This window comes from Xiphophorus hellerii, chromosome 12 (genome assembly GCF_003331165.1).
Source record: "Xiphophorus hellerii strain 12219 chromosome 12, Xiphophorus_hellerii-4.1, whole genome shotgun sequence".
NCBI classification, from domain to species: domain Eukaryota; kingdom Metazoa; phylum Chordata; class Actinopteri; order Cyprinodontiformes; family Poeciliidae; genus Xiphophorus; species Xiphophorus hellerii.
The window spans coordinates 17,019,372-17,551,158 of NC_045683.1; the positions used below are offsets into that span (position 1 = coordinate 17,019,372).

At 39.2% G+C, this 531,787-nt stretch overlaps 35 protein-coding genes, 1 long non-coding RNA gene and 1 other non-coding gene across 61 annotated transcripts; 17 read left to right on the forward strand and 20 right to left on the reverse strand.

Moving 5' to 3' along the window:
* The first annotated feature begins 831 nt into the window (after window positions 1-831).
* On the forward strand, window positions 832-4,384 carry ficd (FIC domain protein adenylyltransferase). The gene is made up of 2 exons (XM_032578544.1): window positions 832-1,389; window positions 2,106-4,384. Exons 1-2 carry the CDS (start codon window positions 1,116-1,118, stop codon window positions 3,185-3,187), a joined length of 1,356 nt encoding a protein of 451 aa, XP_032434435.1. The 5' UTR covers window positions 832-1,115; the 3' UTR covers window positions 3,188-4,384.
* A 126-nt stretch (window positions 4,385-4,510) lies between these two features.
* sart3 (spliceosome associated factor 3, U4/U6 recycling protein) lies at window positions 4,511-15,568 on the reverse strand. The gene is given in 20 exon segments (XM_032578543.1): window positions 4,511-6,216; window positions 6,302-6,489; window positions 7,384-7,536; window positions 8,090-8,356; window positions 8,358-8,536; window positions 8,636-8,807; window positions 8,929-9,005; window positions 9,622-9,734; window positions 9,841-9,950; window positions 10,257-10,315; window positions 10,780-10,857; window positions 10,932-11,039; window positions 11,161-11,299; window positions 12,445-12,600; window positions 12,709-12,833; window positions 13,108-13,213; window positions 13,398-13,582; window positions 13,689-13,793; window positions 13,875-14,001; window positions 15,365-15,568. Coding segments are annotated over 20 exon segments (2,841 nt in total). The 5' UTR covers window positions 15,557-15,568; the 3' UTR covers window positions 4,511-6,014.
* Window positions 15,569-16,735: 1,167 nt separating this feature from the next.
* On the forward strand, window positions 16,736-19,757 carry iscua (iron-sulfur cluster assembly enzyme a). Its single transcript, XM_032579227.1, has 5 exons — window positions 16,736-16,882; window positions 17,001-17,114; window positions 17,199-17,309; window positions 17,380-17,458; window positions 19,221-19,757. Exons 1-5 carry the CDS (start codon window positions 16,781-16,783, stop codon window positions 19,286-19,288), a joined length of 474 nt encoding a protein of 157 aa, XP_032435118.1. The 5' UTR covers window positions 16,736-16,780; the 3' UTR covers window positions 19,289-19,757.
* tmem119a (transmembrane protein 119a) lies at window positions 19,468-23,986 on the reverse strand. Its single transcript, XM_032579224.1, has 2 exons — window positions 22,916-23,986; window positions 19,468-21,150 (listed from the first exon to the last, which is right to left on the reverse strand). Exon 2 carries the CDS (start codon window positions 21,142-21,144, stop codon window positions 19,777-19,779), a length of 1,368 nt encoding a protein of 455 aa, XP_032435115.1. The 5' UTR covers window positions 21,145-21,150; window positions 22,916-23,986; the 3' UTR covers window positions 19,468-19,776.
* Window positions 23,987-24,893: 907 nt separating this feature from the next.
* Window positions 24,894-31,944, reverse strand: LOC116730201 (transmembrane protein 119a). 2 transcript variants are annotated; one of them, XM_032579226.1, is made up of 2 exons: window positions 31,780-31,944; window positions 24,894-27,381 (listed from the first exon to the last, which is right to left on the reverse strand). In XM_032579226.1, exon 2 carries the CDS (start codon window positions 27,364-27,366, stop codon window positions 26,617-26,619), a length of 750 nt encoding a protein of 249 aa, XP_032435117.1. In that variant the 5' UTR covers window positions 27,367-27,381; window positions 31,780-31,944; the 3' UTR covers window positions 24,894-26,616. The 2 variants fall into 2 exon arrangements, with proteins under 2 accessions (XP_032435117.1, XP_032435116.1); XM_032579225.1 differs by having other exon boundaries at window positions 31,784-31,943.
* A 4,348-nt stretch (window positions 31,945-36,292) lies between these two features.
* Window positions 36,293-68,128, reverse strand: coro1ca (coronin, actin binding protein, 1Ca). 2 transcript variants are annotated; one of them, XM_032578141.1, is made up of 11 exons: window positions 67,157-68,128; window positions 55,698-55,894; window positions 43,223-43,345; window positions 41,762-41,891; window positions 41,443-41,624; window positions 40,438-40,557; window positions 40,097-40,201; window positions 39,832-39,977; window positions 39,584-39,641; window positions 39,241-39,483; window positions 36,293-38,804 (listed from the first exon to the last, which is right to left on the reverse strand). In XM_032578141.1, the coding sequence occupies exons 1-11, from the start codon at window positions 68,004-68,006 to the stop codon at window positions 38,685-38,687; spliced, it is 2,274 nt and encodes a 757-aa protein (XP_032434032.1). In that variant the 5' UTR covers window positions 68,007-68,128; the 3' UTR covers window positions 36,293-38,684. The 2 variants fall into 2 exon arrangements, with proteins under 2 accessions (XP_032434032.1, XP_032434034.1); XM_032578143.1 differs by lacking the exon at window positions 67,157-68,128 and adding an exon at window positions 64,474-64,607.
* On the reverse strand, window positions 68,016-71,958 carry LOC116729527 (uncharacterized). Its single transcript, XM_032578144.1, has 2 exons — window positions 71,781-71,958; window positions 68,016-69,231 (listed from the first exon to the last, which is right to left on the reverse strand). Exon 2 carries the CDS (start codon window positions 69,223-69,225, stop codon window positions 68,044-68,046), a length of 1,182 nt encoding a protein of 393 aa, XP_032434035.1. The 5' UTR covers window positions 69,226-69,231; window positions 71,781-71,958; the 3' UTR covers window positions 68,016-68,043.
* Window positions 71,959-74,385: 2,427 nt separating this feature from the next.
* On the reverse strand, window positions 74,386-98,122 carry ssh1a (slingshot protein phosphatase 1a). Its single transcript, XM_032578649.1, is given in 16 exon segments — window positions 74,386-77,851; window positions 78,768-79,262; window positions 79,264-79,468; window positions 79,588-79,788; window positions 80,770-80,916; window positions 81,033-81,079; window positions 81,298-81,426; window positions 82,550-82,643; window positions 82,781-82,975; window positions 83,193-83,258; window positions 83,452-83,520; window positions 84,384-84,505; window positions 84,970-85,034; window positions 87,123-87,223; window positions 95,615-95,652; window positions 97,915-98,122. Coding segments are annotated over 16 exon segments (3,081 nt in total). The 5' UTR covers window positions 97,996-98,122; the 3' UTR covers window positions 74,386-76,825.
* A 1,386-nt stretch (window positions 98,123-99,508) lies between these two features.
* Window positions 99,509-103,682, forward strand: LOC116730045 (D-amino-acid oxidase). The gene is made up of 11 exons (XM_032579011.1): window positions 99,509-99,615; window positions 100,061-100,261; window positions 100,344-100,458; window positions 100,820-100,896; window positions 101,142-101,207; window positions 101,800-101,854; window positions 101,943-102,047; window positions 102,126-102,208; window positions 102,407-102,524; window positions 103,088-103,186; window positions 103,272-103,682. The coding sequence occupies exons 2-11, from the start codon at window positions 100,068-100,070 to the stop codon at window positions 103,395-103,397; spliced, it is 1,038 nt and encodes a 345-aa protein (XP_032434902.1). The 5' UTR covers window positions 99,509-99,615; window positions 100,061-100,067; the 3' UTR covers window positions 103,398-103,682.
* Window positions 103,683-104,552: 870 nt separating this feature from the next.
* Window positions 104,553-115,142, reverse strand: svopa (SV2 related protein a). The gene is given in 19 exon segments (XM_032579012.1): window positions 104,553-106,391; window positions 106,393-106,482; window positions 106,574-106,663; window positions 106,756-106,837; window positions 106,926-107,037; window positions 109,245-109,349; window positions 109,468-109,544; window positions 109,934-109,968; window positions 109,970-110,008; window positions 110,129-110,257; window positions 110,335-110,376; window positions 110,378-110,461; window positions 110,559-110,622; window positions 110,703-110,827; window positions 112,466-112,537; window positions 113,017-113,115; window positions 113,216-113,301; window positions 113,415-113,572; window positions 115,006-115,142. Coding segments are annotated over 19 exon segments (1,635 nt in total). The 5' UTR covers window positions 115,041-115,142; the 3' UTR covers window positions 104,553-106,280.
* A 1,429-nt stretch (window positions 115,143-116,571) lies between these two features.
* Window positions 116,572-124,577, forward strand: usp30 (ubiquitin specific peptidase 30). 2 transcript variants are annotated; one of them, XM_032578964.1, is made up of 13 exons: window positions 116,572-116,705; window positions 118,290-118,399; window positions 119,081-119,254; window positions 119,351-119,454; window positions 120,574-120,672; window positions 120,792-120,837; window positions 120,923-121,017; window positions 121,104-121,163; window positions 121,969-122,055; window positions 122,148-122,228; window positions 122,345-122,567; window positions 122,660-122,768; window positions 123,420-124,577. In XM_032578964.1, exons 1-13 carry the CDS (start codon window positions 116,623-116,625, stop codon window positions 123,667-123,669), a joined length of 1,521 nt encoding a protein of 506 aa, XP_032434855.1. In that variant the 5' UTR covers window positions 116,572-116,622; the 3' UTR covers window positions 123,670-124,577. The 2 variants fall into 2 exon arrangements, with proteins under 2 accessions (XP_032434855.1, XP_032434856.1); XM_032578965.1 differs by lacking the exon at window positions 116,572-116,705 and adding an exon at window positions 116,767-116,971.
* Window positions 124,578-124,703: 126 nt separating this feature from the next.
* On the reverse strand, window positions 124,704-127,339 carry alkbh2 (alkB homolog 2, alpha-ketoglutarate dependent dioxygenase). Of its 2 annotated transcripts, none has more exons than XM_032578967.1 (4): window positions 127,211-127,339; window positions 125,959-126,266; window positions 125,683-125,881; window positions 124,704-125,610 (listed from the first exon to the last, which is right to left on the reverse strand). In XM_032578967.1, the coding sequence occupies exons 2-4, from the start codon at window positions 126,227-126,229 to the stop codon at window positions 125,265-125,267; spliced, it is 816 nt and encodes a 271-aa protein (XP_032434858.1). In that variant the 5' UTR covers window positions 126,230-126,266; window positions 127,211-127,339; the 3' UTR covers window positions 124,704-125,264. The 2 variants fall into 2 exon arrangements, with proteins under 2 accessions (XP_032434858.1, XP_032434859.1); XM_032578968.1 differs by lacking the exon at window positions 127,211-127,339 and adding an exon at window positions 126,630-126,737.
* Window positions 126,908-132,166, forward strand: unga (uracil DNA glycosylase a). Its single transcript, XM_032578966.1, is given in 8 exon segments — window positions 126,908-127,123; window positions 127,436-127,636; window positions 127,711-127,806; window positions 130,403-130,500; window positions 131,292-131,380; window positions 131,495-131,640; window positions 131,642-131,674; window positions 131,765-132,166. Coding segments are annotated over 8 exon segments (903 nt in total). The 5' UTR covers window positions 126,908-127,024; the 3' UTR covers window positions 131,906-132,166.
* Window positions 132,167-132,805: 639 nt separating this feature from the next.
* On the forward strand, window positions 132,806-135,671 carry pxmp2 (peroxisomal membrane protein 2). Its single transcript, XM_032578954.1, has 5 exons — window positions 132,806-133,031; window positions 133,371-133,493; window positions 134,305-134,467; window positions 135,079-135,198; window positions 135,306-135,671. The coding sequence occupies exons 1-5, from the start codon at window positions 132,916-132,918 to the stop codon at window positions 135,372-135,374; spliced, it is 591 nt and encodes a 196-aa protein (XP_032434845.1). The 5' UTR covers window positions 132,806-132,915; the 3' UTR covers window positions 135,375-135,671.
* Window positions 135,672-135,678: 7 nt separating this feature from the next.
* isg15 (ISG15 ubiquitin like modifier) lies at window positions 135,679-140,038 on the reverse strand. Of its 3 annotated transcripts, XM_032578958.1 has the most exons (3): window positions 139,862-140,038; window positions 139,305-139,779; window positions 135,679-135,797 (listed from the first exon to the last, which is right to left on the reverse strand). In XM_032578958.1, exons 2-3 carry the CDS (start codon window positions 139,765-139,767, stop codon window positions 135,793-135,795), a joined length of 468 nt encoding a protein of 155 aa, XP_032434849.1. In that variant the 5' UTR covers window positions 139,768-139,779; window positions 139,862-140,038; the 3' UTR covers window positions 135,679-135,792. The 3 variants fall into 3 exon arrangements, with proteins under 3 accessions (XP_032434849.1, XP_032434848.1, XP_032434847.1); XM_032578957.1 differs by lacking the exon at window positions 139,305-139,779 and having other exon boundaries at window positions 135,679-136,272; window positions 139,862-139,970; XM_032578956.1 differs by lacking the exons at window positions 139,305-139,779; window positions 139,862-140,038 and adding an exon at window positions 136,365-136,498 and having other exon boundaries at window positions 135,679-136,272.
* A 1,107-nt stretch (window positions 140,039-141,145) lies between these two features.
* gatc (glutamyl-tRNA amidotransferase subunit C) lies at window positions 141,146-143,916 on the reverse strand. Its single transcript, XM_032578955.1, has 5 exons — window positions 143,620-143,916; window positions 143,493-143,543; window positions 141,990-142,159; window positions 141,798-141,901; window positions 141,146-141,690 (listed from the first exon to the last, which is right to left on the reverse strand). The coding sequence occupies exons 1-5, from the start codon at window positions 143,788-143,790 to the stop codon at window positions 141,629-141,631; spliced, it is 558 nt and encodes a 185-aa protein (XP_032434846.1). The 5' UTR covers window positions 143,791-143,916; the 3' UTR covers window positions 141,146-141,628.
* Window positions 143,917-144,269: 353 nt separating this feature from the next.
* On the forward strand, window positions 144,270-144,342 carry trnak-uuu (transfer RNA lysine (anticodon UUU)). The gene has a single exon. It is a non-coding gene; the product is annotated as a tRNA-Lys (tRNA).
* Window positions 144,343-145,814: 1,472 nt separating this feature from the next.
* sgsm1a (small G protein signaling modulator 1a) lies at window positions 145,815-177,121 on the reverse strand. Of its 2 annotated transcripts, none has more exons than XM_032578862.1 (25): window positions 177,033-177,121; window positions 176,862-176,905; window positions 169,827-169,902; window positions 164,889-165,051; window positions 164,481-164,633; window positions 164,324-164,391; window positions 162,915-163,080; window positions 162,446-162,563; window positions 160,850-160,974; window positions 160,281-160,348; window positions 160,005-160,162; window positions 158,464-158,599; window positions 157,300-157,429; window positions 156,163-156,227; window positions 155,929-156,074; window positions 155,350-155,478; window positions 155,081-155,263; window positions 154,115-154,186; window positions 151,804-152,748; window positions 151,487-151,611; window positions 150,699-150,781; window positions 150,474-150,583; window positions 150,273-150,369; window positions 149,817-149,984; window positions 145,815-147,822 (listed from the first exon to the last, which is right to left on the reverse strand). In XM_032578862.1, the coding sequence occupies exons 1-25, from the start codon at window positions 177,049-177,051 to the stop codon at window positions 147,734-147,736; spliced, it is 3,636 nt and encodes a 1,211-aa protein (XP_032434753.1). In that variant the 5' UTR covers window positions 177,052-177,121; the 3' UTR covers window positions 145,815-147,733. The 2 variants fall into 2 exon arrangements, with proteins under 2 accessions (XP_032434753.1, XP_032434752.1); XM_032578861.1 differs by having other exon boundaries at window positions 151,804-152,811.
* A 5,565-nt stretch (window positions 177,122-182,686) lies between these two features.
* On the forward strand, window positions 182,687-192,148 carry slc6a4b (solute carrier family 6 member 4b). Its single transcript, XM_032579232.1, has 13 exons — window positions 182,687-183,006; window positions 183,706-183,840; window positions 183,997-184,216; window positions 184,379-184,517; window positions 185,449-185,583; window positions 186,590-186,693; window positions 187,574-187,701; window positions 187,788-187,900; window positions 188,224-188,355; window positions 188,491-188,590; window positions 188,685-188,785; window positions 189,643-189,810; window positions 189,904-192,148. The coding sequence occupies exons 1-13, from the start codon at window positions 182,805-182,807 to the stop codon at window positions 190,012-190,014; spliced, it is 1,788 nt and encodes a 595-aa protein (XP_032435123.1). The 5' UTR covers window positions 182,687-182,804; the 3' UTR covers window positions 190,015-192,148.
* A 6,398-nt stretch (window positions 192,149-198,546) lies between these two features.
* LOC116730474 (uncharacterized) lies at window positions 198,547-201,464 on the forward strand. The gene is made up of 2 exons (XR_004341326.1): window positions 198,547-198,710; window positions 198,872-201,464. It is a non-coding gene; the product is annotated as an uncharacterized LOC116730474 (long non-coding RNA).
* An 80-nt stretch (window positions 201,465-201,544) lies between these two features.
* Window positions 201,545-209,376, reverse strand: ankrd13a (ankyrin repeat domain 13A). Its single transcript, XM_032578949.1, has 15 exons — window positions 208,858-209,376; window positions 207,235-207,370; window positions 206,820-206,944; window positions 206,677-206,722; window positions 206,328-206,471; window positions 206,050-206,239; window positions 205,289-205,355; window positions 205,106-205,187; window positions 204,966-205,027; window positions 204,742-204,872; window positions 204,499-204,656; window positions 204,292-204,414; window positions 204,020-204,180; window positions 203,863-203,924; window positions 201,545-203,244 (listed from the first exon to the last, which is right to left on the reverse strand). The coding sequence occupies exons 1-15, from the start codon at window positions 208,963-208,965 to the stop codon at window positions 203,046-203,048; spliced, it is 1,794 nt and encodes a 597-aa protein (XP_032434840.1). The 5' UTR covers window positions 208,966-209,376; the 3' UTR covers window positions 201,545-203,045.
* Window positions 209,377-211,143: 1,767 nt separating this feature from the next.
* On the forward strand, window positions 211,144-231,161 carry git2a (G protein-coupled receptor kinase interacting ArfGAP 2a). 7 transcript variants are annotated; one of them, XM_032578418.1, is made up of 21 exons: window positions 211,146-211,552; window positions 216,355-216,488; window positions 216,689-216,801; window positions 218,171-218,276; window positions 218,834-218,920; window positions 219,029-219,159; window positions 219,261-219,355; window positions 220,217-220,262; window positions 220,564-220,569; window positions 220,651-220,702; window positions 220,783-220,855; window positions 220,996-221,093; window positions 221,197-221,308; window positions 222,435-222,553; window positions 222,624-222,773; window positions 224,482-224,730; window positions 225,394-225,480; window positions 227,489-227,571; window positions 227,695-227,886; window positions 228,588-228,651; window positions 229,442-231,161. In XM_032578418.1, the coding sequence occupies exons 1-21, from the start codon at window positions 211,501-211,503 to the stop codon at window positions 229,652-229,654; spliced, it is 2,262 nt and encodes a 753-aa protein (XP_032434309.1). In that variant the 5' UTR covers window positions 211,146-211,500; the 3' UTR covers window positions 229,655-231,161. The 7 variants fall into 7 exon arrangements, with proteins under 7 accessions (XP_032434312.1, XP_032434309.1, XP_032434313.1 ...); XM_032578421.1 differs by lacking the exons at window positions 228,588-228,651; window positions 229,442-231,161 and adding an exon at window positions 228,097-228,577 and having other exon boundaries at window positions 211,144-211,552; XM_032578422.1 differs by lacking the exon at window positions 225,394-225,480 and having other exon boundaries at window positions 211,147-211,552.
* Window positions 231,162-231,171: 10 nt separating this feature from the next.
* Window positions 231,172-237,665, reverse strand: tchp (trichoplein, keratin filament binding). Its single transcript, XM_032578426.1, has 13 exons — window positions 237,584-237,665; window positions 237,065-237,250; window positions 234,824-235,034; window positions 234,686-234,742; window positions 234,279-234,347; window positions 233,800-233,973; window positions 233,388-233,500; window positions 233,238-233,304; window positions 232,980-233,152; window positions 232,496-232,577; window positions 232,235-232,420; window positions 232,005-232,148; window positions 231,172-231,912 (listed from the first exon to the last, which is right to left on the reverse strand). The coding sequence occupies exons 2-13, from the start codon at window positions 237,244-237,246 to the stop codon at window positions 231,880-231,882; spliced, it is 1,491 nt and encodes a 496-aa protein (XP_032434317.1). The 5' UTR covers window positions 237,247-237,250; window positions 237,584-237,665; the 3' UTR covers window positions 231,172-231,879.
* Window positions 237,666-238,905: 1,240 nt separating this feature from the next.
* On the forward strand, window positions 238,906-242,722 carry gltpa (glycolipid transfer protein a). Its single transcript, XM_032579064.1, has 5 exons — window positions 238,906-239,179; window positions 241,552-241,610; window positions 241,691-241,824; window positions 241,933-242,083; window positions 242,164-242,722. Exons 1-5 carry the CDS (start codon window positions 239,077-239,079, stop codon window positions 242,344-242,346), a joined length of 630 nt encoding a protein of 209 aa, XP_032434955.1. The 5' UTR covers window positions 238,906-239,076; the 3' UTR covers window positions 242,347-242,722.
* A 2,067-nt stretch (window positions 242,723-244,789) lies between these two features.
* trpv4 (transient receptor potential cation channel, subfamily V, member 4) lies at window positions 244,790-260,932 on the forward strand. Its single transcript, XM_032578210.1, has 17 exons — window positions 244,790-245,088; window positions 245,927-246,008; window positions 246,795-247,219; window positions 247,638-247,813; window positions 250,828-250,980; window positions 252,509-252,649; window positions 253,947-254,245; window positions 255,436-255,612; window positions 255,695-255,853; window positions 256,389-256,484; window positions 256,584-256,657; window positions 256,933-257,098; window positions 257,179-257,245; window positions 257,343-257,632; window positions 257,910-258,037; window positions 258,745-258,866; window positions 258,968-260,932. Exons 2-17 carry the CDS (start codon window positions 246,000-246,002, stop codon window positions 259,063-259,065), a joined length of 2,580 nt encoding a protein of 859 aa, XP_032434101.1. The 5' UTR covers window positions 244,790-245,088; window positions 245,927-245,999; the 3' UTR covers window positions 259,066-260,932.
* A 3,922-nt stretch (window positions 260,933-264,854) lies between these two features.
* fam222aa (family with sequence similarity 222 member Aa) lies at window positions 264,855-334,885 on the reverse strand. The gene is made up of 3 exons (XM_032578211.1): window positions 333,976-334,885; window positions 298,351-298,493; window positions 264,855-273,954 (listed from the first exon to the last, which is right to left on the reverse strand). Exons 2-3 carry the CDS (start codon window positions 298,445-298,447, stop codon window positions 272,498-272,500), a joined length of 1,554 nt encoding a protein of 517 aa, XP_032434102.1. The 5' UTR covers window positions 298,448-298,493; window positions 333,976-334,885; the 3' UTR covers window positions 264,855-272,497.
* Window positions 334,886-385,196: 50,311 nt separating this feature from the next.
* On the reverse strand, window positions 385,197-402,728 carry mvk (mevalonate kinase). The gene is made up of 10 exons (XM_032579268.1): window positions 402,372-402,728; window positions 401,729-401,873; window positions 401,307-401,451; window positions 399,498-399,653; window positions 398,965-399,068; window positions 398,777-398,822; window positions 398,518-398,608; window positions 397,983-398,102; window positions 397,630-397,783; window positions 385,197-394,934 (listed from the first exon to the last, which is right to left on the reverse strand). The coding sequence occupies exons 1-10, from the start codon at window positions 402,447-402,449 to the stop codon at window positions 394,783-394,785; spliced, it is 1,191 nt and encodes a 396-aa protein (XP_032435159.1). The 5' UTR covers window positions 402,450-402,728; the 3' UTR covers window positions 385,197-394,782.
* Window positions 402,729-402,880: 152 nt separating this feature from the next.
* mmab (metabolism of cobalamin associated B) lies at window positions 402,881-406,407 on the forward strand. Its single transcript, XM_032579269.1, has 9 exons — window positions 402,881-403,047; window positions 403,224-403,279; window positions 403,719-403,812; window positions 404,449-404,506; window positions 404,673-404,745; window positions 404,819-404,916; window positions 404,992-405,056; window positions 405,996-406,055; window positions 406,141-406,407. Exons 1-9 carry the CDS (start codon window positions 402,944-402,946, stop codon window positions 406,223-406,225), a joined length of 693 nt encoding a protein of 230 aa, XP_032435160.1. The 5' UTR covers window positions 402,881-402,943; the 3' UTR covers window positions 406,226-406,407.
* Window positions 406,408-406,512: 105 nt separating this feature from the next.
* On the reverse strand, window positions 406,513-412,056 carry aldh3b4 (aldehyde dehydrogenase 3 family, member B4). The gene is made up of 10 exons (XM_032579270.1): window positions 411,852-412,056; window positions 411,256-411,451; window positions 410,301-410,411; window positions 409,933-410,053; window positions 409,778-409,863; window positions 408,468-408,549; window positions 407,993-408,382; window positions 407,740-407,906; window positions 406,799-406,898; window positions 406,513-406,712 (listed from the first exon to the last, which is right to left on the reverse strand). Exons 1-10 carry the CDS (start codon window positions 411,902-411,904, stop codon window positions 406,513-406,515), a joined length of 1,506 nt encoding a protein of 501 aa, XP_032435161.1. The 5' UTR covers window positions 411,905-412,056.
* Window positions 412,057-412,207: 151 nt separating this feature from the next.
* Window positions 412,208-424,022, reverse strand: ube3b (ubiquitin protein ligase E3B). Of its 2 annotated transcripts, none has more exons than XM_032578895.1 (27): window positions 423,602-424,022; window positions 422,483-422,651; window positions 422,255-422,372; window positions 421,946-422,005; window positions 421,751-421,855; window positions 421,560-421,656; window positions 421,379-421,464; window positions 421,164-421,246; window positions 420,930-421,035; window positions 420,728-420,848; window positions 420,259-420,436; window positions 419,647-419,813; window positions 419,392-419,559; window positions 419,140-419,311; window positions 418,859-418,977; window positions 418,097-418,211; window positions 417,898-417,997; window positions 417,684-417,803; window positions 417,419-417,595; window positions 417,226-417,336; window positions 417,007-417,144; window positions 416,844-416,909; window positions 416,705-416,763; window positions 416,414-416,596; window positions 416,160-416,271; window positions 415,981-416,073; window positions 412,208-415,291 (listed from the first exon to the last, which is right to left on the reverse strand). In XM_032578895.1, exons 2-27 carry the CDS (start codon window positions 422,641-422,643, stop codon window positions 415,100-415,102), a joined length of 3,207 nt encoding a protein of 1,068 aa, XP_032434786.1. In that variant the 5' UTR covers window positions 422,644-422,651; window positions 423,602-424,022; the 3' UTR covers window positions 412,208-415,099. The 2 variants fall into 2 exon arrangements, with proteins under 2 accessions (XP_032434786.1, XP_032434785.1); XM_032578894.1 differs by having other exon boundaries at window positions 421,554-421,656.
* Window positions 424,023-425,150: 1,128 nt separating this feature from the next.
* kctd10 (potassium channel tetramerization domain containing 10) lies at window positions 425,151-429,865 on the forward strand. The gene is made up of 7 exons (XM_032579131.1): window positions 425,151-425,280; window positions 426,578-426,791; window positions 426,869-427,038; window positions 428,038-428,124; window positions 428,211-428,263; window positions 428,367-428,562; window positions 428,730-429,865. The coding sequence occupies exons 1-7, from the start codon at window positions 425,278-425,280 to the stop codon at window positions 428,940-428,942; spliced, it is 936 nt and encodes a 311-aa protein (XP_032435022.1). The 5' UTR covers window positions 425,151-425,277; the 3' UTR covers window positions 428,943-429,865.
* A 13-nt stretch (window positions 429,866-429,878) lies between these two features.
* Window positions 429,879-444,109, reverse strand: myo1ha (myosin IHa). Of its 2 annotated transcripts, XM_032579130.1 has the most exons (32): window positions 443,399-444,107; window positions 438,954-439,088; window positions 438,749-438,864; window positions 437,988-438,186; window positions 437,804-437,884; window positions 437,384-437,563; window positions 437,205-437,303; window positions 437,007-437,120; window positions 436,851-436,922; window positions 436,639-436,758; window positions 436,128-436,195; window positions 435,892-435,997; window positions 435,721-435,801; window positions 435,363-435,454; window positions 435,146-435,240; window positions 434,985-435,031; window positions 434,732-434,812; window positions 433,869-433,974; window positions 433,673-433,790; window positions 433,467-433,580; window positions 433,303-433,379; window positions 433,154-433,222; window positions 432,832-432,916; window positions 432,585-432,747; window positions 432,416-432,499; window positions 432,242-432,335; window positions 432,110-432,165; window positions 431,894-432,029; window positions 431,719-431,789; window positions 430,575-430,672; window positions 430,402-430,501; window positions 429,879-430,320 (listed from the first exon to the last, which is right to left on the reverse strand). In XM_032579130.1, the coding sequence occupies exons 1-32, from the start codon at window positions 443,402-443,404 to the stop codon at window positions 430,294-430,296; spliced, it is 3,090 nt and encodes a 1,029-aa protein (XP_032435021.1). In that variant the 5' UTR covers window positions 443,405-444,107; the 3' UTR covers window positions 429,879-430,293. The 2 variants fall into 2 exon arrangements, with proteins under 2 accessions (XP_032435021.1, XP_032435020.1); XM_032579129.1 differs by having other exon boundaries at window positions 433,673-433,974; window positions 443,399-444,109.
* Window positions 444,110-450,725: 6,616 nt separating this feature from the next.
* On the forward strand, window positions 450,726-461,500 carry foxn4 (forkhead box N4). Of its 2 annotated transcripts, none has more exons than XM_032577978.1 (10): window positions 450,726-451,540; window positions 452,082-452,187; window positions 454,165-454,331; window positions 456,929-457,041; window positions 457,126-457,236; window positions 458,381-458,508; window positions 458,587-458,683; window positions 458,788-458,995; window positions 459,079-459,471; window positions 460,331-461,500. In XM_032577978.1, exons 2-10 carry the CDS (start codon window positions 452,108-452,110, stop codon window positions 460,579-460,581), a joined length of 1,548 nt encoding a protein of 515 aa, XP_032433869.1. In that variant the 5' UTR covers window positions 450,726-451,540; window positions 452,082-452,107; the 3' UTR covers window positions 460,582-461,500. The 2 variants fall into 2 exon arrangements, with proteins under 2 accessions (XP_032433869.1, XP_032433870.1); XM_032577979.1 differs by having other exon boundaries at window positions 457,126-457,206.
* Window positions 461,501-462,260: 760 nt separating this feature from the next.
* On the reverse strand, window positions 462,261-491,064 carry acacb (acetyl-CoA carboxylase beta). 8 transcript variants are annotated; one of them, XM_032577969.1, is made up of 54 exons: window positions 491,000-491,064; window positions 488,435-488,942; window positions 482,590-482,722; window positions 482,360-482,498; window positions 482,141-482,250; window positions 481,936-482,017; window positions 481,755-481,853; window positions 481,534-481,643; window positions 480,199-480,309; window positions 479,896-480,105; window positions 479,629-479,799; window positions 479,351-479,512; window positions 479,106-479,269; window positions 478,663-478,813; window positions 478,489-478,592; window positions 478,318-478,399; window positions 476,937-477,082; window positions 476,699-476,849; window positions 476,464-476,598; window positions 476,202-476,348; window positions 475,925-476,113; window positions 475,751-475,851; window positions 475,270-475,358; window positions 475,060-475,184; window positions 474,839-474,952; window positions 474,644-474,757; window positions 473,695-473,784; window positions 473,487-473,605; window positions 473,082-473,105; window positions 471,691-471,831; window positions 471,500-471,599; window positions 471,305-471,412; window positions 471,166-471,222; window positions 470,465-470,506; window positions 470,133-470,348; window positions 469,860-470,015; window positions 469,315-469,518; window positions 469,079-469,234; window positions 468,876-468,998; window positions 468,519-468,788; window positions 468,311-468,408; window positions 467,171-467,291; window positions 466,979-467,089; window positions 466,242-466,385; window positions 466,045-466,165; window positions 465,865-465,961; window positions 465,697-465,793; window positions 465,469-465,604; window positions 464,578-464,755; window positions 464,376-464,488; window positions 464,115-464,269; window positions 463,851-464,021; window positions 463,460-463,596; window positions 462,261-463,213 (listed from the first exon to the last, which is right to left on the reverse strand). In XM_032577969.1, the coding sequence occupies exons 2-54, from the start codon at window positions 488,920-488,922 to the stop codon at window positions 463,081-463,083; spliced, it is 7,245 nt and encodes a 2,414-aa protein (XP_032433860.1). In that variant the 5' UTR covers window positions 488,923-488,942; window positions 491,000-491,064; the 3' UTR covers window positions 462,261-463,080. The 8 variants fall into 8 exon arrangements, with proteins under 8 accessions (XP_032433860.1, XP_032433864.1, XP_032433861.1 ...); XM_032577973.1 differs by lacking the exons at window positions 488,435-488,942; window positions 491,000-491,064 and adding exons at window positions 484,919-484,946; window positions 485,019-485,531; XM_032577970.1 differs by lacking the exon at window positions 473,082-473,105.
* Window positions 491,065-491,395: 331 nt separating this feature from the next.
* Window positions 491,396-509,079, forward strand: pole (polymerase (DNA directed), epsilon). Its single transcript, XM_032577977.1, has 48 exons — window positions 491,396-491,685; window positions 491,793-491,928; window positions 492,011-492,091; window positions 492,222-492,266; window positions 492,342-492,434; window positions 492,515-492,669; window positions 492,744-492,888; window positions 492,971-493,051; window positions 493,134-493,241; window positions 493,318-493,428; window positions 493,879-493,964; window positions 494,098-494,217; window positions 494,302-494,434; window positions 494,518-494,631; window positions 494,729-494,941; window positions 495,019-495,126; window positions 495,213-495,341; window positions 495,419-495,521; window positions 496,430-496,576; window positions 496,656-496,801; window positions 496,892-497,040; window positions 497,142-497,234; window positions 498,096-498,398; window positions 498,482-498,677; window positions 498,752-498,966; window positions 499,341-499,443; window positions 499,555-499,635; window positions 499,724-499,846; window positions 499,956-500,165; window positions 500,278-500,490; window positions 500,672-500,818; window positions 500,933-501,073; window positions 501,197-501,350; window positions 501,595-501,701; window positions 501,898-502,074; window positions 502,846-503,069; window positions 503,157-503,377; window positions 503,473-503,677; window positions 503,768-503,941; window positions 504,595-504,720; window positions 504,991-505,123; window positions 505,762-505,963; window positions 506,051-506,182; window positions 506,271-506,464; window positions 507,156-507,356; window positions 507,440-507,565; window positions 508,517-508,606; window positions 508,697-509,079. The coding sequence occupies exons 1-48, from the start codon at window positions 491,618-491,620 to the stop codon at window positions 508,817-508,819; spliced, it is 6,885 nt and encodes a 2,294-aa protein (XP_032433868.1). The 5' UTR covers window positions 491,396-491,617; the 3' UTR covers window positions 508,820-509,079.
* Window positions 509,080-511,162: 2,083 nt separating this feature from the next.
* On the reverse strand, window positions 511,163-517,064 carry p2rx2 (purinergic receptor P2X, ligand-gated ion channel, 2). Of its 2 annotated transcripts, none has more exons than XM_032577661.1 (12): window positions 516,797-517,064; window positions 516,216-516,351; window positions 516,056-516,127; window positions 515,891-515,966; window positions 515,711-515,807; window positions 514,581-514,661; window positions 514,331-514,481; window positions 513,729-513,859; window positions 513,536-513,626; window positions 513,377-513,442; window positions 513,027-513,104; window positions 511,163-512,731 (listed from the first exon to the last, which is right to left on the reverse strand). In XM_032577661.1, exons 1-12 carry the CDS (start codon window positions 516,961-516,963, stop codon window positions 512,633-512,635), a joined length of 1,245 nt encoding a protein of 414 aa, XP_032433552.1. In that variant the 5' UTR covers window positions 516,964-517,064; the 3' UTR covers window positions 511,163-512,632. The 2 variants fall into 2 exon arrangements, with proteins under 2 accessions (XP_032433552.1, XP_032433551.1); XM_032577660.1 differs by having other exon boundaries at window positions 513,015-513,104.
* A 668-nt stretch (window positions 517,065-517,732) lies between these two features.
* pes (pescadillo) lies at window positions 517,733-529,799 on the forward strand. Its single transcript, XM_032579341.1, has 15 exons — window positions 517,733-517,896; window positions 518,096-518,175; window positions 518,690-518,843; window positions 519,131-519,240; window positions 520,877-521,048; window positions 521,149-521,238; window positions 522,835-522,951; window positions 523,058-523,135; window positions 524,087-524,176; window positions 526,105-526,235; window positions 526,396-526,521; window positions 526,765-526,949; window positions 527,310-527,440; window positions 527,533-527,700; window positions 527,975-529,799. Exons 1-15 carry the CDS (start codon window positions 517,873-517,875, stop codon window positions 528,047-528,049), a joined length of 1,731 nt encoding a protein of 576 aa, XP_032435232.1. The 5' UTR covers window positions 517,733-517,872; the 3' UTR covers window positions 528,050-529,799.
* The last annotated feature ends 1,988 nt before the right edge of the window (window positions 529,800-531,787 follow it).

Below are 531,787 nucleotides of genomic sequence, written 5' to 3' on the forward strand. Positions count from 1 at the left end.
TAATGTATTAATCTTGTTTACAAATCCATTAATATGTTTCATACTAATGCTCATTGCTATCAACTAAACTATCTTGAACTATCTGAGTCTTACCAGCTACCTAATGGTGGGCGTCAGCTCTCCTACAGAGTAAATTAGACTAAATAGATTGCTGTTTCTCCAGTGTCACTTTCTTTTAAATCAAAAATATGCTGCTGTTAGAAAAATGACACTTAATAAGATTACTCAAGCTAAATGTTAGATTTTTTTTTTTAAATAAACTGACTTGCAACAAAAGTTGAAAATACTTTAAGGCTATTTACTCATCTTTAGAGGTGCCTACAAACATGTAAATTTGTGACAGGGAAAAAATAATTAAAAAATAAAATGACGTTAAGTAGACTACACAAAAATGAATAGAAAGTACAAAAAGGGATCCTGTCTGTTCAGAATCTTATCAAGGTATAAGAGCAACCTAACTGTTCAAGTAATGTTCAGAACATTCAGTTTACTTCATACTGTCCCTGTAAACTGATTGGATTGTACAGGCATAAAGAGATAAAAAAAAAGACAAATTATTTTCAGCAGTGAAGAACAATCTTTAAAAAAAATTAAAAAAACAAAAAAAAACAGACACAATCTCATCTTATCGGGAAAGCTAAATAGATTTAACTCCTTTTCGTCGTAATTTTCTAACTGTTGCGTAAACTAAGCCTGACAGATTACGCTGAGGGAAAACTATCCCACACATGAACCAATCAGAAACGGTTACGAACTACATATTGTTTTGCTGTATTTCTAACCAATAGGCACCATTTTTCAATAAGCTTCTGGCCAATAATACGCAAGATTACCCAGATGTCACCAAGCGGAAGTCTGATGTGTACACATTCGTACCGACGGAGAGAAACAATCTTACTCTGGAGGTTTCATCAGATTTTGTTGTGAAGCGCTAACTGAAAGAAGCAAACTACGACAGAGACGTAAATCAAAACAGCTAGCGTAGGTTTCTTAAAGTTTCCGGTGACCGGGCAGGTGTTCATTCTGGTCGGGGTTTCCCTCCTCTCAAGCCACCCTTCGGCTCTAGATGGGGGGCTGTTAGCACCGAAGGATGGAGGATTTAACTTGGGCTCACCATGGCTGCTGTGACGGAGTGGTGCTACATCAGCGGCCGCCGTGTCCTCGGAGCATGGGGCCCGCTGCTGTGCGTGGTTTTCGGCTCTCTGGTGGCCCTCCTGCTTCCCCTGATAGGGTTGCAGAACCAGTGCTGTGGCTCCATGAGGGGCATCAACCAGCTCCGCTGCCAGCTGTGGGGGAGCTCACAGCCTTCTCCAGCTGTGCAGTCCACCAGCCTGACTGTCCCCTTCACGGCCCTGGATGTGCTGCCTCAGAGGACCAAACCCAGCAAAGGTACGGACGGCCTATTAAAGGCACTGGGAGTTTTTTTCTGTTTGACTCAATCTACTGCAGCTGGAGGTTGAAGCTCTACCCCAGACTTAAATCTTCGATGTCCTCAAACTGTTTTTTTCCCCCCACCATTGCCAAGGATTTGGTTCCATCCACCTTCTAATCCACCTCCTTGTCTCTGCTAAAGAAAAGTATCTGCATTGTATGATTATATTGAGAGTAATGGACGGTGTGAGTTTTCCTGTTTTACACATGGACCACAAAGTTTAATATTTTGGTATCCAGTGACCAGAGCTCATATTTAAAGCAGACGCATGTTACAGTGCGTACTGTAAAATATCCCAGGGCAATAAAAACTGTGAAAATGAATGAGAAATTAAATAAAACGGGAGTTCAAACTGTTAACAATTCAAATTGTAACAGTACCACAACTAAATTACACAGGCGACTTTTTGAAGGTACTTAGTAGTCCTGGCTTATATGTAGGGGTGTCAAATTAAAAGGAAGTGATTATAATTGTAAACTTTTCTGTTTTTATTTGTTTAGAAAAAGTTCAAAATTATTAAAGTTTGTGGTTGTAATGTGAATAAAATAACAAATAAGTATAATTAAAAACATGTCTCAATGAGTACTTTGTAATAATGATGTCATTATGTACCCCAACAATCTAGCTTCCTGCTGTATGTTTAACTTAAATCATTTCTGTTTTCTGAATGCAGAGACAGAGCTGGAGGCCAAAGCAGCGCTGCAGCAGGCTCTGGAGATGAAGAAACTTGGGAAGAGGGAGAAGGCTCACAAGCTGCTGGTGCATGCTCTTAGTATGAACCCTGACTTTGTGGATGCTCTGACGGAGCTGGGGACCATACTGGAGGAGGAGAAGGATGTGGTCCAGGCAGACCACCTCTACACCAAGGCCTTGGCCCTCTCGCCATGTAATGAGAGAGCTCTGGTCAGCAGAGACCGAACCCTTCCCCTGGTCGAGGAGATCGACCAGCGCTATTTCAGCCTAATCGACAGTAAAGTGCGCAGGCTGATGTCTATTCCCAAAGGCAACTCGGCGCTCCGTCGAGTAATGGAGGAGACATACTACCACCACATTTATCACACTGTGGCGATAGAGGGCAACACCCTCACTCTGTCCGAGATCCGACACATCATCGAGACGCGCTACGCCGTACCCGGAAAGAGTCTCCAGGAGCAGAACGAGGCCATCGGCGTGGATGCAGCCATGAAGTACATCAACACCACGCTGCTGTCCAGATCAGGAGCCATCACCGTCAGCAACATCCTGGAGATTCATCGACGAGTGCTCGGCTACGTGGACCCCGTGGAGGGCGGTCGGTTGCGGACCAGCCAGGTGTTTGTGGGCCACCACATCCCACCACACCCCAAAGACCTGCAGCGACACATGGAGGAGCTAGTCCAGTGGCTAAACTCTGAGGAAGCCCTGCAGCTGCACCCTGTGGAGTATGCAGCTCTGGCCCACTACAAGCTGGTGTACATACACCCATTTGTAGACGGGAACGGACGCACGTCCCGGCTACTCATGAACCTCGTGCTCATGCAGGCGAGATATCCGCCAATTACTATTCGCAAAGAGCAAAGGGCAGAATATTACGCCACTTTGAACACGGCCAACGAGGGGGACGTGCGTCCCTTCATTCGATTCATCGCCAAATGTACGGAAATGACACTGGACACTCTGCTGATTTCCACAACAGAGTACGCTGTGGGACTCCCAGAAGCCGACCGGAACCAGGCCTGTCCCAGCTGCAAACAGACCATTCCAGCCCACAACTAAACCGGAGAGAGGGAGCACGAGGCGTCACCATGCAAGAGTATATTTTTAATTTAAAAGTTTTTCTGTTGGTAGTTTCACTTAAATTATGGTGTTCATTGGCCAGAGTCAAACCATTAAATATATTGCAAGTATTTTATTTTCTTTAAGTGCAAACGGAAGTTTTGACTACTAACATGAGGAAATTATTTAATTTTTAAGCTACAATTTAAAAACAGTGTTTAAATATTTGCCTTGAGGAAAAGTTGTTTGCTAATACTGTGAAGCACTTTCATGTATTTATTTTAAAATAAAAGTCATTGTTTCTTTACCATGCACAAACCCCTTTTGACATCAAATGAGATTTTGGTTATAAAATGTCTAACAAAGACGCACAGGAACAATTAAAATATTGAAATTATTTTCTTCTTGTTTAGTTATTAGATATATGCAGAAATGCATGTCAAGTGTTTATTTCTGTTCATATTGACTGTCATATTATGAAAACCTTAAATTTAGTTAAAATATATTAAAGTGTTCAAATGACAAAACAAAATCCTGATACTTTACAGTAAAAAGTGCTCAGTCGGGGTTCCTTTTACAGTCATTACTGCATGAATGTGTTGAGGAACAGAAGCAATGAATCTCCATTCCTCTGCCCCAAACTCTTGAATGGGCTTTGCTTCACAGTCCTTTCAAAGCAGTTATCCTTTTGTGCTTGTGCACCTTTTTCTTCCACTTAACTTTCCATTAATATGCCTGGATGTTGCACCCTGTGAACAGTGAGCTTCTTTAACAGTCTTTCCCATCAATGTCTAGGCCTTAACTCTATAATAAGTACTTCTTCATATAGAATGTAAAAGAAAAAGAAAATCATTCTTTTAGAGATGCAAACTTCCAGAGTACTCGATCCATTACATTAATTCTAAAATATAATATGCTAGGCTCACAAACGTATGGCAGATATTTCTACAGGAGTGAGAGACACTCGAGAGGAAAAACTTGATAGGACATAGATGAAAGAGAGGTCAGGGCATACGTGAAAAATAAAGGGTGGCCAAATAAGTAAACACCAAGAAGGAGGGCAGGAGAGAAGGACCGACCCAAATTTTATACAATACATGCAGAAAGACCAAAATCCAGTTTGAACGCAGAACCTCCTTGCAGCCCAACTAGTAAACTATTAGTCTTGAGTAATATTCAAATCTTCTAAAAAAAAAAGAGTGAATTTAAGGTTAACTACAAACCCATTATGCAATTAATCTATACATGTTTCACTTTTTGATAATTACTAAAACATTAACTTTTCCATGATCTAATTGATGCACATGTAAATAAACTAAAAGACAAATTCTGAAAGCCTTTTATTCTTTTCAGATCCTCCAAGTTTAAAACATGAACTTTAGAAATCATACAAAACAGCAAAACTCACAATACAACCATTTAGTACTGGACATTAAAACAGAAGATGACTTCAGACCGGTATTTACACTTTTAGTTTCACTTTACACTTAGGGCACTGTGGTGAGAGCAATACATACCATCTGTAAATGTAAATCTGCTTTTATTACAAACTAAGGAGATCTTTGTTTACTGAACAGTATGTACAAGAACCCAACCTCTTCACCCCGACATGGAAAAACTGCATAGATTCTCCAAAGACCTACGTGCGAGATGACAGCCGTCATTTGTTTTGTGGGTTACCGTGGCGATCCTTTAACATGATTAAGGATGAAACGAACCTCTGAGGAAAAACCCAGGACTGAACGGCACAGCGTCACCTTTCCAGTCGCACTTTCCCGTTAAAATTTTCTCGCAACAAACCGCAACTCCGTTTACCGTTTATTTCCCCCACCAAGTTGCAGTCGCGAAATTAAATTTGCTCAACCGCTTATCAAAACTAATAAGAGGTTTGTCTACAGACTCCTGGAGTGCCACACAGTCGGACAACCAGTGAGCTGTTGATCGTCACTCAGTGAGCAAATATCTTGAATACTAAAAACTTCACAGTAAGAAGGAAATCCAGTTACACTCCGATAAATCCCCGTAAACAAACATCAGTTTCTGAGACATAACCGACTTGATAGCGGACGCTCTGTTCTTAAGCAGACGTAACGATCGAAAGGATGCAATAAAACTGATAAATGATAGGACACTATATCCTCAATGACAACAAAAATCCAGCTTCAGGAGTATCACAGCTTCTCTACTGTAAAACAAACTCTCACAATGGACTAAAAAACATTTTTAATCCGTATTAGTTTGATGGATCAATTAGGTGCACTCCATAATAAACAATGACTAATAAAATCATGCATCTGTAAAAAATATAATGGCTAAACTTGTTTGATGTGTCCCAAGTTACACAAAATTAAAACATCACCAAAGAACGTCCACACTGTACACACAAACTATATTACACCATGTCAGAGCCTTTGCATATACTTTTTTCCTTTTAAATCAATACGAGTTCGGCTGTTTTGAATATTTAAAAAATACTCTCAAATAATCATCTATCAGATCCCTTAAACAGCAAGAAACAAAAGCAGAAAACTCGACAGCTTCACATATTTACACACAAATATGATACACTTTTTTTTTATACATATATAAACCAGTCTGGCAGTCAAACAATCAGTCATACTGGAGAAAAAATATTCTGTTTGTTTGGGTTTGTGACAGAGGGCAGGAGCATGACGGTTAAGGCAATCTTGCAGAACGGATGATGAAGGTGTGAGTCAGATTAAAGGGACCGTCAGAAAACCAACTACAGCAGAAATCACCAACACTAATTTGTAAGGACACAGGATGGCTTTCAGCAGGAGGAGTTCACAGCTCCCCTCGGCTTCGCTCACTTATTGAGAAGCATCTTTGCGAAGTCTGAATTTGACAAAGACCTCGGCTCTCCGGCCGAGTTGGCCGCCGTGCTGTCCGTTGACGGCGGCGGTGGCGCTCCCTCGGCTGCGGTCCCGTTCTCCACTTTGCCTGGAGGCGCCGGTTGACGGTGCAAAGAGCGAGGGAGTAAAGAAAGCTGGGTGCGTCCTCGCCCTCTCCTGGAACAGGAAACCCGTAATCACTTTTAGGAGCGGTAACGACAGCAACGTGCTGGAAATGCAGAAGAGATGTTGGTGAACTTACGATCCGTAAACCTGACGAGGCATTATGTCTCCCATGGGTCTGCTGGAGCCAGGCTTGTCTGTCAGACTTTTGCGTGGGGGGTTGCTAATGGCAACGGAGACTTTGTTGCCCTCCACATCGATGCCGTCTAGTTTCAGCACCGCCTGAGACGCCTGCGTTTCATTTGCAAACTCAACATATGCCAGACCCTGCACAGAGAGGTCAGTGCATCACAAACATAGTTCTATTTATATTTTAACTCTTCTGGCTTCTTTTACAGGATCTTGACAAAATATTCACAGCCACTGACCATTTCCACAATTTATGACATCATAACCTCAAACTTCAATGCAATTTAATCTGTATTAATGTGATAGACAAACACAAAGTAGAACATAACTTTTTGTCCTACATTCCTGAGGCAGAAAACTAATACTTCAGGGAATTGCTGCACAAAACTGTTTACATCAGAGTATACAGTACAGACCAAAAGTTTGGACACACCTTTCTAATTCAATGGGTTTTCTTTATTTTCATGACTATTTATAAGGCAAGAAATCCCACTTATTAACCTGACAGGGCACACCTATGAAGTGAAAACCATTTCAGGTGACTACCTCTTGAAGCTCATCAAGAAAATGCAGAGTGTGTGCAAAGCAGTAATCACAGCAAAAGTTGCTACTTTGAAGAAACTAGAATATAAGGGGTATTTTCAGTTGTTTTACACTTTTGTTTAGTGCATATTTCCACATGTGCTATTCATAGTTTTGATGCCTTCAGTGTGAATCTACAATGTCAATAGTCATGAAAATAAAGGAAACTCATTGAATTAAAAGGTGTGTCCAAACTTTTGGTCTGTACTGTATTTATGTGTGATATCGGCCTAGTCAAGACTGAAAATCTAATCTAGACATGTGGCAACACTTAAAATCTGCTGTTCACAGTTACTGATCTGTAAAGTCTGAAATCGCACACGCAATTTAGTTAAGATAAGAAATGTGTCAAACTCCTCGAGGAACACTGAAGTTTGCAGTTGTAACGCATCAAAAATGTGGACAAGTTCAAAGGGAGTGAATACTTCTGCAAGAAACTGAATCTCTCACCTTAGGTTTCCCTGAGCGGTACGTGACGAGGCGAACATCTCTGATGCTGCCGTGAGGTTTGCAGATTTCCGCCAGTTGCTCTTTAGTGCAGGAGAACGGCAACCCAGAGATGAAGATTTTGTGTTTCTCCATCGATGTGTTGTACTTAAACACCTGCAGAGAAAATCATTGTGAAAATATGATAAGTCTTCCCTCCCTATTTAAACAGTAAACAATTGGGGAGTCATTTCAAGGTACAGCAACATTTTTGACATGTACACTAAGTAGTAGGACTTGGTTCATCAAAATAATTTGAAGCACACACCTTGGAAATTCATTCATATGAATTTTCAGTGACTGGCTGAACTGTGCCCAATGAAAATTAAAGATTTTTGAAACCAAATTTGCTGTCAAAGGGACTTTTAAGATTTAAGTGTTGTTGCAATTTCACCAAGTTTTAATCAACTTTTAGCAACACAGGAAATGAACTCTTTAGTCCATTATGTCAAAAGCTGTTCCAAGTTTCTGCCGTTTTATTTTTAACATAAAAATCTAAATGTTAAACAGGAGAAAAACAAAAATAAATATGACCCAGGAAAATTTACTTTCATGTCGTTTTTCTAAATTAATAATTTCACATTTACATAAGGTAGTAAATGTGATCCATTCCATAAACATTGTACTGGGAAGACTTTCTAAATATGACAACATTAACACATGTTCTAACCTTAAACTCAGGATTTTTGTTTTTGTCAACACAAGGTGACACAAACATGGGTCTGCCCTCCACCTCATTCCTGTCCAGCTTCAGAGCATCAGGGACCGCCGCCGCCGACTCAAACTGGACATAGCCGTAACCTCGGGAGATCCCTCTGTTGCCGGTGATCAGTCGGACCCGTCGGATCGGACCGCAGCTCTCAAAGAGTGACTTCAGCTTGGCCTCTGGGTCCTCCAGGGTGTACGCCAGGTTGCTGATGAACACGCTGCAGCTGTCAGTCTCGCAGCTCGCGCCGGTCGGCGTTCTGCCTCTGGGAGGCGACCGCTGCCCCCTGCTGGGCATTCCTAGCTCCACCATACTTATTCCCAGGAGGGGCGTTCCTCACAAATAGTCCGGTCTCTGTCTCCATGTACTCATCTGTGTTGCTGTCACCGTTTCCTCTCTGCCTTTTAGGAGCTTGTGAAATAAAGGGGGGGAGGAGGGAGGAGTCAACATTTCCCTGAATCAAAACATAAAATGTAGGTTATTTTTTTTAAATCACTCAAACATTTTTACCCGATTTCTCAGTCCAGTCCTCCTGATAATCATCTTGCTCTGCTTTTCTCTTCTCCCCGCCTCGACTTGTCTTCTGGGCTTTCTTCTGGGCCTTCTTTTCTGCCTTGGCCTTCCGCCGCTGCTCCATTTTCTCCTCCTCGTGACGCGCCAGGTTAGTTTCTTTCTCTGCCGCCTGGCAGATGGGAAGAACACAGAAATGTTAGCCAAACACAGCCGCATGCAAACAGTGCATCAGCACGGTGTGCAGGTGCACAATAATACAGCGACACTGTAGGGCCGTCGTACGCTCCCACCTTTGCTCGCTGCTCATTTATTCTGTTCAGCCGTGTCTCTGTCTTCTGCACCGCTGTGTCCCAGTCTGCCAACGTACCTGAATTAGAACACATCATGTGAACAATCTATGAGTGTGGAGTCAAGCTGCAATCTAATGTGAAAACATTTTCAAAAAGCAGAAAAGCTTTTGAAAAGCAGCTGCTACACCAAGTGAAGTTTGAAAAGAAGAAGTAAGAAGGACATTGCTTCTACCGGCTAAAGTCAGGTTGAGGCCGACATGCCTAAGGAACGGTTTAAGGATGATGGTGACTGTTAGGCCTCTGGGAAAATCTGCAGAATGTGAACTCCAACATATTTAAGTAAATAGAAATTTCTAATATTCAGCACATTTGAACTTTGCAGCAAACATATTAAGACGGTTCAAAAATTTAGGAGCCTGGAAAACTGCTGCATATGTACAGTGCTTATGACTTGCTTTGTGGTTAAAGGTTTATATGAAGCCATTTAAACAAAATAAATAAGTGTTATCAAGTTTAAGAAGACTGACGTTTTCTCTATCCTTAAATAAATAAAGGTGCGTTTCACCTAGGGATGTGCAATATATATACAGGCACTAAGGTCGGTATCAGTCCAATAAATTTAAAAAAAGTCTCCTCTACCATGTAAAAGGTTCTTTATTTCTCTGTTCTTTTTTATTCCAGGATGAAACTCACCTTCTACCCTCTCAAAGGAGAGCAGGACTTCACAGACATGTTCTGGGTAATCTGAGGTGCACTGAACCGCTCTGTGGAGAGCCTTCCTGCAGTGAGTCATGTCTCCATAAGCTCTATGGGTTAGAAAGGAGAAAAAAAATGTTTGGGGAATTAGTCTTTAAAGCATTTCTGTGTCATTTTAAAATAAAGTTTCCCTCTTTTAGAGTCCATCTGACAAACCTTTCAAGGTTGTAGTACTCCAACCACATGTTGGCGTATTTGGCGTTCCCTTTAGTCATGATGTTATCCCACACTTCTCTTGCTTTCTGCATGTTCTTGCAGTGGTGGGCCTGGTGGGCAAAGAAGGTAAAAGATGAGAAGAATCCAGCTTTTCTTGTTCTACATCCTAAAAGGGCAGAATACATTACATACTTATAATGCTGAGCATTATTTTGAATTGATTAGAAACAAGTCCTCCACAATCTACACATTGCATTTTAGTAGCTTTCACTGCACTGATTTCATGAAGCTTAAAGGTTTTTGATGAAAATCATTTGTTAAATCCCCGTTTTGCATCGATAAACATCCTATAATTATAACAGGACTTGCTCTCTCTCTAAAAAAAAAAAAAAAATTGTCACAGAGGGTTTGCCTACCTCTATCCGAGCCCAAATCTGCATAATGGCACAAGATGGATCTCCACTTTCACCAAACCCTGAGGTTACAAAACATTTAGAGAGACATCAAAATAAAGCTGATGGCAAGAGTGAGTTCAGAGAAATGAGTCTCTACAAGGCTAATGATTCAGATCAATCGTCCACTGCTGCCATATTCTTGCTGCGGTGGAGGGATTGCTCCAAAGTCAAGAACACGGTGCGTAACCTCGTTTAGGTAAACAACGTTACCATCTGGCATTTCGAAACTATCTCGCGTTGTATTATAAGTAGCATAATATTGGAGTGTATTTCCAATTTGGATTAATGTGGTCACATATTTCTGTTTAGAAATTTGATCTGAACTCATGTTTATTTATTTCAAACATGATGTACAAAAATACATTTGCCTTGTAAAGATCCTTGACATCACATTGTGAATTTGCATGAGAAATACACAGAACTGAACTGAATCAAAGTAAAGCTGATTAAAAAACAAAAATCTGATTCAGAGAAATTCACCCACGTTCTTCAACATCTTGCTTCAGGTAGTCTAGGGATCGAGAGAAGGCAGCGCGTAGCTCTTCTAGCTCTTTACTGGATTCTAGAGAACAGAAACGCAACACCATCAGTAAACGGTTGATCCAAGATTCACTTATGGTGCAGAACTGCTCCCACCTTTACTGAAGTCCACTCGTCTCCTCAGGTAGTCAAGGTATGCCTGCCATATGTCTACATAATCCGTCGCTTGAATGAAACCTGCATTCAGCGCCTTTTCAAAAACATCTGTGCAGAAGGACAAAATGAGATCCAACACACTGTCAAGGTAACACGATGCTTCTACAAAGGAACGGCAATATTAAAAACATGCATCAACATGCTGCTGAGGCGTGACTTCAGCTGTTACCTGACACACACTGATGGTCGGCCCCATGCCTCTCCAGAGCCTGCAGGTAGCTCTTCCACAGACTCATGGTCCAGGGACAGTTCCTGACGGCTCGCTCATGAGTGGACAGGACCAAATCCTTGATCTTCAACTGGCGATCCTAAAAAAAATGAAAAAAAGCAAAAGATGTGAGGATTTCTGCCAAATCTACTAAAGAACAACAAGCAAGATGTGTCGTTTTACACTTTAGGCTTGTGCTATAGCAAACATCTTCCCACTAACACATAAGATAACCAAACATTTTTAAAATTGCAATATCTTAGGCATGAAATTCAAGGGAATAGGATTAAAACCAGTCAAATCTCTCTTACTTTTTGCTGTCAATGGTTGCAGATTTAATAATACAATTTCTTATGTTTGAACTAAGAAAACCTTTAAAATAAGAATAAGCCGCATCTCTGTAAAACAGCAATATTATATAAAGATGAAGACACAGTATACTTAACAGTAGTACCCACCAAAACCAGCCTCTCACTGCAAGGAATGCTATTTGTGAGCATAAAGTTTCCCAGTAAAAAAAAAGTGTTCTAGTTTTTACGTTGTATGTGTTTGCTGTCAATTCAAACACATTTGATTTCATGATTTCATTACTAAACTGAATGTTAAAAGCTCACTTTGTATTTTTTGTCTCTCTTCAACAACATATCTAGCAACAGCATGAAATGTCTTTTTAGATCTAAACTGCAGGTTATTGAGAGAAAACCAAATGTAGATGGACTTTTTGTTTGTTTTTATTCATTGCCGGTATTACTAATTCACTGAATGGCTCAGTAGCATGAGGCATTCCTGTAAGACAGTTTGGAGAAAAGAAGTGCTGACTCAAAACAATGTTCTCCAGAGTAGCACTACTGGTCAACAGAGGAGCAGAAATTAAAACATATGCATAAATGATGACAGGTTTTTAGTTTTCTCAATTACAAGATTTCTCACAAGTGGTCATTCATCACTGTGGTGGATTACAGGGAGAACGGGTTCATAACTGCAGGCCTAAAAATCACAGATTAGGGTGTCGGTGTGTTAAGTCTCCAGGCTGTTGCACTCGCACAACATTTTTACCGACTTCCTCCTCCTCACTGAACAAGTCATCTTACCTGAATCTCCCCTTGTGAACTTTCACACATGTTCAACATTTATGTCTTGAGTTGCTGTTTTGCTGGTAATCTTCAACTAAACAGGCTTCTACAAAGCAAAAAATGAAATCTGATTGAAAGAACACGATGGTGTCAGTCACTGACCAATACTTACAAGATATGTGGTGTATTTAGTCCACATGTCTGGTACCAGGCAGTTCTCAGCCAGAGCCCGTTCAAATGTTATCTGGACGCGTGCCGGGTCGCCCTCCTTCAGTTCAAAATCAATGTAGGCTTGATATTCGGCCAGTTTGGGAGGTTCGGCTACCAGCTGCAGGAAGACAAGCGCAGGCGAGATATTATGTACTGGTTGCAAAACCTGTGCATGTGATTAAAAGAAACTGAAGACAGCAAATCGAAAACATGATCAGTGGGTTACCAGAGTCTCTTCGTGAGATTTGCACTTTTCCTTCTGCTGCAGAGCCTTTCTGTACAGATGGACGACCGTCTCGGGGACTCCGTTTTCTGACCACTCCTCGTACTCTGCATAGGTGGTTTCCATGTCTGCAGAGCCACAAAACATTGCTAAACATTGTGGAGCAATGCTAACAGGGATGCCTGCTTAAGAACCGATCCGTTTTGAGAGAAGGAACAGCATTTGGAACTATCAGTAACTTAACATACGTCTAACTTAGCCTACAACAAACTGAAGAATGTGTCATCTTGTTAGTATTAATATTTAAATGATGTAATTCGGTCTTTCAGAAAGGCCATGACACAACAGGAATCCCTCCCAGTTTACAGCAATCCATCTGGACGGAGGAGTCGCCATGCTCACCCATTAAGGGAACGGCCAGCTGGCGGCGAAACAGCGTATGAATCCGCTCGAGCTGAGCGGAGAGCAGCTCCTGCTCCTCGCGGCTGGGAATCTTGCCAGGGGGAGGCTGAGACAGAGGCAGCAGAGAAAACGATACTGAAATGTGGAGACTGCTAAGAATGAGAGGAATTAGTTTCAGCGTTGACACAGCAGATAGAACGGTAATTATCCATTAAATGGCAAGAGAATTATCTAGGTATAACTCATGCATGTGGATGTTGAATATTGAGTCAGTGTGTGAAAACACACACCTGCACTGTGGACAAAACCGCGTTCTCAAACTCTCTGTACGCCTCCCACAGCGTCTGTCCCTTGGTCATGTGAAGCCCCACCGCCGTCACCGCTCTCTCAAAGATGGACCTCACCTTATCTATCCCACCTGGTGACCCCATGCCACCAATAGAGTACTGGGCATATTCGAGCCAAATATCTGGACCTACAAAAAAAAAAAAAAACAACAACAACAACATAATTAAACTTCAAACTCATGTAAATAGCCAAATATCAAACGAAAACAGTCTCCGTGGAGGAGGCCCACTCACAGATGTAGTCTTTCACGGCTCTCTCAAACAGCTCATACACTTTCTCTCGGTTTGAATCCTCCTCAGTCAGGCGGATCTCATCTTTGAGCCAGTCAAGCCAGATCTCTGGAGGGTTTGAAAAATAAAACGTTTTAGTTGCAGCTCGTTTAGAAATCCTGACCTCTGAGCTGGAACAGACAAACAAACCTTCAGTTAGAGGGAAAAGTTCGCTCATCTTCTGTCTTGCCTTTCGCAGGCGGAAAAGTTCTCCCTCCTGCTTGAGGAGTTTGATAAGATCCACGTGACAGTTGTAGTCGAAGGCGTTGATCGACAGCTGCAACAATTCATAAAAACAAGTGTGATAAAGTTTGACGAGAACTTAAGACAAGCGCCACGAAGCTAAAATAAGTTTCATGTTCAAGCTCGTATTGTTGACTTTTGAAGAGAAAAGAATGTGAAGCTGGTTGTTTTTTGCCTTAAATGTCTGCAGGATTTTCCTTTACTCTGACTCATGAGTATTTCTATAAACAGCACATTTAGTCACTCACTTTCCTTCTTTCCAACTAGAGCTCAACAATCTTTAGATCTTCCACACATCATGTCCAAGCTCCTCCAGCTGTTTGGGGTCTGAGACATCATTTAGAAACTTTTTCTGAAATAAATTTGCTTTCTAGATAAAATTTTTCCTTTGTGCTATCCCTATGTTTTGTAGCTCTTTAATGAAAAGCACAGAAATACAGCCACAGCTATCTCCAGGTGTACGAAGAAATATGAGTAAAGTGCTGTTTCCCCTCTCTGGGTTTTCACAAATCTTTCATTTCTACATTTTTCTGGTAGTCTTTATGACACTTTATTACAAAAATATTTACCTCAAATTCCACATATGCAGAGAGAGACTGGGCAGTGTTAGTGTACAGTTTCTTCGATTGATAGATTTCTGGGGTGTGAACAAACTTAGATCAGTTTAATTTTAATACAATTTAATGGTACAATCTGGAACACAGTAGCTTTATTTTCTTTTCAAGGACGAAAAGAATCGATGTTTTAATGATTATACATGTAAGCCAGATAAAGTCTCACAGATACACCACACAGCCCAATAAAGTAGACACTGATTAAGATTTGGAATGCTGTTTTACTGATATCCAGTTGTCCTATTTATTAGTAATTATGGTTATGATTATATCCTATGATGTATTTACAGAATATACATGAGAGGTAATTAAATCTTTTATGTTTTAATGCTGCTGTCTTAACATAAAGTTCGTGTTGAACTATGTTTATTCAGTCCAGTCTATCAAATTGGAAGCTGAACAACATAATTATTACTGCCGCCTCTCGCCTTTTAATGAATTGAGCAGTCAGTTCATTTTAAACAATATTTGATGTGATTCTGCTTCTTACTGCGACTCCATCATGTGGAGTAAAGAGGCGGGTGATGTACGACAGGCTGTTAGCATCACAGATTAGCGCTAGCTAATCACGGCGTGTAAACTACGACATATCTAATGCGTCCATTTAAACTGTTTTAATAGTCGCTAAAACTTCCAGATCTGTTTTATTTAATTCATATCAGCTCAGCGTTTGCTACAGTTTCCCCCCTGGTGGTAAACTGTGTTCACCACTCATTCATTCTCCTTCGGTGCTCGGCTAGCGGCGGTTAGCCGAGCAGCTTGGCAGCGCTGCTATTCAGTTACCTGCTCCTCCAATCGCTGGATCTCAGCTTCATTTTCCTTCTCGTCCTCAGAGGAGTCGTCCTCTTCGTCTTCGGAGTTTTCCACACCCATGCCCTCCTCTTCGTCCGATTCCATCTCCCTTTCCTCCATCCCTGCTTCTTCCTCCTCCATATCTTGCAACTGCGTTTGCTCTGCGTTGCTTGGCGCTGCCATGTTGGAAAGGCTGAGGCGACACGATGATGAGAAGCGGCCTGTATGGCAGGCGGTTGTAGTATAGAATTAACCCACACGGCTGGTTATTTTAGGTCAGGGATTTGCAACCTTTACGACTCAAAGAGCCATTTTAGCCCCACAAACACATTATCTTTTAAATAAAAACAAATGATAATTTTTTTAAAGAGGCCTATTTTTTTTAAAGAGGTTTTAAATAAAGATTAAGAAAAAACTTTTGACATTGTTCCGTGTTGATATTTGTGGTACATTACGTTATAAAATGGCAAGAAAAATAGAAAAGGTATTACTGGTAATTAATGTCATTCAGTTGTGGATCTGTGTTCAGATTAATATTAAAATCCCTTTTTGTCCATGTGACGTTTAACTTTTGAGATTTAAAGCACAACAAAAAACAAGAAAACGTGTACTTCTTGGTCTTCAAAATAATGATTGTATTGGAAATAAAAATGAGTAAAAAATAATAATAATAATTGTTTAACACTTTTCTATTTCTAGTTTTATTTTTTGTATTCTGGATAAGTGTTGTAAATATCCATAATTCTGTTTTTACAGCATAACATTGATTTTGTTTGGGTGAAGGCCGTCAGTGGTTGTATTTGTGAAAAGAGTATATCAAAACATTTGTTCACATTTTGTTCATTCACACACAAATATATGTTTTAAAGAGCTGTGTATGAGAAACTGATTTTCAGAGGAGTGATTAGTCGATGTTAGGTGGTAAAAATCAATAGAAGAAGTTAGTCAAAGGATTAATATTCTTTTTATATGGCTTTACTTACATCCGTAATAGATGTAAGTAAAGCCATATATGGATTTACATATATCCGTAATTTCAAAAGGGAAGATAACGGCGTGCTATTCTTGAATTAAAAAGTTCTGCGTAGTTTTTATTCTATTGCATATTTCTCATCATGCCCAGTCACATTTCACTCGGAGGGTCAGTCTAGCGGGGGTCCTAAAGAATTACCATTACATTAACTACGCTTTCAAAACGTCAGCTACTCCTTTAAGTACAGCTCGGACTGTGGTGCAATTATATGTCTCCTCAGCCTACCATACAACGGTTCATGAGACCAACAACGTTTAGTCTACAGTTGGCCGGTAGAGGGCGTTCTCCTGATACGAAACTCGTACCCACTTGTTTGTCAACAAAGAAGCCGTAGTTTCTCGTGCCTGCTAGTTCACTTCCGTTGGCAGTCAAAGATGGCGGCGGTCTCTTTACGAATCTCCGGGTCTTTGCTGTCATTATTCAGCAAAAGTTTCTTCCGACCGGAGCTCAACGCGCTTTGCTCCTATCACAAAAAGGTAACCGACTGAACCGTTCTGGCTGCTAATCATTTTATTTTTGAGTAGAGGAAATGTGCTGTGTTCTCCTTTAGAAGTCAAAAACAGATCACCTCACGCATGTCTACCTTTTCTAAAGGTGGTGGATCATTACGAAAACCCGAGAAACGTGGGCTCTCTGGACAAGAACAAGAAGAGCGTGGGGACAGGGCTGGTGGGTGCACCAGCCTGCGGGGATGTTATGAAACTTCAGGTGAGCTGGAGCTGCACAGGACCGCTGCTAGGACTTCAACCCTACAGGTGTGTTGCTGACGGTTTGCGTCTTGTGTTGCTCCAGATTCAAGTAGATGAAAACGGCAAGATCGTGGATGCAAAGTTCAAAACATTTGGCTGCGGATCAGCCATCGCCTCCAGCTCTCTTGCGACCGAGTGGGTGAAGGGGAAGTCGGTAGGAACAGCACTGTCATATTGATTGATTTAAATATAGAGGACCGGATTGATCTAATTCCACCCTGCAGGTTGATGAAGCTCTCAAGATCAAGAACACAGACATTGCCAAAGAACTCTGCCTTCCTCCAGTCAAACTTCATTGCTCTAGTAAGTTAAAACTGTAGAAACAATTTACCTCACATTTGAGTATCTTTTAATCAACTGTTTGCACCGGGACTGTGAAATGTTTTCCTACTCCTTGATGATTATCACATTTTGCCACCTGCATCTCTCATTGTTTTTATTTGGATTTTATGTGGTGGACCAACACAAAGTGGTACGTAGTAGTGAAGTGGAAGGACACAGGATTCGTGGCTCTTAGAATAAAAATCTGAAGTGTGGCATGCATATGTCTTTGTAGGCCGGGCTTATTCTTTTTCTGTAAACAGCTTTGTAAATCATCCTTCACATCCCTAGTTGGGTTTAGGTCTGGTCTTTAACTGGAACATTCTATCACACGAATATCCTTCGATCCAAGCCTTTCCATTGTAGCATTGGTTGCATGTTTATGGTTGTTGTCATGCTGGAAGCAGTATCTTCTCCCCAGTCTCAAGTGTCTTGCAGGCTTTAACTGGTTTTCTTCCAGAGTTCAACCTGTACTTGGCGTAAGCCATCTTCCCATCAACATGTTTCACCGTGGTAACCAGGTGTTTGTTGTTAGTTCTCTAACACTCTTAGTGCGTAGCATTGCTTGACTAGCGCATGTGTCAAACTCAAGGTCCGTGGGCCAAATCCGGCCCGCCATAACGTTTTATGTGGCCCTCTAGATTCTGGACTAAACACTAAGTGTGCTTAAATGTTATCTTTTAAATTAAATCAATGCCGTTTTTATTTGTTTACTTCCAAACTATATCAACCAGTCCCTCCAGTTTCTTGAGAATTATCGTGGAAATTTATGCAAAATCAATAAATCCTAGCACTTTTTTGTTAACAGTGACTTTCTTCTTAACAGGTCTGTGGACTGCAAGGATAATAATTGCCCTGTCTGTATACTCTTCCACCTTTAACCTAACTCTGCTTTAAACTCTTCCACAACTTTAACCTTTGACTGTTCTGCTCCTTCACTAGGTCTTCATAATAGTGTTTGTTCTCCAATAAATCTGTGAGGCTGTCAGAGAACAGCTGGATTTATACTGAGACTAAATCACTTAGTCAGACCCTGCAAAGTGGGCTGAATACAACTACATGCCACACCTTTCAGATTCTTCTAATAAACTTGAAACACGTATCAGTTCCTTCCACTTTACAATCATTTTCTACATTGTGCTGATCGATCACATATTCACTGCCAAATAAAATCCAGTGAAGTTAACTTTTAACTGAAAAAGTTAAAGGTCATGTTTTTGCAGCTGTAACTTGTGTATAGAAATAATTCATTCACTCTTGGCCAGGCTCTACTTTCAGACCAGATTATGGAAGATTATTTACACCTTGGCCTTAAGGCTGCAAACATTGTGACAGAAATTCTTGACTTTATTTTAGCTATGTAAACTAGATGCATTTTAAAAGTAGATTAGTTAATTTTGTAAACTTAATGTTTTCTTAGTGTTTCGACTTCTGCCTCAATCTGACAAAACAGTATTAGAAACTGTTCAGGATTAGTAATTTAAACTTTCTTGTTGACAAGGATTTATAACTTTATAACACTTCTAATCTCTTTAAATACCTTAATTTGATTTTTTTAAGTACTAAATTTTAAGGTAACTCTCCAAATATGACTAAATGTTGTCCTTTTCTGCTCTTAATGTGGAATTTCGTACTTGTGATGATATGTAAACAGATTATATGTTTTAGAATGTTGTGTTTTATAGTTCAGTTTTGTGTTGCTGGTCACCGTGTTTCTGAATCTTCTCCATTCTTTCTTCCTCAGTGCTTGCAGAAGACGCCATTAAAGCAGCGCTGTCGGACTACAGACTAAAACAAGAGGAGAAAAAATAGGACTGTGCCAAAGCCAGCAGTTGATAAGCTACGACGTACCGACCATACTGAAATATTTCATCAATATCAGGATGACAAACATCTCTCGGCAGAGCTGTCAACATCAGTGACTGAGTCTTGTCTTCAGGGAGCATTAAATAAAGTTTAGCTGCCTTTTTCTGAATACATTTGTTTATTCATTTGGATTCAAATGATCAGAAGTGCTGATGATTTGAAAAGCTTTGAGTCTCAAGTTGAATATTTGACATCTACGGTCTTTATTGTGCAGCCCGGACTGTTCTCCTGCTCTTGCACACGACAATAAAAAAAATAAGATCTTTAATAAACCAAGAGCAAAATGAAAATGATTCACATGTGTTTGTCTTTATTTGTTTTGGCTTTGTGATTTTATTTGGCATAAAGTTTCATTATAAAAAACAAAACTTGTGCTAAGACCATTCGCACATGTTGAAATAAACGATTCAACCTCCTCGGCGTGTCCGCTGCTTTCATCCAACAGATCGCTCGTTTGCCGGCGCCACTCTCTGCTGGCGCACCAGAACCTTTCTCAGCAGGGTTAGCACTGCCAGCATCACAAGAACCAGAAGCACACACAGCAGGGCGAGCAGAGAGACGATCACCTTCGAGTCGCTGTGGGGGGACAGCTGGGGATTCACAGGAGGGACGGCCTCCTCTCTGTTGGTGGACAGTCCTGACTGTGTCCCAGCAGCAGAGGACACATTGCCTTGAGGGTAGGGAGATGTCGTGTTTTCTCTGCATCCCTGGTCCTTTGGAAAAGATGTAGTTTTCAGGTCAGTGGGAGTGGCTGATGGAGATATGTTGAAGGATAAACACTCCTCATAGGTCAGAGTCTCGAAGGAGTAGGGTAAAACCCGAGCATCCTGGAGGTTTTGTTCGTTTGTGACAATGGCTTCTTTCGACCTTTTCCACTGCAAATCATCCCCGTTTTCATATGAACCTGGATCTGATGTTCTCACCGCCTCCACAGAAGCGACCACGGGCAGGTGCATCTTCTCATTTGGCTTTAGGACACGTGGACAGATGGACACAATGGAGAGATTGAGCAGCAGGCGATGAGCGAGGTGGACCGGCTCTTTGCACACCAGATCTGTAGCCATCTTCAGTCTGCCGCTCAGCAGCCAGCGGTATAGATACAAGATGTCACACTCGCACACCCACAGGTTGTTGGTTAGGTCCACAGACCTGAGGCGTGGCAGGCTGTCGAAGGTGTTTTCAGGCACTGAGCGCAGGCAGTTGCTGTTGATCTGCAGGACCTGCAGGTTGACCAGGGCGGCGAGGGAGGGAAGATCCAGAGAGGAGATGCAGTTTTCCGACAGGTCCAAATGTGTCAGCGATGGCGGGAGACTCGGGGGGAGGCTGGTGAGCTTGTTCCCCTTCAGTGTCAGGAGCTGCAGCTTTTTCAGACCCAGCAGCGCTCCGGGCTGAATGGCACGGATTCGGTTGTCCTCCAGATGGAGGCGGGTTAGGTTCCTCAGCTGCCTGAGGACTCCTGACGTGATGTAAGTGATGCGGTTCTCCTGCAGCAGCAGGGACTCCAGGCTGGGGGGCAAGCCGCGGGGGAAGCGGGCCAGCAGGTTGTGGCTGAGGCTGAGCTCCTGCAGGCCGGAGAAGGCCTGGAGAAGGTGGTCCACGTTGCAGAGCTGGTTTCTGGCCACGGACAGAGCTGAGGTGCTGAGAGGGACCGAGCGGGGCAGCGACCTGAGACCCAGAGACTCGCACAGGACCAGAAAACCGGGGCCTGGACAGCAGCAGCCAGGGGGACACGGGGACATAGTGAGGGAGGCCAGGGGCCAGACGAAGAGAGCGAGGAGGACATCACATCTGTACCACAGCATGACTCACTGTGAAGGAAAAGGAGCTAATTAGACACATGCAACAGTTTTCATCACTACTTTATGAGTCATCTAAAGTTTTAATTTATGTCTTATTAAGAGCTATTGTTTACACTTGATACTGTTGGATCCTCTTGCTCCAACTTCCAAAGACCCAGCTTGTTGATTATTGGGCAGCCTTTCACTATTCTTGACTGTCTATCAAATTTGGCTCCTTCAACCAGATCTCCTTGGATCATTATTAATTTTATTTAAGCATTTATTTATTTAAGCGTTATTAATTTATTAATTTTATTTAATCTGTCACTTCTCCGTGACAGATTGCCTGGAAATGTAACAGTTAGAGGACGAATCCAGTTGGTTGACATCTGGTGACTGTATGATGATAGTCTGAGGATCCCTTCCTCATCAATTATTCACTCAAGGTGGCAGTGAGAGGAAGGATCTGGAAATGTCCTGTCAAAGTTTTAAAGTCCTGCCACTCATCATGAGCAGGTTACATCAAACTTACAGTGACTCTGGAGAAGTGCAGCTCCTCCAGAGTCACCATGGGCCTTCCAACTTTGTCTATGACCTGTCCGCTGTGTTCCTTGGTCTCTATTTACCAATAAGGCGACGTCTTTATTTGGGGATCAACGTGGAACACAAATGCACAAATGAGATTGTTGGTAATAATATTTTTTCTTCTTCCGCAGTTAAGCGCTGCTTTGAGTTGGCCTACCACTGACAAATCCTGATAAAATGTGTTAGAGTTAGTGCTGGTAACATGATCTAATAGGAAAACATTGAAGAGACTCTATTCTAGTCTGACACAAGTCAGTCCTGAACATTTGTCTTTCTGCTGCAAACAGAGTGTCAACCTGAACGCCTGCCTCTCTAAGAAACGGAAGAACAGCCACTGCAAGCAGGAGACATTTGACCTCAGGGTTTTCTCACCTAGCAGAGTTTCCATCTGGCTGACTTTGCAACATGGAGATAATACTATAATGTCTGAATGTTAATCTAAAAACAATAAACTTTTCTAAATGAATCAAGTCTCTTTGGTACCAAAGAGACTTGATTCATTTAGAAAAGTTTATACATTTAGAAAAGTTTATACAAATTAAAGCAAAGCAAGCTGTTTTTATGGAAAGTTACTCCTGAAACTATATTTTACTGCCAGGGTATAATTTATACTCCAGATGCTGTTTTTCAACAGATATAACTCTAATGCGTAATTTAAAAAAAGAATCATTTAATTCACCACTGTGCAGAAAGTTGGTTTGAATCTTTGCATTACAGATACTAAAGTAAATGTCCCTCCACCCTGCAGACAGAACTATGAACTCCTGACTCATCTATTGTTGGTTCTGCTTTTCCTCTTTCAGATCATGCACCGTGCTTAAATTCAGATTTACAGTCACAAAATGTAGCAGTTCACCACCTCTTTCCAAAGAGCATCTTTGACTTTCTTCAGCTTATGAATTAATTTTTAAAAAGTTTAATATATCACTGAAATATAGATGCAGTGATTGACCAATTTTTTTCTTTTCACAATCTGGCAATTCACAACTTTATTTTATTTAATTACTTTAATCTGTTTAATAGAGACAGAGGCCCAATTTTTGAGACGTTCAATCACAAAGTCAAATTTCTTCTAAGTCATGTTTGATAAGTATAGCATTTTTATATCAACTGAAGGTAACATAATCACTTGATTGTGCTATAATATGACTCTACATGGCTTTGATTGACCATAATGCTACTCCTTTAGCTAAATTCTGGCTGAACTTACCATTATCCTGCTTTGGGATTATTTGCTCCTCTGTAGAGATGGTCAGGGGTCTGTGATCCTCGGTCTTTAAAGACGACCACTGCTGCTCCAAATTCCAGCCGAACTCTCATCAAAGTTTCACGAGCGCCTCAAGGTGCTCTGTTACCTCTTCTAGATCCTCCTCACCATGCACATTGATTGAGCAGTCCTATTGTTTGTCAGAGGCAGCTACCAACGCAAAAACAATCAGTTTTAGAAAGGAATAGAAAGGTCTATGTGTCTCAGGTGTTCTCTGTAGCTGAGGTCTCTGCAGGCCAGGTTCGTTAAAAATCCAACACACTGACTCTCATGAGCGGGGCCCTTAACAAGAGAAGGTTTCTGTGTTTCCTGCTACCTGATGGGAGGAGTGAAAGTGAAGGGGGAGTACTTTCTCGAATTATTTAGAGCGTTGCTGGCTAAAGAGCAGGGAATCTGACCCTTGGGTTCTGTCAGGGCTCACGTTTCCTGCCAACCTGGCTGCTTTTGATTGTGTGCTGTAATCTTACTTTTGATCTCTGATGTTTTAACTTGCTCATGATTCAGATCAGATTTACTTTCAGCCTTATTTAACCATAGTTTATTTAAATCAGACGTAGTTCCAAGTTTCACCATTTTTCACAAAGAAAAATGGTGAAACTTGTAGGGGGGGGAAAAAAGAAAAGGAAAAGTCAGTGCTTGAATTAGTCACACGGGGGCAGTATTTATTTTCTTCTTTTTTAAAAATCCATTTAAGTTCAGAACAACAATTCAATAGTCAAAAACACAACTCAAAAACTTCCTGGTGCATTATTAGGCAAAGCCTTTAACACTGAGAGAAAAAATGCAGCATTACCAGTCATCCACCATACTTTTATTTTTTAAATAATGATTGTTGTGGAGACTTGGTGGCCCTGAGTTTTTGCTTAACTTTGTGATTTATTTACCATCCTATTTACCATTTATTTACCATCCATATTTAATTACATGGTGACCGGACAGCCTCGGGTCCAGATTGTGTTGTTTATTACAATTACAGTTATTTTAACTCTTTATAATGATTGCTCTGACCATACGCATCGTCCAGTTAGGGTAAACGGCTCTTTTCTTGTGACAGTTTTGTGACTCATGAAGCTCAACAGTAATTTGCCTCACTAGAGTGGCATGTTTTCTTGTCTTCCCCTTTGGAGGAGGAGGCTAAAATATATGAGCCTCTATGTCACATCATCTTTAAACCCCTGAGAAACAAGAAGCTGTGGATTAATTACAATTACAAACTTACTTATAAAGCACATATTTATTCACAGTATCAGCCTCTCAAATTTTCAAGAAACTCCATTACAGTTAATTGCAATTGAGAATAGTTTAGTTTAACTTCTTTTCCTAGAAGTTTTAAGGAACTCAAAACATCTGTCAGCCTTGTCAATATTCACAGAGGATGCTGCATGTTGCCTAATAGCCACTTTATTTGTTTGTAACCCTAAACTGGAACAAATCAGTGTGTGTCGTTTGTGCAGACAATACACAGGCTCTTGTTCTGCACCAAAGGAGGCGCGCATGTATCTGGATTACATCTGCTGAAATATTTAAAGAACCTTGTACAGTAGCCAGTGGGAACAAAGGACGTCTCGTCAGCGCCAGACCCAATCCGTTCTTCTGCTCTCCTGCTTTTAGAGTTGCGGTGTCGACGGCCTCGTTAAGGTTTTCCTGCCGTGTCAGCAAGATTAAAGGAGATCTTCTGTCTTATCGCAGCAGATATTGTGAATCTTTTGTTTGCGTAATTACCTTAAAGCAGTCATCTGTGATTTCCGAGTGGATGAAGCTCCAAATTACAGATGTTCAGGGGAACGTGATGTTTATGTAGAAGTCGTCATTTATTTTTGGAACCTTGTTGCCTTTCCTAATTTTATGTCTTCAGGGCTGCATTTTTTGTTGTTGTTGTTTTTTAATTGAGTAGCAGCACATACAAGAATGACAAACACACTTCTTTCTTTAGTTTTATTAAACATTAGCAAAACAAACCTGTCATTTTGTAGAATGAACAAGTGTCACAGAGAAAGCGACGTGTGAGGACGACAGTGTGAGGTTCGGATAAAACTGCGAGTTTTAACATGACAAAACGACAGCCTACAAAACATACAAACTTATCTAAGTTTAGATGCTTGGTGTAAATATAATCCATTTAATCACTTAACTTTCTGACTCATTTTTTACTCTTTACAGTAAGACAGAAAAACAGACGTTAATATATAAAAATAAAATAACGAACCCTAATTTCTAACTATATGAAGGATAAAATAAAACTATTTTTTCTTTTAGTTAAAATATTGTTGAAATAAAATTAATGAAAATTCTTCATGTTGGTTTTCTCATTGGGTTCTGAAATAAAATACAAGACACCAGATGTAATAACACTAAAGTAGAGGTAAATATGAAAGTTAATATTAATAAAGCAAAGAATAATTGTTACTCATCAAGTCAGATTTACTGGCATTTATGTGTTTATTTACATCACCAAAGACGTTGCTTTGAATGGCTGATTCAGCTTTGAAGCTCTCAAGAAACACAAAGCAGAAATTTTCTGGTTGGAGTGAAACTTTCCCCACGTGAAAAACCTCTGCTTGGCCACAATGGTCTTTTGAAATCACAGTCCCGTCAACTAACATTTAGAAATATCAGATATTGTTACTCATGTCTGTCTTATAACCTATAAGTAATAAATGGCGATGTGGTTTCATGAAGCAAAGTGCTGAGAGGCATCAGCCTGATATAAGATATGTACTGTAATTACACTGCACTCCGTGTTTATTGACCCCCCTGGTGAAGATGTGTAGAAACTCTTACGTGAATTCATCTACAAAATGCATCATTTCACCTGAAAATTTTAGAAAAATTCAACCTTTAATTTGGCAGAATTTATTCCATGGTGGGAGATCATGAATAAGGAATAAAATATCTTTTTAAATACAACTAAAGATGCTATAGTTATTTGCATCTGTAAAACTTGAAGCATTGTCTTATTTATACTTTACTTTTTTAAGCTGATCAGAGTTTTAATAAAGTTTTATTTAGTAATTTGTAGCACTTCCCCGAGGTATGAATATGACCTCGTTTATAGGAGCATTTTTTCTCTGCCATTCTTCAAAACGGGAAAGACAAGACAGAATTTCATTCAAGCAAGGCAGATGTGTATTGATCTTCATTAGTTAGGAAATGGCTAAAATAAAATAGTTACGCTCCTAGATGTATCAATATCTGCAGACGGAGCTGTAACAAAAAATGTTACAGTCACTGGATCAGTGGAAAACAAGGCTTGACAAGTTTACACACATCTTAACTAGAGGTATCAGTAATTGTGGAGAGTGCTGTGTGCATGAATTCATACACATTATGTACATAATTATCCACCCATTTTCACTTCCTTGTCATTAGGATTTCCCTACTATTTGCATTGTTTATAAATTGCACAGCTTTTCCTTTCCCTCATAAATGTATAGAGGTTCTGTTTTTTCTTTAATCTTGAAAATGAAACCTGCTGAGTTGCTGTGGATGAATTACAGACTCGCTCAGTAAGACACTCAGCATTCTGTCTTTTGTTGGACTTTATTCCGATTTTAAGCACGTAAAGATTTTCATAGCAGGTGTGATTCCACCTGAATGTATTCCCTTCTGAGTGACACTTTGACCCGTTTTGCCTCGGCTGTGTGTTAGTGGTTGGATTTCTTCAGGTGGCAGGTGCAGACTGGATGACTGGAGCTGGTGCTGGGGCTGGCGCTCTTCTGGACTTCCTCCCTTTGCTTCACTGGTTCTTTGAACTTCACCTCCTCCCGCCTTTTTTCCACTTCCTCTGTGTCTCTGACCTTCCTGACCTCCGGTCGAGGCGACGACCTGACTTCTCTCCCCTTCTCTCCCACCAGCGCCTTGGAGGGCATGCGCAGATGCTTAGGGGAAGCCGGACCCTGAACGTGGACCCTCTTGACGTGGTCCACGGCGTATGGTTTCTCCTGGATCTCACTAGAGTTCTTGCGAGCTCCGGTTTTACTGGCAGTATACTTTTTGGTTTTGCTAGGGAGGGGCTTGTAAGCCTCCAGCTTGCGCTTATGGCTCATGGCGAACGCACAGCAAATGATGAAGACCAAGACAATAAGAAGAGAGGTAACAACGATGATGATGAGCAGGTTCTCCTGCAGGAAGTCCACCACTCGGCTCAGGACAAAATCTTTCAGGCGGATCATGGTGGTGGTGATGGTGTTGGTGAGGCTGGGAGGCGAAGTGGCAGCAGAGACTTCGGCGGGCGCTCGTGTGGAAAAGGAGGTGGGGAAAATGAGCTCCAGCTCGGGTTCGTCGCCGCTGCCGTCCACAGATATGTTGTAGAACAGAGGACTGCAGTGGCACAGACTGCAGCACAGCCAGAGCAGAGTCGCACTGGAGACGGGAAAAACCAGCTGGGACTTCATCGTCAACGGTGGGTCCTACAACAACAGCAAAATCAGGTTTGTAATTTAAAAATGTACACAAGAAAACCGATTATTAAAGTCGAATTTGGCAACTTATCAGTCAAAAACGTTCTCTGTAGTTTTAAAGCAGTAAACAGGTGAGCATTTTAAACCAGTATGTTTCAATAAACAACTAAATCAATGAGTGAATTAAAATCAAAAAGGGTTTGACAAAGAGAAAAAAAATCAAATAAAACTTCTGCTTTAATGAAAACAACTAACCATGTCAGTCATAATTTATAGCTGACATTATGGGCTACAGTATAAAAAAGCTGAATACAAATAAATGTAAGTATTTGTGGAGGGCCAGAGGGAAGTAAATGCTTATTAAATGCGTCCCCAGGAATCACTGACTGGTTTCAACTGAGTGATTCTTTCTAACTTTCCCGTTCTGTGTCATCACAACGCAGATTTATCTTTATTTAAGGAGCTTTTTTTAAAATTACTGAAACACTTTTAGGTCAGTGTTAACTCGCGCAAAACTACAATTCTCCTAAAAATGGTACTGGACAGAAAATTTGCGTTATCCTGAATTTATGACAATCCTGAGTATCTAAATGAAGTCAATGAGAATATGTCTCTTTGGAAATGAAACACAAATGAAAGGTGAGATTAATTTTCCCCCTGAGGGACAATAAAGGTCTAACATGTTTATCTTTACTATGACCAAAGATTTTTGCTCGCTATTATATAGTAATGAAGCTTCTGTTTTGCTGCCAAAAACCTGTGCATTGTGCATCTAGATTTAAATGTTTTGTGAGATGTTCCTTTGTGAAGAACTCTCCCTCCATCTCTGGTGTGTCTGTGTTTTCTGCCTCTCCCTGCTTTGCACCAGATCTATTTCAGCCGACTCCAGAGTAGCCATTACTTGTTTGGGGTGGAGACAGCAAAGTTTGGCCTTATAATTTGTAAAGTAGAGGGAGGCCACCCATCCACCACACCAAAGCCAGAAGGAAGCTTTATTCCAGTGGGAGCACAGAGGCGTGGGAGACCTGTGGCTGTGGCCTCTATATTTACACTGGGCACCAGCTGGTGTATATCCACCCACAGCAGCTCAGACGTGAGGGAGATATTTCTGCTTCCAGGAAAACCTGTATTTGTGAACAGGCCAACTGACTGAATAAACTCCCCAACCAAATGGTGCCTCTCGGGTTTTCACTGAATTTTCTCCTTGCTAATAAGGAAAACTCCAGCTGCCATTATTTTAGCAAAATTTTTCTCCTAATCTGGTGTATAATTATGAAGCGCCAAGCTATGAAAACCAGCCTCTAATCAGCATCGTGCTGGAGCGAAGCTGCTGCAGCTCGTCGTGGTGCAGCAGTGTGAACCCCTCCACTGCTTGTGTGGTCAAACATGCAGTGTGTATTCTGCTGGACCACATGGTGGGCTGGGTATTCAGCCTTGGATGTACAGCCATACATGACCGCTCTGCCTCTTCAGTCTGGTAATTACAGCTAAAATTACGTTTCCAAAATATCTCCACGGGGCTGAGATTACCACTCAGTCACCATGTAAGAGAAGAACATGCAGAGATCAGATAGGACAATGCTCAATTTTCTCAGAGCTTATTTAAATCTTTTAAGGTGCTTCCACGCCGTCGTGACACATGACTTAAGATTTACACGGACTTCTCGCATCAGTGTCAGTTGGAAAAGTTGAGCTTTCCATGTTTTTGTCACATTACAGCTACAGACCTGAAGAATATTTGATTTGGATTTCATGGTAGAGACAGGCACAAAGTTGTGCATGGTTGGGAACTATAAGAAAATCATCTTTAGGGATAAAAACCTAAAATCACATCAAGTATTTGTATTCAGTCCATTTTTACTCCCCAAATCAGAGTAGTAGATAGAGCCCAGCTCTGTGTAATTTAATCTCGGTATAAATGCAGCTGGAGTTCTTGAAGGTTTGGAAAAAGTGTTGCACAAATACAAATGTGCCAAGACTGCTGCCCACTTAAACTGAGAGGCATAACAAGATGACCAGCAACCAGAGAAGCAGCCACAAGGCCCATGGTGGATCTGGAGGAGCTGCAGAGATCGACAGCTCAGGTGGGAGAATCTGCCTCCAGTCTTTGTGGAAGGAGAAAAGTCATTTTTGAAAGAATAAAAAAAAGCTATCTAAGTTTTACATAAGCCCCCAAGGGAACACAACAGAGGTGTTGTGTTACATCAGGGGTCATCTTCTAAATGTTCTTCTAGATGAGCGTAGTGGGGCTACAAAATGCCGTTCAAAGGGCTGTATTTATAAAATGGATTTATCTGAGGTTTGTCTAACTTATTCCAGTCTCAGTAGTTTTACTCAGAAAGGGAACCACAGCTTTTAGAAGATGTCCAGTCAATTGCAAAAACATGAAACTATTTAATTTAACAGACCAACACTCTGGTTTTGTACAAAGTACTTCAAAAATGTAGCTTTAAAATTGTATGTCAAATTGAGAAAAAAAGCTTCAATATTTGGAGCACCTCTTCTGAATTTTCCTGACAGCTTCAGTTCTTTGGAGGGATTTCAACAGTGAAAAATGAAAATCAGTGAAGTTCTAATATTCCCCAAAAAGCAGCTTTGCCTGATGAAGCCAATTTAAACATGTTTTTTTCTCTCATATTTGGGATTCAAATTTTGATTAGGTTGAGATTTGAACTACTTGCAAGTCAGGTCAGGTCACTTTGCCTTTTCCAAAGAAACGTTGTAGTGCTCTTTGCTTGGTGTCAAATTTATCGTCAACATCCTAAAAATACTTAATTGTTGCAAAACTTACTTACGAAGTTAAAGAAGTGTCTAAAATTTCAATGTCCATTTGTGGCTTTCCTGAGAAAGGTAGTAACCATCTGTCCATCTCATTTACACTGACATGTAAACCCATATAACTAATGACTAAAAATATGCTTGATTTTGTTCTGGTTGTCCTCTTTGTTTTTCATATGTTTCACTAGGAAACAAACTTTTTTATTATTTGTTCTTGCTCCTGAAACAACTAGACCTATAAGCAGCGCTCTGATTAGTCATTGTGAAGGAGCTTTATAGTATTTCTCATTCTTTCTACTGAAAGCTCTCCTGTGGGATCATGTTTTCCATAGGAGAGCTATGGGATTGCTGCAGCAATTTGTTCAAGTTCAGTAAATATTGTATTTCAAGTACAGACTCACTTTTACAATCAGACTTACACAGGAACCAGTAAATGAAATTTTCATTGTAAATTTGTTTACTTAATATGAAGAGGTGAAGTGTCATTTAATTTCATACATAAAGAGTCTTTTCTGTAAATTTTTTTTAACAACTGACTGAATGTCCTCCAATAGTTGTGATTCCATTTCTTTTTCTTTCACCAGGTGTTGAAATCATTTAATGTTGGAAATGTTAGAACTGCAAAAACAGAAGATCAACATTTTTTTCCCCCATTATGGCTTAAAATTTCAACTCACACCAAAAAAAACCAAAACAAACAACAACAACAAAAAAACAAATGCACTAAATTACATTTAGAACTGTTTAGTTGAATCTACACTACAGCGAGCGTCTGGCACACTTTTATTCTTAATATATACAAATATAGCTCTAGAAATAATTAAAATGATCACTTTCTCTGATTTAACTTTTTATAGGTTTGTGTTTGAATAAAATGAACATTGTTATTTTATTCTATGATCTACTGACAACATGTCTCAGAAATTCCAAGCACAAATTTAGTATTTATTTGCAGAAAATGAGAAATGGTCAAAATAACAAAAAGATGCAGCGCTTTAAGAGCACAAATAATGCAAAGACAACAAGTTCATATTCATTTAGAAACAATACTGATGTTTTAACTCAGGAAAAGTTCACAAATCAATATTTGGTTGAATAACCAGGAGATTTTCAATGGGATTCAGTCTCTTAAGTTTTTCCAGAGCTGCATATGTATATATATATTCTTTTTGATGGTGATGTTTTTTTTTGTTATTAGTGGCAAGAATACGACTATTCTTGATGTGAGGACCTAAAAGGCCCGTCTTCGAACATAAAAGTATTTAAAACTATCAGTAATTATCTTAAAGATTATTTGAAACTACACACAGTCTGCAAATAAATCATCAATACAAAACCTGAGAACTTGATAAGATGGACAAATGCTGTTCAATTAATTTTGTACAGAGAAAAGACTTGCAGACTAAAATGTTGAATATGTAATATAATAAAAAATAGCAATTAATATCTATGTATGTCTGTTTTAAATAAAATTGGTGTATTATGTTAAATAACATTACATTTTAGTAAAGAAAGCAGTTTTTTAAATCAGTTTTAAAAACACAAGTATGCTTGAAAAATACATATATGACAGAAATGAAGCTTCTGTTATCTGTGCTTGTAAGTTAAATATAAAAGTTAATGACATACTTACAGAAGGAATTTCCTTCGTTCGTCTGACTGGAAGGCAGATGCAGAGCAGAAAGGTTCAGACTGATAAAAAAAGAGAAGAGGCAAAGCAACAAGAAGGAGAGAGTAAGGATATTTTACCCCTCCCTGCTAAGTTATACTTAGTTTCTTCACTCCGCTCTAAAATGTCTCCTCAGAGCAAAATAATGCCCAGCCCTCCATCCTCAGCGTCTCCTCCCTCGTTCTCAGCTTTCCATCCTCAAGCTCCATCCAAGTTTATGCAGGAGCCATTTTGGATTTTTACTTTCCTTTTTAAAATCAATCTATAATACTTATATCTTATCTTAGCATAAAAATGATCACCTGAAAGAAGATGTTGTCTTTTACATAATGCGTTTATATCAGCACATTGTGTTTTTCTTTTCAACCCAAAGTTTCTCTGGTACTTTAACCCTAGCAGCTGCAGTGATGTTGCAGAAGGTGCGCAGGTCTCATGTTTTAGCAGAAATGGTTATTTCTGGTTTTGTTGGGGCGAGTCTGACCAAACAGTCCCTGCCTCCCACCAAGTCCTTTCTAATTAAGACCATGGTGATTACAGCCTTACTCTGGAAGGCAGCACAGGGAAGAAAAAGCACCAGTTTCCTCCCAAAAACACACCAAACTAAGTGAACATATAAACTTAAGGACCATTTTGGTGTCCTTACCTTTGAACATGAAAGGCTTTTATTTAAAGTTGTTCATGTTCCTTTGATTGAAATTAATTCTTTCACAAGACCTCAACTTTAGATTATGAGCAATGATTTAGCGCTTCACAGAAAACGAGCCATTTTGTTATCCGTTTTTGCCTTTAAGGGGTACACTGTAACAAATTGCTGTATAAAAACGGCCAAAACTGAACAGTATCATACTGTTTCTATTGAAAACGGTACTGCACCGTGAAAAACAATGCATTCTGGGCAATTATTACTGTTTTTAATAAAATACTGTAATATACTGTGAGTAGCATTGCATTTGGGAATGATGTTAGATTCAACGGCAAGGAGGCTCTCTTTAAACAGAACGCTACTGTATTTCTCAAGAAGACACGTCGTTGTGACATGTGGAAGCAACCTCTAGAATTTTCTTTACAGGGACTATCCATTTGAATCCTGCATTTTATGAGCCAATCCGGTAAGTTGGAGCATAATTTATTTGTCAGATGATGTTGTCATACAGTTGTCATTTTTAAGCAGACTGTAGCTGTTTGAAAGTTAGCTTAGTTAATCTGTCATGCTGTAATAAGGAAGCTAGCATAACATTATTTGATATATCTTGACCCTGACTCCTTAAGCATCATATGCTAATCTGAAATTACTGCATTTTCAGGCGCTTTCTTGATATCAACCCTGAAAGAGGGACCAAGGCCAGCTGTGGCAAGATCGTCTCCAAGAGGACAGGAAAAACTGTTCAAAAGAAGTCGGTCACTGTCAACCCCCGTGTTTCAACTCTGCTAAAAAACCTCATGGACTTTGAGTGGAATTTCATATAGGTTAGTGAGAACTTTCTAACCAGGCTATAGATATTGTTGCCCCTCCGCGCAAAAACAAACAAACAAACAAAAAACTATACAGGCATGAAGGCAACTTATCCCTGAACAGGAGTGTTCTTGAGAGATTTTTTTTGGTTTAAAGGTCAGCATAATCTTAGATATCTCTTTTAATTTATAGCATAAATTTTGTTAAGGCTCCCACTTTCTGTTTTTCAGATGTAATTTGTAATTTTGACTGTACAGGTACAATGTTTAACTTATCTTGGCAGTATGTTGTCAAATATTGTTTCATTGTTTTATCATTTGAAGTTGGAGCTCTGATTTTGCCCTAAAGGAAATTCAAGTCTAAATGTTTCCTTTAAATTTTTATCAAACTAAAATTTGCAATTTTTTTCTATGCTTTAGATTGAAAGTTAAATGTTTCATTTGTTTTATGTTGCATCATATTGTTCCTCACTTCCACTAAAAGTAGTATTTTGTATTGAAAAAGTAGTGTGCTGAGTTGTACAATGCATTATTTCATAATTTCTTTCATACTTATTTTATTTCAGACTAATCAAGATTCCACAATTCATACTTTATTCAAAAACTCTTTAAATCAGTTATTAAGAAATTTATTTTACAAAATAGATGGTGATTTTCTTACTGTTTTTCCAGAATACGACTTACTTTGGACAGTTTACCCTCAACATTCTTGTAGAAAACGTTTAGGCTTAAGGCACACATACGTTGTCGTTTCAAAACCTTCTTCTTTGTTATGTGGCCACTAAAGACTGTATATGAGTCAATGTTTGAGTTGGTTCTTTTTTTTCCCCAAATAAATGTTGGTTGACATGATGGAACTTACATTTTCTAAGTGTTTTTTTTATGTTTCTATTTTGTATTGGAAATTTACAGTAGTAAGCTGTATGTGAATTCAACAGTAATGATACCATAGAAAAACTGGAATATACTGGCAACACAGTTGCCAGTAGTCTACTGTAAATCTGATAAAAACAGCAATGTGCTGTAATCAAAAGATTTCTTTTGTGACAGTAATATACTGTAAAGTTGATTACAGTAAGGGTACTGTATAATTAACAGTAAAATGCTGGCAACCCTGCTGCCAGCATTTTACTGTAAAAATACAGGGCAATTTGTTACAGTGTATGTTTCAGTTTAAAACGCTTTTTTAAATTATTTTATACTAAAATATCAATTATTGGTTTAAAATTAAGCAAATTAGAAAAATGTTCTACATATTTGTAATTAGCCATGTTTAGTCAGTTCTATGTGGAAAACCATCTTTCACTCCAGCTATATCTGGTCTAGCAGTTTGGCACAGCTAGAGACTGAAATCTTCACTCATTTATTGAAGCAAAATAGCACAATTTCAGTGCAGATTTAGGTCTGAACTTTGACTGGGCCAAACACAAGATATACTCTCATCTGTAAACCCTTTATTGTAGCTCTGGCTGTATGTTTGGAGTGTTGGATCTGCTGGAAGGTGAACTAAAACACCAGGCTCAATTCTTTTGCTCTGCTCTTATCCCCTTCCAGGTTCGCTGTCTCTGCTGAAGAGAAGTATCCCCAAATCATGATGCCTCCACCTCTTTGTTTCACCTAGGACAAGGTGATGTGTAATGTTAGTTTTCCACCACACAGTCATATGTATCAGCTAAAAAAAAATTATTTTGGTCTCATCTTACCAGAGCTCCACATGTATTCTGCGCTCCCAAAAGGATTTATAGCTAATTGTAAATGCAGCTCTTTCATAAGACCAGAATGGTGGAGTATGCAATAAATAATGCTTTAAATACTTCCATTTGAGCTGCAGATCTCTGCAGGACAGGTCCTCAAGAGTGATCATGGAAATCTTTGCTGCTTCTGCAATTAATGCTCTGATTGCCTGTCAGTCTAGGTCACAGGTGTCAAACTCCAGTCCTGAAGGACCACTGCCCTGAAACTTTTAGATGTGACTCTGCTGCACCACACCTGAATAGAATAATTAGGTCATTAGCAAGGCTCTAGAGAAATTATCGACACAAGGAGGAGGTAATTAAACCATTTCATTCCAGTGTTTTGTACCTGTGGCACATCTAAAAACCGCAGGACAGTGGACCTTGAGGACTAGAGTTTGACACCCCTGGTCTAGGTGGACGGTCATTTCATGGTACTCTTAGCAGTTCCTGACAGTAGCTTAAACAAACAGATGTCCAAATCTTGAGACATCATTTTATAAACTACACTTTATCTCTGACTTGTCTTGTGTGTTCTTTGGTCATGCAAATGAAAGAACATACAAGGAGATTAAACACTTTTGTAAGGCATCGACAGCCTGGGCAAGCCAAGTCAGTTCAGAGCCAAAAGCTTCATCAGCCTTTTAAATAAATATTTTTTTGTAACTTCATTCATATTCAGCTGTAGTTTCTAAATCTAACATTTTCATGACTTCCTATTTATGCTTTTCAAGAACTTTTTCAAAATGGGCCAGTCCAAAAAACAAAACAAAAAAAAGACTCCAGCACCCTCTAGTGGTGAGGGTGCTGGAGGTACCCTCACAGCTGACCGATAAATATCTCTCATCCATCCTCCCTCAAATTATTTGACTCACTCATTCTTTACTCTAGGAGACGGGTCAATGCTTTATTTACTGGCTCTTGTTTACGTGTCCATTTGGCGTCCAGAGTTAATTTTCATCCCAGAAATGGAAGGCAACTTCTTTGTCACAACCGGAGAATATCTGCAATGATATTTTGTGCATCATAACTGCTGTCTAATATACCACTAACTAATTAATGGATATAAAATGTTATGCATAATTGTCTAAAACATGCTTCATCAGAACATAATGGTCTTATTTCATGTTTGTTTAGGAAGTAAATACTTTTGACAATATGGAGTATGAGAAACGTCCTGCGGTGACACAAACTGTTAAAATTTATAATCAATGCAGGCCTTTTCCTATCAAGCCCTCCAATCCCACTCATTAAATACTTGGACAAATAATTCAAAATCAGCAGTGAGTTCATTTTAAAAATTCTTTATTAATTTTCTTATAATCAATGTCCAATATTTGAAGCAAGGATAATGAAAAGAAGCTGAGCAGACCTCACCGAGGCTTTCATCCTGGTTGGTTTTTGTCTGATCTAGTTTCTCATTTTTCATATGCGATGGAGGTTCTGCTTTTCTCTTATTTTTGTATGGGGGCAAGGTGCAAGGAACACAAAACAGGAGGGGAGGAGGAAGACGTTTAAAACCCATCACCCATACAAACACCCTCTTTAGCACAACCACAAAAAACAAAATGATTCCTGATCATATTTACACAGCTTTCACTCATTTTTCTAAACCTTAATTACAAACATACACCTATCTTTCAGCGCCACTTCCACCTACATTATCCCTTTGGATTGATGTTAGATACTAAAGTTTTTGCACCAACCATGCTATAAAATAAAATCTACGGAGCGGCAGCCTCATTAGATTTCCTATTACCGTTAATGTACAACACGCTGCTCAAAGTGCATCCTGATGGCCGCTGACTTCCAAGGCTGTGCTACAGCCGCAAAATTCTTGGTTTGAAATCCATTTAAAACGATTTTTATACCCGTACCAAGAAGAAAAACGCCAGAATGTCAGTGGCTCAATGCTCAGATTAATCGCAGAGCGAAGATGCTGCCTGGTGTATGTGTCAGAATGACTGGCAGGACTCGGTGGTGTCATCAGCACTTTAGGAACAGGGTGTCAGTACAAAGTATAGCACCTCAAAGTGGTTTTAAAATCCAGGCACCTTTCAATTCATCCATTCACTACACAACCTCCAACACACACTTTCAGGGTTTCCTCTATGGCACTTTCAGGTCTGTACAGTGTTAATTAACGAAGGCAAACAACAGACTGAACCATTAACCCGTCTCAGCTTCCCACTGGGAAACAAATGTAAAACCTCAGAAAAATAGAGCTTCTGTTGGACCGCAACGACTCTGGTTGGACGATCCAATGGTTCTGGTATTTGGAATAACTGCACTGATTTAAGGACAGAATTAACTCACAGGATTTAAAAGTGGAAGTGCTAAGAGGGATACAAGCACAGCTGGAACAAGAAACAGAATAGTAGTAATAAAAAAAAAAAAACAACAGGTAAGTGGTATCCAAACTGTTCGTTTTTCCCAAATTATAGGCAGGTAATGGACCTTCATTTTGCTTTGAGCTGGAAACAAAGCAGGGACACCCAGGACAGTGATTTTCATCATGAACAGCTTCTTCTATAATATCCACCTTTATCATAAGATGCTCTGAAATAAATCAGTTTGTTGTTGATGTTTTTCTTCTCTAATTATACAGAAAACATAAACTAACTACATGTGGGTTTAGCAAGACCATTTACAACAAACGCTGAGACCGGAAGTTGCAGGTCCTACAAAAACAAATCAGTTTTTGCGGCAAAGATGAAAGAAAAAAAGCTCTTATTGTTCTTTCCACATGCACCACATAAAGCATGAACTAGGTGACCAGCGCCACAGAGCTGCTACAGCAGACCGTTTACAGAGAGAGGAGGCGGGAATTTTTCTTGGTCCTTTCATGAATGTCCAATAAGATCAGTGGAATGTGATTTTCTACAATAGTTTCAGAGTTCATGTGAATGTAGCGGGAAGGAAAGGTATGCATGTCTACATGGAGGTCAATGGGAAAAAAAAAAAAAGCAGGAATAGATTTGTGCAGTTTTAACTAAGACAAAGGATTTGTGATTTGGGATATTTTCTAAATGTTTAATGTTGACTGGAAAACTGGAATGCATTTTCTTTAACCGGTATTTAAATTTCAATCATGTTACAATTACTTTACCAGTTTTCATAGTAGTAAAATGATTAAATTCTCCTCTTTATATAAGCAGTCTACTTCACCAAGCTTCACTGTTTGAGTCTAAAACAGTCTCACAGAGAAAGAGAAAGAAAATACTGTTCAGGAGGTGTAAACACAATTTAAATTTGGCAACATTTTCGTTTTGGGACACGCCAACATGAAACACTGGCACCTACTTAAAAATGTAGAGATATCAGAAACTGGAACTGTTGTTGATTTGGTCAGTCTAAAATGAGTCAAATTAAGACCTCTTTTTTTAATCAGCTAGGGGAATTAAAAGACTGAAACAGAATAAAAAGGAATGTTCTTTTCATCAAAAAGCAAAAGTACTTTCTGCTAAATTTACCAAATCCTTCTTATTCCACCTGTGTTAAACTGAGGGTTGGGATCTCGCTAAGAAAAAGTTCATCTGGAATGTTGCTGGGGATCGTTGGCTGGCAGGATTCAGACCAAACGCCGTCAGAAAGACAGAGGATTACTGCTCCCGCTCACCCTGAAGTCCCCAGCTAAAGGAACGTCCTGAATTGTAGTGGGATGGGGGGATAAATGGCCCCTAAATGGCAACTTTGGACATCTGCTCTTCAAGTTTGATGATTCGCTTCTCCTGACTGCTGATCAGGTCCTTGAGGGATTTGATTTCTTTCAAGATCTCCTCCATCTTTGCCTCAGATTTCTGTAAAGAACAAGAGACTGATGAGAATCTTACCGTTTTCCATAAATACAGTGACATTGTAGGGGCACCAATTTGGCTTTTTCAGGCTGATTTCTAGCAATCCTATCTGCAAATTTTTTTTTTTTTAAAGATTACATCTTAAAGAGAAAAATACTACAGAAAACAGCCAATTCTGGATATATAAATACTTTGATTATTTAAGTCATCCAGAAGTAGTTTCAAACAAACACCAAAGTTTTGGGGGAAAAATATCAGTAAATCAAATTTTAAAATCATACATTTCTTCTTCAGTCTATCCCCAAAACTTTCAAATATTTTTTAATCACTCTTTTACACCTCCAGACTCGAGGTGCATCAGTTTAAAGTCACAACAGACCAGATATTTTAAAGTGACAATCTTACACATTGGAAAACACAGAAAAGACATGCAACTCACAATTGATGGAGTTGAAGAAGCAGACTTGTTGGCAGGGATTGACTTCTCCATGTTCTTGTTGACCTTGCTGTCCAAAATGTTCTTTTTGACGACCTTGAACTCTCGGTTCTTGCCAGGGACATAGCCGTTCTTTAGGGATATGAGAATGGGGTCTCCGTTCTTGCCCTCGAACCACTCCTCCGCCTCCAGGGCAGGGTCTGGTCCCGCTGTGTCCGGGTACAAGTCGTCCTGGAACAGGTCCGACTGGCAAGGAAGGACAAGATATTAAAAACGGTATCTACAACAAGACCCACACACAATGACAGAGTAAGAGGATTTTAAGCTAACTCGGTTGTGGACTCACCTTTCTTGGTACAGTCATCACAATAGGCTCACACTTCCTTTCATGCAGTTTATAGAACCTGACAACACAAATACACACTGCTTTATTCACAGTCCAGTGCATTACATGACAACAAACACCATGATTTGGAAATATGTGCATCATTGTGACTTTACTGCCTCCCAGTGGTGAAGTCATTCAGTGGTTACAGCATTAAATGAGGTTATGGAAAGAACACGAGGGATGTCCTTCCTCCCATCTTTGCTTACCTTGCAATTTCACACTTATTGACATCAAGGCCTCTCTTGGGCATGTAGCCCATGCCCCTCTGCGGCTCCTTGCTCGCAAAGGTGTTCAGGAAGTGAACGTATGGAGCCTCATCCGTGATCTCAAAGTAACGAATGCTGCTGTCACCCTGCAGAGAAATAAAGCAGTTTGTTTATTCCTGCTGCTTAAAAAATAAAATAAAATCTTTTCCTACTAATCTAATAATGTCAGTTATGTGAGTAACAGATGGCTGAAAAGGAAACACACCTTTCCACAGAGGTAAACAACACTGGTGTCTGGATCATAGAAGGGCAGCAGCACCCCATTGCTCGTGTCCATCTCGTTGACGGTCATCGGCTCCTCCATGTTTTCCTGGAGAAACAGAAAAAATATATAGATGTAATCAGTATGAGGGGGCGTTTAGGACAAAAATTTACGTTTTTGTCTCTCACCCACACTACCCAAAACTCTCGATACTCCCAAAAAAGTAGCCACGCACACTCCAAAAATTACAAAACAAAGCTATTTAGGATCCTTCTGATTCTTGAGAAGGACTTTGCATGTGTGAGGTCTGGAGGGTACAACTCGGCACTCATGAAACAACTCACCGTATTCCAGAGAGCCAGCTGCCTCTCACTCATTCGACTGAAGCCGGTGGTGAGGATGTTGCCGTTGGAGAGGAAAATGGCCCTCATTGGTCGAGCGCCCTCGTGTGCCTTTTCCTTCTCCTGTGAAGCACAAAGAGGCGCTTATTGATAATACCATTATCACCAGTTTGTGTGACTCTGTGCTACATGATCAGAGTGAAAATATTAGCATATAAAAGTGTTCCTACATATTTCTCATTTTAAAAATTGTTCCAGAATCAAATTTCAAGACTTTTTTCTAGGTATTTGATTATAATGTATTCAAATTAAACTGCTTTAGTAGTTTCCCCATCTGCAGGTTCCACAGATCATGAAGCACAATTAAAAATGGCTTCTAATTTGGTTGGTTTTAGGACACTGTGCTGCTTTACCAGCATCTGGACTAACTTCATATCTCCCTATCAAAATCTGCAACCCTATACTTGTCAAAGAAAATTTACTTGAGAATTGAATTATCAAAAAAAAAATTTTGACAGTTAATTGAGATTCTTTAAAAAATAATTTACTAATTTTGGTCCCTTTCCCAAAACAGAAGTTTTCATAGGCTGTTATTTTAACCAGACCAAGTTTAGGACTGCAGCTGAACCTGAATTTAAATGTGTTTGAAAAAGTTTTATGAAAAAAATCACCTTTTTTGAGTTTTGAATGCATGTGCATGCAGTCAAGAAGTTGAAAACCAAAATTACAGAAAATAATATGCTGATTGTATAAAATTAAAACCAAGGTATGAAGTGGTTTTCATTTCTACAAATGTATTCATTTGTTGTCTCCAATCGGGCTCTTGATGTTTGCAGCAATCAGACAACACCTAGTTTTAGCATAATTGTGCTATAAACTAATCTGTATTCTATATCACAATAACTAGAAGCAACCCAGTTTTAATGTATTTTTAAAATCGACTTCTAATTACCTCCGAGTTTGGGCAAAATAAACAGACACAGAACAGTTAATCTGGAAGTGGCTTACAGCAATAATGGTCTCCTTCCGGGGATCGATGACACGGATTGACTTGTCCTTGCAGGAAGTGCAGATAAGGCTACCATTGCGGTTCCAGGTCACATTGTAAATGACATCAGGATGCATATCCTCCAAGGAGATCATGGCCTCTCCTGTGCCCACATTCCAGATGATTATCTGGTTGTCGCAACCTGGTGAGAGCAGCGATAAATCAGACAACATACACCGTCACTGAGCCAGAAAGGGTTTTTGCTGTGATTTTATTGTTTAATTTAAACTGTACAGCCACTTAGCCGTAAAAAGCTGAAGACAAGTGAAGGGCTTTTACCAGCACTAAGGAGGACATTTCGTGCTGTTGGATGCCATGTGATGATTCCCACACGCTTTGAGTGGCCTTCCAGAACCACCACTGGTTCAGACATGGAGGACACAAGGCCATTCTCAGGAATCTGCCACACCTAGAACAGACAAGTATGTGAATGAAGTTCAGGAGAACAGCACACCCACCAAGAGCTGTTTTGGATTAAAATACATTTTTACAATGTGTGTAAAGTCCAGGATATATTGTATTACCAAAACTAACTCCAATGTGGTTTTGTGTGCAGTAGTATTAAGAGTTTTCTGTGACTTGAACCGTGTCGCTGAAAAAAATACAACCTATACCATAGTACCACTTCTAAAATCTAAACATGGCACAATGCAGTCAACCAAGAACTGTTGAATTTTCTTTTCTTTTGGCATTAATAAAGTATTTTTGTTCCAAATTGAAAACCAGCAGTAAGTGTATCCTGCTTCAGAGTCTAGCAGTGATGTTAAATCTGACACACCTACAACAGTTCTTCGTAGATTAAAGTTAAATCCGACACTTTGATTTGCAAGAAACTCCTATTTCAGAAACTCTTGACACCCTGCTTTGAACTAATCTGAAGGTCATGTTAAAGTTGGATGTTTGTAGCTACCTCAACATGTGCTGTTCTTTGTTTTGTTTTCAGTTTAATATGGAGAAAAGTTAATGAAAGAAATTTACTGCACAGGTTACATCTCATCCTTCACTGTGCTCCTGAAAGCAACCTGCATGGAATTGACTCAGTACAGTGTTACTGGCCATAAATATCCTAAATATTATTAGGAACCTGCAGGGGGCAACATTGACCAAGACATGGGATAAAGTCATATTAAAGGGAAGTACAACAACAACAAAGCAACAGAAACTTAATGTATGAAATGATCAATAAAAAACAAAAACAAATATTGAAATCAACTGCACAGAAACCGAAGAGATTAAAGTGTTATGCCATGGAACAATGATCTGAATTACAACAATTAAAAGACACATCCAAAATGTATTTTCATTTTAAAAGGCATGAAAAATGCAATGCTACAGAGAAAATTATCCTCAATATTCACAAGATCCCAAATTTTATGCACTTTTTTTTCCCAACTTTAAAATCTGGTATGTTTCATCTGTGAAAACTAATCTCTGCATTTAACAGCCCAAATAAGGACATGTGGAGGAAAAAGGAACAACCGTCTCAAAAGAAGTCAGTGACCTCAGCTCAATAAACAGCTAAATCATTCCCCTCCTCTGATTCCTATAACACATATTTCAGTCTAATCTAATCCAGAGGGTGAGGCCTGCACCCATCTGAGTTACAGAGTTCTCTTCCAATAAAAATAAAAAAAACAAAACATGCAACCTCTAATCACTCATTAACCAAACTTTGAGCATTATAGTTTTCTCACAATTAAGATGAGTGATTTTAGGTAGAACAGGGAAGGTAAACCTTACCATCACTGTGCAGTCCTCAGAGCCGCTGGCAATGACCTGGTCGTTGTGTGGGCACCAGTCGATGTCCAACACAGGGCCTGTGTGACCACATACTGTTGGGTAGGATTTGTCAATGCGTCCTGACTGTAAAGACAAACAGAATAACAAGATTAGTCTGAATCAGGTCTGTGTTTTGAAACAGGACAATTGCAGCATAATCCTAAATCCCAGCTACAGGAAGAAGCGTTCACATACAAAGATGGATTCTTCCCACATAAAAACACTAGATGAGTGACATGAGCAAGAAAAAGGAAACATTCTGAACAAAGAACCAAAATAATAATAATAATTATTATAATAATAATAATAAAAAAACATGTAAGGTAAATCTTTTTCATTCAAAAAGAAAAAAAAAAACTTCCCCAGTGTTTCTGGAGCTACACAGAAGTAAACTCAGATTAGATTCAGCTTCAACATCTAACATCTAAGCCATTGTAATTAAAGAATGTCATTAGTGGTGATGTCATGCCAAGACTTAGTTTTACATTTAAGCTAGAAACCCTAAATCAAGCAATGAACATAATCTACTTATGCAACTCGTAAATCAAATGGATGGAAATTTCTGACATAAAAACACAAAGCTTTATTAGAGACAACAGGTTCTGACACGTTCTCTCCAAATACTAAGCTACCTTAGCAAGCCTTTAGGTTAATGTCTTGGGTGTCTAAGACACACCCTAGTCTGCGTTTACTTCCAGTACCACCACAGGGCCAGATGATGTCACTTGCTGAGCAGCCCTGCAGCAGCGGCTCTATTTAAAGCTTAACAGTCTAATAGCAGAAACAGTCTCGCATTGCCTGCAGCCACTCCACCATCGTACCAGGAAGAAAAGCAGGAACGACTGAAGGAAAGCTATTAAAACTTAAAAACTGCATATTCTGTATTGAACAAAAACGGCCCAAACTAGAAACTGGAGAAGATTATTTAATATAACAGCATAGCCGAGACTAATTTAGCGCCTTTTGAAGTACTTAAAAAAACAGATTGGTTAGATGCACTGTAATAAATGGTCTCTGGACAACTTTGCTGTCCCATTCTTGTTTCACCAGGAAAAGCTTCAGTTTTTAAGCAAGGTTTGTATATTAGTCATGTCTGAATGATGCCTGATTCAAAAATAAAATGTGATGGTGGTCAAAAAATGGCATCGTAACCAAAGTCCCCAAAAAATATAACTTAAAAAAAACAAAAAAAACAGTGACCATAAAATTAAAGAGTTTGAGAATAAATACCATCATCCTCTCACCTGCTTTAACTTCCTCCTATCAAAAAACATCAGTAAATGCCCAAACAGTCTAAACTGGATTTGTAAACACAGCAAAACTGAAGTGTTTGTCTCGTATGTTTGCCTTGTTTTTGTCAGGTTTAGTGGAGAGATTGTGAACAGTCAATATCTTGCCTCCGGTTGATAATTCTAGTTGACTTCACAGATTTTCCCTGGGGACATGAGCTAAATGATGAGTGGAGCCATTTCCAAAGCAGATCTCTTAACACTACCACCAGTTTAACATGTGTCTATTATTTAAATAGAACTAGTTTTAGACTGAAGACTGTACTGGCCCATACTCTACTGCAATACTTTTTTCATGTAAAAAAAATAAATAAATAATAAATGATGTTAAGCAGACCAAATTTTAAGCTCTGAAGCAGAGCTTCAGAAAATCAACCAAATCAAATGGTTTTCACTGTATTCGTGTAAATTATTGTCAAATGCAGAGACAACAGCAAAGGTTTGAAAATGTGAATTGCTTTGACATGTTTGAGATTTAAATCCTCTTTGGAACTGGTTTCCTTTGTTTAGCTGCAAGGTCAAGTCTCTCAGGGAAACTAATCTGTTCATCCAAAACAAAATTGATCAGAACGTCATCTACTCTTGATCAATATATTTGATGATCACATTTGACAAAATGTGCTATTTATCGCTTGTTACTGTATCATGTTTTTATGGTGTAAAGTTTGAACTGCCTTGTTTCTGAAATATGCTGTACAAATAAACTTAATCTACTCCAGTTAAAATATAAGCAGCAAGTTCATTTTTACAGAATCACACTTCTAAAATACCATCTATTTTCTGAATACTTTTTTTGCTTTAGTTAAACAAAAGCTTGGTGATGTTGGTGCAATGGTTTCCTTCCTTGGAACAAAATTATCTTGTTTCTAAATCAGACACTTTTTAGGAACCTTGACAGACGCGTTTTGGTTTTTGACTTGACAAATACTGGCAAACTATAAACATCTGGCAGACATGATCCTGCTTGGAAATCAGAATCTACAGTTAGCAAACAAAACTTTTAAGATATGAACATATTTAAAGCAAAAATGAAAGGATCTTTGCATTAAATGATAATGAAGGGCAAGGTTTATATTCTAAACCTTACCATGAACATAACATATCACACCCAGAAACCTACTCTGCCCTAGAGCTGGCAAAAAGCTAAATCTGGCGCCACTGTTGGCAGGAATTTCTGATCCACCATTCAGTGTCAGATAACACTTGTAGTTTATGAGAAAAATGTGGCCTTTCATGCAGTAGAGTCCACTGGAAATTCCTCTTTCAACAAATAAAACTTTTAACAAAAGGACGAGACTAAATCCCTGCATACCGGACATATTAGATTCTAATGTACTTAACAGCTTATATCAACGTATTCCTGTTTTTCCATTTCCTGAAGGCAACTGGAGCAGGATGCAAAGCAGGAAGGAAATGGACTGAATACCAGGTGTAGCGACAGAAACTACATAAACAAGTGTGAGAGTAAATCTTCTGATTAAGATACTGGAGTACTGAAAATACAAAACACTATCCAAATAATGATATGGAGAATCACGTTCAGTCTAGTTCAACATCACTTAAGAGTATCATCACAGTCTAACCAGTTCTGGCATGTAAAAATATTTCAACAATAATTAGTACTGTACACATGTTTACTCATCCTTCACGTTGCCAAATACTTTAGGAACAGAATGTACAGTGTCAATGAACCCAAACTAACAATGAATTTAACTTCTACCACATAAACCACATGAACCATCATGTCATCTCTCAAAAATTAAACGTTTTAGTTTATCGTTATCCAGCACATTCTGAAATGAAATGGGAAAAAGCTGGACAAAAAACTTTAATCAGATACTAGATTTGACCTATTGATCTTCTCAAGAGGAGTGGAACAAAGCAGCAAAACCTTCACCTTTCATGGCTTGCCCAAAAGCATCCAAAATATGTGTGACTAATAAGAGCAAAGATATGTCAAAAACTTCACCCTTGGATGCAATGCTGTAGCAAACGGGTTTTAGTGGCAAACGTCAATTTGCTGTAACTTTTGAGGTCTAATCAGCCAATTCAGAGTTCTGGCATTTCAAATTACAAATGCAAACTAATTAGTTTTAAGATTTATAATTCAACAGAAAATGTAGTAAATGCAAAGTAATAGTCTGAAATTAAAACAATTCAGGGTTTATACAATTTTCCCCTCATAGCAAATGTAATTTTTTGAGAAAGCAAGGCACAATATTAGAAATAAACAGCCCAGAAAGAGTTTGTGTTTTTATTGTCTGATATTGGATCAATAGAGACGCCACATATTTGCAATGGCAAATAACTCTGGATAAAGGAGCATCGATAAAGAAAAGAAATTAAAGAAAAACTTTTACCGGCAAGTCAGAATAGACAAGAGATTTAAGGTCACCTCTGTGACAGCTACTCATGGTTATGGTACGGCTTGGTAGCAAATCTGTTTGTCTGTTATTCTATCCTGCTACTGTAAAATATAAGTAAATACACAATTCAATGTTTAAATAAGTTGCTTTTGGCTACTTTCAGTAGAAAAGAGCAGATGTTTTATTTTTTCTTTTGCTCAAGTCTCACAAAATAAATTACAAGAATAGAGGCTCTGGATGCATGTTACTTCACCTAATTCTTTTTGCAGTCCAAGCAATTTGCATATTACATACTGTAATTTTTCATGCAATATATTGAGCCTTAATATCTAAGGTTACTGAATTCTAAGTAGTGTAGGTTTTTGAGTCTTCCCTAATGAAATGTAACCTTAGCTAACACTAAGCAGTGCTAAACAGGGCACTACCAAACTGTGTTAGTGAGTCACTTTCAAATAAGGTGGCCACCAAGTAATCCATAAATAAAAAAATATCCAAAAAGTGAAATGCACATGCACCTAAAAGCCATAAAGCAGCTACCCACACAAGATGCAGGGGCTACTCCCTCACACACTGCAGTCAAGCAGCTGAATATCTAACATGTTCATGACTAAACTACACTTCCTTTAAGAGGAATGTCTGAGGCCTCAAAACAACCAGTTGCATGGCAACACGTATGGTTGCAGAAAATGAGTGAATCACAAGGCGATGGATACAAAGCACAGCACTGAAACACACACACAGGGAAAAAAACCCATGAACAATATTCCCTCAAGGCAAGAGAGGACATTCTTTTCATTCAAATAAGAGGGCTGCACACTTCCTTTTCTTGCAGTTCAACATGTGATTCTCTCTCTCACACACACACACACGCACACACACACACCACTAAAGGGTCTTCATGCATACTGTCCAGAGCTGCTCAGAGCTCCATGGAAATTTCCACTTTTACAAGCCTTCGAATGCATGTTTAATGCAAACAGCCGAGGCAGCGAAGGTAACAATGTTACACCTGGATTTTTTTTAAAGCAATTTATGATCTGGCCTATCTTTATGATGGGGAACAATACCATGCAATAAATACACATAATAAAACTGTCTTCTACAAGTACCAAACATACACTGAGCGGTGTATACACCATTGTGCCACAAGGACAACTTGATTAAATTCAGAGAAATTGAGCCAAGAGCTATTTGGAAGTACGTGTGGAACAAAAGAAAAATTATAAAGATCCATCCATCCATTTTCTGTACACCCTTGTCCCTTGTGGGGTCTGGAGAGGTGCTGGTGCCTATGTCCAGCTAACGTTCCAGGTGAGAAGCGGGGTACACCTTGGACAGGTCGCCAGTCTGTCGCAGGGCAACACAGAGACAGACAGGACAAACAACCATGCACACACACACTCACACCAAGGGAGAATTTAGAGAGACCAATTAACCTGACAGTCATGTTTATGGACTGTGGGAGGAAGCCGGAGTACCCAGAGAGAACCCATGCATGCACAGGGAGAACATGCAAACTCCATGCAGAAAGACCCTGAGCCGGGAATCGAACCCAGGACCTTCTTGATGCAAGGCAACAGTTTTACCAACTGCACCACTGTGCAGCCCCAATAATAAAGATAACTTTCAGTATTGAAAACAGCATCTATTGAAGTTCTTCAGATAGATGCTGTTGAGAGGAAACCAAGTATGCTCCTGCTCTGCAAACATACATGTCACAGCATGTTGCTGCCAAACGGGGGCAGTCTCAACAATACAATCACCCTCAGTCTAGTGTGGGCTAGTCTTGGTTGAGCTGTAGATCCTGTTATTCTGCTTGGGAAGGGAGAAAACTCAAATAAGCTTCCAAGTGGAAAGGAATAACATTAAATATTAAAAGTTCTTCATGACAATAGTACCCAAGTATGAAGTGATCGTTTTGGTATAACAGACATCGTGCTCAAAAAAGAAATAAAAAACTGAAGAGTTGACGACACACTGTAGGTAAGAGCAGTCAAAGACGTTTTTTTCAGATGACATCTTAAAACTGTCCTTAGTACAGTTAGCCTTACTAACTAATCAGACTGTGTATTAATTTGAGAATGGAGGCCTTTCACCGTTTCATTTCCAAATTTAGCATGTTTCATAACAGAATCACTCAGTAATAATTTTCACACTGAAGAGTGTAGTTCTTAGCAGTACATAATGTTTCTAGTATATAGTGAGGAGAAACAGATCTTCAGTCAAGCTGAACATATTCAGAATGTGTCCGCCGTCTGATTTCTCTGTCCATTTCTAAAGGTAGCTATGTGGAAGACTGCATCTGAATATCCAGACGTCTTTCACTCTAGAATGTGAGAATCACTCAGACATAAATACACAAACTGTTAAGCTCAATATTTATACATGTCACATATTTAGGTTTAAAGTAATCTCTTAATTTACTGAATATACTGTAATATAAAAATTTTGCATTTGCCCAAGAAGAGTCAGAACTGACTGATAGAGGATCTGCAGAATAGGGTGTTGGCAAGAAGGCCTTCCAGCAAGAAAAACTTTGAGTTCATCAAGAAAAGGTAAAGCATCAAAGTACAAGTCCAAACATGCTGAAAGCTGGTAAGCAAACACGAGGAGAGTTTGACTGCTACAACGTTAAAGATTGTTTCATACAATTAATAAGGATATACAGGCACATGATTTTTGACATTCAAGATTTCTACATATTTTACATTGTTTTATTATTATCACTTTGTATCAGATACAAACCTTTTGGTTGAACCAACTTAATTTTAAATCCAAATCTGCAAGTATGAATAATTGTGGACTTGACTATAACAATTTCCATGTCCAATTGTGTTGCCAGTTTGTTCAAGTTCCAAGTGCTGAGATCAGACGGTTCATGCAAGTTAAATCTTCAATGAATTTCACAAGGGGTTATTGGGTTTATGCTGTATTATTGATCAAAAAGCTCATAAAGATATTGTACATCCACAGAGGAAAATGCCTTTGTGCAAATGTTATCAAAATTTATGGGCTTTTGCCCCATCCATGTGCAGACAGTTTAGCTAAAATTAGTCCAGATTACTACAAATAACCTGGAGTATATAAAAATGCATCTTATCTGTAAAAAAACAGACAGCCAGATTGGAGCAGTAATATCAACTCCAGATGTATTTTGAAGTTGTGCCATTTACAGCATGCTTTTAATTAGTCAGACGTGGAGGGAGAGGGTGAGGGGGGAAACATACTGGAGTCTGCACCTGTTTTTAGTAAAAATGAAGCAGATTAAATTCAGGACTTGCTGCTTAAAAATAAATAAATATGTAAAACTTTAAGCCCTGACAGACTAAATTAAAACAACTATTTAAATATGGGCTATGAACACAATGAATGTCTTTCTGATAGAGACGACATCTGACTTCAACCCAATTCTATCATCTTGAGCGCTTCTCTCATTTTGGCCTATCCCAGATTTCAGAATTGTACCGACACGGTATGAAGCAGCCAATGGCAGAGCATGAGGAAATGGTCTTGGAAGCCTGTCAGGCAGGGAGCAGTGAATGACCATATATGGTAAAATCTGCAGTCAGCAGGAATGGGCGGTAAAGGCAGAGGGAACTGAGCAATACAGAAGTCTTTAAACACAAACTGACCAAAGTATTGTGAAAGATGTGGGATATAATGTACATCCAAAAGGTTTATGCACTCAGAGGCCGAATGAAGCTTGGTTAGAGCTAAAGGTGGTGTGAAAGGACAAATATTGTGTCATTGTGCACACACCCTGGGATTACTAAAAACTAAGACTGAGCACAGGATGAATGTATCATTGAGGGACTGAATCCAAATCAAATATACTCCACATACAGTGGATAACAGTGGGCACGCACACAGCATGGAAAATAAATGTTTCAGCTAAAACAATGTTAAAAATGTTCCAATGGATGTATAAATCACTGTCATTTTTTTCTGCAGATTTAAATCAAAGTATTTGGAACAACATCCCTTTTTCTATTAAGCACATACAGAAAGGAATCACCAAATACTTGCTAGTTGCCATCACTCCCACGACTTCCTTCATATGGAAATCAGGGAATAAATTAGCTGGTGTTCAACTAAGAATGAGAAGTGGATATTCAAAGCATGAGGGACGAGAAAAGAAATCTGTTTAGCTGGACATCTGATCCCTCCTGTGTGTGTGTGGGTGTGTGTGTGTGTGAGTATACATATATATATACTCTTGTTCTGACAGAATGAATAGCAATAATCATATCTGTGCCGAGTCGGGGGAACCTGCTGCATTAACCCACAGCCTAGGGAGTCAAACAAAGAGCCATCCCATCACAAAATGAGGCTTCAAGTTTGCTTAAAAACCTGCAAGTACGTCTGAATTATTGATGACATTCTCAAATTTCTAATAAAAAAAGAAACCGATATATGAGAACATAGGAATGTAGAAAGACATTTCTTCAAACTCCTATTGTTATGCCACTACAACAATGACTGGTTTAATTGTGAAGGGGGAAGGAGCATGATCATACTTCTCCTAGCAAACTAAAGCCTCAGCCCCTCCTCCCAATACTAAAATGCAATAATGACAAAAGGCTTCAGAGGAAGTAAGTGCAGGACAAAGGCCCAGAGCAGCTGGCTGCCTACAGAGACGTATAGCTACAAAGCACAAGCAGATGGGCTAACAGAACAGATTCATAGATGGAACAGGGTGAGAGGACTGCAGCAGTGACAGCACTAAAATAAAACAAAACCCAAATAAATCACACTTTCAGTAGGTTCAGTAGGTTAGTCTCACACAGTTGTCCTCATCATTCAATAAATAATTATTTACGAAGTCTCAATACACACATTTTAAGCATCGATTATGGCTTACAGGAAACTAGAGTAACACTTAATAAAAATTAATGTACAATTTCACAATGACCTACAAAATGATTAAGAAAACTCTAGACATGTCCATATCATCGATTCCTACCACAAAGAGGGTAGAAGATCAACAAAGTTGAGTTTCACAGAGTGCTTTAACAAAAGAAAAAGAAAGTTAAGTGGAAGAAAAAAGTATAGGAGAAAGTTGGCACAAGCAACAAGAAAAACCACAGCCGTGAGAGTATTGTGAAGCTATGCTAATTCACAGAAACACTCACAAGCTACAGACGCCGCTGCTTCAACGGCCACCAAACAGCAGCCACATCCAGGAGACAATCGCGAAGTGTTATCTCTGGCAGAACCAGAGATAACACTTTACGTCTCTATTAGAGCTAAAGAGTAAAATGGCCAAAATTCTCTTTAGATGCAGATTTAATTTTCCAGCTGGACAGCCCACACTTCCAAAAGTACCCATGTCTGGTTTAATGCCCATCACTGTCCTTGTTTGGCCAGCAAACGCTCTTGACTTAAGCCTCAGTCTCTGTGGGGATCAAGAGGAATATGAGATAAAGGAAATCCAACAAGACATTCAAGCTGACAGCCACTATTAAAGCAACCCAGGCTCCCTTAACCAGTCCCTCCAGGAGGCTGCAGTGTTTGTTTTGTGATTGATGCAGCCTAAAATTACCAATTTTGTGGCACCTTTTTAAAAAAAAAAAAGTAGTCAAAGTTACAGATTTTTTCTTAAACCTTTATTTAGCCAGGATATAACCCTGTGAGATCAAAGATGTCTTTCACAAGAGTGTCTTAGCATATAGTTAAAACAGTTAGTTACAAGCTTTAGCTGAGCTTTATTTTTGCCACAATATGGTATTACAAAAAAGTTGAAATTGTTGCACATAACCTCCTCTTTCCTTCTCTTTTTCTCATCAATTATAATCCCTCCTTACCTGAGAAGACCCTGCATCATCGTCCTGCTGCTGCCTCTGGTCTAATGTCTCCTCCCTGACTGATCTTTCTATTGTGACAAACATTTCCGTTAAATATGTGGAAAGCAACACAGAGCATAACTTCTGTACAGAAATTAAAGAGGATTCGGTTTACTCCTGGCATTAAGAAGCAAGGGGTATAAAATACATAACACTAGTATTCTTCTTAACCAGCTTAATATAAACTAAAATAGATTAATGATTTAGCAAGTATTTGCTGCATGTAGCAGCTTTACTCAACTTACACGGTTTGTCTGGAAGAAAATGGCAAAGCCTTTTTGCTTTTTGGCTCTGGCTAGTTGCTGAACATGACAGACCATGGAGCTCTCCCTTTGCTGATCAGATCCACAGGTATATCCAGCGCCAGCCTGTGAACGCTCGCGGTGCGTTTAAAGTCGCCTCAGACATTGTAAAAGAGGAAATTAAATCAGAAATGATCTACCTGGTTAAAATTTAGCTGAGTTGCAGTGATTGGTCAGAAAAGAAGGAAACACAGAAAACATTAAGGTGATTGGTTAGATTTGCACAAGATGGCAAAAATTTCATGTTCGTGCAAAATTTGCAAATGAAAGGTGAATTTGTGTTAATAGTTGCGATCGCAACAATGCAACTTCCTGGAGGGACCTCATCATAGCCACAGGCTGATCGAATTCACATCACAATCCACCGATGTGGAGGTAAAAAAATAAATTGGACATAACAGACTACCCTGCTGCTGCAGTTCATCACTTAAAACATACACATACACACACAGAAATTGTACGGCATTGCTGCTGTGTAGTTTTGTTAACAGTATAAAAATACGTTTTGCAAACAAGGAAGTGACTTTTACATTTTCTATTTTTATAAGGGTAAATTTTCATTTAGAATATCATTCTCGGTATTGGCAGGATAGTGTGCAGTGAATCCATGTAAAATGAATTACTTAAATTTACATTTTTATGAAATTCTGGTTTCCTGAAATGAACTTTTGGTTTATTGGAACATAACCCACACAGAATCCAGGTTTGCAAGAGTAATTCACTGTTTCTACTGTTGACAGGAGAAGTTTTGTCCCATTTCTGAGAGCTGTACAGCCTCCTGACACTAGGAAGTTTAATTTTTTTTTCAACAAACATTTTATAATTCAGAAACTTATTTAAGAATTGTACAATGATAAAAGGCTGAAATGATCTTAAAAAAAAAACCCAGCAAAAATTAAAGAAGGGAATCTCCATTACATCCAGGGGAAAAAAGAAGCATTCAGGTTGGTAAAACATTTTCACTAGCCAAATTGTGAACCCGGCTCATTTGCTGTACTCTGCAAACTGTCTTAAGTCATAGGGTACATACAAAGTTCTTCTGAAAGATAGTGTTCCCTTTCAGCTCCAGTTTCTCAATGAATAGGTCAAATGCTACAGCTGAAGGACTGGTCTTTCAAGTTCAAGTCCATCCAACCTAAATGCAAGGCGGTCTGAAAATGTATCCGTTTTTCTCCCTGTCTGATTTGAGGTAATTGAGGGGTTTTCTTCAGCAGATGTAGTCGTGAAAGCAGAGTTTGTTCTCTGGCTGCACCACTGCTGTGCATTTACATGGCATGCAGAGGGCAGCTCACACAAAGATGGACCCAGAAAGAAGGGCAATAGGAAAGTGAAAGCCCTGAACCCACAGCCTGCCTCCAGCACAAGCCCTGCATTGAATGAGGTGCTGAGAGGTGTAAGCTGTGCGATGACAGCCCTGAGGATCCAGTTCCCATGCAAGATCCTTCTCATATGACATGGCAGAGTACCACTGTACACTAATTACAGACTTTGGGCAGATCTGTCAACAAATTGCAGTGCTTATGTCGCTCATAGTGTTAGAACTTGCCACCCAGCCAGTGTCTGCCTCTGCTGAAAAGAAACAAGAGGCTAAACAGTTAACCGCCATTCACCATAATGACATCTAAGGGTTTGGGCCTTTTGCTTTTAAATAGGACAGAGGCCGGTTTAAGATGCGGTTTAACCTCTGCCACACATTAATTAATTCCATTATGACAGCACATTAATTTAATTTAATTTAATTTAATGACAAAAAGCAAGTACACTCAGTTACTTTGTTTACATCAAGACGCTCTATAAAAGCAGTCTTGCCCAACAAAAGTCTTAAATCTTAAGAGTGATTCCTTATATGGAGAAAAGAATCAGGACACTGTTAACTTCAGAGCTTTGGAGTAGTTTCAGGTTTACACATAAGGGCGTGTCAAGCAGCCTGCTGGTAAACATTAATCCCAGAATACACCGACGGGATGGTTCAGCAGAAACGAGGTAGTGCTCGTTACAAATGACCATTTGTTTTATTTAAAAAAAAGTGGAAACTAACCAGTGCATACCTTTAAAATAAAAACACAGTTGTCAGATATTTTATGTTAATTTTGCATTCATCCAAATTCAATTTAACGTGGCAATAAAGTAATCATATGTACACAACACCAACAGGATAATCAAACTTCCTTAAGCTAAAGATAAAGATGCACTGGAAAAAAAAAAACTGTCATCGATCAGCACAAGCCCTACAAGGGCACTTAAGAGAGGAAAGGAGACTTGAAGTTGACAGTTTTCTTCATCGGTGAGGGTTTGAAAGTTCAAGTCGGAAAAAGAAAACCATATTTTCTGTGACATATTAAGACGTGCAGGCTGCGAAATAAAGCACACGTTAAAGGCTGATTAGAGCACAGAGTTGCTCAGTTTCAGCCTTTTTAGCTTTCTACAAGCTCTGCCTTTCATGAAACACGCTGGATATGTAAAGTGTTTTAACCCTTTCAAAAATCTCAGAACGAAGGTATGATCTATAATCTACTGTCGAGCCAGAAATCAGACTTTAAGCAAAAAAGCTTATCATATCATCTAGACCTCTCCATCTTCTTCCAATGCCGCATGGACAGTAAATACAAACATTCTCTACATAATCGAAAACTTACCTTATGAAGAGGGAGAACGAGAAAAGCTCCGCCGCCACTGGCCTCAATAATTATGGCAACAAACTTGGGGTTGACTGCACAGAAGGAGCTGTCCCATGTGACCCTTGAGACCCGAATGTCATCGTAGCATTGGTCATACTTCACCGCCTGGCCAAAGATATGACGGAATTTGCTCTGTCGTACTACTCGTCTCATATCTGCAGGGGGAGAAAGAAAAAAGTTATATGCTACATCTGGCAAATTAAGGCTCGCTTTGCTGAAATTGATGAATATAAAAAAAGCAACAAATTCAGCAGAGTTGTACTGAGGTGAGTGAAATATTTAAGATGTTCAAACTTCGGTGAACTCCTTACTGCAAACTGAAAACATTTCTATCTTTCACTTGAAAGTAACATATGTAGATGTGTTAGCCTACTGTGTGTGTGTGTTTTTTTTCAACATATTATGGTTATTTTGACAGCTAAAAGCAATCCAATGTTATGTAAATTGTACATATATTTTATGGAGAAAAAAGTGTAATATCTTAAAGTCCTTATACAGGTTTTCTAGTTATTTTAGGGTCCCATCTTCCAGTAGGTCAAATATTAAACAAGAACGTTTATCAGTGGAACAGGACAGAAAGGCCCACTTCCAGAGGAGGATATGCCATACCCAACCCAAACAAAAACAGACTTTGTGGTTGTTTCAGGGAAAATCCTCACCAAGACAAAAATCTGCTGGCAGACAAGAGCTCTGGAAAACATGCTCATTCAGAGAATCAGGTCCCACAGCTCTCTCTACAAAAACACACCACTTCCAAAGATAATGGAAAGCTGGCCAATATCGGATTAAAAAGGAAAAAAGAAGGGAAAAAAAACAACCAAAAAAAACAGCTCCTACTTCACCTACAACCTACAGAAACAAATTCCATAAATCACTTTCAAAAGCTCCTCGCGTCTTATTTTGAAATTTTACTTTGATGCGCCCCACAAACGCATTTCCAGGCTGAGTCACCATGACCAAAACGACCCACAGGATGTGGGACATGTTTGGCAGGTGGTTTTCCCATTGTGTGTGTACATGTGGACAAAAAGAAAAGAATCAGCAATGACGAGAGATAAAGAATGTGACTTAAGCTGCTGTGGCTCGTTTTCTGACACAAAACGAGAATTGCAACACAAGAAGCATGTTGATTCTGCTAGAAGAGGGAAGTGACCAAACGCTTCCATAAAACAAAAGTCATGTGGGATGGTAATCAAGCGATACTGTGGGGTGGGGCTTGTTTGCTTACACCAATATCCACTTATACAACATAAAACTCGGGCTAGTAGCACCTTTTAACCCAAACTGCACAATTAACTACCACATAGCTCAGCAATGCATCAAAACAAGTGAAAAAGTAAACATAAATGCATTTTGACCATATATAAACCGTTTCTCTCATGTATCCAATATGAAATCTGCTGATTGTCGTGTTGACTGTGCAGCCTGATCGTCAGGAATGTCTGCACACGTACACAAGGCAGCTCCAAGGAAGTCAGACGTCATTCTGCTCAACGAAGGTGAAATGGTCTAAGGAAATAACACTGACCTGAGGACATTTTTGACAAAGGACAACATGTTGGTGCCTGCATTAGAGAAATGAGATGTGATGGTACAACTGCCTTCAGATCAGATTATGGTGAGTGCTGGTGTGACACGGCACCCAGGAGGCTTGAGGCAGGAACAAAGGGGGAAAAAAAACGCCTCACTGGGAAGGATTTTTAAATATAGATAACTTTTTTGTTGTTGTTTCCCCTTGAACTAATTTAACTTCGTATGTATGAAGCAAGAAAGATTTTCAGGTTCCTTTGAAAAGCAACTGTTAAACTCAACTAAACCAGAGCTGGTGAGACAGGAAAAACTGGCCTTCAGTTTCCAAAGGGGGTGGCGGTGTAGAGTTTTACAGGACGTCAGCAAATCATTCAATGCAACGCTTACAACTTCCACAGATGTGTGATCCAGAGGATCGAAAGAACAAACAGAGGAACAAAAAAGGAATTACAAAAATAGGTACATCTACCACCAAGACCAGAGGTCAACGAGCTAAAAGACTTTTGGTACAAAGTTAAACAACAATATGACCCCCAAATGTCAAAAAATGGCTTAATAGTAAATTCAAGACAGAGAGGTGATCTGTCCATTTATCTGAAGAAAATATTTTCATAAAGACTAACATGCTCTAGCTTCCTTCTTTTTTCAGCCCTCCTCCAGAGCAAATATGGATACTCTGGTTTCTTGTCAGAGCTGAAAAGCGTGCATGCTAGGCTAAATGGTCTCTCTAAATTGATCTTATGAGTAAGTGTGTATGCATGTGGTTGCTGGTCCAGTGTCTTCATGTTGACCTGTGAATGACTTCTGACCTGTCAGGGATGTCCCTTGCCTCTTGTCCCAATGACCACAGGACACAAGCAACAGTCCTCTAGCAAGACTACGCTGATAACTGTGTGTATACAATAGATGAACCAACATAGTAAATCAAAAATGTGACCGTGTAATAATATATTAAAAAAGTTAAAAGCTTAATAATCAAATTATTTGCATTCGACCATTCTTATATAGCTGGATCTCAATCTATTACCTAGTTATGTCATAAAAGCAGCTGCATATTCACCTCAATTCTATGTTTTTCTCCTTGCAATTTCTGATGTTTGGCTAATTTTTGAAAACCCTACAGAAGTCAAACAGGTAAACATTCTGGTCTTTCATGTATGTGTATAAAGAATCCCTGAGGTCACCGTGTGTTACCTGAATGAACATCTGGTCACCGATAGAACCAGAAAACAACACATTTTTAAGAAGATTTTGTAGCAGTGGTAGTCCTTACTGTGTTTTCAGTAAGAGAAGAGGGATGTGCATTAAAGATCCTAAAGTGGAGACATCTGGTGCATTCTCACTGCACCAGATGTCTAGCATTTGTTTGTTTCCAACACTGAAAACTTTGTTCAGCTAAATTCTTAACAGAAATAAATTCAAATGTAGAAAAATAAAGCTTTACTTCTGTCTCTGCTTTGCTAGTCTAGGTTTATTAGCATTGAACTAATCTCTTCAATGATAGTTTTTATGGACTGTAAAGACAAAATAATTTAAACTGTCAATGTATAGAATTTTGTCTGTTTGATTGAAAAGAAATATATATATATCCCAAAGGCAGGAGGGGAGAGCATGATGGAAAGTAATTGAGAATCACTGCCCTGATAATCCAGAAATCAGTACCTACTAAAGGTGGGTGAAGAAACAATATTCTATAGCGATAAATTAAAACGGGTGGATAATCTGTCAAAACAGGCAGTTGATTGATAAGGCATAATCTGTCCATCAGGGTTATGGAGGTTTTAATTTCCAATTTTATCATCACAATCTTTTTTATGTAGTAGGAGTGTTGATGTTATTTAAATACTTATCAAATTAAGAAAAGCAGACTATGATATATAAGGACCAAGTACATTGTTATCTATGAGTTGTATTAGAAACAAAAAATACACAAACTAAGATCTGTTCAAACATGTTCTCTGGTCTAAAGCGAAATACTTTTGATAAAAATGAAAATGTGATATTACTGCAAAAAGAGACTTCCACATCACCCACTTCCTTTAGACACTGATGCCTGTTTTTTTTAAGTAAAGTTAAATATAAAAGGAGGATGTTTGGCTCCAAAACAGAACAAGACAACTAGAAAACAAATATGTTGCTTTTGTTTAGCCCACGTAGCAAAATATTAGTCCTTAACATTTAAAGTGCAACGGCCATTTCTGTCCCTTGAGCCACAAAGCATTTTGGTAGTAAAATACTATAGTAATAAATTATCACCCAACTTAGAATAGAAAAGTCAAGTCTGAAAATATGTTGTTCTATTCCTGTACTTAAAGTACAGATCTAGAGTGCAAGCTTAGTGTCAAAACATATTTGCTGCAACCTTTGCTGAAGATATGTGCTGCTTAAAAACAAACTTATTAAAAAGTCTTTAAAATACATTTGCCTGCAAAACCAGTAGAGTAACTTGAGTTAGCTATAAAGTAATCCAGCATTGCTCCTCCCCCAATCGTTGCTGCCAACTGCTAGTCAGCAGGATGCAGAAAGGCTATATAACACTTTCAACTCTGTCACAATTGAGACAAATTCTCATCAGTCTGAAAATATTTTTGATAATAAAAAACAGGTGTGGAATCTAAAAGAGCACCATTCCTGTTTTAAAACTACAGCTGCCAAGGTATGAGTGGCATGTTTGTCAAGCAATCAGCAGCAGGACGTCTACCAAAGAAAATAACATCACTACTTTACCAACCAACATCAGCTTGTTAGGCTTGTGTTACCCTAAAGCAAAATTATTCTGCAATTTATTTTTATGTCATTGATTTGATAACGGTATTTTTAAAGACAAACCTAAAGCATAGCAAATGACTAATATACTATAGTATTTTTTGTTACATTGAAGATATTACTGCTGCCATTTTTAAAGTTATTGCAAGAAAAGCATTTCAGATGTTATTCCGTAGTTCCACTTTTAAAAGGGGCTGAACTGAAGAGTTTATGGACACAATGCCTAAAAATACAGAAAAATTGCATTTTAAAAATCCTAGCTATAGCAATGATTAGTCTTCTTTATTCAAGACAAAAACAATCAAACTTCACTGATGACATTTTCCATGTCATTGCTGTTTATTCGTGCACTCTACAAAGCTGCACTCACAATGCATTAAGGGAAATTGTTTGCAACTTCTATAAACATTGCTAAGTGCTTTAAAATGAACACTTAAGACACTGCTTTAGTTAAAAATGCAAAAAAGTTCACAAAAATCAACTATTTAAAATAGTATTCTTAAACTAGAATGCAATGGCTGACAAATGGATTTGCAGATATAACACAGACAGCTAATTTCTCTCAAAGCACAGGGAAGCTCAATAGACATTCAAATTAAACCAGATAATGTACATTGTTTAAACTGATCTAATAAATACAAAGAAATATGTAAGTCACAATTGCCCAAGTCTGAGTTGCATCCAGCTGACAAACGGCAGCAGCAGCAGCAGAAATCTGGAAGTTCTGTGTTAGTGTTTTACATTCATCTTTTGAGTCCTTACTTAAAAATGCTTACAGACCTATTTTACCCACACTTAGCTTCCCCTGTCACAACACACACTTCCATGATGCCACCTCAGAGCGCTCCACATTGTGTCTGTTCTTTGCCTTTTTGTTACCAAGACCACAGATAACTGGCAGCTAAATCCTCTTCCTGTAAGTGAGGTCACAGGCCGCTTTGGAAACCAGATTCCAGTCAGATTCCACTGAATCGCAGATAAGGAACCTTTTTTTTTCCAGCTCCGCTCAACGCCACATGACTGTGATAGAGTATCGTACTAACAAGTCAGGCAACAAATAGTCAGAAATATTTCCAATACTTAATCCATCACCTCTTTTTCCAATCTGTGCTCCATCGGGGAAAGCCTTGTTGCTGGGCTTTAAACAAGTTATACAGTGGACAGGTTGCCAGTTCTTCAGAAACTTGATCTAATATTTACAAATACATTTTCAGCTCTTTACTTCCTCTTTCCTGAACAGGAATAACAGACTCCTTCGGTTCAGACATAAAAAAAAATCGACTAGATAAGGTCTGGAAGTTTAGTGTGAAACTGACTATGGTTTAAGCTCAATCCCCTCCTTTCTCACTTCAACTTTCTGCATTGAGAGACTTAAAACTAAATCTTAAACTTCTTATCCTACTTAAGCCCTGGTTTACAAGGATCACTTTATAGTAATGCAAAACCAATCAAAACAGGAAAAGGTCGTGTTTTTTGCCGGTAACAGTGTGTGCACATGTATCAAGTTGCAACTGTATGAAAAGCCACGTAAGTAGAACATCTGCCTGCTTACAGCTTAGATCCTAAAAAAAAAAAAAAAAAAAGTCCTGAGTACAAAGCAGTCGCCTCCTCTTCCTGATCAGCCACTTCCCCCTTCCCCTAATGAATTATGCACAAAACAGCACTCCGTTTCAACACTTGTCACTGGTTTTGGTGGGAGACAATGCAAGAAATGATTTTGCACCTGCCTGAACTGCGAGGCTTGAAAGAGGACAAGAATCAGAGATGATTCAGCCATTCACAATGCAGCATGGCCTCTATGCTTCACTAGAGACATTGTGTCAAACATGTAAATACCTACGTGACAAAAATATTGTCTACATTGATGTCAGAAAGACCCATTGTAATTAAAAATCTAATTTACAAGGCTATCCTGGACATCACGACAGCATTAAAACAAAACACACGCTTCAGAACAGTCAGTGAAGGGTCATTAAAAGAAATTAATAAAAGAAACTAAAACCAGTCCAATAACATGTTCAACAGTGGAATAAAAAAAGCTAGCTTAAATGCAGCCATATTCTCCTGATTAGTTTTCATACAGGCTGCATAATATTTAGAAAAAATATTGCTGAAAAATGCAATGATGATACTGTTTGCTACTAACCCACATTCACCAAAGTACTGATATCACCACCATTTTGTCAACTTTAGGATCTTTGTCACTGAAATCCATTTCAGAGGTGACAGTAACGGACCATCCAAGTGGCTTTTATTAGCAATCAGAGTTCTAAAACATTGCAGCCCAAATAATACAACATTCCAAATATTTCATCCAAGCAGTTGATTTATTGGACACACTGATGTATCTTGTAGCTGTATTTTTTAGTCGTGCAAATATTTTGATAAAGTTTCATCTTCTGCAAGCTGTGTAAAAATTTAGCAGATTAAGATCCGCCTAATCTACAAGGTCTTAACAGGAAACAGCAGCCGAGTCTGTTGTTCACGAGCTGTTTCTTTTTATTTGTGCTTAAAAAAACAAAAATAAATTTCTCCTATTGATTAAGAAAAAAACACAGCATGCAACATTAACATTACATTTTGAATAATATTTCCTCCATTGAATCTTCTTCAACACAGTCGAGATAAAATCAGACAAGACTGGACACCACCTGAGGTATGTCATACATGTTTGAAGAATTTAATCTATGATGACGAGACATCTTTCCAAAGAACATGTTCTAGCAGACAGAGGTTTTGTTATTTTAATAAAGTGCCTTGTTATGCAATTTTTTACACACACACGCACGTATGACAAACACACACATCAGTATCATGTCAATTCTTAAATGAGTTCAAAAGTTAACCACAGCCCCCACACCATGCTGCAGTCCACAGGACCAAGCCCTCCATTACATCTTCTGTTTGGTTTGCCTCCGCTTCCTGACCCACTTCCTCAGTCCACAAAGCCATAGGAAGACAGGTTGTGCACTTCTAAAGGCTTCGTGCCGCACCATAACCAGTAGAGACGGCCGTGTCTGAAACAGCTAACAAATCCAAACACAGCTGTACTACTGTTGACCCCCGGCTGCCCTCTCGGTCAGCCGTCACCTCCATTGAAACTCACAGCAACGTTCAGGAAGGGTTAGATTAATACTGGAGAGAGTAGTAACCCATTTCAGCTAAAAAGGCAAAAGTACATCTTTCTGGTAGTCTAACCAATTGTTACAGACTAAACTATCCTACACTTGTGGACAAGAAACATGCAAAAAATGAAGACTATGACATACTTCACTAAAGAATCTACGACTGCTAGGCCAGTCATTCATTCATTCATTCATTCAACACCTTACAGGTGAATTAATTTCCCGCCATAAATTTCTGGAGAATCAGAATACTTTATTGATTCCAGGAGGCAATTATGTTGTGTCAGCCACTTATTCTAATTGTACATCTGAAACAAAACAAAGAATATAAAAGAATTAAACTGGTCAAGAATGAGTATAAAAACGTGAACAATTTAATGACAGAGATTAAGTGCCTTAGCATAAAATGTAAATGCTAAACCATCATCTTAGCTTGATTTGATCACATTAGGATACTTAAAATCAAATATTTATCACTTCTGATTGAGCTTGTTTCAGAAAACTACAACTAACTGAACTCCCTCAAGAATAATCAGGAATTCACCGAGACGCAAACTCAATACATTTCCCTTGTCTGTCCTCAGTGAGCGAGATTAAGACAGACGGACCCCAAAGGATTTCACACTGACAATTCTCCACGTGTGATAACTAAAAGAAGCAGAGCCGGTGGAGGATGTAGTGTTTGTATCCAGCTGGGAAAGCAGACGTGAAGTCGGTCACCCTTCCTCCCTTCTATAAACCACGGTGTTAATGGGTCAAGTCCGAAGTACGCATCTCGACGGAGACATTTTACTGAGGACATCTGATTTCATTCTAACGGTCTACGGAAAGTACGAGAGTTGACCACTGCATATTTCTGTACGGAGAAGCTATTGTTCAGTTAGGAGAGAAAGCCAGGGGCCAGGGCGCGGTTGGACTGACTGCACCTCGGTCTATGTGTGGATATGTCGTTCCGGAGATAAGTTTTGCTGCCGCACTACGGTTAGCCTACCCCACCCCGCTCAATAACGAACAGCAGCACATTTCACCTTCAGGAGTTGTCAAAGGGAGCACAAACATTGCACCTAGACATGTAATTAATCTGCCTTTTGATTGGGAACTTCTCAAAGAGGTTGACGATAGCCGTTTTAAAGGCCGCCGCTAGCTAAGAAACAGTTCCCATTAAACCGACTAGTCCTGATTCATTTTAGCTAGCGCATGCACTTTCCTGTCTGGACTGCTGTGGTTAGAAGGAGGAAAAGAAGAGCACTAGTTCCAACGCAAGATAAGAATACACATACAAAAACACTAAAACAAAACAACATATTACCCACCTTCCTAGGGGGGAAATAAAGGTATTCCTGAATGGTAAATGATAGAACACAGCCAAACGCGAATCCCACTTTATTCCTCCCTCTACCAGGAGCCGCTGCTGACACAACAAGCAGTTCTGTGCTCTTTCGCCTCTCTGTCATAAGCCCCGCCCCTTTATTCCTTATAAGGAGTCATGCTGTTCCCAATTTTCTTTGACAGACAGCTTCATCAGCCAATCAGTGACATTACGTATTGAAGGGATCGGAGTTCACGCTCGCTCTCTTTTTTTTTTTCTGTCGTGATGGAAATTGCGGCTCTTTTCCGGGAGCCGGAACATTTTGCTCAGTTTTACAAGAGCCGACCTTTTTGGCTCGAAAACGTCTCTTAATATCGCCTTTAGATCCTTCGATATTTAATTACTATGAATGTATAAATAGCGTACATGTTTATCAGTGTAGAACAGCCTGTCATGGTTAGTTTTTCGTTGTTCTGCTATTTAGTTGTGAATTGTTCACAATAAAAACTTAACCAAAAGCAAACCTCCCAAGCACGTCTCTGATGACGTCACAAGTGGTCAAAGTTGGAGCTACTTTAGTTTTTTCTTCTTTATTTACATGTTTTTAAACAAATTATACCTTAAAAACTGTTTACTCGAATTCTGCCCAGTAAGAGAAACATGTCTGAGCTGTAAATGAGAATTCGTAGCAATAAAATTTGCAAATTAAGGGGATGCAGGCAGAAGATGACATTTACAATTTTTTTTATAAGTGACCAATATGCAGAGCAACCAATTGTCTTTTCAGTGAAATTAGTTGTTCTTTACAGATGACTTTATTGCTTTTTGTAAAAAGTAATGGAATTCCAACAAAAATAAATAAGTAAATAAATTAATATTTTGGTCATGGCTTGTTTCCAGTAAGAAAAAAAGCAAAGCAACAGCACATATGTTATTATTTATTCAACAAATCACCTCGTATAATAAAAAGAGTTTACATTTCTTGGAGAAACTCTTTTCTATTGAGGGCAAAATTGCCCCACAAGATGGCGTTATTCTGCTAATTCAGAGTGAAATGGACTCCTTATAGCAGATCCAACATCTGTTTTCTTTAACTTCCTTCATTTTAGCTGGGAAGGTGATGTATGTGATTGTGGTCAGTCTGGGAACCAAGCCATTTACATTCCATAAACAGAGAAAGCAGACCTTTTGTCCAGCTATTAAGATAATGTATCTGTTATCCTGGACATTTTAATGTAGGTACTTTTCTTGGTATCAATGTGATCAGTGTGATCAAATGAAAATCCTAAATCCAATGGATAACTCAGGGAAAATACTAACTTGAAGAGTTTAAAACTCAGAATTTGAGATCATTATGTTTAGAAAATCACAGTGAAAAATATTTGACCCCTTGGAGTTTTTTTTTCAGTTTTGCTTTTTTCAGTTAATACAATTGAAATATTAGACAAAAAATAATCTGGGAAAATACCAAAATCAGTTTTTAAATAATGATTACATTTATAATAAAAAAAAATCAAATCAGACCAGCTTGATGAAAAATAAACCAGAGTTTGATTTAAGAAGACACATCCAGGACTGATTATACTGAATGTAGAATGAAGAAATACCTTAAATCAGGGTAAAGCTACAATGTGTCAAAACATGACTCCTCTGATATGAAGATATTCCAAAGCAGATGAGAAAAAAAAGAGAAAAAAAATCATATATATATATATGTATGTATACATATATATATATACATATATGCCTCGGTTAAAGTTAGTGTTCATGATTCAACAAAGTCAGAGTTACAAGGCCAACAACACTGCTGACTGATTGTCTCACAATTGCCAAGAAACATATTTTTGATTCTGAAGTTTTATGGAAGGTGTGCGACCTGTTACGTCTGATGTAGAGCTTACATAATATTACAGAAAATGAGCATAACGTTGACAGTAAAAATAGATTTTTGTAGTCTGGAGTTGCTTTACTGCTTCAGGACCTGGACAATAAGCAGTCATTCATGAAACAATTAATTCTGCTTCAGAAAATCCTGAAGAAGAAAGCCAGACTTTCAATTGGGGCCATAAGCTCAAGCCCACTTGGGTTTTGCCACAAGAACATGGTCCAAAACACACTCGCAAGTCCACTTCAGACAGGCTCCAAAATAAACAAAGATTTTGAAGTGGCCTAGTCAAAGTTTGGTCCAAAATATAACTACAACACTGTGGAATTACCTTAAACAGGCCGTTGTTGCCTAAAAACCTTTGAAGATGGCTGAAATAAAACCATTTTGGAAATAAAAGTGGAGCTATCTCTTGAAAAGTTTTTTTTTGTGCCCTAAATCCATCTTTTGGCAAGAAAAAGGGGTGATTTTTTTATTTTTACTAAAAGGTTTCTTCATTGGAAATGACTGTTGGCAGTTCTTTCTGCCATGAATTGAGCAACCAAAGGTTTAGGGAGCAACTACTTTTATAAACAGGCAAAAAAAAAATTAAAAATAATTAATTTCTCTTAATAGATAAAATTCTACTTTGAAAACTGTAATCTGTATGTACCCTGGTTAACTTTGTGTGACATTAAAATGTGATGAATTTAAGCATCTAAATGTAACAAAACAACAACAAAATAAAAACAAGACACCTGTTAAGGGGAAAATACTTTTCCCCTTCACTGCATGGTGGTTACCCTAATGTGGATTCTCTTACCTCTCCTCACTGATGGCTTCCTCTCGACTGTCTTGTCTGGGGATTTTTGAGGCGAATCAAAAGCTGCTTTCATCTGCGCCACCTTCACGGACTGGGCCAGCTCCTCAGCAGACTTAACTTCTGCTAGTTTGGGTCGATCATGGTGCTGCAACTTCTCATGCAGCTGAATCGTCTCTTTTATGAGGTCAGAAACAGGCCTGGGTCTTGGTGGGCTCTGGGACTTGTCTCTCATTGAGACACCATCTCTCTCAGTTCCGTCTGCTGGAACATTTTCTGAGTTGCGATCCAGATGTGTGCTGGCTGGGATCTGGCTGATTTCTTGTGTGATAACCAACCCATCAACCAAAGGTGCACCAGCATCAGCAGGTGGTGCAGCCACATCTTCAGGGCCCTCTTTTGCTACCTGCCTGTCTCCTAATAGAGTATCTGCTCCGTCAGAGCCAGATGTTTTGGTTTTGGTTTCACTCTTAACTGCTGAAGGTTCTCCATTGGCATCAGTCTTCTCCTCATTAAGTGTCTTAGAGGAGTTAATTTCCCCACCGTTCTCTGTTAACTCAGCCGAGGAAGGTCTGGATTCCTCAACGATCTCACCACTCTGCTCACATGATGTTGTCTCATGTAAAACAGCTGATTGCGGGCTGTTTGAAGACATGCTCTCAGAGAGGCCTGTGTTTGACCTTATCTCAGCATCTGCCTTCACTGAATCATCTTTTGAATTGATGTTCTTAGCTCCTGGGTAATGTGATTCAGTTAGTGAGCTATCACACGTAGTATCACCGCTGGTTGCAGGCTGAAAACAAACTGAATCTGAGGTTGTAATTTGAGCCGCCACGGTCTGTTTCACATCCATCTTCTCATCGTGGGAATCTTTTAATGCAGGATTTGGATCAGGTTGTTTGCTTAGGAGTCATTTTTGTGTCACCTTTAGGCTGATTGTTCCAGGTGGTTAATGCTGCTGCTGCTGATGTGGAATTAAGGATCTTCTCCTCATCGGTTGTGTCGGTATAAACCTCTTTTATTTTATCCAGAGATGGAGTTGCCTCTGTTTTGTTTCTCTTCAGGAGCTTCTCTAGAATAGAGCTTGGCTCAGTATCCAAGGCTGAAGTTGGTGCTGACTCTGATGTTATTGCATCATTAGTTTCAGCTGTGTCAGGGAGTGAAGGCTGCATCTCTGTCTCCTGGTCACACACATTAGTTACCTTTGGCCTAGCTAAAGAGCAGTCACCCAAAACATATTTTAGTGTTACTTCTTTTTCACTGATGTCTGTTTTCTCCTTTGGGGTTACCCTTTGAATGGTATCGCTCATGTACAATAAAGACTCTTTCTGGATAGTGTTTTCCAAAGGATGTGGGGGCTGAGCTGGAGGCGGTTCCTTCCTCTCAGTTAAATCGCCAACTGTTCCTGTGCAGAGCTTAATTTCCTCATTTCCAGCTTCAGCTCTAATAATGTCATTCAGGTCCACAACAAGTAGTGACTCACTTCCTGTATGAGCTCCATAGGTGCAGTTCTTCAGCATCATAGAGTCTTGCTCAGAGTGTCCAAAAGAGCTTGCATCCTCTGATTTGTCATCTTTTTGTGTGGAAGTTTCCTCCGCCTGTTGCTCCATCCTGATCTTCGCAGATGCTCGAAGGTGATCTGCAGTTTTCCTCTTGCTTTTGTTAATTTTAGATAATCTGTGTGTTGTTTTAAGCCTGTCTGTTCCTGAGGTACTGTCTGGGTTCTTTTCAGTCTCATGTGGAGACAGAGGAGCAGTCCAGCCTCCTCCTCCTTGTTCACCTCCGCCCTCCTTTTCTGCAGCCCCTCCCTGTCTCACCTCCCTTGCAGTGTACTGACTCTCACACTCGTGCCTCTCAATGGAAGTTATTGTCGGTTCATAGCTGGGCCTCTCATTCGGATGATAACAGTGTGGCTCATCTGACTTTTTCCCATCCTCGTCGTCACATGAACTTTCTTCCTCTGTGATCTCACCTGAATGAGTATTCAAACCAAATTCTTGAGATATCTTAGTTTCTTCCAGGTTCTCATCAATATCCTGTTCTCCTTCAATTTTTTCCTGGTTCTGTCCCATATTGATCTGCAAAGACGGACAATAAAGTTACCCTTAGACCACAGAGTCAGTGAATTATACTCTCACATGCTAAATGTCTGGAAGCACTTGGAAACTACTTGCCTACTCTGTTTTACTCAAGCTGTTCTTATTTGAAAAATGTGTCCCCAGAATGTTAGGTTCAACATTCGGCTTAACCAAAATGTTGGGCTTGAACTGTTAGGACAGAATTCTGCTGGTTTTTAATCAAGAACTGAGTCTAAAATTAAATCCAATTTTTGGGGTTAGAGAAGTTTGTCTGTTTTCTGACCCAGATGCCAGTTTTGTTTTCCTTGGGACTTTGATTTTGTGCTAATTCTGTGATTTGGTTTGTCATTTTGGTCAAGGAATTTAACTCTTAGTTTTTGATTATCTCTGCAGATCTTACTTCTGCTTTATTCTGGTAATCTGTCCTCCCTTGTGCATTGGGCTCCATTACCTTTGTTTTCTTTTTTCTTTTTACATCTGTTCCCTTTTTTGCCACTTTTGATCTTAACTCTGCCTACATCCTGCTTGTTTTTGGGTGCTAAAGAACAACACAAGACACTGCTACCTTGCAACAAAAAGATCTTGTTTTAAAATGTACTAAAATACTCATACTCATGTAACAGAATGATCAGTGAAAAGATCAATCTCCTCCACCTCCTATGTGCTGCTATTGCCATCTGAAGAAATGCACTGCTCCCAGTCAAAAACAACCAATCTGAGCCAGGAGGAGTGTCTTGGTGCTGTCAATCATCCTCATGAACACACTGCTAAATGTGCTGATGGCAGAGAAACAACTCTCCGTTCCAGAAAAGAATAGGAGGCTGTGATAACTAACCTTAGCATTCACAACAGTCTGTGCTGAAGGGGAGAAGCTGTATAACAGAGAGGCAGAGGGAGGGTTTGAGAAGTGAGTACACGATCAAGATAGACAGCACTAAGACCCTCCTTCTAACTTTGATTGGTTGTTTCTAGTTAGCACTGTTAGCACTGGGATAAGGCAGCGGCAGACAATGTTTTTCACAGGTTATCTGCCTCATACCATGTTGTCATGACATAGCAACAGTTTCAAGAAATGTGTAAAAAATATATTTTTTTATAAAAGTTACATACTGCAGGTTTAAGTCTTAAGAGGATAGTATAGTTCATGCTTTACTATGAACTATACTTTCATAGTATAGTTCATCTCTTGTGTTCTCTCATTAACACAAGAGACGTTTTCGAGGAGATGGCTTGTCAACTCTTAATTATTACTGTTTCATCTGACTCCGGTTCCTTACAATTTTTCAGTGACAACATTTAAACCGATTAATATCCTCCTTGAATTTGTAATTTTTATTAAATCCTAAATAGTGTTCCTCACATGCAGTGGTAATTTTTGATTTGGGTGATATGGCTCAAACAGCAAACTTGCTTTTCTAAACCAGTTTTCTGTTGTGTATTCGTATGTCTGATCAATAGAGAGTAGGCGTCCCCGGTGTTGTCTACATAAAATATTGCTGTACTCTGCATTGTACAGCAATGTAGTTTGACTCCCAGTTTCTTATTCTTCAAATATGTAATTGTAAGTTCCCATTTCAGTGGGGGTTTTTTTTGAAAGGAAAATAAACTGCATTTTATATGATCGGATGTAACATGGGGATGGTGCACAAGCGGGCTCAACCAGGGTGCCATTCATGCAAGGACTACCACTACTCTCATGTCTTACTGTCATAAAATTGCCAACATGTCACTTAGGGAACAGTCACTGTTTTATATCAATGCATATTGACTAAAGTCACTAAGCATTCCACTCAGACATCTGGGTATTTTTTATTCCTGCTCACGATGAAGAACCTTGACCAGAGTAGGGAGCTGGAAGGAGGACACAAACTTTTCCATGACATTGTCTAATTGCTAAATGAGTTTGCAATCACAAAATTGCAGCAGTAAGCAGAAAAAATGGCAGAGCACAATAAACAATGATCATTCTGGAGCATGAGTGTGCTTCCTGCCTGTGTCCTCAATGCCCTGCTTGTGTGAAAACATATGACTGACTGCTGTCTTCTCATCTGACAGCCCCATTTAACAACCAGATGCATGGTACAACACCCAAAAGACAGAATAAAGCAGAATAGCAGTAAAACACAGAAGACATCATGGTATTATTTTCCTTCAGTTTGGGTTAAAGTTGCTGTCAGTAAGCAGAAGAATGAACTTTTATTGGTTGTTTTTCAGCTACTCTACGACTTGTTGGGAACTCCTTCCCTTAAGCAAATTCTTTCTCTGTAACAACTGGTTCATTATTTCGTCTCAAGCTCCTTGAAGAGATCATTTGATCACCATGTGCTCTGCTGCTGCTGCAGCATACTCAGACGTACAGGAATTCAACACCAGGGAACCAACAACCTCTTGCAGACCGAAGAAACAACATCGCTTGATTTGCTCAAACAGGTGTGATAAGAGAAGATCCACAAAAATATGGTTCAGGTTACGATAAAGACAACACAGCGCTCTTGCTATATGGTGAACATGACATTGATCACCTATTATATGCTGCAGCTGACACTTACCGGTTAGGATTCCTGGGCAAAGTCGATCGCTCTCCTTTAGGACTGACACAGCGTTCTTTGTTGGTTGTTTAGTGATGATCAGTCCTCCCTCGAATGGCACAAGCAATGGGAGCCTTATATTACATCCATGTGATGTCACTGCACATTTGACTAACACAATCAGGAAATCTTGGACTTGTAGAATAACTGGTAGCTATCTGAAGAAACCTAGGAGAAAGTTGTTTAACTTAAAATCCCATCTTCACGAGGGCTGAGACGCAGAAAGACATGTTCAAGGAAGTGAACTTGGGATCGTTTGCCTTTATGTTGTCTTTCACTTTGGATTCAAAACACTCTTGTAAACATGTGTGTAATAATAGACAACTATCTATAAAAAAGTGAATAAAACTCTGTGCAAACATTTAAGTCTCAGGTAGAGAAAAACATCCCCATGGTACTACACTGCCTCCACTGTGTTTTATAATAAGGATGGGGATTAACTTACACACAGGTAGACATTAATTACTGTTCTTTACATGTGTTTATTTATTGGCTTTAATATAGAAGTATCAGAGTAAAGGGGTTAGAAATGCATGCCACATATCTTAACTTTTTGTTGATAAAAAATTTTGAAAACTTGTAATGTATCATCTTCCTTCTACTTCACGTTGTGTTGGTCTTTCTCATGAAATCCTGATAAGAGTACGTTGAATGTAAGGTTGTAATTTGACAAAAAGTTCAAAAGGTATGAGTACTTTTGAAAAGCAGTGCTTGTTTTCAAAGTTCAATTCAAAGGGTAAATTGAAAATGAAAAAAATAAGTTCCATGGTTCACAGATAAACACGAGACAGTGCTGTACAACCCAGAGGTAATAATGATGGTGGTGTGTGAAATGTTGTGATTTTGAATATCAACTTCATCGCTGTTGGAAATTAGTTTTATTTTCAAATTTTTGCTTCAAACGAGTCGTGCATTTTATTTTAAAATTTCATTTAGTCTTTTGTTGAAAATATCTTCCACCTTCAGTGTTTTTAGAGAAGTCCTGGAAACATATTCTTAATTTTGAGGGTAACATTAGGTGTTGCCATAATTGACGGCATCTTGAGCAGTCAGATGTGGTACTATGTAAAATGTTATCGCCTTTAGGGTCTTTGTAATCATTAGCAGGCAGCTAATGGGCGGAACATCATCTGAAAAACAGCTCAGAAGTTTTCTATTGTTTCTTGCTGTCTCTATAGTAATGACCAAAACAGGATGCAGTGTCGGATAATAAAACAAAAGTGCAAGCACAACGGCCAAGAATTCACCGGCAGAAGGAGAAGAGGGGCCACACCCATCGACTCTAAGCTGAAGGCTACTGTTTTTTCCTAGACAGAGTGATTAGTGTTTTCACCAGCCAATGCTTGTAAAGTTGAAGAGGTCACCTCATTTAGAGTAAAACTAACTCAAGCAACGAGGTTATTTTAAGATTATTGATTAAAAGCAGGCTAAAAATACTCCTGCATGTAATAACTTATATGGTTACAGCGTGTTTTCCAATGTACATGCAGCATTTCCAGTCATGCATTTAAAATACAGTTTTGGGAAGGATTAATGCTGGTGTTCACAGGACTCCAAAACAAACAGCACTAAACATCGCTGCCTCTTCAGTTCCCTATTGCATCCAGAACTGCAGCCATTTAGACCCAGGACACATTTAACTTCAGTAATTCACTGATGTCATGCAAAGAGTAACGGAAAGCCAAATGTTATGCAACCTGGCTGTTAGAAAACAGTCCCCTTGCCAAAACACACAGATGAGGGCACCATGATGTAATTCAGGGTCCACACGCTACAGTATGGAGCCCATACTTTTTTCCTCTTTAACCCTTTTTCACATCATGACCACAAATTTCACAGTACTTTGTTGGGATGTTACTTATTAGACCAACACAACCACGGTGCATAATGGTGTGATGAGAGTAAAATGAGAGATGGGTTTCTTTTTACAACTAAAAATCTGAAGAGTGCGGTGTGCATTTGTGTTTAGCCCTCTGTAGTCTGGCACCAAAAAACGATGCAAACAATTGGTTTCACAAAACGAATAATTAGTAAATAGAGCCCATCTGCATATGATTTGTGAGGGCCTCAAAGATTTATTAGGCAGATCTTCATAAAGCTTTATAAAGGCAGAGCAACGCAGCAGGCAGCTCAGGGAGAGAGCTGTGGAAAACAGGCTTAGGTCATAAAACAATATGGCGGAAAACTGACATTGCAATTCATCCTAAAAACAGCATCCTGACTGTGACCGGCTCGTGGCGACAAGGCTTTTGTAAGAATGATGGCTGCGACATGCCATTTATCCAATATTACAAAAAAAGGATATGCAAACGGAAATAAATAAAAAGTGTTCAATGAAAACCACATTCAACATAAAATCAACCAGTCAAAACTGTTAAATGTCTAAACCTCAGAAATACAATACACTGAGGATCAAGGATCCCTCAGCATCTCAAACGGTAGAAAAACCGTTTGAGATGTTTTTCTACCGAAACTCTCACTTGAAACTCCATTAAAATCTATTGCAGCTACACAGTAGCTTCAGATTTGTGTGCAGAAAACAAAAATAACGAAACAAGATTCAGGGTAAATTATGTAAAAGAGGATTTTATTTTCATAATTAGCACATACAGTACATTATTTTCTTACCAACATAAAAAGTGCAATATGCATTCAAACTACAGCAATGCACAGTACAAAAATTACTGCATAATTAAAATATAAAAAGAAAAAGGTTACAAAACTGTGAAGTAACCTATTGTGAACGTCGTCACAAAAGCTTTAAAACTCACTGATGATATGAGCATAAAAGCCTAACAGCTATGAGCCCCGCGACTCCTCAGATTCTGTTGACTACTCCGAAAGGTGCAAAAAAGAGGTGACAGCATTTAAATATGTACGCGATTGACATTTGGATTCACATATTTCGTACAGCTTTCAATTTGTTAAGACGGCAAAAATAACTTTGGTCTCCCACACTTCGAAAAGCACAAATGAGCTTAAAGACATTGGCAGCACTTTAACTGAATTTAAGCCAGAGAATGATTACAGGTAGTGTTTACACCGTTTTTTTTTTTATTTGTAAATGTCAGAAATGTCCACACAAATGTGAGATCTAACTCTCACACTAGCCATTTTTATTTTGATCTCAAGCCATGCTGAATGACTTCTTGTCACTACGCTCCTCCCAAAATATTATACAATGTAGGAAATGATGAGGTTAATATTACTCCAATGTTATTTTGGAAGATAGCTCGCCAGAATCGACTCGGTAACAAAAAGCAGTGCAAAAGGAACAACAAACTCAGAAAAGATTCTGTTCTGTTTGTTGAAAACAGCAAGTATGCCTCTGGCAACGGTTGTTTCTCTTCCCACTCCCATTCACGCACTCATACGCACGTGTAATTAATATATTACACATTAGTTTAAAAAACAACAACAATGTCCTCACTCTAACCAAGCATTAGTGAAAGAAGTCCAATTAAAGGACTAGTTCAGGATTTTTTAAGAGAGGTTCTGTTCATTTAATATAAATCCAGTTAAGATGGTCTCGGAGGCCAAACCAACAATATTTTATCCTCTTAAAACAATTCTAATCGCAAGAACATCAAAGCAGTTTATAAAACTGATAAAACTTTGAACTCTTTTCTTGTTTGCATTGGGTGGTTATTAACACAGACGCCATGTTCATGTCACAGAAAACAGAGGTAGGAGGATGCGCACCACTAATGATCTTCCTGTGTGAAACACCTACTGAGAACAGAACATTTAAAGGTTTCCAGTCAGGATAATTGTCTGATTGCCAAAACTGCATGTTATATATATTTTAGTTTTTACTCTGCTTCTGCTGTCTCTGAATAAAAATGTGTTACATGTTGTGTTCTTGGTACTTGTTTCATGGGGAAGCTCATTGTGGCACACCGCCTCCTATCTCAATTTCCTGTTAATAATCGTTTCAGGCTAAATAGCCCCCAACATGAAAGACACAATGTTTCTGTAAGCTTCAATGGGTTTAAATTTAAAACGTTTTATGACCATAATGATTTAAATATAATTATTAGACATGACAAAATGAAATTTAAGACCAAGTACCTGAAAACTTGGGAAAATTAAAACCTTAAAAAAGCCTAGAAACATGCAAAAAGCTGGTCAGCGATTATTATAAGGATGTGAATGCTGTAGGTCTACTAAACTTTCAGCAGGATATCGAGAATGGCATAAATCCATTGTAACGTATAAATAAATAGAATAGAATAGTTTAGCTTTTTTAGAAGGGATACTCATTTTACATAGTTTTATTATTCTTTTAAAAATGTCCTAATCTCCTATCAACTATTTTTTGCCTTAATGCCAGGAGTATTAGTAATACTTGCCATAACAGTGCATTACACCAAGACTGACAGCGTTACCATTTCTGCTAGAAATAAAATATTAACTGCTTTTAACCTTACTGCAGAATCTCACTTCAAAAATCCTGAAATATTCTGGACAGGAACTCACTGAATGCAACATGAGGTAACTTTAAAAAAAAAAAAAAAAAAAAAAAACAGTCATCAAAACAACTCTGCTTCCACCAAACCAAACTCTCAGTTAAAGTGAAGCTCGTTGAGCAATTCAAGTTCATCAATGCAGGCTATAACTTTATACCTGACAGGTAAACGTAAAGTAGGAGCTGCTGGAAACCAAGTTAAAGGTCACAGAGCGCCTCGTACCGTCTCAGCATGCAATCTGTCACACAGATCTGTGCCTCAGGTCTCTTGGGTAAGGCACTTGTTTGTCTGTGATTCAGAGTTAGAGGTGATCTGATGGCTTAACAGGTTTGTCAGATACAGCAGTATGACTTTGATCGCTATGAACAGCAGTTTGTGAAACATTGTGGCCTCCTTATGTAAGAGTTGGCATTGTGTTTGTGTTTGCTCAGTTTCGACTCGCTTTTCTCCGGAATGGGTGCAGCCCTTCACAACCACACGGCGCAATAGAAGGGAAGGTGAGTGGAGCATACAAATGTACGAGTCCCACTTGATATGTCAGCTCCTGGGCTCACCTGGAAGTGCTCTTTCTGGAGTGAGCAGGTTCTTGCCGGGTCTGGACAACGACGAGGCGGTCGGAGAGTCCCACTCTAAGCCTTGGTCCGGCTCAGGGGACAACGAGAGGAGCAGCAGCGTCCCTGCGTCTGAAGAACAGGCCGAACACAGGTCATCGGAGGAGAGGTTGAGGCTTCCCAACTTGGCCAGCGAGTTGGAGCGCTTCAGCCTGGAGGGCACGGTTAGGCCTGCCAGCCGCAAGCGCGTCTCAATCTCCTGCGCCCTCTGACGCACGAGGCCAGGTTTCCCCCGCACGCTGCGCAGACTGTCACTGCTGGAGCTCCGTGTCAGCGTGGAGCCGTGAGGGGAGGAGGTGGGTGTGAGGAGCCCTGAACCCACCACCCCCAACAAGGCTTCGTTGGTCAGTGGCACTACCAGTGGCTCTAACCGCACTTGGCACGGGGTTGAAGTTTTAGCGAAATCCCCGGTAAAACTGGAGAACTCCTCCTTTTCCTCATTGTGAGACGGACACCTCTGAGACTTCTGGCATTCCTGCAGGGACATTCCTGAAAGCCTCTCAAGTCTCTCTGCTCGACGCCGGACCAGGCCAGACCGACGCAGCTGCACAAGGCTCTCCTGCTGTTGGCCAAGGTAACAAGCCACTGCGGGCGTCTCTTCCTCAAAATCGGCTCTCATCAGCTCAGGGAGAACATCCGAGGCAGATTCAGATGGGCTGTCTTGAAGCAAATGGCTGCTGTCCTCAGCCTCCGCTGACCGCTGCTCCTCTGAGGACGGCAGAGCAGTGGCAGAGGCTGCACAGTTGGCACAGTCACACTGAGGACCACAGGGGTTCAGAAGTCCCGCTGAAGTTGAAACGCCCTCAGATTGATGCAATGAAGCACTTTGGACTTCAGAAGGAGGGCGGGCGTTAAGGCGAAGCTCAGAAGCTGGAGAAGAAGAACGCTCTTTCTGATGAGACCCAGACACCAGAGAAGCATCTCTCTGAAGAAGGAAGGAGGAAGATGTGTCCTAAATAAAGACAAGATAAAACACGTCTGATGAAAACACAAGTCAGATGAATAAATTCTGATTTATATAGATTCATTACAAGCAGAGTGATGCAATATAGTGGTTAATTCCTGATAATATTGATTATTATAAGTTACAGCCTCTAAAAACAGAATATTACCGTTACAAGGTTCCTGTGCAATTTTAATTTTAAAATCAATTACTTTTCAAGACTAAGATGCAGCACATCACTGCTGGTTTGACATCTGGCCTCAACTTGAACCAGCTCTAGTCCAAAATTTATAAATTTTATATTTACCCATAGGGATTGTGGCATTTCACAATAAATGTTGATTCATTAAGGGGCAATTTTTGTTTTACAAACTTTGGTACCATTATTTATTTACTTTTCCAGACTTTTAAAAACTATGTAGCACCTAAGGACGCATAAAATATCACAACTACATTGTCATCGCAATATCAGTATGAGCAATATTCATATCACAAAGGACTGTCTGCAGTGCAATGACTGTTGACGTATATATATATTCCAAGTCATATGAAGTTGTTAAAGTAATATTAAGTTGGACACAGTCTCACACCAGACACAAACGACTTTGTCCAAAATGCTAAAGACTGCGAGTGATGGTAACACAAATGAGAAAGAAGAAAATAAGCATATATTGCAATTGATATTATCTTTGCAATATTTACCAATATTGCCACCATTGTAATATTTATTAATATAGTGCAGCTCTAGTAGGAACTTGTCTGGTATAATTCTTTTGTATGCGTTCTGTACTTTTGGTTTTGGCACTCTGCGCACAGCACATTTCTGTATTATATAACTTTTTTCGGTTTATTTAATATCGAAATTTTGTGATAAACATAATTTTAGGCTAACCACAGTCATCACTAAAATATTTCTCAAACTTACCTTGTGGTTTTGTAGAAGGCTCAAATGATTGTTGTTGTTTGAATTGTCATTAAGGGATGCCAGATCCATCCCAAACCCCTCCGCATCGCCCTCGACCTCCACATCCTGAGTCTCCCCACCGTCTCCCTCACCTCCCCCTCTGTCATCTGGCTGCATCAACACCTCCATCTCTGCCTCCTCCTTTTGCACGTCCTCCTCGTTCTCCTCCTCCACTGTGCTGAACTCCAGCCTCAGCCGAAGCTCCTCCAGGGGTTCGGGCCCACGGCTGGAGGTCTGGGCAGCGGTGCCCTCTGCTGTAGGTCCAAAGTGAGGGAGCGGCAGGCCTTCCCGCCCATGGAAAGCCTCGTCGTCCAGCAGGGCGTCTCTCTCCACGTCCTCGATTTCTATGAAGACTTTTTCCATGCCGAGAAGAGGAGGGCCACGCACAGGCGTTGACGGCTCGCTGTCGAGGGCCGAGTCGGAGAGCCGACGGAAGTAGTAGTTGTTGTAAGCAGGGGTCGATGTCTAGAGCAACAGTCCTGCATGGGGATGAGCAGGCGGCGCCTTTGTCAGAGGACCCCTCCTCACAGCAGGGAGACATCTCTGGGTCTGCAGTGGGATCCCCCCCATCCTCTCCTCCACAGAACTGAGCCAGACCCTGCTGACCCTCGGCCATCTCACAGTCTGCGTCCGGGTGCCACAGCTTATTGTGCCGCTGTTTGCTGGGGGCAGAAAATCCCACCGAGCACAAGAAGAGGACACATAACAAAAATAAAAAGTTTACTTCAAAAGTACTGATAGCTGACAACACTTCAGACATGTATGGAGTGAATGAGCGTACCTGGCATCTAAAATGCCCTCATACTCTGCCAGCTGCCTCATGAAACCTGCGTTGGGTCGTGTGATGTTCCTCTTCTGCTTCACAAAGTTATACGCTTTCTCCAGAGACCAGCCACACTCCTTCATGGCATAAGCAATGACGGTGGAGGCAGAGCGACTGACGCCCATCTTACAGTGGACGAGACACTTGGAGTCGTTCTTTCTGTGGATAAGAATTACACATACATCTGTGTAATATGTGTATGTATGCTAGCTCTTAAAAAAGGGAAAACTGGCAATCACATTTGTCTTTTAAATTGACTTTAAAAAGTAGATAAAGTAGGAATACAGATAATAATGGATAAAAAAAAAAAAAAAAAACTTCCCAGGATTTAGAGGCACTCATGGAAAAAAGCCTGTCTTCTGGTTCTTCCAGATTTTGATGGTCAGTATGTACACTTCAATCAAGTGAAGCAATTTTTTTTTCTATTTTTTAACTTTCTACAGCAGTGAACAAGTAATTTTCAGATTACATAGTGAAAATAATTACATTTTATTATGCTTTATAACATCAAATAATGGCTCGTAAACAATCACTTGGTTTGGTTATTTATATTAATTAAGGATAATCGGGTATACCCAATACTTGGATACATTATATTACAATGAAAAAAACACCTGAAAATAGTCAAGGTTATTATTTAAGAATTCATAAAATAAGACTGCGCTGGTATTTGAAAATAAATTTTTTTTTTACATCATACTGGGGTAATTTTGATGTACGAGCTGTCCCTGAACGCACCTTTAAAAAAAACATTCAGCTCCTACTTCAGGCAGCAGGATCTGGACTTCAGCTCCTTTTTTCTCCTGTGTTCACATGCAGCTTCAAGTTATCTATAGTGAGTAATTAAGTGTTGGAAAATATTCCATTGCTACTGTAGCTGAATAAAAAAATATACATTTTCCTTACATATCAGATTTTATGAATAGCCAAGCATCCACACTGGTTTTCTTTGCTGGTAAGTTTTAAAGTTATAAGTTGAGTAATTTGAGAATTTATCTTGATCTGTTTAAAATAAAATATACATTTTAATTTCTAAATGGAGAGCTTCATCGTTGGATTCCACCACCCAAAAATGCAGGCCCGTTTACACGTCAACAGAAAAGAGCTAACAAATATTATCTATAAAATTCTGCGACTCACTTTGCTTTCATGATGAAGTTATACGTGTCGTTCCAGTGAGCAAGGAGATCCGTGGCCTCTTCATCATAAACGCGGATGTTGTGATAACAGAACGTCCCTGGGAAGAAGTTGTCGATCTCCCTGGTAACGTTGAGGATGTAGCCCACCCTGGAGGAAGAAACACAGCACCAACTTATCACCAGCATTCTTTCTCGCTTAGATCGTAATGAAAATATGCGTTGTGTGTGGTTATCTTAGTTCTCGCATAATCTAAAACAAATCACCCTGTCTCCTGCAGCTCCTCCAAATTAGATGCATTCCATTCAGATCCCTAAAAACAAATGAGAGAAAGTTCTGTTTAGTCAGAGTGTGTTTTAACTCCGTTTAAGGTTGTTCTGTTCTTCACGACAATTATTTCACTGAGAAGATTAATTAAACAGAAATCTGTTTCTTGACCATAAAGGAAACTGAACATTTTCAACGTCATTTACATCAACAAGTCCAGCAGACATTTTTTGTGACAGTAGAAGAGAGTTTAACGATGCTCACCAAGTAGACATGGTCAAAAATGAGAGTGGCTTTGTCCATCTGGCCGAGAATCAGCAGCATCTCATTGTCAATGAACTCCTTGTATTCTTTCAAGTTGCAGTTCATGTGCTGCTCCAGCTCAGTTCGGATCTGAAAGAAAAAAGAAAATGGAATGCCTTTGTTTCTGTCTCAATGGCTTTACGATATAAAACATAAGTTCTGCCTACAGTGCCGAGGAATCTTCAAGGTTTTAATTTCAACTGTCTCCAAAGCTTGACAGATGTGAATGTGTCGCAATCTGAGAGAATAAAACTTTCAGATAAATCAGCCAAACTTCAAATAAAAAAGGCAAAACAAAACCTTCAATTCAGAAGCAAGTAAGCAGATAGTTCAACCAAAAAAGAAATAGGGACTGTAACATAAGGATAAAACACAACTCCAGAAGCTGTCGCTGTGGCAAGATGTTAAATTAGAATCACACAATAAGACAATAATTGTTTATTTAAGTTTCATTTAATAAAAAACATATTCTCTGTTTAAGTATAGGGGTTGGGCTCTAGGATGTTTGGTGATGTGTAGTAAGAAAAAGTGGAACAACAAGGAAATAAATCTATTTAGTCAGAAAAGTAAAAACCAGAAATGATGCATGTATAATAATGATCTAAACGAAAAGAAACAAATCAAAAACAGAACCTTAGATTGGCTCCAAATTTAGCAATTGCGATATGAATGGAGTCAATGAAGCTAAAACTTACTGAGGAGCTGACGTCTTTAAATATTTAGTAATGTTTCCTTCTACATTTATACTGAGCAGACTATTCAGAGGTTATGTGCAGGTTTGACTTCTTTATGCATAGCTGTTTCAATAATGATCCAATATTAACAAAAAAAAAGTAGCAGTCAAATTTCCCACAAATAGTGTAAAGGTTATAAATATCAAAAACTGATTAATTTTGAATAATTGATAAGCACAGGGACAGTGTTAAGTCTACAGGTCAAAACAATCACCTGGTTTATAAAGACGTTTAAGAAGTCAGAGACTCAAACTGCATTTTAAATAATCTGTAAACAGGATAAATAAGTGATTAAAGTTTGATTCATCTCATCAGTACTTTGAGCTACAAACTGGAAGCTGCAGAAAGGATGCAAAATTCAGCATCTTAAGTCAGTTGGGGTGTAAATCAGTGCTTTCTTCCACTGTTTACAAAACGATATCAAGAGACTCCTTGGCATGAGATTTTTTTTATTCCACTCCTTACACTTATGCTTTTACCTGTTTGCAGGTGACGTTCTCAAGGTCCTGGGAGGTCATAATGCTTCTTAGTTTGGATTTAATAAGGCACTCCGTCCTTTCCCTCTCTGAAGGCCTAGAAATAAAACAGCATCTTAACAATCTGAAAGTTGCACAGAAAATTTGCTACCCATCAAATCAGAGTACATTCCAGTTAAATTGTTGAAGTATTCACTAAGAGAGGTGCTGCTAAGGTAAATAGAGTTTCCTCACTTGTCGACAAACATGATGGGTGAGTCTGGCCGCGTGGTTTCTAAGTCCTTCATGGCGTTCCACTCGTTGATGCAGCTCTGCTCAGAAGCGATGCAGCTCTCGTAGTATCCCATCCAGGTGAGGGCAATGCCTCCAGGGAAGTAGTTAAACCTGCGCGACACCTCACAAGCCTTGTGCAGCACCTGCAACGCCGACCTAAATCATTGATCACACAAATGAAGATTCTTTTTAGGATATAGAAAGCATGGAAGTATTCAGCATCTTACGTTCTCCTGCCAGCAGGTGGCACACTTATTTCCCATACATCACTGCAGCCCATCTGACTGGTTGTCAGGGGAATTACTGCGCTATTCCATTACAGGTAAACTGCAGCAGACAACCAGGGTGACTCAACAGGTTAATCATTACTCACCACATAGCCTGCACAGACACGGGCTTGAAAACATGAGTCCGACCTGCTGTGTTCACAGTGAAGCCCCTGAGGAGCAGACAAAACAGATGGGAGACTGAGTGTGGAGAGAGTTGCTGCTTTGTGAAAATCAAATTCATCTAAGGTGTCAGAGAATTGGTGCAGGATTTGGTAAACATCTGAAAAAAAAAAAGAAAAAACAACAACCAATGCTGTAATTGTGTCCCCTGTTCTTTCTGACAGGGAGATTTAAATAGCTCACCCGTCTCCATCCAGATGGATCTTTGTATCGCTCCAAAGAGGTAGCACCATGCCGATTGAACAGCTTTTACTGGCATAAACACAAAAAAAATCATTTCAGGAATACTGGCATAAGAGTCTAAGAATTGAATAAATAAGAAACTATATGTTTAAGATTTTCTTTTTGCAAACATTAGTCTAAGTGACTAAAATAAGATTACTCTCACTGACAAGAATCTCTAAACTGAGAATAAAACAGTTATACATTTCTAGCCCCTATATTATATACATTTTCTCAGTGAACATAATTTGTTGGACAAAAACAAAGATTAACACAGATTCTGAGTGTTGTAAATAGACTCAGAATGACATTGCCATACAGTTCAGTATTTACAACTGTGATTTGTGCAAATTTTCCATTTAAATATTCTCAACTTTTCCAGACTCAAATTTCTGTTTTGTTCTGGTTCTCCGATTACAAAAAAACCTTACTTGTATACCACTATCTGTATGTTTCACAAAACAACTCAACGCTATTCTTAGGTTCTGATTCGACAGACTCTTATATCATCTTATTTTAAAAAAAATATAGACACTTAACTTTTTTTTTAACTTGATAACTCTACACTAATTACAGATTATTAAAGTCACAGTTTACAATGTATGAAAATCCATCAAATAAGAATATAAATACTTTGTTTGGCATCTAAACATGACCCAGGTTAAAAAGCACAGATCCAGATTAAAACTCTGATCTAAGAGGGTCTAAAGGTCACTAAAGCTGTTGTTAAATAGCCCAATCTTTATCTAGACAAAAACAATAATGAAATGGAATTCCATACTTCTCCTAACTTTTTAAAACTAATCACTTCTGGTTAGTGACACCAAGAAAACGACTCAAAGCAAAACAGAGCCTATACTGCGTAAAACCCAAGAAACCGAACAAATTTGTACCAGTCTTTGTTGGTGAAGTCGATTCCCAAAAGGATGTTCTCCTCTGTGTCCTGTCGCCCGCTGGTGTACACCACCACCATGTACCGCACCCGATCCGACCACGCACTCTCCAGACGCACTGCCTGCAAAGGGAACAGGCAGGTTAACAGGTGGATTACTCCCAAGTTTCCTGTTTAATTTATTAACACAGCAAAAATAAAACACAGTGACTGCAATGACTGTTATAGAAAAAGAAGATAGAAGGTTTAAATAAGAAATCAAAGGTGAAATAAAATTTAAAATCCTGTGTATGCTACATGCTGGTGAAAATCTTTGCTTGTTTATAACAATTATTGTAATAAAGAATCAATAAAAACAGGTGAAACTCTGCTTAAAAAAGTAATGTGTCAAAATGCATAATTGATAGATATAAAAATGTTATTTTATCTCTCTTACTGAAGACACCTTGCACTACTCTTCAACACCCTCATGAAACAACAACACTGAGCAAATAAGCACCAAAGTGCACAATAAATTGCAATCTGCTTGTTAAAATAATTTTATAGTCACTGTCTTGATTACGTTTTATGTTTCTGATGTCTCTCACCAGTTTGATTCTGTCCTCTGAGCGGAGAATGTTTATCATCACCTGCAGGTGCTGAGGTAGTTCACCTGTCCGAGAAGGAAGGAGAGTGTTTTTATAGTCAGTTACTATAAATTAACATCATTAAGCAACACTGGGAGTTGATTATATGCTGTAGGCATTATGAACTTATAAAGTAAAAAGGTTTTCTAAGCATCAACTAAAGCCTGCTGATTTTTAAAAACAGAATTTAACACATTCAGTTAATTTTGATCAATAATTAATTCAATTTCAATGTGAATTAAGTCACATGTTGTTAACTAAACCAAAAGAAGCCTCCTGACTTTACAACGTAAACTTCATCAACCACAAAATCTGAACTCAAGAACTTGTCTTTGTCCATTTCCTACCCTTGCTGTTCCCTTTGACAGCTGGTCATGAAACAAGGTGAACTAGCAGAAATAACAAATGACTACAAGTAAAAAAAACAACAACTTTGAAATATGTCACAACAGGTAAAATGATGCTCTAGTTGTACAACCATGGTGGGCAAACAAGAGTAACAGGTTTATTATTCTACTGACTGTCTTCCAGCAGCATGATGCGAAACTCATCCTACTCCTAATAAATCCATATACGGTCACTGGCTGTTAAGATATTAATATTTAAATCATGCTGTGATTTCGCTTTATTACACAAAGTGAACTTAAATAACAAGATTAAAATATTAAAGCTATAGCTAACTTAATAAGCTACACAGAAACAGAAATGAATGAACAGCTGTACAAATTTAAGATTGAAATAATTGCAATTTAAGACAAAGTACAGAAAGCTGCACAATACTTTACTGCAAATCATCACTGCAAATTTTGTGTCACAACAGGTAAAATGGCTGTGACATAAATGCACAGTATTTATATCACAGAGACAGACTGCACAAGGGAGGAACACCAGAACAAAACATATTCACCATTATCAATCTTAAAAAGAAAAATTGCTAATTGTCCACAAAACCATCACTGGTGCATCTCTAGGATGGTCCTCTATGCCTGATCAAAACAAAAGCATTTCCTGCAACTGCATCGTTTACTTCTTTTTCATAAGAAGGGCTCAATTAAGTTCAAGTTTACATTTTTTAATCTTGATGCTGAACATGTTGAAAGATTTCTGAAAATGCTACATTTTTGCAGTGTTCATATTTATTAACGCTGCTTCTCTTTCCATTTTTACATAAAATGCCAAATGTGTCCAGGTTGTGCCCAGCTGGGATAAATACCCTCAGCAACTAGAGAGACATGTTTGCACTAGCAGGGTCTGTCGCGTAGATGTTCAATGACGAACTTTAAGTTACAGATGGTAAGGTAGCAGGTCTTAGAACAAGAAAGCCCTTATTGAAGAACTCGCTATAGGTCAACCTCCCTGTCTCCCACTTCTGGGTTAAATACCACAGTTCCTGAGAAATGACACAGCTATTTCCCCTGGCAAAAGTTCCTGACGACACAGTATGTCTGGCAGATATGTGAGCTACCTTACAAAGTGGCCAGTAAATACGGTCAAAGTTGCCAGGAGCAGTCACGGTTTGCCAAATGACTTGGCAGCAGATGTGCTGTTGGCTCATGGTGAATTCCCATCATGAATGCGTGCTGGCAGGTAGGCTTTGTGTCTTTAAAGGAGCGATTGTGGCTTTCAATCAGAAAACCTTTACGGATACTGGGCATTCAGACTGACTTCAGTCAACGCAATAAGCCACACAAGCCACTTCACAACAGGTTTATTCTTTTGCAAAGGTAACCTCTCTTCCAGAGTTACAGTAAAAGAAAAACAAATCTCTAAATTACACACTAGGATTGCTACTCTGGTATTGCTGGAATAAATGTTATGAATCTTGAGTTTATAAGAAGAGAAGAAAACACGTGAGGCTCCACAAATGGTTGGGCCCTCTTTAAATCGTCCACAGAGGTTCCTCTAACAGTGCTACCATAGGCTGGATTTAAGCTGTAATCTGCCTAAGCTACGGGTCTGGAACATGCTTATCAACGACACACCCGCCATCCTTCTCACCCCTGCTATAAACATCTGCTGCAACGCTAAGGAGCGCCACAGCTGAACTCCTCGTACACCGAGACGACAGAAGGTCAAGCTGAGTGATTAACACAGAAAACATGTTTTATCCTCACCTGCATGTTTGTGAGGAGGCTGTGCTTTTTGGCCTTGCTGACTGCTTCCTTGCTGCAAGAAGAGAGCGGCACCCTTCACCATGAAGAAGCTCTCGCTCAAACTGCCACAAACAGAAAAAAAAAAAACAGGAAAGAGGAATTTTAAAACAGAGAAACTGTAAGTCAGATTCCATGATTCAGGGTAATGTGCATAATGAGTAAATAAATGAAACAGCGAGGACACTCAACGGGAAAAAAAGCAAAAATTTTCAGTTTTAACAGGATTGTTTTGTTCAGTTCGATGGAGCCAACGAGACAATCGTAAATCATGGCTGTCTGCTTCTGGCCAATTCACTCAACAGCTGAGAGGAGAAGCCAAGCTGCCACGTTACAGAGGCCGACCTCAGGATTGATGCTTTGAACTGAGTGCTTATCTATCTTCTTTCTGCTGCATGGGCTTCACACTCTGATTTGACTTGTCAGGCCTTGGCTGGCTGGGTCTAATGCAGCGAGGACCTGAATATTGACCTAACTACAGTTCTTTCCCTTTTTTGAATAGTTCTCCAGTGCTTATGAGGAGCTCTAATAAAAACAACGAGATGTTTTCCTCAGACTGAGTTCAATCACTTGAATTTAATGGAGTGAAATGTGAACATATCCGTAAATCTACCTGACAGCAGGGTGGAACACATGTTCTGTGAATTCAACGTGTGCAGTCTGGCAAACCAGGTCATCATCAGGAAAGTACAAAACTGATGAGTGACAAAATCAAAACAAATCCTTACATGTGCTGAAGACAAACCTGTCTGTAAATGCTGCTGCCATGACAGCATTGTGTGCTGATGGAGGCTAAAAGAGCCCATACAGAAGAAGCAGGCTCTTTTTGGTTATTCCAATTTTATTTTATTAACATTCAGGGAAAACTAAAACATTTCATTATAAATGATGATACTGGAGTGACGATTGCGATTGGTTTCCTTCACTCCTCTTTCTAACTCATTGTCATGACTTCCCCACCGTTCTCCTTCAGTTTTAGCATCATTGTATTTATGAGCATAGAATTAATGCACAACATTGGAAATATATCAAATATTGCAATCAAGCAGTCGTTTGTAACTATGACACTGGACATATAAATATATACATAGTAGGGTAGGGTACACATAGGAAAGGTTGCCAACCTATCGCAGGGTAACAACAACATAGAAACACACTGGACAACCAACCACACACACAATTTAGAGAGACCAATTAACTTAACAGTGATGTTTCTAAACTGTGGGAAGAAGCTGGAAGAAATCCACCCATGAACAGTGAGAACATGTAAACTCCATGCAGAAAGATACCAGCCATGGATTCGAACCCAAGACCTTCTTGCTACAAGGCAACAGTGCTACTTACCAACTGCGTGCAAATACTTGATTGCAGTTGTTGTTGCTAATGTTCAATATACCTGCACAATTATGTACATTTTTGTAAGAATTTCATGCGACTCAGCTGCATATCGCTTGGATTAGTGTAAGCTATTTTTATTTCTGATAACTGCACAGTATTTTTATTTCATAATCTTTAACAGTATATTATTAGTACTACAATTGTTGTTGGAATGTGTTGTGTGAACCTATATATCTGATGCTATAAATAAATTCTTCCTCTAAGACACAAAAAGGCTGTTTCTATTCTTTAACATAGTGAGGGTGGTGCAATCAGTTATTATGTTTAACAGCCAGTCACTTTTTCACATAGAGCCATGTAGGTTTGGCTTTTTCTCCCTTAAGCATCTTCATTTAAAAACTGAATTTTGTGTTTACTTGTGTTGTCTTTGACTAATATTTAAATTGGTTTGATGTTCTGATTGCACTGAGTTTGACTTTTCAGTAAGTAGTCATTCTGAAAATGTTACGATGCGTTGCTCTGTAGATCTCCAAATCTGACTAAGTTTCCTGTCGTTTTGGTCCGACAATCAAACCCCACATGCAGCTAAAAGGCCTGAACCAAACTGAACATTATGAAGGAACAATGAGTTTCATTTTGTGCACCACCCCCAGAGCTGCAAAAAAGGAGAAGAAAACTGGTGACAAGGCACGAGGGTGGACAACGAGAGCTTTTGTGTCACGTTAGAACATTTATGGCTTGACTTTGTTCTATGTTTGATGTTTATGATGGAGTGTCTAGTTGCTAAAGCAAGAACAAGACTGAGGCAGCCACCTTGTCAAACCAAGATCCTGTCCGAATTCAGGCTAATAATTGTTCACTTTTCTAGACATGTGAAATTGTGAAACCTGTTTATATGTTTTAAATCACAGGCTGTCCAACTACAGACGTCCCAACCAAACAGCCTAAGCTCTGCTCTTTCCCTGCAGCACCCTGCTATCAGCTTCTCCACAAACGCTGGGGCTAAAAATACATCTACTATCAAAGAAAGTCCAGACTTTAACAGAAAACCTGCTCACCTGTTAACACACCTACAACTTCTGCTAAAGAGTGAGAACTTTCAGGTAAAAAGTTAAAAACATAGATAATAATCAAACAGTAACTGCTCCTGAAGCTGTTGAAAATGTCATTAATTTACAAGCTGATCTGCATTTCTCCAAAAAACCGTATCAACACTCACATGCGGTTTATCTCATTCTGGGTCAAAACGGCATTCTCCACAAAATAAGGTAGCATCTTCATCACGGCCTCCTGAAAGGGCTCCACGACCAGATGCATCCTGTTCTCCGGAGTGTCACCTAGGTCTGCCTGGTACCCAGTTAATGCCTCTGCATCCACATCCAGAAACAGTTGAGGAGGAGAAAAGAGGAGTAATTACAGCTTCAGGTCGGTCCCAGTGGTTTTGAGTGACAGACAGTCCAAACTCATCTGGGCTGCTCAGCGAAGCAGTGCCGTCTGTTCAGAGGCCCCTCCCCCTGATCGCCTCTTCCTCCTCCCCTTCATCTGAGCGTCTCTGTTTGTGAGTCAGCCCGCTTGCCTGCAGGGACACACTCCACCCGGTGCCTCAGGCGCACATGGCCCGTCTCCTTAAGTCCCTCAGTCTGTCTTGTCTCTTGTCACAATCTCTCTGCAGTGTAGAGAAGACTGTGAGCAAGAATCTAAAAGCTAAGAATAACTCAGGAGGTGGATGCCTCTTCAGAACAGTGGGACCTTGCCTTCGAAGTTTCCTTAAACTTCAGGTTAAAATCTGAACGAGGTAAAGTAAAGGCTTCCTCCTAAGGCAAGGGAAGAATGTCATTTTCAAAAACAGTTGTCAAAAAAAAAAAAAAAACTTAACAAAAGCCAATCTTTATGCCTCTTTTTCCACTACAAGAAGAAAAACCTCTTGGTTTTGCCAAAAATAATCCAAATTAGACATCTAATACTGACAACCACATCAGGGGTCTTCAAACTTCATGATAATGTCTCAGCAGAAGTCGAGCAAAAGGTGGAGCAGGCACTGGGAAGAACTGGCATTGTCCCAAAACCCCCAAATCTCATTATAGACGAGCTTATAGGGGGAAGGATTATCCCTTTCCTTCAAGTGCCTGGTGCTAGTTGTCACTCACTCACATGCCATCAAACATGCCGTCTGAGATTATTAGAGATTACAGCCGGTTATGGAGGACATACCTTTTATGTCCCATTTGTCCCTAAACTCTGCAGGATATCTTTTAGATGTGTAAAGTATTGTAAAAAGTAATTACAATACTTTTTAATTATTGTATTCATATATAATTAACAATTATATATGAATATATATATAATTATATAAATAGAATTCATAATGAATAAAATCAAACAAATATGCTTTAATGAGATTCTGATAAGACAGAACTCCAACGCAACTTTTTTCTGTGCAACATCATGTCAATGACTTACAGAGCACTGTACATTGGCAGAGGTTCAGAAATGTTCATTTGAAACTTCGGGCAGCTTTTCATTTCCCTCCTGAAGCATAAAGCAACTTCCCCGTAAAACTAAGGTCCAGCTTTAGAAGAATTTGGTACAGAAGATGACGTAGCTCTGCGTTAGAGCAGGGTTTGTAGCTCTGTAGGAATCCAGATGGATCTGGACGGGGCAAAACAGGACCAGATGTCCTCTAAGCCGCCACCTTGAGTTGCTGGACGAAAGTGTGAGACAGCTGCTCCGAGTTACTCTTTAAAGAGGCCACTCAGAAGCTGTTACCAGGCTGGTTTAGTCATGTTTCACACACAGCACCACAATGAGGGGAGAGAAAATAGAAAAAATAAACCCCTCTGGAGGCTCTCCGTTGCATAACACCGCCATTTTTCCTCACTGACACTTTACTCAGAAAATAAAGGGAGGAGTGCAGAAGTGAGCAACCACCTCAGGTATCAGATGATGGGTTCCGAGCAAGAAAAATGACATCATGAGCGTACTGAGGAAAAAAATGTGACCAATATGAGGTACTTCTGCTGCAGTTTCTGTACATATCTTTTACTTTTGTGCACTGTTAATATTGACCAATTGGAACCGAGTCACAGATTTACAGGACGTTAGAGTCAAGATGATGAACTCATATAACTCAACTCGGACTTGAAAATAGTTGATATGCTCCACAAAACAAAAAAGTGTGTCTGAACTAACATTAACCTGAATAATTTACACAAAATTTTAAAATAGTCGTAGGTTTCAAATTCATCCAGAATCCCTAAATTTAAAACATCTATTAAAATTAAAAAGGAGAGGCAAGAAGAAATTGAAATTGAGCACCACAAGGGAAAATACCTGCGGTAATCTGAGTTGTTTAAAGAAAGTATAACAAGGTAGGGAAAACTTTTTGTTCTAAACAGTCTCATCTTCACTAAAAACAGAAAACAGTCCAATGTAGAGGACATGAAAAAATAAAAAAACAACTGCCACCATGCCACAAAACCCAGGACTTCTGGAAAATGTTCACTTTGGAAAAGTGTTTCCTATTCATATTTAGCATAAATCAAGAAGTGAAAAGGAAAAGCATATCAGGTCAACAGTGAAGCATTCAGGAGGAAGTGTCATGGTTTGGGGACTGCTTGCTGCAGCAGAACCTTAAGACCCACCATGGATTCTATGATGCATCTAAAGGTGCTTCAGAAAAATGTGCTTTAATGTTCTGTAAAATAATAATACTAATAATACAGCTGAAGCAGAACTGCTGCAACTTGACAGTGACCCAAAACAATTTCAGTGAACCCACCAATGACTGGACGAGAACAGAAAATAGAAAGTTTTCAGCCGAGTCAAAGCTCAGATCTTCATCTCCATGAGATGCTGTAGGGTGACTTGAAACTGGCTGTACATGCAATGAAGCCCTTAAATCGTCTTACAACTAAAAGAGAAGATTGATGCATGGCTACATGGAGCACTCCACGTTAATTTAACTAGAGCGGGTAAGACTATGAGGGGGTCCTAACTTTTTCCCATGACATTGCGGTTAATATGTTTTATTTGATGAGTAAAGTGAGACTCATTGTTGTTGTTTACCAGCAATTAAAATCACTTACTTTTAGAAATATAAAAATGTCAGAAATATTTAATGGTGTAATTTATTTTTCATACAACTGTGAAGACAATAAATCAAGAATACTAAGTAATGGCTGGTTAATGTCAGATAGCGACCTAAATATATATATTTTTTGCTTTTTCTGAAAAACAAAACACAAAATAAAATAGAAGCGTGGAAAATTATAGGCAAGCATGACCAGAAGTCTTGTGTTCTCATTATCTGTTTGAAAATTAATATGTAATTATAGTCGTATAAAAATATTTTGTAATTATTGTAAATAGAGCTCAGTAAAGTACAGTTAAAGGACAGAAAATCATACTGTTTTTGTATTGGGTTAATATTTACTATGAATTACAACATGGCTCAAAATTCAAAATTTAGGAGGGATCTGACTCGAGACTTTAGACCAATGTATTAAAAGTTGCAAAATAATGACTTAGTCCAATCTCTGGATGGGACTATAGCATTAAATTATCCTTCTTTATGAACCAAAGGATAAGCTCTGAACCACCATCAGATTTTCACTAAACTCAAAATAAAACACATTAAGTTGCATGCTGTTGATTTATATGTTCACAACCTGGAAATAATGAAGGTTCTTAGTTTTGATGCATTTATTGAATCAGAAAAAATTGATACTTCAGTGTTTGACTTAACAATCACCAGTCAAAGCTGATCAAGGGAAAATAGCCAAATTCAATCTTTGCCTGATTGGTAAATCTTTGGCAATATTTCAAATAATCTTGAAAGTAAGACACTGGCCTTAACCTTGAACTAAAGTACCTTGCCCGTTTTTTCAGTTTACAAGCCAGTTGAATGAAATCATTCTTTGGTTAACTTCCAAAGACACCTGCACAATGTTTATGTTGGCCCTCATCAACTATCTTGGCTATTCATCATTAAAGGTCAGCCAGCAAGCACAAACATCCCCATTTGTTCCCCATTTGGCAGAACATCAGCTATCCATCAACAGATGCTACCTCTCGAGTTGTGTGTCAGATGAGCACACCCTGCTAAATACGTCTATCAAATATGCATCAACTGAATGCATTTATACTATAAACATCAAGTTACTGCCAGTTTTATTACCCAACGTGGCTTACAAAGGCTTCAAAAAATGGCAGAAATCTAGACGCAAGTCGGGACTCGCACCATGCATAGATCATGCATTACCCGAGGACATTCCATAGGCTGTTGCATAACGGAAAACAAACAGAACAGCTTGTATGATGTAGTTTCCCTCAGTTCACATTTCTTCTGAGGCAAAGTTTACAGGAATAAATGTGTGTAGAATTATAGGTCTCATAAGAGGACATACCATTGTTCACAAGAGAAAAAGAGCTGTCAAAGTGAGTGACATATAAACTCCCACATTGTTATCTTCTTGACAACTAAGGTTTGTGCTGACATGCTATTGAAGAAGCTTTTGTCCTGATAAGCTCTGAATTGAAATTAAATCCCTGGGTTTGCTCCACTGAGGCTGGGTTACAATGGTGTCCAACTGAGCTTGACTGTACTTGCTTTGCATAATTATAACAAATATTTACATCATAATAAATTGTTACCGCGTTTTGTTGTGAGGCTTGTGTGATTAAATCTGCCAGGGCTGATTGATAGTGAAAAAAAAGTACAATTAGTTTGGTCAGCAGAAACCAAAACCACTGTGTATAAACCACTGTTGGACTTTTTCATGAACCCAAAAACTGAGTTTGCATTGTTTGGGCAGTAGATGGTAGTTTTAACTAAAGACTAAAAGGAGCCTCATAATTCTTCCATCTACCAAACTACAACTTTACAACCTCATCACTTTTTAATAAATTTCTCCCACTAGAATAAAAACAAATGACGGCATGGTATAATTACGGTGTATAATAATATCAGTATGAGTGGGTTGTGTTAATGACTTTAAACTATTATGTATTTTCCAAGCACATAGTGTAATTTTATCACATAATCAAGTAACTATGTTACCTTCAGTTGTTAAAAAAATACTGTATATTGAAGCTCAGGACTGCAGCTCCAAGAAGGAGCTTTGTATAAATACACGGCGCTTGCTAGCGTTTAGGGATCTCCGAATGGTTGCCATGGGAGATTCAAGGATTTCTCAAACATGCATGAAAGAATCAAAGTAACATTACAGGTATGTTTTTGATGAGGGAATAACTTTATAACATGAAATAAAGCAAAAAGAAATTGAATTTACAAAATACCCTCCCTTTAAAATAAAATTAGCCTTTTAAATGCTAAGTTAGCATAAGCTAGCAATGGGTGGTTTAACATTTTATCAATATTTATGATTTATAGCAATAAAGATAAAAGTTCAAATACTCATTTGAATTTGTTTGATACAATAATTTCGCATCCCTATGATACAAGCATTCAAACTTGGACCAAAGAATTGATTATAAAGTTAGTATTAAAACACTAAAGCTACATTTATTTCTATTCTGAGTTATCTTTATATTATTTTTTTTTATTTTAGTTCTATTAATTGAATTATTAATTAGGTTTTTTAACTCGGTGTTACTACGTATGAATTTTGGCATTATGGAGAGACTACACAACTGCAAGTAACAAAGACTTTGTATTGATCAGAACTGCAAGTGAAATGTGAAGGATGCATACATCAGATTTTCCATTATGTAAACATTTTATTGTTGCATGAACATGCAACAATAAACATTATGGTTAACAGATGGTCTGTTTAAAGAAAAAACAAAAAAAAACTGTGACAAAGCAAACAAACAGACACACCATTCAATATATTCCTTCAGGGAAAGTAACACAAATGTTGCAGTTGGCAATTAAAAAGAAAAAACGTGCCAAGCAGACAGACAAACAGGTGTTTTACGACACTTGCTCCTATTTGCCGATGCCAGAGAGTCTGCCGCCACTCACGATTTCACAGCATGAGTCAAGTACAGATGCTGGTAAATAATAGTCTGTAAATAATACCTGCTTAATAAATGTGAGAGATCTTGCTCAATGCTATGTGACAGAGAAGCGTAGCTGCACGTTAAGATAAACATACCTCTGATTTATTCGCCGTTCATCGTCACTCCCGAAGTCCTGCAAAGATAAGAAGAAATGAGCGATAGTAAACTGGTTTAACTATGATCGTGAAACACACTTTAAGGTGTTGGAAAGATGCATCATCCTGAGTGGTGGGCTTTCCAACCACCTACGAGTTTGAGTACTAAAGATTTTGTTTAGATTTAAAATGGGATAGCGTAAAAAAGAAGCTGTGGTTTGGTAAAAATGTTCAAATGAGTGTGTATATACTCAATGTTCTAATCAAGAGACTGAAAACGTAAAATGGTCGAAAGTGTTCACATCTAGTTTTGATTTGGCAAATCAAACTAAGGAGTAAAATTGTATAATTTAAATATAAAATTATATTTAAAAAATACGGTTTATGTTTATGGCTGATCATTTCTGAACACTCAAACATTTTTCCACACTGAATCGTTGGGCTGTCCATGAAAATCTTAACCTTAAACTAAATCTTAACTTTTTATAATTGTAGCCTGATCTCTCAATGCCTACAAATCAGCTACAAATCTTATAAAAAAATATTTGAGGCAAGCCTGTATGTTCTATGTATATTCTCCTCAAAATTTGACAGATTTGCCCAACAATAAGTCAGAATTTAGTGACAATGTTCCTTGTTCATCACACTGAAATAGGCAGCACAAATGCGTGTCTTCTGGCCTAAAGTCCTTTTAGGCCAGAAGATGAACTTGAGTCACACATTGCCTGTTTTCAAACATGATCCTGCAAGCAAATTCACGCACAGCCATGGAAAACGTTGCTTGTTATCTGGTAGACAAAGACGCTTTCAGAATTTTACTTTCTAACTTTCTATCTAACACTGAGGTACTCTTAATTTGAAAAGAAAAAAAAAAAAAAAGGTTATTTAATACGAGAAATGGTATATATGTATTAGTAAGAAATGCATGAGACTTACTGGGCACAAATCCTAAACAAAATGCATGATTATGTTTGTCTTCATTACTGTGCATTAGGATTAAATTGTCTCAGCTGCCTCATCACTTCATGCCAGCATCCCCCTATGTGCCTGTTTACATAAGCTCTTTTTCCCTTCACTCCTGCACAGCGCTGCTCCTCCAGCCCTCCCACCCCTTGTGAACAGATGACATCATGGCTGCGGCAGATTTCACTCAGCATTTTCTGTCACACCTGAGCACAACATTCAAAGCACTAACAAGGTACACAGACAAAACAAAACTAATCCTACAGAGGGCAGGGTCTATTTTTAAAAAGGCAACCAAGTGCTGTAAAAGCCTCAACATCCAGCAATAATATGTAAAAAGTTTTTTGGGGGGTTGTGGAGACAATAAATATTTATCCCAAGAGAAAAGCTCAGACACAAAAATATGGTCTTCATATCAGCAGCTGTAAATAAATGCAAATTCATTCCTGATTGTATGGAGAGGAAAACAAGGTGAGCTCATGTGTTTGTAAGTAGTAAGCAGCGCCCTCACCTGGCTACTATTATCAGTGCGTGTACATAGTAAAGAAACCTGATTGTGATTGATAAATGTGTGGAATACACTTCGACTTGTTCAGCATAGTGACCAGTAAACAAGAAACTCGAAATACAAGAATTGACTATTGTAGATCAATATAAGTTATAAGTAATCTGATTTTCTTTTCTTAAAGAATGTGTGTCAGTCCGGAAATCTACTTCTCACAGAGGAAATGACCAATAGTTCATAAAACTGTAAACCGACACACATATCCAGAGCAATGTTTCGTGTTTTTAATTTAGAATTAAATATTTTCCTGTAAATTAGCTGCCAAGACAGTATAATAAAAATTTTAACAAGGAAAAGCCTCATTTATCAGATGTACTTCTTTGTAAACAACATTCTGTTATTCTTTTTTTTTAATGAATAAGATGTAAACCAGATTATTAAATGAGTCAGTCACGTCATAAACAGCTAACATTATGGTTAGCTGCTGCTTGCTTCCATCATTCATAAGGTATTAAGGATTATATGCAGCCAACATTAGCACATATCAACATTGTAACAGACGAACTTAACACTTTTTGTCATCAAGCATAATAACATGCTGACTTATTACACACTGCTGGTTAATTTTTAAATGAAAGTAAGGAACGCGTTTGATAGCTAACAGCTTAGCATAACGTGATAAAGCCTAGCATAACATAACTAACGGTGCTAATTTAGCTTCAATCAGCGGCCCTTCCTCCAGCAACATCCCCCTCATCCTCCCTGCTTCCCGGCTAGACCACCACGCCGGAGCATCGCTTTAGCTGCCCTCCTCGTAAGGGCCGAAACTGACCTCCCCCGCAGTCGTGGTCGCTGTGCTGGCGGTGGACGCGGCGCTCGGAGTCGGGGACCGCTGCAATGTTACCAACGCCATGGCTGGAGGCTGCGGATGCTGCACCGACACCGGGGCGGCCGCTGTGGCCTGGAGAGCTGCAGCTAGCTGCCGGGGCTAACGGGGTGTGGAGGAGGGAGGCAGACCGGGGTGTTATCTTGCAGGATGGGACTCAGTGTGTGGGCGTGCACGTAGGGGTGTGTGTGTGCGGGTGTGTGTGTGCAGGAAGAGCTGCCTTCAAGGCTTCATGTATTACCATGGGACTCTAGTAAATGTAAATGTTACACAGTAAGACAGACATTTCTTAATAACATCTGTGAAAAGTAATACTTGTGTATGCAACTTATTGCTGTCAGACATATTTTAGTTTTTAAGGCTTGCATAATATCAAAATTGATTTTAAAACTAATTTATCCAAGTATAAAAATAATCTGATACTACTACAACAGAATAAAAAAAGTGCACAGTAGTAACAAGTGCAATAAAGAAACATAACAGTTCCAAATAAAAACATTTATTCTCTAAAATATTGAAGTGCATTGAAATGAAGGATATACCTGTACACCATTTCAGTTTTTTGTAACTTTTATTTAGGTCGCATAAATATCACAACAATTATACTTAACTTTCAATCTTTTCTCATTCCTATTAGCTTTGGTACCTGAGTTTGGGATTCTTTAAATTTATTTGGTTTCTGAGACGCAGTAAAAGTCTAACTTGACACTGATCTTATTACACTATGATTGTTGTGATAAGAGTTTACCCAAAGTGCAGCATTGCATCATTTTACAGGCCATTGCTACAAACATGACTGAATAAATTCCTTTGTTGTGACATTTTATAGCTACTATATAACTTAAATGAAGAGAATAGGTCTTAACACGGGATTATTATGTTTCATCATATGCAAGTTCAGTCAATATATAATTCGCTAGAAATTATGGAACAGGTTATTTCCAGATTGGAAGTTTGAGGCTTGTTTCATTTTAATTGATTCATACACTAAATTTTGTGCAGCCACAGAAATTTAAATATATAAAAAGTAAAAAATATTAAGTTTATTTGTAAAGTGGCAGTCACACAAATAAATCCAAGCACAAAAATTATATGCAACATATTGCAGTATATTTCATAAAAGAAAAAAATACAAAGAGAGAGGGTACACCCTGGACAGGTCGCCAAATGAGTGCTGATTTTTTTTCTACAGAAAACTAAAAAGTTTTTTCTTTTTTTTTTTTAGCTTCAACCTTTTTAGTTTTTTAGCCCAAACCGTTTTAGTTTGATTTTATGAACAAAAGCCGGAAATGAATGCCTCTTTCTTAAAAAAAAAAAGAAAAAAAAAAGTTTGTTTTATGCGACCAAGTTTATTTAAAGTGATAAGTGTTAATAAATAACATTTTCACCACTTTTGAATTGTGGTTGCATAATATCGCAAAATAAGTAGGTTTTTATTTATTTATAAAAAGCTATTAAGTACCATGTTGGTGACGTTGAATCACAAGTGACTTGTGCCCCCATGCGTCCGCTATGGTTGTGCTTTCAACGATGGGACGTGAACGCAACACGCACTCAGCTGAGAGCTCCGCCCTCCTCCATGTGATATATGGAGCAAAATGGGAGTGACTGGTAGTTAAAAGTGTTCAGTAGAGACGTGATCCAAAGGTAAGTCAAGAAAATAACTTTTTTATGAACATCCGTTTTGTGATTTAAGGTGTATCTCTTAAATTTGTGTGGATTCTACTGCTTTTCTTGCTATTTTTTTTTTTATACACGCTTAACCAAAATGTATATTTTGCCAACTCGTCGTCCCCTGTTACATAAACCTCTCAGCATGGGGACTGCACAAAGTTCGGAGAGCTGCAGAGCATAGCCTATTAGTTTTTTCTGGGTCTGGTCAACCATTTACATTTCCCCCAGAATCGTGTAACTTTTTTCTTTCAGTACATCTGATTTCATTCATGCCATAGCGTGCAATATTAGAGCAGATGCACCGGCCTAAGCAGCTTTGTAAAGTTTTATGGAGTGTTATTTAACAGCTATGTGGAGTATATCTGTGTGCATAAAGAAGTAATTTCAGATCAATCGGTGTTACTGTGTCTCATTTCAGTGCAAAGATGCGAGTAGCAGTGATTGGTGCTGGAGTCATTGGCCTGTCAGCAGCTCAGAGTATATATGAGCAGTACCACTCCATAGTCAGCCCACTGACCATTGAGGTGTATGCAGACCGCTTCACCCCTCTGACCACCAGCGATGGAGCCGCTGGCTTCTGGCAGCCATACCTCTATGACAAGGGCAACATCCAGGAGACGTGAGTGCAGTCTCTATAATTGTCAATTCATTTTTTCCCCCTTTAATTCCAAATATGACACTTTTTCTCTTTATATCTTTAGAAAGTGGAATAAGGAGACCTTTGATTACCTGCTAAACTGGCTGAGCTCACCTGAGGCAGTAAAAATGGGCATATTCCTCCAATCAGGCTACAACCTCTGCACTGAACCCCTTCCAGTGAGTTCTGTTTTGATCTTGTAAAATGCACTACAAATCTGACCATAAAGATAAGACTTGGACTTGTTAGCCTTTTTTACAACAAAGAGCAAAGCTAAATTTTAACCTCCTAAAGATTATTTATAGAATTATTACGGATAAGTTCACTGTCGGTCATAGATAGTAGTCCAATGGTTTTTAGCTACACTGAAACACAGTGTTGTTCAGACAAGCAAAAGATGGTTGCCAGCAGTGGTTGGGAAACGGAGAGGCCTCCCTAAGGTTTGGGGATACACACAGAGTTAATTGTGGTTCTGTACAGTCACACAGATAAGGTCATTTTTGTGTTGCATTTTCTTAGTAAACCTGTTTTTGATTCTAGGAGCCATCATTTAAAGACATTGTCCTGGGCTTCAGACAGCTCACAGAGCGGGAGCTGCAAATGTTTCCTGGATACAAGTGAGTTCCTTCAGAAACAGCCATAAAAACCAGTCAAGCAGCCATCTGTGCCTCTTATCACGTTCCCAGTGTAACAGCAAATATTAAAACGAAGGCCATACTTTCCAGTGGCACACATAAGGAAAATAAACAATTATTTCAGTAGACGTGATTAACTTAACTTCTTCCTGACACATAATTTGTATTCCAAGTTTGTTTGCTGTTTTCTAAATAGCACATTATCATTAAATAAATTTTTTCTTCAGGTTTGGCTGGTTCAACACAGCTCTCATGGTGGAAGGTAAAACCTACTTACCATGGCTGACGGACTGGTGAGAATGTTAGATCATGTCAAATCTGCATTTTTTTTTCTCAGTTTCTTTTTTTGTCTCCCTTTAGTCCAGGGGTCCCCACAGTTGGTCCTCGAGGGCAGGCATCCTGCACGTTTTAGTTCTCTCCCTGGTGGCATCAGAAACCTTTTCAGCATTTCAATTTTCTTCTTAGGCCTTGTAACGAGCCATCATTTGATCCAGGTGCGTTAAACCAGGGAGAGAACTAAAACATGCAGGATGCCGGCCTCGAGGACCGACTTTGGGTGACCCCTGCTTTAGTCCTATTGTATTTGTTAATGTTAATGATTACATTTATGTTGTGTAGCAACACAGTCAAAAGTAATTTATATTTAAAAAACCTGTATCTATTGGAGTTTATTTTATTTGAGATTTTATTGGCTCTGACAAAATCTCCCTCCTAAGGCACGAAGCTCTGCATTACAATGTAGTTTGACCTCTAAAGGCCATTGGTCTTTAAAATAAGTTGGTTATCACCAAGATAATCAAGATTATACACAAAATCACAATATGTAACTTGTCACAAATCTTGATTTCCACAGAGGTTCCTGCTAATGAACAAAGTTTTTTGTAGGTTGAAAAAGAGGGGCGTCAGATTTTATCACAAGAAAATAGAGTCATTTAAAGAGGTAAGTGTCAACTTTTTCATGTTTACAATTGAACTTTTTATGCTTCATGTTTGTTTATCATTTTACATATTCTCCATGTCTCCTTTAGCTTTCTGATGCTGGGGTGGATGTGATAATAAACTGCACTGGGATAAGATCTGGGGAGCTGCAGCCCGACCCGGACCTAACACCAGGCCGTGGCCAGATAATTAAGGTGAGCTAAAGACTCCTTGGAAGAGCCTGTGCAGACAATACAGAAACTGATCTTTTTACTTTCTTTTCCGGGTTTCAGGTGGACGCCCCATGGCTTAAGCATTGGATTATTACCCACAGTACCAAAGCTGGAGTGTATAATTCACCGTATATCATCCCAGGGTATTTCCAGTAACACACCTGGTTAACTTTTAAACACCATGCCTCAGATGTTTTTCAGTGGGCAGTTTTACCTCATTCTTTTCTGGTGGTGTTGATTTGTAGCTGCAGACCTTGCTTGGGCTGCTTTGGGATTGTTGTGCAGTGAGGTCAGAAAGTCAGACCTGTTTTCTTCCGCTCACAGACCCTCTGTGTCCGCAGGAGCCGTCTTGTGACTGTGGGAGGGGTTTTCCAGCTGGGAAACTGGAGTGAGCAGAACAACTCCACTGACCATGAGAACATCTGGAAGACTGCATGTCAGCTTGAGCCCAGTCTCAAGGTGAGCTGACGTCAGAAGGCCAAAAAGAGCCACTTTGTTTCCGCTGAAGTAATTATTTATGAGCCTTCTGTGATGAAGACACTTTTAATCTTTCCTTAGCCACTTTTAGGGACATTTAAAAAATGCAAAAGATAAGAATTGACAGTGCATTAAAACGAGCAAACAAAAAGACATGATAATCAGATGTAGTGACTTGCATTTGATTATTATGCAGTATTAATGGCTCTTAAACTTGCTAACATTTTGTCACATTAAGACCACAAATCTGAACGTATTTTAATAGGATTTTTTGATGGACCAAAACACATCATTCTGAAGGAAAAAGAACGCACATTTTTAACCAATAAAATGTGAAAAGTGTAAGCGTCTGCATTCTGCCTGAACTTTGACTAGACCACAGTGACACATCAGCATGACATTATCTAAACTATTGTAACCCACTGTACATATTTTTGTGAGGCGTGGTCAGAAGTGAGAGAAAAATGCATTTTTTCACATGAGTAACAGCTACAGTTTAAATGTTTTTCTCTAAAGGTCATGGGTTGGTTTTTGTTTCTCCACAGCATGCCAAGATAGTAGAGGACTGGGCCGGTCTCAGGCCTGTTCGCAGCAAAGTCCGACTGGAGCAAGAGACCATACAATCCGGTGGCTCCACAATTGAGGTAAAACTGAGCAGAAAATCAGTAATTGATTGTTGACTTTCTGCTGTCCAGCTTCCTAAAAAACCCCAGTGGTTCTCTCTTCCAGGTCATACACAACTACGGCCATGGTGGCTTTGGGCTCACCATTCACCGGGGTTGTGCTCAGGAGACAGCAAGGCTGTTCGGTCAGATCGTGGCACAGAAGGGCAAACGCCCCAAAGCTCGCCTGTAGTCCTGAGTCCAGCAGCAGGGATCGGGGCTCTTCTTTTGCCAAAATCCAGCACTCCCTGTGTTTTTAACAAAGCTAACATGTAACGCAAAAAAATAAAAACACTCTGTATGCTTTATCTGAACTATGCTGACATCACTACAACCTGAGACGCCTTAGATAAATAATGAGTTTGAGTAAAAAAAATTCAGTGTTTCATGTCTTTGTGGTTTGTTGTAAATCCATTGCTTCTAGAATATAAAATTTCTCTATTAATTTTATTAATAATAATAAAAAAACATGACTCCATTGGCATTTTTAATGTTCTTTATTATAATATCATACACATTTACATCTAGTGCATTGACACTTAATGCTGCACGATATCTCAAACACTGGCGAGTCAAAGCATCTTGGTGGACCCGTGTGTGGTGATATCTTGTTGTCTGTTAGAATAACCAAAGTCTGCCTCCATCTCTATCAATTACAAACAAAAGACAACGACCGAACTAGGTGTTGTATTTTTTTTCTCATTTACATCAAGAACATGACATCCAGTAAACGTTCACAGCTTGGGTCTATGTATGGGAGTTAAAAGTCTGGGTCAGTAGAGGAATAGTTGATACATGAGTAATAACATCATTACTAAAATGCCCTCCATAGGCAGTCCATTTTGGCTGACCACGTGAATACTAAGGCTGAATTTCTGGATTATTTGTCAACTTCTCATAGTCGTCAGGAAATGAAGCCTAATGTTTTATTAATGCACATGTTTTTCTAGAAAACTTCCCAATCCTCTAAACTTATCTGCATGTGAGGAGAAATGATTACAAGATGCAGCTGGAAATGTACTTTCAAGGTAAAATGGTCAAATTCCTGACTTCAGTTGGGCCTGAAATTAAGTAAATGTGTAACAGACTCTAACTTTTTCATCTGGACTTTATCTTCACTTGTATTGATAAACCTTTGCCCTGTTATAGCATATTTTGGAGAAATTAACACTTAAGAAGTAGAACATGTTTAAGAAAGTTGAGATAGCATCTCTGTGGAGTGTCTGTAAAAGTATTCATACCCCTTCAGCCTTTTCACATTTGTTCACATTAAAATCACAAACTAGGATATTCTATGTGACAGACCAACAAAGTATTACATATTTGTGGAGTATAAGATAGTGAGATCCCTGTTTTCCAAATCTTGTAATAATAAACAATATAAAAAGTGGGTCCATTAGTTTTTTTGCTCCATTTACTCTGAAACCTTTTATATGAAATTCTGTGAAACAAACTGGCTTCAGATGTTCTCGAATTTAGTAAATAGTAATTGCTGCAATTTATTCTTAGTATAAAACCAGATGTTCTGTGAATGTTACAGATGTTTGCTACACTATAGGGAACACTAGTGACAGAAATATTCCTGAAACACATCAAGATAGGTCAGGGATGTCATGGAGAAGTTTAAAGCTAAGTTCTAAAAAAAATCTCCCTGGCTTTGAACATTTCACAAAGCTCTGTTCCAATCATGTCAAAGTAGAGGACTGCACAACAATGGTCTTAATCAAAACATATTTGTGTACTTTTGTGAAAATTAGTATCAAGTCTTGAAAATTCATGTTCACAGATTGTCTTCACTCAGTGGGACTGAGATTGAACTGTGTTGCAAAGATGACTGAGCAAACATTTCAGTCTTGAGATGTGTAAAAGTAGTAGACGCATACCCCCAAAAGACTGGAAGCTGCAACTACAGGGAAATGTGTCTACAAAGTACTGGCTTATGGGGGCTAAAAACAAATTGGTTTGTTCATTTTAACATTTTTAAACCATCTCTAGATGTTTCAGTTTCCTTCATAATCATGGGCTACGTGGTGTTGGTTTGTCACATATAATTAGAATAAAATGCATGGAAATTTGTGGTTGTAATGTGAAAAAAATGTCACAAAGTTCCAGGAATATGAATAAGTTTGCAACATATTGTAAACTTTAAATCTACCTGGTACTTATATGAGTGTACAGAACCATTTAAGAGTAATTACACTTTTGGAAAACTCTCTTCAGACTCTCGCTGTTTGTGCTGTAATGTAGAAATGCTTAGTTTTATGTTAAAGAAACTTCCAGCCCTCCACTGACAGCTTCAGGAAATCTAAAAGTTTGTCATAGGTAAAACAATCACATCATGATTAAACTTTTCAAAATCATGATTTCAGTCATTTATATGTGCATTTGCATTAGGAAACTGATGAAAGTGAAGCAAATCATTCCTTAAAAGTTCTGATATTTGCAATAAAATCAAGGGCTCCTACATAGGTTCTATATTTACCTTGATAACTAGGAATGTTCAGTGAAAAAAACGTAATCTGGTCAGTTCATCTGAGGAGTTATTTTTGTTCTTCAACAATACTTTTTTAAGTTAAAGTGCATTTCAGCAGGCAATTTCCATGTACATGAGATGATTGTGGGTTTTGTTTTGCTAAGAATACTTAGGAGATGGTATGTTCAGTATGCTTTGTGTACTACAGAGGCTGTTTTTCATTGATTTCCAAGGTGGTTTTGTCACCTACTCAATAGGTTGTTTTAAGGCTCTTTCAAAGGAAGGTAGCTGTATGAAGATAAATTTCATCACTTTCACACTTTCCATCTTCCCCTTTTCAGAAACTTTTCCCATTTTCACCATCATCTCCGGTAATCCTGAACATCAGCTTGGTCTTTCTAACTCGTCCTGTGCGTACATAGTTTTACAGTGGCAACCCTGTGACACCAATGGTGTTAAAGACTTTACATACAGTAATGTGATGTAAAAATGGTGCTGCCTGGATCTTAGGAGAAACATACAAGAAGGGCAGAAAGCTGGTTTAACTCTCTCCTCTCCTCTCATCTGGTCTCTCCTCCAGCTTTTACCACAGTGAGCATGTCCTCAACCCTGAGAACCAGAGTTGGAGTGTGGGATTTCTTCTGATCTGTGGCCTACCATCTCCTGTCCCCACTCACGATTGCTGGACTCCTGCAGACCTCGACCTGTGGTTTCTAATGGGCAGAGCGCAGGAGGCGACAGCAGCGAACAGGCAGCAGCAGCAGTACACAGAGAGGGCCAGGTACACCGAAGACTCCAACATCACCTGCAGGATGAAAGTCCGAGAAAACCAAGATTAATAAACTCATGTAGCCAGTTCACTTTGAATATTCAGTACTTTTTTATTTAGGTGTTACCTGTGCAACAAAAGGAGTGATGAGGGCACCAACTCTGGCCATCCCACTACTTGTTCCCAGACCCAAAGCTCTGGTTGCTGTTGGATAAACCTGCAGAAAGCCCAGAGAAAACGGCCATCTCACCCTGCTTTCATTGTTTTTCATAGTGTAAGCTCATACAACAGTCTGCAAGGATATATTACCTCTGGAGTGTAAACATAGGCTGCCTGGAAGCCTCCAGCAATAAATGCTCTGGCTATGAATATCAACACCGTCATGGATGCTCTGCATAAGAAAATATGTGTCAAAAGGAGCAGACAAACATTAAACAATATTAACATGACAATTCATAAGATGTAAAAGCTGTATTTACCTCCCAACACATCCATACAGAGGGATGATGCACAGAGAGAACACAAGGAAACACAATGCCATGGTCTTTCTCCGTCCCAATCGATCAATAGCCCACAGTGTGACCAGCAGTCCTGCAGGAAGTCAGCACAGTCACTAATCTTCAATGCACAGAGGTTTTTGTCCTCTTTAAATGTGTGATAAATAATGTGAGTACTATTTATTATAGCAGAGAACTGACAGAGAAAATTATCTTTTTGGACTATAACAAAAAATGCATTAATGTACTGTATATTTCGCTGTGTGTGAGATCCTCTCCTTAAACTGCTAACATAAACATACAGGCGCATCTTTTTACCTTAGAAAATCATTGAAAATAATTAAGTAAAACTGATACAGATTCAATACGTACGCACTGAAATTTTTCAAGAATTAATTTCTATTTATTTTTATTATTATGGCTTTTCAGCTAACAAAAACCTAAAATGTCTGTTTCTTGAATAATTAGAATAAAAAAATTTAAAAGACTATGACTGTAAAACTAGGGAGCTCTGTAAATCAATGTCTCAAAGGAAGAGTGCAGATGCAGAGTCACTGAATTTAAGTAGCCTGAGATCCAATGGAAAGTTTCTGTTGTCAGTAATTATTTGAAGTTTCATTCTGTCTTCTGGTGTTGGTACCATGTTGAAGCACAGAGTCTTCCTGAACCCCTCAGCAGAACCACTGAATGACCACCTCCATATGTCTCTGCACTGCTGCAACTATTAGTGCGAATGCAGCCCCAACCACATATTAAGTGCATGTAACACTGTACATGGGCATGATTATGTTACAGTAATTACCATAGCAACAGAACAGTGAGGAGGGCAGAGATGTAGAGAACTACAGAGACGCCACCTTGGCAGAACACTTACTACAGAAAAGTATATTTGTTTTATAATACATTAACCACCAAAGACAAAAGAAAAAAATATATTAAGAGCAGAATAAATCTTATGTATTTTGAACAATAACAATATTTGTTGTTAATCTGTTGCTAAGAAATGAGCGCGTTTTCTGTTAAGGAAGTGCCACGAAGTAAACATCAGATGTTTACTTTTGCAAAACTTACCAACTGTAAATTTATTTTGTCCAAGCAGATAAGCAGTATTTCCAAAGAGTTTATGTTTTATAAATAATAATACTACTTGTTATTAATTTGGTGTTAAGAGATGAGTGTTTTTTTTCTGGTAACGAAATGCCACGAAGTATAATTCAGATTTTTACATTTGCGTTGAATAACCAAAAAAAAAAACATTTTCACTTTTCTGAAAAATTCACCAACTGCACAGTTCTTTTTAAGTAGCAAATACTATATGACAAGTAGCATTTCAAAAGAGGAGAAGAAATCTTATGTTTTTTGAACAATAATAATATTTGTTGTTAATCTGTTGCTAAGAGATGAGAGCATTTTCTGGTAACCAAGTGCCATGAAGTAAACATCTGATTTTTACTTTTGCAAAATTTACCAACTCTAAATTTCCTCTGTCTAAGCAGGTAAGAAGTATTTAAGAAGAGATTATGTTTTATAAACAATAACTAATTTGGTGTTAAGAGATTATTATTTTTTTCTGGTAACGAACTGCCACAAAGTATAAATCAGATTTTTATATTTGTGTTGAATGACTTTTTATAATATATTTACCACCAATGACAAAAAAACAACAACAACACTTTTTTGAAAAATTCACCAACTGCACAGTTCTTGTTAAGTAGTAAGTACTATATGATAAGTAGTATTTCAAAAGAGCAGGAAAAATCTTATGTTTTCTGAACAATAACAATATTTGTTGTTAATCTGTTGCTAAGAGATGAGCGTGTTTTCTGGTAACCAAGTGCCACATCTGATTTTTACTTTTACGAAAGTAAAAATCAATGTACTCACTCTATTGAGTACATTGTAGCTTACTTTAAAATTGATTCTAATTTTTAGCCCCGTTTAAATTTCTTCAGAAATTTTCTAGTTTTTCTATGCTATTTTAACTTAAGCTTGTGTCAACTACATGCAACTAGTTTTAGCACAGACTTGCAGTTAGAGCTAACAAGATGCTAAAGTAATCAATAAAGAAACAAAAATGTATAAACAATTATTGAATACGACCTGAGAATATGTGTCTGAGTTAAGTGATGTCTTTTGTAATGCCAAACAGCATTCTCTGATGAGAACGATGTGTTGTTTTAAAATTTAGAATCTTGTGCATCTTTTTAAAACAATTTTTAATGTTTTTTTTGTCCAAGATACTGCAGAGGAAACATATTTGTTAATGACAGTGACATAGCAAAACATATTGGATTTATTTACCTGGGAATTCAGACAATGTAGTCCAGAGCAGATCTTTATAGTCATCAGAATTTAGATATTTACACTCCAAGTTGCATCTGAGCTCCTTTTTTCCGCCTTTGGGCACTAGAGGGAGACATTAAGCAGCAAAAAGTATCTCTCAGTCTGATATCTGACATGTTTTGGTAATGCTTTTTGCTAAAACATGACTGTTTCTATTTGTGTGATGACCTGGCTGACTCACTTCCACATGCACCTCCTTCCTGGAACAACTCTGTAGTGAGCAGCACCAGTCCGTAGTAAGAGAAGGCGTTTGCAAACCTGCACTGACAGAGATGCAAAATGAAATCAGACTCGGCGCCTGGCAGAAGCATTCATGTCCTTTTACCTTTTCCATGTTTTGATACATGACAGCCACAAACATCAAACATCTATTTTTATATTTTTAATTGTAAAAACATGTTGAAAACCACATGTCTTCATTTCCACAAATACTCATTACTATCTATCACATAAAAATACAATGAAATGCATAAAATTTTGTGGACAAAATATTTAAGAGTTTATGGGTTGTGAATGTTTTTACAAGCCACTATGCATAGGCACTGCAATTTTAAAAAAAATGATTAAAATAGTAAGCACTAAAATCCTGAAGCTTGAGAAGGTCTTGAAGAGGACATTGTGCTTGCTTTATCATTTGTTTCATTTACCAAATGAACCAGAGCAGAACCGTGGTGCATCGGAAAGTGTGATGAAAATAAGTCTCGGATCTTCCCCCGATCTTCCTAATGAGAACGAACAGATACAAAAAAGTAGATAAATGCCTGCATAACAGGATTACACAGCGGAGAAGAGTTATTGTCACGCAGAGCATGCATGTCCTGCCAGCCCAGGCTGTGCTGCACCTGTCTGGCAGCAATAAGTTTCCCCAGAGGCATGGGCACGCCGTTCTCTGTGGCTATACGTTTCAGAGTTGCCAGAGCCTTTTCCTGATTCCCCGTCAGCACATCATACCGAGCACTCTCTGGCAGCCACTGTGAACACACACATACCGGCAATGAACATGTCATTACATAAAGATGAATAGTCTAGTTAAGCTGCTGTACCTACAGTAGCACAGAAAGGCGAAAATGAAGAGAGGGATGGTGGAAAGGACCGAGCAGCCAGCGCCAGCCCAGAGTGGGCATCACAAGGATCGCCAACAGGACCTCAAAAACTGTACCGATTGCCCAAAAGATCTATAAAAAAAAAATAAAAAAAAACAAGATACAAAAGTAGTTAAAGGGAAAAGGACAGTCTGATTGCTACAGTCTGATTGTCTGGAGCAACTCATACCTCTATAAGCAAAATACATGTGGCTCTGGATCTCATGGGAAGAAACTCAGCATACAGGGTCACCCTTAAAAGAACTTCAGTGTAAATACCAACTCAGCTCATCTGTTTCACTGTTGCTTTCAGAGAAGTGAATGAGGTACTCACGACTGAGGCGCCCCTCCTATACCAAAGCCCACCAGCGCACGCAGGACCAGGATCCACCCGTAAATGGGTGCAAATGCACTCATGAGGCCGTAGAACATGGTCCAAAGCACACTCAGCGTCAAGCCCTGTTAGTGGATATGATCAGTATGTTACTTATATACCACATGACTTTTTGTGAATTTCAATCACGTCGTTAGATATTTTCATAATTCTAAATTTAAAACCTAGAAACACTGTCACAAGCACAACTACACAAGCAGTAACCTGGAAAAGTATTCAATCCCTTTAAGCGTTTCTGTTATAACTACAAATATTGCATTTTGTGGAGATTTTATTTGATAAGTCAATGATTTGCTAGTATACAAATGTTAAGGAGAAAAGTTAAACCTGGTTGACAAAAATTTTTTACTAAGACAAAAATCTCCAAAGTGTGCCATACATTCGCTCATGATTTACATCACTGCACACCAAACAACATCTCAACCATCGTAGTGGACGGGTAAACATGCTAGTTTAATCTTGAGCAGTGTCACAAGCACATGTGTTAATTTTTGGAGCAAAATGACAGTGATTTTGTATTTCTGCAAGCAGCATGCTGCTTTGAAGAACGCAACGAAGAAGTGAAAAACAGTGCAGCTCTGGTCACCATTCTTTTGAAGCTATAGCTTTGTGCAGTCAGCATGAAACTCCAGAACGACTATACTATATAGAATAGTTTATTCTTGCTTGGAATTTTGTAAAAAGAAAGTTTATGCATCGGTCTTGCTGCATCATCTGAAACCAACATGTTACACATGTTTAAAAATAAAAAAGACAGTGCCACAATCTAGGTATGAATATCAAAAATAATCATCAAATCTGAACTGTTTTCATTATGTTTGGACCAGCAATGTGTTATGGATTTTGTGTTTTCCTCTATCTCTTTTATCTGCTTACATGCACACGCTGCAGCTCACATAACCATGTTTATGTGTGACTGCCGCCAGTCATATGTAAATACACTGAAACTAATTAGACTAGGCCTTTAGGGAGGGTACAGACTGCAGAGAAGAATAAAAAGCTAAACTCACGCTACAGTCTTTGCCTCACTTGGTTACATCCATATAAGCTTTGCTAAGTGTGGCCTAGCGCTGGACGGTGAATGTAACTCTATATCTGCTTCCATTTGTATGAAATGTATGGCTTGTAACATTTGATAATTTTTTGCCATTAAAGTCTGTTTTTATATAACCCAATCTCATTATTTCTCAAGGTAATTTACTCTGAGTGGTTCTGGTCGGGTCCTGAAACTGGTTAACGAACCTGGGTGGTGCACAGAGACAAAAATGAATGAACACCAACAAATGAATTTCTACAAAACAAAATGAAATATCTGGGCTTAGTTGAGTCCATTAAAACCTTGAGTTTCTCCAATGCTGTAACATCAACTTTGCACCTGTCAGCGCTCAGCCATCATCCACATCCCTCACTTTAGAGGCCTCTATTCCACTGCCCTCCCTCCCCCACCACCATTTTGTACCTTTCAACACTTCAGGTGAGGAATGTCTACAAAGGGTCAAGTCAAGGTGTGAAAAGCTGCAAGTCTGGATGGCATCAGTTTCACACTCTTAAGGTGCTGCTGTAGATTAACTGGCATCATGGGATGCATGTTCAATCAAATAAAGTCTCAATAAAGTTTGGGAAATTGGAATGCTTCAGGGGTTCTGAATACCTTTGCAGTGAATTGCATGAATCATTTTCACAAGATTTTCAGTGGAACTCACCATCTTTCTGCCGTATTTATCAGATATGTTTCCCCAAAGAGAAGAGCTGATCATCATCCCAATGAACACCGCCTGCATCATTAATGGAAAAAAGTAATTAGCATTTTGTGTGAGAAGGTTTAGTAGGTCATGGACAGTTTCATGTCTCTGCAGTCTTTGTGAATTACAGTTTAACGATGATCATTAGGATATCATTATATCCTGAGTTTTACTGTTTTGGGGGTTTAGGTTGAATCTTTCTGTATGAATCATGTTTCATTTGATAGTATTTAGATTTCTTAAGGAGTCATTTATATTAGTGTAACAGGTGGCACCTTTAGATGTCTCACTCTCCGCAGCCTGCTCGCACTTCCATTGATATATATCCTCTTTGGTTGTTATGGTTATTTGTCAGATTCTCTGATTACCTTTTATTGTGTAACCTGAAAAATGGTTTCCAATTTCACTGTTAATTTTCGAATAAACCCCAGTATTCTCATTTAATTCAATTACCAGCACATTCATTAAGCGCTATAGGCAGGATCACTTTACAAACTTTGAGAAACTCTTACCGATGTGAGCAGTGCCACCTCAAGGCTCGGTAGTCTCCATTCACAGTGGAGCTGTGGGGCTAAGATGCTGAGTATCATCATCTCCATGGCATCAGCCATCTGCACAAACCAAGGGAACCAAGAGGCACTCAGGAAATTAGTGTGGGAGTGAGCAAGAGCAACTTCTGTCAAGCTTGCATGGAGTTCGAACAATTCTCACCCAGGATAAACCAGTGAGGATGGAGAGTTTCCACTGAAATGTGCCAAAACCTATGGCCTCCACAGCGTCTTCTACCATAAATGTGTCTGAGAAAATGATAAAGATGATAATTTGGTAGTATTCTGAGTAAATCATTACTTTAATTGAATAGAAAAGTATAGGATTTAGAGAAAAGGAGCAGATTTCTAAGATAACCCACCGTCGGTTGGATTGGCAAACTCTCGGGGCACCGGAACGCCTTCTGCCAGCGCCACAGACTCCAGATCAGCAGGCTCAGCTGGCCTGACCTCCTCCTCTCTGCTTTCGACATCTTCCTCAGATCGTGTGCTCTCACCTGTGCGACGGAAACGGACAACACTGCAAAAAAAAAATAATTTAAAATTAAAAAAAAAAAAAATTCCAAAAAAAGCAAAGTGAAATAAAAAATTATGATTTTTTTTTTAAATACAAAGATCCAGCTTATTTGAACAGTTCTTTATGTAAAGACACATTTGTAGTTGATGCTTGTATTGTAGTGCCAAAGTCTTCAACCATAAGGAAAATAAAATGCCTCCTACTCACTTTCCTTCATAGATCAACAAAATATCTTCTAGCAGGTCTAGAAATTATATTTTAAGGAACCACAGTATCCGTGACTTGGAGCAGCATATTTTGGATATTTTGGAGCATATTTTTGATTTTGGAGCATATTGCAGGCTACTTCCCCACCTTTGTGAGTGTGAAAGAAATAATATCAACACTATGTTTTCTAGCTTTGCCTATAAAGACTTTGAACATGTGCTGATAATGTTTCTCAAAGAAAGCACTAAACAATGTCAACCAGTTGAGGTAGAGTTGATTTATGACAAGTTCTAGCTATAAAACACAAATTATTTCTTGTAAAAAAGAAACACCAGGATAATTTAGTTTCATATCAATGTTTGATATTGTTGGTGTAAATCAAATTATAAGAGTAGACTTTGTTATATGAGCCTTTGTTGGCTGTAAATCTACAAACAAAATGATATTGTGGTCAAATGTATAAACGATATCTGGACTTTCAAGGGATGCAAACTCCCTTCCAGAAAATCCCTATGAGAGGTTAGATACCCAGATGGTAGGCAACGTATAATCTTCCCCCACATACAAAAAAATTGCTAGTTGCACTCACAAATAACAGAGAGCGCCTGTGATGTCTTAATCACAGTAATTACAGAACATGACCTGCAGGCTATGTGAAGCCTCAGGGTTGCATTTAACTATGTGAGGTCCATGAAGATGTCCTTCAGAATGCACAAATGGCAAAATCAAACCAGTGCTATTCTTTACTAACTATAAATATGCCACTAAGTATATTTACAATCCATATATTTAACACATTTATATTTATAGCAGGACTAATTAGTTGTTGAGGAAGAAGAATGCAGCCACTTTAAGAAACCAGTCCTTCAGTTTAACTGATTTATACGTAAACGGGTTTATATAAACCATGTTATGTACTGAGTCATGACTGTAAAGTCGACATCAAGTCTAGATTAGTCTGCAAAACACGACAAACCGGCTTGTTAATAACTGTGTACACGAAAAATAATGTAAAATAACAGTATGATATCAATCTTTATGAGTCTAACACTCTCTTTGCAGTCTAAGCGTATAAATCAGTGTTGTGTTTGAGGACTGCCAGGCTATTTGTGGTGAGCTAATGAAACAAACACGAAGCAGTCAGAGAGCGACGCATCGGGCTGTCACGGTCGAAAATGTGTGATTTAAAAACCAGTCCGGCATTGATATATTAACTATGCTCTACTCACGGAAGTTGTCTCAACTGAAACAGGTCATCGTCCATTTCGTATGTTTTTTTAACGATGCTCCGTTTGGCCTCATCGCCGTTTACATTATCGCGACGGTCTGCGATTTCAGCACCGAGGAGAGCGACTCGGTCCGGGGCGTCTGCCGGCAGCCAATCAGAGGCCACGCTGGTTGAGCTCAGGGGGAACCACGTGACTCCTGATCAAAGTGGGGGGTCAACACAGGACTCTGCAACCTTCACAGAGAGGGAGACGAGGACAGGTGTCCAGTTAAATAAAGGATATATCAGTATTCAAACGAGGCAATGTTAAATAGCTTACAAACGGACAAAAGTTAATTAGAATATGAGTCAAATCACAGATTTAAATGATGAAAACAGGTAACAATATCGACAAATAATATTTCTTCACCCTCTTCATCACTTCATGCTGTTACATTACAGATACAAAATGGAAAGTATTTATTATCGTGACACAGTAGGAAAATCATACATAGTTTATTGTTGTTTAATCTATTATGGGTTCATTTTTATTCAGTCCAGGGCATCTCCCCTCCTAAGTCCATACTTTGGAGAACCATCTTTCACAGGTGAAGGTGATTTTTGGATATGTCTCCACAAGCACATCACATCTACAGGCTCCAAGTGTTGCCCAGTCATCTTTAATTGGTTATTTTCTCATTTGATCTGAGGCTTTCTTCAGTTCCTCCAGAGTCAGGTATCTCTTGGCTGCTCTTATGATTTGTTTCCCTCTTCTCCAACTTGTCCGATTAGGTTGATTGCCATATCTTTTTAGGTGTGGGATCTTAACATTTCATGCACATTGTATGAGCATTTTATTCTTTATAAGAATTTTGAAAGGCATTTACAAACATATTGCAAGCATTGATGTATTGAAGCATTTGAGAAACTACAGTTAAGTATCTCAGTATAAGATTTTTTTTATTTGTTAATAGAGTTTAAAGATAGGAGGCATGTACAGGAAAAGAGAAGACAGAGAAAAAAGTCACAGTAAACTGAAACTGTGAGGAGTGACGTCAGATCAAAAGAGGGGGAGTGAGACACAAGAAGAGCTATGGTGTGTTCTCTTCATGGTTGGGGGTTTGTTGTAAGTGCCCCATGGTTGATAACATTTTTGTTGCTTTCTCTTAAGAAGAGCAGCAAAAAAAAAAGTCCTTTAACTTTAAATTTAACTGAGGTCACTGAAGTTGGTTGCACTTGATTTGATTTGGGGGTACACGAGTAAATATGGTTGAAATCAGAAAAAACGGTATCAGAATAAAAGGTCTCAGAGCTCTCAGAAGTTTCCAACAGGTGGCGCCATTGCTGACTATCTATCTATCTATCTATCTATCTATCTATCTATCTATCTATCTATCTATCTATCTATCTATCTATCTATCTATCTATCTATCTATCTATCTATCTATCTATATATATATAAACCGTTATTCCAGTGTCAATGGTGATATACTGTAAAAGTAAAGCAGACTTATTTCTATTTATTTTATATGTAAAATTTATTTAAAGAACCAATGCAACGGATGAACGCGTTTGTTTGGTTGTTTGCGCTCCTGAACAAGTCCGTGTGGAAACATGCTGCTCAGGACGGTGGTTCCACATGGACAACAGAATGTTGTGGTGCAGACCAGAAAGCTGGGATAAGCTTGTGGGGGAGTTTCTTGGCACAGGACCCACAATCAGGTAAGAACTCCATGTGGTAAACAACAGGTTAGTGATCAGGGTCAGATCTCAGCAGGACAGCTGTAAGTGTAGGTTAGCAGGCCGTCTGGGCCGTCTATGGCCAAGAGGGCAAACACGCAGTCTGAGTTATGCCCCTAAATCTCACGCCCGAGTGTGGTCAGTGACACTTTAGCGCATTTGCTTGTGTTTTTGGGACAGCATCTGAATGTTTTGCATTTGTGAAGTTACTATAGTGTTCGGAGTGGAGCCTGGCCTCGGTGTTGTTGGTAAGTTAGCCTGGAGGCTAAAGCTAGCTCATTTTACACATGACAGACCCTGAAGTTGATGTGATCAACTCATGTTAAAGTCGTGATTATCTGATGTTATTAGCAACGATATAAACAGTAATTCAAATTAGGTCCAGCACTTATATAGTGATCTTAAATGGATAATTGTTTACGGAATTAATTTTCTTTATGGCAATGTGGTATTTGAAAAACGATTTTCAATCTTTTATTTTTGGTCAGGTGGTCATTTAACTCAACCTGATATGTGTGAATCGAATGGCTTAAAGGGAACCTTAAATGCATAGTTGAATGTTTTATTTATAGAATAGTGATTTCTCAAAACAGATTCTGTAATAATAGAATCTGTATTTCGGTAAAGACAGATACTGAAAAAGTAGTTCAGGTGACAAAACAAATGTGGAATAAAACAACTTTTTGCAAAGCTGTCATTTTTGCACTGTTGTATGAACCCCTCATTGTATGATTACCCTAAGTAAGAAAAAACATCATGGTTTTACTGAAATATTTACAGAAACATTCAAAATAGCAATGTAAGCAATCTAATACCTTTTATTTAAAACTAAAAGCATTTAATGTATTAATACAGTTATAATAATGGTATTAATATAAAGAAATGCCGGCTCAAATTACAGGGATTTTCATGGCAAACATGCTTATTGTGTAGAATATTAGACTTTTTTTGTATTGTTTCAGAATTGAAAAGATGAATGATGGCCCTTTAGTTTCCTTACCAAAACTATCTGATTACTGAAAATTGTTCTAAGCTCCAGTTAGTCTTTCTGGTATAGTCTAGGAGACATCTTTCAGGCAGCTCAACAGCAGTGCACAGCAATAAGTGAGGGAGGAGCAATGCAGAGTAAAAACTCCAACTCCTCTGCAATTTTTGTAGCAGCTTATTCCCACGACTTTACTCCATATGAATGTTTTGTTTAGTTTCACAGCCAGACCTGAGCATGTTGGCAAGTGTTTAGAATGTGCTTCACTTGTAAACTGCTTTCCATATAGTCGAATGGCTGATTTCAAATTCTTCTGAGATCTTTTTAAATCCCTCACCAGACTTACAAACACTGACTTTTGTCAGGTGTCCAAATCTTTTTATAATTGTTAGCAGAATCACAGTCATCTTTGCAATGCATTTTTTTAACAACATATTCACAAAGAACATTCTGGTTGGCAAATTCTATTTGCTGTTACTCTCTGTGCGGCAGTAGTATATTTACCCAGCTAAATGAACTTTCAGTGCATGTCAATTATCTCCCTACATGTGTGTCCATTCTCCATTGTCTTTATTTTTCAGGAACAAGATGCTAAAAAACTGGGGTCTCGTCGGAGGGATCGCGGCCGCTATTGCAGCTGGAGCATACGTCCTGTGGGGCCCGATCACTGAGAGGAAGAAAAGGAAGAGAGGTGAGAACTGAGGGGATTTAAAATGTACCTGTTTTAAACTGTAGGACAGATTTTAGAGTACTATAATGAACTATTAGAGTATGAATGTGTGTGTGAATGAGCGATGTCTAGAGTGGAGCGGTTTGGAATCCTCTGGACTTGGTACAGCACTACATAAATACAGGCCATTTATCATTCAACTCTTGGGGGAACATAACATTGAGAATAGCTACTGTCAACTTAATAAACTATAACAAATGAGGGCTTATGGTGATTGTGTGTACACAGAGTTAAAGAAGTAACCGCATTGTTTGAAATGCAGGTTTGTAGAGTTTGGTAAATGCAGATACGGGATCAATATTCCCTGAGTTTCATCTAATTTATTGGTATTGCTTGCAAGTAGCAATGCTTTTTTTCCTCTCATTTGCTGCTGTGTTACATCAGCAGTGCTTCTTTGTCAGTTGATTGGGAGATTAGATTGGCTTTGGAAAGTTGGCTGGCTTCTTCCCCATATAAGCATCCTCCCTCACTGATTTAATCATTAGAACTGCTTAGTAACAATGTCACGTATGTGACGAGAGTACAAGCTAGAACTTATCTCAAAAAATAATGCCCTACTATCCCTGAAGTTACGGAAACAGCGTGCAGATAGACCTTGACATTTCTGGCTGTGATTTGCCATGGTTTGCCATTTCTCCACAGGAATGGTCCCAGGTCTGCTGAACTTGGGCAACACCTGCTTCCTGAACTCCTTGCTTCAGGGTTTGGCAGCATGTCCGTCTTTCGTCAAATGGCTGGAGAGGTTTTCAGGCCTGCCCTCGATCCAGTCATGTAAAGACAACCAGCTGTCCTTCACGCTGCTGCAACTACTCAAAGGTAGGTATGCAGGGGCTGTTGCATGAAATAAGTAGAGCATAAAGAACCGATCAATGTTAGTTTTTTTTCCCCCCCTCACGGTTTGTGGTCTGACAGCTCTGTCCAGTGAGGAGCCTGGAGACGAGGAGGTTTTAGATGCTGGATGCCTCCTGGATGTTCTCAGACTGTATCGCTGGCACATCAGCTCATTTGAAGAGCAGGTTGGACTGCTTTTTCAATCATTTGTGATCAGAACCTAATATAAACTGAACATCAGCATGAATGTCCTGTTCATAGCTTTTCTTTCTGGGTGGAAAGATTAAACAACAAGTTGCACCTGACCATTCACTTTTGAAACATCAACAAGTCTCTCTAATAATTATGGATGGATATTTGCATTTAAATTAGTTCCTTTCTTGCAACTCACCTGACATTTATGTACAGTTGAAACATTTTCAGATGGACTTAGATCAGTGCTTTAGGATGATCATTCTTTAAACTTCGTTTTTCCTGTATTACCCATTGTAAATCCAGATCTCATGTGTGTTTCGGGTAATTACCCGGTTGAAACTGACATCAATGCTGTTCAAGTTTCCACCTTCATGGTCTGAGGTCAAATTGAAGAACTTGGAAATTGTTGTCCTTCTTCCTTACATTATATACTCTGTTATACTCGCCAGCACCATTGGCAGCAAGATCGGCCCTCAGCATGGTGGTGCCACCACTATGCTTGACAGCTGGTTTGGTGTTTTTAGGTGAAAGCCTTTTCTTGACTTCTCTGCGTATTCTTCTAGCCATCGTGTATAAAAAGCGTAATCGTTGTCTCGTCATCTTGACTAAAGCTCCTTTCTCCAGAAGGCATTTGGCTTTTCTCTGTGGGCAGCTGCGACTTTCAGCTCAACAGTATCTATGTTTGAGCAGCTTTTAACTGAGGGTGATATTCTGGAAACCAAGTGAAACTGGGATTCACTTGGTAGTTCCACAGAACTATGATCTAAAACACACATGAACAATGGCTTTGATTAAGCCTTCTGAATGAAGTCCTTATAGCAGCCATAATTAAAAGTATGCCTTGCTTAAAAGACTTATTTAAAGGCATTATGTTAATTCTGATTTTAAAAAGTTGACAAATATTCAAGCAGAATTGTGCCAGAAGCTTGTTAAAAGCTACAAAACAAACCTGTGGTGCGTTTGCATTTTTTAAAATAAGTGATTAAAATGCATAATTAAAAGCCCGAACTTAACCTGGCATCCATGCTGATGAGATGCAAGTGTAAACTTCTGAATGGAGCTTCAGCTTATTATGCAAAATCTAAAAGTCTGATTTCTTCCCTTTTAAGGATGCACACGAGCTTTTTCACGTCCTCACGTCTTCTCTAGAGGAGGAGCGAAATCGACAACCTAAAGTCACACATTTGTTTGACATGCAGTCCCTGGAGGTAAGTTGTCTCCACATCCACTGGGGATCCCAAACTGCAGAAGTCACACAAATCTTTCTGTTTTGTTTTGGTTTTTTTTAGTTAAATGTTCTTCTACTTTGTGTTTGCTTTGTTTCTAGTCTCTTCCTGATGAAGAGGACAAAACTGTGGCCTGCATTAGTCGAGGTATGAAGAAAAATAAAAATCAAGAGGCCAAATAATTAAGAATACCAGCAATGAGTGTGTTATATTTAGTTCATTTTCTCTGCAGCTCCTCTTCATCCGATACCAGGTCTCTGGAAGTTCCAGCATCCTTTTCATGGTCGTCTAACGAGCAATATGTCATGCAAGCACTGTGAAATTCAAGTGTGTTTCTTTATGAGATATAGAACTACGTAACATGCTAGTTTTGATTAATTTGTGAATAACAACTCAACTTTGTTCATTAATAGAGTCCAGTACGGTACGACTCATTTGAGAGCCTCTCTTTGTCCATCCCTCTTCCTCAGTGGGTAAGCTAAAATGGAAGGATTATTACTGTAGCACTTTGCATGATTGGTTAGTGCATTATTGTGAAGTGGAAAAAAGGGATTCTTGGTTTTCAAAAATCTTTACAAATTCTTATCTAAGGAGTGTGGCATTAGTAACTCTGGAGGAACTGTAGAGATTCACAACTCGGGTAGGAGAATTTGAAAACAGGACAACTACCGATGGTGCACTTGACAAATCTAAGCCCTGTAGAATAGTGGCAAGAAGAAAGCCATTGTTGAAAGATGAATATAAGAAGTTTTTTTGTTTCCCATGCAGGGGATAGAGAAAACATGTGGAAGAAAAAGCAGATCAAACTTAAGTCAAACTTTTTGGCCAAGTGTGGAGGAAAACTAACACTGGACTTCACCCTGAGCACACCTTCCCTATGATAAAACATGGAGGTGGCAGCACCATGCTGTGGGAATGCTTCAGCAGGAAAAGTGAAGCTGGTCAGAGTTGATAGGAAGATGGCTACAGCTAAATTTAGGGCAATCCTGGAAGGAATCCTGTTACATTTACCTAAGCTAAATGTCTAGGTTCTAGGTCTAGGAATGCAAATCCACACTACATTTTTCAGAGCTTCATTTTTAGTCAACTTTTGAAAACCATCTACTGCTTTCATTCCTCTTCACAATTATGCCCTAGTTTGCATTGGTCTACTTCATCTAAGTCCAAGCAGTTGTAATGTGGAAAGGTTTCAGCTCTGTAAATACATTTTAAAGGCAGTGTGTCACTCATCAGTAGCTGGTTTTTGTTTCTATTCACTTAAAACATTTTTCCTCTCAGGGTCGGCCTCTCTCTCTAGATCAGTGTCTGCAGCATTTCATTTCGTCAGAGACAATCAAAGAGGTGGAGTGTGAAAACTGCACAAAGGTACTTTAGTATCTGTAAAATAATTCCATTGTTTGTGAACAGACATGGTGGGATGGTCGTTTGATCTTTATTGTCTTTATGTCGTCCTCCAGCTTCAACAAAGCTCGACAAGAAATGGGCAAGTTTTTGAAAGCCAGAGGACAACGTTTGTTAAACAGCTTAAACTTGGAAAGGTATTTGTATAAGTTTTCTTCCTAAACCATTTGAGATTTTAGTTGCTAGAATGTGTGTTTCATATTTTTATTCATAGAGGGGAAGGAAATGCAACCCTTATTTCATGTATTTTAAGCTCCCTCAGTGCCTCTGCATCCACCTACAAAGACTGACGTGGTCCAGTGAAGGAACGCCCATCAAGCGACAGGAGCACGTCCAATTCACGGAGTATCTATCAATGGATCGCTACAAACACAACAGCTCCACACAGAGGAGTCAGCGGTTCACGTCGACTCCTATAGCCATAAAAACAGAAAGTTTGGAGGATTCCACAGAAAGGCTAAAAGCTAATGGGACAGGTGTGTCGGATTAATAGGTGTTTTATTTTTAACAGCAATGTTTTCTCTTTGCTTTTTCTTACTTCAATTTTCTTTCCCCCTTTTTGTTCCAGGTGCAGAATATCATAACAACAACAAGCCTTTCTCTAATGGAACCTGTTCTTCTGTATTTCTTCTCTCTCCTGGTTTGAACCCACAGCTCGGTCTCACGTATGACTTCAGGTAAACTCTGCAGCATCAGACGGTCAACGGTTTATGACATGGCCACCTATCAAAGAGTGGAGCCTTTAAATGTGAAAACGTCTTTATTTGTAGATCACTTTTAAGAAAGATAAAAGTGTAACAACAAGTATTTTATAGAGGCTTAGAACAGGCCGGTCAACATACACAATACAAAAGAAATGATTAGATTGATGGTGGTTCTGATACCTGTTTGGGCCAGTTGACAGAACCAAACTAAAATAAATCTGAGCAGCCTCCCGCTGGAAGTTAATAGTTATTTCACTCACCTAGTCTCATTAAAATATTAATTTCAGCATGTTGGAGAAAATCATTTAAAATGATGAGTAGTCAAAATCTGTGGTTGGTGTAAAATGTCCCATGAGAGACAGTTTTTTTGTTCTCAAAGAAAATCTGAGCATGAAAAGATGAAAACTTCAAAAGCTTAAACTGGCAAATGGATCAAATTAATTTAACTTGTTTAACTTTAGAAAGCAGGACAGTTTTTAGAACTTAAGTGTTATTAGTTTTTGTGTTTATAATGCAACCTCAACAGCAAAAACTTCATTACACCTGAGCTATGTAAGGATGCACAGGTCGGACATGTAGGTGGTTTACCTGAGCTAACGCCCGGATCTCTGTGTTTCCTTCCAGCTCCGCAGAGTATTTATTCCAGCTAACAGCGGTGTTGGTTCACCACGGTGACATGCACTCAGGACATTTTGTCACCTACCGCCGCAGCCCTCCCTCGCCCTGCAGCGCCTCACCCTTCAGCTGTCAGTGGCTCTGGGTGTCTGACGACTCTGTGCGGAAAGCCAGCCTGCAGGAGGTGCTGTCTTCCAACGCGTACATGCTCTTCTACGAGAGAGTGCGACTGCCGACGATCGATCGAGTAGTCGCCTGATCGACCTCTCGCCGTGGTTACCACCAGGTGCCGTCGTGACGGTAGCTTTGCGGTGACCGAGTGTCACAGAGTCGTGTCGTAATGGAAACTGAAATGGAGGCTGGTAATCCCAAAGATAATTGACCTGCAGGATTTTTCTCAAATATCATTGTCATATAAACTACTCGTCTTTAACACTTTGAACAGTTTCCTGTAACAGACAACAGGAATACTTGACAGTGCCCTGTGATTACACTGTAAATGAGGAGTTTTTAAGAATATTTTTGACTTTGTAATCATGCAGTGGTGTAAATATGCTATTAGATATTCCTGTTAATTTGTCAAAATTCCTTTAAATTGCAGACACTTAAAAAAGTGAAATAAATCTGTTACACATTAAAAACTGTCAGTGAAATAGTCCCAGCTGCAGCCTTGTTGTTTAATTTACATTCCCATCATTCCCAACAGCAGCTGTAAACTCTCTTACACTGATAATTTCAGCTAATACGCTGCCATTTTAAATCTTGTTTATGCTGTAATTTATATACCTGCACGGTGGAAGATAAAGTGCCATGTTGTTTTTAATGTTCAGCATTTCTATCGTATGAAACCACTTGTGCAGCAGCTATTAGGGCTGTCCTATCTTACCTAAAATTACGATGCATCCAAATTCGCTGTTCATGGTGTACAAGGTTGTACTGATTTTTAGTCGGTTTCGTTAAGACTTGATTATGTGCAGGCGCTTCTGGGTAATTTATCCTGAATTATTTTTAAGTCCTCAGCAGTAAATAACTGCAGTTTCCTACCAAACCGAGAAAATCTAAACGCAGCAGTGTCTGTCCCGATGTTTGCACTAATGTATTTTCATGTCTTTGAAAGTGATTGTTTTCAAATTTAAAAAATAATAAAGTTCTACTTTTGTGTTTTAAGTGAGATTGTTGTAAATGCACCAACATCAAAGAGTTTTAACTACGTTAAATTCTCTTTGACCTAAACGCACAGTCTGCCATGTCATGGAAGATTCAAATGATCAAAAACAGGTCTTTCAGAAGAGATTTAGGAAATTACATTTTTAAATTAGAGATATTTTTAAGACGGAAACTAATTGTGTGACAAAACTCACTTTAAGTTGTGTATACATGCATTTTTTTCACTGACAAATGTATCATGACACTAAAACCACAGCTGGGCAGAAAAGTACAGATTTCCCCAGTTAATTTCTAGAGTGCACAGAAAAAAAAAGTCACCTTTCTGTAAATTATGTCTGATATCACAAGGCAGACACAACTCAAGCTGGTCAGCAGAGATTAGTTAACACCAGTTATTCACATATTTGATTGACATAAAAAAATAAAACAAAAAAACCCCCAACTCAGATCTGCCTTTTGTGATGCCAGCACAAGCATAGGTATGTGGAGGATTTCTTCTTGATAAAATCTTGATTTAAAACAAATTGGAAAAAAAAAAACATGACCCGTTTCTTTATAGGAAACAGGCAATGTCTAAAGTAAGTTAAACAGATTTATTGGAAATGTTTGGACAGTATATTAAAATCTTTATTTACTATTTCTTCAGAAAAACTTTGACCTGAGAAGTATTTCTTAAAAATGCGATCTTTAATCTGGGTTTTTGCTGTTAATGTTCCTCTTTGACTGTTTAGTGTCGTCCTCCAAGATGCGTCTAAAGGTGAGATTAATGCGAGGTGAGAGGACCTTCTTCCGAACCGGAAGGCTGTGGTACCAGAAGGTATTGGTGGGAGGGTTCATGAGGAGAAGGCTTCCGTGAGCCAGCTCCAGCTTCACGGGATCGATCTGTCGGCTGCTCCGCTTCCCTCGAGCATCTCTGTGTCTAAAGACAAAGTCTCGAGCTGCTCCCAGAGAGACGGAGGCGATGGGACAGGAAGGGTCCAGCTCCTTCTCGTCGTCCCGATGCTCCCCCATGTGATCTTGTCCATCTTTGTACCTGGTGGAGATACCGAGGCTTCAGATATGTCCAACTCTGAACTTCTGGGTTAGGTGTTGGGAAGTTTGTCACCTGTTGATCAAGACGAAGTTGAACTTCTGTCCGGTTGCGTCTGTGACCGCGTTTCGGATGTACTCCAAGGTCGGAGTCCAGGGGGAAGCCAGACGCCTCACTCCGGAGTAAGTGTAGGTGAGGCCTGCGTTCCCATAGGTCGCCTGTTTCCTCGGTATGTTGTACACCTTTCCAAACACTTGGACCTTTGCTTCCTCTCCTATAAGAAAACAAAACAACCAGCTGTCACACTATTAAACTGCAAATTCATGCCACATGTTTACAATAAATAACCACCTGTTGAGTACACCACCTCCTCCTCCAGCTGTCTGAAAAGGTTATCTGCCTCTCCTTTCAAGAAGAGCAATGCATAATCACAGTCCAGTCCCTCTGCTTCTATTTTTTGCCAAGGAATAGGATGAGAGAACTCTTCAAAAGACGGGTCCTTTCCCTCCTCCTCTACGCGCTCATGTTCCTCCATCTTTGTCTTATTTTTCCTGGGACTTCTTCGTGGGATATCATTGTTGCACAGATGTTTATTCTGTCTCCCAAGCAGAAACTTGTCCATTTCTGTAGCCTGATGTGACGACACACTGAGCGTTTCCCTGTACAAACCAAGGAAAAAAAGAATTAAAACTAAAAAGTTTATTTAACTGAAAATGCATATTATATGTATGTTGATGTTGAGTTGAAAAGCTTAATATTTTAAGTAATCCCCTAATTTCTACCTTTTACATTTTATATATGGTCAGCCAGCTATACATTATTTACTTTTGCTAGAAAATATTAAAATGTAGACTAAGTAATGTGACAAACTCCGTGGAACTATCTTGTATGAAGGGTATTAAATGGTACAGGATTGATTTCACACACTTTATTTCAGTAAATGTATGGCTTTCTGCTAATAAAAACTTGGATAAACATTGAGGTGAACAAACCAGCTAAAACAATGACCTTCTGTGCCTTACCTCTCGTTGAGTCTCGATGTCTGTCGACAAATGTTTGTTGGTCTTGTGTAATATTATTTTCTGAGAATCCTTTGTGTTTTTTATTACCCTTGATGAGTCACAATTAATTGAAATAAATGCTTAAACTATTTCAGTGTACTAATTATCATGATTAATAAAAACGCGGTAGTAACCAAAACATTTTTTAAATGTAAAGTTGTTAAAGAGCAGAAAACTGGCACGTCTTGAACGCCACTCAGCTCATTATAATAAGTGCTTTCGTCATTTTGTTTAGGCGCGAATTCATTTGAACTATCGCACCGGCAACGTTAATTTACCTGGGAGTCTCGTGGTCTTTAAACAATTAAGCTTTTTATTTCTCTCCGCAGCTCACCGCCAAAGTGTTCGCAACAAGAATGATTGGACAGAAAACTATCAATTCATTTTTTTCGCCGGTATCGAGAAAGAGAGTTTCTAATGAGGCAAACGAACCCGAGGAGAACGCTAAAGAGCCGGTGAGTGTCACTACTTTTACAAACAGATGGCAAATCATCTTTAGAAACAGAACCTAAGCCGTGGCACATTTTAATTCAAACGCTTACCGGTGCTATTTTGTAGCATTTCATATCGTTGTGTTCTCCCGCGACAAGAGCAGCTTACTCCAAGCTGCGTTCAGGATCATCTCTGTTGTTGAACGTTGCCAAACGAGTTTTGCTAGCATGAAACTGTTGGCACCGCTTCGTCAACTGTTTGTACAGCAGATTTCTCTCCGGGGAACGCGTTTCTCGCCGGCTTTGTGCTTTGCTCAATATACCAAAATCCTGCAGAAGAAGCAGAAATGCGCCACGGTGCTGCCGGAGCAGCAAAGCCCGCCTCCCAGTCCTCTGTCCCCGGCGCAGCTGGAACGGATGGCTCGCAACAAGAGAGCGGCGCTGGAGAGGCTGGCTTCCGCTCAGACTCCTCCGGGGTTCGGGGACAGCTGGAGGAAGGAGCTGGCTGCTGAGTTTGGAAAGCCCTACTTCAAACAGGTGAGAAGAGGAGATTTTTCCACACACACTGTTTACTATCAGGTGTTTTAACGATTTTTACACTTTTGCCACAGCTGATGCAGTTTGTTGCTGAAGAGAGGAAACGCCACACAGTTTACCCACCTGCTGAACAAGTGTTCACCTGGAGCAAGGTGTGCGACATCACAGATGTAAGTGTGGCTCATGAGTACGCAACTTTATGCCTGGAGAAACTGAGTGATTGAAGTGCAGAACTATAATATCCATGTAGGTATTAGGGTAGAAGTATTTACAGTTGTACCTATTAAGGAAGAATAATTTATAAATTAACTTTGGAAAAAAGTTTGGCTCTCTCTTCCTTAAACTCCCGGGTCCTCTCAGCGGGCGACGTGCAGCCACAGGGAAAACAACACTGCACGTTGACGTCACAGAATCACAGAGTTTAATCCCATACAAGGCAACGCATTAATTAACAACAAAACTGCAGAGGAACAGAGATATACATTTTACCTGAGACAGGAAAAAATAGAGAAAGAAAAGGCAAAGACACGTCTTTGGAGAGAGCTGATGCAAAAAGCAAAATAGTGGCAGCTTTCTGAATTTTTTACTCCTGTGCACGAAGTCTTATACTGAAGGTGTGTCTTTTGTTTTTAATATATTCACTTAAGGCGTACCTCTCGTTGGTCCAACTGGAAGCTACCTTGGACACTCAGAGAAACTTAGAAACTCCCCCTAATTTACGCCAAAGATCAAAGGCCATTTGCTCTCTGGTAAAAACAAAAGAGCCAACAGCTGCGTCCTGGTCTCCTGGGTTCTATGGTCATTTGGGTACAGAGAAACATGAGATAAGATTTCACAGATACCTGTGAAATCCGAAGTCTCTCCCGTTATCTCTCCTTACATAAATTCTCAGGATAAACTTAAATCCAGTAATTTTGGTTCAAGGAAAGGTTATCTTTACAAACCCCAGTTTTGCTCCTCTGCAGTCCGCACCTCAAAAGATTAAGTCCCTGCCAAAAATAACACATAAAATCAACAGAACAAAATGAGGTATAATTCCTGAGCAATTTTCTAATACTAAACAAAACATTTTCATTCAAACAATTTCCATTTGATTCTGATATAGTCACAGATAGTACAATTTTCAAATACATTCATCATTTACTAGATTAGTAGTTTTAAAATGAGATAATACAATCTTCAATAAAAACATGGTATTAATACTTAGAAAAATGTCTTAGAAATTAAATGTTAGTTGTTTCAACATTCTATGTTGTATTCAGTTTTACACCATCCCAGATGTTGGTTTCTGGAAGACCTTTGATCTGCTGTGAACCAAACAGGCTTCTCTCCCCCAGGCCCAAGTGATACTGCCTTTCAGCAGATGCTAATTTTATGGCCTCCTGTGCTCTGACAACACAGCAGGAGGCCCCATTGAGAGATCTGCATTTGGTTCCTGTTGTCTGAATGCTTGCCCATCTGGTTTAATTTTAAATCCTTAACACAAACCTGTTCAAAATTAAGAAATTTGTTCAAAATAAGAGTGTTCAATATACCTTTTACACATGCCGTAAGATTAACTGTATTAAGCACTAAAAATAATCATTTTTCCTCAACATACCTAAAATAATTTGTTTCTGATAGGACGTTGGATTTGAATCTGTCAAAGAATAAAGTAAATGTGCAAAAGAAGTAACAATTTTAAAGAAAAAAAGACATTTACATTTGTAGTGTACATCTTATTAAAAACGGAATATCAAAAAATATTTATAGCCTACCCTTGTCAATGATAAATGGCAACATTTGTGTTGGCATCACAGCAATAAAACCTTTCTGATATTTGCTGAGCAGTTTTCTGCATGTCTCCTGGTATTTTAACAATTTATGTTTGATGAGCTGCAGGGCTTTTGGAGTTTGGAAGGTCTCCATGCCATCACCCTAATCTTTAGCTTCCTCCACAGACTCTTGATCACATTCAGGCTAGTAGTCTGGCTTGGCCACTGAAAACATTATTACTTCCACTAAGTGTTTTGGTAAAACTAAGTGATATTTAAATCTGTATCAAGATTGACTTTCTTAATGATTTAAGTTGAACGATTATTGTATTAAATTACATTAACTCAATCCAGTAAGTTCTGTTAGTACTTTGTTACTAGTAAATAACTTCTACCAACCAGGGAAAGTGTCCTGTAGCATAGGTTATAAAAAATCTTATTAAATTAGAATCTTGATCAAAGGGATGTATTACAGTGAGGAAAACGCTACTGCTACGTTCTACACAAAAGTAACAGTAAAAAATTGCATTACAGACATTTTTGTACCTCAAACAGCCACAATTCAAACCACTTTACTATCACATTATTAAAATTGAAGTAATGCATCTCTTTATAAAGACACTGTATTTTTGTTTATAAATTTCAATGCCTGATAGTTTTATTGAGGCCATTTCTTTCAAAAGCCAACTCAAATCACCTGTTTATTAGGTCCATAGATCTGATGTTTATTTCTAAAGCACATTAATTAACTACACACTAGTCCCACTTTTTTTTAGCTTTTTAGCTGGGGTACCTGAGGGAACTCACATATGCAAACTCCATGCAGAAATACTCCAGGCTGGATTTCAAACCCAAGACCTTCCTGCTTGCAAGGCAACATGCTGCCAACTATCAAGTTTCCTTTTTTTTTTTGGGAGGGGATGGAGAAAAAAGGCAAAAACCTATAAAAACCAACCATGTTTTCCCTGGAGAGAGTTGTTAAATGTAGTAAAGTCTTTGTCTTCGATTTTAGGTTAAAGTGGTCATTCTAGGTCAAGATCCATATCATGGTCCAGGCCAAGCGCACGGACTATGCTTCAGTGTGAAAAGACCAGTTCCTCCTCCTCCGAGGTTTGAAGTCTGTGTTTCGTTTTGTTTATAATGAACAGAAACTGATTGAGTGTTCACATTTCAGGTGTCCTGACTGTCTTTCCTCACAGGTATTTCAAGATTTAAGGGACGACTTTGTGACAGCAAAATAAAATTAAAAAATAATGACCTTAAACAGGAATTATGATGTTTCTTTATTTACCTGAAAAGAGGTGTTTTGTACAATTTTCAATGCATCTTTCATACCACAAAAATTTGAAAAAGTGACAAGCTTTTCATCACTGCACCTCTTTATTCATGCAAACGGCAGACTGCATTAATTGAAAGACAAACGACAAAGTTTAGTATTAGACTGTATTGTTGCCACAACTTGGATAAGAGATGTATGGGGCTGAAATGTTTCTTGAAAGGTGAGGAATTTATTTTGGCTTTTTCCAGATCCTACATGATGATCTGCATTTAGACTTTATTCCTTTTGAAATAGAGAAAAATCTAATGATTCTCATTAAATGCCATACAATCACACCTAGATTTTGAAATTCTACCCATCAGTATTTTAGTTTTTGAATTAAACACTCTCATTCAAATATTAATAAAAAAAAAAACCCTGACCTTCGTCAAATTCAGGTTCAAACGAAGTCAGGCGCTCTCAAGGTTATTTCGTTGACTGAAGCTGCTAATGTTCACAAACATTATTATGCTTTGAAAAATCTGAAAACATTTTTAACTTTAGAGGACAGCCCTGCAGTTGTATGAACACTCGAATCAAAATTGTTTGCCTTCCATTTTTAACATTTGCTTTTTATTTGCAGTTTGGAGAACATGTACAAAGAGCTGGCCACAGACATCGACGGCTTTCAGCATCCAGGCCATGGCGACCTGACTGGATGGGCCAGACAAGGTAATTCTATTGATTTACAGTCTGTTAAATTGATTATACAAAAACATGTTAGACATTTTTCTTTCATCCACCACTTTCCTGTCTTTGTTTGAACCTCTTTTACCTTCTCACTAGGTGTGCTGCTGCTCAACGCCGTGCTGACTGTCAGGGCGCACCAAGCTAACTCCCACAAAGACAGAGGCTGGGAGACCTTCACTGACGCTGTGATTCAGTGGCTCAGCAGCAATCAAGAGGGAGTCATCTTCATGCTGTGGGGATCAGTACGCACAGAAAAAAGGGGCTTCAATTAACCGAGTGAGTCTGCTAATTCGTACATTTTAACGCTCACCAAAGCTTGCTTGTGCTGAATATTTATGACTGAGGATGTACTCCTTTCTGTTACAGACACGCCACCATGTCCTGCAGACTGTACATCCCTCCCCCCTGTCTGCTCATCGAGGATTTTTTGGTTGCAGACATTTCTCCAAGGCCAACGAGTTGCTAGAGAAATGTGGAAAGTCTCCCATAGACTGGAAGGCTCTTTAACTTCTATGTTGGCTTTTCTGAAGCCCATGTAAACTACAGACCAAACCCACCTATAAGCTTTTTAGTTCTTCTTCCAGCAGTTATTCATGTTTTTAGAAAACAATACCGGCAGATTGTTCTGTTTTCACTGCATTGTTCTCTTAGTGGTTTAACTTTTGTAAATATTTGTTTTCTTTTTCTGCCCTTTTAGTTTGCACCTTGTTTCCTTTTTTTTTTACTTTTTTATATAATGTTTGGTACATTAAAGGGTTTTCTACATTGTGTAATGTTTTGGGTGAATTTCAAATGAATGATAAATCTATGTTTGGCACCATTAATGATCTATATTTGATATTCAATGCTAAATTAGGGAAGACTTAAACTCACGCTTAGTGAAATTATTCTTCATTTTGCTTCAAAACGTAAAAATAATATTAAACAAAAACATTTTGCGGGTGAGACTTTTAAAGAAAATAAGATGTTCATGGCTAACGTATATCTAACATTGTGGCCTGCATGCTTGGGAATCCTCCAGAATGAGTTGGAAAGTGTCTTGGATTTCCCCCCCCCCAGGCTTGCATAGTGGATGTATGCATAGTTATGAAAATGTTTCCTCCAAAACAGTCTTAAATTTGTTTTAAAGCTTGCAAGGTAAGACTGAAATAGATATATTTAAACAATTTTCTGGCCTGTTCAACATTGAGCAATATAGCCCTCTAAAAGCTTGATGGAACCAGGCACAAACAATCTGCAAAATAAATTCATACTTGTGTAGAAATAACAGATTTTTTTTATTACATAAAATATATTTGTTATAATTGTAATTATTATAATTAACGTACTATAATTTTTATTTCCCAATCCCACCACATTCAAAAGAAACAATTCACTTAACATCACTTCCGGTTTGACGTCTACGTCGGAGGACGGCTTCTCCTTTGACGCAAGGACGTGGACAGGAACAATAATGGGACTCGCCGCCCTTTGTGGGGCAGTGTTGCAGAGGTTGTAATGTATGAATACTGTAAGGAATGACAATGCCCGTACAGAGCCTGCCAGTCCGGGATGGGTCCTTTCATTTCCGTCTGCTCCAGCAGTATTTGATCCTCCTGAAAAAATACCCGATCCTCACGAAATCTGTAACCAGGTCGGTTTCTGTGCTCCTAAAACTCACAGCTGTTTTTGTTTCCAGTTGTTTAAACGTCAATTTGTAATGTTCACTGACTAACCGAGAAAATAGTTCTCGTTTCATTTTATTATGTAGTTTTATAAGTCAGATTATTTATGGCTGTTGCTTGTATTAGCTCCTGATCACTTTGTTTGCACTGAGCACACTGTGGTATTAGCCAATCAGTATCTGCCATGAAAACCTCCTACTCAGAAGTTACACAGTTTTTTTTTTTTTTTTTTACTTTAAGCTTGTGAAACTTGTTGTTGCTCATTGACAGGAGAGTGTGATCTGTCAGTCTGTTCTTCATTCTTTCAGTGGGATCCTGTCCGCTTTAGGAAATCTACTTTCACAGTACTTGGAAGGCAGAAAAAAGGCCAAAAGTGGAGGTCCAGTTGATGAGATCGATGTGGCTGGAGCCACACGATATGCCATCTTTGGGTGAGACTTAGCAGAATATGAGAACAATGAGAGTGCAGCACATTCTAATAATATACCCAGTCACCTTCTTTTACAAAATGACACTGCAAGCACAATTTTAAATATATTTTTTTGTGGATTTTAAGGGATTGACCAACGTATATGGGATGCGATGTTATTCAGAATGTTGCAATCCAAACCATGCCATTGTAGCTCTGGCTGTATGTTACAGGCCGTTGGACAAAACCCTTGTCACCCTACCATGAAAGCCAAATTTCATTCATTGCTGATAATTGCACTGTTGACACATCCTCCCACCTGAGCTGTAGTTCTCCTCTACAGCCACAGTGGAGCTACCATGTGCCTGTTAGCTGCTTCTCCGACTCCTGTTGTCTCTGTAGTTTAGGTGGGAGCCGTGTCTTTGCAGTAGACTTGCAGTTGCCTCGTTCCGTTTTCCATGACGGATTGAACAGGCGTCTGTGAGATGTTGTAAACTTCAGGATATTGTTTTATAACCTGACTCCGCATTAAACTTCTGCACAACTTGCACGGAATTTTATTTATGGGTGTCACTGTAGATAGGGTCTGTAACACAATAACATACTTTAAAACCATGCGTCACCTTCCACTAGCTGCTACATTGTGTTGTTCTTTCTCACAAAATGTAAATAAACGACTAAATTAAGATTTGTGATTGTAATATGACAAATTGGCAAAACGTTTGAAGAGTAAACACTTTCTCCCGGGCGCTGTGCATATAAATCGGCTAACTCTTGGCAAATTCATGGAGTTTTGTGTTTGTTACTGGTATATTACTTTTTTCCTCTTGTAGGTTGATTGTCACTGGGCCAGTGAGCCATATCTTTTACCAGCTGATGGAGGTGTGGATGCCAACCACTGACCCGCTCTGCATCGTCAAACGACTGCTACTGGACCGACTCATCTTTGCTCCTGGCTTCCTGCTCCTTTTCTACCTTGTTATGAACATCCTGGAGGTGATTTCTTTTTGATCTTCTCAAAAGTGTCTATCAAATATATTAATGTACTGCTTTCAGTAAAATATTGGTAAGTTTTGTGATGGCCTGATCAGGTTTTCCCAGCTGAAAACAGATTGCTGGTTTTGTTTTGCTAGTCAGAGACAAAAAAAAATCGTCTGATTCCTGTGTCTGGGCCAATTCTAATTTACGTAATGGTTAGAATATTGAAATCCAAAATGTAATTAAAAAATGTGGCGTGCTTTTGTACAATAACCCCCCCCCCCAAATTAAATTCAGGAGAAAGTAAAGTGCTGTGAATGTTTTATTCATGGCTCTTTACATAAGCAAATATTTGAAGAAGGTTTGCAAATCATTCAAGTATTTGTTATCATACATGAACCAAAAATGAATGAGTATCATGCAGCTGATTTTCATTGTTTTATTTCCTGATGCCAGACTCTATGTCTGTCAAATTCTATGCTCCAGTTTCTACATTAACTCAATTTAAAAGCATAAATATCACTTTTAAATACTGATAGACACATTTTGATATGTAATATAAGCATATAAGTGGATTAATTGCGCATTAAATATACTTTACAGAAAATAAGTATTTACGTGTTCCTCAGGCTAAAGGCTGGGACGATTTCCAGAAGAAGATGAGTAAAAGTTACTGGACTGCCCTGAAGATGAACTGGAAAGTCTGGACTCCTTTCACATTTATAAACATAAACTTTGTGCCTGTTCAGGTACGCTCCGTCCCTGACATCCTGTCATGTTAAGAATTAGGAGGAGCCTCACACTGACTTCCTCTGTGATGTTTCCCCCCCCCCCCCCTCCTCTCATTATGTTTCAGTTTCGAGTGCTCTTCGCCAACATGATTGCCTTATTCTGGTATGCCTACCTTGCCACTGTGAGGAAATGATGCTTCTTTGAGGACTAACCAGATGCAAGCAACTTCCATATATGGCTGCAGATTCTTTACATGAAGTTGCACTGGTGATTACTGGGATACTGCTTTAAAACGCTAGAATTAAAAAGAATAACAGAGTATTTTTACGCTTCGTTTTGCAGGGACCTGTATAATAAAAAAAAACTCGAGAAAGTTTAAAATTCTGACATTTTTTACATAAGCTGAGATAACGAGGGGTTTTTTTTTTGTTACCTTTAATGAGCTTTACCTACTGATCTGAACAAATGAAGAAATAAAATACAAAAGAGACATGCCATTTGTCATGACTGACTTTTATTATTATTATTACTGCTACATAATACATTATAATTACACTTGTTTAAATACAAAAAACTGGAATGTCTTCTTCTTGTTCACCATGGGAACGTCCTCAGCCTCCTCTCAGACGCAGAGTCAAGAAGATGGTGCTGTGCTCCTTCACGTTGTAGTCGGACAGTTTTCCGGTCTGCATCTCCCGGCCCTCATGGATCAGCCTCTGCTGGTTCGCAGGAACCCCCTGTCTCTTCTCCACTCTCCTCCTGAAGCCCTCCACCGTCTCGTCGGGTGTGACATCGTAGGTGCTGTTCGTCCCCGTCTCGTTTTTCAGGAACACCTGGAAGGTGGACGGCTGGGTGACCAGCAGAGACACCTGGGAGCCCGGCTCAATGTTGTAGGAGCTCAGGGTCATGGAGTCGTCGTTCAGAGGTGTGCTCGACCCGTTCGTGAAGATCAGCCTCTGCCTGGCAGCGGGAACCCCGAGCCCCTGCTGGATGCGCATCTTCAGAGAGCCCACTGTGTCGTGTGGGTTTACTTTCAGCGTGCGGGACGTCCCGTCCAGCATTCTGATGACTATGTCCATGATTAAACTGATCTGAAAAATAGTTTAAAAGTTTTCAGCACTTTTACTAGATGACAATATTCAGCGGTAAGATCATAAACGTGTTGATTAGGAGAGCAACTTACCTTGCGATGGATTTCTAATAATAATAATTTTTCAAAACAAATGTCCTTCTGGCTTCAGATATCCAATAATCGCTAATCCTCAGCGGTTGTGCACTAATGTTGGCCAGCTGTGTTTATATACAGACCGAGTCAGACGTCAGCGCCCTCCCACTGCACTTAAGATTCGTTTTCCCTCTCTGCCTGTTTTTATGTTTCGGTTTCTATTCTCCAAACATGAGTTTGCTGAAATGGCTTTTCGTGACGCTGTTTCGCGGCGTTCCCCGAATACCTGCAAACAGGTGAGGCGGAGGAACAGCTGGGATTTACCGCTTACCTGATGATGGGAGGAGGAGGGAAACAAAAACAGGACAATAAGAAGTCAGATGGTGGTGAATCATCAGATAAAGTGAATGTGAGTTCGGTTACGGCTGAAACAAAACAGAAAATGAAAAAAATCCGTTTAAGTGGTCCATTTCGCAAATTATTAGGATTATATAATACGAATATAATATAATAGAATAGACTTTATTGATCCCCAAGGGAAATTTCTTATTTAACAAGCTACTCCGTCTAAGGTGTTAAATATTAATACTACAAATATATGCACAATCAAGGGATATATACTGTATATGTATATGTAGTATATACAGTACAGACCAAAAGTTTGGACATACCTTTTAATTCAATGAGTTTCCTTTATTTTCATCACTATTGACATTGTAGATTCACACTGAAGGCATCAAAACTATGAATAACACATGTGGAAAAATGCACTAAACAAAAAAGTGTAAAACAACTGAAAATACCCCTTATATTCTAGTTTCTTCAAAGTAGCAACCTTTTGCTGTGATTACTGCTTTGCACACACTCTGCATTTTCTTGATGAGCTTCAAGAGGTAGTCACCTGAAATGGTTTTCACTTCACAGGTGTGCCCTGTCAGGTTAATAAGTGGGATTTCTTGCCTTATAAATAGTCATGAAAATAAAGAAAACCCATTGAATTAGAAAGGTGTGTCCAAACTTTTGGTCTGTACTATATATCTAGATAGATAGATAGATAGATAGATAGATAGATAGATAGATAGATAGATAGATAGATAGATAGATATAGAAATATATATATATGTCTCTGTATAGATATATATATATATATAGATAGATAGATCTATCTATCTATCTATCTATCTATCTATCTATCTATCTATCTATCTATCTATCTATCTATCTATCTATCTATCTATCTATCTATCTATACTCATAAAAGTGATGTAAGTCATTCAATATGACGGAATATAATTAAATAAATAAATAAATAAGCATAATGAGTGGAGAAATAATTAGATTTTTTGGGCCTTGTAAAGCCTAATGGCTACAGGCAGAAATGATTTTCTGTGGTGCACTTTGGCAAAATGAGTTTCTGGCTGAAGGAGCTCCTGTATCCTGCCAGCACGTCATGAAGTGGACGAGACTCGTTGTCCAACATGACCCTCATCCTTGGACAGGATCCTTCTCCCTGACACCACTGTCAGAAAGTCCAGCTCCACTCCAATGACGTCGCTGGCCTCGCAGGTCAGTCTGTTCAGCCTGCTGGTGTCCTCCACCTTAAGCTTGCTGCCCCAGCACACCATAGCATACAGGATGGCACTGGCCACCACAGATTCATAAAACATCCTGAGCAAAGTCTGGCAGATGTTGAAGGATCTCAGGCGCCTCAGAAAGTAGAGGCGACCAAATTCATCACTGACCTCAAGCATGACTCTGTCTCTCCTCTGTTCCCCCAGACTATGGGACATTGATTTCAAAAGGAAATTGTAAATATATTTTCCTCTTAATAGACTTTGGTCCTCTGCGCAGCATCCCAGGTCAGACATAACCTGGAGCCGTGTTTGACGAGTCAAAAAATGAGACATGGTGCCCGGTGTGCATGTAGTGACTCTAGAGGCACTGGCCTCAGCTGCAGTCCACTCCTGAGTGGATTTTGTTTGAACGTGTTTCCAGTTAGCCAAATGAAAAGATGTGTTACCAACATTTGATGATTGCAAAGAAGGATATGTATACTGATTATTGAGCACATATGAAGTATCTATCTAGAAAACTCCTTGGACCCCCACTAGTCTCTTGGAAAATGTCTGCATTTTTTAAAGCAACTGATGAGCAACACATGGAGATTTTACATGATGTTGCTTTTCTGTTTAACAAGTTTAAATATACTTCATTAGAAACTGCAATCAAAACAAGAGTTTTTTTTATTCTTCACTACCACAGACCTGTATTACAAAACTTGAGAAAGTTTAAAATGAGGACATTCTGTACATAAGCAAGGTGTGATGTATGCTTTATTTATTTCAAACAGACAATAAAAGGTAAAACCAGAAAATAAGAATAAGACAAACATGTCAATTTACATTCAATTTTACTCAATTTATTTGGAACAGGAACAATTAGGAGGTAAAATATATAATGACTTCCTGTTCCTCTCATACAGTCACTCAAGTCTCCCCACACCATAGATCTATTAAATACAATTATGTACAAAACTACTTTTAGGTTGTTCTGATACATTGTTTTTTTTTTATTTCCTTCCCCTCTTAAATTTTAACCCCCTATTTTGTCACAAAACACCTTTTGAATATTTTGTGGAAGTTGACGGTTTCTTGCTTTGAACATAAATTTTACTGTTTGGATTTTAACAAATTCACAGAATTTGAGTACAAATTAATAGTAACAATAACATCTAAAAAGCTATACTTATTGATTGGTACAAATGTAGAAATAAACTTTGTCCTGACTGACACCTTATTCAGACTACTAGATAATATATTACAATTTCACTTATTTCAGTAATATGATTATTTTTTTTGTTTGTGTACAGAAAATGCATTTTAATTGTTTTATCATAAAAGTGCCTTAACAAATAAATAAAAACTGGAATGTGTTCTTCATGTTGACAGCCTCCTCAGCCTCCTCTCAGACGCAGAGTCAAGAAGATGGTGCTGTGCTCCTTCACGTTGTAGTCGGACAGTTTTCCGGTCTGCATCTCCCGGCCCTCATGGATCAGCCTCTGCTGGTTCGCAGGAACCCCCTGTCTCTTCTCCACTCTCCTCTTGAATCCCTCCACCGTCTCGTCGGGTGTGACATCGTAGGTGGTGTTCTTCCCCGTCTCGTTTTTCAGGAACACCTGGAAGGTGGACGGCTGGGTGACCAGCAGAGACACCTGGGAGCCCGGCTCAATGTTGTAGGAGCTCAGGGTCCTGGAGTCGTCGTTCAGAGGTGTGCTCGACCCGTTCCTGAAGATCAGCTTCTGCCTGGCAGCGGGAACCCCCAGCTCCTGCTGGATGAGTATCTTCAGAGAGCCCACTGTGTCGTGTGGGTTTACTTTCAGCGTGCGGGACGTCCCGTCCAGCATTCTGATGACTATATCCATGATTAAACTGACCTGAAAAATAATTTTAAAACTTTTAATTATGACAATATTCAGAGGTGAGATCATAAACGTATTCATTAGGAGATGACCTTACCTTGTGTTTAACCTCTAATGAAAGAAAATGTCCTTCAGGCTTCAAATGTCCAGTAATGGCTGATCCTCCTGATCCTCAGGTGTTTTGCTCCTCTGAGCCTGAACAGCTGTGTTTATATACAGACTAGGCCAGCCCACTTCATTTAAGATTCGTTTTCCCTCTCTGTCATATTTTGGTTTCTATTCTCCAAAGCACGCCTGGTCAAATGTTTTCCATGACGTTTCCTGGATACCTGCCAGCAGGTGAGGTGGAGGAACAGCTGAGTTTTACAGCTTACCTGATAATGAGAGGAGGGAAACAAAAACCGAACAATAAGAAATCAGATGAAGTGAGTGCAAAGTCAGACCTAAAGCTGAAGTAAAGCAGAAATGGAAAAAGGCCAGTCTGTTTAGTGGCCCATTTTGTTTATTATTAGGAATAAAACACGACCAATATAGGCAATAATGATAAGATAATAGACAGCTAGTTAGCCCACAACCTAAAATCAATGGTATGAATGTTTCATATCAAAAACATGATTTAGTTTAGGAATTAAAAAATTGGAACTCAAAAATTTATTTGAAATTTCTTTCAGATTTCTTTTGTTTTTACTTTTTTTTGACACAAGCTTTGTGCTTCATTTAACCGATATCTAAGATAACCCCAGGTAATACAAAATGCAGTTTACAAATTATGATTTCATTTACTGAGAGAAAAACAATTCAAACCAGATTATGTGAAAAAACTATGGCATACTGCAACCAATAACCCATAGACTCTGTGATTCTCCACTCTTGGGCGGGCTTAGATTCAAAATCTTCCCAAGGACACAGTTAGCCAAACTAAAATGTTTTCCTTCCACAGAACCTTTTGTAAATACTAAGCTCCTCTCTACAGCCAGCTTCTTTAGCAGGGAGTGTGTTACCATTCTGAATGAGTTGAGATGTCAGTCTTTCCCATGATTGTGCAGACCACAATGTGACACTTCATTACAATTCCTTTATCAACAAATTTTCAGTGTAAACTGAAGTCATCAATGTGAAAGTATCAACCTGAAGGTTGAGGAAATAAATAGTACTGCTTTGTTTTCTTAACATATTTCCAAGATGTTTCTAAGAAATCCATCAAATTATGCATTTTTCAATTGAAACTTAATGAAGAAGTGGTGGGAGACAAAGAGTTGTAATGTTCTGTATATTGCCAAAAATACAAAGCCCCAAACTCCCCTTTTAAAAATATCTAGTTAATAAATTTTAATTTAAAATCTTGGTCTTGCGCACAACCTGAAAAGAAAAAAATGTGAAACAGATTTTTAATTTTTATTCCTTTATTGTAAAATCAATATTTACAGGCATATTTATAAGCGCTTAAGACATTTGAAGAGTCACCGATCAGATTTCAGTGAGAAAGTTATGTAAAATATGACAACCAACATAACACAACATAACATGTATGTCACTGTGCAATGTACTATCTGTTCTGTCATTACTTTGCATCCTCTCAGCTGTAGTCAATGTGTGACGTCAACTTTATGTGAAATGATACTGAAACCCGAACATAATTGTCAACCACAGGAAGATTTGACTTTTAGCAGAAGCTGAGCCAATAACCCCAGCTGCACATCTCCCAGTTTCTCCCATATTGCTTATGGTTGCAGATAAACTGTAGTAAAGACAATTATGAACGTCTGCCATGCGGTTTCAACCAAGACATGTGACTGAGGAGTATAAGGCAGACACGTACAATTTTCCATTAAAAAAAAGCAATAAATTATTCACTATCAAGTCTTCAGAATTCCGAGTGTCTGAGGATGGCAGCCCTCTCCTCCCTTTTAGGCAGAGGAATATTCCCTGGTGAAAAGAAAAAGAAAAATCACCATGATTCTGCACTTTCAAACCTAAACATATTCAAGAAGAATCCAGATGCTATCCAATAAATGTAGTCAGACTTTTCTTACCTGGTGGTGCAACAAAATATTCTTCCACTGTGTTTTTTGCGAGCTTAAGCAGCTCCTCTGCGCAGTCGCCCTCTGTCACTGTGTCGTCCCTCAGATATAAAGCCCTGAGTGGATGAAACAAAACAATATTTAACAAATAGCAATAAGATATTTTTCTATCAGGTCTGCTATTCACAGTTATCTGCGCAGCACCTGTCCTCCAGAACTGAATCCATCGGTTCGACCCCAGACGTGTCAACAACATGAAGCTGATCAGCAAAACGAATGGCTTTCTCCAAGCACTCCAGCCCCTGCTGGGTCCGGAAATCCACCAAGGCCAGCCGCTCCAGCCTGTCCACCAGGTCAGCAGGGATCTTGGTGGGCTGCAACATTAATGATGTATGAAATGATGTATGACCACTCTTCTCCACAATCAATACTATAAAATACTGTATTGGGAAATTACATAAATGTATCTTAAGTCAAATCAAACATGGATCAGTAGCTTGATCCATGTTGTAAAATGCTTAAATTAAGCATTTTTATCTACTAATTATGGGCCTCATGCTTGATCATTAAATAACTTCAGAATTTGTGTAGTGTTTGTTATGCAAAGAGACTTTAATTGGCATAATGTGTGTTTTTGTGCTGCTCAAAGTTTCAGTCTATAGAATAGCATCTTAACATAAAAACAGAAAAAAGACAAAGTTATATGATTTTGATTTAAAACAAAGAAAATAGAAAAATCCCTGAACAAAACTTGAAATGTGTAGAGTGTTCTTGTGCTCATACTGAGCACAAGAACAGGTCTAAATGAAACAAATATGATTTCGTATATTTTGATATTTATTTGGTCTTTTTGTCTTGTACAGCTTTGCGAATTTGCATTATATATTTAAACTGAACTAAGTCTTTTTTTCCTCTCACTTACTAGTTTTGTTTGTTTTAATTAGATGATTGGGACGACTTTATTGGACGAAATATGGCCGCCTTATATGAACTTGTGTCCTTTGCTGCACCTTTCCCGAAATACAACGATTGCCACTTGCAAAATTCTTAATAGATCACCAATTTTTTCCGTAGCTCATTTCACAAAACCCAGACTTCTTCAATTTCTTTGTATAGGATTTTATGTGGCAGACCAACACAAAATCATTATTGTGAAGTGCGGAGAAAACGATACAAAATCCTAAAATACCTTTTACAAAACAAAAAAATTGTCTGCTGTCTTAATACTTTACAGAACCATATTGTAGTTACAGCTGCAAGTCTTTAAGGAATGTCTACAAATTTTGTGCATCTGGAAAATGAATATTTTCTCTCTTCCTTCTTTGCAAAATACCAGCAGCCAGTGCAAAGACACAGTCTGTCAAGTGTATTCAGAGCTTTTCTTTTCGTTAGTCAAACATCTGGCACACATCAGATTTTCATTTGTAAAATAGATGAAAACCATCAGTCTTTACTCCTCTACTTCACAATTATTCATTACCTTGTGCTCATCATACTGGGTTATTGTCCCAAATGGAAAACTTGCTGTGTTGGGCTATCAAATAAAATCCCAATGTGTGACAAAATGTGAATGAGTTTAAGTTTCTTAAGGCTCTGTAAATGTCCTCCATGTGACAGAACCAGATACAGAGCATGACCTCCTGAACCTTAGGGTCAGTTTATAAGGGTTGTTCTGTGTTTACATGCATGCAACCATGAGGATGTTACCCGAGGAAGCTCCTCTTCTGGTACATGCTCCCATGTTGGCACTTTTGGGACCTGTAAGATAACCATATATAGCCTTAGTAAATAAATAAAATGTTGTAGAATCTTTACTATGGTACATTTGCCTTACCTTTAGATTATGTTGGTGGGAGCTGAGCGGTCTTAAGATTTGGCTTTGCAGACTCCTGAGGCTGCATCTCTTAGTTATGGAGCGAACATTGTTTGCCAACAGGTTACATGACGAACCAAGGATCCCCAGGGAAACGACACGAAGCGTTTGAAATGCCAACATCTTTATCATATTTACTCAATCACTTCTGCATATGATCTAAGCGAAAACCGCCACATTGTCTTTGTCCTCTTTTCCAGTAAGGTCAGCCCCACCTAGCTTGCAGCTCTGCTAACAACATGCTAAAGGAGGAAGTAAAACAGGCTCAACTGAACGTATTTCCTGTTTCACTGAAAACGTCCGATTTTTAAGAAATAACTATTGTGTGGATGTCTTTCATAATAAAGACTGTATTCATATAATCGAGATGTTGTTTCTCAAAGTACTAAAAAAGATACTAATCAGCTTGAGCTGAAATTGCAGCGATGCTGTCGACAGTTTACCGTTAACGGTCGCTGACATTGCGTGTAAATATTGGCCTGCGTAGCAATTTGAAATGTAAGAGCAAGGGCTAACATTTAGTCTTTTAATTACAAATTTAATTATATTAGCATCAACACCTGGTCGATAGGATTTTGAAATCCAGTGACGACTTAACATTGACTAAGAGCGCCCGGATAGCTCAGTCGGTAGAGCATCAGACTTTTAATCTGAGGGTCCAGGGTTCAAGTCCCTGTTCGGGCGTGTTTTTTCTGTTTTAAGGTAGAAACTGTTAAATGGTTTGTTATTTATTGTCCAAGAACAAATGATGACGGTGAGACGTAGTTTCTTACCATTTACACTGCAAGAATTGTAAGAAACTGTTTCTTACAATTTATATTTCCAGCAGCTGCATCAAGCTCCAGCTCTGGAGGGCTGGCATTCTGCAACTTTTTGATGTCTGCTTGGTTTAACACGCTTGATTAAAATATTTAGATAATTAGCAGGACTCCTACGGAAGAGGATTAGGGCCACCGGAAAAAAAAAAATAATTCTTTAATTAAATTACAGAATTAAACTAATTCTTTAATTAAATTAAAGAATTTGATTTTATTCTTTAAATGAAGTTAAAGAATTAAATTGATCAACACTTTTCTTTGTTATAAAGAAAAGTGTGACTTTAAAGTCAGAATTCTGACTTTAAACTCAGAATTCTCACTTTAATCTCAGAATTCTGACTCTGACTTTAATCTCAGAATTCTGACTTTAATCTCAGAATTCTGACTTTAATCTCAGAATTCTCACTTTAAACTCAGAATTCTCACTTTAATCTCAGAATTCTCACTTTAAACTCAGAATTCTGACTTTAATCTCAGAATTCTGACTTTAATCTCAGAATTCTCACTTTAATCTCAGAATTCTAACTTTAATCTCAGAATTCTGACTTTAAACTCAGAATTCTGACTTTAATCTCAGAATTCTGACTTTAATCTCAGAATTCTGACTTTAAACTCAAAATTCTCACTTTAATCTCAGAATTCTCACTTTAAACTCAGAATTCTGACTTTAATCTCAGAATTCTCACTTTAAACTCAGAATTCTGAGTTTAAAGTGAGAATTCTGAGATTAATTCTCACTTTAAACTCAGAATTCTTTTTTTTTTCAGTGGCTCTAATCCTCTTCCATAGGACTCTGAACTTAACTGCATGCTAAGGAGGCATTTTAACAATTTGAAAGAGCTGTGATGAACCAGGGTCACATCTAAAAGTTGCAGGACAAAGCTGAGTATTGGATTTTGACATCTGTTTGAAAAAAATATTTTGGATAATTATTTACCAAAGATCTATGATAGATTAAGAGTAAGAACAATAAACTCCCATCTTATTTTTAAATCAAAAACAGACAGAAACAATAAATATCACTATTAATATGTCTAAACACTATTTCTACCATTTCAAATCGAATTTCTCTTAAGTTTCTAATGTGTTCATAAGGGTATCAATCCATTCATTGTCTATAGGAGCTCATTCTCAACTCAGTGAGGGTCACTGTGAACAGGTCACCAGTCCATCATAAGGCTACATATTGACCTTTAAACCAATCTTTCCCCTCTATCAAACAACAATTTAAGAATAATAACTTATTCTAAGATACTGAACACCCTTTTAAATGTGTGGACCATTCTTCCACCTTTAGTTTCAGTTTGAATAAAACATTTAGTAAAACAGACATAACAATGTGATTTGGAAAAATAATTATTCCATTTTTATTTTTTATTATAAGAACATAGACCATTCAATATATATGTGTGTATATATATGTTAAGTGCTATTTAATCTGATTGTTTTATAGTGCACATTTAAAATTGGCCACAAAATAAAAATATCAGCTTTACAAACAAAGCAGCATCCAGAAAGGAAAACTAGCTGACTAAATAAGTACTTTGGCTTTAGAATGTTACAATAAATAAATAAAAAGTTCATCTGAAAGCACTTGGAGTCCACAAAGAAGTACTAGTAATAAATGCGAATAAACCTACTACATTCATGAAACAACAACAAGTGTCTGAAGTTTTAGGCTATGTATGACAGGCATTGACTTGCATGAACCATTAGGAACTGGAATATAAATATGTCAAAAATTATGTAATTGCTACTCATATCAACAAAGCAATTGTCGTTTTTCGCAGCGATGAACAGCAGTTGTTGCTAGGTTAGGGTGGCTAAATACGGCCGCTGCCTCGTCTGTCTTTTCTGTTTAATGAGGAAATTAAAGTCTGATTGAACAAGCAGGCACCAGACAATGCAAGACAATACAAAAACAAAAGTAAGTAACTTACTCAATTGACAAAATAAGCTGAAGATCACGAAACAATGCAAAACAATTCACAAGGATTGTGAAATTAGGCCCGTCTTTTCATATACACCTCTGTGTGAATTTCGGACCACACACTCATTAGTCACCGAAGTATCAGGTTATGAGCTCACAACATATTCTGAACACAATTTTCTCTGAGGACACAACAAATACAAAAATAAACAAAACGCAGTTTTAGAACACTTAAAACGCTATATTTTCTGTAACACTGACTTGCAAAAGTACTAGTACCCCTTCAACTTCAATCAAATTCAATGCATTTTATTGAGTTTTTAAATGTTAGACCAACATAAAGTCCTGCGTAATTTTGAAATGAAAGAAAATAACGAATGGTGTGAATTTATATTCAGCCTTGCAGAATTTGTAGAACCACATTTTGCAACGTCTTGTGAGCTGCTCAGTATTCTGCTTCATGTTGATTCCTGCGGCTCCTATAAAGTTACTCTTGTCTCTGATTTAATGCCCCTCTTGTTAATTTAAGTGGGCGTCACACACATGATCAAAGCTTAGGATATTGTTTTATGACAGAATCCTGCTTTAAATTTCTCCACAGCTACTTGTTGTGTTTTTAGGTCTGTTGTGATGCTGCTTATTCACTTTTTATTTGCAATAAACCTTGACAAATGTCTGATTTTCCTTTCACAACAAAATCATGTGAGGCTTTCCATTGGTCCATCAGATAAAATTAAAATAAAATACATTAAAGTTTGCAGTAGAATGCGACAACAATGTTCAGGGGTGTGAATACTTTAGCAAGGTAATTGCACAAAGTTTAAAGCAACATGAGACTGACTTTGGAAGGCGATTGTGTTAGATTTCTGGCCACCAGACAGATTCTTAAATCAACTAATGAGGTTAACGTTTAAATGTTTGCATGTAAATAATATTAAAAAAACATATCTGGAATCTTATTTTGTTGAGGGATGACTTGTAATTAGTTTTTTTAAATAGTTGGCTATTAAAATAATTCATAGAGCAGTATCACAATCTATTATTCTCATAAATATAGTCTCTGTTTGAATTCAGCTTTGCGTTTTGGCATGAAATGTGCAACTAGAATGTCTTTATCCTAAAATATTAAGTGCACTCGGATCGACACAGTTCTCATAGTGCTGACAGGACAAACACCACAGAGGATAGTCCATAAGGCTCATAGCAGCAACCTGTGAATGTAAAGACCTTGTGTAGATTGTAGTATATGAATTCATATGCGTTATACTGTTGTGCTACTACAGCCGACTCTTCTTTACATGGAAGGAAAGGAGGACGAAAGCAACAATCACTTGTTTTCTATCAGTATCTGCACTTTGCACACCAGATCTCTGGCCAGGGTCAAAATCTGCTTGATGTTGTGGTGCTCAGCCATCTCTGAAAGACAAAAACAGAGTGGAACATCAAAGCTTTGCATAATTAACCGTACCCAAAGGCTTTTCCCTGACTCTCTCAAGATTTTAGTTGGTTTAACAGAGCAGAGCTTGTTCTGGGTAAATGTTTGGATGAGTGTGTAGTTGGATCGCACACACTGGGATGAATTACACCAATGAGTCACTGTGTAATTACAGTCAGCTGTTGATAAAACAAAAGTTTGACTGAAAATCCGATTTTAAACTGAAATACTGCATTTCTCTAAACCAAATTAGGGTAAGGTGTAGTTTTCACGATTTAACTCTAGAAATCAACAGAAAGAGCAACAACCCAAATATGAATAAATTTTGGCTGCTCAGATAAAAGACATTTAAAAGACTTAGAGAGCCAGAAAATCTACCATCTTGCAAAAGGTAGATTTGTAAAATCAAGGTAGTGATTCTGATTTTCTTAATTTTGGCCAATAACCTGCAGGGAAAATGAGCTAAATAAAAAACAGAGCAGACCATAATTTTATAACCTCCAATGTTTGCCTGGGAAATGGTTCAACCTCTGCACAAACTTCTCCGTGTCTCAGAGATTCAAACTGGACCGATGATCTGCTGACTGACGCCTGTTTTCCTGTTTGGTAAATCAACTCAGCTAATCAAACATCATCAGCAGCATCACGTTTTTCATCAGCAAGCAGAATGGAAGCAAACTGAGCCTCGACAGTAACAAGATGAGAAATGTGGATGAGACTCTTACATGCGTTGTGAGTCGTCTTACTGTCTAAGAAAATCAATCTAAGCCTCATTTGGATTTACACTGTGAAAAAATATATTTCTATTGTATTTCCATACATAGTTTTTCTATCTTTTTCTTTACTTGCAGTGATATTTTTAGATTATTAGAAAAAATGCATTAGAGAAGAGTAATGTAACAAACAGTTTTCAAAGGATAATTTTATAATCCAAACCAACCTGTCCCTATGTGGAAAAAAAGTAATTGTTCTCTTTGTTAAATCATGAATTAATGTTTGTTTTAAAAAGCAGAAAATCTAGAAGTTGAATATCCAACAATTCATGAAACAAGCAAAATGAAGCTTCTGGTGTGACCTAGTCAAATTCCTGAATCAAATCTGACTGAGATGCTACAGCATGATCTTAAACGGGTCGTTTATGTTTCAAAACCCTTCAATGGTGATGAGTTGAAGCAATTTAGCAAAAGTGTGTAAGAGAGTCGAATTTTCTGCATACCGATGTAAAACTCGTTTATTTTACATGCCAGATGACAGTTAATGTCGCCAAGGGTGGAACAACAATTTATTAGGTTTGTGGAGAAATTACTTCTTCACATGATGCCAGGCTGCTTTTGGCACCGTAATTGAAATTGTCACTAAGTACCGCCTTTTGTATTTACTAAGGTTGATAACATGAAACACTTAAGAGGGACAAAAAAAAAACAAAAACAAAAACTGAAGAAATCTGTGAGGGGACAAATATGTAACGTGCAGGGAGTCGTTTCTGTGCAGGATTAACAGCATGTATGAAGTAGAAGCTGTACTGACACAAATAATGTTCCTATATTAGAAGTCTACAGACATCTACTATCTCAAAGCATAGTAATAGTGGAAAAAGGATATCAGGTTTGGGAAGATCAAGGTTTAATTTTTATATTTTTGCAGACTATGATCTTTAGCATTTACTGAAATGATATGTAACAAGTTCGAAGAGCCTGGGGAGAGTCAGCTGACGACTTGGTGCTCAAATAAAAAAAGCTTCATTGCTCTGTCCAGGTTGGAAGTAATACTGGCGCTGTACTGGTCTGACTTGATGAAGGAAGACCAAAGCCAAAGAAGCTGAGCTCAAACTTAAACTCTCAAAACCCCAAATTTATTACAAATGTATTTAGTTTTTGGTTTGTTTCCTTTACCTACATTTTTGTTACTTTTAACAAAGTTGATTCTGCACAGGAGCATGTGTTAAGAACATTAGCTAGAAGGTGACGAGCTTTACCATTGAAGAACTTGATGATGTCTGTGAAGTCCATGTTGTTCTCCAGGATGATGTCCCTGTATACCTCCACCAGAGCAAGGGCAATGAAGAGCACAAAGTGACTTGATGAGGCGTACTTGGCGGCCCAAATGGTTTCCCAGACAGCAAACACGTCATCATAAACCAGCTCTGGACAGAAAGCAAAAAGAAACAGAGGTTTGGCATTTTTGTTCAGAGCTTTATCCATTTCTTTATTCTGTTTACTTGATTAATCTTTTATACTTACGATTGCTCCAATTACTTCTTTTTACTCTACTTGTGTTATTAAATTTGTTTTATTTTTTTTTTTAACCTTTAACTGCACTTGCTCAACTGCAGCAAATATTTGACTAATAACAGAAAAAGCTCTAATCACTTCTTTGATGCTTCTCTCCTTCTAATAGACGCCGACTCTGTTAGCCTGAGCCGTTACATCACCTCGTTTGAAGTCGAGCAGGAACCAGCGGTAGCAGAAGTAGAAGTGGGTGTAGTCTCCGTTCTGGTGCATGAGCTCAAACAGCTCAGAATCCAGGATCTAAAGCCAGAAAGAAAGAGACAAAAAAAAACAAAAAAAAACTAGGCGATGATTGGATTCGCTGGCTATTATAGGACTCTATTATAAAACTCTAGCTGCGTCACCTGGATTAGAGAGCGCATGTTCGCAAAGTGAGTATCCATGGCTCCTCCGTGTGGAAAGTTCTGATTCATTCTCTTCATGAGTTTACTGAAACAGCTGAAAGCTTTGGCCTCTGAGAGGAGGACACGGAGAGGGAAAGTGAGCTTGCCAAGTCTTTATTGCAGCTGAGAATATCACTGTAAAAATACATCAACTAAGTGGGAACAGGGAGGAGAGTTTTGACTCACCGTCATCGAGAATGACTAAAAGAGGAGCCAGCAGGTCACACATTCCCTGTACGTATCCGATGTCCAGGTGCCTCCAGATGTAGCTGTGAATATGCAGCGTAGAGAGCTGACCTTAACCCCATTGACTGCTTCTTACTCTGACTCACACTCTCTGCAGATTTAGAGGCATTCTGCAGACTACTACTCTGACACTGGAGATAAGAGTTTTAAAACCGATATCCATCATTGAACAAGTCAATGACGTTTGTGGTTGAAAAGCTAATAGCTGGAAATATAAATCTTTTAGTCTTTATTAGAGAGCAAACTTGCAAACTGCATCACATTTTCTCATGGTGCAACCGCAAACTTCAGTCTATGTAATAGTCCAAAATAAAGCAGAGAAAAATTGTGAAGGGGAAGGAAAACTGTGCACAGTTTTAAAAATATGTTGGTATCCTGAGTAGCTCCAGTGTGAGTTATTTTCCATGACTCTTCTTGTGTTTTAACAAGTAACAGTTTCATAAATCTTAAATTATATTATAAAGAATAAAGTCTGAATTTAAAATATTGAACTACACATGTTGAAATGAAGAACTAAATCCTTAAAAAGAGTCTTAAGTTGCCAAGCCATTTTTACTAAACATGCAATACTTATTGGAAAACTTGTTTTCAGCAGAAAAAACTTCCTAAATGGACTATTTTGTTTTTGTCAGTCAGAAAAGTTCAAATGATTGAGCTTCATATGGATGTGAGAAAGCATTGCTGTAATCTATTATTCGATTATGCCCCTGCAGGGGTCGCTGTTTTACCTGCACATGACGTTGCGCAGCTTCTCCAGGTTGGCTGGAGTGAAATACCAGTAATTCCTGTCACACCGCTGGACATCTTTCTCAATGCGGTGCAGATTTAGTGTGTATAAATCCAAAAGCTCTTGCTGTAACAAATATAATTATGACAGTAAATAAAATAAATGTATTACCTGGTTGACTTATAGCGCAATAAATCAGCAGTTATCAAATTATTTCAAGCTGGAGGTTTTTCAAAATGCCCTCCTCAGTGTTTCCTGAACTTAATTTGAGAACCACTGCTGTGAATAAATGTAGACTCGTAAAGGTGGTGTGCATACAGAGTAAGGGCTCCCAGTTGCTCCCTGAGAGGTCACTTCATTCTTTGTGTTTTCGTCGGCTGGAAGAGAGTCGAAGGGAGGGTAAAGGCTCTCCATCTCCGGCTCCGACAGGATGGACTCTGTTCCTTCGGGACTGAGCTTTTCTACCTCCTGCTTCAGATCTGCAGGAGTTGCTGAATCCTCAGAGAAGGACGAAGTCTCACAGTGTCCTCTCCTGCTCCAGGGCGCCATGGAAACCTTGGCCGTGGGGATCTCCTCCATTTCTATGGCTGAAGGAGACTCATCAGACTCAGTCAAAGCCTGGGTCTCATCTTTCTGAGACGAGCTGTGAACTCCTCCCGATATTGAGGCGCCCAGAATCTGTTCCTCCTCACATTCCTTAAGACTTTTTGATTTTTCTTTATCTTGAGAAAATGTGACGGTTGTGTTTAACTTTTCCATATCTTTAATTGGTGTCACGTTTTTTTCTTTGTGTTTGGAAGCTTCCTCAGTCTTCAGTGGAACATGTTTCTGAGGACTTTCTTTAATGTTCATTTTTGGGTCTTTATCTTCAAAACTTTCTCCTTCCTTTTTCACATTTCCAGACTTTGTGCTGTCCTGTGTTCCAGGATTCAATTTGGCGCCTTTGTCCTTCTCTTCACTCGCCACCTGGCTTTCTATTGTCAACGCTTCAGCCTCTCCCACTGCAGCTTTGGCAGAGCTCTGCGACATCGGAGGCGCAGCTGTGGATCTCTGGGACGCATCAGGTGCGGAGCTGTCCTCTGTGCTGAAGGAGCCGTCTGAGAGGCCAGAGGTGATGGAGAAGTTTCGTGAAGAAGGATGCCCAGAGTCGGGAGAGCTTGACTCGTTTTGCACAGCTCCGTTGGGCATCTTCGGCAACTGTTTGGCCTCTTCAGTCTTGGACTCCGACTCTGGCTGGTCCAGCTCCTCTACGGACTCAAACACCTGAAAGAACAAGCCAAAGGGAAGCAGACTACTCCAGGGGAAGGGATGGGAGGATGTGAAGAACTAGCAGGAAGGAGAATGCAAAACATTGGTTCAGAATGTCTAGATTAAATGCATAGTTTAGACATTTACAGTAGGTGCAACAGTTTCTGATAGTGATTTCAAGAAGCCAGACCTTTTTGGGATCTTTTAAAACGGTTTTCTAGGTAAAAAAAAAAAAAGAAGATTTTTTTTGGACTTTCTTTAGTCCTTCTTCACTTATTTTCTCTCCAACACTTATTGTCAATAATAAAAGCATACTGCTTAAAATAGAGAAAAGTGGGCAATGAAGATGTTTCAAGGCTAAAAGCCGTCTACAGGATATTAACATCTGATAATCATGTCTCAAAGAAAAGAAAAAAAGCTCTTACTCTGTCACCCTTCAGTTGATCAATTCTTTATTCAGTTAATAGCACATCAGGCATCACCTTGTTGATGGTAAAATATTATCCTATAACAATCAGGAAATTGTAAATTGACTCCCAAAGGACTTCTGCAGCCTTACCAGATAAATACAGAGCAAACAGCTGGTACACAAATTCATCCATTTTCAGCTCGACTGGTGACAAGACAAAACTCTAACATCTGAATTTCTTCTGATCAGTGACTGCACCATTATGTGATCACTAAGACTGCACTGGGAAAAAAGTGCTGGATTCTACTGGCAACCATTTGTAAATCTCAGGTTTAAAGTAAGGATTCACGTTCTCTAACCAATGCAAAAAGAGAGAAACTATCGTTTTACTGTAACAATGGCTGCTCACGGCAGGCAGACCTAGACAAACTTTACAAAAAGTAAAGCTTGACCACAAAACTGCGATTAGTGCATCGCTGATTTAACACAGTCACATTCACACAAACAAGTGGTCACACGTCTTTGGGTTCAGTTTCTTACCCAAAGACATTTAAACATGGAAAAACTCATTGCTTCCCACTAAGAGAATCACTTTTCTCCACTGAGAAGAGTGATTCTCTTCTCACCCCAGTCACTCTGCATCTTTGTTATTTTTCACAAATGAACCTAAATATATAAGAAAACCTGTAAATGTCTATGCGATCACAAGCAATAAAAAACCTAAAAATCCAAGTTGCCCTTTAACATGCAACCACAACACTGGTTCATCTCTCAGTAAATGGGCTCCAGAAACAAACGTTACAGAAATTAAAGTTCCTCCGGAAGAAAAGCTTCATCAAGGACATTTTAAAAGAACACAAAAAGTAGTCTGCCTCTGAGAACGATGATCATTGCAGAATAAATATAAAGTTTGTATTTAGCTTCTGTGTGAACAGAGTCAACAGAGGAATTGTCCGAGTTGGTTTTTTATACCTGTGTGCTGCTGCTGGAATCACTCTGGAGGCGAGCCAGACTCTCCCTGTCTGAGCTGTGAGATGAATGAGACTGGAATAAAGGTCCACAAGAGAAATGGTCATTTCTGTGTTGTTAAAAGCAACAAAATAAGTGCAGCTAAGGAATGTAAAAAGTATTTTCTTTTCTCTGACGTACAACCCCCCTAGCATGTAAAAGGAGCACTCATTCTTTGTTTGATGTGTATACAAAATAAGTAAAATAATTTAGGTTAAAGGAGGTGGACTTTTGTTGGGGCTTTTTTGCCTCATGAAAAAATATGTAAAGCTCTTGAAGGAAATTTTTTTCCCCACACTTGAAATCCTAGAATGGGGATTGATTTTCTTTTTACATTTTCTTTTTTACATATCTACAAATAGAGGAGCACATTTTCTTTTTACAAAAAGTGCAAAATGCTTTGCATGTTTTGAAGGGAGAGTGTTTACTTTAATGTCCATAATCAAGATGTCAACTCTACAATCTAGATGAAAGTATTTTTGCTTCATGTGCTTATAAAATAATATGCTCACTAAAATATAGTGAAAGTTATGTCAAACAAGCCTCTTCACCATTTGCTAAACAGGTATTTATAAAAAGGAGCATAGTTTTATGTAGTTAACTATTCTCATTAATGATGTGAATAAACATGCTAAAAGTTAAAGTTTAGCTATTTATGAGTCATCTTCAAATATAGCCTTTTATCTGAAGAACTTTTGTTATTATTTACATTTATTACGGTTGTGATTTCCATTTTATACCACAAATAATCAAGCAGGTTATTTACCCCTAAACACATTGGTTTTAGCTCTGAGTGACTTCCTGTTCACAGATAACATCTACTGGAGTCATATAGCCACAAACGTACAGCAACACTATAAGCAGGATATAAAAAAATGACCAGCAGCCTTTCTTTTAAACTGTGAATAATGTTTTTTTTTTACTCTTTACCTCGTTGCTCACAGTGGAGTCATGATGGGTCATCCTCTGACTGGAGCTGTCCACGCTCGCCACAGAGGAGCACTTTGCCAAAGCGGCAGCGTGCTGCTCCTTCTCTCGCTCGCGGACAACCTCCTCACATGCCAACCACTCGCTGATGGTCTGCTCGTAGGAAGCCTGCATTTGTTCATCCACCTACGGCCAAAGAGTGAGCAGTCAAGCGTCAGTGGTGTTGGTGCAGAAAACCTCCGAAGGGCTGGAGTAACAGAGGAGCAGCTAACCTCCCTCCTGTCCTCCTCTGACGTCCCAAACTGGTAATGACCCAGCAGGAAAGGCCACACCTCTTTACGCAGCGAGGGGTCCACGCCGCCGAAGTAGACCAAGCGGAGCAGCTCCTGCTCTTTGTAGGCCTGACGAAAAGCAGCACAAGCCTTTGATCGACCCAGGGCTTGCCTTTTGATCAGTCCTATTATCTTCTTTATTAAAAATGATAATGATCTCCCACACACGCCTTAATGTGCCAGAACAACACCGGCTGCCTCAGTAATGATCAAAGCTTGCATTCAATTATTCATGATAAAGCAACGTTTTAATGTTTTGAAATGAGCCAGGCTATATTGCTGACCCCTCATAAATTTGATTAATATCTTCATAAACTTCAGAAGTGGTGTTTAGGTGTAATTTACAAGGCCATTAGTCAGGCTTCATGAGACCGGCAGCGTGAGCCGCATCGCTAGCAGGCAGAGCGGGAGGCAGAGGGAGTGGAAGGAAGAAGCCGAGGTTACATGTGTATGTGTGTGTGAGCATGAGGAGAGCCTTCTGTCTGCAGTTAAAGTCAAAGCATGTGTCATGGTGCTTACGGTGCAGTCCTTAAGAAATGTCTGCCAAACGTCTGCGGTGAGCCCCCCGGAGGCGTCGCAGGGCGCGTTGGGCGCCACAATGGTGTGGTTGACGAGGGCGGAGAGATGCGTACGCACGGTGGACAGGTGGCGGCAGTACGCCAGCCCTGGTCGAAGAGACGGCTAATCAATTAATCCAATCGCAACAGATGAGAGTGAATGTGAGCTGATAACATTCAATACGGCATTTCGTACATCCATAAAACGCCCTGGAGATGATCTGATATTTCATGTTGTCACACAGCAGCTTCAGAGGAGTCCTGCAGAAAGACACAGCACAGATTATTTTACCTAAACTGCAGCACCTTTGCAAAAGTATTCATATCACTTGAAATGATAAATATCTGGTCAAATAATAATATATTTCAGGTGCATTTAATGTGATAGATGGAAATGATGCAGGGTAAATGAGATGACTGTGCCTACAGCCAGAAGATGTTGGGGCTGTCTCTTACATTTTTGCTAATTTAGAGACATTTCAGTCTATCATTTTTTATTAAATAGCTCTAACAACCCAATTGGAATAACCTTTGGTCTGGGGCAGCATGATTTTAGGAAAACATCACTTTGCACTAATATCGGTAAATATTGAATCGACCATAAAACCTGCAATCAACCCATACTTCCTCAGTGTTCACTTGCACATTATTGAAATGTAGAGTTTTAATACATGACAACTAAAGTACCATTGCCAACCAAATATTGCATCTAAGCAGTACATTGTGATATTCCATGGTTGATGTAAGATGAATAAATGTAGAGAAAATGGCCTGCTTTACTTGTTTAACCATGTATTATGTCCTTTCTATTCCCCAGTCATGCACTGGTTTGTGTTGGCCTTCCACAGTAAATTACAAAAATACACTCAAGTTTGTTGTTGTAATGTGAGAAAATGTGAAAATATTCATGGGGTGTAAATATTGTAGCAGAGCACTGCACCCAGCACTCTTCTTCTACAGCACTATCATTAAGCTGCCATTCTGATTTACGTCTTTTTTTATATATATCTTCCATAACACGTCATACACTACAGTATCTCTGATACACAGCTTATTACAGGGTTCAGGCTGACCTTTTGTAAAATGATAAACTATTGTGCTGCCATGCAGCACAAATTTGCAAAGCAGCTCATCTTTTTTTTCTGCCACGGTTATCAGCTAATTTACCTCAAACTCTTCTAATTCCAGTCAGCCAAATGTCACATCATTTTCCTCTGGGTAGTCTCGATGTTCTTGTATCTGTCTTCCATCTCCAGTTTTCTTGGTGTTATTAGAAACGCCACAGGGCCAAAAGGGTTCCTGTGTAGATTAATGGCTTGTGTTTTTCTCTCACCTCTCATAGTTGCACCCTTTGTGAGCAGCGCCGTCAGAGAAGTTCCCCTTGGAGCAGGAGGAACACGAAGACTTCCTGAGACTAGGCTGCCACAGGGCAGCTCCGTGATCCATCAGATCTGGAGGAGGCACTGCGTGCAAAACCACACACACGCCCACGCACACCCACACACACGCACGCACGCACACCCCAACGCACACACACAACCTCATTATCACTTTAAAAGAGGCGCACTTCGAAGGCTTTCAGGAGCAATTACATTAGAACAGAGACGATTGTAAACGCTACAGAAAACACTTCGGCACAAGCAGAATAATGCAGATCAGCTGCGCGCCGCTTAAAGCACTTCAAAGGATTGTTCATCAGCGATTCATTCCTGCTTTGAGTGATGACACAAAAACTTTTATATTACCAGAGATTAATAAAATAAGATTAATTTATATTACCAGAGATTCAATTTGATCATTTGAAAGCATGAAGGCACCACACAGTAGATGTTTGATCATGGGGAAAAATAAAACATTTTGCAGTTCAAAAGCCAAACTCACAGTTCCTACACACTTTCAAAATCCAAATTCAATACTTTTCAGGCAATTTTAGATTTTTTTAGATGGATGGATGGATGGATGGATGGATGGATGGATGGATGGATGGATGGATGGATGGATGGATGGATGGATGGATGGATGGATGGATGGATGGATGGACTGTATAGGAAGCCTGCATATTTGACCAATCAGCCCCCAGCTGTTGTCTGAAAGGTTAACTGCATTGAGATGTGGTTAGAAAGGCACGGCACAAGTGACTTTAATAACGCCTGCACATCAACACGATTTGCCAGAGGTGCACTTTAAACCAGAAGGGAATGAGACGTGAGGAATTAAAACGAGGAAAGCTGACAGACAGACTGATGAGCCCATGTGTGACAGTGTTACAGCTGCTTTCTGTGAGTGAGGGGGATTCTCCCTGACAGCTGGAGCACCTCCTGGGTGCAACCAGAGTCCCTGTTTCGGGAGGCAGGACTGTCCACTCAGTTCAAGGGGAAGAGAAAAAATCAGACAGGGGGTGGTGGGAGACAGTCACTGTAACAAACAAGGAGCAACATTTTCATTTCAACGCAAGAATCTCACATCGGTTTGCCTCTGCAAAAAGGGAGAAACTCACCAAAATCAGACTGGCTGTTTGGAAAGATGATGCGGAAGACGTAGTCAGTGGCCTCGTCCTCCTCCTTGTCAGAAACTGACTCTGTGGACCCAGATCCCAGAGGAACTCTCTTCTTCAGTTTGGGAAACACCTTCCCCTGGAAAAGGATCAAACTGAAAGTCAACAACAATGGGACACTTTTTGAAACCTGCTGAGTTAGTGAGTTTTTTTTTGTCACACTACAATTATTTAGATTAACAAAATGTTATTATTATACAAAGATAGACAGAAAAACAAACAAAAAAAAAAACCACAGATACCAAGTGACGACTTCACCAATTTTAGGAAATAGGCTTTCCAAGCCACCTTGGCCCTATGTGAATAAGTAATTAACTCCTAAAACTAATAACTGGTACCCATAACTAATAACTGGCTGCAGCAGCAGCCAATTGACAATGAGAGCTTTACATAAATGTAGATGCATATTTGCATACTTATCTCTGCAGAATTGTTTGAATACAAATAAATTGGAAGGTTTTAGAGCGCTAACATTCAATCAGATACAGATTTCCAGACTTTGACTAGGCCTTTCATAACTGGACTTGCTGGTGTGCTTTATTTGATCATTTGGCAGCTGTCTAATCCCTAGAATGCTCCAGCTTAATCTCACAAACTGATCGTTATTCTTCAAGATTTTTTGGTAGCGAGCAGAACGTAAAAGCAGTCTCATACATTATTTTCTAACCGCCACCACTGTTGGACTATTATTGTGTTGTTGCTGTCCTGAAATGTTATTTAATGCCAGATGTAACAGGAAAGATGTACAACATTTTAAAACCTTAGCTTTAGAAAACATAAAATATAACTCAGGCCATAAAATATTTTCCCAAAAGTTTTGATCATTAAGGTATGTTTTTTGACAAATATGAGTCGGCCCTTTTGTTCCCTTTGGTTAGCGTTGATGTTCAGTTTGGAAGTCTCAAATGGATCCATTTTTTTCCTAATGGTTGACTGAGGAGGGATGACGCTGTTCCGGTCACTCCTGGGAAGGAAGGTTACCCATAATTCCATGTTTTATCCATTTGTAGGTAATAGCGCTCAGTGTGGTTCACTGGAGTCCCAAAGCATCATAAATGACTTTATGACCCATTCCAGAATGACAGATGTCAATGACTGTCAATATTTTCAAAAAAACCCTCCATTTTCTATTTACTCAGGTTACCTTTGTCTGATATTAAAATGATCTTGGTTATCTGTAATATTCAAGTGTGACAAAAAAACAGCAGAAGCAGAAGAAATCTGTATGGTTGCAAATATTTTTTTTCACATTAGAGCAGAAATGACAAGTAAATCAGCAGAGTTGGGACAAATGTGGCTTAACTAACTGAGAGGGAACTGAGCACACAGTCATGTGCTTGAGACAATTTGTCCATATCCAGACCCAAAATCCCATTCTTATAGATTTTTAGATCAGATAATCTTTGTTTGCCATTGTATTCATGCTTCCTTTAAGGATCCCAGCTGCAAGTATTTGCATTGTGTTTTGGAAAGACGATGCTGACCTTTCCCCTCTGGGACCAGAGAGGAGGGTCCAGCTGTCCGTGAGGGAGCAGACCGTTCTCCAGGCAAGACAGAAACTGGAGCAAATGTCCTCCTCTGGGGAAGCGAAGTGGAGGTCTTTGGATCCCATCCTGACTGACTAACACCACCTGTCCCCCCACTGTCCACTGCAGGACACAGATGTATGACAATCTATCAAACCCTTCACACTGACAGGAGATTATCAATATACTGCAAATAATCAAAGTAGGAATGAGATTTTAAGTAAAAGCTCATACCTTGTTGATGGCAGTGCAAGTACACTATTTCCTCTAAATTGATTGTCATGGCATAGTCCCAGTATACACTGAAAAACGACAGAAAAGCAGGCAGTCACTGAAGCAACGACCCTTTCTTTATTTTGCACACCAGGTTAAAAGTAAGAAACAAAAAAACTATAAATGGTTCATTAAAATCAGAATGAAAAAAAGCAGCCACCAGCCCAGCAGCATGCACTTAAACAAGCCAGGATTGATTATTTTGTTGATGGAAACCATGTGCAGGTGTTAGACGCTAACATGGTTTTTTCTAGTTTGATGGAGCTCTGACAGGGTTGCAGTCAATAAGCCATGAGGTTGGCTGCTTGGTAAGCTGAAAACCGGCTTCATCAGATCACCAGCAGTAACTCAGAGCACTGAGCCCCCAGCACAAACACACTGCATTATTCAGCAGAAGAGTGTTATAAAAACAGCACAACAAGTGAAATAAGGCACGTTATTTTTTTTCTTGGTATGAGCAGGAGAACAGAACAGCAATTATATAAAATACTGATGCATTTTTCTATGTTCAGAATGAGATTATTTCGCACCTGCGTTCATAGTCCAAGTCTGCAACAGACCCGTTCATGAGCTGATTGGGCGTCCACTTCAGTGTCATTATGTCAGCAGTTTGGTGCAGAGAGAGGTAACCTGGGATAGCCTCCATGTCATCCCTCTACAGCAGGGGCAAGATGACAGAATGGTCAAAAAACAGAAATCAGTAGAAAATGGTGGACATAAACATATCACACTGGGATTATGTGGGATTACGAGTGGAAGAAAAAGCATACAAAGTTTTTAAATATCTCCACAAATAAAAATCTGAAAAGAATGACATACATTTTTCATTCAGCCTCCTTTACGCTAGCATGTCTAAATACAATCCAATTACACCTATTGTCTTCAGTAGTCACCTAGTTGGTTCACCTAGTTGGTTCACCTAGTTGGTCCATCTGCATGTAGTTTAATCTCAGTTTAATTGCAGCTGTACAACATGAAAGGTGTTGCTGACAGAAAGTCATAAGAAGCCCCACTTGTAGTCTGCCATAAGTCACGTATGCGACAGCAAATAAGTCAAAATGTGCAAAATGTTAGTTTCTGGGCAACATGTAAAGGGCTATTTGTGTCTCCCTGAACACACCTTCACACATCTTCATGCTGCTATGTCAGGCGTCTGCAGCCTTTATCATTAAAAGAGACATTTTGCCCTCAGTTCAGCTAGCTGAAACTTGTTTAGGGCAGCAAATGTTGCATTATCTTTAAAAAGGAAAAGAACTGCTTCTATTTTTTGTTTAATATGTGTAATAGAAAATATGTCCTTGCCTTTAAAGAACCATCATTTTACTTCACATAATTTCTAGCAATAAAGCGGGTGGATACATTGATCTGCAATGGGATGTTGATATTTGTAGAAAATACTTCAGAAATATTAGCCTAAGACACTAATTCTGAAAATGCACTTAGTTTCCAGCCTAATGATAGAAGAAGATGTAAAAATATTATTGTTTCTTTTATAATGATTCTTTTGTGGATGCAAAAGTGTAATTATTCCATCAAAACAATCTATAAACTTTGCTAAAATTGGCAAAGTTTTCCAAAGTTATTAAGAGCCGTCGTGGAAGGTCCAAAGAGCCACTTGCAGCTCTGGAGCCGCAGGTTGCAGACCTCTGTGTTAGAGGAGTTTACTGCAGCCACGACACAGAAGCCGATTAGAGCTGATGGAAACATGGATGGAGCTAATTAAGGGGTCAGAGCTGTAATGGTATGATCAAGATGAAGGTACTTAGATCTGATAGAATGGCCCAGTCAAACCATTCTATCTATCTTCGGCTTGAAGATTGCAAGCCGAAGCTCTCTGTCCATTCTGACTGAGCTTCCTGCTATTTTCCAAAGATGAATGCTTACAGATTTCAGCTTCAAGATGTGTATGTTTGGTAGAGATAGAGTAGAAAAAAGGTTTTCAGTTTTTTATTTGTGAAATATTTTTAGAGCTGGGCATCATTTTTCATTCACAAAGTAATTATTCATTACTTTTTGTTGCTCTATCACATAATTTATCAATGTAAAATGACAAAATGTGAAACATTTTAAGGGAAATAAACATGTATAAATAGTGAGATGCTGTATATAAAGCACCACAGAGTTACCGGTTGCACCAGCACATTGTTCTTGCCAAAAAGCAGCGTGGCCCTGCTGTTCTGATGAAGCGACTCCACATATTCTCGAGCTGACGGGGAAGGCGACGGGCGCTCATCCATGCTGCTGCTGGAGTGTACGCTTCTGGATCTGTGCAATCACAAAACACACCGATGACTCACACTTCCTTGTTCATGTGCATCAACAAAGCTGCCCTCATGCATCTTGTTTTCCTTCAAACACACATTTGCAAATAGCTCCGCGGCACACGAACGCTTCAGAGCATTGGGAGTTTGTGAGATGGGCCGAGCTGACCTGCTCTACTGACAGCGTAATGGGTGAAAATGTGCGAGATGCTCTCTGTTCCTGCTTCTGTAATGCACTGTGCTTCACTTAATGCATCTCAGCAGTGAATGTCTGCTAATGCAGCTGATCTATCAGGATCAAATCTGACACTTGGACAAAAAGGCTAAGAAGAACCTCTCAAATTTCATACGCACACACAACGCGGGTCTCTTGGTGGGAGAATCCTGCCTGCAGATTCCACTGTGGATGCGATGTCTCTGAACCAACTCGTCAGCAGACGGGTCAGTCCAGAAGTGATCAGCTGTCTTCATCTTTGTGTACTCCAAAGCACAGGGTCCAACTGTCAACAACGAGACACCGAGGGGAAACACAGTCTTCAGATAGTCTTAGACCTTCCAAACATTATAACCCAACTAAAACAGAGCAGGAGAAGTAATTTAAAATCAAGTAGATTTTCTAATATTTTCAAATTGTAGCCTCATTGTACAGATTTGTGAAAAAATAATTAATGAAACATTCAATTCTGTGCTAACATTTTGATGTCTAACCTTTTTTTTTTTAAATCATTGGACAAGACTGTTATTTAATTGGAGTTGAACAACAACAGGGAATATTTTAGCTGAGAATAAAGTTAGGACAACATGCCTGCCTGGGGGTTTTCTTGCATGATCAGCCCATTTCAAGTCACCCCGCATAATCACAGTTAGATCTGGGCTTTGACTAGGCCTTAAACCTTTCTTAGTTCTTCTCAGCTAGTACTTGCTGAGAAGAACTATCTGGCTAGCTAGCTAGATTCAGCTTTAATTTATTTTTATCGATGGTTTCACATGTTCAGCAAGAGACCACAGACATTGAACTGGGAGATGTGCAAGGAGGAAACAGTTGTCCTCTGAAAAACACAGGAAGGTCAAACTAAAGTTTATCGGAGAAAACGTGGACAAACATCAAGACTTCTGGAATAACAGATTAGTATAAAACTGATTTGTGTGCGCACCAAAACAAAAGCCATAGTTGAGACATTCTAAATACTCCTCCAGCTGTGAAGCACAGAAGTGGATGTATCATGGTTTGGGGTTCTTCAATGCAGCAGGACCTGACCAGCTGAAAAATAACCTCCAGGATAATACATGGCCATTTGTAAAAAAGCAACATGAACTGGACCCACAACATGATAATTACCAATATGTACCAACAAACATGTCAAGTACTACCTGAGAATTAAGAAGTATAACATCCTGGGTCAAGTCAAAGCTCAGATCTTTAATTTATTGATATGCAATAGTCTGTTCACTCAGGAGACCCATAAAGCTGAAGTATATATAATTTTTTTTGTGTAATTAAATCACTTTCATTTTCCAGAGATAAAAAATTAGACCAGACATCAATATTTGAGCATGTCCTAGTAAAGAACTGAATAATGAATGTCTAAGTGGTTTCAAATGAATGCACATTAATAGAATTTAAAGTAGCAATCAAATGGCTCCAACTATAACATTTCTCTCGACTTAAAGCCCTATTATAACAGTCCAAGGCAGGAAATTACATGTAACTACACAAATATGCTCCTTTTCCTGCTTCATTACCTAACAGCGAAGCCAGAATCGGTCCATCCACAGGGTCCATCAGAATAGCTTCTTTCTCATAGTATTTACTGGAAGAAAATAAGTACAACTTTTATTTTTCTGAAGAGGAACAGAAACCTTTCATCCCACACGAGGGTGGTTTGTCCTCTCAACGCACCTGCTGTTCTCCACCAGGTAAAGGACAATCCTGTCCAGCACTTTCTCAAACAGAGCCGTCCTGATCCACAGGTTCTTGACCCCAGGAGGGTTGAGGCTCGGCAGCCGGGGCATCCTGCGAAGGCTGTCTTGACTCTGCAGGCTTTGACTTCGTCTGCAGAAAAATAAAATCAAGCAACCAATTTTTTATTTGATTTTTTTTAAAAGTACATTCTCAATTTTCTCTGCATCTTGCAAACAAGACGAAAGACTCCCAGCCCCCAAATTATTCTGACTCTTCAATAAAAAGAAGCTTCTTCAGAAAATATGTAATTGCTTTCATTGTACAAACAATCAAACAGGCTTTGTTGCTCTGCTTTGAATTCTGCTGTGATGTGTGAGGAGAGGCTGTGACGCATGCGTCGCTCACTTTGTCTCCATGACCTGCTCCAGCTCCTGGGCCTTCCTGCAAAACTCCTCCGCCGGGGGGAAGCTTTTGCCCACCTTCATGAAGAGCGCTGCTATCTTGTTGCTGCGCAGAAAGCCAGCCGCTCGCCGCTTGAGCCCATGCAGGACACATGCCTCCACCGCAGCTGTGTGGACAGAGAGTCTTTTCTTTATTAAGGTGTAATCTATTAAAACCGAGCACCAGATGAGTGGAGAAGTAAAAGAACAAATAAAACCACTAATTATCACTAAAACATAGTTATATTACTTGGTGTATTTCCTGTGTAGGGAGGTTTTGCCTCCCTCCTCTTGCACAGTACAGTCATTTAATGCAGTGTTTCCCAAACCTGGTCCTCAAGGCTCGTTGACCTGCATGTTTTAGATGTTTCCCTGCTTCAACACACCCCATTCAGATGGTTGGAGTTCAGCAAAAGCCTGTTAATCAGCCATAAATTGAAGTCATGTGTGCTGAAGCCAGGAAATGCCTAAACCATGCAGGGCAGTGTGCCTTGAGGACCAGGATTGAAAAACACTGAGTTAATGTACTGATGGGACTCCCTTCTCAAAACTGCTGCAATCTGTATTACTGCATTCTGCATTCTTCAACCACATTTTTACCTTTCACTCAACTTTCCATTAATATACTTAGAACTGACTGTGTAAAAAGCTTTTTTAACAACAACCTTTGGCAGCCTAACCTTTTGTCTGTTGTACAACAGAAGTTATTGTATGGTAATAAAATAACTTTTTTGTATTAAAAATCTTTTTTCTTGGTCTTAACTAATATTCAGCCATTGTGAGAAGCTGAATTTTGGGCTCCAATTAGCTACTAGCAAATCAGAAAAATTAATAAGTATGCATCAGTCAATGTCTAATTAGTCCATATAACAAACATTTTACTTGTATCAATTTACTGCGACAAATTACTTTCCAAAGATGTTCTAGCTTTTTGAGATGTACTTGTGATTTGGATCTTTTTTGTACAATAAATGCAGCCATTTTCAAACACTCACTGAGAGATCGTTTAATAATTGATTTCAGTAATGACAAAAGTTACTGTAATTATGTTTTCTTCCCATATTCATGCCGCATAAATTAATAATATTGCTACGTATATAGGTCAGTATAAGTCTCAGTAACAGGATGCTCCAGATGAAGACATGTTGACACATTTTACTTTAAGGTGACGTGGACCGGACCCTGCTTCCTCCCCAAGTCGACGTGGCAGCGCCTGGTTGCTGTGTTGACATTTGAATTTTCTGTCAAGACTAATCCCTGTTCACATGGGGTCAGGGGGAAAGGATGGGGTTACCATAGCAACCCTTACTGATGGAGTGACGGAGCTTTGGGAGAGACGGGAGGGGGGCAGAGGCAACTTGCGAGGATCACGATCTGCCTCGTTCCACCGTCACCGCTTCAGCAAACAACTTCTTCCTACATTCTGCCGCTCGTTTCCATAGAAGTCTTCTTTTCCCATATTTTTTCCTCCTCACTTGTCCCTCCCTCCATCCTGGTATCCCATTATTATAAGAGCAGCGAGATAAATGTCAGAACAACGAGCCTTATTAAAAGGTCTCCAATTATATTCCAGCTTTGCTACTCCCTCATCATCTCCTATAAGTGGTCTCAGATGGCAGAAGTACAACCCCTGCTGCTTTTTAAAATCTGTCTCTCCACTAAAATGCGGCGAGGATTCTGGGAATCTCTAGGTCTGCTGTGAGATGAAAAACTATGAATAACTAAACTAAAGTAAGCACAAAGGAATCAGAACACATTTTTATTATTTTGGTGCAGGAGTTTATCAACTAAAACCCACAAAGAAATCACCTTAAAACCATAGCTGCAGGTGAAAAGGGACAAAATGCAACATGTAAGCAGGATCAGTACCCACCTGACAGAAACATCTAATTCAGTAAACCGTCTCTAATCACCCTGTATCTGTGGCAACTAAGAGTCTGACAGACTGATGTCAGTGGCATGTAGCTGACCAACACTTCACTCAGAACAGCAAGCAAGGCAACAGCACAGCATTTCGCAATAAAAAAACCCTGATATAATTACACCATATTTACCAGAAACAGGTCCAGTACAATACAAGCATTAGTTCTAGTTTCTGAAATCAAAAACACACCAAAAACACACCTTCACATTTTACAAATAAAAAGTCCAGAATGTACAGTGGCAGGTATTTGTGATGGGGGGGAAAAAATGAGATAATGATAAATCATCACAAATCAAAACTTTGACAAGGCCATTAGGGGAGGGAGTTTCAAAAAGCAAGAAAGTTGCACAGGCTTGTTTGCATTAGTTTGTAAATCCTTCAATTAATACTTTATTGAAGCGCCTTTTGATTTGTCTTTCATCTGTTTTTCTTGGATTTCCCTCACATTTGCTTACTTTCATCCCTTAAATGCAGTAACAATTTGAAGGAAGCTCAAAAATGGATCTCACTGCACAATGTTATCACTGATAAGTCAGGGAAAAAAAATTAATCTCACAGCATTAGATGCCATGTGCCTCAAGCAAAGGTATAAACGTCATTCTTCACGTCTGAATTCTCTCAAGACAGCTGGTGTGAGCAAGCATAACGTCTTCACAGCTATTTTCTGGACTCTCCACTTGGACTAAGGCATTGAAATGCAAGATATGATTCTATTTATCTAAAGAAAACATCTAGACCTATCTTCAATAAATCTCCTTGTGGGAGAATGTGCTATGGTCTGAAGGAATCAAACTGGAACGTTTGGACCACAGTCCCCTAAAATACGCTGGATGTGAAGGCAACACAGTATATCACAGAAACAACAGTGAAAGAAGGTGGGGGCAGCATCATGGTTTCTGTAATATTACAGTTTATATGGAAAACTATTAAGAATGGTCTTGATATTTACATTCTGTACACCACATTGGCTGCCCTCTGTGTATTGGAAGCATGTCTTAGTCTGTCTACCCCAAACAAAAATGTATTAATTATTGTTGTAAAAAGCGAACACTTTCTTTTCTACTGTGAGGTAACATAAAGAGCATTTTAAATGTTTCATTATGTATGTTTCATTTTTATAAAAGGAAAAAAATCTAATGTGTATACATGCAGTATATTTATAATGAACTTTCCCAGAGACAAATTTGTTTCTGCTATCAAACACACAAGCAAGATAGGACCTGAAGGAGAGCTCTGGAAATGTAACAACTAAAACGTAGAAATAAATCACCCGAGCTGTTTATGTCCCAAACTCTAATATTTTTTTTTTGTTTCTTCTGAAACATTTTAGTGCCTTTTATCTCAGTCTTTTCCCTCCAGTTTCTACATTTCATTCAGGCTTGTAGTAGGCAGCTCATAAAAGTAGCCATGAACGAGGAGGTTAATGGCTCCCCAGTGAGCGCTTCTCCGATCTTCCACTCTCATCTCATCTCATCAACGACTGCAGCCAGAAAACCACACTGGAGGGGTCAGTAGGTGGAGGAGGAAGCTTCGACAACAAAGCAGGAGGAGGAGGGTATTTTTTAAACTGAAGCGTGTCCACCGGATATTATAGCAGAGCATGTAGAGGCCTCCATTCAATAGATAATGTCCAGACTGCAGGCCAAGAAATCTGTTGGTGTGGCAACATGAAAGCACTAATGGAAGCACGTAAAGCACATCAGACAGGAAAAATGAGTAAAACAGAGCTTGCAGCAAGGAGTCTTGTAAAATTTAATTTTCATTAGTTACTCAGAGGGAAATTAAACTGGAAAAAAGAGGGATTCAGTGTGAGCTGATTATTGGATTATTAAACCTATGTGGATATAGAAGGTTTTAGGCAGAGTTGCAAATGTTTGACACACTGTGAAATTCAAATAGACCATATATAAGCAACATTATGTGGAGATAATATGTGATAGCTTAAATGGCATTTTAAAAGTTTCTTTTTTTTACTCTGTGGGCTTTATGTTCCACAGCATGCACGGTAAACTAACAAATTACAAGTTACCCACATCTTCTTCAGTCTGCACCAGTAAATTTAGCGACTTCACACAATTTGACAAGCTTGATGCTACTGCATCTTCACATCAGTAAAGAGCTGATAGACCTTCAGAGACCTGACAGCTCCTCCGTACCTTCACTGGTGCATCTCTTTGCACATATTTAAAAGGTAACACCATGGCGACCGCTCATTTGTTTGCATCACAGCACTACATGCTGACCTGAGTCTGAGTCAAGACAAGGTTTGTGACTTCTCTCACATTTCATTGGGTTTGAAGCGTCTCACCTCATGTCAAACTTGTTGTTTGTTTGCAGACGTGGTCTTTCACCAGGTAAAAATATTAGATTTTGTGTGAGTTATTTTGTTCACACTGAAAATCCACAAATATATCACATTTCCTGTGATTCTCTGGTCTGAGCGTTAGTGTCTGAATGTGGGCGGTGTGTTTTCCATGGTGATCAGTGATTTAATGCTTTGATTTGAACGATGGAGCAATAATTTCATTTTTAGTACAGAAATGTTAATTCCATACAAAAGTAACGGGAAGACAGCTGTCCACAGTCACAGACACCCTCAGCAGGACAAAACAAAAAATGTAATTGCTAGAGAACCTGACTGAACTCAGTGTTAACTGAAAGTTGAGTGAAAGGAAAAAGTGTGGCAGAAAATATCCAACATATTTTCGCTTCACTAACTGTAATGTACAATCATCAATAACATCAAAACAATCTGAATACATCTCTTCATGTGTAATAAATTTGCATAATATGAGAATTACTGAAATAAATCAACCTTTTGATTTGATTCTAATTTACTGTGATGGACCCGTGACTATCAGAAACAGTAGGTGGAGGCCATTTTTTCCTAATAGCAGGAAGAGAATAAATATATATCTAAGCTGTTTAACTCAATTGAAGCATGATGACAACAAAGTTATGTGATTTTTGAATACTCACCACAAAAGGACACAATATGGCTGCTGTCTTCATGAACAAATTTCCTGGTGACAGCTTCCTCCATAATCTGCTTCACCTGTCAATGAAAGAGGAGACGCTGGATGACTCATTCATTACGATGTCACATCAGGCACAAACAGTCTGAGAGGGGCTTCTTAGTGAGGATTTGACTGAGTGAAAAACACGCTTCAGCTGAGGGAATAATTAGGAGGATTTATTAATGAAAGAGGAGTTTAGCCTTAAAAGTTAGGAGCAGGAAAAACTACCAGCAACTGCATGTTCAGTCTGTGAATGAGTCACCAGCTCTTGTGCCAAGGACCGCTGGGAGATGGAGGTCCATTTGGTGCTAGAGGAGGGCAGTTCATACATCACAGACCTCCATTTCTAAGCAATTACCATCGCTCAGTGGGAACAGATGATTATGTTGCAGATTAAAATGCAGAAGGCGACTTCATACTTTCTATAAAAAAAAAGACGATCACATCGGATGCAAGGAAGAGCTTATTAGTTTGGCTTTGTTGTCGATGTGTCCTTCTCCCCGCTGACCTGACAACTGCCACGCACCACGAGTTAAGAGGAGTGGTGAATCAACCCCTGTGGTGACTATGGAGACGCAACCCAGTGTGGGCACCGCTTTGCAGTCTGGATGGGGAATATCAACCTCCAGACACGGCCACGCAGATAGATGAGCTGTAATTTCCTGCTGAAATTAGTCTGTCCACAAAGAACGCATTACACTGCCAGGCTCATCAGGCAAACCCTCTCTCTACATGCTGGACATGCATATGCCTCTCTCTGCAAGGAAATTTGTGGTCATAATATGTTTCACAAAGTCCCATCAGCCCAATGCACAACTAAGCTGAAATCTAAATAAATAAAACATTTTTTTATTTCTGTCCATAATCATCATAGACGTGTTGAACACAGCAAGGTAAAAAGTCACGGTGCAGCTTTCAGAGTTAACATGTTCTGCACTTTGATGCAGGTGCTAACACAAAGGCTGAGCCAAACATGCGGAGACAGCGACAGTCAGCAGGAACACTTCAGCACTCGCCTGACAAATGGTACTTTCTGATTCAGTCATATTAGGTCAATCAGCAGAGCAGAGTAGAGCATTTAGATCATAAACAGCTGATTCTGTCTGAGCTAACATGTCCTTACAAGTTCCCAATCATATGCTATTAGACTTAGAAATGGCCAAATGAGACACAAAATGTTAAAATATACACACATATGACCTAAATATGTCAAGATTTCAGGTCAAAGAACATCCAAAGATGATGTGGAAGCAGACTGATTTAAAGTAAAACCACACTTTCATAAATAACTAAGTGTGAACTCTTAAAACATAAAACAGGAGGTAAACAAAATAAATCACTTGAATCCCACTGGATTATAACAAGAAAATAAACAATGCAAAAATATTTATACTTCATCAATTTCTCAAGTTACAAACGCTCGATCGATTCTGTGTCACAGGCAATAACAAATAGTGCAACTGTAAAGTGGAGGAACATTTCTTGTGTTTTTTTCAAAATTTCTCCACAAAGAAATCTGAACATTGTGGTGAGTAGTTATATTTAGCCCTCTATATTCTAATAACACTTAATAAAATACAGTGACACCAACTACCTTCGGAAGTCAAACAATATTTAAAGTCCACCTGTGCGTTAACTAATCACAGTATAAAGCCAGTTGTTCTTTTAAGGTTTCAGTGGTTTGATAAGAGAACATTAATGAACAAACAGCATCATGAAGACCTAAGAACACAGCAGGCAGATCGGGTCTGAAGTGCCTTTTTCTTCCACTACATAATTCTAAACTACTTTACGATTAACGTTGGAATATTAGACAGAGTGTCAAAAATAAATCAGAGTACGGTACATAGCTGCAATAAATGGGAAAAAGGGTCTATCTCATAAAGACCTGACTACATACGTACGTCCGTACGGACGGAGAGTTTTCTTTCCGAGTGTTGGTATATCTTAAAACATGCAAAAGTGGACAGTGATATGCGATATACATAAATTAAAATTTTATTGAGAAGTTTATTTATTCCAGTTAATTTACTAATTGATTATCTTGATTATTTACACAGGCTGATGTTTTTAAGCCTTCATTTCTATCAGTTATAATGAAGTTGTGCTTTCAGCTGATGAAACAGAAAATTTTGGGCTAGAAAACATCGGAATGTGAGCTTAAATATTTTTATCAAAACAATGTCATAATTTATTCAATATGGCTGCAGATAATTTTGATGAACCAAATATCAATGTACATTATTGAATAATATTTTACTGAAAGTAATAGTCAACCACATAACATTTCATGACCTGAAATTTTAGAGAGACATGCTGTTTTTCATAAAGCCACAATCTTATTTTTGAATAAATTCATACTTTTATAGAAAGCACATTGTGCAATACTAACTAACTAACTAACTAACTAACTAACTAACTAACTAACTAACTAACTAACTAACTAACTAACTAACTAACTAACTAACTAACTAACTAACTAACTAACTAACTAACTACTTCATTAGTTAGCTAGCTATAGCAAACTAACAATGTTAGTTAGTCTTCTCACAGTTAGTGAAAGATTTAATCTGTTTTATCACACTTGTGGCTCAAACTGCACTCCTTGAAAATATTTATTTACTCATATGGCACTGACTAATTAGAGCACAGTCATTAGAAACAATCAGTGCCATTGTTTATTTCAGCTGCAACAGAAATGATTCATACTGCCAACACAACAGAGACAGCAGCAGTCTGATGAGATGCCTAGCAGCTTCAACTCATGAATATACTGCTAAAAAAAGAAAGCACACACACACACACGCGTGCACGCCCCAACATGTAGAACACGGGAGACTTAGGTCCCTTAGCTTCCTTTCCTGAGTTCACCTGACAAGAAAAAATTTGATTGATTTGCTCACTTGTGTCCCCTCGTCCCTCTCATCTAGGCTACTGATCAGCCCTCTGAGGAATAAGTCTGGCAAAGCGTCTGTGCGCTGGCAACTTGAGGGTTTCTATGGAGATGCCACGAGTCTCAAAGTGGAACTCTCTATCCAAAAAGATGCATAAAAAAAACAACATTAATTCATCTTTGACACAAATAGGAATGACTGCAGCTCCAACATCAAGTCGTCAGTAACACAGAGATCAACCGCTTTAAAGTCGTTTTCACGTACATTTTGTAGCTAAGCAATGTTTTGGCAACTTCTATTGCAGCAAAGCTGGGTAAATCTGCTCTAACTAATCACTGTCTTGAAACCAACAGCTTTACTGATAAAAGATCTGCTGAGCACTCCGATTACATCCTGTAATAGCAACAAATAGCAGCCAGAGAGAAAAACTAATTTACTAACATCCACCCTTCATTATTCAATGTCGATGAAGAATGAAGGGAGCAAGTAATGAAAAAAATGAAAAAGCTAAGTCACGACTGTTGCGTATGTAAAGCTGATGCTTTAGTTTACTAGGATGTTTTTATTGCACATGCGGGTTTGAGCTTCGTCTTCGTCGATCAGGCAGTTCATCACCTCAAAGTCAAGGCAACATATTAAGATTTTTTTAACCTTAGGGAAGGAGGCCATCCTGTTCCAGCAGTTCCAAAATCCTCATTATGCCTATCATTCACCTAAGAGGCACAAACAGGATCACAGTCTCCAACTGATAATGTCTATCCGTGTGCATGATGGTAGTGATATCTGATGATTTCCCTGAGCTTGTTGCCGTGGAATGAATTAATCAACCTTGCATTAACACTGTCCATCAATACACCTCAGTGGCACAGAAAAATCTGTTCAACCCTAAAACAAAGAATGAAAATGGTTCACAGGAAGCAGGAAAGTAAAGGGTGCTGCTCTCTTTCACTCACTCCTTTAGCAAACACAGGTGTGCATTTGTGTTTGTTTGTTAAAGCATGATATATGGAAAAGGCAGAGCGTGACACAGTGACACAGGCAGTTCGAGCGAGGCTCCGTACTAAAGACCGGGCAAATAGGAGCTCTTATTCACACCAATTTTCTGCCAGAGAGGTAATTCTGCTGCCGCAGACAGGCTCAGTTCTCTGAATAATGGCCCACATCCAGGTACGTCTGAAGCAACCGGGTGGCATAAAACCAGCTTGATGGGGACGGAGCGTAAACACGCAGCATAGAGACACCATATGGCACAGCCCACACCAAGCAATATAACTCATAAACCAATGGAAAATGGCGCAAACAAACTTATTTTTTCATCCACCTTCAGAGTGATCACAGAAAAAACATTAAACAACAGTGGGGCACAGTGGAAATGCAATGGAGAAATACAGTACATAAAATATATTAGTTTACAAATGGCTTAAGCTCTTATGTTTCAGTGAGGGTTTATTCACAATTTATCACACTTCATTTGACCCGGTGTGTTAAAGTTAGTGAAACGATGGAAAATCTATTTCAACAAGAAGCATGCATTTCAGTTTTACTTCAGGTTGACAAAAAATGTTTCCTCTATAAAGGATTAATATTAACATACCTACATTAGAACAGCTATCATCATAGAGTTGCAACATCAAGAACTGCAGCATTTCATATTACTTTCTGTAAAAAAATATTTAAGCTGGCTACATTAATGTTGTTTTTCACAGGGTCACAATGATCATCTCCCAAATTTAATGTTTCCAAATGTGAAAACAGAAGCCACTACGTGGAGACAATGTTTGAAATGTATTGCACTTAAACTCTGCTTTCCAACTATATATTTGGCCAATTGGTTGCATTTCACTGTCCTTTATGCTCACAACTTATAGAAAAGCTTGAAAGGATATTGTGATGAATGGAAGATGCACACAATACTCAGCAGTTATATTCCAGCATCATGCTTTCCTGATATCGCGCAGGTCTAATAAAAATCCATCTGGGATCAAAGTGAGCCGTTCACACAATGAACCACAATGATGTCGGTCCGTCCACAGACCCAATCTGGCCACAGATGGCTCTAGCAGCTACACATAAACAAGGCAAGAGAATAAAAACTGAAAAGAGTCACTGTGAGTGAAGCTAATTGTGAACAGAGTTTAATCAGAGGAAGGGTCTGGCCTCCACAGATAAGACTGTAAACAGGAAGCAAAGGAAGACAAATCCGACCGAAGTCGTTCCATTTTCATTTAAATAAGGATGCAAATTTAAAGGTTTTGTTAGCCAGAAAAAAATCCTGCCATTTATAAAGCATAAGCAAATGATTTAAAATGCAAATCCTAGCAAAGATATTTAAGGGAGATTAAAAAGCAGGTTGGAATCTTGCTTTTGCTTTTGGACGTTTGTAAGTAATTTTGATTTGTATAATTATAGTTTGATTCACAATCTATACGAAGCATGGATGGATCTGTACAGATTAGGGTACAGATTCCTGTAGTACATCAAGTAAAAATACCACAGTTTAACATTACCACAATATTTATAAGAAAAAATCTAAACAAAAATGTTAAACATTATCTCACTGTTTTGTTTTTAAAACAGAAAACCAAATTACCTCATCTGTAGAATGATGATACTGTTATCTATAACATATAGCTGTTGTTATTTTGATACATAGACCAAAGCAAAAAATATAAAATAAACCCACAATAAATTCAGAGGTAGTTTTTAAGAAAACAAGGTTGTTGTGCAGAGCTACCAGATGTGTAACTCGGAGTTTGCCAAGTAGCACATCTGTGAAGTGACACCCTTGTAGATCCAATATTGTAACAACAAAATGGCTGTTCTTCCTGCCAGCTGACCTGCAGTGCACAGCAACAGGTGGGGGAGGTGCACTACTGCACATTTATGTTTTTAGATAGCTAGTGAAAAACCTTCAGACTCTTTCTCACTTCCAACCATAGCAACAATATGATGGCAATTTATAGCAGTTTTTAAAATTTAATGTTTAAAAACCTGGAATACCTTGATATCAGTTATGTGTCTGACTGAGGGTGTTAGTGGAGCTTTGCCCTAATATATGGTTCATTTTTTAAACACTTCCACCTCTCAAATAAAAAAAAAAAACCCTGCAGGTCAGCCTGCATGTGGGAAAACACAAAGACGATTCACTGAAAAGTTTGGTCAGTTGCTTTATTGCTTTCATCTCTCAGTCTCTGCTCCAGATGTGTTAAAAATAAAGAAAATCAGTAAAAACAGATATTAGATGAGTCACTGTGTAAACCTCTCCTTACATGGATGGCGATGCAGGAAGAGGTTTGCATCTCAACACCTTCCCAGTTTGCTGTGAAAATATGGCAAAGTCTAAGACATAGTTTTAAGCGTTCTTAGATGGCACCTTATGGAAAAACCCAATACTGTTGTTGAAAATGTGCAGACAGCTCTTTGATAAAAGCTCCCTAATTATCTGCAAGGATTTCTAATCTACTAAGGGACTGTCATCGTTGTTTAAATGTCAGGCCAACTAAACAATCCTAATGTTTCATTCAAAATCTGCTTCTTTGTGCTTGGGAGGAAACCCAGATGATCAAATTATTGCGGCTGCTTCCATGTTTGCTTCCACTAAATGCAGTAAAATTAATTACAAGCATCTCTTCCCCTCAACTCCCCCACCCCTTTCTATTTCCTTTCTCTCTCTATCTGTCCCTCTATCTCTCACACACACACACAAAATTATATCCAAATAAAACAACCAAATGGTGCGTCAGAAGACTGATGATCTCCTTTGCTGTGATGCCAGACAATCTGCTTCCTTTGTGCTGCTTCTTCCCTCTGAGCTCCAGCAAAGTAACAATAAACAATATTAAAAAAAATCTTAATTATTTATCTTTTTGATTATTTAAACGAACTGTTATTTCCCTAAAAAAAATGTAAACTGGTCTATCAGATCAGCCACGTTTATTCAAACCATACTCAGATATGAGAAGCGGTGCCCAAACATGGTGTGAGCCATATGAGTTGTCATAATCTCTGTGAAAGTTTGACAGAGTGCAGCTTAAGCAATAAAACCTTCATAAGGCAGTTTTTCCCCCCCGAAACGATTTTCCTGATGATGTGAAAACACCCACCTCCTTTTTGACGGTGCGCAGCAGCTTCTGGCGGGTCTCCGCTTCTGAAACAAAGCAAAGAAGACACAAAGGGTTCATTTTCTCTGTCTCGGAGAATAGTTTTCCGTCCCCATGCATTGGAAGCAATCTATATATGCGCTACAAGTATAAATGTAGATAATTTTCTCCCACCTGCCATGATTGTTGCCATGGATCCTGCCTCCTGCACGAGCGCAGCACCTCTCCCCCTGTAGCTGCGTGTGAACCCAGATGGAGCTCGCGGCTCCTCCTCTGTTGGGCGCACGAGCAGCGCTGCCATTGGCTGAGCCAAAAGCCAATTCAACCGGGTGATCGTTGAGCTGTGGAGCTGTATGGTTAGTAGCCTTCTAATACTATAAAATATATATATATATGTGCAAATCTGTGAAAAAAGGAAATTTGAAGGTTATTAAATATCTGTTTGTTTTTTAAATAACTTAACTACAATTGAGTTGAGAATTACAATTGAGAAATCATTTGTAGCTTAAAGACAAAAAGGAAAAAGATTTCCAATATTAAGAAATGTGTTGAAGTTATTAAAATGGAGAGGAAGACCAGCTTCAGACAGCAGCAGTGATGCGAGCAGCTCTGCGAGACAATGCAACATGTACAAATTTTCATTTACTTGAAAGATTTCTGTACTAATAAAAAGGACTCTTGAATTTCAAATTTTATGTGGAAAGTGGAGGGTTTCTTGTAAACCCCTAAAAATGGTGGTAGATGCATATTTACACATTTAACAAATAATTTTGTTCTTTATTCTGTTTTATTTATATTCTATCTGTGTGTGAGTTTGCTTGTTTTGATTACTTGTCACTTATCTGGTGTTGCACAGAAATATTGTCACTCTGGGAAAACAAAGATTATTTATATTCTACTCACCTATTCTACTCTATTCTACAGTATATCTTAAATGCGTCATGTAGACAAAGACATTAAGTAAATGTTCAATCTTTACTGAACATTTACTTAGGGTAGTTACAGTTTGTAGATGTTGTTGTAACTTATAGTAGTAGCTTCATACAGGTAGTGCACATGATACGAAAGTATTTGCAAACTATAAATTGCAAGCTGAGTTTTGAGTTTCTTTCTACAATACTCTCAGTGCCATCTTGTGGTCAATAATAGGAAAAGCAGTCATGAGGTCTCATACGCATCAGAAAGAGGAAGAAGAAATAAATTGTTACTTTCCAATAATTACCTGCTCGTATGATCACAACAGTTTAGACAAACTGTTGTGATCATTAGCAGAGTTTGAGCTACAACCCCTTAAAGGATTGTTTTAGAGACAAAGTTGCTAAAATGGATTCAGAGTTTTAGGTATTCCAAGCCAAATCTGATCCATCTCAGCTTACTCCTTTCAACACAGAGGAACTGATGGAGCTCCTCACTTTCTAGCGAAGTATTAGTAATGAGGCACCAGAATGGAAGAAGCTAAGGTGTACTGAATGGATACTCAGTAAATTTGCTTTATGACAGTTTTGTCTGCAATCTCCCACTCACAATAATACATAATAAATAAACTTAAACCAAAAAAAAAAAAAAAGGTCTAGAGGGCTTTATTTACAATCACCAGACAGGAAATGGGTACAGAGGGAAGGCGGGAAGAGGTGCAGCAAAGGTCACAGAGTTGGGAGTTGAACCCAGGATGGATGTGCTGAGCATCATAGCCTCTGTTTATATGGGGCGCTCGCTTTACCGCTACACCACGCAGCTAAATATTACTGCAAAACCATATATTCTGTTTTAAACTCTTTAAAACCTGAAGTTTATTTTGCTCACAGTGAATCAGATTTCTTAAATATTTTTGATGTGTTCTGCAATAGTAAAGCTTCAGGTTACTCCAAGTTATTTCTTGGAGTTTGGATGACCTTTTTCTGACCTTTCTTCATGTCAATCAAATCACGTGGCAACGAATCTGATGCAGTTTATCAAGCACTTTTTGTTTAGTTGACTGCTAATAACTCTTTTAAAATCAAATTGTCATTGCAGAAATCCCTAACGAATTGGAATGAAACATTTTTTGTGGACAGACTGCAAAATAGTGCAAGTTACTGGACTGCTGTCCAGAAGGTGGCGATAGCATCAAATCAGTTCTCATGCCCAATCCTATGAGAATCCCAACAGTTTGCAATTTCTCAGTTTTTACTGATCATCTTTTAAACATATATACAGCATATGAGTGAGAGCATTTTCAGTGAAGCACGGTCTGAGTATCTGAGGAAGAGAAGCTGCTATAAGCTCCAACATACTTCAGTGTGATGTCTGGGGGTGATCGGTCCGGTTCTGCCTGCAGGTCTGAGCTGTCAGGTGAATCAGGTGGTGAAAAGACGGAGGGATAACAGAACATGACAGCCTGAGAGCAGTGAGGCCAGAGCCCTCTTTCCCTCTGTTAACCTCATAATCATCTTTAACCCAGGAATCCCTGTCTGGGATGTCACTTTGCTAAGGTTTTAGATAATTGGGGATAATAGTTTTTCTGTTTAAATGTCATAGCAGAACTTTGCCTCAAATCATCATTAGTTTCCCTTAAGGAGAAAAATAAATGTTTTGAAAGTGTTTGCGTACCTGCAGCAGCTCATTTCAGCAATCCTGGACTTCAGCATTGTTCTTGGAGGAATTAATGTTACTTTAAATCATAAAACTTAATTCCAGCCATTTAGAGACTGATTCAAGGAGACTGAGTTTCCTTAAAAATTAACATGTAACAGCTGCTGTACACTGTAAAATAATAATAATAATTTTTAAAAATCCACATTTCAGTTTATAGATTTGGGTTTAACATTGATTTTTGGATGATTTTGATATTTTTTATGGTTAAATAAACATATTTGTTTGTTTTTTAAGTAAAAAGCTAATTTAAACTTAATCAAATTTCCGCCAAAAATATATATAATATTGTTATTATATTATAAGTAAAAATTATTTTCATATTTTAATTAAACATCTTCCTTTGTCTACATGTCTCTGACTACTCTACTGCATTCTCCTCCTTCCTTAAATTTTGCATTATCTGCTGTAATTTCAACTTTTTATTATATCTTCTCTCACAGTTTTTGACGCTTTACAGAAGCTTCATCTTGTAATATTTTTCTTCTGTGGATAAAACACTTTGCACTCTTTCAAAGTTTAACTTCTGTCATATATTGGCTGAGCTCTTACTGCAACTAACTTTATGTGCTTGCTTTCATTCTTCAGTCTTGAAAGCTGGCTTAAAGCTGATCTGTTTAGCAGTGTTTCTCTCCTAGATGAAGCCACTAAAGGAGCTACTTTAACATAGAAGGTGCTCTCAGATCAGAGCTTCTGTTTCTTTTATGCATGTCTTCTTAAGCCTACAGTAGGTCATAATAGATTATTCAAATTGGTGGAAAAGAGTTTCTACCATAGGAAATCTAGCAGATTTCACTTCAGTCATTGACTTTCAGTGTTTACGCCTCCTGGTGCATTTACTTCCAAACCCTTTTCTGTCCTGTCCCTCCAGCCTCCATTTTCTGACACTATGGCACTTATGAGGTGCATTTTAACTGAATTTGACACTTTTTGCATACACTGTTGGAGAGGTTTTGTAAGAGCAGCACATTGTTGATTTGCAGTAAGAAGCTGTGCGGTTGAAACAAATTGATGCACTCAGAAATCTTCTGCAATGAAGAAAAGATCTAAAATGAATTTCTGCAATGCAATTAGAAGTAAAGGAAAAAGATCTGTGTAAACAGAGGAAAGTCTAAACTCCAGTAAACAGAAGAGAGGAAAACTATATTGTTACCTCAGCTTAACATTTTAGATGTATTTCAGATTACCTCACCACACTTATAAAAGTCCAACAGTGCTGCGTCCAGCCTGTCAGTGAGCAGTGCGGTGGACACGGCCAACGTCCACCTGTCCGTGTGTGATTAGAGTCGACGGGCTCCAACAGGCAGCAGGGCATGTGATACAAGCTGCTGTCAATCTGATGTTCTCCTGGCTGTGTATGCCAACACACACTGACAAGGTGGTGTGCTTCAGAAGGCCAGTGATACAAGCTTTAGAGCTAAAATGTTTTGATGCTGTTGGCCCTCAGGGACCCTTGCATTTTGGCTCCACAACATGTGCCATTTTTGTTTTCTCAGTTGTTTGTTAACCTATCCTACACAGCCAGACATGAATCTAAAAGTATCTATGTATTAAAATTACTTAAAAGCAAGCCATCATTTCACCATTTCCTGACTCAGGTGGCAGACAGCCTCAGTCATGTGACACCAGTCCAGACAGTTTGGCTACCACTGGATGCTGGATGCTTCCGCTCCTATCTCATACTGGGTCATATCCATTTTCTCTGTTACTTCCTGCTCACACAAGATTGCTGCTCCCACAGTGTCCAGTTAGTAGTCTTTTAGTCCACTCACAGCTGAAAGGGTTGGATTTGAAAGATGAGCCAGATGAGCACAGCTGAACTGCTGGGATTTGATTGTGGTGTTTTCACCAAACCACACAAACGTCAGGATGGTGAGATATTTTAAAGAGCAATAATCAGTTCACTTACTTTAAACATGATCATCATTTTTCACTGGACTTGTTTCCCTAAAAATGTAACATATCACATTTGTTTCGCTTTCTATTTTTTTCAAATTTGGTGGTTAGTTTGATCTTTTGCTTTGTTGAAAAGCAGCTTAAAGTTAAGTCAAAAAGTCAAGAAATATGCATTTCTTTGTAAAAATATTTAATGGATTGTTTTTTTCTGTCCCCTGAAAAATAAATAAATAACGTCCAAGCCATCCGCGAAAATCCAAAATTTAAGCAATAAATTCAAACTTAAGAAAGAATGGTCGTTCATCTAATGTGATACTGACTCTGGAGGAGCTGCAGAGTTTCACACCTCAGGTGGGTCTTTATGAAAGCCACATGAAGTTCTGTTTGCAGAGACAAAGCAAAAAAGTGTTCTGGTCAATCCATGTAAAACATCAAAAATGAACATTGCACACTTTCCTCACAGTAACACATAGTGGTGGCAGCATTATACTGTGGGGACAGTTTTCTTTAACCGATTCGGGGAAACTGATTAGAGTTGATGGGAAGAAGGACGGAGATTAATCCAGGACAATCCTGAAAGAAAACCAGTTCAAAACCAACAATTCAACCAGAGTTCAGCCAGAGTTAAAATGAATGGGTTTAGATCAAATAAAATTATTATTTAATTTCAAAAATGATGTTTGCAGATGTTCTCCAACCAATTTTTTTTCTTCTGACTTTGGGCTATTTTGCAAAGAAGACAAAATGGAAACGACACATCTCAAGGCCAAGCTGAACAAGGAAGACACAATCCAAAGCTTTCAATGTTTGTATTTGCATAAAAGGCAAGGCAAGGCAAGTTTATTTATATAGCACTTTAAAACAGTACCACTGACCAAAGTGCTGTACAATCACAAGATTAAACAAATAAAAATCAAAATTAAAACACATAAAAACCAACAATGCAGTGACGTAAAACACTCTATATAATACATAAACATACCCAGATAAATACAGAAAAGCAGCATCTCAAACTGAATCAAAGGCCAACCAAAAAAGGTAAGTCTTAAGAGCAGATTTAAAAATTGCTAAAGAGGGGGCCTGTTTTACCAACATAGGTAAAGCGGTAAAACATTTAAATAAAATTAAAAACCACGTATAATTTCCCTCTACTTTTGAAGGATACTATAAATATGAAAAGCAACTCAAACATTAACAACAACACTAATGTAGAGAACTGGTCAACTTGACCTAAAGCTCTATCAGAAAGGGAAGCGTTTCATTCTTTTCCACCAACAGGTACCTCCACGTCCCCCCAGCAGCTTCAACTCCTCCCACTCGGCCCTTGTGATCTGGTTGAGGAGCAGCGTCCTCCTCTCCTCTGGAGCGGCTCCTCTCTCTAACTTTTCAGTCCGCTGCCCCGAACAGGACTCTGCGGTCATGGCCGGCACTCTGCCCCAGCACGGCTCTCCGAACTCTGGCTACAGCGCCAACAACGCCGCGGCTGTGCCGGCGATCACCCAGACGGACTCCAGGGACAAATGGAGCAAGAAGATGGACTTTCTCCTGTCTGTCATCGGGTTTGCGGTGGATTTGGGCAACGTTTGGAGATTTCCTTACATTTGTTATCAAAACGGTGGCGGTAAGTGTTTAAAGATGAAATTTACCTTCCAGGTTAATAAAGTTACTTTTGTAAAGTCAGTAACTTGTTTAACGTTTAATAATAATAATAATAATAATAATAATAATAATAATAATAATAATAGAGAAATAAATTGACTAATAGATTAAATAATGTAAAACTACTCAGAAAAAACTAATAGCAGGAACTGTCCATGGTGCCAAAGCAGACGTATCTAAAATGGAAAAGTAATAAAAATTAAAGGCATTTAAACAAACAAACAAACAAAAAAGTTTTAATTTCTTTTTTTTAATTCTGTCTGTGTTACTGGCTCATCTCTTGAAATATACAAATTATACAAAAAAAACCAACTTGATACACTTATTCATTTTGTACACAAGAGTCAATTTAGAGCTATCATTTTAGGCAACCAAATTATAAATAGTAAAACTATATTTATTTATTTTATTTTTTCTAAATTTACGCATCAACAATTAATTTCAATCAAGGTAATTAGTGATGTGATATTTCTTTCTTTCAAATGTTGTCTTTTTTTCTGTCTTTGTTTTCTTTTCCTTTCTTCATTTCTTTCTGTGGCTCCTCTGTGGTTGTATCAGTTTTTGATGAATTTTGAAGTCATTTCTTTGTGTTAAAATATATTTGTTGTTTTCAGATGAACAGCTGAGACATTAAAGCGTCTTCTGTCATGCATGTGTTCAGGTGCTTTCCTCATCCCCTACATTTTGATGGCGATCTTTGGTGGCGTGCCGCTGTTTTACATGGAGCTGGCTCTCGGGCAGTTCCACCGGACTGGAGCCATATCCATATGGAAACACATCTGTCCCATTTTCAAAGGTGAGGCTGAGCAATGAGCTGATTTAACACAAATTCAGATAAGATTAAAAAAAAAGTCCTTTTGATTGAACCTTTCCCATAATTAATCACTGCATTTTGTTCACAAAGCAAAGCTAAAAGTGGGAATACTGCGTGATGTGTGACTTGGTCTTTCAGGAATAGGATATGCCATCTGTGTCATTGCTCTGTACGTGTCCTTCTACTACAACACCATCATCGCCTGGGCCCTGTTCTACTTCTACTCCTCCTTCTCCAGCATCCTCCCCTGGACTAACTGTGATAACGTCTGGAACACCCCCGACTGCACCAACTACTTTGGAATGGATAATGTGACTTGGACAAATTCCTCCAGGTCTCCGGCAGAGGAATTTTACACGTAAGTGCATGTAAGTGTGAGTAACAGAAACCACATATTCGAGTATAAGTAGCTTTTACTGTAACAGTTCTCACAAATGTTGCCAGATGGTTATTTTTAACCACAAGCCCTTCTTGTCTTGTTTGCTGACAGCCTGATGAGACGCGGATTTTCTCTCAACAGGAGGAACGTTCTTGAAATCCACAAGTCGTCAGGACTAAGAGATGTCGGGGGTGTTCGCTGGCAGCTGATGCTCTGCCTCTTTCTTATCTTCACTATAGTTTACTTCAGCCTCTGGAAGGGTGTGCGAACCTCAGGGAAGGTAGGAATGAATGAATATACTTTATAAATACCATCTTCCATAGATGTATTGCAGAGTATTTATTTCTATTCATTTTGATGATTAGGCCTTTATTGTGGCTATGAATGCCAATAAAGAATTTGTCAGTATTCAAGCATATAAATGGAAAGTTTTGTGGAAGGAAAAAATGGCAGAAGAAAATGTGCCTTTGCAGCAGGGATAACCTCTGTGAGAAGATTGTGAAGCAAAATATTCCTAAAATTTTAGAGTGGTTCCCAAAGTGAAGTCAGAGCTTCAAACTTCACCTCACATAGACAAATCTAGTACATCAACTACAAGCAGAAACGGTGTCAGAAATGTCTTGGGCTAATTAGAACAAGAAGTGGCCCAAAGTCCTCTTTAGATGAAAGAGGACTTCATCTGAAGAGTAAACTTTTCATTTTGTTTAGAGATTAAGATCCAGGAGTCTGATGGAGGTGTGGAGAGACACAGAATCCAAGTCTAGTGTGAAGTTTCCACATTCAGTGATGGTTTAGGGTACCATGTCATCTTCTGATGTTGGTCCACTCTGTTTTATGAAGCTCACAGTTCATGTTTTCTTCTCCAGACACCCTTTATGAAGATTGATAAAAAATGTCCAACTGGAATTGGCATTTGCCCACACTGCCAAAAGTATCAAAAGCTGCGTCAGTGACCTCTGTGTTTCTGCGCTTCATTTAACTGATATGAAACCCCACAGAGGTCGACAGCTTGCAGCCATGCTGCACTGATACTGCAAATCATCAACTATTGAGTGCAGATACTCTAGAGAACATCCTTTTTCTCTTGTTTCTGTGTTTCTGCAAACCCTAATACTCTCTGAGTTTCACTTTTTCAATTGCTAAAATAAAGACTTTCCTTTATCAAATCTCTCTGTTTCTCACTCTCTGCTATTTTCTCTGCTCACCGTCAGGTTGTGTGGGTCACCGCCACCTTGCCTTACATTGTGCTTTTTATCCTGCTGATTCGAGGTGCAACTCTGCCAGGAGCCTGGAGAGGTGTGGTGTTTTATCTGAAACCACAGTGGGACAAGCTCCTGGAGACCAGTGTACGTTAACCAAAAGCTAAACACCTATATTTCTCAAATGTTAGAATTATTATTCACCCATATCATCAGCTTAAAACCCTGCTTTAATTGTAAAATATATTTTTTTCTCCTACGCTAATTTATTTAATGTGTAGACTTAAAATCTAAAAAAGACATGTAAGATTATATTCTTGATTATTTTTAAAACTCTATTTTGGGGGCAGTATTCCTATATAACAACAGAAAACCGTGTTATATTTTAGTTGTTATTTAAGCTTTATTTAATCGAGCAGACAAAGAACAATTTCTTATTTACAACTTGATTTGTATAAAACCTCTGCATGCACTCAACCAGTAACAGAAAAACTGAACATTTACTAACCTAAACTGTTCTATGTGTTTTTCAAAGTAAAGTAAATTTACAAAATGAACAGCTTTAAGTTTGTTGCAGGGTTATTAAATATATTTGTTGAAAATGGCGCCTGGGTAGATACCAGCCTCTTGACAATCTGCCTATCTATATCTCCTACATCTATATATATATATAAAAAAAATCCTCTTCTTCATGAGGCTCGCTGCTGTGTTACACCAAACCTGTGCGATCGCTTTGTTTGGAAGCGAATATGGATGAGATGAAATGAGATGCATAAATAAACCACAGAGCAGAATAATAAGATGCATAATTACTTCAGATTTTCTACCCATTAACAAAGGCTCCCCCCTTCCTCCCTCGCTCATGGATATCCAATGCTGTTCTCCCCTTTTTACCGCCGAATGCTCTTCAGATCTCCCTGCATGCAGCTGTGCAGCAGCTCGACCTTCCTCTGACAGGCACATCTTTCAGTTTGACAGAATTACATTGAGTGACCAAGACCACAACATAGAGAAATAGAAACTTTAATGACATTAAGTCACTAAAAGGTCAGGAAGTAATGAATGACTTTTCATGTTTAACATATGAAAACCTGCAGCATCCCAGACTGCAGACTCGAGGAAGGGTTGAAAAGTGTCTGCGCCTGTTTTCCAGGTGTGGGTGGACGCTGCTGCTCAGATCTTCTTCTCTCTGGGTCCTGGGTTCGGCGTTCTTTTGGCTCTTTCCAGCTACAACCCTTTTACAAATAACTGCTATCGGTACGCTTCTTCAAAATCCAACCCGATGAGTCACACAAAGTCTGTGTTTTACCGCTGGAAAAAAGTAGGTAGTCTCCATGCAAAGTTAGAACCGATGCACATCATGCATCAGCTGTGATCTATCTGAAACACTTAAAGGTCATCCACACAGAGTCACCGTGCATGAAATTTAACATATGACCCTATGAAAACCAAGTGTGTGTGTGCTGTGCAGGTAAAACCAATGCAGCAAAGTAAAGGAATATAACTACCATGAATTAAACCAGATGCTGCAGCGGAGGGTAACATCCTCTGGAAGCTATTAATTTAAAAGTATAATCCATCTCTTCTCAGAGAGGTAATCATTTGCATTATAATTGATTTAGGTCTGTTTCCACAATAATAACAAACAGACCTTTAGTTTTGCTTCTTTTGTTTGACAGGATAGATATGCAGGATTTTTGCTTTTAGTGTCGAGCTCCAAAAGTGCCACAATTCAGTAAAAGTTTAATTTTTAATATTTAGATTTTTGGGGATACAGAATAAAAAAAAAATTACAACAATAGGTATGTTAGTATTATTTGCCATGAAGTATTTTTAGCATTTATTTGTTATTCTGTGATCAACACCACCTCATGAATTTATTTAATCTGCATCCCAGATGAAGTCCAATGCTGCCCTGTTCAAGGTAATTGGTCTGAAGTCTCTGCGCAGGTTAACCAATCAGATGTCAGAGTAAAATGTGATTAACCAAATGACTGAGTTTTACATTTAAATGAATAATTGTGCATGTCTTTAAATAATGTTGAAACATTAGTTTTATTTTTTTTCTAGTTTTATTTTAACTTTTAAGCACTTGCAATGACGACTGTGTATTTCAGTTGTGTTCTTCCTCCAACAGTGATGCCATTGTGACCAGTTTGGTGAACTGCCTGACCAGCTTTGTGTCAGGCTTTGTAATCTTCACTGTGCTGGGCTACATGGCAGAGATGAGGAAGGTCGAGGTTGAGGATGTGGCCAAAGATAAAGGTCAGAAAATGCAGAAGTCAAAGTCAAATCAGCTGATTCAACATGTACTAACCTGTGCCTTGCTCCTGTTCTTATTTTTATTTCAGGGCCAAGCCTACTTTTCATCACGTACCCAGAAGCAATTGCAAACATGATGGGGTCTACTTTTTTTGCTATAATTTTTTTTGTGATGATGATCACACTGGGACTCGACAGCACGGTATGAAATCTGGATAGTTTCATAATGTTGTAATATACAAATGGCCATTTGTGCAACAAAAGTACTGTAAGTAAGCACAATAGTACTCTACTTTCTAAATAGGTCATTGCTGAATGCGAATGGTTGCTCTAGATTTTATGGTTAATAGAGAGATGGGGCCTGAATTCAACATACTACCACACTTTTTCAGATTTTTACCTGTATGCCCCTTTTAAAACCATGTGCCATTTTTCTGCCATCTCCCAATTAAAATCCCAATAAAAAGTTCAAGAGTTGATTGTTTAATTTATGAATTTTCTGATAGAAATATTTGTGTGTTTTAGTTTGGAGGGCTAGAGGCAATCATCACCGCTGTGCTGGACGAATACCCAGATTATTTCTCTCACAGACGTGAGCTTTTTGTTCTGTGCTTGGTGGTCGTCTGTTTCCTGGGTTCTCTAAGCACTCTCACAAATGTAAGTTTTCCTCTGAACACATTTTGTCATCTCATTACTCAAAATGACAGTTCCAGCTCCTTGCTGTTTTAAAATTTGGGGCACTTCCAGATGATAAAATTGCTGATGTAACTCACAACTTTCACATGAACATAGGGTGGCGCCTATGTGGTGAAGCTACTGGAGGAGTTTGGAGTAGGATGCTCCATCATCGCTGTGGGTTTCCTTGAAGCTATTGCAGTTTCCTGGTTCTACGGTACAAATATAAATGTTTTGGAAAAAAAAATTTCTGTGTGTCTTTCTTGATAACTGTCTGTAAGAATTACATTTTGTTTTATTTCTGGTTTCAGGGATTAAAAGATTTAGTAACGATGTTCAGGCGATGCTCGGCCAAGCCCCAGGATTGTTCTGGAGAGTGTGCTGGGTTGCTATAAGTCCTGCGTTTCTGGCGGTAAGAGAAGATAAAGTTAAATTTTTATAACAGTAACATATACTGTACCTCGGACCTGCACAATGAGAACACATTAACGTGTATTTATTTTGAAGGGAAGAAATGGTAAATAAGCATCATCCATTGAGGAGATCCAGACATAAGTGGGCTACAGTAGATAAGATATGAGTAAAAGCTTGTTGTAGCATCAAACACTCCTTGGACCAGCAGCCTTTAAATAAACTCTCCTCTAGCTTAAACTCCTCACTTCTCTTTTTCCACATTAAAACAAATGTCAGCCCTGATTTTCTGCTCTCAGCTTGATATGTCTCCTTTTTGTTTGCATCTGTCTTTCTTTTGGCTGATTTTACATATTTAGTTTACTTTAAAGAATAATATTTACAATGAATGGCAAAAACATTTATACCCTTTTAACTCTTCTAACTTTTTGTCCTTTTGCAACCACAATCCTCAGTGGGATTTATTTTGCCATAGTGTGAACAGGAAACCTGTTTAAAGCTAATGGGAATATGAATGGTATTAAATACTGGGCGATCCTGAGAAAAAAAAGCTGTAACAGCAACACAATGATCCTAAATCTACAGTAAGAGTCACACTGGAAGAGTTTAGATCAAAGAATATTCATGTGGTGGATACGAGTACACAGCTAAATTTAATTGAGAATGGTCCATGTTAAGCCTTGAAAATTGATTTTCTATTCAATCTGAACAAGCATTAGCTTTTTGCAAAGAAAAAAAAGCATGCAGGCCTTCAGATAGTTTGGGGAACCACTAAAAACAAAACTCATCAGCACAATTGAAAACTTTTCAGCATGAAATTTCCAACACTGAAGTGTAATTTTTCTCCACTCCTCTCAGTACATCATAGTGAGCTCTCTGTTGAAAGCACCTCCCCTCACGCTGTTCGACTACAAGTATCCAGACTGGAGCATCACAGTCGGCTACATCATCGGCTTCTCCTCCTTTATGTGGATCCCCATATACATGGTCTACAAACTGGTGTGGACCCCTGGTTCTCTCAAACAGGTTTGTGGATTAAAACAAACAACAAAACCATTTCTCATGTGTTTAATTTACTAGCCTCTTTTAAACCTCTGATCATCGGCTTGTTTCCCACAGAGGCTGGCTGTGTGTCTGAGACCAGAGAGGACCATCCCAGACGTCCATACTGACAGTCTCAACATGGCCGCCGTATCACAGAAAGACATGAACACCTCTGTGTGCTTGTGAACTCCTCTTTAATTAAACCACAGTTTCAAGTAATTTGTGATTGAACCCCAACGTGACCTGTCATCATGACTGTTCTCCTGGTGGTGATGTTGAACACGTCAGATGGCTTTTTCACAGCAGACTGGTGAAAAGTTGAATGCTGCTACATTTGAGGATCTAAGATAGCAATAGCTATATCTTTACTTTGTGTAAGTCAGACCTGCATCACCTGCACAGTGCACAGCTCTGTAATATGGCTATTTTCTCATGTGATACTAGTTTTGTTGTATGCTCTGTGGTCTGTTTTAATATTAATGCAGTTGCATCTCAACAAGAATAATTAGACAATATTGAAAAGTTACCTTGTTTCAGAAATAAAAAGTGAGTTCATAAATAGATTTATTACATGGAGAGTGAGATATTTTAAGTGTTTGTTTCTTTTTTATTTGAGGATGATGGCTTAGAAATAATGAAAACCCAAAAATGAGTTTCTCCGGAAATTTTAATATAACATAGGACCACAAAATGATTTTACTTAATAAATTCTGGCTTACCAAAAAGCATACATTGTACTAAATATGCTCTCAATACTTATTTGCATAAATTATTACATCAAAGCAGAGAGGCACAGAGGAGAGCAGAATGGACACCCAAGCTGCCTTAGCAGCTGCAAATTGAAGCATGAAGTTCTCTAAAATGTCCTGGTAAATGGCTCTGCTACCTATAGGCTTCAGTGCACCAACACCTCCATGTGACATGTTTCTCCAAACCATTACTGGCTGTGGAAACTTCCCACCGAATTTCAAGTCACTTTGGTTCTGTGCCTCTCTACTCTTTCAAACTCTGAGAGATTGATTTCCAAATGAAAATATCTCTGATCAATAGACCTCCACAGTCTATGTCCTGGATATGTCTGTGTGTGGTGACTCTTGAAGCTTTGTCTAGTGCAACTCTCACGACTGCAGTTTTTTCTTTCACTTAACTTTCCATTGATATCTACAGGACTTTATTATCAGCCAGCTTCTTTATAAATCCCTTTTTGTGGCATTTTTTTCTTTGTAGAAAGAGTCAAGTAATGTTTGCTAAACACTTGTCAAGTTAGCCATCTTTGCCACTGCTGTGTGTCACAACATAATATTTCTGTGTTAACACTCATACTGTAATTAAACTTGTGTGGCATTTTAATTTTATGAGAAGCAGATGTTTGGATTTTTTTTTAGCTGTAAGCCATGATAAGTAAAACTAGAATCCAATGTTTAAAAACATACCACTCTGTATGTAACAAATATGAAATATATTACTGAACTCTTTTATTGTCCAGATAAGATTTAATTCCTTGTCATGCACCCATTTTAGAGTTTGCCAAGGAGAATAACATTTAGATTGTGTAATTGTAATATTAATTTATGTAATTAGGAAGCACTTCCTCCACTATTTACTTGTTTGATGGCATTACTTTCCAACAAAGGGCATCAGATTTGCTCACATCTGGGGCCAAATGTTGCATTTACTTTTAGGTTCAATGTAACAAAACTCAAAACAGGTTGACAGGTATTTACAGTTTTCACCACATCATTGTATTTTATGACCTGGCTCTGAAGTATAATAATTTATTAGGATCTAAGGACTGTTGATTAATTTATCCTAAAAAAAAGTATATTTCCTCATTAAATCCCACAAAATATAATTAAACAACACAGAAAGCCAAAAATTATCAAATCATACCATCGTCTCACTTTAAAAGCAGGAATCCTCTCCATTGATAACATGTGTGAAAATGTTTCTAATTCATTTCTAATCTAATTTTTCAGTTGATATTCATTAAAAAAAGTTTCTTAATAATGTCCTTTGACTCTCGTTGGACTGTTTTGCCTTAAGTTGAACATGTGTGGAAAAATTGTAAAGGTGGTAACAATATTGTGCCTCTCCATAAGAAGTTTTTACTCTAAAGACTGTTCAGATGTTTATCAGAATATATATTATGTTTTAGTCACAAATGTTATTTTAAATGCTTTATTCAGAGACTTATGTGATGATTGTTGTGTCCTCCCTGACATGGTTTCTGCAAAATGTGTATGAAGTGACTATAACACCTAACTGTGTCCGTCTGGTTTCTTTTATTCATTTAAGATTTCAGATAAACATATACAAACTCTGTTGTGGGCAGTTTTTAATAATTATTATAAATAAACACCAAGAATGTGGTTGTAAATATTGTAGATATTTGTGGCCACAAATTTGTGAAGAGCCTTTTATGACTCCCCAATGTATGTTTATCTCTTAAAACAATATTTTAGATAAGAAACAGCATGCAAACAGAGCGGTATTAAACTTTGGATATTTCTATTAGACTTTCAAACAACTATAATCCTATTATCTCTGCAAACATTCACATTTGAAGTTTTCAGTCAAATTCTGTCCACATCAGGGCTTATCTCTTCAAGAACAACAGAGTTCAGGACATATGAGCTGCTGCTGGCTGCAGCATGGTGAGCAGATTAAAGCCCTTTTGTGCCTATTGAAGTCGAGAACAGGCAAGCGCAATGGATACATGAAAGAAACACACTATAAAATACAGTCCTGCCTTATCAACCTGATGCAGCATATACAAAAATGCTGCTGCTCATATGACACAATGCAAAGCAAGGAAATACACGACAAGAGCTGACAGAAGCAATATGTCATAGTGTAAACAGTCAAGATTGTTGATTACTAACTAAACGTTCAAAAGATGTTATTTTATTCTTTGGCATTTGTGTGGAAAGGTTTGGTTTTATGACTTGTATGATTTATTCGTGCATTCATGTAATCAAGAAGATAATTTCACAAAAGTCCCAAAAATTCCTTATAGTGCAACCTAATATTCTCTACTCCTCCCTCCCTGACCTCTCTGCTGTGTTCTTCACAGAGCAGCTGGATTTCTAATGTGATCAAATTAAACTCAGGAGGACTCTGATAACTAAAGGCATGTCTTATTGAGCTGATTTTGTTTAGGGGTATCAGAGTAAAGTGAGCCGAGTGCAAATGCAGGACACATCTTTTAGATTTTTATTTGTTGTTTTGTTTTTTAAAAGACAGAAAACACTGAACCTGTTCCTTATGCCTATATGCACCACTTTGTTCCAGGCTATTAAAATACACTGACATTTGTGGTTGTAATGTGACAAAATACAGAAAAGCTTAAAGAATATGATTACTTTTTGAAGGTACAGTGTACCAGGGTGAAGACACTGACATATTTTCTATCTTTCAAGATAAGATTCAAATTGTTGTGGGTGCCTTCTCCTGTTTACCTTATTACCCAATCAGATGCACATCCTTGATTGATTAAGTCAGAACTGATACTTATTAGCAGAATATGTGTCTGTGTCTGCATGCGTTCATTTAAGAGCAGACCTCTGACTTTATGCATTAATTACATGCTTTCTAGTTGCAATGACATTATTTAAGGAGCTCTGTCTACCGTGAGTGACATTTCATGATGTTAATTATGGCTTCTGTGTTAGAAAATAAAAGTCGACACGCCTATCCATCAGACATGCAGAGAGACGATATAATATGTTACCTCAAGGAGCCTGACCCGTCGGTCTGTTCTTCATTGCACTTTGACATTGCACAAATAAGAAACAGGAAAGATGCTACAGGTAATCTCATTACTTTCTACTTGTCATATTTCCACATTAGCTAAATAAGTCTGAGCTGACTGATGAATTTATATATCAGATAAAATTGAATATTCTATTTGCTATATATATATACTGTATATACCTATATATATTTCCTGTCAAAGAAAATCAGTTCATCCTACATTTTCTTTCCATGCACCTTAATTGTGTGAAATATAAGAATAATTGTGCTAACTGAATCTGGTTCTTTACCTTGGTTCTTCACAGTATTTTGCTCTTATTTATTCATATATGTGGTTGTAAAGCACACAGGATCAGCTGATGGTAGTAATAAAAAAATGTGATTCAAAATAATAAAAGCTTCACTGTATTTGTTTTTTGAGAAAAGTGACTTAAAATGATACCTTGGGGACGGTTATTTTCCTTTCTGTTCCAACACAAACACAAAACCCTATTACTGAAAACAGCTCAAATATTTTATTTTTTATTTTTTTACTTGCTTAACAATGAAAAAATCTAAAAATATAAGCTACTTTAATGAAATTTGCAAAGCGATCTGTCAGATAGTCACATTTTTGTAGATATGTAAATCATCTGGAACATAAAAAGAGTTGTACAAATATCTTATTAGAAACACTTGTATGTCCCACTTTTCTTTTATTTCCATTTTCTTTTTTTTTTGTGCTGAACTGGAGTCATTTAACCAGGCTACCTTTTAAAAGACTGATTTAGAAAACAGCTTTGATTTTTCGGTAGACTGTCTGACGCTTCTTTCTGGCTTCCCCTTGGTGGCGTCATTGCTCAGCGCAGTAACCCAGTGGCTTTAGGACCCTGATGAAGCGGAAGAAGAAACGCCTCCCATCCTCGTCCTTCTCCTCCTCCTCTTCCTCCATCCTGTAACATGATCCCGCATCTCATCCCACAGGCTGTAATATTATGTTTTAGTGTGATTACCAGCGCTCAGGACGCCTCCAACGTGACCGAAAAGCCTTATGCGGTCCTGCAGAAGCAGAACCTAGGTGAGTTCTGGTGCTTCACTGAAAACCAGTATGAGGACTGGGTCTGGAACTCTGCCATCCGGGCCGCTGTTTGCTTTTTGTTCTTTTGTTCCGTTTTACTGTAACATCGCCATGTTCCGATCTGCCGTGCAGCGGTGAATGCATCCTATGAAGTGTTTTAAGGCGCTGTTGCTGACCTGTGCGTGTGTTTTGCTGCTTCACAGTAACGTTGGGGAGTGTCCTCGCCGTCCTGCTGCTGCTGATGATCATCATGGCTGTCTGTGTCTACAAACCTCTGGCTCGTCGTTGAAACTGGACACAAATATTTGCACTAATAACAGACTCCGACTGCTTGCGGTTCTTCCGGTGCAAAGTCACTCCTGCAACGTGTTCAGACGCCTGCTGAGGGCAGCACCCCTGGGCCACAGCCAGCTGCCTGGAAGCCTGGCCCAAATGAATTAGGTTTTCAGGCATTTTAATGGTTTTATAAACATACAATTCCCCTCAGTCAGCATAAAAAGGATTCTTGTGACAGCACTCATTAGATTTAGACCCTCAGAGCAATGGGGAAGTCCAAGGAACTCAGTGAGGATGTGAGAAGGAGAATTGTAGATCTGCACAAGTCAGGAAAGTCTCTTGGAGCCATTTCTAAAGAGCTACAGATTCCCAAATCATCCGTTCAATCGATCATACGCAAGTATGATTTATTTGGGTGCGTCAGCACTTTGCCCAGGTCTGGGAGAAGGCCCAAGCTTTCCCACTCAGACGAACTGAAACTGGTTAAGATGTTCAAAGACAATCCAGGAACCACCAAGGTTCAAATCTGGCAGGAACTGGAAACTTCTGGAATGCAAGTGTCTCTGTCCACAGTGAAGCGGGTTTTGCATTGCGTTGAGCGTCCAAAACTGTCCAGCAAGAACCAGGATGATCTTCTTCTGAAGAGTGCCACCGGTGCAGAGCTCGCTCAACAGTTGCAGAAGGTGGGAGTGGGTGCGTCTGCTTGCGCAGGGAGACGAAAAAGGGCCGCCAAGAAGCCACTGTTGTCGGAGGAAAAGGCCCAGGGCAGACTGGAGTTCTGCCAGAAGTACATAGACTGGACCACAGAGGACTGGTGCAGAGTCATTTTCTCTGACATGTCTTCCTTCCGATTGTTTGCAACATCTGGAAAAGGATTAGTAAGAAGAAAAGATGAGGCCTCCCAGGAGACCTGTATGATGCCAGCAGTGACGGATCCTGATGCGGTGCATGTGTGGGGCTGCTTCTCATCCAAGGGAGTGGGTTCACTCACAGTCTTACCCAAGGACACCTTCATGGATGAAGAGTGGTATCAAACCGTCCTGCAGGAGCAGCTTCTTCCAACAATACACGAGCAGTTTGATGATGGAAAATATTTTTTCCAGCATGACGGGGCACCGTGCCACAAGGCAGAAGTGATAACCAAGTGGTTCAAAGACCATGAGGTTGAAGTTTTGGACCTGTGGCCAGAAAACTCTCCAGATCTCAACCCCATGGAGAACCTGTGGTCGTTCCTCAAAAAGCGAGTGGACAAGCAGAAGTCATCGAACTGCGAGCAGCTCCAGACTCTGATACGTCAAGAATGGTTCACTCTAAGCCGGGATTTGGTTCAAAAGTTTATATCTAGCATGCCAGAAAGGATTGCAGAGGTTGTGAAGAAACAGGGTCAACCTTGTGAATTTTAAATCTTTACAAGGTCACCCAATCAGTGCTTCTCTGTGAGGTTCTGTTGGCGTTTTATGACACAAATTAACCATTCTTCTATTTTTCTGTCTTGATTGCTGTTTTTCCTGTCGGCTATGCAATGTTTCTAATAATTATGTTATGACATCTGATCCTAAATTAAGAAAATGCTTTAATGTCATCGTTTCAGCTTGGTGATGGTAAAAATGTGACGCATATCACCAGAAGATCAAAACATAAAGCTTTCTTTTCTTGGAGACAAATCAATTTAATTGGACACAGCAGAGGAAACAACTTTGAAGAGCTGTGGAATGGTGGTTTCACAGGATTTCTCTAAAGAGGAGAACATGGACGTTTCTCTGGAGAATCTGTCTTGGAGGAGTAAAGTGTGGTGGTCGGAGGATTAAAGTCCTTGGGTGGTTTTGGAGTTTCCCCACTTGACTTTAGTCAATCAATATTGGACAAAGCAGAAGTAAATGTGCTCTTCAAAGGTTGTTGAAGTCTTTTTGTAGAGAGAAAAAAAAAATCCCACTTCTGCTGCATAATCAACCCAAAGCACTTTGGAGCTTTGGGAGAACTTCTTGAACAGTAAATTGACAGTGAAAATTTCCACCACAGTTGCTTAACATTTGTAGCGGTACTTTTGATGACCCTACATTTGTTATACTTTTCTTTCTCTCTGTGTACCTCCTGTTTTTTTCATTGGATTCTACCCATATCAGTTAGAGTAGTTATCGAGTTTTAGAGGGTGATCTGTAGAGGGGAGAAATCTGCAAGGGGATGATGATCCTCCTCTCTCATTACTTACTGTATTGTTTGGATTTGAGTTTTGTATTAATTAAACTAACAAATGCGAGATGAAATACTATGGTAGTTTCCTCTGTTTTCACCTGATCAGTCAGAGCAGGTATATCTTTATTCAAAGCTTAGGATTTGCTTAAAACTTTTTAGCATCAAACTAAAGAGCTGCTTTTTCTGTAATCCATGAATCTTTGAATGTGTAGAAATATTTTGTATCTGATCTAGACAACGAAAAGTAAAATATCCCACAGAGTATTTTTATGGTTTTATTTCTGCCATTGTAAAGTTGTCATCAGTAAAGCTGTCAAAACAATCCTGTTTCTTCTTTAATGTGTTCATGTTTGTATAATTTCTTAGTCTTTTAATAAGGTTTTCTGAGTAATTTACAGTTTACAGCAGGAACAGGATTAAACGGTTCATTCTGTAAATGTAACTGTACCTCTTGAAGATTACAAAACAGAGATGATCTACCTTTATTCAATCAGTAGATTGATATGATTCTTGGATGAACATCCAATTTTACTGCTTAGTGCAACAATTAGAATATGTTGACAGGTAACCTCATAATACAGTTTCGTTCCTAAAGGACCTCAGTCAGTAGTGACCCCCAGTTTCCAGGATAATACCTCATTATGCCAGGTTGCAATATAACCTGGTTTCTTTAAAATACCCAGTAAATTTCCTGAAAGCTCCAAGAATGTGTTAAGCTGTTAGAAAGTAATTGATGGTAAATTCCAAGAAATTATCTTGTCAAAGTAGTTCCAGGATGCTACCAGATAAGCTCAGGGGAACCTCCAGTAGCATATCGGTTCCATATACTACTTGTTTCCGCAGGAACATTCTTTAAAAGTGCTTGGTAAGTTCCAGAAAGTACAACGTGTGTTTAGAAAAGCAACTTCTAAAATTTCTATGAAAGTTTTGCAGATTATAAAATGCCAGTGGCATATGAACAACCTATAAATTGCAAAATGGTTGTTTTTTTTCAAGATTTTGTGTTAACATTGTTCAAAACAGTTCAAATTACTTTAAAATGAAATAATATTTAGTCTGTAACTGTTTAGGTTGAAGCATAAAGAACATATTAATTGAAATTGAAAAGTGCAAAACTTCTAGTTACCAAAGAAAATAATTTTCTGGGGGCCTGAGTTACAAAAACATTTATACATTTCATTTTTTTATTCATATATATATATATATATATATATATATATATATATATATATATATATATATATATATATATATACAGTACAGACATATATGATGTATATTTTAAATCAAACTTTGGAATTGTTTTCATCATTTGATGATGTTGTAACAAGTCAATTGTGCAAAATAGTATCAAGTTTCTACAATGGTGAGATAGTAAACCAAATCTTCCCAGTATAACAACCCAGTGGCTTTAGGACCCTGCAGTAGCGGAAGCAAAACGCCTCTCCTCATGATCATCATCCTCCACCTTCATCCATGAACAACATGATGCTGCATCTCATCCCACAGGCTGTAATATTATGTTATAGTGTGATAACTAGCGCTCAGGACGAATCCAACCTGACTGAGAGGCCTTATGTGGTCCTGCAGAAGCAGAATCTAGGTGAGTCCTGGTGTTTAACTGGAAACCAGTTTGAGAATTGTCACTGGAATTCTCCCATTCGGTTTGGTTTTTATGCTTTAGTCCTGTTGTCCTAATATTGAGCATTGCGCCATCCCATGGCGAGCTATGTTGTTGCTGATCTGTGTTTTGCTGCTTCACAGTGACATTGGGGAGTGTCCTCGCTGTTCTGCTCCTGCTGATGATCATCATGGCTGTCTGTGTCTACAAACCTCTGACTCGTCGCTGAAACTGGACACAAACATCAACTGTGAGGGTTATCTTCTGGTACAAGCTGCATTGCGAAGTAGAGCCCAGCAGATGGCAGTACAGCCAGGCAGCTATCAGCAGCGACACCTTCTGATTTGGAAGCCTAAAATAAAATATGCTGCGACTGAACAGCTAAAAATGACACATTTATTTGCAGATTGTAGTAAAAGCGGAAAATATATGCACCTAACATCTGTATCCGCCAGTTTTAGCAATGGTTAAAGTGAAGCCGTCATCACTCCCTATCAAAACAGGCTCACATTCAAGGAAATTGCTGCCTCCAATATTCAGCTTGAAAAAAACATTTTTGCTTATTTTCAAAAAGTTCAAGCTGACAGATTGAACTACAGCAAAGAAGACCTAAGGATATCAAAGATTATCAAGCAAGGCTTTCCTCCTTAAAGGTACACCACAGGGTGGTGTTGCTACCAGTGTAGAGCTTGCTCAAAATTGGCAGCAGATGGGTGTGAGCATGTTTGCATGCACTGTGAGACAAAGACTGTTGGATAACGACCTTGTAACAAGTATGGCTGCAAAGAAGCTGCTTTGGTCCAAGGAAAACATCAAGGCAGACTGGGTTTCAACAGGAAGTACAAGGAGTGGACTCCACAGGACTGGAACAAAACTATTTTCTCTCATGGATCCATCTTGTCTACGAAATCTGGAAAATCTTTAGTCCAGAGAAGAAAGCAGAAGTGGCATTATATTGTGTCAGCTGCGGCAGATCGTAATATTGTCCTCCTTCCAGCATTCCAAGCACATTTCGATGATAATCAGGATGTTTTCCAACATGACGGAGCACCGAGCCACAAGGCACAAATGATCATGAAGTGGCTCAGAAATTATGGTGTTGAATATTTGAACCTGTGGCCAGAAATGTGTCCAGATCTTACTCCTGTTAAGAAAATGTGTTAATTTTGCAAAAATAATAACTATGGACCTTTGTGAGACTCACCTATTGCAAAAAAATAAAAAATCTTTCTATTTTACAGCAGATTGGCAGTGAACAGCAACATGTGGGGGAGGGTCTATGCTATACTCCATGGAGCTTCAGGAAAAACTTACTCTGGTATTTTATTTCTCTGTTGCCTCATTAAAAGGTTTTGGGACTGTAGAAGTAATTGGGCAAAAACTTCTAGTGGTTTAGCCCTACCTTTATATAGGTGACATAATATGGGATTTTGTAATTGTTTTGCTCATAAAAGGCACTGAAATTTAAGAAATTAGATTAGATTCATATGTGATTATAGGACTAATAAGAAGAAAGGCCATGTTAACTATAACCAGAAATAATGGCCAATGAATTTTGATGACTGGCTTGATAAGCAGCTATGAATCCAATGATTTAATGATTTTAACTCATTTTCTGCTGCCCACAAAAGTTTTTTAATTTGTTTTATGATTAAAAGTGTGGAAACATGTGAATTTATTTATTTTAACCTTCTTAAAAATTCTGGCTAAGTAGAGAAAAATGTTTATTTCTCACTCTCATTAAGAAAAACAAAAAGATAAATCTCTAAAATTCTGAGAAATAAAAAGATTTTACGTAGCTTTATAGTTGAATTTGCCATGACACATCTGAGAGATTTTTTTTTTATTTTTACAAATTACCAATCACAGTGATCAGTGCTTCTTTATGTGCTATGTTGAAATGTGTTTATTACTGATTCATTAAACTGTAAAAAATCTTTTCTGTTCAATCTCGTGAGACTGTGCACTATCAAAATAAATATTGCAGAAAAAGATATCTACAGTAAATTTTACGTGGCTTTTAATCATATGGAACTTGTTTTGTTTTTAAAACACTATGACCACAACCATTTGTGTGTTCTACTGGGGTTTTATGTGACACAAAGTAGTGTGTAAGAGTAATATGAAAGAGAAAATGATGGTGTTCTTAGCTATTTGTTTTGTTAAATCAATAGCCTGTGGGCCACAACTATTTTGAGATATCTGTGAATATAATTTTTTTGGACTGGACTTCAGGCTGTCATGATTGGATATGTATCGATCTAAATCATTCCATTTTACGTAGTTCTTGGTGTGTGTTTATGGTGAAAGATTAGCCTCCACCTCTGTCTCAAGATGTCTGCCCCCTTTAACAGGCTTCCTTCTGGGATTGCCATTTATTTAGAGAATGAGATTTAATCTGAGAATAAATAAAACACAGATGGACTCTATTAACTGGGTCCATCAAATATTTTTTTAAAGTTAGAAAGCGTTCTTCACAGCTGATGAACCACTTTGTCTTGGTCTGTCACATCAAATCTGCAAAACTTTGAAGTCTGTAGTGGTGGAGACTACAAGTGAAAATGATTAAGAGAAAGCTACTGCAAGGATCTGCACTTCACACTGCTGACCAGGTTCAGGCTGAAGATATGAGACTTAAATAGACTTTTATTATACTGAGCCAGTTGTTCAAAACTTAATTGAGAAAAGAATGAATAAGAGAAACAAAAAAATAAACCTTTTTTCCCCCTGAAATTATCAACATTGTCATGGATTGTTTTTATTTTTTTTAAGTTGCTAACTTAGGAAAGAAAAAAAAAAAACAAGTTTAGTCCTCATGGAAATAAAGTGCTTTTATTTTAGAACATTTTCAGACATTTTCAAAACTCACCTTTTTTTTTTTTTAGAAAACATCTTTGCTCACACATTGCATTGCAGAGATCTGCATCAACATTAGCTAGCCTTCACAAAGTTGACTTTTCACCAGTTTGGCAAATTGATCCATTACAGTTAGTTGAATCATAGCAACAAAGGGGACCTTTAAAAAATGGTTGGCTGTCAGTGAAATCAACTTTAGTGGTTAATTCATGTTACTCTGCATCACTCTGGTACAAACCAAAAGCATTTTCATCTCATCAATCACATTAAAAAAAACACATCTTAAAAAAACATTAGAATTTTTTTTGTCTTAGTGGCACTCCATGAACTTTTTACTATACCTCAGCCCCTCAGGCATTTTCAGAGCAAAGTGATCCTTGGCACATGCTGAAGCTGCTACTCTTAATCATGCTGGAGTCTGTGATGCCTCCAGTTCATGGTTGGAGAAGGTAAATGCTGCTACATCGGTTACCGCAACGACTCACAGATGAGACCGGTCTCTGTTATTGCATTTCTGAAGGGAGTTGAAGCTGCGCTCAGTGACAGGTTACAAAAATAATTACTTTATTACCTCAAGTCAAGTCTAGGCCTGGCTGTAGCACAGATTTGTCACCATGCAGTTACTTTAAAAACATTTCCCATGGCAACATGCGTTTGTCCAACCACCTGCAGTCCTGTACATTCACAACATAGATCTAAATGCATTCAGAAATGGCTCCATAAATTTTCCATTTTTAGGTTTTAGCATAGAATGATATGCATGAGAAATACCGTTTGCATCAGAAACATTTACCAGGCTACAACAGCTCTGAAACTCATAAATAAATGTTGGAAGAAAAAAAAAAATCTAGAAAGTTGGAACCCTGAGATTTTTCTTATTTGATGAGCCAAACATATTTTTGAGAAGCAACTCTGCAGGAAGACTTGCAATAATACTCAAGCTTGCTGCTTTACGTTTGCAGTGATCAAAATAATTTGATGTGCTAGGCTTTTAGAAGAAATCTGACTTTACATGTTAAGAAAAAACGAAACAAAACAAGGGCTGTGGTGGCATAAAGTGTGACATCTCGGCACAAAGAAACATTTGAAGCTAACTCAAGAACTTAACTGTAATTTAACCCCAATCCAAACAATAATGATTAACGAATGTGAATGCTGTTGTGAGTCTGAATAGTAAACAAAAATAACTAAAGGACTAAAGTACCTCAACAGTCTGAAGTAAGTAAGTAGTGACAAGATGTCCACTTGAAGGAATATAGGAAAGAAAAAGTTCTTCTTAAAAATATCTATTGAAAAATAATGGAGAGTTTTTATTGCTTGTATGGGTCCAAGTCTGTTACAGCAAAAATGAAAATCAGTGGTTGCATAGGTGGATTTAGAGAGGTTAGGAAGGAAACACTGAGGTGTGGTGGTTACTTCTGGTTCCAGGAACGTCGTTTTAAAATTCCCTCCTTCTCCTTTTCACTTCTCAGTGAGCGACAGCTGCAGTATCCGCTCTAGCTCCTCATCCTCCTGCTTCCTCTTCCTCTCAACCTCTTCTTGAGCTCGAGCTGAGAGCTCCATGGCCAGGTGGAGGTCCGAGTCGTGGCTGGAAGCGGAGGGAGAGCTCACGGGACTGATGCTGTTTCCAACTTCCACCAGCAACCCTTCAGGGATACTTCTGGAATAAGATTGAAAGAAAGAAGACAGATTCAACCCTGAGCTGTTGCCTTTACTATGCAACAGAGAAGGTGGGTGGAGCAGCCAAAAGTTGTACTCAATGCAGTAGCACCACTGCATCGTATTTTTCTCAAGTAAAAAGTGTCTTAGTTAGAGGGCTGCTAAAGTACTGAGTAACTGATCAGAACATTTGATTCAATATGTTAAAGTGATGTCATCATCAGACAGACAAAAATGTTATACATACAGTATGTCCAGCACCTAGTATTTTAAAGACTAACATGACATAAATAAATAAAATACAAACAAATAGCATAATCACAAAATAAGATTCAGAAAGCACTTTTCTACATCATAAAAAATACAAAACTAATACTTGCAGTCAATATGCTTTGTTAGAACAGAACTACTCCGAAATGTTACATTTTATTCCAAAATGTTACTCAAGTAAATTTTACTAGTAGTTATGAAGACATACAAGCGGTCACCTTGCAGTTATTAACTGCCCACTGAAGTGGGCTGATTTGAAATGTATGCCAGACTTTTCAAATCTTTATTTGAAAAAACCGTAAGCATGCTTTTGCAAGGCAATGTATTTAGTGAAAAGGCCTGGACCTACCCATCGCTATGGCTGCCTGTCATTGCATGTGGAAATTCTCCATTAGCATCATCCCAGCTCACCTATAAAAACACACAAACAAGAGGGATATTTAGAAAGGAGCATGGAGAACGTTAGAGAATAAGCAGTGGAAAATATGATGTGCTGCTGCTCTGACCTCGCCTGAGCCTCTTTGTGAGTCCAGGAGGCTCTGATGGATGGCATACTGCAGAAGTTCATCATCATTGTTGGACATGGGGGTGTGGCGGCTGCCCCCTCTGCGGTGATAATTCAGAGGTACTTCGAAAACCGAGGGACACACCTGAAATGGAGTTGTAGCTGTGGAAGGAGGGCAGAACCGAATGGAGAACAAGACGCTAAGGAGTTAGGAACATGGAGTCTTTTTGTTGTTTTTTTTTAAGACAACAAATGTTGTGGCTGCGTCGCTACCTGTGGCTACTTCATCATTTTCCTCCAAAGATGTCGGCGTGGCTGCTGCTTCCTCTTCAGTGCGACATTTGTTTACATTACCAAATGTAATCCTGGCATTCAGCACATGAAACAGGGGAATCTCTGAGAAGATAAAAAAAATCTTTAAAATGCTAATTTTATAAAAAGAAAAAAAAAAAAAAGAAGAAAGGATGTATTGGTTTGTACCTATTTTAACAGGAAATCCAGGGGGAAACTTCAGGGTTACAAAGTCTCTTAATCGTGCAAAATGGGAACTGGTTCGAGCCATGAGGTCGATGATGGGGGTCACCTGCTCCACCAGGGACAGAGGATGCTCCTCACTCATCCACAGTGTTCCTCTGAACCTAAGTGGATGAACATTACAGAAGGCATTCATTAAACATGCACCTGGCCCGATTAAGACTGCACAATAAAAACAGAAATTCTTACTTTTGTGTACGAATCGTCAGTTCGATGGGACGACCAATGTCCCTGTTACCCAGGTCAAAGTCGGGATTAAAATATTCCTCTGGAGTGATCGCAGTGGGGTTTGTGGCTGTGGCATACTCCAGAGTTAAGTTCTGCAAATTGGAGTAACAAACTAAAATGAGCCATTAACTGAGAGGCGAAACAAATAATTTGATCTTTAATTGATACTGAAATGAGCATCTTACCCCCTGGGCACTTATGTGCTGCTCCACAGTCCCCAGCAAAGACTCCAAAACATTCCTTTCACCTATGAATAGAAAGGTTACATGTGAATTTACAGGTCTGGAGAAACTAAACTCAAGTAAGAGAAATGTTCTCCGCCTACTTTTAATCCTGGTTTTCTCCTCATCTGTTAAATGCTCCGTCCTTGTCCTGATGACCACGTTTACATTGTTCACACTAAAAACCTGAAAGAAAATAAAGCACAAATCCGAATGACCGGCTGTACAGGTGCTAGTGGATAGGGAGTTTGTTTTTTCTAAATGACAGCCATGTAACTTTCTCAAACCTTTGCTTCAAATCCATTGACTGCTTCGGTTTTGTCTGTTCTCCAACCTAAAATCCCAGATTTGCATCTGTTGGGGAAAAAACCAAAAACTATTTGAGAAAACAAGGCAACATCATAGAGAATTTTTTTGCCATCTTCGAACAACTCTTTACAATGCAGAGAAAATAATAAACTGTGATGGAGCAGCACTTTCCAAAAGGATTTCTAATCCCTGGACATTTTTATTAAAAATAACAGTGTTTTCCAACTACCTTATCTATAGTCACAGTGACAATCAAATAGTTTAATTCAGACCTTATTCATATTGATAAAACAGCAAAGTCAAAGCTCAGACCCAAGTTGAATTGAGAAAACAAATTCAGAGATGCTCTCCACCCATTCTGGCTGAGCTTGAATAGTTTTCCACAGTTCAGGCAAAACCAATAAGACTGGAAATTTAATGCATTAATTTTGATCAATTAAATGCATACATTTTTTTTACATAAGAATTTTAATGCAATTAATCTCTCTTGAATGGGTCTGGCAAAACTGAATTTAGCACCGATGATAAGAAGTAAATATATCCTCTCATTCAAGTCGGTGTGTATACAGATATTAGAAATAAATTCTGCAGAGATTCTAGAAATTGTTACCATGAGATGAGTACTAATCTTGCTGAACACAGACCTAATTAGAGACAAACATTAGCTGACAGTAAAAGAGATTAAAGAGCATTGGAGCTATTTGTGTTGTGACTGATGGCAACCAGAAAGAAATCTCGCCTTTCAAAAGCAATATCCTTTGTGTCCAAGTAGGTGTTGACAATAGATGTTGTCAATCTTTTGGCGACTTCCTGTTCAGCTGGCTGCATCGACTCCAACGTGACTTCTTCCATTTCTTGGGATATGTTGAAGCGCTCAGTGTCGACGACGCCATCATCGTGGTTCACCTCCATTAACTCTGCATGGGAATCTGTGGGACATAAAAAAGAAAAATGTTTTTTATGCTTAAACACCTTAGAAAGCATCTTTACATAGGAGTTTAAAACACACACACACACCATCTCCTTTGAAGATGTAACTCCTTCGGCCTCTGATCCAGGTCATGTTGTCAAAGCCCAGAAGGGTGGCGTCAACTCGAAGGCTGGCACCGCTTTTCCAAATGCGACAAACGTCACTTGGACATATCCGGGACAGAAGAGGGACTGAAGCAACGACACGAACAGTGGAAAAAATGTGACGCTTAGCTAAACAGAAACAGCAGAGGCAGGTATGTTGTTTTGCCTGTACGACCTGATGAAACCTTTATGCAAAAAGCTCTGGATGCTTGAGCATTAGGGAAAAACATGCCTGTGCCTTTATAATTAACATAAAACACACACACGCACACACACAAAATTCCCCACTTACTCCAGCTGGTGAATTCCCATTTCATTTCCATGTAGAAGTCTGGAGACTGGTGGGGGAAAAAAAGCAAGGTCATTTTTTATTCTACAATAGTAAACGTTTCCAGATTTGCAAATATTCTGTTAAAAAAAAATCTGAATAAAAACCTCCTTGATCTTCAACAGCAGCTCAGGCACTCCTCCCAGAGCAGTGGAGGCTTTGAGGTAGTCTCTACGCTGAAGCACTAACTGAACCATCTCTGGGTCTCCAGTGCTGACAGCTTCCTGCAGCACTGCACCAATACACAGAAGAGCATGGAAACCACAATGCCTGTTAAAGTATCAGCATCGGTCCCTCTGGTATTGCAATGATCCATTTAAAAACCTCAGTAATGTTGGTGGTGAGTGTTTTACTGTAACTGAGGGAGTATGTTAAGCATCTACAAGAAAGTCCATTAGCAACAGATGAGGAGGGGATTTAGGAGATAAAATAACCATGAAACTGACATGAATATACCACATATAAGAGAAGATGAAGGACGGTGTTTTATAGCCCTACTTGGCTGATATGCAGCAGGCTAACCTGTCCAATGCTTGGCATTTTCTTTAGTCACTGAAGCACCGTGTCTCAGAAGAACTCTGACCAACTCCAGGTGTCCGAGGGACACGGCCAGGTGCAAAGGTGTTCGACCCCGGGGATCAACGGCCTCGATGTCATTCTGAGAAAAACAAAAAACAAAAAAAACATACAATAAACATTACAAGTACAGAAATTACGTCATACAGCACAGGTAAACACTCGAAGAGGGTCACAACAACAGATCACATTTACCTGAATGACATCCCTGTGCGGTTGTCTATACTAATTTTGGCAGCGGTTGATAATTACGCAAACCTGCACCACCACACAAGCAACAGGTTTTATTAGTCACGCTGTAATTGACATGCAGTCATTGGTTAGAGGTGCCAAAGTCCCTCCGTAAAAAGTCTGTCTTAAATCAACTCAGAGGCACAGTAACTGAAGAAACATTTTTATTTGTAATCATTTCTTTTTTTATATCTAAAGTATTTTTGTCATCTTTATCCAATGTTATGTCTTGACATGTTTATTATACATTCGATATGTTGAGTGTAACAAATGTCTATGACTTCTGGATGAAACTTATTTTCTTTAATCATTAATTACAGACTGCAAACGATAGTTTCATGTCAATGGAGCTAGTGGTGAAATGTAGGTGGATGCAAAGTTCGGAAGGAACATTTTAATCTGAATCTTGTTAAAGCTCGTCACGAGAGGGAAATATAAAATGCTAAAAAATTTATGGCAGGCAACTGCATTTAAACTTGATAAAACACACTGAACCAATATCATCAGATGACATAGACCCCCTAGAAACTTGGATTGTGTAGTTTTCCACTCTTCCTCCAGATGTTGGGATCTTGATTTACAAATAAAATACAACATTTATTTTCATCTAAAAAGAAAACTTTGGACCCCTGAGTACAGAACAGTCCAGTGTTTTTTTTATCTTCACCTCTGGTAATACGTCTCTAATATTGTGAAGTGCTTAGTACAAAAAATGCAATAGCTGTAGTCCATGTCCTAGATACACGCCTGGAGACTGTTGGACTGACTGCAGATGCAGATGAAAAACTGAATGGTGAACATTCTCTCAAGACTTCAGTTATTAGTAGTTTATAGATTTAACAAATGAGTTTTTCCCTTCCATACAACGTCCAAAAATATGCTTGGATAGAGGACTATTTGAGCCCAGCATTCTTAGCAATGACAGCTGGACTCTAAAGTCACCAGTTTTTCCCATGTTTTGCAGGTCATAACGTATCACTCTCATATTCAAAACAAACGTTAAACTGTTAGCCACAAACTTTTTCATTTCCAAATGAACAACAACACACCCCTGTGCGTGTAATTAATCAATATACCATACGAGTTTCACTTTTGAATTCCAGAAATATATGAACTTTTCGATCCGTCTTGCAAATCAAAGACGCACCTGTTGTTCCTTCCTGTTTTTCTAAGCAAGTTAATGTGAGTGAGCTGATCAGTCATCAGGTAACTTTCCTGTGTGACAGCACAGCATCTGTCAACACCCCCGGCCTACTTTCACAGGCTATAAACACAGCCAGCAACTAGCATCTGCTTTCATTTTCTGGCCTTATCAACTAACTTGGTGCTTCTACAAACCTGTTGTAATCGTATTTGCTGTTCCAATTTCCTGTAGTCGTTCTCCCAAACTGCGGAATGAAGGGGAAACTTCCCTCGGATGTCTTCGCTAATGCTAGCCGTGGACATCTTCCTCTTTCTGGAGCCTTTCACTACTGACAGTCTCTGAGTATTTCATCTATGATCGAAGCGGCGGCGGGTACACGCTAATCACAGCGAAATGTGCGCCATAACTCCATCGCTTTCGCCGCTGACAGCAGGAATGACACCCAGTCCAGTGACCAACTTCTGCCCGCGAGCCTTCCTCTAAATAAAACTTTTGAACAAGGAAGTGCCAGGAGCAGCACCTAGCAACAGCAACAGGGGTGTCCTGCGCAGGAAAACACTCTCACTGCTCAATTATATCATCCGAAGCAAATGTCGTAGTAGCCGACTTTAAAATGGTAGCTCGTCTGTTTGTCTGGAGATTTGTTGCTGACACAGAAACGGATTTATCAGCCGCAAGCGTCGTCTTTACCGAAAATAATAGACAGTTCCAGGTTGGACTAAACCATTTTACGTGTCAGTGGGGGGGAGGGAGCTAAATAAAGACTTCCGGAAGTTGATCCGTAAATAAACGGATTTTCCTTTAATTCACTTTTAAATATTAGGTGACTGTTGCACATTGTCGTATCTTACAAATAAACGGTTGATGATGTTATCTGCTCGTGTTTAACTGTTATAAATATATTTCGTATTTCCCCCTCTGACGTTTAGGTGTTGTCAGAACCCTGACGGTTCAGGGGAGGGAGATTGGAAAAGTGAAACTGTGCAGTCGAGGTTTGGTTCTTTACAAGCAATAAGATACTGTGCTTCAAAGCACCTTTATGATATTATTCCACGAACTTCCAGGCTCTATTTCCCGCCTTTCCCAGCATTGTTTAGCTCATTTTCAAGGTAAAAATACAGATACTGCTGGGCTCTAAGAAGTCACATCTTCCACCAGGGATTTGTTGGAGCCACCTCTCCAGTATGGGCGTCACTATGCTAAGTTTTTCATTTATCTGACAGCACCCTGACTAAAACTGACCCTCCATGTTGTAGAAAGCAATTTGGACAGCAGAAAAAAATTACCTACTTCATATTACCTCAGCTACTCTGAATTTGAGATCTCTAGTTCAAAATATGAAATACCCTGACTGGCCAGACCTTATTTAAATGCTTTCTTGGTATGATTATATATATTCTCTCCATCCAACAATTGTACAAGTCTGGGGTCAAGCAAAGGGCAGCTAACATCTCTGCAGACCCCACACATCCTGGACACAAACTGTTTAGATTTTTATCTTCATTTTGGTGCTACAGGCCACTATTTACAAAAAGATAAAGAATCTGCTGCCACAAAGACAGCTTCTTCCCCCAGACTATCTCTCTGATAAACACTGAACAGAATACTGAGATTAGTACCATACATGTTTGCACCCATTCAACCTTGTTTTCCTCTGTGTAAAAACACAATTAAATACATATACAAAAAAGAAAAAGCTTTTTTCTCTTTTTTTTTGCCTTTTTGAGATATTTGTATTTATGGAGAGAAAAGAATGAAAGTCAAATCCCTTTCTTGTGTGCACAAACTTGAAGAATAAAGCTTATTTTTGTTCTGATTCTGAACATGACCACCACAGTTGTGGCAATCTACATGACAATGAGCATTAAAAGTACAGACACTTTAATGTTCCCAGGTTTCACAATAAAAAGTTTTTGTTTTCTTTTCAAAGGGGATGGGGTTAGCAGAAGAAGTAGAAAACCCAGAGTGACTTTCAAGAGCAACCACAAATTATATGCAGCGATCATCTTCATGGATCATTTTTTTGTTTTTTGTGATTATAAGTAAGTATGGGCCCATAGTACCATTTGACTGATATATAAGTAAATGTCACTTACTTCTTCTTTCTAAAGAGATGCCACGTTATATTAACTTCTTCTTTTGATATATTTGGTGTTAAGTTTAACAATGACTGTCAAAGTAAATAAAGAGTATACTGTACTGGACTGGACTGGGACAATTGTGACCCCTGCTGGATCTTTTCAAAAGGTGCCTGGATCATTCTCACCTCCTGTGCAGAGGTACGCAAAATCATGTTAACTCTTCCTGAATACTGTCTATCAGGTTGTGCGGCACCAAATATGTTGCGCTGTATTTAGCTCATGTTCTTAGATATAGATCTAGAATGCAATAGACGATAATTAATTCGGTTTACACCAAGTTATTACCAGGGGGCGTCACTGTTTCAATTGCCTGAGTTTTGCTTCCTGACAGCCCACACTCGGGGCTTACTGACTCATGTTAGTAGGTCACAGTCGCAGCTGCTCCTTCTGCTGTCTAGCAGAAACTGAGGGGTAAACTCTCAAATGGGCGCAGGCTAGTTACCGAGGCAGGTGGGTGACTAGTCAGCTGTATGGCAGGAGAGAAGCTTATTTTAAATCTTGAGAGCTAATGTTGTCATGCACAAACTCTAAGGCTAGCAGCGGCTAGTGAAAGTATTTAGGTCCTTGTTTGTTTTTATTTATTTATTAGCTAAGTCTAGCTAAAGCGGAAGGCGTCTTCCTTCAGTGCAACCAATGGTTATGATAACGGGTTTAATGCTCTGCACCTTTTAGAAAGCATTTCCTGCAGATTTAAGGATGTCTAAACGCCTGCGAAACACTGAGTTGTGCGCCGATTGCTGTGTTCCAGGTAAGATCATTCACACTGAGGGGTTTACTTGCATTTAATATTAGTAATCTGCTGACTTTTGGTTACTAGTCCTTGATCAGATTATACCTGCCGCCCCGCTGTGCTTTCTTCTGCTTAGTAGTTCCTGCCTGCTTTTTACACAGACTAGTGATGTGTGTAATTGTATCATAGCAAATGGCACTGCCAGATTTTCCGATCTAATTTTGAATTTTAGCATATGTTATAAAGTTTTAGTAGTCAGTGCCATGTTTGCTCTTTCAATCTAATATGAGGTTCTCGCCTGCTTTCACATTTATAAGTCACCATGTAAGGTTTTGTGCAATTCCCCAATCTTTGAAGAGCTCTAATTAGGCCCTTTTAAAACTGATTTATAAAATTATTTACTGAAAATAAAAAGGGAACTATAGAAATCTCCCGACCCCAAAACAAACAAAGCAACAAAAGTAACCTAAAAAGGTATGCAAGTATTTTTCATTTTTATAATTGTGGTCAAAGACTACAGGAGCATTTATGATATTATAATTTTTTGTTCAAATTCATTGAATATATAATAAATGTGTCATCACAGGCTGAAGTTGCAGCACTAAGAGTTAAGCCAGCAACATATATTATCACCATTATTACCAGTGGCAGAAGTGATAATATTTTAACAAATTATAACTTCCCTTTGTTAAACCGTGCAATCTTTAGTTCAGACACAGTGCATCCAGCATTCAGACTGCAAAGAAGATACTGCAAGTTCTTTTGATCAGCTTCAAAATATGATTTTTAAAGTTTAGACAGCAGTATATTTATTCAGAAGATTTGCAGGAAGGTCTTCTATTGTGATACAAGCAGAAACCCTCATATCATCTTGGCTCTGCTTATTGAATATAACCAGAACTTTGGCTGCAGTGGTTTTGGTCCAAGAAATCACAGAAAACATCAGCAGTTACTTTGCATATTACTGGCAGCCTGGCAGGCAATGCTAGGCTGGAAGCAACTTCTTTAAAAACGCTTCCTTGTCTAAATTAAAGTCTAAATAAGGCTATTTTTCACACTTGGTGCATTTTGGTAAATAAGAAATCACAGTTATACTTAGCAGCTAAGATTCTGCATTTGATGGATGACATTTGACTTGCCTTTTGGTATTTTTTTTGTCATGGTATTCATTAAAAGTGGTAATAGTTTTATCCCTAGCTTGAACCTAATTAGTCATTAGAGCTTATTTCTTGCAGAGCTTATTTCCCTGCAATAAATCTCATTACAGTGTAATGGGCTGATCAAGGTACACAAAGGTTTAAAAGTCACTGTATAGCAGTTCCTCAGAACTAAGAAAACAGGGAGAGCTTCGACGGGTACAGTAGATTCGTATTCACTTTGTTCGAAACCAAGTTTGTTGAAGTGCACTAAATGCACCGTGCTCCAAATACACCGTGAAAACTAAACTAAAATAAAATACATTTGCTTAAGTGCTTTTGTTTGACACAAAACATGAATACATTACATAAAAACGCTAACTTCACAAACTAATGCAGTTCTAAACATGTACCTCGCTCCGCTGTCCAAGGGCTGCAAAGTTTATGACGGTAAAGTCCGTGTTGTGCTGCCTTGAGCCCAGTGGTGCCCAAAGTTAGTCCTGGAGGGCCAGCATCCTGCATGTTTTAGTTCTCTCCCTGGTTTAACGCACCTGGATCCAATGATGGCTCGTTAGAAAGCCTAAGAAGAACATAGACATGCTGAAAAGGTTGTTACTACCACCAGGGTACTAAGTAGCAGCACTATGAGTGACAACCTACAATCAGCATATATAAACATGGAAGGGGCATTTACACACTGCTTCAAAATTGCCAAAAGTAAGTATGTTAGTAAAATTATGTATGTCAAGTATGATGTAAGAACTAACTATTTAATCTGAAGGATGGTTGAAAGAACTTTCAGATATGACATAGGGTAAAAATTAGGACGGATGCATTATTTTAAAAGCTGAAAATCATCTGTATATATTTTTTTGTCCCTTGATTCTTTTCCAAGCCTGTAAAACATTGTAACCTAAGATCACAAAATGTATCTTAGTTTACTTTTGAAGTTGGAATAAATATCAGTTAGCTGGCCTGTAACACTAACAGTCTCTTTATTTATCCTTCATTTAGTCTCACGTGGGACACTGTAGAATAAGATATTTTTACCATTAAAAACAACAAATATGGGTAAATATTGAAGGTAATTCATGGAATTAATCTTTTAAACTCTTTCTTTAAATTTTTATGGTTTAGGGGTACTTGATGACATCAAACTGCAGACAAATTGGCTGATTCAATAAATTCTCCTCTTTTGGAAATTTAAAAACAGTAAAACTCTACATTTTAGGAATGGTATATTAAACTGAAGAAATACCCTTCAATCAAAAAATCTCATTAAGTATTTCTAATCAAGATTTCATTCAATGAGACTCTCAAACCAACCCAGACCAACTGCAGTCCAACATGAGATGAATGGCATCTTTTTGTTGAAGTAAATTATAGGCCTGGGAGAAACTTGGAGTGAGCTTTCACACTCTAATGGGCCTGTGAAAGCGGAACAAATAATGACTGCATTGTGTCTTAGATACTTTTCAAAGCTTCCATTCGAAGGAAAAAGAAGTGACGTGATGTTTTTCAGTAGTCACAGGAAGCAAAACAGGATGCAAAGCGAATTGACTGCTGTTCTTACCGAACAATTCTTTTATTGTTATAATGTGTTTGACTTACTTAAAGAAAATCAAACGCATAGCTTCCCTTTCTTCAAAAATATTAAGCAACTATCTTTTCCTCTTTATTGGTAAATGAGAAAGTTTGCGAAGTATGCAGGACCTCGTCCGTCATCTTGTCACTCGGATTAGTTAACCCTGGGGGTTTCTCAGCAGCTGCCCCAGCATATGGCTGGCACCAGTTGTTGAGTGTTAATATTTTTAGAGTTTCAGGATGCGGCATTAAGTTTAGCAGCTCTTGTTGAGAAAAGCATGAAGGAGGCATGTCAGCAAGTCCCAGCAGAGGGTTATTAAATGGAGAAAAAGAGAGACCCAGGAGACAGAATCTGACCGCCAACCCCAGCAGCTGTTGCTCCTGCACCTCAGCTGCTACTTAGACATCTGCAGTCCTCAGTGTCTGCCCTTTCACAAAGCCAGACACTCAGTATGTCTGATAGTTTAGACCTTGTAAGGATCTTATGAGTTTATTTGGTTTTTAACTCCTGTTTGGTGTCAGAAAGTTTCTCTGCAGGATAAAGACAGCAGTGGAGCAAACTGTGTTACATCTTTTTGTTTCTGTTTGTGGCAACATGCATAACTTTCACATGTGGCTCATTTCTATTTCTCATTTCTCTTCTGCTTGAACACAGCAGAGAAAGAGGAAGCTGCTCTGTCAGAAGGTGCTTCCACCTCTAACTGCTAGTCCTCACTTCCTTTTTAGAAACTTTTTACACACTGCACAGCCTCATTTTAACATGCAATTAAAGCAGCTTTAAGGGACTATTGCAACAATACGGAATTGACTTGTGTGTTTTGTTTTCTTTGGTTGCATTCGCATGCAGACGTTCTTAGATGTAATTTTAATAGATTGATGAATATTTGAGATTCTAACATCTTAAGAAATTAGACTATCAAAAAGTTAAAGAAATGAATTTACAAAACATAAAAATTGAATAACTTTAATTAATTTCATGCACAGAAATATATATTAGTGATTTTAATTATAGCTTATAGTAAGTTAAACCCAAACTTAAGCTCCTCAGAAAGTCACAATATTATATACAAGACCAGTTAAAAAAGCTATATCCATTTGCTTGGTCATGGCTCTTTTTGCATAAAAAGCCTCATCAGAGCAGTATGTGGAGGATTAGCCATTATTGATGAGGTTGAAGGTAAACCTGGGTTTCTTAATAGCTGCCTTAAAACTGTCAGGTTTCTGGTAAAGAGGTGACTTAAATCAATCAATGCACCCATTTCCTTTCACTCTATCTTTCATGATCATACTTGTATAAACCACACTGAGCAGCCAACTTCTTTAGCAATGACCATTTGTGGTGGGCATTACTATCTGCTAGACAACTGTCAGGTCAACAGACCTCCCCATGATTATGTATGCGTTTACACTTCTAAACATAACAATTCTGTGTGAGCTGTAAGACATTACTTTTTGTGTAGTGACTCTAATCTTAACACAAAATATGAGGCATGTCTTTGTAGTATGCATCTTGGTGAAAAAAGAAGTACATTGTTCAAAGCCTGTGTATTTTCCTTAATGGCTTTGCATGATGTATCCAATCCTCTCTTCCAGTTTGAAATTAATTGGCATTTATGAGTCTGTGAAGGGTTGCAAAGTCATTTCTAAGTCTTGGGGATGCCAGCAAACCAAAGTCCACGATCTACAACTGGAGAAAATATGCAGCAGTGGTGAATCTTCCCAGTAGAGGCCAGTCAATCAAAATTACTCCAAGTACACATCAAGGATTCAACCAGGAGGTCCCAGAACAACATCTAAAGTAATGTAGACCTCCTCTGCATCATTTACAGAAACAGATTTAGATTTAGAAACAGGAGAGATACCAGGCATAAATGGCCTCCATATGAGAGCTGCAGCGACAAAACCACTGATGACCAAAAGGAACAAAAAATCCCCAGCTTAAACTTCCTCAAAAAAAGATCTTGATAACAAGTGTGATGTTACATTTGACTGAAACCCAACACAGCACTTTAGAATCTACCCATCATACTGACTGTCAAAAATGGTGGCGGTAGTGTGATGGTTTAGGTCTGATTTTGACTTTATCTTCCTGTCTTCCAGAGCCTCGCTGGGCCTCCGTGAACAGGGGAGTGCTGATTTGCGACGAGTGCTGCAGCGTTCATCGAGGTCTCGGCAGGCACAGCTCCCAAGTCCGTCACCTGACGCATTCCACATGGCCTCCAACGCAGCTTCAGGTTAATGACCCTCCACAGAGAGATAATCCTGATTTATGTTCAGCTTTGCTTGCAGTACTGTTCGGCACGCCGTGAAAGTGTCTTCTCTACAGACCAACCAGGCCTGGAATGCCTTGACGTTACACAGCACATATCTTTATAGTTGTAGTTGTCATTGGATGGGACGCATTTTAAACAATTGTCTGTTTTACTCTGTCTAGATGGTGCAGACACTATACAACAACGGTGCAAATTCAATATGGGAGCACTCCCTTCTGGACCCTGCATCTGTGATGAGTGGAAAACGTAAAGCCAGTCCTCAGGACAAACTTCAGTAAGAGCTTTTGTTGTGTTTTTCAGTCTTTATTTGTGGGGCATCTATGCTGTGGGGGCTCAATTTACCACTTGGCCAATTAGTACCCCTATTTTGTGCCCTTATGTTAAACTCCCTACATCCGTTTCATAGCCCTGCACTTACTGATGTAATATTTAGCTAGACATCATATTTCGAGAGCCATGTATTTACATTCTGCTTGCCAATAATATTTTTGGCCAGTTGGTTGGTCTGCAGTGGCCCCATGATGCTCACCATATGCGATGCTAAAGCTTGCAGAACACGGTGATAAAATTGTAATGATGGGGAAAGAACAAGTGTCAGGAAACTGATTACTGATCAGAATTGATGTAGATGTTACTATATTCAGCTATGATATTGTGTTTGTATGTTTATCTGATGCCATGACTTATTTAATCTCTATCAGTATGAGTAACGAATATGCATATCTGTGCAGCCGACCAAATGCTCTTTGCTCACACTTAAATGTGGAGATAATGTGGAGAACTAAGCAAATCAAATTTAAAGTGGACATATAATAGTTTCAAATCCTTCATTTTCACATTTAAATCATTCAGTTGTGGCCTATTTAAAGTGGAGCTGCGATGCTTTGGTCTGAATTCCTTGTTATTGTATCCCCACATGCCTATAGTTTACCCCGGTTCTGAGATGCTTTAAATCCCACCCCGGTTGGACACTTTTGTAATTTGATAGCAGAGATACAATTTTAAACTTTTTACTCCCAGATTTATTAAAATATGTCTCATCCATCCAGCCTTACATGTTAGAGAAAGAAAATGGTACCAAAATATGAATGAATTCGTCTTGTAAACAAGACCTCAACATAGGTAATGAGTTAGCAAACACACTGTTACATACAGCTACTGCTATCAAAACAATGACCAGAATGTCATATCAACACAATAAATTCACGTCTAAAATAAAGTTGCAGTTTCTGTTGTAGGGCTGCACAATATATCATGAATATATCCTCATGGCATTAAATAATATTTAAAGTTTTTAGATTCTGTTATACATAAGTTTTCCCAATTCAGTATCATGATAGTTGACGTTAAGAATATTCCGACTGTCTTATAAGGCAGGTACAAAATAATCAGAACTTTTAAAGGTAATAAATTTCAACGAGGTGAAATGACCTGCACAAACACAGGAGATAACAAAAATCAGTATTCTTGGCAAAAATGAAAAGATCAATATTGAAATGAATAAAAAACGTCCCTAAATTGAAGATGTGGTTGTTTTTTTTATTGGTCTCTATGGATGGAATTCATGATGTTAATCATAAAAATATCGATGAGGAAAAAAAGATTGCTGTTTACTCATTCATTTCATGTTTCTGTTTCAAAAGCCCAAACAAATTTGAGTTTATTAGAGCCAAATATCAAATGCTGGCATTTGTCCATCGCATGCCGTGCCGTGACGACGACAGCTCTACAGCAAAGGATTTAAGCAAGGTAAGAAGAAGTAGCTGGGGAACAACGTTGCATTTAAAATATATTTTTTAGCAATAATAACAGGTTCATTTCATTCAAAACAAATATATTTTTAGTTTATACTTTGCTTTTTAGAGTTAATGAGCTTCTCTTTAGTAAACCATGACTTTTTGTTTCCTTGGCGTATAAATATAACCTGGTACAGGATTAGGTTTCATAACCACAAAGACAAAGGAGCATAGTATTAAAGAAAGGCAGAGTTCTGTTGCACTTCATAAAGATTACTCTGTATTTGGTTAGAACAAAAATTTTGATAGAAACTTTGACAAAGAAGTCTGAACCATATCTTGCCTCCACCTTCAGTGGGGATGATGGTAACTGAGGAACTGCAGCAAGTCATGGGATCTTTGGGTCCACAGGTTGCTGAAGCAACAATTTCATTTTTAGGTTTTTGTGGAGATATTTATTACAGGATGCAAGAATAATGTAGTACTTAGATGTTTTTTTCATAACATCAATTGATTCTTTAGCTGGTTGTGTTTCTATAACATATGTTTTTTAACTAAATTACTTTTCAGCAACTTCATTCGAGTGTGCGCACAGGAAATCTCGAGACTTGTTTGAGGCTGCTGTCTCTGGGAGCACAAGCAAATTTTTTCCATCCAGTAAGACCTGGTTTTTCATTTTAATGCTTTGATTACATTCTTTTATTTTTATTTTTGTTGTGTTGATTCTTCTCACGGCGTTGCTGATAATTGATGTGTCTCTTCCAGGACAAAGGAAACACTCCTTTGCATGTAGCTGCAAAGGCAGGCCAAGTATCTCAGGCTGAACTGCTGACTGTATATGGGGCTGATCCTGGAGCTTTGGACAGCAATGGCAAAACTCCCATTGACCATGCAAGGTATAGCCTCTCGTTATTAACAGTTTATGTTTTTAGTCTTTCATGACATTTCTGGATCTATACATCTTTAACTATTTGTGTTACTGCTGTGTTTTTTTCAGAGAGGTTGGTCACTATGACCTGGCAGACAGGCTGGTGGAGATTCAGTATGAGCTCACTGATCGACTGGCGTTTTATTTATGTGGCAGAAAACCAGGTAAGCAGTGACAGAGATGTGTAATACAGAGTTACTTGAGATTTCTTCTTAATTGGTCTGTGCATGTATTATACAGCACAGGTTGTGATTTTCTTTCCTTTCAGGCTCTGTTCAGACTTGCTGTACTTAATTTCTTGTCTGATTTTGACAAATATTTAAGAAATAAAGCGTGAAAGGAAAAAAGCAAGCACAAGGCAGCTGAGCATGCAGCCAAAAGATGCTAAAGAGTGATAATGTTACGGTTGGAACGCTGAACTAAGGCATCATTGCATAATACAATGTCCATGCTAGACAGTAGTGATAACAAAGTTCAGTAATTAATCAAAGGCAACTCTAGACAAATGGCTTTTTAGCCTTGATTTAAAAAAACTGTGTTTCAGCATTTTTGCTTTTTTCTGTAGGTTTATTCCAGAATAGTGGAGAATAAAAACTGAAAGCTGTCTCAACTACATGCTTTATATTAGTGAGCCGTGCAGTAATTGTACGCATCACTTTTATCATATATAATTGGTTTGTTTTATTTTTGAAGGTTTAACTGAACTACACTAACAGGTTAGATAGAAGGAAAATGAAAATACTTATTCGGGAGCGTGCCATGGTGGTGTAGGGGTTAGCGCGAGCCGTATTTGGAGGCCTTGAGTCCTTGACGCGGCCGTCGCGGGTTCGACTCCCGGATCCGACGACATTTGCCGCATGTCTTCCCCCCTCTCCTTCCCTGTTTCCTGTCAGCCTACTATCACATAAGGGACACTAGAGCAGAAAATTCAACAGACAAAACATGCAGGGACAGACTCCATCTGAAATTATTGTTAGTAATGGTTATGCCAAATAAATCCACAACTCTCCTCTTGACCCATTTAGATCATAAAAATGGCGAGCACTTCATCGTTCCCCAGATGGCTGACAGGTACGTTCCGTTCATCTTAAGGGTCTTGTCTTAGTTTACATTGATGCGTTGCAGTCGGGCATGTTTTCATGCCTGCGTTGCTCTCTCTCTCTCCCCACTTTCCACTAACTCAGTTTTTGCTTTGTTTAATCTAGTTTAGAGGACACAGACCCAGTCAAGTTACAGTTTTAGCAAATAATGCAAAAATGTGTGCTCTAATTTCCCTTCAGTCTGAAAATTACTCTGCAGAACAGTGTGCTTTTTAAATTACATTTAAATGATATATTTGAACTTTTTCACTTGCTCTCTTTCGATGGAGCAGAAATGTGTAAGTATAACTTGGTTAAACAGTAAAGATGGGCGAAATTCATCTGCATATAATTGTGAAAGTTACCTTTTCTCTTTGTAGAAGTCCAGATTTAACAGAACTTGCAAAAGCCGCAAAGAGAAAACTGCAGTCAGTGAGTACTTGTCTTGCCCTTAGCGGTTTTATTCTTTCAGTCTCCTTAAAGCTAAATGTGCTTTTCTCACCTTTATTCAGCTCAGTAATCATTTATTTGAGGAGTTGGCCATGGACGTGTATGATGAAGTGGACAGACGAGAGACAGATGCAGGTGAAGGAGAAATAAGTGTCTTTTAATTAGAAAAGCTGTCTGTGGTTGTATATCATCAAAGTGTCATTTTTCTTTTTTGACCGGCTTGCAGTAAGGTGCAGCTTTGCTCACCTCTGTCATTTGTATGTCCTTGTTTGCAGTGTGGTTGACAACACAGAACCACAGCACCTTGGTGTCGGAGACAACTCTGGTTCCTTTTCTTCCTGTAAATCCAGAGTATTCATCAACAAGAAACCAGGTGAGTCAGCTGCACAGGTTCTGCTGCAGGTTCTGCTGCAGGTTCTGCTTTTTACTGCAGATTTAATCTTGGTACAGTTGTTTGACTGGTTATTTTTCTTTAGGGACGACAGAAGCTCGCAAGATTTAATGCACATGAATTTGCAACTCTAGTCATTGATATTTTAAGTGACGCCAAACGCAGACAACAAGGGAATTCTGTCGGCAGTCCGAAAGGTCTGTATCTTCCTCTTACCTTTATCCAGAGTGCTGCTGACATTACTGTACAGAAAACTACAAAAGTACTCACACTGGCCTGAACATCATAACATTTTGTGACATTACAACTATAACTAAGGCTATTTGTAATTTAATTTCACTCTAAATGCTTTTTAAATATGCCTTTTAGGTTTAACACAATGCACAGTGTTCTGCAGAGCAGTTCTCTGACTGAAGTGAAACTAGAGCCTACATTTACAGTAATTCCCCGTTAAGAATATTATACTGAAGAGACAGCATTGTGAAAAACATAGCAGACAGGCGAGGGATAGAGTTATGAGCAAGTTTGATAGAGAAGTAGGTTGTAAAACAAAATCCCAAACTTTGGTAATCTCACAGATGCCAAAACCAATACACTACCAATACACTGTTCAAGGAGAGCCATCGGAGAAGCACTAGGGGGCCTGTGGTAACTCTGAGCTGGAGAGATGCCCAACGTATCTGCGATATTAGTTGTACATTTCTTAAACCTGGTCAATGTGGATAAGTGATCACAGAACACATGGCGATCTGGGTGGGGAAGAGATTAAACTTCTTTTTTTTTTGCCTACATGCAAAATGTTATGTTTGGTGAAAAATTTGCACTTCACATCCCTCTGAACACATTCTCCACCATGAAACATAGTGGTAGCAGTATTATGCTGCGCTCCTTCATTCATGATTTCTTTCATCTGTTATACTGACTATTAGTATTTATTACTGAGTTAAAATAAAAAACGAAATGAATTGCCCATCTATTGCCAGATTTAAAATTTGAGGTTCACAGATGCCTCTCCGTCCAATCTGACTGAACTTGAATTATTCTGTGCAGAAACACGGGCAGTGTGGTTTAGCCTCATGATGTGCAAAGCTGGGAGAAACAAACCCATAGTGACCTGCAGATGTTTTAATTAAGTATTGCGTGAGGGGTGTGATTACCATCAAATATTTACAACTGTCAGCTGCCTTGTTCTGGTAAAACTCCAGGTTGTGGTTGTAGAATTACAAAATGTGGGGAAGTTCAAGGGAACACTGAATACTTTTGTAAGCTGCTGTATCAAACGGACCGACACTAACTACGCGATTTTGATCCCGTTTATTCCAGACAATGTTGAACTCATATTAAAGGGCGTGGCTGTCAGACACAGCAGTGATTATGACAGTGTGGCTTCAGATGAAGATACAGATCAAGAGCTCCCTTCAAGCAAAGGAGACAGAACCAAGGTATTTGACCACTGACTGAGGATGCATGCTCCCTGCTGGTGGAGTTGACTTTAACCAGTTTCCTCAACAGAGCCTGGACTCTGACATTTCTGATGGCCCTGTAACTATGCACGAATACATGGAGGTGAAAAATGCGCTCAGTGCCTCCGAAGCTAAGATCCAGCAGCTCTTGAAAGCCAACGACAATCTGAACGACGAGCTGAGGCTGATGCAGAAAAAGGTATCCCCCGCCCTGCACCAATGAGATCACTAACCCTGGGGGTTGCTGACTGGGAGGGTGGGGGAGTTTGTGGAGACAGAGCAGCTTCTGGAGCGCAGTGTGAGCGCTCCCTGGTGTTGGAGGTTGTGAACTGATCAGAGTCAGTGAGATTGAATCGATCAGCCTTCTTTTTGACCAGCATGTTTCAGAATCTTAATAAAAAAAACTCATTTTTTTTTTCCTTGTTTTTCATTATTATTTTTTTTGGTTTGGTTGACTTTCAGAAAAAGCAAAGCATCATTTTTTTTTTCATTTAATAACGGATTATATTTTTATTGTGTTACCAGTTGGAGTGAATGTTATGGCATCTAATGTTACTAACAAGCATGTTGTAAAAAGAGCATGACATAATTTACCCTGGATTTTAACGTTTTATGACACAACAGTGACTAACGTACCATGTATGTTTGTGTGTGTATGTTGCTTTACCACATATGCTGTCTTTATATTTCAAATGTTGGAAATGTTGTTTTTGTTGTGTTTTCTAACTAGATGCATTGAACTGAAAGATACTGGTCAAACAAACTTGGAACCCTGTTGCTCTGGTCTTTAATCTGTGTGATTAAATCACACAGAGAATGATCTACTGGCATGTTGAGCTACACCTGTCTTCATATGCACTGACAAAAAATAGATCCTATTTGCTCTCATGTTGCACACGTTTTGTGCAGTTTAGATCCTCAACATTTGTATTTCCTAGAACCTCTTTTTCTAAGACTTGTTAATGGACCCTTTAGGATAAACATATGCCTCTCAGTAAATTAGGATATTTTGAAAGGTTAATTTATTTTAGTTAATTAGTTCAAAAAGAGAATCACATATCTTAAAGATGAATTGCACACAGACATATTTCAAACTTTGAAATGACATGTACCTGTACTTGGGCTTTATTTTTGTGGATGGTAGCAGTCAGTGTCCACATTTAGATAAAGTACTGTTAATGCAAACCAGTCAATACTTATAACTTGTTTTATTTTGACATGTAATGTGGCCTGGACCTGTTCTTTTTTTTGTATCGTAAACATATCAGCTCTCTGAACGTAAATCGGAGACTTTAGCCTCCTTTCTCCTACCAAATCCTTCCTTCCCTCTTTTTGTCGAATGCAAATTGCTGCATTCATTTTGGGGCCAGGTTTGGCTTTTCTTCTGAGCCTCTTTTTTATGGTTCTTCAGTCTGTTCTGTAGCTGCATCTTTGTGCAACAGTCTCTCGCTTGCTTATAGCTTGCTTTGCATTTTGAGACCAAGATTAAGTCCTTCTTAAAAACGATGTCCAGGGAATATGGCAGACATGTCTGCATGAATCTGGTTCTACAGTAGTTGGTAACTGCTGAATGCTGACATTATTTAAACTAAATCTGAAGCTCCAACAATATTTCTAAATTTAGTTTTGTGCAATAGAGTAGATTAGTCTTATGAAAATCTAGATTTTTAAAACATTTTGTCATGAAAGCAGCTTCAGATTTGTTTGTGTGTTTGAAATTCTTAATATCGACAAAGATCTGCTAAATTAATGCCACATTAAAGTGTCGCCAAGATCAAATTTAAGTTAAATTGTATAGAAATTGTAGGATAAAATCAGACAGGGTAAGCTTCAAAGAACTAGCAACAGGGACCAATGCTTGCCTTGCTGAGAGCGCCTCTTAGTGTACTGCTGACCGTCTCTTCCAGCTGCAAATTCTGCAAAGCGAGAACACCTCTCTCAGGCGGCAGGTCACAACAAATGTCTATCAGACCCCCAGCGGTACAAACTACCCTGACCCGTCCAGCCCCTCAGCCCTGAAACGCCGGCAGTCTGCGCGGGCCAGTCGGCCCATGTCAATGTATGAGACCGGCTCAGGCCTGAAGCCCTATCTTTCCAAAGGGGAAACTCCTTACCCAGAGGAGGGTCTCCCCAGCCTGCAACCCTTTCCGCCTCATGTAAGTAAGACCCGCTTCCTGCAGCTTCCTCTCCACTGCTCACTTCTGTTGTCTTTCCCCCTCATTTCTTCACCTTGTCTGCAGTCATGTCGCTCTGCCCTTGTGTTTTTATTTGATTTGACTTGCCACAGGGTATTTAGCTGTATCAAAGACTGAGATTCATTGAAAATGTCAATGCCACACATTTGTCTCGTTTCACCGTGTCCAGTTTAGAATTATATCTACGTTGTCTCGGTTTACTGGATTGCTGCTTTATTTGGACAAACTGTATTTGTGGAAGCAAGTTGATTAGCTTTGGAATTTTGTTCTGTTTTATGTTGATGTGCATTAAAGCTACCGTATAAACACTGTGTTTTGTAATGCATGACACTCCTGCACACACACACATGCACACCCCATTTGTTTTGATTTTCAATTTCAACAAGTCATGGTTAAATTTGAGACCATGCAGTTAATACAGGATATTTGGAAATAACTTCAGAATTACAATCAATTCCTGATTTAAACCAATATATTTCATGTTCATAGGTTCTTCACCTTTAACTCAGCCATTTTGTCATAACTACCAGTAGATTTATTCTGCCTGGGGAGATGTCCATCTCCATTCATATTTTTTTTACCTCACACTTTTTCATTGAAATATGATTTAACCTCTGTCTTTAGACAGAAAGGGGTGCATTTGTGACCTCTTCATCCCTTCCCTCATTTCCATCCACCCTGTGTTGGTCCAAGGACGACACTTCTCAAACGGTTAAGTACATTTGCGCTCGGCCTGCATCCTTGTGGGACACGGCAGATCCACTTGGAGTCCACTCTCTCTGTCCCTCCTTCATAAGCTTCTTGTGCTCTCCTGCCATTTATCTGCCCTGCTGCATGAGCCGACCTCCCACTGGCTGCTGTCACCAGCATCATCCTCAGCACACCGTTAACCAGTGGGAAGGCAGAGTGTTTTGCTGTGCCTTGCAAAAGCATTCATTCCCCTTGAACTCGCTTCTGTTTGGTCACGTTACAATTTACAGACATTGACAGACACTAAGGGAAAGCCCAACACAAATTAGTAAAGAAATAATTTGCAAATAAATTTGGAAAAGTGTGCAATGCATCCATATTCAGCTCGTCTTACATTGGTACCGTTTGTTAAATAGTATTTTTGGGTAAAGCTGTATCTGTTTTGCTCTTCTCAGGCTGGACGGAGGGCATCAGTAAACATACATTTATTTATTTAAAAAAAAAAACAGATTCTCACAGTTTTAAGACTGGGCTTTGACTGAACCATTTTATCAAAGCTCTGACTTGTTTTTTTTTCCTTCTGGAAGGTGAATCTCTGCTCCAGACATAAGTCAACTCTGACCAGCTTACCTGGCACTGCTGAAGTATCTGCACAGCATGATTTGGCCGTCACTATGTTTCACCTGTGGGATTAGTGTTTCAAAACACAGAGCGTTTAGCATGTTGGCCAAAAGAAGTCTCTTTTAACAAGACCACCTCCTTCCACCTGTTTGCCGTGTCCCTTTTACGGCTTTTAACAAAATTTAAGTTTGTTTTTCTTTTTTCATTTGACAATGTTTTCCCTCTTGTCACTTAAACTGAATTGCTTAGGAATTTTTTTTATGCTAGATATCAATGTTAGAGTAAAGAGATCATATATATATATATATATATATATATATATAGTACAGTATTGTTTGACTAATTTGGCGAAAGAAACAAAAGTCCAAGGTGTGAATTCTTTTGTAATCAAGTCAAAACCTGATACCCGATTGTGTCTGCTGAACCTTGAATTGAAAGGTGAATTCAAGCAGCTGCTTTTTTGAACATCATATTCTACACTTTAAACACTAGGGTAAAATGGAAGGAAATTGCACGTTTGTGAAATCTTAATTTGATTTTTTTTTTTTTTTTTTACATTTTAGCTTCCTGTTTATCTTCAAAAACATTGTAACTTAGTTTAATTTTGTCCTGTAGGTGACAGGTTTTGCAAGAAAAGAGAGAAAAATCTCACATCTGTAGCTGCCAAATGTTGTGATCCAGACAGGTTTATTTGAAAAGATGAGTCAGTGACCAAGGCAGAACAGACATTTATGTCATGTCTGAATGCAAGAAAATTTCCTGGGGTGAGTTATTTGGTCTGCCTTCTGATTCAGATTCAGATCTGGATTTGTTGTGGAAACCTGCGGTTTGTGAAAATGCTACACAGGCTTGCAAGACATGACTGTACTTGTAAGTCTAGGCACTTCTGGAGTCTAAAGTTTAAAAAATCCTTTAAAATCTGCTGCAAGGACAAGCTTTCCTGCAGTAATAGGTTTTGCTAGACAAACATTAATTAGTGTTTTTCTCTGCCATCTCAGCAATTTTATTTTCAGTATGAAATTTTTGTTTTTACTACACGTGAATAACTACCAGGAACTTTTCCGTTGAACAGTTTAACCTTCAACTCAGGAACCCACAAGCTCCAATATACTTATGATCTATTTAAAACTGGGTTATGATGTTGCTAAAGCACAGATATGGCTTCACACTGATTTGAACAAACCTTCTGAACTTTGTAAATATTCTTTTTCCTAATATCTTTTTTCCTTGCCTGTATTGCTGTAGTTTGATGCTCTGGCTTCAAAGCTTTGCTGGCCTGTTTTATTCACCTCAGCTTTTCATTGAACACATTCAGCAAACAGAGGTTTTACATTAAGAATATTTCATTTATTATTGAATAGTATAGTCTGTAGCATGTTGTTTATTTTATTGCAAACTTTCTCTCCAGACGTCAAAGCTGGAAAAGCAAAGCAGCGTGCCAGAAAGCGACTATGACAACACATTCAATGACTCAGAGATGGATGATTCTGGGTAAGATGATATGTATGCCAACAAATCAGAAGCTCTGCACCTTTTATGCTTTGTACACTGGAATGGTTTGAAAACTTTAGGTGTCGCTCATCTTTTTACTTTCTTTGACTTTTCTCTCTGCAGCTTTGGCAGGAGGGGGAGGCTGAGGAGCAGTGGGTGGCTTGGAGAGGGCAACTCCATCCCTGAGCAGGAGGATTTGCAGACGGAGTTGGACCCCACGCTGCCAAGCACAGAGGACGTCATCCGCAAAACGGAGCAGATCACCAAGAACATTCAGGAGCTCCTGCGAGCTGCTCAGGATAATAAACATGACAGGTCAGGCTGAAGGAGAGCACATGTTATTTTCAGCCTTCTTGTCCTTTCCTCCATTTCAAACCCTCCTCCATTGATCATTTTTCAGTTAGTTTGTTATTTTGATGCCTTTTGTCCACTTTTCCCTGCCAATATTTCCCCTTCTCATTCTGCCTCCACCCGCGCTGTCCTGTTGCGATACTCTTTGGCTTCCCCATCCTTCGCCGTGTGTAGACCATGTGAGCGTGAGGGAGTCCGACGACTCCGTCACAGCCTGGGATGTTTCAGCACTCTGGTGCCATGGGCTGAGAAGGCCTCTTCCCCCCTCCAGCCTCTCAGCCTGCGGTCCCCCGACCCCACCTCCTGGTACTCTGGCCTCTGTCCCTGCCTCCCAGGCACAGTTTTATTTTCCTCTTTCCTCTATTTCCTCTGCTGAGTCTCACCTGCTAATAAGCTCTGCTTTTTCTTTTTTTTTGGGATGTGCCTCTACATTGTTAAATTGTCTTCTGTAAAAAAAAAAAAAAAGCTACGTGTTTGATTGCTTCTAATATGGCATGTTACTTTGAAACAATTACTTCTGTGTCTTGATAGCTTCTAATGGTTAAATATCATTGCAACTTATTATTTGTTTAGCATCAGCAATATTCTAAGTTTATGTAATTGTTAATTTAAGTTTAACGTGAATATGACCGTGTTAAACTCATAAAAAGCCTTTTTTATCACAGCTTTGTCCCCTGCTCAGAAAGAATCCATGTGGCTGTAACAGAAATGGCTGCCCTCTTCCCCAAGGTTTGATAACACTTTTTGTATTTATAGTCAAACATTATTGTATACATTCATCATCAGCATGAACTTCATCATAGTTCTGGGATTTTAATGATGCATCTGGCTCCTTGTTTTGTGGTTGGAATAATACAGCACAATAACTGTGCCTGGGTTTGGATTTGTTGTGTATTTTTCTGTAAATCACTCTGGGTCAAAATTATACATACAGTTCTTTAATTCTGAATTATTTGTTGCAGTTCATAGCAGTTATGGGTGTGTGATAAACTCCAGAGGTGGATAAGGGGTGTAATATTGCAAGTTCAGCCCTAGCTAGGCTTCATCTCGTCAGACCATGAAGCTTTTCTTCAAAAGGTATCCAGTCTGTGTGGGCAGCTGCATATTTCAGTCACTTTTGAAGGTGCTGATTTTGGAGCAGAGGCTTCTTTCTTGGTCACTATGTTGATGTTGAGGGTGAACTGAGACAATGAGAATAGTCCTCCAGAATCTCCCAGTTCATAATGGGCTCAAGTCTTAGTGTTTCCTGGGTTGTGTCTGAACATCTTAACCATCCCATCTTAACGGAGCAGGTTGGGTTAACATTTGAAACTTAAACAGGGTCTGTTCAGCTGCAAGTGATGGTGCTGCATTCACTGCACAACGATTAAAGCTTCAAAATAAGATTCATACCAATGATGAGTGCAAGCTTCTGAACTGTATCTAAGAATGTATGCAGAGAATTGTCCACCGTCTATGTTAGCTTCATCCCTTTGTAACCCACAAACCTGACTGTGGTTCTTTGTGTGTCCCCGAGCAGAAGCCACGCTCAGAGACGGTGAGAGGATCTCTGCGCTTGCTGACCACCAGCGCCTGCCGCCTACAGAACGAGTGCAGGAAAGCCATGCCTTTGGACGGCAGCTCAGGGCCGGACATGCAGCTTGTCACCCAGCAGGTCATCCAGTGTGCTTATGACATCGCCAAAGCCGCCAAGCAACTTGTTACCATCACAACAAAGGAGAATACTAACTAAACAACACTTGGCATGCTCCAAAGCCACCATCTCAGTATTGTTCCTATATTTTCAGTGATTGAAAACCCCCAAAAAACCCTTATTTTTAATGTATTGTGGTATATGCATGTGCTTTTTTTATTATTTAAAAACAATACTGACTATATCTAAAAGCAAGATTGTCAAAGGGAAAGGAAAAAATGCTGTGTTATACAATGTATTTAGCTGTTGTTGTAGCACAATTCCTCTTAAGGTAACATTTTCCAAAAAGCACATATGTATTGCTCTATTATAGAGTGATTGTGAAACATCTTTACTCAGCTCAAAGTAGCTAAAAGAAAAAGAATGAAGCACATTAGACTGCATGCTGAAATAGGTCAACGATAGCTGTCCAAACCATGTTTGTTTGCTATATTCAGGGTTCCTACACATTGAGAAACTCTGAACGGTCTAAAAATTACCTTATTTCTTTGTCTTTTTTGACTGTATAAATGTAAAAGTCCAACATAAATTTACAACAGGGAAAGGTCTACAGTCAAATCTTTCTCTTTATTTGTCTCAGACACAGTAAAACTCTTTGCTGCTACAGCTAACTATCATGGAAAGAAAGCATTTTCTTACCTGAAAAACTTTATGCTCACAAACAACACCCACTGCTGCTCTGGTGGTTTGCCTGTTGAATGTGTTAGTCATTTCTATGTTTGCCATGTCCTGAGCTTTGGGTTGTTTGCCTTTTGGAATCTAAAATTCATATTGTCGCATAATCGTGGATTCAGTTTTTGCTATAAGTACATTTAAACCAACAAAGTCTGGAAATAGATATATTTTTTTACATTCTTATGTTTTTCATACTTATCTGGAAAATCCTAAAATCAAATACAGATTTTTAAAGATAGTGTAGGAACCCTGTATATAATGCAGGTCATCTCACCATCATTTTCAATATAAATAATTGAGCATTCAATGAACTTTCATCCATTGTTCAGATTGAATGTTTAGACACTTCTTGGCGCTGCGATATAAATGTTTGCTTCAATAAAAGGTTATTTACATATTTTGTCAGCTAAATGTAACGCTGTCTGCAGTGAACTGCCTATCTGTGCCCATTTAGTCAGTGAAAGTGAGTTAGACCTGTTCAGGGGCCCAGCTGTTGTCTGCCACCAGCACAAAGAAGATCTTTTAGTATTTAATGTTCCAACAATTTGGTTTCTTTCCACTGACTCCATGATGTCTTGTAGGTGTTTCATTCAGCTTTTGATCACATATATGTGTTTTGCTCTGTTCTACTTCTGCTGGTTTTATTTTCAATGTACAACTTATGGGCTAAAACTGTAGATGTGTTCTGTATTGCTGAGCAACCCAGTGTTTATCTTCCCAAAGTGTTTCTGAGTTCATTTTCATATTGAAATCTCTTCCAAGTAAGTCCCTTCCTGTGCTTGACTGAAGTGCAGGGATGTATGAAATGCAGCATCTCAGCTGGAAATGAAGTAAAAAAATATTTTTTAAATAAACTTTATTTATATGTAAAGCTATTAGCATTTTGGTATTTTTAGCTTCATGTTTTATTACTTCAACAGACAAATGTACCACTTGTTTGACTACATTTCTTTTATTTAAAAAAAGTCTATAAAACAGAGTAGAAAATCCGCCACTCTACTAGAACAACTCAAAGTGCAAAACAACAATCAATCCTTCAAAAACAACAACACATCAACATTATGATGGCACAATACATGAGCCACTCAATATGTTCTCCATCAAAAGGCACTAAGAGAGAGATTTCCATTATTTCAAATACCTACACGCATCTTTAAACAGATTTAGAGTTGAATCTGGAATCGTCCATCCTCTTCTTGGTGACCATTTGGATGGTCCTTAACTTGAGTAAGAAACTAAAAGTCCAAAAAGTGCTGACAAAACATAGGTTTAGTAGGGGATTGTCTGATTAGATGTGAATTCTTTGTTTTACTGTTTTGTGCTGAATTGAAGAATCACAAAGTAGGGTCATTAGAAAAGGAGTTGCACTATAAAGAAACGTAGCTTCATCTACGTACAGAGCTTTTGATTTACTTTTAATTTTTCCCCTGTCTATTAAACATCAATGAGGAAAGAGAGATGACACCTTCATTGATCACGCAGTTGATCATGGACATAAGGTTCTATAAAACATTTAAAACTAACTCCCTACAGACTCACACTTTATTAGTATGAGTCTATCTGTGCAGGAGTTTGGCTATCTATGCTGGCTACGTCCAGGCTGATCGAGGTTTGCTGTAAATCTGAAATGAAGAAGATGAAATTTAACTTCTAGTATCAAATTGGATCTTTCTAAATTTAACACTTAGAAATCAGTCTACTATTTCTTTCTTACCTTTTCTTGGTAACCTTTCTCAGCCATCCTCTGCATCTCAGCCTTAAGGTGTTCCTCTTCAATTTCAATAGCCTTCTTTTCCTCCTCCTCCTTCTGCAGTTTCCTCCACTGCTCCTCCCACTGCTCTTGTTCTTTCTGCTCCACCTACACCGAACACATAAGCCCAACTCAACAAACAGCTTTACAGCAATTCTGTAAAAGCCAAAACATATTGTGCCCTACGCTCCAACCTGAGTGTTCAGCTCCTGCATCCTGGCTGTCCTCCGGTCGTCTTCAGCCTCTTTTTCCAAACGTCTGAGCTTCTCCTCCTGCTCCAGCACCTGGATCAGCTCCTCTCGCTTCTTCAGAGATTCCTCTTGAGCTTTGCGGTTCTTCAGCATTTTGAACTCCAGTTGCTGCTGCCTCCCCACAAGCACCTTACAGAGAAAAAACATGGCAGTAACTTATTATTCTTTATTATTTAAAGTTTTAGTCATTCAAAACAATTTTACCTCACGCATGAGTCGTTCTCTGGCTTTCTTCTCCTTCTCCCATTGGACCTCGCGTTTCTCCCAAACACGCTGAGCTTGTTCTCTGAATATACATGTGAAACATTAGTATACATGTGAAGCGCAGGGAGATTTCTGCAGATTCACATTGTAAAGGACTAGAGCTGTTTGTGTCACACAAATAGGAAGACAAAAAAGTCTGTCTGTTTAACATTGTTGGTTTTAAGCAGCCTGTTGCACTGCTGGTTTCAGCAAACAGAAAAAACAACATTTTAGCTCTTTTATAAGTTCTGCGTTTAAGGTATTTGTGACTAAGGAGAGGAAAATGAACCTACTGGATGTGTGAATGTGCATGTATTTTTTAAATTAATTTTGTGAACCAAATGCAGAAATACAGCAAATATCAATGTAAAACATTTGCAACAAGCAGCAGTTGGTGGTGTTTACAAATCCTCCCCCTTAGTGTTTATAGAATCTGGGCACTGACCTGTGCAGGACGTCAAAGTCGGCCTCCCTCTGGCGCTCCAGCTCAAGCTGCTCTTCTATCACAAGTTTCATCCAGGCAGCGTCGGCAACCGCTATTTCCCTTCTCGCCGTCTGCAGCCTTTGTTCCTCCTTCTCTTCTTCCAGCAAGGCTGCCAGAATCTTACGGTCGACCTCCTGAGGTTCACAAAGATTTTCCAAGTTAAAACAATGCAAAGTGGAACATGTTTGAATCAGCGAACTCCAGGTAAAGCACATTCACCAGTTCCTCTTGGATTTGTTGGGCTCTCCTCTTCATCTGAGTGCGGTACTGACGAATCAGAAAATGTCTGGTGGAACGACAACCAAATGAGCTCCATAATTCAAATGTATCAGCCATGAAAGGACTTGTGGTTATTTATCTGAATCCTACCCAATTTCATGTTTCTTTTGCATTTCCTCTGTCTTCTTTCTTTCCTCCTCCATCTTCTCCAGCTCCCACTGCTTGACCAGCAGCGCCTCCTGCTCTTTCTTCAGACGAGTGGCCTCAGGGAGACAATATGTACAACTTAGGAAGCAGTCTTTACACTGCAAATGCACCATGAACTTTACCATGTTTCCATGTTTCAGAGGGTGCATGAAGAAAATGTGAGATCAAACTTTTTCCTCACAAGAAAATACTTTTTAATGAGTAAAATGCTTAATTTCTGTTTAATTTTTATCTTTTCAGAGATAAAGAAGAAATAAGATTTGACATTAATTTGTAAACATTCTTCACGCAGAAGAGGATATTTAAAGGGATTTTCTATGTTTTTATGATTGCAGGTTTTTGCAGTTCCACATACCTCCTCCTCCCTCATTTTCAGTTCTTCCATCTGTTTACGAAGCTCTTCTGCACTCTTCCAATCCTCTTCTCTCTTCCTCTCCTCTGCTTGTCTTATCCTCTCCAGAGCTTCTTTTCGACTCCTCTCATACTCATTTTCAAAGCGCATCTTCTCCTCCTGCTCCTTCACTTCGTTCTACATGTTTGATGAGACAAGTGTCAAACTTTCTTAATTATATGCCATGTTGAGGAGATCTAACCTGAGTAGATCCCAGACGTGATACTGTGCTCACAGACTGCATAAGTGCTCCTCAATTAAAAATTTATTGTTCCACTAATAATTGATGAGGTAAGCAGAAACGAACCAATTTAATGACTGGTTGCTTTTATGTGGCAGCGCTGGGTTGTAGTAAATAGTTTCTTTAAAGAATATTGATTAACATGAGCATAGTTTAGGATATTTCATCTGACAGATGAAATATCTGTCGGATAATACCATACCTGTTTCTTCTCAGATATCTGGCCCTCCCATTGGCTGACAACATGATCTTTATGCAATTCTGACTCAACCTGCAAACACAGCAAAAGAGTGAAGTTGTGAAATGACATTGACCTGTTGAGGACAGGAATACCAGGGTGTTTTACTGTTTAAAACCCTGTACTCAGGCAGACACAAGTCATGGAATCTGTGCCTCACGAAGGGGATGAAGTTTCAGGATCGAATGGACATCTGAACAAAAAGTGTCTGTTTTCCCCACTCGCCACACACACACACACCCACCCCCGCACCCACACACACACACACACAGCGTGGTCATAAGATCTTTGAAGCCATTAATCATGTCACCACCTGTCTGTCTTTGAGGTAATTTTAGTCACTTTTGCATGAATAGTTTAAGCATGCCTACCTCACGCAGGGTATGGCTGTTTTTCTTCCAGTGCGCTTTCAGGAGTTCCTCCGCAACCTGAGAGCACAGAGGGCAAATTGTAACATGATATTATGCTCACTTTTGATGAAAAAATGCTACATTATTAAGAGTATTTACCTTTTTCCTTCTTTCCTCTCTGGCTTTACGAAGTTCTTCAGCTTTGTCCACCCTCTTACTCACCACTTGGATTTCGTCAGGGACTAAAGCTCGCAGTTCTGCCTCCAGTTGGTCCTGCTCCTCTTGAAGCATGGCCCTGAGCCGCCTTCTGCGGTCCTCCAGTCTGACTTTCTTTTCCTCCTTCAGTCTCTCTCTATGGTATGCTGACATACTGGCAACAAGTGAAAAAACCCCCCACAAAATTAAAAATGTTCTCCCATCTTTGTCTGCAGATACAGAACTCCGAGTGAGGCAACATTTCACATTAAACTGTGAATTATGTTCAGTGGCTTGCATTAGAATTCATTGTCCTTGAACTTTCCCTCATCTTGTGATGTTCTAAACACAGATTTTATGTGATACGCCTACACATATGAATGCATAATTGTGAGGTGGAAAGAAAATTACATCACTTTATTTCATATAAAAACCTGAAAACTGTGGCTTTCATTTATATTTATCCCTGTTTATCTGTAAAAAAAACCAAAAAAACGTTCAATCAACTGCCTACTCAAGTTATCTAATTAGAGTCGACTTGTGTGTAATGTGATCTCAGAATAAAGACAAACAGCATCATAAAGTCCAGGGAACACAGCAGACTGGTCAGGGAGAAAGTGTGGAAGTGTTTAAAGCACAGCTGAGATATACAACAACATGAGGAGTCTTGAACATCTCACAGGGCGATGCTGAGAATGACCAGAGCTCTGTAAAGCACTGAACCATAAGAATCAGTGGTTTTCAAAACAACTTCATCATACTTCCAGTAACAGTGACCTCACCTGGTGAAGCGCAAGACAGCAGGCCAATTAGGCAGACTGGCTGGTGGACAGGTTTTAATTATACACACATACACACACACCCACACACATCACAGTGAGCTGTGTAGCACAAACTACTACACCTTTGTGGAAAATACCATTTTTTGTTTGCAAGCATAGTTTCCAAGTATTACCTCGTCAACACTAACTAAGACTCAATATTATATTTTATTTGCAAATAAACATTGATACGTGTGTGATGTGTGGGAGAAAATGCTGAGAAAATATGGTACGGTTGTATTTGTGAGCCAAGAGAAACTTAGGTCTATTATTTTCCATTGCCAGAATCGACACCGACTTAGAACATGAACCAGTTTGGTGATTTCATTCACGTTTTTGTGATCTTTTGTTTTGCACCAAAGCAAGCTGTGAACCAGTGCATGTATGGAATTATAGTTTAGAATCTGAAGCATGTATCATTTTCAAAGCGAGTCTTCTCCCCCTCCTCCTGTGCAAACCTCAATGTGGTACTGCCATTAGGACACAACACTATTCAATCTTGTATGGAGTAACTGCAAACTTAACATGACATGGCTGTGGGAGAGTCATTCACAGAAGATGTCAGTATGGCCATGATAACTCTGGAAGAGCTGCAGAAATTCATGGCTCAAGTGAGAGAATCTGTCAATTGATGTTTCCACAAAATCAGACCTTTATGGAAGAGTGGCAAGAAGAAAACATGCAAGATAAAAGAATCTGGCCAAAATTCCCTGGCTTGTGCAAAATGTTGTGTGTGGCAGAAAACTAATGCTGCACATCACCCTGAAAACACCAGCGCTGGACTGAAACATAGTGGTGGCAGCATCATGCTGCAGGGACAATGACATTAAATTTACAGTCAAAGCTACAATGAGACTGAATAATAAAAGCGCATCCATGTTTTAGAATGGTCCAATCAAAGTCTAGGGCTAAATCCAACTGGAAATATGTGGCAAAACTTGAAAAGGGTCATTGATAAACAGCATTCAATCTGACTGAATGTGAACTATTTAGCAAAAAATGGACAAACAGTTCAGCACCAGAAGGGTAAAGCTGGTATAGACACATAACCCAATGATACTTTGGCTGAAGAACTACACCACACTTTTCAGACTGTGAAAAGTGTGAAAATATCCCAGTATACATTGTAATATTTGAAAGGTGACAAATTGTGAGAAATCTAAGAGGTGGTTAAAATACTTATTCAAGAAACTAATTAATTGCAAAGCTGTAGATGGTCTTTTTGATGCCTGGTATTGCGTGTCAAATTAAAAAAGCTACTGATAATATGAACGGTGATGTTTCTTGATTGTCCTGTTGATTTATTCATGAGTTTGTTGGTCTAAGTTTTCGTGGGGCGGTGGGGTCGTTGCTGTGCAGGATGCTCCTGCCTCTGACCCTTTACCTTCGCTGGAAGGATTGACGGGAGCTCCACGCCGCCTGCCTCTGGATGTTGATGCTCTGCTCCTTGAAGTACCGAGCGTGCGAAGCCCACTGCTGGCGCCACCGAGCCTCCTGATCCCGCTGCCGGGCCAGCTGGTCGGCCACCCTTCGCAACCGAATGGAACCAGGAACGGAGAAAGCCATCGGTCTGAAACAAAGATAATTATGATTAAAAAAAGAAACCAGAAATTGTCAGGAACTTGGGAAATTACAGGAAGATTGAAATCTATGCAAAGTAGAAAGGCTTAATAACACATAACAATAATTAACTATTCATTCACTTGTATTTAAAATTCAATATGAACATTTATTTCATCTCCCACCAGAGGACTGCAGTTCAAGCCCGTGTACTGTATTAAAACAGACGACTGGACTCAGACATTGTTCCAGAAACACTTTGTTTAATATTATATTAGCGGAAAGTTGGTTGTATTTAAATTGTCTTATTAGAAGCCTCATATTACATTTCAGTAAAACAAACCTTGACGAAATTCTTCAACGTCTCTCCGCCTTTATGTCATCCAACCGCTCACAAGTTTCCTTAGTTACCAAAACACTTCCTGTACTACGGAGAGAGTGTAGGACCAAATCAGTCCACACTAAGAAAATGCGACACGACTTTCATCGTCCCTGAAATCAGAAGCTGATTTTTAAGCATGTATGGCTCTTATTAAGAGGGAAACAGATACTGAGCTAAAGCAAAGATAAAATTACACCAATGCAGGGATCTGAGTTAGAGATGTCGATTTTACAATTTTGATTATCATATAAAACATGTTTTCAATGTCCAATGTCCATGCTTTGAAAAAAGTATTTTCAAAGCATGATGCTGTCAACACAATGTTTCTGAGTAATGGTGTTAGAACATCTTGCAGATAATTTTGATTTTGGTTTCATCGGATCATCTTCTTTCACATTTTTCGAACTGAACCCCTTTTGCTTTCTTCAACAATCTTTTCATTACAAATTGCTTCTCCTCAACTCAACACTCCTACTACCATGCTGCATAGTCATTGCCATTGATGTTCTATAACACACATTTGAAGTGCTTTACAGAACATCATTATCTTACGTTTACCTACAGGGTACTGATGCACTCTAATTAACAATTAAATCATTTTTTAATGCGTAGTGCTGCAATGTGTTTTATTTACGGGTATCAGAAAAAAAGGTAGCTGAACGCAAATGCAAACCTCACTTAGATTTTTAAAAATATGTATTAGTTTTCTTTCACTTTACAATTTAGTGCAACTTTGTGTTGACCTTTAACATTAACACTGAAAAAAATGCATGGATATTTGAGACTGTGAATCACTTTCATGGTGCCTTTCAAAGTCTTTTTAAAATATTTTTGGAGAGCACTGTCGATCATTTTAAGCCACCCCTACTGAAACTGACAGACACAAGGACCCTGTAGATTTTTGTGATATTCTCTCCATCAATTTTCTGGTTGTTTATTGTTGATACTTTTTTTTATTAATTATTTAATTTTGTGATTTTTGTTTTACAGCTAGAGTTAAGCTGTCTTGCGCTATTGGTTTATATTAGTCTGCAACTAATTAATATAAATGGATTCAACTTGATTTAGATCCTTCAAAAACCCTTGAAACTGTTGACAAAAATTCCTAAAACTTTCCAAGGAACCCCTACTTCTTTAAGGAAACATGTAAAGTAATGAGGGATGTTTCAACACTTAAACACCTAATTGTACATGAAGAAAGGTTTCTTTGCAATGGATGTGTGTCTCAGTTGCCCAGATCTCTTAGTAACCAGCTGATCACATGAGCAGGCCAGCAGCTGGATGTCCCTCAATGACCTGGACTCATTGTAGGTAACCTGAGTGTGTGTGTGTTTCTAGATGTGTGTGCGTGTGTGTTGATTTTCCTTCTCGTGGTGTCTTTGTGAATCTGCAGTGGAGAGTTTGGCAGCCTACTGCTTTCATTTCACAGCTAACAGTGCATCCACACCAAAGAGATGGCTCTTCTGATGGAGCACCAGTTCAGACAGCTGCCAGCTGACAGACAGGTGGAAACCAGACCGTTTCTGGATGCTGTGTCGTACCTTCCAACTTTCTTTGGTAAGTTAAGCTCTGTTTAATAAGTTTGCTGGAGAAGTTTCTTAGCAAATAAAAGAAAAACTGCATAAAAAGCTTTATTTATTTACTTATTCCATGACCTATTGTATTCAATTTCTATAACAGAAATAAAGTGACAATAGATATTAGGGATAAAGATTCAGAAATGTGTAAATTCTAAGTGCTAAATGGATTTTTTTACATGCAAGATTTATGTCAACATTAGCACTTTAAGGTCGCTAACTTGAAAGACATTGATTACACACAACCTGAGGAGTTTGAATCTGTTGTAACAAATCCCCAAAGTTTACACCTACAATGCTTCTCTTTCCAAATGATAATCTGGTTTGGATCGTATTTCTCCCCATCAAGTTGTCCACAATCCTTCAGCATGCATAATTTAATCCACTGGCCTGGATTTTGAGTTGTGAAAATTGATTAGTACGGTGTTGAGTTGCTCTGGCCCATTCAGCAGCGGCACAGAGCAGCAGTGCATCTTTGTGCAACTTCATTCTGTATTAATATGCTAAAGACTCTCCATTGAATTTGCCACGTGAAACCCTGGAGATGAAACAAGTCCGACGCCACTATTAAACTCTTTCCTCCTCGTCGCTATTGTTTTTTCTGACCTAGAAACGTCTGGGCCAACTTTCCTACTAGCTATTAAGGTCTGGCACACTGCTAGGACAAATTCATTCAAGTGTCTGTCTAATAAGACTTGGCTGTGAGGACGGTGGTCAATTAAATTCCTAATTGTTCCTTTAGTTTTGTCCAATTAGCTCTAATTACTTTGGTTTTAACTTTTTTCTCTGAATTTTTTTTGAGTCAACAGACTTTTTTTTATCTAGTATAAAATGTATGTTTTTCAGTATCATAAAAGGTTTCTTCTTGTGATGAGACATGAAATAGCAGAGAATGCCACACAAGAGGACATCTCTGAAACTAGATATGCTGCCATCAGTGTTGAGGTGATGGGAAACATAAATGTACATACAATAGATGACAGTCATGACTAGTTCCCACCAACAGCTCAAAGGTAGAAAGAGGTCCAATGTGTCAGCAGGTAATCGAGTCCTGGCCTGTTGACCTTTGACGCATGTCTTCCCCCTGTCTCACATCTTGCTTTCCTGTCTGACCACTCTCAGAAAAACCCTTATAAAAAGCTGTAAATTGTCATCTTTAAATAGCAAATGAAGACAAAGTCTGCTTTGTATAGTATTGTACATTTTGTTAAAGATGTTAAAGTGACCATTACATTTGTGCTAGAATCAGGTGGTCAACCAGATGTTGGGAGTGAGGCTATGAAAGAAAGTGAAACAGATAAAGTGAGTCTGGGGCATTGAGTGGCAATGGCGCAGTCCAACAGAACAGAGATGGAGGAGACTTTATTCTCATTTCATGGACATTAAAACACAAATTTCATCAAAGGGTGAGAAGTGGAAAATAAATTACATTTGTACCCCTCGCTTAGCTTGTCCTCTTGTCAAAAGTTTCACAAGAATCCATATCAGCTTCCATCTTATCTCATCCATCAATATTTTTCCTTAGCCTCTCAGCTGTTTCTGTATGTTTTTGCTATATTTTTATATTTATTGAGATATACTTATTTATTATCATTTTAGTCAATTATTTGACATGCCTTCAAGAGTTGCTACTTTTAAAATTGTGCTTTCTCTCATGCACAATAAAAGGAACTTCTGAAATCATAAAGGCATTGTTGTTTTGGTGACTTTAACTGTTAGTAAAGAGTTTATAATTCTCCATTCATAAGAAGAAGTTTGCATTTCCTGTACATGCATAGTTCAAACGCAACTCAGTTTGAAATGGTAGGTTTAATAATGATCATATGTAAAAAGTCCTGGAGGTTATAGTACTTTCTTCAAACTTGAAAGTCCAAGTTTGATTGGGACCAAACAGAACCGGCTCTGAAGCCTCTGAATTCCAACTTGGAAAGTTAGAGATCTAAGACCCATACTATGTTCATATTCGATTTCACTTTTGCTGCAGGTATTTACTATTTATTAGCGCTTCTGATGGTTTGTATGTCATTAAACCAGTGGCACACTTAGTACTTTACAACCTCTATTTGTGAGCGAGTTCCTTTAGTATTTGCATAAAATCAACAGAAAGAAATGATCATCTTGGATTGCTCAATGTTATTAGTGCCTTCACAATCCAGAAATCTTGTAATTTTATTACTTAGGGCAAGAACTTTTGAGACAAATCAAACCCAGCATTAATTCATGTTTTAAAGATGAGACTGTATTCTTAGCTACTTTTAAAATGTATCGCATCACCCTTAACAACCTAAGAAATGTTTTGATTAAATTGGTGATTTTGTTTTAATCCTCAAACATCTCTCGCTCCATCCTCAGACTGCCTTGGCCCAACCATTTTTGCCCCAATAAAATCTGATATATGCAGCAACATCACAGTAAGTATAATTTATGAGTTCACTGCTGTGACTACATTTTACAGCAAAATTAAAATGATGTGTACTGTCTGAACTGACAGAAAATCAAGGCAGTTTATGATACCAACCCTGGACGCTACAAGACACTTCAGATGCTTCTAGAGGCTGAGAAGGAAATGCATGGAGGTGAATGGCCTAAAGTTGGAGCAACGCTCGAGCTTATGTGGCTCAAAAGGTCTCATTATTTTTATATTTCTTTCAGTTTTGCGCAACGTTAAATGATTTTTCTTGTTTTCACCTTTGAAAATCCATAATCACTCATGCATGGTCTCTGTTTCTCCAGGGTTCTCAGATTTATCCAAGTGTTCCTACAGAGCCTGGTGGACGGGGAAAAGGACAGCAGCAACCCCAACCTCATCCGAGTCAATATCACCAAAGCTTATGAAATAGCCCTGAAAAGGTATCATGGGTGGTTTGTTCAGCAGCTCTTCAAGGTCAGTTCAGGATGAGGAGTTTGCTATGTGAGAATCAGATGTATGAAGCTGAGCCTGAATACAACTTTTCCTCTTTTTAGGCAGCTCTTTATGCCGCTCCCTACAAGTCAGATTTCCTGAAGGCTCTCTCCAAAGGTCGGGAGGTGAAGGAGGAAGAATGCTTGGAAAAAATCAGGAAATTTCTCATCAACTTCTCTTCTACTGTGGATGCTGTTTATGACATGTTTAGTAGAATGAACGCTGATCTCGACTACAAGGTGTGACGATGGGAGTCTTCGTTTTTGCAGCTACATCATGGCTTCCTTTCACTGTCACAGGAGAAATCCATTTTCGATCTGCTATTGTTTTTAAATAAAAAAACATATCATTTTCTGTTTTGCCTTACCTGTTCCCTTTCTATATTTTGGGGGGAACTTGAGAAAAGGATCCACCCACCGTAGTATCCTACAGTAATTTAGGATTCTAAAAAATCCTCGCAAATCCATCAAACCTTCATCATAAAGTTTTGTGCTGTTTGTTTTTGTCTTCTGGTGGATTTCTTTGACTGTTTACATTTTTTTAAAGAAACGTCTAATATTGATCATCCATTTTTGTCCTAAGTAGACAGCATGTCTCATTAAAGTGGCCCTGTTGCTTTCATCTTTGTGTTCCTTTTTTTATATTGACTTCTATGTGTCTCTGTTTTCCTAACCACAGCACTTACTTGGGCAACAAGTAGTTCTTTGTAGATATACTATATAAATAAATTGACCTTGACTTCATGGGTCAGTATGTATGAACAGGATGGTCAAACTGAGAGAACAATGAAGATTATCACTCATGATATCTGTCTGCTGTCCTTTCTGGTCCAGGACAAACTTTTCTTGTTTCTTGAAGAAACATGAAGAGTTGCTTTCTAGTTAAATTCTTTTGATTATTTCCACTTGACTGACTATGAATGAACACTAACATATATTCCCACAAGATTTCCACAGTTTTTTTCCCCCACTTAGTTCTCAGCTGTAAGACTAATAAGAAAAATTGTATTCCTCTTTGGTTTCAGTGTAAAAGGAGAGCACGTCTTCTTATAAACCAATGTCTAGTTTTCTCCTACATGTTGCATATAATGCATTTGCTGCCAAATATGAATCCACTTCGAAATTCCCTTTTCTGATTTCAGTTCAATTTTATTAAATTAACATGTCATATTTTAAAGATATTCTTACAGGAGTTTTTGTTTTCATTATTATTCTTTATGTAAAATACACTAAAGTAAAGTTCATGTATCTTTTTCTTCTTTGCTCAAATTAAGGTATGTCTTTTTTTTTCCAGAGGTCAGTCTATGAAGTCATTCTAGGTAGTCTCATTTATATCCACACTTGGATGTATTGTTTCAGAAAAAGCTACAACATTGATTTGGACATGTGAATTTCCATTCTTTATCAGCAAATTTAATACATTTCTTTTGCTAATTTATAAAGTACCTTTTATACTAAAAGCTGCTCATATTGTTGAAGTCATATAATTCAGCTGTACAGGATTCTAAACAGTAAACTCACAATATGAAAAATACTATTACAGAACAAATAAGTGTCCAGTTATATTATTAAAAATGGGTCCATGTACATGAACTGGACTCTTTACACACACTCTAACCAATTTGTCTGAGATGAGCTAGTGTGCAAAGCAGAATGAGTAAAAGAGTCAGCCATGTAAATACTTAGAAAGTCATGACTGAGGCTCATTAACACGCTTACAAAATAAACTTCAAAGTACATTTGTTTATATTCTCTGCAGAAAAGCTTTTCAGTTTTATTTTCGTCTTAATAAGAAATTGTCTCTTTAGTTGAAATATTTAAACAAAGCCAACACTAGTACCTGACCTTTCTCACACACCGTAGAGGTCAGTGTTAAAACAAGGTTAATATTTTATAATGAAGTACCTCTGAAATCCAAGGAACCGTCAGGAGAAAACAGTGTTTCATTTGAGTTTCTGGACAAACCTGTTTTTATTTTGTACATGACAACAAGTGATCCCTTCTGGCTTCCCTCTGTGAATTTGAATACGTGAGAAACATATCACCATTTGTGAAACCACAAAAAAGCCCATTAAAGAAACAAAGTAAATTTAACTCAAATAATAGCATAAAAAGAACCCAACATATCAAAGTAAGTCAGAATCAAATCAACAAACCTAAAGACGATGACACTTTTATCTTAAAGTAGCTTGAAAATTCAGGGAACTATCAGGAACTGACTGGTGTTTGATTTGGGTCTCTGGTGGAACCTGTTTTTTTTTTTTGTTTTTTTTATTTGTGCATGATTTCCCCTTCAGGGTTAAGGCATGCTGGCCTGCCACACCCTGCTTATAGACCACTCCACTTTGTGTTTTCAAAAGGCGAGAAACATGCCACTATTATGATTATATTATTTTTTTACTAAGATGCAGATGACTAATAACCTCTGTGCTTTTTAAGTTTAAGTAAAGACAAATAATCTTTAACTAAAGTGTCCACGCTAAAAATAAATAAATAAACATTCTGGGTTTTTACTATTGGACAGAAATAAACTAGAGGATCTTGTTACCTCAACGTTGCCGTAATACCAGCAACTGTCCCAACTTGTCTTTGTGTTTCCAGGAAAAAGAAAAAGTTTTCCAAGGATGATACCTGGTTTAACCTACTGCAGCTTTGTGCTGTAGTCCGCCTCTAGTGGCTGTGAGTGGTACTGTACCTCATACTTCCGCGGTCCCTGCTTTAGGCAAGGTGGTGACGGCCACGTATGTCCCACCCAAAATCAATGAAAGCATCCGTTGTTCGGCTGAGGTCTGCGGTGGCTGGACTCATGAAGCAGGGCAGCACTTTGGTCTAAGTTTCAAACATTTGTTTGGAGACACATTGGAAGCAGGAGCGTAGCACCGGGGGCGATGGACGGGAGAGAGTAAATAAGTTACAAGAGTTTTGAACTGTGAGACAAAGCGGATTGAATAGTTTGAAGAAAAGAAATATGGATCAGCAGAGTAAAAGGTGAGTTGCCTCATATTTTCTACCTAAAGAAGCTTGAGGAAATAGTGTATTTTGACTCAACATTAGTACAGAAATTAGAGTTCTGATGTTATAAGTTAGTCTCTAAATTTTAACACCCGCACTAAGACTCATATATTGTAAATAAAACCAATATTGCGATTCCTTCAATTTGGTACATTGTGATAGAAGATTCGAGTCTTTAGTGTATCATTTCAAAACAGAAACTACTTGCGCACATCCCCCTGATGTAGATAATGTCACAGCAGTATCAGGGCAGGGATACTATCACCAGGAAACATTAGGATCTTCCACTTTCTAACTGTGGAGTTCCTCTTCCTGGACCCAATATGAGTGTTGTGTGTAGTTCGCTTCTTTTAATGTCCCTCTGTCACTTTAATATGTTAAGCACACAGCGGGTTCTTCTTGCCTTTTCAAAAGCCAAATATTCAAATGCCTGCTGGAGTGTAAAGGTATTATAATCCCTTGTGTCAGACAGAGGTTGTAAGTCATTCGTCTTCCTTTGTTGGATCCCAGAGCTGGTGTTGGTGTTGCTCTTTTTCTGCTAAAGTCAGCCTAGGTAGGTTGGTTTGGAAAATTCATAATGACATCAGCGTTTTCTGAGCTAAAAAACAGTATTCCTGGTTTATTAAATATTTTTATGGACTGTCTTTTTGTTTAAACATATGAAGGTCTGGGCTCATCACGGTTTTAGCACAAATCTTTGGTTTCCACATGTCTCAAATGTTTACAACAAAGTTCTTGTGCAGTCCTTTACGCGCGAATAATTTTTATTTGTTTCTGTCAGTCTATATTACTGGTTTGTTGTTATGTTTTGCAGGTTGTCCATGTGCTGCAGTATCATTTCCAGTTTCTCCTGAAGTGAAATTTTGCACACCACTGTGATAAAAGGGATGAATGAGGTACAGAAGAGTTAAAACTCAGTTTTCTGCAGAAGACTGAGTTTTAACTTTTACTTCAATATTATTCTAATTTTAAAATGACAAAGGCCCAGTTTCTTGTCAATTCATCAAAAGCAGTTTTTATTGGGCTTTTATGTGATGGATCAAAAAACTGTTTTAGAAAGTAGAAAGGCGCACAACAAACTGAAAAGTGTGGTGTGCTTTTGTATTCAAAACAATTTACCCTAACAACTTTAAATTAAATCCAGTGTAACCAATTGCTTTTAGAAGTCAACTATTTAGTAAACATATTCCACTTTTGCACAATCTTATATCAGTGTAAACAATACTCTTCTCCAAATGCATCACAGGTTAGTTACAGAACATGAGTGAACAAACAACACAAAAAAGGAACAGAGTCAGGGAGAAAATAGTGAATAGGTTTTAATGCAGATTGAATATCAATGCATACCACAGTTTTTAGGTTTTAATTTGTAAACAAATATGAAAAGCATACGTTTTTTAACGTCTCAATTGTACATGTTAATCTGTTTCTAAAAAAACAAAATAAAATGCATTGATATGTGTGGTTGTTACGCAAGAAAATGTAAGAAGACTTACCGCAGAAATAAATACATAGCAATTTTTTATTTTAGTACATGTAATTTCATTTTCAAATTTTTTTTCCAAGAAATGATGCCTGATAGTCATGACTGAAAAAATAAAGAAAAGCACCAGAGGGAGAAATATTTACTTGTATTTTTGGTTAAACCTTTCCCCAACATTTTGTCATTGTTATTGTCCCAGGGCCGCTCTGCTCTGCTCAGAAGGTGCCACCTCACCAGAGCTGCTCCTTCTGAGGACGCTGGAGATGGTGGGACTACTCAGGCGGAAAATGATGCAGCCTTCCCACTGTCTGCACTCTCAAACCTGTTTGAGAGTGAGGATGGCTCCCAGTCAGCACAGGACACAAGTCTGGATACGACTCTGGAGCAGGCTCAGCCCGGCGTCCAGCCCAGCCAGCCCTCAGACGGCAGACAGAACCTCAGAATGAAGTTTCATGGTGCATTCAAGAAGGGCATTTCAAACCCAATGGACCTGCTGGAAACCACCATATATGAGTCAAATGTGGTGCCAGGACCTAAAAAAGCCCCCATGGACTCCCTCTTTGACTATGGCACCTATGGAAATGCAAGCAATCAGAAGAAACGCAAGAAGAAACTCCCAAGAGGGTGAGACTGCACTGTCTCAGTGTGTTTCCTTCATTGCTTGAACGAGACGTTCGTAAACTGTGTAAACTGGAAAAATGTTGTCAGTATGCACACACACACTTTGAGCTTTCAGTCTGTTCTTGGCCTAACAGAGAGTATGTTGTTTGATCCTCTGTAGCCGTTGAGGTAATATTTAGGGTAATACTTTTTCCTGGTCGTCATACCTGCACCATACACACAGAGGTGCATTTAGAAGAGCACTCAGCGGTGCTGCTGAGTGGTGTTGCTTAAAAGGTCATTTGTCTCCCTCAAACCCATTTCATTCATAATTTCTATGAATGAACACTAGATAAAGCTGTGTATTCTTCAGTAGTCGTGTTATATGACAGTGAAAACAACATGTGAAGAAGCATTAACCTGTGTTTCTGTGTCCTCTCAGTAAAACGGAGATATCTTGTGATGAGAGTCAAAGCACTGACCAACCAAAAGTTCTGAAAATATTCACTCGCTTCACACTGTTCGATTGTGTGTCTCGTGGAGACCCAGAGGGCCTCCAGGGTCTGCTGGAATACCTGCAAAGTCAGGAGAAGAGGCTCACAGATGAGGAGTTCAGAGGTGAGTCCTTATCTTCTGATCCTCGTCTCTTGATGATCTCCTCTCTGTGACACTCTGTCCTTCCCTTTAAACTCTTGAACTGTGGTCCTCTGTGTGTTTCTGCTGGTCTTGCTGTTCCTAGCTGCTCTGAGAGGATGTGAGAGGGATAAGGTGGAGTGATGTCAGCCTTTGTCCTGTTGAGGTCAGGCCAAATAGAAACTTCCTGTGTGTCTGAGAAGTTTTCTCAAGCTTATAACAGGGTGTGGAGAGAAATCACAGCAAACTGCTGACATCCTCATGGAGACAAATATAGCTGACTGACTGATAGCTAAAGATGAAGGGTTTGTTTCACTTTACAAAGCTGGGAAACATTTCCCCCCCCTTGCAGATGTCTTCTGTTTTTGCCGTTTTGCCACTCTTGCATGTTTTAGATAATCAAAGAGGTCTTATGACTAAATAAACATAATCTCAGTATTTACAAAATACATTTTGAAACAAAAATTTCTCTATATGAAAAAGTAATTGTCACCAAAAACTAATATCTGTTTGTGCCAGCCTTGGAGGCAGAGACTGCCATCAAGCTTTTGCAACACCTGTCATTGAGTCTTTTACAGCTTTTGTCTTGTGACTGTGGGAAATTTTGGTCCACTCTACTTTGCAGAATTGTTTTAATTAAACTGCTTTGGTGGGTCTTCAAACATGAATGATCATGCCACAGCATCTCAACTTGATTTTAGTCCAGTCTTTTACTAGGCCTCGCCAAAACCTTTTGTTTTTTTCTTGTGTTGTCCTGATGCATAAGCCAAGTTGGCTTAAACGTCTTTAGCAGTGGTTTTCAGCTTAGGACTCTCCCATGGATGTGATTTTTGTCTGCTTTTTTATTTTTGGAGCTTAACTGAGACAACTTATGTTTGCAGTTCTTTAGATTTTGTTTTTGATTGACTTGGAGCAAGTCCTGGATGAATTGTTGATGCGCTCTGGGAGTCATTTTGGTAGACTGAGCCCTTCTGGGAAGGATAAAAACTGTTCCATGTTTTCTCCATTTATGGCTACTGACTCTCACTGTGGTTCATTGGAGTCTACAAGCATTCAAATGTCTTTGTAACCCTTTCCTGACAGGTAAACAGCAATGTTTCTGTTCTAAAGACACTTAAGAGTATTAGCCAACTTTCTGTTCAGTTAAAGACGTTTCTTGATTTTGTTTGTCTGGCAGGAATCAGGCGTGGGTTAAATTTATCAACTACACCCAATTAGATATTATAAAAACATGGTTATTAACAGTTATTTCACAATATAACATGAAACATTAGGAAATGACAGAAAATCTAAACAAGAAATCCATATGGAGTAAGTATCTACACCACTGAATATTAACCTGTTTGTACTGTGAAGGGGGACATGATACTTCACATGACCACCATATACCTCTTTCTCCCTTCCTTTATCGTGAGCAATTGTCCTTTTCATATATGATTAATTGATAATCACCTGTTACATAGCAGGTTATACAACAACCATGGTGCTCTGGCAGCTAGTGAGAAACCATGTGTCATTATAACATGCAAGCTCAGTGACCGCTGAATCCAGCAAATTAAGAAGAATGCATGAAAGCTACTGATATCAACAAACAAGAAAAAGTTGCTTAAAATGAAAAAAAGAAAAGAAAAGCAACTAAGATGTGAGGACAAGGACATGAAGGGAAATGTTATCTCAGAGGATTAGCTCAGAAACCTAACCTCCACCCAAAACCGGGACCCAAAAAATGCTGTGTTGAGCCCGGTCTACCTGTAATTCACCACAGTGGTGACTGGCAGCATGTGTCAAAATGGTAATCTGAAACCCACAAACTCTGGCAGCCTTCAGGTAAACATTGTAAAGTGTGCTCTGGTTTTGATTAGCATTATTACACCGGTGCTGGCAGGTGTCCCCAGTCCCTTTATATGAGCAATTTATGTAACCGGGATACTTATATAATAGGCAAGTATTCAGTTCAAGTTTCACTTCTCTGTAAATAAGTCAGTTTTTTACTCTAGAGCTTTAGATTTAAAATAGAATAGAATAGATTTTATTCAGTAGGGAGATTCAGGTGTAACAGCAGCAAAGTGGCAAGACATGCAGGTTCACACAAAGATTAAAGTATGTAAAAAAACAGAATGATGTATTATACAGTAAGGACAAAATTATATAATAACATACTCTATACCAAGGAATGTACAAATATGAATGTGTATTGGTGTATTAAGAAGAACAAACTACAATATATGAAAATAAAAGCTGTGCAAATAACAGAGATGTGCAAACACCAGTAGAAATGTTATTTAAATATGAGTAGAACTGTAATCACTTATTTAGTTTCATGGGAGAAGTGATGGTTATAGAGACTAAGAGCAGTTGGGAGGAAGGATCTCCTCTAACGCTCATTTATACACCTAGGATGCAGCACATAGCATCTTACAGAACAGTAATGTAAATGTCAAAATATCTTTCTAAGGATACTCAGAAGTTGTTTTTTCCCCACCAAAACATGTCATTTTGCCCTAAAAGTCACTTCAACGCTTCAACGCTATTTGGATTGTAGTTAGAGGTTAAGTGAAAATACTCAGAAGACTTCAGCAAATAGACTCTCTCTTTCACTTGGCTCAAATACAAGAAAAATTATACTAAAGCAAATTATTGGTAAAGGAAAAATGTTCTTGTCAAATAAACTTTAAACAACAGCTGGAAGTACCTCTCTGTCTTGACTGCTGAATATCTGACTGAGTTGTTGCTTTTAGCCAATGCATGTTGAACCTGCTTTTCTCAGTTTTTAGAGAAATTTCTTCACTTCAATCCAGAATTCCCGATGTTTCTCAATACTGCAGCACAAACTGTTTCTAAAGGAGTGATTGTCTCTGGTGGGTGACAACAAACAAGTCCTCTCTACATCTGCTTACTCACTGTGATTCCTGAATTTCAGGAACCACTCCTTTTCTTTTAAACATCATTTTTGTAAAAGAGACTGAATTAGGAGTAATTGTCTTTACAATCTTTCCCAGAGCTATCCACAGGAAAGACGTGTCTTCCCAAAGCCCTGCTCAACCTTTACGGTGGTCGGAACGAAACCATTCCAGTGCTGGTGGATATTGCAGAGAAGACGGGAAACCTCAGAGAGTTTATAAACACTCCCTTCAGGGATGTCTACTACAGAGGTAAGGAAATAAGATCACAATATGACATATCAATGATTACGTCAGTGATTAATTATAATAAAGGTGGTAATGAACTGTGATCTTGTCCTCTTCTTGTCCAAAGAAGGTATCGTTTGTAGTTGTAACTCTATTAGAAACTCACTGTTCCTCATTGCATAACATCCTTCAGACTATTAAAATCTGAGAAGTGTGGTGTTCATTTATATTCATACCCTTTTACTTTGAAAATCCTAAATAAATATCAATGCAACCAGTGGCCGTCAGAAGCAACCTCGTTAATAAACAGAGCCTTTCTGTGTAGAAATGACTTTCCATATAAATGCTAGATGTTCTGTGAAGGCCTCAGAAGTTTGTTAGAGAACATTAGGGACCAAACAGCATCATAAACACTAAACAACACAGCAGACAAGTCAGGGAGAAAGCTGTGGAAGAGTTTAAAGGAGGGTGTCATGTTCCGTGTTTTTCTGTGTGTTTATTTCGAGTTTTCTGTCTCCGTGTCTCCGTGTTGTCCTGTCTCCCCTCAATTACTCCCAGGTGTTTCTCGTTTCCTAATTACCTCCTGTGTATTTAGTGTCACCTGTGTGTCTGTGTCTTTGTCGGGGCCTCGTCTCATTTTGACGTCTGTTCAGTCGTGTGTTGGCGTCTAGTCCATTCGTATGCCTTGTTGCTACCTGCGTTGAGCCCTGGATTCCACTCGGCAGTGCTGCCTCGGTTTTTGGACTGTGTTGGATTTTTGTTTGTAACTGTGCATTAAAACCACCACTTTTACTCCGTACCTGGGTCTACAGCAGGGGTCTCAAACTCCAGTCCTCGAGGGCCGCAGTCCTGCAAGTTTTAGATGTGCCTCTGCTGCACCACACCTGAACAGAATAATTAGGTCATTAAGGCTCTGGAAAACTGATCTACACAAGGAGGAGGTCATTAAGTCATTTCATTCCAGTGTTTTGTACCTGTGGCACATCTAAAAACTGCAGGACTGCGGCCCTCGAGGCCTGGAGTTTGAGACCCCTGGTCTACAGCGTCTGCCTCACCACCACACCCCGCACTTCATGACAGAGGGTTAGATTATAACGCAACATCACAGCCTTTCATGTTATGGAATTACATCAAAACTACCACGACATGGCTGTGACAAGGTGTCTGTTTAGGTGAACAGTCATAGCGGTCAATTACAGAGCATAGTACCATGGTATGGTACTACCATTTGATGTACCATACCAAATGTATGGTATTCTGAATAGTCAGTATATATAGTCAGTCAGATTTCTCTCTTACTTACACCATCAAGTTTACAAAGACGCATTTCCCAACAGTCATATTGTGGAACTGCACTTCAGAGTTGAAAATCTTTTCCTTGCTCAACTGTTCTTGCAAAATTTCTGTCAACAATGCAAATGCCTACATTTTGTAATCAAGTCTTGGAAAAGGCCTTGGTTTAGGTGATATGTTTCCAATTTACCACAATGTGAAGCTGTGGAATGAAATAGTTTGAATAGCTGTAACTCTTGCAGCTGTGTTCTGTCTTCAGGCCAGACGGCGCTCCACATCGCCATCGAGCGACGCTGCAAGCAGTATGTGGAGCTGCTGATGGAGAAGGGAGCAGATGTCCATGCTCAAGCCAGGGGACGCTTCTTCCAGCCCAAAGATGAGGGCGGCTACTTCTACTTTGGTAAAGCAACTTTTTTGCCATCGAGAAGCATATGTTGTTGTGCTTCTGTGTTTTCACTCTTGCAACACCTCATTCTGACTCTCAAGTCTGTTTTTTATCTTTGTAATAATGTGCTGTTCTTGTAATTTCGCTGTCTCATTTCTTGGTCTCCCTCGACCCATTTTGGGTACATGGTTTTTAATTCACGTCTGTGTTTTGAATTATTTTCCGAAGTTGCTGGCAGTGTTGAAATGTGAAAGCATGGAACGTTTTTTCTAAGACGCAGAGGCCTTCGCTGAAAAATGAAAGTGACATCAGAATCCCACCCTCTTTTTATGTTGAATGTGGCAGATTTTGGCAGGAGAAATGTGGACAGGATACTCCAGCACCCACCCAAATGTTTTTGAAGTATGGTACGAGAATTTGATACTTAAAATGCTCAAAAAACATATAAAAAGACGAGCATTATGTTTTGTGCTCTACTGAGACATGCAGTGAAAGGTGTCTGTGTTCTGCAGTTTGGAAACATAAACACCCTCTGCTGGTAGGAAGAGCCTCGCTGACCTTAACGCAAGGAGGACAACAAATTAGAAATAACTAAGCTCAATGGCGCCCTCTGTTGGCTACAGTGAAGATTTGACCTCAGTCATTACAATTGAACCTCTTGAAATATTTGCTTCATTCCTTATTCATGACGAAAGAAAACATTTATTAACAATCGTCGTAAAAAATCAACAAGTCTTTCTTTAAAATATAAAAATTTAAAGTTTTGCTTACTCTTGTAATATTTTTCCCTTTTTAAATTTAAATAACTTTTTCGATTAAAATCAAGTGTCATTTTCCTTTTTTCAGCACAGACGTGAGGATTTCTATTTTCACTTAGCATGGTTGTCATTCCCCAATCCCAGCGTGTCCGGGGCACAGTGTGAGTAATTTGCTGCGGAGCTTTGCGGTGAGGTGAACAGGAACCTGGCAGGGCTGTTGGCTAATGGGATTTAGGCTCACGCTAACTCTCTGCATGCACCCGTGCAAATCCATGAAGAGGAGCGTTTCTATATGAGGTGACAAAGTAATCTGTCACCCATGGCAACGGCTCATTTTCAGCAGCTGCCTTTGGCACTCTGGCCCCTCTGCGCCCCTCCCTCGAACAGCCACTAATTGTGCAGCTTTCATGCAAAGGATTTAAGTCAGATCTCTGATCCATGTTTAGTCTGCTTTGTGAAAAACTACAGATGCCAGCTACAGCTCTTAATTAACCCTGCTATTCGTGTTTTTTCCAATACGTTCAATCTGAAGGAACTGTTCCTTTCCCCTTCAGGTGAGCTTCCCCTCTCTCTGGCTGCCTGCACCAACCAGCCTGACATAGTGCACTACTTGACAGAAAATCCGCACAAGAAGGCCGACATGCGGCGCCAGGATTCACGTGGAAACACCGTGCTGCACGCGCTCGTGCACATCGCAGACAACACCAAGGACAACACTCGTTTCCTCACAAAGATGTATGACCTGCTGCTGATTAAGTGTGCCAAGCTCTTCCCAGACTGCAACCTGGAGACAGTACTCAACAACGATGGCATGTCACCCCTCATGATGGCTGCCAAACTTGGCAAAATTGGGGTAGATACATTCATTGTGTCATTCGATCCTCATGCATCCTGTCTGTATTATTAAAGGGAACATAGAATAGAATCACTGTAGTGTGCCCAGTCTATCTGTAATTCAGTGAAGAATGAAGGCTTTAAGTATGACAACTTGTGACTTATCATTTAAATTGCTATTTTAGTCAGGATTTAGTTCAAGCATTGGGATTTCTGCTCTTGTTCTGAGCAGCTTTGTTATTTTGATGTCCAGGGTGTCAACACTCCTCTGTCAGCCATGAAATGATCGTGCAAGTCTCACTTTTCTCCACATAAGCACCCCGTATTTACGTCCTGTGAGGGTTTCATTGTACTTGAAGGTGAAACAGTATTACACCAAGGACACACAACTGCAAATGAGTTTTACCCAGAAGAAATTTGGTTCAGACACTAAGAACCAAAACAAGTCAGTGTTTAACTTAAATATTGTGGTTAAGCAATCTGGATGCATGTTTGGAGAGAGGGGGCATTAATTGAACAATTAGATTGATTATTGGTGGATATTCACAGACATTTTGTACAGAAGAAAAACAAGCTAAGACCACTGTAAAAGTATGCACTTTCTAACTTGATAGACTTTATGCTCACAAACAACACACAGTCACCCCAAAGATCTAACCGTTGACTCTGCATAAACTCTCTGTCCTGGCCAATGTTGTGTTCTCTTCCTGCAGATTGTATATTCTTGGATTTGATCTTCAGATCTTCACATAAAATCCAGATCTAATTGTTATCTAACTCTCTGGAAAACCTGTCCAACAGAGGTTTTTTTTTTTTTAAATGAAAACTGTTCATTTTTGTTTGCTTCCACAGAGTTACTTCATACGTCTCGCATAGATGATCTTTACTTCATCTTTTCCATCTTTTTTTTTTTTGTTGCCAAAGAGCAGCTGCACATTTATTTGCTATAGTTCTGTCAGAAAGGTCCTTTTTTGTCCACAGTCATGCAGAGTGACAGATTTAAAGATGATAATGTTACAGGTGCAATATTATCATCCATAAATACAAAAGTGCTTCCTCTTTTAGAGGATATGTGTTTTAAAATTGTCCGCTTCAAAAACAGCTAAAAGGCCAGTTGTGATTTCTATCTCTTATTTTCAAGATTGTTTTTCTCTCTCTAAAATATATTTGAGTTAAAGTCCAGAACTCAATTTCCCTATATTCGTCCAGGTTTTCCAACACATCATTCGACGTGAGGTCAAAGATGAAGAAGTTCGTCATCTGTCACGTAAATTTAAGGACTGGGCTTACGGTCCGGTGTACTCCTCCCTCTACGACCTGTCCTCATTGGATACATGTGGAGAGGAACCATCTGTGCTTGAGATCCTAGTATACAACAGCAGTGAGGTAAAAAAAAAATAAATCCCAAGAATATTTTACTTGCATCTGGAAAATAAAGGTCTATGTTTAATGCTTCATTTTTCTTCAGAACCGCCATGAGATGCTGGCTGTGGAGCCCATTAACGAGCTGCTGAGGGCCAAGTGGCAGAAGTTTGCTGCTGCCTCTTTTTACATCAGCGTGGTGTCCTACCTCATCTCCATGATCATCTTCACCTTGGTGGCGTATTCCCACCCAACACTGGAGGAGGTTGGTGTGAATTTAACTCAACATTAGCCTCATATATTTGGCCTGGCTCTATTTTCTTGGTTTCTATGTAACACAAAGTCACCCCTGCCTCAGAGCATGATGCTGCCACCAACATTTTTCACTGCATGCGTGGTGCTCTTTCTGTGATATTAGTGTTGTTTTTATGCCAATCATACTGTTTGCAATTGTGGCCGAAACATGAAAGCTTGGCTTCATCTGTCTATAACAAATACTCACAGAAGGCAGATGAAGATTTTACCCTTGCTTAGATATTTTCTTACAGAGAATTAGCATCTGTACTGTAAAGTTACTCCAAAGCTCACAGGTAAGAAGGACAGAGAACAATGCTGTCAAATCTCTCATCTCTGAAGGCATTCAGCTGCCACATTAAACAAAAAGACAAGCTTAAGTGCTTTATTACATGTAACTTTTGAATGTGTGTGAGATTAAATATAATTTTATCCTGTGTGTTTTTACAGTCAATCTTAACACCAATTTAACTAAATCCTTTTTTTTTTTTTGGATATTTCTTTAGCCGCCTCCTTACCCCTACAAGACCTCATCTGACTATTTACGGCTGGCTGGAGAGATTGTAACACTGGCATCGGCCATCTTCTTTTTCCTCACAAATGTAAATTATTATACCTTATTTATTCAATGTAATCACTGTGTCATTGATCCAACCTCCAACAATGTGTTGCTTATGAAATTCTTCTGTGTGTCTCTGCAGGTTAAGAATGTCCTTCTGAAAAAATGTCCTGAGGTGAAATCTTTAGTTTTTGATGGATCCTTTCAGCTGCTGTAGTAAGTCTCTTTCCTCCATCTTTGTACCTCCTCTTGTGTCTCTTTAAGACTTTTATCCAAGGCAAATTTAACATCCTCTTAATTAAGTCACCCACTTAATCACTTAATTACTCACACTTCTTGGCGTTTTTATAGTTTCAAAGATGAGGATGTCTGGCATCACTTCAACACATGTTGATTTGAATCATCAGCTGCAATATAGATATTTTAATAAGCCACGGCTTCATTTCATTTCATTTATGACATTAACAAATCTTTCGCTCTTGCTTGTCCAGCTTCATCTACGCTGTCCTGATTATCGTCACTGCTGCTCTCTACCTGTCTGGCGTTAAAGCTTACGTCACTGTGATGGTGTTTGCACTCGTCCTGGGGTGGATGAACACACTATACTTTACCAGAGGCCTGAAGCTCACTGGCACCTACAGCATCATGATTCAGAAGGTCAGATGATAAACACTGACACCTCACTGAATGATCTGCACTTTGTGCATAACTTGACTTTTCTTGTTTTTACCTTTCAGATTCTTTTCAAAGATCTGTTCAGATTCCTGCTTGTCTATGTGCTCTTCATGATCGGTTATGCTTCAGGTGAGCTAAGAGTTAGCCTCCCTCTGTATTCACTCATTTTTAGCTTCATGTTTCTGGACTGACATGTAAAGCGCCCTACTCTGTTTCCATCCTGCAGCCTTGGTGTCTCTGTTGCCAGTTTGTCCCACGGAGTCAGCTAAGAACTCTACCACCTACTGCAGGAACCCAGACACTTTCAGCACTTTCCTTCTGGACTTGTTTGAACTGACTATCGGGATGGGAGATTTGGACATGATCCACAGTTCACTATATCCTGGAGTTTTTCTCATCCTCTTAGTCTCCTATATTATCCTCACCTTTGTGCTGCTACTCAACATGTTGATTGCCTTGATGGGGGAGACGGTGGGACAGGTATCCAAAGAGAGCAAGAAGATCTGGAAACTTCAGGTGACAGCCGTTATTCTAACCTAACTCTTTTTCTTTTTGTACTTGTTAGATTAAAAAGAGAATTCTTGCAGAGTGATTTCAGACATTCTTAAATCTCCCCCCCAAAAATTCCTGCTGACAAACTCCAGCTGATATAGCAAACTTTTACACTACAAAGTGCAAATTATCTCCCCGAAAGAGCAAATGTCACTGTGATGGGTGAACTGCAGAAAAATATGCCAAATTAGCTGAAAGTTCTTCAAATTGAATCCCTGTTATTGACATGCCTTACTTGCAGTGGGCAACGACTGTCTTGGACATTGAGCGCGCGTTCCCAGTGTGTATTCGCAAGTCTTTCCGAGCCGGGGAGATGGTGACTGTGGGGAAGAACCTAGATGGTTCACCAGATCGACGGTGGTGTTTCAGGTATTTACTGGGATCCATAACCTCTTCATACAGCCCCATGATAACCCTCAGCTATGATAAAAACTTTCTAACGTTTTCACACTCAACATTTTATAATTATGATTAAAATTATTATTTTATAATAATAATAAGAAATAAAATAAAAAATAAATACAATTATTTTGTCTATAAAAATAAATAAGTACATTATTGTATTTATTATGAATTAAATAATAATACATGAAAAAATAAAATTATTTTATGATTTTTCTTAGGTTTTAAGTGACAAACCAGCACAGAATTGTGAAGTTTAAGGAAAATGATGAATGATTTTCAAAAAGTTTACAAATGAAAATCTGAAAAGTGACAAAGGTTTAGGTCTAGACTTTGACTGGGCCCTTCCAACACATGAATATTCTTTGATTGAAACTGTTCAAGTAAAACTTTGTTATCCCTGTATAAAGTCTTTACTCTGTTTTATTTTGTAGATTTCATGTAGTACAGTTGTTATATTTCTGACCAAAAGTATCTGCTTCCTCAGCTTTTCTGTGTTCACCACATAGCTTTGGACAAAGTGCAAATGGAGCTACATCCTTATTTTTGCCATCTTTTTTTCCATTTCTTTTTCTACTTTAAAACTATTCTCTACTTTTTGGTTATTGTACCACATAACATGAACAGATCTGAGGCTGTTGTCAGTCACAATGTGTGGTGTGTTGCTCCTTCAGGGTGGATGAAGTAAATTGGTGCCACTGGAATCAGAACCTTGCGATAATCAGTGAGGATCCAGGCAAGACTGACACGAGCCAAACCAACGGGGTGCAGCCAGGTGTCAGAGGCCTGAGGAGAGGTGAGATCCTGATGGCTGTGATTAAATTCATTCCCATTTAACAGAATCCAGACATATGGACTACATGCATGTATAAGATTGGATTTTTTTCTCTCCCTCAGATCGCTGGTCCACTGTGGTCCCTCGGGTGGTGGAGTTAAGTAGAGGCCCTCGCTCTCATGATCTGGTGGTAGAGATGGAGCCACTGACGCCAAGATAGTGAAGCCTGCAGAGACTCTATTCATTCTTGTGTCAAAGCCACCAACTCTGGTATTAAATTTCAGGGGATATTTTTGGTCAATAAGCCTCCCAATTCGCACATGCCTCATGCCAGAAATTCATAGGGAGAGCGTAGAGTAATATAATGTTTTATTTGTAAAGTAACAGAGGTTTAATCCTGCAGACTGACACTGAGCACACAGTTATAGGTGAAAACAAACCCGGAGATATTGTAACAGTAAATGTTTGCTCTTAGTAGGAGATAAGCTGCAGTTTGTAATTAGTTGTTTTTTTTTAACTTGTACAGAGGCGTAGGAACCCTAAATCCTTAATGTTCTGTTCAGCTCTGCATGTCAGACAGTAGTGGGCGATCACTCAGGGAAATCAGATCATTTCAGCATTTAGAGTGTTCCTATATTCTGAAAGTAAACAGCTTTATAGCTTTTTCTAATAAACATAAACAGATTATCACTGCATTAGCACATTTTTATATTATTTTTGCAGCTACTATCACACTGCAAAATCTTTTTTTTATTTTTTTCCAAAAGTGTTATCCAGCAAAGATAGCGATAGCAAGTAGCTTACCTTGTATTAAAAACTTTACCTTAGAGACTGTTCTCTACATGCTGCTTAGAATATTTTGTAGGTGGAAAGTTTCAGGATATAGAGCCAGGATATATCCATTTTTATACACCATATGTCTTTAAAATCGTTTTTATATTGTATTAATGAAATGCACTCCCATGAAAAGCACAGATTTGAACTGGCAGCTTGGGCAGAACAGCTGTCAATTGAGCTGAAACAATGCACTATGCCAACTTCTGATGTGCACATTATTACATGAATACAAAGACTTCATCCCGAACAAGATGGGCAGGTTATAGTTGTCAAGCAAATATGCAAATCAAGACAATAGCCCTTCGTGTTGTGGCTTGTCTTTGAATTTGCAGAGTTATTGTTCCTTTGCAGCTGCGGTATTTGCATAATCAACTCTTAGTCCGAACCATTGTATACTTCCCCTCAATTTGCTGCAGTGTTTTCAATGCAGTTGGCGTTGTGCCCTAAACAGCGTTCTCCCTTTTTTCCTTAGTGTGCATCAGCTGCATGCAGGGTTACATACAATCATTGTGCTACTGGACATGCGTTTCATTTTTTACAGCTTCACTACTGCCTGAAGGTCACAAATCATTGGTCTCTGTTTACATTTCTCCAACATGTCTATGCATTATTGTTTTTACTTTGCCATAAAGACCAGTAAACACTGACAGATTTTATAAACCATGAACTTGAGTCTTTATTTGTTGCTGTGCAGATGAAGATTTTGTTATAATCAGCAACTAAAAAAATAAATAATATTTTAAATGCGATATTGGAAAACAAATAACAGAGTCAGAATCCACAATGAAAACAAATTCTGGGAACAAAAACAATTTTTTAATACACACAACTAAATTAGATGAGAAAGAATCAGAAAACATGAAAATTGGTTTGTGATTGAGGCATGAAACATTACAAAATAGTTTTAAAGTTATTTTTTAATTTTTTTTTTTATCAGTGATAAACCTTTTCTATCAACTAAAATGTGCCCTTAAACCTCTTTTGAATAAAGAAATCGAGCTTGCTTACAAGTCTGACAGTTTTTGCAAGAAACAGTATACTATCAATTATGAAATTATTTATAAAGAATGTAATTAAACCCTAATGCTGAAAAAAGTTAGCTGGTCGTTTAATATGACTGCAATTTCAATGTTGGTCTGTTGATGGCGGCAGAGGTCTAAAGTTTTTACAGACTGAAAAGTCGTGTGTTTTGTCTGTTGTGCTGTTTTTTGACACAGATATAATAAATGTAATCTTCAGCTGCAAATATTGAAAGCTCAATGTGTAGAAGATGTTGCTTCTTTGGAATAGTTCTTCCAGACGACCTCAGGTGTCCTCAGCGATCTTCCTTGTTCCTAACAGAACTGCAAGCTGCTAAAAAACTACAAACTGGTTCATTCCTTTTTGCCTTTCATCATTTCACCTTGTTTTTCCTCCTCCTCTGAAGATTTTCACACTCATGATGGCGAAGGCCTCATCCGTCATCTCACATCCTCCTCCTCCTCTCTCCCATCTGCGTCTGAGGCCAGCAGCGCTGAAGGACACAGGGAATCTCTCACCACCTCCGAGAAGAGGCTAATCCTCTTTGCCCCAACTTTAACTGGGCCACTAATCCTGCAGGTTTATCTAAGCAGTGAGCACCTAGCACTGCTGACAACTTGGCCTGCCCTCCTCCCTTTACCCCGTTAAGTAGGGCAGGGCTCGGTCCTGCAAGTGTCACTGTCAGCAACTCTGGAACCACACGCTTGCACAGGAAGTGTGAGCTGTTAACAAAATGGCTCGTCTGCTTGCAGCAGGCGTCTGCTGGCTGCCACAAAAGTGTCTCAACGAACCAAGTGACAGCCAGACGGGACTGTGTTGTAACGGGCCTTGTTTGGTAACCGCGCAGAAGGGAAAGTTTACTCCCTCAGCCAGGAGGTCTGATGGTGACTAACTAGCTTAGGTTTTGGAAGGACAAATTGTTCAGCTATTGTTCAGCTAGTTAGGCTTTAAGATGTTTAGGCTGACTGGTCTAATGAGGACACAAGACTGGACTTATGCTAAATCCCTCTTTTTTTAACTAAACAACATTTCAGACTGATGGACAGACTCACATCTTACTGTTCACTGTGAACAATCATTTAAACCAACTTACAGTGCTTAGGAAAAGCATTGAGACATTTTGAACTTTCACATCTTGTCATAATACAACCACATACCTTTCATTGGAGACGTTTTAAGTAGACAAACAAAAATAATGCATGGCTGTGAAGGGGAAGGTAAAGTGTTCATCTGAGTCAATACTTTGTAGACCCGCCTTTCACAGTAATTTCATCAGCGAGTCTGTTAGACTGTGTCTATCAGATTTGTACAGCTACTGAAACAGAAATATTGTCTCGTTCTTTACAAAACAGCGAAGCGTGGTCAAACTGGATTGAGAGCCTGTGAACATCAAGTAAAGTCTTACAGCAGACTCTCAGTTCTTACTCTGAATTGAATATTCTAACAAGTGAATAATGCTTTAGTTCAAACCATTTTACTGCAGATTTTAGAGTTGTTGTGCTGCTGGTAGATGAACCTCTGATCTAGTTTTCAGTGTTTTACAGCCTCCAACAAGTTTTTCTTTTTTTCCTGTAGTGGCCTGTATTTAGGTCCATCCATCTTCCCATTAACAACCAGCTTCCTATCCCTCTTTAAGAAAGCACTCACATAGCATAGTGCTGCCACTATCAAGGTGGGGATGGTGGGTTGAGGGTCTTAGTTTTCTACCATCCACTGTTTTATAGGTTAAAGTTTTCAGATTTGGTCTCATCTGACCAGAGCACCTTCTTCTACATTTTGCTGTTTTACCTTTATACAGTAGTTTGTGTCAAATCGCAGACAGGACATCTTATGCTTTTCAACAGTCTTGCCACTCTTTCATAAATGCCAGATTTGTGGCGTGGGCAAATGAGAGCAGAGCTTTTTGGAGCTATTGCTCAGACAGTCAACATGTCTGTGCTGCTGCTTTACCCATAATCTGTCTTACATGCTGAAAAGTATCTCTTAATAATTTGGCTGGTCTAATGAAATAATGTACTCAACACTTGACTCCCTGCTTCCTTCCTGCATGCTGTTTTTGCTGCTGGCAGCTTCTGCCTGGTTTTCTTCAGCCCCTCTAAAAACCTCAGCTCCCCGCTTAGGCCTCAAGGTCAGAGACGCTCTCCTCAGCTCCTGACATGCATAAGACATATTCAAAGATCCAATAACTACTGCATAACTTGTTGAACGCATCTCCATGGAGTAATGAGAATGGATCCTGGACGACAAACTCAAAACTATAATAAATTGGCTCATAAATGTGCATTAAAAAATTAGAATGAGTTTCCTGACTGGACTTTGTTTTGGTCTATCACATAAAAATACATAATATATAAATGTTGAACGTTTTAGGTGGTATTAACCTCTTTCAAGACACTGCATGTGTATAAAAATGACATCCTGTCTCTGCAGAAAAACAAACGATCCCCCTTTTCCTGACTTTCTTCTTTAATTCTTCCCAACAAAATATTTCTGCCAAGAAGAGTGACATTTCTAAATAGAATGAGCAATCACTGGAAGCACTGGGAGATGAAGAGCCAGAGACATATTGGTCAGGTGGCGTGTGAGATGACCTTTCAGTCCATATGAGATGAAATGAGGCCAGTGAACCCGAAATGATTCAGAGTGTCTAAACTGACAGGCGAGGGCGCGGCCGTGGCAGAGCTTCAGCTCGGCTCCGCCGGCCTCGGTGGGCGTCTCTTGTGATTTATTGTGAAATTGCCAAGGACTCAATGTGGCATGCAGGTGAATGAGTTTTGCTAATAAGTGAAGCATTTCTGCTCCACAGAGCTCTTTTTCTGTGTGAGCGAGTGTGTGTGAAATCAGTGTGCGGTGTCTCCCAGTACCACCGCATGCTCTGGTGGAGGCGGCTGCCTCATCAGTCTGGGGATTATCTGGTGTTTTCGGTGGGCAGAGAGACTAGGAGAGAGAACAGGAAGGCTCTCTGCTGAGTTCTTGAGGATATCTGTGCTGTTAAACATGGAGATTATTACAGAAAATAAAAAAAGACTGTCATTATGCATTTTATTGAAATATCAAGCAAACATGCTTTTTTTATTTCATTATATCATTGAGACTTTATGTGATAAACTGAAAGAAAGTAGTGTATAATAGTAAAACAGAAGAATAAAAAACGGAACATTTCTGTATGCATTCTGCCACTTCTTTACTCTGTTACCCTAAATAAAGTCCAGTGTTGCCAGTTGCTTTAACACTAAGTCAGTAGAACCACAGCTAAAAAGTAAAAGCTTGTTTGCAGTTTGGGACACAGCAAACAGGGATGCTTTTCTTGAACGAGGGTGGAAAACAGGAGTTGTTGGGTAGATGAATGGAGCGACATAAAGATCATGAAGTAAAACTGTTAGACGTTGCAAAAGGCTTGAGAATAGGGTTTGGTGTTTATCTTCCAGCAGGACAACAACCATAAACATTGAGCCAGAGCTATAGTAGAACAATTTAAACAAAGCATAAGCCATAGCAAGAAGTGGTTAAAAAACGTATTAACTCTCAGTGCACTGAACACATTTGGGAGCCACAATTTTCCTATTTTTATTCATGTAGATTTTTATAATAAGTTAATTTATAAATGTTACACCCTTTTCCTTCCTTTTCACCATTATAGACTACTTTGTGTTGGTTTTAAATACTGATCCCACTGAAGTTTGTGGTTGTCAAGTGATAAAATGTGGAAACAGATCAAGGCGTATGAATTCCTTTGCAAAGCTTTGTGTTGCAAAATATCTAGAACAGCAAGCTGCAGTTTGAGCTCCCATTGCTGCAGTAGCAGGTTTGAAAAATGGGATACTGCACCTGTTGTTTCTGGAGTACTTGCCTCTTTTTGCCCACATATGTAAATTGCATTCTTAGTAACCCAACTTCCCTTTTCCACTGCTGAAGAACTGTCTCCAAAGCACAACCCAGAAAATAAAACCATTTCTGTCCCTCGTTTTTCTGCCTGTGAGGTTGTTACCGCTGTAAAGGTGAAGGAGGTCAAGTGAACAACAAGATTGTCGAGTCGGGCATATGGCGGTGAAGTTCAGAGGCAGTCCTCAGACTAATATGCTTACCTTCATTTATCAGACGCTTCGGTCCTGTGTCTTAAAATGTGAATAAAAGAAAGAAAGAAGACGGATGTAGAAGTCATCTGCTTTATTTCCTTATGTCAAACATTGTACATAAGAGAGGAAAGGTCAAATGAAAAACAGCCAATCTACATTAAAGTAAAGAAACTCCAGTCCTGAGATTGACAAAAAGCAGGGAGCAGAGAAAATGTCTCCTGTGATGGTTGAGATGGAGGAGTGACTGTGGCAGTTTCAGCAAATTGAAGATGATGGTTGCAGATCTGGAGAGGGTAAGCCGTCACTGTGATGCTTGGCTGTAGGCACATTCAAAAGCTGAAAACCCCCGCGACTAAAGGATTTTACAGCTTTTCTTTTTATATTCAGACTTCTTTTTCGAAATCTAAGACTCGTATATCATTATTGTTTGAAAAGAAGAAAGAAGCATTGTACTCTTTACATTTTTTTCATCCTGAGGAGACAAAACCATTTTTTTAAAACACAGTACTGCAGGGAAAACAATAAGAGAGATGCTTTATAGATTTCCCATTTCCATATATATTATTTTCTCAAGGTTGCGGCACCCTCGTACTTTGGCAGCGTTGGTGCACTTGAGATCATCTGGGGGAAAAAAAAAGGACGAAAACACAGAAACTGCCTCACAAACCATAAAAGAATCCAAAGAGAGAGAACAAAAAGGCAAAATCCTCAGACTTTTGCGTTTAGATTGGATTCAGTAATAGACCGGCTGCGCAGACCAGATGAATATGTGGAGGTCATAAGCTTTTTCATTTAAACATACACAGAAATAAAAAGGGTGTAAGCTCCGGGAACACCCTGCTGTGAAGTTGTGGCTTCAGGGGAAAAAAATTCAGCTTTTTTTTTTTTTTTTTTTTGCCTCATGGCACAGTTTATAAAAATTATATTTAACATCTGTCGTGCTCATATCTGTCCAAACAATGGCTCGTAGCAGACTCTAACTTATAAGAGACATCACCATGGTGTACACAATAAAAACACTAATATTTTAAAAAATGTATGACATGATCTCCTCCAGTACTGGTTAATTATAACAGGTTTGATATTTTTATCATTTAATTATTGCACTTTGAAGTGGATCCCTAAACATAAGCAAAAATTCTTAGTTTTTTTTAAGTGCTTAACGTGCAGAATATCATCAAATCGCCGTTTTGGCCTAATTTTCTAATTCTAAACAGTTTGTGATGATACACATTTTTTAATCAGTGCTTTTAGATAAAATTTCTTCTTCTTATTATTATTATTTTCTTTTTACTATCGTTTAACAATTTAGTAAAACTTTAAAATGAACAACAGAGCAAAAATTCACAGGTATCTGAGCAGATTTACTCGTTATCTGATTTTAAATTTAGGAATTTATTTGCTGTCTTCATCATCAAATCACTTGCACTGATCAAAGTAAAGTCCTGCCTGCATGGACTGTCAGAAGAGCTGAGAAGAAGCAGCTGAAGATTTGTCTCTTAGAGGCCATTCACTTGACACATCGATACTTAGCTGCTTGGATAGCTAGCCTGTAGTTTACAAGCAGATCTTAACATTTGTAATTTATAGTCACTGTTAAATTACAAACAATGATGGGTAGAGCTCATTTCATTTTGTTTTTGTTTTTTGAAAGAAAAATTTCCTAAGAGCCTATTTTTTTCGTCTTGATCTAGGAGAAGTGTAAAACCCTCTTTCAGCCAGATGACAGACAATGTGCAGCAACACGTGTGGGAGGGGCAGGTTTTTCTCCATTGAGCCTGAGAAAAGAATTTCACTTTCTCTGCTGCCAGTAAAGTGGTATCCGTTTTAAAACTATAGGAACATCACTGTCGCTTCTGAAAACCTTGGTGCCACTAACAAGCCCATGCCTTCACATTTTTAACCTCAGAGATTTGTGAAGAAAAGCAACACATCTTCAAAGACATATAGTGCAACACAGCTATAGCTGGTGGTTTAGAGACACAATTCTCTCCCGGACAGTGTGAATTATTGATGGAAGTGTTTTCCTGCCAGGTATGAGGGAAACAGAGAGAACTGGTGTCATAAATTCATCCAATCTCAGATCCTAAGGAGGATCGAAGACAAGAGCCCAGATTGAGGAGGGACATGACTGGAGTGACCCTCACCACACCCGTCGTGTGGAGGTTGGAGAAGCGCCTCCAGCACTCCACAGGGCAAGCAGCTGCCTTTTCTTTCTCCTCCCCCCTTCGTTCTGAGAGCAAAAGAGCTGAGTCTGCTTCCCCCTTTGCTTCTCAGCAGTATTTAAGGTGCATAATATGCGACTATAAACCTTTATACAGGGCAAAGGTCTTAATGGACTTATTGGGATTTACTAAGGGATTTTTACAGCCAGCATAAGTCACTTTTCCTACACTTTGCCCTCCAACCATCCTCCATGAGTCTCTCATTGCCCTTGAGAATGTGTTAGCAGTCAATAGAGGTCTGTAGCCTCAGAGATAAGTTATAGATTTAAATGTCCTCGATCAGAAGGCGGTGTTGCTGTGATTAATCATTCGCAGAACAAGATGAGTTGAAATGTTTCTCTGGTTAGTGAAAATAGAGGATTTCTCTGCAGAAAAGCGAGACACATTAAGTCTCCAGTCAAATATTTGAGGGAACGTGTCAATTATCCTGATTACCACTGCTTTGAGGCTTTTCTGAGTCAAAAATTATCCGCATCCTTCCTTTTTTCTTTTTATTCATTCCTTCTTTTCTCTGTCAGATTGCACAGGGCCCCTCAGTCAAGCAGGGAGCGAGCATGTATAATCCAACAGAAAACAAATCCCCCTCCATCAATCGCAGCCTGGCTTTTAAAACAAGCCGGGGCGCCATGGTGCGGCACTCAGGCCCTCAGAGATGCTGTGGCGTCTGTGATATAGCAACACCACCCGCCCGCCTCCCTCCCAACCACCACCACCACCACTCAGACCCTGCTGTCCTCCCCTCCGACGCCAGCCAGACAGCCAGTCCTAACCTTCGGTTTGTTTAAGCGCCGCTGAACCCTGTTGGCCCTGGATGGGGGGAGGAGGGAAGGTGGAGGAAGGGTGGGCTTTAGATAATGACCTGCCATATGCCACTCTGCCTCTGCAGCTGAGTGAGCCGTGGCTGGATCAGCCCAGGCACAAATCTATTTGAAATTTAATTCTATTATCCTAATATGAGCTGAGCGTCCATTGTCCGAATGAGGAACAGAGGAGTGGAGCAGAATTGCAGGGCTAAGATGCGTGCCTTCAACAGGGGCTCATTAATGTGTGTGAAGGAGCAGAGGGACAGACAGTTGGGAGCCTGTGCTTCAAGAAGAAGTGATCAGGGGGAGGGGGGGATGCTGGACCAGCCTGGGTTGCATAAAAATGATTTGAAACTCTCATTTGTGGAGCCATTTTTGTTATGTTTTGCCAGAGCCTTTGAACTTTTCACCTTTTCGTTCTACTACAAGCCCCAATGTCTTTTAGATGATAAAGAAGCACAAAGCTGTGGATAACTGGAAGAAAAATGCTACATGTTTATCTTTTAAATACAATTCTCAAAAGTGTGGTGTGTATTTTGTATTTACTTCATTTTACTTTGATACCTCTAAGTAAAATCCAGTGCACATGATTAGGGCGCACTGCAGATGTGTGGAAGGATTTCAACTGTTTGTCCTCATGCACACATGGTTGCTAAAACCTAACACTGCACATCACCCTGGACACACCATTCCCAGGGTGAAACATGGTGGTAGCAGTGTCATGTTGTGGGGATGCATTTCTTCAAGGAAGCTTTGTACAGTTGTGGGGGAAGATGGAAAAAGACGCGACAAGGTCTGTTAGAGAGGGCTAATGTTTAGAGATTGAGGTTCACATCCCTGCATGACAACAATCCTAAACACACAGCTAACGCAAGTGGGTATGATCAAAGGATTTCAATGGCCCAGTCAAAGTCCAGACCAAAATCAATTTGGAAATATGCAGCAAGATTTGAATTTACAAAGGCCCTGTGCAAAGCATAGACAGTCTCAGTCTCCACACGGCGTTGACTCGGCTGGTATGAATGAGAATACACAACACACCTTTTAGAATTTCATTTATGTAAAACGTTGAAATCAAATCTCTTCTTTTCTCTTCACAACTGTGCAATAATTTGTGTCTGTCGCGCAAAACTTCCTAACGTTTATGGTTGTAATGTGGAAAGATGTGAGTCAATGATTTGATCTGCGTCTCTCTTCTGAATCCCTTGCGATGGGTTTGATTTCGGTTGACAATCTCGAATGGCAATGTCCAGTAGCCAAGATGTCATGTAACATTTCCGTTAGCTGAGGAGGCCTGGTGCATCAGATCTCCACTGGTGGAGGGGGATGGGAGAGACGCAGATGCTAGAAACTCCACTGCCTTAAAACATCTCCCTTTTCACAGCAACATCATGTGACGGGGTTTAATGCTTGGATGCAGAAGTCAAACGGAAAGGATTTGGGGATGGGACGTATGTGTAAATCTGTCAAAATACTTCTACCACGCAGAAAATATGCTGGAATCAGACTGTGGCTAAAGAATTTGGCTGCTGAAACATAATGCATCTCTGCAATGTTGAGGTTTTACTATGCAAATGTAAGCCAAGAGGCTTTTATTCTTCAAGTCTGGAATATCTGTCAGCCATCAAAAACCTAAATCAGCCCCAGTTCGACATGTAACGATGAGAGTTTGGATAGTTTTTTTTTTTCAAAAAGTAACAATAAAAGGATATTAATTTCCTATTACACTTTTTAGTCCCCCTGTTTTCTTCCATAATCCATACAACAGTTTTATTTAAGAAAAAAAAAAAAACTTTATCTGGCAGCACTGTTTCTCCTTTTCTATCGGGATGGCCAAAGTCTAAACATTTAGAAAATCAATAAAAAATACAAGGTTCTAATCAATAAGGAATCACACGTCAGATTACATTACAGGTCTAGAAGACCTACTACAACAAAGGTCCAGGATCCCACTGGCCTCCAGAGAGCAAATGTGAAGAAAAATAATCACAGACTTCATAGCCAAGGTATGGCTTCTGAATATATTCTTAAAGGAATTTATTTTACACCTTAGAACAAATCAAAACAAAGAAACCAGAGATAAAGATTGGGGATGTGGTACATTGGGAATGTATTGAAAACTGTAGTTTACATTTTTTTTGGTGTAAGCTCAGAGAAAAAAATGTTAATACAGTCATTATAATTGCACTTCATAAATCTAGACCGATGCCAGTATTTCTCCACAACAAAGCTCCCCGTTCTCTCATTCTGTCCAGTTAATAAATTCAATTTGCCGCTGAAATTTGACTGACAAAAGAAATGCTAATTTAAGACCAGAGAGCCGCTGCACTGATACAATTTTTCTCACCCGCTCGGGTCCCACAAGGCAACAAAAATATTGTGGTAATTTAAGTGCAGTACATTCGGGGAAACCTCAGAGTCATAATGAATATTTCACTGCTCTGAATCATCAAAGTTAAGACTGGCCTGGGCCAACTGCACGCCCACCCGTAGCTGAAATGGGTAACAAAGAGAAAAAGACGGGGCATGATTGTTTTCGTTTTGTACTCGTTTGCAACAATAAAGTACCCCAAACGCACGATCTAATTTGTTTTCACAGCTGCTGTAAGTGCAGCAATAAAGGAGTCAAATGACTCCACCTGCACAGAAAATCTAAAGCCTCCAATAAAAAGAAGCAAGTTATCTCCTGTACATAACTCAGTCATAATGTTTGTCATAATGTTTATGGGACTGCTGAATCAGTCGGTCAGTCTCACTGGAAAAGTCTGGTAATCACACAGTAAAATAAAAAAAAGTCTGAGGATTTTGAAGAACGCAAACTAAGAAGGTACAAACACACATGCACTCTGCCGCATACACGCTTCAACATACAGCGCCTTGTAAAGGTATTCCCTTTAACATTAAAACCATTTTTCGTGTTACAAACACAAATTTCAAGGCGTTTTATTGAGATTTTATGTGATAGATCAACACAAAGTAGTGCATGATTGTGACGTAAAAAGATAAAATATTTTTGAGCCTCTTGTGTTTAATTCCATTTCAGTCATCTGCTCAAGAGCTCATAAATGAGTTTTTTGAAAACATTTGAACACAAACATGAAGACCAAGAATATAGCAGATAGGTCAAAGAATGAGTGATGGGAAATTTAGATTATAAAACAATATTCTTAATTTGGAAAGAGCCACAGAGGACTGAGCATTAATAAAATAAAACAGCCAAGAGATCAATGTTAACTCTGGAGGAGCGGTGGAGATCAAAATCTGGTAACAAGACAATTATTAGACATGTGCTCCACAAACTCTGTGTAAGGGTAATGAGAAGAAACCCTTTGCTGAAAAAAAAAATAGATCTCATCTGCAGTTTGCCAGAAGCTGTGTATGGGACACAGTAAACATGCTCTTGTGGTGGCAGCTTCATCATGTAGGTATGCTTTTCTTCTACACGGACAGAATAAGTGTCATTTTTTTTGTAATAAAAAAAAAAGTAAAATCAGTTCCCAATTAGGTACGACTTTGTTTTGATCTGAAACATGAATCAAAATAAAACCTATGAGATTTGGGGTCGAACAGTGAAGAAAAGCGAAAATGTCAAACGTCACCTTTACAAGCTGCCGTACACATAAGGTTATCTCTGTTCCCTCCCAGTCACATTCTTCACTGTAACATTTCTTTTTTTTGTTTTTCGTATTTTTTGCAACATTTTTTCTTTTAAATAAGTATTTTGAAATTTATTGTCGGTTCCAGTGTTGGTTAGGGAAAAAAAAAGAGCTCTCCGTTCAGGTTCTTACAGAACCAAAGCAGCAACTCTGTCTCACGTCAGAACATAAGAGACTGCACGTCAGCTTAAGGAGGAAATTTTAAATCATAATGACGAAAAAAGGAAAACAATAGAATAAGATAAAAAAACAAAACAGTTGAGACACTTTTCCTTGTAGCAGCCAATACATATAATATACCTACAAATATATCAAACAACAAAAAATAGGTTCAAGTTTTTCAAGTTTCTTAAATATATCATATCCAAACTACCCAATTCCAAACTTCAAAGTTAACAAAATTCAAGCAGTGCAATTAATTTATCAATTATAACAGCAACAATAACTAATATTGTACTACCCTTTTAAATTCAACCTTGTGATCCTTTTTATAAGAACACCCTAGAACTGCTAGTAATCTTCTGGTTTTTTCAGCACATTTCTGTACTTATGTACTGTTACTGACTTTTGGGTTTTAAAAGCAGCCCTAAGCGCTGGCCCTTTAAGACCATTTCAGTGACAACCTACACAGTAGCTTCATCCTTAGTATTTGGAGAGGAGATACAAGTGGCGTATGCACTTCATGTCAAGCTATGATTCTCATTAAAAAAAAAACTGTTTAAGAAGATAAAACAACAAAGCAAAAAAAAAAAAAAAATTATTAATCCAAAACTCCTATTGGCAAACCACACAATGGAACATCAGGAGAATCTTGGAATCCCTTTTCCATCCCGCTGGCAGTAACTACTACCTCTTGTGTTAGGGATCCCCCACAGCCTGCTTTAAAACCAGAAAATCTACGGTTACACAGCACAGCAACTGCTCTTCTCTAAGATGCCACGATCGTTAAAGCTGTGGCACTCACAACAGTCCCGTAGCATCTCTGTCTTGATTTCTTGATTAATTTCCTCCTCTTCTTCCTCCCACCCGTCCGTTTTATCTGTAAACAGGAAGGCGGATGTGTGCATGCTGGTGGTCCAACAGCCGCGGCACCGACACAGTCTCGTAGCCTTTGCCGAGCATCTGCTCCTTGATGCAGGGAGGGTGGATGTCGTTGATCAGATACTCCAGAGACTGCAGGCTGCTGCTCAGCACTGAGGTGTTGCACAGGCTCTTGCTGGGCAGGCTGCAGCACAGACCCCCACCGCTGTCAACGGCAGGGTGGTGGTGGTGATGATGGTAGTGGTGATGGTGGTGAGGATAGCCCATTTCTCTGTGGCCCGTCGCCGGACCTCCCGTGGAGGTGCCCAGCAGCTCCTGGGGGTTGTAGCAGTCACTGTCGGGCGTCACCAGGACACTGTTCCACGGTGGTGCAAAGTACTGACCCACTGAGAAATTCCCGTGCATGCCCACACAGTTCAAAGGGGAAGAGCTGACTTTGTCAAGCCCACCCCCGCCGCTGGCACTCGCTGTCAGGTGGTAAGGTCTGGAAGAGGAGGAGGAGGACACCTGGGCCGCCATGATTCCCCCACCTGGAATACAGGTTTCGGGGGACTTGCTGATGGCGCCCCCTCCTCCGCTGCCTCCACTGTACATGCGGAGGACAGCCTGCTGTTGTTGCTGCTGTTGGTGCTGTTGCTGTTGTTGTTTCTGCCACAGAATGTAGTCCATACCCTCCGCGTACACGCCGCTCTTCATTACTTCTGCACTTTGCGCTGGCAGCCCTGATCCCGTGTACACCATGTTAGCCTGGGGACCCATTCCTACGACATAGCCTCCACCTGAGGAGCTCGAACCGACCCCCATGACTGCTGTGACCTGCTTGGAGGGGCTGGAATTTGTTGGTGCAGTGGAAGCCCCGTGACACACCTGCTGCAGGGCCTGAGCCTGGCAATGTTGGTTGATCTGATAGATGATACTCTGAATGGAGGGGAGATTAGACTGTGCAGGCAGGGACAGGCCTCGGCCCCCGGTTACAGGAATCACAGAGCCAGCCACAGTGACATTTGGGGGTACTGAATGTCCAGAGCCTTCTGGAGGCTTTGAGGGCCCAGAGTGGTATACCATTTGGCCATGACTGCTGGCTAAAGTGCTACTATTAGGGGGTGGATACGGGGCCACAGCTATGTGAGCTGGAGAGAGCTTAGTCCGTCTGCCTTCTGAGTTCTTGAGAACACCTTTGGAATGACCAAAGGTGGATGACGATGATGAGGACTTGACAATGGCAAGGAGACCCTGGTACCCTCCTGTGTGGAGATGGGGGTAAGGGCTGTAGCGCTGCCCTGTGGTATCATATCCATTCACAGTCCGGTTAAGGTGCTTGTGCTGGGGAACCCTGATGTTGGTGGGGAAAATCTTGATGGACAGTGGGCTGTTCGCCGTCTTCTGAGCATAAGCATCGAGTTCTGCTGCTGTAGGGTACCGTGAGGAAGGTGAAGGTACCACCAGGTCACCTGAAAGACAAAACAGAAAAAATGTATGAACACATGAAGATCTCAAAGGGACAAATACAGAAAAATGCTGAGGTGAGATTTAATTTGGGAGATTTCATAACCCCAAATTCCTGTGAGGTACACAGGCACTTCTCCTGAGTCAATGACAATAATGATATAATGACAACCCAATCAACAGCCAATATATTGCTTTTGTGAATTGGTAGGTACTGCTTTTTCATTTGAAGAGTTAGTCTGACTGATTACCCTGCTAATATCTGCTTGTTATGCTTGCATATGCTGTATAAATAGCTAAAATATTCTGTACTGTAAGCACATTTCCTCAAAAACTGCTGTTAAATGTGCAAGATTTTTGCAGCAGTTGGAAGATTTCTTTCTGTTTTTAATAAAATCATTAGATCATATTGCAGATGTTTGTTTGAAAAATGCATGTAATAGCATTTCTACTTACATTATGATACAGTGAGAGGCTCATACCAGCCCATATTTAGTTGGAATCATATAAAAGAGAAATATGTGAGCCATGAGACATCATATTATGTTAATTACAGATCTATAAAACAAAGGTGCACAAGCAACAAATGGCCTGCAAAGTTTTTCAGGTTTATGAACTTTAAGGCCACCGTCTCGAGAATTTTATTAAGCAGATACACTTCAGTAGAACCCAAACATGGTTAGAAAGCAGCAGATGAGGACTGGCATTTATCAGTATGCTCCTCCGCTAAGAGCTTTCTTTCCATCTCATTTTCACATCCTGATGTGGATGTACATCCCTAGACAAATGAATCTTTTTAAAAACTCATTCTGTCAGAGCCTGCTACCTTAGGCGCTGTTAAATCAGTGCATTGTGGAATTAATTTGGACTCTCTTCAGTGCTGAATTGGGTTAGCCTTGGTACCAGGCACGAAGGGAGGAAAGGGGAGGGAATAAAAGCTTGTTTAATTGAAGTGGCACATTTTAGATTTATAAGTGGAATCACTTACTGGGTCTTACCCTTGGCAACTGAATTTTCTCATTCATTCAATCCAGCAGAACTGGGGAGAGAGACCCCCGCAAAGAACCAATTAAAGGTCAACTGGGACTTGCAAGCTTGGTTAAGGAGAATCTGACAAAATATAGCCCAATAATGAATGATCAAGTGATGACTTTTTTTTTTCACAGAAGTAGGTAAATTGAATTTTTAAAATAGACAGAGACAGTCTTGTTGAAAAAGACACCATATTAAAGTTCAGTTCCTTCAAAACACAGTTTAAAGATTGATGCCTAATTCTATTTTTATTTATCGATAGAAAATAAAGGGATTTAGTTGTATTTAAGCATCCAAAATGACTTTATCCTACTGCTTAAACAAATGTCTCAATCAAAAAGTATATTCTAAATTAGATTAATTGTGGAAACATACCTCCGATTAGCTACTAGTTACACCCTTTAAGGCTCCATAAGGTGCTGCTTATGGCAATCTGCCTGTTTTTGACAACGGTCTGAGGAAAGTTGAGCTCTTTTTTTCAGCTGTGAGATGTTTCATGGTTTTCTTGCCCTTTCCAAGTCATCTTAAAGATCTGATTCATAACTTGGTTCAGGACTTTTTGTGAAGTTTATTGTATGTCATTGTCATGGTCAGGTTCCAGCTGTGATTAAGACTGAACTTTTTTGACATATGATTTTCGTTTCAAGGACCATGTAGTTTTCATAGCAGAGGGTGACCTGACCATGTCCTGGAGTAGCAAAGCATCCGCCAAACAATGACACTTTCACCTCCATACCTTACAGGTGGTATGATATTTTCTGTTCAAATATGTCCTCTAATCTGACCTCCAAATATTTTTGATTTACACTCATCTGTCCAAGGAACAAGAACAGTGCTCGCCTCTGTCTCTGTTCTCTCGTACAAACCTTAGTCTGGACATTATGTATGTCATTTTTAAGAGAAAAGGTTTCCACACCTTTTCTGCACAAGTTAAACTCGTGAAGTTGCTTTGTGATTTTATAGGGATAGACTTTCATAAAAAGTCCCTAGTAGTCATGCTTTCATTATGTGGACCTGATGTGATAAACCTGTGTAATTCCAACCCTCTGAATAGGAATAAATGTCAGGATGTCCCAATTTCTTTCTTACCAGAAATGACAATTTTCAGAAAATATTAAACAATTTTTTCTTCAATTTCTCAGCATTGTTGAAATTGATATTAAATATGCCCAAATGTATGAGGTAAACACAAAAATGCTGTCATAGGACGCTCTATTTTTTTTCACGACTGCACCTTTCAAAAAGACTCCTGTAGGAAAATGTATTATTTCAATTACGAGAACAGACTAGCATAAAATTGACTTTAACATGCATCTGAGATTAGCTTTAAAATATGAAACAGAGAAAAGCCGAATATATACCACCGTTAGGAGATTTGCTTTAAATCTATATGTAAATGCTCTGCTCTGTTTGAGCAAATTCTCAAATTCTATCCAGCACCGAAGGCTCAGACTAGACTGACAGCAGTCCTTGGTCAGTGGACCAGTACTTGGCCACAGTACGATGAGGTAGCAAACAGGAAAAATGCAATTTCTAAAAAGCCCACTATGTGTCATTGTCTGGGGGCTGGCCATGGAGGTGAGGGGCTGCGGTGAGATTGGATTTAAATGACATTATTCAGGCAATTTCATGGCTACTTAGCTCAGTATAACAAAAAGCGTGGGGGGTTGGGAAAAGGACTCAATTTACAAACAATATATCAGCTGCCACAAATGACTTGCAACCTCTTCAAAAATGACATTTCGATGCAAAAAAATGCTCAAAAATTAACCACCATAACAACAGTCAGCAAATGTCCCGGCTACCTGGGGCGTCTGTGACCGGGACGCAGTCCATTTCCTTTCCAATAGCAAAACCACTTTAAAGAAACTCCACAGCCAAGTAGTCACAATTCTCATTTCTTTGCTCCCATTCCAGATATCATGGGGAGTTCATTTCTACAACCCTTTGGGACTCCAACTGTGAAAATGATTAAATCTACAAGATCCATATCATAAAAAAAAATAAATTAGGCTGAATGCTGAGCGACGAGACTGTGAATATCTAAACTAAATTTATGGACAGACTGGTCCGGTGGGTTCATCAAGAGTACTTTTATTAAAATCAAAACATGCACTCTGAACTTCACACACTAACACATCAGATTTGACCTTTAACCAACACAAACTGCTTTCCCCCAGGTCTTAGAGAAAAACAAACCATTGGTTGTATTTAAATGCAGCAAAGGGTTCAAGACATATTTGGAAGTGCATATTGCTGATGAGCTGAGTTCCTACGCCAGAACCAACAATTGCTTGTCTCAGAGGGAACCCCCAAACAAAACACAGTTTTCTTTTTAAGATTCCTGGCGTGTCAAGCTAAGAGACATGAGCAGACCTACAGTTTCTGATTTTGGAAGGTTTTCAATTCTTTCTGTTCTCTACACCAAAGAAATCTAGAACTGAGAAGGATAATTTAAAAAAATGTACAAAATGTGCATGTGTCTTTTTTTCCATGAAGAGAAAAAAAACACATGCAAACTACAGGGATGTGTAAGTGACAGCAGGAATGTTATTTGAAACAAGAAAACCTGTACAAATACCATCAGGGATATAAACACTTATTGAATTTGAGTTTGTGGGGAACATTGATGGTTATTCAGTCTAGCAGCTGCTGGGAGGAAGGACCTATGATTACGCTCCATTATGCACCAATAGTAAATATCATTTGATAAAATTATACAGCAAAAGTGGCCAATAAATCTGATGAAAAATGTTATACTTTTATCATCAGTTTTATGCTAAACATTCATTCCTTTGTCAAATTTATTACAAGATTTTGAATTTTTTTTATTATTTGAGCAAAAACATTGTTCTTTCCCACTGTCGCCACATGCCTGCTAAGGTGGGTAGATTGCTGCAGAATCAGTGGCTTAATGAAATCAGCTGATCTGGAACATAAGTAGAATCAAACTGGAATGTATGTAAATGAACTGAACTGAGTCTTTTTGGTTGTGTTTATCTGATTTTTGTGAATAATCTGAATCTGTTTTCTGTGTAAAGTCTCTCGAGATGACATTTCCTGTGAATTGGCGCCCTGTAATACAACTAAACTGAATTGATTGGTTCATATACTGTAATAGCATAACCAGGCTAAACCTTCAGATCTGTGAAAGCGTACCAGTAACAGTAAACAAACTTTAATCAGATTGAGGATGACATCCTAATGGGCTGGTATGAGTGTGCCAGACCCACCAATCTGAGGTCTAACCAACCTCGGTGAGGCGCAGCCCTGCTTTCCCCTGTGACAGCAGTGTCATTTGCTTTGATGTTCTGACTTGCAGAGGAAACTGACAGAAGACTTATTTCATTTGCTCAGAAGAGAAAAAAAAAAACATGCTCATTTCAAGCATATTGTGGGTCCACATGCAAATGGAAAGGCAGTATTTTTTTTCTGATCTTCTCTACACGAGGGCAAGAAAAAAAAACATCTTTGATCATCACATGGTCTAAATGAGGAAAGATATTTGGCTTTCAGGCATATCAAGGGCCCGTGCCCTGCCGCCCCTGCGAGCCCCCAGCTGCAATATGCCCATCATTTCACCTAATTACTGCCACATGAGGAAAAAAAAACTCTTAAAAAGCCAGGAAATTCATTAAAGGGTAGCTAATTCTATTCCTTCTCACTCACTGAGCTCTATATTTTTCATGCCTGGGTCTGTGTTTCTTCTGAGCGAGAGGAGACAACCCCTCTCGCTTCGTCTTTTCCCAGCTTGGCCCTTGTTTGTCAATAGGCAGAGCCTTTGGCACACCAACCTGGCATCAAAGGGCTTCACACTTCACAGGCCACAGGGATTAGAGGCCTTTCAGGCCTACAAAACCCATCTCAGCTCCACAAAGGCTTCCGGTTATTAGAACCCACAAGCATAAAGCAAGAAGAGGAGGAGGAGGAGGCAAATGAGCATCTGGATGCTTCTGATTCCCGCTTCCTCTTGAAAAAAGTTCCATGGAGAAAATTTTATAGCAAAGTTGATTACAGTAAGTATGGCCACAAACCAAAGCATATTTCACTCTCATGCACAGGCTGTTATAGACCCTGTGTTTGATGTGCAGAGCCTCCACATCTCTCTCCTCCAGAGCTTTAAGTCTATAAGTGAAGACACGGAGGTTAAAGGAGAGAGTCTCTTCTTAGGCAGCCACTCTGTGACTTATTGGTTTAGGCAGTAGATCATAGCACTGAATTGCAGCATACAGATGGTGCTGCCTGATAAACACCCTCTGAGGCAGCCAACGTTTATGTGAGCCCTCAGCTTCTCATAAGGTAGGGGGTTTCCTGCACCTGTGCACACTCTACGGCGTGGCAGTGCATGCAGATATAATGCATAAAAACGAGAAAAAAAGGGTATAGACACAGACACACATGTACACAAAGATCTGCATCTGCATTTGTGTGTCTCATTTGCCATCAGTGGAGCATGTTGTTATCCTCTGCTCAGCGCTCTCTCATGAAATGTAGGGCAGGGACAACAACAGGTGCCTGTGCGGGCGACAGCCTGCAATGCCTCCTGGGCTAAATGCTTCACACTCGCTTCATTTCAACATGCGACAGCCTTGTAAGGATTAATTATTTCCCCTGAGGATGGAAGAATATGCTTTTCCCTTCCTTAGAGCAGGAGGCTATGTGCGCTCACAAGCACATGAAACAGCTTACAGTAAATTAATGGGAAAACCTGGGCTGGAGCTGCTCCTGCAATAAGTGAGGGGGGGAAAAAGTTTCACATGAAAGAAATGTAAACAAGCCAAGCATATGATTGAACTGCATTGGAGATTAGATAAAAGCTCAGGCAAACACATGCATTAGTTCTTGGAGATCACGCGCCAGGGAGCGGAGATGGCAGGGAGGCAATTAATGGGTTGACCTTCGTCCTTAATCACCCAGTGCCTGGCACACAATGCCCATGTGTCAGAGCAGCACATCTCTAAATGCCACCCCTCATTAGCACAATGCATACGGTGAGAGAGGGAGAGAGAGAGGCTATCTGTGCAGCGTTACACTCTCCAGCGGTCAGACACAGATAGCGGAGCAGCGATTGGATAATGCAGAGCCGGACTGAGCCACAGTAGGCCACGATATGATCTAGAAATCCCATTTTATTTGGAGGATGGGCACTCTCTTTCGTTTTTTTTTGATTGGCATGAAACTCCCCAAGCGCGACGTCCTTGGTGTACCCGGCACTGTCGCTGTGATTGCGTGGTGTGCCTGTGTGTATGTCCGCGCATCCGTGTGCATTCGGTGAAGGGCTACCCAATTCTGAACACTCAATTAACACTCCTTTAATTAGCCAGCGGTACATTTTGAATTCTGATGAACTAATTTTCTCGGTGCGAGGGTGGGGGAGGCAGAGGAGGTGAGTGGAGGAGGTTAGCCTGGTAAAGATGAGGTCCACCGGGTACAAAACAGCAATAAAGAGACGAACTGGTTAGATTAGACTGTAAAAAATCCATTAAATTTGGTGCACTTCTTCCAAGTGAGAGGTCAAATTGTGTTGATCACAAGAAGCAGAGGCATAAAGGAGGACTATCAGAGGAGGGAGTAAGGTGATGCGAGGGGTGGGGAGTCATGGGCTGGACGAGAGTGGAGCAGCAAATCCAGGAACCCAAGAATGCTTTGCATTTTAATTAGAGGTTTAAACGAATAAGCAGGAGTAAAACTGAACTGCCTGAAACACCCTTGCTACCATTTATTAGTGTTCCAAGTATTTAAAAATCATGAGCTGCTTGAAGACGTTTCTCCTTATTAGTGGAGGAAATGCTCTGAAACATCAAAAAGCCTTCAGGGTTTTCCCACTCACTCCTGCAGGCGTGTATCCCTTCTTTACTGCAGGCTTTGATCCCCCCTGACCACGTCCATGGTGAGCATGGGGGAAGAGTGCTTGTTTAGATGAAGGGAGAGGACCCATACGGTTGAACTGCAATTAAGTTTTCACAGAAGAGCGAGCGTGTAATACACATTAACTTTGGCCAAACAAAGCAGCAGAGCAGTCTGTGATGAGGTCGGGGCAAAAATCAGGAGCAGAGATGATCAGAAAGCTAAAAAAAGAGAAGAGGGTCAGGTTTTGTTTAATTTGCACGACACACACTGGGAGCCATTTTCCTCTGAAGTCGCCCGTCACTGGTGAATGAGCCACTGCAACGATGCTGCTTTTTGACTGCTCTATATGTGTGCTGTGCCTCTTGCCATACCAATATTTGAAGTAATGTCTTCATACAACATAAGATCTACTCAAAGTTCAGGTTGCAGAGTTTGGTTTAGTGTTTTTATACATATTGATATTGACTCTACCACTAATAGACACTTTCCACTTTGCAACACTGTAATTAATTATTTAAAATCAATAATTAACAGCTGAAACATCTTACAAAAGCATAAGTTTGAAAAATGTTCCATCACTAGCATACCATATGCAATGCTAATGCTGCAAGTAACTGTATGGAAAGCAGTTATGCTTGGCAATTACCTTCCAATTGTTATAAATTTGCCATCTGGCTGCCAATAAGATATTCAGCCTGTTGGGTGGAGTTTCACTGAAATACATGCCCAGAGCTGACACAGATGGCAGTGCCCAAAGCTGCTAAAGGTCAAAGAGAATAACTGGTATTAATCACAACCACTCTCGTCAATGCAATTTTAAACAAAAAATATCACAGTCAAATTATTTCTTAATATCGTGTAACCCTTGAAGAGGTGCAAAGCAAAATCAGTGCGTGGCTGGGATTTTCAGATTAGTTTCCACTCAGAAACTCAAAACTCTTTTTTCAATGACTGAACACACCATGGGTGGCGCAGTTGGCAGCACTGTTGCCTTGCAGTAAGAGGGGTCCGGGATTCAAATCCCAACCCGTGGTCTTTCTGCATGGAGTTAGCATGTTCTCCCTGTGCATGCGTGGGTTGTGTCCCACTACCTCCGGCTTCCTCCGACAGTCCAGGTTAATTGTCGGTGTGTGTGTGCGCATGATTGTGTGTCCTGTCTGTTTCTGTACATCGCCTTTAGCGGCCCCAGTAGGGATAAGCTGGTAAGATAATGGATGGATGGATGAACACACCATACCTAATCACAACACCTGTTAGTGTGGAAGTTGTTACGTCATGAAGAGGACTTAAAGTTAGTTGGCACTGAGTAGTGAACTTTGTGGTTCAATCAAGTAGCTACAAAAATATCTGCAAGCAGATAAAAAGAAGGGTGAACACAATAAAACAATTTGCTCTGTTTTATGCTATTGGATAAGGAAACCCAAGAGTTTGATAAACACTCTCCACAGGGAATAGAAGCAGAGACTGCTGCTAACGCTCTGTAATGCTAAACCTGATAACCATGTTAATCACTGAAATAGAAGATGCAAAGAATAGTTTTAAACCTTAATATAATATAATATAATATATTAGCAAGCAGTCATGGTGAAAAGCTGAAAAAAAAACATTTTAATGCTATTAATTAGAAATTTTAAAGGCTTATGGCGGTAGCAGAAGTTTATAAATGTATAAAATCTGGATGTTGGAGATGGCTGCAAAGCTGTCATTCATGCATCAAATCTAAACCTTTACAATTGGGTCCCTTCAAGTGTAAAAAAAGTTTGACATGTCCACCGAACTGAACAGCATTGTCCCATGAAGGAACCCTTGACCTGTTGCTATTGTTTACGTCTTAGCAGATAGGATCAGGGTCTGCAACATTGTGTCCCATCAACTGTTGGCTAGCACTAAAAAAAGATGGGCTAGCAGGGGGAGGCCAGAGGAGACCAGAGGCAGGTTCGTCTCCTGAACAATACCTGCCTTGTGCTAATGGAGGTGTCATCTGGCACAGGGCTGATTAGTCAGCGATTACAGCCATGCCTCAATTGCCGTGACGACTGCAGCAAACACAATGGGCCCTGATAGAGCCAGCTGTTTGGTCCTCTGCAATTAACCCTGCATCCCACTCGTCTCCGGCAGTGTGCTGCCTCTAATTGACTATTGGGCACACAAAGCAGGGGCTGTCGGCCAGACCCCCTGGACACGCAGCCTCCGCCCCTCCGCCGAGGTGGAGATGATAATAATAGAGGCGTCCCGCAGACTCAGCCGCCAGTCAATCAAAGCTTCGGCTCCCCACAGGAGCTTCCTGAGGAGCGAGGGAGCAAAAGGAAGCACATGTATGAGCCAGTCATCAACAGGGTAGAGGTGCCTCGCAGGGGGCAGACATGTTGAATATGCCCTCAACCAAAGTACTAATCAATTCAAGAGCACGTGAGGGGAAAGGAATCCCTGCTGCTTGCTTGATATCAGAAAAAGACATTTTTAGGAACATTCATCTCTCTCTGTTCAACTCAAAGTTGATTTTTTTGCGCAACAATGCAGAAACAGGAGGGGTGGGGGGGATCCAGGCAATTATTTGTCGGGACTTTGCTATCTATAATTGTGCAGATAAAAATCAAACTGTTGTGATTTCTCAGAGGATAGAGCTCTCTAAATTCAGCGGCTGCTTGTGTCATCATAATCATAATCATCAAACAAATGCTTATTGTAAGACGACATAAATTAAACTGAGGTCTCTGCACATCTCCCCCTGATTCCTTTAATTACAGAGAGTTATGTTTTTAACTTTGTACAGGGGAAAGTCTGTATTTTTCAACATCATGGACAAGACATTTTCATCAAAGCCCAAGTAAAAGTAGTAATAGTTGGGCATTGCTTTTCAAAACACGGTGCCATACTGCCTCCCATATTGGGCTTCTAACCTGCCAACACAAATAGCAAAGAGGATAATGAGAATGTTAAAGCAATCTGCACACTGATCCTTCACAGGCAAGCGGGCATGGCACAGCTTCAAGAATGGATTTATTCATTAAAATAGATTTCAAAAGAAGCTTGGGCAAAACTCACAAACCTAATCTTTCGTTTCATTACAGCCAATCTCATCCCAGATTGGATCTATTTTCTGCACGAGCAGATGGAAGAACTATCAACCTGGGAGCCTAATTTGGGCTTCCTGCTCATAGATACTGCAGCATGAGGTCATTCGGTTGGCCTGCACTGAGGCAGCGGGGGGGTGAGAGTTGACTGAGGCACAGATAAAAGCCCACAGGTACAGATAACAGGATTTCACCCGCAAGACAAGGCTTTAAATACAGTGCAACAGCAATTTTTCACATACCGTCACATTAGAATCACAAACATACATGTATTTTAATGGGTAATTATGTAATATAGACCGACACAATGAGGTGTATAAGTGTGAAGTGAAAATGTATACAGTTTTCCAAGTTTTTTAGTCCCCTTGAACAAACAGGCTAGAGAAGAATCACTGAAGGTGAAGACAGCCAAATTTTCATACCACTTACATGGTTATAAGATTTAATCATACCTCAGACAAAGTGTTGAAGTGGCTTTTTCTCTCATTCAGTAGAGCTTATTGTAACAGTACTGCTCGTCTTACACCTGTTACTGTGCACTGCCAGTCAGCTTTCTGAAAGTAAGTTGCAACATTGCTAACTCGGTTGAAAAAAATGTTTGGAAATATTTCAGGCAATAAAAACATTTCTTCTTGATATTTGGATACATAAGGTATATCAAAATCAAGGTGTTAGAAAACCCTTATTTGTCATTGAAGAGGATACAACTAGACTTAGTTTAGACACATCAGTGTGCAGCAGAAGAGTAAAACTTTAATAAAGTACAGACACACACAAATAAATACAAGCTACATAAAATTGATGAAAATTATGAAATAACAAAAAGTTTTAAAATGCTAATATTAATAGTTAGATAATGTTGTTACAACAATAGTAATGAGTATGCTACAGATACCATAAAATCATAATATCTTTATCTATGATCACATAATAAATATATCACAGCGACCAATGCCTAATCTGTAAACATCAACCTAAACATGAAACATGGTATTAGCATGCTGTAGGGATGTTATTCTTTAGCAGGGAACAGGGTAGTTGGTGTTGATGGGAGGATGGATGGAGCCATATACGGGGCAATCCTGGATTAAAACTTGTTAAGAGACTGAGAAGACTTGACCTGGGGGCGGAGGTTCACCTTCCAGCAGGACAATGGCCTTAAACATAGAGCCAGCGAGCCAATGGGATGGCTTAGATTAAAGCGTTCCTTACTATTATTGTTGTTGTTCAAAATGGCCCAGTCAAGTTTCAGATCTAAGTCCAACTGAAAATCAGTGGCAAGACTTAATTATTGATTATCATATACAGTATGTCGTCCAATCAATCTGACTGAACTTCAGATATAACATTGTACAAAAAGCTCAGTCTCCAAATGTACAAAACTGAGAGAGAGACACAGGCCAAAAAACTGTGGCTCGACACTCAGGTGGGCTGAACACAAAGTCGTGCCACACTTTTCAGAATTTAATTTGTACATGTTATCATGTGCCATATATCTTCCACTTCACATATTTCACTATTTACTTTGGTCTTCCAACACATAAAATCCCATTAAAATACTGTCTGTGTCCATAAACTGACAAAATGCTAAAAAGTTGGGAATAATCTGTATAAATGTTTTAAATAGGCTCAGTATCTGAAGAAAGATGGTGCATAATGTTTCAAACCAAAAACCCGTAATTAGTTTGTTTTTTTACTTTAAAGGTTGCAACCCAGGAAATGTGAAATACAACACCACATGGACACTGTCATGTTTACATTTTCTCATTAGAATTTATCTCCGAAGCCAGATGTAACAGAATCAGCAATGAAAATTAATTAGCTGGTTTGATGTGGCTGCCTCATGCTCTTTCCAGACAGACCTGGCTTTTATGGGCTGTGGAGGAAATTACTGAGAACTGATTGATCCTGAAGGACTCTGTACATATGGTCTGGCAGACACACATCTACACACAAGCGCACGCCCCCACACAAACACACACATAGATAAATCCTGCCAGTTCTCACCTTTTACCCTCACCATGATAAAACCAGCAAACAATTCGTTCATATTCCATGTAGTTACAGTAAAGAATACAGAAAAAAAAGCTTATGTGTTATGTTAAAGTGCACAAGAACTGATGACTTCTGCAAATCAGACACATACTGGAATACAAACTTGCACCCTCTGACCTCTGAAACACAGAAATTACATGCAGCAGATTCCCCCTTTGGATCTTTCTTTCTGTTTTATCCCTTCCCATCCTTCTCACTTCATCTCTGTGTTTTCTTTGTGCTTCTCTCAGGCTTCAAACCCCTTCTGTCTTTTCATCCCCCCACTCTTGTCTCTTCCGTCTCCCTCTCTGAGTAAGTGAGTTTCATCTGGGGTGCTTGCAGGGCGAAATCACCTCGGGGCAAACACTTTATTATCTGTAGTCAAAGCGTCACCACAAATACCATTCTACACACACAAGTGTCACTTTCCATTTGTCTGCGCTTGGGCTGCATTAGCAGAGCCCAGCCGGGCCCTGAGCCTCATCTCAAACGCGCCCACCAGAAGAAAGCTAACAGTGTGGGAAAGCTCTCGTCCTGCATTCCTACCTCATTAACACCTCTGACAGGACCAGTGTGGACTTACAGCCTGTCTGGGGAAGTAAGGCATCATAATTAAACATAACTTATCGAATGACAAAAATCGAGTTGCATTTAGGCGGATGTCTCATAATCCTGGTCTTAAATGTTAAATTTGAGTCAGCATCAGAGCGGACAATACCACAAGAGGCCACTATTCATATTAATTACCAATGATCTGGCTGAGGGTCTGGCAAAGCCAGCAGCAGTGGGCGCTTTCTGTCTGCGTTGAGGCTCAAAGGAATGCAGGCCAGCAGCAGCAACAGCAGCCCTGTCAGGGCTTTTGTAGGACACCCGTGCAAAACAACAAACACAAAAACTGGGGCAACATGTTTACCTCACACTATGCAACACACTTCATGAGCAAAATGTCTAAACAAAACCAAAAACAGCTAACTCTGTGCTTGTTCCCGTGTTAGTCAACAGCAAAGCAAGACAGAGAAAGAATTCAAAAGGTAAGATATGCACTGAAAATTTTACACAATCTCTATTAACTTCCACCACTTTCACCAAAAGTAGTATAATATACTGTAGAGGTGTATCTATTTAAAATACAATAAAAAAATATTGGTTGATAAAACTCCCAAAGCTGTTAATTTAAGTGTTTATTCCTTTTTTTAAACTTAATTATAGCTCAAAGCTAATGATTACCCAGAGTTAGTTTTCTCAGAGAACCAGAACCTTACTTATGTTTAAAAAAAATACATTTTTGTCAGAAATGAAGGCTTACTGAAAAGTATATCCATGTACAGTAAAAGATACTTGATAATACTTGACCTCTTTTGCATAAATTACTGTATCAGTGCAGCTTGACGTGGACGTGTTGAGGAAATCCAGGTTGTTATGACAACAGTCAGGAATCTTGATTCCGTCTCTCATCTTCCTCTTTACAATATTGTACTTTCTATGTGGGGTGCAGGTCACGGGAGTTTATTGACCAATCAAGCACAGTGATAGAAAACGGTTATTAAAGCAGACATTGGTACTTTTAGCAATGTGGGCAGGAGCCAAAGGAACTATTGGAAAATGTAATCAGCACCTCCATAAAGATGCCAACAAAGAGAAGCATTAAAATGTCCGGGTGGACGGCTGCTCTGACTTTGCTCTAGATAAAACAGAAGACCAGGATATGACATCTATCCCCAAATTATCAGTGAAAAAAATGTACTTTCATTTGCGATGAGGACGCTGAATCACTGTCAATGTAATGCGAATCTCCCCAAAAACTCTGGGGTTCACTTCATATTCCCTGTTGTTTGTGTGACTTTTTCAACCACATGTCCTTTCCCTCAACTTTGTATTAATATACTTGCATCAAAGCTTTCTATAAAGTCAAGTCAGCAGTCTTTCACATTATTGTGTAAGTCAGAATATGGCTGTGGCACAATATTTTTGTGCTCAAAATCGTTTTTTGATTGTCCTCCCTTTAATTAATCCAATTTTTTTGAGAAACTAAACTTTGGGTATCAGTTATTTGTATCACATAATTATCCAAATAAATGCTTGAACTATATCACTGTGCAATGAATCTACATATCTTCATTTAAGCTATAGGACAGATTGCCGAAATATACTTCTCAATGATATTATAATTGATTGAGATGAATCTGGAAATGAGAGACACTTTAATTGCAAAGCTGCTTACTGTTTAATACTAATATTCTGCTATAGTGGGCTTATTTGAGTGCATGGCTTGGTATAGATTGTGAAAGGTAGCCCCCCCCTTCCCGGCTTGTCTCTGACGAGGCAGCTCCCTGGACTGCTCTGGCCACCCTCATTGTACATATAGCATGGTCTGGAAAGCAGAGCTTTATCAGCAAATACCCCTAGTCAGCACGAGCAGCAGGGCAGTTATGCGCTGCGACTGGCACACCAGCCGATATTGTCATGTACGATTAGGCCACTGCTCATGAGCCTGTGAACTCATTCCCTTGGCATCAAAGTCAACGCCACCTCCTACCCTCCTCCATTTGTATCGCCGCCTCTGTGCTGCCCTCTCCTCCGTCCCCTCGTTGTTCCATTTCACATTTAGTCTCGCTACTTCACAGTGAACCCAGAGTGAACCTCCTTAAAAGCTCTACTCTGCTGAAAACAGATCCAAAGTGGAGCTAAAAACATCAGGGAGGACCGGTTTCATTTTCCAAAACAAATCTCTGCTGCTTAATTAACTCCATCCAGGGAGGTCAGCCTCAAGTCGCAGTCAGCCAGTGCAGCGGAGGAGCCACTGGTGCCAGTTGTTTTGTCTTGACACACCTCAGCAGATGACAAAGCTGATAGAGATTGAGCAGAACTGGAGACTCACAGGAGACAGATAAACCACGAGGTCAGTTATGGGTAAACTTCAGGAGGAGGAAACAAGAGATTAAAGCGTTCAGTGAGGAGACGGAGAACAACACAAAGCAAAATGACAGAGAAAGATTTGTGCCGGGTCCTCCTTGTCCTGCCTCTAGGAGCATATGCCACGCTGTGATACTATTTTCTCAAAGGGAATGTGTGTAGGGCCGAGAGCCAGCATCGTTCTCAGCCGTGCACAAACCTAAATGGACATGGCAACAACACAAACATGCTCACAGGTTTGGAGTAAAAGACCCCAGAGGTGGAGATAGCAAGGCATGCAGAGATAAGAGCAGGAACTAGTGCAGAAAGGAGAGAAGGATGGAAAAAAGTGTGTTGGGGGGGAGGGAGAGTTGAGGGGAGGCTGCAGGCGCCCGAGCAGGGCTGTCAGACTGGAGGAAGTGCTAGTGTGCAGGCCTGCAGGTAAATGGAAGAAGAAAGGCGCCTGCAGGCTGCCTGAGGCAAGCCTGGGCCCTTCTGTTCTATCATTTAGGAGACAAGTCCTCCACTGATTCCCAATTAATATTTAACACCGTGCAGACAACAAGGTACTCCACAGCAGTACACATGCCAACGAGAGGAGAAGCAAGGAGAGAAAAAGACAGGAGATGAAGAGGATCTAGGGATGCATAAATGGATTCACTCTGAGTGAGATGAAACAATATTTTGAAACACTTAATGTCAGTGAGGTAGGGCTTTAACAGAAGTAGCATCTTTTATTTTTAATCAATGCTTAAAGCTTGAATATATGTGTCTTAATGGGACTGCAGTGACAGATGACTGACAAAGTGATGATTTCTAGTCTGTGTGTTGAGTTTGAGGTCTAACAAAGATGTCTGTGACATTTACAGGTTTACTGAAAAAATACTCTGCCAAAGTATTCATACACCACTTTTCACCATACTACCTCAAACTTCAAAGTATAAACATAAATATCTTCCATTAAAACAAGATTTATGCTGTAGAGCTCATGAATAATTTCTCCTGTTAACAGATTCTTCCGCTGGAACTTGGGATATTGTTTCATAAACACATTTTATTTGAGAGTATCAGATTAAACAGTGGTGACTGAAAACAGTTGCACACCACACATTGTTTGTAAAATAAAGGGGAAACCAGGCATTCGATTTTGAATTCACACCTCTCCAAATGAACCGAGTTTCAAGGCAGATAAACTAGAGTTTGATTAAAGCAGATCAAACAGGGCTGGTGTTAATGCACCCCTAACTGTTACTATTTCTTTTTAGCAGTAGTTTTTGCAGAGTGATAACAGGAAATGTGCTTGAAAGACTCGAGTATCATCAACAAAAGAGTTGGAACCTGCAACTCAGGGTCAGGACAGGACACACCCTGAACCTAAAACCATCCCTGTATTCAAATATGATGACATTGCTGGTGCATGCGGAGATGGCCTCTAGGAGAGTGCAGCAGAAGAGCAAACCATGGAAAGTGTAGTTAAATTTCCCAGAGGATTAATGACGTGAACAAAGTGCAGTGGTCAGTTTGAACTTCTCTGCCAACCCTTCTTCAGTATTAGAGCAGATTGAAAAACCAAAGAAAGGGATGGACCTAGGTTATTGACGGCAACGGATGAAAGCACTACTTAGCTTTCTTTTACAGCATGTCTTCTTGTATATTTTCTATTCAAATTTTCACCCTTCATAGCTTGCACTTACTCTATTAGAAATCCAAATGTTTAACCAAAGCAACGATTGAGTTTAGGTTTTACCCAAACACCCTGCCAGAAACATGCAACATCTACTCAGCGGCTCTCCCAGAGAGCACAGCATGCTCTGCAAAGACACAACCTGCGTGTCATTTCCTGTGGGACAGCAAGGGGCTGCACACAGTCGCTCCTGTCCTCCAAGCCACCCCCACGCTCTGGCAGGCGAAGACAAGAGGGCGGTGAAAGCTTTGCACCTGGGACGTCCAAATGCCAGTTTGGAGGCTTTGGAACAAGGACCCTGCTTTTGAACCCAAGTCCTGCTGTGACCAAATCTACAGTAGACTTCCTCCTCTTCCTCCTCGAGCTCACCTCTCGGGGCTGTGAGATGGCTCAGCCCCCTGTGCATGCAGCAGAAGGCGGAGGGGCAGAGGGAAGGCATGGCTCTGTGGGGCACCGACAGCCGGAAATGATTCTCCGCGTGCCAGCGCTGAGACACCAGCACAGCAGAAAGAGGGTGAGTTACGGAGGAGGTAAGATTAATACAACAACTATCATGTGGCCATCTCTCTGAAACTAACTGCAACTCTAAGGTTACGTTTACACGAGACCGCTGCTTGGAAGCTGCCGGTATTTTTGGATGTTGAATGGAAAAAGTTCCATGTTTAGATGGCACCATCAAGATAGATTGAGTCAGCAGTAGTTGACATGCCAGGCCACTATACGTCACTGTGATTTTAACATATCATCAGATGTAAAAGCACTTTTGAACAACACAATGCTCACCGCCATTGTTTTTTGTTGTTATCTACTCATGCATGGGTAAATAAAATCTATCCGTGAGTTCTGCACATGTACACTTTCACACCTGTGGAGTGCTTCACACCTCCACAGGGGGGCATTACAGAAAAGTTTCGCTCTCAAACCTGGCATCAAAAATGCTAGTGTGAGAGACTCCGGTCACTGTTCTTGCGTAAAAGAGTGGCTGGATCGCAACAAAAATGTTACGGTGTAACAGAAGAGTGGGTCTGTGTAAACGAGGCCTAAAATTCCTAAATTTCACAATCTAAAGATCTGGTGAAAACGTGATTGCAGCAATCTGTCTAGTGGGACTGCCTTAGACATTGATGAAGGGAGTTATGGATCCTACGGATAGCCGACTGTCACCCTTTAACGTAAAAACCTCCTGACCTCTGCTTCTGCTTCAGCAGAATGGGGAGTAATGACAGTTTCAGTGGGCCTCCTGTGGAATTTCAAATGGGAGTGAGAAATGAGGTGGTTCAATCAGTGGGAAAAGGTCAAGTGCATGCAGATTCGCTCTCCCTCGCCATCTCCATTCCTTTTCCCCCAGTTCGCTGCTGAGGCAATCAGGGTAAAGGTTGTTATTTCTGCTGCTGCAGCCGCCGGTGACCATGCTTAAATATTCATCTGAAAAACACTCCCCATCTCACTTTTTCTCCCAGACAGCAGCCGTCGAGGTGCTGTGCCGCAATCTGATATGGCCGGCTAATTCTGCTGTTATGTTCCACACCGTCTCAGAAAAATGGTAGAGGAGAGTTGGCTGGAGGTCGTTACCTGAGCATATTACCTCGGTTTAGGGGAAGAGAAGCAGCTAAAAAGCAAAGTCAAACTAATGGCTCTGGCAGCTTTGCCTGCAGAGGCACAGGGCTATTAGGAAAACTACAATTCCCTGGTGAACCTCCGTGTCATGTCCTGAGGCTGAGTGTGACAAGGCCCGGTTGTCTCTGTCGATCAAGCTCTAGGAGGGCTGAACCCGGCTTGACATGGAATGAACCTGGGATATCAGGCTCTGTGGGAAATTTCATTTACACCTGGCTGATTGGCACAGTGGGCCTCCGGGCTGTTGTCACAGAGGGTTATGGCTACAGGTGGGCTAGTCTGTTACCGTGTGCAACAAGGCAGAGTTGGGGATAAACTCTACCCCAGTTGATTGGAGGCTGTATTCACCAGGAAACAACCTGAATTTTTGCGATTTCTTTCTGATATAATTAAAATGATGGGGTTATTTTATTCTAAAAGTATACCAAATCACTATGTTTGTGCTTGGACTTGAACACCTGGTTCAGACTGAAGTCTGAACCAGTGACAGGACAAATCTGGGAGCAGCGGTGAGCCGTGTGGTTAACAAGGGCAGCATCTACACTGGGCCCAGATAAAATGTGCACACACAATGTGACAGCTTCTTTCTGAGAAAATGTCATCCAGGCACAAATGCGACTGCTAAAGAATTAAACAAATGAAAACCTGCCGGAATCTGAAAAATAACCAGGCAGAAATATCTCCATCAGCCAGTCAAGTGACAGATTCTGGACCTGTTATTCTTAAGCTGACATGTGGCGGAGTAATTGGAGTCTGGGCCAAGAGGAGAGGGAGAGTGGCAGAGTCGAGGTGGGGGCTGGTGGGGCCTCCTGTCCAGCCACCTCAGTGTTACTCATCGCTGGGCTGGCTCAAGTCTCCTTTCTGGTACAGGAGAAATGTTAAGAGGAGCAGCACAGAGAAACTGTCTGATGATCACATCCTTGAATGGCCAGAAATTGGTGGAAGCTAATAATTTTAGGTTTCTGATCAGTGACCACAGATGAGTGCTATCAGATAGCACTGAAAACAACACTCCTCTGTGTGGAAGGGAGATGATTCAAAGTTAGCCATTTTCAACATCAATGAGGTGTTTAAAGACAAAGCAGAAATGATGTAAGATGCTTCCTGGATGCCGGCTACTTTTAAACATTACAGATGTAGCTACATTTCAGCAGATTACAGGAGATTACCAAAAGATGACCAGCAATTATAACAAGGGTTGTTTTTTAGACCCAATGCTTGTTTCACGTTATTTTGTTATCTTTTGAGAGATCCATGCTCTCATTCTCTACTAGAAACAAATTTCTCAGATGAATTAAACTAATTTTAAATTTAGTAAGACTTACTGAACTAACTGTACTAAATGCGACAGTTTAAATGTTAGTTTTGTAATAGTTTGTTTTGAAATATTGAAATCCTGTTTAACTGCGGGGCTGTGTAACAACGACTTCCCTCTTTCAAACAATGTGATGTTGCCTCGTCCTAATTATTGGTCAAAACAACAGTAAAGCTTCTTTATACAACATATAACAGCAAAAGGAGCTTTTATTCCAGTCATTTGAACACAGCTAATATTTACAAACAAAGGATATTGTAAGAAAATAATTATCTTGTTCAATATGAGACACGTTAGATTTCCAGGTGTGCAAAAGATGTGGTAAATCAGTGATCTGAAATTGGCCACAAAAATCTCAGATCAGTCCATCTTCAGTTTAACGGTTTTACCTTGAGGCTCTCACATCAAAGGGTGACAATCAAGGGAAGAGATGGGTGAAAAAAATGAGATGGCCACTGGCTCAGGATGGTTGGGGTCAGTGCCATCCATTCACCCCATCTCTCCCCACAGGGCCTCTCTGTCTCTCTCTCATCCGTCTGGATGGGTGCCCTCTCTCTGGGGCATGACACTGTGAGAAGCCCTGGCTCTGCTACCGTCTCTGCCTTTCATGTCTCCATCTAGGGCAGCGGTATAGAGACGCGGAGCGGAGGACGGAGGAGAAGGTGGGGGTTTGGGGGTGGCTACAAATGTCACCCATAAGCGGGGATTTAATTAAAAATGACAGGGGCTGGTGCTGGAGAGTGCAGCCACATATGCGAGGAATTTGGGTGCAGTGAAAGCAAGTGCCTATGATTTATAATTCAAGTAATGCTCTACACTCCTTTTAATTCTACAGCCAAAGAGAAAAATATCAAAAGGCTGCCCCTGTGAGGCTAATCCAATATGATATTTTTAAGGGCAGGCGGTCAATAGCTCTCTGAAAAGCCAGCTTCTCTGTCTCCCTTTCTGCTTCTGTCTTTTCTCCACTTGTCTGTCTCTCCCTATCTCACTCTGCTGCCTCCCTCCCTCCTTTCTCTCCCAGTGCACTCCTCGCTCTCCAGTACACCACCCCGCCCCTTTCAAAGCCCAGACTCGGAGCGGGCTGTGATAATGGAAACATCCCGCTCTCCGCCTCCCGTTTCTCCTGCTAAGCTCTGCGCGCTCGGGGGAAATTGATTGTCTGGCTAGCCGATCTGAGCGCTTCCAGCTGATGGTAGAGCCAGTTAAGTCCTTTTTTATTGAGGGTATGAGGGATTTTTAATGGGAGTCGCATCAATGAACTGTGCAGCCACTCAGCATCTGCATGCAGGGGTTTTTCTTTAAAAAAAAAAGCTTCTTCTCGTGCTCTCATCCCGACTACACACACACACACACACACACACTCTTAAAATGTTTCAGTAAAGGACAGCAGATGCAAATGGCACCGCTCACTCTTTCCTCCCTGCCAGGTAATCCCCCTCTAGTGCTCCCACTCTGAGTTTGAAGGCTGTGCTCTCCTCCGCAGCCTGGGTTACCTTACCCACGACCAGACTCCATTCTAGAAAATCTGGGCCACGACCAATCAGTCACGAGGACCCGGCTCCGTGAGGCGACCTGAGTTTGCCCACTCCAGCAGCCAGACCCACTGTCTGCTTCTCTGAACCCCTTCCGGGTTTGGACGAACAATCGCCTTATTGAGGCCAAGTGCTGCACAGTGGTGGAAATCCAACACTAACCACCCCCTCCCACCCAAGGACAGAAAGAAAGCTATTATGTCCAAACATCCTCATTATGAACCTCGGACTCGGCCGCTGTAGCAGTCCTTCAATCAAAGGGTTTAACAGGTGGGCAAGTGGAGCTAGACATAGAGGGTCAGTAAGAGGGAGGGGAAAGGGGAAGGAGTGGAGACTGTTCTTTTTCTCTATTGATTTGAGTCCTAACTCACACTGGCTGCTCCTCAATAAAGAACCTTGAGAGGAAGTGGGCTAATCCTGTGAAATTGGAAGTGGGGAATCGATTAAGAGCACTATTGAGGATTTCCTCCATTTCTCCTTCCTCCCCCTCCGTCTTTTTGCCTTTACTAATTTTATTTTCAACAGTCCATCTTCCTCCCTCCCCTCTCTCAGTTCGCCGTTCCCTGAAACTTCATTAGTGAACAACGGTGAACCTTTTCTCAGATAAGGAGCCACACCTTCCAACCGACCACAGAGCTTCATAATCTCAAGTTTCCTCTCTCTTTCTCTCTCCTTTAGATCCTTATGACTCATCCGAACAGAAACAAGAAAAAAGTGAACTCCAGATCTGAGGACAAAAGTAGCACAGAGTCACCTTGTTGGTGCTGGTTTCTGTAACAGACTACTGAAGGGTTATTTAATCAGAGAAGTAACTTGTTGGTTAGTAAGAAGCCAAGTTACTACAGTATGAAATATTCATATAGATGAATGAATCTAGAGCCTTGCTAAAGTATCAAACACTTTGAACATTCAAATTTTTTCACGTTAAAATGACAAACCTGAGTGTGTTTTAGTTGTATCATATATAAATATATATCAAAAGTCAACCCAAGGTCATGAAAAGTTGTAAAATTGGATAAAATTGGAAAATGTATTTTTTTTACAAGAAAAAAACAGAAAAATATGAGTTTATATTAATATTCATCTCCTTTTCTATGATACCCAAAGATAAAATCCTGCACAGATGCTTCAGAGATCTACAGCTCAAGTGGGGGATTCTATTGAAAGTTGCAAGGTTGGTCATGTGTGCGATAAATCTGACCTTTTTATTTTTCAGTAAATGTGCCAGAGAACACTGTACATCGTAATAAACACTCCGTCCCCCGGGGGACTGTAGTGGAAGCATCATGCTGTGGGACACTTTTCTTTAGCAGGAACATGGAAGCTGGTCAGAGTTGATGGGGTAGAGGAAAGGAGGAAGTGCAGGTTAATCTTGGAAGAAAAACTGGATGAAAAGGAGCATAAAGTGAGTTTCTGAAATGCCACACTTTTCAGCTTTTAAGCAATAAAAAATTAAAGCCATGTATCATAATCCTTCCACCTTACAATTTGTACTTTGTGTTGATCTATCAAAGAGATCTTTCTATTCTCACTCATTCTGGTTCTGTGTCTTATGCCTCATTCGATAGGTTAGATTATCCTGAATTATCTCTGTAGTTATGCTGCTGTTGGTTTAGGCTACAAACTGACCGCTTTTCTCCACTTTCTTCTTCTACTGCTCTCAAGTGTGCATTTCTTGTTGTTATTTGAACTGTAAACTTTTTGCATTGTCTTGGGTTTTTTTCTCTCCAGGGCAGCTACATCTGGTCTAGTGTTATGTTTGGCTCTGGTACTTTCCTGGAGGCCATTGGCTGTGAGAAAGCTATCAACAACTAATGGTTCTCTCACTCCTGCTATCAACTTTTTACTTTTCATGACCATAAAAAGTACGCCAATTTATTTTTTTGTATGTCCACTTTGTCTCCTCAAACTCCCCAGTCGGTCGTGGCTCGTTACAGATGGACTTTTAAGTCAGGTTCTGCTGGAGTCTTTCCTCTCTACGATCGCTCCAAGCATGTTCAGTATGAGGGGTTGTTGCAATGCAAGTGATTGTCCACTGTTGGTCCAGGAGGACTGCAGACTGCAAGTCAAGGACTTGATGGAATTTGCTGGGTTTCCTTAGATAAAAATTTTTGGTACTACCAATAATGAACTGACCTTAATGCACTGTTTGAGGATGAATTGGAATGGATGTGTGACTGAATTGAAATGACTGGTTTGTAATGTGCCTTGAGATGACTTTTTTTGGTGAACTGATTCTTTGAAAGATGATTCCTTTGTAACTTTTGGGTAAAACCACTTGATTCAAATCCATTGCGCCCATCAGGAGGATTTACGATCAGCTTGAAGGAGCTCATGTGTTTTCCATGTAAACAGCAGCTGACATACATTCAAGGACAGTTTACTACAGAGAAAATTAACACTTCTCTCACTTATTAAAAAGGTGCTTATCTAAAGCGCCTGGGAGAAATTCACTTTCCTGATGGCTGCAGCTCTCTCTAATCCCAACCGGGTTACAACCAGCTCTGTGAGGCCTTTTACAGTTTTCCACCCTCGTTCTCCTCTGTCCCTTTACTGCATTTCGTGAGCAGACAGAGGACGGTGCTCGGGGAACAAACGCAGCAGCTGCCACGCTTTAGATGCGGCCGGCACATCCAGGGCCAGACACTGTAAATGTTTACAGACCCTGAGGGTCAGCGAGGCCAGTGAGGCCCGTTAAACAGTGTCTGTTCAGCCCTGTTGTCACGACTGCACAATCAGCACAGTTAAACAGCCTCCCCCACAATGAGTAGCCAAACAATTCAGCAATCCAAGGTCTAAGTGCAAATTGAATAAAACTGTTTAGAATTCCACAGAGTGGCGAGGGAACAAAGTGACAACAATGGAAACTTTTCGTTCACCTCACTGTCCTGGTGAACCACCGACCTCCAACATTCAGCAGGAGCAGCAGATTAAACAGAAACAACAAACACACAGGGTTCCTACACATCTGTCGAGGAGGTTTTTTCATCCTCGGCTCTCCGGATTTCTCAGTCCTTAATGGTCCTTGTGAAATTTAAAATACCAAAGATAAACATGCTTATGACGGGTATTTTTACAGTGTGGTGACAGAAGAGAAGAAGGATACAAGAAAGGAGAGAAAGGAATGTTAAAAAGAAGGATGAAAAGACAAAAGGAGGGCAAGAAATAGGGGCACAAGAAAAAGTCTTGAAGTTCAAATATTTTTCCATGCTCTTCTTTTTCCGTACTCATCCAGGCCTGGAAAATACTGAAATCAAATTCAGTATTTTTTTGCCAGACTTAGGTTCAGTAGGTAACCTAAACATAGGCATCCTTAGTTGGAGCAGAGCCGAACACCTGACGCCCGCCAATCACTCGTGTTGTTAACTTACATTTCCGTCCGAGGACTTGCGGCGGCTCCAAGGTCTTGCTGGCACACACCGGGTGCTGGGGCGGGGGGTTCTGCCTCCTCTGCAGACAGGCCAGCATGGCGAGGTGGGCACAGTATTACAACCGGGGGAGTTCTGCGGACAACCTGAGTCAGGAAAAAAAAAAAACAAGGACGGATGTTAAAGCAAGTAAGATACGAGGTCAAAGCTGTGCATGGCCGGGTCTGGGAGCCACCGGGGGCTTTCTCACCGAGGATTTAATTGGGAAGCATGCCTACAGCTGCCTGCCTCTCAGCTCTGTGTGTTGAATGATAAACACACACCTGCAGAGTGTGGAAGTGGGGGGTGGGTGGGCACTGTTGACACGGGAGCAGAGCAGAGTCCAGAGCAGTCACTCTGCAGCTTCAAACAGCATATCCACACAGCCATTCAACCGCATCTCCTGTCTGTTGCTCCGAAAAAACCTTTCACAATCACAGAGAAAATAGCAACACTCAGCCACATTGGGCCACATTCTTTCCAGGGCGGTGTGGATGTGGTGATTGATGGCGTTATCTATCGAAAGCAAAAAAAGAAAAGGGAATGCTGAGAAAACAGCAGTCGGTCTGCTACAACTTAACATGCAACAGCTCAGGGGGACTGTCAGGGAAGGCCTGGGGCCCTGAGCTGCGTCTGGATGTATGTGTTGAACTGTACCGTCGCATGTGAAAGTGTGTGTGTGAGCAGATGTGATGGGATGGGAGGGGAGAGACTGCCAACCGTACATCAGGGCTAGTGACGGCACTAATCAATCTCCCTCTAGGCCATAAATCTCCAACTCTGCTCCCCGCCGCCACCTTCACTCAGGAACACAGAGGCAGAGGCGACTGGTCTCCTCTCAAAAAGCCCATCGCATTCCCAGAGGAAACACAAGACGTGGTCAGATATAAATATGAATATATATATATATATGAAAGAAAGCTGAATAACAACCCTGAACAATCAGAAACTATGGAGGGTATCATTCATCAGGAGCATCGCTATGTCACACAACACAATGATGACTGATTACAAAGTCTTCCACTTGCATTATGTGGCAGATAAAAGCAGCCGAAGCAACTATTTGAGCCCAGAAAGTGTTTTTATAAGATAAGGATCCAAATTTACTCCTGTATTTTTTACACAGCATGCTTTTACTGAAGCCCAGTTTTACCTACAATGGATAATGGTCACATTTAGTAGCAAAAGAAAAAGGACTGTGGCTTTAATCTTGGCACCGCCTGCGTGTGAGTCGCTTTTTTCCAAAAGCATCAGCACGAAACACTATTGTTTCAATTCAAGCCCGTCTCCTCCCATATTAAAACGCAGAGCAGAGGCAAATATTTCATGTGTGCTTTCAGAGCCGGCGTCTCCGGCTACGACGCGTGGCAGAGTATTGAAAAATGATTTCTCACGCGCATGTCACAGCCGAGTCCTCTGCTATTTATTTTCTCAGTGAATTACTAAACGAACATTTAGCCACCTGCCATCAGTCCATTACTGGCTTTCATAGATTATCATTGTATTATGAAAGAAAACAATTGCAGTGATTACAGGATGAATTAATGGCCGGTCATGCAGCTCTGGGTCCTCTTCTTGCTCATTTAAAGGCTATACAAATGCAGAACACTGATGCAAATGGTCGTAAATTTCAAGCAATTGTTAAAGCATTCAATCAAAAGAGCTCCTCAAATGATGTGATGTATCAGCAGTATTTGATCAAAGTGAGAAATATAAAATGTCTCCTCGTACTTATGCATGTCCAGGAACAATATAATAATTGTGCTTTTCCCAGCTGAACCCACAGCCTTTCATTCAAGGTACTTGCAGGCTGAGCGAAGTGCAAGTGAATCGAATCTATTGCCTAAGTATTTAACATAAATAATGGGTACTGAGTTGCAGTTGCAAGCTGTATTTTACTGTGCTTCACATCCTCCATTGCTGCTTCACTGAGTGACACAGAGCACAGGCACAATGGGAGGAGCGCAGCAGAGTACATGTGCCGTACTGTTTTGACATGCAAACATCACTTTCATTGTGTGTTGTCCACACTGACTCCATACAAGTGCCTAGTCTGCAGCAGCCTCAAAATGACAAAATAGTATACCTATCATTTGTCTCAGTGTGAAATATGTTCCCTCTAGCTGGCTATTTAAAAATAAGATAATAATAGTTTGAACGACTCTTCGAAAGGAACAGATCCACATGATCTGGCTCCATTTAAACAGTCGTAAATCTCATCTCTGCATCACAGTGTGAAGCTGACTCCTATGGAGCACCCAGCGTATGCTGCTTTTGGACTAAAAAGCACACCAGCGCTATAGATTTTTCACAAGAGCCTCCTAGGCGGCAGTAATGTGCCAGTTTGTCAACTGTCTGCTCATGGGAGGAAAGGAAAGTGATAAAACAGAAAAGTAAAGTGACCTCACACACACACACAACAATTTGTTATTTCTGTCCTTGGGATAAATAATCAATTAATAAAAGACAAGAACCATCCAATCTCCCTACACTGTAGTTCTACAGACAATCATAAGTGTTGCTTTACTTCTGGTTTGATCTGAGCCAGTTTTCTCTTTCTGGTGTCTGTTTGGAGCCAACCTTTGAAGGGGAAGCATTACTGTCACTAAAGTCTGGATGGACCCCAGTGGGGGGACAACACAACAAAAAGTCATTAAAAACAGGGGTGAGAGATAAGACAGTGTTACATTGTGAAGGATTAGAGGGTTTCAACAGTCACATAATCATTATTAATAATCATTAATATCATTAATAATGATTAATAATAATGAAGAATACTGGCTGCCAGTGCTAAATGAGCTAACTATTAGCTGGATGTATTCAGTATTCAGGAGTATCTGTTGGTTTTTTTTTGTTTGTTTTACTTGTTACTATTTTGTTAGATTTTTTGGACTTCTGGTCCTGTAGCCAGAGGTCTGGTTAAACTCAGCAGAACAACTAAAATACTTAGGACTTAGACAAGTTAGACAAGAGTCAAACCTTCACAATAAGAGGCTTAATCATATACATATAATATGCTATAAAACTCAAATAGCATATAAAAGGTAATTAAATCAGTTTATGGAGCCCTCAGACAAATGGTCAGGAGTTGGGCTACCTTTATATATGAAATAAAAACAAGAGGATTTTTAGCTCCAACATAATTATTACTAAGGTCTCGTCTTGTCCTCATGAAGCTGATATTTTTCATCGACTCACCTCTGGGCATATTGACACACTCCTACTGCTCTTAGCATTAGCAGTAATTCTCCTACAACTCCTACTACTAGTAGAAGAAATAATATTGAAACGCTTATGCTGACAAGAAGGTAAATTGTGATGAATTTACTCATGAAAGTTATGGTGCAAACTTTTTATGCAGGTATTTGCTATTATTTAGAAAGAGTAAACTTCACCTGAGCAGTGACGTTTTTCAAACTTAAATTAAGGAGTTAGAAAATACACTTTGACACACATCGTACTGCCAGAATGTTTTTGAAAATGTTTTTGGCAAAATTCTGCAAACTGATTGAAATCTGTTTAGAAATGTTTGCATACTCAGGCAATCATAATCAGGATTTTACAGCTATTTTTTAAACATCATTGCAAAATCTTAATGCATCAAAAGATTTGAAAAGCATTTATTTATTTCCAAGCTTCATGCAGAGTAATGCACAAAATATTGTAATTTTAAAGAGTATAGAATAGTTTTTATATCCCCCCCCCCCCCCGATTACAAAAAACAAATCTTTACCACAACCATTTTGCTTGTCTTTTAACATGAAATATGGCACAAAAGCCCATTTAATTGTTTTATAACTGAAGCCAAAATATTAATTGTTAAAGGTCATAAAGAGGCCAGGAAAACATGGATGAACACTTCAAATACCTCAGTCTTTCTTCCAGAAAATACTTCTTTTTAAAAAAAAACAACAACAAAAAAAACATTTTTCTCAAGACATTACAGTTGACCCTGGACCCTGAGGCTTCTACAATGCACTTAACACTCGAAGTCACATGAGTATTTTTAAAGCCTGTCACCAGCTGCACAAAACAACACTTTTAGCACAAAACTGACAGTGAGAAAAGCACTAAAATGCATCTCCCTGATAAATCTAAGCAAATTAAATCGCCGCACAACCTCAGTTCACCCCCTCTCTCTTTCACACACACACACATGTTGCAGATGGAAAAGAGGGACCACTCTATGTCTCGCCAGGTGCTCAGGAAAAAAAAATAAATAAAAAAAAGAGGTCGCTCACAGTGCCATTTCCTCTCGCACACAGGCAGCCCTGGCCCAAACACACTGGTACTTTGAGCTCATTACTGCCTATTCACATAATCCTTTCTCTGTGTTCTCTCTGCAAGGATACTAATTTCCCAACGAGCCCATCCTCACAGTCCATTTGTTCAAAGATAGTGGTTGAGAGAGGGGAAGCAGACACGTGGTGGAGATTGAGACTAAAAGCTGGCCTTAACGGGGAGGGTTGGGGGGATGCCGGCACACTTTTCCCCTCCCTGAAATGAAAGACAATCGTGTAACTACCCTCCATTTTTCTCCATTTGCTGTGCACCAAATGTATTCGGAGGCATTATACTTTGCTAAAGGAGACTGGCTCTTTTTTTCCAATTCAATTTCAGGAACCAATTTACCGCTATTATTGCCTTTAAGAGCGAGGCAAAAGGAGCAAGTCTTCAGCTTGTTTGTCATGTCCTCCTTTTCCCCTCATCTTCTCCCATTAGGTTATTGTGCTACTTAGCAGATGTCCATCAGTGGCAGGAAATTATCCCCGAAACCAAACGCCTGTGACCCATCACCCAGCTGCCCTGAAAACAGCCCGTCTTGCCGAGGTCAATCTCTGTGAAGGTGCTAGGTTTTCTGTGTGTGCGTGGGTGTGCACACCGACCGCTCAGAAACACCACCTGCACTTCACTCGTACATCAAATCCACTGGGTCTCCTATTACACCAGTGCAGAGATATCTCAAAAGCTAGGATGTCTGTCGGATCCATCCCCGTTCTGCTAACGCCGCTGCAGGGTTCGCAACGGAAGCGGGAGGATCAGTCCCTTGAGATGAAGGAATAAGCTGGAATCAGGAGGCAGTGGGCTTGGCGGAGGGCTATTTCTTAGTTAAAAGGTTCTTAAACTGCAGAGGAGATCAGAGGAGATGGCTCTCCGCGCCCAAAGCTGTCTACTCAGATAAGCATCCTGCCAAGTGCGGGGTGGAACAGGGTGGTCATGGGTGAACAAACGCTGTCGGTCTGTCGGCGTGTGTGTGTGTGGGCGTGGGCGCGTGTGTGCGTGCGTGTGACTTGGTGTGTGTGCGTACTCAGGTACACATGTTTTAGGTGAAAGACAGAGCATAGCAGATGATACTCAGTGGTAGCTAAACTTAGTACCTTATGGTTTTACATGAACAGTTGCTAAATAAATATTTGGTTTCCGTGGATCATGAAGAAATCTCCTGACAGTCTATCTGGAATCAACATTGAAGCTTGGAGTTTAAGTATGAGGTCTGCACTGGCAGACGGGCAACTCATGTCTGATTTATTTGTTTTTTTGTCACCTAAATTATTGTCCTTACATTTTTTAAAATGTATAACAGCTCAGCCAATGGCTCTTTTTCTCATTGCCAGAAGGAGTGTGGTTACGCTCGGTGTGCTATTGCCATATATTCCAATTATTGCTCTCAGGGACAACCTTGCAGGCAACTGTAACAAGGAGAGAAGGCGTTTGATTATCCCACAGATTGCGGTAGGCACAAGAATTTGTTTTTTTCTTTTTTTAAGAAGAAAACTAGCTTATTATTTTCGAAAGGACCACAGGAGCCAGACCCTCTGCAGTGTGAGCTACTTTGCAAACTGGTAAAACAGATTCAACACATTTGTTTTTATCTGCAGCAAACTTTTAGGAATGTTTGTCTATAACACTTTGGGCATAAATTTCTTTCTACAACTTAGCAAAGCACAGAAAAATGTGTGTGCTCACAGATATTTCAGGGTCATTGCTGATTTTAGAGTTTTCATAAATGAACAAAGAAATGCCAGAGGTGGCATTGACGTCCCTCCTTGAAGTGGTGCTTGTTCACTACCAGATATTTATGCACAAACTTTAGCAAAATGTAAAAAATTTGAGTAAAATCAGCTACAGATAAGTCAGAATTTTTTTTTCCTACACGGTGAAATGCTGTAGAAAATAATTTCTTTTAAAATACTTCCTACTCATTATCTGACCTCTTTTTAAACATCTCAGATACTGAAAATGCCTAATGTCCAGTCCTTTTCACTCAGTAATAGCGGTGTCAGTGTCACCTGTTTGAGCTGACATGAAAAAAAGGTATTTGAGTTTCTGACCGGCCACTCAAACTGAAAATTCGCTGAATGTGGTCACCATCAGGTTTGTTAGTGCTTTTCTAGAGTCAACAAGTATCCGTGATCCTCTCTCTGTAGGGCGGTGTTGCACGTGGAGCGCTAAAACTGCTTAGCCTTCGAGCTGTTTTCCCAAAAGCAGATTAGAAACATAAATAATCATGTCAGCAAAGTAATGTTATGTACAACATAAAATCACTCTAAGTCAATTTTCAAGTATTAGGAACCTGGCAGACGGCCTCCATAATACGTTAGGGCGTGGCTCCGTCCCAACTCAATGGTGACCCTGCAGTCTCACAATGGGACGCCCCATGCAGTGCTTTTAACAAGCTGCTGTGTCTCCCCTCTTAATAAGCCCAAACAAGTTAATCCAATCGACACACTCAAACCCTTTCTTTTTCTTTAACAAGGCACTGCCTCTACCCCATTAATCCCCAGCTCCCCCTTCTCCGTCACCATACCGTCACATGAATGGAGGCAGAGTGAAAGCCTCCATTAAGAAGGGACAGTCGCCCCCCTAGTCCCTTTCAGCTCTGCAATTTCCACACAGCAGAGCTAAATAATTTGCGCTCATACTGTATATTCAAAACACCCACACACTAATGCTCACATGTGCCTGATATAAAACTACTCTATTCTGATGGGGGGGAACACAATGGGAGGGTTATGCTCGCCGACCCCGGTCCACGTACAGCAAACAACAAAACCGCACACAAACAAAAATTCAGAGGGGACGTTTGCCAACAGGCACGCACTCTGGGACATAAAAAAGGCATTGTTAACAAACCGTCCCAGCTCCACAAACAAGAGCCACTGATTCCCTAACAATACAAGCCCCTGGATGCACTCACCCACCAGCTCTGCACAACCTCACACCAGCACAATAAATAACCTGCACAACAAAAGGCCATTGTGTGTAAAAAGCCCACAGTTTGGACATTATTGCTATGATATACAGTGCTGGAAAAACATATTGGCAGCTGAGGTTTATAAATATATATGTGATGTACTGAGTCATGTCAGCGTTGCGGCGGCTTATATAGTCCCGTTTGCTGAGAAGTCGTTTTTAGAACATGTTTCTCTGCAGATGAAGGGCAGCTTGGCAAAAACACTCATCTGCTAGCTTTCCATATTCCAGTCAGTTTCAATAGCTTCACCCATGGGATGAAGGGTGAGGAATGTCTGGCAGTCCAATCACCGTGAGTCGTCTGTCATCTCTAATCAAAACATGCCTGTCTAGACTAATGTCAGCCCTGTAATAGAAATGAGTACTAATTGACTTCACAGCCAACTGCTGCATCTATGAACAAAGCAATCAGACATTGAGTTTTAAACTTTTGCAAACGCAAAAGGCAGAGATTTTAAAAGCAACAACTCCAAACAAATAGAGAAAAAGTTGAGTTAAATCAGCATTTAAAGTAGGTTTTTATAATGTGGAAGGATGAGCACTTAGAGGCAGCTTGGCCATTTGCCTTCCTACGCATATCCGCTTGATTCTTATCTCCTTTCAGTGCTCCATCTGGGATTTCTCCTATTGAGCCCGATTTCTCTGGCTGAATTTTAACTGGGCCAATCAGACAACAGAAGCAGGAGTTGCTTCTGAGTTTCTCCACTGGTTTTGATCTGTATCTGCCTATGGTTGTAGCTTGACAATGGCAGAAAAGGTTAATAAACTCATTCAGTTCATGTTGGAAATACTTCCAAATACTGAATTAACACCAACATCCATCTTGTTTGACTTGGAGCTTCTCTCTTCGGAGTGAAAGATGGTTGTTTACAGTGCAGGCAATTTCCAGTAAGCTTTATAGCGTCAAACGGGAGCATTGCATATATCACGGACAAACATTAATGATTATAAAAGTTTAAGACTTTAACAAAGTTTTAAACTTTGTTAAAGTAATCTTTTCTCAACAGCGGAGGGTCCAGACCCTCTGTACAAAACAAAGTAAAACAAGGTGATGGTTTTTATCAGGCTAACTTAGAGAGTTCCCTCAATACTTAGAGCATTTGTTTCAAAACTCTCTTCCCACACTCAGTACATCACAGATTATTTCTGTAGAGCTGTAGATTCTCTACCACCAAGACCACAGATACATCGCTGAGAAGCTACAAGTTTAGTTTCCTGGAATGTCACATGTAGCCTCATATAGATATTAACACAGTTATATTTACACAAGTTTGCTTATTCCTCATCTAGCACTAGCAGTGAAAAATAAAGTTGTATTTTTTCTCTTTCCTTTATTTTTATCTTTTTTTTACAACATGTTTATTGGTTATTTCTGCATTTTAATATAGACAAGCAAAAAAGAAAGAGGCAGAACAAAATGTCATACAGTAACATCAACATTAACATTACCCAGCTCAAAAAAATAAAATAAAAAAAAGGAAGACACATTAATGCAATATATTATGTAAGGCTATGTGGAAAAAATAGCAGAAATATCTAGACGAGTATACAGTATAAAGGGATCCCAAATATTATGAAACCTATTTTCTCTATTGTGTAATTTACTAGTTAGAAAGTCCAACGACACATATTCAAGGACAGACCGTTGTCATTGTGTTTTGGATGGAACCTTATCTGTTATCCAGGTCAAGAGGACACATTTCCTGGCACAGAATGCCCCTCACCTGTAAATACCGAAACAAATCATGTCTGTGAATATTATATTTGGTAATTAACTGATCAAACGACATCAAGTTTGGTCCGTCCATTAAATCAGAAAGAACAGATATGCCTTCTGTTGCCCACACTCGAAAGCCAGAACCAGAAATCCCAGGTGGAAAAAGGGGATTATCACATAATGGAGTGAAAAGGGATATTAGGTAAGACCGCCTGCCTAAAGTTGGTTTGTTAATGAACAATAATGAGTGCTTTACAGCTCAAGAAAAAAATGGCCATTGTATAGAAAAGGTTGCTGACTGCTGGTAGAGGTGGAAGGAGGGAGCTGGAATTCACTTCAACTCAAGTGAAGCTTTGCTAAAGCTTTTAGCCTCAGGAGGTCATGACAGCTAAAGTTATGCTGCTTTTTACTGAGTTTTCCATTTGCCAATTTAACTTAAAAAAAACACTTTTTTCAAAAAGACCACATAAACTCTTGCAGACCCCCGTTTTTTTTTTTATAAAACTCCACTGTACAATCAATGTTTGTTAAGTAAATGAGGCAAAAATTAATCAAAACATTATTAAAATCCTAATGCACCTGACTTTTTGAATCAGAAAAGCATTTGCCAACAGTGGCTTTACCTAATTTCCTGTAGAATCAAGATGTATGTACATAACAGAGTTTCAGTGTTCTTGAGCAATAAGAAAGTGGCTTAAGATTTTCAGACAAACCGCAGGGGAGACACAAGCTGATCTCCTATTGGTGCTAACTGCGCCGCAATCTAAGCATTGGAAATGTTGTAACCAGCCTCATTAATGACTTACTTGCTTCACACCAAGAAACCTCTAAATACAATAGATTTTAAAAACAAAGCCTCATACCTACTTTGCATTTCTCTGTGCAGACTGCTCTCCAGAAAGGACTCCAGATATAAATCACCAGTCCCCCGCTGTAACTTCACCCAAATGTGAGAAACAAGCTGCACTTTTCTGTTTTTTTTCCTTTGAGATTTATATTTTCCACTGTAAACCTTCTTACACACCATTTGTAAAGCATTGTTGATAATGCAGAATTTCTTATCCCAATGTGACACAATTCTTTATTGTCCCAGACACATCCTTTCATGGCTTAACGCAACAATAAAACACTGGTTCTCAACCCATCCTATGGTGTCTCACTTGAATATTCAAAAACCTCTCATTGTCTCTATGAGTGTGTGTGTGTGCGTGTTTTGTTCATTGTTTGTTGTGCTGTCATTCCTCATTCCTTTGGTTACTGAACTTCAAAGAAAGGCTTATGTCAGTTAAGGATAGAACAGAATAAACAGGAGAACAGGAGGGGGAAAAAAGAGAAAACCTTTGTGTAAAGCGCTCCAGCCCAGAAATGTGTGTTTATTGATGGGTGTCCAATAAATCAATGGGAAATAATTGAATTGAAGTCCAAACACCACCCTCCTGCAGGACCTGGGGTGACCCAGATTCCCTCGGTCCAAATGACAACTCCGCTGTCTTTCACTGGAAGATGTCACAGATCCAATAGTCAGTCATGCATAAGATTAGTGTGTTGCCAGGCCCACAAGGCAATCAAATAGTTCACCGTCTAGATGTTGACACTGATCTCATTCGATATATCTCAAGTGTGACAAAGCCATTTTTGCTCCGCTTGATATTAAGGACTGAAAAAGAGCGGATGACACAAAGGCTCAGAGAAACGCTAGTAGGAAATGTTAACCAACATTTTCCTTCACATGTAGTGTGATCCACGGTGTTTGAACTTGTCCACATTTACCAATGTATTTTACAGATTTCTATATGACAGACGAACGCAACATAATTATGAAAAGAAAGTAAATGACTAATATTTTTCCAAGATTTTCACAAACTAAATCTGAGAAGTGTGGTGTGCATTTGTATTCAGCCCCCTTGAGTCAACATTTGCTCAAATTTAAGCTGCAAGTGTTTTTGGAGGATGACACGTCTGAATATTGAGACGGAAATTTTTCTCCTTTGTTCTTAGCAATGTGGCTCAAGCTCACACAGATTGGACAGAAAACATCTGTGAACCATTTTTTTCAAGTCTTAACACAGATTTTCAGATGGATTTACGACTTTAACATCCTTCCTTGTCCATTTGCTCAATTGTGTTTTTGACTTTCTCTGTGACCTGCACCATCTTGGGCCTGGTATGAACATCTACTGCCCTGAGCATCTATACATAAGACTAAATATTACATGTGAATGCTAAACTATAACATAATTGCACTCTGAACAAGTGAGAAAACAATTACTACATCCCAAGCTCCCTTTGCTATAATACTTTACAAACTCACAGGCCAATAAATTCCCAAAATATTTGTGCAGCTTTAAACCAAAGAACCTTCTTCCACAAATTTGCTGCATCTCTTACATGGTTGGTGACAAATTAAACTACCATCAGAATTAAATGATTTTCTTCAACACTTGAATATTTCTTGACACTCTTCAGCAGAAGTTACATTTGTTACATTTGATTAAAAGCTGTTCTGTCAACAGATTCTTTCACCTGAGCTGTGGATGTTAGAAGTTCCTGCAGAGTTAACAATGGACCATTTCTCTGATTAATGTTCTCTTGACTTGTCAATTCGATGGACGAACATGTTTTGAAATGTTTGCTAATGTCCTACAGCCTCTGCTGCCACAAGAATAACCCCACTTTGGGGCACTTAATTTTAATTTAGGGGTATCATAGAAGAAGAGGTGGAATACAAATGCATGCCACACATTTATGACCCTTTCATAAAAAAAAAAAAAAAAAAATTGTTCCTGTTCTTATGCCTCACTGTCACGGGCTACATTGCATTTGTGTATCCCATAAAACTACATAAAATATAGAAGGCCAAAGTTTTGATTGTAAAACCCTTTGCATGGCCTCTTTACTGTACTTTTCATTGCTCAGACTCAGCAGTCTCTCTCTTTATTCCAGATGTTGCCATCCTTCTCCCTCTGGAAAATTGGCCCTGGCCATGCTAGCATAGGGAGTCCAGTTGGACAGAGTGGGAGGTGAGTCTGCGGTTGGTAATCACCTGCTGGCTAAAGGCACAGATGGCACAAACATAAGCAAATGTTTGTGCAGCAGTGATCCAAGAAGTGTCTCTGACAGGATGACAGACAAATATGGGAAACTGAGAAGCCCACAGCAGGCTAAGGAATTACCACATGCAGATTTACTGCAGAAAAACTGTCAACCTGGCAGAGTGAGCTACCTGTAGTGAAAAATAAGAGTTAAGACACTGATGTTGGCTGTTTCAACAGGTAAAGTGTAGGTGTCAGGGCTCAAGGGATTGAGAAAAGAAGCAGATGATTTAAAATGGAAATAATTTCTGTGACAGAACAGAATTATAAAGAGCAACAAGTCTGACCATTTGAGGGAGGCCAGTGCATTTGTGACGGTTGTCGTTTCTTTGCAATGATTTTTGAAACTACTAATTTGTTTTATTTGCTAACCCCATAATTTGTTTTTTTTTCCACCCACATTTCAAAGCTATCAACCAGTCGAAGGTGGTTGGGTTCAGATTTATAATGACAGATCTCGCGCACATGAAATGATTACTACAAATGGGTATAAAGCCTGTTAGCATCTTTCTCTCAGCTCTAGATGAGAGAACTTAAATAGTCTTTTAATTTATTGATGTTTGCCAGCAGAGATGTTTTTATGGTAGTCAAAGCATCAAACATCAAGTAAAAAGCCCTCTGAGGTATCGCTCTTCTAAAAGACTCCTTAGCAGATGAGCTCCTTTAGCCTGCATGCGTGTTACAGCTTTGGTGCCTTGGTTTGTCCTTCACAAGAGACAGGTAGCACTGCCAAGACCCAGTAATTAGTGCAGATGGGGACCGTAATACTCTCTTCCCCTCCCTGCAGAAATGCCAAGGGAGCCGATCTATAAATTCCTGCATATTAATGCAATTTAAAACCACTCCAGACACCTTGCTGGAGGCAGCTGATAAAAAGGTGAAAGGCGGGTTAGTTTAGCCGCTGATATGTTGGTGACATAAGTCTTGTCTCAGCAAATTTATGACCCTTAGTACACACACCAAAATAACTTCATAATCTGTCCCTTTGCTAGAAAATGCTTCCCTAATCCCGAGCTCAGGCCCCTACAATTGGCTGACTATCAATAATTAAATGGTAATCTAAAAACCCATTTTAGTCGGGTCATCTTTCCGCGCCTTTGTCCCAGCCTCTCTTCCTTCTCCATCTATTTTTTCCTCTTTCTGTAAGATCTAGTTAGAGATTTCATTAGCATGAGAAAGCAGGCTGGTAATTGTCTTCACCCTACTGAGTGATCCCTGGATAGAGGATTAGGCAGAGAAAGCCCTATTTCAACTCTGAGCACACATGCTGCCCACAGCCACCCTACCCAGATTAGATTTGACTGCAGAGGGATGAGACCGACTGGTAATCTCAAGCAACTTTAAAGGGATAGTTCAGGCTTTTTCAAGAGAAGTTATGCTAAAAGGTTACAAGCAGTTAATATGTTAACGTTTGCAGATAACCCTTGTTATTAGGGAAAACATGGTATAATGTTGCAATGACAATATGGTATCTCTGCTTTGGCCAGTAAATCTAGACTTACTGGTCAAAACCAGTAGAACCAATCACCAGTCAGAAACGATCAAAGAAAAATTGTAAACTTTAATCGCTTGCTATCCAGTATTTATTGAAGTCCAAAAAGTTCTTTGTGATGTTGATTTTGCTCAACTGAAATGGTTATGATGACAAATTTTGTATATATTGTCCAGACCTACTTGGCAACTGATAAGATATATTTTGGTGGTATTGGTGATGATTAGTTACATGGGAACTAGAGGCAGCAGGCACACAAAATGATCTACCTGCGTGAAACATGTAAGGAGAAAGAAACATGTAAAGCATTTAATAAAGCAGAGTAACGTTGATATAAGCTATACGTAGATTGTCAAAGTTTAAGTGAATGCTACTTTAGACACTTTTTACGTTGCCTTATTCTTCTGTTACTTTGTTAGAAACCATTAACTTGTTCCTTTTTCATTACTTGTTTCACATAGGAAAATGTTTGGTGGTGCACCACCCCCAATCCTCAATTTCCTGTGTAAATAATTAACATCTGCATTGTAAATAATCTCCTAATCCAAACATGGCAAAAGTTTAAAGGTTCATAAAATAGTATTTGCTGATCCAGCTTATCTAGATTTATACTAAATAAAGATAGAAAGAGCTTTATCTACTGCAAGTACGAGTTATCAATTAAAATCTTTTAATCAGTGATACATCTGTCAATTGGTCAAAGATCTGAAACAGCTTATTTTCATTTTCAATCATTCATTGATCGATGATTGGAAGTTAAACAGAAAAACATATTTTTCTCAAAAATTCCTTAAATGCATCAAATATAAAAGAATATAATATAATTATTGGTTTACATATAACAATAAACAGCATGTGCCTCGATACACTTTTGAATTTAATAAAAAAAACATATAATAAAGGTTAAGGACATACACTGATTCAGTAAAGAACCTGTAGCACGTTTTCTCATTCATGTGCTACACTACTTACCAAAATAAAATAAGAACAAACAGATCAGACCTCAAAGAAAAATGGAAATCGATTGATCTGTGCATCTCTACATTTAACAAAAGCATCCTCCAAAAATCACAAGCTGTCCCTTTATGGACTTTTTTGTTTGTTTCAGTAACTTTGACCCATCTGTTTTCCACTTTTCAACCTTTTTTTTCTGCAAATTTTCATTCTAATCTACTAATATCCTTTTCAGTTGAAAATGTGGATTGGGAGCAGGCAGCTTTCAGTTTCTCCCTCCCTGATACACACAGAGTATTTAGAGCTGAATCTCCCTAAATCATCCCCCTGGGCCACCCTGTCCGTCACTAATCTGCCTGCCACCACCCACTCATAGGGAGGTGTCACATTTCTGGCACTCCTCCACGGGATAAGCACTTCAAACACCAGAGCTTCTCCACTTGACCTTTCCACGGAGATGATCGATTAAGCTCCTTGGATTTATTCCATAAACAGGCAACCATTACATCAAAAAGGCGAGGAATTTACCTCTGAGGCAGAACTTGAGATCCATATAAGCTTCATGAGGATTCCAATTTTTATTGGCTTTTTAAATCCACTTCCCGCACCACATTAATAACCGCAGAGCTTTTTCCAGAACCAGTTAGGGTATCTGGATCAGGGCAGCTCTCTACCTGTAATAACTGAAGCAAATCACACAACAAAGAACTAATTCAGCAATCTGTGCTCCTTGAAAGCAGTGATGCAGGAAAAACAGTTGAGCTCCGGAGAAGTAAAGCAGAGCAAAGAAGGCGGCTTTTAATAAAAGAAAAAAAAAAAAGAAACCCCAGAACGCATAAAGTGGAAAGTCAGACCTGTTCAGGAAGTTTGGTGGGGTAAACCAGGGAGCAGTGAGGCCGGTAAAAAGAAAAAAGGAAAAGAGCCTGCCTTTCGCTTGCAGCATAAGCCATTAAGTTACAACACTGCAGGCTTCCTGTTTTCATGCTTGAACACCTTCTACATGCTTTCAGTAGGGACAAGAAACAATCTCAAGTGAAACAACAGGCAGAAGAAACCGAAGACTACAGAGAGCATTTCAGCGACAAACTGCTTTAAACCACAACAAATCGCTTGTCACTATGTGAAAGTCATAAGAGGAATCAGAATAAGGTTTTGTCTTACCCATAAAGAAGAGATCTTCCTCTGTTCATGATCACAGTGGCCAGAGAGCCTTTGCCTCAGCATGGAGGGACTCCTGCTCTATGGTAATCATATCCTATTTGAATAATGAGGCAATATCGCCACTCCTGCTGTCCATTCCCCCTGCATCCTTGACTGGAGTCTTTGATAGACACTAATTCTAGCTCCATCTATAAAGCTCCGCTCATACATTTTTAATAGAATCTATTACTTTAGGATTAAATTATAAAAGACTGTCCTCCTTAAATTTTTAATAGTTTGCATAATTGGTATCAGGGCCTGAATGCGCACCATAAAAACTCAGTTTGTACAGGACAGAGCTGCAGAACGAGTCACACAAAACCACACACGGCAATATGACACTGTCACATTCGAGCACACATCTGCTCACGCCCGTTCACGCACACAAGAGGGTGGCTTTATAGCTCCTGCTGCTGCTGTGGGCTTTGAATGAAAGCGGACAAAAAGGTCAGGGACGGTTGCTTTTTGGCTGCAGAACTCGGGAGTCTGAGACAGGAGGAGCCATCTAATGGGAAAAACGGGAAAGGAATTGAAGCAGGTGTCCACGGACAACCTGCTGACCGACCAAAATGTTCACCAGGGCAAACAGCAAAAACTACTTACAGCTCCTGTTATTCCAACAGTCTGTGATGATAGGAGAGTTCAGCCTGACTGAATAATTGTTCTCCTTTCTGGCAGATGAGCCTTGACTAAAGGGGTAGTTCAGAATGAGTTTCCGTTAAAAGGTTATAAGTGGTTAATATCTTACCTGCAGTAAAAGCATTTCTTAGCAATTGCATTCAGTAAGATTCCAGATCACTTGATCCCGGACACAAATTTAACAGTAACTGTGAAAAGAGTCAAGTTTTACCATCTTAAAGCAACTCCAATCTCAAAAGCCCCATAGAGATTATTGTTACAGCTATTTAATGAACCTTTGAATCATTATTGCATTTGCTCTGGGCATAATGAAGGCTGGAGGCAGTGCGCTGCTAATGACCTTCCCATGTGAAACACTTTCTAAGAACATGTAAAATAATTTCTGGTAAAACTACCTATCTAATACAAAGGTAAGGCTGTGTAAAAATATGTAACACTGTTCAGTTAAACTATTTTTGCCATCGTTATGCATTAAATCAGGGTCACACAAACACAGATGTTATGCAAAACGGAGATTTGCAATTCTATAGGGACCTTCTATCTACAAGCAAACTGTCTGTAGTGATAAAAAAAAGGTGTTTAAGAACCTTTTTTAAAGTGGACATTTTTGAGAACTCTGTTCACAATATCAAAGTGTGTCATAAATATATATGGCGATAAAATACTGGTTTACTTTTCACATGTCCACTATGACTTTCTGTTGGAGAATCTGCAACAGCAGCTAAGTTGTTTTTAGTGTATTATTACACATCTGTTTCCATTTGTCCTCAGTTAAATCAAACATAAATGGAATATGTTAAAATGACTGAGCACACGGTTATTAACAAAGAGCTTAGCCATAGGCATGATGATCTTATTATTAATTCATAAGTAATTAATGTTGATTGTGTTGCTATATGCTGGTGGAGGGTTATAGGTTTTTGTGTTTTTCTGTTAGTGGCATTAAACAGACCATGTGGACACTTTTTTCCCCCCCAAAACTAAAAAGGAAAGGAAAATATATCTGCTTAAAAATACATCTAGTCATGTGGCTGAGGCCTGAGGTAGTTACTCTGACCCAAAATGTATTCATTGTTCCATTTAACTTATGTGTTTCAAACAGGAAGATAATTTGGGTCACGCCATCACTCATAGTATAACCCATTATAAATATTAGCTTTCTAGAGTTTAAGTTAGTTACTTAGACTAGAATCTCTTCTCAGTTTCACACAGGAAGATTATTGTTGGTGCACAGAGCCTCCAACCTGCATGTATTGTGTAAAAACATTATTGGCTTTTGTATAAATGACCACCCAACGCTGATGATTTACAGATGTATGAAACATTCGCGTTTACAACTGTTAGCTTCAGCCTCTTGGATCAACTACTCTGGATTTATACCTAATGAAAATGGTCAGACTGATGTACTGCAGGTAAGATATTGATTGTCCATAACCGTTTACTGCATCTTGACTTTAAAAAATCCCGAAACATCCCTTTAAATGCCTCTATCTCACTTCCTGCATCTCCATCCCAGCTCCTTCTAATAACAGAGTATAGAGCAGAATAAATGTCTCTCTGGCATCTTCTTTTCAACTAGAGGCCCCTTAGAAATCTATGCACGTCACCCCCCCTCCACCCCCCAAATTAGCACCACAGGGACACCTTTCTCTCCGCCCCCGCCTGCTGCCAGCAGCTCTTTGGCATATCTGTACCGGGGAAAATATTTCACACTGTATGAATTATTAAGCGCGGGGCCAGTGCTAAGCAGTGTGGAGATAGACCAGTTATTCACAGCTCTATTGGGACGGATGCGTCGGGAACCCGGGCCGCTCGCCTATCAGATCGTTTGTCACGAGCGATAGACAATTTACAATGAGAGAATTTTTCAATTTATTCATTCTGCTGTCACTGCAGTTTTCAACCACCGCGCTTTCCTCTCAACAAACCCCCGCCTCCTTCAAATCTGTCTCATCTGCTGAGGGGGCTCTGTGACCGAAAAGGCTTCTCTGTCTTCTGCTCACTTTTTTGTCTTCCCAGTTTAAGGAAGAGACGAGAGGAGATAGATTCTGTTACTTTAATATGAACCATGGTGAAGGCATGTTGAGGACATCTGGTGACATCTGTTGAGAAATTTCTGATGTCCGGCGTTGTAAAGCTTGACCTGTTGATATACATTTTGAGAGACTCGAGTTTCTCTTTACAGAATATTATTTATGATATCATAGAGTTCCTTGACTTCATTTTAAACATCTCTGAGTCCATGAACTGTGAATCCTCTTAGGGTTGGATCATATACTATTGTACAATGTTCCTTAAGTATCTGGATTCATTGTATTAAAAAATGTCATCAGCTTGTATTGTATTCCCAATAGTAGCTAGTAATGCAACAGTTACATCTGTATTGTTTTCCAGGTCGCAGCTAGAACTTGCTCAAATTTAGTTGAGCAAGTTCTGAGCAAGTTAATTCTCAGAAAAGATGAAGCGAACAGAGCACTAGATCCTTTCAATGTTGCCCATTTTTGACAAGTTTGAAAAGCTATGATTAATATTTTCAAAAACCTCTAATGGAACAAATGTGTTTGGCAAAATAATATTTGATAGTTTAAAACAAAATCTGAAAGGGAGGATTAATGTTTGTTTTCGGTTACCGCAAAATGCTGAAGAAAACTCAGAAAACGTACATGTATATGTATATAAAGTACATATACATAGGGCCTCAGCTAGAAATGCATTGCATTCTGCAATTTCACCCTTATTTAAGGTGAAGCAGATGTCTAAACACCCACAGATTTCATTTTTGTTCCCTTCAAACACCGTTGAAAAGCACAAACCGCAGAGCAGACCAGCATCAGGAGCTGAAAGCAGCACTTCAATGTTTCACCAGACAGAAACTCAAATCCACAAGAGGAAATAAAAACTGTTGTTTGCTCTCAGTGCTGTCTCTACAATAGATACAGAGTAGACATTGTTTGGGGTTTTTTTTAGGTCCAAAATGTTCAGTGAAAGCAGCTTGACCTGTAAAACCGCCCTGGCTGTTCCTGTGACGTCCTTTGAACCCCTGTCATAGACCGGCTGCGCTGAATGGGCGGTGATGTGAAAAGCTGAGATGTTAGATAAATGTTCCTCACAGGCAAGGCCTCTGCCCTCATTTTGATGCTGCATTCTTACACTCAAATACTACTCCCCCTCTTCAACATGCAAGTACACACACAGACACACACATGCTAACACAGACATGCAGTGCCAACAATTCCAGTGAGGGCAGCGTTTGTTTGGGGACAAGGTGACCCTGTTGCCTGGGGGCCTGTGAACAAGCACAATAGAGGCCTCTCATCCTGCGCACACCCAGCCGGCTGTGTTGGACCGATGATGGGCGGAGGGTGGGTTGTGAGTGTGTGTGAGGCATCCCAACACCCCTCTATTGCAGCTTTAAAGCCTCATTCAGGAAGCCCCCTGAGATAACTCCTTTCACACCCCACACAGACGGAGCAAAATCCCCGCTTCTAACCCAGAGTCACGCAGTCAACAGATGGAGCGGCTATTGAGTGAAGGATCGCGCCGGCAGAGGCGGCTCCCCATCCATCCCCGCTGGAAACAATGGGGCAGCAGGTCAAGAGTGCTGTCTCCAGGAGGAGGGGGTCAGGCAGGAGGTGGCGCTGGGGGGTTACTGCTTTGAAAGAAAGTCAAGCTATGTGAGCACTTTGAAAAGCAGAGGAACTGAGAGAAATGTTTTCTTTCGGATGCTGGACGCAGGGGAGGAGGTTGGTGGCTGCATGTGAGGCGCTCCGGCTGGTTGCCGAGGATTGAGATTATGTGGAGGAAGGAGGCTGGAGGGGGGGAGGGAGTGAATCTGGGACAGCAATGTTTGTGTTTAACCTGCAAACAAGCATAAAAAGATGCCCCTGTGCACACACATCTGACAGTCTCACAGTTAGGCGCACATTTCAAGATGCAGAACGCAAAAAAAAAAAAAACATAACATGCTGAAAACTATTTATTAGAAAATTGCAATAAGATTTGAGAGACAGATGCCTATTATTTAATCATACAGAGTATTTAAAACTAGTCAAACTTGGAGATGTAACAATGTAACTATACATCCAGCTCAAGTTGTAGCAACATTTTCTGGAAAACTACAAATCCCATTTTTCCCCCAGTTTTCTTACCAGTAAGAGTTTCACAGTGTTCTAGACCAGTTTTTCTCAGCCTGTGAGTTCTGAGTCCAAAAGGTGGGACAAACAGAAACAAAGAGCTGCATCAGTCACTAAATAATAAAAATATGACGTAAAAATGTCCTTGATCTGGTTTGTGGCTTCAGTGAGAAGTCCCAAACCATGACTACCTTCTTAGAAAACCTAATCAGTCTACTCCAGTGCAGGTGTGACTGGTCCATGAACTGTGCGTTTTTATGCTCGTCACGTTGTAAAACGCGATGCACAGGTGTATTGGTTAACTGCCCCTACGTATGAGTGTTTGTGTGCATGGTTGCTTTGATCTGTGTGTTTGTGTGTTGCCGTGATGGACTTGAGACCTGTGCAGGTTGTACCACACCTCTCGCCTAATGACTGCTGCAGACGAGCACCAGAGCGCCCTGCGACCCTGCACAGGTAAGCAGGTAGACGATAGATGGATGTATGGATGGAAGTATAGTAGTAAGGTGAATCAAATCCCATAGATCAATTGAAAATCCCCATATTTTTACATTTTCACAAGTAGAATAAAGTTCAATTATAACCCTATTTTAAAATATTTCCTCCTGAGTGAATAATTGTCCTGTAGAATCGTCCTGTTCAGCCTTGGTCTGTTTGACTATTTTATATTTAAGTTCAGTCAACTTCATTGTCAAATTTTCAAATTTCAATAACTTCTTAGCGCCCTGCAGGAACCCTGCATAATAACTATAATGATAATCGTAAAAGAGATAGTCATAACAACATCTTACACTTACTTCACCAGACGAACTCCCTTCCTGGATAGCGCTCAGTGAGACAGACTTTAATTTGATGTGAAATATACTTCTAACATAGCACAAAAGAGATCTTGTTACACCCCCATAAAGGCACAGAATTAACAGCCTACCGTTTCCTTGGGCAGCTCAATAATGCCCCTAAAGTCTACATTACTATGACATTAGATTGGTCTGATTTTCTTACTTGCTAATTGATTTTTGTGTTTCTTCTCAAAATGAAAAAGCAGCTCCGGACCACAGATATCTATGAATAGCTATGCGCTCAGCCGTTCATGTGTGAGGACGTGCACCAGACCATGACCGCACAGATGATCGCAAAGCAGTCGCACCTCGCTCTGGGGGAAAGTATATCCATTTCCATTGACCAGCACTGCTGCTATCATGTGGCTCTGACCTGGGAGTCTATTAGTCATCTAGTTTGCCCTGCCTCACTGGGTTTCCATGACCGGAGTGGAGACAAAAAGACTTGAGGGTGGTATTCGGTGATCCCAGCGTTTCTCGTCTGCCATAAACATTCCTGTGAGCGAGATGCCAAATACTCCTGCCACATGTTCCTCATCCCAGAGAGATTTGGTTTATGGGGCTATTTTGCACAGGAAGGCACTCATTACCGAGCGGAGGGTGTCAGAAGCCCTGCAGCTACTCTCCATTTACAACCACTTGACAAGAAAGTCTCACAAAAAGACTTCCTACCACAAATAACACATAATTAAACACAAAAGCAGGGTTGATAAAATCAGAGTGGAGTATGGCTTTTCAAGGTGGAATGGCTGAAAAAAAAAAACTTGTCAAAGACAGCATTATTTCTCTCTAAACAAACTGTCAGCTAAGCACAAAGCACAAAAGCTTATTCTACCTTCTATAGGTCACATCAAAATACATCAATGGCTTGCCATTTCAGAATATGCTGCTGTTATGCTATTTGAGGCCAGAATTGAAGAAAATAAAGCCCATTCCAACCACGCTTAGAAGAGATCAATAAGCACACACAAAAAAGAAATGGGCCAAAAACACAGAAGCTTTTATTCAGAGTGCCACAGTACTGGTAAAAGCACAAAATACACCTGGAGAGTCAAAGCTGAGAGCAGCAGAGGACAACAGAGCCCACACAGCTATCAGGAGGGGCAAGAGAGTCCTGGCAATATTAAGACCTCAACAACACAGCAGCTAATAAATTCCTAATATTGTTGGTTTTAAGAAGCCGTTCCCTTCCACAGTGAGACCTGATTCAACCCTGGCGGTTTCTCTTTTCCTTTCTTTTCCCCCTTTCAGTGTAGTCTCACAAGGTCCTTGGCTCTAAGCAAACAATGCTGCTGGGCGGCAGCCCTTATTTAAAAGATTAATAGGATGCTGTCTTGGCAAAGAAGCAATCAGTGAGGTTTCTGTGACAGCAGAAAACATGTGAAAACAAGGCAAAGAGGAGAGACCATTGTCCCGGTTACCAACTGCCTGCCGCGGCTCAATTGAGGTAGCTGCTGCTTTCCAGCCCTGCCGTCAATCATGGCGGCAAGCGTCAATGGGGGAAATTTAAATGATAAAACGATAAGTCATGAGCAGGCGATTTTGCTGTCAAAAACTGGACGGGGACCATTTAAAATGACTTTGTGCAGAGATTTCACCACAGCCAGATGGAATTTGGGTTTGAAGGCATTTCCTCTCCATTATGACAGAATGTGTAATCACAAGGGGTGTATTAAATATCCATATTTCTACCCAAAGCACTATCTGGCTGCAGTTAGCAGGTGAGTAAGTGTAGGTTATCGTTATTAGGCCCCAATGTGGGATTGTGGGATTTAAACTCACAATTCTGTTGAGTGTCTATCCATGTCTGAGAGACTTATTCTGAAGTAAGAAAGGAAGTAATTCTTGAATTGCTGTTTTGAGTTGATAGAGAGGACTAAAGAAAGTCTTGGTTGCATAAGAAGTAAAGAAGCTTCCATCATATCTCAGTTGTTTGAGCGAAAGTATCTTTGGCAATGAGGTAGAAAAGGAAACTCTTCTTCATATGCTAGTAGCTATACGTGATATTGTCAGCAAAACCTATGTTGCATGATAAAATAAAGTAAAATACCCCATCTTGGTACAGCTGAAAATGTAATACCACACTCTTGATCTCACAAAAAAACATTTAGTTCCAGAAAATGTGCTTTGTTTCCTCACATTTAGACCACTGTCCAATAAACCAGCAAACGACTACACAATAGCAGCTTCAATTTTGGTAAGGTGATGAACTGTCAAAGTAACAGGGCATCTCAGGAACTATGTTTTTTCATTTCTCTTTTTGCATAATAGTTTTCAAGCAACATCTCTGAAATCTCGTTTTATTAAATGTTGGCTGTCATCTCGTCTTGTTCTGGGTGTTCCTTTCAATCCCTGTTTACAACTGGCATCATGAATATATAACAAAAAAAACTGACTAAAAGACAAGTTTAAGATACTTAAATGAAGACACCAAACCATTTTCTCAGCTCCAATAAACATGATCCATCACATTTCACCCGCAGTCTGAATGAATATGCAGCTGTCGTTGTGTCTGAGAGGCAACCAGTTATCAATTGCTTTAATGGTTCCATCCATAAAGATGCTTAGGAATGATTGTAACATGTTCAGGGGGCAAACTTTAATCTCCCCCATGTTTGCAGAAAATATTTCTCAGTTAAACAACTATCATTAATGTTGGGGTCCAACACCCATTTTAAGGAACTCTGTTACTTGTCATTCTCCTCTCTCTGTACCCTCACATCTGTCTAATATCTCTGCTGCTATCAAATGAAGCCAAAAACTGCCAGCAAAAGTATCTTTAAAAAATGCATGACAGAAAGTAATGACAGCCGCGGAGAAGATGACAGAGCGGGGAAAAACACAAGTGAGCTGCTGAGGAAGTAAGAGAAAAACACTAAACAGCTGCTTCTTCTTCCCCTCCCACCCCTGTTCCCTTTGTTTTTCCCCAGGAGAGAGTCCCATGTGATCTGCCTGATCCCGGTTTGTGGCTGACAGAGGGGACCGCAGCTCTGCTCATCTCCCCACTCACATGGCTCCGTGCCCCTCCGCCGCCTGCCTCAGCATCACTCCACTGCCAGGAGGGGGAAAGATGGTGGGGAGGGAGGAGCGGAGAGGGGTGGGCTGCAATAAGGAGAGACTCTCCCAGTAGGTTCTCGTCAGTTCCAGGCCATTGCACCTTGCTCGCTGGGACTTTGTTTACACACACGTGCACACACATCCATGCAGAGGCAGATGACTATTAATGGATACGATAATGGGTTGTGTTCTTTGTCTTCCCCCCCCCCCCACAAACACAGTCAAATGTTTTGTCTTTAAGAACGACTGTGACAATGTGAGTGGCAGTTTGAGGCCCCGCAGAGCTTATTAAGGTGGCACAGGAGCAGATAACTCTCAATCAAAAGCCAGCGATACGGTTGATGTGGTCAGTGGTAATGTGCAGCCAAAAGGTCTGACATACTTCTTCGGTCTTTGGGGACGAGCAGAGAACGGCAGGCTGCCCTTGTGCGTTCAGTCTCTACAGATGTTGCCTTGGAGAGTGGCTGACTAGTTGGCTGCCGTGACAGCTGGACAGCTGTTCTTATAGACGCAGCCACAGAAGCATGCCACAGAAGTGTGTGTGCGCGTGTGGGGGTGTGCATGTTTATTTTATCCGTCTGAAGTTCCCAGGACGTGCAAAGCTGTCAATTTTACCAATGGTGCATGATTCGGGATGAGGGAAGATGGCACTGAACAGGATATGGAGAGAGAGCACAGATGGGCAAAAATCAGACACGGCTGATGTTCTTTAAAGGGATAGCTTGGATAGTTTTTTTCTGTGAAATTATTGTCAGTAATCGTTATTCTAACTGCAGAAGAAGGTTGTCACATTGTAATATTTGAAGCAAAGGTTAATATGGTTTTCAGACCAGAACTGGCAATCGTTACGCTCGCCACAGGCGTTAGAGGTGATCCCTGCTTTGGTAGTGGCAGTGATGAGCTCTGAAACTCGTTCATCCACAGCAGAGTACAGAAACAAAACAGCAAGCAGATCCAGGTTATTTTAAAAATGCAAAGCTACAGTCCTATCAGCTAAAATAATGTTTATCTTGTGGTAAAAAAAAAAAAGAAACACCAACAGACGCAAACCTGCAAGTGACACAGAAATGAAGAGAATCAGCAACAGAGAGAAGCGTGTGATAAGAGATATTGTAACGCAGTGAGCAGTGTGCTTGCAACAAATCTCTGCTTCCACATTGACTGCTTGCTTTCTGCTCAGTTGTGCGCTGTGGTCAAAGTTCAGCAAATTTCAGCTTTGACCACAGCTCAGCACCGGCTCCATCAAGTTGGACGTAGCTCCACAGCGATGTGGGCGCAGAGCAAATCTGTTAAACAACGTATGCAACACAAATGAAACACTTCCAGAATGTTATGCTTTGACAGATAGTCTGATGAGAGATCCTATTTTGAAGGTAATTTAGCTGAAGTAAAGGTTTGGATTTCTTGATGGCTCTTGTCTTTTCCCAGGACTCACAGTTGGACTTACAATCAGATGTTCAGGTAACAAACTTTACAGAGTAACAGAGATGTGAAAACATTGACCAAATTAACATTTCTCGGTAAGAGTAAGCCTTTAATTTCCTCTAATGCAGAATTTTATTCTCAAGACAGAAACATTTTCAGTTTGAGTCATTTTAAGCAACTAATATTGAGGCAAATGTCTGCTTAGCTTTTCAGCAAACTGAGTGTTATGCGGCATATTTCTGCTAGAGGTGAGGAAGCTATTACTGGTAGCTGCTGTGACTTTTTAGTAAAATTGTGTTATATTTCATGAAATGCAATTTAACAAGTACTTTAATTATTGTGTAAAAGAAAGATTTGGAAAATTATTTGACTGGCAACATCAGTGACAAATGATGTTTAAATCTTTGTCATGCTTAGATATTTTCTCTCTTTAAAACAAACTAATCCAAAATAAAGATGCAGTAATGCAATAAACAACGGCAAAACTCCAGTATAGATTACAGGCAAGATAATCGCCAGTTGGAATAAAAAAGCAGAGAAAAGCTGAAAAGCAGCTGAAATGCTTAAAAACACTCCATAGCATTAAACACTTTCACCTGCTGAATAAACAAATCATGAGTCTAAGAACCTGGAGAGATGCCAGTCACTCGTGCCAAAACTCAAATGTGTCCTAAGTGAGCCAGCCTATTCATTATGCCACAAAAGGTCAGCAATTTGTTCAACTCAATAAAAATGTTAATAAACCTAAGAGCTCGCAAGAAGCTGCGCTCACAGGCCTCTGGTTGGCCATCAAAAAAAATCATGGATATGTGACTCCGAATGTTTGCTCGTGCATCTGTTTGAGTGCAGTGTAATCGCCATGGTAGCGATTACACTGCCTATGTAACGCTGCAGCGTTACATAGGCAGTAACGCTGCCTATGTAGCCTATGTAACGCTGTTACATAGGCTATGTAACGCTGCAGCGTTACATAGGTCAAAGGTTGTAGTGCTGCAGCTATCTGACTGGAAATAGAGCTTTGGCCTGGTCATAATCCTGGTCAAACTCCACCAACAGAGCAGATATAAACACCCAAGCATCAATCTGCCGCTAGCATAAGTCAGTAGAGTGAGTTGATAAGTGCCACCTCTGGCTCAAACTCTCATCAATCCCTGCTATAAAAAACAAGACACTGTGTTATAATTATTTATGAAATCTTTTACAGGAAAAAGAAAAGATGATTGCTGTGGATGGAAGTCTGGAAGTGGGTGGGGGTGGGTCATTGCTAAGCAACCAGTCATTATCCTCCATAGTGGAGCGAGGTGACCGGCCATCCGTCTAAACTCCAGCGGCTCGCCTGGCTTCTGTAAACCCCCACCGCCGCCTCCTCCCTTCTTCACTCTGCCACTCTCTCTCTCCCTCTTCCTCGCTCCCTTCAGCCGTCTCCCCGTCCGAATACAAACAGAGATAAAGAACGCTGCAATCGCTCTTGACACACAAATAGGTTAACACAATAAAGCCGGCTTTGCTTGGCTCACTCGAGGGAGGAAAGCAATTCCAGCAGCAGGCAGGAGGTAATAAAACAGGGCTAGGAGTGTGTGTGTGCGTGCGCGTGTGTGTCCATACATGTCCTCATGTCAACATTTCTATGTTTTTGTGTGAGAGTGGAAACAGGCACACTGAAGCTCCTTGCCCCGGAGGCCTAATATCCCATGGATTTTCAACCCTATCCCGATACAAACAATAACACGGGAGAAAATGACGGAAATTCCAGAATACTCTTCCATTTAGAAAGAGAAAATGGTGCTTTTATATTAACAATATATCTGACCTGCTTGAACCTTATGCATACACATGAATATATCCCTATGGGTCACATGCCCGCTCTGTTGTAAATGGTCTCCAGCATGGTTAAAATTCATAAAAAGAATGAGTTTTATCTGTGCATGCCTTGCCTTACTTTCCCTCATGCAGCTGCCAAGCCTGGCAATAAATGATAAAAATCTCCAGAGTTTTATTAAATCGTCCCACATTCACAATGAAATCGGGAGAGGAGCAAAAAAATAAAAAAAAATAAAAATATGGCGAGGTGGCTTTTGCAATTACAGCTCCGGACCAGACAACATTGTTTTCTCCAGTCAGTGGAAATTTCATTACCTTACAGCAATGGCCACACAATTGGGTAATAGCCTCTTTTTGTCACAGACACAAACTGTCTGCGGGAGGTGTGACACCCCATAAGCGTTATCCATTTGCAACAAAATGCATCAAGCCTGTCGCAGTCCAGATGCTGGTCAGCATAATGTGCCCTGTTACTCAGCAATACGAAGGAAGTGTTAGACTAAAGCAGTGGTCAGAGGATGGTTCCTGAAACGACGGTGGTGTAATGAATAGCATCAAACCTTGATGTATCCATGCAGCGGAAAGCTGTGTCCTGAGCCACTGAACATGGAGCTGGTCAATAATTACAGAAAGGGTTGGTACATTTACCCGCAGGAGGGCTGAAGTATTAAGAAACCAAAACTAATATGTCACATTTTAATTAAAAAGTTTTTTCCACATCCACCAGCAGAAAAAAACAGAATCAGATGGAAAACTGACTTGACAAAAGCAAAGGAGAGTTGAATGTTATTGATCAGTCTTAGTTTTTTTATTGCATAAACAATGATGACCACACAGCAAGGAACTAGAAACTAGACATTACACTGAGAAATTGTCTTTTGACCAAAATCAGATGATTGTCGTGTCAATTCTCTCTGACATGTGACTGATTGATGTGCAACTTAAAGTTCAGTTTTTTTCAGCCTGTATGATATAACAACTCAGGGCCTGTAACACCGTCCTCCAAGTTCTGTAAATTCTTGAGTATCTAAACATTTATTTTACATTTATTGGGCAGAAAAAGTATAAATTGACGACCATTTTATTCAATTTTCCTTAAGGATTGCAAAACATAATATATGTAAGAATTTCTGAAAACAAATGATCTGCCATCATCATGTTTACTTATAAGCACTGTTTTGTACATGATGTGTTTGTGAAAACCTCAGAGACCATCTGATCTCCAGTCAGTAGCAGCAGCTGAAAACAGAGCTGGTCATTTATTAATTACACCAAACAATAATCACAGTGCACTTGCTTTCACTCGAAAATTGGAGTTGGACAAGGAAATATGTATGACTTTACATGTGAGAAAAGTAGTGGGGTTTGTTAATAATTAAGCTAACGGCTTTTGGCAATATGAGGCGATTACAGTGTATTTTTATTCCTGTATACTGAAGGGACATGCTGACAAAATAGTGATGGAAGAGATCTTAGTATTTTACTGGTTTAATTACATACAAACCAAAGGATTAATAAATAGCTTATTCATACAACGTTCTCTTTGTTTTATGTGTGTGGAGGCCATATTGGATGCTATACTCTGGGCTGTTCAGCAAACCCCCGACTTTTCCCATCATAATTTCGACTTCAGGGCTTAATCTTATTGGATCTGCGACAGGAAACTTGGAAGATCTGATTTCCGATTCCAAATAGAGTGCACCATATAACCAACAATGTTTAGAAAAATGAGTCAGAAGTGGCATTTATGGAATAAGCTGGAAATAAGGAAGGTAAGACAAGGTAATTATGTAGCACATTTTCAGCAACAAGGCAATACAAAGTGCTTTACAGGAAGAGCACAGACCTATGCAGCACACTGACCCCACTGTTCTTCCACTTCTGACCCAACTTTTGTTCAATTTAAAAGGTCAATATCTTTTACATCTTTTGGTTTCTAGATTTTTGAAATCTTGCAGATAAAAAAAAACATAGACTCTGGTTTTCAACATATTATAGTTTTTTGTACTTGATGACCAATTCCAATGCAATTCTCTTGTCTGATCCAGAGAGGGGTTTGTGCTGAGGTGACACTGGTATATCCACCAAATAACATAAAGTACTGAGGCAAAAGAATCTCTAGCACCAAACTAGCACCGGGTAATGTTGGAAAAACCTCAGAGATCTTCAAACCACCACATGGACAGTAACTGTGATGAAGAAACAGTAATATTTAATCACTAGCTCATCTTTAAATAGTAAACTCATTAAGAGAGACGTTGAGCAAAAGTGTCCATTATTTTCCTTGCTTTTACCCGTTTCCGTCCTTCAACCAGGTAATCAGACAGCAGAGACGTAAAATGGTGGCCATTGTCGACAGGGAATAAATTACCAAAGCATGAAGAGAAAACATCTTATCTGGCTGATGTATTTCCTGCTTCTGCAGAAAGCTACAAAGCCCAAGGGAGCGCAGTCAACCAAAATGCAGAGAGATGGAGATTAGCATGATGTGCAGTTCCTTGTTCCATTAAAGTTTGATCTTCCTCAATAGCCGAGGAGAATCAGATATCTCCCATTCAAGATTAAAGTACGCCAGCATAGAGGGGGGAAGATTAATCAGAGGCCTGTGCGAGATAAAAACAGCCTCGCTTCTGGCATGGAAAACAGTAGCAATAAAGAGTTCAGCTGATAATATGAAACATGGCGAGCCACAATAGCAAATCAAACAGCATGTGCGGGCCTCCAAAAAACAAATCAAAGCACAGGCTAACACCACAGTGCAGCGGCTGGAGGAGTGCAGCAGGGGCTGATCTGATTGCAGTCCAGGCCTTCATTTTATTACTGGTTAAGGTTGAAGAGGGCAAGCTGTGGATTTTTTCCCATGTTGCTCTGTCGCCAGCCTCTCATTCCCTCTCCTCCTCTTCTCCTTGAGATCAATGGCGCTGGGGTGATTTCACAGCAGCCTGCATTGTCACCCAGAACAAATCAATGTGACCATGAGGAAGGCAAGAGCGGCATTGTTTTTAAGGGGAGCAAATTCGCTGTTGGAGAGCTTGTCAGATTTGCTTTATTCTCTTTCTTCCCCCCCAAGAAGTCTTTGGAAGAAGCAAGCATAGCCTCACTTTTCAGGCTGAGTTATGGAACAAACTATAAACTGCACGGCAGTCATGGCAGTGTACTCATTAACCACAAAAAAAGAGAAAACGTCTGCTGGCTGTATTTCATATCTGCGAGGGCACCCTCGAGGAAGAAAAATGGACAAGCGGGCCCTAACCTTACCAAGTGAAAGGCTATACATTAACCTCGGAGTCTGGTGAGATGTGACTCCATTCAGGTTTATAGGGGAGGAAGGGGAGGTCGGAGGAGTGCTGCTGTCTGTCATGCACTAACTGGCTGCAGATAACCCTGATGAGGATCAGGCAAGCAGAGTATTGGTCAGGTAATCCCTGGAGATTGGTCAACAGGAAATCAGACTCCCAATGGGCACACAATGGATAACGTATGATCCTCTGGAAAAGTAGTCATACTTCTTATGCTTTTCAACATTTTCTATTGTTACAGTCACAAACATAAAGGTATTTTATCATATAGTTCTTGTGCGCAACTGAACCATAGCATAGCATTAGAGAGCAAGTAGCAACACAAAGAAAAGTCTGGGACAAAGTTGTGTAGAAGTTTAAAGGAGGGTTAGTTTATAAAACAGTATATCTGACAGAGCATTGTTCAATTTATCATCTGAAAATGGAATCAGTATGGCAGAACAACAAACCTTACAAGACATGCGTCTGCACCTGAACTGAGTCTGGACAGCCAAGAGACCCATGCTAACTGATCAAATGGTTGGAGCTAAAATCAGGAAAATCCTGGATTAAAATATGGTTGAGAGGAAATCTCAATACAATACATTTACATTAGTGATTGTAAGGTGAAAAATGTATAAGAAAAAAGTTCAAGGGGTGTCAGTACTTTTATAAGACGTTTTATGCAACACTCCTGACAATCAGGAAAGCATCTAGGAACATCTGAGATGAATATTTAAATGTTAGTGCCAAAGATTCTTTTCCAAGACTTTTGTGCTGAATTTGAACTCAACATGAGTTTCCAGCAGGAGTCCTGAAGACGTCTTTAAATTGTGTGATGAGAAGTAAAGAAAACTGGATTCAGTTTGGGCTTAAGCCACTCGGTCACACACAAGTAACCATGATCGTAACCTAGTTTTATGGTACATCTGTGTTGGTTTGTATGCAGCATTGTTGGTAAAACGTGTGTTGATGGTAAATGTAATGTCCCTCAACAGTCCAAACTGTCTGCTTGTCTAAGGTAACCGGTTCTATTCATGCCCACTTTGCCCCGTTCAGGAGCAGAAGTTTTATCTGACTGCTAAGAACAACCCAGTTAGAGACGGTGAGGAACAATAGTTTAGTGCTAAACAATTTGCATTATAGTGCAAAAAACAGCATTTACTACTACCTGCAACAACCTAATATCATATGAAAAATACTTCGATCAAGTTGGAGACCAAATATCTTTTTCACTTGTGTTCATTCACACTGATACTCTGAAAGTCATGTTTTCTTCTCAGAAGTCCCTTGCATGTGATGCTTCTGTTTTATGCTCTGTCTTTTCATGCTCTGTTGCCACATCCCAGGTACTAATGTGCGGAGGTATCAAATCGTGCAAAATTGAAATGCACAAAAAAGGGCATGTCTCTTTTTGTTTGGCTGCATGATAAAAACAAGGACTGCTGTAGACTTTTGATATGAAACGCTTTGATCAGGTGGCTAATGAGGCACTGTTGACATTGCTTTGAGTGAAACATCCTGTTTGTTCTTTTGAGCAGCGTTTATATTTTACAGGTAAGAAACAATCTGCTGGTCTATGAAATCAACTTACATAAGAGCAAACTATTTACTTTCATGTACAGAACAAACATATTATTTCCAATCTAAAAAGTACAATTTTCTACAAATAAAACAAAATCCATCCAAAGATAGACATGTAAGACTGGACATAAGGTAGATCTTGAGTAACACACATTTTTCCTCATTCTCTCCGGCTCTCAGACACACACGCACACACACCCCCACACGTCTGCATCCACTATTTCAGTCATCTTAAGTGCCAAAATGAGTTTTACTGCCTCTGGGAAGGTGTTGAGACAATCAAACCATGCAGGGATTAAAAAAGATTAATACACAGCACAGGAAATTAAACTTCAGCAACTTTAACGATATTCATGAGAGCAGCTCACTTATTCCCATCAGGCAGGCACTTTTAATAAGCAAAGAATACGGTAAGGAGCCCAAAAGCTATCAATCAATCAGAGCGATATGCAATTTGAGTTGCTAGAATTGATAAAATGCCAGGCTTCTCTTAGCGTATTGCTTTTTGTTAATGCATTGCGTAAAATATACATCTCGACCTTCCAGCTGTTGGCAAATTTAATGAGTACAACAGATTGGACTTTACATAAGCAATCTAGGTATTCTCAGTTCTGTCAGTAAGTAGAGGAATACTGTAGTTCTCAGAATTTAGATTGCTGAGTAAAAATAATTTTAGTTTTAACCAGGTGCGCCAGGAGGTTTCTAAATGGAGGTCGCCAGTTCTAACCGTATTTTTGGTGTGGCACCCCAAATCAAAAACATTGTCACAACAAGAAGGACAAAATAAAGAAGCTAATACAAATTTGGCTGTGAGTCAGTTTACCTATTTGTTACTTTCTATCCTGTTTTATTTGAAAATGTTAACATTTGTCCCCCACCTTGTTCAGTTTTGTACCATTAAACCCGTTTGTATTCATGTACAAGAACTATTATTTTTGTAATTATTTCCATGAACTATAAAACTTATTGCTCATAAAAATGATACAAACTCACATATGATTTTATCTAATTGTATACATTGCTGTATTAAAAATTGTGTTACACCTACTTTGAATTTACCTTTTGGGCTAAATCAGTCACTCCGTCTATATGTCCATTTTCTACCTGTCAACAAACCGTTATGCACCCTTTTACTCCAGCCATGCTGTATTTGTTTATTTTTTAATTCTAGTTCAGTATTTCACAAATTATAGAGATAATAATAAAACTGGTCAGCTATTACATATATTTTGTAATAACTATGTATTTGGTCGTATCACTATTTCTATTAGTGATGATTGCTGTTTGAGCCAGGTGATTAAGAAATATGACAGATTATGACCTCTCAACAAACAAAAATAATGCAAAGCGACCTAATGCTGGTAGTTGATATTTAGTGGGAGTCATAAAACCCAGATTTAATAGCAGAAACTTTAAGTAGGATATAGAAAACCAGTTTAAATCATTGGATTGGTTGTCAAAGTAGTACAAAGGATGCAAACTGGTGCCTGTTCAGATATCAAACCTTCTGAAGCAGATATCTTCTTTTTCAGCATATTAAAAAGTCAATATGAAACAAATGAAACCCAAAAGGAATGAAATGGAAAGTACTCATGAAAAACGCCTGGGAGAAAAGAAGAAAGCGTTTTATGCATAATATATTGCCTGGCAATGCGGTGGCCAACAGAGTCGGAGTGGAGCAAATTTATAGGGGTGAACACGGTTCCCCCTCTGATGGGGCCACTGGTTTTAACATCTTAAAAGTACCAATCATCCTCCTTTTTAATGAATAAAGAAAGCTACAAAATGAGGAATGCTTTGGAGATATGAAGGTCCAAAAGATGATCTAACAGTAAGCCAAAAGACAAAGAGGCAGAAAAGAACAACTCCAAACTCCGAAAAGATAACTCAGTGACCCAGATATTGAAGCTTACTCCCCCATGCCATTCCATTCTCCCATGCTTTTGTCCAACCATCATGTTGAGTTGAGGCAAGCATTATGCTGGGGAGACTATTTGTTTAGGTGAGGAGCAGCCACAGAGCTAATATGAGCACAATTTGCTCAGCAGGTCATAGGCGCGGAGTGGAGGAAGTAAATGAGGCAGTTCTGTCCCCCGGGGTGCAGCTCCTGTCTCATACATCACTGGATGTTTTATTCAATACAGCCAGGAAGGACTCGATGGCAGGTGCCCTGACTGTGGGGGCGCCGGCCGTCCCTGCTGCTGGTGGTGGAGGAAGATGAGGAGGAGGGGGTCTCTCCATATTACATTCAGTCAGCCGGCCCTATCTGCAGGGCTGCGAGACAGAGCATGACTGGAGCCAGCCAGAGGAAGATCAATTTGGAAGGATGCTTGTACAGTCTAATGATAAAACACACTTGGTGCAGATTTTTTTTTCTTTTCTTCCATTGCTCAGTCAGCATAATGTGAAGCTCGTCTCTTTGCAGCGTGAGCAATGAGGCTAAATATTGCAAAGCAACCTCAGCAAGCCGGCGAGGCTCAAAGTTCAGACTCTGACTTTTATTAACTCGCATTTACATTCGAGGAAAGGCGTGAATTTTAGATGCACCTACAATAAGCAGCCCGTGCAGAGGAGGGAGGCATCTGCAGGGACGGACAGTCTCGCTGCAGACCTCAGAGCATTAAGTGAAAAAGTTTTACACACGTTTCTCTGAGCATTTTATGAATACCCGACACACGCCCTCCAACACAGTACATGTAAGAAATGATATATGAGTGAAAAATGTCTAATTGCACCAGACAGTACAGGAGTGACGCACGGGGGCGTATAGACAGATGAAAAATTCGCACCTTTTGCTCTGAGCCGCAATCTCTCTCTCTCTCTCTCTTTTTCCCAGCGCCACCGGTGCCCGCGGTGCACTGCCCTCCACAACACGCTTAATTGCTACCCTTACTTGAAAAAGCCCCAATATTAAAACATCAAAGCAGTTCCTAAAGCTATTCGGCTCTCTCTAACAACGCTGCGTTTATTGTGGGTCACGTATGGAAACAAAGGCTTTAAATCAGAGACATCCGTGTGTTGCGATCCTTTATCCTAAAAGAATTTATCTAGGCAGGAAAAAACAGCATTCAGACAAGGAGAAAAAAAATGCTAAATATACCTACCATAAATTGTTCCTTATTACAGACTAGAACTCCATGCAATCGTTAAGCAATCTGCCTCATTCTTCTTTGGGCCAAATTAAAAAGGATTCATTCCGCTTCCCCCCAGAAATCCAGCTGCCGCTGCTGCTTCTCTGCAAAGAGTCAATGCTGATTAAGTTTATCCTCGTCTTCCAGTGGTATGCAAAAATTAAAGATTCCACAATCTCGCCTTGAGCATGCAAAGTTAATAAGCTTCGCCCTCTGTTTTTTTCCCTCCCTTTTATCAGCTCGACTTGGCTGCCGATAGAATGTGGAGGTTAAGAGCGCAGGTCGGCGGAGTCTCTCAGAAGCGTCCTCGGAAGGATTGCGCACCGAGAAGCGCTTCTCGTTTTTCAGCGCTTAACCTCTGAAAGCAAAGTGAAAAGAAACACTCGCTCTTTTCTGTCGCTTGAGGATACTTCCAAACAATGAAAAACTGGACTGTTTTACGCAGTATTCCAAAAATCCAGCGCTGTTATTACGCATGGGTCCGTCTCCTTCTTATGGACAATTTTTTTAAAATGTAGATTGCAAACGTAAATGTTTAGGAATATGATTCAGGCAATTTTTGTGTTGATATACCCTGAACGAAATCCAGGCAGGGCCAAAGCAGCAGCCTGGAATATCCTAAACTGATGCAAAAAAAAAAAAATCCCGGCGATCAGGCTCTGCTCCGTCCGTCACTTTCGCTGAGGGGGTCGGCAGGTTTCTCTTTCTTGGATGCGTTTCCTCCGGATTCAGACGCAGATTTCCACGTGCGGTCTTGGAGCAACCTCAGTGGCGAAACTCAACCAGCCTCTCTTTGGCGTTTAAACCAAATATAGAAACTGCTCCGTCTGAATAAAGAGCTAGCTGCTTGAGGCAGCTCCGGGGACGCGGTCCTGCCCTTCTGCCGAACCGCCGAGACTGACAATAACCCGGAACGCTGCAGACTGTCAGGCTGCTCAGACCGCCCACCGACCAATCACATATCTCGGGGAATAGACACATTCCCACGGGTTGGCCAATCACCGGTAATTGAAGGCTGTTACCATAGAGACGCTCCGGCGTCTTAGCGTCTGAAACCACGTTGTTTATATACGCGGAAGATAACAAAAAAGGAGAAGGATTTGATATAAATTGCAGTGACAGGACGGAGATTGGGATCTTTGATCAACTTATTTTAAGCAAAGCAACGTTTCGGCTCTTATTTAGCTTTCCGGTTGAGGGCTGAAGGCAGCATCCTCTAATGGGACGAACAGAACCCTGCAGGGACCCAAGAGAGTCCGGCAGGCTGTTCTGCTTCGTGGCTGGTCTGCAGGGAGAAATAAAGATCCTGATGAGATCTGATTTCTTTCAGCCTAATGTATACTGTAGAGTGTCATTAGCAGGTCTCACATTAAGCAAAATTGAACACTTTCAATATATTTTTAGTGGGAAGTTTATTAAAAGAGGTGATAATAATGGCTCTCAAAATTTCATGGGGTTGTGTTATAAATTGCAGCCAGGATGAGTCATTTCAACACTTTTTCCACCTTCAATGTGACGCAGTATGCCTTTGTTAAAACAACAACAACAAAAAATGACAATATTAAAAATTTGCAAGCTCCAGTGCAAGGTAATGCCTTGCTGAAGCTTTTGGTTTGCAGAGAAGTGACATGGGATGGAAAGAATCCTCTTTGTACAAAGGTAACAGTCAGGAGAGGGAGGGCAAATACAAATCTACCACATTACAGCCCAGTGGAACAGATTTCAACAATTTGAGAAAATACGCGATAGCAGTGACATTACAACAGCCAGATGTTTCTCCAAAACCAACAAAAAGCCAAGACCTTTTCAACAAATAAAGGTCAATTGCTACATGTGTATATATTTCTGGACCAAGTTGTATTGCTATATGAAATAAACAATTGTACTTACCTTGCTAAAATATCCATAAATTTTGTAGAAGAATTTGCTATTATCTGATGAAACATCGATATTAAAATTTACATTGACCAGTTGTGGCACAGATAAGTTTAAAGCACAACACTGAAAAAAACATTTTGCTTATAATGGTGATAGTAGCATCCAGATTTTTGGATCAACTTTCTTCCAGTAAAACCTTTTTCTTTTTTTCTCCCGGTAGTTTAAATGCTGAATAATTCTAATGCTGGTTCTTTTTTGAAAATGAAGAGGGATTTTATATTTCAGAGTCCAAAGCTAAGGATACACAAAATACCGGCATTAGTGTTGGTATTGGCCCATTGCCCCACATACTTGTGCATCACCAGTATGTTTTTAGTATGTGTCAGTCATGGGATCATAGTGACATGATACATTCAGCCAACCACGTTGTATGGAGTGGGAACATAGGCCTGCAAATCCCTCCATGTTTATCTGGTAGAAGGCTATTACAGCCCTTGTTGTTTTCTCTCTCTATACTGACACACAAACACCACTAACATCCCTTTTCAGTTATGGATGGTTGTATATGGATATTTCTCCTCAAATAGTTTGATCATATAAAATCATGGACTTTGTTCCCTAAGTGTGTCAGTGATATTTGTGCTGACTGGCGGTATTTATTAATAGGGGGATAAGTGATCTTGTTGACATTGTTTTTGAACTCCACCAAACCTTGTGCACATTACTTTTGAAACTTTAGTGCAGTATTGTTTATATTTCTACTTATTCTGAAAAATACATAAATATTTTATGTATTTTTAAGTTTTTTTTGTGTGGTTTACTTTAATTTTCAAATTCATGTTACTGCAACCAAGCATCGTTTTCTCTGTTGTTGTTTTTTGCTTGTTTTTTTTTACTGACATCAGCTCCAGTAGTTGTTTCCCAGCTTTCTGGGTTTATGTTACATCTAGCTATTAGTGCCACAACAGTGCTACATAAGGATGTTGTTTTATAGCGTAAACCTGCTTGAAACCTCTCCATAACTTTATCCCTGCCCTGTCTGCTGTGTCCCTTGTTCTTAATGATACCAAATGTTCACTAATGTTCTCTAACAAACCTCTGAGACCTTCACAAATAAAAGCAATTTATACTGAGGTTGTTACACACAGAGGCAACTTTTGAAGGAAATTTAGGATAAAACATGCTGAATACAGATATGTTGTTGAATTATCCTTAAAGTTCTCAATTATGCACAATTCTGTGTTAGTCTATCACATAATCTAAGCAAAATAAAATTAACTTTCTGATTATAATGTGGCACAATGTGAAAAGGTTCTGTGAGTATTAATATTTTGGCAGGTCATCTTGCATAAGGAACATGAAACTTCGCAAAGTGCCTGTTTTTGGCTAAATGTCAGTAAAACAGCAAGGAAGTGAGCAGTGCACCTTGACCGTGGCTCTGCGTTTGTTCTTCTTCTTGGTGACTGTGGCCTGTGCACACAGACCCTGAGACTCACAAAACTGGTACAAGCAATCACACATCATGGACTCTCATAATAAGCTGACGCTGGGAAGTGGGTGATGCAGCACTCAGCTTATGCCAGTGCTGATAAGAGCCTGAAAGTATTACCTCGGTCTGGCAGCCCGCTCCAAGAAATCCATCCTGAGCCAGGTCATCAATTCTGCCCTATCTGATTGCGCACCAGTCCCTGGCAGCTCGATGTCGTCGTCCTGGCTCCTGCCTTTGAAATTTTCTCTATGACTTGCACTTTCATGCTAGTCCTTTCACAAAACGAAACAACCACATGCTCTGTGCACGCATAGGTCTTTTATGAGGTCTTGCACCCACATGAGAAATTGTACAAACGGCTGAAGATATGCTCCTGGAGAGAGAAAGTTTCCAGAACAACGGATCGCCTTGCTCAGTAGATCCCTTAAATGTATTAGCTTCAATTACTCTTCCTCTCTGCCGCTGTGGTGCACTTACACATCATGCACTAAAGGCTGTGGAGTTCACCCACATCACCTGCGCTGCACGGCTGCAGCGTCGATCAAACAGATGAACAAATAATTGAAAAATACTAAACCGGAGGTGTGCCGTTCACCACCGAGGCAGCGGCGCAGGCAAATAAGTCGTTTGATTAGCTGATAAGCAGATGACTCAACAAACATTCAAGGCATGTTTACCGTGGTTTGATTAGAGCACGCCCAATACGCAGAAGATTGGACTCAAATATGCTGTGAAAACACTCAGCTGTTCAAATCCCCAAGGCAGCATGAGGGCACATAAAAACAATGAATTATTTATGGGGGAGACTAGTGAAATATCACAGTGGATAATTTTCTGTGGGCTATATTAAATGTAGTCTTCAGAATAATATGTATGTGTCTCCGCATTTCTCAGAAATCATTCCCTCTGACAGACTGCAAAGCCTGATGATTGGAAATAAAATCATGTTTAGATATTTCCCTGCCAGGAAAAATCTATGACTGTTTCACTAAAACACCAAAGGAAAAGCTCATTTACATACTAATTGCAGCTCCTTCTTTCCCAGTAAATATGATCAAAGGATATTCGCTTTGTCTCTTGTTTTAGACATTAGCTCTGGCTCAAACTGAAAAGTCTCAATTAAGCCAAGCATTTTGCATGCCTCATTGGATAGCGGGTTCACGGTACCAGTAAATTCAGGTTCAGCCTCAGCAAAAAAAATTTTTAAAAATTAAAAATCACCACGTGGCATCTCTCTGAACGGAGCATCTCATAAATAAAAGCTCCAGCCACAAACATTAGTGTCTGTCTTAGAGCTGAAAGCCTTACGCTGTTACAATTTGTCCCTGAAAGTGAACTCAGTTTAATTGAGCAAAGTTGAAGATTCCACAAACAGCAAATCAACAGCGAGAGAGAGAGGGGAGAAGAAATCGATGGCAACAGAGGCATGGAAAAAAGAGATAGCATTGATTTATCTGCCATTGATTCATGAGGATCGCTGCATTGTGCCCTGCGGGTGAAATGCACGCTGTCTGCCAACTGATGGGGATGAATCTGAAAAGGTGTCAAGTGGTTAGAGGACACAGAGGTGGAGGATGAGATCGGCAGGGACTAGATGAGGGTGACTGGGAAGGGAGTGAGCGGGGTGGGCCAAAAAAAGACAAGAAGCATCAACTGAAAGAGAGGAGTAGTAAAAGAGAAAGTAATGTTGAGTAAGGATGACACCAGGGCTATGCAAAGTTGACTGGAATCAAATTCAAAACAACGTCTGAAACTGAAAAACAAAAATCCAACTTAGACTCCTCCAAACGTTTCTTGAACTTCACTGAGACAACCTAGACAATATCTTGCAATGCCCATGCCTTTTGATTCTTTTGAAATTGCATCAACAGACTAAAACCTGAAACTTCAATCTGTGATTTTACATCATAAACAACTGCAAACTGTGAAAAGGATGCAGGATTTTACAAAGAAAAAAAAAGTGTGATTTATGTGATTACAAAACAAACCCTGAAACAAAAATCACTCCATTTCCTTTATTGTGATATTTCTAAAGAAATCCAAGTAAAACCAACTTTATTTAGAATCTCCCAGTTAGTAAGGAGAGTCCACCTGTGTGTATATATCCAGCTGTTGTGTGAAGGCCTCAGATGTTTGGACATAAGTGAAGACCAAGGAACAAAAGAGTAACATACAAAGATGTGAAGAAGTTTAAAACAGGGTTAGGTCATACCGTACAATAATGCAGTACAAAGCAACTCCAAGCCTACTGGGACAGAATCCACAGCTCAGATGGGATAATATATCAACAAGATAAATGCATGAAACACATCTTGCCTTTACAAAAGTGAAAGAAGAAAGCCAATGCTGAAAGAAGATGTCTTGTTTGCAGTTTGTTACAATCCAAGTGGGGGGCAAGACAAACATTTGGAAGACGTTCCTCTGATCAAATGAGTCCTGGTGACACGGTGTTAACGCTGTTGCTTTGCAGTAGGAACGTCCTGGGTTTAAATCCTGGCTATGGTCTGTCTGCACGGAGTTTGCATGTTCTCCCTCATGCACGAGTGGTTCGGCAGATTTTCAATTGTGTGGTGCATTTTCATTAGTGATTGATTTTTTTTAAATTGCACAATTAAATTACTGTCGTGGCACTAAAATCAGAAATTCATCTCTAAATAATAAAACTGATCCCAAGAAGATACTCTGGTTGGATGAATGATTGAACATAAAACACTGGAAAAAAAATTACAGCAAAATGTTCAAAGACTCGTAAAACCAGATACGAATAAATTCTGAGGTCAAATTTGTTCTTACAGTTATATTATTAATGCACTTTCTATAATAATATTTGACAGATTTTTATTCTGCTGCCAGTTGATAAATATGAGCAGATTTGATCTGCAGAACCTATTTCTAATAGAAACTTCAGTGAATGCAATGTGCCTTAAATAAAAGAGATTTTCTGCAAATCTGAGTTCCTTCAAGATATGTGGCATTTGAAATCATAACCCTGATTTTCTGCAAATCTGAGTTCCTTCAAGATGTGTGGCATTTGAAAGCATAACCCTGGCTTTGTAGGCTACAAATTAGTTCACCTCCCAGTAGGAGATTTACTTGAATGTGGGACATGGTTCAGTCAAAGTCCAGACCACAATGAAATTGGAGATCTGTGGAAAGATTTAAAATATGTTTGCAGATGCTCTCAATCCAGTCAAATGAAGTTTGAAATATTTGGAAAAGAAAGATAAACAAATATGTTTAACTTACTCCTAAAATCGTGCAGCTGTAACCGGAAGGAAAGGTGATTCTGCAATTTTCTGATGTTCATTTAATGAACCATCAAGTTTTTCCTTTCTTTTCTCATTTATGCATAAATAGGCATTTGTCTATTACATAAATCCCAACAACACACATGGACGTTTGTAGATGTAAAGTGATCAAATGTGTAGAAACTTCAAGGTAAACGAATGACGTAGGTGTATGAAAGTCAGTGCCTTTCATATTTTCAACTCCTGTATTAAAAGAGCTTCAGGTTTGGGAGGTTTTGCACATAATGACCTCTGTCACACCTGGGCTTGTTAAACCTGACCATGGATCCTACTCTTCCACATAAAACCTCAAAGACATAAAGGAGCAGCAGGGACCTTTGCTGTTTGAGTTGGCTTCACCTAACTACGACGATTTGGTAAATGGAAAGCTTTGAAGCAGCAGTTCTTGCATCTAGCTGTCACTACTGTGTGAGAAAATAAAACCGTTCTTAACACATTTCATGTTGTTTGTCAGCACCTTTGCGGTACCTGCAGCTCCCAGTAGAATATAAAAAACAGACACGTTTACCAGTTTCCTTGTATTATCAGCTAGTACAAAATATGCAGGAAAATACAAATATGTAAGATCAATGCTGCATTTTTATTTTAATAAAAAAGAACAAGGAAGACATCAGCATTTTGCAAAATCTGAACTTTAACGTATTAACTTAACTGATACTGCTGATGAGACATCATCTTAAGACGTGCTTAAACAAACGCCGTCTCACGCTGAGCGTATTTACAGTCTTCCTTCGAAAAGCAGCTGGTTTAGGCAGGGCTGTCAGGAACACAGCAATTGCTTCTGTTTTAAGAGCGCTTCACAGGATGGATCTGCTCTTTCTCTTTACATGTCAATATCATATTGGTGTTAGTGTCTCAGATTGCTAAAAGTTTAAAACATTTTTTGTAAAATCTTTTAGGAGAAAAAGACCTAAAGGGAAAAAAAACAACAGCCAAGTAATTACACGAGATGAAACCTGTAAGTCCAATATTTTATGAACATAGAACATCATTTTGTAGAGTGTTTTTGTAACTCAGATCATTTGTAAGATTCTCTTAGAATATTTCTTACTCCTTAAGTTTCTCACTGCCTTCCCGTTTTGCACAATATTATAATAAGTCACACTGACTATAATAATCACAGTGAAAAGGCTTGAACATATTGAGTTAATCCAGTTTTGAATCTAACACTGAAGCACACTATCAACGTTCCCTCTAATTTTTCATGTGTCTGGGCATACACACAGGCTCCCTGAGTACACTGAGGACCACTGTGAGCAACATCAGGTGTGCGCACGATGGCCACACACCAGTATTACACCTGTTATAAATCTGGGATCATAGAAAGTTACATGGCTTATTAAAAGAATCAGATTACAGCAGCAACTTCCATTAGTTTGCTTTTAATATAAGTGATTTGCCCCACTTAAAATGAAAAAAACAAAACATTGCTGTTCATGAGATGCATAGTATGTTCTATAGAAGAGTCCTGCTTTGGCCATGGTGAGAAATGAGACAATTTCACCTTTCAGACATAACTTTTTGTTCACATTAAAACATTCACATTCTGCACAATGAAATGTGTGCTCTGGCTTGTGATAGTGTATAAATTCCTGTAACTCTTTGTCTGTAAAATATTTAATTACGCAGTTTTTTCACGTCTGTCTTTCTCACCTCTCCAGTGGTTGTACGCTCGAGGTAGTCCAACTTTCATTCAGTCCACATTTTTCCCTGAAAACTCGCTTGCTACTTTGGCTTCGCTGCATGTTTTGCAGAGTAAACCTTTCTCACTCGAAAAAGAAAAAATCTCACCCAGTTTCACCACTTGTTCTTCTTTTTGCACAAGCTCCGACAGACAGCCATTCCATCTTAAAAGAAGCGCATTTCTGTTTTACTTTGGCTTGATGAGTGGATGTCCCACTGCCCACTGTTCGCTTAGCCATGATAGGGTGGTAGCTTTAGCGTCTCTTAACTCCAAGTAGTCCTTCTCCTTAACTCCGCCGTACTTTTCCTACCTAGCAAATCTGCACGGTGCCAGAGCGCAACGCACCTACACACAATAGCATGCGATGATTGGCTACGTAGCGTAAGTGAGCCTATCGTATCATTGGCTGGACACCTGTGACTCACCGAGTTAGATCGTTATACGTCATTGGTCCATAGTTAAAACTGATGTCTGAGCTCAATGTATAGTTTACGTTGGATTTTATTTTATGCGCTGCATAGATTTTATTGTGCGCTGAGAATGTGCGAGCAGTGCGCGATTGCGCAAGCGGGCAGCTTAGAGGGAACATTGCACACTATTAAACCCACCATGGACCTATGACAGAAAAAATAAAACAGGTGATATTTCAAATGTTTCACCACTTTTGCTGCCTGTGGTTGCAACTAAAGTATGATCTGCACCTGTCCAAAGGGACACAACCCTCCATTTCAGACACGATGGTTTAATTTGTTTAGCAGTAACCTCCATTAAATCTGCAGATGAGTTGATTCATCTGTCAGCTTAGAGAAGACAACTGTTTTAGATGTATTATTAATATTAATATTAGTATTATTTGTTAAATCAAGCACTCTCTAGGTGTTTGGGTTACTGTCTGAGGTTTAAATTGGGTGAGTCAGATGTTAATGAGCTAATACAATAATGAAATGAAAGAGAAAGAACAGGATGTTGTTTAGAGCAGTTTTAATAAGGATTTTTGGAAATCCAACCACAAATGGAGAGCATCAGTTCAGCTGCACACAAGATGTGAGGAGAATGTGCCGACAGTTTACTAATCACATCTAATTTGAACATGAACAAAGCAGTATGTAGTCATCCACTTCACTCCTGATTGGTCAGGAGCATTAAACCTGAGGCTGCTGATGCTGCAGCTGTAGGAAAAGTATGGGGATAAACTGGAAAGAACGCTGGCTAATAACATACAAATTAACTCCATGAGGATTAGAAAGTTTTCAGATCATCATGAGAGATTCCTAACTTACCAGAACATGGTTAATGGAGTCCTAGACAAGTACTGTGCATAAGCTCTTTCAATGCACAACAGTACTTAGCCCAAAGTTGGAAAAGGACAACTACAATAAACCAAAACTAGGAGTTTATTATTTCATAGCTTCAGTTACGTGTGATAGTGTGTTGCTAAGGTTTTTAAAAACTAAAGATGTACCACAATCACTGCTTGACAGGTTGAATAATAGAATAATGCAACATTGATAAGTATGAGTGTCATCTGTACAGCAGGGTGCAGTCTTTAGAAGCTAAAAGGCAATAATCTCAGGACAAAACTCTGTGGAATGCCACTGTTAATTGTGAAGGGACTGGGAATCATTGCTGACATGACAAGTCTAAAGCTAACTAAGAACACGAGAGTCTTGCTTACTTAATAACCGTCAAATTTCATTGTAATGCCCAGTGGAGATTAACACCATGCACAGATCAGTAAAGACATGTGCAAATAGGCAGCTATAAATAGGGAGATGTTTCCTAGAGAATGATTATTATGGCAGATAAATCAATACTATGTGTGTTATACATCTCAAAAGGTGATAAATTAACATATAAATAAATTAACACAGAGGAACAAAAGACATGAGGTTTCTACAACAACTTATTAGACTCTTCATTCACAAGAGCTGCTCTCAATCAAAAGGTTTACTAAGCCCATGAACATGTTTATGCAGAAGTATCATTTTATTATTTTAGACTACTCATTTCTTGTAAATTATCTGATTATTTGTCAAAATTATAAAATGTAAACTTATTTCGTTTTCCATTTGTAAATAAAAGTCATCAGAAAATTTATGGGATTTTGCGAGTCCTGTCGGAGATTACTGTAAGGCCTTTATGAATTCCTTGTGTTGCATTTTGAGTTGCTTGGGCTTGTTCTTTTCAAGTTGTGAGGTAGCTGGTTGAACACTTTTCACGTCTCTCCATCTCAGTCAGTCAGGCTCCAGTGGACAGAGGGACCATCATCCTCTGACTCGCACAGTGCTCAGCTCTGCCCAATTTTGCACCTCCGTTCACGAGTGATAGAGCACTATCAGTTCTGACAGCTCCCTAGAGCCACTGGGATTTGAGTGCTCCCTCATTTTACCCACCCTAAACCCCAGAATCACATACAGACACACATGCACACCCCCTCCCACACACACGTATGTACTGTACATAAACACACAGAATGTGCACGCACAAGCGCACACACACTCCTTAACTGTCTGTCTATTAAAAGGAGGAGGGCTGAAAATGAATGGTTGAACAAAAGATGTCAAAGTAGAGAAAGAAAAGGGAAATTATGATATTTGTAGTAGCTAAAGATGAATGTGATATATTGTCTGTGGTTTTATAATTAGTGTTAGTGTATAATTATATAAACATGTGTATGTATGCATGGCAAGATTCTGTCAGGCTATTCCTGTTATTTTTAAGCTGTACTCACCAAGTCCGTCCGTCCGTCCTATACACTTATCATAGGTCTAGTAGTTGAACCACGAGACCATAAGGTGTTCATGAGTCAAAGGAGATATGCACTCACTAGTCAGTTTATTAGCCACATAGATACAACTGCATGTTAGCAAATGAGCCAATCATATGGTAGAAACTCAATTTACTTAGACATCCATAGATGGTGAAGATTATTTGCTAAATAATTGTAATGGAGAAGAAAGGGTATTTAAATGAATGGGAATGTGGTGTGTTTTTAAGTTCAAAGTTGACTGGGTAAGTATTTCAGAAACTGTTGACCTATTGGGATTTTTCCACAGAAATATCTCTGGTTTTCAGAGAATGGTCTGAAAAAGATAAAATATCCAGACAGCAATAATTATGTGGACTAACACTCCCTTCAATATGTCAGAGGACAGAGATAAATGGCAGACTAGTTTGTAATGATTGAAACAGTGGCTCAAATAAACAGTAGTTACAATTGAGGTATGCAGGAAACCATCTATGAACACACAACATATCAAACATTGAAGCAGGTTTGAACAAGAAGACACCCAACCGCCTATGTGTCATGAACATGAACGTAAGGATATTCTGCCTTTTATTAACAGTTCAGATTGGTGGTGGTGCAATGGTGTAGTAGACATTTTCTTGGCACACTTCAGGCACCTTTATAACAAATTGAGCTTTATAAGCCACAGCCTTCCAGAGTATTGTTTCTGACCATGTTCATTTCTGATGGATACTTCCTACCCCTAGCCCAGAATTTCAAACTGGTTTCCTGAACATCAAATGGTTCTTTGTACTAAAGACTAGAGGCTACTGACATTCAGAGCTTCTGGTCATAAGAGCAGATGGGGGAAAGGGGCTCATGTCGCCCTACAAGATGCCACCCTGGGCAGTTGCCCATGTCACCCGTATCAGAAACCACCACCTGTACCTGGGATATCATTGTTGTTGTTTTTTTTCTTGTTTGTTTTTTTCATTCCTGGCCCAGATCTAGAGCAAACTATTCAGTTCTTCATTTTAACAAAAATAAGAGCCTCGGGGCACCAATTTTAGACATTACACAGTTTATGAATCTTTAAATCTGTTTAGATATATTGATCATACACATTTTCTTGAAACATTGCAACCCTTTGTGAAAATAAAAAAAATGTCGAAAAGGAATGCAAAATAATCAAAATGGACAATATCATTACTGTGTGTGCAGGATAAAAGTCTGCCAGGAAGACCAAGAGCAGAACTAGTCAGAAACCACTGAGACTAATGAGATCCGAGAAAAATCTCTAAGTGAAGTCCTGAGAGCAGAAAGTCTTAAATGGAGATGTACAATAATTTCAGCTTGAAGGAGAAACTGGCTGATATAAGCAGCAATTAGTTGGACGGAGAGGATGCTTTGTGAAAATTAACTAGCCCATTTCACCACGACATAATTGATGTGCAGAGTGATTTAAATTGGAGCAGCTGAAATTACTCCATAAGAAACTGGATCCGAAGGAGCTCACAGGAATCCAGGTGTTCATTTACATGTCCGTGTGCAGCTTTGCGACTACATGTCAGCACTGGTTAGAAAGGTGCACCGGCAAAGGTGATCGCTCGATGTGGATTATAATAACACCTTGACCTCTGTCCAGCAGTGTTCACCCATCTTTTTCTTCCATCTCCTCTGGCTCCACTATGCCTAACTCCCCTCTCCGATTGTTCTTGCACATCCTCGTGATTTATTTCTGCCTTCCTCCACATCTGCTGCTAACCTTTGACTCTTTTCACCACTTTTTAATCCCTTTTTGTTTCACAAAAAGATCCTGACTGAATTATTTAGTATTCATATTTCCATCTTCATCATAACTCCTCACTCAACTTTAACCTCAGAAAAGCTGCCTTTCTCTCGCTTGGTGAATTATTAGCCCATCTTCTGTGAGACCTTGCCAATCTATTAATCTAACTTGCCATTTACTGTCTTTTCTCTGCAGCTCTGTTAAAGGTTGGCTGCCTCTCCTCTCACTCTATCTGTCAGTCAGTCTTTGTGTGCAAATCCCACATCTTTCTCCCCCAGACTGAATTATTCAATTTAGATGCCATTTGTTTCACAGTTGGCAACATAGACTGTGTGCACTCTCCGCCGTAGAAACTGTGGTTATAATGGCAACAGCACTCTGCATCCTCAGCAACTGTTAATATTCCCTGACAATGCAAACTTTCTCTTTCCTTTTTCCTTTTAGCATTAATGGTCTGTCTTTTCTATAGAATTGACTGCTATATATATATACTTATATACATCATATACATGTAGTGTCTTGGGAGTGTCTTGGACACTTAAATCCACCTAGTTCTGACAGGTATCACTTGTGGGTTTTGTGGGTTTTTAAAATTTTTTTATTATAATGCATACCATACTGTTTTGATGATGTTTGGATCGGAAACCAAAAAATATTTGCTAGGTTAAGGATGAGAATACACACAGCATGTCCAAGTATGTGAGAGCATTTCTGGCATTTGCTATGATGTCATTGTTTTGCTTTTAGCAGTGACATCATGGATATCTGTTATCTGTGGATAAAAGTTAAAAAAGCATTGCTCCATTGTGGTCAAATAATTATTTACAGAAATAGTCAGTAAGTATTCTAGGTCTGACTGCCTTACTTTCAAGCATTTGGTATGTGGAGATGAGGGAATCTTAACTTTTGCGGACAAAGCTCCATGTTGTAGTAGAACATTGGTTAATGGTTATTGGGTTATTGCTGTTATATATAAGTAGCACTTATGTAAATTTTACAAATTCTGTTAGATTAGATTCAGTACCTATGATCTACAATCTACAGTCTGAGACAGTGGAGCTTTACTCACATAATGTAGCATAATATTGTAACAAAAAGGTAGACACTCAACAGTGTGATGGAGGAACAAAAACACGATATGGTCAAATTTTACATGACACTGTGAAAACGTTATTGGGTGACCTTCGTATTAAATAGTCGATTCTAGTACCTCCAGCATACTTTAAATATTCTTCAACATTAGACAAGAAAACAAGAACTGCCAATAACGGTTATTTCTTGGTGCTAGTAATGTACTCTACCTCTCTGGCACTGACAGGCATGTTTCTGTCGGGATCGTCAAATCTCAGATGCCGAGGTTTCCAACACCTCGAGTGTCACCTCTGCTCCAACTGCAAAATGGAAGCAATCGGTTGTCTGGGCAACAAACTTCTCTCTGGGTTCTGTCATGCAAATCCCTCTGAAGAAAGGGCAAAAAGTTAAAAAAGTTAAGTGGTATGACAGAGAAGATTCAGAAGAGCTGCAGGCTTGTCTCAGATGCATTTTCTTTCTGCCTACAAATTGTTTTTTTTATTTCTGCTGCAAAGATGGCCAGAATGGGATGGAAATATTACTGCTTATCCAGCTTACCGGCTTTTGCAGGCATAAGTTGAAAGCTGTCTTTGTGAGGCGCCTCTTCACAAAGACAGAAGACATTGTGCTTGTATTTAAAACAAACACAAAGAACGCCAAGGTTACAACATTCAAAGGTGAAATAATACAGAGAGGAAGAGGGATTGACTAGCCTGGCAAATTAAATCTACGAGAGCCTCTGTGTACCTTGGGACCCTCACAGGGGCATTTTCTCCTCAGCGGCCTTAGAGCACCCTTCCTCCTAATGGAAGGGAAGCAGAACAGATGGGACACAAATTGCACTTTCATACACCTCAAGGTTCAAGGCAATTTCCCCTCTGAGCCTGTGAAGTTCTCGGATTGCCTCTCCATCCTTTGAGCCTTTCACTCTTCAAAGAGGTCTGGGTTTGTTCAGTTCCCTGACACACACACACGCACACCCCCGCGCACGCCAACGCACCCCCACATACACGCACACCCACCCCATCACAGACACACATGCAGCTCAGGTTCAGTTCATGAAAGTTGCTCTGTATGTTTCACGTTATTTTATAGATGTTTGTCATTTATAGAATGTATAGATTTGTATTGCAAAGCTTTCCAAGTGTATTTACTCCTCTCTACATCTTTTCACTTTTCGACATGAAATTACCATTTCAAAGAAAGAAGAAAATACCTCAGGTTTTGTCAAACCACTTAAAAAGCATCTGTGGCCTTCAACAATATTTTTTACTGTCATTGTTGAAATTTGAACCTCTAACAATGGAGGTTCTTAATGTTTGTCTTTTTGCAAACCTTAAGAGGATTTTGGGATAACCCCATCAATCTTCTCATCAACACTGACCAGCCGTCCTGCCCCAGCTAACAAAGCATTCCCACAGCAAGGTCCTGCCACCACCATGCTACACCATGCTTATGTTATGTACAGTGTATTGTGCCGTGTTAGTTTTCCGCCATGCACAGCATTTTGCCTGTTGGCCAAAATATTCAGTTTAGTCTCATCCGACCAGAGCTGCTGCTATGTTCCTTTCTTTCAACACTTGCCGTCTTCTTGCCACTCTTCCAGAAAAGCCAGATTTTTGGAGGTCATGACTAAAAGTTGTCGTATTGGTAGATTTTCCCACCTCAACCGTGGATATCTGCAGGTCTTCTAGAGCTACTTTGACCCCTTGGCCGCATCTTTAATTAATGCTCCTTTTTCCTACTCGGTCAATTTTTATGATGCTGTTTGTTCATATTTATGCTGAGCTGTTTCCGTATGTATTAAATTACACACAGACAGACTGGATTTTATTTAAAGGTATCAGAGTAAAGAAGCTGAATATAAATTTACTCGACATTTTCAGATTTCTATTCATTCAAAAACATCAAAGCCATGTCTCAATCTCCTTCCACTTCACAATAATGAGAAACAGTTTGCTCTTCCATCACATAAAAATGATTTGATTATTTTAAAGATTTGTATTTATTGTCTGTACAATGTAATGTAACATTTTATTACACATGACAATGATTTTGTTGCATGCAGAAAATCAATGTTTTGTTGAACATCCCCATTACGACATATAATGTCACCGGCTTGTGTCCTACACATTGCAAATGCAAAAGCCAAGAGAAATGCAATTTCTGAAATGAATTTCCTCTCCTCTATTTGATGTCTAATGTACAAACTAGCACTGAATGGCCCAGGTGCCAGCAGAGCCGCTGTGGAGATAATAAAAGACCTCCAGCAGCATTGTTTACGGCGCCATTAACAAACAAACATTAGGGCCCATTTGACTAAATACTGCTGACAGAGAATATGGCGATCAATCACCATGGCAACCAACCCCCATTAATTAATATTGCACTTGGAAATTTAGGAATGTGTGCATGATGAAGATGGAGTATGCCCAGATTTTTTTCGTGGGGTTTTTCTGCTTCTCGATGAGCTCCGGCACATCTCATCTCTGGCCTTTGTCCGACGCCTGGCTCTGCATACCAACCGAGGGGTTAACTGCGTCCCCAAAGCAATTACGGCCAATTGTGGCACTAGTTAGCAATTAGTGGATTAAATGTAATGAGTCTGCTGTTGCCGTGGCGACTGGATTTTTTTTTTTTTCAATGACACTTGTCAAAATGAAGAGCCCTTTAAAAAGGAGGCCGTGGGTTTTAACAGATGGAGACAGATAGGGCCAGTCCATTTAGAGCTATCATCACTTTAGTTTGTTATTGAATGTAATTAGTTGTTTTTATGTAAATGTGAAATGGAAAAATAAAAAAGCCTAAAAACCGAAGTAAAAAAACATTGTAATTAACCTCTGGAATCATTGTTGTTGGTAAAGAACGCTGGGCTTCTGTGAACCTTCGTCTGTGGCTTAGAACACCTGGTGTGGGCGGTTTAAAAACTCATTTTGCTGTGTTTTTGAGCTTTTGTGTGTGACATTTAAAATTAGCTGCTGTCAGGTAAATTTTGATGTCTATATGGCAAGACTAATGGCGAGGCAGCAATGTATGATGAAGAAGTTGTGTGCACTCAGCTTGCATGTTGTTCCTTCAGCTGTCAACCGTTCTTATTAAACTGTTCAGTCATATGCATATTGCAGAAATACCGTACCATCTGTGCTTTTGTCCCTTCAGGGCCGGCGCTGACATATTACAGTGTGAAGAGTCTTATTGAGCAGTATAATGGATTCCAAACTACAGCATTTCATATCCCGTGTAATTTAATCACAACTTAGGATGGGTATCTGATGCCCGTTCCTCTTTCTTTTATGAAACCTTCTGTACAAACAGGGCCAGAATCCAAAAATGATTTATGGCAGATTCACCAAGAGAGGGCAAGGGGGGAGAGAAACAGATTAGGTAAAAATCTGGGGAGATAAAGATGAGACGTCTGTCTGCCGCTGAGGGCAGCGAGACAAGCCCTGTCTGTATAAAGCTCAGGGAAATGTGCTAAGGGGCCTGACAGACAGCAGCGAACCATCTCAGAGCTGACACAGACATCATCTTTCTTTTTCTCTTCCAAGGGCAAGGAGAGAACTGTGACACTGCCAATTATATACACTCCTCTGTAGATGGTCATCTTGTACTTTATTTAGCAGCTCCTGTGAACGTACACAACCTTAGAGTGGAGTGTTCCTTTAAATGAACATGTCATCACATTTCCAACCAGTAAGTGACAGAGTGGTAGGGGCATATAATGGCTGAAGTGTGCACAACCAAGCACTTGATCGCAGCTGGAGAGTCGAGGTCTGATCCTGTCAACTGAGCGCATAAGGAGTGGACAGCATGATTTATCCAGTGTGCTCTCCTGCTTCTCGCTGCAGCCTAATGCTGTAGCAAGCAGCATCTGGAATTGACAACAGTAGTTAGAGATGCTGTTTGGGTCCCAACATGATCCCAAAACCCAATACTGATAATTACATCTTCTAAATCCTGGACCAGAACACTAAATGATTAAGTAAATTTACTGTATTATAAGTAAAACAATTTTCTGTCTGTATTTAAGGTCCTGTCTGCTTTCTTCATTTGTATACTAAAACAAAACATTATTGGCTATAAGTAGGAGCAGTTAATTGCTCACTAAATTATGTCATTACATAATGTGCAAAATGGACCATGTACATGAAAATTATAAGTGAAACGTTAAGGAGGACTAACATATTTGAAGAGGCAGAAGATGAATATTTCTAAACATGTTTAAAGAAACTAGTAAATGTTTGTCAATTTTTGTATATTTTCTTGTGTTACAATTTCAATCCTCCTTCTTTTTCTGTGGTTGGGCTTTTCAAGAGATCCAAAGGAGACCCTCTTAATAATAATAATAATAATAATAATAATAATAATAATAATAATAAAACAAGATATATCAGTTCATTGTGTAAACTGGTCAACCACATAGATTTTATATGTAAAGTAGCAAACAACTGTGTGTCAAACACTCGCAACAGATTCAGCCAAGTGAGCATTTGCTTTTTTAGAAGTATCTGCTTATAGTTAAATTATATCAAAATTATATCTTAAATTTGCTAAATTTGGCTTTCCATTGAGTTCTTCTCAATTAGTGAAGATTTGTGCATTCAGCAGCAATGCAATGCCTTCACCATCCTTTGTGGCTTTCATCCTGTTTCTTGAAAACAGGATGAAAATATTTTTTAGCCTTTCCCAATAACCTCTTTGCAAAGCTTTGTTTATAATCGCAGGCACCGCAGCTATTATGGTAGCAGGTCTCAAAATGCATTTTTGGTTCCTTTTCCCATCTGGATATTTTGATCCATTGGATAGGATCAGGGCCATTTCTTGTAAGAGTTTATATTTCATAGACATATTTGTGTAAGAACTAATGAAACTACTTGCAATCCTCATACTATGTGTTCAATTTATCTCACAAAAACCCCAGTGAGCATTGGATTGTTTGATTTTACTTTCATACTCAAGTGTTAGTGCTTTTTCTTGCTGCGTGTGTCTTTTGTTGGACAAATCAACACTAAGCCTGGGCCGATTCGAGGCTATTTCTGCAGTTTTCAGCTTCCATTTCTCTTCCCATTCGTCCCCACCTAACAGGTATGATGACTGCCGACCATAATGCCGGTCAGCGTGAGCGCCGCTGCAGTGGAGCAAAGTGTTGGAAGGCCTGTGCGATTACCCCCGGCCCCTCCTGCTGTGAGCGCCACAGCGGTCGAGGGACTGAGTGGGAGAGTGGTGAGCTTTTAATACCAAGCACAATAGGGCACCTCAACCCCAGACAGGCACCATATTTACACTGAGCTAAGGTTCTCCCTGAGCCTTATGACAGAGCAGGCAGAATCATCACCCCTCGCCTCGCAGCCAGCGATCCATAATTCATGAGAAGAGGTGGATGGGGTGCAAACAGGGCATGCTTACAGAAGGGGGGGGCAAGGGGGCGCCTGAGGAGTGTGTCCTGAGCCCTGTGTGTCTAAGTAATTAAATGGGATTAGGTATGCGCTGAACCCATTTTCTGAGAGATTGGCTGGCAATGCCATTATTATTGGAAAGGATCAGAGGGGCTTATAGGCACTGAGGAGAAAGGTAACTGAAGAGAGGTTTGAGGAGATTTACTGAAAGAAAAAAAACACTCTCCCATATATGGGTGGCAGGTTGGAGACATCTTTTACATCCCTTTTCCCTCTTTTGGGGGGAAAAAAGAGAGAACATCCAGCCGGAGTTGAGGGAGACAGACACTAATGTGTCAAAGAAGCAGGCCTAACCATGTCCACAGACTGCACATCTCTGCTCTACCCAAAACATCCGTTCCTAATTTGTGTGACAATGCCAGTGTTGATGGCACTTGATTTGCAAGAGGTTGCCCCGAGCAGAACTCATTTGAATAAGCACACATCCGAGTTATCAGATAGACAGACAGACAGACAGGGTGCTACTCCTTTACCCAGCCACTCAACAACCCAACACACTCAGGTAACAATGTGTCGGCGTGTGCACCTGAACTGTAATCCTAACAGTGCAGCTAACACAGGAGTCCACACACAGCCATGCACTGTAGCCTAACTATCTTTTTCCTAATCTGAATGGAATAAATTCCAGTGCTCATACCAGACAGAGGGATGATTTTGCCTTTGCTAGAAGAGCTGAACTTCTTGTTTATGTCTCCCTTTTCCCCTTACATGGAGAACCTTTTGGCGACAGCAACCCTGGGAGAGATGCAGAAAGCATGTCCCCTGGGGAGAATAGCTGCCTCAGGCTTCAGAAAGCCTATTTACAACAAGCTGTGCTTGTTACTTTCATCAAAATAGAGCACTGAGCTTTTCTCTTGCCTTGTTTTTTTGTGCTTTTGGCAGAAGGCTGTTATTGTTAAGCACTGACTCCATTGTGCTCAGCACCGTGGTGAAACTGTCCGCAGCCACTGAGAAGAGAAGACAGGAGAGATGGCTTGATGGAAAGAAGGGGAGACACCCTTTTTCATCAAGGGCCTGGTCTGTTTTATGCACTTTGAAGGAGTGACTGTGGGAGGAGAGGAGAAACCTGCTATGTCACCGAATTTTCCCAACCTTTGATCCTTAGCTGTACTCCATCAAGCTCAATTAGAGGATCGGTGGTCTCTGGCGGGCACGTTTGTCATAATCTATTGGGTTTGGCACAGTCCACATATTGAAGGAGAGGACAGGAAATCAATAAACTGGATTGGACTGCCAGGCCCAGGGGGAGGTCTCCTTACCCTGGCTCGCATGGTTCAGACTCAGCCCTCCTCCGTCTACTCTCTCTTTTTTACTCCTGTTTGGACCATCAAATTGAATTTCATCAAAAGGCCCTGACAAAAAAGGGGAAGAAGTATACCATATGGCCTTTGTATTCCACAGACTCTCAATTTGCCCTCCAGGCAAATATGCAATCACATATAGTCAATGTTCAGGAAGGGCTGCTGTTTGCTTTTGATGTTATAAAAAGCAAACATCATCTGATTTATCACTCCAGTAAACTTCCCTCACCAGCAGGAACAATATAGCTTCACTTTCCCCTGTCATTTTCAAGCACATGGGATGAAATTCTGGGATCTTTTAAAACAATGTCATAGGGGTAAATGTGTAGTAAGACTAGAGCATTGATCTGACAGATCTTTCCAGTCAGAGCATTCTTGTTTTCTCTTATCCACCCAGAGTAGGGGACGAAGAAAGGAACAATGGGAGGAATCAAGGTCAATGACTCCTTGACAACCGCCACAGCTGTGAGGCATTATCACTTCATTACCTGCCCTCATCGATAGCTACTGCTGTTTCCTTTTCCAATCAGCTTTACTTTGGTAAGCTATCAATAATTGTTTGACAAATTTTGATTTTTCATCATGCCGTAACCATAAACTTCAGGATATTTTACCTGGATGCTATGTGACAAACAAACAATTTAGTGCATAATTATGAAGTTAAGGGCATATGATTTGTTTTCATTGTTTTACCAGCAAAAAATTCAATGTAAAATGCAATTTGTCTGTTCCTTGCAGAAAATTTATCACTATGAAAACACAACCCCTGTGGTAAAACATAAGGCATTTGGCAGCATCATGCTATGGGAAGCTCAGCCAAATTTTATTACAACCTGTGAGAGGCTGCAAAAAGGTTGAGACTGGGATGGAGATTCAAGCTAAACATAGAGCCAGGGGAATGTTTTTGAAAGTAATTAGACTCAACTAATATGCAATTTAATCTCAATATGAATACTGTTGTTTTGCGAGGGTATTAGAAGTTTGTTAGAGAATTTGCTCTTAATTTTTGCAGAATGAGTGGCTTTGAGTTGTGAGAACTGTGAGTAGTTGTGCTTTAAGGGGACAAAGCTAAAGGTAATGGATGCAGACCATTGTTCCTGAGAGGTAACAATCAATAAAACAGAACCGCTGAGTTCCCCTCTGCTTGCTCATTCTTCTACATAAACCCTCTCCTTCCCTATGCTTCAAGTATGTGGAACAAAATACAAAAGAAATATCACCTAAAAGAGGCGGACCACCTACAAAATCTATAAAGTCTTCCATCAAAATCACCACCTTGCCTTTATGAGGACATTAATCTGCTGCTGCAGTGCTCTGCTCTTCAAAGCACCTTGACAGAATGATTGTCCTCCATTTTTTGCCTCCTCATGGCTGCTGTTTCTTATGTGCTTGGTTATACAAAATCTTAAAAAAGTTTATCAAATGGAAGAGAGACTGTACGTGAAACACCCAGTGTCTTGTAGAGAAATAAAGGTTGGAGATAAATGGGAAGTTGAAACAGAAGAGGAGGAAAATTCAGTACTTTTGAGTAACAGCCCTGCCAAAGTAAATCCTCAGTGGGCAGAAAATAAGAAAATAAAAATAAAAAAAAACATCTTATGAAATAAAACTCAAACATCCCCATCCAAAAAAGTGCTGTATCCTTCATCTAGAACTCTCAAGCGTCAGATAAATGTCTGGAGATGGAGAAGTTGCCCTTGCCAATGTGCATGAACTCTCTGTGTCCCTTTCCGAACGCGGATAGATGATGCTCACACACAAACACACACACACATCTGCACTGACCTGTGTGCTTTGGCTGGAGCAGTCAAGTGAGAGCATCAATGCTAGACTGTATACTGCTTTAATTGGCTGTCTGTTGGTGGGGACTGAGGCAAATCTGTCAAACAAGTCGGCAAAAAGTTTAACTTCTATTATACCTGCAGGATGCTGTTGTCTACCATAGTCTTGTTATCTTTATGTCTGGCTTTGCTCAAAGGCTCCAGATGAAAAAAAGGAATAAATACTGACTGCAATGAAGAATATTTATGACACACAAAGAAAGCTCCTTTAACAGCCTGTCTGTGAGGCTCTGTTCTGTTTAGTTAATAAATTAAGGAGGCAAACGAGGTGACAAGAGAGGGACCCCATTTCGGTTAATTACGCCCTCGGCCGCAGCTCTGGGATTTCTAATCTAACAGGTAGGGTCTGGGAAGTTTCCAAGTTGGACTGTCGCATTAGGAGAATATTTCAGAGTTAGACTGCTGCTTTTATGTCTGATAAAGACAGAGAAGTCGCCTTTGCAGTTGAGCTTCCTCTGCCTGTTGGATCTCAGACACAAATTATGTGCTGTCAGAAGGAGAGGAGGCAAATAAAATGCTTGGCGAATAATCTCCACTAAGAAACCTCCACTACAGTCGTTTCATTTAACAGCCTGTCCCTCTTTTTTAGGATTCACTTAGTAATCACAGATGAGAGATGTGCACATCAAACAAGATGAGAGACTTTGGTCTACACAGCTGCCTTATAAAAAGCAAACAAGCTATAAATAAAAGAGAATTTTATAGAGGGATGTCTGACGGGCATGTGAGGTTGAAATAGAGAGAGGTTGAAAGGCGCAGAAACGGGGTGCCTGTACAACATCAGAGAGAGCGGTGCATGACATTACCTATTATGAATACAATGTGAAGCGATTTAAATGTGAGTGTAGGAGCAGGTCGGCTCAGGGTGGGGCTGGTGTCATAGCTCGTAATGAGATCCTTTGATGTGTCAGATAAGGGAGAAGTGAAAGAAGGGGAGAGGGCCCTCTGGGGAGGAGAGTCAAGAGGACACCCGACCACCAGCAGCTAAAGGAGAGGAAAAGGCAATAAAGTAAGGAAAGGCGTGGGTGGATTTAGGAAGCGGTGCCACTTCAGGTGCACAGGACATAAAAGTCTTCTCTCAGAGACAACATCACTAAGCCACACCACTGATCATTACCGCACACCTGACAAGCTTTGTGCTGCAGACGATCACGGCTGCTGACGTACAACTTCGACTTTCTTCTTTTCTTGTTACTGACAGTTTTGTCGCATACATTTTATTCCAATAAAGCTTATGTTAGATTAGGTACAAAACCCCATGAAATTTGATATATTCGGAGCTTCTGCTTAGCCTTGATTATGATACCATTCTGTCGTTAGGGATATGATAGACAATACAGATATAATACATATATAATCGAGCTTATTTTACCTTTTGTCACCTTGTAACCATAACCTTCAAAGTATTTTATGTGACCAGAGCTGATGAGAAAAAGCTGCTTAATTGTGAATTGGAAGGAAAACTATCAGTATTTTTTTTAATAAATAAAAATCAAAAAGTGTGACATTGAAATGTATTCAGACCCCTCACTAAAATACCCAGTGGATCAAATCAGTTCAATTAGTAAACATTTCCTTGTGATTTAAAAGAAAGAAGTAGAAGTCTAGGCAGTTTGAGAAAAGTCATTTAGAGAACATAGCAACTTTTGAAAGAAGGTGCACTGGCAACATATAAAACACCATTTGTGGAAGTACACACACACACACTGCACATCATCCAGAAAACGTCATCCGCATGGTGAAACATTGTGGTGGCAGCATCATGCTGTGGAGATGCTTTTCCTTGGCAAGAGCAGGCAAACTGGTCAGAGTTGATGGGAGAAGTGTTTAAGCTTAAACAGAAGAACACTGGAAAGAAAGTTGTGACCGGCTGCAGAAAACCTTTGACTGGATCAGTTGATCACCTTCAAAAAGGACAACAACCCCAAACATTCAGCCAGAGCAACAATGACATGGTTTATCATGGGTGTTGAGCTCCACTCTTCAAGAACTGTTGTCCTGCCAGTTTAAATGGGTCTCTACCCCAACACTGCCAATTCAAATAATCCAGCTTCCTGCTCAGCAACAGTTCTGCAGAGGCCTGCTTACAGACCATCATCTTGCTTAGGTGTGATGAACCAGGAGGACACCAGAGGAGGACTGATGTTGGACAGCACTGCTTTTGATTAAAGCTCAGGTTGAACAATGCCCAGACCTAAATCCAACTGAGAACCAGAGGATTTAGAAACTAATGTTCACAGATATTCTCAAACCCATCTGTCTGAAGTTGAACGATGTTGCAAAGACAAAAGTTGATTTCATATTATATTAACTTAGAATACGCTAAATTCAAATGTATAATTTCAGATTTTTGCCAATTAAAATCTGAACAGTGTGGAAAAGTTTAAGATGTAAATACTTATTAGGTTTCTGCAGATTATGTTGTTCTTTGTTAGTTTCTTAATCTTATGGCTTTCCATCCTTTCATCTCTTCTATTAGTATGTCATTAATAAACACGTGTCTGGTTTCTAATGCTTCCCCCCAAGCTCTCGTGAATTCATTTAGCACACCATCATGTGCATCAGCTCTTCATGATACTAAGTGTTGTGTTGAACTCAGTGCATCAACATGACCTGAAGGATTCTTCTAATGATGAAACTCTCCACCCATTCTGTTGGTGCAGCTTTAGGTAGTTTTATTTTCCACAAAAAAAAACAATCCAGCTATCACAACGTATCATCAGTTGCACTTTCTGTTTGTGTGCCCACCATCCTCTAAAAAAACCCTCACACAATCACATGTACAAACAAAGGCCTGCGAACACCACACAGGCTCAGGTTGATGCTGTTTGATGGCAAACAAACGACAAAGGCAAGAAAGGAATAATTTGACAGAAATGTGACGGTGTGCATTCAAAAGCCTCGTAGTTTTGACACCTGTGACTGAGGCAATATTAAATAAGACTTTGAAGGAAGGAAATAATCAAGGTCTGTAATGAATAAAGGAACAGAAATCTCTGCACAAGATATTCTTTGTGATTGAAAGCAAATTGGACTTACAGTCAATGTCACCTCACATGAACTTGCATTCCAGGAGGAAGAGATGAAACATAGATGGCCTTTGATTTTTTTTTTTTCTTTTTTGCAGAATGTACAAACACAGGCTCCTTTCATCTCAAAGAAGATTGTTTTCTCCAACTTTTGTGCTTGGATGATTTTAAACCGGGGAATCTTAAGCTTATCACATCTTCTTTTGTTTCTATCCCACCATCTGTCCAGGTGTGGGGGTTATGATGAAAGTGGCTGGCAAACAGAGCTTGTTATCTGCTCAGCTGCTGCAAACAAGCCTTAAATGTTGTAATCAATTATCAGCCGTCACATGGTAATCTGAGCTGATTCTTCACGTGAAATAGCACCAGATAAACAAATAGCATAATTTCTTTGAAGTGCAACAAAACATTAAAAGTTTTCAGGGAGGCTATGACTAATGTGTTGGAAAAAATGAAGGATGGATAAAGGGATGTGAAGTGAAAGTCAAACCCCCACTACTTCTGCAGCCAACAGTGAGCTATTTACAGTCAGCATCTAAAACGGGACGACGCATTTCACCAGGAGAACTATAAGCTCACCGAATCATCAAATCAGGAACTGCCACAACCTGGCGTGTGTGGGCCAGTGTGTCACACCTCATTTCCCCTGAGTCTTCATGTTTGTTGGCAAGCAAATGACTCGGGGCAAACATTCACATTTACACGTCAAAGGTTACCAGCATTTTTTCCCAGCAGGAGTGCAGGGTATAGAAATCTGAAACCAATCTGTGTTGAAGATATTTTTAGGAGAAACGACAAAAAATATGTCTTTGTGTTTTGCAAAAAAAAGCATCTGTTTCATACATGCAGTCAAGTAAAGCAAACATTTACAGTGTCTTGAATACATTTTCATAGACAGACACACCTCCTGGTCCAGTCCTCACCTCTAACATGTTTTTTCATCAATTGCTCTGTATTTTGTTTCAGCTATTTCCTGTTTTCCCATCCCTAATGAAGAAATCCTCCCCAAATTATGACGCCTCCACCACCATGTTTCATTGTAGAGATAGTGTGTTCAGGATTAAATGCAGTGCGATTTTTTTTGCTAATCACAGAGTTTTGAATGCAGGTCAAAAGTTAAATTCAGTTCTCATACCACATCACCGTTTTCCACTGGTTTGCTGTGTCCGTCATAGGGTTTTATTTTCAAACTCTTTGAAAATCACAAATCCTTTTCTATCTTCAGCTGAATTTATGCTACTTTGTGTTTCTCTTCCACATAAAATCCCAATAAATTACACAGCAATGGCAGTTGTAATCTAACAAATAGTAGAATACTTTTGCAAAGCACTGTAACTAGTACTTATTATTGTAAACAACCAAGTTCATAGACTGGGAAGCAGAAACAGTGTGAGCAGTTTGTGTATTCATTATTTATTTCTGTGGCACCCAGCATTATTTTCCTAAGTAATTTATTTCAGTTAGAAATTCTCTTTGTGCTCTCATTAGAGCGGGTTGAGATTTAAGAGCTTTAGAGAGCCTTTACAGCTGAATGCAAAGCCTTTTGTGTAGCCTATGAGGGATGGACGCCATTAGGAACAGTTAAACATGTGCTAATAAAGCCAAAAACTAGTCCTGGCAAAACGCTTTTGATGCCACTGTGTAATATTTGCTTTAGTTTGCCCTGAGTGTGGAGCAAACAGTACTACTTGTATTTTCATCAAGTGATACTTGATGTACTTTATTTCCATCCAGTAGCATGTGATGTAAATACAAGTTATGCTAATATGTGGAGAGGAAATAAGTGTTAAATAATATGGAAAATGTAACTTTTACTTAAATGCGTAACAGAAAGCAGCAAAAAAAAAAGTGAATCAAGTGCATGACCAATAAACTAAATCTCCTTAAACACATATATACAGATATATAACTATTGTTTTTTTTTTCAAACATAGCGACCAATCTGTTAGGCATTTGGACTAATTCAATTGTGTTATGATTTACTTTAGGCTGTCAATAGGGTTAATAGCCACGCTATTTGTGCTTGTGTCCTTTTCTAACACTTAATTGAGTTTGGGCAGCAAAGTTGGGAATACGGCATGCAGTAGTCGAGTTTCTTCTTCTAACAAACTGGGTCTGCCCATAATGCCATTCAATTGCACACATTAAAATGTAATTGAAGAGTTATTAAAAACAACAAAAACACAAGACAGAGTTGACAAGACACCTGCAGGCATCAATATCACATGACTTACCCTCTCGCCACATTAGTAATACTTTCACTCCATTGCATTTTCAATATATAATTCATTTAACAACACTTATTGGGGTCAACCGACCACATCATTCTGGTAATTAGCAAATTACTTGCAACTGTCTAACTCAAGGCCGGCCCAAGCCTCCATGGGGCCCTAAGCAAAATTTGGTTCTGGGGCCCTCTAGTTCTGCTAACACTGTGGACTTGCTGCAATCAGCAGTCCGATCATTAGATCATTCACACACCTGCTATAAAATTATTGCATCTCTGGCATTGCTGTTTACATTATATACATGTATAATATAGGATACATTTATTGGTAAACTGATTTATCAACAAGTTGATTTCTGGGTGCCAATTTCCTTAATTTTGGGGGATTGTGATTGGCTGCTACTTACACGTGAAGCCGATTTTATTCCGTAATCTTATCTTCATCAACAAAGGTTTAAAAATCAGTCTCTGTCCTCTTCTGCTCTGCAGTGAGAGGTTTGACTGAGACCGGCCCACCAGGTCATCTCTGCACGTTTGCAGTTAACAATATTCACTCTACTGTTGCCAGCTCAGTGACTTTCTTGCTTTATTTAGCGACATTTCAGACAAAAAAAAATTTATATCAGCCAAAATCAAAATTGGCAGGTCAGGCTTTTTAAAGATTGGTAACCAGGGATCGGCCAGAAAACTGCAATCGGTGCAGCCCTACACACATATTCATGACATTCTTTGATTGCTTTTAGCTATGCTCCAATAGCTAAAAATGTTAGTTATACCAGGTGAGTCTTTGTCCCCTGAGAATGTGGACCGGTATCGGTACTGGACTGATTCTGAGCCTTCAAAATGATTTTAACAGAAGTTTCACATAACTTAGAAAAATTAATGTTTGTTTTAGCCACAAAATAATTATGCTCAGCAGCAAACAACATATCCCAACTACAGCACAGAGTAGCTCATCGATGTAGCAGCTATGTAGCCTGATGGAAAAACATTTTGCTAGACAATGTCAAGCATTGAGAAGTTTTCATTATTGTTATCAAACGTTATCAAACAGGGCATTTTGAAGCCAAAAATACCTCAGAAATATACGGAGCCAACCATGAGAATCAACTCATTTAAAGTTTATACTCAGTTTCACACAAACACAAAGGCCCTAGCATAAATGTTAGCTAATTCAAGCTAATTTCCTATTAGCAACTTTACAAATCTTTTACATTACATTACCAAGACACATTAAAACAAACCTTTATCTTGGCTTTTTTCTATTCTTCCTCTTTCTTTTCTCCCTCCCTGAAGAATAAGTCCTTTTTTGAGACATTGTTTTGCTAACTTACCTTCTGACCGGAGGTTTGAACGTTTGGATGAGCTCTGCACGGCAGCTAATGTTACCGGCTAAGCCTGCGGTACCTACCGCGACCACCAGGGGCTCCCAAGAGCATTTTGTTTTTCTTTTTATCCATAAAATAATTTCTATATACATTATCAAATATATATTATTGTAAAAACAAATCACTTCATAGTGAAATTGTGTGTTTTTGATATTATAATGACATAGAATTTTTTACTAAAAAATAAATAAATAAATTTGCTCCAATGAGGGGGCCTCTTAGTGGCCCTGGGGTCCTAAGAGGCTGCTTAGTTTGCTTATGCCTTGGGCCGGCCCTGGTCTAACTACATCTTTTGAAAACTTGCCTGCAGTACCAACATCTCTGTGGTTCTGTGTTGACATACTGTAAGTTACTTCCCATTGAAATTAGAGTTTATGTGCACAAACCAACAATTTACCAAAAAAAAATCAAGCATAATTTCTAAACAGAACATGTTTATTTTGATACATTTTTAGATAATAGATGTTATACTAAAATAGAGAAGTAGAGAAGTCCTGCAATTATAATTAAGTTATGTTCAAATTTACCTGAAGCACAAGTGATTTTTCTTACCTCTGGATTACACGATTACACCCATATCTGTGCTTTATTTCTAAGAAAATGTTCCAAGCACACTTAGGTTTGCTTTTCAAATGCTCTTCGCTCAGCCTCTTCCAACTTACCTGAAGTGCCAATATACCAGAAACTCACCCAGTTTACATTAGAAACCAAAAACAGCAACAAAATTAACAGTAAAAACGGGAATGCAAATGAGAAATTACATGGAAAAGTGTTTTTAAAATGTCAATGTAATCACTGATTTATTTACTGACACTTTAGCTACTTTTCATCAAAGGTCGCAATCAATATTTGGATTGCTTTGGAAGACCTGATATAGATCCAGTTCTGTCATTAATAGTTCATTGAACTTGAACTTAGAACATTAAACCAGAACTTCTTGACACACTCATATATTTTTCAAATGCAAAAGCATGTTAATATTCAGAGAGAGGATGGGTAGGTGCAAAAAAATCAATGAAACTATTTTTTTAAACCAAAAATTGGCTGTAATAAAATGTCTTTAGACATTGTTAATATTAAGCTCTGTGGTTAGTGTAAGGGAATTCTTTTTTGAGTTTTGTCACTAGAGTGTAAACACCACAGAAACCTGTGTCAGAAGTCAAAGGGTCATGACTGGCATCCTCTGCTTACAAGGTTTCATTTGTGCACGTTTCACTTCCTGCTATTCATGCTGAAAGCGAGAGTTAGCCTCTAAATCTTCCCTTCAACAAAACCTCTTCTCTGCTCTTCTGAGCCCCAGGTTTCCACTCTGCCTGCCCTCACATCCCCCGCACACTGCAGCTGTGACCTCGCAGCTTTTCGCTGCACTAGATAGTGGGAGGAGGTTACACCAAGTGGAGAGCGTGGCATGCAACACAGATCTCAGAAATGTAGGCTATTTTTGTATGAACACTCTTCAAACTCTCAGCTCCTGCATTTATTTTGGAAAAGTCATGCAAATGATTTTTTTTTAGTCGTTATGAAAACACTTTTAAAGTTGACGTGATTGAACTTTTCTACATTAAAGGGATTGAACACATGCACTTAATGTAAAAAGAAGTCTTTTTGCTATTTATCATGTCGGTAAAACATTTGTCTTTTGTTGGCATGTGAAGAGAAACAGGTTTGTGCGGTCCTAACTTTTTGGCAATCCATTTCCAAAGATGTCAGGACACAAAATCTAAACCAACCCCCCCCCACCCCAAAATAAATCATAAAATAAAATATAAATGAAATAAAAAAATAGAAATTAATTACATAAATAATAATTTTAATAATAAGTTGTAATAAAAAATAAAATAAATGAAAAGATAAACTGTATTAATTAAATCATGATATTTCTTCTCAAAAACAACCAATCAGAGCCTTAGTGCTCTCAGTCATGAGTTGTGTAGGCGCTGCTCAATGTGCTGATAGCAGAAACATTCATGGCAGACTAGCTGTCGGAAAGAAGCTGAAGCGTAACAGAGTGAAAAGGGAAAGCTGTAAGTAGCACATACAAAAATGAGATTGACCACGCTAAGAACAAATACATAAAAGAAATTCTAACATTTACATACTGCAGATTTCATACACATAATGGATATTGTCTGAGCAATACCACAGTAGGTAACTTCTACAGTCTTGCTCATCTCCCTTCTGAGGGGGGCAGAAAAGGGGTACAGCCAACCACAGCCAAGGAAGATAAATGGCGCTCCTGGATTGGCTGCTATGAAATCGCTAGCCAATAGCATGTCAAGAAGCATGCTAAACAAAAACAATCTGTAGGTGAATTTTCCATCAATGATTTAGAGTTGTGTTTAACTGATAAATTTGTGACTACATGAATCCACTAATACTGAATCGTGAATAGGTCTGCTGTCATACGCTTTTAAATTCTGGTAAAAAAAAAAAAAAAGAGGTAAATTTAACCCTAAAATTCAAGTAATTAGTTTGAATTTTAGGGCTTCTACATGAAAACGAGCACCGAAAGTGTTCATCAATTGTTTTCAGGTTATGAATGGAGGACAAGGGCATCTTTAAATCATTACTAATCACACACAAAGAGTGATTTAAATTGGTGGTGAAATCAATAGAATCAAATCAATTGTTGCAAAAGGACAGCTGATTTGGCCCCTGAGGATTGTGGACCTCCAGCAGCCGTGAACAGAACCACGGATCTCTTTCCACTTTATAGCCACAGCTGTCATTGCTCATTCCTGTCAAGGTGGACCACCCTGCATTACGGTAGCTCAGACGAGCTAAACTGAAACAAAAATCTGAGCACGCAGGACAGTAAAGGGCAAGTATGAAATGGATACATGTATTAATCACATAAAGAATATTTTTAACTTAAGCAACATCATACAGTGCTAGTGAGAGGTTTAGTAATACCAGTATGAATGTCATATTGATGGGGTTTTAATGCATCATTTGAACAGAATTTTCCAGGGTGGAAAATTAATTTGGGCTTTTTTTGCTTCGTGGGTTAAAAGACTACGTACACAGGCTTGGACAAACAGAGTACTGCCACAAACACAACTTTATTATTTATTTACATTTTGTTATGTTCCAGATTAATTGCAAATCCAATGTGTTTGTGTCTTCTTTGAAACACAAAACAATTAAGACACAAAATACCCCATAATAACAAATAAAAAATATTTTCAGGCCAATTTTTTAATTTCTGCTCAATAGGTAATGCATTCAGACTTAAAAATTCGCTTTATATCTGAATCTGTAGAAAAAGAAACATTTGAGGAGCCAGTTTTCCAAAGCATTGTGTATACTTTTAAGGATCTCTAATGCACCCGCCCACCTGAATAAAATCAACATATTGTCATATTTTTTGTGAGTATTTTAGCGTGCTAATATTTGAATTTATCTCTAATCACCAGTTCTTGAATAGAGGCTCACAGCTATCAGAAAAACTGTACATTCTTTAGTGCTGTTTAGTGCATATTTGCTTTATGTCTGACAAACAAGCCCATGTGAGCAATGCAAGCCCTTTAAGAACCTAAGGCAAATATTTTCAGAACTATGGCGAAAAAAGACATTCTGTATGTTTTGCGGGATTTTTAAAATTTATTTGCAAAACTTGACTAACTTTTCTTATCAAGTGTTCATATTTTACTTTATTATCTAAAATTATTTGCTACAGATCAGCAATTTGAACATGTTGTCAGTCATCTGCTATGAATAAATTACATGCATATTTTCATCCATTCACATACACCCCCTCTCAGTGGCGTCCTCTCCTGAGCCTCATTGAAAATATAGTTGTGAATTCCAGAAATGTTTCACCTTGTTACAGGCTTACAATTATAGCACAAGCCCCAGAGGGAAAGCTAATCTCAAAGTGAGGGGAAATCTTCTATCATATCAAGTGAAATTACTGCAAGCTTTTCTCAGCCTATGCCGATAAGATACCGATCAGCCAAATAGATTGGCTTTTCCATTATCTGCCAGGAGATCTTGGAAGGCACCGGGTAGATAATTTGCTAATGTTTCCTGTGACCTCCCCAGATTCAAATTATGTCTTTGGGTACAAGTCAGCTCAATCCCCATGTTTATCAGGGAAAAGAGTCATTAATATTCACAGCAACTGAAATGACTTTTTTTCCCGCATTTACAGTGGCTTGCAAAAGTAGTCATATCTTATGGACTTTATCACATTTTGCCATTTTACAAACACAAAACTTCTATTTATTGTATTAGGATTTTTATGTGAAAGACAAACAGGAACTGGAGTATACTGGAGGGACATTATACATGGTATTTTGACTATTTTTGTTTGCTGATGAGCTCCAAATCTTTGAGGTTGGAAGACCTCTTAGCCATCATCCTAATCTTTAGCTTCCTCCACATATTATCAAGTGGGAGAGCCTGATTTAAACTGGATTCAGTGCTTTGAAGAAGAAACCAGCAAAAAAGATCATGTGAACGGTACTGAGATGGGAATAACATAATTTATAGAACATAAAATCATCCTTGCCTGCATCAGACTTTTATTTCTGCAGTTTAAAGCAAGGTTCAATTATTCTAGGTCTGATTAACAAAAATGTAATAAGCTGCTTTGATGTGAGAATTCACTGAGTCGAGCATGTTAAAAATAATTTAAATAATAGAATTACTTTGTCTATTGATTCTCATTAAAGCAGCGGTTTAATTGTTGGGTCTCCTTTTTTAAAATCATAAATAAACGGCAGTCTCTCTATAAACAGGGAGGTAGCTGCTTAAATGCTGCTCATAAACAATTCAAATTCATTAAAATATTCAAGCAGGTAGACATAAAAGCCTTGGCTGATTTGTTTTGTCATGTTCAATTGAGGTACTCCCCCAATACCCTAGAAACAAAATGGTCTGGAAAAATTGCAAAGCATTAAATTAAGCTCTCATTCAGCCAGTGAAATGTGCACCTTTTGAAACTTGGGATTAGAAAAGCAGTCTATTTTTATGAAAAGAACATGGTCCGCTTTGCTTTTATGTTGTTTGTTTTTATTTCTTCAAACAACCAAAATCATTTCTATAAAATAGATTTCAGAAAAGATTTGTTTATTATTAATATCAGACCCAGAGATTGTTTATTGTGTTGTACCTCTGGCCATGAAGGATTGAACTACAGGAAGCATTAACATACTATGTTTCAGCAGGATGAGGAGGAGTTTACTGTGTGAATGTGGCATCAGGTAAACAGGTGCAAGCTCCTGAATAAAATCAGATTCTTCCGGTGGTCAATGCATTGGAGAGGACCTCTTTGTGAGACATTTCATTACCATCGCTGGGAGGTGGGGAGAATAGATGGTCCTTACAAAGGAGCTGTGGATTCATATAGTCATTCCAAATGAACAAGCCTTGATATTGGCTTATTCATAATTTTGCAGAAGAAATTTTTGAATTACAGAATCCCCAAAAGAGATGTTGTCTTGAGGAAGAAGACACAGAGTCCATGTTCAGCTCCAGTCCAGAGCTGAGATGAGAAGTGCAGCTTCACCATTACTGAATAGCAGGGCCAGCTGAACAGATGCTGCCATAGATTGATGCTTGTTCTGGACCAGAGTTAAGAGGGCGCTCTATATTCCAAACTAACGTGTTCTAGCTGCACACATGCTGCAAGCTGTTAGCTCTACAAAGCTCAGCGTGGAAAAACTCCAGATGTCTTTGCTGCTAACCCTCAATTTAAATTGCTTGCTTAGCTTAGTTTGGTCACAGGTAAGTTCCAGCTGTAAATATTCATCCATTATAGTCAATGAAAGCATGTAGGAAAATAAGATTCAGTTTTGAAGTTTAGAAATACAGTATTTTATATGAGACTACTCATTCTTTTTATCACTGGCTTTACTGCACAACCTCTCATTTCCCACACATGCTCTTCAAAGCAGATGTGGGGTTTAGAAGGAGAATGGAGCCCCATGCAGAGTGATCAGGAGCGGCTGTGCTCCACTGGTGAAGTGCACAACGGAGCGGAGACGCATGCAGTATAAATGCTGGGTAAGTTAATCTAAAATAAGAATGGAATCAAAAATACAATTTTTAATTGTTTTCAATTTAATAAATTTTTCCTCTGGAACAAATGTGTCACTTTATGCTTAGCTTAGATTTTTTAGAATAATTTAGCATATTGGGACAATAATTCGAAATTATAAAATAAAATCATTCATATGATATGGAAAAGTTAAACTACATTCATTTAACATAGCCAAAATGACTTGGATATTTAAAATTGAATGGCATCAGATGTCTCCAGGTTCTTCAATGGGTGAAATCACTGTTGCAAACATCCATCCATCTTCTGTTCACCCTTTGTCCCTAATGGGGTCAGGAGGGTTGCTGGTGCCTATCTCCAGCTACGTTCCAGGCGAGAGGCGAGGTACACCCTGGACAGGTCGCCAGTCTGTCGCAGGGCAACACAGAGACATACAGGACAAACAACCATGTACACGCACACTCACACCTAGGGAGAATTTAGAGAGACCAATTAACCTGACAGTCATGTTTTTGGACTGTGGGAGGAAGCCAGAGTACCCGGAGAGAACCCACGCATGCACAGGGAGAACATGCAAACTCCATGCAGAAAGACCCCAGCCGGGAATCGAACCCAGGACCTTCTTGCTGCAAGGCAACAGTACTACCAACTGCGCCACTGTGCAGCCTTCTGTTGCAAACATCCCACATAAAAACAGTTTTAACCCAATTGCTGTTCTTATGGTGTTGAGAGAATAGATGATTAGTTTGGACCAAATATTTGACCAACATTTTTCTTCCAGTTTGTTGTGTTGGAGAAGAAACTAAAAAGGAGCTGTGAGGACAAGAGACATTGGTGGTGCCTAGTCAGCAATCAACGTTTTAATTCTCAGTACTCAGTGATCCTTTTTAAACATATTCTATTCAGGAATAACAAAGTACTGTACTGGCAACCTGTCTTACATGTACTCCACATCTAAGAGTGACTGTAGAATAACAGGTTTAAATATGAAACAGAAGGCTGGTCACAATTACTCATTTCATGGGAGTTTGAAGTGACTTTATAAAAGATATAAAGTGTAATTGCTGTGACATATTTTTTATTATTGTTTTTTATTATTGTAACAGGAGCCTCTATCTTCCCCACAAAGTCAGATAATATGCAAGATGTTTGTCAGTTTTATTGTGCTTCCAATGGAACAAAACTAATTACATAGAAGTGACTCTCTCAACATAAATGGATGTAATTTACATAAAAGGCATAGCCAGAATAAAAGGGTCAGGGATAATAAGTTCCACTTGAAAAATGTTCCATATCATATAGTCGAGACAAACTTTTAGTGACCTTAGCATAGGTTTTTGGTTCAAAACCCAACCGATGCTGGGTCAAATCCACAAGACACTCTGTTGTTTTAAATTAACTTTGAACTGGATTGATCCATAATGTTGTTAGCAAAATAACCAAAAATGGGTTGTATTTAAAGGGCATAAACATCAACAAGACATCCTAAAAAGAAGTCCTGCTTTGTCAAACCAAAGGAATACTAATAGCTCACAATAAACGAATAAAACATTGTCTTGTTAAAGAGATCATTAAAATTGACCAGCAATAACAAAATAAAATTCATTTGACTTGTAGAACCAGCAAGAAAAGAAAACGCTAACAAAGAAAAATGAGGGCATCTGCCATTCAACCCTGCAATCATATATTTTAAACCTGCTCAAATTTTCATTTAGCCCATTGCCACCCCCTCCTTCTGAAGTTATTAAATCAGCTGGAAGCAGCGCGGCTCTGTCACACACAGTATTAGGATGTCTCCCCCCTCCTATTACCAGGTGCAGCCCTGTGATTTAAAGCTTTGATTCTGTTCAAATGACAACAAAGGTGAGCCCAGAGCTGACGCTCCTAATTCATCATTCTCTGCTTGATAAGAGCGGGATTAATGCTTTTAATGCGACGGTCGCAGGCAATCATCCATTTTAAAGCTGGCTTCCCGGAGGCTGCAGCTAAAAAGGGAAAACACCTGAAACACAGGGTATGAAGAGGCCACATTATGGGGACGTACTAAGCTCTTTGAGCCCTCTTTATTGATCCTGATGGAACCAGAACCCTGCCCCTTGGGCTTGGCGTACATCCCGGGAGCAGATGGCTCCAAGACCTGAAGTTAAATTTGACCTAAATGCTAAAATACAAAATTCAAAAACACTCACATTTGCCCTCTACTCAAATGTGTCTTCTTAGTCGGTATGCCTGCCAGGACCACCGCAGGGGTTCATGCTTTGAAAAGGAGCCCTTTGGCTGTCTAGGATCTATTTGCAAATGTATCAAAATACCCCTATATTTGGGACATGTTATCCTCCTTAAATAACTTATGCATCCACTCCATGCTTAATTTAATATCTGCTGACTCCTCCGCCATTGCTCTACAGCTCCTAAATCGGGTAAGCACATGGGGAGTTGGAACACTAAAATGATCCATTATCCACATGTGTTTGGGTAAATTCAACTGAGTCCCAGTTGTTGCTTTCTGTTGCTGAAATCGCCACAATAATATTCTGTTTTTGTTTTTTTGTGTGTTTTTTTTAACCACACCACTCAGACATTGCCACAAAGAGAAATCTATAGCAGACATGAGGCAGTGATGGGTGTCAACATATACTGAGATTTTAAAAAGTTACAATTTCAAAAATGCAATAACTTTCCATTTTATGGTTCATTTGGTTTAAAGTTAACTTTAATTAGATGTCACATAAAGTGAGCTTTCTTAAGCCAAACAGAAAGCTGAGTAATGCAGAGCTGCCGTTGCTGCACACTGCCAGTCAGCTGCCTGACAATCTTTTTATCGAGGTTTGGGAATATTCTGAGCCACAACAAACACATTGTGCCAGTCAAACACTGAAAGTAATGGAACACCAATCATTTATCCTGTTATAGGAACAGTGCTTAAAAGCTTTAATTGGCAACCACAAGTCTGTTAAGCAGCAGACTCGTAACTTTTAAATTAAAGAAACTGCAGCTGTTCCTCTGCAGGAAGATGAGCAAGGCATAGATCACCCTGTCTGTTACTTTTCAAAAGGTTTAACAGACATCAACTTCATTACAGGACCACTGAAAGGAAGTTCTTGCCTTGTTACTTGCGTTACAGAACTTCGAAGTTTATTTTGGCTCTAGTGTGTAATCCATACAAGTATTTACTGATCATAACTCACTGATTTTTGTCTCCCAAATGCGTAATTCCAACCATCGATTGATTCGCCGGACTCTGCTGCTGCAAGACTTTAACTTGCAGATAAACTACAAAAAAGGGTAAACATAATGTATCATAGTTGATGCTTTGTCTAGAACTTTTTAACTTTCTCATTTCAATTAAACATTTGGGGTGTGTGTAATTCTTGGGAAAGGGGGTGTTAAGTTTACGTAATTAAGTTTACGACACCATTTGTACCAGTCATGCTATACCTTGCTTTAAGATTTAAATTTAGATTTTGGGAATGTTTTCAGGCCACAAGACTCTCATGCCAGCCCATATGTACCAAGAGTAAACAACTGTAAGAATTTTTTTTTGACAAAGTATATTATGTGTTTGTAAATGTTGAGAAAACTATGAGAAATATATGTTTCTCCATTTTTGTGTTCAGCCTTGGTCTTCAGCCCTAATAACAATAAATTAGCTAAACAGCCTAGGAGTGTCTCAGACTAATCTAAAATAATGATTCAAAACAATTAAATGCAGCCATGTAAGAGATGGAAAACAATGTGCAAAAGCAGACAGGCAGCTCGGGGAGAAACCCACATTATTTGCTTTCATCTCGAATCAAATACATTCTCGGTTATTTTTATCTCTACGATTTTTTTTATGAAAAAGCAATAAGGAGAATGTGGTGTTTGTGTTTACTATTCACATGCTAATATTCATTATTTATACTTGTATTCTGCATTATAATGACTTCTTCAATTTAGAAATGCTATAAATACAAGAGCATTGTCCATATAGAGAACATGCGAAGACCCAGATGATGATTCTGGGAGGTTTATTTACAACCTTGTGGATGTATTTTAAGGTCGTAACTCAACTATGCTGCTTCCTTGTTGGACATCACTGGAAAATCTCCAGAAATCAGGCAAGATGTCAGAGAAGAACTGAAGACCATCTCAAGTCTTGTTCAAGCTTGGATGTAATTTCTAGATACCTGAAGGTGCCATGAACATCAGCATGGTGATGGCACATGGACTGAATTTTATATGCTGTTTTCACCAACCTGCTCTCAAATTAATGCACACTCGTTCATACACTATTGTACATGTCTGAAGGCAACTTGAAGTGAAGTGTCTTACCCACGGATCCATCAACACGTGACAGCAGAAGCCGCAAATTTCAAACTGCAAAACTTGTGGCAGTTCAGTGGCATCCACTGAGCCACAGTCACAGTGCCAAGATTGTTACAAAATGGCCTACAGAGAGCATAGTTAATATTTTGAATGGTCATATCAAAACTCTGATCTCAATTCTGTAGAAGGTTTGTGGGCAGAAGAGAAAGGTGTTTAAGACTTAGCAGACAGGCCTGACCCAATTCAAAGCAAAGGGCTAAAATTGCAACTATTGTCAGGCGTTTGTGGAATAAATCCCAAAATGCAGAACCATGCATCATTCATAAAAACTAATGCTATGAAATAGAAAGCAACTTGAACTTTGAATATTTAAGAAAGTAAAAAAAATACATATTTAAAAAATTTTCTCTGTGTTTTGTAACACAGAAAGTGTATTTTTTTATTCCAACTTATATAAAACAGGAAATATTGTATCTCATGACCTGCCCTATATAAACTGGGAGATGAGCTTTCAGGTTTCAAATTTAGTGAAAAAAAAAACTATGTTATTTCAGGATGCATCAGAATTACGAGGCTGTGCACACTAACATGCCTCAAGATGCAAACAGTGGTATTTAGGATTAACCAGTGAATCTTAAACAAAGATAAAACCATGAACTATGAAGATAATTCTTAGATTTTGCAACATTTTCTGCATATAACTGGCCTACGAATAAGTAGTGACCGTAGATAACCGTTCATTAGCACTAACCAGTACATGTGATGCTTCCAGACCTTTGTGCATCATTCAGTCTAAATGTTGATCTGATCATTGATTGAACCACTTTTTAAAATGTAGCTTTACTCTACTGAAGAGAACTTGTGTTATAAAACTAACAGCATGTTGGCGTGGTAGTGAGTGAGGTGTTAAATCTAGGAACAACCTACATAGTTGCTGCTAATCAGGGCTGGAGGCCAAAGTATAGAGCTGCAGGCCCGCGTTCTGTGAGCTGTGATGTTTCATTACTATCCCCCTTTAGCTACATTGACTACACAGTAGGCTGCTTTAATTACTCTCCATCAGTAGGAAAGTCAAAGCTACTTCAGAGACACACTAATCCCCCTCCCTTCTTTTTCTCTGCAGGGCACTCATTGTCTCCTAAATATCATTTCCCTGAGCTCTATGCACACCATTGGATTAAAATGTGGAAGTTTTGCTGAAGGGGTGAGGAGGTGGGAATGGAGGGTTAGCATTAAGGTTTTTCAGTTCGCCTAAGGACCAAGCTGTCTCTGGTAACAGCTTTTTAGCTGCTTGTGCTCTGCAGCCCACAGAGGAGATGTTGACTTGCACTACCACTCCTCAGTTAGCCCCAGAGACACCGATTATGATTCTTTGTAAGAAACAATTATCATTGAGCTCTGCAGATTTTAAAGTGAGCGTTCTTAGTTCAGACTTTAGGATTAAAGTAAATAACATTTACTGTGCATTAGTGATGTCCAACGTTTCTGCACCTTGAGTCAAAGTCAGCAAGTTGAAAGTACTCAAGGTCCATCTTCTTTAATTTCAAAAATTATTTGATTTTGAATTATTTTTCTTTTAATGTTCTCAGGAATAAATGAAACATGGAATATTTAGAAAAGAACAAATTATTTCAGGCCCAGAAAAGGTCTTTGACATTTTTTAGTCTGTTCCCAGCATAAAAAAATAACTTTCTTCAAAAACGTTTGGTGTAGTTAACCAGTAGTAGTTAATGGATGGGTGTAATGGATTTTTATGGATGGATGAGATATATTAGTTGTAAACCTGATTTCGAATATTAGGTGGTTAAGCATGAAAAAGAATCAATTCATTTTATGTTGGTCAACTTAATTTAGAACCAGATCTTGTCAAGGATGAACCACAGACTCTGTAGCAGAAAATAAAATGTTTGTATGCATTTCTTAGAGGCTTGGCTCACTTTAATGAAAAGTATGCTCTTTCATTCCACATAATACAACAAAATAGCATTGACATCTTGAATGAATAGCTTTAGTTAGTGTTTAACACCATAACAATAAGCAAATCCCAATGATTTTCCAATTTGCAATTATTGGCATTCTACTCAAGAAACTAAAATATAAGAGTTCCAAGTTGGAGAAAGAATTGTGCAATGAAATAGAGAGAAATATGTTGTTTCTGGTTTATAAAAGAGGTTAGTCTGGTTACTAAACAAAACAACTCAAAAGCTACATCCTCCCTGAGACCGAGCTCTGAACCTCTGAGCCAAATCAAACACCGCATTAGTGAGCTGAGCTGCTGGAGGATCCAGACTGCCAAACCTTCCTGCAACATAATAGAGCAAAACCACTGGTGAAGCTTTAGTGACACCTGTGTTTTACCTTCTGAAGCAAGAAGTCAAAACATCTACTGTGAAAAAGGTTTATTTCATGAAAGCTATTATTGAAATCATAGCAGACATTTAGAGACATTTATTACTAAAGTCAATAGCAATGAAAGCAAATGGTAACAGAGCATTGCAGGCAATTGCTGTGTTAAAGTTAAAAGTATGTGTTGAACTGCAAATTCTCAGCATAAAAATGACAGTGCTGTGTGAACAATGACTAATTCAGACTGCAGCAAAAGTGTTAAAAGAGACAAGCGCTCAAGTCACTGTAAACTGCTTTAGAGAAAAAAAAATAGACAGAAAATGTTCCCTCCTTCAAATGACTTGAAGGGAGTGTCTGCTCAGAAAATGGGGATGCGAGTGTTCACCAAACCAGTTCATAGAGGACAGCTCGCATTGTCTTCTTTTATTGCCTATGATAAAGCAGCATTAGAATCCCCACTTCCTGCTCCTGTATGCATGCCAAGACTCTTTGTTAGCCTGAATGCAGAGCCTATTCATCTCAGAGCACACAACAGAACACAGTAATAACACAGTCAGGAGTTTTGACTGATGTCAGTGAGGCGCAGAGCTGCTTCAGTATGCAGGAGGCAGCGCTGCTACACAAACTCCCCATCACCCTCTCACCATCTCACCGTCACCAGTCTGCTGACCTTTCTGTGGCCCACACTCACACCCTGACGCTGCCGAGTCTTTTGCCAACTCAGAAGGCACAACAATAACAGCTGGGTTGTTTAATGCTGAAGCCAGGTGAGCCTCCTGGCTGCAACCGGCCTCGTCCTTCTGCGGCAAACAGAAGATTGTGGTTGATATTTCTTTGAGTTATTTTTCACGGATAATAACATGGACTGTTATTACTTGTCGTGTGAAGTGTGAGCAACTTAATTTTGGCTTGGCAACGCTGATTGTCACACGTAAACAAAGAAAAATAAATTACAGCTGCCCCAATTCCGCCTCACATAGTCCAGAGCTCTGTGCGTCATGCGCCGCTGTGTTTTCGTGTATAAATGGGGTTGTACAGCAGTAAGGTAGCAGATGTTATGAGCATCAAACAACGGCATTGGTTAGGGGCTGTCATTACATGGGAACTAGGTCACCATTCAAGCCCACTCGCTGGCATTGACTGTTTCGAGTGGCTATTGATTTTCTGACTAAAGCAATGACTTCATTAATATCACCATTAGTCTGCCATCTGACACAAATGGGTATAGCTTGGCTGCTGGGCCAGACAATAATTCAACTTGATATGAATCAGAGATTGCATGAGTTCAACGTTTAGCATGTTTCATTGCAAATGTGCATTACAGAGTAAAATAGAATGAGATTGTTGAGCTCCTTCACTAGACGATGTTCAAACAGAATCTATAGGGGGGGGGGGGGGGGGGGGAAATCACATTTCCTCTATCTAAGACTAAACGTGCACAAGCATAACCAAACATTGCCGGTAAATTCTCCTTTCATCGTTCAATTTAAAACTTAATCTGTGAAAGATGAGAGAAAAATCAACAGATCGCCTTTCAGCAGGTTCTCCAAACAAAAACAACAATGAAAGAGGGATTATTTTCCCTTTAATCCGGGGGCACCAGCTTAGCTAAAACAAAAAGCAAGACCATGGGAACGCTCTATCCACCGAACCCAGCTCTCCTGCAAACCACAAAAGCGTGTGTGTGCAAGAGAAAGAGAGAGACAGAGAAAGAGGGTACGGGATTTGAGATCTATATTAAAACTGCAAAAAGCTTTTAAAGATTAGTGATGGGCAGAAAGAGATGACAGCAATGGGATGTGTGAAAAGTGGATTCCCCCCTCCCTGCTGCGACTATTTTGATAGCAGAAGGCTTGACAAGCATCGACTTGATTGTGAGAAGGCAACGTGCACTGAAAAGCCTTGACAAGTTTCTTTGAGGCATGTATGGATCTTTTGGTGACTGAAAGGAACACAAATCAGGATTATGTATTACACAGCCACATTCAAACAGCTGGCATTAGGAGCTCTGGAGTGCCTGGCAAGACAGAGTTGTTCAAGGATATGCCTTCGTCTTTCTCTGCGTGTGTGCAGTAATTACCCAGATTTTAGCTTTCAGGTAACCATTTCTTATGAAGGCATTCGACTATGATCTGAATTCTCATAATCTACATGCTTCCCAGACATTTCAGTCCGGTTTAAATAGTCTACATTTTTTTTAAATGCAGCATTGGGAGTTTTATTTATTTTTTGTTAGATGTACAAATTTTCAATTCAGGGATGAGCATCTTTTTTATTCTCTGTATGTAGGAGAACATCCTGCACTCTGGGTTCATTCAGCCCGATCACCGTGGTCATCTCAGTCTGTGTAGTTGTTGCTCTGTTGTCAGAGATGTGTGTCACTCTGCAGCATTTGTCAGGATTAGAGAAAAGTAATCCCTAACCAAACTCCAGAGGATATAATTTGGAGATATGCGCTGGAACTGAAACTGTGTCGGCTTACTCCCACAAACCCCATCTTTCAACCGAACGGAGCCATCTAAACTCATCTTTTTCAAGCCCCAGGAGACATCTGGCATTTTAAACAGGTTGGAAATGTTTTTTAAAAAAATGGAGGAAAAAAACTATGGAGCTGCCAAATACTCTTCAAACTCACTTTTCCATTCCGCTCTTGAAAAAATAATTAAATCCTCCTTTTTTCAGGTGAGGTATGATGTCACAGATACTTGTTGTAATATCCTTCATCACTTAACATCACCACCCACCATCAAGTCATCCAGCAAGAGGCCTGTTGTAACTCTGGAGGAGCGACAATAGCTCAGGTGGGGGGATATGTTGACAGGACAACTATAAATTGTGCACTCCACAGATCGGGTCTTTATGGAAGAGAAGAAAGAAGCATTTCCAATTTGCAGTTTGTCAGAAGTTGTACAGGGAGAGACAGCAAACATGTGTTTTTGCAGTGTTTTGGTCACTTGAGACTAATGAAATGTTAGACCCAAGTAATATTTATGTGTCAGAAAACAAAAAACAAATCACCCTGCGCACACACCATCTCACTGTGAGACATCATGCCGGCACCCTCATGGTCTGGGACAGCAAAGCGAGGCAGAGTTGATAGGAGGTTGGATGGAGAAATACTGGAAGAAAACCAGCAGATATTAGCATGAACTGAAACTGAGGCAGCTTACTCCCACAAGCCTCCAATTTCATCCAAACTGAACCATTTATACTTATCGTTTTTAAACCCTCCCAGACAGATCCGCTATTTAAAAGAGGTTGAAAATGTAAAATAGTGAGTGAAAAAAAGAAAAAAAAAATGAAGCTCTGGAGCTGCTGAGTGCCCTTCAAACTTACTTTCCCTTTCCACTCCTGAAAAAAGAAATACTCCTGCAGGCAGGTGAGGTGCTCATGATGTCAGCCCCCATCACAGATATCTGTTCTAATATCCCTCAACACTTGGCTGTCACATCACCACCCACCATTAAGTCATCGCTTGTGTCCAACACGGGGGCAGATCTGTGTGCTCTGGCCCAGTCCCAGCCCTATGCCTTTATCATACCCGGGCCTCGCTGTGACAGACAGGACTGATCTCCCCTGCAGCAACCCTCCACCCTGCCAGTAAAAGGACAGCAGTGGAAAAAGCCCCCAAGGGGCTCGCTGAGGACGGACTCATGAATCAAACATGTACCCGAAGCTTCCTTCTTATCACCGAGGTCAGGCCAGGCATTAATACGCCATGGCTCGAGGGAGCTACCTACTGTGACCTCCCCCGGTTTGCCTGAACAGAAGGGCACAGTCCTCAGGAGCCAGACCAGCGAGAGAGGGCCTCCCTCTAACACAGTCACTTCACATTAAGTCTACATACTGAGAAAAGGGGCAACAGTAAGAGAGAGGACAAAAAGAGGTGCAGAAAGGAAGCATGAGACCAAAGAAGAAGCGAAAAACAATACTCTGTAGTGCAGCGCGGGGCAGGGAGTAACACGTGGGCAAAAATCGACTGTGTATACAGACCCTTTCAAACACCACCAATCTTCATTGGCTAGACGGCTTGTGATATATGTGACTGTCTGCCAGCGTAAATTAGGCGGTCCAGCCCGCTGTGTGGTAAAGCATGACGGGGCCGGACAGTGCACTAACTCAGGAGGCCCGGTGCCACGCACACCAGCTTCTCGCTGCTCTGGCACGCCATAAATCACCAGCTGGGGGAAATGAATCGCTGTCCGCCCGAGCTGGATGCACCAGCTGGCACCGCCATCACCTGACCAGCAGGAGCCCATGCCGATGCTGGTGAGGCTGAAATCAAGAAAAATGAGGCATGGAAGCAGACGGAGCCATACCCCTGTGCTACCTCATTAGTCTCCTCTGGGCTTCCTCCACACAGAGCCCTTCTGAAGTGAAAGGGCACACAAAATATATTTCACAGTGTCACCTGAGGGGAGGAAGAAAAAGGGGGAAAAAGAAATGATCACCCCTGGTCTCCTCACAAATCAGTGCAGGAGCGAACTGGCAGACAGTATTAGTGTTTGAGAACCCAGAGCTCAGGGAGACAGCAGGTAGGGCTGCGGCTCAGAGGGGGAGCACGTGGGGAGACAGCTTTGTGTTCGCTCTTATTTAATGGAGTTATTTTACTGAAAGTAATGACTCAACTCTATTGGGGATTCCACTCTGCAATCAGATGTAGTTAACGGGAAAACATGTTGATGAATAGATTTTCACTTTTCAATATTGCTGAGTTGCTGGTGGAGAGCCCACTTATATGCTGACCGCTGCGATTATGAGAAGCAGTGTGGGCGTCAGAACTGAGGCACTCATCAGGAAAATGGGTTGAAATTACATCAATACTGCCACATAGAGAGCTGGAGAGATCTAAAATAATATACACTTGATCCTCTGCTGTGGACATGGGGTTGATGTTTTACCTTTGATGTTGTAAATTATGGATTCAAAACACTTTAAGCATTCATTTTTAGCTTCTGTCTGACAAAGCCACATAACTGCAATAAAAGTCAGAAATGGGTGCAGCTGAGAATAGGACAGAGTAAATGAACTGGATTGATATTAGATTTTAAGCTGGCCATCTGCAAATGATTGGCAAGGCCATTTTTCTTTAAACTCCCCCGCAACTCTTTTAGGGGTAAATTTCATTGGCCTGCAGTAGGGCTATTAAGAAGTCCATCACTGTGAAAGATGTGGAGGCTCATATCCTTCTTGTATGGAGAGGTTTGATGATCACTGAGTGGTAATGAATGGCTGAGGAAATGTACTGCAGGCGGCAAGGTCAAGTCTATCCTGGCAGACTGCCCCAGGCCCAAACCGCTTCATGGGTATGACCCACCTCTTCCTCAACAGATGTCCAGGTGTATCCACAGCCAGCTCATCAGTCGGATGGTCAGTCAGTAATTGAGCACAGCTTCAGTTTGACATCAGTTTTGACAGGGAATCAGCCTCCATCACTGTCACAACACAGCAGTAGATGGTACATTTTCTTGGAATTAAATACATGGCATTATTTACTTCATTTTACTTTGACATTTCCATGTCTTGTCACATTACAAACATATAACTAAATTTTACAGAGCAGGCCAGTAAAATGCAGTGCATAACTGCAAAGGAGGAAAATGATAAGTGGTTTTAAATGGGGGGGGGGGGGGGGGGGGTTACGAATAAAAATCTGGAAAGTGTGACATCTCAATTAATCCCTCTGTGCTCTGCTGGCCCTAAATAAAAACGAGTGCTACTATCTTCAGAAGTTACCAAGTTACTAAGTCGAGTCGACCTAAATCCTATATCCAACCACCTATGAGTAATTAAAAGTCTGCTTAATGTCAGCTGTTCTGTGAAAGCCTCAGAGGTTTATTAGAGAACATTAGAGAGCAAACAGCATCACAACAACCAACAAATACGACAGACAGGCCGAGGAGATAGTTTTGGAGAAGTTGAATGTACAGTAGAGTTAGGTTATAAAACAATATCCCAAATGTTGAACAACTCACAGAGCTCGGGTCAATCATCATCTAAAAATGGAGACAGTATAGAACAATTACAAACCTACCAACAAATGAAAAGCCAGATAACGGAGAATTAATCAGAAAAACAGCCAGGAAATTTCCCATAGTAAGGGGAGCAGTTCCACAAAGTTGGCTTGGTTTCCAAAAATCAGACCTTTATTGCTGAGTTGCAAATGAAGCCACTGTTGAAGGACAGTTTCAAAAAGTCTAATATGCATTTTACCAAAGGGTATATAGGATATACGGCATTATGGGTAGTCTTCTATGGTCAGATGAGACTCATATGGACTCTTTGGTCAATTTTCAAGACGTGTGTCTCAAAAGGTTAACACTGCACATCATCCTGAACACACCATCCACCATTGAACACAATGGTGCAAAAGACCTGAGGCTGGGGCAGAGGTTAACCTAACCGCAGGATTATTAAACCACTAAACAACAGGCAGAGCTACACTGACACAGATTAGATCAAAGCATTTAAATGTGTTATAATGGCCCAGTTAAAGTACAGATATACTTCCAATAAAGAAAAATCTGTGGTAAGGCTTGAAAATTTATGTCCACTAAATCTCTATCTAGACTGAGTTTGAGCTGTTTTGCAAAAAAAAAAAAGAAAATACAATAGGAAAAAAATTCAGTCTCTAGGTGCTCGAAGCTGGTAGAGGCATACCCTAAATCACTTGCAGTAATTGTAGTGAAAGGAGCTTCTATAAGACATGGCCTGATCTAAATACAAACACGCTACACTTTTCAAATTTTTATTCATGAAAAATATTAGGGGTATGAATATTTTTGCAAGACTTTATGTGTAAAATCTACATGCTACAAATGAAAGACAAAAGAAGAAGCCTGAGGAAATCTGAACCCTGGCTGTTCTTTTTACCCAATCACAACATTTCCATCATCCCTGTCGACGAGGCTCAGTGGCAACGAAAACAACCGCTCTCCGTTTCCTGTCCTCCTCTCAGCAGCTGTCACTGTCATCACCTTCCGCCCCTGCCGTACCCTCTCCACACCTCCTCCATTTTAGCAGTAATCATCAGGCCATGCAAATCCCGAGCACTGAGAGGTTCATGTTGCCCTCTTTGGGACATCCTCTCCCAGCTGCCTGGGCCCTTGAGTTGACCACCCAGGGGAAGGGAAGAGGAAGTCATTACCACTATCACAGTCAGACACTGGCCCTACACTGTCAGACAAGCCCCTCCAACTCATAAAGTCCTTGACGACTTCACTAAAACATCCAATTTCAGTCGGAGCCCATTTATAATGACAAATAGAAATCAATCACTCTAACCACTGCACATTCCTGCTGAATTTGTCTGCCTATTTGACTGCCCAAAATGGCCTTGGAAAAAAAAAAAAAAAAGGAAGAAGAATCCTTTCCTCTAATACCAGTATCCCATCCATCCACATCTCCGGGATATTCATAATTCATCATCTTCGATTCCTGACATCTGCCACTGATTGTGACGACGGGTTGGCTGGAATTAGTCACTCCTGGGAGCAGCGTTAATGTGCTGGTGGGCCATCGCCTGCCGCCCGGCTGAGGAGGGGCTGCAGGCTGGGTGGAGGATGGAGGCCGACAGCAGCAGGAGCCTTTCACACTCCTAATGTGTAATTAGGAGCCATTTTGGAGCACTGCCTTCCTGCTCTGAAATTAGCTGCCTTTTATTAATCAGCCAGGCCAGTTCGCCGGCACGATGGGTCTCCCTATAATCTAACTCGAAATGTTGCTCTTAATTACAAAGGGGGAGAGACAGCGAGGAGAGGGGCAGCAGCTCCTGCATGATCCCTATGGGTTTAATTTCTGCCCTGCAGAACACAGACTAAATGAACATTAAGGCATTACAGTCAACATGCTACGCTAGAAATAGCAGTCAGTGTTTTATCTCTCATTCATTTAGCTCAAGCAAAAAAAAGCATGCATTCGGTATACTTCATATACAGAAATCCAACTTTATACCAAGCATACAAGGAGAAAAACGCTCTCAGATTTACTCAGTCTGCTAAATCATTTGCATGTGCCCAATGTCAGCTCCACTTGAATGAGAGATCATACATAATATGTGATTACAAGCACCAGTCCTCCTTCGGCGAGCTAAGTGCTGTGACCCTGACCACACTCATCAGTGTTGATGCCCTGATGACTGCAGATGAGAGGCACGTACACTTCACTATTTAATCTCAGTAGTCAGGACTTTTTTCTTTTCTTTTCATTACACATTTAATGGAAAGATCAGAAGCTCATCCAGAGCGATACAGGCAGGGAAAACTATCTCTGGATTACATAAAAGCCTTTAAAAAAGGACATCTGCAGCAGATGAGTCCTTCACTGATTGAAAGATGTTTTTTCTAATTTTCTTAACTTCTTAAAAGTTCATCTAAAAGTTATCATGTTTTTTTTTTTTTAAACTGTCAGTTTAACAGCATAACAAATACCACAAACAGAGAGCTGTTTTGCATTATAAAGGGTAAAGAGAGTTGCTTGTTAAACTTTTTACTCTTGTGTTATTTTATCATCATTAAAACATCCGACAGTTACCATTTCTTTATGAAATCAGAGCTTCAAATGCAAGATGGGAAACATTCTCTTTAGGCAATTAACTGTAGGCAAACAGTCACCTCATTACCCCAAAACCTAGATGTAACGTCCAGTCAGAGAACCATATAGATAAAATGTAGATATTATTTTAGATTTTGATTATTTTTAATCTAAATTTGACAAAGGTATGAATAATTTGGGGCTTAACTGTAGATGCCAACAATTTGTTTTGTATTTAAGACATAAATTTGAACAGCAAACTATTGCAAGTTATCAAATGTGCCAGCAGTCATATTAACAGTAACTAAAGAATTTATATCACTTTAATAATAAAGTCCCAATTAAAGCCACAAAAGCAACAGAAATCAGATTCAGCATTCCACGGATGCATTCATAACTCATGTGTAGACATGAGGCAACCCAACCCAAATTGAGCTCTTGACAAACATTTTAAGATATTTACCACAGGGATCTAGTTTATCAATGAAAAACTGATTTGATGTAAAGCCATAACCTTCAGATTTTTAATAACCGCTCTCTGTTATTACATGATTAAGATTTTTGGACCTTTTTAGACAAAAGCAATATGAAACAGCATGTCTTGTGTGCTCTTCACAAAACAACCTCTACAAAATGAAAACAAAATTTCTTGGCTAACTGGGTAGCGCTGACATTCACAGATTAGTGGATGGACTAAGTGACATAACTAAGCGCTACAGGTCAGGCTGACTGTCTTTGATCGGGACGCTGTTAGTGAAAGTGAACCAGTTCCGTCTCAATGAACAGCTTAAAACTGAAGAAGAATAGAAGAAATGTAAAAGGCAGTTGTGTTTTATTCAACATTTTGCAACACGTCTGCTATTTATTAAGGTTGCAAAACAACGAGAGACAGTGAGACGTTAGGAGGTTGCAGAAGTTCAATATTTTTTTGAGTTAAATGTTTATTAAATTATTTCTCTTTTCATTAGTTGCTTTAGAACTGATAAAAGTGACAAAGAATAGAATATACTAAAAACAGAATGTGGAAAACAAAATATCTGATAGTTATATTACTTTTTGGACTATGTGGAATAATTTCTGACATAGTCACATATTTTGATAGATAATCAAAGCATTTGCTGCCTTAAAATTGCTCTTCAAATAATGTAATCCTCCTGTATTTGAATGCAATCAAGCGAAATGACGACTTGTGTGTTTGTAGTGTTTCTACAAAGCTCAATCGACGTTTATGAATATTGCAGGGCCACCCATCCCTATAATCTTCAAGAAAAAAAAATGCATGAAAGAAAACACGACCTAATCTATGAAAATTTTTAACTTTAGTAAAAATTTCTTGCATTGCTGAGGGCTCTCGGCTGATTAACAAACAAGGAGTGGATGATTGACCCCCTTGTTTAACGTGTTGGCATTGCAGCAGAGCAATCACGCTCTGCAAAGCTGAGACCACTTTAGCTTTTAGCATAATAACCATACTATCCTGCTTCTCAGGCCTTAGGACAGAAAAAAGAACAACACAGATTGTGAGATGCAAAATCAGGCTACAAATTAAAAAAACTGGAGATTTTCTATTTTAAAATGTAGTTTGTTGGTACTATCCATTAACTATTTGGAACATTTAAAATAAAAGTAGCTGGATGCTGCAGTAAACAATGATTAGAGTAAAACCAGAGCACTACCTGTAAGCCCAAACATGAACTAAAATACTGCAGAGCCCTGTAATAATTTCCTACTGTTCATCATGGCAGCTTTCAGATTAATCAAATATGGTGCTCATATCGGCCTCCGTCCTCTTCATCAACACCAATCACTGAATTCTGAGACGAGCCTTCTTTTCTCTCGGGGAAAGGAGCGACAGAAATAGTCATTTTAATGGAAGAAGAAGCGCTGCAGCGGTTGAAGTATTATAATTAGCATTCAGAGTGAAAGTGGGATTATGTGACCACTGGCTGGGAGCTTTTAGGTTCTGGCCCAGTGGACACAGAAAGTGGACTCCCCAGGGAGCAAGACATGCTGGGTTTGAGAGGGGTTACTGGACTGTGCTGTCTCTCTGACTGTGAACCACTGGGGACCAGAGCGGAGGCGCCTGATGGTGCACTGAAGCCTGAGTGCGACACCTGGGCTGTCCGTCATGGCCGCGAACGCTGACAACGTGACACTTGACAGGATGGGAGTCGAGGCTGCAGCAGTAGAAGTCAGGACCCGGCTGACAGAGAGGATGAAAGGCGTGCAGATCAAACTCAATAATTTCAATCCAAGTCGGCTTGTCTTCGTCTCCCTCTCGTCTCCTTAGCTCAGAGTTCGTGGCCCCTTTAAATAAATCAGGGTCGTGAAGAGGCAGAACCCATCAATTAAAGTTGTTTGATGAGACTGCGTGTGTGTGTGCTGGTGGGGGCGTGTGTGTGTGTTTGTATTAATCAACAGTGTGACAGGCTAAGAAGAGACAGGAGGGAGGGCTGCAGTGCGGGAGAGATTTAGGAGAAGCTTTGACAAACGGCCTTAAAGATGAATTTCCCAGCCTCCCTTGCTAAACTAAACTGATATCCAATTATGTCCCCCACACAGACAAGCAAACGGAGCAGCTGTGAGCAGAAAAAGCTCACATTGTCAGAATTGTCCAGACGCGATGCAGAGAAACGCAGGACCTTGAAGGAGATGTCACAAGGAGGCCAGAGTCAGCTGCTTGAGTGAGCGATGGTCCACACGCTTGCCTGAAAGCATGACATTGCCGAAGGGGGAAAAACACCATTTTATCATTCAGTGCGATTCGCACCCTCTCTCCCTGTCAAACATGCCATATGTCCCCGTCACAGGTCGTCTTGCTGGCTTATCGAGTGTGACAGGGCTATTCACACACTGCTCCCAATCAGACACTATCTCCTGCAAGAAAAAAAAAAGAATCACCACCAGAGCACAGTGACGGGCTGTCAGGCAGAGGGCACCAACCTCCACAGGGCCTGTGACTCTGCCCATCTGGGGGGGTAAAGGCCAGGGGTTATGCTGGAAGATGGAGCCTGGGTGTCCCCACAAGCCAAGAGCTGCTTCAAACTCATATTTTTTTATATATATATTCAGTCTTCAACAAGACAGAACTTTATTTATTGTTAGAAAAAAAATGGTCCTCAGAGCTGCCTTTGAAACAATCGATCAACATGACATTGATAGCCTAAAACATAGTGCTGGATTGTGTGGCACTGTGAAGGATTGGTTACAATCTTACTTATCGGATTGTGACATTTTGGAAATATAATTCTGAGCAAAAAGAGCACACATGGGGCTCTTCAAGGAGCCAATCGCAGATCACTTTTATTCAACTTCTATTCCCAGCTCAGATTATAGCATACGACCAAATATCTTATCATGCATTATGACACACGTTACATTTCCACAGTCCTGCATAGTCACTGAGTGGGTCCCCAATATCTATACAATGACGGATCAGAATTTCTTCCATATAAATGCAACAAAAGTCATTATTAGTATGTAAAAGGTAAAGTTGGAGATCAGTACCCAACTAGCCTCGGTGAGGCTTGAGACCATAAAACATGAAAAAAATCTAGGAGTAACACAACCACTCTTTTTTGTCATCATTAGATTTGTGGTTTCTCAAAAGTCCTATCATTAGATGTTATTTAATACCTATATGCTACCCCTAATCAGATTATTATAAGATTACAGGCTAATATAGATTTGTCATACTAATGACATCACATGACTGCACTCCCTTACGGTCATTGAGTAATTGTGTTTTAATGTAATTGAAATGATGTGTGAGAATTTTTAATTCAAGTGTATAAAAAATGCAAAAGTCAAAGTTCTGGGCCCCAAAAACACAAGCTTAAAAATCAGCACTCAACTAAACTCAATGAGGCTAAAGACCATAGAGTAAGAAATCTGGGTAATGACCTAAATTTTAACATCAGCATAATGTTCATGACTAAATAAGCTCATTATCTTATTAAAAATGCAGCCAGGATAAAGGCAGAAAACCGATACTTTTACTTTGACCAGTTTGTCATAATGGTGCATTTGAATCCATGAGTCCCTGCAACTGAAAATGCTGCGGTCAAGGCATTGATCTACACTAGAAAGAAATCATATAACATCAGTCCACAAGTCACTTTTTATTCAATTTTCGGTGTAAAAATACCTTGACATGTTTTGGGCCTAAATACTTTTCAGAATTGATGGTCAGGTAGAAACCACCTGGACCCCTCAGGTCTTCAAAGATTTGTTTATTCAGAGATCCAATTACCAGAACTTAAGGTGTGGCACCATTTAGTTTGTATACTCTTGAGTTCCCTGATATACTGAGATGTTTAAAAGTAAAAAAAAAATAAATTGCTGGATAAAACAACTATTGGAATACTACTGAAGCATTAATTTTTATCATGAAAAGTGGTTAAAACCGAGTCAGTAGTGTTGTCTTTCAGTCTGCATCTGTGTGATATGGATGGTTGTGAATGTGAAGCAGGTTATTTGCCTGACAGGAAACAGGGGAAGTATGTAAACCTCAAACAGGGAATCTGCTCACCAGACAATTTTCCTAACCAGTAGACCATAGAGGCCCCCTTATGTGTTACGCCAACCTGTGGCTACAAGTCAGGAGAGGCAGAGGTCACAGAAATCCACACACGCCTTGCCTCAGACTTGCCTCAGTTTAAAAGTCGACAAATGAACACTTGGGATGCCCGAGATTTTTAGTGGTACTTCGCTGCTTGGCTCCAAACACAATAACACTGTAGATGCTGAATATATTCTCTAAGTGAGCAATCAGTTGCAAAGTGGGCTGAAAATTGCACTTATCTTCACCATGATGATATGCATAGAGAAATAAATCAGAAGATGGGGCTGAGGGGCGAGAGGGGACAGTGGCATCACTAGATATGTCCTATGCTAAAAAGCAACATGATTTGGTGTCTAAACTCCTCAGGAAAAAAGAAAGAGCCAAAACCATCCTACTACGGTTTTTTATAGGAGAGATTTCTGTGAAATGATTGCTAATCTATGCAAAAAAGCAATCAGTGAGTCATTCATAATGCATGAGCAACGAGATACCAATTTTGCCACGGCTTTCAGATTATTAGATGTTATCACCAATGCAGCAGATGAAATATGAACACTCCTACCTGTTTCTTTGTAATTATAAGACTGCAGCAGTCCAGACATGCTGTACGCTGCACAGGGGGGGGAGCAAAATGTGAAGAAACATACAGACAGACAGACCATCAGATTGAACATCCATTACTATCCGACTGCAGATAGCTCTAGATGGGAATATTTGTTTCTAACAGCTTTATGTATCCATTTGGGTCGTGATTTATCAACCTAAAAGCCGCAGTTTTAAGTACATCTGGCTGACATTTTAATGGTCCATCAATCACATTATGTCACGTGATAACGTTTTGAGATCATCCTCCTCTGAGCCGCGGTGAGGATGGGGGCGGGGGGCGAATCCGATAAATTGGCTGCAATCCCAGGGAAATTATGAGAACCTATTTCAAATTCAAAGTGAGTTCATAGTATGAATGTTAGATAAGCTGCTTCCCAAATTAATGCAAATCAAATTTCATTGAGGATGTTTTTGTTTTGCATTATAGACGCACATATGCTAAATATATTCCTGTGCCAGTATCTGAGCTTCAGCTAAAATCCCCCCCAAAAAACAAAAAAAACAAATCCTGTTTGGATTATTAGACTTATTTTTTTTATTATTTCTGTTAAGACAGAAACTGTGTCTCATGTAGGGTTTCTAGTAAACAAAGCTAAATTTACAATATTTTCAAGATTAACAATTAGTTCAAAAATCCTAAACTACAATTTATGTGAAAATGCTAAACACCACCTGTTACAATTTGTGGCATCTCTTGTAAAGATGCCAGAAAGATATATAAAATAATTTATTTTATTGCAACAGTATGATGTTGTTGTTTTTTTAAATCCACCATTATTGTGCGTTTCAACAAGATCCAAATGTTATGACCCCACAGAAAAATATTTTATCAAATATAAAATCCTTCTTCTATGGCCTGCTCAATCCCAGATGTGAGTTGAAGAGAAGAAAGTAAAAGAAAGGATCCAATACTCTGAATCTGTGATCTAGTAAGACTGTGCAGAGGAATGATCCCTTCTCTGTGTGATCCAGTCTTAAGAAAAGTTACAGGAAAGTGCTTCTATTAATAAATGGAGAGGATTAGCATTGGTGGCAATGACAGTTGCAGCAATGAATTTCTGAGATTTGCTTTCCCACTGAATAGATGTACTTATGTCAAATGTTGGATGTTAGAAAGAAAAAAAGACAGAGTTTATTCTACTGTAACAAAAGAACATTTTATACATAAAGATTTACTAAACATCTCTAGCATTGGTTGGTTTTTAATCTGCTGGTCTCTTTTAGGCCGATAAACCTGTACTTAACAAGTTTAAAGGTTTGTTCAACTCAGCGTTCAGCAGCTCCCACTGACACAGAGACTGGCAGACTGTAGCAAAGCCTTTATTCCTCTTTGTTTTATTTGAACAGAAAAAAAAAATCCACACATCTGACTTTTAAACTTGAGTGTTAATGTGTCTGAGTAGCACCTGGAAGCCTTGTGAAAGGCTCTGGCAGATCTCGTGCTTTTACATTCGGGGAAAGTCTGACAAGGGATTTGCTCTTAAAACGGAGCACAGAGAGGATGAAGGGTGGTATAAAAATCAATGAGGCTTTTCAAAGGTAACATGAAAACCGAGCGCCTTAGACTGCAATTAAAAAACATACTACTGCTGGTGCTGGAGAGATGACGGAGTGTGTTGCACAAGCCCTCAACTCCGTGGGATCAATTCCAGGATCAATACTCAGACATGATACAATTCCATAATGGAAACAGGGACATAGAGAGGAGGTGTCGTGTGTTTTCAGATATTTACAATTGTGCAGCTCTGTCTGTTTCTGAAGGATAACAGAAACCCGGCTCTAGACATAACAGATCCTCCAGGTTGAAACCTCACTTTAAATGTTTTGGCTACGTTTAGGACTGCTGAAACAGGCTCCCGGCCCAGGAGAGCAGGGGCGCTGTCGACCCACAGAGTCTTGCAAGATAAAGTTGAGACATGACAAGGATGGAAAAGATTAAATGAAGTTTTCAAATCAAAACTTTGATATCTTTGTTATCTGATCAACTGATATGCTATGCTATGAAATTTTGGCTGCAGCTTAAAAGAAATCTAGCAGGAAATGATTAAATGACATAAATATCCAGCGAAGACATTGGAGCCAAAACTGTTTGACTAGATGTGAAGTTGAGATCTGTTGTCTGTGGGGACAAACTTCATCTCATCCATTCATATAAAAGGGTTTGGTTCAGTTCAGCACATACTTGTTTAGTCTGAAGATTATAACAGAGATGATAGCTACAAAAATTAACATTATACAACTTCAAAGTGTAAAATGAGCTGCATTTTTAAACATTCACTGCAACAATCTCAAATATTTATTTTGAGTTAGGTCAGCAGAAGTTTATATAAGAATATCTAAACCAGCGAGTACAATACTTGTGTGTTTTAAAAAAAGGGGGTGAATTTTGTAATCCCAAAACCTCTAATCAAAAACTGAACAGAAGGATGTTTAAAAGTTTTTTTCTTTTATATTATGGATTTTAATATTTTAAATTTACCTTTGCAAAAGGGACAGTTCATATCATAATGCTAGAGACTTGCTTTGTTTGAGGAGTTTGGCAACAATTTGTGTTTTATCAAAATATACTTTTGGTTTGAATATCGGGTGCATTTTTGGGCACTGTTTTATGAAAGTGCAAATGACTCCCATAGTGGGAAAACATACGTTTAGATTGGAAATTCTAACCGTACTCGAGAAATTGACGTGAAAATATTTTTACCACTTTTTAGAACTTAAAATCTTTTCCCACCTCTTGCTCCTTGCACTGGCTTTGACACAGATGGACAGAAAAACAAAAATAAAAACTTTGTTATGATGTGAAAAATTGGAGGTGACATTTACTCAACTCCAGTAAGAGTTCTCAGTGATTTTTTGGACATTTAAGAATATTATTTTTAGCAAAGACCTCTCAGATCTCAACAAATTTATTGCACATATTTATGAAGTGGTCAGGCTTTACCTGCAAAAACCGCTGGACGGATGGATGTGTGGGCAAACGGTGCATAGATTAACTTATTGAGGCAACATTTAGACAATGGAACAGAAAATTAAAACTATAAAACACAGCCATACATATTTGTTATTATCCACACCTACAGAATGCTTCAATGAAATCCCAGACTTCTCTAAACTGCATAGGAACCCTGTAAAAATAATTTCTGACAGCATCCTCACATCCTGCTGTCTTATTCGGACCCCTGCCTCTGACGTGGACCACCAACCTCCTTCTTAGGAAAAGGGCAAACAGCCCCAGGAGGATCATCCACCTCATGATGACAGAGAGGAGCTTGTGATGTTGACTGTGCCTCTGTCACCGTGTTCCTACAAACGCTGACGGGGAATGGTTGCCTAAATATCCCCTGCCGAGGCCATTTCCTCATCACTCTCTGACACACACACACGACATAAAAACACACAAAACAGGCACTTTCCATAATAACAGAGACAAATGCTGATCTATGGATGTGAATGGAGCTGTACACTAAAATCCCCATTAGCAAAACCACTGGACATCAGCTTCATGATATCTTGTCAGTCAGGTCTAATTCTGCATTCAGTCTTAATGGTTCCTGACAAGTCTCTCACCAGTTGACACGGGACCAGAGGGAATGTGCCACAGTGAGCAAGACCACTCAGCAAATTCACATTTAGCATTTCATTCCTCCTGCTTGGACAAAATGAATTATTCATTGCCGTTTCGCTCGCACAGATTTATACAGACAAAACTCCCTCAAACACCTAAAATGTTAAATGATTTTTACATACCACACCCCCTCTCCTCTGCCTCACTGCAAGGGCAGCTCACAGTTCCTACTGTATCTCTGGAAATCTGACATTCTTCCTCTTTATCCTTGACCCCTTTTCCTCACCCCCATGGTTATCTGAAATAATCCCAGACCCTTCTTAGATTCTATTCATCAGAGCAGAAAGAAGCCGGCACTGACACTGATATATAAAAAAAGTACCATCTGTGCCTCACTCGGGCAAAAAGGACTGAAAGAAAATGAGACAGAAAATAAAAAGAGGGGCTTCAAATAAAACTGGCTTCGTTGTGTCCCCCACTTGTCCAGCCCCTCCGCCCCATCCCTCAGCTATTCTTGCCTTCCCGCCCTCCTCAATGCCATTTCAATTGAGAAGCGCAGTGGTAATTAAATTCCAGCAGGGGTTAGGAGCAACTGTGCAGCACGCTGACAGGGGGGCTGCCCTGACATAAAGATGACACAATTCAAGAGGACAGAGAGGGCAGACACAGAGAAAGGGTGGGTGAGTGTGAGAGGGTGTGTGGGGGGGTTGCGGGTGGGGTGACGAATGTCGTTTATTCACGTACACAACCAGATTTGGACTTCTCAATCTTCATGACATTTGAAAGAACAAAAAAATGAAATGGATATTCACTCCCACAGTGACCTTTTCCCCAAATCGGGGAGTATGGCAGACAGATCCGTCAGCTGCATCTGCTCTATTTGCAGCATATTTTGCAATGCTTAAAAGGATGAGCAATAAAGTGGCGGAGAATTTGGAAAAGCTGTTGTGTGTCTGTGTAACTCGGAGGGACGCTGTTTGTTGTTTATTCACAGTACAGTGATGCTAATCCAGATCCTCCAGAGAGGCCGCACACGCCTGCTGTCCTCCTTTCTGCAACCTTCATTAGCAAAACAACACAACCTGTTAGTCTTTAACTTGATAAATAAAACCGCAAAATGATTTAGAGGCTGAAGATTTTCACTTTAAACATCACTTTAGACATCAATTTTTTTTTTTTTTTTATATTCAATCTGGCATGTATCAATTTCCAGAACAAATCCTTCATTTGGATTTGCAAACTTTTTTTTTTTGTAAGTGATGTTTCCTGGGGAAAAAAATCACACACAGCTTTATTACATTCACTAAAGCAGTTTTTAACCCTGTAAAAAATATAGAATTGAGGATTTAATGCTATTAAACTAATCCATTAAAGTATTACTTTTATCCTGATTCATTAAAACAATATGTGCCACTCTGCTGCCATCTAGTGTACAGATACATCATTGCATATAATTTTGCTCCAATGTGCAAAAAGGCCCAGTTGATTAGTCAAATACACACACACAAAAAAAGTTCAGTCAGGAAAATCAATTGGAAACATTTTTTTCCTTTTGCTTTCATTCTCTCAGTTCCCATTATTAGTTAAGTATATCAAAGGTTTTGAGACATCAACAAAAAGTCCTACAGTGTAGGAATCAGTCTTTTTGTTTCGCCACCAGTAGGCCTCAGTACCTGTTTAAAACCTCCATAATTTCCTCTTTAACAGAGGAAGGGAAGTGCTGCTGCACACCTGGTCCACCAATACTTGTTTCCCAGCAGTCATAGCCACAGTCCCTCAGGTCCTTCATCGTCCCCTGAACAGTCATTGAATCAGTTTCTGCAAATAAAACCAAACAATAATTTCAATAAACAAGAAAAGTCAGACTAAGATGGTTCCGTGAAAGCTTCAAATGTTTCTTAGAGAAGATTAATGAATAAACAGCATCATGAAGACCAAAGAGCACAGCAGACAAATCATGGAGAAAGCTGTGGAGACATTTAAAATATGGATTTGCTTGTAAAACAATATCTTAAGTTTTGAACATCTTACAGAGCAACTCTCGATCCAACATCCAAAGATGTTAAGAGTATGGGCAAGAACAGGGTTGGGTTACAAAACAATATCCAGAGAGTCAAATATTTCACAGACCTCTGTTCAAATAAGAATCCGAAAGAGTGTGGCACAAAGGGAACGTTTAGTCGGAAAAGGAAAGAAGTAATTAAATTAAATAAAGTTGAATAAATAATCACAAAAGAAGCTCATAACCTGAAAACTGTCAATTTGATCAGTTCTAGTGGTTTTAACATCACTGATCTGATTTGGGTTTTTTTTTTTAAATTACATTTTAAAATTATTTAAGTCTTACAAAGTGTGTAGAATGCTAATTTATATTGAACACAAATGAAGCCAAAATGAAAAAGCTTGTAACAAACTCAAGAACCCTTGATAGTTGTAAAATACCTTACATCCTTTTTATTTCCATAACAGTCTATCCTCAGGGTGCAGGTGTAGCTTCTACAGACAGAGATAAAATAACTTCTTCTAAGAGCTTTATTATAATTAGCTTTAGAGCAGACAGATGTAAAAATGTTTAAAATAGCTGCAATTCAAAAACAAAACCATGAGAAGAAAAAGTATTTGGAAATTTATTTAGGAAATTGAGAACCTATTAAAATTCAGTGAGCTGCAGGCATAAACAGACTGAACACAGGATTTCTGATTGGTTCAGTGCATGAGCACACATATGTACATGTGCCTTCTATAATTCCTCTCATCATGCATTGTCCTTATAATCCCTAGATCTGAGAAAAGGTAGTGTCTGTGGAAAACAGAACGTTTAATGTCACAGAGAGTTTTCCATAACTAAAAACTGTTAGATTAGACTGAATTTATTAGACAAGTATTTGTAAAACAAAATGGGCTGAATGGGTTACTATGTAGGAGGCAGAAAACCACTCAATATGATTGGCAAAGCTTGCCTTAGAAACATAGAGCATGGAGATAAAATGTAATTTTCTTCTGGATGGCTGTTTTGAAAAGACAGATTAATTCATTCCATTGTTTGCACTGGAATGAATCAATAAAAATTTGGGCTCATCTTGCAGCCAAAGACACAAGGAATGTTTAGCTGGAAAATGAAAGAAGGAATTCAATTAAATAAATAAAAGGAAATTCAGAAAAAAAAAGAATGCAACTTTTAAAATTACAAGCATACCTTAAAATCTACAAAGGACAATATCATCAGGCATGCCATGAATGTTCTGCCATAGCCTCCCTCCATTACCTTGAAAATGTTTTCTCTCTGACTGATCTTCTGACGATCAGTGCAGGTAAGAAATATTACAGGATTAAAAGCAACAACTAAAACACTTTTTTCTCTGTATTATTTTTGAACCTCAAAATGTCACATTTCTAAGCCAGTCTCAACCATTTCACCGGCCGTCGAAACAGATTAATAATTTTGCACACTTTTCTATGACATAGCAGCTTTTTAAGCATATCCTCCAAACTGAACATGTACCTTTGTACAAAGATGACAACAAAAACCACCTGCAAATTTTCCACAGTGATTAAAAAATTTATGTTTTCCAGACAGAAAGATTTGGAATATATCAAACAGATGAGAGGCCATTGATAGGCAACAAAAATATAAAAAAATGGTGTGAGCACTTTTGTGGGAAAAGTTGGCGAGTTCACTCTCACCCACTTCTTACTCAAAATTTGAGACAATTGGACATTAGTCTATGTGAAAGAACACCCCAAATGACCCAGACAGCTTGAGCAGTCAGTCAGTTTTTCAAGCAAGAAAAGGTTTTCTTTCACTGTAGTTTCTATCGTCTATGTTAGTACAAAAAACAATTGTCAGATTTCTCCAGATGGCATGATTGAATAAATATTCCATCATTAAACCCACAATCTGGGTGTAGTGTAGTGGACTCAGAGCTGAACCTTTGGAGACATAAAGATAATTAACTGGGTGAACCTTCAGACTTTTTTTCTCCATTACATTTTTGTCCCACACATTCATTCACTATTGTGACAGATTACAGACAAAATGAGATTCCTTTGAGGAGCTTTTAAATCCCTGGGAAGGTTTCCGGTCTGTTAAAGTCTCCAGGCTGCTGTCTCTAAATCAACATTTCTTCTGACTTTTCTTCATGGGATAAAAATATTCAGTTTATGAACTCAAATTCAAGCTGGAGACTTGGCTAACCCCACTTTCGTCATTGTGTTTTGATTTGATGTCACTGTTGATTCGACATAGTAATGTTATCATTCTTCAGTTATTTTCAGTTTTGCTATTGGCTGCCTTTTTTCTTCCACCTTTTTTTTAATTTATTTAAATATTTCCCAATTTCAGACATAGAAATTAATTAAACTACAAGTGCAAACACAGCTGAAAAGGACAAGTAGTAAAATTCATGATATATGCTTGTTAAAATGAGTACAAACGTAGCAAGGTATTAGATAGTTAACCATTTAAATTGTGCACAGTTACGACAGCAAATAAAGAACCATTATTGTGCAGCACCTGGTCTCAGGAGTGTGATGCCACAGCCTCCTCCACCTGCTCCTGTAAGCTTGCTGTGAAGCCCTCTAGCCGCTGTAACCTGGCACAACATGTCTAAAGAAGGATGTCCTACACCAATCACATTCAGATGATGTTGGTTGATGTCAATTAGCTCCTACAAAAAAAAAAAAGCTGTAAAAATACAGGTCATGAGAGATAAACAACAGTATGTTAATGAGAATATTTGAACTGAGGTTCCAGTGTTTTCAACTTGTGTTTTATTTATCAAATAAAATTAAATTGTACTTCTATGGTACATTCTGACTGCACATTTTCAATATCTATATTTCATTTAAATTACAAAAAATCTGTACCTCTAAGATGTTATAGTGGTCTCCTGTGATGGGCTCACAAGTCATCTCTGTTAGGACTTTCTCACAGGTGCAGGAAATGGCGTCGACTGAATCCAGCACAGGGATCATGACAGAAGGAAACTGCAGGAGGTCAAAACAAAAAACAGGCGAACAAAGGCAGATTAACATCTCCCGTATACCTTTTGCACAGTTTGTGTAAAAGTAATATTTTTATGCGTTTAAATTTAGAACTGCAAAGCAGATTTCAATGGAGATACTGCACATAGGCAGCACATTTGGCAGGTCTGACTCTGACTGTGTCCAATATTGGCACAACACCATACAAGCCCAATCTCTGTCCAGGGTGGAAAGCTGCACACCTGCTGGTGTCGCCAAGGCAACGGCACACAGGGGTGCTGGCTAAGAGTTTAATTTTAATGTTTTATGGAGGCACTCAACCCCATGCCCTGGAGTATCAGCCACGAAAAAGCACTGCCTATTATATTAATTATAGTGTCGGCAAGTAACACACGAGGGAGGGAAAACCATTTAGTACCTTGTTAATTTTGTCCTTCACCCTGGCAACAAGTACCTTGGTGCTCCGTGGTACTTTGGTGTTAGTGAGGAGGATTCTCAACAACGGCACCCTGGCAGCAACAAAGATTCGAGAGTTCAGTCACCTGATGATCAGAGGATGATTTTCCAGAAGAAGCTTGATTTTTAGTAATAAAAATCAAGCTTATTTTCCTAAATCGGAAGATATGCTTCCTAAATCGGCTTATTAATCAAAACATTCATAAGTAATTCAACAGTACCTGCTCAGTGGTATTATCTTTCCAGCTAAAAACCTCAGCATACCACCTACGTGTAAAAAAAAAGCATTTAAAAGATGATTTTAAATAGTGATATTGTAAACTGTTGATAAAATAATAACATTATTTTAGGGAAGGAGCGTGAATAACTTCATGTGCCATATATTATGTTAAACACTTTTCTGTCTCACCCCATGTTCCTACAGCATTGTCTACTCCTGAGGGATTTCCATGGATGATCTTCTCTCCTTGGAAAGCCCAACTGTTGATGAGCTCCAGATCCTCCTGACACCATCTGCAGTCAGTTTACAACACAGGGTGCTGTTAAATGAGCAATCACAATGACAGGTAAACAGTTATGTGTTTAACTGAATAATTATAAAGATACTGTTTGGCATTACAAAGCTTCCACTAGCACTCGCACATGTTTTAGATAATCAAACGACAGTTAATTTCAGATGGAAGCTGCAGTATATAACTTTTTTATGTATTAAAATTATCATTATGGCATGAACAGTATACGAGACAGATAATCTGTAAAAAAAAAAAAAAGCCAATAATACAAAACTTAGACAGTAATCATCTTTTCTATCAAATTGCATCAAGCTATTCACTATGGTCATTTATAAGTTTTTAGACAAAACCTCAGAGACTAATTGCTCTGTTGATGCAAACTACTGTCGAAGTCAAAATCCCAGCTCATACAAGGAAACCTTGTTCTTACCTGCCAGTCTGCTCCCACTCTTTGAGGGGAGTGGGAATGTTTCCGGTTGCACAGAGGAAAGCTGCAGCTAAACACACGGAATAAGCAGCACTTGAGCCCAGTCCTGCTCCGGTCGGCAGCTCTGACCACACAGACATCGTCAGACTGGGCATATCTCTGAAAACAATCATAAAACAATGAGTTAGTGTTTAATTAAACTACATACAAATAAAGCTAAAATAGACAGCAACTTGTTGTTGTTTTTTTTGTAATTTGCTAGTACATCACACAAAAATTCAGCTACAGCACTGACTTTATTTTTATTGTAGACCAATAATCCAGTCTCACATAGACTACTTTATACAGCACAAACAAACTCGACACTTCTGTCTATGTCATTTCAGAGTGGTGGCTTTCAGGCAGACAGAAAGATACTCTAAACTAATTGTCCAGTTCTGCTCTCGAGGGAAAAACCCATCCAGACTTGTTAAAGGGTGCAGAGTGGTCCAGTGCCTGACTCTCATTAGTGGCCATCCTGTCAGAAATCCTTCACCTCGCTCTGACACAGCAGCACTGTGTCAGCGCCGATTAAATCCTCCAACAACCTGCAGCTCTATTGTTCATGAGAATCTTCCCAGCTGCTCGGGTCGCAGAGTCCACCTATCTGTCTCTCTTTACCATCTTGATGTGTGCTTTAATTCATCCAATTAACCCATCCATGTCAATAAAGAAATAAAGGATCACATTAAGGTTGTTAACAAAGAAGGAAAAACTCCAGGCCTCCATGAGTGCAATAAACCTCCAAGCATGTACTGATCACTTTCCTACATATTCATAGCATTTAGCAACATGAGCACAAGACCATCTAATTTACAAAGACCTTTACACTCTACCAGGTATCCTGTCACCCCGTCAACTCATTGAGTTTAGGTGTTCCATTAACTCTCATGGATGCAGACATATAAAATCCAGCACATAGGCATGCAGAATGTTTCTAGAAGAAAGAATGGGTTGCTCTAAAGAGCTCAGAGGACTGTAGTCTGGTGCTTTAGTAAGATGCCACCTATGCAATAAGTAGAGTCATGAAATTTTCTCTCTACCTAACATTCCACAGTCAGCTGATTGTGGTACTATAACAGGGCAACTCAGCCATGTACATGATAGAGTGGGGTCAGTGGGTCATGAGGTGCATAGCTGCAGAAAATGCCAACCTTCTGCAAAGTTGGGCCTCCAAAGTTCATGTGGTCTTCAGATTAGCCCAAAAACAACATGTAGAGACCTTCATGATAGGGGTGGGTGATATGGACTTAAAATGGTATTGCAACATTTTGTGGTACTACTGTGATATCAATAAAATCGTGATCAAATCTATTTTTTAAATTCTATTTTAAGTAACTGTTTTGACTGTATTGATGTCAGTTTGTACTACCTCTGTCAGAAAACTCTCCCCCCTGCTACATATTTTAGATAAGGACCTTCATCACTCCCCTAATCATATGAAAAGAATACATAGGACAAATATGGAGCAGAGTGAACATTTCTTGAATAAAATGTTTCTAAAATATCATTTGCAAACAGACACAGTTGGTAGTTGGCAACATCTTACATTTGCAAATAGCAAAAGCTTAACATTGTCACATGTTTTGCCTGTGGAAAGACAGAATGAACATCTATAAGTCATCATTTCTTAGTGACTGGTGCTTTTATTACCATAGATGTCCATGAAATACAGTAGAACTTAAAAATATGTGAGAAAAAATCTGATCGTTTTGATGAGTCTTGTTTCTATAAAATGTGGAAATCATGTGAAGAACTTCAGAAATATCTCACCCCGATCCAAAAAGTGACAGGTAGATGTAAAGGAAGGCCAAAATTGCTGAAGCACTACTGTCTAAGTTTTCACTGGTCACACCAATAAATTCACGCAGTCTCTTCACCAGTTCAGCATCCAGACGTTGGATCTCTTCTTTTTTATCTGTTTGTAATATTTTAAAGAAACGGAAACAATTTAATATGCAGGTGGAGAAAACAGACACACGTCATTTTCAGCAGTGTTTCTATTCTTCAACAAGCTAACTGGCTAATGTGATGTTTTTGTGACCTCTTTAATTGTCTGTGAAAGAAAATATATCTGTATAGACAATTCTGAGTCACTGGTTGTGATCTGAGTACATGGCTAAGCTACAATCTAAAAAGTGAAAGTAGTTCACCTGTTTGAACTAAATGTGTCGGTGTGAAAAATCCTCTCTTACCACTTGATGATGTCAGCTGTTTCAGTTCGGACAGCTCCCAGCAGACAAATGTGTCTATATTAGGTAGGTTAATACAAACTTTGCCATCAGACCTCGCTTTCAACTTCAAATATGTTCTCAGGTTTAAACTTACAGCAAGAGCCACCTGCAACAACAAACGTACAAGTCAATTCACATTTCACAGTACTGCAATGCTGCAATACTAAAAATCAGGAGTGTAATTAGACCATTTTATATCCAACCCAGCCCTAGTGGTCAGGGTTGATGGAAGCCCTTATCAGCTTTCCCTCTTTGTATTTCAACTTTTAAGACATTTCTGTTAGTTTTTCCAAAATCAAACAGAAAAATTCATAATTCAACTGCATTAGGCACAGTTGCATTTTAAATTTTATGTCTGATTTTAATGCCTTATGAAACAACAGACTGAAAAACTACATGTCATGTTGCAACAGTGTTTTAAAATATCCCAATACGAAATAAAGAGTCACAATAGCGAAGTAATCAGAACTAGTATGATGTAAATCAAACCTTTTCTACACAATTTAATATTACTAATAAAAATGCACGAACTTAAAAGCTTTCAAAATGTTAATCTTAGCTGACAGAATCCTAGTTTGGTTTTAAATGTGTGTTAGTATCATACCTTTCCATGAACGACAGCATGTTCCCCGTGGAGGATCGCCTTTCCAGGAGCAGAAATCAGACAGTCTCTCACCTCCATCTTTCTGGCAGCTTCCACAGCCTGAAATCTTCTCAAGTTCAACTTTTCACTTACAGTGTTACCACAGACAGGCTTAGCTGACGTTAATCCGCTGATGTAGCACAAACAAGGCAAAAGTTTAAACCTACGAATATGTGGTTTAATTTCATGAATAATGAATAAAGTTTGAAGAATTTAACAATGCATTTTTTGCGACGAGGCACCAGTCTAAAGCTCTGAACACTGAGTTATCAATGCAGCTAAAAACACAGTTTACACATAGCTACATGCATTATGTGCACTACCTTACGCTTCGCCTCAGGATCCAATCACCGCTTCAGTTGCCTCAACACGTTTCCTTCCGACCAATCAGTGTCCCTAAATCTGCCTACACATGATGAGTTGACCAATCGTGCGATGAAAACGAAACGCCTACAAACTACGGACGCGGCCGAGGGACAAAACTCTTCGTTACAAAACAGCGTTCAGTTTTAGCTGCTACCTTGTAGCTCGTTATGACATCGGGTATTACCAGACATGCTCTCCTCCGCTGTTTTATGCGGACAAGGAGGCTCATAAGCGAACATCGGACACCTAAACCACTGTGTTCTGACAGAAGGTATTTCTTAGCACTGCTTGTGAGCTCACATGTTTACAGTGTTGTTTCTTCTGAGTCCAGCCACTTATACCTGCAAAACAAATAGCCCCTAAAACTATATTCTGTCATTATTGCATTCATGATTTCATTCTTGCTCATAAACAATATAATCTTCATTCTTTTCTTTTCCCCTACAGTTATGCCACTGGAGAAATCAAGTCACCTAAAATATACACCAAAACTGGAGATAAAGGTAAGTCAACCCAATTAAAGAAGACATCTTAATGCTTTGGTTTCAACTATATTTGAAATATGGGCTGGGGAAATTTGTGTGGTTTCCTTTATGTACATTTATGTTTGAAAGCCACATGATCTGTATATGTATTTGTGTCTCAGGCAAAATAAAAGCATTTAAATGTTGTGGCCCAGACTCCCTTTTCAGTTATATTAGTGTATATCCATGTTTGCATTACACATGGTTAAAAATCAGGGGATGAGAGCTCAGCTATTGAGATCTCAACTATTCTTTAAATAAAAAATCTCAACACAATTTGAAAACAACAGATGCTGTCTATTATGTTTATAATGACTACTATTTTGTGTTGGCCTATCAAAAAAAATCTAAAAAATCCCAAACATTTATGGTCATTTTGTAACGTAATAAAAAAACTGACTAGATTCCTGATTTGCAGGTTTCTCCAGCACATTCACTGGAGAAAGGAGGCCAAAGGAAGATCACATTTTCGAAGCTTTGGGAAATACAGATGAGTTGTCATCAGCTATAGGGTAAATTATGTATTATTACACTATTAAATCATTGTATGCACATGGATATTTAAAGCACTTTTGTCAGACAGTAGAAAAACTGCATAAAATTATGTTATCAGAAAAGAAAAATAACCCTGCATGCAATGCATCTTAATGGACTGCTTCAGAGCTCAATAAAAATGCAAATTCCAAAATAGAAAACAAATGAAACTTTAAGGGAAATAATGTTCCATGAAAATGTTGCTGACAGGGTGAGAGGATACTAATGTGATGCTTGTAACATTTCAACGAAAGAATTGCAAAAAAATAAAAAATAAATTATATTTAGAGTTACTACCAATATTTTAGCATTTTTCTTTTACAAGTGAGGTTCTACTAAACATGCAGACAAAGAAGTATTAACTAAAACTATGTAGCTGCAACTTACAGGAGGAATGCAAAAGTCCTTAATGATAAAAAGAAATCTCAGTTTCAGTGAAACTTACTTTAAGTGGAGTTGGTAAGATGCCGTGATTGCTGAAAAATATCAAATACAAGATGTCCTTTTGCAGAGCTGTTGACAAGAACTAAAAAATGCAAAATTAAAATCTAAATCAGCACATTTGCCGAAAATATTTCAGTTTGTCTGACTCACTTTTGTATCTAACTTTACAGTTTGGCCCGAGAGTTTTGTCTTGACAAAGGTCATACATTCACAGATCAGCTGGATAAGGTATGATTTTGTTCATGCCAAATTTATTTAATGTGCTGAAACTGGCCTGCACTCTACTCTTCTGACAGACTGAAGGCAGAGCACAGGTTAGTTTCAGCACATAAAGTTCATTAGATTTAAAGAGCAAGCAATCAACATGCATTAAATATATGTTATTTTATTGTAGATCCAGTGTATTTTACAAGATGTGGGCTCCAATATTGCTACTCCTCGATCATCTGCAAGAGAAATCCATAGAAGTATGCAAATGCAGGTTGGTGTGATCTCTTTATTTTTCATCACTGATGTAATTTTTTTGTTTTGTTTTACCAGAGAGAACAAAATTCAGTCCTCAGGCAATCACTGACCTGGAAACATGGATTGATCATTTTACAGAGGAACTCCCACCGCTGACCAACTTCATTTTACCTGTAAGCATCTTTCTGCTTCTATAGATACTGAATGTTCCTACGAATGATTAGATTACTCATATTTGTATTTTACAGTCTGGGGGGAAGAGCAGCGCAGCTTTGCACTTAGCTCGGACAGTCTGTCGGAGAGCGGAGCGCAGGTCAGCTTCACCACACACAGTTGTGATAAAAAATAATCAGTTCAATGATTATTTTGAACTGATTAAAATAATCATTGAAATGATAATTCAATGATTAACCAGATCTGTCATTGTGTTTGGCATATTATATCTGTACATAGCAAATTAAGTGTTAGGTCTAGGAAACCACCAGACCACGACATGCACCCTGCTGATTCCATGTAAGTGTTTTTTTTTACTGTGGTGTCAGGCCCATCTGTTCCTACCACAAATCATGGATCATTTTGAATGCATCACAATTACAGAAGACATCATGTTAAAACAAAGGAAATGCTTTTGAAATGCTTATTTTAACAAAAAAATAACCTCAAATCTACGAGTAAGAGAGCAGCATCTTAGTTCCAGACCAGCAAGATTGCTAAGGGGTTACCACCCCATTCCTCATTTCTTAAAATCAATAGTTATTCAATTAATTAATTAATTAAGAGGAAACCTACATTTTCAAACTTTCAGTGTATTCAGCAAATGTGAGAAGAAAAACAGACGCTGTTTTTTTAACATGATAATGTAAATTGTTCCTCACCCTCCGAGTCGTGTTTGATGAATCTTTATTTTAGAATAGGGTTCCCAATGCATTCACTTGTGTATTTTGCGTTTTTCAAGCTGTTTAAACTCAACTGTTTGTGGTTTAAGTGTTGCTTTGCAGTCAAGGTCCTTGAGGACCTATGTCCTGCATATTTCAGATGTTTTTCTGCTCCAACACAGCTAATTTAAATGGCTGAAGTGATTCCTCAGCAGGTCTCTAAGCTCTGTAGGAGCGTTCTAATAACCTATTTATTTGCTTCAGGTGTGCTGAACCAGGCTAACATCTAAAACATTCAGGACACAGAGATTTAGACGATATGTTATTCTTGTTTCACTGCTACTGTGTTTTTGACAGCTCCGTGTTTTTCTGCACAGTGTTGCTCCAATTGTGCGTTCAGGGGAGGCAGATCCAGATGTTGCAAAATTCCTCAACAGGTCAGTATTATCTGCTTTAAAAACACATATCTTTCTTTCCGATTAAACATCTGATAAAAGTCCAAACATTTTTTTTTGCACTCAGGTTGAGCGACTACCTGTTCACAGTTGCCAGATACTCAGCCATGAAGGAAACCAAAGAGGAGAAGATCTACAGGAGACCTGAATGAACGCGCCTATTAGAATCTGCCTTTGTTTCTACAGTGATAGATGCAGATACTACAGTTGTGCTTTTAGTTCAGTGCATTGTTTCTTAAATATCACACACAAGCAGTACATGTACATCAAAAGTTAGAAATTTACACAATAAGCTCAGCAATTCATCAAATAAACATAAAATATTTTAAGTTAACCACTTGATTCCACATTGGTTATATTCTCACTCTGATTAGAATTAGTTTTGATATTTCCCATTATAGTTTCTCCTCTTGCAGGTTAATAAGAGTATTTGAGACATTCACATGATCTGGCACCAGCCCTGGCTCTTCTGGGACAGCGTACAAGCCCACGTCATTAGAGACAGATTCCGGTCTTCATAGGGTGGGTAGCGCAGATACGTGACACATTCAAACCGCGTCCCTCTAAGCAAGCACGCTTTTCTGTGTGAGAACGTATCGAAGCTGTAGCGACCATGGAAGGACCCCATTCCACAGGCGCCTTAAAGAAAATGTTTCAATGTATAGTTAAGACACTATTCTTTTTTCTTTTTTTTTATGTCATTGTATGTGACATGACACACTCACCCACTCCACCAAATGGCAAAGCCACCATCAGGCTCTGAAAGATGCAGTCATTAGAGCAGAAGCTTCCACTGGAGGTCTCACTCATGAGTCTGGAAATGATCTGTGGTAAAAAGAAGGTCAATACATGATCACAATTTACTCTGAGAAACTGAAGAAATAGTTAGCCTAGTTAATGTCAGGACTTTCCACATGTTTATTACCAACCTGTTTAATTAATTACAAATCTTGTTTTAATGATCATTGTCCTGTTGGAATTGCCTAGCAATATCTAAGAATCACAAGTGTCACTATTTAAAGAGAAGTGTATTTCACATCAGAATCAAGTAAGCAGGAAAAAAAACTTCCTCCAAAGTGACTAACTTCAAGCCTGACTGAAAATTGACTTGTCAACATGGCCGAGCAGAATGCCACCTGGACAAATATTTTACGGTTAGATATGGCAGAGTTTTACTAGCCTCAGTTACAAAAAGTATGTCTGAATTAGTCAGTGAGAGGCTTTCAGACCTTTACAACTCAAATTGTAGGGCTGTTTTGCTGCCAGTGTGTCATAAGAATAGAAGACGACCTCACAGTTCATCAAAATTATCTCAAATAAAACTAGAAATCAGCCATTTGGATCTTTCTTTAGGACACTTATTTCAAACATCAAAACCAAACTTGGAAATAATAAAGCAGGAATAAAGAAAAAGAAAAAACCATTAGTAGGGGTGTACATATATATACAGTATATATACAGTATATGCATGTATGTATAATTGTGAACCTGTGTGGATCAGAGAAAACCCACACTATAACATTTTCTATAAATTGACCAATGAAAGTCATTTGTTGCATAATCATTTCATACTGAAAGAAGATCTAAAGCAAATATAAAATATATGTCTATGATAGCTGTATGTAAACTTTTGACCAACACTGCATCTCCACTTGTTATGATGTACCTTATTGTTGGTGGAATATGCATACACACAGAGGGGCTTCTCTTGCTTATTGATAAAAGCAATGGCTTCATCCACGCCATTTACAATGAGTATTGGGAGAACCGGGCCGAAGACCTCCTGTTGCATGATGGGGTCCGATTCTGCCACTTCTACCAGAACTGTTGGGGCTTCAAATACAAGCACAGAGCCTGATCACATTGTGCATGTATACATAAGAGTTGTTTTATAAAAAGTCAAGGATGTAGCTTCCTACCAATATACTTCTCTCCCTCCGTCACCTGCCCACCAACAACCACCTTCCCAGATCTCCACAACAGCTCTCGTGTACGGTTGAAGATCTCCAGGTTGACCATGCGACCAAAGCTGCGGGATTCTCTCGGGTCGGGGCCGTAGAACTGCATCAGGCAGCATTTCAGGGCCTGCACCAGCCGCGCCTTAACATCTGTGTGGCAGAGGATGTAGCTGGGGGCCATGATGCTCTGACCCGCGTTGTGAAAACGCGCCCATGCAATTCGCTGCACGGTGGTGGTGATGTCACAGTGCTGGTCCACGTAGCACGGGTTCTTTCCTCCCAGGATCAGGGTGACGGGAGTGAGAGTGCGGGCCGCAGCCACAGCAATCCTGCTTCCATCCTCTCCGTTTCCTGAAGAAGAGTGACAGCCATGTTAAGGGGCTTTAAACCATGAAACACATTCAAATGTGTGTTGAAAGGTTGAGGATTTGGTTACCTGTAAAAAATACGTGGTCAAATTTAAGCTCCACAATCTCAGGCAAGTCACTGATGCCTGCAAGAATCACATGGAAGCATTCCTTGAGGAAAACAAAAATTTTGCATAAGAGCATTTCATGCATATGTCATCCTTTCTGAAGGTTAAGCAAATTAAAAATAAATTATTGTTAAAGTATTGCTTAGAATGCCAAAAAAAAAAACATGGAGTTTTTATATATCATATTACATCATGCGTCTCTGACAATGGTTATATTTTATACAAGACAACAGAAATGGAGGTGAATTATGTTCCAACGAGTCTCAGGTCAACTTATTTTCGTATTACCTGACTAGATAAAATTATGTGCTCTTAATTTAACAATAGTGGAGAAAAGATAACTGACTCTGATGAAGACACAGATGATATCAAAACATTTGTCTCCATGAAGTTTGGACAGTAAAGATAAAAACTGATGAGTAAGCATGATGTCCTTTAGCTGTGCTGCACCTGATTCAGATATTTGTTTGTTGGGAGACGATTACCTTAACATTATAACTTATTATTTTTACTCAACTCATATATAAATTAAACTTATATGAAAAAAAATATTTCCTTTCCTTCACCTTAAGAAAGAATGTCACATTTATTGTGGGCCTTTAATGATGCATTTGAAATGTATTTGTTTAGTTTTTGCCAAACTTCAATTAACTTTAAAACACAAGTTGATGCACAAGTTTAAATTTGTGGATGGAAAATCATCTGCACCGTATGTAAAGTTTATATATATGAAAAAAATCTATTTGCTTTTGAGAGGTTTAAATTCTTAAGCAAATTTTACACAAAAAAATTATCAGACACAATATCAAAAACAATGCAGAGTTTTAAAAATGAACAAAAAAGCAGTGTCTTTTTGCCAACTCAGCCTCTCTATCAAATATCCCAACAGTTTTCATAACAACAGTGTCTTTAAACTGTATTTCTCTCTTTAGTTGTCTTCCAGTATCTCAGATTTCCCAGAATTTTGAAAGCTCAAAAAAGGAAAGCAGGTAAATGACTCTCCTTGGAAACTCCAGTAATAATTTAAGTCGTTAAATCATAAATAAATTAATAGAGAGTGGCTTATCACGTACTTAACACTTAAATTCAATTTGGCTCAGGGATTACAGCTCATAAAGTTCTTTAACCTCAGCAAATGCTCTACAAACTTTTTCCATCCACTTTGCAGCATGTTGCATCATCAGCAGGCACCTTTTGGCGAGGTGAAGTCACATTGTGTAACTTGCTGAAAGACCTTTGGAGCAGTCGATCCTCCCTGCTCACTTACTTACATTATCCAAGTAGAAAGGAATAAGACGATGCAGAAGCTGTGCTGTGTGCACGGTGTACTCAGAAGGACCGATGAGGGCACAGTTTCCTACATGAATGAGATTTCTACGTGAACGTCAGATTCTCTGTGAGGTTACAAGACAGTGCCGCTGCTCACCAGCTGCAATGGCTCCAACCAGAGGCACCAAGCACATCTGGACAGGACTGCACCAGGTCCCCATGATGAACACCACACCCAGGGGCTCATTGATCACCAAACACTCGTCCAAGCTGGTGGACTGCACAAACAACTTCAAAGTTAGGCTACAGGGGAAGCAAATGAGAAAAGGAGAAAAAAAAGAAGAAAGATTCGACCCCCACTGAATACTTAAAAGGTCAGTGCAACTTAGCTTAAATCTGCTTTAGTGGACTCTGTACAATGGATTTCTTTGTGGCAGTCAGACTGGAATGTTTTCAGGTTGTGTAAGCTTTGAATAATCCCAGTCGTTTTGCCACGAAGATGTTTTGGAGAAATGGGTTTCTCACCAGATTCTTTTCCACAGACTGAGGTTCCATCCATTTCTTCAGGTTGCTGATTGCGTGAAGCGCCTCATTCTTGACCATGATCAGTTCAAACACGACCGTTTCAAACCGCGGCTGGTTGAAACGAAAAGAAAATGCAATATTTGCAGGTAAATCTCAAATTAAAATAAGAATGACCTACTTGATTTCAGTGATTCGGTTTAAAAGATCTCTATAGACTGCAGTTATTTCTCTAGCTTGTGCTTTAAGTAAACACACAAACGTTCAACTCCCTGTAAGCAGTCAGCTTCTTTAGCAATGCGCTTAACTGTTAAGTCAGAAGTATTTAAAAATAAAATGTAATTACAATTTCATTGAAAGGTTTAATGAAATGCAATTCAACAGGACTATAGGCATACAGTTTCTTTTGGTCTCTATCAGAAAGTTTTAGATACAAGGCAGCCATATTGGATTTACATGTTGGGTTTGGTGAGAAAGTTCTGACTTTCCTATTCAGAGTCTCAGCTCCTTGGGACACGGTTTATTTTTCAAACTTGAAAAATTCAACGTCTAAGTAAAAACAAAACACACTATTATAACTACATTCTTTGGTTAATCAAGTATTACCTCTGGATAAGAACACATTTTTCTTTTTCTCTAATTCCATCTGTCAGCACATTGTTATTATTAACCAAGAAAGTAGTTCTTATTAAAGTTTTATGCCATAACATACCGTTTTCTGTATTAAAAATTTGTTTTGTAAATGGACTTATGTATTATTTTTACCTTCCTTGAAACTGAAACTTGGGATGTTCATTACCTGTAAATCCTAATAATCAAATTTAACTGCATGTTTTTTTAAATTGGTGAAATAAATAACCCATTCAGTGACGTTCTAATTTGTTGTAATGCAACAGTAAGACAGTAAAACAACTCTCTGTGTTCTCACTGAGCGTTAGAAAGATGACAGGTGATGTACCTTATGAAGGTCCCTTCCAAGAGCATCCACAAAGTCACACTCATGCTCTTCCAGCATCCGCACCACAGCCTCCAGCTGGGCCAATCTGAAACTTTCCTTCAGGGTCCGTCCAGCCTGAAAGGCAATTCTTGCCCTCCTCAGCAGATCCACACACTCCAGAGGGTATGTCCTCAAACAGGGTTCTCCCAGCCTCGTCCTGGAACAACAAACTGTTGTCAGCACTAACGTTCCCAGGAATACTTCTAATCCGCATCATGTTAGACCTTATACCTTCTGCATGTTAAACGACCATTCCTCTGACAAACATAGCACGCCCTGATTTTTCCACTCATGTTCACTCTAGTCCAGGAAATCAGCAGTGCTGGTGTCTTTAAATGGGGCCAATTTGAAGTTAAGCCTGGTCACCCCCTCAGGTGAAATCCCCACAGGCAGGGAGGATAGTAGGAAATCCTAACAACTCCAGCCAATCAGGTGATGCGCATAAAACTAACAGTGCTGCTGACTAGCATCGAGCCACAGATCATATTCAACTTTCTATCCATTTCCAGGAAATAACAATAAAAACAAATATTAAATGCAAAATCAAACAGTTTTACCTGCGGAGGGCTTTGAACCATCGGGTTGGGGATGGACTAGGTGGGCCACTCATTATTTTACAGGTTCACAGTGAGACAGAAATGTAGTAGATGGATGGAAAATCTTCACAGGGAGCCTCTGTGGTGTGCAATGACCAAGCCACTGAGCTTAGGGGAGAAGGTTTGACTCATGCGTGCGCATTCACACCATAATCCTCCATGTGCGGTATTTAGAAAAACCAGAAAAGGCGAATAAGTTCACAACCTTCATCCTACCAGCCTGTCAGCCACCCACGGTGGGCCTTAATGGCTCAGACAGGTGTTTTTAATCAACCATTTATTTAAGCTGAAGACAAGAAAATCATTGACAGCATATGCAGGATTTAAATGGTTTATATAATACTTGATTCAACAATACAGGATTAAAAAAGTATTTTACATGTAGACAAGTCTGTCAAAACAACAAAGAAAAACACTCAACACTATTGTGCAGCCAGCTTTGAAGACATGAAGATTATACATTTTGACAGGAGGGGTGGGAAAGATTTTAGCTTGCGTTTTATTATTTCTCGGCCTAAAAGAGTGAATGACTGCTCAAAGCCAACATTAGCGGTCCTCTGAAACACTTTTAACCGATCCCTCACTTGACATCATTTAGAAAAACACACAAGGGGAGCTCCAGAAGAGACAAACAAGCATGTGAGGCATCATTCTTCACATCCTCACTGTAGTGTATTGATTAATTAGGAGCATGTCCAGTTCTTATAAAGACTAAAAAAGGCTTTGAAACGATGTTTGATCCTCCACTAGTTTTTCTGTTTAATTTATAAAAAATCTCGTTAGTAGAAAGGATACAAGCTTATTATTGTGCCAGAGAGAAGTTTACTCAGTCATTATAGGCATAAACACCATATTCACTTGGGGTTTTAACAAGATGCATCTGAACTGTTGTTGATTTTGGGGGGGGGTTTCAGAAAAAATTCACACATGGTTAAAAAAATACATCCCCACTGATATTTGGTGAAATACTTTCTCTGCATGTCGCGGAGAAAAGTATAAGTGAAGGAAAGACTTTCAAATCTGCAAAACTGCAACAGCACTCAGACATAGTGGTGGCAGCATCATGATCGGGGCTCATTTCTGCCGGTGAATTGCATCAAGCAGATAGAACAATGAAGGAAGACTACTAAATTATTCACCTAATCTCAAATCGAAGGCTAGATGTTTAAAACTTGTCCACAAGTGTGTGTTCCAACAGGACATCCATCCCAAACATAGATGGGGGGTGCACCGGGGAGCTGGGGAACTGCCAGCAAACCAGGAACAGACAGTTAAAAGTTTTTACACTTGGGTGTAATCCCACACTGATACTAATCTCCTGGAATGGCAACCTTACTGCAAGTTTGTAGGGTATGACCACAATCAGACACTAAGTCAGGAAATCAACCAGTTTAAAAGTTCTCTAGCCTTCCTGCTAACAAGAGGATTCAAATATCCCGCAGAATTATACCAGAAGCTAATTGATGGCTACAAAAATAACTTAAATTCTCTGCAACAAGCTGATGGACTTTTAACTAATTAAGAGACTGTACCTATGCATGTGATGCAATTTTTATAATTTGTACTAAAACAAAAAGGTAAATTACAGACTTGTGCACCCTATTCTATTAAAAATTTTTGTTGTTTGTTGATTAATCCACCATTAAAACCCCAAAATTTAAAACCCCAAAATGAATAGTATTCATGATTATGAGGGTGCATAAACTTTCCACTAGTATTGTACACATTTACTGTTTAAACACAAGTTAGTGGCCATAGTTTAGGAAGTTAGACACTAAATATTTATTCTAATTCATAACAGAAAATGTGTTCTTGCATATTAAAGAACTAGATTTTCAATTGTCCTTCAACACTTTGAGTGAAGGTTTGTCTTTTTTCTTGTCCCATGACGACAAACAGTCCCTTTGTCACTGTCTAACGTAAATAAACCCTGTCTCAAGGAATTTTCAGGCTATTAAGGTCACATTCAACTTCATGTCCCCACAAAAACCAGTGCAACATTTTCAAGGGAACGTCGTCCAATTGAGCAGTTTTATTTGGTTGACGAGTCAGTCCGTGACATCATTTTAAAAGGTCTTCAGACCGCGAGATCTTTTCCGCATGGCTTGAAGAAAAGTCCACAGAGATCAGAGGGATTTACAGTAAAAGCCTCCATGGTTGCTTCAGTCAGATCTCTCTCGTTCAGAGAAGTAGTCCAGGACCATAGCCCCAATATCTATGGCTTTTTCTTCCCAAAACGTGGTAATTGGTTAGAGCTGAACAACAACAGCACATGTGCTAGCATGGGGTAACGGTTAGACATGAGGCACTCAGCATTAGTATGAGGTGGAGTGAACATGGTTTCCTGGTATAAAATACATAGAAGACTAAACCACTTCATGATTTTAAACTTGGGCGATAAAAAGAGACGTAGCACATAGCACAGCCTCACCTACTCCGGCATGAAGGGTAAAAATGTCGACAAATCGTTTCCAGTTCATTTTCTGCTCTTAAAGGTAAGTGATGCTACAGCGAGGGCATCTTTATATCAGACTATCATGATCAGACTTTCTGAACAGAAGTGAAGGTGATGTTTGGCTCTCAGACAACCGGAGAACACAACTGGCTGGATGGCTCAAACGCTGCAACACAAGGGAATTAATGCCAAGTTACAACTTCGAACAACGACTTCTTTTTCTTGGAGATTCATCACAAGACACGGATTTGTCTTACAGTCATAAAAGCTTTTTTTTTTTTTTAGATGCGTTTCTGGATTCAACGGATGAAATCCAAACTTGACAGCATATTAACAATGATTGGTTGTTTGGTTTTACTTATGTAAGTAAGACCTCGTGTCTAATGGCTTGCATTGCATCTGTATTGCTTTCCAGTTGTCTTAAAACAGTGGCCTCTGATCCAAGAATGATTCTGTTAAGCCTGAGAAACTGAGATCAAACCACGGTATATTTGAGTGTTATCATGTTAAATATATGAAAATTCATTTTTAAGAGTAGACATTAAAATTTTACTGTGTTGTAGGAGCAGCTTCCTCTTTGAAGAGAGACCTAGAGTAGATCTCACTCCATCAGCGCTCAACCAGAGATCAGATCTTCCATCATACTCCTCCTTTCTTTAGCTGATGGCTCTATAATGTGCCAGATAGCTTGAGCATCCCGCTCAGTTCATGTTGTTTATCACATCCATCCTGTGCAGATTGTCCCAGCGCAGAATTAGGAGAGCTCGAAGCCTGTATTCATACTGATGGCGTAACGCAGTTTGTCACGCAGGATGCTCTTCTTACTGTAGTTGGGCAGCTTGAGAAGGTTGAAACACGTAGAAGAAGTGGGAAGTCGACCCCCAGGCTCCTTCTTTCGAATTGTGAAGAAGCCCCTGAGGACACTGCCGAGGGTGTCTCCTGTGTCCTGGACAGGGCAGACAAAATGTGCACAAACAATTATTTTTGGATTGACCATCACAAGTATTAGATTTGTATATTCTTTCTTACTTAAAACCACGAGGCTACTAGAAAGTATTTCAAAACTTCTTCACCTTTAATGCGACATATCTGTAAAGTTAATCTGAAAAACAAACAACCTGTTCCAAGAAAAATTGTAAAAAAAAAAAGAAAACAATCGGTAGTAACCTGGTGCATTATGCTAGTTAAAGCACCTTTTAATTCAAGTACAGCATTTCGTCTTCACACGCTGAGAAATTTGGAGAACATTAGGAAAGTAAAATGGGCAAATTGATCAAAATGTGTTGTGTAATTTAAGTTTCCTTCAAAGTATTCATTTAAATGTGTACACTAACACTCTTTTCTCAAAAAGTTTTAAAGTTGTTTTATTTTCATATCCCTTAATCTGTCATGTTGTATACTCTTAATGGAAACAGTAGATATAACCTAAGAGAAAGTGGGGTGAGAAGAAAATGTACAGAGAGATGACGGGTGCAGAGAAAAAACAGCATTTCTATTCCTCCAAACCCCAAACCCCACTCTGAGTTTCTTTCATAATCTTTAATTTATGCATATTTTTATTGCATGATTCCAAACCTGTAAAAGATACAGCTCAAAATAAGCACATGAAACAAATAACTTATTTTTCACTCTTACCTGATCATCTGACACTTCCACACAACGGATGGAGAAAGGTGGTTTGAGGTAAGCAAAGCCTAGAAGAGGTGGCCTTGAGCAGCTGGTAACAAACTATAAAAACATATTTGAAAGATAATGAAAAGTAAAATCACTTTGAATTTGTAGTAAAAACAAGTATTTAACTTTGGGAAACCTACTTTCAGGAACATAGCCCTCTCTTCAGCATTAAAGTCACTGGACAGGATGTCCCAAAGCCAGATGATGACACGGTGGCTGCTATGGAAACCTCCATAGTAGACAGTGTGTTTCCTGTAAGAGGCGAAAACAACAATGAGTGTATGTTAAACTGGCTCAATAAACAGAAAAGGAAGCATTAGACAAATGTGTCAAATAATATTTTGTGGGCTAGAAGAATGGTAAAAAGAAAGACAAAAGTAAAAATTCAACTTACTTGAGGTCGTCTAGATCAATCTCTGCGTTATCCCCTGAGATCAGCCGCTGAACTTCAGGTGTGGAAAACATGTGCAGCCACTCTGGATTAATGATGCTGCGGAAACCCCGGATGAAAGCTGCCGTTTGCTCCTTAATCTGCGTGTGCATCCTGAAGTGAGCCATCAGGTGGATGTAGCTGATCCTGCAATAGAGAGGAGAGATGAAATCAGGCTGTGACGGTGATTCGACAAAGGACTTTCTTTAAAAGGATCAACACGGGTTTTTAACTATGGAATCTTAATTTACTTACTTGTTTTCATTGGTGACTGGCATAGTTTTTCCTCCAGGTATCAACTCATGACAGACAAGCTGCAAGGAAACATCAACTTAAACTTCATACAGTAGATCAAATGTATTTCTGATATGCCTCCATTTTTATATTTACCTACCTGCCCCATAACATCTTCATCATAGGACAATGTCAGTCCTAGATCTCCCACATCTCCGTCATAGCGCTAAAGAATAAAAGATAAGAGTATTTTGTTTTAAAACCTTTTCCAAAAATGTTCAGACTTCTCCAGGCTGCATGTAAACGCAGTAACAGAGTCAGACCTTAATGGAAGTGAGGTTTTTGTAAAACTCAGAGTCCAGGGAGGGAAGCTCGTCTATAGAGCTGTAGAAGGTGCTGTGGTGGTGTCCCAGGACTTGACTGAGGAAGAACGAGGCAAAAGGAACATCCACAACGATGCCCTAAAAAGACAAAACCAACAGTTGATTGTCACATCACTCAGAGCAATAGGCAGAAATCAGCACCTTTGAAGATAAAATTACCTCATAAACAGCTTTACCGAGCATCTTCCCAACAAACTCAAAGAGCTGCAAGTGATTCTCGTGAATGTAGGATGTGGGTGAGGGATACAGCCTTTCATTTCCACTTGTAGTCTATATAAAATAAGCAACGGATCAAACCAGAACCAGGTGGTTTGAAGAAAACAAAACAAAGTGGGCCACCTATTCGGGTTACCTTGAACAGGTTGAGGGCAGGATTGAAAACCTTCTTAATGATCTCCTCTAGAAACTCTTTGAAGACCCCATCCTGGTCAATTCCAGCCTCGTCCACTCCCAGGTCATTAACAAACTTGACACGAATTACGCCTTTTATGGAGTTCACTGGTAACCTGCGGAGTTGGTCGTATCCGTCCTACAGGCAGGGAAATCCAGCAATTACTGAGGAACAAACCAGAAAGTTATGTAACAAATAAGTAAAAAAATAATTCTCTACTACACACTTCCAGCATCCGTGAGCGGCGAATAGTAATATGGGTGACGTGCGGAGAAGCCGAGCTGGTTTCTACCAACCCTAAACTTTCTTTCTCCTTTGTGACGATGTTTCTGAACAGCAGCACTCTCTGAAAATAGAATGTTGGGAATTACCATTGTGCAAAAAAAAACATAAACACTAAGCAGGACACATGCTTTAACTGGAGAATCTCATTCACTCACATTTTTATGTGGGATAACATGTGGGATGTACTGCAGTAGAAGTTGAGCTCTTTTTTTCCCTTTTTCCAGCTCTTGGAACAACAAGCTCGGCTTCAGGTCCCTGAGTGAAACAGCAAGATCGTTCATCACAATGAGGATATCTCTAAACTGAAAGCCAGTGAGTCGCCTGAGACGGGTGACATAGTTTTTGAGTATTTACTTGCGTAGCCAGTGGTCATCGGGGGTGAACCTGCGCCTGCAGTCCCGTTCATACAGGACCATCAGCCAACCATGAACGCTGTGAAAGAGTTCCAGCTTTTCTCCTTTTGCATTTTCTATAAAGCACAGTAAGTATAAAGCTAATTAAATTCAAAGGAAGTTGGTTGTCATTGTTCACACACATTGATGTTGAAATTGCATTCATTTCCAGACCTAAATTCTATTCCATCCTATAAATAAAAAAATCTGATGATAAATGCCTGATAGATACAGTTTTCTACAGTGGTCAGGCTTTAAAAATTAAACTTGACAAAACAGAACTAAAGATAAAACTAAAATACTTTTCGTTGCTTTTCTGAGAGACCGATTCGTCACCTGCTAAACTTTAGGTTTTGAATCCTTCTCACCCATTATAATTTAGGACAAATGCTTTAACTGGAGACAAGATTCACTCGTGTCTTTAATTATTAGGAAAAGGAAAAGACTAAGCTTATTAATTGGGAATTACTAACTTCCCAACTAAATTGTCTTAGGAAAGTCTCGAACAAACGGACGGACGGATACATGGATGTTAATTTTAGAAAATAGCACAGGAAAAAAAATGTCTAAAAATACTTTGATTTTTCCATACTCTATTTTCTTTTATAACCATTTCCAGTTCTGGGAATTACTTTAATCAAATTCCATGCTTTTCCAGACAGAAACCCTGAAACTTCAAAGAAACTCATATCACCGGTGTTCTGGCTAAAGGTCACAGACTCACCCAAGATGCCGTCCCAAATCATCTTGTACACAAACGTGTTCAGAAAAGAGGAGATAGTGATGAGTTCCTCTATTTTGAAGGATGTTTGCTCCTCATATACTTCAATGTCATCCAAAATTCTGAAAGATATTTATGTCGCAAAAAAGTTAAAGGGGGATTTACAAAATTTCTGAAGCCAACTAATTAAATTATATTTAAAAACCATCATGGAAAATCAGGTTTCAATTTGAATTTATTCTACATTATAGAGGAGGAAATTAAGAGGAAATTGATCTACTTACGTGATGAGGTGACGAGAGCAGTCACAGAACAGCATCAGCATAGCCAGGAGCTGTTTCGACTCCTCTGTATCGTTGTTCAGACACTCCATGAAAAGCTTGAGGCCCCCCTGAGGACCAAGCTCACAGATGAAAGCCCACAGTTTTGGTAAAAGGTCGTCAAGATGTGTCAGACCTGCAGTAAAAGAACAGGACAGTTCTAATCATCTAAAACAATGCGTGCAAGAACATAGCGTGTGGGGTTCTGTGGCTGACCGGTGAGTATCTGGAGGCGTATTTGCGTCAGCGTGGACAGAGTCGTCTGGTAGAGCACACAGATGCTGCACACTTTCTGAACTTCAGCCGAGTCGACCCGCTTCCCTCCGACAGGTTTCAGAATGTTCCTCACAGAAGCCGACTTCTGAAACGCTCTCTTAAAAAGATCTTTAAACGATACAGACACATCACATCCTGAATGACAGAAAATTCATCGTGTTGAGAGATTCTGTAGGTTTTACTTTGATAACTTACTCTTAACGGGTAGATTGTTTTGAGACGTGCTCGGCTGCGGCGGCGGTGGGGTGGACTCCTGACTCTCCAGCTTCTTGGAGAGGACGTCACTGAAGAGAGTTCGAATGACAGATACGCCCCACAGGTGCTGAAGCTGCTTAGTGACCAGAGGCATCGACTCATTCAGACTAAGCAGAGAAAGAGAAAGGACAGGCAGACAGAAAATGAAAGAAACAACAAGAACAATAGAGAAAACAATCAAATATAGCAAAAAAATAAATAAGCGATTAATCTTTATCAACAAAAATATAAATGAATGGGTATTTCTAACACATTTTATAACATTTCTGTATATTAAAGATGGAGTATGCATAATAAAATGAGGAAACTATACAACTTTAGAGGTTTAAGCTTTATTTTTCTATCAGAACCTGCCAAATAAATATTTTTTTTCTGATGGCTGGCAATTTATTTAAAGTTTGGAGAAAAAAGATGAAGTTAGAAACTAAACTATTCATATTTTACAGCAAAGTTTCTTGTCATTCTCTAACTTTTGTTCTGGATCTGACTGGCTCAGTTTAAAAGTTGTACTTAAACTGCTGGGTTTATTTAAACACATAAAGACTCACTGACCCGTAGTCCACAGTCTGAGAGAACCAGCCCAGGACAGGATGCCAATGCGTTAGGTTGGACTTTTTTTGTGATACGTATCTTTGGCAGTATGACAACATGTCAGTCAGGTCCTTCACAAAATGGTTGGCCTCTTCTTCTAAGACTTTCTCGTTGAGGTAACCCAACTGGATTAGGTTTCCTGTTGGGTACATTTGAAAGTAACATTAACAACAGATGCATTCCAATAAACTGCATTGTCTGTGAAAAGTTAATTTAGCTTGGTAATTGGGTTGAAAATTATTAAAAATACACTTGAAATAAATCACTTTGTATGGATTTAGTCTATAAAAAAAAAACACCAGTTTAATTTTTTGACCTGGACTATTTAAACTAACCTTTTGATGACACTCCAATTCACTAAAATGGACCTGCATATAAATCTGCTTTAGCAATTAAAAAGCCAAGTGCTAAATCATCTGGAAGCATTTACCAAGTAAGCAGAGCGAGTGGCTGCCCTCAAGACACACACAGATGTCTAGGCATTGTTCTTCCCGGCTCAGAAACAAAATGAACTTCCGCAAGAGGTCATGGGTCTGGATTAATGCCATGCACTGTTGGGACAAAGTATATATAAAGGCAAACGGTCTTAACATTTCATGGTACTAGATACATTCACAACAACAGGCTTTTACCTCTGGAGTCAAGACACTGAGGTGGGACACCACGGCGGGAACGGACATGATGTGGAGGAGGAAGGACCGGAGCAGGTTCTCTGAAAAGTGAGCTGCAATGACTGGCCTGTAAAAGATCAGATTTAGATTAGAAGCAAGGCTGGAAATACAGTTTTACAAAACACAAACTGTAACAGACGTCCATGTGTGGCAAAACTAAAACGTTCAAGTTGAGAAACTGAAATATGAATGTACCTCAGAGACAAAGAGAAAATAGCAGTCAGGGTGCCTTTAGAGAGAGACGGTTTAGACCGGGCCAAACCATTGGTCAACAGGATCTATACACAAATGTAACACAAAATTCATATTTAACAAATATGTGTGGGGGGGTTCAAAAATTAAAAAAAAAAACACAACTGAACACAATTGTCTTGTTTAAACTGTATAAAAAGCAAACAGTAAACGTGAACCTGCAATGTTGAGTAGAATCCCTTCTGATTTAGATGCCCCATAATATTTTCACAAATCCTTGTCAAAGCAGGTCTCAGAGCCTCACCTGCAACATTGGCAGGGAAATATTGTTCATTATGTTTCTGTTTGAATAAAGTGTGTCAGGCAATAACAGCAGATCTGTTTATACTCAACTCTCACCCTTTCCTCGGACTATCCGCCATGTTGACGTGTCAGTGAAGGTCACCAGCATGGTGAGGTACAGTGTAACCAGCTTGTTGTCTTGAAGTATGTCAGGCTGAAAAATCACACAGTTGGTTGTACGACTACATCTGAAACACGAGGACTGAACAAATTGGATGCAATAATTAAAAGACTGGATGAAGGATTACCTTAAGGTTTTTCAGTAACTGACAGCAGATCCAGAGGACATCTTTGATCTGTTTCAGCCAGGGAATAGTGAGGTCTTTGGAGAGAGCCAAAGAAACATACCAGACCTGAAAACCACAAGGAAGAAACATCACTGAAAGAAAGTGAGATTAAAAAATGATTTATTTCTAAAGGATAACAACACTAGCCAGACTTACTTTAGGTTCGTTTTCAACCTCCATGCTGGCCAGAATTGCTCGACATAGCTTCTCAAATCTCTGATGGAAGTAATTAAAAATCAGTTTGAGTTGCACAGGCAAATCTACAAGTTATACTGAGGCAACCCCTCTTTGACTAGAAATGATGTTTAACTACATTAATATGTTTGTATTACTTTAGAGAGGGCTACAACTGCATTAACAGAGTAGAAGGAAAAGATATGTATTTTCAATATTTTTAAACTGTCGCAATTGAAGACGATATTTCATCACAGATCGACATGGACCAATGGACAGCAGTAAACTCACCATCTTATCCTCAAGGCGATATATGAATAGCAATTTTCGAGCAATTTTGAAAATTGAAAGTGCATTTCTTTTTGTTGTCCCCGCTTCAGAAAGTTGAAAATAGTCATCAACCTCTTTCCTGATAAGATAAAAAGAAAAAATCACTATTCAGAAAACCGTATCGAAAGAAAATGCAACTCAGAACATCACCATACAAAAACAATGCAAAGCTCATGAAAATGTAGTCACCTGGTTTGCTTCTGGAGTCTGCAGCGACAGAGGAATCTCCTCACCAGAGCCTGGATCTGGGTTGCTGCTTTCTCCTTCTCTTTGTGTCCCTTTCTTTCCTCTCTGGCCTGCCTGGCTTTGTCCAAGAACTCGGACTTGGAGCTTTGAGGGACACTAAACATGGTGCACCCTAGAAAAGAAAAATGTAGACCACTGGTTCCACTTCAATAAATAATTTATTACATTTAAATAATTTACAATCAAATAAAAAATTCTGTTTTTTCTTTGTTTGTTTGTTTGTTTTTCTCCAAAAAACTTGAATATTACATAAAACCAATTTTAAAACCCTTTTTTGACAGAACTGTTAGTGCATGTCCAAAATTGGAATATCCTTTAATTGCTTATTTATTTTATTAATTCAGTTCAAAAAGTGAGACTCTTTTTTTATGAATAAAACCTGTACAGAGAGACAATACAAATTCTAATAGTTTACAAAAAATGAACTTTGGACCACTGAGCGACAGGCAGTTCTTTTTCCTCCTTGCTGGAGGTGAGTCATTTTTGATGTCTCTGCTTCAGGAGTGGTTTAACCCACTGCAACAGTTACATCTCTTGTCTTGGATACATCTTGGTGTTGTTTCCTAAGTTCTGACTCCAGGTGTACATGCACACCTTTTGAATCTTCCCTAAACTTTTAAGTGGGTTTTACTCCACAGCGGACATCCCTTTCTATCATAATTTTTCCTTCTACTAAACGTTTCATTATGATGATTGGATACTGCACACTGTAAAGAGCAATCTTTTTTTAGCAGTTAACCTCTGAGCTTTAGTATCATGTAATAGATACAGTTTTCATTTTTTCTATAGACATTGAGATGCCTTCATTAACTTTAACGCATACTCATCGACAAAAAATAAGCGCTTGAAATAACTGTATGTTATAAATCTTTATGAACTTGGGTTTAAAATTTACTTATTGAAATAATGTAACTTTCTGACAGTATTCCAAGTTACTGGGTTGCAGCAGTACCCCGTTCATATGAAGCAGGATGACAGTTCTTTAAGAGGCGTCAAAGTCCACATCTATGCTGTTTGGAGCTTGTTACTCCCTGAAAAACTGACTGTTTTGGGAGAGCTTACCTGTGAAGTTAAGAAGATAAGAAGATTTTGTCTGGCCTTCAGGCACACCTTTCGCTATACGTCCTCCTTCATCTGACAGTCCGTAACATCCAACAAGGAAGAAAGTCCCAATAATAAAAAAAACTGAAACAGAGATCTAACTTAGCATCTCTGGAGCTAAAAACGACACAGTGAAGATGGAGAAGCGACTGTTAGCTCGCAGGGCTAGCCCGCAGCTTGTCGGTTTGATACTGACTGCAAGACATATATTCTAAACATAGTTAGATTTAATTAGCATCGTGGTGAGGCGGAGTTTGATGTTGGAACGATGTCAGTTTGTTGTAACGCAGGAGACACGCCGTTTCTAAATGTAAACAATGAGAAGAGATCTCTACATAGACTGCAGCCATTAATCCGTTGCGTCGCATTAAAACGGCTCCGGGTAGTTTTTATCCGGTTTTGCAAAGTGCGTTCGGCGTTTAGATCCTTAATAAAAAAAAAATCCTTTTATTAGGCGAACTCTGTTTGTACAGTAGCGGCGAGTATGAATTTATTTTGTGGAATACAGCTATCGCCCAGTGTGTTAGGTGGGCGTTGGGTAGGGGACTGTTATTGCTGTTACACTTTGCTGTATGATGTATCAACGGAAACGTGTGGGATACGTGATTTATTTTTCACGCGAATTAAAATTATTCAATCACAGCGTAGTTGAAAGTAGAGCGATTTAGCCGTAATTAAATTAATTAATTTCCAGCAGTTTTCGTTCTTTAAGTTTAAGATGTTTTCACCTCTCTGCCTTAAACTGTTTGGGACGGTTGACGTCATTTTTAATGAACGCGCAGCGGTACTCTGGTGATGTACCGTAAAAGTGACCCCTGTCAAGAAAAGCACGAAATGGAACGCGCATTTCAAGCTATTTATTTCTTAGTCATGAAAAGATAATACACACTTTACTAAATGAATTACAGATTTTCTATAGCATTTGAACCAAATATGGGTGTTATTGGATATATTTATTTAATTTTTTTTATCTATCTGTCCATTGTTTTCACCTCTTATTCTTACACTGGACAGAAAATCAACCCAGGAGGGTTTTGAATTACGATACTTTTGTCTTTAATCATGCGGATTCTGTCAGTGAGCTGTAAATGATTGTGCTGAAATTGACATTTGAATCAGTCATATAATGTTATAATTTAATGAGTTTGTTGAATTTGTTGAATTATTTAACTAATCACTAAAATAACTTGTAAAATAATTTGACAAACAATGGGATATTTTTCATGCAAAATTTGCACAAAAATGAATTTAATGTCGAATTATTATTTTCAAGTACACAATTCAATTTCAAAAACACATTTCCCTTTTTTCTACAATGTGGGTGGATCGGATCATGTCTCCTCAGATGTAATATTTATTCATGTATTCAATATGATATTTAAATTTTTTTTTAAAAGGCAAATATTTAATTATAAAATATCTTCGTTTCTTCAAGATTTAAATTTTTTTTTTTTTTTTAACAAAAGTTATTAGGGAAATTATTTTATTGCAAGGCACTTTTGATCGCTCCTAAACCTATTAGCACTTGAAAAGCCTTTCCTGTGACGGGGCGCTTTTTTCTGCACAACACCGGAAAATAGTGGGTGTTAGCTGACTGGCGTTAGCAAGCAACAACTTCGAAGTCAGCTGTGGGTTCTATGGTAATTATATGGGTTTCTTTCTAACCATAAACAAATTAGTTATTCCTTGGTATCATAATATTTAGAAATAAAGATGATTTAAATGTCGTAGTATGAAATAATTTACTTATTATAGAATATCTTCGGTAACTCCTAACTATGCTAACTGGTTGCTAGGTACTGAGAGCTAAATCTAAGTTGTGAGCTACATTGAAATAGCAGTTCATTGTTTTAGAAACAAAATAACATTTAATGTTTGGAATCATTAGTGCCTCTTATTTTTTTTGTTGAATATGATTTTTTTTATTGTGAAAGCTTTCATTAGTTTACTGATGGCCTTGATGACGCCGTTTGTTCCAACTGAATAAAATGTTTTTCATTCCTTTTGACGTGTGACACGTTCAGAATAACCAAGTAAACATAGATAGGTTTTGACTGATCTAAGTTTAATTTTGAACAACTTAAAATAGGCTGCACCAGTAATAGTAAGACGAAATGTGGAAGTACTTTAAACACTTTATTAAAATATTTAAGACTTTCTTATCTTATCGATACGAAATCATGCAATCAGTTTTATTATGGCATCTGCTGTTAACTCATATATTCACTTTGTGTGTTTTTGCTTATATTTGTTATCTCTCTGGGATCATTTCTGGTATATTCACCTCTCTTTACCACATCAATAGGTCCTATGGTGACCACCGCCCAGTCGTTTTGGTAATAATTAAATTTAGAGGTGGCTTAGTCGACAATAAGTGAAAGTCATTACAATGTCTTAATAAGGATAATAAACTTTTGATTCGTATATAATTATAAAACCACATTGCATTGATAGTATTATTATATAGAATTTGTGACAAAAAAAGTATAGACGATTATGGATTGGTTATGAATATATGGAAAATGAAGTTACTGCAAGCTTTCAGTAAGCATACGTCTTTTGAAGGAAATCACAATGAGGACTACGGTGCCTATTGTATAGATGGGCAAAATTACTCCAGTTCCAATCTTGAAATGTTTTGTGACAGGGGCTACTCCTTTACAGAAGTTCATAAGGTTCATTCATTCTGATGGGTGCTCAATCCTGAAGGATTCTCAGTAGGAGACAGGCTGTTGTTCAGCACTTATGATTCCCTTCATAAATCACCTTGGTTTATGAAGAAGGCTGTGTAGAACCAAAAGGTATTAATTATGTGGCACTACCCCCAGTAGATAACCAAATAGTGCAGGTATTTACTCCACTCTTCATGGAAACGTGCTGGAGTGAATTTAAGGGAAATCATTCTATGGTGGTGTTTTTTCTTGTTTTTTTTTCCAGGAAGAGATGTCAGGAGACAGTGTGGTGAGCTCTGCAGTGCCAGCAGCTACAACCAGGACCACATCCTTCAAAGGTTCCAGCCCCAGTTCCAAGTATGTGAAGTTAAATGTGGGTGGAGCGCTCTACTACACTACAATGCAGACACTAACAAAGCAGGACACCATGCTTAAAGCTATGTTCAGTGGGCGGATGGAGGTGCTTACAGACAGTGAAGGTAAGCTCTGTATGTACATTATGAATGTACATACAGATGGTTTGAGCTTTTACCCACCAATGGTTTTCTGTTTATAGGTTGGATTCTAATTGATCGTTGTGGAAAACACTTTGGAACAATCCTTAACTACCTCCGGGATGGGGCGGTCCCACTCCCAGAGAGCCGTCGGGAAACGGAAGAGTTACTCGCAGAGGCCAAGTATTATCTTGTCCAAGGCTTAGCTGATGAATGTTCAGCAGCCTTGCAGGTTAGTTCTTTAATATAAAATCTGATATCTGATTATGCTTCAAGGCTCAAAATGTTGCACATTAGGAGACGTCGTCCTGCATATCTTTGATGTGTCAAGTGGTAATTTGAGCCACTGTTAGCTCTATGAACTTTCTCTCAACACTTTCTCCAATGAGTTATTTTTGTCCACATAATTACCACAATGTTGATATTTTCTCTTTTTTTTTTAACCATTTTCTGTAACACACAGAGAAAATCGAGTGTGAAAGTGCCAGCAGATTCTGACACACTCAATCCAGGCCGTCTGGCATCAACAACCATAATTTGTTTAGTCATTGTAGTTTCTATTCTTCTCCATTAGTTTGAATTGGAGGAAGTTGTCTAGGTGGCTAAATTGTTTAGTTTCTGCCATGTGATTATCTGCCTTTCTATGTGTGCTAACTAAGATTGAATCAGGTATTTCCAGAAAAGTGACTGAATGTGGAAACTTGTGTTTAATACGACTAAAAACATTGTTATTTAACAACTGAAAGGCTTATCGGTGATGATGAAATCGCCTTTTACTCTTTGCATGCTCACTCAGCTCTGCATAGTTTTTCTTCTTGCTACTTTGTTTTGAACTCTATACCAAAGTGTTACCATTTTGTCTACATATACTTGGATATGCTCATGCCTTTCCTTCTCATGTACTTGCCACTAAGTGCCTATTTCTCTTTGTAATCAAACATTTTGATAGAGATGCACTCATAAAAATGGTAAAATCTTATTTGTAATGACATTGTTCTAAAGGTGTAGCATTAAACCATCATTTCTATTGTGGCAGTAATTCTTCTTTAGGTAACATGACCACTGTTGAAATCAAAATAGCAGAATGACCTTCTTCAGGTAGACATCCATCCTAGTTACATAACACAATTTAGGTTACAGTGCATTTATCATCATATTTAGTCTGTAATATAAAATACTTTACTGTAATTTAACTGCAGTGTTTAATAAAGGAAGTAAAATTGTCTTTCAGAAGAAGGAAACATATGAACCTCTTTGCAAAGTGCCTCTCATGACATCATGTAAAGAAGAGCAGAGACTCATTGCAACCTCGAATAAGGTATGTTCTTGTAGCTTGTACTGAATTTTATGGAGCTGTTAAGATTTTTTTTTGGTAACCAAAACAGAAACATTTTGTCTTTCCAGCCTACTGTAAAACTGCTGTATAACAGAAGCAACAATAAATATTCATATACTAGGTAAGTCTCCTTTAATGGCATCATTAATAGATATGGATCATAACCCAGGTGACTTGCAGTGCCATTCATCAACTTTTTTCTTTTTTTTTTACCTCCTATCCAGCAATTCTGATGACAACATGCTAAAAAATATTGAGCTTTTTGACAAGCTGTCGTTGCGGTTCAATGGGCGAGTCCTCTTCATTAAAGATGTGATAGGGGATGAGATCTGTTGCTGGTCCTTTTATGGCCAGGGTCGTAAGATTGCAGAAGTGTGCTGCACTTCCATTGTTTACGCCACAGAAAAGAAGCAGACTAAGGTAAATATGCGTCTGATGCATTTTTTGTCATTAAAATAAATTCTTGGATTGTGGCAGTTCTGACCTTCAGTACTCATATTCTCTGTTCATTCTTTTTTATTACTACTATTATATAGCAGTACATTTTTCACTACAGCTCTTATTTTATTTCTTTGTGAAACATTCAGGTTGAGTTTCCTGAGGCGCGCATCTATGAGGAGACCCTCAACATCCTTCTGTACGAGTCCCACGACGGACGGGGTCCAGACAACGCGCTGCTGGAAGCCACAGGTGGCGCTGCAGGAAGACCTAGCCATCTGGACGACGACGAAGAGCCCATAGGAAGAGTTCGTAGGATTCATGTCAAACGACCCGATGACCGCACACACCACCACCAATGACCTCCCTGTTCTGACCCAGCAGTATGTCTCTGCACCGTGCTTGTGCCTTACAAACACCACGCAAATTACTCTTTCTCACTTCCTGTTGTCTCCAGCTTCTCCAAGAGACTATTCTGAGTGGCGCACATCAATTTGTATTGTTTTTTGTTTTTGTGTCTCATTTTGTTGTTTAGCTGTTGTGTTGCTTTGTAATCTCAAAAATGACTTCTTCTACAGTTGCTTATATGGATGTTTGCTTTCAGCAGAAAAAGGTTTTACCCATTGGACTGTGTGTGGAATGTTTCTGTCAGTATAAATCTGTTGTTTAAGGGTTTAAGCTAAGTGACATACAGCAGAACCTGAAGTACAAGATGTAATTACTGTATTTAAAAAGGTAATGTAGATGGTTTGCTACTGTGGGTCTGTCAGTGGTGTTATGCCGCAATGTGACCATACGGTGGCACTATTTTATCCCTGGAACGTTACCATGGCTATTTTGTATCCTGATAATTAATAAAACTGTATAAAAAATAATTTTTATGTTACAGTATCACAGAAGAATGCAACATTTCACTCTGGATTATATTCTATTTAGTTAGGATCGATATATTTTCGTTCACTCCACTATAAACCTTTTATTTTCCAGTGGAGGAAACGTGAGCTGTGACCTGAGGTGTTAAATGTACTGAGTTGATTGAATGATGTCTGCTGAGGTTTAAGTGAATGAGTGTAATCAGAGCGATGCCTAGCAGGAAGGCCTGTCTACAAGCTTTTAACAGAGATGGGAATTAGACCTGTCCATCACTGCATTCATCAGAATATACTGTTTGCATACTATATGTTCAAGTCAAAGCAAGCATCGATTTTTAGGTCTGTTGTACAAAAGTGAACAAATGATGTTTTATATTTATATAGCCTTTATCACAAATAAATTTCTAGATGCATTGGTTTTTTTATGTGTTTAATTTCCACACGTTCCTTGTCACTGAAAATACAAAATTATAATACATATGGCTTCGTTGTTTAGAGAATTACGTGGGTTGTTTTTTTTTTTTTAGCCAAGCTTGTGAATAATATGGTTTCCTCAAGTCAGATATTTTTTGCACATTATCTTTGATTTTTCAACTTAAAGTGAACCTTTGAATTACCATCTCAGATTTAAACTTTACTAGATAATATATCAAACTGTAGTTTTATTGTAGGTAAATATTGTGCTGGAAATTAACTTGACCTAAAACATATGAAAAGTGTGTTTCATCTGTCCGATGAGGGATGCAGCTGTTTCAGGTCAGGTGTGTATCCTGTGGACATGATCCTCTCCTAAGGGGTCTCCTGATTAAATATGCAGGGGCTTCTTGCGTGTCCTCACATGTTACCGTGTCCTTGTTCGTGTTGCAACCTGCAGCAAAAAAAAAAGTGGTTTATGTTTTTTCTTATGTTCAAGGTGAATTTAAAGATGGGATTATTTGTTTTTACTCACCACCATCAGGTGTCCATTTTTGGCTTTGTACACCATGGGCTCCTGTCCTGTAGTAAAGTCCACTGAGTTCTCTTTGCCAGACTGGATTTGGATCTTTATGCTGAAAACGCCAAAGTTGTTGATTAAATCTGAATGGCAAAACCAGGTATCTAATTCTCAAATCTTGAACTCACCTGCCCTGAACCACTTTGATTGCATCCTGTTTATTAGCAATGATGCTGAGTTTGGTTAAAAACTCATACAGGTGCTCACACTGTATGATCAGATCTCCCTGAGACAAAGAGTGACAAATGATCTTGCTAGATTTTAAAAAGTTAAATATAAAAGTTTTTATGTTTCTGAATCTTCACAAACTTAGTCATCATTAGAATAATTAATGTATTATTGTCATGATCAGTGTCAGTTTAAGTAAAAAGTACAAACCCAGATATAGTGTCTTACAGTGTGGCATGCATTTGTATTCAAATGAGTCAAATGTTGAGTAAAACAAACTTTCACTGCAGTTAACAGCAAATCTTTTGGAGTAAGTCTAACCACTTTCCACATCTAGACACTGACATTTCTGTCTTGTTTTTTTTTAAATCAACCTCACATTAAATTAAGAATGTCAGCAATTTTCAAACCTTAAAGATTTTTAGTTGAATTTAGTTCTTTTGCTTTCACTGGGGAGTTCTAGATATAAAGATGCTTTGATTAATCCTCATTATTAGAGCTGTGGGTGTATGCTAACAGATGTTTCACCAAGGTGTGGATTTCTGCAGCTCCTCCAGTGTTACCTTGAACCTTTTTGGTTGCTTCTCTGATTAATCCTCTCCTTGGATTCCTCTGTTTTGGTAGAAATGCAGTTATTCCGTGCTCTACATTTTCAGGAATTGGATTGAAAAGCTCTCTGAGACACATTCAAAGCTTGGGAATTATTTTTTTTTTAACTTATAGGGTAGCTCTGCTTCTCCACAGCTTTTATATCAGACTCATCTGATGCTGACTGTTCATGGATGTCCTCTAACCTCTGAAACCTTCACAAATCAGCAGGATTTATACTGACATTACATTAAATAAGGTTGGGCTCCATCTGAGGCCTATTGGTTGCACAGAATTTATTTGGGAGTATCAGAGTAAGAAGGCTGAATAAAAACACACACCCCACTTTTCAGATTTGTAAAAAAATATAAAATAAAATACTTGGCCCTGTATCCTTTTCATTCCATTTCAAACTTACTACAAAATTAATTCACCAGCTTTAGTTGATTTATTACATGAAATCCCAATAAAATACATTGTGTGTAATGAAATAAAATATTTTAAAAAATGACTCACCTTTTGTTTGGGGTCTTCACAAGTTATATGAATTGCAATGATGCCATCGCTTAAGTTGCTTACAGATATCCCTGCAAAAAGTCCAAACTCAGTTTTTGCCCTCCATGAGAACACTAGTAATAATAATGTTAATAATAATAATGTTAACTACTAAATTATTTAATGTAGTTCAGACCTTGGAGAGAATTATACGACACTCGCTGTTTGATCTTGGCTTCCTCCACCAGATAAGCAGCAGTCTTGGTGAGGATGAGCTGCCTTGGCCTTGGTTTGAAGCCGTTTCTGTCATACTTAATGACGGGGACACTGTACTACAGAAACACAGAACCCAACTCACTCAGCGCTTGATTTGGTGCTGGATTACGTCAAGCTGGTCATTTCCTGCCATTACCTTAATCTGCTCATTGCGAATCATACTAAGTACCCGGATGTTTATCTCTTGTTCGCCTGGAGAAGACAGACCATCCATGCATGTGACTGTCTGGAAACAGAAGTGTGTGGAGCTGTTGTATTTGAAACTCACTGATTCTTGTGTCCAAGAAAAGTTGAGGGATGCTTGGTGGATAATTTTCCTTTTTGCCTTTGAAGATCGCACTGGTGACAACTTTCATTTGAAGCTGAAAAAACAAAACTATAAACTACTAAAACAAAAAGCAGAACATTTTTTGTCTTATATGTTATGATCAGTGTTTCTTACTTGTGCTTTTTTCTGTGGTGGGATTCCTCGCACATATTTCCGCACCATCAGACGGTAGTGAAGCTTCCGCAGTATCTCTGATGCCTTTAATGAAGCAAAAAAAATTATCCTCAGAGCCAAAAGTTTACTTTCCATCCGGCTGCGTTGAAATGAACAAACGTTGAGTTACCTCAGTGAGCACAGCTGGGGGAGTTAGCCAGGTTGTCTTATCCAAAACAGTCTTTGGCAGATTGTTTTTCAGTCTGTTCAAGTAGCTTTGTCTCACAAAGGCCAGGTACTCTGAGTTATCTGTGCTTTTTGCTTCCCCTCTGTTTATGTAGGCTTTGATGAACCTAAAACAGGAGAACAAAATACAATTTAGATGAAATGATGTGACAACAATTAGATATAGGGTGCCTTTTGTTTTTTTTGCTTACTTCTTGATGACTTTTACAGCCCATGCCCTTTTCTCTTTCTCCTTCCTGGCCTGTGCTCCTCTCCAACACGTCTCAATCTTTGTTGCTGAAGACGTGAAATTAAAGTTAAGCTTGCTTGCACTTCAAGAAAGAGGTTTGAATATTTGTGAAATGTTCCTAAGTCTAAAACATAATGTATTTTTTAATCACTTGCTATTGGAGATGTGATAGATATTTTGGTATAAAAACTGTTTTCCAATCCTGTGTATGGTGTTGATATCAAAGTTATCTTTATGGTTTACAAATATTTAAGCACCAGTCTGTTTCATGCTCTGATATTTACCAGCCTCTTTCTGTTTCTTGAACTCTCCCTTCACTTTGTATCCTTTATACTTGGCCTGAAGTTTTGATGCTGCATATCCAAAGCATACGAAACCATTAAAAGTCTTAAATAGTAATAATACAAGTTTTTAAGATTTGAATTAAACTTACCCAAGTCATGTTTGCATTTCTCGTAAGCATCCTCTGTGGCATAAAGGGTCCTGGGATGCCGGATGAAGATCTTGGTTCTATAAAAATCCAATCAAGGATGGTAATTTTTGCCAAAACTGGCTTACTGAGTATTTTTTTAGACTGAATTAGAAAGTTTTCCTCACCTTCCCATTTTGTACTCATCAGGCAGGTAGCCCAGGTGTAGAGCCAGCAGTTCAACTCCATCAGCAGGCATTCCTCTCCAGTGAGGCCAAGTGGCCGGGCACAGGGGTTTGTATCTGTGACATGAGCCAGGTTAACACACACAGGAAAAGTTTACACACATGAAACCAAACACCATTTCATGGAGAAAGATATGTTTTTGCAGGACCTCTTTAAGAAGTCCTCATACTTCCGACGGTAAGCGAAACCAGCTCTTCTGACTCTGAGATGCTCCATTAGGCCCAGGTACTTCACCTGGTGTCTGATCAATGCTTCATCAAACTGTCCTGCGATTGGATGGCAGAGATCATAAAACGACTGTGTTGATTGTATTAACCTTCTCTGCCTTTTCTGAGCTGACATACCTGGCTGCTTGGACTCATTGGACTTTAGACAGCGTATGTACCAGGCCTCTTTAGCCATGAGCATCTCTGTGAGCTTCTGCAGGCTGTTCTTAAACTGGGTCGCTACCTACAGACGCAGCCAAAGGGTCATACCATCAGTTCAATTGGCAGATACATTTTGTATGAATTAAGAGTTTTAGTCAGATTGTGGATACTAGTAAAACTTGTTAAAACAGATTTTGCACTCAGTCAGAATGTATTATCGCCAGTCTTCAAAGGATATAAATTATGGATATAGGCTTAATTACTTGCATACATGTGTATGTATTCTTAAATAAAGGTCTTTTTAAAAACTGCAGAAACACCAGACACTTTCTGTAGTCACCAGCAAGCTCAAGGAATCATTCTGGTGGAATATTTGACCACTTTCTAACCAGAATTGGCAAAGTCTATTCAAATCAGTTGGCTTCCACAATATTTTTATTAAGTCTGTGGTCAGGGTCAGTCCAGAAGCTTGATGATACCTGATCTGGATCAGTGTCCTGTTAGAACATTCGATTTTATTCAAGTTTAATTACCAGCTTCTTGATTTTAGGTGAAGTTGATCAATTTGGATGTAGTTTTCCTTTATTCCACTTTGTCTAAGACAATTCAATGGCCTCTTCAAAGAGCTTCATCCTGAAAATACTTTATGTGGAATTAAAATGGCTCCATGCCAGGAAAGCAGTTAACTGAGATAAGCTGCACCATTTCTGAAAGGAACAGTGGCCAAATATCCAATTGGTGTCTGTAAAAATTCATCAAAGATGTTTGTCACATCATCAATGCATGAACAATTTTACATTTTATTGTTACTAATAAGAATCCAACACAGATGAACTTACTGTTTCTGGTCTTCTCTTGTTTGTTGTGTCCACAGCAGAGAAGCACTCCCTGACAATCGTATTTTTTGACTGACACACCAGCTTTAAAAAGAAGTGAGAATCCACAGTAATGCATGTTTACATTAAGATAGTAAATTGTTAAATACCATCCATCCATATCTTGTTTTATTTACTGCAGTCTTGCAACAACATACTTTTTGAGCTAGTACATATCTGTATCTCAATAATTAGAGGTGCAAAAATCCGTACTTACATTTTTTATGTTTCTGTATAACAGGTCATTATTTTTGTCAAGAAAACCTAAAAATGTTTTAAAAAAGTAAAAAGATTCTATGTTAAAGGATTGCCGCTATGAAATTACACTAGTCCAGATGTTAATGTGAAGGTGGCTTTAGGACTGTGGTTTTATTTTACCCACAACGCAGTAGGTGACCTCCCCGGCGTAATGCAGGAGTCTGAAATCCCCCCTCTCCAGAGTCTTCCGTGTCATTTTGTCGGCCAGTCTGTGTCTGCAGTCAAAGAGATGGAAACAAAGCCAGAGATGAATCATAACTCTTCATGAAGCCACAGTTCACTCCACTGAACAGAAACCTGATGTTTGTGGCCGCTAATAATGCAGATTTTAACTCACGTCACAAAGTGCGGGTGATTGCCCATCTTTTCTTCTAATCTGTCCAGAAAAGTGAGATCTGTGGCATCTCCTGGCCTGAGACACTCTTCATCCTGCAGAATCAGGTTCAGATATTTATTTTATTATTATTAAACATCACGTATACAGTCATATTCAGTAAAGTAGCGTATTATTGAAAAGTTCCTCTATTTCGGTAATTCAATTCCCCAAGACTAATACTATGATTTTTTTTCCACTTACAGCTAGTGAAAGTATGTGATTTTATTAAATATTAAAGATTAAATAAAAACATTTTTACTACAAAAATATGGACAAATTTGACTGTATTTATGTGAAAAGACTTCAGAGGATTACACACCAGTATTGATATGATTCCTCTGTGTTTCTCCTCAACCAGGTCACAGATGATCTTATTGTTGAAGAACTGAACCGGCTCCCACTTTGAAAACAAAACACTCAGAATAAAGCTAGTAAATGTTGATGATTATTCATTTTACTTTTTCATTTTCCATGTTTTGATCAGTTTTACCTCAATTCCCTCAGCTTCATATTCTTCCTGCTCAGCTTTGAGCGTCAGCTGGATAAAAAGCTGCTGCAGCTTCTCGTTGCAGTAGTTTATACAGAACTGTTCAAAACTGATGACAAAGAGGGCAAATATTTCTGTTTTTATGCTAAATTTATGTCTGTTGGTAGCATTGGGTTTTATTTTACAGCAAAAATATATATTTATCAGATAATCTACTATTAATCCAGAATGCAGCTCACCTGTTAACATAGAACACCTCAAATCCATATATGTCCAGAAGCCCGATAACAGTCTTTCGTGAAGAGTCCTGGCAGAAAATATTGCTATAAAACACTGAACTTTAAAAAAGTATTCTCACCCCTTGAACGTTTCCACATTTTGTTATGTCACAGCCACAAGTGTTGCTGTATTTTATCTGGAGTTTTAGTGAGAGTACATTATGCGAGAAGATAGAAGTGGTGAGAAAATGATGCGTAGTTTTTGATTATTTTTGTTTTTAATACAAGTGTGGTGTGAATTTGCTCTAATATCTTAGGTAAAAACCAGTGAAAACAATTCTAAGTTAGCAATAAAGGTTGTTACCTGTGGGTTATGACTCTTTAAATTATCTCAGATTTTTTTGAGAATGCCATAAAAATACATTGAATGTTGTGGTTGTAAAAGGAAAAATCTCAAAGGTTCAAGGGGTGTTTATGTTTTAGTTCTGAAAATAGAAACTGGTATGTAAACTTTTACATCATATATGCTCACCTTGTTCTCCATGGACTCATTAATCCTGTTGACCAACCAGGTAAAAGTCTGTCCGTAGATGGCTTTGGCCAGAGCGTCTCTGACATAGATGGCATGGTCTATTGTGAATGGACTGAGGACCTTAAAAATATAAAATAAATGTCACAATTGCAGTTTGGAGAAAAACAATTTTATCACCTAATAAAAGTAAAAGAGGTTTGGTGTCTGTGAACCTGCTCTGTTTTGGCTTCAATCTTTCTGAATGTAAGTCCCTCCTTAAGGTTGTTGGCATCCACCCCCAGAAGCTGTGAAGGAAACTGAAATCAGTCGCCAAATGGATTTCTGAGCCTCGTCCAGACATCAAACTCAGGAATATTTGCTGTCCTTACATCTGAAACCCAGTTCAGCTCCGTATTGTTCTTCAGGAGGGCGTGACCTTTACTGTCTGGATCAAAGTGAACATTTCCCAAATGGAGAACACTTGCAACCACCCTAAACAGATGCTGCACAGAGACACTCAGGTTTTTTGTTTTTTTTTACCAACATGTTCATGTTAATACTGATTCATGCAAAGCCATTCAACTTACACTGGTGTTAGTTTCATCAAATTCAATGACTTGCAGGGCATTTTTGACAGATTTCCAGTCATTTTTGTCATTAATAGACGACACAATGGCACATTCCCCCTGTTGGAAACAAAGAACACACAATTATAAAATATTTCTAGTGATCATAATTAAGAATGCTCTTCTGAAGTCATACATACCTGCGTTAGGTAGTAGTAATGCTGGACGTCTCTCTCGAGGCCCAGCTGCGTCAGCAGGTCATCCGATCCTCCTTCCACCAGCTGGTAGAAAACGTGGAAGTTCCTTTCGCCGTGATTCTGGTGCACAACCCTCGATTTCTCCAGCAGGTAGTTCAGGATGTGGCCTCCAACAGCATCCCCCTTCAGGCACCAAGATTTACATTTGATCATGTTAACATTATATGCAAAGTGGACTTTTTCATTGGCTTTGTAACGTAATGTAAGGTAAGGCAAAAGAAAAAACCTTGCAAAACTCGTAGTTACTAGGCTTGATTGATAAGTCCACGCACACTCAGAAAATACATGTTTTATTTGTTTTGATCCTTGTTTCTTTTTTACTGATATATTTTTTTCCACAGTAGCATTTGCTTGAATCCTTACCTGACTGTCAAACTGAATATCCATGTATTTCCCAAACCGACTTGAGTTGTCATTTTTCAGAGTTTTTGCATTCCCAAAAGCCTTTAATAAAAAAGAAACTCTTTTATTCAGAATAATTGTCACAATCACCTCTTATTTATATGCATAGTCGATGTTCTGATAAAATTAGAAGCAACCATTGAACCTCTAGGACAGGGTTGGACATGAGCATCTTGTCCCTGACGGTGTTCATTAAAGTGGTGCTTGGGCAGCTGACGGCATAATACTGCAGGATCTTCTTTGAGGCCTCAGTTTTTCCTGCTCCACTCTCACCAGAGATGAGGATGAAGTGATTGTTGAACTCTGTCAGCATGGTGTGGTAGGCATTGTCAGCCAAGGCATAGCTGGATGGATAGACAATAATTGTTACACATCAAACGTCCAGTTAGGAAAATAGGCGTTAACAGGTTTAAAATAGCAAGATTTACATGGATTGGTGATTATATAGATTTATAGATTAATATAGCAAGATTTATAGCAAGATAGTAAGATTTGTTTTCTTTACAATGCAGATTATGTTCAAATCTATCTATCCTAAAAGATAAGATCCAAAGAATTATTGTGGACATTTTTAATTGACTTGACCTTTCTTAAACAAACTAAAACAAAATGGACACATGATTTGGGTAAACCACCTTAAAAAATGACGCTGATTTTGTTTTTCCTGGTCAGTAAAATCCCAAGTCTTTCAAGTCTGTTCTGAAAACAGGAGTATGATAAAGGATATATTTTCTTTTTTCATTTAATAATCCCATGAGTACATTTCCAGCTGAAACTTTTTAACCATTTGTTTTTCACAGCCCACTGGCTTCCTGTTTGCTACGGGATAGAGTTAAAGATTTTATTGACTTCATTTATACTCTGATTGAACAGTGTACAACGTTTGGATGCCCATCAAAAACTCACATGTGTGGTGGAAGCTCAAAAAAGTTGACACCCATGTAGACATCCATCTGTTTCTTATTGTAGATGTCCAGGTCCTTGTACGGATTCACAGACACAATCAGTGTGCCAATGTAAGTCTAAGGACATGACAGAGTGAAAATACTTATTTCATTATTCAAAACACATGATTTAGTTTAGATATGGATTTCTTTTTTCTGTAACTCACATAGATTAGATCCTTGCTGAAACGTTTCTTCAAATTGCTGATAACAGCCACTTCTGTGGTTTCATCCAGAAGAACAAAGTCCTGGATTCCCACTCGGTCCCTGGCGGTCAGGGCACCCTCCATATCCAGCCGACCCTGTGCAACAAGTATCAATCATCCCACAGCTCAATATTCTGCTAAAAGCTCCTGAGATGGTAAATTGTTATTTACTGTTAACCCAATGTTGTGTAATCTATATCTTAGTGCATTTTTATTTTATACTATTTAACTTTAATAACCTGAATAGTGTTTGCTAGTTTGTTTTATTCTACAAATAAGAGAAAATTGGGCATAATTTTATGTGTTATGTTATGTTATGTGTTGCATAACACATGCAACAATTATGAATGCATAAAAAGTTTCAAGAAATCTGTTTTGACATCTCCATCTGGATGAATGCATGTTTCAGTAAACAACTCCAAGGGTGAACAAAGACCAGAAAAAGCACATACAGTCTATTTTGTGGGTCTATAGAAACTAAAAAGATTTTGAGCTCTTAAAAGTCTCTGTACCAATGGCTTTGATTATACATATGAACAAACAGAAGATAATTGCTACACCATTCACAAGGACCTTGGCTAGCAGCCGTTCATTCAATTGAGCTGATGCTCCAAGTAAACGCTACACAGAGTGCAAAATGGACTGGCAGAGCCTGAAACAGCGGCGTGTTTTAGAAGTATAGTGGGAAAAAAATTCCACCAATCTGTTTAGCATTCACAGCACCAACACTTTGACCAAAGGTTTTCACAGCTTTTGTTGGTTTTGTTTTTTTTTTTCACTCCCTCTTTGGAAGCAGAAATCCTTTGATTCCCAACTCTCTCTGTAAAAACATTTAAAAAAAGATAATCCATTGGATCTAATTGACACAAAGCCCTCCTTCCCCCCTCCCTCATGCCTCCGTCCTCCTCCTATGGCCCTCGTTTCTTCTGAGAACGGCCGAGGGGCTTTTTGTCCTGTAAATACCACGGAGGAGAGACAAAAAAGACGTCTTTAAAATGCAGTCTACAATCCATTACACATATTCTCCCTGCATATCCATTCAGTAATTATTCATTAGAAAACATTTAACGTCACAGTGAATTTCACACTAGGCAGTCGAAACACAATGGAGGAGATTTGGCCTATTTTGGGGTGAGGAGTTGTGGGTGGAGTGGGGGGTGGCTGTGCAGAGGAAGGGATGAAGGCAGAGGAGGGCGGAGGGGAGCAGTATTTGTCTGATCTGAGAACCTCTGAAATGGGTCCGTCTTGAGACAACGAGACAGACTAAATAGCGCAGTAACGGTCCGTGCCCTGCTGCTTGCTGTGACACTCATTTAGGGTGCTCTAGTGTGCCCTGAGGGCAAACAATAGAGCCTTGTTCTTAGCAATCTTGTGCTGTAATTTGGACTCCATTACTTTGCTCATATGGGGCCCCATGGACGGACAGAGGAGGCTAGTCAGATGAGTGTTTTTTTTCCACCTGTCAGCACCGCACCCCCAGTCTTCTCAACCCTTACTTGAACAATACCCCTCACCCTGTGTTCCCCACCAATAACCCTCACACGACCCCCTTCCCACAGCACTCCCCTCCCACTCACCCACTTTAAGCTTATGAGACAGGTGAACAATATCATTGAAGGAACCCTTTTTTGGACGTCAGAATCAATCTGCTGATATGATGGTGGTGGCGCTGCTGCAGGGTATCTGTGACACCCCCTTCTTTCATGGGAACAAACTTCTCTCCAGGCAGCAAAAGGGGACAATCTGCTGGGACAGCGTGACTTCGGGTTGCCATACAGTGTTACAAGCAATAACATGGGCAGATAAGCTGCTGTCAGGAGATGGGATTGATTAATTCAGAGGTGATGATAATGCCAGTGTTTTCGGTTTTTCGGAGCAAATCTGGAGGTTTGCCGTTTTCATTCAGCTCATTCTTTTGCAGAAAGCAGAAGTGTTTTATATGACACCAGGCCTGAAAAGCTAAACACTAACTGGGCGTTCTCAATGCAGGAGGACAATGACGAATGAACATGATGAGGAACCTGGCAACCGGAGAGGTTCTCTTTATGTTTATAGCCTTGTGTACACAGGTGCATCTCAGTGTAGTGTAGATTAGATAATCATTGAAAGTTTATTTATTAAAAGTTTATTTCAGCAATTCCATTCACAAGCTGAATCTCAAACTTGGATTGATTTATTTGATGCTGGTAATTGCAATGAATATGGCTTATAGCTAATGAAAACCCTTAGTTTAGTTTCTCATAAAGTTAAACTCTTGCAATAGAGCAAAAAATGACAAGGGTTGAGAAATTACAGCAGAAAAATAAGAAAAATTAAATTTAATCAGACGATATCCAAATCTGTAAACAAAGGGAGACCAAACTGAGAAAGGAATATTGGTACACATAAGAGAGTCAAACCGCACATAATCCATATTAGGACTGCAGCATGGAAACACAGGAGAACTGAGACAGGAGTGTTGGCAGTCAAGGAGTTTAAATACCAGGACAATGATTGCCTGAGTGAGGAACTGGTGAGTGTAATTAACAGGATGTGCTGCAGCTGTGGGAGAATGTGTACCAAGTTATTCAGAGGAAACGACTTGAAATGCCACAATATACACCAAAGAGCTATACACTGAAATGTAAAACTATAACACAGAGTACAAAAGAGCAGGAAAGGGAAAAGCTTGAAGACTAAACACCAAGTACAAAAGGAACATTTATTTTATGTTACGTTATTGTGTATAATCATTGGGAGGAATGCTGGCCTAATAGTTATCCATCAAAGAGTCAATTGCATCTTCCACAACAAGAGTAAAACACCAGAGGATCCTGAAGAAGCTGGTTGTTGACCAAGTTCGGTATTCAAGCATATCAACGGAAAATTGAAAGAAAGGAAAAATGTGGTAGGGAAATGGAGACATGCAATATGGACACTGCAAGTTCTTATGAATAAAATTAATGGCTCACAGGTCTCAAAATTTGACATGCAAACAGGTAATTCATCTATTTGTTTCTGCCGTATTGGGGAAGAGATGCATCCAAATGTTGCAGGAGATTCACAAAGTGTGGACTGAGCTTACAGGGCTTACACTGAGCACAAGACATCCAGTCAATATTGAATAGCAATGACTAGAAGCAATAGAAATCTTGTTCAGATGCAACTAACGTTTCTATTTTTCTCATGTAATTGTTCTGTCCCTCAAATATTGATGCCCTGGGCAGTGAGCCATTTCACCAATATCAAAACACATCTGATGTATTGAAGCAATGATTCATGTAAATGGACGCCCATCCAAGTGTTGGTGCAGATACAATGCAATACATGGATGCATCTTTACATAGACTGAGATTTCTGTATTTATTTATTTGTGTTCATCTAATGCAATTTTTAAATTTTCTGAGTAAATGAATGTTTTTATAAGCTGCAAGCCATAGTCATCAAAATCAACAGAAATAAACACTTAAACTGTGTCACTCAACACCTGGTGTTTTTAAAGAGATTCTGATTTATTGAAAATCACCTAAAATGCATACAGACCAATTCAATTACATAATAGATCATCCAATCTGACACAGCGTGGAAAGTGAGATTGTGTAATGAATCCTGAAAGCCACTGTCAGATCAGGTGAATCGCCTCAGAGAGTAAGCAAATGTATTTTAATTAAGAGATGGTCTCTGAACTTGGTCTAGAGTGTCATTGTTGCCTGAGACAAGAGTGACCTCATCGGTGTTGAGAAGTGGAGTAATCTTCTCATGAAAGAGAGGGAGCTGGAGGGGGGAGCTGCTACCTGCCGATTCGCTTCATTAATTTACTCACAGACAAGAGAATTTATCTCCCTCTTACAATGGAAAAAATGTCAGCTGTTGACCTCAGGGTAAGCAGAGCAGCATCTTGCAAATTTATCCGCTACTTTGATATTAGCAACTAAAAGTGAACTGTTGCTGGCAGATCAGGATCGTAAATAGAATATTACTTCAGTACTCTTTTTACCTAAAAACAAGTTAGAAGTGAACAACAATTTAAAGCCCAGTGTGGCAAAGTTTACAAATATTTTTACAAACTAAAGAAAAACATGAAAAAAACCATGTAAAAATAGCACAAACCAAGCATAAGAAATTTACTATCAACATGAACATTTTACCCAAGAACTGTAACAAATGTAGCTTTTAATTAGATTATATACTTGATAAACAACAAATGTATCTTTCTAATTTTAAAACTGGTCCACCTGCAGTTGCATCCTCTATTCTTTTAGTTTTTGAAAAGTTGGATTTTCTTCATATTTTTCAGTTTTAAATTTCTTATCTAATTTTACCAGAGAAAAAAAATATTCCCAAGAGTCCCCAAGGGGAGCAATACATGAGCTGAGTAAAATTTAAGGTAACATGAACTTTTTCAGTCATTTAAAACAAAATCAAACCTGCATTTCTGAAGCTTTGTTACTCTCCTATCCAGACGGCGAGTTTTTGCGTAGCTCCAAAGCTGAAGGCTTCCCTTCTTTGTGGAGAAGTTAGACGAAAATAGAGAGTCCTCCTGTGTCTGTTTGCATGGAGGCCATTAGTGAACCACTAGGCTGCTTTTCACAACAGCATGTTTACTGTCTTTTTGTCCCGTCCTTCTTCTTGTTGTTTGTGGTGTCAGTATAATGTTGGTGAAGTTATGTGGAATCCAGTGAACAAATGTACTGACGTCCTGAAGCTCAGGGTGCTGCTTAATGATTCATGTCTCAGAAGGTGGAGAGACGGAGAGATCTTATTCAGTGCTTACCTGGCTATCTTCTGAGTGTAACGTAACAAGACAGAAACAAGATCCAAAGCACACCAACTTATCACCCTTTACCTCCCTCTTTCTCTTGCCAATCTCTATTACATCTCAACCACAACAAGAAGCTCCCAGTTACATTATTTCTTCTGTGACATGTCAGGTCTGGTTTCTGATCTGGGAGCCATTATGTAGACCAGTCATCATCGGGGCTGATCTTGTAGTCCAGTCAGCTCAATCACTGAATTAATACTTTAAGAGTACATTTTTGCTGCAATTTCAGTTTTGAATCTTTTTTTGGGGTATGCCCGGTTCTATCCGAATTCAAACTCAGCCAGACTGACGTCTGTTAACGTCAGTTTTTTAATCTTGTTACAGATTTTCTGTTAGGAGTAAGTTTATTATTTGACTGGAACATTTCAACACCTGCAAATATTTTGATATTGGGGAAAAAGTTCCCCTTTGAACAGGACATTAACCTTAAACACAGCCAGAGTTACAACAGAGTTAGAATCAAATGGCTTGGATTAGTGTTTTGCAGCAGGTCTTATTTGAGTATTTTCCTCTGTTTATCTGTTTATGTCAAATCAGATCAGCTTCACTGTCCTTGATGAAGAAAAATATCCCACACCATAATGCTGACAACACCATGAATGTATATATTATTGTATATCAACCAAAAAATCATTTTTGGTATAATCTAACCAACTTCTTCATCAAACTCATTATATCTCATAGCAAAGGTGGCAAAAAGCAAATTTAACATTTTGTAGCTTTCTAAAAGCAATGATTTTCTTCTTGCTGCTCTTCCATAGAGGATAGGGTTTGTGACTAATATTCGTTCTGTAAATAGATTTTCTCGACAGAGTTGTGAATTGCTGAAACTCCTCCAACATTACCATGGACCTCTTCGCTGCTTAGCTGATCAGTGCTCCCCTTGCTCGTCAGTTTGGGGGTTTCATAACCTAATCCTATTTTAAACTTCTCCACAACTTTATTCCTGACCTCCCTGGTGAGTTCCTTGGTCTTCTTGGTGCCATTTGTTCAGTAATAAAGGCCTTCACAAAACAGCTGGATTTATGTCAAAATGACTCATTAGGTCACATGTGAAGGTATTTTATAATAGGTAAACTAGATTTATCAGTGCTAAAGAAGGTGGATTTTTATTTATAAAAAGTTAAAAAGAATGCATATTTTTCCACTTCAGAAGTGTGCATTCATTCATGTTTGTCTGTAAATATAATTCAACATTAAAATGTATTGAATTTTGTTGGTAGGATGCAAAAAATGTGAAAACTCCAAGGAGAATAAAAACTTTTGCACCTTACACATCATCAATGTGTTTGATTGTATGACTCAGTAACTGTTTGCAAACCTTCTCCAGACATTTTCTTCTCTGATGACTTATAGCGGAAAAAAGAAACTAAATCTCCAGTCACTTAATGACCTAATTGGTGTCCGGGAAGCTTTGAGTCAATTGACTGTAATGGATGAGCAGTTGAGTGTTCAGCATAATAAATAATTCAGTCTCTACTCGAGAAAAGTTGTCAAGGTTACTTCTGCCATTGCCCCACCTCTCCTCCGCCCCGTCAATGCTTGTCCAATCTTAACAAGCTTTGTGCTACCCACTGGGCTCTGATTCAGCACGAGACCCAGCAAATCCAATTACACAGGAGTCAGAGAGGTTGATTTTCCCATTATAGATTCCATGCTGAGAATGAGAGCTGATGATAACACTCAAATCACTCCACTGCTGCTCCCTTATGCTTTCCTCCTTTGCATTTTGTGTCTATTTTATTGTTTTCCTCTTTTTATTTCTCCATATCTTCCTATCTAATACATTTCTTCTTGAAACTATTTTCTCTTCGCTTTTCTTTGGATGCATTGTCTTTTTATAGTGCAATAATTTAATATTTCAAGGTGTAACAAAGGTTGGGGCCCATCATCACTTTAGCCCCAAAGTGATGAGTCAGTCAGATTATTTTATAACTCACCTAACAAAAGTTTAGTCTTACTAAAAAAAAAAAAAAACTAAAAAGTAATTGGATTGTTAAAATTTTGGTTTCATAAAAAACATAATTAAGTTTGACTTTTCATGCCATGCCTAGACAAGAAATCTATGCATGGCCACCACAAAAATTAAGTTTGCCACATATAAACTAACAAAAAATTCTTTACGCAACTGCATTATCTGTGAAAAATAGAAGTTTTGCACCACCTTCACCCTTCAAGACACTGGCACTGCCTCAAAGCGGAGCCTTTGGAGTTGACACAAGCTCCCAAAGGTCAATTCTGCTGACCTTCGTAAAGATCCAATAAAGGGATTCTGGACAGCGGGATTGAAAAGTGCAGCTTTCAATCCAACAAAGTCATCTGTTGTGTGGGAGAGACAAAGAAGGAGATGAGACATGCAGAGACATTATTCATAAAGCACTTGATGGTATATTAAAAAATCCTGTGGCTAAGTTTCGTTTTAGCTCAGACACAAAAGAATTCCAATTGTAGCATGGTGGTGGTGGCATCATGCTTTGGGAGTGTTTTTCTTTTTCAGAAACCGTGAGGTTAGTCAGAGGTGATGGGAAGGTAAATGGACAGACAAACTGTTAGATACAGAAAAGTGCTTGACACTGAAATGGAGGTTTACCTGCACCCCAAACATACAACCAAACAAGAAATAAAATACTTTTCCGGACTATAGAGCGCACCTCACTATAAACCGAACCCACAAAGCTTTCTTTAAAAACTGGAAACATACAAGTATAAGCCGCACCGGGCTATAAGCCGCTGGTATCTCCGCCACTCACGGTTTTCCACAAGTACCCTCTGCCAGATCAATAACCTTCAACTTAAAAGCTGCATCATATAAATTTCTTCGTGTGTTTCCATGATGAGCGGGAATGAGTTTGAAAGCATTTCTCCGTCCTAGGGTTAGGGTTAGGGTTAGTCTGCTAGTCTGCTGCTAGCATGTGTTTGTTCTAAATGATAAGCAGCGCTTTCTTCTTTGATTTCCAATTTTGACTACCAATGATTCACTTCCTGCTGAAGAGCCCCCTGGCGGTTGAAGAAAAGTCCACAGAAAAGCTGCACCGGGCTATAAGCTGCATGGTTCAAAATGTGGGGAAAAAATAGTAGCTTATAGTCCGAAAAATATGGTACTGGGAATCATTGTCAAAATTTTAAAGTTTATATTCATAGTCAGTCCAGGTTCACCAAACATTAGCTGTTTGGCGAACAGGAACGAGCAAAACCATCTGTTTGTAGATGTGGAAAGTCGGTAGAAACAGACCCCCAAATATTGCATTAATAAAGTTGTTCTACAAAGTTTTGTTTCAGGAAGGCTGAATACAAGCGCATGTTGCACAATCCATATTTAAATAATGCTTGAATGATGCATGACTTTGTCTAATCTGGACTACCTCATAAAATCCATTGAAGTTTGTTGTAATGTGACAAAAGGGGTAAAAGAACAATATACAGTGAGAATGCTTTACCAGCACCACAGAATCTGATACTTTGGTGACAAGTAACAACATTAATAATAATGGCGCAGCTTCCCTCTCATATAATCAACCACCTGTTTCCTGTCCAGTAATCACTCTCCTCAATATTTAAGTCTCTCTGTTTCTGTCATTTCCTGCTGAATTCATCCATTCATCCATGGTCTGTTACTTTGCTCATGTCATCGACCGTTTCTCTGCCTGTAATTCATACCCTGATCTTTGTAGGTTTCATTTTTTTCCACGGCAAATTGAAAACAAGGAACATATCAGACTAAGAGTGATTCAAAGCCTTCGCTCCTGGTGTTTAGCCATGCCTTGTCTGAAGAACTGCAGGAAGTTAAAGAGATGGATCTACTCTGCATGGAGTAATAAAAAACAGTGGAATGTGGACAGCAGGTAAGGATAGACTCCTGGTTATGTCAATTCACAAGTCACCCACTGAGTCCCTGCATGTTACAGCTGACTCCAGTGAACAGCAGCTCACAATGACTGACGTTACAGACCCCTGAGTTAAGCACTGACACTAAATGAATACAAAAGGAAGTGGAGAAATTAGTTAGTCATCAGCTGAACACCACTGAGAAAACCCAAAACATATAAATTCACTGAAATACAAAATAAGATAAGTGATAACTTACAACTACTTACTTACAACTGAACTCAAAATCCTTTAATGATGACAAGTAGAGGCCGTGTGTGAATTTGCATTATAATCCAAGAAAAAATAGAAGGTTTATATGAAGTCAACAGACGGTGTGCTTACTTTTGATGTGGCTGAAATGAAGAGTATTTGAGGTTAAACTTGACAGGTGTTTTTATTATTAGTTATATTGCTTACTTCCTCTCTGAAGGTCTGTAAACTTCAAACTGTACCGAAAGATATCAGATTTCCTGATCTTTATAGAGTGGTTAGCAGTCTGGGTGCATATGCTTCTCTTTAGCTACATATGGCTGACAGCCTCCTCCTCTGTGAGGCCATTGGGTCACTCTAGGTGACGGGCTCTACTGGGGGACACTGTGTCTTTGCCCCGAGGCGATTAGAGGGCTGACTGACCTCGTTCTCAGAGGAGCTGGTGTGTTTTGAGTAAACATTTGGTGTGAGATGAAAACACTGGCTGCAAACACGGGCCAACCCTCAGCCGGTGATCCCATTGTTTCCCCATTACCCCAAAAGAGGCAAAAGAGATGAGAGCCACCACTCTGTTTATTCAGAGCTGCAGGGACTCCTCCTGCTCTGTAGAGGCTTCATTTATCCCAGAGCCAGGTCACTCTTTCAAATGTTTCCACAGGTCATCTCCAGACCTTCATAATCATAAAGATGTCATTAAATTAACAACTGATCTATTTTTACCAACATCACAGTTACAACGCATGGAGTAGGAGGACACATCATTTTATTAGTTAATTTGGGGGTGAAAAAAGACTTTAGCATAAGCCACAAAACCTTCTATGGTTAACTTACGTAGTTCAAATCTTACTCATTTGTAATTATTACAAAAAGTAGTTCAACATGTATTTTCACACAGTTCCAGGAACTTTAAAGAACTAAAAAACCAAGACACCGATGTCTATGAGAAGCAGTTTAAAGAAAATCCTGTGGCTAAAATAGAAAATGTTTCTGTCATAACAAAAGACAGAATCTTTCCATAATAATGGTCGGGTCTAGATTCATTTTACAACCTTGAACTTGATGGTACATGGTGCTGTCACAAGGGGAAAACTTAGGAACAAAATGCCTTCCTCAGTGGAGCCTTTGACCTCAAAATGTAGGGAAGGGACACATTATTGAAGACCTAGAAGCTTAAATTAAAAATGTTTCTTGTGTTCAATTAATTTGATTCATCAAAGCTTACCTGGTGAAATAAAATTTAAAAAAATAAGGACATACAGATTTGCATGAATACGTCCACCCTTTTTCGCTGGCTCACAACTGGCAGGTACTTTTGATGGAAAATATTTAACTGTGATAATATCCAATTTTCCACCTTTAATGTGACATATTTGCTGTACAAACCAGATGAAAAATAAACAAATCTGTTGGAAAGAAAATGTAAAACAAAAATAACAGCAACAACTTGTTTGCATATTAATTTTCACATTTTGCCACATAACCAAACTGTGTTTCAATTGGGTTTTATGTGAAAGATCAGCAAAAAGATGCATTTATTTGACTTTTATAGCTTGCACTTTGCAACTTTGTCACTAGAGGCCACTAAATACTAAATACTGTTCCGATAAGTTAAAAATAATATTTAAAACACCCATTAATATTTTTGCTCAAGAGCTATAAGTCAACCAGAACAAATACGGAGAGGAGTATTCAAACCTTTCAGCTCTACCTGGTCAGATTAACTCACCTTTACAGATCCTGATCTGAATGAAAGGGTCAGCCAATAACCGCTGGAGATAGACGTCACACTGCTTGCCTTACACTAAATCTAAAAAGCAAACGGACTAAATTCACACTTAGGTGGAAATGTCATGTCTCTGTCTTTAAATAAACATTAAAATAAATATACATTAAAAAAAAAACTAGTTTCCACAGTCAATACCGATATGCCCTTCATTATCAATCAACAAATCACTGTGGATGAGTGGAGCTCTGTTATTGTGACCACCACCAGCTGCTCCTTGCTCTTCACACAGGGGTCACACTGTCAACTACAATTACACCAGTATCATCATCATCATCATCATCATCATCATCATCATCATCATCATCCATCCGGCGAATCAGTTTTATTTTTCTCCACTAAGTTGAGGAAGCAGCCTGTTCCAACATCACAACCCCGCGGGCTTTAGGACCTACTGGATCCCCTCTCTGAGGACGGTCTTGTTTTTGTCCGTTACCTTCATGCATGTAATCATTGATTGTGCCTATTGTGACAGGCCATCTGTAGGGTCCCATGGGACTGATACTGCCGATAGTGCGGTCTATCCTTAATTTCCAAGTCACAGTTTAACCTCCAACTGGTTTCATATTTTCACCTGCATTAAAAGTCCAAACCAGCTGCACCCTACGGCTGTTTTATAGGATTTTACAGATTGATTTATTTGTCCGCTATTTATTCTGGTTTACTCTAAAGCAGAACAAATTTTAAAAATGTTGGAGCAAGATTTCATGCTTGATGTTGAATAATAATAATAATAATAATAATAATAATAATAATAATAATAATAATAATAATAAAGCTCTATATTGTCAGATTAACCTAGAAATCCTAACGGCGTGTTTTTGTTTCTTTTATAAATATATAAATATAATAAATCACCATAATAATAAAGAAAAAATATACTTTAATTTCGTAACTGCTACAAACTTTTCAAAACATAAGACAATCCATTACATTTTTTAAACACCCTGTTTTGTATTGCAGACTGGTCTGAGCTTTTTGCCGCCTCCCGCTGCAGCAGCCCACCCTGCCCCCTGCCCTCCCTTTACCCGCCTCCCGGGCTCCTTTTTCCCACTGCTGAGAGGAGCAGGACGCGGCCTCTGCGGCGGGAAGCAAATAATCTACAAGCACTTCCTCAAAGGAGGAGAAATTAAAGAAGAGGAAAAAAGTTCACACTCATATACACAGATGCTACCACAAGTTGCAGCAATTCCGAGCGCAGCGAAGTAACTCCAGGGAATAAACAGGAGAGGAGGAGCACCACGTATACTTAATGATTAGCTGTTTTTATTTTTATTTTTATGAGGATCTCTTTTTCTTGTCTGGGTCATCTATTTCAAAATAAAATCCAACTTACCTACAAAAACTCAGCAGGTTTAAGGACTACAGTGATGCTTTTTTTTTTTACTACTGAGACGCACCTGTGCGCCACTGATGAGACAAGCGTAAAGGTAATGAGAAAAACGGGGAAACCTGTATGAAGATGCGCGAACTCCTCCAGTTAGTCTTTCATCTGAAAGGACCGAGCCTTTATTATGAATTACTGTCTGAAAACTAACGCAGAAAACGTGATTTTGACAGTTTGGAGCTGGATGTTCAATAGGAAGCGCGCACCAGTTGCCCGTAGGATATAAAAAAAAGTGAACATCAGACCTGATTTTCTAAACCTGCAGGTAAAGTTCTGGATGCTGACAGACTGTGCAATAACAGCTGTGAAACTCGGGGATCCTCCTGCCTCCGGGCAACAAGAGCGCTCTGCTCAGGTCTCTACTGCGCATGTCAGAGTGCTGGACAGCTCCAGAGAGGGAAATTTAAAAACGGCTCTTGGAGGAATCAAGTCCAACACAGTGGGATACAGTAGAGGGGCTCAGGACCAGCTCACACAACCTTCAATATAAACCAAAACAGGTAGGACTATTCAAGCGATGTTTCTAAGTATCTAAGTATAGTGGAATATTTAGATGAGGTTATTTTATTAACTTCAAATATTTTTAGAGTTAAACTTCATCTCCTTATTGCAAGAAAAATGTTATTCAATGAAGAACAAAAGAAAATACACATTTTTATTGCATGTTTAGAGAATGGCAGCTATGAAGTCATATGTAAGCACAGGCAGTCTGTGTTTTGTGTGGAAATAAAGGTGGAATTAGAAAGCAGTTGAGATTTAACTGCAAAAACAAAAAACATTTATGCAAACAGAAATGTTGTTAAAAAGATTGCCATTTTTACATTTTTTCATTGTAACATTTTTTTCATTCCTATTTCAGTATTTTATTTTCTGTTGCCTTTTGGGGATTTTTATATACGCTGTGAAACATATTTTTAATGTTCATGCACTGATCACTGATCATCATTGCATTGGACAGTGCAATGATGAGTACATCTACATAGCTAGTTTTTTTAAAAATGTAAATTATGAGTGTAAATAATTGTATGTATTGTGCTGCAGCAAAAGGCTACAACACATCCCAGGAAATGATAGAAGGTGGAATAACTTCCAGGATGTCAGGAATAATTGACAATGCTGGGCATCATCCGTCACCACAGGACTACAGGTATTATTTCTTTAAATAGTAAAACATATTTCAATATGAAAATATGTAAGGAGATTTTATGAAACAAACTCTTTTGTGGTAGAAATTATTCCAATCCACAATGTTAAAACAAGTGTTAGATGGACAGCTCTTTTTCTGTTTGAAGGGGTTCCATGAAAAGAAGAGAAGCAAGAAAAAAAAAATCCAGAAGAATAAATGATTTTCACTCTGAATAGATCTGTCAGAAACCATCAGCTCTGTTTACACTCCTGCTGTCTGCGCACGGAGAGCCTGAGCCTCTGGGCTGCCCGGCTCAGGGGGAGATGGGGCGCTCTGGGTCACCAGTGTGCACAAGTGGTTCCCAATTAGAAAAGAAGGAGCAGGGGTGGGGGTGTGCTGTTGCAGTGAAGGAGGAGGGCCAATATTTAGAGTTGTTGAACTCAGAGGTAAGGTTAGGATGAGACATGGAAACACCAGCTAAATTTTTTGCATCAGTGAGCAATTTCCATGCTCTGCTAGGGACAGACGGGGTGTGAGAACATCCCTAATTTGTCAACTGTTGAATGGTTTCTATTATTACATATTCATCTGTTGTAGTAAAGGATATTTTTGAATGCAAAGAATGGAAGATTGACTTGTAAATGTATAATTAGGACTTGGATTAATTAATTTTGTCACCTTTTATTAAAATTAAAAGTAAAAATAAATCACCTGTGAGGAAAAAAAAAGTGAAATAAAGAAAATTATGGGAACAAAAAAGTGATCTGGGATGTGAACTACCAGCGTCTTAGATGTCTGGTGGTGATTCCTGGCATCAATGATGTCAACTAAGACAGTCAACACATTAGACCTGACCTAAAACTACATTTACGCCCCCCGTCTCCCTGCCTGAGGCCCGTTGAGCTCGCCGTTAGTGTAGGGTGATGGTGGGGGGTTGGGAAACGGGGGGTCCCGTGCGGATAGGGGCTGGAAAGGGACAGGGAAGCAGATGGCATCCTATTTGTCCCTCTTATGTGAGGGCTGTCATTCCAGCAGATTAATGCAAGGGACTGAGTAAAGAAAAGAAATGACAGAGACAATCAAGGAAGGCTTCAGGGAAGACAATGGAGACACGTGCCACTGGGCAGATTTGTCGTTTGGGACACAATAGGTGATCATTTTTCAATAGATGGGGCCAACTGTTTCAGGCAACATGTGCCGCCGTCCCATGTTTCAAATGATCTCATGTGTTGTTTACTTATGATTCAGCCAATGGGTGAGGCAAGTCCGTGGTCACCTGACACAGGACTGTTTTTTTTTTTCTTATTTGAAGATATGCTGGGTGTCTAGATGTAGAGGGGGTGGTGTACTGCCACACTGTCCACAGACCCACGAGGTAACCGAATTGTCTGTGTTGTCATAGAGACTCAAACTGCAGAACATTGTGTGTTTGCTGCGAAAGCTGAAGAGGACTCAAGAGGATTCCTCTCCTTTCATTTCTTCTCTTCAAGCCTTTCCATTTAAAAAGACGTAAACTGTAGGCCAACTGGTTGAGCAAAAATAAAAATCAATTTAGATGATAATTTATCAAAGAATTTGTAAAATCATTCCTTTAAAAATATTAAAAGTAGAAGCAAACAAAAAAACCGATTGAATGTGCAGGTCAAAACAAATAAACAAGCAAGTCCACATGGTTAATAAAATCACAGAACTTTATTCGCTGAATAAAAAAAGCTGATTTAACTCCCTTATTGTTGATTAAGACTGTCACTTCTAAATAACCCTTGTGTTTAATCTTCTTACGCTTAATCCTGAATTGCTAAAACAGAGCTCTGCTCAGCAGCTTTCATCCCCGTCTCTCCTTGTTAAAACCCTTCAGATGGTTTTGTCTGTCAGAGATAAAAATGCTCCATCCGAGTGTTTAGATTTAAACTGCCCTTCTGATCTAAGTGTGCCTGAACTGACAGCCATGTTAACCCCGCAAAGCTCATTCCCATCCCCCTCTCTCCTCACTTGAAGGCTTCTGACCACGGACCCCTCCCAGCTGAGGGTGGAGGACCTCCCTGGGGACCTGCAGTCCCTGTCATGGCTCACTTCGGTGGACATGCCCAGGGTACAGCAGATGGCTGATGGCAGAGGCCACAGCAACGGGCCCTCCCAGGGCAGTCTGCTGGAGCAACAGACAGGTGAGGGGACAACATTTCAAAACTGCACCAGCTCTCTGATTGGAGAAATCACAGATTTATTCTCATGGATTAGTTTTATGTTATTGGCTCCCAAACACATCAAAACTTTATACCTTGGATTGGTATTCATCCTTCTTTAATTGGACACCTCCAAATAAAATCTACTGTAGTTGCCCTAATTAGTAGATAAAGTCCATTTATGTACATTTTTATCTCAATATAAATCCAACTATCTCTGAAGTTCTTTAGAGAACAGCGGATAAATATCATATTGAAGACTAAGGAACACAGCAGACAGGCCAGGGAGAAAGTTGTAGAGAAGTTAAAAGCACAAGAGGAGGGGAAACATTATGCCGCCTTTCAATATCTCATAAAGCATTTTTCACCATCAGTCATTCAAAAATGACTGTGGCACAACTGTGAGCCAATCAAGACACTGGCATTTACCTAAATACACAGGCAGGATAAGGAGAGCAGGAAGCACAGAAGCAGCACACCCTGGAGGAGCTGCAGATATACACAGCTTAGGTGGAAGACTGTATCGGCTGCGCTAGTACTGGTGATCTACTCCATAAATCACATGCAAAATGCAATGTGTGGAAGAAAACTAAGCCGGCACATCACTGAATAGACACTGTGCCAGCAGGAAAAGCTGTGGTAACAGTATCATGCTGTGGGAGGGACAAAATGGAGTTGCTTGGAGTTGATGGAAAGAACGACAAAGGTCAACAGAGGTCAGGCCTGGAGGAAAGGCAGTTTGTGATGGCAAAAGGCCTAAGGCTGCAGCAGACATTCACCTACCAATAGAACAAAAAGACAAAAATATACAACCACAGTAGAATAGCTAAGTTAAAAGTTTTTTCATGTGTTAGGTTTCAATTAAAGCCCAGACCTAAATCTATTTGAGAAACTGTGGCAAGACTTCAAAATACATGTTCAGAGTTGCTCTCCACCCAGTACGAATGAAGTTGAGCTAATAACAAAAAAGTTCAAGAGAACGAACAAAGATTTCTTAAACTATGAAGTTGCTGGAAACATACCCTAACAAACTAGCTATTTTTGCAGCAAAACATGATTCAAAGTTCTGAGTCAGGAGCGCAGAACATAAATGGTCACTTTTCATATTTTCAGTTTTGTGAACATAGTTTCATTTCACTCAAACTTCAGATTTATGTACCGTCTTCCACAAGAAATGCAAATAAAATAGACTGAAGTTTTAACTTGACAAAATATGAAATAATTCAACCGTAAGATCCGACAAAACTGTAGTTTGTATTTCTGGAATTACTCTGCATCATTAAAGTTAATTATTTTTAATAGATTTACATTAAAATGAATACTTTTGCATAGTTTCCTCTAACTTTCTTTTAATCATTTAAATTGCTGTATTTGTGATCAAAAGCCAGCTTCCAAAGTGCTCTTTTAGTTTTCATCTTTTTTGGACAATGCCTGCCTTTTACCCACTTTCTGCCAAGTCCTTTAGTGTTCACCTGAAGATTACGCATATTGGACAGGTCATCTGTAAAGCATGAGAAACAATGACAACCTGAGGACCAAAGAAGTGACACTGAAAATAAAACTATCTGAACCTAGAGAACAGGGTCTAAAAGATAATATTTTTTAAAAATAAGAAAAAAAAAATCCATCATAGACCTGACGATCCTTTCTAAAATGTGGAAATAATTTTTTTGATATTACAATACTAGTTCAGGAGTTAACTAAACAGTGTTATTCTTGTATTTTGGTTAAATATTTAACTGAACCACTGAAAACACAATTGTCTGTGTGACTGATTGACATGTACAAGTTGCTTTCAAGAAATAGTTAATCCTGCAAGTATATCAGACATTTACGCTAAACTAAATACCAATACATCTAAAAAAAATTTTGAATATTGTGTACAAGTCCAGTATTTCTTACCAGTCATCTCATAAAGTAAGATGCATAAATTACATAGAATCTTTAATTACAATGTTACAATTTTATGCAATATCATAATTCTGTTAGATTTACTGCTAATAAAAAAAAACGTTTTTTCTGAAAATGGTGAATATAAAATGGTAAAAGTAAAAAAGAAAACAATGTCGAGATAAACTTTGAAGTATTCAAAGAGAAAGGATCAAGAGTACTTTTAAGATTTTTATCTGATTAAACAAAAGTTACTTTTTAACCTCTTGCTATTTTGTATTTATTGACTCCATGAACAAGTTAGAACTTGGTGTTCTTTCAAGTTTGATTAAGTGTGTAAAATAGATTTGATGAGATACAAATACCCAACAATAAAGCAGCAACATTGGATTTTAAGGTCAGAGTTTTGCATTTTACAGGAGCTGTTTTTTTGTTCATTTTTGTTTACTTATTATGTTTTAATAATAGAAAACTCAACATTGACGGAGCCAAATTTCTCTTAAACTATACTTTTAAAATGTCTATAAGTGTGTTGGTTCTTGGAAGACTTTGTTTTAGCTGTGCAGCTGTTTCAGAAGTTTGAGAACAGTCATATTGCAGCGTCTAACTACAAAGAGAACAAGCAGCTGGATGCAAAGACGCACTTTTGGAGACAGTTTTCTGAATGTTTGTGTTCTGGTTCTGTGCAGCTCAACTGAACAGCATGACGATACCAGTGAGCCAGAGCTCCATGCTGCACCTTCAGAGTAACATGCAGCACAGCCCCCTGGGAATAAGTATTATCAACACCCACAGTGGAAGTGTGAGTAATGACAGCCCGACAAGATATGTGTTATTAATCATGGTGCATAGTTGGATTAAAAATGTGCCTGCATTTGATTCACAGATGTCTCCTTTCTCCATGAATGGACTGCCTTCCCCAGGATATCAGTGTCCTACCTCAGTGTACCAGCCTGCATCCCAACAGGTGTACTCTCTAACCCAAACCGGTCAACAGGTGACACTCTATGAATGCACAATTTTAAAGATGCGTAATAATGTTAGCAAAATAAGCATCACACACTTCAGTGATTGTAAAAATATTGTGTAATGAGGCCCATTGAAATTTTATGGATGCTCATAACATTCAAAGCAATCATCAAATACAAATAATTAGATGACGTCTACAAATGAGGCTATGTTTAATAAGTGAAGTGACACATAAAAGCAAAGTATTGGATACTCCAATAAGAGTATCCAATACTCCATCCAAAGTGTGATAAGAAATGATCGTGCCTTATGACACCTTCTCTACATCTTCTGTATGTAAAAGCTAGTCATATTCAGTGCTTTGGTGTGATTTTCTACTCATCCAGTCACACAAATCTTAAACATTATGGGTTTCTCTTCTATGCACTGCAGTCTTTAGGTTGTTTATTGTATGTTTAATTGAATTCATTCTCTCTCACCTGACTACATTGTCCAAGTATTTCAAAGTTTTTTTTCATATGTTTAGCCACAATCTTCAAACATGCTAAACCTAACTTTTTCTTCAGTCGTGGAGTCTTGTGCAGTGAACAAAAGTTGAAGCCGTTGTGATTGAGTGCATTACTTATTATTAAAAAAACAAGAAAAAACTGCTAAGTCAAAAAAATAAACTCTTGTCACTTATCTGTTGGAGTCTGTCAGAAATCTTACAAGGAGCACTATGTTGAACTTAAATAATTTTCCTGCAGCTTCAGGGTTATGGTACCAATACACTGTAGTATTCAGACATTAATATGCGAGTAATCAATGGAATCAGTGTGTTTATGATGCCTTTTTAGAGACTATCAATTCAGACTAAACCAGCTGATACTGATGGGCATTGATAGGACACGAGGCTGCTTTCTGAACACCAGACAACTTCAGCCGGCTCTTGACTTTTTATGCTTTTTTTGCATAAAAAGTGTTATGTGCTTCTTCATGTGTATCCCTCTGTTGTACATGCTTTTAGGAACTAAATTGCTTTTGCTTTTTTTTAATGTATGAAAAACTTGGGTTGCTACCAAAATACAGTCAAATTAGAAAGATATCTACAGAGACAAATATTAATATTTTCAATAACTATTTCCCCATCACATGACAAAATGACAGCTTCTTTATACTTTCCTCTGTTTTAGTGCTCAGCTGGTGGACTTTATAGCAATGTTTCTTTCAACAACCAAAGTCTGTTCACCCAGCCTCGTCTGGCCCCACAAGAACAGGAGCTTCAGCCCAAGTCTTTCCCCAAGCCAATTTACTCCTACAGGTGGACACACACAAAAATAGTCTTTTTATTCGTCTGATCTGCTTTGAACAAAACTCAACTCATGTTATTTTCTTCCAGCTGTCTGATCGCCATGGCTTTAAAGAACAGTAAAACTGGGAGCCTTCCAGTTAGTGAGATCTATAGCTTTATGAAGGAACACTTTCCATATTTCAAGGTTTGATTTTCTTCAAATTACAGATAAACATGGAGTGAAAATAAGGAACTGTGATGCTCAAGTGATGAGTGTGGCTGATTGTATGATATGTTGGTTCTTAACAGACTGCACCTGATGGATGGAAGAATTCAGTCCGACACAACCTGTCCTTAAATAAATGCTTTGAGAAGGTGGAGAACAAAACGAGCAGCTCTTCCCGTAAGGGCTGCCTGTGGGCACTGAACCCTGCCAAAATTGACAAGATGGAGGAAGAGATGCAGAAGTGGAAACGTAAAGATCTCCCAGCTATTCGCCGCAGCATGGCTAACCCAGGTCAGAAAAATATTTGGTGAAATTTTGAAGTTCAAATGTGATGCTTTTGACTAAGTCTGACAGTCGATTCTGCTTTCCTGCAGACGAACTGGACAAACTGATCACCGACCGCCCAGAAAACTGCAGACGGAAGCCTCTAGAGCCCGGAATGACCCGGCTGGCCGGCTGTACAACTGGTCTCCCGCTGCCGGTCCCGACCCAGATGCAGCCTCAACCCATAGTCACCCTGTCTCTGCCGTGTTTGCCCATGCACCAGCACCACCAGCTTCAAGCTCAGCTCCATGCTCAGGCTCGCCTGGGCCCCATGTCCCCGGCCCCAGCCCAGACGCCCCCCCTGCACACGGTCCCTGACCTCTCCCACAGTCCGCTCACCCAGCAGCCCAGCAAGCCTCCTGATGATTTTTACAGTGTGCAGAGCGACACGAACACAGAGGTGGACGCACTGGACCCGAGCATCATGGACTTTGCTTTTCAAGGTAAACAGACCTGCTGTATGGAAACCGTTTCCCAACAAAAGACACTGCTGTCTTAATATCGTAACACAAATCATTGCATTAAAGTATCATTAAGTTGATTTATTTCTGATTATTTAATCAAAACTGGAAATGCGATAAATATTATTTTGAGATTTAAAGTAATTAAAAGCATAATTTAAATATTAATAAGAAAGAAATGATTGAAATTTGTATTTCCTGCATGTAAAAAGAATGATATGTGATTTTCAGAATACCATATTGCATTAACACATACTGTTATTAAATTAATCCTTCCTTAAAATATTTAAAAACAAACATTAAAATAATCATAGGTACAATGTTGGGGAATATATTCAATGTTATTTATTACAATCACAAAATTATTAGAAATTTATTTAAGAGATTATTTGTGGAGATAGTGGTACTTTTGGCCCTTGACAGTTTAAAAACTGTTTTCTTTTACATATTTATGCATCCTCACAAGTGCTGCCTGGTTAAAATATTGACACATCTCAAAAGAAATGGCTTTTAAAACAGATTATATATATTGCCAAAATCAAGACATCCTTACAAAAGATGTTCATTTATTATGAATTAAACAGAGACTATATCAGTTGAACATTTATTTCTTCTTTATCATTAAAAAAATGTTTTTTTAAATTTCAGAATCCTTTAAATTTAACATTGTAGTAATTTGACTACCTTTGCAAAACATTGTGTTCCAGTCATCTACCAATAAAGTTTGTTTTAATTTCAAATGATTTGAAATCAGTTATTAAAGAAGTATCTATGTAGGTGTTAGATATCAGCAAACAAATAAGTGTTGTTGATTAACTTCACTGACATCTATGTTTTTTAGGTAATCTGTGGGAAGAAATGAAAGATGACAGCTTTAACCTGGATGCCTTGGGCACCTTCAGTAACTCCCCTCTGCGACTATCAGACTGTGACTTGGGATCGGTGAGCCTCCCTCCGGCCTCCAGCGGAGGGAGCGTGCCGCTGTCAGATGTGCAAGTAACGGGGCTGTACGCCTCCTACACCTCACAGGATCCCCTGACCTCCCAGTACATGGCCAGCCAACCCACCAGCAAACCCATCGCCCTGCTTTAAAGAAGCCAAACTAATTCCTAAAAGATTTTTAAATGATTTTCTCTGATTTGTTGGGGTTTTTCTTTCCACCTTTCTTTTGGACGCCAACTGAAGAAGTTTGATTTCTTCTGAAGAAGTGAACGTTCTGGGAACCTGGAGAGAAACATTTTATTCAACAAGAGAACAGCTTTTTAGGAACTAAAACCACATATAAATGGTGACCTGAAGATGAAATATGTCAGACCTAAAATCTTTAGTTTTGCCAAGCAAATACTGAAAAACCTGTTTAAGGACAAAGACTGTGTGGAGAGCTGCAAGTACATGAGCTTTTACCCGTACCTCTATCATTCTCCTTTCTGTGATGTAGATCAAAAACGCTTGTCTGTTGTATTGTGCTAGACCTTATTGCTGTGTTTTATTTATATTTATAAAAGACAACTGGAGAAAGTGAAGCCTATCAATCTTTTGCTGCACATATTTAATTGTTTGAAGTTGGTGTTAGCCACATCATTCCAAAACACCCAGTAAGCCGGCTTTTAGTCACCGCTCCTCCACACATCACTATTAACAAGCCTGGAGGAAAGATGTCTGCTTTGCTGTTTGACGTGATCATAATAAAAAATGGACAAAAATAAGCCAATTTGTATTTAAACACATTTATGATATTGGACTGAAAAACATCCTCAGGTAAAAAGCCAGAATCAGGAAGAGCTCAAAAACATCAAAAAGTAATGTGAGGGCTGATTTTTGATTAGAGTAACAGCAAGTCAGCTTGTGGAGTTGAGGATCTAATCTGGCAATTAATGTTTACTACCAACAAAACTTGATTTTATCAATAGAGATACCACTCCAAAAATAAAATAAATGTTCAGGAGCCTTCACAATGACACACCTTTGACATGTAATGGTGCATCTTAATAAATTTGGTTATTATTGAAAAGTTTTTTATTTGTGTTATTCAGTTTGAACAACCAAACTAATATATTTTTTACATACAGTGGCATATTTTAAACATTTATTTCTGCTCATTTTGATTACGGGAATTACAATTAAAAGTTCATTTAAAAATTATAATGTTAAATAAGTCCAACACAACAATTTAAATCAGAAATGTCTATCTGTTGAAATCTATGTGGTTGGGGCTCCTTTTGAATGAATTACTGCAACTTTCAAGTCAGCATTCTTCCTCATGATTGTGTGCAGCATAGGATGCTCTACATGCCATTTCATGTAATTACTGTATTTTCTTTCAGAATTTCAATATTTAAATAGCTGAACACTAATCATCAAAATACAAGTACTCTACATAATATATGTTGCCGTTTTTAATTGAAATTAGCAAAGGAAAAAAGTGGCCCAACTAGTTTACTGAAATGCACCTGAGCAGATAGCTAAAACAGAGAACAAAAACACAAACCAGTGTTAAAATGCTGAACTCGATAGATGCTCATTATTTAGCTCCTTCAGCATTTTGTACTTTTGTTTACTTGTCCAATAAATCAGGTACTTAAAGGAACCATCTGTCATAGGAAATTTGTACCAACCATGGAAGAGTTTTTATTCATCCTGAGGATGTTTTATAGCCGGCATAAAATCCCTTGATGTAACATAATTTGCTCAAATCTATGTCTAGTCTACGGCCAGAAGGTGTGGCAACGTTGCCACTGTGATAAAATCAGTCGGCCAGAGAGTACTCATACTTATGTTGTCGTGAAGCCATTTTTATTTTGCCAACAGAGTTCACTACTCCAAATGATACGAGAACCAGAATCAATAGAAACGGTATGATATACAATGTTCTGAAAACAATCATCAATAATTACATTTTTATAATTTCTATATCTTCATATTTCATATTCCAAACAAGAGAAAAAAAATTGATTGACTTTGACATTTTCTTTGACACACTTTTTTCAAAAGTGTTATTAAAACAGTCCGAAGAGCGGCATCTGACCTTATATTGTATCTATAAACATTTAAAGACAAACACTCACGTTATATTATAGGTTTAACTAGAAACAATAACTGGAGGCCAAAACTAAAGTTATTTGTATTTTATAAAGCCCCAATATGCTTCAGGCAATCCAAAAATTCAAAACGTCATTGACTTCAAGTCATAACATAGAGCCCTGATATGCTAAATACAGCAAAGTGAAGTGTGCATTACAGTGTCAGGCTGTTGAATGGAGAAGAAGGCTTCCTGGACTGAAACGGTAATATGTCTGAACAATTCATTTAAACATAAAAAGGCACTAACATACTTGTGGATCGTGGCGAACATTAAAAGGTGACTCAACAGCTCAGACTTTCTAACACTGTCCTTGTGCGTTTGTTTTTTTTTTTTGGTACAAAAGCAATACAAGTACTTCAGTGCTGAAATCCCCAATAATGTTCGATTAGCTTTACGTCCTGGACCTTTCGACACTAAAGCGACTCTGTGCTTGCAACTTTCAACAGTACAACTTATTACAAAAAATATTTTGTTGTTTTTAACAACACAACCTGGTAAAGTCCAAGAGCTTAACTGGGACTGGTGCTGGTGGTGTCCATCGTCGCAAGCAGATGCGACAACGAGGCCCTCTGGGAGGGAGAAATGTTCTGGCTCATGTGGATGATGCAGTCCATTGCTATGTCAGGGTTGGCCTGCACCAAGCTGCACACAAACACACAATTATAGCAGTGAAAGGAAAGTCAACATAATGCAGAATTTAGTGAAGTCTAAATTAAAATCGACTGTGGTTATTTTAAAACTTCTGTTATGTGTTTTGTTTTTACATAATTAGGGAAATAACTGTATTAAAACTAAATGTGATATTAGGCAAACATTCTCATATCCAAAGTTAAAATCAAGAAACCAAACATACTAAATATGATGTCCTCTATGATACCCTGAACGTACCCACGAATATGCTTTAAAGCATTTTCTCTTTTCAAGTACTTGATATTTTCTCGAATGACTGAGCGGGTGCCGTCCTCTGTGGACAAGTGCTTCTCAAGCCACTCCACCACTGCTTGGTTGTTATCCCAAAGGTAAGCCTGTAAAAGCAGACACACACCACATTAGTTCAGTTCAGCTTCAATTACATTTTATTACTACATGCCTAAATGTAGTTCAACAATACAACCATTTAGAAATTTGTCAATTTAATTAAGTAGAGCAAGTAAATGATCTTAATAAAATAAATGCTGTTCAAAAAGATTCAGAAATGTGAACAATGTTTTTTTCATAGGTTGTGTTTTTTTTCTGTATGAGCTGCCGAAGTGCTGAAGCTCTGAATGCACTCACACACCTTGACTGTTCCCTCCGTTTCAACGAACCATCTCCGCAGCATCGACTGCATGTGTCCGTCACTGAGATCCTTGTTGGCCTCCATGATCTCACACTTGACCACCTGCTCCAACAGGAGCCGCCGCAGACGCCAGTAGAAGAACGTCCGCGCCTGCTTCCAGTCTAAAATATCCTGTTAAAAGTAGAAAAGGTCAAATTAGTTTTAAAAAGCTTACTCACCTTAACATTTCCGACTTTTATACTTTTCAGTCATATCATAACTCACAGTGATCACCCCTTTCTCCTGCATTCTGCCCGGAGTGTCGTGCAGATCGACAAACTGCACTGCCACCTGGTGGTAGATGGGCAACAGGAATTCCTCCCTTGCTTTAAGCTTCTTCTCCAATTCTTTGATCTCCTTGTCAGACAGTTCTGGAGAAGCTGAAATAACAAAAGAAGGTCTTACACCTTGAATGTCTTTTTACATCTAATGTAAAATGTGAACTTGAGAATGTTTTTGGAATTAGAAACAGAAAAAAGGCTTTACAGAGGTTCTCAACCAGACTGGCGTAGACTGAATCGAGTCTCCTCATTGTTTTTAGTAGGTCCTTTCTCCTGAATTTAATCTCCACTGTGCCCTCAGGCTCCAGCACGCCACCTCTGAATCAAATAAAATGACCACAAATATGAAGTATAAAGAATATGTTTATAATCACAGATCTCTATCGAGAACCATTTAGAAAATATACCTGCTCTCCCTATCAGCATAGAGCTCCATACACAGCAGGTTGATGGTGGGATCTATTACCACCCAGGATCCTCCTCTCAACTCTGCATAGGGTGGGATGTACACCAACACTGGCTGGTGAAAAGTGTGCAGAGCGTCCACAATATAGGCTCCAAACTTCAGCACCTGGTCATACATATCTATAACAAAAAAATAAAAAAAACAAAGTTACTCCAGAGCTACAACATAAATTTGTAGTGTTTGCAATCTTACTTTTGGTTAACTTCTCTTACAGACTGAAGAGTGCAAGTGTGTAGGATGAAAAAAGTTAACCTAAAGTGAGACGGTATAAAATATAAAAGTTATATTGATGTTTCTTGCTAACAGCAGAGGAAAGGTTTCACAAATAAAAAGTCTTAAGCACATTTGATCCTTCCTTATTTAGAATACAGCTTTAGGTTTCTACAAATGTAACAGTCTGTGTTTCAGAAACAATCTTTCTGATAGACAACAGAGTTTTATTACAGGAGTTACTTTGTATTTGTTTCTATCAATGTACAAGGGTGTTCCCCATGGATGAGTCCTCGACCCATTTCTTCACACAAACTACATAAATAATATCTGCAATATTTGTTACACAACTGTAAATTCTGTTTTTGCATTTATCTTTAGGTTGATCATCATTCCAGGAATGATTATTATTCTCTCTAAAAACTAGACTAAGATAACTATGTAGTTAAAATGTGTAGTGACAAAGAGAAAGCGACAAAGAAAATTAAATAATGCACAAGTAAAAACCCAGTTTCTCAAAGGGCATTCATGATCCACACATCAAGACTGAAACACATGCAGCTTTAGTTCAGTCTAAAAGTTTTGCAACCAGAAAAAAATGCAGAACTGAAAGGATTTGCACCTTTCATCCCCCCGGAGAAGCCTCTCCAGTTGGCAAAGACCATGAGAGGCAGATGTTCACGGTTAAAGTCACAAATCGCCTGAGCTGTTTTGAAAGCAGAATCTGGAAACCAAACTTGGCCAGCCTGCTGCAGAACCTGATGAGATCACAAAAACAATCATAGTTTTAAGTTTTATTATTTAGAAAGGCAGCTCCTCATAAAGAAAATTTTTAGAGGTATTGACTTACTTTAGATTCTGAATCCAGGTTTGCAGGATCTGCAGGGATGGTGAGCTCAACCGTGCGTGTTTCAACAGCAATTACACCGAGGGGGATTCCTCCCAACCTACATGAATGCAGAAAACATGTCCATATTATAGATGAATTTAACACAAAGACTATGTCAGATCAGTTTACCTTGCTCTTCCTACGACGACAGCTTGAGCCCAGGACCCCATGATCTCCATGAAAGAGCCGTGGTCAAAGAATCCACTCTGCCACACACCTCTTGACACTAAAAGTTTACACGCAAATAAAGAAATTATTGGGCTGGTTATCAGCATTAGGCATAAACACTGTTTGGAGGGCGTAACTCACTGGGGTGAGGCCTGCCAGCCAGCATCCAGCGGGGGTCGTAAGGGGCCTTAGTAGGAACAAACTCTATCTCTCTGTCTACTGGGTCTGTGGTTGCTCTAACAGGGACGGGGGAGTGGTTGTTCTGTGAGGATGTAAAGAAAAGTCAGTGAATGACCTGACCGCCACAACTGTGTTCAGATCCAAATATCCGGCAGAACCTTTGGCATGTAAGAAAGCCACTTCAGGATGGTGAAGACACCCTCAAAGTCATCAGGGACAGTTGTGTGTGTGACACCGTTGTTGTGCATGATCTGAATTCCCCCCAGCTGGTTGTTGGAGGTGTAGACCTCTCTACCCAGAACCTGGATGTAAAAAAAAAAAAAACAGAGGCTTACTGATTACTGATGGAAGAGAATAAAACTATTTATTAGAATAATGGTTAAAAGTGCTTCATATCCTGAAAAATCTGCACTAGACTCACTGGTCGATAAAAGTCAAAAAGAGATAAATTATCTGAATATTGGGTTTTTCTCTTTAATACAACAACATCATTATGTATTTACATCACCATTGTTATTTTTATCATGCCAACTACCATTGATAATGTTAGCTTAATGATAATTTATTTAAAGTGTTCTTTTGTATTTCTGTTCAGTTTCTTACATTTAAAATTAAGATTTATTTATGAGTCTGTATTTAGAGTTTATTATTGTGCAACACAGAGAGAAAACATTTACCAATATACTTTATAACAGAACTGAGCTCTAAATATTTCTATTTCTCATCACCAAGCACCTCACTTTGGCTCCCTTGTACAATAAAAAAACACTTCATGCTGCAAAAACAATAAAATCATGACATCTGCACAAATTAAGGTATTTCCCACAAACTCTCTAAAAACTACATTTTTCTTTTAATCTGATAAAAAAAAACAGGAGGAATCAGAAAAGCAAACCTTGTTAAGAGCACCAGCTCCGGTCAGGATGATGTGGGAGTTCTCCACCTGGATCACTCGCTGCCCCAAACGGACCAGATAGGCTCCGATTCCTATAGCTCGACACGTCACCTGTGCGCAAGTCAGGGAGAAAATCAGAAGGACTTGGCACTTTCTGTCCTCCAAGAGAAATCAGACACACGTCCTCCTCACCATACTGATGGTGATGATTTCTTCGTAGGCCTGAGAAGATTCCCCTGCGATAGTACCTGAACCTCGCAGGTTCTCAACACCAAGACCTTCGTCTTTCCCAATGATGTCAGTGATAATGTATCTGTAATGAGAAAGGCAAATTAACAAGGCACTGTTATCTCACATTAAAAAAACAAAATAGGACAAAGTTTAAAACTTAATTCGGTTTTACAAACTTTTAAATTAATGACATGTCTGTGCATCACCCAGGCTCCACAATAAGCAGCATGATTAAACATTTTGAGTTTTAAATTTATAAACCTTTCCAGACTACAAATTTTAATTTTCTCAATTACTAAACCTTTCTAACAACATCTGTGTAAGGGCAGTTTGTGTATTTCCTTACACTATTTGGGGTATCAGTGCTTCTAAAGCCAGTGGTTCACTCTGTTGGACTCATGACTCACAAAGTTTGGGGTTTGTGAGTCATAAGTTTTGTTATTCAGCTCCAGATTGAGCTGAATAACAAAAATTATCTTCAAATAATATGATTTTAAATTGATTACTGATTAAACTGGGTGAAACACAAGAATTACTTTCCTTGTTATCAATAATAAATTAGATAATTAACTGATCAATACGACAATGAAATCATAATAATACATACTAGGAATAATAAAATATGGCATCAAAATATAAATTTTTATAACAGGTACAGGCACTCTCGTTTCTGCACATTTATTACATTTACACCAATCTGGATATTTTGCAACACTGATATACAGTACAGACCAAATGTTTGGACACACCTTCTCATTGAATTCAATGAGAAGGTGTGTCCAAACTTTTGGTCTGTATTGTATATGTTTGTTTTTTCTTTTTTGCACCTTCCAACGATAAGAAGACAGTTTTTGGTGAGATTTTTTAAAATACTGTGTGGTGATTACACGTCATAATCCAGAGATGATTAGAAGTCTCACTTTGTCCTGATTCTGCTGGAGCTTTAACATTAGAGTTCATAATACGTTTAAAATTTTCCATACTTTTCCAGAACCCTGATTACTTAAGAAACCAAAAATACGTTTTGAAATACATTGCTCTCCAGCATCAGTCAGACATTCAAAAAGGTCCTTTTATTGGAAGGTAAAGCAAGTATTGCACCTGGACTCTCCTCCTTCCTCTACATGCTGACAGTGAACGGAGTTGGTGGAGCTGATCCGGGTGTAGTCCTGGGGTGACAGGTAAAGATATTTGAAACCCTGCAGAAGAAAATATAAGAAAGATATAGTAAAATGTTAACAAAACATAATATCTCATTTTCTGTCACAAATTAAAATATTTAAAAACAGAAATCTGTTTCGGCAGTGACCTTGTAGGGATCCGCAGGGTCAATCCAGGCCACCTGGAACATATGTTTGACCTCTTCTGCGAGTCCGATGCGAGCTCCGCTGTTGGCTGCGATGTAAATGCGGGGGATTCCCTCAGCCCGGGCCAGCTCTGATGCCTTGAGGAACAGCTCGTCCTCCTGAGGACCAAACGAGCCGATCATGTGAGTGATGTCATTACAGATCACAATAATGTCTCTGCCTTCGGGGTACTCTGGGGTCTTCATCTTCATCCTAAAGGCCACCATTCCCACCTGAGGGGAAACGTAAGAATGAATGTTAGCGTTTAATCACCAGGAAGAGGGCGGAAGTAGATTTGGATGTTCTTTTAAACGTCCTACGTCATTATCTGCAGGCTGCCGGTTCATCTGAACAAGTCGACCTTCCGGGTCCAGAACGAGCTCCGTGCAGATCAGCACGTCTTTAGGACATTTGTCTCCAGGAACCCAAAGCTTGAATAATGCCTGAAATAACAATTTAAGGAAAGTGAAACTATGCAGGTCATCACAACAGAAATAAGTGCAGTTCAGTGAGTAAGCAGTACCTGTCTGAACATCTCAGGGACATCGTATACATATGTGGTGCCCAGGGTTTGAGCCTGGAAGCGCTTGGCTTGCAGCAGGTCTTTGGTCACATAAGGAGTGTTGATCAGCATGCCGTGCAGCGGACCCTGCTTGTCTCCATAAGACTGAAACATGATCTGCACGAGCAAAGTTGAAGGGATGAATTTAAGCCACAAAGCACAGATAACAAGATCTCTAATAAATGCTTAGTCCTCACCTGTCGAGAGCTTGGTTCTGTGACTTCTTTATACAGGCTGATGTCCAAATAATAGCCTGATTCATTAGTGAGAAACAGGCGGATAGGAATGGCATTTCCAGTTGGTGTCAGGCGAATGTTGATCTTCAGCTCAGCCTGCAAGACCCGCAGTTTCCAAAGACGACTGCCGTAGCGCATCACCATGGAGCGAACAGACTCCTCAATCTGATGGACAAAAGATCAGAATAAAGATAAACAAAAAGTAAAAAGCAAAGAATTTGTCAAGTGAAGCAATAAAGATTACATTAAATACAATAAGAAACTGGAAAGGTTTCTTATTGATAATTAACTGATCAATACAACAATTAAATCATTGTACATCATACGAAGGTGTATGATGTGCCAAGTCAAGCACATTGTTTGAAATTTTACACATTTTTTCAAGTCACAACCTTAAACTGTAGTGAATTTTATTGATAAACCAACAAGCAAAATGAAATGAGACACCACTCTTTCTGCAAGCTTCAATAATTTACAGTAAGTAGAAGAAATAACTGCAAACTGACTTTAGATGGGTCCATGATGACAGTGGGGACAAAGTTAAGGAAGATGTGATTGCAATCTGTGCGAACGCTGGTGTAATTGAAGGCAACCTCCAACTCATCCATGGCCTCCAGCAGGAGCCGCTCCCCTTCATTTTGAAGGTACTCAAATGAAGCTTCCTGGTGACAAAGAAAGCTCATCAGATGCAACTATATTATCACAATTTTGATCCCCCAGCCCCTTTTAACAAAAACACAAAGTCAAGTCAGCAGTTTCTTGGTTGAGTTTCTTCTTACTTTTGTAATGAGATCTGAGTGGCGCATAATTGCCCGGATGAAGAAACGGTAGTCCGTCACTTCAGCGCCCTCTTGGACCCGAGCCGCTCCCAGGTACAGGTGCATCTTCTTGTTGGCGCAGGGAACTGCTGTCAGGTCAAAGTTCCTCATTCGGTTGAGCTCCAGCTGAAACGCCAAAGCTGGCTCCAGATTTCTGTAAATTCGGTCCTCCTGGAACTGAGAAGAAGTGACAAAATGGAGAAGGGGGAATCCACATCTGTTTAGATGGCCAATGTGTTGTTTTTTTTGTTTGTTTGTTTTTTATTACAGTGGTGAAGATAAAGTAAACTCACCTCATCTCGGGCTCTGAATGTGAAGAACTTTGGAAATTCTCTCTGAATCGAACAGAAAACAATGAGATAAAAATATTCAGGAAAAGTAAAAATATGTAGAAAGATGCTCCTCGACTGCAGTTATTAAAATAAGTCCTTGTTCTTACATTATTACATTAGTATAATATTAAACCTGCTCAAATATTGCTTCAATATTCAAATATTAGTTTACAAAATTAACTACAACAAATTTTCTAACATTTTCTAAAACATGTGGAATAATCTTTACATGTATTCAGCAGCTTTGGCAAAACGTGGTTATAATTAAGTTGTTAGATACAGGTCATTTTTCTCTTATCTTGTTTATTTTATCTTTACCCTTGTGTTTTTCTGGTTTATATATTTAGGTATTAGATGTTTGTCTTCCATGACAGTGGGGACAAAGGACACCCCATTATTAAATGAAATAAAGCAGGAGAAGTAAGCAAGCTGCATTAATTTAATATAAATGTTAGTTGTTTTAGTAATTCTGAGTTATATTTGGCTTTTAAAGCAAAACTAACAAAACAATATAGTTAAACAATAAAAGTGATACAACAATTGTTGGAATACACTGCATTATGATCATTTTGAAGTGATCACGGTTTAAAAATTATAAAAACAAATGAATGTTTAAAATATATTAAAAAAGAGAATAGAAAATAAGTTTCAGAAATGTTTACCTTCTGAGTAATCAAAAAGGTCATTCTCCTGATCCCATACTCAAAAAGAATGGCTTTCTGTAAATATATGTGAATAAAAATTTGGCTTATTAAAAGTTGAAATAAAAATGATAGTCTTATTTCAGACATGACCTCTGACCTTTGACTGAGCGAAGGCAGTGAAGGCTTTCACCAAGGCGTCGTCGTCCTCGGTGTCTGCTGTTCTTATCGACACATTAATGATGTGGATGGGGTTCTCCCTGTTGTTCTGTAGAGAACAGAGGAGAAACTCCTGGCTGCAGAAGCAGGTTACATTTTTGCTTCATGGCAAACACTTACAGAACGACAAACCCACCTTCATGTTCTCCTCCTCGTAGAAACTAGAGCAGGACTCTAAGAACGAAGCGCCCTCCACGAGCTGTTCAGCAAAACTCGACAGAACTTCATCAAAATTCCTGAAAGGATCAACAAACGTAACATCCCTGTTATTTATATATATGTTCACTGTAAGTGCTGAACAGGATGAATCACTTAGAGAGCAGTGACCTTTTGAAGTCGTCAAAGCACTGGAAAGCCACCATAGCTCCCATTCTTTGGCAAGGTGGAGAAAAGGCTCCATCCATTAGCAGCTCACTGCTCTGCCGTTGAACCTTAAACTGGCCCAATCCGCCTGCTGCCACAGGAAGCCTAAACAGGAAACAGAGATACTAAATGATCTCAGGGAGAGAAAGTGCTTCGAGGAAATGTGCAGAAATTCATACAGAGAGCAATAAAGCAGGTAGAGATGTTGTCTTTTGTTTAACAAAGTACAACAAACTTTACACAAATGAAACCCGCAGAGTCAAGGTTGTACAAGTCTGAAGTCTTAGCTACAAAGTCCTTGTACAAGTCCAGTGTGAGTCTAAAATCCCATTTACAGCTTTTGCTACGGCTAGCAACATTATTCACAACAATTAAATTTTTAAAAATTTCATGTGACAAACATCCGTATTCAACCCAGAGTGAGTAATTGGCAAAATCACATTTTATTGAATTTTTAAGAAATTATTATTTTCACTTTCTTGACTGGTAGGCCAGTGCTATTTCATGGTAAATCAAGGCTATTTTACAATATGTTTGGCAGAATTCCTTTTAGTCTTTAGCCTGGAACTGGCTTCCAGTGATTTGGATCTCTTGAGTCATGAAAGTGGTCGGACATGAGCTGGTCTGCTGCTTGCCTGCATCAGTGACAAAGTAAAATCTGTAGCTTTGAAAAGATATGACATATGCAATTATTAACATATGAAAAGAACAACGAGAAGATATTTGATGTGATACGAAGTTAAAAAAAATACATATATGTATAAAATTTAAAATAAAAAAGAAATCACTATTTTTTTTAAAATCCCCCTTAAGTCACAAACACTTCACGTCCTGATTTAAATGTTTGACCAATTAAAATTAAAATCTCCAAATTATGAGTCATAAGTCCGTGATACCTGTTCAAGTCCAAAATTCAAAAGCCATCAATTCACGTGCTGAATTAAAGGAAATTAAGAATTCCTACCCAGAGCAGATTGCCATGAAATCTTGAGACCTGATCAAGATTTTATGATTAAAATCCAATTCTGGAGATTGCAAGCTCAACATTTAGCAGCAATCACTGAAATCTCAGGCTTGAAGGTTTCGTTTGCTTTGTTTTGTTTTTTTACGAGAAACATAACACAAATAAAAGTTGGAATTTTGCTCAGAAATACTTTACACAAAAAAAAAAGAGAGAAGCAACTACAGGACAACTAGAGAAGCTTGGCTTGTAATGTGAATAAGAAAGGGCTTGTTAGAAGAACCTTATGTCGACGGCAGGGAAAAAGCAACACGGTGCATCCAACATGCATTGCTGTGAAACATTTATAGAGACGATGGAGTGCTCTGGTTGGAGGGGAGGAGCTTTACTCTACCTGTTCAGAGTAGGGCTGCTCCCTCTGAAATAAGATGATTGAGATGTGAATATTAGCAGAGAGTGATCAAGGGGAACCTGAAGGTACCTTTGTGCAGAATGATTAGATTTAAGCATTCTCTACAAAACTGTGCACATTAATATTATTATTGAGTGGGAAGAAAACTGTTTGCATTCCAAGTTAGCCATAAGCAGTTGTGGCATCAGCATACAGACTGCTCTCCGCCTTCACTACTGAGTACAAAGCAACAATTCAGCACTTTAGTCTACACCTAATCTACATCAGGAAAAGGTCTCAACAGAGAAACAGCTTCACATCCTCTAATGCTGTGCTAACGTGCTATCTCGATTCACATGTGGAAGAAAGAGGGTGAACAGGTTGCGTCATCAAAGGGAACCCCATCACCTGTTTGGATGTGATGATGGCAACATGAACTGGAAGTCCACGGCACACGTTCCGTCCAGCAGCTGGTGATGCTGGATGCTATTCAGCTCATAGGCGATGTATGCTCTGCGAACATACACCTGGAAGCGTAGAAAACAGTTAAAAATTCAGAACTAAAAAGAAATCAAAAAGAAGAAAAATCACTTAGTTTGACTTTGATTCAACTTGCCTCCAAAGCAGCCATGCACACAACTTGGTTTGTGTGATAGAAGAAGTTGGGCAAGACGTCAAAAATTGAGGTTTCGGAGAGAATAAGTTTCTGCGCCAAATAGAAAACGCACTCTTTAGTTGATGTTTACATTGCAGCAGAGACTGTCACGAGGCTAAAGCTGCTGTCGCACTGATAATCTTGGCAGGTTTGGAAGGTGTCAATGTGAATAAAATAAACCACAGTTTATGAAACATCCAGTCTTGTCACCAAGACTGAATGCGCCAGAGTCAAGGAAATTAATGTTTCTGACCATTTTGGGCTGAAGGTTTAATGTCTTACACAGACTCTGTGAGTGCCCTAACTGATCAGAAAATAAGTGAGGCTGTCCTGCAGTTGGAGCCACGTTATAAATTCAGCAAGTCAAGGGGAGTGACTTGCTGAATCACTCCCCTTGATTGGGGAGTGATCAATCAAGGATTGATCCTCCCTGGGAGGGAGGGTTGACTCCCTCCCTGGGAGGGGAGGATTGAAGGACTCATACACTATGCAGGTATACCATACCTGCATAGTGTAACTTGCAGGTATGGTGTAACTTGCAGGTATGACCAATAATACCAGTCACTGCTGCTACCTTTGAGTAATATCAAGTTTTGATAAGTGAGAACAGGAGCTGGTGATGCTGTAGTGCACAGTTAATCTCATAACTCTGGCAGATTAAGATTTAAAGTAATATTTAAATTTGACTAGGATGTTTTTTCTATGACAAATAACTGGGCTTAGCCATATTTCCATAAGTTGTGAATTTCATATCACAATCTTTTCTGATATGTACAGAATTCTATGAAAGCTGGAAATCACATCACATCAGCTACAGTCTCAAATATATTATTTGCATAAAGCAGCATGTCTTCACACATCATTGCAAAGCAAACAAAATACACAATGAAGAGATGGAGGTCGGTGTCACCTTCAAGTTTTCTGGGCAAAACTGGTGGCCATACATATCAATAGCTGACAGGAAGATGGACTCCACCTGGTTGTGTCTCAATTCATAGGATGGCATATGGGAGGCAATCAACACCTAAGAGTTGATATGTTACTTCAGCTGTCTTGTTATGGTACTACAAAATAAAAAGTATATTTCTTTTAGTAGGGGACTAACCTGTCTGGCTCTCAGTGCGACCTTTGAATTTTCCATCTTGCTCAGCTGTGTGAATTCATTTAGAATAGCCATGAGCTCATCTGCAAGGGTGGCGTCACGTCCACACAGCTGGTCCTACACAAAGTCACAAACGCACATTACATCGGTACTTCTAATCACACCTCTTGATGTACAAAGAATAACAACTTAAGACCATCTGTTTTGGAGGAGGAGAGCCTTACAATGAGCATCGTCACCAGGATGTTTTTCTTGAACACCTGAGCGTGAGAAAAGATGTAGTCAAGCACAGGACTCATGTCGGGTTTGTGCTTCTCTCTCAAGTTGATCACACACTTATCATAGTGAGCTGCAAGAGAGAAACTTGGTGTGAGTATTTCAGCTAAACCTCATCTTCAGCTAAAACATGTGGTTATTAAAGCAAGTCCTGTTACCTTGCTGGAACTGCATCTCAACCTGCAGGTACCGCTTCAGCAGATCAAGAACCACAGATTTCATGTAACCACGGGTTCCACTGCGATATCTGAACAAATATAACATTTCTGTCATGCTGTATGTCTGTACCATTTCAAACACGCAAAGCAGAAGGGGACAGTGGTTGATTATAAGACCTTTGCATATACAGATAAGATCAGTGAATAATATCAGATTCACATTTAAATATTGGCCAGTCACAGATCAACCAAACTTAAGACAATTGGGGTAGCTTTATCTGTGCATCCCTAAAAACATAATCAAATAAAAATGGTTAAATCCCCTGGAGTCATCACACAACCGACTATAAACTTATGCAGAAAGGATCTAAACTGGTAAATAATAATGAGATATCTGCAGACAGGCCCAGGCTAGAAATTAAATAACATGTCTTTAAATTAATAGTACTTTCAATATTTTGCAAAAAACTAGTCAACTCACCTCTGCACCAGCTGAACAATACTTTGAGTGTTCATGAAGAAAACCTCCCGGTCAGCCTTCCTCTGCAACGTGGCTGCATGGCTGTCTAAAATGTTAGCAATCTGAAATCAAACAGTTAATAATTATCAAAAAAATGCAGTTTAAAGTCAGCATGTGGTCACTGACTGACTTCACCTTTTGACTGGGGAACTGGCAGAGGACAGAGGTGATGTTGCTCGCATACTGAGCCATGATCTTCCGGATGTCCTTCTCCACAGTAGGGGGAATACGGCTGGCCACGCTGGTCATGATCTCCTGAAGTTCCAGCAGTGGAAGAGACGGATCCCTTAGGGTCTTCATCAGGGTCGCGACCCATTCTTTCAGCTGCACAAAGGGACATGAAAATGCCCAACAGAAGTTCATGTGTTTGTATTTTTCAGATATATTTGACAGCAGAGTGGTAAATACACACTTTTGTGCTGAAGTAAGGCTCTTCGAGGCAATACCCGTCCATCACTCTGACCAGATTTTCGAGCACATTGTGGAACACCTGATGAAGCTTTTCCCCAACCATAGGCAGCGGCTGCTGGGGTGGCAGAGTGGCTGTGTTGAGCTCCACCTGTATCAGGGACCAAAATAAATTAAAAAAACACTGCCTTAAATATCAGCGTGAAAATCACAAAGTAGGAGAAAAAAAAAACAATCTTTGTTTCATAAAGTGACAGTTAAAGTACCTTGTGTATACTGCTGGGGTCGTCCAGCTCCATACGCGCCGTGACACAACCGGGCTCCAGAACCGCCCCTGGCCTCTTGACAAAGTGTATACAACCAGACTGCAGCACAGTCAGAGTCATCACCATCTTCATCACCTGAGAACAAAGCATATTCAAAACTGGAGTAAAATGCAAATGGACAGTAAACACAAACGCAACCAGGACATTTTTCTTTTCCCCCCAGAATCAGTCAAACCTCAATCTCTGCGTAAGTTTCTCCTGCAGAAATATGATCTCCATCCTCCACTGTGTACTGCAGCAGTTTACCAGCAGAGGGAGACCTCAGCACTGTGGGATCCCTCTCCTTCTCAAACACACAAGTCTTGTTGCCGACAGTGACGCGGTAGCTACAGCGATGAAACAATATGGGAAATGAGCAAACATGAAGTCAGATAGATAGACAAGTATTGTGGGTCTCACAGTGAAGGTCTTGCCTGTCTACTTCCTCCTTCATGTATGTGGTGTGGCTGTTGCCATTGTAACACAGCAGAAGACCCCCGTCATTCAATCTGTGAACGTCTATTTCAATGTCCGAGCCGTTCATGATGATGACGTAAGTTGTCTGGGATTGGCGAGCCACCTGAAGCCAGCATAGAGGACAGTTTATAACATAAAATTTTTTCATAGGCCTTTAATGTTTTCTTTCAATAAACCACAAACAATGTTTTTTTAATGGGATGTTGTGTAATAAACTGACATCCATACAAAGCAGTGCAAAAGGACCAAGTGTGGGAAAAAAACAAACACATCCTTCTTTACTCTAATACTTTAAATAAAATCATCAAATACCTTCAAATACCTTCACTAGTTACTTATCTAGTAAATAGAGTCCACCTGTGAGTAATTTAATCTCAGAATAAAACCATCTGTTCTGTGAACCTTTCAAAAGGTTTGTTAAACATTAGTGAAACATCATGAACACCAAAAAACACAGTATGCAGGCCTGGGAAAAGGTTGTCGTAATGTTGGAAGTAAGGTTAGATTATAAAACAATATTATAAACAATATTAAAAAAAACAGTCTAGCACCCTTTAAATCATCCTCCAAAAATAAAAACAAGAGGAGTATGGCACAACTACAAACTGAGCAAGACTTGGGCACAATTGTGTGCATAAACTAAAAGGCCAGGCAAGAAGACCACAATTTTGAAACACCATGGCAACTTTGCTGCTGAGATGAGTTTACAGGGCAACTATCAGTTGAGGGCTTCATAAATATGACCAATATGGAAAACTGTCCAAAAGAAAGTTACAAGCAGCCCCTTTTGCAGTTTGCAAAAAGCCATGTAGGAAAAAGAGAGAACAACTAGAACGAGCTGATGTGTTCAGATAAGACTTAACCTGAACCTTTAGGCCTACGAACAAAATGCTATGTGCAGCAGAGAAGAAAAATGGTCGATGATGACACATGTTGGTGGCAGCATCATGATGTGGGGATGCTTTTCTTTGACTGGTCAGAGTTGATGGGAAGATAGATAAAGCTAAGCACAAGGCAATCTTGGAAGAAAACTTGCTAGTCTGAAAAAAACTTTGCAAAGTGCAAAGGTTCACATTGTAGAAAAAAATCCTTCACACACCCTCAAAGATACAATTCAATCATATTCATGTGTTTGTCCAGCCAAAGTTCAGTCAATGTGACAGAAGTTATTATAAAAGTTATAATATAAAGAATGCTCTCTGTAGCAGCTGCATTGGTCTATCACATAAAATCTCAACAAAATACATGGAAGTTTGTGGCTGCAACAAGACAAAATGTGCCACAAAAACTGCTAATGTACACCATCAGGAGGTATTAATGCAAAAGTAGAGGAGCTACCTTCAAACAGTACTTGACTCCTTCATATATCAGGTCGACGTTGACAGAGTTGAGCAGGCTGTCTGCTGCCAGCACCTGGCCTCTGCAGATTAAGAATATAAAAGCCCATTATTTAAACCCACAGTAAGTGTAACAGTGAGACTTCAGTGAGGCAGGAGAATATCTACTGACCTTTCTAGGGAATGCAGGAAGTCTGACATGCTCTTTCTGAAGCTGAAATCAGCAACATGCAGAGCTCCACAAACGATGCCCAGCATGGTGTCTGGTCTCTCTGCCTGCAGAAGGAGGACCATTCTTAAATACAAGGCAACCATAAAACACACGGCTCTAGATGAAGACTCTGACCTGCACTTTCTCTGCAATGAGGTGATCCAACCAGCCAGTGTCGATGTCATTGTTTCTGAAGCTTTCAGTCTCCAGAAGCTTGATGAGGTATTCCACTGTAGTCCTAAAGTCTCCTCTGATGGACAGCTCCTTCATCGCTACCACCATGTTTCTGCAGAATATCAGAAATGCTTTTCAAATATTGGTTCATCTACAAGAAGATATTTTTAGAAATTTCACCTTATATAGATTTATTGCACATGTTTTATTATTGCATTAATTAGAACAAACGTGTAAAGGTTCAACAAAGTTGGCAGGACTCTTCAATTTCCACTTAGTTTTATTACATTAGGGGTTGTTACAACAGCAGTATAGATATGACATTATTTACTCAAAACTCACATTCAATAAAGCACCCAAAGGCTTTATTACATGAAGATCAGTCATCATTAAAAGAGGCTTACGAGATGGCTTCTTCTCGGTTCTCTCCCCACGAAAAACAGTGTCCAAACTGGGAATCTGCAAATTCGTGGAGGCCACCAGCGGCTCCCACACTGAAATAACCCCAGACGTTTTTACTGCTGCGGAAGTTCAGCTCCTGCACAGTCCCAGAGCTGGGCTTGAACCCCTGAGGATGAGCCAGTGATCACAATCAATAGGTAAAACAGAAGTGCAAAACAGACAACTGTGGGAGGAAATGAAATTTTACCTCGTCTGGATTCTCGCTGGTGATGCGGGCTGCAATAACGTGCCCTCTTGGATTAGGAATGCAGTCTGGAGTTTCAAAGTTGATGATGGAGTCACCCCACGGACTTTCCCCATAAAGCACTCGGATATCCTTAATTCTGTGCAGAGGGATGCCCATCGCAATCTACCAGATAAAACACTGACTGTTAAAGACCTAACTGTTTGGTTGCAAGGAAAGCCTACAGTTTACATTTGCAGCATTTTTTTGTTGACTTCTTTTAAATCACAGTTGGAGCCTACCTGAAGTTGGGCAGCTGGCAAGTTTACATCTCCGATCATCTCCGTGCACGGATGTTCCACCTGCAAGCGAGGATTCAGCTCCAAAAAGTGGAAGCTGCCGTCTTCTGAGTAGAGATACTCCACAGTTCCGGCACTGACATAGCCCACCATCTTGGCCATCCGCACTGCATGCTGGGTTGGAGAGAGAGAGAGAAGAAACAAAACTGTTCTCAAACACAGCAAAACTTTAATCGGCCATATAAAAAGTAAGCACAGAGACAAGCTGACCCGCTCCATTTGCTCTAAGGTTGAAGCGGGAGCAATGGTGGCGGGAGCCTCTTCTATGATCTTCTGGTGCCTCCTCTGGATGGAGCAATCCCGTCCAAACAGGGAGATTGCATTTCCGTACTCATCTGCCAGTATCTGCACCTCCAGGTGCCTTGCATGCTGAGCCAGTTGCATGATAAAAATGGGTGATCCTGGAACCTCTGTCTGCACCTGCAGTCAGAGAGAACAAAAGAAGAGTAGAATGCAGGAAGCGAATTGTACAAAGATAAAATGTTTTGGCTCATGAACCATAAGAACACAAACCTGTCTGAAGAAACTTGAAAATTCATCTGAATTTTCAACTTTTCGGATGCCTTTTCCACCTCCACCCTCAGAGGCCTTGATAACGACTGGATAACCTATTTTTTCAGCTTCCTGAACAGAGAAAATATATTATAGCATTTAGCAAAAAAAGCAGTGACCTCATCACTTACTGGCAGTCCTGAAAAAGATGCATAAAAAGCCTTAAAATAATCTTTTATTAGAGCACCATAATCACAGACTGATTATCACTGGTTATTATAGAAATTGTCCAATCTTAATCTGAAGACAGTTACTCAATTTCAATGCGTAACTGATGTAACTATGATGAGAAAAAAAAGCCTATTTCTTTTAGCCATTCTTCAAAATGGAAAAGAATATATCATTCAAGTTAGAAAGAAAACAGCTACTTGTCCAAACTTGGTCATACAGTCAGAGGAATAAGTTTATCTGCTCATCAGATAGTGAGGAGGATGATCAGAGTTACAAAAGAACTTAGCAAAGTCTCCATAAAAACCATTAAATACCCTAACAGCTAGATTTTTAAGAAAAAGCGTTTTCTGTCCTACAATCACAACTGTAAATGGGTGGAGTTTCCTGAGGTCCACTTGGACTTTAATTGTAATGGTCCATTCTCCTTGGTTCTTGGAAGTTGGATTTTGAAGTCAGACAAGCAAGAACACCCTCTGAGTGACTCATAATAGTGGGAAAGTCTAATTCAGTAACCAATATGGCTTTATGTTTTAAGAATATAATGAAAGTTGTCTGTATGAACTACAAGCTAAGCAGTTCTGAAGGTTAAACCAGTGTCACATGCAATGCTTTAAAGTATCAAATTCCAAAAATGTTTTATTTTTGTGTGTTTCAATCTGTAAAATAGTGAAAAATATATTACCAGCTTGTATTGCTAATAGTAGTTGGAACCCCCCCAAAAAGGCAGACTTGCTTCCAACTCTACAACAACATTGAGCTTCCAAAATATCATCAGAAATGATGTTTTCCAGACACCAAATCAACCTCAGGCCCCAAACCTAAATCCAAATAAAAAAAACCTGTGGTGTGAGCTGAAGAGAAGCTGAGGAGGATGCAGGACTATAGATGATGTAGAGAGGTAATACAACTAGAGATAGTCAAAGATTTCTCTCTATGTATGCATGTTGTAGAAAGAACTAGCAGGGTGATCATTTTTAAATAATTACTTTGTTTTTTTAACATAGAAGTGCAACAAAAGATGGATTTCTTTTCATGTCTATCAATGTGGAGGGCAGTGTATAAACATTTCATTAGAGACATTTGTAAAATAAGACAAAATAGATTTTTTTTAATTAATACACTTACTGCCAGACCATCATCTACATCATGAACACAGCCCTCTTTATAGACCTCTGGAGGAACGCTGACTACATATCCCTGTCTTTGGTACTCTTCCGTCCACTCCACTCTCAGACCTGGACACATTAAACATAAACAAGTGTCCTGCAAGTTCCAGTCTACAATTGTTTGACTTTGTAAAAATAGGCTTGTGTGAACTTTTCCTGTGAGGCCACGTAATGAATCACCTGATCCGCTCCATGGAAGTGTAGGAATGTCAGCGCTCTGGGCAACAATGGACGAAGCCACCTTATCCCCAAGAGCCCACATGGCTTTACTGGATGGACCTGAGAAACATGGCAACCTCAGACTGATGAAGAGAAGGGACTAAATCCAATGAAGGCTGTGAAGCTTTAAAGGAAGTTTTACCCAAGAATGTTATCCCTGATTTGTTCAGGAGTTCAGGTAGCTTTGGGTTTTCAGATGCATGACCCCAGCCGGCCCACACAGCCTACATAAAACAACAAAAGTATAAAACAATATGTGATTATTTGGGACTTCTGTCTGTTATCGTGGAGATAATGAAGAATTAAATAAGTTAGACTCTCAGGCCTTGAGGCAGACAGAATTGCACCTGCACTGGGATTCTTTTTGCAACGTCGACAATCAGCTCTACGTTGGCGTAGTTGTTATTGTTGGTACCACCGGGCACAGGCACATAATGGTCAGCCATTTTTATGTATTCTGCACAGGAAAAAAAAAAGAAAATGTCAGACTCACTGTGTTCATTAGTTTTTCACTGTAACTTGGATAAGATTGTGGTAATAACTGCTGAGTAACAGAGCACAATGACCTGCGTTAGCCTTCAAGTCTTCAGGAGTGACCATGACCACGAAACGGATGATCCTCTCGTTACGAAACATCTCATAGGACCAGCGACGGATAGAACGCATGCATTTGACTGCTGCAATGCCATTGTTGGCGATCAACACCTGTGTCGTAGAAATAGAAGCTATACTGATTAGCCTTCGAAAGCTGCCTCTGGATCATAAAAACAAACCAAATAAGCACTTTTACTCTTACCTTCTCTATGACCCTGTTGCCACCGAAACGAGTGACAAACTCAGCAGGAGAGGCCACCGTAAAATCCCTCTGGAGATCCATCTTTCTGTGTTCACGTCCTTTTTTCACCAAGTGAGGACCAGACATGCTAGGCCTACACAGGAAAAGTTAAAGGTCTGTATTTTGGCCATCGACATAGTGAAACTGAGTTTGCTCAGATCTATTAACTACCTATCTTTTCTATGTCAAAAGAGCACAAAGAGTTGAAGTGAATTACAGTGCTGAAAATCAAAAACCTGAGGGAAAGATCAACGGCAGAGATGGACTGTGCAACTCTTTTAGTTCTGATCTTATCTCTAAAATTACACCATTATGTAACTCTCTATTAGCAACACAAACTTAGACAATTATTTACTCATGATTTCACTTTTCATCAAGTTTTACCAGTTTTAAAAGTAACAAAAATGAAAATATATTGAACAAATGACACACTGATGAAGACTTTTACCTTTATTCCACTTTCTAGTCACTGGGTCAGACTGCACATGTTTTGCAACTGGACTAAATAAAACTTTGATATGGAGTAATTGGGAAAGTTCCCCTTTATCATTATTTCTGGGACAGATCTTTAAACCTAAAGTGCAGAAAGCAAATGAAATACAATTATTCTCAAAAAGCATTCTTATCGCTCACATACAGATAACTAAGAAAATCCGAAAAAATAAATAATTAACTTTAATATTTATGTTATTAACTTGAATGTTGAAGCCAAAGTAATAAATATATCAAAGGCAAATGAATGTTGCAGAGTCAATAAGTTTTGGCTCATTTAACTAATTTCACAGTTGATTATAAGAAACTTATAAAAGGGAAATTCTACAGAAATAGAAATTATACTGAATATAGGTAAACTAATTTAGAAAAGGATTTAAAATTCTAGTTTCAAAACTACTAATGTTTTTTTAATCATACTGTTTAACAAACCTTTGAATGAGATACCAGAGAAAAGTGCACCTTAACAAAATATTCCTCAACTATAAATGACACAACTCCGTCTCCTGCCTGTTTCTACGGTTTGTGTTAAAATAAAAATAATAAAAAATAATCCACGTTTAGGATTATTAGACTGGAAATAATTTATTATCTTAATGTGGTCTCTACGGAAGAGGATTAGGGTCACCAAAAAATAAATAAAAAGAGTTCTGAGATTAATTAAAGTCAGAATTCTGACTTTAATCTCAGAATTCTTTTTTTTTTTTTTTTCGGTGGCCTTAATCCTCTTCCGTAGGTCTCGGTTCAAACACTTGTTCCTTCTGATACAAATAGCCGACTAGGTAATATACTAAATTTTTTGTTTTTAATTAACGAGTAAATACCATGAATTGTGGTATTATTACTGAATGGTTATAATACCACGAGGAGCTCTCCATTTCTTACCATCCACACCTGACTGACAAAGAGATTTAATCCTAAAATCAGTTCTATAAAAAATCAGAATAAGAGAAATCTGACCCTGACTGATTTGAAGTCCATTTAATAGCATTAAATTATGACTCAACAAACAAAACAATCAGTGTAAGTTAGTACACTTGTTCACTATTTCAAAGTGTATATAAATGTCACAACATTTAAATTGAGAGAAAAAAAAAATATATATATATACAGTATATATATCTATATATCTATATCTATATATATATATTTTTTTTTTTTTCAAATCTGCAACTTTAATGGAGTGACTTTAGAAGTGTAATTTTAATGATGGCTGATTACCAGGCTTTTGCAATCATCTGAATCGGGTGTGTTAAAAAAGGAAAACATCTAAAACATGCAGAGCAGTGCGCCTTCAGGACCAGGGTTGGGAAACATTGAACTAGATGACTGGATGCAACAAAGCAATTTCAAAAATATATGTATGAGAATTCAGGAGCCTTTTGGGGACTGGCTGAGTGGTGGGGGTCCTAAGCAGCAGTTTAGTTTCCTTATTCTTTGGGCTCCGCTCTTCAATCAGTTAAACAAAGATATAATGACAACACCAGCCACATCAACTGCAAGGCTATAATGTAGATTGATTTGTAGAAACAGATTTTAATCATACTGTGCAGATGGATAATCTGTTACCATTTTATATATTTTTTTTGTTAATATCTCGACAGAGAACCATGGATTTACCCCAGCTTTGACAGCTACTGCTTTTAACATACTTCACACTCATCACCGCCAAAACTAATAAACCATTTTCTACTTGTTTGGCAAAACAACAAAAATCGGATTCAAAAATGTTTCATGTACATACCATTAGTATCTGAGGCTTCTCTCTACTGTCGTCAATGCATTAAAACCTATTTACCCTATAAATGTTCGGACCCGCGTCGAATCTGAAAAACACCTGCAAGTGTGAGCATTACTGCATGGCTGAGCTCTTGTGAACTTTAGCTCTTGTACTGTACCTTTCGCTGACGAAATACTGCCCACTATTAAAATACAGCCTGATAACGTTTTTTTTTTTTTTACAGCTTTGAGTTATTTACAGTGGCATGCATGCAGCATGGAGCAGGTGAGGGTCACTTTAAACGGGCTTGTGCCGTATTGAACGATTAGACTGTAATCATAATCATGAGGAGGGTATTTTAAGAAAAACCGCTTGTGCAAAAACAATGCCAGCTTTTCACGGAACCGTTTCATGACAAGGTCACACCCAGCAAGTTATTGGTTGTGCACATCCTTCCTCTAAAACTTACCAACGGTGATGTTTTTATCATTTCCTTAAAACTGAGCGATGAAGTGAAACGAACTCTGTGAACACCAGCAAACAATCTATTTCCTGTTTTAACATGTCTGCGGAAGTTGCCATAGCTGTTGTTTTAAACTCTCCCATCATGCAGCTATCAATTATTTTTTGCCGTATTTTTGTTGAAACTAGAAGCTAACTGTTTGCATACCAAACAAGCAGCAGCAGCTATCAAAGCACTGGGTTAATCAGAGAGCAGGGAGTAAAGCCTCTTTCTAAAAACACTCACCTCTGGAGGTAAGGAAACAAGTTATTTCGCTCCATTATTTGCACCGTTTTACAAAGCTGAGGCTCTTTAGCGGATCTTTAGAGCCATTTCTGCAGAGACCAAAACAAAGAGGTCTCCACACACAGTCCTTCCTCTTGGGTGCCAGGCAGCCTCCTCCCTCCCCCCTCCCACATGAACAGCAGCACAATATCTGCAGATCCTCTGAGGCACATTGTTGGCTGCTCAGTCCAAATATGCAACAATGCAGAGACCAACCTCACTCATCTGTTTTAACTTGGATTTATCTGTTGCTTCTAGACTTAAATGTTGTCTTTTATTATCATTAATATGTTCTCCAAACTAAAAGAAAAAAAATCCTTTAGTTGACATAAAAGCTGCAGGACTTCAACATAGGTACAGCAACAGAAATAATTCAAGAAATGCTTTGTCTTGTTTTGACATCTAGATAAGTTGGTGGTTAACAACGGTCCATCAGCTCCAGCTTCTTTTTATTTATACTATAAATAAACCTAAATATACAAAAGGGCAGCGGTTCTCAATGAGCAGATAACAGAACTATAAACAGTTCCGACTTAATTTCATCATTATCTGTAAAAATTGCAGACTGGAGGCTGAGGAGATCAATTAATTTTGTTGATTTGGGGGTTTGAGTCTGAACTGTTATGGATTCTGTTTTTTCCTCTACCTCTTTTATCCTCTTTTATCTGCTTACACGCACAGGCTGCAGCTTACATAACCATGTTTGTGTGTGACACAAAGGGGTTCTGGTCGGGTCCTGAAACTGGTTAAAAAAACCTTGGGGGGTGCACAGAGACAAAATGAATGAGCTCCAACAGAACCCACCCAGAACCTGGAGGGCAATGACTCTAAAGTCGGCCTTCTATCACCTGAAGAACATTTCCAGGATTAAAGGACTAATGTCTCAGCCAGATCTAGAGAAACTCATCCATGCATTCATCTTCAGTCGTATTGATTATTGCAACAGCGTCTTCACAGGTCTGTCCAACAAATCAATCAAACAGCTGCAGCTGATCCAGAATGCTGCTGCTCGCGTTCTCACTAAAACCAGGAAGATAGAGCACATAACACCAGTTTTAAAGTCCCTCCACTGGCTCCCTGTAGCTCAAAGAATAGACTTTAAAATACTGTTGTTAGTTTATAAATCACTGAACGGCTTAGCACCACAATACATTAAAGATCTGCTGTTGTTGTATGAACCTTCCAGACCTCTCAGGTCTTCCGGTTCTGGTCTGCTCTGCATCCCCAGAACCAGAACCAAACGAGGAGAAGCAGCTTTCAGCATCTATGCACCACAAATTTGGAACAAACTTCCAGAAAACTGTAAAACAGCTGAAACACTGACTTCTTTTAAATCTCAACTAAAAACCCACCTGTTTAGAATTGTATTTGAAATGTAATCAATTACAAATTTATGGATGGAACTTGACTTAATGCTTTGTTTTGATTATTGATTCTATATTGCATTGCGTTTCTGTGTTTGTAATGATGTAAAGCACTTGGAAATGTCTTGCTGCTGAAATGTGCTATACAAATAAAATTTGATTGATTGATTGATTAAAAAGCAAAAGGTTGCTCTACTCATACATGGAAAACTGCAATAGCAACAACTTATAAGGCTTTCTAATTGGGCTTCTTTTCTGCTTCTATGATTAAGGTTTTCCTTGCTTAGTCTGCCAGTTAAGCTACATAGTCATGTCTTGATAAATTTGCACTCGTACCATAATGTTCCAGACGATATACTGAACAAAATAAAAAGCTTGAGATGTTGTTTTATGACTTAACCAAAGCTTTCTTCCCTGACTCGTTCCCTGTGCAAAATTAAACATTTTCTGCAGTTTTTGAAATATTATGGAAATATAACTTAACATTAAACTCAATAAATAGTTATCAGGTTTTAACAATAGGTTCCCCACATTGTTTAAATTGACTTCCAGTTGTCAGCATAGTCTAGGGCTATTTCACACCTTTTTTAGCATCTAGACTTATTTAGATCAGCAATATATATACAGTATATATTTTCAGCTATATCAGATCATTTATTTTTCTACATGTATAACTTGCAAATTTGTCAAACACAGAACAGAGTGCAGTAGATTAAATGCAGACCTACAATAAGCACAGTTTGCTGTTTTAATTTTGTTTGTAGAAAGATCCCAAACAGAGGATTTAGTAACTTTGTGCCACATCTAATCTACAAAAATATACAAGCAAACTTCACATTTTCCAGACTTTTAAGGTTGCAGTGAAACCCTGCATAATCTATTCAATATTTCTGAAAAGTAAAATATGATCTAAGCCATTAAAAAGCAATAATATTTCACAGTGTGCATCCTACCTTCCTCACTTTCATGATGGTGGTTACCGGAATGAGCACGCCAAGCAGAGCACATAGCAATAAGCACTGAACTACTCCCCTGGTCCGCCATCAAACAAAATCCCTTCCAGCCTAAGACAAAATATCCGCTAACTTCAAAAGGTTTTAGAAAGGGGTGAAATCTAAAACTCAGCTAAAGCCCGATTACTGTGTTGTCACCCAGGTCGAACAAACTTCAGTTCTGAAAGTCACAGACTGGCGCTCTGGTTCCAATAATAGAGCCGAGATGTTTGGCAGCAATAACACGGCTCTGTCCAGTCAGGTGATAACAAGGGGAACAACGTTTTGCCAGACACTATATATGTGCTCCACTAATATTAGACCACTCGGTTTTAGATCAAAGATCGGACCTGGAAGTCTATCCTGTTACTAGAGGTTAGTCAGAAACTTTAGAAAGTAACATAGCTGAGCCCTGATAGTGGGAACTGGATCGACTTTAACAAACTCTTACTTCAGCACTGAAGAGCTGGGCGGTAACACATCAGCAGGCGCCAACTCAGCGGCAGATTTTGGAGCAGAAGCCGCAGGTTGATATGCACCACTTGGAGGTTTTGTCACCAGAACTTCGTCATCTGAGGAATTATCCTCGGATGCTCCGAGGAAGAACTTCAGACGCTCTCTAGCCCTTGGGCTCAGCATCGGTCTGACGGTTCTTGCGGGTTCCTGGGTGGTCTGCAGCGGCTGCCCTGAATTTACCTTATGGGAGGCCTGCAGAGGATCCCGTACTGCTCTTTTGGCTGAAACATCTGCAGACTCACTGCTGGATTTGGATTTGGGAGCAGATATCGAACGTTGGCCTGAAAGGGAGCTCCTCAATGCAGTGAAGACGTCCTCCTCATCTGATTTCTTATTTGTCCCAGGCATCATTGCTGTTGTGGTTTTATTTATCCATAGTAATATTAATATCCAGATGACTGCCAAAGCTGGAAGCAGGAACATTTAAAGACATCCTCCTGAGGCTGTAAGGAGAACAAGATGGAGATAATCAAATGAGAGGAAAGGTTTAGTCTGATTTGCTCTGTGAAAAATGAAAGGAAAAGATTTTATGCTCAATTTTAACAATTAATCAATTTTTTTGTTTTTTCAGACTTTTTTTTTATCTGGATTTTTATTTTCACCAATGCAGTCCTTAGGTTTGCATATTCAGAGAGTCAGAATGCCAATCTTGTTGAGAAGCTCATTTCACAGTTTCTATTTATGTGGTTATTTGAAGGTGAACTCTACTTCAAAATACTGTATTAGGCCAGCCCAACATGTTTTCATTGTTATTTTTTTAAACTAAGAGAATAAAGTCATAATTTCATGAGAACTCCAACACTAAAATAACAAGACATGACTTTGACAAAAGTTTTATAGATAATAGTTTATAAAAATACTTCATTTTTTATAAAAAATGTATTGTCAGTCTGAAGAAAGAACCACACACACTGAATTGATCATTCAATGATTTTTTTCTCATTGAAGTAACTGTTTACTTGTACTTTTAAGATGCTTTTTCTGGTAAAACCGCATCTCTAATCTGATAATATTTTGACTGTATTGCCGTAACTAAACATGAATCGTCATAGTCTATCCCTAAGTCTCCATCCCTAATTCACAGGAGCCGCCTTTTGAAGATATTTTCTGTCATTTGTAATTTATTTTCCTGAAAAGTAAGTGAGGAAAAAATCGATTAAAACTGGAAATTGAAGCAAGTATGAAAAAAATCTGAGATTTTATTTTTAAGCCAGACCTATATATGAGTCCCTAAACAGTGTATGTGCAGCTCAGGTTTCAGCTGTGTGTCTATATTCACTCCCAATAAAATGAATTATGGTTATGAAAATTGTCACAGACATGCAGAATCAGTCGTGCTTTATGTCCTTGTCTTAGACTTCAGTGAACTGAGAAAACTTGTTTTTTTCTAGCCGTATTGGCTTCTGTTTAGGACCCTAATCAGAAGCGATAAGGAGTCAGGAACTCAGAGGTTTCTGGCTCATATTAATCCAAATCATGTGAGCATGAGTGTTAATGAAAAGCTGTAGCCTCTTCCCTGTTCATCAGTGAGGGGTATGTGTCCCTGAATGGCAGCAGGATCTGAAAGGAGACATTTCCCAACCATGCAGGTCCAGTAAACATGCTGCTCTAAACAGCTGACATGAGAGCTAAGCGTGGCTGCTCAAAGTGGGCCAAAGGTCAACTCTGAGAGGAGAATGGAGATCACACAAACTGTGGTTATTATGACTTGGATGGTCTAAGTTAAAACATAAATAAATATATTTTAAATGAATTACAGCAATTTAAAAAACAATTGCAACGAGTGTTGCGATCCTTATATAATACAAGAAGGTGTTTACCCTCCCTGTTAGTATCGGCATCACATGAGGATGTTTTCTATAAACACATGTAATTTCTAAGTGACAATAAAGGTCTTAACGAAGCAAAACAGCGACTAGTTCCTGTACATTTTGTTAGTTAACATTTAAATTCAGTAATGTTACCCTTCAATTAAACAGAATAAATTATGAGTTTAGCTAAACGCCGACCTCAACAGACAGAAATACACAACATGTCAGACTCCTGTGTCTTGTCATCTGCGGGCTGATTTATGATTATATCCGCAATCTGAGTCTTTCTTTGTCGAATTATGAGCTTAACATCAGCACCACAAATGTCTATTATTCAACATGATAACAGTGCTAATATTAAAGGTGAAATTATATGGTTACAAAGTGATCAGTCATATATAGCTGTACATTTTGATAATTTTCTTTCACTGCAACAAAAAAGTAAGCAATTGTGCTAGCTGCTAGTTTCGCGAAATATTACGGTAGGTAACTGATATGAAAATCATAGTTTATTAGCATACATTTATCAAACTTTGACACGTTTTTATTGTTTTTTTTTTTATTTTTTTTACCGAAAATAAATCATTTTTGTTTAACTGGGTGGGGAGAAATAAGGGGCCTCTCAGCGAAACCCGCTAGCCACAGGTTTATCATTTCCCAAGCCAGATGCCGACGTGAATGTCACCTACCAACAGTCAGTGGTGTGTCCTCCTCTGTCCGCCCCGGCCAGCTCCTCCTTCCCCCGACAGGGATAGTAAAGCAGTCCCGTGGAGAGAAGCCTTAAGCTCCTCCCAATCCTACAAAGATCGTTTATATATACAACACGTCTCACTGTTGAAGTGTTCAATCTGACCAACAGATGCTACGCGAGCGTACTCCTACTAAGAATCTGGTTGATCTCATGATTTTCCATCCTATTTTTATACACTTGTTCTGCTCTGCCAAATTATGACGTCGCAGCATTAATATTAAAGATAGTAAATCTATTTTATTCCATTATATACTACAGAATTTTGTAATAAATAAACTTTAATCACACCGGCGCATAGGATGTGTTCGACGTGTATCATCTTTCTTTAAATAAAGGATCTTTGTTGTTTCTCCTCCGCTCTCGCGGCAACTGCACGAACGCGCCAAAAGAAGAAAACCTAAATGGTGTCACAGCAGCTTAAACAGAGGAAGAAAGAAAGCTGTCGTTTAAAACTACCGCATATGTTTTCCAATGTGACAAACGTTGTTTATACGTCGGGATTTAGGGTTTAGCTGATAACTTGCGTTGTTTACTGCCAAAGACAAAACGACACAAGATGGTTTTGCAGAACAGCGGACGATACAAATCGGACAGGGGCCAAAGTGGAGCAAACCAAGAAAACCAGTAAGTTTCGCTAAAGTTGTCTGCCATAAATATAGCGAACTAACACTAGTAAAGTTGGTGTTTCCTAAAGAAAACAAGACATTAAAGTTGTTACGTGTTTGAATCAGGGATGATGGATCCTCCATGTCGGCGCTCAAGCGGCTGGAGCGCAGCCAGTTCACCGACGACATGGACGCCCGCTTCGGCTTCGACAGGATGAAGGAGCCCGGGGAGAAAACGGGCTGGCTGATCAACATGCACCCTGTGAGTCCACACACTTCCTTAAGTGGATCCGATTGATCTCCATACGAGACACTGAACATGTGATACTCGTGTGTTTTTATAGACTGAGATTCTGGATGAAGACAAAAGGATGATCAGTGCCGTGGACTATTATTTTATCCAGGAGGACGGGAGCAGATTCAAGGTGAGCTCATTAAAAAAAATCAACATCTAGTAATATTTGGCAAAAGTTTCACACAACTCAGCTTATCTATATTTTGTCAGGCTGAACAGCTAAGAGTTTTGACTGTTGTGTGTTTATTTCTGCTCTGCAGGTGGCTCTTCCCTTCAAGCCTTACTTCTACATAGCTACTAAAAAGGTAGGTTTGTCAGTAATCTTGGTGTTAGTCTCGTAACCCTGCATATTAAGAACACTAAGGGTATATTATTTCCAGAACTGTGAGAGAGAGGTCATCTCATATTTGTCCAAGAAGTTCCAAGGAAAAGTGGCAAAACTTGAAATTCTCCCAAAGGAGGACTTGGACCTGGTGAGAGCTTCTGTTTTATCTTGGTAGCATTCAGATAGTAAAAAGAAAAAAAATGTAACTCGACGACTTGGTTTCCCCAGCCGAACCATCTAGTTGGACTGAAGAGAAGCTACATCAAGCTGTCATTTAACACAGTGGACGATCTAGTCAAAGTCAAGCGTGAGATTTCTCCAGCCGTACGCAAGAACAGAGAGAGGGAGCAGTCCAACGACGCCTACACATCAATGTTGTCAAGGTAACAATAATCCATTATGCAAGTCCCGAGAGCTTCATGTTGATGCTTTGCTGATGGCGTCGTGTTTCTCAAAGTGCTCTGTCAGGAGGCAGCGTGATTTCAGCCGATGAGGACGGGACGTTGAAGAGTATCGCCGATCAGCTGGACAATATCGTGGACATGAGAGAGTATGATGTCCCTTATCACGTCCGAGTGTCCATCGACCTCAAGATTCATGTGGTGGGGATACGTTTCTTTCATGTATGTGTCTTAAAGGTTAGTAATTGTTTACTCTAATTGGTACCGGTTCTGCTTTACTAAGGCTCACTGGTACAACGTCCGATACCGAGGCAGTGCCTTCCCACCAGAGATTGTGCGACGAGACGATCTGGTCGAGCGCCCGGTGTGTAGATGTTATTTATGTTGGACAGTAGTGATAGCCGTATGCTGCCAGAACATTTGCCTTACACTCTGCTTGTGTTTAGGACCCAGTTGTTCTGGCTTTCGACATCGAAACCACCAAACTTCCTCTGAAATTCCCAGACGCAGAGACGGATCAGATTATGATGATCTCCTACATGATCGACGGACAGGTTGGTGCAATGCTTCGCTTTGGCTTTTTTTTGTTGTTGGTGTTGTTTCTGACAGCTCTAATTTATTTCCTTCAAGGGCTTTCTAATCACGAATAGAGAGATTGTCTCCGAGAACATCGAGGATTTTGAGTTCACCCCCAAGCCAGAATATGACGGACCTTTCACAGTTTTTAACGAGGATGACGAGGTTGGTGAATTTTAGTTGGAAAAATAAACATTTGTTTTTTATTATTTATGGTTTAGGTAGTGTGTGGTTTTTATTTCTGTTTTATTTATTGTTTTTAGTAGCTGTTTTATTTTGGATATTTAAAGTATCTTCCAGTGTTGAGTGTTCTGTACGAAATTAAAGGTTATTAGTCTTTGAGAGGGCAAACATGCACTATTATGCTATTTTCAATATATTACTTGAAAATGATTTCAAAACGACAATATTATTGCCTATCGCAATAAGTTCTGGGTCAATTTTATTGTCCAGGAAAATTTGTTATTTGTTATTGTGTAATTTGAGCTCATGTTGAGATCAAATAGCGCTGTTTGATGCACTGGGTTTTATTTGGGTGTGTCAGAGTGTAGGGGATTAAATACAAATGTATACACAGTAGATGTGTAATAACTTGTTAAATGACTCTGGTTGCAGGCTGCTCTCATCCAGAGGTGGTTTGATCACGTTCAAGAAACAAAGCCGAACATCTTTGTCACCTACAACGGAGACTTTTTTGACTGGTGAGCCGGTTTATGTTTACATCTAACCTCCACCAGACTGAAGCGAGGATTTGCATTACACTTAAATTTTATGATTAATTTTAAGAAATATGCAAAACCATCATATAAGCAGTTAGTTTTTTTTTCTCTGTAGGCCTTTTGTTGAGACTCGCGCGGCGCTCCATGGACTGAGCATGCACAGGGAAATCGGTTTCCAGAAGGACAACCAGGGAGAGTATAAATCCAGCCAGGCCATCCACATGGACTGCCTCAGGTAGGAACAATCCTGACACTCATAAAATGTTAAGGTTGAGGGATGGGTTCGTCATGTTTCCGTTCTGCTACTTTTCTGTATCAGGTGGGTAAAAAGGGACAGCTACTTGCCTGTGGGAAGTCACAACCTGAAGGCAGCAGCCAAGGCTAAACTGGGCTATGACCCGGTGGAGCTGGACCCAGAGGAGATGTGCCGAATGGCCACTGAGGAACCTCAGGTACGGAAACGGATTGGTTTACTTTAATTGCTTTTTAAAAAGGCATTTGGATGTTAAGATTTTTTCTTGTATGTCTATATCAGACCTTAGCAACCTACTCTGTGTCAGACGCTGTGGCCACATACTACCTCTACATGAAATATGTTCACCCCTTCATCTTCGCCCTGTGCACCATCATCCCTATGGAGCCTGATGAGGTTTCTCTCCTTGTTTCCTGTTGTGGAAATAAACTGAAATCACTACAGCTTTTAATGAGTATCTGTTTCTTACAAAGCCTGTTTTTCCTGTGAACAGGTGCTGCGTAAAGGTTCAGGCACCCTGTGCGAAGCCTTGCTCATGGTGCAGGCCTTCCACGCCAACATCGTCTTCCCTAACAAGCAGGAGCAGATCTTTAACAAGCTGACGGACAACGGCCACGTCCTGGACTCTGAGACTTACGTGGGAGGCCACGTGGAGGCGCTGGAGTCTGGAGTTTTCCGCAGCGACATCCCCTGCCGCTTCAAGATGGTGCGTCTGGATCCTCTTTTCTCTCTGCAGCGGTTCTTTGTATCAAGACGTGACGGTCCGGTTTGATGTGTCCACAGAACCCGGCTGCCTTCGACTTTCTGCTTCAAAGAGTCGAGAGGACGATGCGTCACGCCGTCGAAGAGGAAGAAAAGATTCCTCTGGAGCAAGTTACCAACTTTAACGAGGTATCTGATTAAATTTTTTTTCTCTGATTTTTATTGTATAACTCATCACTTTCATCTTTATCTCATAAACTATGATGCCTTTATAGGTTTGTGATGAAATCAAAAAGAAGCTAACCTCCTTGAAGGATGTCCCAAACAGGATCGAATGCCCCCTCATCTACCATCTGGACGTCGGGGCCATGTACCCCAATATTATTCTCACAAACCGTCTGCAGGTAAACATTTAAAAATATACTATTTACTGTAGAAACGGGTGAGATTTAGTGTCTCATATATATATTTTCTCTTCTAGCCATCAGCTATGGTTGATGAGGCCACATGTGCTTCCTGTGACTTTAACAAACCCGGGGCCACCTGCCAGAGGAGGATGGCCTGGCAGTGGAGAGGAGAAATCAGTAAGTCAGCCACATGTTGTCTTGTTACAATCACAAACCTCAATGTACTTTGTTGGGCTTTTTACAGGCCAACACAAAGCTGAACCTTGAAATTCAAAGGTTGATGAAGCATAGCTTTGAAACAGAAGTTCAAATAAATCTGTATACACGCACCTCTATTCAACCTACCTTAATAATCACCTCGTTAAGCTTCCTATTGCTGCGGTTTAAGCTGAACATCATTTGTGATGTTTTATACATCAACAGACTAACTTTTTGCCAATTTCATAAATCTTTAAGACAATACCATTTACAGTACAGACCAAAAGTTTGGACACACCTTTCTAATTCAATGGGTTTTCTTTATTTTTATGACTATTTATAAGGCAAGAAATCCCACTTATTAACCTGACAGGGCACACCTATGACGTGAAAACCATTTCAGGTGACTACCTGTTGAAGCTCATCAAGAAAATGCAGAGTGTGTGCAAAGCAGTAATCACAGCAAAAGGTTGCTACTTTGAAGAAACTAGAATATAAGGGGTATTTTCAGTTGTTTTACACTTTTTTGTTTAGTGCATTTTTCCACATGTGTTATTCATAGTTTTGATGCCTTCAGTGTGAATCTACAATGTCAATAGTTATGAAAATAAAGGAAACTCATTGAATTAAAAGGTGTGTCCAAACTTTTGGTCTGTACTGTACGTCTGTGTGATGATGGGGAAGTGAAGTCACCGTCCTTGACGTATTTTTTTTAGTTTAAGAATGTTTATCAGGTTCTTATATTTCCTGATTGTTCTGAAAACATAAGAAATTTGCCTTAGGAGTGCTTAAAAAGTGATTTAATTTGACATTGTGAAAGCTGTAAGATCTCTTGAATCTTAAAAAAGGTTAATTTACTTATAAAAACAACCTGCATCTCTTGTCAGTGCCTGCAAGCCGCAGTGAGTTTCACCGCATCCAGCAGCAGCTGGAGTCGGAGAAGTTCCCACCTCTCTTCCCCAACGGCCCTCCTCGGGCGTTCCACACTCTGAACCGGGAGGAGCAGGCCAAACACGAGAAGAAACGGCTGGCAGGTAGGGTCTGCTGGGGGCTCACTTGAGGTAAACTTTGGTTTTAAGAAGCATTAATACCTGAAATCTGCTTTTGTTTCAGATTATTGCAAGAAGGCCTACAAGAAGACTCACGTCACGCGGCTTGAGGAGCGAGTTACCACCATATGTCAGAGAGAAAACTCCTTCTACGTCGACACAGTCAGAGCTTTCAGGGATCGCCGTTATGAATTCAAAGGACTTCACAAAGTATGTTCTGTATTTTAAAAAATAAATAAATAAAGCTTATGTTGTTAATTAGTATTGTTTACTAAAACTTGTCCTTTTCTTTTACTACAGGTGTGGAAGAAGAAGCTGTCAACAGCTCAGGACAATGGAGATGCTGCTGAGGTGAAGCGCTGCAAAAACATGGAGATCCTGTACGAGTCTCTTCAGCTGGCCCATAAATGTATTCTTAACTCTTTCTACGGCTACGTCATGAGAAAAGGGTAGGCAAGCAGTAAAACATCCACTGCTGCTGCTATGAGCTGTGATTTTTGCTGCTGCAGCTTGAGGCAGAGGTGCAGGCCTGATGCTGTCTCTGTCTCAGGGCGCGCTGGTACTCCATGGAGATGGCTGGCATCGTGTGCTTCACTGGAGCCAACATCATAACTCAGGCCAGAGAACTTATCGAACAAATAGGGTGAGTGATTTGTGTAAAACATGATCCTGTAGATTTTTGTACTAAAGTGTGGCGCACACTGAGAATGGAAAAATGTGATATGCAGAAAAAAGCAAAATCCATGAAATTATTCAATCACGTTTCCTCCAACTACATTTGTTTTGTACAACCTAATCAACATAGAACTACGAAATGAGAAAATACCAGACCCCTCCACCCACAGTCCTTCATTTAAATATGCAAATAGTTGTAAACATTCCCACTCTTTTGGCTGTACTGTCAAAAATCCTGTTTATTCTCAGAAGCAGAGGAACTCGTTAGTTCTCGTCTTTTAAGGTTTACTGGAAATGTACAGACCCATTCAATAAGTTGGAATATTATTAAAAAGTCAATTTATTTTATGAACTTTAGCACTAAGTGAAATACATTATTTAGGTTAATTGCGCACAGGGGAATACTTCATTTTTGTTAATTATGATAATTTTCCACTTACAGATTATGAAAACGTGACTCTTAAAATTTAGAAAATGATATCAGAAAATTATACAGACCAATTAAAAACAATCTATTTTAATTAATAAATGTGGCCTTAATGAAAATTATATAAATACCTGCCAGTCTACAAACTATTCTGCTCCGTCCTGGTTTAATTTTAAAAATTTGCCACTGATTACAGCTTGAGTGTGCAAAACTATAAAATCTTTAAAATTATGTATTTTGATTGACCATGTAGATAGTCACTAAAAATATCTATTTTTTACACTTTTGTCCTGTTATATGAGAACTTCATTATGTTGTTTAAAGATTTACATGGGTTTGTCAGAAAGTAGCTGTTGAAAAATGCTCATTGTCGCTATTTTTCTCATTTTGTGTGCAACCCAGGAGGCCTCTGGAGCTGGACACTGACGGAATCTGGTGTGTCCTCCCCAACACCTTCCCTGAGAACTTTGTGGTAAAAACCAGCAATGATAAAAAACCTAAAGTGACCATCTCTTACCCGGGGGCCATGCTCAACATCCTGGTGAAGGAGGGATTCACCAATGATCAGTACCACGAGCTGGTTGACCCAACGGCGCTCACTTACAACACCCGGTCAGAGAACAGCATCTTCTTCGAGGTGGACGGACCGTATCTGGCAATGATTCTGCCCGCCTCCAAAGAGGAAGGGAAGAAGCTGAAGAAGAGGTAAGCTAGACATAATTTTTGGGGTTATTTTCTTCTTTGAAATTTAATTTGTTTTGTTAAAGGCTCCTCTGCTTCTTGCTTAGGTATGCCGTGTTTAACGAGGACGGCTCATTAGCTGAGCTCAAAGGCTTTGAAGTGAAGAGGAGAGGAGAGCTTCAGCTCATTAAGATTTTTCAGTCCTCTGTGTTTGAGGCATTCCTCAAAGGGACCACTCTGGAGGAGGTCTACGCATCAGTGGCCAAGGTGGCCGACTACTGGCTGGACGTGCTTTACAGCAAGGTGGACGCATGCAGTCAAGCGTTTTGGATCAGGGTAGATCAGGATCACGCTGACGTCACCATTTTTCTTTGCAGGCTGCCAACATGCCGGATGCGGAGCTGTTCGACCTGATCTCAGAGAACCGCTCGATGTCCAAGAAGCTGGAGGAGTACGGCGAGCAGAAGTCCACGTCCATCAGCACGGCCAAGAGGCTGGCCGAGTTCCTGGGAGACCAGATGGTGAAAGATGCTGGTCTGAGCTGTCGCTATGTCATCTCTCGGAAACCAGAAGGTTCCCCAGTCACAGAAAGGTGGGGCAGGAACACAGCTGCTTTGTTCATGACACCATGCAGAAGTAACATCATCATGAAATACTTCTGTACACCTAAGAGTGTCTGGATACAGTATGACTTTAGTTTATAGTGGCTAGAATATGAAGAATCGCACTTGTATCAGGATTGATTTGTTAAAAGTGCCTTGCAAAAGTATTTGTATCCCTTAATCTGTTGTTGCATATTGTTGTAAGATTTTGAATATTTTGCTCTATCACCAAATACATTTTTCCTTCACTACAAAAAGTGAAAAGCTGTTTTTTAAAACTCCCCGTGGATGACAGTCTGTTCTCCCATAAGTAAAAGATCTGAGCTCAACTCTATTAGACACCATCTCCACATTTCCCCTTCAGGGCCATTCCTCTGGCCATCTTCCAGGCTGAGCCCAGCGTGAAGAAACATTTCCTCCGGAAGTGGCTGAAGATGCCCAGCCTGCATGACTTGGACATCCGCACTGTGAGTCCTACAATCATTTTTCGTTAAAAGCCTAAAATCTCCCTCGGTTTCTTGCCTAAGTTCTGTAAGTTCTGCTCGTTGACATTTAATATTTTATGTACTCATTTCCAGATCCTCGATTGGAGCTATTACATCGAGAGGTTGGGTAGTGCAATCCAAAAAATTATCACCATCCCTGCAGCGCTGCAGCAAGTAAGTCATTTTTCCGAAATGAACAACTCATTAAACATGTCTTAAATTTATCCAAAGATCAATTTTAATTACCTCTGTTAATTACAAGGTGAAGAATCCAGTTCCCAGAGTGAGGCATCCTGACTGGCTCCACAAGAAACTCCTGGAGAAAAACGACATCTACAAGCAAAAGAAAATCAGCGAACTGTTCACCAGTGAGGGCAAGAGACAGGTAGCTTCAGCAAGATACTTCTGAAACTTTAAACACAAGCTGCTTCATCTGGGTAAATATTACGTGCACACGTTTCTCCACGAGTGATTTTTTTCTACCTGTCTCACAGATTGGCCATCAGCCCCTGGAGGCTGGCCAAGCTGCAGACATGGAGGACTTTGGGGCGGCACCTCGACCCCTGCAGCCCGCTATCCTCATCAGCACCAAGAGGAAGCGGGCTTCGCAAGGAGAGGACAGCCAGGTGGAGTCCCAAGATGTGGAGCTCACACAGTCCTGGAGGGAAATCCTGGGACCTCCACCTCCAATGGGAAAAACGCGGGTAGGACACCTAGAATTTATCTTCTGTTCATTTTAAATGGAACAGCGTTAATTTTTTCTACTTTCGTCTAATTTGCGTCTGCTTTTTGCTTCTTGTTTTATTAACAACCCAGGAGGAGCGACTGGTGTGGCTGCGCTATCACAAGAAAAAGTGGGAGCTGCAGCTGAGGCAAAGGAAGGAGAAGAAGAAGAGAAGGAAGCTGCTGGATGGAGAACCACAACCGGTCGGAGGAGGAGTCATTAGAGGTGGCCCCAGCACTGGGCTGGGAAACTTCCTGCGGCGGACAGCGCGCAGCATCCTCGACATGCCGTGGCAGATTGTGCAGGTGGAGAAAAATCACCTTTTCTTACAGTCTCAAATTTGCAATTGGGCACATTTGGTGATGTCACATGGCAAATAAATAAATCAAAGTTTACAGCTTTACTGCTGCTTCATGCCTGTCAATCCCTTGCAAAGAACAGTAATTTCAGTGACATTATTACTAAATGTGAGATGATGTATGTCAGATTGCAGAGACCAACCACCCTGGTCTGTATAAGCTGTGGGCAGTGATTGGAAACGATCTTCACTGCATGAAGCTCAACATCCCTCGCGTCTTCTACGTCAACCAGAAAGTCCCAAAACAGGACGAAGGAGGAGTCGCGTACAGGAAGGTTTGCATTATCACATGTTTTAGTTATTTCTAGATGCTGCAAAAAGATTAAAAAAAAAACAAAAAAAACAAGTTGCAATGTGAAGGTCAGTTAGAAAATCATCTGCATCTTTAGGTGAACCGCATGCTGCCTCGCTCCAACATTGTGTACTACCTGTATGAGTACTCAGTGCCAGAGGACATGTATCAGAACCACATCAATGAGATCAACGCTGACCTCTCTGCACCGGACATTGAAGGAGTCTACGAAACACAGGTTTCTTGTTCATGTGGTTCTCAACAGACTTTAAAGTCTCCTCCCTCCTAAACTGCAAATTCCTACTGATTTTTCTATGAAACCAGAACGTAACACAGATTCTGCTCCTCATCTTCGTGTCAGGTCCCCCTGCTGTTCCGTGCGCTGGTGCAACTGGGATGTGTGTGTATGGTAAACAAGCACATTGTGAGGGATCTGGCTGGCAGGGAGACTGACTCCTTCGATCTGGAGCATCTGGATATGAGATCTCTGGCCCAGTTCAGCTACCTGGAACCTGGTAGGTTCTGTTTGAAGATGCCACCAAATATTAAAGTGATGTTTGGTGAAGGGGGTCGTGTGAGTTTTTAGATGTTAGTAACCCCTGAATCACCAACAGGATTTTGCAGAGATCATCATAATGTTTTTATTTATTTATTTATCTATCTATTTATCTGATTTATAGGGCAGATTGTATAATCTTGTTTTATTTTTAATCTAATTGCCAGTTTTATTCATCACTGTTGTGTTTGCGTTGCTCTCAGGAAGCGTTCGCCACATGTACCTGTACCATCACAGCCAAGGCCAGAAGGCTCTGTTTGGCCTCTTCATCCCCTCTCAGCGCAAAGCCAGCGTTTTCATCCTGGACACAGTAAGAACAACATGATTCTTCTAGTTGTCACACAGATCTGAAAGTTTCTCAAACAGCCACATCAGCTGCAGATTGATGTTTTTTTTTATACCTCAGTTATTATTTTTACTTTTACTTCTGCTGCTAATACTCCATAGCGTTGTTCTTGGTTACATTTAGTAAAGTCTTACGTTTTGCTGCAAATTTGTGTTTTCAGGTCAGAAGTAACCAGATGCCCAACCTGAGTAATGTCTACACAGCCGAGCGCACCGCCCTCCTGGAGAAGACGTCAGAGGAGCTTCTGCCTCCAGAAAAACACACCTTCGAGGTTCGAGCTGAAAATGACATCAAGGCTGTATCCCGAGCTTTGCAGCGCATCCTGCTAAACTACAAGGTAAAATGCACTAATAATATGTACATTAATAAAACTGTTTGTTTTATTAAATAGGCTCAGTGCTAAAATCAGAAACATTCTAGCCATCTCAAATATAAGAATTTCACAAATTCTGTCTTCAAGTGTTCAGTGTTTAAAAAGTCACCCTAAGTTTTGCAGAGAAACTCTTAACAACACAACTGTTTTCGTCTCTTTATTTAATAAGAAAAATCTAAAAAAACTCGTACCAGAGGTGGTGACTCAAACTTGAGTCACAACAAGAAAAAAGTGTAGACTTGTGCCATACAGATGTGAGACTTGAGTCTTGTTGAAAATCGTTACTTCATGTCAGTAGTAATGACAGGAAGCTGACATGTAAGCCACAGGTTGCAATGTGGACAAAAATAATCACTATTTGTTTCTGTATTTACTGGTTTTTCAAAGTAAAAATGTTGTTTATAAGATGGAATTTGCTTCGGTACAAATTTAAAGATCCAATAACGTAACTTGCTTTCACAAAACACTGTTTTCCTTAAGAGTTACAGAAATTCATGGATTGATTTGGAACAATTTCCCAATATTATCTGATGGCTTACTTTTGATTGTTTCAGAGACTTTACCTTGGACTTTCACCTGGAAAAAATAAAATTTATGACTAGTACTTCAGCAATTCTGAATCTATTTTCTTTGCCGGAACATTTCATCCATCCCAATCAGAAGCTGAAACATTTAGCTGTTCATTAATATGTTGATGTTAAGGGACTTACAGGTTTCTTTGTGTGATTTTTCCAGGACGAGCGACGGGGACCCACCCTCATTGCTGTGCAGTCTAACTGGGAACTGCAGCGACTGGCAGCAGGGATGCCTGTGCTTGAGGAGTTTCCAGTGGTTCCAGTACACGTTGTGGACGAGATCAACTACAATGTGCTGGACTGGCAGCGGCACGGAGCCCGGCGCATGATCCGCCATTACCTCAACCTGGACAGCTGCCTGTCGCAGGCTTTTGACATGGCCAGGTATTAATAACTCGAACTGTTTCACCATTTATTTTATATTTCTCTTGCACACTTTGTAGATAATGAAATAATGGCTCCTGGTTTTAGATATTACCACCTTCCTGTGGGGAACCTGCCTCAGGATGTGTCGATCTTCGGCTCAGACTTGTTCCTAGCGAGACATCTGCGGAAACACAACCACCTGCTGTGGCTTTCTCCCACAGCGAGACCGGACCTTGGAGGAAAAGAGGCTGACGACAGTCGTTTGGTCATGGAAAACGATGAGAAGGGTTCTGTGGAGATAAACTCTCAGGGATGTTACTCTACAGGTACACAAACATCTGCGCTTTCACAGGAATGGACGGGAATGCTTTTAAGCCTTTTATTTCTGCTAACTTTTTGTCTACTTGCTTCTTTCCATCAGCATGTGTGGAGTTGGACCTCCAGAGCCTGGCGGTGAACACAATCCTCCAGTCGCAGCACGTCAACGACATGGAGGGCGGAGCCAGTCTGGGCGTCAGTTTTGATGTGATCCAGCAGGCCTCACTGGAGGACATGATGTCAGGAAACCAGGGCGCCAGCGCTCTCGCTAGCTACGACGAGACGGCGCTCTGCTCCAACACCTTCAGGTGCGTAAACGTCTGGGATGTGGTCTGAGTCAGGGTGGCAAAAAGTTTGAGTTGTTTTCCCTCACTGTGGTCTTCATGTTTTCTGTGCAGGATCTTAAAGAGCATGGTGGTCGGGTGGGTGAGGGAGATCACACAGTACCACAACGTGTATGCAGACAACCAGGTGATGCATTTCTACCGCTGGCTGCGCTCTCCGAGTTCGCTGCTCTATGACCCGGCGCTGCATCGCACCCTGCACAACATGATGAAGAAGGTGTTTCTGCAGTAAGTCTCACAGCAGTTTTGCCACCTAATGAGACATTAATTTGGTCTCAAATTACGAAAACAAATCCCAGACATATCTGTCTATTTATGATCAAAAACCAGGCTTCAAAAGGATCAAAAGATGTCTAAAATATTTGCTCGACCTTATTTATGTATACTTTCATGTTGTTTTATCAACTAATATAGTCCTACATGTTGTCATTCATATTCTATGTTAATTTAATCCTTGTTGGTTTGTTGCATTGTGCAAATGGCAGAGGTTTCTAGTCTGTCATTGGACAACACAGAGTCAAACCAAGGCAGCTAACTATGCACACATTCATTCATATGAGGGCAATTAAGAGAAGCTAATAAAGTTAAAATGTATGTTTTTGGAAAACAGGAAGAAATCAACAGGCACTTCCATAAACCTTCATAATCACTTGGAAATCATCCAAACGTCACACAGAAGAGCCTCGGCAGAAATCTAATAACTGTCCCTGCCAGCCTGTATTAGCACAACTACCTGTGAAATACTCATGAACATTTAGGCAGGGAATTTAAAGAAGAAACATATTAACCATAATAAAGATATGCCATCATAAACATGTTATTTGGCTTCTTCTGTCCTTTTTTTGTGCTTTTAATCTTCATCCTTGTCTTCCTGCTGTCAGACTGGTTGCAGAGTTCAAACGTCTGGGGTCAACTGTGGTGTACGGGAACTTCAACAGGATCATCTTGTGCACAAAGAAACGAAGGATAGACGATGCTATCGCCTATGTGGAATATATCACCAAAAGGTCAGACATTCATTTAATGGGTTTTTACAGTATATTATCAAGATGGGTCAAGAAGAATTGCTTGCTCATTAGCTTTGCAGTAATGCCTTGCACACTGAGCGATGATGGAAAGAAAAACTCTCCTTTAACTGGAAGAAACCTCTTAATACTCAATTGTAATATCTTCTCAATAACTAGAAGTGCAAAAACTTATTTAAAGGTTGGATATTTTTGTTTCTTAATCTCTGTCTTTAAGCAATGGAAATCTTTGTCAATCTGCTTCTCTTCTAGCATACATTCGAGAGAAATCTTCCACTCTCTGTCCATCTCCTTCTCACGTTGTTGGGAATTCCTGTTGTGGATGGACCCGTCTAACTATGGCGGTGTGAAGGGAAAACTGCCTTCCAGCATCTTGTACGGAGAGGTGAGATATTCATGTAACTTTGTTTTATTGTAATTCAGACCTTAGCACACTTTCATGAAACCTTTTATGAAATTAATTTAATTTCTTATCCTATTAACCAGGAAAGGGGGATTAATGACTTTGATTCTTTTTCTTTCCAAAGCCATTCCTGTTCAGTACTCAGGAAAGTCTTCCAAGTATCTTAAACATCACACATTCAAATACCTTAAATGAAAAAATTGTCAATTAAACACTAGATGAATATATATATAAGCCTCTCTAAGTATAAAATTCATGGACATATTCATTTTAAAAGGGCAAACTCATGTCCTTCTTTTGTATTATTAAAAGTGTAGCGTTAAAGTCTAAACCTGCAAAAATAAAAGATGGTGAAGGAGCAAAATGACCCAAAGTTAGCTCTCCAGTATCAATGTTTAGTTGATCTTTATGTGTAGAAAATACTGTGTACTTTGTCTTCTTTCCGTAACAACTTCCACAACAAAGAGTGTTGTTGTCTGCTCACTGATCGGAAGGAGTTTTGAGTTTTGAGTTTGGTCACTATTTTTTACAACAGCAAAGTTTTGCACTTCATGAGCTTAAACGTCATGATCTTGGACATGGTTAACAATGATGTGTTGTTTTTTAAATATTTTTTTTAGGAAGGAGCCAAACAGAAGAAAAGAAAACAAGGAGAGGAAGATGAGGAGGGCAGTGAAGATGAAGATGAGGATGATGCTGAAGAAGATGATGGCGATGCAGAGACTGATGAGGTTGAAGAGCTGATTGAGAGCAACTGGAATGTCATGCATTATCTCCCCCAAACAGCCTCCTGTCAGAAATACTTCCTCATGATTGTGTCTGGTAAAACGAAAACAAACATCTACACATATAAACATGTTCCCTCTTCAACTTTTAATCTATTTTAGTAATTCTCCCTTCCCATCCCAGCCTACATAGCTGCAGTTTACCACAGCATGAAAGAGGAGCTGAGACGTAATGCTCCTGGAGCAACGCCAGTCAAGAGGCGCGCAGGCAGCCAGGCTTCCCAGCAGGCAGTCGGGGACTTGAGTGCGCTTCCTGGTAAGAGTCCGTTCAGGAGGCAGCTTCAGTTACTAAAGACTTGATTAATTTATCAAGATGCCTCTTATACTCATTTCCTTTCCTTCAGGAATGATCTCCTTCTCCCAGGAGTATGTGGCCAGCGAGCTGACGCAGAACATTTTCACCATCACCCAGAAGATCCAGAAAAAGGTGACTGGGACCAGGAATGTAACTCAGACCTCAGAGATGTTTCCTGTCCTGCCCGGCTCACACCTGCCGCTCAACAATCCGGCGCTGGAGTTCGTCAAATACGTCTGTCAGGTGGGCTGAGTACCACGATGTCTGCAGTGCAGACATTTCTTTGAAAACTTCTTTCACGGGATTCCCAGGACTTTAAAAGTGACACTTGAATGGATTTTTTTTTTCTCCCATTTTATTTTTCATGGTCTAAGACATAAGAATTCTGCACTTCTTAAGAATGAGAAGATTTGTACATGTTATTTTATTTAGATAGTGTCCTTTATCTTTGTGTGCCACACTAAAACTCTTATTTTAGTGTTTTAGTTTTCTGTGGAGGTTTTCCAAAGAAAATGTTAACTAAAACTAAGGTCAGTTTCGCATGGTATTTTATCCTGAAGACCAGTTTTAATTTTTGATGTAGTTCCTGCAAACTCTCACTTTTTTTAAATAAACAAAAGAAGTGTCAATGATTACAATCTGATTATCAAGACCAGTTTTTATAGTGTGTTTCAATTGGTAAAATAACCTGTTTTAGTCTAGATGTTAGAAAAGCAGTAAAATACCTGTTTGAAACACTTCCCTACCCACATTATGCTAAAATATCCAGAATGATTTGACAACTAACATAATAAAACTTGAAAAATTAAGCCTGAAAACTGCAATTTTCAAATAGAAAATCTGAGGGAGCTTTGCTCTCATTTATTACTGAATAATTAGAAATGCAACCGATGACCCATTTATTGACCTTTTTCTCTGTCTTTTACATCTTCAGGTCCTTTCACTTGATGCCAACATCGTGAATCAGGTGAACAAACTAAAGAGAGACCTCCTGCGTCTCGTGGATGTCGGAGAGTTTTCGGAGGAGGCCCAGTTTCGTGACCCCTGTAACTCCTACATACTGCCAGAAGTCATCTGTCACCACTGCAACTTCTGTCGGGACCTCGACCTCTGCAAGGACCCGACTGTGGCACAGGTACGTACTGGCAAATTATAGATTTGTAACAGCATTTACAGCTGGGGAGACGAATGTCTGAAAGAACTTTGTTCTGATCTTAGGATGGGTCGGTCTTACCTCAATGGTTCTGCTCAAATTGCCAAATGCAATATGAAACTGAGTCTATTGAGACAGCCCTGGTGGATGCTCTGCAGAAGAAACTTATGAGCTACACTCTGCAGGATCTGGTGAGTTGAACATGTCAAATCAAGCAGCATCAGCTCATCTCTGACTGGACTTTTTTTTAAAAATAAAATTCTAGTTTTTATGTTATATTAGGAGCCCCATTAGTGGTATTCTTGGTAATATAAATATAATTCCTTAATAATTAATTTGAATAAAAGGTTACCCTGGGGACAGATAAAATATCTGTCTGTCTGTAATCCAGTTTTCAATGAAAGTAGATTTAGTATCTATAATTTGACTTTTTCAAGGTTTGGATAAATGTTGAAAAAGGAAGTGGAGCATGGAAAAAATATTAGTATTTCCAAACTGTGTTCTTTTTACCATGATGTAAATGTTATATCCATCTATTACTTTACCTGTTTGTCCGTTCATCCATCCCTTAATCACTTATTCGTCCATGACTAGTTTGTCCATCAGTCATTTGTTTGCCCATTTTTTTTAATCATCTATCTTTCCATCTGTGTATCCTTCCATCCATCCATTATTTATCAATTCATACTGTTCTCCAGCCACCCAGGTGTCTTTTTCCCTTTTCCTCCACTCTTGCAATCCTCTGTTCGGCTACCTATTCATCTGTTTGTCATCTGTTTGCTTTATCTATTCATCTGTTTGTTCATTATCCAACCATTCCTTCATCCATCTGGCCCCTCTCTCTTCCTCGCTGTCTGGTTTTTGCAGGCACCATATTGAAAGTGTGAATCTGAATGTCTTTTATACATTTCTGCTGACCTTTTCTCTGCTTGTCCTTTGGCTTAAAATGGTTTGAAAACTCTAGAAACATGAGATTGGAAAAGTGTGGCACTTTGACATAAAAACTGCTTGGGGGCCTGTTATAACATACCATGTTAGAATCAAAGCACTCAAGCTCCCCAAACTGTTGAGCCAGTAAAGCGTCTGTGTGTTTGACTCATTTCTCATTTGAATTGTTTTGACAACATAAATATGATTTTTAGGTTTGCACCAAATGCAAAGGGGTGAAAGAAGCCAACATGCCCCTTTACTGTGCGTGTGCCGGAAACTTTGACCTGACCTTCTCAGCCAAGGTTTCCGATCTCTGACATATTTAACTATTTGAATCAGTTCTGAAAAGTGTATAATGAGTCCTATTGACACTGATCTTTTTCCTTTTAAAGAGCTTCTCTGAGCAGACCGCAGTGTTTCGAAACATAGCTTCCCACTACAACATGAGATTCCTGGGGGAGACCATCGACTGGCTGCTTGAGATGAGCCCTCAGATCGGCCAGAGCAGGCACTGAAACGGGACACAGTGACGATTCCTTCCACAGTAGATCTGTTTAACACTGAGAGCTGAAACCAATGCAGCTCAGCAGTTGTCAAATTGGGTTTTGTGATTATCGATCCAATAATCAATAATCGCAAGGACTATTTGCTAGCAAGGAGATACAGGTGGAGTGTAAATATGGTTAAATTCTTGTATTTTTTCCCATTTGAATTTATATATTTGTATGAATTTCAGATTGTCAGAAAATAAATAAATAATGCTTGAATGGTTTAATTGTTTGTACCGTTTCTCTGCTTCATACTTGAGTTCCAAGAATGAAGAGCTCATAATCTTTCCAAACACGCTCTGCTTTTGTATTTTCACTTTTATTTTCCTCTTTTGGTTTTTTGCTTATTTTAAGACTTCTACACTCTAACCACTCAAAACCAAAAAAAATAAGTAAACCACGCACCACCACTTTCAAATTCTCCACTAATATTTCTTTGTTGGTCTTTTAACAGCGCTACTAAAAAAAAGTAATATTAACATATCAGAACCAAAATATAGTGAATGTATATATGGAAAGATTAGTGTTTTAAATTGTATCTTTTAAAGGATCATTATGTCTGCTTTTGGTTCATCCACATCGAACTTTGAGTGTGTATGTTTGAGAAAAACAAAAAGCTTAAAATTAAAAGTGGAATTTCTGGGGTTTTTTAACAGAAGTTACTCGGTAAAATAAAATTAACTCTGAATTCTGAGGAAATGTTTGATAGAGCTAAAATAATACAGAGGTGTATGAAAAGAGCATTGAACACAACGTGCCTCGGGTTTTAAGTTTTTTGTGCCTCAGAACAGGGATGCTGTGAAATTGTGTTCAACGCAAAATGAATCACAGGTAATTGATCTCAAAAGTTTGTGGTTTAAAACCAATAGAAAACGATTGTGTCCGCTTAAACTAATTTATGTCTGTATGAGTTCTTGATACTGTGATAGAGTTTAAATCCTCAATTCTTGCTTCGTATTTCTGTGCAGAGTACAAGTAGAACACAAAGATTTTGGGAGAATGTGATTTGGTTTGATGAATCAAAAAATAAATATTTCGCTACAAATACTAAAAGTATTTGAGAACTTTTTCAAAGTGTATTGCCAAAACAAAATGCAGAATGCTGATGAACTCCAACTAAAGTATCAAGGTCAAAATTGAATCAAAGGGTGCTCGAACAAATCTTTACCAGGTGGTGCACATTTATTCAAGTTTTTTTCTGATTTTGCTTCTTTTTCAGTGGAATTGTTCACGATGAATATATGTGGAGAAAGTTATTAAAAATCGCATTGACGAGGGCATATTGTTTTAAGATATTTACCAAAAAGGGGACTGCATCAGACTCTTCTTCTATAAAGCTCTACCCTGAAGATGCAGGGTGTTACCAACAATATTTACCAGGTTTATTCATTACTACTTTGGTCATTTGTTTTTACCCTGGAATATGCAGTGGGAACAATTCTGACATTAATCTGCTCCCTGTAAAATGTAAACACACCTTTTGATGCTAAATGAGCAAAAACAAGAGATTTGAAATTGAAAATCGGTGGGGAAAATAGTCTAATTCTACAATAAAATAAGAGAATCTAAATCACAATCATGTTTTTATCTATTCACTGGAGGAAACAACATGTGGTTATTGATGTACTGTCAGTGTGGATCATGATGGTTTTAACCCACACACTTAGATTTAACAGCTGAGTCACTTTGTCTGCTGATGGCTGTCTCCCATTCACATAATCACATTTAAGACGATAAGCTGAATCAAAATTAGATTGCTTCCTCAGAGGATCTTCTTGACACCTGCACTTGTAAAATGAGGCATAAGGAACCTCATCTGAGTCATATCGTTGGATTTTGATTCTTTGCTCCAACATATGTCAAGCTAATACCCAGTTTGAGATTAAATTAACTTTAAATGTCTTACATTTTACATTATAACTACATAGTTTTCAAACCAACATGTGGTTACCATTATTACATGGTTCATGGTGGATATTGATCTAGAAGCCCTAGGTTCTCGAGTCTTGTTTCACCACTGACATTTGTTCTGCTTTTCCAAGTGCAGATGGATTTAGTTTCCAACAATCTAGTTAGAGAAATCGTTTTGTGGGAAATGCAGACATAATTTGATTACTGGTTTCGGCTGTCTTTGCGTGGCTCCTTGCACTTTCCTTTTGTATTTTGTTATCCAGCACATTTTTCAACTGTGTACCATTTGTCATTCAGGGTAAAAGACAACATAAAGTGAAGTACATAAAGTCAACATATAGTAAGAAATCAGATTTTAAAGAACAGAAGTGTTTATCATATATGCTTATGTCTGAACAATGAGTTTTGAAAATATTTATTGCTTAATCATTGGACTGAATGATTGAGATACATGGGAACAGTTTCCATTGTTTGCAAATTGTTTCTAGTCTATTTATCTACTTTGAAAGTATCATTCTGACAAAAAAATCTCTAAAGATGAATATACTTGTTTGCTGAAGGCAAAGGAAGGCAGGTTTCATTCAGGTGGTGAACAGATGAAAGTTCAATAAGGCTTGAGTTGATCTGTGCACACGCCATGTTGTTGAAGCAGTTTTACTGAGAACCACACTTGGGGTCTCAAAGAAGTATAAGATCATCAGGATGTGGTCCTCTTCTTAATACAGTAGCCTCCAAACGTTTTCATACAGTTTAAGCCTTTGCGAGTTTGTCACGTTACAATCACAAAGCTGAATGTACTTTATTCAGATGAAGAACCAGCACTGGCTTTTGCGGCTAATCATGAAGTGGAAGGAAAATGATACATGGTTTTCGATCTTTTTCTTAAAAAAGACAATCTGGCAGGGATGTATGTTATGTTGGTCCCTTAAACTAAGATCTGTAAATAAAATCTACTCATCCAAGAGGAGATCGTATTAATTTGTGTAATTTAATCTCAGCGTTAATCCAGCTGTTCTGTGAAGCTCAAAGGTTTATTAGAGAACAAACAGCATTATGAAGACCAAGGCACACAGAGGACAGGTTAGAAATGAAGTTACAGAACAGTTTAAAGCAGTTAGAAAACTTTATTCCAACCCGTGAGCTTCTCATGGAACACTGTTCAATCAATCTAAAACATGATGGCCATCCAAAGTTTACCACCAGCCAGGTAGCAGATGCAGCAAACAGATGGAAGAATGTCCTCTGGTCAGATAAGACCAGTACTGAACGTTTTGTATGACATGCAAAGTGCTGTTGAGGTGGTGTTGAGACACCACACAGCATCATTTTGTAGATGATTTTCTTCAGCAGGGACAAAGGAGCTGGTCTAAGTTGAAGGGACAATGGATGGAGTTAGATACAGTGCAGTTATAAACGAGGCTTTAGTGACCTAGATACAGTGGCAGAGTTCCCACTTCTAGCAGGACAACAACCATAAACATACAACGTACCAAAATGTTAGTCTCTACCTGTGCAAACCTGGTAGAGTTGCCAAGTATGCACTCAAAAAGTGAAAATGCAAATGCATGCCACGGTTTCTAAATTTGCCTATGTATAAAACAGAAATCATGTGTTATTATTCTTCCACTTCACACTTATCGAATACTATCTATGAAAGACTTATCGGGTCTATCTATGAAATCCTACTAAAATATATGAGTTTGTGGTTGTCATGTCACAAAGGGACCAAAAGTTTAGTGGGGATGAATATTTTTGCATTAGTGCTTTGCTATTCTATCTGTGAGCTTCTTTGGCGACTTTAGCCACCAAACTAGGATGCTGTTTGCCGTGATTAGGTTTGAGGAAGAGAGTTTAAGCAAATTTGATCCATCAGAGAGGAACGCCGTCCGACAGGTCTGAATGGTTTGAGCCATAGCTGCTGATGAAGCTGAACTCAGTGCGAATGGTGTCTGTGGGTTCCTTGGTCACCTGCAAAGAACCGAAAGATGCCACTGACATCACTCAGACGTATTTGGAAAATATTAATTTTAAAAGAACCATATTACAGGTTGTCATAAAGGTTTCTGAGGTTGAACTGAATTTATTGGAAGAACAAAGAAAAATGAATGAGGATAAACACAGAAAATAAAATATCCTACAAAAATAAATATCCAAGTACATATTTAGAATTAATTTATTGAAATATTAAAAATTCATGGCAGCTTATTTTTCCCGCTCATTTTGTGAAATATTAGTACATAAAAATACTTACTTTTTTACTCACTTCATCAAACTTTCTCTCACTGTAGACTTCATTTTTGTCAATAAATGTAAGCATAATCCAGTCACAGATAATACTGCACTGAAAGAAAATGAAAACATAAATAGTGGTAGCAGTTGTAATTTACATATTTGTGTTCATTTCCAAGACAAGAAATATGCACAAATATTCAAACAAAATTTACTTAAAGGAATCAAAAGTCTGACTTAATTAAATGTAAAATAAAGTAATATATTTACAATTAATATTAGAATAAATTTTAGAAAATTTATCAATCCAGTTTTAGTAAAAAAAAACAAAAACATATTTAAATCTGTTATGTAAATGAAATTTTGGGTTCTGACTGCACTTACAATCCCAACAGAGGTCAAAGCTGTCACTGTGCTGATGATGGTTGGAATGACACTAAATTTTCCAGCCTGGGCAGAAATGATGTAAGCAGTAATATAATTGTTATTATTGCAGCAAGAAGGGGAAAAATGGTAATATTAAAAAAACAACAACTATTGTACCTGTCCGTGAACTATGATGTCTAGACGGATGCCGTAAGCCTTGATGAGGGTCCGAGACTCCACACCATTCTTATCATAATATTTGGCAAACCTGGGTAGCAAAACATGTCCTTAAAAATAATTAAACTTATTCTTTGGCAAAGTTAAAATTATAACAATGAATCTGGTCAGTGAATGCAGAATTTTTGCAGACCTGTAGTAGTAACCAAAGTCGGCCAGATCCTTTCGAAGGTCAAGTCGGCGAAATGTGTAAGTAGGTTTACAGTGTGAAGGATCCAGATCAAGATTACAATCCCAGTTAATGAAAACGCCGATCACTCCCCCCTGACAGCAAAGAGAATGAATCTGTTACACTACAAGAAAGATGCCTTACTTCACTTTGTTTGCTGTTCTCACCTTTTAGTGAGTTTACAAAAGAAACATAGACAATAATGGAAGATTTAACAATTAAGAAAAAAGAAAGAAACTGGCTAAAATCAGTATGGAACATGTCAATGTTTTAGTCAATAAGTATATATCCAAGATTTATTCTGACATTAAATTTTTTTATGTTGTGTTAGTGGCACACCAGGTAATCGACATGTACAAAGAAACCACTGAAAAATTAGTCCAGAAATAAAGTTATGGGTAAAAGTGACTAATTACTCTTGGAGAATTTTATGAAATACTTTGTGAAAAAGCCTTTTTTTATACCAGTTTTATGAATTAATCTAAAGTCGAAAGCATTTAATAAATGACAGTGAACCTTTATAAGTTCAACCATTGACTAATTCTGAAGTGCAATCTCGTACTCACAGTCTTGCAGAGTTCGGTGAAATTCTCTCTTGCTTGATTGGCGATGTAACCCAAGCGAAAGTTTGGGCAGTAAGGCGCATTCTCCTCATGATAATGACACCTCTTGAGGTATTTTTTAGTTTTCATCCCTGGAGGACTTTCTACATTTACCCTGCAAGCAAAGAACATGTTTACAATAAATAACTGTGGCACAAACGACCAGGGGCTTTAAGGCTTTTTAAAAAAAAAAATCTGTTTGAAGGCTCTTTACCTCAATACTTTAAATTTGGGGAAGTGAATGGAGTTCCTGATGAACACTGTGAAATTGATGGCCTGCACTAAAGGTGGTTCCCTGTTGAATAACACAGAAAATTGCTCCATTTAGGGAATTTGTTTTTGGGGGTAATTTTTCGTCTTCTTTGCAGTGTTTACCCTATTTTACTCTGTCAAAAGCTATGGGCTTTTATTGAAGCATTTTCCATCTTGTTTGATCACCTGTATAAATCTGACTATCACATGAGATTTTCTACATAGTCTTTCAAAAGTAGTTGCACTCTTTGATGTTTTTCTCATTTTGTTAGAAAATATTCACATAAAGTGGATGTTCACTTGTGACAATAATTGACAAAATCGCTGTCAAGTGAGAGCGATTTCTGGCATGTAGACTAATAGGATAAATTCTTGTCTCATCTGACCGGACAACCTTCTTTTGTATATATGCTGTGTTCTCTAAGTGGCTTGGAGAAAGTTGAAGACAGGACTTCTTATGAGTTTCTTTCAAAAATGACTTTGTTCTCGGCAAGGCTTCATAAGGGTCCAATTTGTGGTTTGAACATACCTTACTGGTCATTTCAACAAATTCTCCCTCATGAGTTTAGCTCTTCCTCCACAGTGACCACTTGCCTTCTGACTGGTTCTCTAATTATTGCTCTCCATTCCCAGTCAATCAATTCCAATGGACTTCTTCAGTTTTTGTTGACATTGCTCTGTGAGATGTTTAAAGGTCAGTCATATTGTTTTGTTAAGTAACCCTACTTTAAACTTTTCCACATTTTTACCCCTGACCTGTCTGTTGTGTTCCTTGGTCTAATGTTCTCTAACAAACCTCCAAGCCCTCATTTTTTATATAAACTCAGATTAAATCACAAACAGGCTGAGTCTGTTTACTAATGAGGTTATTTCTGGAATAAAAACACTGTACTGGATATAATTTTGAGTAAATCAAGCTGTATGTTAATCAACACTTTTGCATCTTTATTTCTAAAAAAAAAATTTACATTTTTCTTTTTCTTACATGTGAATGCTATATATTTAATGTCTTGTTCTACAACAACAAAAAAATCCCCAAAACATATTGAACTGTGTAACTGAACCATGCAGATTACAGGTCCAATGCCTTACCGTACTGCAGCGTACTCTTCAATAGGACACCAGGCCTTGATTTCACAAGTTTTGAAAGGGTGGTTGTGGTACTGAATACATCTACCCGTCCTAATGCCTGTGTTTAAATTACAATGGATGATGGGGCAAATATGAAGCAACCAAGATGGAGACAGATATAGTGAGAAGTCACAACATTACCATGACTATCAAAGTTTGGTAAGCCTGGAAGACAGTCAGAGTCTGTCGTACAATTGGCGTTGTCAACACTGAAGTGCTGCAGAGAAAGAAAAAAAGCAAAACAGGATAAAAGTGCAGTTGTAACCATTTCATACAGGCATATTTTCTTGGCAATTGACCTCTCACCTCAGGGCAGGTACCTTGCCTTTGATTATAAGTAAATTCTCTTCTCAGTGTTGTGCTGATTACGTCAACTCCCTATGAAGAAAAGTTAAAAATATCTAATATAGTAACCTGATCAATAAAGTAGTTATTATTTTTGACAGAATCAAAGGACATGATGCACCTCTGGGGGATGAGCATACTCCACGTTGTCCAGGACATCATCACCATGCACTGCTTTTCCCTTAATAAGAGTGTAAACAGAGCTCTCTGGATGGGTCTCGCTCTGCTGGTACGCTTTTTGACTTATAAAAACATACCTTCATGGATGACAGAACAGACGGAAACAATGAAACATCTCCTGTGATGTAAAATTTTATTAAAGGTGTCAGGTTACTCAAGATCTGTTTGTCCCCCCAAACTAAAACCAAGAAATCAAGATGATGCCCTTAATCTAAGATAACAAAGAAATCATTTGTGCTATGAGACTCTATGGATTCTTGTATTTGAAAACTTTTTTTACATTTTCTGAAAGGTTTTGTTCACACTGGTTATTATTTGTTTTATATATTTAATTAAATTAAAACATAATGTCTGCTTCAAAAATAGGCGATTAGCTGGAACACTTTCAAAGCTTCTGATATTTTATTGCACTTTATTTTGTCTTTAATCCTTTCTGGTTTATCTACAGAGATAAACCAGAAAATTCTTTGCTTGAAATATTACTACTTATAAGGAAAATAAACAAACATGCTGACAACTTACCAGATGAAATAGGTTATCACTAGAAACTGAACAGCTCGGTAAATCACTCCAAGAGGTCTGTTCTTAATCACCATCATCTTAGGAGTCTCATAGTCCCAGAAGCCATTAAAATACTCCTTTAGAAAGTCCCGGATCCCCATGACAGCTGTATATAATCCTTCACTCATTTTAAGAGATGAGCTTCTGGCTGTTTTTTGGAAGATGTTCTTCCACCCTTCTACATTATTTGTTTTTTGCTCTATCTGATGCTGCTCTGTATCTGCTCGCATTTTCCTCAAGTATGTGAGGCATCAGTGAGTCAGGAGGAGTGGGAAAAGGGGCGGGGCTGATTTTTTGGTGTTAGATTGTAATGTTTATCTGTTTACTTATGTATGATCCCTGTATAACCTCTTGTGCTATTACAAATAAGATCAAACAAAAAATAAAATGTCACAAAAACAGTTTTTTTTTCATTATTTTTCATTTATTAAATTCAATTGATTTTGCCTTCATAAACCACCTCTTAGCAGTGTAAGGTAAACTCAACAAATCATCAGTATACAAATGTTAAAAATTACTGTAATTTTTTTATCCTGTCAGGAAGATAAAACTTTACAGAATGGACACGGTCTAACCTCCATGAGCAAGTTTAAAATAGTAAAATAAACCATTAAATTTGATTTAAGAAATGTGAACAATATACAGGGGATAGTTTAAGAGGGGGAAAAGTGACACACACACACACGCCTACGCCCCCCCCAAACACACACACACACACATATATATATATATATATATATATATATATATATATATATATATATATATATATATATATATATATATATATACAACTTTACTACAGAGCATCGTTAAAACTCTACAGTTATTTACGTACGTAATATCTATTGAGTTCAGGCGGATAACGGTCAACCCCTGGGTCCTGCTGCTTACGTTTCGACGTAACTCCTTGCGCATGTCTGACAACACGTGCAGCAGCAGCAGCAGCAGCGGCACAGCTTCCATCTGTTAGCTTGTTATTTGTTTCCGTAAATAAGATTTTCTCCCAGTGCTGTGGAGCGACAGCTCGTCTGTAAATGGGGGGTCTTCAGAAGAAAAAGGTAAGCATTTCTGACAGACTCAATAATGCTAAAATAAACAACTATCGGGGTAGCTAGCTAGCAGGGCTAGCTAAAGTTTGTTTTCAGAATCACAAACCGTCGACTAGTCTGAGTTGTATACGAACGTAAAGTTTCTCTTGAGTCTGATCAGGAGCATACGGATTAAATGAGTTAACGATTACTTTATATTGTTTTGTAGTATGAGCGGGGCTCCGCCACCAACTACATCACCAGGAACAGAGCACGAAAGAAGCTCATGCTGAGCCTCCCTGACTTCAGGTATGCGATGTTCAACATGTTCTTCAACACTCTGCGGCGGAGGCCAGCAGTGACACGATCCCTTCTGTTTTTATCTGTACACACCACTTAGTTGTATTAATTTAATAAAAAGGTGAAAATGTCAGAGCTGCAACTGTCTTTAATGATCTCCACAACTTATTACGTTCAGTTAAGTCGCATTGAGATACATACTCCATTGCTTATTTTGATTGAAAAACGATAAAAAGGCATTAGGCATTCTGGTTCACACAATAAACTGACTGAAATAATCAAATAAATAGAAGTCAGTTGACAATGATAAATTCAACAACCATTTACTGGTGGTAAAGTTAACTTTTTTTTAAATTATCTCTTATTTTGCTTTATCAAGCCCTCTTAACTACAAAGGTTGATGACTATGAAATGTTACCTAGCTGTAAACCATTGTCTGTTCCTTCATTATATTTTAGATGTGCATGTAGTTAATAAACCTATCTAGAAATATATTTTAAAACTCCTTCTCATTGAATTTTAGGCGGCTGTGCATTCTTAAAGGAATTTATCCACATGAGCCAAAACACAAGAAGAAGGTGAACAAAGGCTCCACTGCTCCAAGGACCTTCTACCTGCTTAAAGACATCCGGTTTCTACTGCATGAGCCAATTGTGTCCAAGTTCAGAGAGTACAAGGTATTTAAATGAAGTTCAAGTTTTCAACAAGCCTCAAGCTAAAAATCTGAAGTATTTAATAATGTTTGATTATCCGTCATTAATTTTATTTTTGTAACAACTGTATTTATCAAGAAAAAAATACTTCACATTTCAAAAGATTTTTTTGTGTTCTACTTGTCTTTGTGAGTCTGACATTAGGCAGTGTCTGATGATTATTTAACAGTAGTTTTCAGCAATTGTATTGAGTTGAAAACCCCTCACAAAACAGCAAATTTACTCTCAGTGTTTTGTTTTTTTTCCAACAGATCTTTGTGCGTAAACTAAGGAGGGCTTATGGAAAAACAGAGTGGTCTGCTGTTGAAAGACTCAAAGAGAACAAGCCGGCCTATAAATTGGACCACATTGTGAAAGAAAGGTAGGAAAGTTATTCTCCATACTCGTCATGGAGGGATAAAGCAAGTTAGATCTGGGGTGTCAGTTTTAAAGAAAAAGACAAAAAAAAAGGAAGATGGCTTAGAAAAGTTTAAGCAAAACAGAAAACAATTATTCTGTTTAGACTGGAGAGCTATGAGACATCCAACATGCTTCACTTTTGCTTGCAGGGGCTCAGTTTTGAACTGCTGTCTTTCCATTTGTAAACAATCTGCATTCAGCTGAAGGTATAAAATGTTGTCTCATCAGTTTAGAGGACATTTCGCCATATTTCCACTCCCCGTTCTCTGTCTTATACATTCTCTGCCTTATTTATGTAAATAAATAATTATTCCAAATAGATCAGTTCCAACCAATCTTGCAAGACTTTGTCTCTAGTCCTCAACTTTGGCTTCATTCTTTTATGCTGCTTTAAAAAGTCTTGACTGACGCATCATTAAACCCTGCCTGCTTTGAGATCTTTGTCTGGATCAATCTATATTTTAGCTTTTGCAACACCTGTTAGCTGTTCTTGATGTATTAAGTAAACAAATATATATTATGTATTTATAGTCATAAAAACATTATTTTCCAAATCTGCAAAATATGTTTTCACTGTGCTATTTTTCTTGAAAGTTAAACAATCTGCACAAATTTCTTCCATATAACATGTAGCTTATATTATTTTACAGTTATTAAATTTGATGTATTTTATCAAACTTGGGCCCTGAATAACTAACTCTAGTCAGCAGATGGCAGAGTTGTACAGTTTCTAGGTCCTCTTTAATTATGTACAACAATTTTATAGGTGTTTGCAGTTTTGTGTTTTAGGTCATGGAAAGCTTTTAGTGATAGTTGGATAGCGATAGTTCCAGATACCATGCAGTTTTGATCAAACTCTGCCTGCTGTAAAGCTAAAGACACAGACTGTTTAATTTTCTGGCATTACTGTTAGTATAAGAATATAGATCTGCAAAAGAAGAGCTTCATAAAGTTTGGGATGTTGTAGCCAGAACCTGGGAGAAATCTGTGGACTCACTTAAGAAGTTCTGTTGACAAGACTTGTTCCAACAAGCTGAGAGATTTGGAGAAGTTTTGAAAGGCATAGCTGAGAGATATGTACAGTTTCAAAGTGATTGTTGCCTACCAGAGAACACTGTGTGCTGAAATGTAAGCACAAGATGCTTCAAATGTGTTGGTTTAAGGATGTGTACACTTGTGCTACCAGGTTTTTGAACTTTTACTCCCTTTCAAAAGATTGGGATTTCAGTTGGATTGGATTGTATCCAATTAAAACATGAATGATTTTTGATTTAAGTATTTTATTTACATCTTCTTACTCAAATATTTTGACAGGTGTGTACGTCTGAGATCCACTGTCTACAGCAGTGGTGTCCAAAGTCGGTCCTCGAGGGCCAGCATCCTACATGTTTTAGTTCTCTCCCTGGTTTAACGCACCTGGATTTAATGATGGCTCATCAGAAGGCCAAAGAAGAACATTGACATGCTGAGAAGGTTGTTACACCACCAGGGAGAGAACTAAAACATGCAGGATGCCGGCCCTCAAAGACCGACTTTGGGCACCTCAGGTCTACAGCAAGTGCATTTAGCTTATTACTTTTTTTGCTGTTTTTTGGCAGGTACCCCACCTTTATCGACGCACTACGTGACATCGACGACGCCCTCTGCATGGGTTTTTTGTTCTCCACATTTGCCCGAACGGGAAAATGTCATGTGCAAACAATCCAATTGTGCAGACGCCTGACTGTGGAGTGGATGAACTACGTGATTGCGTCTCGTGCGCTCAGAAAGGTGACAGTTTTTCCTGCAGACTAAATGGAGGGTGGGGGCGTTACGGTTTTATAAATATTTATTAAACATTATCTAAACGCTTTGTTTTTATTCCTCATAGGTTTTCCTCTCCATCAAGGGAATATATTACCAAGCTGAGGTCATGGGACAACTCATTACATGGCTGGTGCCATATCAGTTCTCCCATGATGTAAGTGCAGTTAGCTGCTTGCAGCCAACAGGGGTTATGCTAATAAGCAGTTACTGTATTATTGTGGGATTAAAATGAAGGTTGGTACACCTTTGTCAGCATGAGGTGCTGAGTCATCAAACATTGCAAGAAAACTACAATAAGCTTCATCATGGTCCCATCCTGTTCAGCTGCTGCAGTTATATGTAGATGGCATCGGTTTCTCGAAACCAGGGGGTCTTTTGTGGGCTCCAGTGTCCCTTATATGAAAGTAGGCTGACAGGAAAAGGGGGAAGACATGCGGCAAATGTCGCCGGGTCCGGGAATCGAACGCGCGAAGGCCGCGTCGAGGACTCAAGGCCTCCAAACGTGGGTCACGCTATCCCCTACGCCGCCACAGCACGCCCCCGGTTTCTCCTCTTTGGCGTTATATGTTTGCGTAGCTTGCTTAAGTCAGCCCATCCTTGAATTCAATTAAAAAGTACTGCCTGGACAACAAAAAGCTTCACTATTATGTTACTGTTATGTAACCTCAACCCTGAAAATAGTCTTGTAAAGCTTGTGCTAACAAGTGAAAAAGTTGTCATGACCTATAAGCACACCCTGAAAACAGAGATATAACAAGATGTTTAAATGTTTTTATAACTCAATCATTTCAGCTTAATCAATCTTTTTGGTTTCCCTAAACTAACTTTTAGTTTTTCTGTGCTGCTTCAGCTTTTAACGCAGTTATTTAAGATTTCCTTTGACCATACAGCTTTTTTTAGAGATGAGTTGGACAGTTTATTGAAAAGCTTTTTTGTCTCAAAAGTCAAAAAATGTAGAAGCCCTTTCATACTGTCATGTGGAAAAAAAACATTAGGTACCCTGTTTGTTGACTTATTTAATGTAGAGTCTAGTACTGACTTTTTTTTTTAATGTCAGTAAATTGTATTGTAATAAATGTAGTATCTGATGTAGAATAATTTAGCCTACCCCATATTTATTCCATTTAAAAGTGACTAATTACTGACGGACATATCACATCAGGTGGAGAGTATTGTTACACAGAATGAAGTGGATGTGAAAATCATTGTAAGATCAAAAAACTGTCTGAGGCCTTCATAAGTAAGATTCAAGAATAGTTTGAGTACGGTCAAATGAGCTATTCTACTGTCACAAAACCTGTTTATAAGGATGTTTAAAACGTTCGCCCACATGACCCAGTCTGGCTGTCTGAGCAAATTCACCCAGAAAGTGGACTAAAAGAAGTCTTTCATAAAACTAATTGTTGTACTAGCCAATATCAAGTTTCTGCTGCAGTAATTATGAAAGTGTGTTCCTGTAAACACAGAATGAAAGTGTGTAAGTTTTTCGTTTCATGGGAGGTGTTGTTTCCAGATTCAAATTAAAACAAGTTTGTGACAATATCTTGAATAAAAACTGAATATTTAAAGGGTCCACATGTATGTATTTTAGTTAGAAACTCTATCAATGCTTCTGTAAAGTACCCTGAAAGATGCTTGTATGTGTATAGATACAACAAATGTTTCATATGAGTGAGATATTGTGAATTAGTTTGAACTTTTGTTTTTTAACTCTAAATTATTGTAAAGTTAAAGGTTTTTGTTATTTCAGCACCCAACAGATGTCGACTACAGAGTCATGGCGACTTTCACAGAGTTGTACACAACTCTCCTGGGGTTTGTCAACTTCAGACTCTACCAGTCTCTCAACTTGGTGTACCCTCCAAAGGTATCTGACTCTAAAAGCTTTAAGGGAGTTCTACAGCACCTATAATTCAAATAATGCAAATATATGGCCAGCATAAACTCAGTAAACACTTCCTCGCTCCTTGCAGCTGGATAGTAAAACAGAATCAGAGCTCAAAGAAGACGATGAAGAGGACTATGCCATGAATTCAGAGAGCTACACTGAGGTAAGTCCATCTTCTTTAAATTGTCTAAAGTTTTCAGTCATTACCAGATCAATTATTCATTGTTTATGATTTTTTTAAAATCTGTGAGACTTTATGCTTACAAACAACACTCACTGTCTTAGACCTATCTGTGGTTGTCGAAGCATGAACTCCTTAGCTTCCCTGTCTTATCAGCTTTAAATTGTTTGTTTCCTTGAAGCCTTTAACTGTGTAATAAATATTGGTGGGTAAAAGTGTTTCAAACAAAGACTGGTTTACATAGAGAAATCCATCATCTTCATCCAATCTCCCATGTCTTCTAGCTGCTGCTCCCTTTTGTGAACCAGTTGCAGTTTTGTCTCAAATGAATGTTTTTCTAACTTTATGTTTGTATGTTTTGTTCTCAATGCTTGTGGTAGTAGTATGCAAAGTAAAGTATTCAGAAGAGAAAGAAATTATTAATTTTGTTATGATGAATAATAACCTTAAGTGTTATTAATACATTATGTAGATATGTTGCAAAGTGCTTTTCTTTTGTAATGTTCTAAACATGCATATTTTAAGAATTATTTGAGCTTTTTCTTTATTTTTTTACTGAACAAAGTATGAATTTTGTCTCTTACTGCTAACTTAATTCACTTGTTTTATTTTTGACTTCTGTATTCTTCCATGATTAAGACTACATTTTATCTTTCCTTGTTCTGTTATTCATTCTGCAGATTTAACAGACACCTTGTACTTAGACTAGTACTGGGCAAATAAAGTAAAAGGAAATAAAAAGATTCTTCACTGTCATGGTTTCATATTTTGACAGTATAAGCACCATATGCCACTTCAAGCTTTTAATTAACAGTTTTAATTAACCTGCAAACATTTGGACAGATGCTCATGTTTTTGTTAGTTTTCTTAGGTTAAATTGTAAATGTATCAATAGTTATGATGAACTGATTTTATGTCTAATCCTCTCTGCAGAAACTTTCAGCTCTTAGTTCCAGCCTGGCACGTGTTGTTTCCTCAGAGGAGGAGGAGGATGCTAAACTTGATGAGTTTCCTGATGAAGGGGTAAGAATACAAAATACCAAAATACTTTTGGTTGTTAGTGAGATGGTAAAAACAAACGTCTTTCGTGGAAATATCAAAACACGTACACGCCATTAAGAAGTAATTAATCTCGGAGGTGGAAGGTGACATTTTTTCAGCGGAGGATTGACATCTCTTGGAGATGCAGTGCCTCACTAGGGATTTACAGCTTTATGTTGGGTTGCTATAAACAGAAGTTCTCACTTGAGAAGCTTGTTTTACCCAAATGATTTGAAGTGATCAACCAGTGGGTCCTTCTTCACCACAGAGACTTTCAATGAACTGGCAAAACTTTTTTAGTAACGATTACATACTGCATGTAGTTCACCAACCCAGGAGTAATCCCTCTTAGAGCCTCCGCTGTGCCTTCTAACGTCCCACAAAACAATGATGGGCAATAAAAAAAAAACTTTCAGTGCCTTGCAATTATGTGCCCAGCCCTTGAAATTTTGAGCTTGCAGCTGTAGACTTTGTGTTTTATTGGGATTTTATGCCATCGACTCACTCAAAGAGGAATGATTTTGATAGATTTTACATTTTTATATAAATAAAATCTGAAATGTTGAGTATGGATCTTTATTTTTTGCCAACTTGTTTCTGCGTAGTGACTCATGGCCTGTCAAGCCCCAGGTTGTTGCAATGTAACAGAGTAAATCTGGACTCATCGGATCACAGGACTTTCTTCTATTGCTCCTGCGTCTAATTAGTTTTTTCACAGATTAAAACCTTTTCTTCCTGAGTTTTTGCATTTCTTTTGTAAAGATAGTTGATTCTCCTGCTGTTTTTTCTTCTTTGTTTTTTTTTTTTTTACCTCCACATCAGTCAGAAATGATTATTTCCTACTTTCCTTCCAGTTCACAAGGCAGTACACTGCTCTTAATTCAAGTTTACTTTATTTTTCATCTTTAAATAATTCGACAAAGCACTGTAGGTTTAGTGAAATTGTTTGTTTTACATGTATGGTGTGTAATGGAGCTGGGATTCCATTATTTTGAAGATTGAAGATATTTTGCACACCTGGTTGGTGTGTCAGTTCAGGATAATCAGAACAAAGATGTTATTTTTACATCGCGAGTCACATAAGGTAATTTTATTGATATAGCACATTTTCAGCAACAAGGCAATTCAAAGTGCTTTACATGAATTAGAAGGAAATACAAAAGAGCAAAAGAAGAAAAAAGAAAACAAAAAGGTAGAACCCCATGTTTAGGAATATGTAGTCCGTGATTTAAAAACTAGTAGGGGTTTCTTTGGATTCTTGCTCTGATAATGTTGATCTAAGTATTTTCTCTAAATGAGCTAAAATGAGTTTCTCTCAATTCTAAGTTTGTTCTAATTCCTGAATATATAAACTAGATACTCATATTCTAAGTATAAGCACAATTTATAGGCTAGAAGGAGTTTCTCTGGATAAAATAAGCTAAATATTGGTCTAAAATAATAAAAGTTTAGGTTCTCCATGTTTGATTCTCCCAAAGTAGATGGTCCTAAATGTTGATCTAAGGTAATGAGTAGATTCTCCAGAGGAGTTTCTCTGGATTCCAAGTTTGCTCTAATTCATGAAGTATGTAAACTAAATGTTCTTGTTCTGAAAGTAGAACAGGAGCTCTGATAAAACTTCCTACTCATTCAGGCTCATCTGATCATAAAATTTTAATCAATAACTAATAAAAAACGATAGCTAATGATTCATTCTTTTTTGTTACATTACTATTAAAATATAACTAGTTAATCAGATATAATAAGTAATAAATATAGGTCGAAAAACGTAACTTTAAGTCTATTAAACAAAAATGTAGAAATGCCTCAGAGAAAGAAACTTGAAAATTGGAAACTGTTTCCCTCCATGTGTCTTCTACGGCTTTTTGAAGGCTTTGTAAATAATAACGATGAGAACTGTTTTTCTTCAGGAGGACATGGAGAAGATGGAAGCCAGGGAGAAGGAACAGAAACAGTTGGAAACCCAGAAAAAGATATTTGAGGGGCTCAAATTCTTCATCAACAGAGAAGTGCCCAGAGAGTCGCTGGCGTTTGTCATCAGGTGAGAAAGACACAACGTTGCTAAAGCCACAGGGTATTAAAGCCAACAATGAACATCTGTTTCTGTTGAAATGCTACTAACTCAAAGTATTTTGTGTTTGAAAAGCGGCATTTGAGCATTTTGTCAAAATTTAAAAGGATTTAAATCTTGGTGTTTCCAGGTGTTTCGGTGGTCAGGTGTCCTGGGATAAATCTGTTTGCATTGGAAGCACATATGATGTCACAGATGAGACCATCACACATCAGATTGTTGACAGACCTAATGTGGACAAACAGTACATGAACAGGTAAAGGAAACATTTGTTTGGTCACTGTTAAGCTTCTGTTGCCCTTTAAAGCATCAGCAACATCTGATTATAACCAATAAATCCTTCACTTATTTCATAGTAGCTCCATCTGCACCTTTACTGCTCTTTGTCATTTTTAAAAGTCTAGCGATCCTATCCTCTGCGTTGAACTTTCGAGACTGAATTAAAAACTTCTTAACAAAGAAACTTTTTATATTTTAATCTTTTCTGCTGCTGTTCTAGGTACTACATCCAGCCGCAGTGGGTGTATGACTGTGTCAATGCTAAAATCCGCCTCCCTGTGGAGGACTACTTTCTTGGAGTAAATCTGCCTCCTCATCTGTCTCCATTTGTGGAAGAGAAGGAAGGAGACTATGTTCCCCCAGAGAAGCTGAAGATAATGGCCTTACAGCGAGGAGAAAAACTTGGTATGTACCAGGCTTGTTTCAGAATTTTGTTTTGATGGAGTTAGATGGCAGTGGCCTCTACTCAGTTGGACTCGGTAACATTTGTGCTGCAGAAACATTTAAAGGGAACTATCTCTAGAGTTTTTTTTTTATTTGCTGGACTGTCACTCTGATCCATTTTTGGCTCTCTATCACAGGGGGCACAACGTTTTTATTTTTAATAATCATTGCTTTTTCACAAAATGTCCCTTCAAAAACATCCAAACTATCCCTCAAACCAGTTAACTAATTTTAATGTGAGATGTTGCTGTTAAATATGGACTGAAAACCAACAACCTCTTGTTAAAGGTTACATATGTTGTTTTTTTTTTCCTGGCATAGCTCAACAAGATGAAGAAGAAGAGGAAGAGGAGGAGGAGGAAGAAGATGAAAATGAAGAGGAGGAAGATGATGAAGAGGAGGCCGAAGAGAAGAACCTCAAAAAGATGGAGGAGCAAAGATCTCAGGGGAAGGTAAGAAATATCTGTTTGCCCTTCTGTTTTTTGTTTTTTTCCTCATAAAACATCTGGGGATTCTCTGACATGTTCCTCTCTCTGCCTTTTAGTCTCTTCAAGTTAAAGTGACGCCCGGAAAAGTGAAGGTAGAAAATCCCGCTCGCTTGGAGCAGGAGGAGAAGGCAGAGGAAAAACGTCTTGCCATCATGATGATGAAGAAAAAGGAGAAGTACCTGTATGACAAGATCATGTTTGGAAAAAAGAGAAAAGTCAGAGAGGTGAGTTTTAATGTACTTTTCTTCTCCATAGTTCAAATTCTCCAGTTGATATGACTGTTTAGCTTTGTGAAAAAGAAACATTGTTCTGCTTTTTATCTCTGTTTACCCTACTGTTAGAACTGAGTTTTTATCTAGGAATGTCTCACCGTACTATCTGACTGCTGTTCATATCACACCCACACCTGGCCATGACTCCTACAGTTCACGACCCTGACATTCTTGTAAAACTGGTGTTTTCTTTTTTTCATTAACACAAATCAATCTCCTCTAACAGGTGAACAAGCTTGCTGCCAAGAGGAAAGCGCATGATGATGCTGAGAAAGCCAAGAAGAAAAAAGCAAGAAAATAACTCCTTTGATGATTTTCGTCTGAACCTGACTTTATGTATAAAACTTTATGAATTAGTGGGGCAGGTTGGCATTTCATAAAACCTGAAACTGCATCTGTGAGCTCTCTGCATGAAGTACATGCAACCTCTGTGTGTGGTTGCATTGGCCTCATGTTTATACAGAAATCAAGGATGCTCCATCTGTGTAATTATTGATTTAAAGCCAATTGTTGTCAACTTTGAGTTTTCCTACTCTACATTGTAAAACATTTGCCACATTTTAATGTCTGTTTGAAATGACTTTAATTTTAAAGTAAAAACGTATTCAACTTCTAACAGATCTGCTTATTTTACAACTGTAATTTATAGTTTTTTTTTCATTATCTGGTGGCAACCATTTCACATCGTGGTTCCAATGCATATTTATTTCTTGGAACTTTTTTATAGTTGTAATACAAAACGACAGACCCTGCAGTCACAACCTGCAAGCTGCAGATTGTGTGACTGAGTTATTTGAAACACAATAAGGTGGAAAATAATTACATAGTGGAGTTCAAGCAGAGAGGTCATTCATTCTTTAGAAAAACCGTCATCTAATCCTTATTTAAGAACAAAGAAAAGCATAAAAGAAACTGTAAATGGGGTCATCCCAGTTATTTACTATTGTACATTGAATAAAAATGGGAAAATAAGAAGATGAAAACGGAAAACAACTATTTTAGTGAATCAAAGATTTTAAAGACTGCCAGTAATTATAAGAAAGAAAAATATTTTCTTTTAACAGTTGGAACTAAAACAATTATAACAATGTGAAGCCACACAATAGGCTATAGGTGCCACAAACTTCTAATTGGTGAAAAAAATGTGAAGATGCTGCCTGACGTGAAGAGAAACTGCATCGTTTTCTGGACTGATGAAACCTTTATAGGTAGTTTTGAATTTAGTCTGACAGAGGAGCCACAAACGTTGAATGGAAAACAATAATATAAGGTGCTTCTCAAAAAATACTTAGTGTATTCTTCTCAAACCACGAATTATGGGTCAAAATGCTTTAGGATTTTGTTTTCTTAGACTTAAGAGGAGATGCTATTAAACTGAGTTTTCCCAATAAGACAGTGAACCTAATACGCCACAAAGCAAGAAATATTTTGGCTCTAAATTGACAAGATAAACTTTATGAAGTGAACCCAATAGAAAACCTTTGGGTTTAATATAAATGTTTCTGAGCCAAACCCTAGAACTCCAGAGGATCTATGAAGGGAAATTCAGTCCTGAGCTGGAAAATCTGTCCATCTCCAGAAGATGTTCAGTTCCAGGCAACACAAGTGAGAAGCAGCTAATAGAAACATTGGAAATACAGCTAAATATTAGTTCATTGGAAAAAATGAACTATTGTTATATCTAGGATCCACCTGAATATGAGGTAGTCTTGTAAGCATGCATGATTGTATTGACTTTATTAATTGAACTTCATTTATCAGGGTCCCTTGAGGCAACAGTTATGAGTTGCTATTTGTAGATGAATAGATTCAAAGGAAAAGTAAGTCTTAAAGAATTTTTTTATATTTTTGCAGTTTGTGTTTTTCAATTTTAAAGAAAATGTAGACGCTGCTGTTTTGTTGACCCGACTAATTCATTTTTTTCTCACTTTCTGTTGAATGATGACAAATTAACAAATTTTTATATCATGATCTGAATTGGATTAGATTGTGTAGTGTTCCCAGTTGATTTGGCTGGATGGATATAAAAGCTATGAAAATGTTAAGCTTTACTCACTTTTTTTTTAACACAGTGATGTTATTCTGGATATAACTGTGTGGAAAGCAAAAGATGAATAGGCACTTGTTTTGTGATGAAATGCCCAAAATGTTAAAAAAATTATAGAACTTTTTCAAAATAAGAATCTGAAAAAGTGTGTGTAGGATCCCTCTACTAAGTGATTATTTATGAAAATAAGCATCAGTTTACGGTCTTGCTCCTTGCCTCCTACAGCTGGGCACAGATATTGAGAAGACGTAATAAATCACAAGAATTCCCACTAGAGCAATGTGCCGAGCCTGAGGTCACTGTGCTCGTGCTGTTGGACTCATTCATTGATTGGTCTACCCTAGCAGCAGTGGGTGTCGATAACAAATAGGGATCAGGCCTTCCACCCTCTGATGAGCAGCTCTGATCTCGTGGGGAGTGGGCTTGCCCGTCACACTCCACTCTCCCCAGCTTCGCATTCCACACATGCCCACCCTGTTCGAGTCTCGACCTGACACTTGGTGGGGGCGCCTGAAGGCAGAGGCATTCCCAGTGGAACAAACGCAGAAGTGTTGTGCTCGGGCTTGACGAATGTGGGACGAGCAGCATAGATCGAGTCTGTCTTCTACAGATCCGAGCTTCAGTAAACGGGAGATGGAGTTGGGGCGTACTGAACTGGGTGAGGCATTGTGGCAGCATATTGCTACATCCTGCCATGCAGGGCCAAACAGACTTGTCAGCCACAGTGGAATGCTCATTTTATCCTCTACTGAAATACTATTGTCTTACATAAGAAATAATTAGGAACAGCATTTCCACAAACGTGGCTTATGCCTTTTGCACATCACACATGACACCTTGCCTTGGAGAAATATTCGCACCCCTTTGTCTTTTTCAAATTTTGTCACGCTACAGTCACAAACTCCAGTGTTTGTTTAGTGTGATAGTTATGCTGGAAGGCATAAATTATGTGGTGTTCACATTTCTTTTCAAAGGAAAATATGAAAGTAGATATATATTTTCCTGTTCTTTATAAAAGAGCTCCAGCTTAGTCGGACTACCTGCAGAGTGACTGTAAACATAAATTTCAGGTCTTGTCCCAGATTCTCAATTAGACTTCATTCTGGGCTTTGACAGCAGGAGTGAATGCAGCAAGTCAATGACTCAATTCAATCTGCTGGGCTTCCTTAGATAGAAATTTTTAAAGTACTTTGCATAACTAAAGGATTTTGTTTGATAAATTGGAATAAATATGTGATTGAACTGAATTTTTTATATTTTTTTTGCAAAGTGCCTTGGGACAACATATAACTGACGCTATATAAATGAACAGAACCGTCAAACCATTCAAATACATAAATACATGTTTATCCAAACCATCCCTTTTGTAGCTCTGGCTGTATGATTTGAGTCATTAACGCTCTCTCCTTTCAGGTCAACCTAGCTATTGGTCCGTCGCTCAGGATTGCTCTGTTACCTCCATCTACCTTCAGCTCCGACCAGCTTTCCTCTTCCGACTGTATGATGGTGCTGCCACCACCATGTTCCAGTGTGTGGATGGTGCATTCAGGGTAATGTCCAGTGCTAGGTTTCCAAACACTTTCAGTTTAGATTTTATCTTACCAGAGCTGTGTTTATGTTGACTTTTAATTACATGGATTCTAGAGTGTAGAAGGCGTGAGAAGGCAATTGGTACTGAATTTTAATTAGGATATACAGAGTAAGACCATTTCTAGGAAGACTTTCTCCCAGGCCAGCAGTCGCTGGAGAGACCCCAACCCAGGTGGACATGTTGGGCCGTGCCACAGGTCTGACTTCAGGACGCCTCCCACCCCCAGTTTTTTCTTTTTTTTAAAGAGTGTTTTATTTTTCAAATTGTATTGTATGATTTTCAATCATGATTTTCTGATTTTCAAATTGTGAATTTTATTTCTTTTTTTAAATGTATGTTTTTCCTTTCAGGGGTGGGCAACTCCAGGCCTCGAGGGCCGGTCCCCTGCAACTTTTAGATGT

What these genes read in the sequence shown, in the direction of transcription:
- pole (XM_032577977.1), top strand. Translation starts at nt 491,618, where the DNA reads ATGGTTTTGCAGAACAGCGGACGATACAAATCGGACAGGGGCCAAAGT. An exon ending in CGAGAAGAAACGGCTGGCAG is followed by an intron (nt 496,577 to 496,655) that starts GTAGGGTCTGCT and finishes CTTTTGTTTCAG; the next exon opens with ATTATTGCAAGAAGGCCTAC. An exon ending in TCCCTGCAGCGCTGCAGCAA is followed by an intron (nt 499,636 to 499,723) that starts GTAAGTCATTTT and finishes GTTAATTACAAG; the next exon opens with GTGAAGAATCCAGTTCCCAG.
- gatc (XM_032578955.1), bottom strand. Translation starts at nt 143,790, where the DNA reads ATGATAAAGATGTTGGCATTTCAAACGCTTCGTGTCGTTTCCCTGGGG. An exon ending in CAGAAGAGGAGCTTCCTCGG is followed by an intron (nt 142,160 to 143,492) that starts GTAACATCCTCA and finishes TTAATGTTGCAG; the next exon opens with CCCACCAAGATCCCTGCTGA. An exon ending in GATTCAGTTCTGGAGGACAG is followed by an intron (nt 141,902 to 141,989) that starts GTGCTGCGCAGA and finishes TCATCCACTCAG; the next exon opens with GGCTTTATATCTGAGGGACG.
- p2rx2 (XM_032577660.1), bottom strand. Translation starts at nt 516,963, where the DNA reads ATGAGTGAAGGATTATATACAGCTGTCATGGGGATCCGGGACTTTCTA. An exon ending in GGCAAGGTACCTGCCCTGAG is followed by an intron (nt 515,967 to 516,055) that starts GTGAGAGGTCAA and finishes CTTTCTCTGCAG; the next exon opens with CACTTCAGTGTTGACAACGC. An exon ending in GACTTTGGTTACTACTACAG is followed by an intron (nt 513,627 to 513,728) that starts GTCTGCAAAAAT and finishes TTTGCTACCCAG; the next exon opens with GTTTGCCAAATATTATGATA.
- trpv4 (XM_032578210.1), top strand. An exon ending in CAGGGATGTCTACTACAGAG is followed by an intron (nt 250,981 to 252,508) that starts GTAAGGAAATAA and finishes TTCTGTCTTCAG; the next exon opens with GCCAGACGGCGCTCCACATC. An exon ending in CCCACCCAACACTGGAGGAG is followed by an intron (nt 255,854 to 256,388) that starts GTTGGTGTGAAT and finishes ATATTTCTTTAG; the next exon opens with CCGCCTCCTTACCCCTACAA.
- gltpa (XM_032579064.1), top strand. Translation starts at nt 239,077, where the DNA reads ATGGCTCTTCTGATGGAGCACCAGTTCAGACAGCTGCCAGCTGACAGA. An exon ending in GTACCTTCCAACTTTCTTTG is followed by an intron (nt 239,180 to 241,551) that starts GTAAGTTAAGCT and finishes CTCCATCCTCAG; the next exon opens with ACTGCCTTGGCCCAACCATT. An exon ending in ATATATGCAGCAACATCACA is followed by an intron (nt 241,611 to 241,690) that starts GTAAGTATAATT and finishes CTGAACTGACAG; the next exon opens with AAAATCAAGGCAGTTTATGA.
- myo1ha (XM_032579129.1), bottom strand. An exon ending in CAAGAAACAGAAAGAGGCTG is followed by an intron (nt 432,917 to 433,153) that starts GTAAATATCAGA and finishes TCACGTCTTCAG; the next exon opens with CAACAAAGATTGAGACGTGT. An exon ending in AAAATGGACACCTGATGGTG is followed by an intron (nt 430,321 to 430,401) that starts GTGAGTAAAAAC and finishes TTTTTGCTGCAG; the next exon opens with GTTGCAACACGAACAAGGAC.
- tmem119a (XM_032579224.1), bottom strand. Translation starts at nt 21,144, where the DNA reads ATGCTGTGGTACAGATGTGATGTCCTCCTCGCTCTCTTCGTCTGGCCC.
- pes (XM_032579341.1), top strand. Translation starts at nt 517,873, where the DNA reads ATGGGGGGTCTTCAGAAGAAAAAG. An exon ending in CTGAGCCTCCCTGACTTCAG is followed by an intron (nt 518,176 to 518,689) that starts GTATGCGATGTT and finishes ATTGAATTTTAG; the next exon opens with GCGGCTGTGCATTCTTAAAG. An exon ending in AGCAAAGATCTCAGGGGAAG is followed by an intron (nt 527,441 to 527,532) that starts GTAAGAAATATC and finishes TCTGCCTTTTAG; the next exon opens with TCTCTTCAAGTTAAAGTGAC.
- kctd10 (XM_032579131.1), top strand. An exon ending in AATGTTCAGCAGCCTTGCAG is followed by an intron (nt 427,039 to 428,037) that starts GTTAGTTCTTTA and finishes ATTGTCTTTCAG; the next exon opens with AAGAAGGAAACATATGAACC. An exon ending in AATAAATATTCATATACTAG is followed by an intron (nt 428,264 to 428,366) that starts GTAAGTCTCCTT and finishes CCTCCTATCCAG; the next exon opens with CAATTCTGATGACAACATGC.
- mvk (XM_032579268.1), bottom strand. Translation starts at nt 402,449, where the DNA reads ATGGAGGTGAGAGACTGTCTGATTTCTGCTCCTGGAAAGGCGATCCTC. An exon ending in ACAGCTGACATCATCAAGTG is followed by an intron (nt 401,452 to 401,728) that starts GTAAGAGAGGAT and finishes TATTACAAACAG; the next exon opens with ATAAAAAAGAAGAGATCCAA. An exon ending in CAATGCTGTAGGAACATGGG is followed by an intron (nt 398,823 to 398,964) that starts GTGAGACAGAAA and finishes TTTTACACGTAG; the next exon opens with GTGGTATGCTGAGGTTTTTA.
- LOC116730045 (XM_032579011.1), top strand. Translation starts at nt 100,068, where the DNA reads ATGCGAGTAGCAGTGATTGGTGCTGGAGTCATTGGCCTGTCAGCAGCT. An exon ending in TCACCGTATATCATCCCAGG is followed by an intron (nt 102,209 to 102,406) that starts GTATTTCCAGTA and finishes CTGTGTCCGCAG; the next exon opens with GAGCCGTCTTGTGACTGTGG. An exon ending in AGCTTGAGCCCAGTCTCAAG is followed by an intron (nt 102,525 to 103,087) that starts GTGAGCTGACGT and finishes GTTTCTCCACAG; the next exon opens with CATGCCAAGATAGTAGAGGA.
- slc6a4b (XM_032579232.1), top strand. Translation starts at nt 182,805, where the DNA reads ATGGCCGGCACTCTGCCCCAGCACGGCTCTCCGAACTCTGGCTACAGC. An exon ending in TTTACAAATAACTGCTATCG is followed by an intron (nt 186,694 to 187,573) that starts GTACGCTTCTTC and finishes TTCCTCCAACAG; the next exon opens with TGATGCCATTGTGACCAGTT. An exon ending in CTCTAAGCACTCTCACAAAT is followed by an intron (nt 188,356 to 188,490) that starts GTAAGTTTTCCT and finishes ACATGAACATAG; the next exon opens with GGTGGCGCCTATGTGGTGAA.
- iscua (XM_032579227.1), top strand. Translation starts at nt 16,781, where the DNA reads ATGGCGGCGGTCTCTTTACGAATCTCCGGGTCTTTGCTGTCATTATTC. An exon ending in TTTGCTCCTATCACAAAAAG is followed by an intron (nt 16,883 to 17,000) that starts GTAACCGACTGA and finishes CCTTTTCTAAAG; the next exon opens with GTGGTGGATCATTACGAAAA. An exon ending in GGGATGTTATGAAACTTCAG is followed by an intron (nt 17,115 to 17,198) that starts GTGAGCTGGAGC and finishes GTGTTGCTCCAG; the next exon opens with ATTCAAGTAGATGAAAACGG.
- foxn4 (XM_032577978.1), top strand. Translation starts at nt 452,108, where the DNA reads ATGATAGAAGGTGGAATAACTTCCAGGATGTCAGGAATAATTGACAAT. An exon ending in AACACTTTCCATATTTCAAG is followed by an intron (nt 458,684 to 458,787) that starts GTTTGATTTTCT and finishes GGTTCTTAACAG; the next exon opens with ACTGCACCTGATGGATGGAA. An exon ending in CCGCAGCATGGCTAACCCAG is followed by an intron (nt 458,996 to 459,078) that starts GTCAGAAAAATA and finishes GCTTTCCTGCAG; the next exon opens with ACGAACTGGACAAACTGATC.
- usp30 (XM_032578964.1), top strand. Translation starts at nt 116,623, where the DNA reads ATGGACAACAGAATGTTGTGGTGCAGACCAGAAAGCTGGGATAAGCTT. An exon ending in GGCACAGGACCCACAATCAG is followed by an intron (nt 116,706 to 118,289) that starts GTAAGAACTCCA and finishes TTTATTTTTCAG; the next exon opens with GAACAAGATGCTAAAAAACT. An exon ending in AGTGTGAAAACTGCACAAAG is followed by an intron (nt 122,056 to 122,147) that starts GTACTTTAGTAT and finishes GTCGTCCTCCAG; the next exon opens with CTTCAACAAAGCTCGACAAG.
- ankrd13a (XM_032578949.1), bottom strand. Translation starts at nt 208,965, where the DNA reads ATGTCCACGGCTAGCATTAGCGAAGACATCCGAGGGAAGTTTCCCCTT. An exon ending in AGCAAATACGATTACAACAG is followed by an intron (nt 207,371 to 208,857) that starts GTTTGTAGAAGC and finishes TGTTTTTCTCAG; the next exon opens with AATGACATCGAGGCCGTTGA. An exon ending in TCAATGGATTTGAAGCAAAG is followed by an intron (nt 205,188 to 205,288) that starts GTTTGAGAAAGT and finishes ATTTTCTTTCAG; the next exon opens with GTTTTTAGTGTGAACAATGT.
- ube3b (XM_032578894.1), bottom strand. Translation starts at nt 422,643, where the DNA reads ATGTTTAGTGTCCCTCAAAGCTCCAAGTCCGAGTTCTTGGACAAAGCC. An exon ending in ATGTTATCCCACATAAAAAT is followed by an intron (nt 417,804 to 417,897) that starts GTGAGTGAATGA and finishes TTCTATTTTCAG; the next exon opens with AGAGTGCTGCTGTTCAGAAA. An exon ending in CCAGTCACCAATGAAAACAA is followed by an intron (nt 416,597 to 416,704) that starts GTAAGTAAATTA and finishes TCTCTATTGCAG; the next exon opens with GATCAGCTACATCCACCTGA.
- pxmp2 (XM_032578954.1), top strand. Translation starts at nt 132,916, where the DNA reads ATGACAATGCCCGTACAGAGCCTGCCAGTCCGGGATGGGTCCTTTCAT. An exon ending in ACACGATATGCCATCTTTGG is followed by an intron (nt 133,494 to 134,304) that starts GTGAGACTTAGC and finishes TTCCTCTTGTAG; the next exon opens with GTTGATTGTCACTGGGCCAG. An exon ending in TAAACTTTGTGCCTGTTCAG is followed by an intron (nt 135,199 to 135,305) that starts GTACGCTCCGTC and finishes ATTATGTTTCAG; the next exon opens with TTTCGAGTGCTCTTCGCCAA.
- fam222aa (XM_032578211.1), bottom strand. Translation starts at nt 298,447, where the DNA reads ATGCTGGCCTGTCTGCAGAGGAGGCAGAACCCCCCGCCCCAGCACCCG. An exon ending in GCAAGTCCTCGGACGGAAAT is followed by an intron (nt 273,955 to 298,350) that starts GTAAGTTAACAA and finishes TTTGTCTTTCAG; the next exon opens with GTGACCTGGTGGTACCTTCA.
- ficd (XM_032578544.1), top strand. Translation starts at nt 1,116, where the DNA reads ATGGCTGCTGTGACGGAGTGGTGCTACATCAGCGGCCGCCGTGTCCTC. An exon ending in GAGGACCAAACCCAGCAAAG is followed by an intron (nt 1,390 to 2,105) that starts GTACGGACGGCC and finishes TTCTGAATGCAG; the next exon opens with AGACAGAGCTGGAGGCCAAA.
- LOC116729527 (XM_032578144.1), bottom strand. Translation starts at nt 69,225, where the DNA reads ATGGGACAGAACCAGGAAAAAATTGAAGGAGAACAGGATATTGATGAG.
- aldh3b4 (XM_032579270.1), bottom strand. Translation starts at nt 411,904, where the DNA reads ATGAGTGGCCCACCTAGTCCATCCCCAACCCGATGGTTCAAAGCCCTC. An exon ending in TGACCACGTATTTTTTACAG is followed by an intron (nt 408,383 to 408,467) that starts GTAACCAAATCC and finishes ACTCTTCTTCAG; the next exon opens with GAAACGGAGAGGATGGAAGC. An exon ending in CATATTCCACCAACAATAAG is followed by an intron (nt 406,899 to 407,739) that starts GTACATCATAAC and finishes TTTTTACCACAG; the next exon opens with ATCATTTCCAGACTCATGAG.
- sgsm1a (XM_032578861.1), bottom strand. An exon ending in ATTCCAGCAGCAGCACACAG is followed by an intron (nt 152,812 to 154,114) that starts GTATAAAAAACC and finishes CCTTCCTGCTAG; the next exon opens with TTCTTCACATCCTCCCATCC. An exon ending in CATCATCAAGTTCTTCAATG is followed by an intron (nt 147,823 to 149,816) that starts GTAAAGCTCGTC and finishes TTTGTCTTTCAG; the next exon opens with AGATGGCTGAGCACCACAAC.
- acacb (XM_032577969.1), bottom strand. Translation starts at nt 488,922, where the DNA reads ATGTTCCTGCTTCCAGCTTTGGCAGTCATCTGGATATTAATATTACTA. An exon ending in ACTTCCATGGAGCGGATCAG is followed by an intron (nt 481,644 to 481,754) that starts GTGATTCATTAC and finishes TAATGTGTCCAG; the next exon opens with GTCTGAGAGTGGAGTGGACG. An exon ending in GAGGAAGGAGGAGAGTCCAG is followed by an intron (nt 467,292 to 468,310) that starts GTGCAATACTTG and finishes TTCTCATTACAG; the next exon opens with ATACATTATCACTGACATCA.
- isg15 (XM_032578958.1), bottom strand. Translation starts at nt 139,767, where the DNA reads ATGGATATAGTCATCAGAATGCTGGACGGGACGTCCCGCACGCTGAAA.
- git2a (XM_032578418.1), top strand. Translation starts at nt 211,501, where the DNA reads ATGTCTAAACGCCTGCGAAACACTGAGTTGTGCGCCGATTGCTGTGTT. An exon ending in ACTCCCATTGACCATGCAAG is followed by an intron (nt 219,160 to 219,260) that starts GTATAGCCTCTC and finishes TGTTTTTTTCAG; the next exon opens with AGAGGTTGGTCACTATGACC. An exon ending in TTTATGTGGCAGAAAACCAG is followed by an intron (nt 219,356 to 220,216) that starts GTAAGCAGTGAC and finishes TGACCCATTTAG; the next exon opens with ATCATAAAAATGGCGAGCAC.
- LOC116730201 (XM_032579226.1), bottom strand. Translation starts at nt 27,366, where the DNA reads ATGAAGTCCCAGCTGGTTTTTCCCGTCTCCAGTGCGACTCTGCTCTGG.
- tchp (XM_032578426.1), bottom strand. Translation starts at nt 237,246, where the DNA reads ATGGCTTTCTCCGTTCCTGGTTCCATTCGGTTGCGAAGGGTGGCCGAC. An exon ending in TGAAAATGAGGGAGGAGGAG is followed by an intron (nt 233,501 to 233,799) that starts GTATGTGGAACT and finishes TGTCTCCCTGAG; the next exon opens with GCCACTCGTCTGAAGAAAGA. An exon ending in TGCAGGAGCTGAACACTCAG is followed by an intron (nt 232,149 to 232,234) that starts GTTGGAGCGTAG and finishes TGTTCGGTGTAG; the next exon opens with GTGGAGCAGAAAGAACAAGA.
- mmab (XM_032579269.1), top strand. Translation starts at nt 402,944, where the DNA reads ATGACATCGGGTATTACCAGACATGCTCTCCTCCGCTGTTTTATGCGG. An exon ending in CACCAAAACTGGAGATAAAG is followed by an intron (nt 403,280 to 403,718) that starts GTAAGTCAACCC and finishes CCTGATTTGCAG; the next exon opens with GTTTCTCCAGCACATTCACT. An exon ending in TGACCAACTTCATTTTACCT is followed by an intron (nt 404,917 to 404,991) that starts GTAAGCATCTTT and finishes TGTATTTTACAG; the next exon opens with TCTGGGGGGAAGAGCAGCGC.
- alkbh2 (XM_032578967.1), bottom strand. Translation starts at nt 126,229, where the DNA reads ATGGACAAGTTTCTGCTTGGGAGACAGAATAAACATCTGTGCAACAAT. An exon ending in GGAGGTGGTGTACTCAACAG is followed by an intron (nt 125,882 to 125,958) that starts GTGGTTATTTAT and finishes GTTTTCTTATAG; the next exon opens with GAGAGGAAGCAAAGGTCCAA. An exon ending in AACTTCGTCTTGATCAACAG is followed by an intron (nt 125,611 to 125,682) that starts GTGACAAACTTC and finishes TATCTCCACCAG; the next exon opens with GTACAAAGATGGACAAGATC.
- coro1ca (XM_032578141.1), bottom strand. Translation starts at nt 68,006, where the DNA reads ATGGATGTGAAACAGACCGTGGCGGCTCAAATTACAACCTCAGATTCA. An exon ending in GGAAGGAGACCATTATTGCT is followed by an intron (nt 40,558 to 41,442) that starts GTAAGCCACTTC and finishes TGTGCTTCACAG; the next exon opens with GAGAAGGAAAAGGCACACGA. An exon ending in CTTCTTCAACTCCATCAATT is followed by an intron (nt 38,805 to 39,240) that starts GTGAGTTGCATG and finishes TGTTCTTTACAG; the next exon opens with AAATCTGAGGCAAAGATGGA.